The 576,716-nt window shown below is 37.4% G+C and overlaps 2 protein-coding genes across 2 annotated transcripts; both read right to left on the minus strand.

Moving 5' to 3' along the window:
* Nucleotides 1-118,428: 118,428 nt before the first annotated feature.
* On the minus strand, nucleotides 118,429-439,948 carry GRM8 (glutamate metabotropic receptor 8; the record flags this gene model as incomplete). The annotated part of the gene is made up of 10 exons (XM_079548285.1): nucleotides 118,429-118,478; nucleotides 123,507-123,753; nucleotides 155,507-156,442; nucleotides 175,976-176,112; nucleotides 231,131-231,331; nucleotides 287,585-287,722; nucleotides 289,324-289,478; nucleotides 290,963-291,098; nucleotides 378,062-378,278; nucleotides 439,439-439,948. 10 exons carry the CDS (start codon nucleotides 439,946-439,948, stop codon nucleotides 118,429-118,431), a joined length of 2,727 nt encoding a protein of 908 aa, XP_079404411.1.
* Nucleotides 439,949-484,673: 44,725 nt separating this feature from the next.
* On the minus strand, nucleotides 484,674-495,423 carry ZNF800 (zinc finger protein 800; the record flags this gene model as incomplete). Its single annotated transcript, XM_079546283.1, has 4 exons — nucleotides 484,674-486,433; nucleotides 489,153-489,296; nucleotides 493,105-493,200; nucleotides 495,363-495,423. The coding sequence occupies 4 exons, from the start codon at nucleotides 495,421-495,423 to the stop codon at nucleotides 484,674-484,676; spliced, it is 2,061 nt and encodes a 686-aa protein (XP_079402409.1).
* Between the last annotated feature and the right edge of the window lie 81,293 nt (nucleotides 495,424-576,716).

Consider the following 576,716-nt stretch of genomic DNA (forward strand, 5'->3'; position numbering starts at 1 on the left):
TTTCTAAGTGTCCTTATTCAGCATCATTCATGGACTGTGTTGTCACTGAATTTTCCTGAATGAGAGAAAAAGTTTCTCTCAGCAAACAGCAGGAAATACTGTGGATACATACCAGTGCCTCTTGCCTTCAAATTTCATATGCTTATAGCAATGATCTTTATTTTCTTTTTTTTTTCCTTATAGATAAAAAAGTGTGGATGAGCTTTATCCTAGCTTTATCTCCTGATAACAATATATCTCCTAATTGCAATATAATGTTAGGCACAAAGCATCTGCTGTCATTCCCTCCAACTAAAAATATGAAGAAGAAATTCCCATTTCTGAAGTAAACACTCAACTGCGTGTAAAAACTTTGTGCTCTGTTTTACAAACAAAGTATCAATTCCTTCCTTATTGAATGTGGTGTTACACTGAAATACCTTAAGTCAAGTAGATTTTGGGTTTTTACTTGCATTTTCAAATAAATGCTTACCTAGGATCTCAAATAGACACAGGAGTCAAGGATAGTAATGTAATTTCAGAGCCTTACTTGACTCTTGTCCTGGGTATTTCCTATGAGATGGTTTGTGCATATCCCACTTTATAGTAAGAACACCCCAATGGGAGTCCTTGGTATCCCCTTGTTCCATTTATGCATCTCTTGTCTTTCCTCTTCAATCTGAATTACTCTCTACAGCTTAGATGGCTGGCATATACAGGCTTCAGTGATTTTGTCCACAGAATCATAAAATCGTTTAAGTTGGAAAAGACCCTTAAAATCATGAAGATCATTATCAATCTAACACTACCAACTCCCATTGCTATACCATGTCTCTAAATATCACACCCACACTTTCAACTATCTCCAGGAATGGCAACTCCACCTTGGGCATTCTGATCTAAAGCCTGTGAAGAAATTTTTCCTGATATCCAATCTAAGCTTCCCTGATTGCAAATTAACATCATTTTCTTCTATCACTTGTTATGAAAGAAAAGAGACCAATGTTTTACCTCACTACAGTTTCCTTCCACTTTGTTGAAGAGAGTGTCAAGATCTCCCTTCAGCCTTTTTACCAGACTAAGCAAACTCATTTCCCTCAGCTACTCCTCATACATCTTGTTTCCTAGCCCCTTTACCAGCTTAGTTGCTTTTCTCTGTGTGTTCCAGCATGATGAAATTTGCTTGTGAATACGTGTGAGATGCTATTGGAAAGCTGAATCAGGCAGTCTGTTTTATTCTAGTAGACTAACCAGAACAAGAGGCTAGGGCTGAACCCTGGTGAATAATTATTCATGCCATCAAATAATACTAACAGTACAACGTGAACTATCATTCTCATAAGCCTCAGTTTGAGAATAACATGAGTTTAAAATCATTAGTTATCTATCTTCCTCACAGAAAAGCAGTAACTTTTAGGGAATATCTGAGTCCTCCCGGGACTGCTCAGTAGCTTGTGTTCCAGCAGCATACAAGCCCATTGAGATCTTGATATATGTCTTTCTTTAATGTGACAGTGTTGTTTTCTGAATATATTAAGGTCGAATCAATAAAAAAGAAACTCTCCACCTCCTTTTTGCTTGTATGAATTAAACAAGAAAAAACAGTTTCAGAAGAACTAGTTATGAATCCAGAGGACAAGGAATCTCAAAAAAAGCTCAATAAATTCACATTGGCAATATTTTCTCTGATGCTTTAAAATTGCATACATTAAAATTAAACATTGCTATGCTATGGAGTACCAGTTTGAGAAAGAACAGTCAAACAGAGTCAGAAAATGTGCCCTTGGCTTTTTGTTCTTTAATTAGCTTTAATTGTATGTTTTGTTTCCCCTGCTACTTCTATCCCGCCTCTTTGCAATCTAAATTTCTCATAGACACATCTATCTCTTGCTTGTATGTGCGTATAGGAATCTAATATTGCTTGTGGAATAGTGTATATACACTCCCACAATATAAATTGCAAATCATTATCCTTTAATCATCCAGGGCTTTTGTTATCATAAATCTTTCATTTTACTCAGCAACTGGTGGAATCTTTCCTTGCAAATGTCATTAATCCATACATCACTGTCTGCAACATTGGCTGAGTCACTTCAGTTCACAGTTGCAGTATGTACTGGTTGATAGTACTTGCTAATTCTTAGACTTACTTGCAGATTTTTTTTCACAAATTCCCTTTGAATCCAGAATTTGCTTGTGGAATCTCATACTGTAATATCTAAACCAGAATATGTATTGTTTGAAAAAGATTCAAAAATACAAAAGATCTTTAGGTACAGATAAACTTCTGTAAGAAATACCTGTAGTTCTGTAGTTATAACATGCACCATAAACTGATGCAATAAGTCTTGTGATGAAAACACTCATGAGAAGCAGGAAATCTTTATCATAACCACGTTTGAAATTCAATCCTAAAATATTTCTTTTTAAGCATAATGTAGCTTGGAAAAATAACATTTTGGTGAAAGTAGGCTAATAAATATCCTGGAACACATGCAAAATAAAGCAAAGTAGATCTTGACTTCAGTCTAATGTATTCAGTATTATGTTCAGTATTTTGTTGGCATTCATTCTGTTTATGATTTCCTGTTCAAAGAATGCTTATGCACATACACTGTTAATCACTCTTCCCATCACTTAAGACCTTCATCTTTTATCCATTTTACACTGAGTCTTCGTGCTTTCAGTGGGTTAGGAAAAGTGAACTAACGGGTTTTAGTCAGAAGCCTTATTAGTGATCCACAGCTTCTTTAATTACAAAACAGGAAAATACAGAACCAAAAACTTTTCAGTTCATAGTAGGGAGACAATGGTCACAAGACAATTATTTCAAAGCAATGGTCACAATCTGGAACACAGAAATTCTGACTTGATATAAGGGAAAACATCTTTTCCATGTAACTGGTTAAAGACTGAAAAAGCAGTTTAGAAATATTGAGCAATTTTTCTCCTTAAGATGCTTGTGTATTTTCCAGATGAGGCTCTGAGCAACCAGCGCTAACTCCTCGTTCAGCAGAAGCAGGAGGCTGGACTAGGTGTACTCTGTAGAACTCTATTAACCTATTCAGCTTTGCAAATAGCTTTCTGTACACAAATACAAGCAGGGTATATATGCCTTCATGACAAATTTGGATTGCAAAGATGCAGGACAGAATTAGGAGGGAAAAGAAAAATATGCAATTCTGTCATCATTCAGGAAGCATTGGCTGGTTGTGTTTGGGTTTTTTAGTTTATCTTATTTTTGTTTGTTTGAGGGACAGAGGGAGGGAGTTCTCACATTGTAAATATAAAGAAAGTCTAACCCAAGACATCTATAGGTAGCAGACAATAAGGATTACATGCCTTCATTCGGATAAAATTGCAGTTCTTACTTGATAACCATCTGGCTCTAGGACTCCTTCATTGATAGTTTCAGAATGATCTAGATATCATATTTGATAAAGTCTCAACCCTTGCATATGTAGAAGCTACAGAATGTAGTGTTTTGATTTTGATATGCTTTCAAGACAAAATCCAAAATATGAGAAAACTTTGCTTACTATTTTTTTTTGTTTTTAACGAGCGCTCCCTATTTCATTACATAGCTATTTTCAGAAGGTGTCTAGCATTTCCTGTCATTATAAATCCACAATTACCAAAGAAATGACAGTGTGCACTGGGGAAATTTCAGAACGATAAGACAGAAACTTCTCTCTGAATTTTCCACAACAAAAAGACTGGGTAATATTTAAATAATATTGTTTTAAGCATATTTACAAGGATGACCATCTATAATACAACTATTTTTATAAATATTTTTATAAATATTACAACTATCACATGGGTGCATTTGTGAGGGTAGCTTGGAGAGAAATTAAGCTTTTCGGAGTTAATTTCAATTTTTTAGCATATACTCTTTTAGAAAAAATTGATGGCTTGTTAACAACACCCTAAGGATACCACAGTATTGTTACAGGACAGTGTGTTGAGATTTATAAAAAGAAATACCTCTAGGATCCATCAGACTGCTAGATCCTTAGACAGTCAGCAGAAAAGAAAGACATGAACTCTCTTTGGAAATCCTGAGAAGCCTCAGATTCTTTTCATTTATCTGAAAATAATTTAGGCACTTCCCTTAGGAAATGGTTCTTTCTTTCATTTCAATTTAGATGACTACAATGTAGTCAGATTTAATATACAGGTATAGTTCAATGTGGAATATACCTGAGTTAAAATCAAAGATCTTATTTACAATAAATATAAAGTAGTAGGGATTCCTGGAACTCAACTGAATTCCATAGGCATTTAAAATAAGTCAGCTAAATTTTGTGCTGTGTGTAACTATTTCAAGTGCCTACAGCTCTCCAAGTCGTACAGAGGCTAGATGACTACCTCAGACAGAAAAGCCCACATTGCAGGCAACTTACAAGGTCCATTCACTAGAGGCCGTTTTAGATGTCAAAAACTGGCACATCATGTCTAACTTGTATGTCTCAGTCAGATTCAGCAGAACCCTTCATAGAAACTCATCTACATTTTGCTAACATCTGTTCTCTAGCCCGAAAGAGCAACATAGAATAATGGAAGATTAAGCTGAAGAAAGCATACTTTCTGAAGTATTTTGCTGTGATGTGTAAAACAAGGAAGATTCGTTCTGGCCTATGTAATTTATCACAAATATGATATCCACCCACATCATCCAGTAGGCAAGTGCTAAAATTAGGAAATCAATTGCCATCATATCAAAGGCTAAATGAGCACTAGTTGATATAACTAAGATTTTTCTCATTGATTTCAAAACCTGCCTGAAGAGCAAAACCATCAAAACCCAAACATGATTTACAAAGATATAATTTAAAGAATGTCCAGGTGTGCCTTTATTGAAAAAAAATTTAGTGTGGTTGAGAATAGTCTACCAAGAAATTCTGAAGTCTTGAGGCATTTAGAGGTGTATTTAACTAAATATTTTGAGATATACTTCTATAATATATATAGTTCCTATCTATTTATATTCCTTCCTTCTATCTAGTTATACTTCCTTTCACGAAGGAAGCATTTCTGGGGTTGAGATGAAAAAAGAATAATAGAATCATAGAATCACAAGGTTGGAAATGATCTGCAAGATCATCTAGTCCAGCTGTCCTCTCATCATTACTATCTCATCACCATTACTACCACAAGCTACTAAATCATATTTCGTAGCTCCTCATCCAGACGCCTCTTGAACACTGCCAGGGATGGCAATTCCACCACCTTCCTGGGCAGCCATTCCAGTGCCTGACCACTCTCTGAAAAAAATTCTTTGTCTAACCTAAACTTTCAACTTGCGGCCATTTCCTTGGGTCCTGTTTCTTGCCTGGGAGAAGAGGCCAAACCCCTCCTCATCACAACCTCCCTTCAGGAAGTTGTAGTGGGCAGTAAGGTCTCCCTCGAGCCTCCTCTTCTCTAGACTAAACAATTTCAGCGCCCTCAGCTGCTCCTCATAAGACTTGTGCTCCAGACCCCTCACCACTTTCGTTGCTTTTTCGTTGCCTTTCTCTGGACACATTCCAGGGCCTCAATGTCTTTTTTGTAGTGAGGGGCCCAAAACTAAACACAGTGCTCAAGGTGCGGCCTCACCAGAGCTGAGTACACGGGGTTGATCATCTCTGCTCCTGCTGGCCACACTATTTCTAATGCAGGCCAGGATGGCACTGGCCCTCTTGGCCACCTGGGCACACCGTGGGCTCATGTTCAGCCGAGCATCAATCAACATCTCCAGGTCCCTTTCCTCTTCACAGTCATCCAGCCACTCTGCCCCAAGCACTACATGGGGTTATTGTGGCCAAAGTGCAGGACCCAACACTTGGCCTTGTTGAACCTCATCCCATTCACTTCCGCCCAGTGATCCAGCTTATCTAGATCCCTCTGAAGGGCCTCCCTGCTCTCAGGCAGATCAACACCACCTCCCAACTTGGTGTCATCTGCAAACTTACTGAGGGTACACTCAATCCTCTCATCTAGGCTATCAATAAAGATATTAAACAAGATGGGCCCCAGTACCAAACTCTGAAACACCACTTGAAACGAATCACCAGCTGAACTTAACTCCATTAACCATGACCCGTTGGGCATGACCCTCTAGCCAGCTCTTTACCCCAAGAAGGGTATACTTGTTTAGGTCACAGGCAGCCAGTGTCCCCAGAAGAATGCTGTGAGACTGTTAAGTGAAGTAGCAACTTCACTTCTGTGCATCACTGTATTCTGAAAGTAATGTTAAGTTTCAGTTCAAACACTTAGATGAATTTGTGTTTGAGACGAATTTGTGTTTGTAAAGTTGTGCAAAACTGCCCTGATGAACTCTGCCTGACTTCTAATTTCACTGCTTTGAAGAATGATGACAGTGGCAATAAAAATCATTATAAGTCTTGTAGTAACAGACACATCCTGTTAATCCGCAGGGGGCTAGTGTTAATCACATTATTTTTTCATATGTTTAATTTAAGGAACACCTGTTAAAGAACCTTTCCAAATGAAGATGATAGACAAAAGTAATCTAAATATATCTCAGTTACCTCATTATTTTATTTTTTTTTTTATATACTTTGTTTCTTATCCTAGCTTTTTGTGGATATCACATTAAAGCAGTATTTCAGTTTAATAGTAGTCTAAAATATTTGACTATAATAAATGGTAATCTAAAATATAAAAGATTGCCTTTAATTTGTTAATTTATTCTAAGAGCAATTTCCAAAACTGAAAATTACCCTTTCAGTGTAAATTGCACCATTTCATCAAGGTGATGTTTTGACTTTCTGATTTGCTTTTCCTGTACTGAACAAATAGAAATTCCACAGTAAAAACCCTTCTTTACTGCTAAACTAAAAGTCTGTCTGCAAGAAAAATGCTGGCTAGATATAAATCCATCATTTCAATCATACATAAATCACAGCATGCCACAATGAAAAAACTATTTGGAAGACAAAAAAATAATTTGCATATGTATAACAACTTTTCTTCTGATAAAGTTTGAAAAGAAAGAGATAAAGAGATTCATGAATCATCAACAATTGCAATCGTAATCCAGGGCAAGAGAAGAAAGCATCATTATTTCTGTACTGTACATTAGCTAAAAGAGACAGAGAAAACTGATATTAAGGAAGTTAAACAACTGTACACACAAATAAGCGTGATTATTTTTTGGGTTAAAGTATTGCATTTAGGTGTCTTCAAGCAAAAGTCTTACTATGACAAAGCCTTTTCTTAGACAACTTAGATTCTACTACAGTCAGTTAAAAGACAGTTAATTAGTCAGTGGTGTCTTAATTTGTTTGCTTAAACAAAGGCCTCTGACAACATCTGAAATCCATAGGATAACCGGAACATCTGCAAGGAGCTCTGTATGATGTAGGAGCTGTGGGAAACGGTTGCATTCTGGAAAGGAAGATGGGTGTCAGAATATCCCAGGCCAACACGAATAAAAGTTAACTATGCTATGCAAGTCTTTGATTTAAGTTCTAGGTTTCCACATTAGACTGATCCAATATAACTGCAGACCAGATGGGCTGTATTGACTTTGTCTCCACTATCTGTAATCTATCTCCTATGTAATCATCCAGGAATAGATACCCAAATGTGACTGACTTGCTCCTGCACTTGATTTTCCCTTTAACTTCCGTTGTCTAAAGGTCATCAGTGTATCCTGATTGAGCTACCATATAGTATCCAATATACTTAATAGTAATCATAACTGTAGTGCAGTATGTACTATTGGATATATTTCTCCTTCCAGAGAAGCAGCTACAAGCCAGCCAGGATTTCCTTGCATACCTCAAATGATGCTAAATTAGATTTAGATGACTAACCATAGCTTGGATTTGAATTTTCCAGTCTAATTAAAATAGTTTACCATTTTCAGCTTAGATGGTTGCTAACGTACTCTGGTGATACCAGCCAAGACATCTGAACAGTATATTGCCTTCAGAGATTAATGCTTCTAAATCATTTCTGAACAGCATATTTTTCATATAGTTTTTGAAAATAACTAAGTTATTATCTTTTTAATTAAGCTTTGAATAATCTAAATAACAAATTTTATCTCTTTTAACCGAACAATGAAGACTCAGAAGCCACCTATGAAAAAACAGCAGAAAGAAAGATGTAAGTTAGTACATCTGTACTGAGTGTTGAAAATGTGCTGAACTTCTGTTTCAAGCAGTGCAGGAAAAAACAGTAGTAAAATTGCTTCCTCAACTCATACTTTTTTTTTTTTTTAATTATTTAGAAGTGACTAATTCATCCTTATGGTATTTTCTTTGTATTTTAAATCTTTATTTACTAAGAACAATACTGAGGAGTTCTGACAAGACTTGCTACTCATACAGAATTTTTTTCAACAAAATGTATTGTAATAAATATATTGTAATAAATAATGTAATTTTTTTGAAAGAAACATAGCTTTTGATTCAAGAGAAAATTTTTGTTCATTATACTTTCTCCTCCTGTTCTTCTGAGGATGGGGAAGTGACAGAGCAGTGGTGGTACTGTCACACTGATGGTTTGCTAAGCTTCAACACACTGCTCTCTCACTGCCTTTGCTCAGAGGAACAGGGGATGAAAATATGAGGAAAAAGCGCTCCGGGGTGGAGATAAGGACAGGGAGATCACTCAGCAATTACTGTCACGAGCAAAAGACACTCAGCATACAGATGATTAATGACATTTATTCACTAGTAATAACAGACTAGAGCAGAAAGAAATTAAAATCAAACAGCTTCACAGGGGGCCCCATGGGCTGCAGCTCCTTCAAGCCGCACTGCTGCTCTGCGAGCCTGTCCTGGGCTGCATGGAGCTGCTGGAGCACCTCCTGCCCTCCTCTTGCCCTGAGTTCAGTGCCTGCAGGGCAGCTGCTCTCTGGTTTCTCCCCCCTCTCTCCAAGCTGTGCAGCAGTTGTTCCCTGGTAGCAGCGGGGCCCTGCTGGAGCAGCTGGAGCTGCTCTGCTCACAGAATCCCCCTGTTAGCAACGCCTTGCTGCTTAAGCCCAATACACCCACCAGTGTAAAACCATCACTATCGTGTAAACACAGAGAAGAATGAAGTCAGTGTAAAACTTTCTTACAGATCTGAATTTACCCCATCAACCCCATACAATTTTAGAAGATATATTAGATATTACATTTCAATTCTTAATTTCAGATACCATTGTAAAAGGGACTAAAGACTTCATACAGAGAAGACTACTGTGGAAGGCCTTTACCAAGAATTTTTAAATAGCATAAAGCCATAGTAGGCTACAGAATGAGAACAGATTGGAAGTATGGAACAAAAAAGCTAGCTGATAGAATGCTAGAAAGAGGTTCAAAAAGAAACACCTGTGCACACACATAACTACAGAAAGTAAGTCTGTTCTTTCTCTTTGACTTTTTTTTTCAGTGATTGCTTCTGGAAACTATTGGATTTTTTTTTTCCCCATCTTCTTCTGCTACATAGCTTTCAGGCACAAATTATTTTTACTTAAATGCACAGATGTACCTTTCACAGAGTGTGGGTTCTTTAATTGAAAAAAGTCTTGAAGCAAATTTGAAGTAAAGAAATTTTTTGCATCAACACCATAAAATTGATGCTTCTCCAAAGACACCAAAGAAAATGAGTGTTAAATTAAGTTTGCTAATAAAAAAGAACAAAAACAAAACCAAGAAAAAACCCACCAAGACCCTAAGACACAAACAAAGATACTAAATGCAAATTGCATTTTATTTTTTTGTCATTAAGGCAAAGATTGGTACTACAAAACTAATTTAAGTAGCAAGCTGAAAATATGCTTCTGATTAGAGAAACTTGTTCCTTTAAATTTTTGCAGCTGAAATACAAATTTGATGTTTGAAAGTCACTAAAAGCTGTGATAAAATCACAAGTCATTATTTAGATAATGGAAAACATGTAACTCTCTCAGGAAGGAGATTTCTAGTAACACTTGTATTACACAATATAGCTATGACAAAAGTCTTTGATGTGCTGTGATGTCCAGTACAGTAGTAATAAAGCTCCAACTGTGAAAAAATGTGTTTTGATGAGTGCAAATAAATGATCTGAACCAAAGGTCTGAACGAAAGGTCTGAAACTGGGCTAAGTGGTTTCCCTAAAAGTTTTTCAAAGTGTTTCCCGTTAGACTCTCATAGATAAAGTGATGAAATACGTGCTGTATAATAGTACAGTGGGTTCAAAACTGGCCAGGCCCAGAGGGTGGTTATCCATGGCATGAAGTCTAGTTGAAAACAAATAAATAGCAACATATCTTGGGATTAATATAAGTGATGTACTGAGTCACGTTCAACTTGGTGTCTGCCAGGATACCAGTTGTTTTCCAGCTGGTTGGTCTCCAGGATGTACTGATCTATGGGTTGTTCCTCTAAGGTACGGGACTTTTCCTCTGACTGTTGGCTCATTTTTTCCAGCCTGTTCTTGTCCATCTGGATGACAGCAAATCCTTCTGGTGTATCAGTCACTCTTCCCAGCCACTCCTCATAAGACTTGTGCTCCGGACCCCTCACCACTTTCGTTGCCTTTCTCTGGACATGTTCGAGGGCCTCAATGTCTTTCTTGTAGTGAGAGGCCCAACACTGAACATAATACTTGATGTGTGACCTCACCAGTGCTTAGTACAGGCGGAATAAGAGCTGAGGACAGTGAAATAAGATTCTCACCAGCAAAGGAGGCTAGAGAAGCAATATTCACATCAGTAAGAACACGAGAGCAGTAACACCTCACTTTGATAGTGTATCTGTAAAGAAAACCTATTTTGGAAACAAAAGCTTAAGAAGCATATTTTTTATCACTATTTGAGAAGAATTGAGATTAGAAAAGTAATTCTGTTTCAGAGATCTCAATTTTCTGTTTTTATTAAATACAGTCATTCCATTTGAATTGGAAGGCAAAATATGTCGGCGGTACGAAAACTTTTCTCAGTCAAATGCTGTGGATCCTAAATTTACAAAGTGTCTAGGTCTACATCTGGACAGGTAGACCTAGATCATAGTCCATGAAAGCCTGTTCTGCTCAGCAGGCGGGCAGCTGGAGCTGGCAATGCGGGCTTGCAGGCTTCTCACTTCTCCACCAGAGAAGCTGAAAACGAGCCGAGATTCTTGCAGCCTTGGCTAGGCAGAGTAACTTAGGATCCAGGACTGACAGCTCAACAGGCTGCCAGGTGGATGGCTGAAAAGATGGGAGCCTGGATGTTCACTAACAGCCTTCATAAAAGGCAGGTGGGTGAGCTGGACTGCAGAAGACCACGGGAACCCCATTTCCTTTCTGTCACAACTTCGTCAAAAATTGAACATACTCCTGCAAACATTTTGATTTTGATGAATTTGCAGTCTCTGCTCCATCTGAAAATTTCCAAATCTCTCTGATTTTGAAGCCTACAGTTCAGGAAGTAAGGTTCTTCACTAGGAAAATAAGTTGGGCAGAATGTTCCTGGGAAACACATACCATTTTATACATCTGGTGAAAAGAAATCCACACTAATTGAAATATCCCTTCATGCATGACAAATGCAACTTAGTTGTTTGTCTGGCTTTTTTTTTGTTTTCGTTTTTTTTTGTTGTTGTTTTTTACTTTTTTCTTCTTTATTGTTCAGCTACACTTCTGAATCCAGGAATATTGTTGTTTCACTTCAGTGAAGTAACTCAGGTAATGATTACATCATTGAAATGTTGGTATATCTAAAGATGCAGGTAATTCTGAAAAAGAAAAGTTGAAGCACTTGAGTATACAATTTCCCTTTTCTAATCATCCACATAAATTCAGGGTTTGTATAATCTGTAGTCATCTTCATTTAATCTAATAGTTCTATAGCAAACAATCGGGAAAGAACTTCCATTTTGTCAGAAATCAGAGTATGAAGAAGGGAAGCTTATTAGAAAAGTGTTCCAATTCTTGAATTTTCATACTGTTAGGACAACTTTCATAACACCAACAAAAAATATTTGCATTTCTTCCTTAGAGGATGTCATTTCTACCCATTGTTTTAAAATCTGATTTGGGTTTGTTAGCGATTTTTTTTTTTTTTTAATCTAATTTGGATTTTACTTTTACTTACCATACAACCAGTGTGTGACTAAATTTTGTAGGTATTTTGTGGTGGTACCTGAACATATTAGGTGCCCCATCTATTGTTTTTTAATCTTTACCATTGGAAAATATTAAACAAAGTAGTAAAGATGCTTCTTTAATGACATACCAGTGTCCCAAACAGACGTTCATTTTTTTGTTTGTTTGTTTTTTGTAGATTTCAAGTGATAACATCTTGTCTTTCGAAACTGTTGAAATTAATTTATAGTCATTTGTATGTGCAACCTGTATTTGGAATGATGTTCTATCATCTCTATGTTCTCTACTCACCAAATGCTGTGTTAAAAAATTGATTGTTTTCTTTCCAAATGTGTATTAATTAATGTCAGACAACAAAGATGACACTTCTCTGGAAAGAGACAGAGCAAAGGCACAGTTTCATTTCTGCTTTTTCAGTGGAATGTTTGGATTCCAGATAAATACCTGTGAAGATAAAGTTTTTAATATGAGGACTATACTGCTCTTCCTTGTACTGAAAATCAAGTGTTGTTGCATAGTTATATAACCTTTAGATTGACTGGATTAAATGCTATGCTCTGTTTGTTCATATTTTGTTTTGTTTTGTTCTGTTCTGTTTTGTTGCTATGGATCACACTTACTTTCCAACTGGTGTAAATGCCCATTTCAACAGGGCAGTCAAATAACCCGACCATGTATTTAGGCCTTTCTTTCATGGTTCAAAGGATTCTTCCCTGACAATGTAGCACTTTGGATTAAACTCTGAAAAGACCATAAATACTGTGCAAACATGCAGTAGAAATTGAGGTATCAGTTTGATATATGACTACCAGAATGTTGGCTTCTTGCATCTCCTGAAATAAGAAGAAGAAAAATGAGGGAGGAAAAAAGGGAAAACAGAAAAAGATGACTGTTGAGTAATACAGATATATTGACCTTGTTTCATGAGGAACAGAGAAAGAATTGGGCTGTTATGCTTTTGTATTGTGCAGTTATGAGGAAAGTCACCGCAGGGAAGAAAAGTTTAAATTGATTGCTGTAAGGAAATGTTTCAACAGGATTTCTGTAGCAAAATACACCTCCTGATCACACAGTCTCCTCTTTTCTGTGTTTGATCTTTGAACACTGAGAAATTATCTGTACAGGCAAAAATTAATTTTCTTCAATGTTCCATTTTAATTTAATCTAGAGAATATTTTGTGAAGTATGACTAATAGGTTTTCAATGTGGAACGAGTGTACTAATTTTTAGTCTCAAAGTATAGACAAAACAGTTTGCTATAGGTAGTAATATGGGGAATTCCCATTTTAAAGTCAGAGCAACAGACAGAATTTTTCCATTGTTTTTGATAATTTCAAGGAAAATTCAAGGTATGTGAGGGTCACTTAGAGTAAAGCTCTTTCCTATCTATTATCAGGAATCTCTTAAATTATCAAGAAATAAAATTTGTGTCAGCATTTAAAAAAGTTATTAAAAAACTCTACTCATGGAGCTCAAGAAATACGATGTTGCTCTTAACACCTTTCTAACTCCTATTGCATTCTCAACCAAAACTCTTATTAATAAGTTTCACCATTTGTGCTATGCAAGAATTTTCAAAAGCTTTCACCTGAATGTGTCATTAAGTAGACATGTATTCTTCAATAACATAACCATAACCTTTTTTTTTAGTTCAAACTCTTATTATTTTTTCTGTCCTCACCTTCTTCCTGCTGAGTCAACTTCTTTCTATACTAAGGAATCTCAGTTGTTTTTATCTTTTTCATTACTCTATGAAAATTCATGTCCAGATTTAGGATTTGAATGATGTGAAGAGGAGACAAGTTAAATCTTGTGGATAGTCTTTCGATATCATCTTAAAAGCCTACATGAATTTACCCAACTGTCTTTGATTTACTTAAAGACTTCTGATAAAATTGTCATAAAATTTGCTCATTGCATACAAATTCTTCTGCTCTTATAGCCAAAGTATTCAGTGAAAGGAAATTTTATTTCGAACATCTTCAAAGCTGCTTTCCATCTGGGTGACTCGCGTCACATACTGGTACATGGGGTTGTTCCTCCCAGGGTGGTGGAGGATTTTGCACTTCTCCTTATTGAACTTCAGGAGATTTTTGGAAACCAACCTCTCCAACCGGTTGAGGTTCATCTGAAGGGCAGCATGACCCTCTGGTGAGACAGCCACTTTCCCTGGATTTGTGTCATCTGCAAATTGTCTGAGGGTCCACTTTACCCCACTGTTGAGATTATTAATGACAATGTGAAAAGGGCTAGTTTTCAGAATTGAACCCTGAGGTACTCCACTCCTTAGTGGCCTTCAGACAGATTCGGGGAAGCCCCTGTAGGATCAGTTTAGGGAGAAAGACAGTGAGGTGGCTGATGCTCTTCAAGGATTACTCCAATGTGGCTCTGTATTGCCGGGCCCACCCTTCAGGCGCTGCTCCACATGGGTCCCCAAGGGCAGCAGCGTTTGCCCAAGGCTGCTCCTGCAGGCTTGTATCCACAGGCTGTACCCCCTTCAGGCTACATCTACTGCCACACTGTAGGCTCCTCCATGGATGCACATGGATCTGCTCCGTGTGGTGCCCATAGGCTGCACGGGGATAGCCTGCTCCTCCGTGGGCCTCTCCTGGGCTGCAGGAAGCTGCTGGAGAAATATGCCTATAGAAAAATTTTCCTTTGAAAGTTGTGCCATAGCAGAAAACATTGTTCATTTCAAATAACTAATTGTAAAGGTAATAAATAACATAAAGGTAGCAGAGAACATAAAGAAAGTGGGAATTAGTTTCAAACTATTCTGAAACCATTTCACTTTCACATGTTTTCTGTCTGTTCACAACTGGATTGAAAGAGAAAGACATGAATGTGGAAGAGGGAAAATTGATAGAAGGGGCTCAAAAAAAAAAAAATTATCTCCCTTCCCATGTCATGTCCCAACTCCCCCCCCCCCCCCAAAAAAAAAAAAAAAAAAAAAGATAAGAAAATTAAAAGCTTTGTAGAGAAAAAAGTTGTATTTTTAAAATTCTTTTATCCATGAACAACATATTGGTTTCTCTTTCTGACAGTTATCTGTAATATTAGCTTTAGTTTTATTGACTTCCCTAGTGGGAAATCAAATTGGCTGTAAAATTTACTCTTCTTTCCTGAGGAAAAAAATGAAAATAAAAACTAAATTGTAGTTGGTTGTGAACTTCTCTTCTGGCAGAAAGACATGCCAAAGTGGTCCTCCTTCATTCATCCATACACATACACAGTTGTATCAGTGCTATTATTTGTTTTTTAGTGTTATTATTTCCATAAATTCTTTATCATGTATGTCTCATCTGCATTTTTTTAGAAGGCCAGATGATAGTTTCCTTGGGTATGAGAACACAGGGTATGGGAAGTCTAAAGTAAAACTCCAGTGAGAAAAAATGATTATGCAACTGTGGACTAATCAGCAAACTTTGAAACTGACAATGGTAGGTATTATGGTTGGCATCAAGTAATTCTTTGATTCAATGAGAATTTCCATACTCTCTGGAGAGAGACTTTCCACTGAAGTAGCAAATGTTCTACATATGTAGATGTTCAAGAGTATGGGAATTCAGGGAATAAATGTGTATTTTATTGATTATAGGGGCTATAATATGTATTTGACTTCCTAGAAGCATGATATGTAGAGAATCCTTTGTAACTTTTTTTCCAGAAAAACTGGGGTTTGTCCTAAAATGTAATTTCACTAAACCAGAAATTCTTGTCAAAATTTACCTTGAACAAATGGCAGAAAGAATCAGGAACATTTTATTCTGTACTACTAATAACGACTCACACCTGAATGATTTGTTCTTTCACCTTTCTTTTTTTAATTTGCACTCCTTTTTCTGTTTGTCCTTCCTTGGAGATTTCAATTGCTAATCAGCTTGTACTTTGTTATTGTTACTGACAGTAATCTGTAATATTAGCTTTATATTATATTAGTTTCATATTACAGAGGAATTCTGTGACACAGTTTTCACTCGTTTTCAGTTCTTTTCCAAGCTTCATACCATGTTTTCCTGAGTACTCTATTGAGACAGTAAATTGACCAAGTCTCTGGAGCAGATCTGCCTGTGCTGTTGCTTTGTAAAGAGAACCTAAAAATATAAGAAGGGTTTTGAAATTCTAATATTTGTTTTTATTAAAACAAAAATTGTTACAAAAATCTCTAGCTCAAGAAGGTTCAGCTCATTAGGATAAAAGGATTTGAAAATAAACCTTTCACATTCAACAGCCTCTTTGTTGTGCCAGTCCTTCCCTAAGGTCTTGTTTTCTAACCATCAGTTTCAGTACCACCATGGGTAACATTAAAGGCCACATAGTCTTCTCTGGGTCTCTAGAGCAAACCTCTTTCGTAACATCAAAACAGTGATTGATCTCTCTTTTCACTTCTCCCTGGTAGGGTCTTCGTTTTTGTTCTTATTACTGCTACGTCTTATTCCTTGCTGATTAGCACTTGAATTCAAGGTATTTATTCCAGTGCAGAAGAACTTATTCTTTCAGGACATACTGTCAGGAGAGAACCACTCTTGTGCAACACAGGAATTAACTGATTTGTAATCTGATAGCAGGCTGTAGTCCTGTGCTCCTTGTTGGGATTTGAGAGACACCACCAAATCTTTTACCACATCTTTCCCTCATTCATTCTGAAGTCATTCCAGCCATGTCAAGGGTAACTTTTTACCTGTTTTATGCACAACCATTTTTTTTATTTTCAAGCTTTTGAAATAATGAAATTGCTTTACAATAGACCTATCCATAAGTTCAGGTGTCATGCTTCAGGTACACAAGGAATGCATGTAAGATTTGAGTACCTACTGGCATTCTCTTGCCTTATCCGGATGTAAGGATGATATAAGTTTTCATATGACCAGAAGTTCTTTTACTTCTTTAGTATTTTGAACATTTCATTCCTGCCTGTTTTTTGATTAATTTATATGTGCTGCTTTACGTGTCTTGACTTTCAAAAATAAATGATGCACATACATGCTGGCAGGGATGTATTTTCAGATCTATGAGTAGTGTCACAGAATGCTCAGAGCTCTTAATTTTTAATTTTATTCCCTGTGTTCTAAAGAAAAGTACCTTAGCCAGTTCTTAGTACAGATTAACTGATTTTACGCCCTTTCTTGAAAGAGAAACAGATTGGGTTGTCAAGTGAAAGTCTTGCAAAAAGTCCATCTAAGCAACAAATCTTAACTCGAGGTATTCTTCAGAGTCCTCTAATGAAAAAGTTTCAATGAAGCTTTTTTGCTTCCTTCTACCTGCTAATATGTAAATCTGCAGCTGTCATTCAGATATCTATTTGGAATCAAGTGGGGGTGGAAGTGTGGGAACTGGATAAGAAAATGTGCAACCCCTCAATGAGAGTTGGGTGATGAAGATGCAACTGAGTGATGTCAGATGCATCTCATAGGAAAAATGATTTATTAATGGGATAATGCAAGTTCTCAGGTAGTAGGGTCAATGATGTCCAGCTAAGGTGAAATCTCACAAGATACCTAAATGAGATTCAGATGTATTTTCCTCATTATTGTCTTCTATATGGCTAGTTTACTATTTTAAAATTAGTTGGTTTTTTTATTAAAGATTAACATATTAAATGTAGAAATCTAGTGAAGATAGAGAGTTACTAAGGAATATAAAACATTTATCAGCATTATTTGATTCTAGAATACTGTGCCATCTTTCTTTTTTTGGTCATGTTTTACAGCTACTGGAATTCATTACAATTTGTGAGTTAAGAATTCCAGCTTTTACATAGCTATTCATCTCATAGTCCTTGTTAGGGATGGAATTTCTCTGGGATTCAGTGGTGCTTGCTCAATACAAATAGATCAAATAAATCCACCTGTCACAGAATTAAGTAACCTATTATTTAGTATACCTACTGCTCAATTATCGGTAGTCTCTATTGGCTGAGTGATTAAAAGAAAGAAAATGGAAAAAGATGAAAAGAAACATGGCGAAAAGTCTAAAGGGGAGGGAGTATATGGAGCAGTTGAAGTCCCTTGGTTTGCTCAATTCAGAGCAGAGGAGCTAAGGGGAGGCCTGATGGCGGCTGCAGCTCCTCACAGGGGGCAAAGGGCAGCACTAAGCTCTGCTCTCTGTGACAGCAACGGGGCCCAAGGGAATGGCATGGAGCTGTGTCAGGGGAGGGGCAGGTTGGAAATTGGGGAAAGGTTCTTCACCAGAGAGTGGTGGGCATGGAACAGGCTGCCCAGGGCAGTGGTTATGACAGCAAGCCTACTGATGTTCAAATGCTCTCTGATAGATGGTTTGATTTTTGGATGATCCTGTGTGGAGGCAGGAGTGGGACTCAGTGATCATTGTGTGTGCCTTCCAGAATATTCTAGTATTCTATAATTTCTGTTGAGTCATGGCTTGATTCACTGATTGATCACCTGAGGAAAAGATTGGGTCAGCGATGGGAACGCAGTGAAGGCAATTCACCTGTGTGACCAGAAGGGGTGGAGCCTGGCTCCTCCTAAACCCCATTTAAGGGCTGACTGCCACTGGGAAGGGTCTCTTCCTGGAGAGCCCTCCTTTGGGGAGTTTCTCCTTGTGAGTCTAGATGTTTGGATTGGGGTGAGCATTCCTTCTCTGTCTCTTTGTTGTCTCTTCCACCATGATAATCTTTCCACCAGTAATGCTATGGTATCAGCAACAGGAAAGGAGTAAAAGCTGAACTGGCATTGTTATAAGAAATGCTATTTGAGATTTTTTTTTTTCCTATTTTTAGGTAAGAAATCTTTTTACCAAAGCAAAGGCACAAAAATAATATATAGCTATGAAGGGTGTCTATCAGTTTGAATTATAGTTTTCTAAGCTGGGAGTGGTTACAGCTGGAAGAAAAGATTTGAGGTAGCATGGTTGCTTATTTTAAGAAAGCTGCTAGCAACTGGTTCTGGACTTACTGCTACTACTGGCAACCACAAGGAGAGTTGGATGATTCCTCTGAACTTAATTCCAAGGTTTAAATGGAAATCAGCAGATGCATTCAACTCTGGCTCATAAGGCTTTAAATTTCTGCTTGAACTGTTCGTTTGCTCTAAATGGCAAGTGCAGATGAGGACTTTAGAGAGGACACAGAGATAACTGAAAGGCCTGTTTATACATAATGTGGCAAACCATTAATAATGTAGTGGAATTCTCTTGAGTCTAAAGAGAGATGACAAGAACTTATGCAACAGCTTGTGAAATGGAGGTGGGAGAAGAGAATGCATGAAATATTGTGATTACTGGTTAGGTAATTCATCCTTTCATTTCTTTAAAAAAAAAAAAATGGGGCTCAAACTGTGCCCTATGGTTTGGGCTAACTCACTTCATAATCCTTTACATAAATATAATGAGGTCTGTCTTACATGTGGTGAGATTTTTTTGCCTCCTCTTATTCCCAGCAGGCTATTTGTGAATATCTCTGACTTCATCTTCATCTCACCCAGACTAAATTATTCATGGCCAGTTTGCACTTTTCTGTTCACCAGCAAGTGGTGGGAAACTTTTTTTGCACAATCTGCTAGGGGTTTTTTGACCGTGAATTCTAAGAAGAGCAAAATGAACTGGACACCAGAAATGTCACTCTGATTTCTTTTATTCTGGAAATGTGGCCAGAATGGTGAAACAAAATGTTTCAAAGTATTGGACAAATTACAAAAAAAAAAAAAAAATTGCACAACTGTTCATCAAGTAGAATCTGAAAGTAGCTAGTTAGCATTTTCCTTCTTTAAAATATATATTGCAGACTATTTTGCATGATGTGATACTTGCAGATTTGAGACTTCAATTTGTATTTGCATAACCAAGTTGGAACACAAACCAGGAATTTTTAACTCGGACTTTTTTGCTATATTTGGAACTACTATGTTTGGACATAATCTTCTGAAGTAAATACAAAGACATGATTTTCTGCAAGTCCAGTTTGGGGTGGCTGAATTGCAAATTTACTTTCAATTAATCTGTCAGGGTACACAATATTTAGCATTACTGTGTCCAATATGAACTGCAGTAGATAACAGTTTCTTGCTTGTCACTGCTTTTAGTTTTTATTATTAGCAACACTTAGACCTAAAAATGCTTTTTTTTCTTCTTTGATGATAACAGACAGCAATCAAATCACTTGTTAGCCTTCCTTAGCTGAACTAGGTGAGTCCAGTACTTCAGACTTTGTCATGTGGTAGCTGCTTCATTCCCTAAAAATCTTACAGTGTCTTCTTACGCGTGTTCTATTCTGAGTTCATTTTTACTGAGCATGAATCACCAGAGTTCCATATACATTTTGGAAGAAAGCTGAAGTGGCTTAAACTGTACAGTGGGTTCGATTTCTTCGTTCTTTTGCTGGCCTTTGACATGGTCCCCCACCACATCCTTATCTCCAAATTGGAGGGATGTGGATTTGATGGGTGAATCACTTGATGGATAGGAAACTGGTTGAAAGGCCGCAGACAGAGGGTAGTTATCAATGGCACTGTGTCCAGTTGGAGGCCAGTATTGAGTGGTGTCCCCCAGGAGTCTGTCTTGGGACCGGTGCTCTTTAACATCTTTATCAATGACATCGATGACAGAATCATGTGCACCTTCAGCAAGTTTGCTGATGACACCAAGCTGAGTGGTGCGGTTGAGATGGTAGAAGGAGGGGATACCATTCAGAGGGACTTCGACAGGCTAGAAAGGTGGGCCCGGGTGAACCTGATGAGGTTCAACGTGGCAAGATGCAGAGTTTTGCAGTGGGGCCGGAGGAATCCCAGGCATCCATACAGACTGGAAGGAGCGGTCCTTGAGAGCAGCCTCGAGAGGGACCTGGGTATCTTGATAGATGAAAAACTTAACATGAGCCAGCAGTGTGCCTTTGTGGCTTGGAAGGCTTGGTATCCTGGGCTCCATCAGAAGAGGGGTGACTAGCAGCAACAGAGAGGTGATTTTTTTCCCCCTCTTTGCTCTTGTGAGGCCCCATATGGAGTACTGTGTCCTGGTCTGGAGCCCCCAGTACAAGAAAGACAGGAAGCTGTTAGAGAGGGTCCAGGGGAGGGCCACAAAGATGACCAGGGGACTGGAGCACCTCCCCTATGAAGACAGGCTGAGGGAGCTGAGCTTGTTCAACCTGGAGAAAAGAAGGCTGCAAGGTGACCTCATCGCAGCATTTTAATACCTAAAGGGAGCCTATAAACAGGAAGGGAATCAACTCTTTGAAAGGGTTGATAACTGCAAGACAAGGGGAAATGGTTTTAAGTTGAGGGAGGGGAGATTTAGGTTGGATGTCAGGGGGAAATTCTTTACAGAGAGAGTGGTGAGGTACTGGAACAGGCTGCCCAGAGAGGCTGTGGATGCCCTGTCCCTGTGGTGTTCAAGGCCAGATTGGATGGGGCCCTGGCAGCCTGGTCTAGTATTAAATGTGGAGGTTGGTGGCCCTGCATGTGGCAGGGGGTTGGAGATTCATGATCCTTGAGGTCCCTTTCTACCTGGGTGTTTCTGTGATTCTGTGGAAGCCTTTGTGCTGCTGTGGTAAGATTTATTTCATCTATCTTAGTGATGTACCATGTTAGTAGATTGTCATGTGTATGGGAACTGCTGAGTCACAGCCTGAACCTCTGATTGATCACCTGAGGCGAGCCATGAGTCAGCCAGAGGAGCACAGGTGAAGGCAATTCACCTATGCTGCCAGAAGGGGTGGAGCCAGGCTCCACCCCTCCTAGACCTATTTAAGAGCTGGCTGCCAGTGGGGAAGGATTTCTTCTGGAGATCGTCTCCTCTGGTGTTTTGTAGGTGAGACCAGCATAAGGGTAAGCCTTCCATTTATTCTCTTTTGTTATCATTGTCCACTTCGCCTAACTCTCTTGCTTATATTGTGATTGTAACATCTTGATATCCATTGATTATACATCGTGATTTTTGGTTTTTGGTATTCTACATCATAACATCATGTAGTGCACTGGGAGTTAAAGTGTTAATGCTCCAATTCTGGGTATCTGTCCCTGTATGTTGCAGAAGTCATGGGATCTGGCCCTTCCTGGTTGAGTAGTCTCTTACTGCCTTACAGTGAGTGTTAGTGTGTGCTTTTCTAGCCGTACCAAGCTTCTCAGGTTTGATCGGTCCAGGAAATGTATATATATCAGATATCACGTATCAGTCTTGAAGTATAGGTTGAGGTTGACATTGACATCTGGACCCATTCCTAGTCACTGTATTACAACACCGTCTTAGTGATATTCCAAGAGGTATCGTCAGTTCTATTGAAATGCAGCTATGAGGGCTACTCTGAAAGTAATGCCTATTATGTTTTTATTTTGGCCCATGATGTCAGAGGCAGATGTTGATGATATGGCAGAGGTTGAACCTTCCTGCAAATATTCTATTATATTTTGTTGCTGTGATACATGGGAGCAGAAGTGCATTCTGAAAGAATGATATCTGACATTCATTGATGATTGCTGAATGTTTATGGAGACTAAACAGTGGATGTGAATAGTGAAAGTTAAACTGTATGGGCAATGTTTTCCTAGCAATGATACCATCATAGCAGCTGTGAAACTGGGTCACTTCTGCTGGTGCAGATTTTTATGAGCTTGTTTCAAAACAAATATTATTAACAATAAACTATTTCATGGATAAATCAAAGTGTGTACTCTGTACTTGGCATTGGTGAGGCCTCACCTCAACTATGTGTTCAGTTTTGGACATCTTAGTACAGAAAGGACATGGAGGTGCTGAAGCAGGTCCAAAGAAGGTCCTGACCGATACTGAAGGAACTGGGCTGATTAGTATGGAGAGAGGGAGGCTGAGGGGAGACCCTACTGATCTCTTGCAATATCTCAAAGGTGCTTACAGCAAGACCAGGGTTGGTCTCTTCTCACTGGTGACAGTTGACCGGATGAGGGGTAATGGCCTGAAGATGCACCAAGGTAGATTTAGGTTGGATATCAGGAAACACTTCTCTACAGAAAAGGTTGTTAAACACTGGAATAGGCTTCCTAAGGAGTGGATCAGTCACCGTTCCTGGATGTGTTTTAAAACCGTTTGGGTGTGGTGACATGATTTAGCAGAGGGTTGTTAGTATGGTTAGGTCATGGTTGGACTCAATGATCTTTAAGGTCTTTTCCAACCTGAGCAATTCTGTGATTCAGACTGGGGACAAAGACATTTGTTTCTGTTCTGATTCAGTAGCTAATCCTGGTTTTAATAAATACATTCAGGAGACCTAACAGCAGCTGAAAATGATGTTAAGTTTGTAAGTGCAACTGGGCTACAGAATGCAGTATAGATGAAGTCTATGCATGATCCTGTTTTTTTTTTTTTTCTTTATCATGTCATATCATGTTCATATTTACCTGAATTCACCGATTAAGTGTAGGTAGATTATGCTGGAGGTATGATGCAGAACATCTGTGCAGTATCAGAGAATCTGGCAGCTGATGCATTCTATATTAATCTTATGGGACTCTGTTGCCTCCTGATTCCCTGATGTTAGGGAACCAGGTGGAGGAAGATTATACAATGTCCCATTTGTGGTATAACTATTCCCTTGTCTCCTACATGGTTTTTTTTCATGTGTTGTTGTTACTGTTTGTTTGTGTGTTTGTTATTTTTTCAAATGGAAGACTAGGTACAGGCAGATAGTTTCTTTTCCTATTTTTTTTTTTCAGCTTCAACAGACACAGCTTTAGCTTTTCATACTGTTTTACCATATGCTGTGACCTATATCTAGGTCATATCTCTGGAGACCTCAGCTTTGAATAATTTTCCATGAAGTCCCATTTCAAACTTTTCAACATTTCCATAAAATAAAACTGAAATTAAATGGGGACTGCATGGGATAATGAACTTAAGATGAATAAGTCAAATAGGTGTCCCAAAGCCTAGAATCAGGTAAATGTCTTTATTTGGGTCTTTGGCAGAAGCTGTTCAGTTAAAAATATATATGTCGTATATGTATTTTTTTAATGAGCCACAAGATATTGTCAAAGGACTTCAGAAAGGAGATAGAGTATGTGTACAATTTAAGAAAATGTATCGATGACTGAGGTTTCTCTGCAATTTCTAGAAATGAGACCTCTAAATCTTCAACTTATGCAGTTAACAAACTAGGCTTTTAAGAAAAGTTATCTAAGGATAAGTAACAATAGTGAATATTTTCCTAGTTTCTTTGCAGATAAATAAAATATTTTACAGTAGCTCGTTTCATCTATCTATTCTTTCATTCAAAAAAAAAAATATCCCTTTGAACATTTTACCAATTTGAAAGAGTTTTTGTCAGGCAAGTAAAAGTCACAGGAATAGTAAGTGAACACTGCTGAACACCCACTAGTGCCCACAGGCAGTGCTGTAAGATAGACTAAATTTATTAACCTTTTGAGACCTACACAGAGTCTCTACATTAAGAAACAAAATACCTAGGAATCAAAGCCCAGTCAGCTCCATTACTAACTGAAACATTCTTTCTGTAAAGCTTTCACATACGTGTTGTAACAAGAATTCAGAAAGCAGAAGATATGGACATTCAGTATATTAATCATAAGTGCATTTCTTCTTTTTTTGCATGCTTCTTTATTTTTTGCTGGGTTGTCAAAGTGTATTTGAGTGCTCCAAATTCAATGAGAACAGATTTGAGAAGCATTTTTTGGCAGACAGGACTTTTAGAGCTAGAATAAAGTATCAGCTCTGCAGAGAGGCTGATGCAATGGGACAAGGATTGCATTGTGAAGCAGTATCTGAAGCATGTTTCTTCTTTTTCTATTTAAGTAACATAAATCTTAAACACTCAGACCTCAATTTCTGCTTCAAAATGTTATCAATAAAATGAATTGTAGGAAATACCCTTCAGTTAGGAACTTGAAATTATTTCTTCGTCATATCTTCATATTCAGCATGTGTTTAGAGTATAAAGCTTTAAATTAAATAAAAATAATTTAAAAATTAGTCTTCTTATAAAGAACATATGTTTGTCTTTTATTTTTATATATATGTTGTCCTCTGTGTTGATAAATACTGTAACAATTAGATGTTTAAAAGGGTAACAGTTTTTACTATTGCCTGGAAATAATATCCTCTGTAGAAGAACGCAGGCACATAATAAGTGTGATTCATCAACAAAGTTAAAAATGTATTGCATGTGTTTCTAGTAATACTGGAAGAATGATACCAAGAATGTGAAACTTCATCTTTTATCTGTTCACAGCAGAATCATCTTGATGCTAGCGGACTTCTCTGTACAGCGCTCACTGTGAAAGTAGACATGAAACATTTAAGCAGTCACTAAGACACAATCAATAGGACACCTCAATATGGATATTTTTTGTGGTAGGTATTTGAAAAAAAATAACAAGTTCAAATTGCAGAAGTGATAAGAACATACTGGGAATTTTTGCATTTGTCATGTAATGAAAGAAATATTTTTTGTGCTCCAAACAACAGCTCATTTCTTTGAAGGACAACACAACACGATTATTTACACCGAAATATAATTGAGAGGTTGAGGCTGATCTATAATGGCTGCTGTGTTCCACTGTAAATATGCACAGTTTATTCCATGAACACAGAATAATTAACAGCATATTCTGTATGAAAATCTGTGTTTTGTATTGAAACAAAATTTTATTTCATATTATTTAATATTGTTTATATATATTTAATAAACATTATTTTATTAACATATTATTAACATAAATAACATTTATTTATTGTTTATATATAAAAATATATTTATATTAAATATAAATATATGATTTATATAAATTATTTAGTAGTCAGTTTCCCTTTTTGCTACTGTTTCATCCTTTGTTTCATTTTTTTTGAGGTGACTTCATTGAGGTAGCACTGCTGTTTTTTGCTATTGTTCCTGTTTTTTACATTTTCTGTGTATTTGAAATCATCTGACACTATCCAACATATTGAAGATCAATGTGTTTTACACCTAGTTTTCATTGAGCATTTTTTTCCCATCTTTATTCATTCCACAGAAATAACAGAATATGAACTCATTCTTAGCACACTTATAAATTGGGGTGGGTTTTTTTGCACTCTTAATCATCTAATTTTATATTTCATGCTTTTTGCTTTATACAGCAACAGATTAGATATGCTAACCATAGCAACGTCTCTTCTCAGAAGTAGCTTCTTAAACAGCCCCTCAACAATCACCTATAATTACCCAAGTGTCTCTGAACCTTCACTGGTACAGCTTTACAGTGAATAAAATCTGTTATTTTGTAATATGTAAAACTTTGACCTTGAAGAAAATTTGACCGTACATTAGATGTTCTTGTGTAATTTTTCCAGCCTCAAATACCAAATAGATCAATCTTCCCTATTCAAAAGAACGTGTCAATATATGGTAAACTTGGTTTTAAGACTGTTAAATATTAACCAATTTGAAAGTAAATGTATGTGAATTCAAGTGTTTTATTTCAGAAGAACACTTAATGGAAATGCTCAAATGTCTGGACAACTTGTCTTTGAAAGCATTCTGCACCTGAGAAAGCATTCATAGCTTGTGTGACTGTTTCTCCTGTTTTTCTCAACATTTTTTTTTTTTTTTAAAACAAATTGGTATTTCTTAAGATTTCTTTTGAAAGATCTTTTGAAAGAACTACTGACTTTTGATCATTATTTGACTATCCATTCACGCCAACACGTTTGACATTGTTTCTAATCTATAATGAGATAAGCATAACCTAGAAAAAATCACATTGAGAATCTAATGCTTTTTAGTCATAAATGGCAAAGCTTTAAAATGTTTTCTGAGTATTCAGCACCCTGAAATTCAGGTACCTGCATATTTGTACATGTTTTGGCTGGTTATAGGACAGGCAGACTAAAGTTGCATACACTTCTTAAACAGCTGCTAACAAATGGCAGGGCAGAGAATGCCAGGTAGAGGAGCTCCTTTCTCAGCAAGTGTCCTTGCTTCTCTTTTCATTACTCTCTCTCTGACTGACCCTGTGGATGGAAAATGAACAAAAGAAGCAAAGGATTCATCTGACAAAATGTAGAGCCTAACATATAGGCTACTGTGTCTGAACTAGTCATCAAAACTTCCTTTAGAGTCAGTGGGAACAGGAAGACACTTTAGGGTGAGATTAATGTAACATCATCTGAATGTACTCATCTGCCAGATGAGTCACATTAAAAGAGATTGTTCTCTTCAGTGAATTTAAAGGGAATCAAAAGTGTCTGTCTTGGATGTAGGTATCTTGTAAATTTGGGTGAGATTAGATCTGTGTTTGAAGATCAACAATATGATAAAGATTATTTTGTATACTTGTACAGTTCTTCAAAACTAATAAAATGATAACAAATATATTATTTGGTAACAATGTATAACATATTTCACAGGTCATGTGGAAAGGACTATCCTAACCCTTGATCGGATAAAGCATGTCATAACATAAGAATTTTTTTGAAAAGGAAATGAGAATGAAAGCTTCTTTCTTTTACTCTGACACCAAAAATAAAAGCATAATTGCATACAGGTCGTTAATGTAACTTGAGTGCAGACAAAATTACTATTAGTTTTAGAGTAATATTATCTGTCTGGTTCTTGTGCTTGTTCTCAGTTCACAGAAACGTGAACAGACCTAACTGGCAGTTTATTGCATAGTTTGGAGGGAAAGAGAGCATAAGACTTCTTTTGATATTAAAAGTCATAAAGGTATACATTTTACTGTTAACTGTAATTTGGTCAGTCTCTTATCTTACTAAGTGACTCTTGCAATGTCGGGGACATAGTTTGAAGTGTTTCTAACTCTGTATTTAATGAACTTGTAAAGTACTACCTATCACTGCATTATTTCAGCTGTTGAAGTTCTGAAATAGGAATGATTTTCTGTCATGAAGAGCCAGATGCTATTTAAAGTCATCAAAATATGCCCAAGGACATTGAGTGTGATGTGTTCCCATGTCATCTGTTTTTCTCATGCAGCAGAAGTTATTTGACTGACTTGTTGAAAGAAAAACACAGAAATGAAATAGAAGAAAATAGCAACCAAACTCCATTCTTTTTGATTTTGAGGACAAGGTACTTTCAAAGTTATACAGAAATTCAGAACTCTGATGTATCACACAACAGAAATCTAAAAGTAAGCTAATACTGTATTTAAAGCCATTTTTACAGCCACCTTTATGGTAGCTGTGATCCCTAGCTTTTTTTATGTTAAAAATTTAGAGGTAATTTTATGCTGTACCTGATAATAAAATTCCCTCCCTCATTCACTAAAAATAGAATTTCTAGACAGATGTTTACTTACCTAGGAAAGGTACAGCTCATTTTGTTTAAATTGCATTTCAATCTCCTCACCAGTGGCCTGATTCTAACCTCATTTACATTAGTTTAAATAAGTAGAAGTCACTGATGTTACACAGTGAGAATCTGAGGAGAAGCAATGTGTATATAACTATGTCAACTTACTTTATATGCTCTCCCATATGCATTGAGCGCAGGATGCTATTGTTTGAAGAAATATTGTATTGTGAGCTGTATATCAAGCAAGTGCGTTACTGTATATCTAATCCTTAAAAGCCATATTTGGAATTAATGTTAGAACACCTTGGACTGTATTACCTGGAAATTATTTTTTTACATATTTTGTTTGTTGTTCTTTTTGTATTTTAATGCACAAACATTAGAGTTCTGTTGGCTTCTTGTTGATTATTGGCTTGTATTGTTTTCCTCTTGATTTGTATTTTCTCATATACATACACTAAAACAAAAAAGACACAGGTATATTTGTAAATATACTGGTGTATGTATAGAACCACGTATCAGCGTGTGTATGTGTTTATATATATATGGTTGCATATCAGTATATATGTGAATACACTATAGTTGTTAGTTTTCTTTTCCTGAGATCAAAATAATTGAGTCCATAATCAAGTCAAGCATATTTTATAAAGATACACATAACTGTGTGTGTATGAATATAATTTGCCTTTCAGACTTTATAATTCTAATGATCAGATATTCAGAGAATCAACATTTGTTTGCTCTTTAAGGACTTTCAAGACCAATAGTCTTAAGAAAATGTATCTAATCTATTTTAGTTGCATTTTTTTATGATCAGATGAATCGTGTTCTGCAGGTACCTATTTTTTTCCTAAATACAAAGAGCTTGTAGGGTGACTTGTTAAGCTTGAACACCTACTTGTTCGATTTCTATTTCAGTGCACATTAATACTTCTCAAAATAAGGCAGACATTAATTCATTATTTTAATCAGAATAAGTCACTATTAAAGAGAGAAAAAATGAAGAAATAATATCTTATTAGAATTGCAGTAGTAGCAGGGATTCTGGAATATGAACAAGTGGAACAGACTTCACATGTGTTTTCCTCTTGAGCTTTATCTTTAAATGAATATTAATACATCCTTAATTGGGAACATATCCCAAACCATCATCAATTAGTGAATTTATCATGTGGATATAAGTTACGTTATAGTCAGCATAACCATCAAATTATTGTAATCTGTTCTAGGAACAGATACTAAATGTAGTAAACTTTTTTGTCTACTACTTTTGTCAAGCTTATTTACACATTTGCCTCAATGCTTAATTTTGGAGGCACCTGAAACAGACTTACATGCAGCCCTGTAATCCTGAAAGCTCGAAATAGAGATGAATGACTGTTACACCAGAGGGTTTCTGCTGTCATGCAGAGGGATCTCAACAGGCTGGAAAAGTGATTTGATACCCTTATGAAGGAAAAGTGCAAAGTCCTGTGTTTGAGGAAGATCAACTCCAGTACATGCTGTGGGCCACCCAAGTGGAAACTAGCTTTGTGGAAAAGAACTTAGGAGTCCTAATCCAAGATGAAATAGAGACAGCTATATGCCCCTTGTAACAAGGAAGGCTAATAATATGCTAGGCTGCATTAGGATAAATATTCTCAACAAGTCCAGAGAGATGATTATTCCTCTCTACTCAGCTCTGTTGTGGACACACCTGTAGTTCCATGCATTTCTGTGCTACTACAACGTAGACAAGGACATACTGGAAAGAGTCCAATATAGGGTCGCCAAGATGACAAAGTGACTGGAAAGAACTTTGAGGAAAGATGAAGAGACATGAGACCGTTCAGCCTAGAGAACAGAAGGGATTATCTCATCATAGCATATAAGTACCTGAACTGAGAGTGCCAAGAAAACAGAGGCAGTCTCTTGTCATTGATGTGCAGTGACAGGACAAGAAGCAATGGGCACAGATTGGTTCCATCTAAATACCAAGAAACACTTATTTGCTGTGTCGGTAATGGAGAACTGGCACCGACTGTGGAGTCTTCTTTCTTGGAGATCTTAAAAACCTGACTGAATGTGTTCCTGACAACCAGCTGTAGATGGCCTTGCTCAAAGGGGCTGGACCAAGTAATCTCCAGAGGTCCCTTCCAAGCTTTACCATTCTGTGATTTTGTGATTCTGTGACACTCAGAATGTAATGAACTGTGAATTCTTGAAATCTTTCTTTACACAGTAACATCTCTAACCCTTGCCAAAGGTCCAACTAATCTAAACATACCATAATGGGAGTTAGGTCTCTTTCCAGGGAAGCAGGTGATAAAAAAAAACTTTGACACAGGAAAGATTAAAAACATTTCTAGTGGTTAACGACCCTGACCATGGCAGGGGGATTGAAACTAGATGATCGTTCTGGTCCTTTTCAATCAAAGCCATTCTGTGATTTCCTGAGAGAATGATATCTGTCAGTATGTTAACTATGGTAGGCTGACCCCTAAGTTACGATGCTATAATTTTGTGATGAAGACATCCATGTGCGAGTCTTTGATTACTTAAATACATTTATTTTCATATAACGTTAAAGATATCAAATATTATGAGATCTGAAGCACTGTTCTCAGTTTCTGCCTGAATAGCTAGCTCTCGTAATCAGTCACTTCTCTGCTTTAACTCTTGTGTACACATTGTTGTGTATAGATAGCATGTTCCTCTTCCTTTGTGTTTTATATTTAGGAGTGATAGGCTTTAGCTACTATATCGGAATATGGTTCATTTGAAGAACCCAAATGTTCAATTTCTTGGATGACCACTGCGTAAAAAGTGGGTATTAGCATTATCATGTTTTTCTCAAAAGGATATTTACTCTCCAAAGAGGATTCAGTGCTCTGCATGCTGTGTGCACAGAGATAGCTATTATTCTAAGTTCAAAATTAGAGTAGAATTTGAGAAATGTTTCTGTGCCTGGCATTCTCTATTAGTTACTGCTCTAATGGCTCTATGTGTTTCCTTGCAAGCACTTTCCACTACCCAGCAGTTTTGACACTCTGAATAATGCTGTATGTGAAATGCTTAGTTCTCACTAATATCCAAGATAGCTCCAAAAAAAGCTCTGCTTTACAAGGAAATCTGCACAGAATAGTTATGAATCTTTGAAGATGTAAACAATATTTGACATAATAAATGAGAAATGATTGAAGTTATCAACCCGTATGGGCAGATATATTAAGGTCCTCTTACATTGGTGATGAGCATGACTATTACACAGAAATTCAAATGTGTAATAGACTTGAAAGCTCTGCATTGAAATAGCAGAATTGAGAATGCAATTGCATGTTTTCAAATGTTAAGAGATGTCATATATATGGCAGCCCAAACAACTTTAATTCTTATGTGCTTACTTTTTGATAGTACTTTTATGTAATTTTGTCTGTAAATGATAGACTTCTTTTCTACTTATCTACTCTTCGTAGCAGTCACTTTTTCTGTGAGTGCTGAAGTTGTTCAAAGATGTCAATACATCTGATTACATAACATTACTTTTCCATTATCTCCCCGGTAGGTAAACTGAACAAAAAATATGCTAGAATGAACACAGCAAGGCTCTGGCCCTATTGAACCAATTTAGGCATGGTTTTTTGCACCTGACTCTTTCTTTAATATAATACAGTTGTTCAAAGCATAAGCCTGACTACTTATGTGACACCATGCTTTTTTGGAATTGCTATTTTAAAAAAATCCAGATTTTTAAGGTACATTTACAGAAAATAAGCAGCAAACAGATTGTTTGGTCTAACTGTTTGTCTAGAATCAAATGGAGTTTTGTGCCACAGTAAGTAATAAAATCCAGTTTACCAAGTCATCTTTAATCTATCCTAACATATAAAACTGTTCTGTTTCTTTCTTCAATCTTTGTCTTGTTTACTAGCAAAACCTCTAGACATCTTTTACAATGAACTTAATTCTAATAGCGTTTGTGGAGATCAAATGTTCTGAGAAATGTAATGGTTTCAGATGACCTTCTAACAAAACAAGCCAGTTTTGAAGCTCAGTTACTTGTCTGTTTCTGGCTTGCTCCTTCATCCATCTCCTTTGCTTTTTAGTCTTAGGCCAGGTATTCTTAGGGGCATGCTCTTCTTAGGGGCAAGTTCACAAACTCATCCATCGCCCTGCTCCCCCATATCCTTAATTTTCAGCTGCCTGGTCTCAGGCACATAAGAGACTGGATAATTTCCAAAATCTGTTATCTTTATTTTCAAAATTATTAAGTGATGAATTTCCCCCAGACTTTCACCTGAAGGCATATCTTCAGTTTGTCTTAGGTGTGATCACACTCAGACTAAGTCTGACTAATATTAACCTCAGACCATTAAGTTAGCTGCATTAGACATGAGATGAGATTTCAGTAGTGGAGTCCTACTGTCCACACCAATTACGAAGTGCTGGAATCTTATATAGAGTTCATGAGGCAGCCTTTGTCTTGCTCTGAGTCCTAGCAAGTCCCAGCTGCAGTCATTATGCTCTTAGAGCAGGTTCTTGAGGGCACCAGAGGAGGTGCCCTCACTCTATGAAAAGGTGATTCATTATTTATATGAAATTTAAACATTATTTTAGATACATAATTAAAATATTGCTACAGTACTACTTTTTACATTTTCAGAAGAATCTGTTTCCCATGAGAAATTATATCCAATTAAAATTTTTAGCAACAATTTCTCGAGGGACAGCTCCAGTTTTCCAAGTGGCAATATTATATCGTAAGTGTCCATATCATTGGAAGATTTTATTCCAAAATTGCCTCTGTATCAAAAATATTGTGCCTTTGAGTTGTTATTGTTCAAAAAGTCATTTAAATCTGCAATAGGTAAATATGAAAATAACAAGGTATGTGCATTGCATTAAAGGAATCCTCCTGATTTTCTGCATTATTTATTTATTTCCTCTTGTTTCTTTTTCAGATTCTTCATGTTAAGTTGCATTATTTCATGAATCAGCTTCCTTTTGTTTGGCTGAAATCTCTGATACTCAGTGTCTCACAGCAACTTAGCCACAAAAGCTGCTTACATAACTAGCACCTGAAGAGCAGTCACAAAAGTGATTGAGTGCTACACAGAATGCATGGCTTTAAGTTCCCTGGCTTGGTTTTATTATTTACTTTGTTGTTTCTTCTCTTCTTGAATTTGTCATGTAAATCTATTAATACAAATATGGATATCCATTCATAAATCACAGTACTAAGAGTGGCCAACAAGTTGACTGAAGACACAGAAATAGTAAGATAGTCTGGGGTGATGGGCAGACAACGTTGGACTGTGCTGCAAGATACAGACCGATAGGAAGAGAAGCAATAGATGAAAACAGATGCGTATGTCCAAGCACTGGCAAAGGTTCCTCAGAGGGGCTGTGGAGTCTCCTTGGAGATCTTCAAAAGCCATGGGTACTTGATTCTGGACAACCTGCTCTATATAGTCCTGCTTGAGTAAGGGTGTTGGACCAGAGATCCCTTCCAACCTCAAATATAATGTGATCTCAATTATTGAGGATAATCAAAATTGAGCTGTATAGATCTCTGAGCAATCTGATGTAATTGAACTTGCTGTGAGTAGATCAGAATACCTCCAGACAGCTCTCTAACCTAAAATATTTTGTGATTCTGTGAACATAATCTATTCTTGTAAAATAAAGTGGATCCTTAATAAGAAAACTACGTATTGTCTACAAACAGTAACATGGAGTAAAGTGCAATTCTGGCTATGTGCGTTATATTTCATCATTTTGGTGCTTCATTAAAACTTCTTTTGCTTCTGCAACTTTTACATTTTCACCTATCACTCCACAGATGCTACATAGCATCTATACTTTAGTTTCTAGTCTGTATAGCCAGTAAGTCTTTGTATTTCCAAGAAACTTGCCTTCTCATTCCCCAGTGTTCTCATCCTGATTTGTGGTCTCCAAGTGTATTGCTAAATAATGAAAACAGCCAAAAAAGTATTTATGATAGTAATATGACTGGCAGTTGGTATTTGGTATCTTTAATAAAGCTGTGATCTTACCATTTTTCACTTACAGGTTAAATCTTGTGTTTTTGTTGTTGTTGTCTTTAGATCTTAATAGACAAACAGATTTGGGAAATCACATTACATTAGTTCTTTACAGTGTTGCATTATTGTATCCACTTAATATTATTATTAACAATGAGATATTCAAAAGTCCAAAAGTTTGTACAATTAAGGATTTATACTGGATGAACCTGATTAAAATAAGTAGATTTTTATCTTGCCAATGTCATAACACCACACATTAATTATCTAAATTAGTGCTGTTGCCTCACTCCTATATAGTGACATTATTGTGAGACACTCCTGCTAGTATATGGTGCACATTTCTGTTCTTTGTATGACCAGCACTGACCATTTCAGCTCATTGGGTGACTGCTTTGAAACAGAATAGTGTGAGTGTGAACTGTTGGCAATACACAGGGAGATGAATGCATTAACATCAAGGACTCTGATCTCAAATCCCTCTAGAATCCATGGGAATTTATAATCTAAAAGCAAACAAGTTCTTGACAGAACTAGGTCTTATGGTCTCAAGACTCAGCTGAAATACTTTTATGTCATGAAAAATTGGCAGAATTTCTCCGCAGGTAGAGAAAACTTGCAAAGTGTGTTTAACACTACCTGGACAGAGATGCTATAAAATGTCTATTCCATGTGGTGTTACAAGCAGTAGAACTAAATCAGGTCTGATAATTCTATCTCATCTAGCTTGCACTCCCTTGGAAAGTAATAGCGAATAAAAACATATTGATAGTACTAATTAACATAGGAAATGAACCTGATGAATGATGCAGGGAAAAAAAAAAAAAAAAAGGAGGAAAAATTGATGCAAAGCAAAAAAGATGATACAGAAAAGGAGCTGAGGATATAGGCAGAACTGAAATTGAATAAATTATTTTTCGGGGCAAGCGTGCTTGACAAGATTGATCATACTGGAGTGAAAAATAAACCAGTGATTCAAAAGGAAAAGAATATGGTAGCAAAATTAGACTGAATGTATGTATCCTTATAGAGATAAATTGAAGTAAGATAGAAAATGTGAGAAGTTGTCATCTTTAAATTGCCAGCCCTACAGTGAGGTGAGAAAACATAGAAATGGAATATTAATAATCTTTTTTTTTCACATTTATTAAAGTAACTGCAAAGCTGGACAGAATATTTTCCAACCTTGGTGAGTCTATGATTCTGTGATTCTACATAACAGTGAAGGTGGAAAATCTGAGAGTCAGTGAATAGCAGTACGTGCCATTTTAGCTAGTTATGGACATATAGTTGGGGAACAGTTCTTGCCAGGCTTTATTAAACCTCATATGCTTTTGGATCTCTAAAACTGATGCTGGATTCTTGTGGAGATCAGTGGAGGCACTGACCTCAGTATGCCACTAGAGTATCCCATGATAGAAATGGGAGGTTTCAATGTGTGGCAACACAGGGATCCCATATTCAGCAAAAAGTTCCTGAACACTTTTAGCATCAAAATTGCTATATTTTTGACACCACATAATTCCAAACATACTGTACCAATCCACCTATAAAATATGAATCCCCACAAGGCAAATGTATGTTTACATTATCTTCTTGCTATTCCTACACTGGTGATAAAATATGATCAGTGCAGACACATAAGCGTAGCTATGTAATTATTAGTGTGGCTTTGTTGTTTTCTTCTTTTAATGGATTAAAAGGTAGAAATCATGAAGTGGATTTGCTTCTTGTTTATTGTTTTGTAATGTAATCATATCTAAAAGAAATACGCAAAGCATCTCCCTTTTGACACACACAGGATTAGTTGAGTTAATACACTTTTGTATGTAAGACTGTAAAATCCACCTTGTTCTTTGTTGACATGATCATAAAATGCAATATCATTATAATCTGCTTGTAGAGAAAATTTGTGTTTGGTATTTATAATGGTCGAACTGTGAATCCAAGTGAAATGGGTAATAAACTTACTGGTAGCTTGTAGGCAATTTAAAATATTATACTCACATTAACAGATCTTTCCTCACACAGGAAATGCCTCCTGTTTACAATTCCTGATCCCAATTCACTTAAATTAGATTTATGTTATTGAATCTGCTGGATAAATTTCTGAAAAACTAAGGAATTAATAAGGGCCATCAAATGTATCTCTAGCTATCATAGTGCCTTTAAAAACAGCTTTAGGAAATTTGTGTTGTTTCATTTTCACAAAGTGAGTAAGAGAGACAAGTAGGTGAGAATGACAAGAGGAGGTGATTGAGGAGTGGAGAAATGGCTGCAGGTGTCTGAGAGACATGGAGCTAGCTCTAATTCAATAGCTTGACTCCGTAAGGATGGAGTGGTGAGTTGAAACATGAAAAACACAGAACACAGGTGCTGCAGGCAGCATCTGTCTTCCTCAAGTCAGGAAAATAGTATTCTGAAACAGCTGGAAATATTTGCTGTCAAGATGAATTTTTATGTGGCATTCCCAAACTTGGAATGTATTCCTAAGGAAATGAAGAAATGGATTCCTAAGGCACCCACAGAATAGCATGACCAAAAGAAAAAAAAAAAAAAAAATCTAATTTATTTATTTGTTTCTTTATTGTGAGGCCTATGCTGGTCTAGATTTGCATTAATTTACTCAATTTTATACCTGGAGGTCTGCTTTTGATTTATCATCTGGTCTTTTTTTCGAGGATGAATGATGGATCCAAGCCAAGAAAAGCGTGAGAGCAGACAAAAGTTCAATGAAGTCCTGTCACATAATTTGGTTGGTAAACTAAGACCCGTGTTCCACTCAAGAAATATAGTTTGGACTGGAAGCTTTCCTTCAATAGACATGACAGTTTCTTGCCCGTTTCAAGAGGAAAGTGAAACCCAAAATATTAGATTTCTTTTAACTGTGAGTATATTTTCGGAATCTATTTTGTTCTTACCTTGCAGAGTTAGAGTCAGAATTTTCTAGGACTAGCATTACTACAGTTCCCCAACTTCCCAATTTGTTATAACCAAAAGGATTTGTGAAATCTACCATTTCATTTTCAGATGCGCACTAACTGATCTATTCGAATCACATTTCTGGTTAGGGCTCATGTTAAACTGCAAAGGTTTTAAGCAGAGATAAGATATGCATTCCTTCCTCCAATCTAAATAATGATAGAGTTGCACTATTCTTTAACTTTAATGTGCAAGTGCCACTGACAATTTTGGTTGTTCAACCCACTACTGCCTCTGTTTTGTAGTTAGTACTACTGTAATTAGTACTTCCTTATTAGTCTTTAATTTTTATTTTACTGCATTTTATTATTTTACTTTATTGTAAGAATTTGTCAAGGCTACCAGTAGTTGCCTCCATATGATTTGTATTCTCTATTGCCATTATTGTGATGCTGAAGTCAAGGCAACCTTAAGTGAAGATTTACAGATTATTTAAGTGATTTACAGAGAGCTTGCAGAACTTTTCTTTTTTACAATGTAATTCAGTCACCAGAATAGAAAAGCTCAAATAATACAATATTTATGTTGCAAAACAGTTTGTACTTCAAGGTTTTTATCAGTTCTTTTTGGCTCTTACTAAAGGTCAAGGTATGTTTTTCTGAATAGAAAACAACTCAAGATCCTCAGACAGACACAGACTGTTTTTCAAAGAACATATTATTGGATCATACATACAGCTGTTGCTACCAAAACTTTGAGAAGAGAAAATCCAAATACAGGTTTTATCATTATCTTTTATTAAATGTATTGATTTTTTTTTTTTTTTTACTGGTAATGATATATATCAAAATAATATCCATATAGCAAGAGCAATTTTTTATTCTTTGGAACATATTAAGCCTTGAAATTTTCTTTAGTAATATGAATTTTCATAGTGACTTGCATCCAAAAGGTTTTGTTAATTTACAATCCTTAAAAAGATATGTAATGACAAGTTATTCAGTATTGAATAAGCAATATTAAAAATATTTTCTTATTAATATGTATTGATTATACCAATCAATGATTATATCTTTAAATTTACATTTTATCCCCTCGTCTACAACATTTAAAAAATTCTTCTATCTCTATTAAATCAATTAAGAACTCTTCATTAGTTATGGAGAAGTGAGCTTACATTCAAGAACATTAATATGAAAGATTTATGGGAATATCTGTTTCTCTATTTATCTATGTATCTGTCTATTTATCAACGTAGCAGGACCAAAGTTTATTCTGGCTCAGTGTTATGGCTACAATTTCCCTTGTCATGAGGAAAAGCAGAATTTCCAAAATACTTGTTTATTTAACTCAGTTATACTGTAAAAAACAGGCTACATATGACTGCTTCAGCAAAATAAAATGAACATCAATGAAAAAGCAATGTTATTTGTATATCAAAGGGAATGGAAAAATTGGTGCAGTTATGTAGTGATACTGAACAGTCACAGCATCCTTAAATCAAGGATAATGCCTGAGAATTTCCTCTCTCTTTTTCTACTTGCAGGGATTGCAACCATCATTTTACTTCCTTGTTACCGCTTTTGATTCGTAGCTTATGTGTGATGTTGTACATATGCTGCATATATATGTTTGTTTGGTTGTTTTTTTTGCTTTCTTTGTTACACCATAAACCAGACGTGTCAAGCTTTCAAGGTTACATTTTTTGGGTGATCAAAGGTTGCGTTTTTTCTGATTTTCAATTATATCCCTTCGGTTCCTCCTGTCACCTCCACCTCTACTTTCAAATTTTCTCTTTTTACCTTGTGTTTATACATATGGGATCCCATGCAGCTGTCTTGATAGATAGCTTGTATTTGTGTATACATGTGAAAACTTAATTACGTTTTTTTTTTCCAGTGTTAATCTTGTATTCCCTTACTGTCTACTATTCTTCCAGTTTTATCACACGTGTCTGAGGCTTGAGCGAATGAAATCATAAAGGAAAGGCTTTCTGTGTTCTTTAATTAGTAGATGAGAGGAGAAGGAGCTGATCAGTAGCAAAAACCAAAATAATGATAAAAATGAAAGACTGGATTGTTTGCTGAGGTTGTGTTCAAATGTTGGAGAAGGTATATAGTGCAGCATACCATCTGGAATACACTGAGGTCCCAGCAACTTCTTCCTGCTCACTTAATTTGCATCTGTAAAATAACCCAATTTTGCTGTAGGATGGGAACTGGGCTACTAAAGAAGTAAGAATAAGAAAGTTGAACTTGAATGTTAATTATTTTCTAGGTCTGCTATATATCCCTGGAAAAGAGATTTATCTCACTGTGACTCACTTTCTCCTGCTTTTGTAACTCATGTTACACAGCAAAATATCAAGACCTTAATGATACTGTCACTAAAATTCAATTCAATGTTCTTATAGAGAGGTTAAAAAACAATGCTACAATCATGTGGATATTCAAGAAGGACTTTGGCATTGGTATTGTGAACATTATAACGCATAATTTACTGACAGATGGTCCATAGAGCAGGGTTCACATCTCACAGATGTCCTCAGGAAGTGCTGACTTCATAAACATTGGAAAAGAAATCTCTGTGTTGATGGAAATTCTTCAGAAAAGAATTTGGGTCATTAGTCAACAGTATCATCTTGTTAAGAAATTAAACAAGCATTCACAGAGGAATATACATAGATAGGAATCCATCCTGAAGAGAATTAATTTTGCATTACACAGATACACAGAGAGAGAACAACCAATCTTGATGATGATTGTGGTATTCAATTATGTAAATCACAACTGTTATCCTTACAATTTCACTTATTCTGTATTATTCTGTTTCACATTGATACTTTTTAACACAGAAATATTTTGGGGGGAAATATAAGTTCAACGAACCATTTTTTTAATGACTTTTTTCAGATTTCACATTGAAATGTCCTGTTTCGCAATTTTTATTAACATGATCAAGTTGCAGCTTTGTAATCCATACAGTGTGACATCATTGTCAATAACTTATATTTGCAAGTGAAGTGAAAATATAACCCCCACAAAGCTAAAATGTAATACTAATTTTCATGAAATTTGGATGCTTCAAGTAGAATGTCATTTTCAAGAATATCACTGAGGTCAGCTCTGAAAATAAGAAATCTTGGCTATTTCTTGTTGCCAATCTGAACAATTAGATCTTGGGAAGTGCTGACAGGTACACATTTCTTGATGTCTCAGTTAACTTCCTGAAGTAAACAAAGTATGTAACAGACAATATACATCTTCTCTTTTATATAATATAACAAGCCACGGACATGTAGCTTATTAAAATGAAAACAAGCAACAATAAAAAAAAAAAGAAATGAAATCAAAACAAACAAGACAGACTCCTTGCCTGTGGTGCTAATGACTCATTTGAAAATCTCTTTTCAAATTTTCACTCTTTTCTAGGGTGGAGTCAGCTGTGCCGTCTTGTCTAATATTTATAAAGAAAGATGTGGAACTCACATAAAACACTTCTAGTGCTTAATTTGTATCTTACATATATAAATGTATTTATTTTGCATCTTTTGATAAGATAAAACTAATTCCAGCTAAAATAAAGACTGCAAAAAGACAGTGAACCCCTGAGTCCCTGGACAGATAGGCAGTATGATGTGCACTATGCATCCCTGAAGAGATTGACTGACTTATACCTGTTGTGAATCTATTGTGCTGTCCACTGCTCCCGGCAGTGTTGGGATGTGTCTTACGAGAACTTCCTTCACTTGCATTTGGACTGACAGGTACAGCATTTGCTAGACTAAGGAAAGCAGACGATGGCTGGCTCCATGGTAGTCAGCAGCTGGCATTGCAGAGGAATTTCAATTAGTCATGTGACAATCAGCTGCAATCCCCAAGGAATCTTGTGCACAATGCTAAAAGTAGCTACATGGGACCTCTTTTTCTGTCCCTGTGAATTAATTTTACAAATAACATCTTCTATATCATATTTCCTCTGATATGAATGAGTATATTTGTAAACAAAGAACTAAGATGATGCATTTGGCACAGTGAGATATCTGAATCATTCTGCAGTCCCTGTTCCTTGAATGTAAATGGCAGAGGTTTTCTTACTTTACATAAAACTGCTGTTTTAGCTTAATGAGCTCTGGGATTTTTATAGTAACATGGTTCATGCTGTTAGCTGAGTGTCTCTGAAGGGAAACTTAGTATGTTGTCTCTTAGAGCTTTCAGAAAAGCGTAGAATATCCTGAATTGGAAAGGAACAACAAGAATCATTGTGTCCAACTCCTGTCTCTACACAGCAGAACACAAAAATTAGACCATATGTCTGAGAGTGTTGTCCAGACACTCCAGAAGATCAGGACCACGACCTCTGCCCTAGGGAGCCTGATCCAGTGCCCAGCCACCCTGTGGTGAAGAACATTTTCCTGATATCCAGCCTGACCCTCCCATAATGCATCTCCATCCCTTTCCCTCAGGTCCTGTCACTGTCACCAGGGAGAAGAGCTCAGTGCTGCCCATCCACTCTCCTCATGAGGAGCCGTAGGCCACCATGTGATCTCCCCCCATTCTGCTCTTTTCTGTGCTAAACAAACCAAGGGATTTCTGCTGTTCTTTATGCATTATCCCCTCTGGACTCTTCACCATCATTGTAGCCATCCTTTGGATGCTCTCTAATAGTTTTATGTCCTTTCTGTCCAGCTCTGTAATTGTCTAGACCTCTCTACAAGGCCTTTCCACCCTTGACAAAGTCTACAGCACCTCCCAGTTTCTTTTATTAAACAGTGTTTGCATTAATCTATCCTGTGAAGATAATATTTCGTTATCACTCTATATCTTTTTATCATTTACAAAGGGAATATATCCAATTATTTGGCTTTAAATCTTTTGAGTTTTGATTCAGGAGGCTGACACAGAAGATAATTGTTTTTGTTTAGATTTGAGTAGCTAAAATTTATATTAAAAAACATGTCTGGTTTCAGCTAATATATTTACTGTTCAGAATACTTTCACAAAACTTCAAATAAAATTTCCTTTCCAGAACACTGCAACTTTGGAAAGACACTTAAGAATAAAGCAATAATGTCTTACAGAAATAGATATTATAACTTTTCTTTTCTCCATTCTGTCCATTTGCTACATATTTGTACATATCCTTTGAAATTAAAAAAAAAAAAAAAATGCCTTGCTAGAAAATTTTAGTTTTATTTATTTTATATATTTGCTAAACATCTTTGCCAAAAGGCTAAAGAAAAGGATTAAATGCTGTTTCAGTTGTAGATTTACATATACATACACAAAAGAAAAAAGAAAAATGCTATTGTAAGCAAAATGGAAAATCAAATCAAATGTAAACCACATTGCTTCTTGCAAACATTAATATTACTGATAATAGCCACATTATGGGGCTATGGCAGGGTGGATCAAGAACTCTTTATACATACTGAAGATGTGAAAATGTAAAAATGAAAGACATTTACACTGCATAACATAATATGTGTAAAGCAGCTTCAAGAAAATTAAAAAATAATAAAACCTTAGAATGAGAAGGTATCAGTCCTCTTGTTAGAAGATTACTTTTAAAGTTCATCTAAGAATATGCAATCTTTTAGTGTTTGGAATTTTGCAGTCTCAAGCTGTCTTCAAAAATATTTTTTTCTGCCCTTTTTCTGCACCTTGGTAGCTACTGGGAGAAAAATAGCAAGCAAATAGCATCAAGTCAATAATAACTTAAAACCAAACTGAAATGTTACTGTTTTCTTATGATGTCAGGAAAAAATTAACCTTTTCTGTAAGCATCAGAAAAGACTGTAGATTAGAAATGGGTACAGGCTGTTCTTAACAGTGATGCTATTTTCTGTGTTTTACTAAAGACAGAGACATTTTGAAATTCAGATCATCAAAGGCAGGTTTTAACAAACCTGTTATTGAACGCTTTTGGCTTGGTTAAATGAAAATTGCTCTTATTCTAAAGTGACAGCAATGCTGTGTTCAGGCCCTAAGGATGTATTCCTGAAGGGAAACTCTCCTGGTAAACTGACACAAATATTTCAGAGTATTTTAAAACCCACAGTATGGCCCCATGGCAGGGGGGTTGAAACTAGATGATCGTTACGGTCCTTTTCAACGCAGGCCATTCTATGTTTCTATGATAGTGTTTAGCTCCATTCTTCATTATATTTTATTTAATTCTGTAGATGCCTTAGACCATTTGTCTAAAAAGAATTGAGAAATACTTATTATCAAGTGTGAGATTTGTGGTATAGGGGATTGCTCTCCTTCCCTTTCACAATAAGGGAACTATTAATTGCTCCACTAATATTCTAACTTCTGCTTCAGCTGAATTGTTCTTAAATAACTCATTCAGGTCAGGTATTAAGTGTTCATCCTTCCAAGTTGTGAATAACCATATGGTAGGTTATGCATCAGAGAAATACCTGAATGTTCTCTTTAAGGGCCTCTTTTATCAGGTAGTAACACAAACACTTTCTTCTGGAAAAACAAAAGATTTTTTTCCTTCTTAGACCTTGCTTTCATTAATGTACTTTTTCCATTAGAATTTTAAATTGGAGAATTTTTCTACAAAGCTTGCTGTGGCATGAAGATATTATATCTTGACTCTTCATTATACCAACTCCAATTGTGAATTATTACTTTTACCAGTGCATGCATTTGTCTTATAAAATTAACCAGAAAACAGCTTGCATAAGCTTATGCTAGTAGTCAGAAAGTGTGAATAAAGCTTTCATTTGTAATCGAATTTCTACTTCTGACTTTATACGAAACCTGGCAAAAGTGCCTTACTTTGCTATTTATGATTACTTTCCTACTTCAATTTAGAATAATAATAGAACAGCAAAATAATGTTTGCTTTCTCGAAAGTGTAGTAGACCACATCAGGAGAAAGTGCCTATGCATCAGCTACTTTGGAGGAAGAAGCCAAAAGTCAGCAAATGTTGCAATAACATAATTTTCTTTATTTAGTAACAGAAACATCTCCTTTCATAGGAAGAAAAATAGTCCATCTTTATTTTCTTATACAGTACTAAAGAAAGAAAAAAAATGTCCTACAGTTTAAATAACTTAATTTTCTGTTCTTAATTTATTTCCACATGACTACTTCTGATTTTGTCTGGAAATTTGCTTTCCACTAGAGTCTACCATTTTGGTTATAGAGCTTCACTCTATAACTGTATAGGCATTATACTGTTGCACTAATCAACTGATCTTATCACAAAAGCACAACGGTACTAAGCAACAATGACAAACAGAATTGAAACATTAGTATTTCTTAAATCTTAATTATATATTTCTAAAAAGTACAGATTTCTAAGGCTGTCATTAAACTAATCATGTTATGTACATGATCAATATTTTTATTTATTTTTGAGAGTAAAAGAAAAAAACAACAACAAAAAAGCAGCAGCAACAAACTAACTCATAGAAATGAATATGGAAGTTCTTAGATTTTTATTAGAAGAGTATTCTATTATCTCGACCTGACTTTTTAATTTGCTGAGAAAATCTGTTTCTGATTTAATTCTACTGTCAAGGACTTATAATTCAACTTAACATGACATAATCAGTTTTGTTTCATTATTATTGCTATTATTCTGCGTTTACAAGATAGGGGTAGTAATAGAATCTTAACTCCAGCTGAGTAATGAAGTCAAAAGAAAGTCAAGCTTTTTCTTTGGAGTTGAAAGACTTAAGTGCCTCTGATCAGGCATCTTATTCCATTCCTTGTTATGACTTGAAGTATTTTCTTCTTCTCTATGTAGAGCAACATGAATTTGCTGTCTCTTCTTGTATTAGTTCCGTGTCTGGAGATCTTCAGCTATTCAAATCTTCCCTCAGAATATACCTGAAGGAAGTCAGAAAAGCCATTCTCTGTGCTCAATCATTAAGAAAAAAAGTAATTATCATACAGATGCAATGCATTTTTCACTGAATTTGAAGTTGACACTTTATAGGTAAGATCTAATGAGCAGGCTATTACTAATAAAATGATACAATTGCAAGTAACAGAAACCATAAGTTAATTGCAAGTAATAAAAAACAGTACTTTTTACTGTGCTTCTGTTGGGTCCTTTTACATCTCAGTTATCAAAGGTGTACATCTTAACAGTTAACAAAGTTAACAGAGTTAAACAGTTAACACAGTTAACAAAGATGTACATAAACAAAGGAGTCTGACTGTATCTACTCATGGTTTAGTCAGGAGCAGTGAATGGATGCTTATGAATACTAACTTGTGCACAATAATTACAGAAAAAAATGAACAACTAGTTTTTCTGTGAATAGCCCATGTAAATTAGTACCTTAGCTAAGAGCCAGACCTTTTTTGATTACACTGGATAATGTATAAAGTCAGTTTACATCACAACCTCCCTTTCCATCTGTAAAATTTAACCCAGATGAGACACTTTAACAAGATTTCTAATTCTTCTACTGGCAGAGTGCAATTTACGTATAATCCTCTGATCTTCTTTGCAAACAGGAATAAATCTATCAGCTTTTGAGTGGACTTTTCACTTATATCATAGCTCAGTACTTTTAAGCCAGTTGATCTTTAGTTGTTGTTGTCGTTGTTTGCTTTTTTTTTTCTTTCTATTACTTTTATTGTCTTAGGAGAGTCTTTTTCAAAATATTGACTCTCTTCTGGCCTCATAGTATATTGCAACCTTCATAATTCAGACTAACATTTGTAGTTGATCAATAACGTATTCATTATACTATCTCCCTGACTTTAAAAACTTGATTCTGCTCTCATTATCAACCATAAATACCCCAGAAAACTAGGAAACTGATCATGATAAATTATAATAGAAATATGTAATGTAAAATACTTGAATTATTAGATATTTGCACACTTATTGTTTTAATATTATATGTAATAGTTCCATCCCCATTTGACCCATTCAATATTATTTTAGATCATTCAGGATATTGATAATTACACGTAATTGTTAGACAGATGTGCAACAGTACAAAAATGTTGTCTCTTTATGTTTAGTGACTATTTTGGTAGCAGTAGCACAAACAGAATTTCTTGGACTTGTTATCTAGTGATACAATTTGCCTTTTTCATAATAATTTTACACACAAAATAATGGTTTGAAATCTTTTCTTTCCTGTTGGTGGCATTGCATTGATATATTTTGGCTTCAAATTTCAGTTTCATACACAACTGCACCACAGTTATTCCTTTAAGTTTAAATTTGTATTCTTCACATGACAGGACATGTACTGCTTTAAGATCACATATGCTGTTTATTCACATAACATTTCATTGCTCAGTCTGACAACATTGCCATAAACTGTGCCTTCAGTTTCCAATTTAAAGAGAAGAAATTTTGTACGTCTGAAGATATGCAACACAATAATTACTGTGCAAATTCTGTTTTTTGAAATCTGGTCCATAAATGGTTATACTTTATTGAATAAAAGCTCCAATTTGAAATATTTCCACCAGCAAATAACTGCAGCCCAGCTCTTTTTCTACTGATGTACTCACAGACCTTAATTTTTAAGGAGAGAAAATTTAATTTATTAACATGAGTGCAGTTTAGTCTAATTTGTGGTAATCTTATTTATTTCTTCTGAAAATAGATGAAACTCTTCATCTCTATTTCCCAGTATATCCCAGACACTGTGTGAAATGGAGCAAATGAATCATGATGAAAAAGTAGAGAATTTCCATGCATGTCTGTTCATCATTGATAGCTGAATTGATAGAGCTCGTGTTGAATAGAAGACAATGACATATGGACCTGTACATGCTAAAACAAGCCTTGAAATCAAAGTTTTATGTTCCCTTTGATGCCATAGAGGAACTGTTATTTATCTTTCCTGTTTTATCTGCAAGTACTCTGACACAAAATCGTTTTTGGAAGATTACCTGCATTTTCAGATCTCGATTATGAAGGATAACATTTATCTAATTGAATTGTTCCAATCTGTAGTGTATTTTGTGTATTTTAATTTTTTGAGACATACAAGTTAATGAAGCACATTTCCTCTGTAGGTTTTCTGCTATAATGGCAGCTGGAAAACATATAATTATTTTGTTATTTGCTTACTATATAGCAAAGGTGTCATAATATCAACAGCATTTTCTATTCATTTGAGATACCTATGTGAAAGGAAGATGGAAGTCACTGACTTATAAGGAAATGTATTGTAATAGTCCAAGATCCAATCTGAAATGTATTGTTATTTTAAAATTTTCATTTATTCTCTAGGAAATTGGAATTAATATGACAAAGCCAATCACTAACACACGGTCATGTTTTACAATAGGCAAATGGTTCACAGATAATTCAGATAACGGTTCATATTAAATCAATATACATGATAGTGAGTGTACTTATATCAAACATCATGGAATTGCATATTTGTGAAAATATTCCACATTAATGTACCACTGAACCTACAGGTTCAAATAAATCTATTTTACTGTTCCTACTTTAAAATATATTTAGGCAATTTACTTTTTTCTGTTAACATTAATCCAAAAGATGCTCCATTGATTTTAGCATCAATATGGATTTGAATGATCAAAGTACCCAAAAGCTGAGGAAAAACTTGCTTCCGAGTGAAGCTTGAATCAAGCTTTATGGAAGAAACAATATGGTTAGGCATGAGAGAAACTGAAAACTGAAGTTCATTAGAGTTTATAAAAGTCTCCAAGTTTAGTTAATTTTTTTCATCCTAATTTTAGAACACTGTCAAAAGCTAGTTTTTTGAATGTATTATTTATTGTTTCCAGGACCATCAAGCAATGTAGTTGTAAAATTTTCTGTAATTGAGACATTAGCCATGCAGATCACTCACTTACTCTAACAATCTCCAAACTGAAAAAAAAAAAAAAAAAAAAAAAAAAAGATTCAAACCATGAAATTGAAACTTTGATTGGATATCATATCATATTTTGAAATTTCTCCTATTTAGTGTGTTTTAATTGTGATTCTCCATTTCTCTATGCAGGTTATTTGATTTCTTGTTTATAAATCCAGAAGCTACAGTTGATGAGATTGGTGAGATACCCTTAAACTCAATTAAAGGATTTTCATAGTCTTTATTCATAGAATCATAGAATGGCCTGGGTTGAAAAGCACCACAATGATCATCTAGTTTCAACCCCTCTGCTATGTGCAGGGTCACCAACAGGCTAAACTGCCCAGAGCCACATCCAGCCTGTCCTTGAATGCCTCCAGGGATGGGACATTCATTTTTATAGAATATATAGATATTAAAATATAAATTCTAATTTAAATCAAATTTTCACTTTAATAAAAATACAAAACATAAATAAAGTTCAGCACTAATGCCACTCACACATGTTTTTCTGTACAAGGAGACATAGATTGGTTTTTTCTATCTTAGTTTTTAATTGGTCACCAATACTGTGTCTTTAGTTTAACAGTTTTTTTCCCCGTCTGTCTAAATATGTTTTAAAACTTCTGTGTCAGGGGTGTCAAACCTTCCTCAAAAGTGAGCACCTCATATATTCTTTCATTTTGCTGTCTCTCTTTACAGGAGTTAGAATAGTGTTTGCATAAACAGTCTTTGGAAGCTGAAAGTAGATTTCCATCATCTTGAAATGTGAAAATCCAAACAGTGCCCTGAGAATAAGGAGAATAAGGATACTAACAGTAAAGGCTGCCAGTATATCATAATATGAATCAGTTTCAAGGAAGTAGTAAGGCTGATCAGTCTGCTGTGCCATCTCTTTTAGAATGGTTTGGTTCTACAGAAAAATGAAGTGTTGTGCTCTTCTTCCCTGATTATCACGTGAAAAGACAATTTCAAATTTGGGTGTTTTGTTTTTTTTTTTCATGTTTATACTCTACTAATAGCTAAACAATTCTAGGAAAGAAGTATTTCAAAATGATTGTTATTCCATGGCTGGGAAATCATACAGAAATAGGAAATTACACAATGAAAGAGGTTAAAAATGAATAAAAGGCAAAGAGTGAATAAGCTCAAAGTTAATGCTTAGTTCCTTTGGCTTCATCTGAGATATTCATGACACAGCTGAGGTAAATGAAGAAAAGATAAGAGTATAAGCAACCATTACATCACAAGGCTTCCTAGGCACTGATTCAGGAAGAAGAACATAGCTAGCTGCTTACAAGGCGATGGATTCATGTTGATAGAGAAGCGGGTTGTGTTGGGAATAAATAATAAAAGATAATTATGCTTTGAGAGCAGAGATTTCTGTCCCTAAACTAGTCTTGTAAATATACAAAATTATGCCCTGCTACCAGACCCTTTGTGAATTGCTGTAGCAGTTGCAAGCAGTGAAAAGTCATGGATGAACTATGTTATATCATAACTTTAAAAAGAAGTATTGTAGTTCTGAATTTACCAAAGCACTGGATGTTCTTTGATTTATGAACTTTGAGCTATTATTTTTATTTAATTGATTTAACACACATATTTACAAAGATAGAAAAGTAAGAAATAGGACATACTTTTCACAGTCATTTTGCCAGTTGAAGAAATACTATTAGAAAGAGTCACTTCAATGAAGGTGCATCTTGCAAGCAATCAAAATATAGGAATTGTTCTGTGATGAAGCAAATTTTGACTGTCACAAGCACTAGCAGATATGATGCCCCGTTTCTTCTACTGTTATAACAAAGTTATCTTCAAGTACTTCCAAATAACAATTACTCCAGATACCTCCTTACATTTATTTTCTTTCATAATAACTTTTATTCAATCTAGAAATGAAAAAATGCAAAAATACTTAAATAGAACATGTTCATCACTATTTTCCAAAATGTTTTCCAAAAGTTCTTATTTTTACTTTCACTTCGTAATTATTGCAAACATAATTGATTAAGGTAATTCTCAAAGTATTTTGCAACTATCTTTAATATAGATACTGAAATTATCCTTGTGGAGATACTTGTATTGTTCTATTTTAGAAGTTTTCTTTTCTATTAAAAAACTTTAAGGGATTTGAGGCAGATATACTAGGTGGACTGGCCTTTACAATAATAATATTGAAATAATATTGAATTAGGTGGCTAAGATCTCAGAACCATTTACAAGAATTACATACCTCCTGTAAGCAGTTACTACAGCTTCCAGAAAAGTTCCAGTAAGTTTTCTCAGGGATTTCCAAAACCATAGGTGATATTACATTTAGAAATTGGATTAGCATTAGCAAAATCGTATATTTCTTGAATCCATAAAAATTTAGCATCCAGCCTATTGTGTTTCATTGATGAGTCAGCATCATTTTCAGTGTATTTTTTAACCTGAGTTCTTCTAGCTTCAATTTGGTGCTTATTAGTTGTATTTTACTTAAGTATTTTTGAAAGATGAATAGCTGCTCCTTGAGCTCTTTACAGTTTTTTAGAATTCTGACATATCACAAGTTAGTTTTCCGTTTTTGAAGGCTTACTCGGTCCAGTTATTCCTCCTTAAAAACTGATGCTATAGATTTCTCTGTCCTCTTTACCTATTTCTATACTTTTCAATTTTTACAATATGTCATTTTTGAAATGTGAGGTCAGAAATTTGTGTCATAATATTTTTTATTTTATTTTCTATTTTCTATAGTAATTCCTAACATCTGCTTTGATTTCTTGGCCTCTGCTGAGCACTGGCATTCATTTTCATGGAACTCTAATTCAAAATTCTTCTTAATACTAAACAGTACGAACCTGGAGTGCCACATGGCCCTGGGCTGAGCTGAACTGGGCCCTGAGCCATGTACAGGGCTAGGAGAAGCTCCACAGCAGACTGGGAAGGAACAGTCATAAACAGGCCCTCAAGGTCCCAACACTGCCAGTTGATTACATGACCTTTTCTGCATTGCCCCAAATGTGAGGTAAGGTGTCTCAACGAATTCCATAAAAGAACCAAAGTCTGTTTTTCGGTCTTGCAATGTGTGTCTGTTAGAATTTATGTTAATATTATAAGAGTGTAAATAGACATGAAATCACAGTAGCATTTGGCACTGTGGTACAAGTTTAGTGAGCATTCAGAAATTAATAAAAAGAAAACTTATTCTGCAAACTGATGGAGGCATTAGTAAAACTGACACCTCAAAGATTACTGACAACATAAATTTAATTTAGTTTCTCCAGTGTCAAGAATGAGTTGCCTTGCATCTAAACAGACTGTATGAAACCATTTTAGAGTTGAAGGGACTCATATATAATCTTTGTTAGGAAATGAAAATCAAATCTCAATTCTAGTTGAATTGAAACATCTCACACGAAGGTGGCAGAATAGATAAAACATTTATATTAAAAGAAATGCCATGTTGCCCTGAGCTTACTGATAAATGCTGCTTTATTAGACACAGGTATTCCTGAAGATACGTATATGACTTTTATTGATTTCCTTCAGTTTATATTTTGATAATCATTCAGAGTTCCAGTGCTTTCTGATATCTAATGCTGCTGAGTCAAATTGGCCTTACAGAATGGCCAAAAAAACCTGTAGAATCAACTGAATCATTCACAAGTCACCAAGTCCACCTTTCTCTTCAAAAGAGAGTTCAAACACTAAATTCAGACAAGATATATTAGGCCTTTTACAGGAAAGAACTCAAAGAACAGAATTTCTCTTGACAACTTATTTTAATAGTTAATCATCTGATCATGAGAATGTTTGTTCATTTATTTGTTTGGTTTTTTTCCCAATCCTACAGTTGGAAACCTACTTGTTTCAAATTGTGTCCACTCAATCTCTTTCACTGGGTTCCTCTGTGGAAAGCCTAGCTCTATCTCTTTTATTACCCACGTGTAAATATATAAACGCTTCTATTTACTCTCTCCCTAAGCTTTTCCTTTTTAGACAAAATAGCCTATTCCCAGTAAAACAGAATCCCTTCCTCAGCTGCGCTCCTGCTTGTACAGGAGCTCTTGGCCAAATCTACTGGCCAGGCACAACTGACTCAAACTTTGCTGTGCACCAGCACATTCAGGTCATTTTCAGCAGAGCTACTTTCCAGCCAGTGTACTCCCAGCCTGTGCTATTGCTTCTGAAGACACTATCTATTAAAACCTTGTTTTGTTCTTGTGCTGATTTTGGTGAGGATAGTCTTCACAGTATCTTGCATGGTGCTGTGCTTTGGAATTTTGGAAAAATTATGCTGATAACGTATTGATGTTTTAGTTCTTGCTGAGTAGTGCTTTCACTAAATCAAGGACCTTTCAGCTTCTCACACTGACCTGCTAGCAAGAAGACTGGGAGTGCACAAGAAGGTGGGAGTGCACAGCCAGGACAGCTGACCTAAATAAGACAAAGGGATATTCAATACCATATAGCAGCAACTTTGAGGGAGAAAGTTCAGAGTTCATAGAACATGGAATATCTTGAGTTAGAAGAGACCCACAAGGATCATGGAGTTTGTCTTCCAAAGTAATTGTTATGCATGATAATGCCATACATTCCTGAAAAAGGCAAAACATCTTCTTGCCGATGGGAAAAAATCCCTCAAACCTCTTAAAATCCTTTTGTCTAATCATGAAAATGTCAAAATTCCTATTGACTGTGATAAGAGTAATGAGTCCATTTCGTCCTACCACATATGGTCTGTGTCAAATGTTTGGCATGGTAAAATATTATCTTGGGAAGCAAGTAGTAGGAGAGTTCTTTTCCACCTACAGCCAGAAGGGAAGAAATGGACAATCTAACCTAAACAATGTCCTCACAAAATGAGGACAGGCTGGACCTTCTAAAAAATACATCTATACTTCAAAAGTATCCTTCCCTAGAGTGAGAATTTTGTTCCAATGTCTTGAATATGCTCTCTGACAATCATGGGAAGTAAGAGCTCAAGAGGAGAAGGCTGAAGAATTTTCAGTTTAGAAAAAAGAAATTGGACTGCCAGCAAACAACACTAGCTCCAGGTCAAAGTTTACATATAAAATCCAGGGTTTTGTTGCTGTTGCTAGTATGTTTTACAAACACACTTTATTATTACAGGCATTGAACACATATTCACATAATAGTTTATACAGATGATGATGTTCACACCAGTTCTAGAACAAAAAGTGCTCAAAACCTCCAGATCAGATAAGAACAACTTACAAAATATTTGCTTGTGATGTTTTTTCAGATTTGAGGCAGAAGTGTAACTTTCCATTCTATTTGACATCCAAATTTCCTGTTAAAGAGATAGCTACTTTCCCTTAACCTCAGAAGCTCATCATTCTTCCTGTATCAGCTTTCCTCCTTGTCAGCATTTACCTATTGTTACTACTACAATCTATATAAATAAAAAGATTCAGTGATGGCACAGCTGCTTCACAGGAAAGTGATTATATTAATGGGATCACTAATTTCTTGCGTAAACACACATTTTAGCTGTTTTGCTACTTCATGTGTCACTAGCTGGGTCAATGAAAGATCTTGGTCTAGTATAAAAATGTTAATAACTCAGTTGTTTATTTGCATTTCAGCAGTACCTACAAAATGCAATCAGCTGAGACCTTGACATTTGAGGAAAAATATACTCTGCATCCTTGTAAAATCCTGTATAATCAGAAAAAAAAAAAAAAAAAAAAAAAAAGACCTAAAGGAAAGAAAAAACAATAGTAAGATAATGATAATATTTACATAAAAGAGTAACATACCAATAAACATCATTAAAATGTTGGAAACCTCTCTGCCCTTGTATTTATCATATGTTGAGGAAGAAATACAATCTTCCAACTCTAAAAAAAGTAAAGATATCTTTCATTATATGGGATAGTGAAATTTCCCAACCTTTCCACCTTTATTCCTAGACATTTGAGATATATACCACTTCTCCCTGGAAGTCAAGGGGCAGGAAGGACCACTCCGTCTTGTACATTTCCCAAATCATGGGACTCAACAATATGTCTCCAGTCATGTCAGCTTCACCTTCGTCTAACTGTTGTGCCTAATTTCCTCCCGTAGTGAGATGCTAGAGTTTCCCATCAGTCCATGAACCGCTGCACATACCTGACCACATGATGTAGCTCCTGCCTCAAAGCCTTTCTTGAACTGTTCATGCAGTGAACAGTTCATGAAAATTGCTCAGTTCTGTAGTATATCACTACTGATGACAGCAATATGTCAGGATTTTTGCCACTGAGCATAGATAAAATTTCAGTTTGGACAGTTAATATGACTGAAGCTAGGTGACATGATATACATATCTGTATCTTAATAAGCTGGCACTGTACTTTTCTGTGAGCCCAGTTGCCTGTTAGCATATGCCCCGATACTGTTATATTCACATGCAAAACACGAAGTTCTTAGACTGATTCCCCTGGAAAATTGCAGCAGTTATAGCACCAGACCAGGAAGTAATCAATCTTGTAGACAAGACCTCCAAATCTTTAGAGCTTTCAAAGCTGTATCCCTGTCAGTTAAGCTTTAAACAAAAATACACAGGAAGCCATGACAGGTCAGCCATAGTTTGCTCTCAGAAAGAAATGTCACTTAGGTAGACAGCACTCACCTTTCTATTTTGCTTTGTACTGTTCTTTTTGGGTTGTTTTGGTTCTTTTCATTTGTTTGCTTATTTTTCTTTTTTTTTTTCACATTTTTAATATACATGTGTTTGGGTATTGTGTATTGTGTAATGTGCTTGCATTTTAGACAACAGGTGCTATAAGCATGAATAACCTAAAGCAGTGTCCACAGCCAAAGATGAACACAACATCCTTCTGAACATAGATGGAAAGACTGGCAAATGCTGATCACTGGATCTCTAAAAGCTTTAAGGTTATGGTATATAATGTGGAAACAGATTTGTGTATAGAAACAGTCAGAAGAATATAAGTAAACACCACTGGCACAGCCTCTCTAATAATGGCTATGTTCTATGTTGTACATGTACATGGATTTACAGTTTGGCTTTCAGAGGCTTTGGTCTATCTGGACATTAGGTGAGAAAGACACGTGCAACCCAGCTTCAGAATAAATATAGAAAATTTTGGCAAACAGCTGGAGTGTTTAATAAATAAATAAGAGTTTGATGAAGGTTGCAATAAATAAAAAATAAAAAAGCTCAAGGTGAGCAAATCAGAAGACACTGAAAATGTCTACACTTTGTTTTTTATTTTTTGTTTTTTTCAGAGTTGCTCTATGTGCCTGTGTATTAAGTAGATTGGGCAATGATGGTACTTTGTAGTGCTTTTCCAAAGTTAATATAATTTATCCCAAAGGAGAGAGTGCCACAGAGTGCCACACTATCATATTAGCCAATATACAAAACAAATTCTTTAGAGAGGAGTCAAATTGCTCTTTTCAGTTCTTCACTCTCTGTGCTAACATGCTTACTTATGTACTTCATTTCACTCTTGACTAGCTTCAGCAGTGAGTCCATGTAAAACTGTATATTAATATCTCCAAGTATATTTCAATCATCTTTTAAAATCAATTAAAATATGTTTCAAAGCCAATTTATTCTGAATTGTTTCAAGGCCTTTCAGGCAGTGACTGTGGAAAGGATTAAGCTGTGTTCATACGATATTAAGAAAACCTCTGCAGCCTTGAACATTTCAATCTGACTTTACCTGGCTGAGAGGTACACACCAGATGCTCGAGTACAGAAATCCATTACAATTTTAGAATGAAAATGTATTTATATTGTAAAAATATGTCTCCTGTTAGAACTATGACTGGTACAATCACCCACTATTAAAATGACTCTACTATACTGCAACAGTCTTCACAAGGCACAAGAAACTTTTCACCCAACTTTTCACACTACTAATTTAGTTTTATGTTATATAACCCTAGTGGTAAATTTGCATGTTTAATTTGAAAATAATGCTATGATAGGAATTAAGAATCAAACTGTCCATATACAGACACATTCCAATAAAATGACACCATTCAAGTTTCTGGGAGCATCTGATTCAGAAATACAGGGTTAAAATAATTAATAGTGACATATTATTCACTGATTTCAGCTGGTGTATTTATGTAAGAAGTCAAAAAGAAAGGCAGGCAAGCTGGAATCAGGTTTGTTAAGTAACAGAGCCATACACTGCTTCTTGCATAAATAAACCTCTTTCCTTGCAGCTTACTAGAAAGGATATGGTCTCATTACTGCTAAGGCAGATACAGACTTTATAGTGGCAAGACAGTGTAATTTATGTATTTGACATTGCTGCAGTTGTCCAGTTCCACTTTACCCAAAGCTGTCATGGTAAATTTTGTGGTTTATCCCAGGAGATGGATAAGTAAGTACCACCCAGCCATTTGTTCACTCTTCCACCATAGTTGGATGGAGGAGAATGCTGAAAACGGTTACATTGTAAGGGCCCATCAGAGAAAAAAAAAAAAAAAAAAAAAAAAACAGCTCAAAAAGGGAAAAAAAAAAAGAATAAAAAACTATCAATACACAACGCAGTTTCTCACCATCTGATGACCACTCCCCAGCCAGTCCCCAAGAAAAAGTATCTCCCCTGGCAACTCCTTCAGTTTCATAGTTGACCATGATGTCATATATTATGGAATATCTCTTTGGTCTCTGGGTCAGTTCAGTCCCTTTCCAACTACTGTGCACCTTCAGCCTCCTCACTGACAGGGAAGCAGGAGAAATTGAAACATCCCAGACTTAGTATAAGCAACAACTAAAACATCAGTGTGCCATCAATGTTATTTTCATCCTAAATCCAAAACATGACACCATACAAGCTACTATGAAGAAAATAATGAATTCTATCCCAGCTGAAACCAGGGCAAAAAGATTGCTCAGTTAATAGAAATCTGAAATCGCAACGGAAAAAGATATGAAAGTCAGCTGATGTTTTCTCCAGTATTAAGTATTGAAATTCTCCCCAAAATATAATAGAAGTTGGTGTTTTGGGCTTATTCCTTTGGAAATCCTAGATTAAAAAAAGATTTGGAAGGCATATGATTTCTTTATCATTTTGTATTCTAGGCCATATATCCTTTGGTCTTACTGAATAAACTAACAGCTGTTATTTTTAGTTATTTTTTATTTGTAATATGTAATTTTATTTGGTTGAATCTGTTGGATCATTATGTACTAAAGAACATCTAATTTAGTTTCTCCATACGTCCAGAAACTGATACTGCAAAAGCCTCAAAGTACCAATTCTTCGAAATTTGTATTGTGATCACGTTAGATATATACACTTCTGCACTTTCTGCATATTCTTTATTTTTCCATTTTTTGATATGTTACTTTGCCAAATTTTCAGACCACATGCTGTATTCTGGGAGTTCATTGGGAATCTGATTGCAGACTGTTACTGGTGTGCCTGTAATATCCAAAGGAGCTCTGAGGTACTGTGAGGTGACCTAAACAAACTGCAGGATCAGCATTTCTTCCTCACGACAGCTCAGTGTTTGTGCATCTGTACCTGTAATTCTATGGAGCCTGCCTAATAATAATTCAGGGAATGCTGTCTGTATTTTGGCCCCATAATTATGATTAAATATTTATTTTTTAAATAATTAACTGTAATTATTAATTAATTTCCAAACTTCTGTTTGATTTTCAGAATCACTGGAATTGGCTGGAATAAGTTCATTGTCCAGTCCCTTCCAGAAAGCCTGTCTGCTTCTTTCAGCTCAAGTGACTATCCGCTGCTAGATGGTTTCCATTGTGATTCCAGAAATGACATGATTTGTTTATGCTTTTTCACTGTAGAATTGTAATGGGGTTCATGAGTCCCTCCCTCTGAGAAAAGCCAGGAAAATCTATTTCTCACAAGAGTTCTGACTTAGCTCTTGATTCAAACTGATATAAAATTCCCTTTAAATCGGGCAATTGGTTGACCTGGCATACTTCTGACCAGACGCCAAGTCCAGGATGTTACAGCTATGATTTCTTTTTTTACCTATATGCATAATTTCATCCACCATACTTCACATTTCACAGTCAGTTCCCTGATATGTAGACATAGATGCTGCCAGCCCACTTAACCCTGTTCAGAAAAAACATATCTGTATCAATTTCTTAACCATATAGTCTTGAATACTTCCATCTTTTTACTCAAGCTTATTAATACCTTTTTTAAAATCTAATTTAATGTAAAGAATTTATGTTTCACGGAAAAACTATCTTCTTTATGTTTAAAGTATTCTTGTGAGGAGGTGCACATTATTATCTTTAAGAAACATAATCTTGGAAGGCTGTGAGATTATTGGAGTATATGTTCAATACATCCCTTAATTGCATACAGCATTTGGTCATAAAAAACAACAATTTTCTATCACTTTCTCCATTTTCTTACTCTGTTGCTTTAGTCTGCTTTATGGTTCCACCAAATGTCTATGAGTGTTACAGGCCTTTCCCACCAGCATGTTTCCTGCTACCTTAATTCTCATTGGGCTTCTTTCTTGTCTCTTCTTTACTTCTCATTCATCCTTTATTTTTGGCCATGGAGTAGCTTCTCTTCCAAAGACAGATAAACCTGCAATGTCTAGGAAAATAATTTGTTTAATGGTCTTTTTTTCTACCTTTCACTTCTCATGTAACACTATAAGCACCCAACTTAGTGAGAATAAAATTCCATGCTGCAGATGTAAACCCCAAAATTCTTCATGTTGTGCAGCTATTTCAGAATCTTTCCTTCCGTATTTTCAGAAGAGACATTTTCCTTTAATGACAGCCAGTTCAGTCTTATATGATATCAATGATTTGACTTCTGTGGAAATTTCATTTGGCCAAAATCATGATATTTAGAACTATGAATTTCTTCTTTTATCTGATTTATAAAAGCAGCTGAATTTAAAGATTAGAAATCCCAAAACATATATTTAAGTCAAAATCATTGTCTATTTTATTATAGTTATTTCCAGCTGGGACTGTATCCTCCTTATTAAATAACCGGACATTCCGTGGGACAGAGGAAACAAAGGAGAAACTGAAAAACTGATTCTACAGCCTGCTGGTTGGTGCTCTCTTTTGGGATATGGAAGAATCAGGTTATAAATTCAGTTTAATTATTTATACAAAGAGAAATAGCATCAATTGTATACCGATGGGAGTTCACACAAGAATATCTAATATCATGGTGATCAGGCCATGGGATATCTCTTTTGCAATTCCCCTGCCAGTTAACGTTTAGCAATTTATAGACAGCAAAACTGCCTTACAACAAATTCATATCCAGCACCACAATGATTAGGGCACTTACTTGCTATTCAGGGAGACTTGAATTCAGCCTCGATCCAATCATAACCACAAATCAGAAAGCATAAATGTTTGAGATCATATTCCTCTCTTGTAAGGAAATGCTTTGAGCTTTGGCCTGTTAAGAAAAATAAGGCCAAACACTTCATCCTCACATTCAGTGAAGTGGTGGATTTGAGAGAGAAAGCTGACCTGGAATTGGATACTTATTTACTGAGGTGGATTTTTAAAATTGAGATATATAACATTTGTTGCCCCCTTTTAGGGTCCAAATTCTCTGTGCTCTGGAAGACATCTATTTATGTCTAACCATCAAATTTTGAACTCAAGATTGCAAAATATCTATATGTATATTCATCGTTGGACAACTTTATTTGTGTACATAGGAGAATAGAGAAAATAATCATTTTTATTATTTATCATATATTTTGTAATATTTTTCCTTGTGTTTAGAGGCAGCTACAAGAGATACAAATGCTGTAATTCTTAGTACTATCATAGCAATCTTGGTTTGCTTTCATTTCTCAGGTTCCCTTCTCTCAAAAGGCCATATATTGTATTCATGCAAACACAACTGCGTAGAAACTTAACATTAAATTTAAATGCATCCTAAAAACTGTCAAATTCTGCACTTTGTTTGGTGTTTATATGTGAGTTGTGGGCGTGAAAGTAATAACTAGTGGTTAAGGCTAGCAGAATTCACCTTTGCGATCTTGAACTCTTTTTCCATTTGTATGAAAAAGCTCCATAACTGGAGTTGTTCATGTTGTGTCCACCTTGCAGAAAACTTAATTACTATGCTAACAGCCACGTCAGGACTAGAATATGTTACATATTTTTTTTAATTACTTGGTACATGTATTATGAGACGCCAGTCTAAGTCTCCCTTTAAAATCAGTGCATTCAAAGAGACTAGGTCATCCCACCTACTTCAGACATTTAATTTAGGATGTAAATTTCCCTGAAAGCTCCATTGACTACAGAGCAAGCCTGCACAACTAGGTCAGGCTGGATATACAGCACTGGGACAGATAACATTAAATTTAATGATTTCTGCCATAGAGTTTTTAAGTTATTCCTTGATGCAGTAGCCAAGACATAGCAGTAGTTTGGCTGACTGGATAGTTCATAAAAATATGGATAATAATATTCATAAAAATATTGGACAAAATAAATTTGAAACTGTATTTGTATTTTATTTAATATTTCTCCTAATCCATCAGTAACACATTCTTTTGTTTTAGCAGAGTAATGTAGCTCTATAGCAGGTAAATTTTTATTTCCTACTTTCTCATCTTGGTTTGTTAGGAACAACTATGAAAGATGGTGGGCTATAAAAACTGATTTTTTGTAAGTGTGCTTTCTGTGTTGAGTGAAGACCTTTGGCATTTGTCTCATGTATTCAGTAGAAGTGTTATTTGTCAGTGTGAGAAATGAACCAAAATCAGCAGGAAACAGAAATATCAAGAAAAAGTGTCAAGAATAAAGCAAACTAATAACAATTGACCAGTAGTTGAAGAAAATGAATAAGAAAGAATTGACACAAGAATACTGCTCATAATAAAGATAAAAAATGAAGTAATGTTGTTTATCTTCATTTGGTTATTACCTATCTTGAAGGATAAGCCCATGAATGACACTGTAAATAAGGGGAAAATATGAATCCGTTCTTTAAGGGATTGATTAAACACTGACTCTAGAATCTTCTACTACCATCTCTCTTCCTCTTTTAAATTAAGTAGATATTTCTTACATGTGCACTGTAGAATAAAACTAAAAAGAGCACATTTATGGGTTTAAGTTTTGTACAGAAACAATAATTTAGCTTAAAAAAAGGGGGTTGGGAAATAATTCAACTACTCAAGAATCACATTTTAAGTTTGATTCTGTCCCAGTATTTTTTTTTTAAATTTAAATTTCTCACTTATTTTGTCTTTCCAAATTTTGTTATCATTATAGCTACAGTGAATTATTCAAAGAACTAACTCACTTGAAAGTAAGCTGTCATTACATGCAGACAGTTTGCTGTAATTATTTTTTAGGTAAAATTCCCAGCAGTGACAGTCATTAAAGCTAAAATCCATTTAGTTTGTGTGCTTCATGTTTCACGTGATCTTATTGTTTCAACAACCTACTATAAGAAAAATAAGTTTTCTTTTTATCTCCATGCTGACCATAGAGTGCTACTTTATCAAGTACTCAGTCAGCTCAAGATATGTCTGAAGAACTATCTGTGATTTTGATTTTCCTGCTTCAAAATGATAGGTCATCTATTCGTCACCTGTACATAAGAAAATAAGGATGAATTATGAATTAATATCATTGGAAAAAGAAGTAGAAGGAAGGGATGCCATTCAGAGGCACCTCAACAGGGTTGAAAGCTGGGCCTGGGTAAACCTGATGAGGTTCAACATGGCAAAGTGCAAGGTTTTGCACTTGGACCAGAGGAATCCCAGGCATCTGTGCAGACTGGAAGGAGCGGTCCTTGAGAGCAGCCCTGCAGAGAAGGACCGGGGGGTCTTGATAGATGAAAAGCTTAACATGAGCCAGCAGTGTGCCCTTGCATCTCGGAAAGCAAATGGTATCCTGGGCTCCATCAGAAGAGGGGTGGCCAGCAGGGACAGGGAGGTGATTGTTCCTCTACTACTCTGCTCTTCTGAGGTCCCATTTGGAGCACTGCGTTCAGGTGTCGAGCCCCCAATATAAGACTGTGAGCTGTTGAAGAGTGTCCAGAGGAGAGCTACAAAGATGACTGGGGGACTGGAGCACCTCCCCTACAAAGACAGGCTGAGGGAGCTGGGTTTGTTCAGCCTGGAGAAAAGATGGCTGCGGGATGACCTCATTGCAGCCTTTCAATACCTAAAGGGAGCCAATAGACAGAAGGGGAATCAACTCTGTGAAAGGATAGATAACTGCAGGACAACGTGAGAAGCAATGGGCAGAAACTGAAACACAGGAACTTATTTCTGAACATGAGAAAAAACTTTTTTGCTGGGAGGGTGACTGCATACTCCAGAGAGGCTGTGAAGATATTTAACGCCATCTGGACACAATTCTGGGTAATGTGATCTAGAGGGTCATGATAGATTGAAAAGGTAAGACAGAATAATCTCCAGAGGTTTCTTCCAACCTCAGCCATTCTGTGATTCAGTGATTATTTCTGTCTCATACTCCAGAATATATATCCTGTTCATTCACTTGCAGCTGTAATTATGCAATTTTGGCCCAGGCTTATGGCTCAAGTTTTACTGTTTCATTCATTTGCTCATGGTTTCAATTAGTGCTGATGAAAATGTATGCTTTTTCAAATGGTAGTCATTTGAATAATTCTAACTGGTTTCCTTTGAAGAAGATAATACTATTAATACAGAAAGTGGTAGTTGATTAATACTAATTTAGTACAAACTGATTCCTGATATTGTTCTTGAAAATTATCCGCAGACTTTTCTTTATAATATTTAAACAAAATATGTTGGCAATCCAACAGTAAATCATAGTATTTCCTTTTACAAAAACAAAACTAATAATTGGTGGACTTCCAAATTCATAAAGCCATATTGATGTCTTCTGACCCTCAAGAACCAAAGCCAAAAAATTCTCTCTGAGATTCCTGCATTTATTTGCCGTCTTCTGTGTAGCTATAGGACAAATCTTTATGACATTTTGACTTTATGACAGCATAATATAGTCTGAGTTAAAAAAAAAAACCAAAAAACTGATAAACAAAACTCATCAAGTTTATGTAACTTTAGGCTGAATTTTAAGGATAAAACACTTAATTCAGTAGAATGAATTGGATTTTTGGCACTAATACCTATCAGATTAATGTATCTGTGGGGAAACTTTCCAGTTAATAAAACTCTGTCAAATAATTCCAGTTTGCTTTCTTTTTACTTACCTGAAGATGAAGGGAAAGTAGTCCATGGAGATGCTCATAGTTTTGACTATGAGGTCCTGCATCCCAAGTCTTGGAATTAAACTACTAAACTTGTCTTGTAGAATGAAATTTGTTCAAAGAGCTGCTCTCTTCTTCTCCTGATACGCCAAAGAAATGTACCAATCATTCTGAAGGAGTATGCCAGTAACCACTGATGCTTTATTACTTTACAAAAAAAGGATAGCAGTTTCTAGAGAAAGGTGCTCCAGCCCTCTGATCGTCTCAGTGGCCCTTCTCTGGACCTACTCCATGAGCTCCATGTCCTTCCTGTACTGGGAGCCACAAGCCTGGACGGAGTACTCCAGATGGAGCCTCACAAGAGCTGAGAAGAGGGAAGAGAGAATCACCTCCCTCTCCCTGCTGGCCACCCCTTTTTTAATGTAGGCCAGAATGTTCTCCATTCAAAACATTAATATACTGCAGATATATGTAAGCTGTGAGTAGATTGTGAAGTCAGACATACTACTATTGAAACATCTTGAGCATACTCTGAGCCAATCTACACAGGAAATGCTGAATCCTGAGTTGTCTATATGTATATATCGAAGTATCACAGTTGGATATTTCAAATCTCATATGTGTATCCACTTCAAACCAGCAACATGGTCAAGGTGCGTTGCTGGATAGAGATAGTAAGAAAGCAAAGACATTTACTGATACAGCTGAAGAATTACTGTGGTATTACAGAACAGCAGCAGTATTTTCAGAAATAAATACTGACAAGAAAACCACGACCTTTATATTATTATTACAAGAAATGCTGTAATTTTCAGAAAGATGGTAGTTCTAGAACAAATGAAGACTAAGCCTAATGAGTTCAAAGATCTTATGTATTCATTGACAGAGCTTAAAACTAGTCTGAAAGATTGGAAGTAATCACAAACTGCAGTTCTCTAACTGTAAATGGAACCAAAGTCTGATGAGTCTTACAGGCAGCCTGGAAACTTCTAACAGTAATACAGAGCTCTTGTATGTTCAAAGCTATTGTACAATTTAATTTTAGCAAACTTCAGAATACTATTATTTAACATTAACAAAATTAACTGTGAAAAAGAGCCTTTGCTATCACTTGCAGATATTGTTTTATATTTTAAAAAAGTTAAAATAATCATGAACATGTAAATACATAGTATTCTTTCAGCTCTTTTCTGGAAAGAGGTAGTAAAAACACTATAAGGTCATACAGAATTTCCATTGCAATAGGCATTAGGTACATCAACCTCATTTTTGTGGTTGGACTCAGTGATCATTGAGGTCTTTTCCAACCTGAGTGATTCTATGATTCTATGATTTTCATCGCTTTGTTTCTCCACACATCCAATGAATGATGGAGATTCTCCTTAATCCTCCTTTTGCTGTTGATATATTTACAAAGGCTTTTTTTTTTTTTTTTTTTTTTTTTTTTTAATTGTCCTTTACTGCAGTAATCAAACTGAATTCCAGTTGGGTTTTGACCCTTATAATTTTCTCCCTGCACATTTTGACAATAGCTCTATAGTCCACTCTTTCTACAACCCTTTTATCACAGCATTACATGCAGTCAAGGCATTCCCTAACATGTTGCTTACAAGCTTCTAGAATGTCATATTTAGACATATTATTAGTCTGAATAATTTGTTCTTCTTTAAACCTTGTACAACCCTATGATAGACACTGAGGCTATCTTTAGTCCCTCACATCCATTCTCTCTGGGGGGTTGTTTGTGTGTTATCATTTAAAGCAGATACATGCAGGTAAACACACACATTGATATTCCTCAGGAAATGTATTTCACATCTGTGCTTCGCCACTGGAGAACCTCATTTCGTTTCTTTACATACCCACTAAGGTTTCCTGTGATAATTTTTATTCTTCTTGCAGAGAATAACAGGCTGAACTCCTTTCCAAGGCCACCAACAAAGCAGTTTGATTAACATATGCAAATTTTGCAGTTCCTGCTGGTCAGACAACAAAAAACATCAAATACAGATCTTCCAAATGGATCTTGTGAATGCAATCTCAAAGCATATTATGCTGTTTAAAAATGCAATTTCATAAGGTATTCAATTACTTTTGAAGCATAATTATTTTCTAATAATTAAGACATTCTTAAATTCTAAAATGATATATCTGTAGCCATATACATATGATACAATGAAAGCTAAAGTGCTGTAGAGAAATGTTGCTTTCTTTGCCTTGGATACACTTGAGCAAATATTCACCCAAGATACCTGGCAGTCGTGCAACAGAGTTTCATTGGAGTTCTTTGTGAAACCTGTCCCAGACACATAAAATTATCATTTCTTAAGAGAAACAGCAGATTGAGCATACCCTGAATTGCCAAATATCTAAAAAGCATTTGAAACAAAGGGAATGTTTTGTTTTGTTTTCATTAACTTTAAAACAGAAACTTGTTAAACTCATGTTTGAAAGTACTGATTGTCTTTGCCAATTGAATTACTACACACATTGAGAAAACAGAGTTGTTTGTGTTTGTCCTAAAACAGTGTGTTGGACAATTTTGGAAAACGTCCTCTTGGACTTGAGTCCTAATGGTACAATTTTCTACACAGAGAATGGATTTTGCTTAAAGACAAACAGAAGCTCCCCAGGCTTGCCATTGCGAAAGTGACGCTATTCATGCACAAAAGGAGAACCGTTTATCTCCTTGGATACATATAAAACCACAATTGTGGAGTTCATATACCTTCACAGTTAGGCATTAAGTCAGCTGACATTTTCAGAATTACAGGACTAGCCTTCAGTCTCTGAAGTTTTTTGTTTGTTTGTATTTATTTGTTTACTTATTTGTTTTGTCAGCCCTAATCCTTGAGAAATTATTATATTTCCTAAGGAAATGAATTAAGATGTTTAACTTATAAAATGAATTTTACATTATGCTAGATGTATGTGGCTTACTACTCACCTGAAGCATCATCAGTACAATCAATTTCTTTATCCTTCACTTGCAGGTACCATACATGCACTTGCTGTCATTAAAAAGTGATGAGAATACACAAAAAATGCCATTCTGTAATACACTGTACTGGAAAATCAGAAATATGCTATTACTACATCCAGTGACACATAAACTAATGGTGAGTATTACAAACTGTTGAATTACACCTATGTCAGTGATTTCATGCCAATCAGATTTTGCACATAGAATGTAAATTTGGATAAGTATATGCTGTTATGACAGAAGATAGTGACAAAACTTGAGCAAAAATGCTTCACTGAATTAATGTGAATGATGAAAAAGTATGATTTTAGCAACAAGTTCTTCAGAAAACTAGCATAATTAACAGTAATCTTCCTATCAGTTATTCAAAAGTTAAAGCAACCTGGAAGTTCTTTCACCATCAGATGAACAACTGAGGTGTTCAGGTGAATAACTACTGAATATATTTTTAATTGATATTCCACTGGTTAATTCTGAAGAAAATTTAAATGAAAAAATGAAAAATTGTATCGAATTTCAAATGGATGAAATATGTATTCTTAGAAGCCTTATTTTTTTTTTTTTGTTTCTTTCTAATCTTCTGAAATTTCTTTCCATGTAGAAAATTTTCCATGATCTCAGTTGTGGACAGAAAATTATAAAATTATAGAAGCTTTGTGAGAAGAAAGTATAAATTTGTTTATATTTTATTCAAACAGGTAAAAGGTATCAAAGCATATTCAAAGCAGATAAATTGCATTTTCTGTAATGTGATTTACCTACATCTGGAAGAATAAAATTAAGAAAAGAAAAAAGAAATGAAAACTCAGGAATTGTAAAAATGTTCTTTTCCTCTGTCTGCATCAATGTATGACACCTATTTCTGTGCTTTGGGGTGAATATTTTGAAGAGATAGGCCTACTTATAAATTTTGATGAATTATTCAAAAATTTATCAACATTATCTCCATCTGTGAAATGTCTGTGATAAAGTATTTAACTCTGTTCTGTTGTTTCTTAATGTTTTGTTTCGGGAAATAGTAAGTTTCACTGCTATATAGCTTTAATATAATAAATAACCATCATAGCTTGTTCTTTCTTCATGATTATATAGCATACAAATTACTGCACATATTTTCTATTTTGATATTCAAAATTCAGTTTTCACAAATGATTTCATCTGTTCAGTCTGTGAACATTTTCCAACAAAGCAAATAACTGGAAAAATTGTGAGAGGAAACACAAAGCAATTTTCCAAATACTGCAACAGAATTCATTCAAAATGCAAATTAATATTTTAATTTCTGTAAATAAGTATTTGCTTTAATTAGTTTTGTTTGCAAGGCATTTTGAGAGTTGCCCAGCTGTTTTTAGCCAACTTGAAAGCACGTTTTTTCTTTTTCACTCTTTTTAAATTATGAAGTCTTTCATGTGAAGCAAAACTATAGTTCCTTGTTTTTATATTGACATACTGGGTGCGTTTTTTTAGTGCTTGGAAAATGCTAAGAGCTACTGATTGGTATAGAAAATATTAATGTACTTAATAGTGATGAGACTCTTTCATGGGAAAAACTCTGTGTTTGGATTGTTCTCCTTAGGCTTTTACACTCATCATTACTTTTCGGTTTAATATTTTATCAGATAAGACTCAGTTCAAAAATCTTTCAAACACTGAGCCTCCAAAGGGTTTGTATTTGACAATACTGAAAGTGATGTGAGAATTTAAAAAAAAAAAAAAGAAGTAAGATACACAGGCTGCTGAGTTATTTTGGATACAGTATCCATCAGAAACACCATTAAAATATTTTGGTTTTTTTTTCTGTGATTGTGTTGTTCTGTGATTTATTTCTAGTGAAACTTTGTTAGGTCAGATGTGTTTAGCAACAGCCATCACCTGTTCTAGTCAGCAGAATCTGTGCAATTCCTCTGGGCACAGAGACTTTACAGTATTATCTTTTAAAGGAAAGGTTAATCACAAAGTTTTAACAAGTTTTTTTGTCTAACATTGTTTGTTGATACATATCATGAAATACTGTAGAGGTTTCTACCCAAAGCAATGCTAACTGCTGATTTGCAATGGCACATGAGTAATTTAATAAGAAAATAATATTGGACATGAGTGATCTGTGCATCAGGAATTTAAAATTTGTCAGACTAATATCTTTTGCTTGAGTAGGCATTTGGATGCACTAAAGGACACAATATGAGCACTAGCAGCCATAAATATATGTTGTGAATAATAACAATGAATACTGCCATATTTTACATAATTCATAATTCCACTGCTAGATTTACCTAGAAAAATGTGGAGTTGCCTCTTACCTTTATCCAACATATCCATGAAATTTAGTTCATATGTATACAGCATTACCTGGGTTGTGTCATATTTATGCTAAGAATTGCTGTGTATTTGCATATTAATCAATCTGGTTTCTCATTTAATCCTCATCTTTATTTGAATAATATTTTACCCTAAGTGTAACCTTCTGATGTGACTAAAGGTTGTGTGCTACTGACATGGTCATTTCATAGTATTATGCTTTCCATCTTTATCAGCAATAAATGCTTCTAGAGATAATTAACGAGTAACAGCATTTTAATAGGGTTAACTGCAACTATTGAAACTGGGAATATTAGCTCATACCTGAACGATGTCACGCAGCAATCAACAACTAATTAAATTATCAGCATTAGGTATTCACAACATTGACTGAACAGCACAGTTTTATTGAAATGCTCACAATTTCTTCTATGCACAGGCTTATTGTCAGATCATTATATTGGAGTTTCGATCTTTGATACATCTCATTTGAAACTGCAGTTTACAAGGGGAGTACCACACATTTCCACACATTTTTATTATTTCTTTCCTTTTTTTTCAGCTGAAGATGTCTTTTAGTTTAACCTTTAAGAGTCACCACTACATTGCCATCTTTTGTACACTAACATATACTTTTTAGCATAGACTCAGAATAAAGAGTGTTTTTCAAGGTTTTATACATAGGTTGCTTTGAGAAAAATGCCTCGTTTTAGTGGTGTTGGCCCACATTGTCAAAGGAAAATGGTGGTTGTATAGCCATAAAGATTGAAACTTCTTAGTAATATTCTGTTAAATCTGGATTCTGAGTGGAAAATTTTGTTTTCACGTTATTCAAATAGCTTCATTTGTTTATTTAGCTTGCACTTGCAAAAAAAAAGGAACACTTTTAGAAGATAATATGTAAATATTACTATAAAAAGTAAAGTGTACAAGATACCAGTATACAATCAATTCATCTGTTTCAACATTTTGATTTTGTAAGTAAGGTTGTGTATTCATTTTAATTTCAGCTTCTCATGCAGTTCCTTCTATATTTTTCTTTTTATCATTCCTTCGATAAGAAAGCACTGACAGGATTTATAGTGAAGGTAGACTTGGCCTCTAACAGCTAGAAGGTATAAATTTAGTATCTCTATCATCTCTTTTGTCCCAATGGTCAGAATTATTGAACTTCATGAGTAGAAGTCTGTATTCTTGTCTCCTAAATTCAGGAGTGTTCCAACTACTTGAACACTCTTCCCGTAAATTATTTCAGACCTTAATAGCAATTGAAGTACACTTATTGATTTTCAGTTTTACTACTCAAAGAGTGTCAAATGTAAATATTTAATAATATTGTAAGGAAAGCCATAAGTAGTTGAAAGGAAAATTGAAATAATATTTGGTTTAAAAAATAAATTCAGTAGCCTCTTACAAAGCAAAGTTTTTCTAGGCATCATGCTGGCAGTGTGTTCTGAAAGAAAAATTTGAGAGAGGATGCAGTAATAACTTTTTGTTTACTACCCATGGGAGAGTGCTTCTAAAGAAGAACAATTCAGAGAGTTAGAGTGATAAAAGAAGTGGAGATGTCTGATATTAATGGAATTTAAAAAACAGTGTAATGATTATGTTCGATGATATCTGAGTCAATAGGAAATGGCCATTAAAATGCTTAGAATAACAGATGCTTTGACTTGAAAATGATCAATAACATGACTGTGAGACAGCTGGTTTCATTAACTGAAGGAATTAGCTAGCTGGCTAGGAATTTGCATCTGGTTAGGTCAATTAAAAATAACTAGTTGAATAGAAGGGGAGGTATGCTTCCCTGCTTCAAATGAAAAGTTTAGTAAAAGATATAAGAAATCACAGATGTGTGTCTGATTAATAACAAAAACAAACAAACAAACAAAAAAGCCTTGAGTAGTTAAGTGGGGAAAAAATGTCTGAGCAGATGTAAGGGATCAAGTCTGTTGTGAACAGGTATCTGAGGGCTTTACAGGAAGGATTTGTCTAATTGAAATCTATGGGAATAGATGTTAGCAAGAGTAAATGTATGTCTCACATGCAGTTTTTTTATATAGCTAGTTCCTTTTCTACTCATTCAAGAAATAGGGTTTGGTAAGAGGTCACAATAAAAATGGCTAGAAGCATGTTTAAAGTGTGATTTGCATGATGAAAAACGTAGTGATGGATATGAACAGCTTCTAACTGAAACAGCATAAAAAGCACAAAACTGTATATATATATATATATATATATGAGTTTCCAGTTAAATAACTGCATTCACTCTAGAAGTGTTCTGAACAGCTAAATTCAGACTCCTATCTGTGCTCAGAAACATCCTAGTTCAAGTCTGCACACACCTAAATTCCAATAAAATTCAAAGATCAAGGATTTTGACCAAAAGGAAAGGCTGTACACTGGAAAAAAAGTTGGACATTCTTGATCTTACCCAGCGAAGAAAAGAAACTCAATGAAAGCAGAAGCAGTGCAGTAGATATTGAGGCTCTTTTGAAATCAGCAGGAGAAACATTCTGAAGTCACTTCTCCACTTCCTCAGTGGAAGAGCCTGAGAAGATAAGGAATGAAATCTGAACCTTCCTGTGGAGATGTATTTGGTTCAGGTATTGCAGCATCTTAGTCATTTCTTCAAGCAGAACAAATAGACTCCTGTTCTGGAGAAGCTGAGCAGGGTATGCATGATTGAGGTATCAGAAGCTGCTGAAAGCATATCCTCTCATTTCGAGGAAATATCATGTCATGTCATACTACAAAATGACAACATTGATTCCTTAGAATTCTGCATTAGTACCTGAAACCACAGCTCACATTGTGCCATTTCAGTGTAAGGCAACATGCTGAGTGTAGGGTAACAAAGGGGCTTTTAACCCCTTAAGGGGCTACTATGAGGAGAGGCTGAGAGAACTGAACCTGCCCCGCCTGGAGAAGAGAAGAATAAGAGAGGATCTTGTTAATGTGTACAAATATCTTAGGGGAGGGTATCAGCAGGAGGGTGCCAGGCTGTTTTCTGTGTTGCCTGGCAACAGGAAAAGAGGCAGCAAGCTCAAACTGAAACACAGGAAGCTCTAGCTGCACATTCTTCACTGTGAGGGTGACAGAGTTTTGGGACAGACTGCCCACAGATGTTGCAGAGTATCTTTTTTCTGGAGATATTCAAACCCTGCCTGGTTATGATACTCAGCAATGTACTCTAGGTGACCCTATTTGAAGTGAGGGGGATTGGAATAGATGATGCCAAGTGGTGCCTTCCAACCTCAAGCATTCCGTGATTCTGTGAAGGCTGTGAGATCTTTAGATCTGGTTGAGGTTACGCTAACTGAGCAGAGCATGAGAAACTACTACCCAGAACAAAAGACATTGCTGAGTGTGACAAATAACTCTGTGTGCACGTTAATGTCTGCTGGGAAAATGTACGCAGTCTTCTTGCTGTGATCTGGAGCACTGGGAGGAAGGAATCAGTTTGGGTGCTTCTGTCCATCAGATTCATGCTATCATGCATCTAGATTTCACTGAAGACAGTTTTACTTCTTTAAAGCTTCCTTTCAGGCATTTGTATACATGGATAAGGTCTCTCCCTGAAGGAAGGAAGATCTTAATCACTTAATGTTATTTCCTTTCTTTGCATTGCAATAGAACTAAGCATTCTAATTATATTTGTATTGTGCAAGCCATTATATATAAACATTGCATTTCTGATATTCTTAGTGGTGACAAGATCCAAAATTTTAAGTTGCTTAGTCTGACCATTCTTACGCAAGGTAGCAGTAGAAATTATCCAAGTAAATTTGAACAAAAAGAGGAATGGAACAACAACAACAACACACTCACACACACCAAAAACAAAAAACGAAAAAACAAACAAAAAAACCCAGCACCAAAAATGAGAATTTCAGAAGCTGTAATTTTGAGCAGACTAGCTAGAATAAGACTCAGGTAAGAGAGAATAGAAGAGAGAATACACTTGTGAATAAGTGCAGAAATGAGAAAAAGTTTTATGTTGTTGTATATTTCTTTTATCCCAGAAAGAAGAGTTCAGAGATCTACTGTTAACCATATTATAACACATATACAATTAATATCCATTGGCTATATCTACTGTGGTATAACTTTACAGAAAAATTGAGTGCCTCAATAATTCTCAGTAGGTGTTAAATGAAGTCTGGCTATCAGAAATGGGAAAGATAGGGTAAATGCAAACTGCAGTTGTTGCCAATATGAATGGCTTGCACATTTGTCACTGTAGTGCTTAATTCTCAACCACTGTACCTTGATATCTTGAAAACTTCAGTAATGTAATGATCCCTTCGCAGTGAGGTAACATCAAGATTAATTATTAACAATAAATTCCTTAAAGCTTGGCAAATTGATATCTATATCTATAAGAGAAAGATTTAGAAATATTTATTTCTAAATAGCTAAACAGCAGCTCCCCATTGCCCTTATGATTAGGTAGTGTCTGTGAACTTTGAAAGTGTTTCCCATACATTGATTAAATACTAAATATATTAAATGTATTCTACATTTCATAACATCTAAAAAGAGACAGAAATTAACTTATTGTGTTTTTTATGTAAGAGATAATTAGAAACTGGAAAGGAACCTTTTAGAATGATAAGGTGCATAATTTTCAAGTAATTATTCTACTGTGTTGCTTGGGACTGCAGAAGGAAAACAAAAGCAAATATTTAATACTCCATCTACTCAAGAAATGATTAGACTAATTGATTGAACAGTTACAATACGTTCTTCTAGTGGCTCTCTAACTAGCTTCCATTCATAGTAATTTTCTTGGTAATTATCCTTATTTTCACAGCACCTATTTATGACAACATTCTAAATACTTATCTCCTAAGGCCACGCTGGTATAATGAAGGTGAAGTGCTATTAGTTTTGCCACAATGCATACATTTGACTTTAGGCTACAAAAAGCCTTTGTATTCAATTAACACTAATGAAGATATATCAGACCCCTAAAATGCAGCTAGATATTATGTTTGCTAACACAAGTGGCAAATTGAAACAATTGGTAATCATGAGGTCTGATTAAGAACTTTGTACTGTAAGGAATCTAAATTTTGATAATAGTTTTTACACATAGTCCTGTCATAGTACTCTGCTCACTCTGATCTGTATGTGAGAATTGATGTTAGCAATTCCAGTTGTACAAAATCGTGCAAACAACAAGGAACGTCAGAAACATTTTATGTCTTTTAAAAGAAATTCTACTTTCATACCTGTTAAGCAAGAAATAAACCTTATGATTCACTGATAAGATCTTTACTTATATTTTAGTTTATCATTTACTGAGAATACTCTGTAGTCTTCAGACACATCTAGAAGAGATTGAGTGGGAAACCATCTTAAGGAGCATAGGACTGAGTGGGATAATTTGTCTCTTTCCTCTCCCCATGTATCTGTGAAAAAAGGGCATTAAGAGTCTTTCCTACACTAGGCACTTTTTTTGCTTTTTTAATTCATGGGGAGCTAAGGAAAAACTTTTCTGAAGCAGGATCACTGAGACACTGTGCCTTTGACAGACATTTCTAGAAAAAAATACATCATCCACGCCTGCTCTTCCCAGTTCCCATGATAAGTAAAACATCATAGCGATATCTTAAAAAAAAAAAAAAAAAAAAAAAAGAATTGACAAAAAGAGAAAGAAATAAGTGGAAGATCTGCTCTCACAAAGAGGAAGCCTGTACTTTTTAAGTTAACCAGGAGGGAGTTTTTTCATTCTCTTAAGAGGAGCTATAATTTCGCTCCATAGACCATACAACTATAGAGCCTGAAAATACCACCTGTTTAACGGGGAATTTCATACAGACTGACTTTTATTTAAGCCAGTAAATCCTGCAAGGAGGAAACGGGAATTTATAACACTGCAGCTATGTGAAAAGAGGTATTTTATAAACAAATTTTTTATTTTACATTTTCTACATATCTAGATACTCCTGTTTTATGTTTTTTATGTCTTCTATTTACCATATCAAAATAATTTAGATTTTCCTACTGAATTTCCTTATTATTTGCCTGTTGTTTGAACAGCCATAGGCAAAATAATTTTGCTGTTGAATTTAATTCTTCCTCATCTTCCATTCTTCCATAATGAATGTTCTCTGTTCTTTCTGTCTTTTTTTTTTTTTTTTGTTAATGTGGAGATTGTTTGAAAGTGGGAAATATAATTTTTTTTCCCCCAGTTGTGCAACACTTTTTCTCATCATAGCCTAGGGCTGTTCTGGCTCTTCTAATCCTATTTCAGAAGATTCTCTTATATTTAAATGTTGAGAACATTATCACTTTAGATTTCATATGTAGTATTACTAATACATAAGACAGAAGTTTTTATCTGCATATTTTCTCACAGCATGAATAGAGATTGCAAAATTTAGTTTCTGAATATCAGTGCAGCTTATTGATCCCATAGCATAGCAAGAAATATAAGTTCTTCTTTTTTTTTTAAATCTCAGATATGTTGCCAATGTAGCAGGTCTGGTGGAGGTTGCAAAGAATTCATTGCAAATACGTATTTGGAATCAGATAAGGAACAATCTCACACAACATGTGTTCTGGTTGCATTTTCTGACTTGAAGTGAAGAACTTGAAGTTCTCACAAAAATCAAGTAATATAAAATTGTTATAAGACATCCTTGATGTTATTTTTAGTTTGTTACATCTGCAGTTTACATGGCTCTTGATTCAAGGTTTCAGGTCCAACAATGTTTACTAAAACTAAGCTGATGAAATTTTTTCTTGGTTAATATTTGGTTTTGAGTCAAAAGACAGTATACAATGCAAGTTGCATTGTCAGTTTTATTGGAAAAGTGGACAGTAAAAAGGAAAAATTCAAACTTAAGTATGAGCAGTGCAATCCAACTCTTTTCAAAACTGACATGTAACAGAAAATGAAATTGCTGTGACACTACATTCTTCGTGGACCTTTTGGACTACATATGTTACTTGGCTAAACTGTTCATATGGATGCTCATCGGCAATTCTTTCTTTTTAGTTAATAAATGTAATATTCAATAAAAATGTTTTTTTTAATTTAAATATTCGTATTTCACCTTGGAGGTGAGGATTTCTCTCAAGTGTCAAGGTAATAATAACTGGGGAATCCAATTTTAATTTCAGAAAGCATTTTGGGAAACTTAGGTACAAAATATGTAAAAAAAAAAAATTAGAAAAATCTGATAAGTCATAAAAATAGAACATATCTACTTCCAGGTGTTCCTGAGCAGACAGCAGCAGAGGCTATACTGGATTCTACACTCCAAGTACTAAAGACCTTTGTTTAATTTCTCACTGTTACCACATATGTCCTAGAAAACAGCAAGTGAATCTCCCTGAGACCTGCCTACATCGACCATACTGACCATAGCTGTGCTATGATAAAGGAAACAGCACAAAGGCATTTCCTGTCCCCTGCCTGTATCAATGGTGATTTAGTCCTTGAACATAAGAATTACTTTATTAATGTTCTTTACACAGGAAATTTAAAATATAAAAATAGCATCAGAATCATTCTTGATTAAGTAAGGTTCTGGGAAATGCAACGTTAGGACATACCTTGGGATTTGTTTTTAAAGATATCTCTATATGCATGAAACTATTTGCATGAAATTCAGAATGTGTGAAAGGATTAATAACATTATCTGAAAGTTCCAATAGGGAAATGTTTTTAATTAACGCTGAAACTATGAAAAAATACATATTTCTTAATTTTTTAAAAATTTAAATTAAATTAAATTAAATTTCCTTATAGGAATAATAATGGGTATTTCATATGAGATTGGTGTACAAACTGAAATCAGATCTTGGTGGGAACAATATAGAAGAAAAGATTTATACCAATGTCTCCATCTGTCACAACCACGACAGGAAACATCTAAGGCTTGTGTGAGGGGTTTTCATTGCTCCAGACCTACATCTGGAGATGATCTTCCTGGTTATGATTTGAATAACACATCTATCTTCAGAAGCATATCTGGCTATATAACACATTGCAGCCCAATCTGACCTAGAATTCCTTCTGTATGGAATTCTCCCTTGCAAATGAATGCATATTTTGTCCCAGTAAGTAAGCAGAACTGATCTCCTAAATCCTGTAGTTACTTTCGGTTCTTCAGTGTGATTAATCAAAAAACCTTATTGGAATATGCTATATTGTATTTAAAATAAAATCAAATAAAGTGGTTTTTTTATTGTTATCTTTGTTTCTATTTGGGGGATCAAATATCAAGCGGAAAAAATAAAACCCACGTAGAAATACAAAAAATCCAGCTTTGTAGAATACTGTGAAGCTTCATATTCTTAAATGTGATTCAGATAATGAACATTTATGTATTCTAGTACTTTAAGAACAATCAGATAAAAAGATAATAAAATATCTTAAATATGACAATTTCTAATTATAAATATAATAAAATGGGATATATAATAATTATTATAAATATAATAAAATGGGAACAATAAAATTCTAATTATACACACAGCTTCTTCAAAGGAGATCTTAGGAAACCTTGCCATTTAGCAGGACAAAAAAAATCTATCAGACTCTATACATACCTTATTCACACTGCTATGACAGCATACATATTTAATTTCACTAGGTACATTTAAAATTCTAGTATTCTTTTCAGTTACCTTTTTTTGTGACATTTAAAAAATCTGCACTACTGTGTGCTTTATAATACTAATCTGATAAAGATGTCCCTTTTGTATTCCACAGACATTTATCCCACATTGTACTTTGTACTCCTTTAAATCTTTTCTATTATTTGTAACTGTGAATAGGTCAGTATTCTTTGTGTGGACTCCAGGGAAAACCCATGGTGCTAGCAAACTTGTAACTGCTCTGTATATGGACAATGATAATGAAATCTAATTTTAGGCTCACACCTTCAGTTAATTTCTTGTTATTTCAGTATTGTTTTCTTGTATTTTTTGTCTTCTGTTACTGCAGTTCTGACTTAATCAGTTTTTCTTCTCTCTCTCTCTATCTTTTTTTTTTTTTCTGTTTGAGACATTAAGGAGTACTCACTCAGTATGAACCTCTCAGAGACAGTACATGACCCCAGTCTCAAACATTTCATCCCCTTAGCTGATTCCACATGTTATGAATTCCAAATAGGAACTGAAAACAAGTATTTCCTTAGATTCAGGTTGGCAGAGGAATCACCTATTCAATGCCAAAGACTTGGATCATTTCCTTGGAGATTTTGACTGTGCCTTCTTTCAAATGGTGGTTTCACAGCCTCTGCTTTTCTCTGACTGGTGCAATCTAAAATTTGAGTCTTACCTGCTTTAATCAAGGTAGCCAGTGATATACAAGAAACCTTGATAAAAATATCCAAGTGTCCTACTTTTGAAGTGTGAAATAGTCAGAAAGATTCATAGAGCTTAGACCTTGTCAATCACCAGCCTTACATTTAATAGAATGTAATATATTGTTCCAAAAAATGACCATCAAAAAATTGAAGGACCATTAGGAAATGGATGGTTTTCTATATTATATGACCAGAAATTCCATTTTCTGGAGTATCTAATTTGCCTATACAACTATAGGAGAGGGAGTTACCTTTTTTTGCCTGGGATACCTAACTAGAAGACATTCTGAATAGATTATGCAGTCCGATTTCTACTGTCCCTCATGCACTGAGATTGGCATGTTAGTAAATCACAAAATTGCTGTGAACTTCACCTCTCTAAATGAAGCATACAGGCAATGGTACATATTAAGGCCAGTGAAAGCTTTACAAGTAGAAAGTATGTCAATATCCTCAGCACCTACAAATCAGTAATGAATTAAAAGAAATAAACAAACAAACAAACAAAAGAACCAAACCAGGAAATCCAAGGTAAAGATTCTTTGAACATGTATGAAAGTAGTGGATTCAGTATGCTACATTAAAAAGATGAATTTCAAAGTTAGTGGCACATATAATACAGAATCATCAACCAGCATTAGAGAAGGTATAGAAGTATTTCTATCTGTGGGAGTGTCAGAAGGAATCAGACTACATCAGTTTCTGGGAAGTTGACAGTTAATTTAACTAAGAATGTCTACCAACATGCATGTCTGAATAGGCACTTGGGCTTAAAGGTGGAATTAAAGTTCTCTGATTGTTATGTTTCCTATGTATTGGATTTCTTTGTTAAAAAAAAAAAAAAAAAAAAAAAAAAAAAAAAGAAGGAATCCCATTCTCTTCCCATAGCATTGTGCCAGGCTGTGAAGATGCTGTTAAGTAAGCAAGCATCCTATAACATACTCTGATACTCTGAAAGAGCTTAAGGAAAATTATCTGTTTCATTCTGCAATGCAGAAACATTTTCCTCTATGTTGCTGTTCTGTTCTTTCATCACACGCATTATTCTCAGCCTGGTTTTCTGCAGCAGATTATGCTGCAGTTGGGTTTTTTCTAGTAGAAGGTGCTGGAGGACAATAATTAATTTATGGTAATTCTCTGCAGAAGATAAAAAATAAAACCTTGTGAAATTTTCTGTTTCAATACAATGAATGTTTATAAACAATCATTAGGTGTGGAACAAACAAATAACCAAACGTGTTCAGAATCCATGGATGAATGCAATTTGTTGTCCTGCTTGACTTTATGTCCTCATCTGCATCTCTGGAATTGTATCCTCCAGGCCTTTTCTGTGCCAGAAGATCCACAAGATCTTTTCAGCTTTCCCTCCTTACTAACATTCCTGGCTTCCTCCAGAATAAAACTCAGACATGATGAAGTAATGCTCAGAGCAGTTTGCTCTCTCCATGGAGCTGTAGTACAGCCAAAGCCTGCCAAGATTTCAAGATGACATAGCCACAACTATAAACATCTCTACATTAGGAATTGGTCACAACTACTGCCTTTTCCTATTACCATGTATGCATGTATAGTAAATACTTAATATTACTACTTTAAATATTTGTGCTATTTTTGCACAACTATTTTTCCTGAGCAGGCCAGAGCCTTGTTAACCACATTTAACATGGCCTTTTAGGAGTGGATATTTTCTTCCTGTCTGACAAGCCTTTTCTTTCTGTTGTATTATTTTTCCTATGAAGTCAGGCAAGTTGGTATTTTATATATGCCTGACAGAAATGTAGAAATAAGAAATCCAAACCTGTCCGTCTTGTGTTGGAAGTCAGAAACACAACTGCCAGAGTATGCACTCGGAGCAAAATTAAGCAGCACAGATGTAATTAATGGAATAATTTTTATCTGAATATCCATTAAGCTTTTAATGATATCAGTCGTAGAATGGTTTGGATTGGAAAGTACCTTTAAGATCATCTAGATCCAGCCCCCCTGCTATAGGCAGGGACACCTCCCTCTAGACCAGGTTGCTCAAAGCCCCACGCAGCCTGGCCTCCTTCAAACCACACTCACTCACACATAGTGCTCAGAGCCATGAGAATACAGTTTTTCATTTTCTTTGCAAAAATAAGGAGATTCAACTGAAGTAATCTGCTAAGTATCATAAATTAAACCAAACAGGGATTTTATATGCTTGGTTGTTTTATTCATGTTTTTTTGATCTTATTCCTCCAGATAATTGGCAAATAAGAAAGAACTGCTACTCTCTTACAAGTGACCACAAACTGTATGGTGATCTTTGCCTTGCCTTGCCTCCTCTCCTCTCCTCTCCTCTCCTCTCCTCTCCTCTCCTCTCCTCTCCTCTCCTCTCCTCTCCTCTCCTCTCCTCTCCTCTCCTCTCCTCTCCTCTCCTCTCCTCTCCTCTCCTCTCCTCTCCTCTCCTCTCCTCTCCTCTCCTCTCCTCTCCTCTCCTCTCCTCTCCTCTCCTCTCCTCTCCTCTCCTCTCCTCTCCTCTCCTCTCCTCTCCTCTCCTCTCCTCTCTCTCCCTCCCCTCCCCCTCTCCCTCCCCCTCCCCTACCCTCCCCTTCCCTTTCCTCTCTTTTTCTCCCCTTTCCTCCCCTCCCCTCTGCTCCTCTCCCGTCCCCTCTTCTTCCACTTCCCCTTCCCCTTTCTCTTATTTTCTTTTCTACTTCATGTATACTGCTATAATTGTCAGAGAAAATAGACCATAAGGTGACAAGTGTCCATGCTCTGGCTATATCACAGACAAAAGGACAGCTTAGGAAACTAGCAACACCAAAAAAAAGGTGTCACCAAGTGATTAGAAGGTAGAAGGTCTGCAGTAAAACTTTTTTTTTTTCCTCAGCTTGACCCTAGTGAGTCACCTAACTGCCAGTTCTGAAATCATTTATTGATTTGTTGTATCCATTTTTTTTTCCTCTTTCACCTATTCCGGAAAGATCTATGATGCAGCAAGTGCCATTTTGAATAACTCTATGAATATACCTGAAGATATTATTACACATCAGATCATGGTGATCAGATGAGTGTTCATCATGAATAAATTCAGTGAAAACTTGGTGTTTGGTAGAAATTGTATTTGCTTAAAGAACACAGATCTCATAAACATTTGGAATGTCTAGTTTTTTAATGGAGATAAAACTCTACTTTCAGTTTTGGTTTTCTGAGATATTGTTACGTATGCAATGAATATATAAGCAATTTTAGATATAGCAGTTTGTCATAGGTACATACTATCATTTAAGTAGTTTCCAATAAATATGTCCATCTCCAAAGATAAATGCCTTTTATGGTATTTCATCTTTATAGATTTGAATTTTCATGTATTTTTGGATATGTAACTATTTTTATGAAAATGGGCCAGATTTTCCCCAATCCAATAATACTATTTGAAAAGAGGTTCACGGAGAATATTCAGTCTTATGCTTTAATTTTGAGGCATAGTATTTTTCTAACAGGCAAAGTATTTTACTTTTGCATTGCCTTTTCTAGAAAACAATAAAACAAAGTAATTCCATACAAATATATTTTAAAGGTCTCTCTACCAGTCTTCCTTTCCACACAAAGAAATCTATCATTATGTTCCATTCTGTAGTAACTGCGGGCTATTGTTAGCATTTTAATAAAGTTCACAATTGGGTGTCATGATACCGAGAGCTATTCTTTTTAATATCTCAAATGAAATCTTTGCTTTATTTCTCTGATAGCCTGAACATCATATCGCATGGCTCAAGACTAAAAAAATAATACTGCTCTCAGACTGTTTAAATGGTTTATTGGCATATTGGTACACTTTATAGATCTTGATACAGTAGACTAGAGACCTATAAATTGGCAGTCTTTTTCTCTGCTTAATCAAAATTGCAATAGTATAATATTCAAACAATCTAAAACAATGCATCAAGTAACCAAGCTTTCTGTTTTTCATAAAGCAAGCTGTAGTGAAATGCTTTGTACCACGAATTTGAAAACAAATACTTCTCTACTATTCTATATGTTTACTTTAAGATTAAAGAATAGAGTATTTCCTATTCAGTGGTGTAAGTTAATTTTCCTGTCTATTCTTTTCATTTGAATATGTACTCTAAAAGACGTTTTTTATATTTCAAACACAAATTTGGTTGGCTTACATTTTCTGCCTTTAAAACATTAATTGTTACTGATTTGGAAGTGCCAGGGATCACCATCCCCAAAAATCCTCATTAACATTTCATCTCTGATGTTACTTTTATCAGTGTGTGGTTTGGTTTGGTGTTTTTTTTTGTTTGTTTTTTTTTTGTTTTTTTAAATGCAGAATCATAGAATATTCTGAGCTAGAAGAAACTGACAAAAATCATAGAATCATAGGACACCAAGGTTGAAAAAGACCTACAAAAGGATCATTGAGTCCAACTCCCAGCTCCACACAGGAGCACTCAATTTTTAAACTTTATGTCTAGGAGCACCGTCCAAATACTTCTTGAACTCCTGCATCTCAGTGCCCTGACCGCTGCCCTGGGCAGCCTGTTCCAGTGCCCCACCACCCTCTGGTAAAGAACCTTTTCCTGATATCCACAGGGGAACTATCAACAGCAAAAAGTTTGTCTGTGTGACTGTGACTTTGCAACACGCTTCGGATCTATTTCTCCCCCCACCATTCTTAAACAACTACATTAGTTTGTCTTTTATTGAAGATACATCTGTAGTTATAAAAGAACCAAAGGAACAGTATTTTATGCAGTACGGATGACTGAACATCAAAAGAATAGTATTTAGAACATTTATATCAAGTAATGAAAAAGTTATTTCCTTTTAGCAATACTAAATTAAACATTTTATTATTTATCATCTCACCGTTATTTCTTCTTTTTCTTCTTTTTCATCACTGTGTAGGAGGTCTCCTCACAGCATCATTATTGCTGTGCTGTTTCAAAACTTGTGATTATCTTCTGGCAAAAACAGTGCTGTGTTTACCCATACTATACCCTACTGGTTCATATATAAAAAAACAATATTTCAAATTGTTGAGTAGAATATTTTATTTTCAGTTTAAAATAAACATATTTATTTATTATACTACATGGGATACACTTTATTTCTGGCAGAGAAAATAACACGTTTCAGTAAATGTTTCAGGCAAGACCTATATGGAAATAGCACCAATTTCACATTTTAAAATTCAGTAGGATCTGCACATTTCCCATATTCAGTACATCCTCTGATTTAGAAATAACTAAGGCACGCAGCTTGAATGACGAGATTTAAGAAGTCTCTCTATTTAGTTAACAATTAGATATTGAATCAACAAACAAAGTCTCATTTGAAGCTGTACAAGGAAGCTGGAGGAAAAGAGAGAAGTCCTGCCTGTGGGTTTTTTGTTTCCATTTCGCAGCTCGTTCTCTAGAGATTTCAATCACCCGTGAGCATATCACAACATAAAAATTATAATTTAAAAAACTAGAATCATTTCGTAGATTCACCTTAATAGCACAATACAAAACTGTTACCAGTAGACTAAGGAAACATGAAAAATCATGCAAAAATACTCTTGAGCAATTAACGATCAGGATCCAGTTGCATTTTTAAGCCCTACTTCTTCAGTTTCTGAAGAAATCCAAAGTTTGGATTTAGAAAGGAAATGGTACAGGTAAGCAAAGCAAAACACACAAAGCAAAACACACAGTAAGCAAAGCAAAACACACAGGGCAAGAATCCGCTACCTCAGAAAAGAATCTACCAAAGTCAACATTATGAGCAAGGACTATTTGGAAAAAATAATGACTACGGAAATTTTTTTACTAACGTAGTCCACTTAGATACTTCTTCCTCTCTTTATTCGTTTCTGGAGGTACAGAATCAAACCACCTCCTGTTGCATATGTTTGGAAGAAGCTGGGGTCCCACCGGGAGGATGCAAGCTAGCCTTCTTGAGACTGCATGAATCGTACTCCTCTAAAGGCATCTCTGAACTGTAAGGAGCTCTGTACTCCACTCAGGTCTTATGGCACCTAAATCTCCTGTGATGTATGCAGCCTGCACTCTTTCTGACAGAAGCAGAGGTCAAGTGTTTCCTTCAAATTGAGGCCAAGTGATTTTAGCCAACAGTTCAACAGCTAGATTTAGATAGGCAGTTGTAGACCTGCAACAAATGCTCTCTGTTCCTGGTGGGAATTAAACTCATATCTTCAGCTCACTAAGATCAGTTTGATACCATTAAGAAATTCTAAAAGAAACAAATCAGATATTCACCTTTCCTTGGAATGTTAAAGGGTTGCAGAGAAAGAAAAAACAAGCATAAGGACAATCAATTGTCTGATCCTACAATAAAAGTCTTTACTTAGTGATAAGAGGAGGATGAACTAAGTTCTGTAGCTCCCCTTCGAAGAAACACTTATGCTTTTTATAATCCCTGCTTCCATTTTTATTTAATAAAAAATACATTAACTTTCTTAAATAAACAAGAGTAATATATAAACAGTACAGAGATTTGCAATCCTCTTTGTTACCTTGCCCGGCCCACAGAATGAGTTCAAGCTGAACCAACATCAAGAAAAAATATTATTTTTACAAAGAAAAACGTCGGTTCCATTTCAGTTGTAGGTAAGCATGCAAAGATTCATGTATCAATTAAAAACTACATTCAGTGGAATAACAATCTTTTAAAATCTTTTGGACTTTCATATTTTAAATTGCAAAGTGTGTACTGTCACAGTATTTCTGTACCACAGAATCTTGATCTCATTATTAGACTAAACAGAATTAACAGGACTATTAGATCTATTACATCTGTAGCTGTTGAGTCAGTCCTTTTAGGACAGCAAGTTCTGTAGGTTTTATTGTTTTTTTTTTAAGTATCCAGATTTGTTGTACTTAGTTCACTAGCCATTATCAGAATGACAACAGATTTGATGTTTCTAAAATACGACTGAGTTTTCTCTCGCTCTTAAGTCTACTGTTAGCTGGAAATACAACAAAAAAGCTATTCCAAAACAAAGTCTTCCACACTAGCTTTTCTTGAAACAATGACTGCAGCATAAATATTTCCATACATTGCTTGACGTAGAAATTCTGAGACTTGTATTAATCTTATATTTTCCTACTCTGAGGATTTTTTTCTCCTCAGTACTTTTTGTCCTTTCTGCCAAACCTTTCTGTTTTCTGCAAATAATTTGCTGATACAGTAATTTGCTTACTACAATTACCATAATAGAGGCCCACAGAAATCTGCAAACTGCCTCTAAATACAAATAACTTCAGGTTGTTTTGAGCTCAAAAGGAACACAGAAATACAAAGATTTAATTAACAAATATTGTGATACTGTTAGCTGAATAAATTGTCATTAATGAGAATCCAAAGTTGATAATGTTTTATTTTTTTTTCTAGCCTGAGAATAAGCTTTGCATGTCAAACATAGTAAAGCAAGCTTGTTTATCTATTGTAATCATACTGTGAGGTAAAGGTGTTATTTTAAGTGATTAGAGTGAACACTTATGCACAGCTCAAAAGACAGAATTGAGACAAAAACTAGGAAAGTTGTGGATTTTCATACTGAAGTAACCACAAAAAAGAATTAAATTTAACTAACTTGTTGTAAATTATTCACAACCTGAGGGGAAGAAAAAAAAAAAAAAGAACGAAAAAAGGAAATGCAAAAATGGATATTTAATAGATGATAGCAACAGAACTTACCCACCAGGACAAAGTTTTTCTTTTATGTATTTTCCCTTCACTATAGGTAGCCATTGCACAGGACCTTTAGGGCTCATTATCTTCCATCGAGCCTCCTTGTCTGCAAACCAACCATCCACTCTTTAAAAAAAAAGACATGCTTTTCCCTGTGCTCTTAATGTCAGTCACTAGTACTTTAAAGACTTAAGAACTGATGCAGTTCGGAATAAGTAGTTGGTTTCTCTGCTTTCTTTCTGAGCAAATTACAGGAAACAATGAAGCAAAGTCCTGTAGCCTATTTTCTCAGAATTATAGTTTCTCCGGTAACTGGATAAGGATTTAAAGGAAATCTAAAATTCATCTGCTCCTCTGAATTCCAACAATGAAGAAATATTCATTTATTAAGATATTTATTATTTTAGAAACTTTTACATTATTTATTCAATCAACTTTTTTTTTTTTTTTTAATTAATTCTGAGGATGAGATACATTTAACTGCTTCTAAATCTGGCATGTGACCTGGGCAACAAAACATACCCATGCCTTTTCATCTGCATCACCTACTCCTGTGATCAAGTTCTCCTACCTTCTAAAGTTTTATGAGCTCTTTGTATTGCCCTGAGCTGCTGGAACTTTAGCCGAAGTAATTCATTTTCCCAGGCGGAGACAAAGTCTGGGTGCTTAAGAGCCTGTTCCACAAAAGGGGTGACAGATTCTTCTGTGCAAAGCTAATTGAAAAAGTGCTACATAGCTACTGCAAAAGGATTAGTGATGTCAGAAAACAACTAGGGTGAGTGAATGAAGTGTCTTATATCTACAAAAGCAAACAAACAAGCAAAACCCAACAAATAAACTAACTTTCTTAAAGTTCTTTATAGAAACAAGAAAGACTATTCTTCAGATACTGCAGCAGGACCTTTTCTATTATTCAATACTGAAATCTGGTTTGCTACAACTTTAAACCAGAACTGATTGAAACCTAACTGGTTTTGCTGTACGGTAGGTTTTCTGCTGCCTAGCAGTTTATAATTTATCATACTGCTCATGATTACATTCCTGCCTAACCAAGAATTCTCTGTGGAGTCCATTATGATAGAAAATAAAAGCAGAAACATGGATGAAAGATCACAACACATAATTTGGTGTTTTTGATTTGTCAGTTCCAATTTTTTCTGAAAAAAAAAAAAAGAACAAAACTAGACTATGTTCTATTGTGAAATACAGCATGAAGTCCCAGGAAAGACTTTTATATTCAAGTCTGTTCAAGGTAATTCTTATGATTTATTTCTAAGGTATCAACGTGTACACAACTCTGCTTTATTCTCATTTTGAGGAGGAAATATCCCCAATTACCCCTTTTGATTACCTCTTTTTTATTTCGTTCTAATCTTGCTGCTCAAAAATATAATGAAACATACCATGCTGCTGCAGTAATCACTGAAAACACATTTCTGAAGACCTCCTTGGAAATCTCTGGCTAAATCTGTGGAAAATATCAATTCAGCAATGTGCAGGAGAATCACTGCAAAGGGCTCTAGAATGGACTTGTAGAGATTTAGTTACCTAGAGAGTAGATGGTTGATGAATGAGACTGTTCCGACTTTCACTGATGTGAAGAAAAATCCTCTTCCCAGATTTCTTTCAAGATCATCTGTTTTGTACTTGAATTCATCTGAAGATGAGCACTCTTGAAAATACCGTTAAATACCAGTCTGTCTCTCTAGGCACTTAAATAACCTCTAAAATCTTGTTTAATTTAGAACAACTTTGATAGAAGAGAAGTGGAAAACAAGGACACAGGCAGTGGAAGCTCAAGGCTATCTCAAAAGCATACTTAACATTCATTGAGTTCAGACCCAGTTTAGTCATGTTGGGTTTTGAAATAGGAATAAGTGTTGATACCACTCTGTTTTGATCACTGAAATTATCTAGTTGCCTAGACTGTCTCCATAGGTCACCTTTATTATCAACAGATCAAAAGATATTTCTCCAGAGATTTTTGAAGTTACTTTGTGGTAATTTTCTTCCAGCAGTTGTACAGGGATCTTGGCTGACTACCTCACCTACCTAAATCAAGTATCAAAACTAGGAAATATTCAAGTGAGCATATGTTATTTATTTTTAGCTCTTATATAGGAATTAAAGATTATCATTGTAACAATGGAAGCCATTTGGGAACTTCAAATTGTGGGCAAAACAAAGCAACATAGCATGAAGACTTTTGAGATGATTTAATTATTATGGAATAGCATCAATATATAACCCATGAATATCACTGAAAACCTATTTTGATTTTCTCAAAAAGTGAGAAAGTAGTTTTTTATTTACATCATCACCCACTTTTCATTTTTTGTCCACGTTTGTTTTAGACTTTAAATAACTTTTTTGAAAATAAATTGAAAAAAAAAAAAGCAAAATAAAGAACAACTAAAACACGGAGGTGTGTGGTCATTTTCGTGGAAGTAACCATTTATTTTTAATGACCCAATTCTTCCATTACAAGCAATGGAAAAGTCACCAAGCAGAAAGTAAAATGCAGAAAATAAAGGAAAACCTAATCTTGTTTCAACAGCTTTAGATATAATCTCCTATACATCCCCAGAACCTCATTACATATAGAGGAAATAAACAACCTATAACTGATTCTGTGTTTCCCATTACTGAATTCCAATAGGTTATTTTTAATTAGTGTCTTGAAAGCATAAGTTTCAATACAGATAACAGATTGAAAATTTAGTGGAAATAATAAAATTTATTGTAATGCGGTTATGATTTTTTTTCTTTTGAGCAAATGAAATATCCTACTGAGAGCTGGGAAAAGAGAATTTTGTTGAAATACTGGAAAAATGTATATTTAAGGTCTGAGCTTTCCATGGAGATCAGAATAACAATGCAAGCATTTTCCATAGATTGAAGAAACTCTAAGAGAAAATAATTAAAGGTATTATGTCCCATGATACTCTATTTGATTAAAATGTATGAAAAGAGAGACTCAACTCACTCTCCTGAATTAGAGGAACAAAAGATTTTAACTTAGATTTTTCATCCCTGATGAATGGCTTCACTGTCCCTCCTTTTAGAAAATATCAAATCTGGTACTTGCAAAATATGTAGGACTAGGATATACTGCAGGTTAGAACACAGAAGACCTGAGTTCTACTATTTACACATTCCTTGCTTCAAACAGAAAGACAACATATGCATTGATCCAGTAGAGTTGGTTATAGAGCTGTTTATCCACCCCCTACACAGAAAAGTAATAACAGCATATGGTGAGATGCATCTGAGTACACTGGCAACAAGGATTTAAGCATTGGTTAAAAATGTGACCCTTATTGATTCTGAGCTGTATAGCACTCTGTCTGTTGAATTGGTGAATGAGGAGCACAAAAAACTGCTTCTTCAGTCCAAATAACTTTAGGAAAGTGGGAGAACTGTGTCTGGTGAGGGATTTCTTTGTTTCACAAATTAACCTGGAAACTGATGTCATCTAACTCCACTATGATTCTGTGAATATGCTGGCAATACTGATCTGCCGATTTTTGGTAGTAGTTATCTGCCGTTTGTCTGGACTTTCACTGAGTATTACAACGGTGAATTACATAAACACAAATGCAGTAACAAAGATCTGCTAATGATGATTATTCCTTAAGCAATTGTATGTATTGTTCCTGTAATTACAATGTTATTTATTATGTTAATTTACTAGTATTTCCATTAATTATTTCTAAATGTGATTGGACTACGAACTATTTCTGACACTTGCTGCAATTAGGAATGATTTGGCCAACATTTTAATTAATCCCTTAATGTTCTTGTCTGCTAAGTGCTATAGCTGTGCTGTGAGATTACTTATTATGTGAGTCTGTAGGGGGCTTTTTTTGAGGGATTTTTCATGTGTGTTTGTGGTTTGTTTATTTTTTTTGTTTGTTTGTTTGATTATTTGTTTTGTCTTTTTTTTTAATTATTATTTTGTTTTTCTTCTGGTGAAATATCTTGTTCCAAAGGTGTAACACTGAACAAAGGCATTTGTCAAGTTATTCGAAATATATATATGTTTCCAAACTCCTAATCGTATATTTCCACTAAAAAGAACCTTAGAATTATATTTAAATACACGTATATCTGCATGTGTGCATGTGGTTCCCTCTTAGATATAAATCATGCAGCAGCATGAACAGAAAATGATATACTCATTCTTAAGCATAAAATCTTACATTAAAGTTTGGAAAAAGTAAATTAACTTGCCAGGAAAGATACTTGAGTCATTACTGATTTTTCTATTGGCAAGTAGGGAAGGATTTTTACATCTTGACTTTCAGATAACTGGGAAAAGAAGTAGCCACTGCTTAAAGCCATTGTAATTTTCCATGCTTGATTCTGACTTTTTTCCTGGAAGTTATCTGGGCAAGAAATGCATAAAAATATTAAGAAAGAAATCAGCAAGGCTGGACAAGCAAGGGTAAGTGGAAGAGGTGAATGACAGCTCAAAATAAGCTGAATGAGTACAAATGGAAGTTTTAGCTTCAAATGTCTTACTAAGCACAAAGTATGTGTGGCCTCAAAAGCCCCAGTAGACAGTCCCTGTGGCAGGCCAATCTATTTAAGCACAAAGGTCAGACTGTCAAAGAAACTAAGCTGCCTCATGGAGCTGTAGAGCAGATGATGAACTGGAGGTAATTTAATAAACTCTTCCAACCCTCCTTCCTTCGATGTTTCACAATTTCAGATATTTTGTCTCCATAGCTAGCAGTGCAACAGACATCAGCTGACTGAATTCCAAGCAAAAGCAATTATCCTGAGGAGAATTAAAGGGCAAAAAGCAAGCGTCAGCTTCTTTCTGCCATTAAGATGACTGGTTTGTCAAATAGTTGTCTTCCATAATCTTTTCACCTTTTCAGAATTGCCTGGGTTTTTTCTTTCCTTTAAAAAAACAAAGACCGTTGATATGGAGTATGTCTTTGCTGCTAACAGACAGGAAAGAGGAAATTCCCTTGGGTTGGAAGCTATATGTTGTGCTCCCCTCGTGTTTTCCCTGAGCACTGGTTTATATCTGGTCACCTGGAACAATGGATGTTGTCATGGGCATTTCCAGATACAGCAAAGCAATCTTTTTTCTAGATGGCTGGATCATTGACCAAAATACTGTTTTACTCTCAATCTGAACTTTGATATATCTCATTTCTGTGCAGTAAGTGCCATCATCAGAACTAGAGAATAAAATACAAACAATTTATATACATATATGCTACCAACTGTTTTACAGCTGGGATGAATATACTTGAAATCATGAAAAATACATATAATTACGATAAAGAGTCGATTTATTAATAATGACTTTCTCTAAGTACTCTGAAATTTACTCTGTATGTCCTGTCCTATTTATTGCTTATTTATAGATTTATAAAAGTTTTGTTTTGGGGGGAAGTATTAATTTTCAAAGTAAAAATATCATTAACATTATCCTTCCAGATCTGAACATGAAAAAAAATTGAAGAGTCACAGAGTATATTGTGTGCCAAACCTTCTGACAGGAGTAAATAATTCATGCAACAAACACTTCAGTGCTTTATGAAATGGAGAAAAGCTAGTATTCAGAACTATTAACAAGCACATGGCTGAGGCTTTCCATATCCTTCTTAAAGACATGCAACAGACAAAATTATTTAGCAAAATGAGAAACAGAACAAACAACTAATTGTAGCAACTCTGTAACTTCCAGGAAAAAAAGTCTCTATCATTATCTCGCAGTAGTGGAAATTCAGGTTGGATATTAGGATAAACTTCTCCTAAAAAGTGGTCGTGCACTGGAACAGTCTGCCCAGGGAGGTGTTTGAGTCACTGTCCCTGGAGGTGTTCAAGGAATGTTCAGAGGTGGCACTAAGGAACAAGATTTAGTGGGTAATATTGATGATACGTGAATAATTTGACTATATGATCTTAGAGCCTTTCCAACCTTAATGATTCTGTGATTCTATGATCTGTTTGCATTCATTTTTTTATATGATATCTCTGTTGTTATAACCCTGTGCAGGGAAACAGGATATTCAGCTAGCAGACTAAATTTTCTCACTCACGGGAAATGTGGGTATGGGGGGAATTAAGCTATGTTTGTCCAAAAGTGTGTACTGACTACTAGCTCAAAAGGTGTTTATAGACCTTTTCTTTTGAATGTTTCATGAAATATAACCATTTTGTAACCATTATAGGTTCCTTTGCACACATTAACTTCTTCTCTGTCTAACATCTTCCTGCTGCTTATCAGTTTTCCCGAAATTCTGACTATAGACTCATATTTGCAAAGGGTCTTTGCAGCACTCCAGAAGTTGTTGTATATGTTATATAATCAATGATAATTATTATGTAGGTCATTCCAAAAATAATGTTTCCTATTTATTTTCATAGAAACTACAGGAAATACAAAGAGGTTAATAACACTGGTTGATAGAACAAATTATCAGCTACAAACCACTATTTTTCAACGTGGTCACAACAAGTAGCTATGCACTTTCATCAGTAATGAACAACAGTCTTCATGCTGTGCTCCTAAAAAATCTGCATTACTGGAGGTGACCCACTGTTGCTGTCACCACTGCCAAAACACACCACTCAACACCTCACTGTGCTCACACCACTGTTTGGTCTCCATAAATGTTCAGCAAGCATTGATGGATGTCATTGGATACAGTTTTTTCTGCATGGAGAAATTCAGTGACATGCCTCTCCTTCATAAGAACTTCTATGTCAGACATCATTCTCTCAGACTACCCTTCTGCTGCCATCTATCACACAGCAACAAAATGTAATGGAATTTTGGTGGAAGGCTCAACCTCTGCTGCCATACCACCAACATCACCCTCTGACAATGTGGACCAACATAATAAAATGAGAGGTATTACTTTTGGAGGAGACCTTGTATTTTGTGGACTTTGATGTATTATCTGAAACAACCTGACCCCTAGGAGGGCAGATACAGAAGAGAGAAAAACTGGCCTTGCAAAAAAGTCTATATGATTTTAATTAAACCTAAATGGTACTGTAAAACATATAGGAGGATTGGGAAGGTTCCAGAATTAGGACAAGCTGGGAGAAGAAGTGGACTGTACCAGGTGGATAAAGCCTCTGAATTAGTTTTGTATACCACCTTGAATGATTGATGGGAGTATGGCAGTAAAGAGGAAAAGAAAAGGAAGATGGTTCTGACACATGAATTGCAAGGAATAGAACAAGAATGGGATTTCCATATACCACTACGTAAAGTTTATTTAACATGTCCTGTATCCTGACACTCACATGTCAATTACACTGTAAGTGACTGATAATGTAGTGTGCCATTCTATTCACTCTATACACTAAGGTGCAAAGGTGAGCAAAAACTGTTGCTGCCACTGTAGTGTTCCTTTGCCACGTGGTCTGTAGAGAAGGACTAGTGAGCAGACAGTGTCACTTCTTTACCTGGCTGCCCCAGTTGGTGAGCACCTTCAGTGCTGCTCAAGAAAGGAAGACTTCCAACAGGGCTTCCAGCTTCCACAGTTCTCACAATAGTGACCCACTGGCAACAGCTCTCTCACACTGCTTTTTTATTAGGCTAGATTTTAGGATAGGACATTGGTTCTAAAATACCTTCTTGGCAGAACTTGAAATTAACTGCTACAATGAGAGAATCTACAGTAGCAAGCCTAGAACACCCCAGGGACTACCTACATTAGCATGAAATTTATGAGATTTCTTTCCATCTTTGTGTTGTTACTATCTTTATAGGGTTAACTGTCTGGCTCAGCGTTATGGTATGCAGGATTTGAAATGACTAATTTTCCACAGAAATTTTGCAAAACTACAAATACTATAAAATAAAATATCTATTAAAATCAAATTTATTATGGTATATAAAACAGAAGAAAATAATCATAACAGACAGCTCTATATGCAATTGTAGCATGAACACTGGTGGACAGTGAAGAACATCTTTGTTCTCTAAGTTAAATATGGTTGGTAATTTCTCATTAATGAGCTTGAGAATTGCATTATACACATTGCTCTCACAGACATACAAAGCATGTTTCAGAAAAATTTTCAGAAAATAAATGGTTGTAGAATTATCAGTTCACTTCCAAAAATCAATTTCCCACCACTGTTCCACTTTCGCACACACTTCATCTTGGAGTACTGAGTTTGGGAATGCAACAGGTAACAGTATAATAGCCTTTAATTGATCATTTTGTATCATCAAAAGTGCCTTTGTCATTGGATGAAGAACAGCTTCCTCCTTCTGATTCTCCTCAGGGGCTCTGAAGTGTCAGTATTTTCATTTCAACAGGTGTAATGGAGATTTGATTCCTCTTTTGTTAAATAATTACTTTGTATTTAAAACACCTGAAAAAATGGAATTGAATTTTAAGCTTGCACTTCCATTCTCCAAGAGCTATGCTTATCCCCAAAGTGTTATGCATGGAGGCTCAGGTGGAGTGGATCCTGACTAAGCTGGTGAAGCTGAGCGGGTGTTTACTCAGATCACTCTCTGTGCTGGCTTTTTCTGCTCCATCTGGATCTAAGCAGCTGCCTGGTCAGCATGTAAGAATCTCTGAGTGCAGGCATTCAGTACTATCAGAGAGAAGGGGCACTTCTTTCAGCTCCATGGCACTGTGCTGTGGAGCTTGCTGGGCTCTGGTCTGAATACAGGTAGGGCCTCATACACCACTCTTGTTTCCTTGTTGGGATGGATGATGTTGCATATTGTGAGTCCTATCAAAGATTTCCTTTCTTCCATTGGTAAATTTTTCTGATGCATCATTTTCTGAGAATGTAGCTGTATCAGAGTTTGAATGTTCATCTGTGGCAAGACAGCAACAGAAAGAGAACTTGAAAGCCTAAGACAGAAAATCAGCAAAAAGGATGAAAAATAGAAGCTTTGTCTAACATGGCTTCATGTCATCACCATTGCCAGGTATTACGAGGTATCACTGTTTGAGCTTGTGTTGCCTTCAAATAACCAAAAAGCATATAAGAAACCAATGAAATCTGCTGATAACACAGAAATCATCAAAACTGACAGAGCACAGACTTTTCAGTGAGAAAAAAGTATTTTTTTTAATGAACAGGCTGATGAGGCATATACTTTGTGTCAGAAATTGATAAATAATATCACATGCTTAAATCTTTGAATATTTGGAGTATTTTACTGCTAGTAAAACAAGCTAGTAAACAAGTACTTATTTTTCTGTGTTGGGTTTCTTTACTTATCACTATAGAGGCACAAGTGACAGGATAACAGGACATGCTTTTGTAAGTCTTCCATTCCAGTTTCAAAGTACGTATTCTTTTATCGAAGTAAAGGATTTCTCATCATTTTATATTTCCTGAGGAACGATTTGCTTCGTGAAGTGTCACAACAGGTGGTGTTTGTCACTTTGCCTTGCTTATGGCTGAAATGAATGGATTTCAACTGGAGCAAAGTCTGAAAGTGTTTTAAAAGCAGTCTTGAGGTAACAATGAACTTGCCCTTTACAAATACCTACAGAGAAGTAGATTTGATGCGCAAATATTCTTGCAAGCAGAAGATGCACCTGTTTCCCATCACTTAACACAATTTTCACATCAGTCACTGTTATATATGATGCTCTAACCACTTTGCTGCAGTGCCTCTAGAAAATACCCACTGATTTGCAAAGCATGTTATCTTGGAGCCGTTTCATAAAGCCAACTATCAAGAAGCCAAATAGAATGATGTACATGCATGTAAGAGCTAAAAGCATTAAAATATTTTGCATATTATTGTTTTTACATTATAATGGAAGAGTTACTACGTGATGAAACTAAAAGTAATAAGGGAAATAGCGCACCGGCAAACACTGAGGAAGTAGGTGCTAAATCATTCCCTATACAGCATTTTACTTCTTATTTACTATGAGCACACCATCAGAGTTCATCCAGCAGACCACCTTTTGAACATTCACTCTGCAAATTGACAAATACCAGCTGAATTATGTATCATTATGTAACTATAGGAAACTACCTGTGGGTAAAGATGGGAGAGAAGTACAGATCATCTTCATTACTTTGAGACCAAAATCAAAACAAAATCATAATTTCTTTTCACTGTTTAAACAACTTTCTTACCTTCAGAGAGAGATTTGCATGACACGGTGTGAATATGTGCACTGAAGGTAGTCACACAGATTCCTTCATAGTCAAAGGATAGATATAAGTGAAGGACACCTAATGCATTTGAAATATCTTCTGTAAGAGGAGATTATTCTCTCAATTTACTGATGAAGAGAATTTAGTATGGATAGCTCAGAAGTAGATGTAGTTAATATCAGATTTTAGATGAGACTGTCCCATCTTTTTTACTTAGAAAGAGTTCACAGTGTGGATTCTAAGTATAGAGAATTAATTGTAGTCAAATAAGTTATACTTTCTGGGATATTTAAGGTGTGCTTATACTTCAGGTAATTCTATGAGTTCTTCTCATTTTAATTTTATAGATTAAACAGTAAAAGCCACTTTGGGCCTGAGTTTCTGGACAGTGTTAACATCATGGAGTAGATAGGTGGAGCTATGAATTTTACTTCTAAAACAAATACCTACTCTTTAGATTTGCTAAAACTTCCTAATTTTCTGTTGTTGCTGAAACTATATTTTTTTTACATGTGAGTACTTCTCTATTTCTCATACCATTTTTATAGATCTTCCTAAAGAAAAGACTGATCCAATCTGATTTAAAATAATAAAAAAAAGAGGATAGTTTTGTGCTAAATATAATGCCACATATAGTATATAGGCCTCACTTATGCCTCTGATACCACAATGAAGTGCGACAGGCACTTCAAGACTTGAATACCTTGTTACTTTCAAGAAGACCTAATAACATAGATGAACTGCTTGCCAGGTTGTAAATATTTTCTTGAATGACAATCAAATACATCTGGACAATCTGTGATAAAGGCAAAAACAATATATATTGTTATTATATATTATTAAAATGCATCTGCCTCAAGAATTGTCCTCCAGTTGAGCAAGATCTTCCTTTGAACAGGAAAGCCTCAAAATATGAAATCAGGCAGACAGCTTGCAGTTCAGAAATAGTACTTGTGCTAGTTTGGGAGAAAAATGAGCAAAAGTATAAGTCAGATAATCTATTTTCACCTTACTTTAAAACAAATGCGACTACCACTCAGCCCATCTGATTGACAACAACTGGAGAACGTTCTAGGTCAATTTTCCCATTAGACAAATATATATAGGATCAAACAGAGAAAAGCAGTTTTTACAGTGCAACAGTGAATTGTTCTCTAAGGTGTCTTGACAGTATGAGAGACACAATTTTGGGAAGCCGTTCATACTTTAGGCTTCTAATGGAATTTTTGTAAAGGCAAATTTAGCACAGGTTTTTAATGTGAAAGAACAGAAATAGATCATGGGATCTTGTCAAATAACTTTGTTTATATGGATGTGATTCCCTGATAAACTGTATTCATAATCTGGCTCATTCCCTAACTGTCATTAGAAGCCAACCAGCAGGTTCCTCCTGGATAAAACTTAGATGTAACTAAATTAGGTTGCTCAAGAGAATATTCTATACAGGGAAAACAAAATTGCATTAAGTTTGGTTCCTATAGCCTAGAAGATCTAGCTTGACTTTAAGTCACACTTTGAAAGACTCTAGAAGATCTTCCTCTTTAGCTTAACAAGGGGGAGGTTAAGAGGCAAACTCACTGTAGTCTGCAAGTAGTTATAAGGAGCCCACAGATGACACTGTACCAGTGCATCTAAGCAGAAAATATATAGCAGAAATTATATTCAGACAAGAAAGAAAAAAGTGAGGATATTAACATTTCAAACATATTACCAAGAGGAGTGATAGATTTATTGTGACTCTGAATGTTTAAATTAAGATCTTACTTTATTTTTCCAGAAGATTTGTTCCAGTTCAAACAGGAATTAAGATGGTTCTATCCCTTTTACTAGTCAGATTGCATGACCCTTTCTTGATCTATAAATCTATTAATCTATAAATCTATTAATATATCATCAAATTGTGCTGACAATATAGCCATCATTTTTTTTCCCGACGGTAAGATACATTCTCTATGTTTATTGTATAACTGCAAAAATTCTCGTGCTTAATTCTGCTATTCATACTGATAATCCACATTTAATATGTAAAGGCAAAAAAACCCCACCTGTAGTATCTGTACAAAATTACATCTGCTTTAAAACATTTCTAAACTGTTTTCTTTTACAGTGATTTTTATCATCTTTTCAGATCACTTTCAATGTACTTCCCTATTTCGATTCAGATGTCTGACCTCTGATTTAATCGCTATCGTACCAGCTATATTTTCTGTTTAATAGGTGTCTTTTAATGGCTTCTTTGAGGATCTATTACACCTAGAATCCATAGTTTTCTTTTTCCTTTGTATTTTTCTTCCAATTTCATATTCTTAGATCTTTCCTGAAGTGTTGAAAATCATTTCATCACATAGAAAAACCAGACTGCATCTTAATCTGGCACATGAAAATAAACTCTTGGTTTGAATAAACAGCTTATGATCTTTACCCATAAGTTCCATTTCTCCATTTCTCTCAGAGGGCTGAGTTTGAAGTAGGAAAAAGAAAACAAATAAGCAAAAAAAAAAAAAAAAAAAAAACAAACCAAACATAAAAAGTTTAGATATTTGCATTAAAAAGGAATATGTTAAATTGTTACTGAAGTATTGTTATTCTTCAGCTTTCTTTCACATCCTAACTTGTCATGACTTCAAAAACATAGTGTTTCAGAAATCTTGTACAGCTATTTTTTCCCTCTTCTATATCTCATAACGCTCGGTATATGAAGTACAATGCTGCACATGGATTTTCTGAACAAAATACATCAGCTTTGCCATTTGCAGTTATCAAGGAAAATGGAAAGTGTGTCTGTCTTCTCTTGGTTTATTCGAAAACCACCTTCAGTTTCTTTTATAAATACAATAAACAAAGTTGTTTTTTCAGAAATCAGGAGGGAATTGCAGGGACTGATTGACTTTGATACTTGCTTCTGCTATTTCATAGTGTCCTACTCTGATAACCACATCAAGATGACCTAAATTTTTTCCAGGAATACTACATCTCTTTAATGGAGATTTGGTGTGTATGCATTTCTTGAGTTTTTGATTTTTTTTTAGTTGACTGCAATGTTGTTGACTATTTTGTCAACATGAATATCATCTTAAATTAATTTGGTTCTATGATCTAACTTTTTTTTTTCCTCTAAGCATATGCATAGTGTCATGTCCTATCACATTTCCACTTTCAAATTTGTCAATTACCAGTCTGGCATGTTGAGATGCACATTATCTAAATTGCTGATTAAATTGCTTTTTTTTCTTTTATAGAACTCTATATTTATTTCTGAATAAGCAAAATCCATAGGGCATGTATGTTAATATGTTTCATGGGCTGACTACACTTTTAATATTAGAGCAACCCCCTTTTTTTTTTCTGCACAGGCAGATGTAATCCACTGTTTTGTGGATGCTATGATAGCATTCTTGATCCAAAGCACTACCCACTGCCTCACTGTGCTCATATCCACACTTGGGTCTACAGAAACATTGAGCAAGCATCAGTGAATGTCAATGGGTGCAATTTTTTCCACAGGGAGGAATATGATTATATACTATTGTTTCACACGCACTTCCGTGTCAGATGCCACTTTGTCAGACTGCCCTTCTGATGCCATCTGTCACATGGCAACAAAATACAACAGAATATTGTCAGAAAGGCTCAATGTCTACTGCCATACCTCAGTTATCTGTCTCTGATGTCACAATTCAACATAATAAAGTAGGAGGCAATACTTCTGGAGCAGTTTTTTTTGTTGGTAGTTGCTTTGATTGAAAATCTCTTCTGTATCCTTTTTGAATCAGTAAACTCTCATTGACAGTGTGCTAAGTCTACAAGAAAAAAAAAATTGCATGTATTCTCAGACGTTCAACTAATCTGCTAGAACTGAGTAATTAGAAAGTGACATATTAAAGAACATGGAGCAAGCTAGATTTATACAAATTCAATAGCCTTGAATTCTATGGAAACTGCCTTTCTCTTTAGCTTTTTTTTTTTTTTTTTTTTTTTACAAAAATTTAACCTACATACTTCATAGAAAGAACATTTATTATTATTTCTTATGTAAATGTATGCCAAGTTTAGTACTCTTGAATGCAAACTCTTTGAAATATTAAAATGTTCAAATTTTGCTGTGCTAAATCATCAGCTAGGCAGGCAGTTATTTTCCTTCTTTTTTATTGAAAGCATCAATTTTGATAGTTTCAGAATTCCATGTACATAATAGACCACCCCTTTGTAGAAGTTCAAGTAATACATGTAAAAAATCTTTTAAATAAAACAACTCCCTTTCCCATCACCAAGGAGAAGTCATGAATATGAGACTTCACAGAAAAGGAAGAAGAAAGGGATTGCTATGTCAGAAGAGAAATAAAATCAGTATTGTCAATTCAACCATAAATAATCTGAAATAAATATACTAATTTCAATGAAGTTCAGCTTTTTCATATATTTAGATCTTCTAGTACCAGAAAACATAGCACAGTTTCTCATGTTGAAAGCCATCTTATGACTTCAACTACTATATCCACAGAAAAATAATTGTACTGTCTCTTTTATGTCAGTTTTCTCATTCAATCACTTACTACAGTATTAGAATGTCTTATTGCCTTTATTTGTTTATCTTGATTACATCAGTACAGAACAGGAAAATATTACCATCTCCAATTTATGGTCACAAATTCCTAGGAGGTAGTCCTGCAAGGATTTCTGGGCCTTTAAAATTAAAAGGTACTTCAATAAAGCAAAAAAGTTAGTATACACTAACTGAATACCTGAATAACTGAATATATACTATACTGAAGACCCATAGCAGTACTATAAACTCCATTATGTCCTTGAGATCCAGTTTCACTGTAATTTCCATTCGCTTGGCAGTATGAACATCTCATGATGCCTGAGCATATACCTGCTAAAGCATTCCTTTACGTGATCCAGTAAAATGTACATGCGTACAGATAACTGTACCACTCCTTCTAAAGGCTGTAGTAGAACATCTTGCTTCCTTAATGTTTTATATACTTAAGCTGTTGTCCTCTTTGGAATTCAACTGATCGTTGTTTTGTGGGAAGAAAGTCTTACTTAACTGATTTAACAGTTCAATACTAGTATTTATTTTTTTTCCTTAAAATGTTTATTACTTTAGATATTCAAACTCTTATTCACCATCAGTCAATATCTGATCTTATTCTTAGCAGCCTTTCTTCCATATGTAAAAGGTATCTTGATGATGAATCTTGAATATTTCTGAACATTTTCTACTTAATAAACAAATAAATATATAGACTATAACAAGCATGTGAAGAATAGTCAAAGGAGGTCACATTGGGCTGTCTACCCTTTTTAATGAAATCCTGAAGGCTCTACGGTTATCACAGTTAGAGATTTTAATCCAAACTGTTTGAATTTTGTTTGTTCCTAATATTTGATTTTTTTATTGTGAGCTTAACCACAGACTGAAATATTGTTATGATTTTTTTATATTGTTTACTTATTGGTGGGAATTTGTTACTGCTTTTTAAAAAATAGAAATCAGAAGTGTCATTGTTGAGTGGGAAATCTTGTAGGTTGTATCAAAAAACAATTTGCATTTGTCTTTTGAATCTGTTATGATTTAACCCAGCAGACAGCAAATCACCATACAGCTGCTTGCTCACTCCCCACTCCTTGCAGTCAGATGGGTCAGAAAACTGAAAAATATAAAGGTGCAAGAACCTGGGGGTCAAGATAAGGACAGATAAATAAGAAAGGGAAAAAAAAAAAAAGTAAATAAAAGCAGTCAGACATAAAACAGCAACAACAAAAAAAATATGCATAGCAAGTGACACACAACCCTCCAGCTCACCACCAGCTGATCAGAGCCCATGCAATCTCCAAGAAATGGCAGCCCACAGTTAACTCCCCTCCAGTTCAGCGTGGTGCCTTGTGTTACAGAATATCTCTTCAGCCATTTTGAATCAGCTGTCCTGGTTCTGTCCCTTCACAGCTTCTTGTGCACCCCAGCATTTTTGCTGATAGAGGTTGAAATGTCCTTGACTTAGTGTAAGAACTGCTCAGTAACAAGCACTGGTATTTTATCAACGTAATTCTCATCCTAAATACAAAACACAGCACCGTACCAGCTAGTCTCCTAGCCAAAACCAGGATAACTTTTAAGTAAAATTCCCTTCCATACCCCAATGTATGAATTCATGGCAACACCCTCTAGTAAAATCTTAAAGTCAAACTTAGCTGTGGTGAATTCCAGAGATTTTGAACTTACTTAAGCTACCAGATGTCTGCATTTCTGCTACACTACTCACAAGAAAAATGAGACTTTAACTGAAAACTTGCCAAGACTTCAAAACATTTTCTAAGTTGTAAAGATATTCTCATGATTCTTTTCCCAAAGGTAAACACAGGAAATTTTCACATGTATTGATGTACATTCACATATTTGCTTTGAAATGGTTGTTTTGGCATGTTTACTGTAGGAAAGATGTTTGGGAATTAGCAGATAATTTGGAAAGGAAATATTTCACAGCAAATATTTCTAATTTAATCTTGTTTACTCCTAAGTAATAATTTATGATTACCATTGCCGTTTCTGATGTCTTGCCTTTATTTTTAAATAAACAGACATAATTTTTAATGGACATTTCAAACAATATAATCTCAAAATAATTAAGTTGCTTTTGGGAATGATGGATGATTTCAGATCTAGTTGCAAACAATTTCCTAAATGAATAAAACCTTTATATGCAGTAAGTTTTAAGATTTTAATTCTTTAATTCACTGTGCATTTTTTCATTAATGCATTATATATAAATTGTAGGACTGCTAATTGAATCAATCTTCGAATTTTTGTTTTTTAAAGGTCAAAATTTTGTTGTGCTTATTCTTATCTATGATTTTCAAGCTGTAGATTCTTAGTCATCATTTCTTCATGTAATTTAATTCCAATATCACTTCCTTAATCTACCCTATTACTGACAGAATATTTTATTCTGTTCCAAAGAGAATTTTCTTCTCCAGACAGGTTATATATAGATTAATTATAACTGTATTAACAGTGGAAATATCTACCCTCTCCTTCAAAAAGATTATCTTAGTGTACAAATTCTGCAAATATCTATTTTTACTGAACAAAAGTTTTTTTAATATTGTAACAAAAAATGCAACTATTAGAAAATTAACTGAAATATCCTATTCTACCTTGGTAGGATTCTCACTGTAGAACAAGTTTATTTGTAATATATTAAAATCTCTGAGCTTATACAAAAATCCTTATGCAAATCTTTGATTAGCAGAAGGGTTTTCTTAGGTATGCACTGACATCACTAGAGATGACTAGAGAGACATGTATAATTAAAATATCTATAGACATTTGTCCACAAAAGAATTTTACTTCACCCAAATACAGGAGCTCTAAATTTTCACTGAACTCATCCTGGAATCATATAAATTCTCCAGACAGATATATTTTTAACATTTAAATCTGTCTAAATATGTACATATTTTTTTCCAGATGTTCCATTCATGGAAAGGAATAGTGAGTCATAGAACTTGTAACACACAACCAACATACACAAAATTAGTCATTTCATCAATAATGTCACACCTATTGCTCAGTTTATGTATTGATATTCTTCCACAATACCATTCCACTTGCTGTCTCCTTACATTCTATCCCTTTCTGTGTTGTGATGAATCTAGATATTACTCAATTCAGTCAGTTCTATTAAAAAAAAATGTTTGCTAATAGTCTGAAAAGCATTGAAAAATGTTGAAATTTTCTGTCTTGATGATATTTAAGTGCCAGTCTTCCAAGGAGTCTTACTTTCTGAGGATAACACTCGTGTTCAGTATGCCATTGGCTGCCCTTCCCAGAGCCAGAAAGTTGTTCATTGTGTACTGCAGATTGGCAATTATTATACAAAATAGACTTTACAGTTCAGTGCTTCAGTGCATAGAGATATGTATAAATATATCTCCTCAAGGATCATTTATTACAAAACATCTTGCAGGCCTTCCTTTTAATAGTTACAGTGCTCTGTCACTAGTAGATTATTGCAGGATTTTTTTTTCAAGGTTTCCTGCATAACGTTTTTCTTCTCTACCTTGCGTAAAATATCAAGCGTACAAAGACAGGAGTATTAATATGAAAGGGACATTAGAGAAAAGAGTGGACATCACAACACTGGATTTCCATATCTTAGATCATTTGACTCCTGTTGAACTGCTAGAATATCATACGTTCTTGTTCTGGTTTTGGTGGGTGCTCTTTGTTTATTTGTCTGTTTAAATCAAAGAAACCAGACCTGTTTTTTTTAATTTATTGATCTACTTCCCTTCAGCTCTTCTGTTTGTGCAGGATTGTGTGAATCCAAAGAAGTGTCTGAAAATCTGAATGTCTAGCTTTGTGTCTATGAATTCCATGGTACAGCATGGTGTCTTCAGGCTAAGACAAGAGGTGGATCTGAGATTGTATTTCGGGCTCAGTCACCTTACAGATTCACATGTACCTGAACTTGTTACTGTCTGCTTTCATTTCAGGTAATCAGTGGGTCATTAACTGTTTCATTAACTTTAAACTTCTTCAGATCAACTTAATTGAAAAGTTCCACAATTAAAACTGCAAGAGGTTATATAACAGAGGAAATGCCAGCCTTCTGACCTTGTTCAGTGAAAACAATGGGCAAAGTTGGCACAGTCTAATTCCTTCTACTTATATCCCAGTATCTGTTAACCAGGATTAATGAAATAGAAACTGTAACCTTAGGCTGCAGTAGGGAATAGGGCTCTGAAGCAGAGATTTGGGAGATAAAGTCCAACTAGGAAAGATAGAAAATCCTGTCTTCAAGCCCTTGGTAAATCTATATGTGGACAGAAATGCATATACACATGGATGAAACATCCGAAAACATCTTCCCTTTGGATCATCACATAGCTTGAGAATCATCATGCAGTTTTAGCTGTACTATTTTAATACATGGAAAATGTTATTTTCTTTTTATTTTGTGTTCAGCAAAGAATTTCACTCCAGGTCAGGGATATTTAAAATCAATTTATAGGCTCATTTGTACTGTTTTTTCAGTTGAGTTTGATGTTGGTTTTCAGTCTGACCTTCTTTGGGTAGCAGTATAATACCTAAATTGCTTTGTGGAATTTCCTCAAAGTAACAGCAACTTTGTGGCACTGATACAATATGAGGAGCTGCACCCAAGTCATAACCCATCACTGTTCACAGCTATTCATTCTCTGCTCATTTCCATGTTCTTCAGAAAATAGAGCAAAAATCGATGTGGAAGATGGGTATTCTTACGGACAGATTTATTTTTTACACAGTGATAATTTAGTTATATGAAAATCAGAATCTTCTCATTTCATTTTGTAGGCTTCTTGTCATTTTAGTGAGACACGGATGACCTCAGCTCCCTAGAAGATTTTAGGACACACTGATATCTCACAGAAAATCTCAGATTAACCTCATACTGACAAGAATCTAGTGCTTGTGCTTGCTTTTAATTGATAAATCTAGTTCCAGTATGGAAAATACATTGCTATGTATTGAGTATTTCTCAGCAAATTATAATCAACAATCACTATCCGCCACACATTGTATACAGATAGAGGCATGCATTATCAAATAATGTCATATTAGACACTATTAAAGTATATTGCTCAATCACATAATACATATGAAGTCTTCAGTGACACGTACATCATATCAAAAGATGGTTGTTTTGTTTTGTTTTGTTTTGCCTCCCAGAAACAAACTAAACAAAAGTAAAGTAAAATAAAGCAAACTATGAGGAAGAATTTTTTTCATGGAAAAGATAAGAAGTGTGTGAAGCAGCCCAGTGGGTATTGTCATTAAAGCAAAATCACTGAAGCCATTCAAAAAACAATTACATTAGATGATTCCCTGGGGTGACTGGAACTCTGAAGAAAAAATAAATTCTGATAGGATGAAAAGCCTTCAGCCCCTGAGCTTCTTATCTATTAAACATTGTGATGTGTACACCTACAGATCTAAGATGCATACTATTGTTAAGAAATAGTATTTTATATCATCAAAGCACAAATTGCGATGAAATGGTATATTAATAAGTGCCAGTTACGGAAAGGTCAGCCTGACTTTGACAGGTTTGAGTTCTTCTAAATAAACAATCAGAAAAATGTGTAGGTCACAAAATCGGTTATCTGTCCAACTTAATGTTTTAAAAAAGGTGTTACAAACATCTGCATTACAATGGATTCTTTTTGCGATATCATCTTCAAATTATCTTTTTCAAATTGATACAGTACTTATTAGTGTCTGTGTATACAAGGGGAAAGCAGAGTAAATCATATGCATGTATGTAAAGAGAGCTTATAATCAGGAAGGACACATACTTTTTACACAGGCAGATAGCAGTAGGACAAGGAAGAATATTTTAATACTAAAAAGAGGAGAGATACAGATACTAGGTGGAAAATTTTTACTCAGATGGTGGCAAGGAAGAGGAACAAGCCGCCAAGAGAAGCTGTGGATGCCTCATCCCTGGAGGTATTCGAGGCCAGGTTGAATGGAGACCAGGGCAGACTGATCTGATGCCTGATTTACTAGTTGGTAACCCTGCCCATGGCAGAGAGGGTTAGAACTAGGTGATTGTTAACGCTCCTTCCAACCAAGTCAATCTATGATCTTTTGACATCCTTTAAGGTCAGTATTTATTTTTTTACTTGTTGCATATCTTCTATAATTCTTCCCTCTCATCACTCTTTTCTTTAAATATATATATATTTCTTACTGCTTAAACATATGATCTCTAGCTTCTCTCATTTTTTAAAAAATTTTCATTTTAATCAAATTGTTGTGTACATCTGATACTAAATATGGCAGCAGAATTGTAGTAACAGAAGTTTAACAAAAGCAAAATCCTGTATCATTATAATAGGGAATCTCATAGTGCTGATCTATTGAAAGAAAGCTATCAAGTGAAGGATAAAAGCTCATAAACATTTTTAAATTCCATAACTCATGTAAACTTTATAACTCATAATAAATTCTGTGTAAATAGCACAACCATTTAGTTTTATTAAATTCTGCTGATAGAATATTAATGAAATATGAATAACCTGGAAATACTGGTATAGTTGCTTTTTGGTCCTGCTTGTTAAAATGATGTAAAGTAAAACTAGAGACTGGAATTCTGCCACAAACAGAAGTATGATTGTTATTCACAGAGGAGTCCAGTCTGTATACTGGAGTGAAGTGACCAGTGTCCCTAAACTACCCTTCAAAGCAATGTTTCTAGTTAAGAAAATTGCTTAAGTGAGACCCTAAATTCCTTTTCTAGTAAGTAGGAAATTATGAAGATTTCATAATATGCTGATATTTCCCTAAAGTCACCATAAGTAGAGAGTGATTATAAACAAAGTTCGTTTTACGTGAAATGTGTGTGTGTTGAATTGGTGTGGCCATATCATTAATGCTGACAAGTGATTACTGACACTTGAGGCCTACTAGACAAATCACTCAGATAATTTCACCTACATATTTCTGTCAAACAAGATTAATCACTTTGACTCCTCGAGATAAGTTGCTAATCTTGTTTGGCACAGGTTAAAGAGAAACCACATAACAATATTTTTTTGGCTTACTTAAGTACCAACAGTAATTTTTTTTAAATAAGCATATATAGTATATGAGGGATTATTAAATTTGTTATTTCATCCCATTGGGATGAAACTTTAATTAACAGCTTATAGATGTTTTCAAACATTTAATTTTGAGAAACTTTTCAGCCCTGGGTTCTGTCAACATTTCTGAACAAAGCAAACTCAATACCTGTGTTAAAGAACTAAACTGAGGTATAAAAATGACTTCTTCCCTGTTTACAGTAAATTACACACACACAGAATGCTTTCAAGTGAGTATCACCCAACTGCAGGCTAATGGTATAAATGGTAGTTTGGAGAAAGAAAAAGTCTTTCCAAAGTCAAATGAAATCTGAGATTGTCCTTAAGAATTGAATCAGAATTGAAATGCTGAGCAATGAAAAATGATCTGAGCATCTCAGTATTGCTACCATTATCTTCAAGCGTGGTTCATCAGTTCTACTCTAGACAGATTGTCTTTCTGTGATTCCAGGTACTTCTGCCATGTAATGCTCTTACTAAGTTCTCAAGTTCTTAAACAACAAAAATTGGTATACATTATTCTGTTACAATATTCTATCTATGAACACCTTCATGATCAAAAAGAAAAGTGATAGCATTTAGATGAATTGAACAGTGCATGCACCTCTTCTTCTAGACTGCATTTTGTAGAACAGACTGCATGGATTTCTGTTCATTAGTCAGCTTCTGATCATGCCAGAATCTGGCATTTTGGAGCGTCGATACAGACTCAAGTAGAAAGGAAGCAGCAGCTCAAACTTGTTATCAGTTATAGGTCTCTGAGGGCTCACTTGGATATGCTGAGTTATCTTGATTTCTGGCAAACAGGCCTTATGCTTGTCAGCCTCAAATAGATCCACTTCTGCTCATGCCCTTTTATAAGCAGTTGTAAGTTAAACATTTCTAAATGCGTGGTAGAAATTTATAGGAAAACAGAGATGTGGAAATTCTAATGTACAAAATATAACATCAATTCTTTGTAGATATAATAATGATATACTTTCACAAAACATTTGATAATTTCTTTACATTTTTCTTTCTCTCTTTTTTTTTTTTTTTTTCCTCAGGATAGGAACATTACCTCTGTAGACTCATTTATTTGCTCAGCAAAGATGTGCCTGCCTGAATTCTTTGATCTTTTTACATCAGAATATTGCATTTTATATTTCAATAGAAAACCAGGAAATCAGTCTGCCTTCCTTTTTTTATACTCTGTCTTATTTTCTGAGAACTTGACTCAGTTTATCCAAAAGTCAATATAAAATTTGTAATATTGAGTGTTTGCTGCATTTTTTGCTGATGAATTCAATGTAGGAATCAGATGTGAGTGAAAACATTGTGAATACTTGAAAACGAACTGATATCAGTCTTTTCAGTTAAATATCTCCAACAAACTTTGAATACATTAACTGTAAAATTAACTTCATAAACCCTAAAGGGGTTGGAGGGGATTTATGTAGCAGGAATTTCAAAATCTGAAAGAAACAAAAAACACAATCTACCTCTTACTGTCATTTTACAAGATAAACAGTAACGCATCCTAGGTCCAGATACACTGCAAGTATTGTAGGTCCCACATTATGCAAATATATTTTGAATAAGTTCTGTTACTCCCCCACACCACAGAGCCCCAAGTCTCTGATGCATCAGAACACCAGGCCTTTGGCCCTGGCAGCTGGAAGCTCAACTCTGCTGTACCTGGCAGGAAAGCTGACATTACACTTCTGCTCTCAGGAAAATGACATGCTTTGATCCCTGACTTCATATCTGTGGGAAATTCACCCAGATGGAAACAGTTCCAATTGCATTTTCCGACCACAGAAAACATTCTGCTGTCATTAGTGCTGCTTAGGGAAAGTCTGGCTTTCAGACACAACCTCATCAAACATAGGTCAGGGGCTGTGTCATGTACCTTGGCAGCATGAGGTATTCAGCAGGATTCAGTGATGGAAAATTTGCAAGACCCTGAAGTATCACTTTAAATGTACACAAAGGATTGTTTAGAAAGAGGTCTTCTCGCTGTGAATGTCTGACCTTCCTTATTCTCAAAAGCACAGCATATTGTGTTTTAAGGATATCTACTATAGGAGAATTGTTTTGCTCTTCCAAGATAAATAAATCCATGGAGGATATAGCACTACTAAAATAGAGAGTTAAAGTATTTGTAGCATCATTCTGTACATAGAATAACCACAAAGTATGACTTGATTTCTTTTAGTGAATGTGTTACGTCTACTTTCTCATTTCTGTTTCCTTGGCATAGCAATATGCACAGCTATAAAATGACCTGAATTAGTCAGACTTCCTGAGATAACAAATGTAATATTAATGTTGTTGCTAGTGCTGTTGTTTCTCGCTTTTCTGACTTTATGTGAGCTGTTTCTAGAAGTAACAGTTCATTTTTCTTAGGTAAAGAAAAAGGTAAAGAAAAAGGTTCTGAAACACCATTCTTTGAGGCTATCTGCAGAACGTACTTTCCAAGTATCTGTCCTAAACTTTCAATGCTTTAGGCAATAATTTATAAAATACCATCAATCTGGCATTTGAAATAATTTTTGTTATTTTATCTTGCAAATTGTACACTTCATATCTGCCATTCAGTGAAAAATATCCTGAATTTCATATAAAACTGTCATTTCTGTCATTCCTTGTGCAGTGTCACACTGTAAATGATGACAGGAGATGAAAATTCTCACAAGGAACTATAAGCTCCATATATCAAAACGTTTGTAACTTGTTCTGCATTTTCAGATAACTGTATGAATTATAGAAATGAAGATACAAACAGAATTGTTTTTAGAAATGCCTATCACTACTGATGAAAAACTAAAGGAAGCAGAGGAAGAATATACGGATACTGTTATGTTTACAACTGCATCATCTCTAAATTATGTGCATAGTAAGAACTGCACGTATGAGTTAAATATAGTAGGCAGACGATGTTGATTTTTATTCTTTACAGGCTGTAATATGTGGGATACATACAGAGTTAGATAAATAAGTGCATGGATAGGTTTATCTCCAATGAAGATTTCATATTCTTGTACAAGACAAGTCTCTAAAAGTTTGGCAGTTAAATATATTGTATTCATCTCCAATATTCCTTTCCACCTGTATACTCTCTCTTGTTCTACATTTCCAAGATTTTATTAATATTATCTCTCTCTTTCTAAGGATTATAGATATTATTCAAGACATATCCAGCTGTTGAGATTTTCTAAGGAAATAGTAAACCACTGAGGAAAACTTCCAGTTGTAGCCTGTAGAAATTGTCTTTATACTGGATTCTTTGGTTCCTAAGAAGAAAGTAATCATTCATCTCTTCAACAGGAATGTTCTCTGAAGTTATCTTACTTCCATGAAGCACATTTGACTGTTACCCCTGTTTCACCCTGTTGACTATTTGCTGCTACAGATTTTCTCCATTAGAATGTTTCCTTCCATGATATTCAATACCGTAGAGGGAGCTCAGGAAAAGTACCAAAAGTAGTGCTGTAGAAAGGAAGTGATCAACTATACATCAAAATTTATCTATTGGGAAAAGCCACTCTGGCAAGACTAGAAAAAAAAATTATGGATGAAAAAAAAGAATACTTTGAAAGATCATTCTTAATTAGTATTGCTAGTCAATGATTGATTATAAAGAGAGTGAAAACACTGCAACTAACTTAGAATAACTTCCCAGAACTGGTATACATGCTCTACCAGATGAATGAAAAAGAGACTCCAATTACAATTGTGTATAGACTTTTTTTATGGTAACAATCTTGCAGAAGTGTTCTGCAGAACAATACTAAACTTCATTTTATCAAAGGTATATCTGCAAGAAACTGGCCCTGGTACCAGCAATGCAAATTATGTTTTGTTTCCTTTGGGACCAGTGTTCTTGGAATATTGTAAATATTAGATGCCACTAGGGAACAGGGCACTAGGTGAGTGCTTAATTCTTCTATATCTGACCAATAAAGAAAAATGTCTTCTAACGGATAATAATTAAAGCTATCAGATACCTTCTGTTAAACATATTAATGTAGTGGTGAGCTGGAAATTCTGATTTTTTTCTTTTTTTTTTGTAAAAATAGCATATCCCACAAAACAACATTTTTACAAAATAGAGTTTCAGTTTTACAGAGAAACTTTCCACTTCTTCTGACAAATGATTTCCACTTCCCTTTGATGCAATGGACTGGGAAGGCTACAGAACCTTTTTCTGAAATCCCAACACTGAATTAGTTATTGACAAAACAAAACAAAACAAAACAAAAAGAGCTGATTCATCTGCAGAATGACAGATGTCCAACTATATACAAGGCATTTTGCAACCTTTATCCAGGCCTGCACCTTCTTAATAGTTAACAAGCTTGTCTTTGCAGGTCTCTGCAGAAGTAGAACATATTCCTTGGACACCATCATAATACTTTCTTGGATTTCAAAGAAAAATGATTCTATGCTACCTTATCCAATATTAGTTCTGATGACTTCCATCAGTTATTCTGTCATGCTTGCCCACTGCAGTTCTGTGGCATATGTAAGATTAACACACAGTCTGGAAATGGTGTGTGGCCTTGACAGAGGCCAGCATGGACTCCTTGGAGCTGACCTGGTTATTTGACAGTGGAACTTTCCAATGCTGTCTGCTTTTTCCAGTAGAGTTTTAGGTTTTGTTGATGCTCTTTTTTTTCTTTCCTCCCTCATGTTCATACTTCTGTCTCTCTGTATGTCATATTACTTGCCTTTCACTGAGAGACATTACATTATAGTAGTATAGTAGTATAAACAAAAGCTTCATTTGCCATTCAGGATATTGTGCATTTTACTTGTTTCAGCTCTGGGGGACACTGCTGTTTTCTCTTCTCTTTCCTGCTGCCATACCATCGAAAATATTAAGTTCCTGGGAGCTAACCACCTGCTGTCATACTATAATGCCGAACAAGAAAAACTGTCTCTCTCCATTTGTTCAGTACTTCAATGTGATGGGAAAAGACACAGAGTTATCAACATCCATGAAATGTACAAAGACTTTCACAATGACCTTTTATAGACATTGAAAATATTCAGAAATTGTCGCTAAAAGAATTTTAACTCACTACTAATCTTCAAATCATTTCCTTATGATAAAATTAATAGAACAATTATTAAGATATCCCATTTTCTTTACATTATCAAAACCAAAATACTGCCAGATAAATGTCTTTCACACCAGCCAATTTATTTTCATTGCGTAGACTCAACAGATTATTTTCACCAAATGTACTTTGCAGTTCCAATGATCTGAACTGTGAAGGTAAGCCAAATAAGAAGAAAAAAGGAGGAAACATGACCTACATATAGTCAGAACTATGGGGAAGACCACAAATAAGATCTGTTTATTCTTGCATTTGCTGTATTCCATTAGTCAGAACCAATTCTTCCACTGGGAAAGGTAATAAGGATGATTGGCACAAATGTGTCGCTCTCCCAATGGCTACTGAAATTCCATGAGAAAGTCACAAAGAAAGTATTTCTATCTGAGATGACCACTTCACAATTAGTTTGCAGGAGATTATCATCCACAGTAAACGAAACATACTACTAAAGTGTGAAATCATAGCACCAATTGGGCCAAAGGTATCATATCACTGAAACCAGGAAAAGTAATGCTTGCCTCTCCTATTACAGAGTTTTTGGCTCTTTGAAATATAACCAGAATATGTGGATCCATATATAACTTCTTAATTACATGACATGCAACCTATCTGAAGGTATAATGATAAAATATATTTTATTTAATGACTGATGTAATGATGAAACATATTGGATCATGCATGTGAATTTTAAAACTAAAGTATTACCAAAGAATGCTGCAGGAAAAACATTTTATTCATGATGTTTTATCTTCTGCTCTCATATTTTGCTTCAAGTAGAGGTATAAATAAGAAAATTGTATTCAAACACAATACATATACAAACGGTAGATGTTAAGAAGGCTTTTGTTCATTTTATCCTTAGTTAGTAATAAAAAATATCTATTCATTGGAAGAGAGATAGTACTATTAGTTAAAAACCCTGCTGTGGAAATTGCTATTCAGGCATTTCTTGAAAGGGGGATTTCCAACAAAGTGGCCTATTACTCTTTCTATAGAACCGTTAAAGTATTGCCTATAAATTCTGTTTAATTTCTGGTTCACTGAGCTGATACATAGAGTCATTCAGATTTCATTGTATCTTTCCTGCAGTCACAAAACAACATTAAGGTCTTGTTTCTGATTTCAGAAAAATAAAGCTTTGTGTCCTAATGGAGTTGCTTCAGCATGCTTGTACATAAAAGACCAGCAAAAGTAATTTTAAAACTATAGTCTGATCTTTTCCATGATCAGAACTGAACCCTAAGGTTACACATTGAAGATTTTTTATAATTTTTGTATGACAAAAAAAACTTTTGTGCCTACACAAAAGTTTAGTTACTAAACTTCAAGATCTCAGCTACTGTTAATTCCTTACTGCTCCTTCCTTCGACTTTAACAAGCTTGGACAACCAGTATTTCAGACACTATCTCACAGACATGCATAAGCTACACCCCTCAGGCTCATATTAGCATAATTCTTCAGTCACTACGTAGGCTTTTTGCCTTCCCACCAGATTCTCATTCTCTGCAACTGTGGTTTCTTCCAAGGAAAACTAGGTTGGAATGTATTGCCCAACTGTGTATTCCCCATCTGATTTATAAGCTGTTGTGTGGTTTCAGGTTACCACCTGGGCTAGAAATAATCCAGTCCCTGTGGGTGATTCTAACTAATGTCTCGTACTGTGAACTTGGCTTTGGATCAACATTTTAGAATATAGTGTATTGCTGGGGTTTGCATGAGATTATGGTAGAGTGGGAGAGAGTAAATCTTTACCAAAGGAACCCTGTGCACAAGATGGAATACACTGGAACCTCTTCACTGTTGAAAAAAAGTGCCTTTAACAAATGGCTCATCCTGTCTCCCCTCTTTGGGCACCATCCCGAACCTTCATCTAGGTACTGAGGAGTTCAGCTTCAGTCACTCCAAACAATATTGAGGCCACCACTGTCTAAATTCCTTGAATGATTTGGCTCTTTGGTTCTTTTCCCCACAACATTTGTACTACATCAGTTAAAATTGATCCTCTGAAACTCCAGCTATTGTACCCTTTCAGATACTAGTAAAGACAAGGTATTTAAGAGTGGGCTGTGTCTCTGAAAGTAAGGCCAAAAGAAGATCCAGCTTAGCATTCCCATAACACCATTTAATAAAACCTAAATTGCACAGATATTTTTAAAAACCCAAGTTATGTACACACCAGAGTCATGTGTACGCATAAGGAGTATTATGGGATTTAAACATCAACAAAAATATAATTAAAGTTGATACGTAGTAATGTAGCTTCACTTGACCACGATTTATTCAAAGTTAATCGTTTTTAACAGCTACAGTTTACTTTAATGATTAATCATCTGATGTCTGATCTCAAATCTGATAATTTAAAGGTAAGACTTTCATTAATTGTAATGCTTTTAAAAATGTTAATAAAAGCTTAAATGGGAAAATGGTTCTATTTTTTAACATGTACACTTTTGCATATGGAGAAAGAAAATGCATGCCATGTTTCAAGCTGCAGAATCTTTGTGTGTTAGATGTCACCATTCACAATGGAAATGTTTGTAATGCTTTAAATGTAGCTTTGTGAATTGCACTGTAATATAATAAAGAGCAGAAAGAGGTAGATCAAGAATCAGAGGCTTTTTAAAAAAGCAGTGAAGTATCTGTAGAAAAAGAATAAGTGATGGCTATTTCACAGAGAGAAGAAAAATGAGGCAGCTGTGTGAGTATTCAAAGGCACAATAACAACGGACTCCGCAGGGATTTCTCTTCTCATTGCTGACTGAATTCCCCCAATCTTCTCATAAAAAATGGACCTTGTAATATAAAAAGTACGGAACAGTGGAAGCATTTTTTCTGAAGTTTGTCCTTTTTTATAACTGTGTTCCAAAATTATAGCTTTTTTTTTTTTTTTTTCTTTTTTTTTCCCCAACTATTATTCTGTTTCTTTTCTCATAGATGTTCTTTTTTCTAGGAGGTCACTTTTTATGGGAACAGATAAAATGGGGAAAAAAGATCAATAAGGACCACACAACTTAATTAGAACTAATTGTTGTAAATATCTTGTTCCTTCCTCTGAAACATTTGTGTTCACCAATGATGCTGAGAAAGGTACATCAGAGACTGCAGACCTCTAAAGCAACTGTCCTCAAGCAGAGCTCATATGGGGTCAAAAAAATTAATAATGCTGAATGAGCCAGCAAGGTAGGACTTGTAGATCAAACGCAACCTATTGCAAAAAAGTGGGATTTACAGACACCTGAAGACACTATCTTGAACTCATAAGAGGTTGCCAGAAAAAAATAATTAATAAATCTTAGGTACTACAGTTATCTGTGTATGAAAAGTCTTCCAAACTCAAAAAGAACAAAGATGAACTTCACTTATGAAATAACATGTATTGCTCATCCACAGCTGTAAAGTGATACAAGAAGAAATGGGCTTTTGATTACTGTCACTGGGGACAGGCATGCAGTGTTCTATGGACATAGATAAACTGCACATAACCACCCTGTGGAAGTGAAACTTGTGGACTAGTACTGTTATGTCGCATAGTACATATGAGTTGTTTATTAAGTAATGATTGTGGGCTCATCTTTCTAGTAAGTTATTAATGCTAGTGAGACTGGTAAACCCTCATATACTCTGCGTTTTAGACAGAAAGACAGAAAATGCACAGACAATGTGCATAACAGGCTACTTCTACCCTGCTTTTCAACTAAAAAAGGGTGTGTATTGGTAAATCTATTCAGAACAGCATTTTCTTTGGACTACTGTGAAACTAGAAGATTCACACACTAAACTTTATCTGCATATAAAATGTGTTTACATTTATTCATAACGTGTTTATGCTAAAATGAAGTGTGTCAAAAATGCATTTCTTGTAAACTGTTTTTCTTTCGAATTCATACTGTTATACGTGTCATCATATAAACATGTAATAGACAAAAAATTTGAAACTTGTTTTACTGTGAACTGAAAAGCAATTTCTTCAAATGTTTGTTTTAAAAGAAATTGTACCAAAACACTGGTTTTCAGATTAAAAAATTAAAAAAAAAAAATCTATCTTAGGAAGTTTATAATAAATATGGAAATCTGTCCATAAAAATATTAATCTAGTCCATTTACACAAGATAGTTCAGTTTGATATTTGCGGTCAAAAACAATGAATAGGGTTTTGAGGGCCTTTTTTCTCCCAGATCAGGTTAGTTTTGGTTGTATAAGTAAGTCTCATTATATTAGCTTCATTAATTGCAGGCTTTACATCGAGCATGTGTTAGTTCACAGGGTTGGGATTGGTGTACTTGTGGGAAATCAAGGAATAAGACACATACCAGGCACACTATGCTACACTATACCACATTATGCCATAGCATTCCTCAGTCTATGATTTAATATAAATACTGGGGAAAACAAAACAAAAAACAATAAAATAACAACAACAAAAAAGCCTATGTCTTCTCTTCAGTATTTTGAAAATCAAAATCCACTGACATTTAGCAACTGTGCTGGTATTTAAATGTTGACATTGTAACAGGAGTGATTCAGTTTCAGATACTTTAATTCATCAAACAATGTAATTGAGGATTTAGATGGCTTCTGTAGGCTATGTTTCCAATACAGCTCCTACGAGAAAAAAAAGCACAAGGAGCCATCCAGACAAATTCAGGAGAAAGAACATTTAATAACCAACTGATTGTGAAGATCCATTGGCCTGATGGGTGGTAAATGCTGGAGTGAAAAAGTCATCACAGATACGGTAATAACTGACAGTCCCTAGCTGTCTCTTTTAATCTTCTTTAGAAGGGCTTATTAACATGATAGATATCTATATGAATGTATCTATTTTTGTAATCATTTCTAATGCACACACAATCATTTAACATGTTAGGTTAGAAGATGTGAAATTTTTTGATGGGCATCTATTTCTTTGATTTTTAAGCGTTCATTGGGCAACAATGTTTATATATACGCTAGGTTACTGCTTTCCAAATTTTCAATTGATTTCTCTCCTGTAATTTCAAAGTCACCTTTATTGAGATAAGCATCTGCTACATTCCCTGTCAAAGACAGAATACTAGGCTGAATAAATTTTAAGATTAATCCAGTCTAGCTGCCATATATTCTTACAAATTGTAAGTTCCATAAATGAAGAGGATCAGAGTTATTAGTTGAGGTTCAAAAATATAATACAATCATACAAAATAATCACCATCAAGACTCGTTCACTTTACAAACATATAAAATGCACTTACTTTGAGGGTCAGAAGGGGGGTGGGGGGGGGGGAATTCTTCCATTAGAAAATATAGTTACAAAATTTTGAACAAATAAATTCACACACTGCAGAGTACACACACACATGCATGCAGGCATGCACGTACATACACACACACACGTGCACACATACATACACACACACATATGCTTAGAGTTTACACTGCATTCTTATGATGCCATGATTATTACTTTATTTTTGTACACCCACCTTTACTGCACATTCTAAACAAACAATAGACAACAGTGTAAGGACTTCTTTTTTTCTTAAAACTGCAACAAAACAAGTCTCAACATTTGCAAAACATTCCTTTATTATTAGAAATAAATTATTTTGTATAAAAATTAGCATGCGTTGACCATTGCATTTATTTTAGCATAACCCAGGACTTAATTCAGTCAGCCATCACAAGAAACAAACTCTTCTTCTTTTACAAGTTGAACAATGTAGGACAGGAAAGGAAATTGTCACAATCACAAAAAAGTACTTACAAATATAACATCAGACATGATTTATTTCAACAGCATTTTTTTCACAAGCTAACATTTGTTTTCCTTTTGTGATTTACTTCCTTTTGTGAGTGAACAGTTCAGAGATTTGACACTGTCTATATATGATATAAAACAGGACTTTTCCTTCCCCTGTCTCTTTTTGCCTTTTGCCTCTTGTTTAATCCTTGTTCTTTAGGAGACTGACTATTGATTTGAATGTAGACTACTGATATTTCCAGGACTGAATTCTGGTGATGGTAAAGTCTTTCTTTGCAAGATCCCATCCTGGTGGTCTTCCATTTAATTTCATCCCTGCTCAGTTTGCCTGATTGCTGTAACTGACATAAGTTGTCTTGGTAGAGGAGGCTGTAAAGAAACAAACAAACAAAACAAAAGAAAACAAACAAAATTTCAGTTTTTTAGAAAGAAGAGAGAAAGAAATACATTTAGTATTAGAACTGAGCATTTCAATGGATTTCTAAATGTTCATGGAAAAAAAAATTAAGAAAGTTCAAGCATGTATATAAGCAATAAGATAGTTTGATCTTAACTTTTGTGTTCACTATGATAACTTTTGTTTATGACTTGGGGAACTTTTTCTACAGTATTTTGATTTTTCTGTATCTTTCATCAGAATTGTTAATAGCTGTGCTTTACTACTGGTTTCAGAATTCCTTTAAAAGAATTTCAATTTACAATTTGTCAAGTATTATTTGGGAATTCTATACAGAATTTAAGTATAAGTTGTTTTTTGGATTGCTGGTTTTTGTTGTTGTTTGTTTTCCTTGTTTTTCTGCTAGTTGCAGACAACTTTGCAGGCAGTGTTGGAGTGCCTACCTAGTTGTCAAAACTAGTAGCTAGTGCTTACAGCAATACAGCTCCTGTTTTCTGTATATCCTTCAAACACAAAACATCTCCAGCAAAAATGCCTTGTGTTTTAAAGCTGCCATACTATTATGATGCCCTTACGCTGATGGTCATTTTTGTGATTGGGTTAAGTTGATATTTTTCATTCAAAATGAAACAATAAATTGAAAAATTTAAAAACAGTATCGAAAAGTAACAACCATGAAAATTTTACATTGAATTTTATGTTAGCTTTTAGCCCTTATAATTTATCCCTTGCCATAAAAGAATGTGACCCAAGTTTCTACTGCTGTATAAATATAGTGATGGGAAGAGGAAAGTCAGGTATATCAGGTCTCACAGGTGGCTCCCTGTCTGCAAACCAATTGGGTACATGGAAGAGAGACTAGGAGTCCAGCCTCTCTCTCTCTCTCTCTCTATCTCTCTCTCTCTCTCTCTCTCTCTCCCTATTTTGGCTTTATAAGGTTTAGGTCAGGGTACATAAAGATCAATGTTCCCCAAGTATGTTTTATATCTCATCTGCTACAGATATGTTCTTAGGACAAGGAAGACTGAAGCTGGCAGTATGATAGTAATTTGGTGGCACAAAAATGCTTGGGTCTATAGATTCAAAGATTTTAACTATCTTATTTTCTTTCTTCTTTTTTTTTTTCTTTCTTTTTTTTTTTTTTTTCTTTTTTTTTTTTTCTCCCCTATGTAGATTCTAATGGGAACATCTGAAATAGGAAAATAATTCTTCATGCCATCTCTTAAATCTAGCCTGATAAGATGATCTGATGCTTTTGAAAGAACACAATATAGACACCAAGAAATGGCACCTCCTTTGGCTTAAATTACTGTAAAATGTTATTTTGTAATATAAATAATTATGCTTGCTATTTCCTTTACATTTTCTTAGAGTTTCTGACAAATTCAACTCAATTCTAATACTGCATTTCTCTCTCTTTCTCTCTCTCTCTCTCTCTCTTTTTTTAATGACAAAACAGAATCAGGCCATTGTAATTCATCACTACATTTCCCCCCCCTAATTATTTATATACAGGAATTAATAACTGAAAGGAAGATGCAAAATGAAATATTTTTTACTCCCACTTGCACATGTAGCTCGAGTGTACTGGAGAACTTCATGTCTGGAAGCACTTTTTGTCTCAAAAAGCTAATTCAAGCTTGCTCCAAGCATATGAAGCAAATCTTTGAAATAAGTCTGCTGATCAACCATGGTATTCCAGCACCAACATGAAACAGCTTTATTATATATTCACAATTATATATATATTATATATATATATATATATTACAGTTTTAATATATATTATATATTATACATTGGGACACTCAAAGTAAATGCAGCCTTATTTACAAATTTCAGATCTTTCAGATGGGATGCAATGGTGCCATCTAAACTCTCCCATGCTCCCACAGCTGGATTTCTGAGTAGTTTCTGTTTTTTCCCTTTGGCCCTTTAAGTTCCTTGTGAGAATAATATAGAACAGCTGAAATGGCATCAAATTCCTTAGAGCATAAAAAGCTTTTGTTCCCACAAAAGAAATAAGAAATAAAGGAGCATCTGCAAACTCTGCACATTTGGGAACAAAAGGATGGAGGAAGCAGAGCTTATTTTTTCCTTCACTCTGAACATAAGCTCAGATAAGCGATCAGGTTAAGCTAGTTTAACACATTACCCTGTATCAGCTGAGTTCTGTAACTTTTCATGTGCATGTTTTTAGCCCACAGTGATACAATATAATCAGATTTATCACAACTCAGTAAGCTGAATTATTTGAACACATTTTCAAGAAACTCAGAACACAAAAATAAGTAGTTACCTCAACTGATTTAGAGCATTGTTAATTGTTAATTAATTAACTTGTTAATTTGCCACCATTTGACTCTGTCTGAAACTCAACATTTTTGACAAAATTAACATGGGACTGATCAAGACACAAAAATTATTCTGCTAAATACTGAGCATTGTGATTTTAGTAGAATGACAACAGAAGAAGTTAATATAGATCCTAGTTCAAAATCTGTCAAATTTAATATGGTATACAAGCATTTTTTTCCACTTGTTTAATACTTAAAGCATCTTTAAAGTTCACTGTAATAAGCCTATGGTGCCTGTGTGGGAATCTGAAAGCTTGTGCAGCTGGTGTCCTGCTCTCTAAGACTGTGAGTATTTCACAGTAATAAAACACACCATATTTTGGCAAGCTTAGCCAGAAAAGGCAAAAACTTGGCTCAAAATATATCAGGGAATGAACATTCATTTCTATCTCAAGTTACTACACTGCAGTTGGAATGAGACAAAGAAGAAAAAGAACAAAATAAAAAGACGATCTAAAGTATTTTAGAACTATAATTGGGAACTGACCTATATGAATCTCAAGTACTTGCCATTATTATGCCTTCTATAGTTGTTTCTAGATGGTTTTGTGTTGTCTTGTTTTATTTTTTTTTATTTAATTTATTTATTATTTGGGGCGCTGGACTCGATGGTCTTGGTCCCTTTCAACCCCTACAATTCTGTGATTTCTTTGTCATTTCATTTAGCAGATACACTTTGTTTTCCACTGATTATGAATGTGTTTCTAGAAAAAGGTGTCAGTTCATGTGGAGAAAAGAGGCTATGTACATGGAAGAGGACGAGCCAGAGAGAGTAGAACTGGACATGAAACTAAAGGAATTAACTGACCATCTTATCTTGTTTCTCATTTTGTTGTGCTGATAATTATTTCTATCAGTATTTATGATTAGGAAAGAGAAGAAATCACTCACTACCCAATTCTGGAATACTAGGAATAGCCTGCTTCAGTTTCATATGCTGTGACTGATTTCTCAAATTGTGACAGCAGAAGAAATTCTGCAATATTGAGAACCTGTCACTGCTGACCTAGTGAAAAGGATTAATCTTCCATTGTGCACCAGGAACTCATAGGAATCTCCAAAAGTTTTGACAGTATCTATTTTGGCAGAAACAGGTGAACAAATTCTAATAGTAGGGAACGCTCTGAGAAGACAGAAAAGCATCTTAAGGCCAAAGCTCAATTATAGAGGGACTGCAGTCTGGAGTGCAAATGACTTGAGTTGAATTTTTGCCTATGGACCATTATGATGCCTGGATCAAAGCCTAGTCAAGAGTTCCTAGCGAGTTCAAAATTATATTGATGTACTACTGTCAAAATCACATTCAGAGCCCAGTAAACACTCATTATCCTGCATACATCATGCTACTGGAGGAACAGACTTGATTCCAACAGCAGCTGTTTTCATGAATTATGCATAATCATAGTTTAAAGAATACCAGACACAGCATTTCTTAATTAGATAATACAGTAGATAAGTATCAGATACTCAAGACTATATTTCCTGCTCTCTCTTTCACCCTACTGTGGAATCCCTCGTTTGGCCTTTCCTCAGAAGCTGACTATTTTCCAAACTTGGTAAAATCCATTTCTCTTTCCCTTCTGAATTTTCTCTTGGACACTCCTGAGGATTTTAGAAATTATGTGTTCTTCACATTTCCGTGATGTAATTTCATCCACAAGCAATTTCAACCTTTTCCCTGTCTTTTGTCATATGTGCAAATCTGAAGCTGTATAAATTCACTCAATCCAGAGAATTTATGCATTTTGAAGGGTCATGGGTTTTGCAAGAGAATTAGTTTGCACTCAGCAGCTGTAGCACAGTAAACCCATGGAATATTCATATATACTCTTCAATTTGGCATGCCCTGGTTGATTCACTGAGAACTGAATTTTTATGAAATAAGTATGACATTTTGCTTCAAGCTTGGTACTTCTCTGAAAGTGCTCAAGCAAAAGGGTACTATTCAGTTTTCAGTCAACATCATCAGAAAGTAATGAAATCTCAGAAAATCTCATTTACAGTAAAATGCTTGAAAAATTAGTCTTCAACAGATTCTGTATAAGCCATGTGTCATTTAACTCCTCAATAAATTCTCTACTGATTCTCCACTACTGCTGAGTTCTGGGGGTTAAGTAATCAGTTGTACTCATATTTTATTAAAGTCATTATTATGAAGTTCAGTTTATCAGCTTGTATGTCATGCAGCACAATGGAAGATATAACCTCTCTTCCATATCAGAGTACTTTAGAGAAGTGGCAAGATTCAAGAGCTTTTCTGACACAGGAAAGAACTTCTTCCTAGAGCTAACCCATGACAAACTGGAACATGTAATGATAAAGCTGTATAGGAATTACCATGTTTTTGTATCGAAATGAATTAAACCACAACAAATACTCGGATGGGAAGGATTTAAATGGGAGATGTTAGTGCTCATGAGTTGTGATAAAGGAACAACAAAACATATTAGGGAGGAAAGATAGAAATAATTATTTTTGACTATATGCATTCAACTGTATATGAATTCTGACACATCTCTGGATTCATGCACAAGTAATAAAAAGAAGAAAGTTCATTATTACAATAAAGTGCATTCTTGTGAACGTACATCTATTAGGAAGTGCTGCCACTCTTGACCATGGGAAAGTCTACAGATGACTTACTGTTGGTTTCAAGACTTTCACATAGTTCGGTTTTGACCTCGCCATTTGGTCTGTCATTTCCTTTTTGGGTCAGTTTGCTTTGCATTGTGGCAGCTGTCACTACAGCCTTGAAGCTCCTCTTCCGTTTTTGAACATTCTGCTCTGGATGAAAAATGATAATATAAACCTTGGGCATGTAGAGCATGCCCAGAGACACAGAAGCACTTAAACTCATGGAGACAGTAAGTGTTGTTGTCTGGATGTACATCTGGGGAAGGAAAGAAACAACAACATAAAAATCATTGCTATTTGGATTTAACATATGAAGGCAGATAAAGTAATTTTGTTAAAAATACAAGGTGGAAAATGGAAACACCACCACTCTTCCACAAATACTTCAGAAAGACCCTTGACTTCATTTGCCTTTATAGTTGAATACAGCTGCCCTGCAGTTTTTTTTAACCTTAAATGTAGACCCCAGAAACGACAGTGTTTACTAAACTTCATTCTCACGAAAACAATCAAGATTCCATAGCAACTGTATTTGCATATAATAAACAAATAGGTCTGTACAAAAAAAGAGGGGTGACAATAGGGCTAGTTTTGTATCATTCATTTTAATAGATGGATACCTCTACAACAAAATGCCATATTGTGACCCAGTAGCATGTACTGCATATTTCAGCAAGCAACAGGCATAATGCAAAAAGCTGTTTAAGTTTCAAGCTTAATATAAGTTTGCCTACTGAAGACTTAAAAGTATAGACAATTTTTTAACTTGCCCTAATTAGGAAGTCAGAAAATCAGGGAACCAGAAAGGTAGATTACAAAAGATTTCAATACCCCATGAAAACAAAAAATATCTTACATTTTTTGTATGAATCTGTGACATACGATTTCATTTTGGGGTTGTCCTGTTTGGAGGCAGGACTTGGACTTGATCCTTGAGGGTCCCTTCTAACTGGGATAGTCCATGAAATCTTCAAAATATATTTCTAAAGAGTGGATTCCCACTGTGAACCACTCTGCAAAGCATCAGTATCTAATTCTGCCAAATTCTCATATAAAATGAGGGAACGCTAATCTACTCTTTAATAAAAGGCAGACAATGCTTCAAAATCTGTAAGGATTTGAATCTAAGTCTGAAGACAGTATGAGACTGAAAAGATAATCAGGATTTCCAGTTGTGCTGAAGAAACGTATAAGAGCAGCATTTCCTCTTAATGATACAAGAAGACAGTAAATCAGGAAATAAATACTGCAAAGTCTAAAGAGAAAAAGCTCTATTTCATTCAATCTCCTGAATTCCTTTCAAGTTTCCCTGAAAACAAATCTCAATTTAGCATGAGTACTTCTAATGAAAACCTTACACTGCTACATCATTAGACTTATTTTTTTTCCAGACTTCTGTGGAAGGAGTTCTATGCAGATAACCTGCACATAGCACCTCTGAACAAAACTGACTGTTCTACAGTTAAACTGTTACAACGTTGGCTTTTTAAAGTTAAGCACTATAGCAGCCAGAACAGCCCAATGAGAAGACATTACAAAAAGAAGAATGCTCTCTCCCACATCCAAAAATTTAGGCTGCTGAAAAACACCACAAACAACAGACCCCCATTAAAAGATCCTTCCTCCATGGAAGTCAGCCTTTAATTGAGGTCTAAGAGAGGAGGAGCCAGGCTACAGCCCTTCCTATCATGCAGGTGAATCATCTTCACCTGTGCTCCCAAGGATGACCCAGTCTCTTTTTCCAGGTGCTCAATCAGTGGTTCAGGCTATGACTCAACAGTTACCATACAGGTGACCAAAAGTAAAAATATTTTGCTTGCTAACCAAACAATTCCTAATGGTTCCTCTTTTTCTAAGTCTTTCAAATACCTGACTCATAGTTACGTCTTTTTTTATTTTTCTCTCATGGTTCAATATAGTTATCAGAGGATAAAAAAACAAACAAACAAACAAAAAAAAACATAAAGAGTCACTGAATGTTATAGGGTAAAACACATAGATTTGGCACATTAGCAACAGATATTTGCATCATAGTAGATCTTAGAGTTCTGGTTGAGATAAGAAGTTCGATGATGTCAAGCTCCTACAAATATAGAAGAGAAACAATATTTACCTGAAAGTTTACTGAACCCGAAAGTAAACTTTGTAAGTAAACTGATTCTAAGTATGAGCATATATTCACTGCAATAATGAGAGCTCATGGATTTCAACATACTTAGTACAAATGTTTTCTATGTGTTATATCTTTACATCTAAGGTAGTTTCTGTGGATTTAGTTGAAATGTCTAGCACAAAAGCCTATTTGAAAAATACCTAAATTACAGATTCTTTGTTGTTGCAGATCACAGTTCATATGCAATGAGATTTATTTCTAATGATGGCTGTATTTTTGAAACAGACATACTGAAACACTGATAATTGTGCAAGTTGGAAATTTTCTAACAGGACAATTTTCAAAGAATGAATCCAGACTTTACTAAGTTTAGGCCTCGAGGATCCTGTTTTGCATGAATTGCCCTTATTACTTACTCTTCAATAAAATTTATAAGAATGACTTCAAGAAATTTGCTAAAATTTGAGAGGAAGGTTTTGAATGTGAACTTATACCTACTTATTATGTGTGGTATGTACATCAATCTGACTTCATACTACAACTGTATCATAGAATCATAGAATGGTTTGGGTTGAAAAGGGCCACAGTGATCATCTAGTTTCAATACTCTGCTGTGTACAGGGTCACCAACCACAAGACCAGGCTGCCCAGAGCCGCATCCAGCCTGGTCTTGAACGCCTCAAGGGATGGGGCATCCATAACACCCTTGGGCAAGCTGTTCCAGAATGTCACCACCCTCTTTGTGAATAACTTCCTCCTAATATCTAACCTAAACCTCCCCTGCCTCAGTTTAAAACCATTCCCCCTCTTCCTATCACTATCAACACATGTAAACAGCCATTCCCCCTCCTGTTTGTACGCTCCCTTCAAGTACTGGAAGGCCACAATGAGATCTCCCAGGAGTCTTCTCTTCTTCAAGCCACACAAACTCAGTTCCCTCAACCTTACTTCACAGGAGAGGTGCTCCAGCTCTCTGATCATCTTAGTGGTCCTCCTCTGGATCCACTCCAAGAGTTCTGCATCTTTCTTGTACTGGGGTCCCCAGCCCTGAACACAGTAATCCAGATGGGGCCTCACAAGAGCTGAGTAGAGGGGACAATCACCTCCCTCTCCCTGCTGGCCACCCCTTTTTTAATGCAGCCCAGAACACAGATAGCCTTTCAGGCTGCAAGCGCATACTGCTGGCTTAGGTACAGCTTCTCATCCAACCGGACCCCTGAGTCCTTCTTGCAGGGCTGCTCTCAAGGTGTTCTTCCCTCCATCTGTACAAATACCTGGGATTGCTCCAGCCCAAGTGCAGCACCTTGCATTGGGTCCTGTTTAACCTCATTAGGTTTTCATGGGCCCAGTTCTCCAGCCTGTCCAGGTCCCTCTGGATGGCTTCTCTTCCTTCCAATGTACTGACTGCACCACTCAGCTTGGTGTCATCTACAAACTTGCTGAGGGTGCAGTTGGTGACGTCATCTATGTCATTGATAAAGATGTTGAAGAGCACCAGTCCCAAGACCAAGCTCTTGGGGGACACCACTTGTGACCGGCCTCCACCATGACATAGAACTGTCAATCACAACTCTTTGGCTGTGACCAGACAACCAGTTCTTAATCCATCAAACAGTCCATTCTTCAAATCCACACCTCTCCAATGTAGAGAGAAGGATGTGGTGAGGAACCACGTCAAAAGCTTTGCAGAAGTCCAGATAGATGGCACTGTAATTGATTACTATATCGTCTGGGCCTGATTACATTTTCTACTTCTTTTTAAATAGTCAATTTCAAAGCTGAGCATCTATACAGGACAGGAACATGCTAATTCTTTCCATCTTTGGAATTCTCCTTCCTGCAGGCCAAGTCTAGCAAACAGGAGGCTGCACACTTGTGATAAAGGAACAATTTGCTTTGACTTTTGTCTGATTCCCTAAAATTCAAGTTGCAACAAAAGTATTTCAGTTTAATATGAGGTATGAATAATTTTTTTATAAGTCTTACAGTTGTATCTCACTTTAAGATACAGGAGAATAAAATCCCTTTGTCACAATTCATGGTTACACAGAAATGAATTTCAGTACTCCACACACATCCCTTCTGAACTACAACCTTTTTGTCCAATAAAGCTTTTCACAGATATAACAAGGTCTGCTATGCCTATTCTCCTTGTTCTTGACAGTGTAAACTTATAAGATAGAAAACTACACACAAAAAAACCTTGCTTCTCCTTACATAATGGGAAAAACTTGACGCTTAAATACCTTCCCTACTTCATCCACCAACGCACCTATACACCAGAAGTGATCCCAGGTTTCTTATGTACTGTTTTCTACTTTTGTAATTGAAAGATCCCTCATGAGACCGTGTCTCATGTTAATAATGCAGTCCCCACTCAGGTACGGTATTTCCATACCTAGTAAATGATCGAGACCCTTTCCTCATCAGAAGGATGGTAACACAGCCTCTGCCTCAGCAGCTAAAACAGATAATAGTTATTTGGATATTCAAGGATTTTCCATCTTCTACTATGTCTTCAAGATCTATCTCCTTCTTTCTATAGAAACTCTGATATAGGAAACATTGGGGTATTCAAAGATATTTCAGAAAAGTATATATGCTCCAGTGACTTCCTTGAGTTGGAAGTACTAAACCGTCTCCCTGGTAACGTGAAAAATTTATGTGCAAAAAAGTTCATGCATGCAACAAAGAAAGTTTCCCAGTTCAGGTAGCAGAGTGACTAGCTCTCAGCTCAGCCTACCTGCTTAGAATTTAAAAGATCACCTAGGTCCCCACTTATTTCATGCTTGCTGAGACAATATCATGCACATAACATGCCTTCAACTCACCATAAAACAACTGTTTTAATTAGAGAACAAAAATAGTGGTAATGTCAACCTTTTGTTCATACTGCTTCTCCCCCGACTTACTGCTTTTCTTATCCTCTTTATTTTTCCTCTATACTTAGTTTTAGTAGATAAAAGAGAGGATACTTTTCACCCAATCTATTCCCTGATTTTAACAGTATAACTTAGGGAGGACGGTAATACAGCTATTCTGACTTCTTGAGTGAACTGAATCCATGTTTTCCATCTTGGTGCAAGTTCTTTAACTGCTAGTAGATATTGTTCAAAAGATAAGCAATTCTGGTACTCAGTGAAGTGAAGCTATACAGGAAGGTTTTGTACATCACAGGGTATGTTGGTGCCTAATGCAGATTTAAGTCCGCTGCTTGTACTCCAAAAAGAAGTGATTGTTTAACAGATGCAGTTGGTCTAATGCCTCTTATTGGCTAACTATACAATCCGCCCTTTAGAAGTGTAGACCAAGGAAGCAGCCTCAACACTGAACACTGGAGTCTAAACCATCCTGATGAGACTAGCATATCCAGATAGGCACTCTTGATGTCCCACACCACCAGTAACAGAGCTGAAGATGAAATTATGGTTTCATTTTTCCCTTATCCTTGCTATCAAGTACTTTATGTCTTTTCTGTGAATCTTCTCAGTGCCTTAAGCTAACTTCATTTTTTTAAGGCCAGGACTGTAGTAAGAATTATTTCCCGTAAAGGTTTTTTGCTATCAGTTTGTCCCACCACTCTTGCTTCAATTCCCAGATATTGGGATCATTTACCAGATCATTCATAGCCAGAGGATAAATGATACATGGTACAATAAATATAAATGGCATTTATCAGAACGCATGCCACAAATTGGGAAATACAGAAAAATGGTCTCTCACTTTGTAGTGGGCAGAGCAAGGGTATTTTCATCTCAGTAAAATACAAGCATTGATAGTAATTTTTCTTCCCCTCCAGAATATGAATGCTAAAAAAAAAAAAAAAAAAAAGAAAGTTCCTTGCTTCTTTATGAATTTGTGAGCATGCCATAATACTGAAGTTGTTTCTGCATGGGTTGCAGCACGCTAAAAAGTTGATTGGGTGACATAATTTATGGTTTCACGAAAGAAACACCATGGAATCAATTCCACACAAAAAATGAACGTGGAAAAGGCTGGCTGCAGGCAAATATGTTAGAAATCAGGAAACACACTACAAACAAGAATGTAACAATGTTGGTGAGGAGCCAATAATTAATACCAAGATTCATACTGCTCCACAGAACCTACATCCCCATAAGCTTACACCTATAGATTTTTACTCTTTTCATTGCACAACATGTGCAATGTTGTGCAATGACCTGTGGGAAGAAAATTCATATCTTCTTGAGGAAAAACATTACAAGTGCATGTCAGTCATTAAAGGTTTTCTCACATTGATATAACAAGAATATTTTCAAGGTATAAGATAAACTTTGTACAAAATATGAACTAAAATAAGGCTGAAAGACAAAAAGTCAAAGCCTTTTCACAAACATGAAAGTACCACATTCATGAGTTTATAATCTCAATCAGTAAATGTAGGATGTGACTCTGTACCTTACGAAGAAACTTGAGAAAACAAACACTCTTTATTTTCATTTGTACATCCCAGTTTATTTCAGAAATTTTCAGATAAAGGCCAAATCTATTTACAGATTTCAAAGTAAATGTTTGTCGGCTTTAAAAAGCGTGAATTTTCATAAAAGCTGAGAAGTTACAGGAGCTACAAAAGCATGAGGCCTCAGTGGAAGATGAATATACCTGCATTTCAAAAATTGAATTATGGTAATGATCTCGCTGTTCAGCTTTTACTCTTGAAGTCTAATTTAGACCTTTCCAGCAATATTTATAAGTGTTCCCTTTCTACCCATAAATTATTTTGTGCAGAGTCGAATGACTTTACTAGGTCTTTTTTTTAGCATTGTATATATTATTGTAAGACCCATCATCTGCTCACTGCAAGTATGTACAACTGCACATTGTAAAGTTTTTACTGCCAAGTTTCCTCTACAAAGTGCTTTTTTTTTTTTTAATCACCTGCTTAATACTAACCTCAGATCTTCCAGGCACTTTCCAGTGACTTCTCAATATCTAATTTTACCATGGAGTAGAACACCTCTATCCTATCTACATACAAGTCCTGGAATTCAGATACTGGGAGTCTGATGACATTCTGATGACAAACTTTGCTAATCTGTCCTGTAATTTGGAAACAGATTCTCACTGATCATTAATGTTCATTCAACTCTGTATGTTTCTTCATCTAATTTCCTAATGAAACATGATTCTTTTGTTATACAAAGGCTATCAGGATATTACCTGATTGTATCAAATGACAGGAGGAATAGTTGATCTCTAGGACTGGGAAGCAAATAATATAAATACAATACCACTGTATCTACAGCAGGAAATAAAACCATGCTTAGGTGTAGAGGTGTAGGCCTGCATGCTGGGACTTTACTGCCTGCACTGTTCCTTTGTTAGTGTACTCCCAGCACAAGAGAGCTTGGTCCTAGACCAATCTGTAGTCTCCTTAACTGTTTCCAGGAGTTTGGCCACAGTCTGGTGCTACTCCCACTGCTAACACTGATATGACTACTATGTTCTTGTCGTGAGGCTAAGATTTTAATATTATCAAACAAGCCAAGTAGCCTAATGGTTTGTCAGTACTCTTAGCGATGTATCGTAACTAGTCTAGGCAGAGACTAGGAGGGCAACACAATACTTTGTCAACATGGTGAACATTAATGCCAGTTGTCACTTGCTTTTAGCCATTGTCACCTCTACCATAAGATCCTACAAAATTAGATTTTTGTCTGCTTAAATTCCTAGAACTTGTTCCCTTAGTTTCTCTTTATTTCAAGTTTCAGATACTTTAGTTCACTTGTAATTGCTACACTTGAGCTATCTGTTGATGTGTAACCCCTGTAGACCTAGTCTGCAGCTTCACAGATAACACCACAGAACATCAGCATCAGAAATTATGCTGTTTTTGTGGTGAAAGATGGAGAAGATTAGACTGAAACAAGTACTGCAATTATCAAATATTCTGCTCATTGGAAGGAAGTAACATTTTTGAAATTAAGACAATCACAGTTCAACTTTATTTCATCTGCAACATTTATCACTTTATTTTGAACACCCATAAACTGAAGGCTGTTGCTTTATTTTGTCCATCCTTTAAATTTCAGAACATAGGTCTGCTATGCAATGCCTCGAAGATCTTCAAAGTAAATTAAAATATCAGTAAGCAATTTGATTCCGCTTTGTTCTCATGAGTTAGGTCAGATACCACAGCATCACATACTTTATCTACATCTCATGACCCCTGTGTATTAAAGTATTATGTTTTTTTCAAAGGCCCTGTTATCCATTTATCTAATCATCCTTGCTATAAATAAAGCCACAGTCAATCAGTGATAAATGATCAATCTTTACACTAGATCTTTTGTAACACATATGGCTGTCTCTGTGTTCAAGACTTCCGAACTCCTAAAGTTAAGTCAGAGAAAGTGATTACTCACAATCTGTAAGTCTAAAGAAATCTTCAAAGCCCAATAAAACAACACTACAATTAAATACCTATATCAGAAAAAAAATCTGCATCATAAAAAAACTGAAGAATAAGATTATTCAGAAGTAGTTCTTATGTTACATGTATACTGAATCTTCAACATAATATAGAATTAGGATTTTATAATGGTATGTTATGCTATGTTACACTTAAGATTTTTTTAGAGGCAAAATACCAAGTAAAAATTCATTGCTCTTCTAATCAAAATCATAACAGCTTAATCAAGTTTACAGGAAACATTATTATTAAACCAATTATAATGATACCAGTATTTACTATCTACATTTTATTACACTACAAAAAAAAAAACCATTAACCATGTAGCTAAACCTGTTATTACACAAACTTTCCAGTATTAATAGCTCTTCTCCAGTGGTCAGTGATCCCTTTCAGTATTCCTTTTGTTTTTCTTAAGCACTATAGATTCATCCTGCCACTAGAAGAATATAAGGAAGAGGGGTTTATGTCGAGTCATCAGAATGCCAAGTCCTTCAGCAGGAGAAGGTGCATGATAGTGTTGGTGAGACTTGTACCTCCTTAATCTTGGGTTAATTAGAGTTCACTTTTAAGCATTTTCTAGCGCTGTCTGCTTATCTGTTCTTTTTAAAAATTAATTCCTGGATACAACAAATCTATCTTCACTCATTAACTTCTCATCATACTCATGTAATATCACAGCCTAAATGAGATTAAGTCCCAGTGTTATGCATAGGTTTCACACGTTTATTAGCTCTTTATTGTGTACACTATTCAGTGAGGCAAGCTGAAATGAGTTAAACAATAGTCTCCTGATTGCTGGACACTTGTTACTACAACCAGCACAAGCTCAGGACACAAGCCCAAATATATCCCAAGAGCCATCACTAACAGGTCAGTAAAAAGCCTGTGGCCTTCTCCTTGTAGTCATTTTGAAGAGGCTACAGCTGGGTATTCTGTACATTGGTTAATCTCACTCTTTCCAATTTTATTTAATAAAAAATATTATTTTACTCTAAGATTGCTACAGATTTCCTACTAAATTTGTAGTCCAACCTGTAAATCAGTTTCAGATGTCTTTCAAATACTTAGAAAATTCTGTCTTTTGTCAAATACAGTCTAATTTGCAATGCATAGATCAATTCATCTATATAAGATGTAGAAAAATCTAGAGAATCATTTTATATTTTCATATTTATAATTTTTAATGAAATTTATTTATCATGGACATTTAGTTATTCTTCAGGTATCTAATTTGAATGTAGACTGTATTTGCCCAAAGGCTAAGTGAACTAACAAATGTTGCAGGTGGGCAACAATTCAAAATAGACTCATGTAGATCTTCAATTATAATTCATTTGAAAAAATGAGGGCTGACATTTTGGAACACTCAACATTTTAGAAGCCAGTTGGCAAGCCTGAAATTGTTGCTTTCATATGCATAAATTTCTAGTAGAAGAAAATCTAAAAGGAAGAAAGCTGTTTTATAAAGGATGATAGACGTTACAAATAATAATAAAAATAATAAAATGGGGCTTGGACTTAATACTACAGGTTCAAAATAAAAATGACATGGTTTCCTACAACACAAAGACCATTATCATTGACTGAAACAATATTAGAAATAGAATATACAGCTGAGTAGAAACTAGTCTTATTTGTTGTTCAGATTTAAAATTTGTGGAATATTGCAATTCTGACTTTTCAAAATGACCAATACTGGCTGTCTGTTTTCCTTATTCATAAAACACAGAAAAAGCATAACCTTAACTGCTGGCTTCTTATCCTACTAACTACATTTTAATCTGTTTTCTGAAGTTCAAGTATGCATTGTACCTTAGATAGAATGATAACCATGCACCAGGAATACTGTAAAATAACCTCAAGTGCTTCAATAAATAAGTTGCTGGCAGGTTTAGTTCTAGAATGCGTTTGTCTATTTTGTGCATTAGGTTTTACATGTAAGAGTTCAAGTACCTGATATAGACAAATATTAAATGAAGTACACTTGTTCAGAAGATAATTTTATTTAGCATTTTCAAGCAGGACATAATTAAGTTACTCTGTCACACAAAATGATGGAGGTTTAAATATGTAACAGCTGGTTACCCCAATGATTCTACAACTGCAGAGCAGCCTTTGGCAGGAAAAGCTGTGCAAACACAACCAATACATTATGCTAATGGGAACAATGTAATGAGCAAGGAAGCAGCTAAAATGGAACGACAAAAAGAAAAACAAACAATCAAACAAGTCCCTTCAGCCCTTAGCAGGCATTTCAATTGCAATTTGTTAACAGAATTCTTATAGTGGCTGTACTCAGGTACAAGCCTATTCTTATGACAGTTTATCTGAAATTTTAGTTTCACAATTTCTGTAAAGTTTTTCTATCAGATTTCATTCATTGTAGAAAGGAATTGTGAATCCCCTACTTATCCAGTAAGAAACCCACAGTAATTTGAAATAGATTTTAGAACCATTTCCTAGCTGTAGTGCTGAGTGCAGAAGGTGTGCTGAATGGTGTGCACTGTATATTGTATGCTGCCTCTAAACCAGGATGCCCAGGTAGCTAAGAAGGCCAATGGGCATCTTGACCTGCATAATCAACAGTGTGGCCAGGAGGACTAGTGAAGTGATTGACAATGTTTCTTTAAGCTCAGATGGATATGTAAATGCAAAATCTTAACACTTTGCCCCTACTGTCTGTGCACCTAACATCTCAAACTATCTGATTACACCATCTAAGAAATGAAATAATAATTTGCTGTAGGCTATGCAGCAGTCTATTTGGATTTTATAAGCACTGTTTTTATTATTATGGTTTCCTTTCTCTACATTCTTCCTAAAGAGCAGAACTGTTAAAATTTCACCATTATTTCATACGTCTGTCCAGGCACAGATTTACCAAAGGTACAGCAGGACAAATGTACTTTATTTATTCCATTGAGTTACCTCAATAGCATAGCCTTGTGAAGTTTCATAACTTTAGCTTATCCTTTTTTCTCCCATCAGTCCTTTGACACATTTTCATTGCAATACCAAGATATATTGCTACTCAATAGCTCAATTTATTAGACACTGCCAATTTTTATGACTATTGTATCTATCAAGTATGGCATATGCATAGAAAAAGAAGTTGTCTAAAGAGCTTGTGGAGTCTTTTTCCTTGGAGATCTTCAAAAGTAGCCTAGACCTGGTCCTGGGCAAACAGCTGCAGGTGTCTCTGCTTGAATAGGGAGTTAGACCTACAGACATAGGTATTATTCATATCTGTTGAGCTTTTTAATCATGAAATAAAATCTAACGTTAATTTTTATGGAGGCAATAGCAGAAAATCGCAACTTGTGTGTGAAAGTTATGTAGCCTATATGTGTCTAAACTGCATTGCAGAAAAAGAACCAAGCTGGATTTGCAACTGATTCAGATCTGACTCTAGGGTGCTTTGGTTGATAATATGTAGGTGAATTATGAGTGATCTCAAAATTTACATCACTGCCCAAACGCAATTAATCACACCAGATAGATCTGGCACATGGGGATCAATAGGTATCCACTTATTCTTGTTATGATAACAAGATAACAAGACAAGATAAGGCAGTGCACTTTTCTGTAGAACTACAGGGTACTTAATTGTTATCATCTGACAAAAGAAAAGGAGAGATTTGTTGTCAACTTGGAAAGATAATGGCTACAAGAACAGAATTGTCCTAGAAACAAGAATAATGTGAGGCATATCTACTAGAAGATCTCACTTTCCTACTGTTCAGATTTGAACTATAAACCTGATACTGAGTTGATCTGATCCATGAACAGATGATGTAAAATTGCCTTCCAACATTTAAACAGCTGCAGTGCTCTTTCATCTGCTTTTTTCTGCGAGAGTGCCTCTGCATTGCTGCTGAGAGGGAAGCAGCTTATCCATTGTGTGAACATTCTCAGCCAAAAGGAGGTCTTTTTCAAGACTTACCATTGACTTTTTCTCAAATAGAAAATCCACACAAATATACTAAATTCCACACCAGTTATTTAAAAAATATTTTTCTTAATTTATAAGTAGAGTTGGTTCAAGTCAGATAGAACATTAGGTGTCTAGTCCAACCTCCTCAAAGCAAGGTAAGCCTTGAGGTTAGATCATGTTGTTCAGGCCTTTATGTTGTTAGAGATGTCTTCATCTACTCAAGTCTTGAATTACAGTAGTATAATTAAGTAGTGTTACTGACCTAGCTGCAGTAATAATTGAGAAGTGTCTTCTTCCCTCTGTGTTGTATCTTCTTGACTTCTTAATGTTCCTTGTTCTGTCTTTCTGAACTAAATAAGGACTGAGACAGGAACTATATTTTAATTTATTGTAACATGCTCTAATTTGCACATTATGGATATTTAAATAGCCTAAATAATAACAGTATCAATAACTAATTAGTATTCAAAAGAAAATGATAAAATACAGTGAAACCTGTGTAATGTGTATGGGATTCAGGTCAGCTCAATTAATAATCTGTAATTTTTTATACTATAATTTAGTTGACTACATTATATAAATTAAGAGGTTCTATCCTTGAGGCATTTTATAAATGTTAATTATTAATATGAAGTAAAGCCTCTTCAGTACTATGTTTCCAGTACTCAAAGCCAGCCAAGAATTCAACAGATTGCATATTTTTAAGATGCTGCCAATGTTTTAAACAGAAAATCCCTTTGGTTTACGTTCCCATATATTCAGTTTGTCATTGCACATCTGCTGTAATGATTAAATAGGACATTCCATCTCTGGGGAAAAACCAACTCAATTAAGTGAAAGGACTAAAGGCAGCTTTTCTTCCCCTTCTTTTAAAAAGAAAAAAGTTTAAAAAAAGACACTGTTTTATCTACTTTCAAACTGTAATTAATACCTGTATCTCTATAACTAAATGACAGAGAGCAGCTGCATGCTGAAAGGAATATGACTGCACAGTTACATTATTCAACATAATTTTCTGTCATTAAAAAGAATAAATTAAAAATCATCACTAGATTTTTTAGCTATGATTCCAATGCCTCTAAATAAAGGGCCCAACACTTTGAGTACTTTTAAACTGATGAAAAGAGCTATATCATCTCCTTTCAGAGGACTTGAATCAATGTGCTGGAATACTATCTGCAGCCTGCAAGATGGTGGACAGACAAAAGAGGCAATGTCATTGGTTCCCTTAACAGCTTTGTTGTGCTATTCCAAATACAATGCTCTATCCTGCCAGATCACCCAATTGTTTTTTTAATGCAAAATTTAGTGCTTGTTTAAAATAAAGAGCCTCTGTCACTAGCCAATCTGTTGGGGCCACGCTGTCAAAGCCTCTTGATGCATGCCAAGAAGAGACACTCTCCTGCTAGCACAGTTACATCACCTCACCAAATGACAGATGCAGAACTAACATTAGCTTTCCTCAGTTGGCATACCCACACATTGAGATTTTGCCAGTGTAAATATGTCAGTCAGTTTCTGTGTGTGTGTGCATGTGTGGTATAAGGCTTTTTATCTGGTTTGGTGTTGTTTTTTGTTTGTTTTTATAGTTTTCTATCCTAGGTTTACTGGCAAATCTTTGTAGACGAGGCACAAGAATGTTACTATTAATGATCATGATATCCAATAATGACTTTCATCTATAAAGTATTTATTAAACAGCAGATAAGGGTTAGAAAATGGGTCTTGGGGCTTATAGAATTTTATTTGACTTTGTAACAAACAAATTGGAAATAAGTTACTCGTTGCTGTTGGCTTAGAGAGCTCAAGAAGTTGCAGTCTCAGTCTGAAATTTGTCACTTGTTGAAATAATCACAGGATTTGAAATTTGTCACTTGTTGAAATAATCACAGGATTTCTTCTGCAGTCAAGCTGTTCTCTGATATCTAATATGTTTTAGTTCACACTATGACTTGTTGCTCTCTTCTCTGTCATTTTCATGTAATTAGGTGGACAATCACTTCTACCTAAAAGTTGGCTGAAACTGGACGGCAATTATTTATTTGTTTATATTTAATTTTGTGCTACAATTAAGATGACAAGGGTTGATCTAAAGGCCTTTGATATACAACTGCACTTACTGTCTGGCAAAACTTCACTAATACCTTTGTAAGCAAGACAGATTTTATTGCACTTCCTCCTGTCACTGATGTAAACCTGGAGAACTGGAATTATTGTTGTTTAATCAGTGGTTAGCAAGTCCGGCCTATAATGAAGACATCTACAGTTTTCATTTCCTGAAAGAAAGAGGTGTTTTTTTCATGCTTTGCAAATCAGCACTAACAGTAAACAAAGAATAAACACGATGCAATAGGATGTTATTTTATTCATTATTTAGCTTTATAAGTATATAAATAATCTAGCCTGGAGTAGGAACTGTCAAGTCAAATTTAGCACACTATTGTTTATATGCAGTAGTGGTTTGTGTAAATTGTGTTTGTGACAGGTTATAATACTAGGAAGAAATATTTTAGATGGAAGTAACAGATGGCCCATGACAATTTTAAATAAAATATACTATTGGTGTAACACAGCTAATAAAACCATCATGTTACATCTATTGAGCTTCACTAAAAGGCAAAATAATATGTGGTACATGATAAATATGAAAATGCTAATCCTGTTATTTAGAATCATAGAATTGTTTGCTAGAAAGGACCTTTAAAGATCATCTAGTCCAACTGCTCTGCAATGAACAGGGACCTCTACAGCTAGATCAGGACACTCAGAGCCCACTCTAGCCACTCAAATCCTCTAACAGTCAAAAGTTGCCCTAAATCACCCTAAATTCCCTCTCTGCTGAATCTGCTAGAATAAACTCTTAGCTCACATCACTTCCCTTGTTTCCCTGTGTCCTACCTTGTAATCTCTTTCGCCTGTAACTCTGAAAGCAGTTTTTAGATTTTTATTATCTGACAGGTTGCCTACATCACTGGCATAGTACCCTGGCTTCACTGCTTTCCCTGACTGGATGACCTAATTTTTGCCAGCAGGAGCATGGCAATGAAAGAATTATTAATGCCCTGAGTCTATTCAGGTGAAGGCTAGGAGTGCTTTAGAATGAAGGTTATAGTAAGAGACAGTAAACGTAGGAACACTTAGGACTTTAAAAATAATTTCCTGTCCTTCCTCACAGCTCCTACATCTACTCCACTAACATTTTTTGCTGTTTGCATGAGGTTTATTTTTGGCTGCAAATGTGAGTTTATGTTAGCTGTGTTCCTCCCTTCCAAAAGCAAATGGGAGAGTGAGCTCTAAGTAAGACATGATGTTTAGAAAATTTTGCAGACCTTTTTCTCTTGCCATTTTCTTAGTAATTAGTTGCTATTTCTGTCACCATTAGCAACTTTCCTCTGTTGTTGCTATTCACTCAGATGACTGGCCCCTGGCTTTCACTACTTGATATGTCCAAGGCATATTTGAGGTCTCTAAAGTTTTCCATGGGGCATTTGCCCTCAAATGGTCACCTTTTATATCAAACTGTTAAGAAAAAAGGAAGCATACTAACCACACTTGTAATTTTTATGTTGCTCATATATGCATGTTCCTTTTTATTCCTCAGCGGACATCGTATTGTATATTTTTTGCTTGATAAAAAGATATCTGTTAATGATGTCATTTTCCTATCCATAATACTGACAGCCTTCCTTCATTTTCATGAAAATACAAAATCTACAAAATGCCAAAGATCCTGAAAACCCATTTACTCTGGGTGTACAAACTCCAAGCTAAACTACAGCTTTTGTAGAAATGTGTTAGGACAATGCAAAAAAACAGGGAGAAGCCCCTTCCTGGATTACAAGTAACATAAACAGAATCATGAATATATTATTACACTGTTTGCTCAGCTCTAGATGTTAACAAGAAACATTTAGCCACATGAGACAAGAAAAATGTATCTTCTCACTTATAAAAACATTCAAGTGCTGTCTCTTGCATTTGATTTGGGCCAAATTAGCGGGAGAGAGTGAGGAATGAGGCTAAACTGTTCCTCCCTGTGCAGAGGGAATGCAGAGGTCTCCCAACTGTGAGTGGCTTTCCTCACCATATGTGCTTCTTCATCTTGGCTCAGCAGGACAGGAAAATGTATTTGAGGATTTCAAAACAATGTGTGTTATGTAAATGTTATCTGCAGCGCTCTGCTCCATTTTTACTTTTAGTGGCTTATTCACATGCATTTCACAGAAAAAGGCTAAGCCTGAAATTTAAAAAAGAACTAGTGAAAATCAAGTTAAAATGAAGGTGAAATTCAGGTTAGTCCTATACATATAATTTTGGTGTAGGTCAGTGCATATGCATATGCTTCTGTGCTTATGCAGCATAATTAGTCATCATTTCTCAGGGCAGTTCAAAATCAGCCTTGCTGATAAAACAATAGACTAACTGGAGACAATAAAGTCACCTGAGACAAGGTGGCTGACTGAATAAAAATACCTTCAGCTAATTGTTATAGGACAACATATTGGAATTCTGGAGATGAGACTGTTGCTGTAGGGAAATTTGTATGTTTTCTTACAAGGTAATATAGGACAGTCATTTGTAAAGAAATATAACAAGGAGAGATGCTTTATAAATAGTTGAAATATGGGAAAACACATGCATTTGCTGAAGAGGTAAGCACAGAAAAAAAAAGAAAAAAAGCACAATAGATTTGAAAATGCCATTGCAAGTACAGGGACAGTGATGGACAGTGGTAACCCAGCTTCGAGAGATTTAATTCCCCCATATGAGGATTACTCTATGCAACAAATGTCAGAAAATTAAAAGATTTTTTAACAAACATTCAGTCTTTGAATGTTTGCAACACGTGAACCCTACAGCCTTGAAGGACATTTTCTTTAATGGTATCAAATTCTGTTGTAATCTCACTTGTCAACATTTGACTGCCTGCTTCCCATCCCTACCCTAAGCATTATTTCTGATGCTGCATTTAAACTTGTTTCCTTAAATTTTGGATGTTTATGTCTGTACCTCTTTCACCAGGCTATATGATGGCCATCTTCCACCTAAGCATAAGCAATTACATAACCATTCTTCTTTCTGAATTTTACCATATTGTCTTTAGTATTCCCCACTGGAAGAGGGAATAGTGTTGCTATCATGAGGGGTGACATGAGCAAATCACTCTAGTTTTGCCATCAATTGCAAAAGAAACACAACTCCACCAATGTACTTGAAAGTAATAGTTACAATAACCACACTATGTTAATACTTCTTAAAGTCTCAGTTATGGATTTCAGTGTACTCTAAAATTACATCTGCCTCAAAAATCTTTCAAGTTAGCATTACTTTCAAGTTTCCCTTTTTCTATGAATATCACTTTGTGGGAGTTCTCACCCAATGTCATTTTGGGGGTTAAAAATATGTTCATTTTCATTCTTCAAAAACTCAGTGATTCCTCAGCAGTCATGCTTTTTTGAATGTATTGATAACAAAACTAGGAGTTTGCCTCCAAGTTCCTCTTCTGCCAACAAAGCATTCTGCCAGTGCTCTTCCAAAGCTGATTCATATTTCTACCACCACATTCTGTACATCATTTTCACAAATGTTTCCTTTTCCTTTCTTGTCAACAGAAATAAGTCAGATATAATTCAGAACCACGGACTATCAGTTACTGGCTGTTAAAGGATCTGTACAAAAAACAGAATTTTAAAGGGACAAATTATATGTGTAAAAATAAGGCTGATTGAAACTGTATGGGGGAGAAACTTATCATAATAAAGTAATATAGAATATAAGAGACATGAAAAGCTATTATCATCTGACAGCCATATCAAGTCATTCATCTTCTGATAATCTAAAAGAAAGAAAATGAAAATACTCTTCCTCTGAAAAGAAATCATCTATCACAGCAGCACTCTATATAAAAGTGTAGAAGCTATAGTGTTGATTATTGCTGGGAAAAGTTGAACAATTGACATTGCTGAAATGTTTAGCTGGGGTGATTGTATGATGCAATGAAAACAGAAATTTGCTGCCTCTATAAACTTTCCCCAACTACTAGTAGATGCTTTGTTACTTTTCAAAATTGTCCATAATATATAATATGTGTGACAAAGACAAGCAAGAAATCGTTTGCATTGTGCCAAAAAGTAAACACATGATTAAGGGACTGGTCTTAGGATGAACTGGATCTACTAGGTACAAAATTGTCTGGTTTTGGAGAATAAGTACATGTGGCTGAATTTACTGCAGTGTCTCGGACATACTCAAATTTTAAATTTTTACCTTTCCCAAACCAGCAGCTCCATACCCTTTTCTCAACCTTCTCTCCGGTATTGTTAGCCTGCAGAACTGCTCCCTAAATATGACCAAATCATTGTTTGCTAGCAGATAAATGTTTAATTTTCTGAAATAAACAGACATGATCTATGAAATTTCATACAAGTTGATTGTTAATAGACTGCAACAGTGGATGATTTGTGTAAGTGAAAAAATAGGACAAGTCTCATCTTTGAAAATGACAAGCAGTTCCTTTAATGGTCTTTGTCAAATGTGGGTACTTTAAACTTTTAGGAAGCAACAGAGGATTTTCATTCTTTCTTCTCTCTCCTTTCATAACTATGAAATTGCTCACACACTTTAATTCTATCATGAACAAAGTGCAGTCATCATTTCAGTTAAAAAACATGTACCTTTAAATCTCTAATAAATGAGGGTGTGATTCTTCGACATAAGTGAAATAGACCATGCTTAAATAAACAACAGAGATAAATAGTGAATAAATTGAAAAAGTGATTTTGATAAGTAAATAAATCACAGAATGTGAGCCCTCTGTGAAATTTACTTCACCCAAGTAGATGGCTTTGTATGAGGAAGAGAGTATTGTTTACCAGAGCTGACAAGCTAAAAAAAAATCTCAGGGAAAAGAAGCACAGCGGTGCAGTGAAACGCATCACTGCTGACTAACCTGACAGGTTAGATCTAAGTTACTTGCTTATACTCTGTCATTTTAAACAGCATGGTAGCACTAACTGCAGCAAAAATAGGTCTTGGCATTGACTCAGAGGCATTACATGTATTGGAGAGGTGCCCACAGTTTCATTTTGCAACCATAGGGGTCGAGTCTCCTGTCAGTATGTGTGCACAACTTCTATAACATTAAGAGAAGTAAGTGTGCTCATCCATGAGCAAAAATGCCCGAAGAGTTTATGTTAGTATTCATATGTCACAATTAAAATCACACTTAATAATTCTCATTCTGCAGATAAAAAGTCTAGCATCATTTTACAAAGCTTTTATTTCACTCATTCATAGGAGAAATTATTTAATTAGCCTTACAGCCAGTGTTTTCAAATGTACTAGTACATTCCATCATATGAAAATCACAGCACTTAAAAAATCTCTTTGTATTATCTTTTTTCCAATAATATATATAAAAAAGTGTATCTAGATCACTTCAGCTTACTGTTACTGTTTTGAAACATAAGAACTTTTTCCAGCAGAGAGATGTAGAAACTACATGAGCCTGTCATGCAGAAGAGACCTGTTCAAGTGCAGTTTTGCCATTTTCTCATATATTCTGGTGATCTTTAGAGAATATGAATATAGTCAAATGCAAAAATGCCTTGCTGTGATACTAGAATATCTGGCTCTGAACCATCTTCTTACAGCAAGTGCAGCTATAGCAATGCCAGCATACATTGCTTCCCTCTAGCCCACAGTCTAGCATGAAACCTGACCAAGTACTCCACGTATCTCCAAGAAAGCAAAGAGAAAGGCCAAAAAAGCAAACAGTCAACATGATCTGCTTCTTAAATCCCTACCAGGGAGACAGAAGGAAAAACACAACATATTTATATTTCCTACATGAAAAACCTCCTCCATCTTTACAAAGTTCTATTGTGTCAGTGATACAATGTATGACACCGTCTGAAGACATTACACTTTTAGTACCTTTCCCGGTTTGAATGTTTAGAAAATCAAACCTGTCTACTGTACATTTTTACACTACTTTTTTTCCTTTCTCAGATTCCTCTGGGAAGGAATTGAAAGACTTATGAGATTGTTTATTGAAAGTACACAAAATAATGAGCTCAAGGTAACACTAAGTCATACTTGAGCCTATGAACTTGTATGCTAGGGAAACAAAGAAAAATATGCTGAAAAATTCCAAAATTTCATTTTTTCATTACAGATGAAAATTCTACAAAATTCTAAATTATACATTCCACTTTTAAAAAGCTTCCAACAGTTTGAAAAATAAAAGGAATCTGTAAAAATTAAGGATTCAATGGCAAGTTAACACCTACTGGAGCAGTTACATGTTTCTTGACATCCTTGGCAAACTCCCATTCACTCGAACTGAACTGTGTCCTTACCTGAATTTTTCAGAAACGAAGCACTAAAAATAAACTAAAACCTGGACAGATTTCAGAATTCTGGGTGTATATAAATGAAAGAAAGAAAGAATTTTATATAGGCAAGTCAGAAAACTACTGTGCTAAGCCTAAGGGTGAAAGTACAAACTTGACCAACAAAATGTCAGCGACACTGTCAATGAGAGAGAAAGGAAGAGACACTGGGATAACTGTGGCATCTCAGTCTTGAAAGAAAGAACTAAGATTTTGGATATCATGGAAAAAAGTGGCATTGTCCAGAATGACTCTCCTATCTTGGGCAAATTATAAGTTAAGAAAAGGGGAAATTATATAAACAGTAACAAAAAATAAAAGTTGGTAAGGACAAAGGTGATGATGTTAATGGTAATTAGAAAGAGTAATTAAAAATCTCACTGAAAAGGTAAGTAGTACTGAGGGAATAGCAAAAAAAAAAATTCCAACTTGGAAATCTGCAAGCTTTAATGGAGATATGTGATTTTTTTAGATTAATAAAATTGTATGCATTGAGATGGTTCAATGAGATAGAAGATGATGAGTTCTGGAGGGTGCTACTTTCAACTGTACCATGCTGCACTGTATGTGTAGTACTTCTACTAAAGCAACATTTTATTAGATAAGCTTTTCAGGAAAACATATGGTGCAAACAAATCCCTTACAGAGACTGTCTGAAAAGTAGTTTGGAGCTTTGGGAGTGATTTCTGTATCATGCCACATTGGTTTGTCCGTGTCTTTTTGATGACTAGATTAGAAGATAGATGCTTTACCTGCTGTGAGCTCTTCTGCTATACCCCACTCAATTACATGCGCTAGCTTAGTATAAAGGACATTTTCATAATGTCATGTGTCCCTCAGCTTCAGATGTACAAGTCCTTTTCTGTATTTGCTATCAAATACTCTCTTTTAAGCAGCTTCCTGCTTCTCTTCTAAACTCCTTCTGACCTTCCTGCCTTCTGTGAAATACTGTGCAGTACCTTTGTGAATGGCATGCACAATACATGTGAATATTTGCTTATACTCTGCATGAGTTCAGAGGAGTTATAAAAAGAACAATAAAATCCTGTCGTTTCCTTCTCTTCACACTGCTGCTATTTTTGTTATACTGCAGGACAGAAGAAGACATTTTCTCTATAAAACCAAACTATGATGTGATGACATCAGTTCTATCAGTGATTCTGATAACATCACTTTAATTCTATCCGTATGTTTCAAAATGTTAAATTTTGACCCTCTCAGCTTAGCTGATATGGTTTTCTCAATTGTCATTTTATGCAGTATGACCCTGTAAATGAGAATAAAAAATATGTTTTTTTTTTTTGTTTTTTTTTTTTTTTAATAGAGGAATTAAAGTCTTTGTTTTGCAGAGGTTGGTCATATATTTATTGGCATTAGTGCTTTTAGTTGGTGATTTAAGCTAACTGTTCTTTTTCCATGCAAAAAAGAGCATATAGTTATGCAAAATGGAATACTTATAGACACACATTCACATACGTATTCAGAGTTAATGACCTAATTAATGATGTGTTCCCATAATACCCATAAAGGGGTTGGTTTGGCTTTTTAAGAGTAAGCATAAAGCTCACTAGTACATGTGAAATCAGACTTCCAACAAACACTTTGTAGTTCCTAATATTTCCACGTTTAACAGTTATTGTTCTCTATATTAAATTGTAATATCTTATTGTATATAACAAATTTGTCACAAATTATAATGGGCTGATCATGAATTAAATTTCTGAGCTGGATCTTGTTTTTAATGGATGGAAAAGATAGTTGTAATTAACTTTCTCGTATCCATAGGTATATTTTCTCTTCATGCTTTTATCATATCAATCTTATTTGAAATGCATACAAATATATATATATTAAAACATACTGAATTCAAATCTTTATTGTGATAAGATTAAAGAAGTTTTTTACACTCTTTTGTGTTATCCCTATTTTTGCCTTGTCCAAAAGAAACCAGTCCTCCCAATGACCTAACTACCTAAGTATTTATAAAGTGCAAGTTACATCATTGCTTGAATAGTAGCTGAAATGAATATGATTCTTTTATACCTCAGAACAGCACTGAACATACTCATGAGGGTCTCATCTGCCAGTAACACATTAATATGTTTTGGTCTAAATTTAAGAACATATTTCAATTTGAAATGGACACCTGCATGAGTTTGTTGGAACATATATATGCTTCTGTAAGGATAAGTTCCATTCTAGGCAGCTCAGTATAAAAATTGTTACATATTCCCATCACTTTGAATGCAGAATAAAGAACTGTGCAGAATTTTAAACAAGAGGCAGGAGCTGCATTTGTCTGAATACATTTTCTGGGCAAGGTCTCATGATACAACATTTCATATGCACCCTCTGAATGCATTTTTGTTGCGAATGGAGGTCTGTAGTTGGTCGAGCCTTCTGCTTCTAACGAACAGTGGAACTGTCTATGGTTCTACTCAAACGCACTGTGGGGGACATCAATTTCAGTGCTTGACCATCACATCACGAAGTAGTTGAGAACATGATTAAATTCTAAGACATATTACCTGCCTTTTCTTTTTATACAAAACAGTGAACTGAATGCTGTCATATGCATAATAATTACACAGAGGATCCCATTTCACAGTTTGACTTGTAGATGAAACACAACTGAATCCCAAAGACTAATCTTTTTCTTACTATGAAATGAATACCCAGGACACCTGGAAGGATTTCCTTGTAACTGCATTTGTCAGCAATGATCAGCTTTTTGGCAGTGAAAAAAACACGGGGAAATGACCAACATTTTAATGAGGTGAGCTTGGATATATGGTACTTAAATCATATGTTGGTTTTATTTCTTTCCAAAATCATCACTGTGAGACTTCTATGGTATTTGAGAAACTGCCACGCATAATTTTGGAATATTATCTAAAGTGGATGAAGATGGAGAAGTTATTTAGTTACCTGTGCTCCAAAAAGTTGTTTTTGTTTCTCGTTTACAATGAGGAATTTATCACACAAGCCAGCAAGTATCCAAAAAATATATTCAAAAATTTTCTAGCAAGCACTCCATCTTCATACATCACCAACTCTCTGACAATCCCCAGAATAGGGTATGATGAAGATCACAAGCTAATGTAATTTTTTTGGCAGCTCATTTCCTGTGTCCTCCTCTCCCAAAGACCCTAAAGCTACCATCCTTCACTGGGCCAGAAGCAAAACATGTCAGACAAGCTAAACACTGATGTTTTCCGTTTTCTGACAGGTGTATATGTCTTCACTATATGCAGTCAGGTACACTTGTACCATACTGATATTAGAACAGACATGCAGCCATGCAGGAGAAAAGAGTCTATACAACCTTCAGGAACATTCATGAGTGTTCTACTGAACAACTGAAAAGTGCTTACCTTATTAAATAAGTGGCTTAAATGATATTAAACAGATAAATGAAATTACAACTTAAAGGCTGCGGGCATATCATATCACAACAAAGTTGAGTTTTTTAAATTATACATCGACTAACCATGTACCAAGTCCATCATTCACCAAGTAAAAGAATGTCTCAAAGTCATGCTGAATTACAAGAAAATTTTACAGAGGCTAGAATATTTTAATGTATATATATTCAATTCTCCATAAGGTTTCGTTGAGTGGGAAACACAGCCTGAAAGTAACCTTCTACCTAGCTTTCATGTAAAGTAAGGTGGAAAGTCATACCTACGTGTTAGGGTCGGGAAGAGAAGAAGGAACTTTTCTTTGCAGTACCTAATAAGAAATCTAGGGATCTAACTGCCCCACAGAGAAAGCTAAAATTTTCATTTAATTTTTGTGCATGAATCTGCAATTTATTTTAAATCTACTTATTCTCAAAAATAAATCTATATTTCATAGGTTAACATACCAAACAATGCAATAAGGAAAGTATGTAGCAATTCATAGAATCGTAGAATCCCTAGATTTGGAGGGGATGTTTGAAGCTTGTGTAGTCCAATTTCCCTGCAATGAAAAGGGACATGCAGAGCTACATCAGGTCACCAAGGGCCTGATCTAGCCTCATCTTGAAAGTCTCTAGGGATGCGGCATCAACAACATCACTGAGCAATCTGTTAGTGTGCCTCAGCACCCTCACTGAAAAGATTTTTTCCTTACGTCTAATGTAACCCTCCTTAAGCTTGAAACTGTTTTTCCTTTGTTCTATCACAACAGATCCTGATAAAGAGTCTGCTCCCTTCCTTCCTGTAGATCCGTTTTAGAAACCAAAAGGACGCTATCAAGTCACCTTGGAGCCTTCTCTCCTCCAGGCTGAACAACAGCAGCTCTCTCAGCCTGTCCTCATAGGAGAAGTGTTCCATCCCTCGGATCATTTTTTGTGGCCCTCCTCTGGATGCGTTCCAGCAGACACATGTCTCTCCTGCGCTGAGGACTCCACATCTGGACGCAGTACTTCAGGTGAGGCCTCACTAGTACAGATTAGAGGGCCAGGATCACCTCCCTCGCCCTGCTGGCCCTGCTTCTTTTGATTCAGCCCAGGACACGTTTGGCCTTCTGGGCTGTGAGGGTGCATTACTGGATCATGTCCAGCTTCCATCTACCAACAGTCCCAGGTCATTCTCTGCACGGCTTTGCTCAATCCTTTTATCCCCCATCTTGTATTGGTAACACAATTGCTTCAACCCAGGTGCAAGATCTTGCTGCTTAGAAATGTTATGATTTAAGGTTTGGGTTTTTTTTGAAAGCCAAGTCAGGTGTTACAGTTAACAGCTAATTCTGAACATTTTCACCTTAAGAGGGATCACTATAAAAGTTGTGAAATTAATCAATTTCAAAAGTGCCTTGCTTCCTAAATTCAAGTTCAACTCAAAAGAATACAAAGAAAAATCTGAAACTGAAAAAAGTCTTCTGAATGTTCACAGTATTCAGAATGTGCCAGTCCACCTCTTTTCCCTAATTTTTTTACAGATTTTACTTTTTATTCTAGAAGATACTTTCCAGCTTTTCCAAAGAAAAAAAGTTGTGCAATGGAATCCTACAAAATGACTTTTGAAATAAAAGAGAATCTATAAATTTAACTGGTGTCTCATTGGAGGTACATTTTGCAGTTTATCCACCCACACCAGAAAAGTAAAAACACTTTTTCCTTTCATACCAGCTCATGGAAGTCTGAATACAAAGAACAGATTTATAGGGCTGCTTTAACTACAATTTATTAAGCCAAATAATTGACCCAGCAATGTTGATGACACTGAATAAATTCACCAGCTGGAAAGAAACATGCTGCCTTGGGGACGTGCAAGGAGTGAAGCACTTCTGTTCCACCAGGGAATGGAGCAGAGAAAGAATGGGTAGAAAAGAACAACTCAGTTGTATTGTCACTTACATATTTTTTCCAACATAGTTTTAACACCAGAGCAATAAAGTTCTCATTCCTGCTGAGGGCTAGAAAAATCCTAAGGAAATTATCAAGTTTAGAAACAATTTAGTTCATGAGACATTTTCGAAAAAAGGAGATTTGTTTGGGGAAAAAAAAAAAAAAAAAGAGAAAAACATTATGGAAAGCTTCCTCCTTCTTAACACACAATTACACAATTTACAGTGAGGGAGGTTTCTGTCCAACAATCTAGTACTTCCAAAACATGCAAAAATTCAAGTATTTACAGTTTTATAACCAGCTTTCGAGTTCTTCTACAGTCTAATGATTCTAAAACAAAAAATAAAAAAAATCAAAAGTACAGAAATCAGTTTGAAAAATGATAATTTATGGAACGTGGAAAGTATTTCAGACATCTTCTAATTCTGGATTCCATAAAAATAAAAAGTAAAAACCATTCTAAATATCCTTCTGAAGAGATACTTAAGATTCTGGTTTAATCAAATATTAAGCCAAATATTATTCATAAAATTAAATAAATACTAACAAGATAAGTCATCTTTCTTAATTTTTTCTTGTGATGTACACTACCTGCAGAGATGGATGTCTGAGTATGATTGGAATTAAAAGAGAATGCCTTGAGGTGAAGAAAAGGTTCAGTTCAGTCTGCTTCATTAACACAGCCTGAAGCATCATTAAGATGCTTTGTTTTCTTACAGTCACATGAATACATTTAGCAAAGAATTCATAATGTAAGGGAAAAAATAAAGGAAAGAAAAGAAAGGTGGTTTTGTTGAAATGTGGGGGAAGTAAAGCATTTCTACCTGAATTCTTATTAGCAGGGCTTTGTTTTGGGTTTGTTTGTTTGTATGCTAAAGACTGTATCTGATGGAACATATCTGTAGGCTGATAGAATCACTTCTTCTTCCCACTGGAAACTTGAGAACTGAGTATTTTCCTTCTGAAAACTACTCCAGTCGCTTACAAGTCAAATTAATATTAAGATGCTTTTAGCAGAGTGTCTAGCTACTTTTATTGTAATTAATGGCTATATATAAATAGAAGAGCTACTTGGTCAAGAAATCTGGGATGAAAACAGATGGAATGGTAAGATCATGTGGATAATAATTTATGGTAAGACATCTACATTGCATTATTACTGGTTTTATTTTTGCTGCAGTTACGAAAAGAAAGATCAAAGTTGTCAGAATAACTCAAAACTGTGGTAAAATTCATCTGCCTTATTAGATTGCACCTTGCAATTTCTTCCATGGGGCATGGAAGAAGGAAATCTTTCAGCATTTTCTATGGTCCTCTTTTTGTAGTAGAGAGTACAATCTGTTTTACTTTGCAGTACGGGAAAAAAAACACTCATCTTCTCATTTAAAACAGAATATTTCCAGGTTAATATAACAAATGATGCCTATATTATTTCTGAATGAGTGTGATTAATCTACCTGTCAATTCTTGAAGAAGGAAAATAAAATAGCTTTGTTTATAAAATATAAATGTACTTTACAGAGACATTAATCCTCAGTGGGTTTTTTGTTTGTTTGTTTGTTTGCTTGCTTTGTGTGTGTATGTAGTCTGCTGCTGTAACTTCATTTTACCCAGAGGTTCAAACATCTCTTTTAATCACTCAGCTGATTTCACTCTTTTTTTGCAGCATTCCAGTCATGACATTTTAGACATCTCTGTTCCAGATGATCCCAGTACTTAAGTGTCTTGCTGCTTATAGATGCAGTTGGAAGCTTAAACTGACAGCATGCTTCTCACAGAACTTCGTTTCTTTTAGTAGTACATCTCACTAACTTTTATGCAAGTGTTAGGAAAATAGTGCTTTATGACAGGGTTTCTTTTTTTATCTTTTTTTTTCTCTCTTTTTTTTTTCATTTAGTTCAATGATGCACTGGAATAATTTAACTGTTGATAGTGGATTCTTTTCTTAACAACAGCAGCTGTCAAAATGGTCTGATCGTGAACAAACAAAATAACGAATGAAAAAAATCACACAGGACATAAAGGGACATAAAGTCAATGCTTATATAGTTCATATAGTTCTCTGTAGAACATCCACAGAAATAACCTAAAATGTCATGCTTAATCACATACGCTTTTTTTTTGTTCTTCTACTTGAGAACAAGGACAAACAATGAACAAGAAGATCCATAAAAGCCACCAAACTTGGGGTGTGAAGGTTATTTTGGATTTTTTTTTAATCTTTCATTGATTATTATTTAGTCTTTTTCTCAATTTTGTATTAGTTTTAAGCATATGTAAATTTACATAACTTATGCATAGAAATGGTACATGTTGGAAAGTGCTACTAAAAAAATTACCAGTGTCAAGTCTATAAATCAATATTCTTACTTAGTCTTCTCAAGTTACACCAGCTTTTTAGCATGTTTTCCCTTATGGATGTGTCACACCACGCATATTCAGATATTTAATATACTAACCAGCAATGAGAGGTATTTTCCCCAGCCCATGTACCATAACCGAAACCTGAGCAAGACCATAGAATCATAGACTGGTTTGGGTTGGAAGATAAAGCAGTCTGTCTGAGGAAAAATACTTATGATGTTTATTTACATCTTCTTCAACATGCATGTCTGTTGTCTGACAGACACCAACAGTCATAGTCTGGCTTAGACTCTTTCACATTCCACCCAGAGTCTTTGTGCAATGTTACATTTGGGGAGCAGTGATTCAATAACCACTAATATAAAGATAACCTTTCCATAATTATTTATGAATTTTGGATCCAGACACCCGTGTTTACCATTTAGTTATTGTTTATTTTCATTTATTAGTGGAAATATCCTGACAGTGAAATAAAAATGATTCTCAAAGCGTTCTACTTAATCTGTGTTCATAGCATAGTTTATTAATATGAAATCTTTTTCCACATATGCATAATGATTTCTCCTACTGTTTAGAGTTCTACTAATATTTAAGAAAACAGAAGTGCTTGAAAAACATTCTGGAGAAATTTTGCCTACCCTATTCCAAAAGTAGTAAGTTTAAACTCAAAAGCACAATTAAATGCTATTCTGAAATACACCTGGCTTGTAACGAATGCTACATTAAATTTCATTACAGTCAACATTTCAAAAAAGGAACCATTGCTATGAAGAGTATGTGAAGTTCCTCAACTTATTGCTCATTCTCTCCAAACAAATTTAACCCATTAAAAAATAGATTTTAAAATCAATGGCAAAGTGCGTGAAAAAAAAGTCTGCTTTTTTATTTAATTTCTTCAGTCTTCAAAAAAGATCATAAAATCTTTGAATGAATTAGATTAGAAAAGGCCTTCAAGATTAACAATATAAAAAATCTCAAATAAGACGTTCAATAATATATTAGTTTGGTTTAAAAATGCTTCTCTAGGTGCTGTATAATACTGAGAAACCTCCATCCAGGCATTGCTTGGGTCCCAACACACGAAAGACACAGAGCTCTTGGAGTGGGTCCAGAAAACACCACAAAGATATCAGAGCGCTCCAGAGCTGGAGCAACTCTCCTAGGACGAAAGACTGAGGGAGCTGGGCTTTTTCAGCCTGGAGAAGAGAAGGCTCTGCCGAGACATCAACGCAGCCTTCCAGTAATTAAATGGTGTTTAAAAACAGGTGGGAGACTGACTTTTTACAAGGGTAGATGGTGACAGGACAAGGGGAAACAGTTTTGATCTAAAAGAGGAGAAATTTAAATTAGATGTTAGAAGGAAATTCTTTACTCACTGGACAGTGAGGCACTGGCATAGGCTGCTCAAAGAAGCTGTGGATGCCCCATCCCTGGAGGCACTCAAGATCAGGTTGGATGGGGCCTCAGGCAGGCTGATCCAGTCATTGGCAACCTGCCCATGGCAAGGGGTCTGGAACTTCATGATATTTAAGGTCCCTTCCAAGTTGGAGTATACTCTGACAATATATGTACGTGTGCACTACGCTACTACCTTTTTTCCTCTTCAAATAAACCATTAACTGTATGAAGGCACGAGCTATTATGATTATGTCTGTAATATTCTGTGTCTAAATATGTTTTTATTTGCAGCCAAAAATAGAAACACTGTGAAAATAATTATTTGAATTACAAGACTACTGCATTAGCATATTAATTTGCTTTTCTTCTTCCTGAAAGTTATCTGAAGAATAAGAAATCATTTTTAAAGAAGACAACTAAGAAGTGAAATTTAGCTGTGTGATTTAGTATAATTTATGCATTTAGTCTTGGGTTTCACATGACAAATGCAAACGAGGTATTCATCAATCCCATCTACAGATGTCAAAACCAAAATCATCCTTTACTACAAGATAAGATGAAACAATGGTGTAAATCAGACCTCACTGCCCAGTTTCCAGCCAAGTAATATTTTCTGTGTTTCAATACTCAGAAATGCATTTGTACTGTTATAGGTACTTACCATAAAACTTACTAGACCAAGCTGTTAAAACAAATGTGCTACAAATTCTTTTTCTGACTTAAAACTGAGCACACCCACAGAAATTCAGAATTTAAATACAATGCACCTGAATCTGTTTTCTTATATCAAAGAGACCTTTTTAAATCTGTGGTGTATCTATAATATGTCATTATCTTATTACTCATTTATTCTGATTTAATACAAATAGCCGTGGAAATCAAGCCTTATCCAATTCAGTAAGCCTGCTTACTTCAATTTTTCGTGCGGAAAATGTTTTTTTCTGCCACACACTTTTCACCAGACAGTTTATCCATGTGAATTAACAGACTTTTTTTTTAAAACACATATGGATCTATTTCTTTATTCTACAAGCAAGAGTGTAACCTGAACCAGGAACATGTTAAACTTTTGAGCAATTAGAAGTGGGTACATGCTAACTTTTCCAACTGAATTAATTAAATTCAATACATGTATTTAAAAAACATTATAAAAATCACCTGGTAAAAGGGAAAAGAATTTGTGTAAAGGAGTAAAGACTTTATTTTCTTATTTTATGATTTTTCCAAATCGTACAGATTTGCAGTTTTGAAGGATGTTGCTATTATTGCTCTTTCCTGCCTAACTCATTCTCTTCATCACTATAGATGACTAAAACTCACACAATATATATTTATCCCTGTCTTCCCATTAGAACAGAGAGAGGGAGAGTTAAATGATATGATTTGTATGGTCTCAGCATGACTGATACCAGGAAAGAACTGTGCCAACTGAAAAAGGAATAACATATAACCAAGCGTGCAATGTTGAACTTCTCATTAAAACATCAGGAAAAAGTTTTCCCTCTGAGACAATAATAAGTGCCTTAAGTGATTTCACCTATGCTTCATTCACTCCTCCTATCTTATTTAAATTATATGCGTCAATCAGAGGGAATAGCAATTGTTTTCATTCTGTCCAGGCACTCTTCTTTATTATTTTTGACAAATGTACATTGATCTTCTCGGACTTTTGAGACATAGCCGTTGCTATCAGGTCTGTGGATTATAAAGATTTATAGTGCTTCATGTAACAGGCTGGAGCATCAGAGAAGGGCAGTAACTGAGCATCAACAGAAACAGTCATTTAAAGTAAGGATATAGCAAGAAAATACCAACATTATTATCCATAGTCACATTCAGTACGTTGTGTTGAAATGCAGGAAACCTACCATTTGAATCACATACTTTATTTTCTATGAATCCTGAGACTCTGTTCATAATTAGCACTGAAAATTACTAAATCTTTAGAGCGAAAATGTTGCAGTTTTACAAATATTGCAAGACAAAAAAAAAAAAAAAAAAAATTACAGTATTTGATTTGTAAATTCACCACTTACCTTCTCTGCCGACTGGGCCGTACCAAAAAAGATTGGAATAAAAGCTAACCAAATTATGCAGGTTGTGTACATAGTAAATCCAATGGGTTTTGCTTCATTGAAGGTCTCTGGAACCCCTCTTGTTTTAATAGCATAAACAGTACACGTGACCATCAAGAGAATACTGTATCCAAGGGAACAAATGAGAGACAGATCTGAAATGTCACATTTGAGAACTCCCCTGGCATTTTCTGGTTCAAGAGTCCTCTGCTCTCCATAATCTACTATGGTGTGTGGTGGATCAATAGCAAACCAGATGAAGACTCCAATAAGCTGCAAGGATATGAGACTGAAAGTGATCACCAGCTGGGAAGCCGGACTAATAAATTTGGGAGCTGTGACTGATTTCTTACCCTGTTCAAATATTCTGTGAATTCTATTTGTTTTGGTAAGCAAGGCAGCATAGCTGAAACACATGCCGAGTCCTAGGAAGATCCTCCGAAATGAGCAGATCACTGTATCAGGAGTGGCAATCATTAAAAAAGTAATGGAATAACAGAGAAAAATCCCAGTCAAGAGCACATAACTGAGCTCCCTTCCAGAGGCCCTAACAATCGGAGTATCGTTGTACCGGACAAACGTCACGATGACAAAGGTGGTGGCAATTATCCCAAGGATAGCTATGAAGACGGGCACAATGGCCCATGGGGAATGCCACTCCAGTTTGATTATGGGGATAAGCTGGCAATCTGTACGGTTGGCATTCGGTCTCTTATTGATGGGGCACAGTTCACAATTGAATTCATCCACCTGGTAGTGGTACCCTTCGCAGCGTTCACAGTGCCAGCAGCAGGGCACCCCCTTCACGGTTTTCTTTCTTTCCCCAGCTTTACAGGGTAGGCTGCAGACAGATGCCGGATGAGTGTGCTCTCTATTAGCCCACTGCATGTCTTCTACCTGCGGGTATAAAAAATTAATGAGCCTTCTATTTACTCCCATTTATAATATCCTAATCCTGGCCACACGTTCGTCATAAATCACTACATGCTGACAGTTCAAATGCAGTTTACCATAATAAGAAACCTATTTCTTCCCCATGTATTGACTTTATGAAAGTGTTAAATGATTGTGTCCAATAAATCATTCATGCCACTGGCTTGATGAGTGTCATTAGTTTCTATTTACCTCTTTACTGCTGACCAAATTGACATCTGTAAGGATATTTATTGACTCATGGCTGCTTTAAAAGCAAAAAACCCTGTACACAGCGCTTTAAAAGTTAATCATATGCAAATATAAGTACCGCTAGCTCTCAAACATTTAATTACAAAATAAGGTTACATGAGTTTCAAATAAGTTCTTGGCACAATGAAGAAAAAGACTGAAATCTCCTTGCATCAGTTTTGTCAGAACAAAAAGTGTCAGAAAAAAACATCAATATATAGGAAATGTAATGCCATGCCTTCCACGAAAGTTGGTATTTCACACTTCTTTTACTTCCTGAGTTTGAAAATTCACAAAGGAGTTTTGTTTTCATTTCTAGAAGACAAAAATGAGTATATGCTGCTTTCTGAATGATAACGGAAAAAGATGTCATGACTACACTTTAGTTCTCCTGATTTAAAAATTCCAAGATTCTTTTTGTAGTATAAAGCAGATGCACACAGAGCAGTTTTTCTTTGGAAGTCCCAGATTTCTCACAGCAGAGCATTAACAAAATAAATGTGCTTTTTTTTTTCATGCTCTTGTCTAATTTTCGTGCATAATCCCCACATAATTTTTTTTCCCCACTCTGGCTTAAAATTATCACTCAAGTTAGTCCCAGCAACTCTTAGCCCACCCTTAGTAACAGTGTGTTCTGCAGGAGGTCACACCGAGTGATCCAGAGAGGTTTGCAAATAATTTCTTAAAGGCACTAGATTTGCTCTGCCATGCTCCCATTCTCCATCTTTTATTCCTTTGTTAGGTAGTAAGCACTCAAACATGAAGGACTCACTTTCTTCTTGTCTACTAAGTACTTAGCACTTTCATTCAATTTAGAGGTTTCATTTATAAGTGAAACAGCAGTAAGAACACTTCACGTGTCAGGAGTGTTTACAGCTCCTTCTGGAGGAGGACAGAATGGGGACAGCTTTCCAAGAGGGATAATTTTGGCCCTAAAGGTTTATTTTTCCAGTCATTTTTCAACAGATTTGAGAGAAAACCACAATGTAGCATGACCAGCCTTCTTTTCCTTCCTTTGAGTACCATGTCACTGAACTACACAGGCTGAATACAGGAGAAGCATGCAGACTGGCTCTTTGTCTCCTTTGTCCCTTCTTCTGCACAGTGCAGGACTTGACTGCCATTTGACACGCAAAAGGGCAAACAACTTTGCCCTTTTGCATGGTAATGCATGGTAACTACTGCATGGTAATGAAGAGGAACATGCTCACACGGGCAACTCTGTGAGACCCCTGAGTCCATTTAAGGACATTTTTGGGACTGATTAATGATTAAACTGAGTAATGATTAAAGAAGACTGAGATGTCCTTCTGGGGAGTATCTTCTGTTCATTTCAGCCAGAAGCAATCCAGTTCACTGAAAAGCCATGCTACTTCTGGTTATTCCAGTAATGTCCAGATATCCATAACATGCAGCACTCCTTGTCTGTATTCTTGGTCTATTTTTTTTTTTCCTATATGAATTTAATAAAGAAAAACATTCAAAGACTTTATTACAACAAAGCTCTTAAAGCTCTATTCGTTTTTCCAGTTATCAAACGTATGTATCACCTTCCTGAGTTCTTGAATCTGTGCAGAATATTCACCTGTGTCATTATTTTTCTATCTACAGGTTACAGCACTAGTGAACCCACATCTTCTCTGAGATTAAATTTAGATAATATATGATAGCAGGAACTGATATACAAGAAAGAGGAGGATCATCAGAGACATTTTGGAGCATACAGTCATGCACACTGTATAATTTTCAGAACTGCTGAATACCTATAATTGTCATCAAATTCAAAAGGAATTTCTGAATGCTTAGCCTCCTTCGAAAACCAGATTTTTTTTACGTAGACAGAAACACATAGCAGTGGAATTTTCAAAATTGCCACGGGGAAATTGTTCAGTTGAGTTAATTAATTTAAACGGGAGCCTATACGCTTTATCTCTTGTTGAAAATCCTACTCTCTTTGCATATACAGTTTTTATCATCTAAATGCTTTGGAAAACCTGCCCCAAAGTGATTTATAAATTCAAATACTGCAAAACTAACATCAGAATAGCTTTAGTCATACATTTTTAAACAGGATTCTCATGGGGAAATGAAAATGACAAGGAACACAAGACCACACACACGAAAATGGAATAAGAGAAGGGTTTTTTTTGACATTAAAACGAAATATGAGAAAGTAATGCAGATCTTCAGCCCTTATTGATCAAAATTTCTCAGTCTTTAGCAGTCTTTATACTGCTCAGACCCTGCTAGAGCTGTGTGAATCTCAGTTCTTTAAGTAGCCTTAGGTAAACTTGGATAATAGAAGACTTTTTTTTGTAACTTTCATTTTCATGTGACATCTGCTAGCTGCTTTTCACTACAGTATGACATATGACAAGACTAAATTCAGTGTAAAATACATTTTTTTAGATCAGATGGACTGGGTTGGCTGGATCTGTATTTATTACCATTAATATAATTAATTTAATAGTGATTATTATCAACTTCATTTTAGTAGCTGCATTGAATTTGCAGTGTCTGATAGACTGATCTGCTGTCATGGAATGCTTCACAGTCCCCTGTCACCAGATTTTGTTTTCAACAATTCCAATACTTACTACAATAAAAATATCTGAAAGAGTGTGACAGCATGTCTGTAAGGCACATATTCAATTTCTACAAAATACATCACGATACAGAAAGAGAATGGCTTCATTGCTATTTAAATAGACATAAAAATCATCCTTATGTGAGATATCTGCCTGATGGAGAGGCAATTTGCTTTAATTTGCAGCACTAAGGTTCACAGTTCACTAAACCATCAAAACACTGAGGAAATACCATTTCATATCAAAATTGAGTAAACACCTCTATCCTTCATGAACATTACAAATACAATTTTCTCTAATATCTAATAACAAAGCTAAAAATTAATGATTCGAGAAATGGGATCAAACAAGATGAGATTTACATGCCACTGTACAAAAATCACATTCACATTCCTGGCACCTATATTCCTCCAACAACTGAGCAGTTCATTCATCTAGCAATGCTCCAAGCAACTGAAGGAGACCGATCAAAATGCTGTTAATAGGTCACATACAATTTCTGAACCATTTAAATATACAAGAACACTCTGTTTTTCATTCTTTACAATAATGGAAATAATTATCAATTGCGTAATTCACCAAGGGGTAATAATACAGAGCACTTTGATAAACTTCAGAGGATTTATATTGAGGACTTAGCTGGATGGTATTTTAATGTTTTGGATTATGTTGCACTATCAATTGCAGGAATTTCCATTTTTGAAGTCTTATCTCAGAGCTAGAAATGTATCTAAAAATGAAAAATACATGTTTACTAATGTTATTCTAATGAATAGAATTATGCAAAATACAGACAGGGGAATATAAACAGTGTATTCTGCAAGAAATATAGGAGCAAGCTAACATCTTATTTGACTACTTAGCAAAGATCTTCAGAAGCATAAAGGCTCTCACATACAACTTCATATGTCTTTTAAAACATATTCAGATTCTCAGTTACAAAAAATGACAAAAGCTTGAAACATTCCTTGCTGCTGTTACTAAGAGCTAGACTTATGTCTGACTCAAGTTTCTGGAAGTATTTCCCTTCTGACAAAAAAGCTTATCAGAAGAGCACAGCAAGTGACTGAGTTAAGGCAATTTAGTCAAATATTTAGCTTTTTGAATTGTCTCATGCATCTACTCTCAGAGTAGAAGTTCCAGTCTCTAATGTACCTTGTCCAATCAAGTTATCTGAACCATCGCACACCAAAATTAAACTGAAAACTGGTTCAACTAAAGTGAATTCATTATGAGCCTAAATATAATGATCATTGTATTCAGTCTGCTAGACAGATTTTATTCCTCTAGAGAATAGCTGGGCATTCTTACAGACTAAACTTTCAAACATTTAAGCAAGCACGTGCAGAATGGAAATAAGTCAAGGGCAAAAAATATACTTGAAAGGAAGGCACTACAAAATAAACTAGAGTGAATTCAGATTGTCAACTGCAGTCTCAAATCACTATGATCAAGAAATTTTCTGTAATTTCTTAGAATTATTTACATTGCTCACCACATACAGATGTTTTCCTAAAAACTGAGACATCTTTCTCTGGAACCCGAGGCACCGATATTCCTAAATATTTGTAAAGAACATGGGATTGTTTCTTTGTTTTTACCAAACACCAGTTGAAAACTAATGCAGTCAAATGTCAGACATGACTGAAGAAGAGTCTGAGAAGCCTGAGTGTATACAAAGAAGGGAAAAGACCAGGGGAGAAGGTAAAATATACATTATTTGAAAGTAGTGCTGCAGAATAGTTGCACAGATTTGGTCTTTAGTGTCATTCAAGTTGCGCCAGGGGAGGTTTAAATTAAATATCAGGAAAAACTTTACAGAAAGAGTTGTTAAGCACTGGAATGGACTCCCCAGGGGTGTGGTTGAGAGTCAGGGTTAGGGTGATTAGGGTTAGGGTTACCATTCCTGAATGTGTTTGAAGTCCATTTGGATGAGGTGCTCAGGGACATGATTTAGTGGAGGGTTGTTAGGGTAGTATGGTTTGGTGTGGTTAGACTTGATGATCATTAAGGTCTTTTCTAACCACAATGATTCTACGATTCTATGATTTGCTTAGAGTATATATAGCTCTGTTACAATCTGACTTTCTTGGTGACCTTGGGCAAGTTATTTAATCTGCTTGAACCTCAGCTTTGCTCACCTTTCCCTCAGTCTGGAGGGAAGCTGTCATGCAGACAAGAGCAGTGGAGGCACGTAAGTAAGTTTAAAATGAGGTAAAATCTTTAAGTAGAGATATTTTATTTTCTGAATCTCAGTGATGCCACAGCCTAAACTTATCTCCATCTCTCAGGTCTAGAAGGGCTTTTGCTTGGCAAGTACCTATATCAGAATGCATAATTAAAACACTTTTTTTTTCTTTTAAAAGTGAGCAATCTATTTCAAAGAATTTATACAAGAAACATTGTAACTGTTCTGCTTCCTCAGCATGTCAGTATCTTTCTTCTCATCTCCAGCTTCCCGTAGCCACAGTCTCTATGTAAGAGAATGCATTTTTAATGTTCTGTCCACATTGACAACTAAGTCTCAGCTGACACAAAGCAAACAAATAAGTAAACAAAGGAGATGATATGTGCAAAGAGAAAATAGTGCAAAAAGATATCAAATTTCTTGTGATCATAAACAGAAAAAGTTAAATATCAGTCTTGCTTTATCAATGGAAGTATGTTCCACTGATAGCACACTCAGTGTGCTGAGACTTTAAGAAAACAGCCTTGCTAGTTAAATCACACAATATTTCATGGCAGAGGATAGTGTGAAAATCATAAAGAATTATCACACTATTGTATCACAGTCTACAGAGTAGTGTTTTACAGACTTTAAACCCAATCCTTAAAATGCTGGTCATTGCACACAGTTCAGGATCTGTTTATGTTAAAGACTACTTTTCTCTAACTCTGATTTGGCTGGCACTTGTGGGCTCCAGAAGTACTGACACTAAATGATGTGGACAACCTTGCCCATGGCAGAGGGTTGGAACCAGATGATCTCTAAGATCCCTTCCAACCCAAGCTATTCTACTATTCTAATAGACTGCTAATATAAAAGTATGAGCTGGAATGCATTCTCTTTGATTTGCTAGATGCCAGATTTTTTATTGCGCACACAATGCAAGGAAAATCTCTTTTTATTCTCAGGTGTCTTGGGAAGTAGACTGGCACAAACTGTAGCAATTAGCAGGTCATCATGTAAACAGCTACTGTTACTGCTCAGTTCAAATATTAGATGGAAATTTACTGCAACCTTGTAGGCACTTCTATTCAGTACAAGCAATATATTTTTTTCTTTTGGAAACATGAATATTAATTACTATTAAAGCAACTGCCTCTGGAGATAGGCTCTTTATTTCCAAACAAGACCATATCCTCTCCCTCCTCCCAGTCATTTCCTTAATAGTTTTACGTCATAGAAATATCCTATTCAAGATGACATCAGCAGATTTGAGATTTTTTGAAAGTAATGTACAAGGACTCGTATGTATTTCAAAAATATATCATTATTATGAAGGGATCAGATTGCAAATCAGGTTTCTAAAGTTATTCTTTATGCAGATAATTTTCAAATAGACAGATTCTATTGAATATCATTACTCAGAAAGCCTCACTGCCTTTACATGGACTTGAATGCACTTGGGGAGATTTTAATGAGCATTTTGGTGCCCTATTGCTATGTAAGTTATGATGCACACATGGGGACTGAAGTCATTATATTCTACTAAAAGCAGATCAAGCCATAACTACCTATAAATAAAGTATTTTTTAAAACTCTCAAATTAAAATAAAACAAACAAAAACAACAAAGAAAAAAACCTATAACTTATCATCAGATTTTTTTTTAAAGGAAAATGCTACTTTGAAAGGAAACCCGCAATCTTCACCTTCATCTTTTTTTCTGTCAAGTGATAAGATTTTACTAGTATTAAGTCTGTTTGAACCTCAAGGTTGGGGAATATTCTTTTTCTTGTAGATCAAGCAGAAACAGCCTGTAACATACTTCAAAAATGTAGCACTTTGAGAAAATAAAAGGAGTTCAGCCCTGGCAAAGATTTCCTTAACATCATTCCCAATGTGTCCAGGGATTATTTTTAGCTCTGCACGAGATCCATGCTATCATTAGTTTAATGGAGTAGTTGCATTTATTGATAAAGCTTTTAATATCCACAGCAAACTTTCTCCTTATCAAACCTATTGCTCTTAATTAAAGTTGCCTAAGTTACTGTTTTGAGTCAGATCTGTCCAATCCAGTGCTTCAGAGTATATTCCCATCAATTTGTAGATACCTTTCATTCTCAGTGTTGCTTGGATTCACCGCCATTTCCACTCCTCAGAGTTAAGAGAAAGAAGGGGTTAATCACAAATACCATCTGAATGTAAATGGCTTTCATCTTTAGTTGCTGGCTAATTCACTGAAAGAACCCTTTATTCTAATGAAAAAAAGAGTCACCATAAATATTTTTAGTCACTGGGGGAATTTGTTCCTGAACACTTTCATGATGGACTTCTTGATAGATACTATGTCCTGCACTAGGACTCAGATTCAGACCAGTCCGATAATTTCAGTGAAGTTATGGCAACAAGGACATAAATGTTTAATATTATTTATTTCTTTCTTCTAAACTATAAATTAGCCAAACATTGTTTGTTTATTTATTTATTTATTTATTTATTTATTTATTTATTTATTTATTTATTTCAGATATTTCCATTCAAGCACGAGTGTTGGCAAGACAGAAAGCACAAAGTTGACCACCCAAAGAATAACAGGAAACAGAGCTGGAAGGTCACGTGATCTTATGGTCCTCAATCTCCAAAAAGCATTTCAGCAAAGTGAAGCACTTGAAATTTTGATCAAAGGTGCACTCTCCTCAGCAGAACTGTGACACGATTCACTGTGACAGAGGAACAGACAAGTCCGATTGAAAGGTGGGGTTCCAATTTATTTCCCCACTTCAAGAGAAGTATCACTAAACCATTCCTGATTTATTTGTCTAACCTTTTTAAAGGAAAATAGCTGCTAATGCGTGCAGTATCTTCTACCCTGAAGCACTGCAAAGTCCTAAACACTGAGATGTAGATTTTGACATTCCTCTAAGGTAGCTTGCACTATAATAGCTCGTGCCATCTTTGTCAGCTCCATTTAGGGAACAGTCAGATCTTTCCATTCTACTCATTTTAGATTTTCAGCACTACATAAAAAAAGGAAATCACAGAGAGCTTTCAAACATAGCTCCATCCAGGTAACAAAATCACATGTAGAAAGTCTGAAAGTCTGACCTATTTCAGAAATGGCAACAAACAGACTGTGATTTATATTAAGATTTTCAGCAGCAGGGGGAGAGCTCTCTGCCAAGCCTCTGCTGAAGCTAAGAATAAAGTGTCAATAATTGAATTGAAAATTCTGCAGAGAGACTTAGTGATCTGACAGGCAAAAAACAAGCATGTGTGTTGTGGTTTAAACTGGCAGGCAGCTCAGCACCATGCAGCTATTTGCTCAATCCTGCCCCAGTGGGATGGGGGGAGAGAATTTAAAAAGGTAGATCACATGCGTTGAGATAAAGATAGTTTAATAGGATGGAAAAGAAAAAGAATAATAATGACAAAAAGGTGTACAAAAAAAGTGACACACAATGCAATTACTCACCACATGTCAACTGATGCCCCAGCCAGACTCCAAGCAGCATTAGCTCTCCCAACCAACTCATCAAGTTTTATTGTTCAATATGACATCACATGATGTGGGATGTCCTGTTTGGGTCAGCTTTTCTGGTTCTGTCCCCTCCCTGCTCTCTGCCCCCTTACTGGCAGGGCAGCATTAGAAGCTGAAACATCCTTGACTTTTAGCACTGCTTTGCAACAACTAAAACATCAATGTGTTATCAACATTATTCTCATCCTAAATCTCAAACTGAGGACCAGAAAAGCTATTAGGAGGAAAATTAACTCTATTTCAGAAAAAATCAGGTCAATGCAGAAGACGTTTAAGCTAGAGAAAACACTACCCAGTGCGTTTACTAAGGGTGAGGAGGAAAGAAATAATCCTTGTTGCTAAGGAAAGAATGATAAACATTCTAAATAAGAGCACTTCAGGAAGTCAGGGACTTCCATAAAAACTAAGCATATTGAGATTTATTCTATGATATGCAAATAACTAACTGAGGAGTTGGAAAACAACTTATACTCTATGGGAAAGTATGGAAAACTTCCAAATTGTAAACCATGGAATCATTGAATGGCTTTGGTTGCAAGTGATCAAAAAGCCCACTCAGTTCCAGACCTCTGGTGCGGGCAGGGCTGCCACCCACCAGCTCAGGCTGCCCAGGGCTCCATCCAACCTGGCCTTGAGCATCTCCAGGGATGGGGTATCCACAAATATAGTGCTTATGCTATGAAAAGGGGACAACAAGTCAAGGACTTATCAAATTAACTGAATTATTGGTTTAACTTGAATTCCCAGATAAATCCCAAAAGAAATAAACAAACACATTTTGAAAACAGATAAAACAAATAAACAAGACAAATAATAGCCAACAGGGATCTGTCAACAATAAGCTGTCACTTTTCCTTCTGTGGGAAGATAACAGGCATCGTGGATGAGAGACAAGTGGGTAGTTGTCATTTATCTTAACATTAGAAAGATTTTTGACACCATCTCAAATTACACTCTCAGTCATATGCAACCTATTGAAACAGACCTAGCCCCGAAGGGCTGAGTGTGAATTATATCAGAAAACTCTGGGAAGATAAAACATGTCATTGATTTGCTGTCAGAATGGAAGGGATGGTATAAGGTGGGGCCTGGAAAGGGCTTGTTCTCAGTCTGCTTTTATTCAATACTTATAAAAAGCATTTAATAAAGTTTGGATGATAAAACAGAATATATAGTGACGAAATTTGAGTAGTAACACTGGATAGAACAAGGTTGGAGCTACACTGAAGGTCAGAGAACTTAATCCACATAACACTGCCTAACTGAAAAGGATCTGAAAAAAAAAAAGCAAGCAGTTCAACAAGGTAAAGCTTTACAAGATAGGAAGTACAGAGAGATGGCAGCACTTCATAAATTGAGATTTCAGAGTTATGAGGTAGATCGCATGTTGAATCAATATTAAATATTACCAAAAAAATGCCATATGCCATCCTGAAAGGCATAGAGAGATAAAATGATCTTCCACATTTACTCTCCACCAGTGAGTACATTCAATGAACTTTCTCCTACACTCTCTGCTAGTGAGATCAGACAGAGTGCTTTATGAAGGTTGGATCATTGTGGTTCAGTCTGAATTAAAATCAAATGTGAAGTCCAGAGGAAATCAGCAAAGATCACATATGTTTCTATAAAACATAATCTGAGGAACTAAACTGAATAACTTCAGGTTGTACAGTCTGGAGAAATTATTCAGTCTAGGGGATAAAACAACCATCTTCAAATACATAAAAAGGATGAGGATGTGCTCAATGAACAGTGAACAAGATACGTAAAGGGCTTAAATTGCAGCAATGAGACTAACTGGGTATTTATAAGATACTTCAGAGTCATAAGGGTAGTTAAAAAATGGAACAGAATGTCTTCAGAGGCTGTAAAGTCTTCATCCTTGGAGTCACAAGATACTATCTTTATGTAAGGGCTAAATAGTCTCTTGAGAACACTTTAGCTGCCCTCTTCTGTAGCACAATATGGCAGATTTCAGGTACTACATATTTTGAACACAAATTAAAAAAAACAGATCATAACTGGATCAGACAAATAGAAACATCACAATGCATTCTCATAAGAGCTAAATGTCTTTAGACTGTCTTTACGGTTTTAAAGTATGCCTATTTAATGAACTATTTTTTATATTTGTAAGAATAATACTTAATAATGCATTTTAAATATTTTTAAGGATAGGGTTTCTGTGTTGCTTTTCAATACAGGAAAAATGCTTTGCTGAGATATGGTAGGGTAAAAGAGATCACAGCTGTCACAATAGGAAGCTTTTCCACATAGACATAAAAAATTAATTAATTAGATAATTCATTAATTTGGGAAATGCTATGTATTCTTACATTAAAAAACAAGACCAGTCTGGAGTCTTATGCGTGGATGGAAAGCACTTTGTGAATTCACAGAAAATCTGTCCTTATCTACTAATGGAATACACAACCTGAGGGATAGAAGCAATAGGGAATCTTAAACAAGTAACTAAGTTTATAAGCTAATAAATCTGTTTCAGCATTCTTCCAGCGTTCTTGCTAAATATATAGTCTTGCATTCAATTGAGAAACCTAATGTGTTAAGTCCAGTTGTTTGTCTTCCCAGTATTTGCTGAAAGCATACAAGAAATCTGCCTTGGAGGGGATTACTAGAAAATCAAACGAAACAAACAAAATCTAGAAACCTTAAGAAATCATGTCTGACTGAGATCTCTGGAGTAGTCCTCTGACCCTGCATCTGAATGAGTTACATCAAAATCAATCTGCACAGCTCACGTGCTCCAACCAATCCATGGTGATGAAGATTGCCCAGCCTTCCAGGCAGTGCAACCCAATGCTTAATTATCCTCATCTTTAAAATTTTCCTGCATGTTCATATTAAAACTCTTCCACTGTAACTCAAATCCACTTTTTTTAACAGCCAAATTAACTATGACTAACAATACATTATTTTTCTGATTAATCTTTTCAGTATTGAAAGAGATTAGCATAACTTCCTTCAGTTCAGTCTTTTCTAGACTAAGCAGTCCTACTCTGTTCAACCTTTCCCCACATGTATACTTTTAGAAGGTTGATCATTCTCACTGTTTGTATCTGGCCACTTTCCTGATAGTCTACTTCTGGAAGTGAAGTCACAGTTTTGCTACTGAGGTCATAGCAATGGGGAAGAGAAAAGATGGATTACATCATTCATTCATTAATTCACAGCAGCAATCATATCTGGCAATGCAAATCTCAGTAAACTGTTGGTTAGTTAACTCAGTTAATTGCAAAGCCTCTGCTTTCCCTAAAAGGGGAAATTTACCAAGTTACTGAAATCCTTATTGCAGTGTCCCAGTCACTCCTGGCACATCTTATTGTCCCACTCCCCACTAAGTCTGTTTACTGTGAAATGAAGTTACAATGAGATTAGCCATTATTTTCCATTTCCTGTTTCAAACTGTAATTAACATGACAATATCACCACTAAGAGCAGTGATGAAACATTTTGGAAATGGGCTAAATGATTCACTTCTTATCTTTCACGGCTGAAAAGAAGATGGCTGAGAATTTATCAGGATGAAATAAATATTAGATGAGTATGCTAAAGAGATTATATTAATAATGAAATGAAGAGAAATTACAAGAAAGCAAACAGAAAAACAGACAGTAATGTACCACTAACTGTTGGTTATTCTCTTTCAACATCTCAAAAGTACTGAATGTCTGATTCATTTTCTATTTAATGAATTTTAATTTAGTAGCAGACTGCCATTATGTAACACAAATGCACAATAATTAAATATCATTTAATCTATCATTTTTAAGCTTTTAAGCATGAACATTTTGCTTCTAGGTTTAAAGGGCAGCTCAGTCTTTAAATTATAATACATATACAAATTGCTGTGTGGGAGAGGAGAAAGGTGGAAAGGACTAGGGAAAAAAAAAATGCTGATTGTCCACATTTCACACTGGTACCTCACAAAGCAACTCACTGAAGATTTGCTGCTAGTTGTGCTTAATCTAAATGCTCAGTAATGTCTGTTTATGCTAAAAGCCACACCAGTGCAGAGTACAACAGGTGCAGCTCTGAAGTTCTATATTTGAAAGCAAAGCTCTCCAAGAATACATATAAAAGATTCTGATTTCATATTGTTCTGTTATTGCATATTTGCTTTTCATGTGAAAGAGGAGAGCCACAAAGATGATCAAAGGGCTGGAGCAGATCTCCTATGAAGAAAGTCTGACGGACCTGGACTTGCTGAGTTTGCAGACAAAATGGCTTTGGTAGACCTCTTGCAGCCTTCCAGTACTTGAAGGGAGCTTATAAGCAGGAGGGGGAACAACATTTACATGGTCTGATTGTGATAGGAGAAGAAGGAATATTTTATAACAAAAGCGAGGAGATTTAGGTTAGATGTTAGAGGGAGGCACTGGTACTGCTGTCCAGAGAAGCTGTGGATACCCCATCTCTGGAGGCACTCAAGGCTAGGTTGGATGGGGCCCAAGGCAGCCTGAAATGGCGAAGGAAAGCCTGCCCATGGCAGGAGACTTGGAACTAGATGGTCTTCAAAGTTTCTTCCAACCCAAGCCATTCTATGATTCTGTAATTCTATTAAAAATATATATTATTTTAAAACAAAAGTGATTCATTTTATTTGTCATGAATGGTAATGCTTCCTTTCTGCTTTCTGAAATAAACAAGAATACTCTGCAGTCTTGGTTGTGACTGTTTAAAGAATATCTCATTCTAATAACAATCTCTACACAGAATTATCACAGAAAAAAAAAAATCCTATGAATTTTCTACTCAAGAAACCTATGACAAATTTACAGCCAAGTTTGTAATTGCAGCTCCATTTTTCATTTGAAAAACCCAACTTTCACTCACTCTGACAACGTGGGAAAAATCCCTATGCATTCTAACTCTCAAGCAGAGGTTGTTTCAATGGCAATCTAGTATCACTCTAATGAAGAACAAATGATTATCCAAATTCAGGAAATTTTCTTAGCAGCTTTTGTTTTTTCCAGTTTTTTTTCTTTAGAGAGTCAGTCAAGATGTCTGTTTCACTAAAAAAATTACTGCTAAGACTAACAAAGAAAATAATCTTCAGAAAGAAAACAAACTGTCATTATTCTTGGGTCCTTCCAATGGCTTTGGATCTTCAGCACTTTCACCTTTTTTTTTTTTTTTTTTTTTTTTTTTGCATAATACCACATGCAATTTTTCAAAATCATAAACTCCCATTTCTATTTTATGTTTTACATGCTTCGCTGGCTGGTACACAGTCTGCGTTTCCTGCAACATAATGCTGACTGATCTCTTGAGTCCAGCATTTTTTCTTAGTGAGTACTGTTTCTATATTGAACTCAGATTTGGACAGTAAAGAAGAATGAATCCTGAGGCATACTTACTGACCAGTGCTAAGACCAAGACTAGCTCTGTAAAACATGTCGTAAGTACTCTTTGAAAAACCATGGTAGTCTTTCTACATGACTTCTAGCCCTTTATGGAATAAAGGAAGATGGCAATATAATTTTGAGAAAAATAGAAGAACCCAAACACTTTTACTTGTCTCTGTGACTTATTTTTAACCCAGCATCAACAATTTTCAGGCAGATAACACGGAGAGAGTGTAAGTTCGAACTTTATTGCCTTGTGGGCAGAAGAATACCCTGCAGGCAATATTTTTTGTCATATTTTTTTTACAGTTAAAATCATATATAACACTAAGTGTTCCTGTTGTTTATTTCATGGCAGTGTTTTTTGTTAGACACAGAGGTTATGTTCATCAGTTTGAAAAAAAAATATATCGATTATATAATAGTTACCACAGGAACTTTGCCTTCTTTAATGAAATACTGTGGCCTACAGCAAAGCTTGAAACTTGTTTGCTGCAGTTAGAGAAAATACCACAAGCTTCTTGAATCATTTTCTGTTATCATGTCAGAAGAAAGGGAACTAATGCATTTTGAATCTGTTACTTCTAAAAAGAATTGACTAATGTCAGTGTTGATAGTTTCCTCCAGGATTAGATACATAATTTACAAGACTCCTAGCAAAGAAGAGAAATCAAACACTGATTTAAATCTTCCTGTGATATGGCTGCCTGAAGGGAAGCTCATTCTTGATGCGGAGTTCCCAAATTTTACTAGTTCACCAAACACTGTGCTTAAGGCTGATAGTGATTATGGCTGTCTCTGATAGTTCATCACATCAGTGTAATTTTAATTTACGGATTTCTTAGTTATAAATCAAGACCATCACAGAAAAAATTGCTGCCCCTGAGTCATACATCTCATCAGTGCATTCACTCTATAAATCAGAGAGCTTATGCATCCTATTATTTCTAAGAGGAAGTTAAAAGTCAGATATTGTAAAATTTCATTTTCTCTTCATCTGAATTCCCGTGCTTTTGAGAAAAAAAAAAAAAAAAGCGAATTCCATCTTTAAATTTAACTACATTTTTACTTGAAAGTTACAGTGCTTTGATATTCATATTTTTCCTTAAGAACTAAGTCTACTCATGCTTCTTAACTGCTTTAGCTAAATGTCTGATTGTGAAAGCATCAATAACTGTGCCTGCCACATCACTAAAAGATGATCAATTTAGAGAAATATACATTTGTATCTACATAGTTTTTCAGATTAGGTTCTTTCAATACAGATTTTGGTAGACAGAAACAATGTATAGCTTGAAATGAAGTCTACAACATTTTTAAAGAGGAAAAAAGCCTCTCAAAAATGAACCAAAAACAACTGAATAGGTTGCTAAGTCATAAAGGTAACTGAGAAAATTGTTATTGAAACTTCAGGACTGGAACTATTTCCATTTTTGCCACTAAAATAAAAAGCCATCAGTTACACATCTTTCTAGCCTTTATTACAATATGAGAAATACAGAACAGAGTTTCTAAGAGGACATTCATTATTAGTCATGCAAGCAAGTTGATTTCAAATCGTAAATGCTAGAAAAAGCAAGCTTGTTTTTAACTTTCCTCCTACTGAGATTACATGGTTGAGAGCCCAAATTTGTAAACCCACACATTTGTAGAAAGCATTTACATGTGATCTGGTATGCAAAATATTGTTGCAATATGAATAAAACATAACTTTTGTTTTAAAAAAAAAAACAACACAAAAACTGTTTTACTTTTTTTTTTTTTTTTTAATTCATTATAAAAAGAAGAGTATTTTGGAGTGAAAACTATCAAAGCTGCCTGAAAATATGTTATCTTTTTCTACTGATAAAGGAAAGAAAATGAAGAAAGCAAACAACCATAAAGTCTATCAGTTTAACCTATAATCTAAAGCAAAGATTTTTTTCTATCACAGTGATTAAACAAAGCTAAACTTCTCAGGTCTGATTATTTACAGTACATTAGGAATATTTAAATTCAAGCAACTTTAGAGAGGAAAATGACTTTAAAAGGAATACAAATTTACATTGCTAGAATCTTGTAAAATGATAATCATATAAAAGTCAACTAAGATTCTTTGATGCTGTAGTTTGAGGCTTCCAGATATCTGCCCTCGGAATTGCCTTAAATCTGTCAGAGATTAAGATACTTTATTCAGACTCAAAAAACATGTGAAAGTTTAAATTTTGAAGATTTTAACTCTTTGCAAATTTAACTTTTATACTGCACATCACAACATTATCATACATCTGTGTTTTGTAAGGATTACAAGTGCACTAGTAGCAGTAATCATGAAGTTTCTATATCCAGAACCTATAGCTGCTTCAGAGGAAACCTGAAAGGTCAGTCTGCCAAAAGGAGAGCATTAATGTTACTGGGGCCTACAGGGAGAGACCAGTATCCCAGCTAGAAGCTTTTACATCAGTAGTGAGGTCTGCTGACAAAGAACCCCTCAGAGAGCAAGACAAGTCTTTAGCTATCTAGGGTTGGCACTTTCTGCCCAAAGTGGAAGCCAGCAGGAAGGAACAAGTCCAAAGCTTGACCACAAGGTCCTGAAGAGGCAGTGAAAACTCTGAGGAGCCAGAGAATAAAAGAGGAATCCTGAAAGTTGTGTTCAGAACAGACAGGGCTTGCTATCAGGTGATGACACAACAGTGACCTGCAGTCAAGACTCAGCAGTGAAAATATCACTACGTTCCCTATGAGAAAGGAACTAAAAATACATAGAAAGGGAAAAAGGAAACTTTTGACTCAACTAGTCAGGTACAAAGACACCTTCTAATCTTTTTTTAATTAATTGTTCAAAAGGCTTACTGTACTGCAAACTCAGCATTTCCATGATTTAATTTTCTGTCACAGAAAATAAATAAATGAAAAAAAGCTATAAGCTTTATAGACCAACAAAATCGTAAGTGGCGTATTGCATGTTACCACACAATTTGAAGTAGAAACATCTGTAACAACAGAATTAGAAGTACCTATAGAGGATATCTAGCTAACACAGCGTCTTTATCAAGATGAAGCTCTGCAAGAGAAAGAAGGATAGAGTGGGTAAAGTATTATATTTAAGAAACATCCCCTGTATAGAACAAAAAGGTAAAAAGTACTTGTCTTCAATAAATGTAAAAGTTTTATGTGAAACCACTGAAAATATTCTCTGCGTTCTCTCAGATCCATTGGCAATCAAAGGCTCTAATTTGCAAGTATGATTATTCGGAGTATTGACAATCACCCACAAGGATTACTTGGTTTCAATACACTTCATCTAGTGAGATGTGACAGTAGGACTGTCACAGCAGATCACCATGTAGCATAAGAATCACTGACATGCTAAACAAGTTTAGTGCATACAGAAACAGAGGGAAACAAACTGCATCCCCCCATTTTATGACTTCCTTGTTCACTGTTACTGTACCAGCACTTTTACACATCAACAGGGTGTGTTCAATTGTCTATAACGATAACTAGAAATTCAGCATCTTAAGCCTTGACAAATCAAAAACTATAAAGCTCAATCTTTCCTTTTGAGGTCCTCCAAGATGAGTAAGTCCAGAAATAGGTGAAAGATAGGGATAGAAAGATCTAATTGAATCCAGCTTCTTGGGCAGCCCACAGGAGCATTCAGGGCTAGGTGAGCATGGAGTGAGAGAAGCTATGAGCTGAAACACCAGCAGCAGGACACTGCACCAACAATTTGACATCTCTACCACTCACAATCTAGGTAGCTCATCTGTGAATTTGGACACATTATGATGTCCAGTGAGTGATCTCACAACAGTTAAAAGAAAGAGCCACAGGTACATTCTAATACATCCGTTATCAGTGAAAGCTACAAAAAGGTGTCGTTAAATCCTTTCCTGGTACCTTTTTTGGTCAGTGTGCTTTAGCATGCTGTATTCTCAGCAGTCTGAATAGAAGCCAATACATTGGCATGTCAGAGAACTCGCTGCAGTACACATACATCAGGCAGAAATAATGGGATGGAAGATCTACAAATTAATGAAAAATTGAGTAGCCTCGGTGGGGATAGAAAAGTGCAAACTGGAATGGAATTAAAATTGAAGCAAATTCTAAGATAGCTCTTAATATATTACTGCTCTGTTAGTGCTAATATGTGCAAAATGTACATATCGGTTTTTTAGCTTTTTTATAAATACTGTTACTACTCAGAAAACTGAAAAATAGCAATTAAGATCATAAACGTATGCTATAGCAGTTATAATATGGATCTAATTCTAATACTTTCCAGAAATTACTGTTTAGTATTAATCTTTAAGTGTATTTAGGACTCTTTTTTTTTCCTTTCAGGCCTTTCAACAGACATATATCAGATTACTGGAAGGAGTTAACACTGCTACACAACCTGCTACACATAATTTCTGTTGTAGGGCTGTTTTTTTTTGTTTGCTTGTTTCTTCTATTTGGGCCAAATAATTAAATTAATGAGACCTTACCAACTAGTTACAGATATAAAATAACATAATGATAAAGTGGTTTAACAGCTGGGCCTGCGAATGAGGAGCTACCACATGTATTACTACTGATAGCAGTGGGACAATTATTTGCAAAGTAGTCTCAACATGAGAATCATTTGTACATATTTACAATACTGCCTTTCTTACATTTTATCAGGAACATCCTATATGAACTGTTAGAAACTTGCTCTTTGTGATTTGATTGAAATCACTGAATCAACTCCTCTTGGGAATCCAGTCATCAGTTCACACCATCCTTTAGCAAAACAACAACTGATATTTCAAATTTGAAGAGCTAAGGTAAACCCTGCATAAGATGGGTTGGCTTAACTTCCCTGCTCTCAGGACTGCAACATTCCTGATCCCCAAAACTTCTCAAGTTACAGCTATGGCTTAATACTTCGCTGTCATTGAAATACTCTTTGATAAGCTATTCTCTGAACATTATTGGAATGGTGAATTTTGAAACAAATATGCTCAATGCACGTGAAGAGCTTAGTTACCAGAAAACTTGCAGAATACAGTAAAACATAAATTAGAAACACTTCCCAAGGAAAGGTAGTTTATTTCCTCTGTTATTATGTAATAATGCCTAACTATATCTAAAAACTCCAAATTCTCCCTTTATATACAAGAAATATATTTATTTCAGTAGTTCAGCATCCCAGTGTTTCAACCAAATCAGAAGAGGTCATATAGTCAAAATGTCCCTTTTACAAAATACATTTCTATCCCTTTGCATTCTGTCCATATTTGAAAGACCCAAGCAATATATATGTGTGAAATATTTTGTCTGACACTTTCTTTTGAACTATGAATTACTACTTCTCTGCCTGACTTCATAGTCAAACCAAGGAATATCAGATACATAATGATTCTAAAATATAATTTAAAGCAGCAGGAGAATATGTAACACAACTTAAAAAAAAAAAAAATTAAAAACCTCATTTTCATTTTTTTATGTTATTGTTTGCAGTCTTCTCAAAAAAGAGAATGAAATAACTTTTCTCTGGCAACTAATAGAAATCCTCAACATTTCTGAAGTGTAATAATGTAATATACGAATGGTTGCATTTCTGTAATGTCTGCATCATAGTTAAACTACCACTTACATTTAGATGAAGTTGATTGGTCCAATGACCAATTATTTTGTATTCTGTACTCTTGTTGGTGATCTGATACTGAAAAATATCATAACGTCCAGGAGCATCTCCATTTTCATTGAAGATAACAGGTGTTCCAGCACTCCCTGAAAAAAAATTAAAAAGCAATTAGGATAAATACCTTTACAGTAATTTTCAAGAAAAATACGTACTCTGGAAGAAAAGTACTAATTAGAGGCAGTTGATGACAATGAGTAGGTTCTTCTTAATGCAATGCTACTATTGTACTAAATCCAAAAAAATCTCACAAAGAAAATGTGTGATATTATAATAAAATCTCCCTTATACGTAAGTTAACTAAAACAACACTGAAAAAAAATCCAAACATCAGTAGTGGAAGAGTTACTTTTGACATGCAGAAGGGTACAATTTCATTTTTGGATTTGAATATAATGCAGTAGACTCAAATAGCAATCTTGGAATTAACTCCTTAAAGAACTTCTCTATTAAGTATGAAAACAAATGAATATGTTCAATGTAAGTGCCAATGCTTATAAAAGACCTTGAGGAACAAGTGACTAAATCTGGTCTCAATTAATGTAATCAGCTTGTAGCAGTGACCACCTGTGTAAAAGCGTTTTATCAAAATAAACTGAGGTTAGCAGCTGTGTTTGTTGCTCTCTCTTCCATACATGACACTGTCAGACAGAAAGGTCCATTGCTGGAGCTGTCAAAAGTTATAAATCGGCACTCTGTTCTTACTTCGATCAACAAAATGTTCAAAGATTGAAAAATACGTGTCTACCTTGGAAACTAGGCCAGCCAAATTAGAACATGTTTTGATGAATTTCTACAAGGTGACATCGCCGTCAAGGATCTGCACTTCTACAGAGGCTTTTTGAAAACTGCACAAAGAATGTTATATTCACCAGCTTCTCAGGTTCATACATACAGAGGAAATAAATTTGTAATTGGGGTCCACTGACAAAAATGCAAGTATCTTAAAGTTATTTTACAGTAACCGGAAAATGAAAAACATGTTTACAGAGTCAAAGAACAAATAAACAAAAACACAAAACAGTGTTTTTACATTTCTCCATGTGAATCCTTATTCAAAGACAAAAAGAAAGTATCTTGTTCATGGTAAAATCCTACAGTATAACCTTGTTAATGCAGTACTTAGAAGTACTAAGTCCACTGCATGAGTGTCTTCCAGAGAATGGCAAAAAAAAAAAGCTTGAAAGTCTGCGTAAATATTACATAGAAGTTAGCCAGTGGAAGTGGGGGTAGCAATCTACATACCCCAGAATTTCAGCATAAATACTTCCTTTATCGCTGTCATCCCTAAACTGCTATGTTCTCCTGCTTTGTATAACAGTTTTTATACAAAACTGATAACCAGTGAAATAAACAGAGCTTTCTGAGTGACAACTGGCACATTAATCACTATGCCAATTTCACAGTTCTGCCAGCAAAACTTTGGCAGCAAAAATTAGATATGAGTAACTATGAAAGAGGAGTATCAACAGATTATGTGTGATAAATACTTAAGACCCCATTAAAATACAAGAGACTCAATACAAAATTTTGGAAATCTCTTCATGTTTTGCCTTCAATTCCTTTGACAGAACGAACTGCAGTCTACAGTCATAAGCAGAGAAACTCCTCACTGCACAAACAAATGGTTGATCCAATAAAATTCTTTCATAAAGTAAACACAAACTCAGCAGTTTTACTGAGTAGCTACTGAGGTAACCTTCAGACTATTGCTTTCAAGTAGCAATAGGATTCATCTTTCTACTCAGCAGCATTTAAGCAGCTCATGGAAAGTGCAAGTATCTTTTACCAATAGGTGCAAAGTGTCATTTGTTCCAAAGATCAATCGGGACTTCAGTCATTTTTACGCTCAGCAAAAAGTGAGCTTAAAATCTACTGCTTTTTTCTTTTTTTAGAAATATCACGTACAAAGACTACATAACACAATAAAAACGATAACCATCTTCTTCTTTGATATAGTCATGTTTTCAATTAGAGCATTTCACACTGCCCTCCTCAGCTGATGGTGGCAAAAATTCTGCTCAATTCATCTGTCACTTAACTGAATCCAACACAATCTGTCTTACAGCAGAAGTTGCAACTGCTCTTCACACACCCTTCAAGCATATACGTCAGAAGCTGGGAAGTGGGGGAGGAACATCTCTCCTGATGTAGGAGAAGATTAAGTTTGTGACCAACTGAGTAGCCTAAATATCTGTAAGTCTATGGGTCTTGATGAGATGCATCCCAAAGTCCTGAGAGAATTGATCAATATAGGTGCCAAAACATTCTTGACAACATTTGTAAATTCATGGCAGTCAGATGAAATCCCTTGTGACTAGAAAAAAGGCAACATCACATCCATTTTTACCCAGGGAACTACTGACCTGTCAGCCTCACCTCTGTGCTGGAGCAGATCATCCTGGAAACTGCGCTAAGGCACATAAAAGAGAAGAAGGTGATCCGAAACAACCAGCAAGGCTTCACCAAGCACAGGTCCTTCCTGACCAAACTTGTGGCCTTCTATTATGGTGTAGCTGCACCAATGAACAAGGGAAGAGCTATTGATGTAATCTATCTGGATTTAAGAGAGATCTTTGGCTCAGTCCTCCAGAACTTCCTCCTTTCTAAATTGGGAAGATATGGATTTGATGGGTGGACTGTTGATTAGACAAGGAGATTGTACCCAAAGAGTAGCGATCAATGTCTCAATGTCTGGATGGAGATGAGAGACAAATGGTGTCCTTCAAGAATCAGTACTGGGATCGATGCTCTTTATGATCTTTATCAGTGACGTTAACAGTGGGATCAAGTGAACCCTTAGCAAGTTTGCAGTTGACAACAAGCTGTGTGGTGCAGCTGACACAACCAAGGGATGGGATGCAATGCAGAGAGACTTGGACAGGTTGAAATAATAGGATCAGGATGTTTAGCAAGATTTTAGCAAAAGCTTTGAAAGTGTAAGTAGAGAATGAAACTATAGTTCTCGATGCTCTAAACAAATCATCAACAATTAATCAGTGTTCTTAAAAGAATGTTAATCTTCTCTGAAGAATATTATGACCTGATGGATGATTTAGATGAATCTGAATCAGGCTAGTCAAAAAACAAAAAGGAAATGTTTTACCTAAGAAAATATACTTTGTTTGGAAAACCCATTAAATATATGGTTTACTAAAATTAAAGTGAATATATTTATGGAAAAACTGCCTAACACTGTATAGAAACTAGATGATATAATAAACCTGTATGGAGAAATACTGAGCCTGACTGTAACTTATCATGTCAGTGGAGACACATCCAGATTCAGGCACTTTAAGGAACCTCACTAAGTTGTACAAGCACCTCCTTTTATGACAACCTGACAAGAAGAATTAAGCATTCTTAATATCCTCTATAATATGCGATTGTATACTGGTATGCATGCTTGTACAGTATTATTGCCATTATAGGGAATTGCATTTTAGTATTAGTTTTATACATTTTATTCTATGCAGTTATGTTGTGATGTATCATTTTAACCCGTGATTGACTAAAACATAAGTATATGGCAAAATTTCAAGAAGACATGACAAGTTTGGCTAACTATTGAAAAATATGGGTGAAGCTTCATCTTTCCTTAATTATTTTTAATAATTTATTTTATAATATATTTTATTTTTTATAAGCTTTGCTACTAACTTATTATGATATTCATTTCTGATGATTATCTTCGCTGAGTGATTCCAAGCTACTTTTAGATTATTATTACAATTATTATAAATGTTTAACTGTATACTGATATGTGGAAGAAAAATTTAAAATTTTATAACAAGGTACAGTGAAGCATTGTTCAAATGGTTTTCAGACTTTTTTGAAATCCTATTCCTTTTTATTTGACAAGGTACAACAAAAGAGGAAAATGAACTTATTTAACATACTCAGACTAAGAAGGAAAGTTGAGAGGTTGAGTCCCATGGTTAGCATAGGTTTAAATTGCTCATTTCACTTTATAGAAATTACAAAGGCTGTTCCGAAAGTAATGCCTCATATTTATTACGTTGGCATAAGACAGAGGCAGATGGTGGTGGTATGGCAGTAGAGGCTGAATCTTCCCACAGTATCCTGTTACATGTTGCCGTGCAATAGATGGCAGCAGAGGGGCGATCTGACAAATAGCATCTAACATGGAAGTACTTATGCAAAAGTGTGTCACTGAATTCCACTATGCAGAAAAAAAATGACACCCACTGATAATTGTCAATGCTTCCTTAACATTTATTGAGATCAAACCGTGGATGCCTCACTGTTGGGAGGCAGTGAGTAGTTCTGAACTGATTACAGCGTTCTAAAAGCAGAGCTTTTTCTATGTGCAGTGCTGTGGTTTAAGAGACAGACAGAGAAAAAACAGACAAAGCAGCACTGGGTTGTATGAACAACTCCGAGTTTCTCATGTTGCAAAGAAGGCGCTTGTTTACTACTCAATATAATTTTAATACTCATGTAGGTATATATGAGGAGGTCACCTAAAAGCTTCACTTTCTTTTATACACTGCATATCAAGTCCCCCCCCCCCAGTTCTGGATGGACTGAATAACTAATAAATAGACATTGATTTAAAATCACTCCATAATCAAACAAATCAAATATTTTTCTTTAAAATCTGTATTTGGATGCACTGTCAAATAGCTCTATTATTATTCAATTCAAAATAATCCATACCCACAGCATAAAAGAATAGGTTACAATTTATTAGGATTGAAGACACACTTACTTATTGTAGATATTAAGTGATAATGTGATACTGAGGGAAATTCTTCCTCCTTTCTGTTCCACAGGCAGCAGCATTAAACAATGACGGATGTTCAACTAGTACTTAAGCTAAGCATTACCAAAGTAATGTGTCTGTGATATTGGTAGCTTAAGAGTCTTTCAAAACATAGCTTAGACTATCCAAAAATGTTCAACAGAAAAGAAAAAAAAGTGCATGAGCTTATTAATTAGGAATCAAGTATGAATTGGATCCCTTTGAATTTTTATTGCCTTACACTGATGTTAAGGAAGACTGCTTTTGATAAACAACTGCTTTATGACAAGCTGTATGTACACTGAACTTGAAAATCCAACTTCTTCTGATGAAACCCTTAAACATGTACCTTAATATTCTTAAGATGCTGGTCAGCAACTGCCTGCTGCGCCTGCTTTATCAGGTTTCTTTTCATGTGGACCTAAAAACTCCTCTCTTCTAATGCAAGTTGTGATCTTAGTTCCTTGTAGGATTATCAAACAGGTCAACTCCAGTGAAGTTGCTCTCTGTATATCTCAGTTAGTGGAATGACAATAAAACAAATTCATGTGCAGTAGTAGCTGACTACATATTAAAATGATTAATTTGCAGTGGAACCTAAAATAAGAATAATAGTAAGCTTTTAAAGACTTCATTTTATTTTAAGAAAGAAGAAAAAAACCTGTTAAATCAAATAAAAAACTTTGGATTTCCCTTACATACATACTAAAAAAAAAACAAAAAAAAAACTAAAAACATTCATTAAAGTTAGGTATCATGAGGAACTGCTACTTCAGTGACAGAAGTGTAGAACAGTGATAAGCCTCAGAAATACCTCCTACAGAATATTCCAACACCAATGGAGCTGATTCCATTACAAAGCTTGCTATGGTATTTTACCAGATTTCAGTAGTTTGATATTCATTTCATTTTCCAAAATGAAATGAAAATTGCTTAAGCTAAATCTTCATCCTTTGAACTACTCCATATAGGCTGCTTTATCTTTTATGAAACCCACTGCAGTCAGCAGGGATTCAAGGCTATGGTTAGGTGAATAGAAGTAAGTTTATTATACCCTCTAACAGAGTTAACTGTTGTGTGTCAAAAACTTCAGAATGCACCATCTGTTAGAAGTTGGCATTACTGGAAGACTCTTCAAATTTATAGGATCAACTCTTATTCCATTAATTTATATAATTACTTTCAAGCACTAAACATTGGAGGAACTTTTTTAATTAGCATTTCATTTTAATTAGCTGCTAAAAAGTGCTGCCGAGATGTACATAATTTAAACTGTTCTCACTTAAGTAGAAAGAGGTAACCATTTCAATTTTCAGTACTTAGAATTCCCAGAGAACAAGAATTTATCTGTAAAATTACAAAGGAATTTGTCACTGATAAGTACCTCATTGAGACAAATGAAATAGAAGGTTGAAATGGAATGAATGGAAGAAGCAAACATGGACTATTAAAATATTTAATACTTGAAAATAAAAAGTAGAGAGAATTATAAGCAATTAAGCAGAACTAATAAGAGCTAATTTGTGAAAGTGAGAAAGTGAGACTGGTAGATACACTATATCAGGCTATGTAAACTTGGTGATAAATGAAACCATTATATGCTCAATCTCCATACAGCAGATATTTTCAAATTAAGAACAATGTTGTGACTGAAGAAAGAAAAAGATGATTCTCTTACACACATTCAAAATCTGAAAAGATGCTTCTTTATGCTTGCTCTAAAATATCACAGTTCATGGTTAAGACAATAAAATAGGATTGTATCCAGTTGCCATAAACTTACTGCTGTTTTAAATATCCTTAGATACTGCAGATATCCACATAGATACGCAGAATATGCTTATGACAGAGATCCTGTGCCTTGCTGAGGCAGCAGCTGGAGGCCAGATGGATACCCTAGGGTTATCTGAAACAGCATTCAATGCCCATGTTAAGCAATTTATCTTACTTACCACAGGGCAGATTCTGGCTGTTCATGTATGAAAGCACAAAACAGAAACCAAAGGGAAACACAGTATGCAGAAAATGCATAATATACAGATTTAGGGCATGTATTATATAAATAATGGTAGTACTCACTGGAAGGCTTAGAAAAAGTGAAGAATCTAGTATTAAAATGATGTGATATAAATAAATTCCATGTCAGGTACTACAGTTTTGTATTATTGATGCTGATGGATTGTAAAGATGATTCTTCAGAGATAGAAATAATTTTTTGATGCCTTGGTCCTCAATTAATGATTAGAAAGGCATACTTCTGTGAAAGAAACAGTTCACTATACCCATGCATAAGAATGTTGGTCACGGTGAGTATCATGAGCACATGGTATTTAAAATATCAAACAAAAAGCAGTACTTTTTTCCTCTTGGAATTCAACTCAGTATTAGAGCTTCTTACCACAAAAAGGCCAGAGATATAAAGTGTCATAAAGTTTACCCAAAAATGAGTAAAATTTGAGGAAGAGACAGGAATGACTGCAGCCAGCAGCGTAGGTATATTTAAAAGATTTGCCTATCATTCCTATCTATGCCTTTTAGCAGTGATCTAGATTCAATTCCATTTCCTTCAGCCCTCCAGCAATAATTGCAAGAATATATTTGTGAAAAATTCTTCACTTTTTCTTTGCTACTTTCCCTGACTATCTGCTACTGGCCACTCTCAGAAAGCATGTTACACTGATGAAATGTTGTTTATATCCTCTACAAGTACTCAAGTCACAGTATAAAATAACATAACTCTTGTTTCTCTTCTTACAACATCTTAAGTCTAATAACAGACCATGTATATATACAAAACACAATAGTGCCACAGATCTCAATTTACATACATTTCTCTGAAAGAAATTCTTCCTATTCATTTCTATGGACTACAACAGATACAAAGATCACGATAACACTATCTGACAGAGCAAATTTTGAGCTACAAAACATTGCTTTTTGACAAGGTCACCAGCATTATCCAGTGATGACCATGAGCCTGAATGCCATGCTCATAAAAATCTGCATGGCTGTCTGGAACTTGCCTCATCTCTCACATCACTGTCATCACTGCTGAAACACGCCATCCCACCACCTCACTGTGTGACATCCACCATTTGTGTTTGTATGATATTACAGACAGAATGCTATCAAGTGCTCTTAGGTAGGAAACACTCATTTTAATGTCATTAAGCTTATGCCTATATTTAAAATAAAAATTTCTTTTAAAATAGAACTTGAAATAACAGTAATACAAGTACATTTGTTGTAATCCTCCTGAGACGAGTCTGAGGTTAAGTTTTCCACAAGAAAAAAAGAAAATAAAGAGTGCTCTCTATCTTACGCATACAGTGGGATGTAAGTGGGAGTGAAAGTGAGAGGAATCTTGACTACAAATATAACTCCAATTCTTTTGTTATGATACTGCAAAGATGAATACATTTCAAGTGAATGTGCATTTCTCTGTGTAAGCCGAGAAACATAGTCGTACAATAGATATTTACTTTAAAAGGATCTTCACATCATATGTTTTCATCTTCATGATGTTAGAGGAAAAAAAAATCCTATTTCAAGCATCTGTAGCTATACAATATTAGAGGGAGAGGTCAGAAGAGATGATATCATGAGTCTTCATGAACTTTCTCATTAGCAGTCTTTGTTGCCTAAAACTGTAATTAATATGTTGCTAAGAAGCATGAAACAACTCCCTCCTGACCATAAATCTGCCCAGCAGTTTCACTCAGGGTGACATATGTGAGAACTACTCATTTTGAGGAGCTCAGGAGCACCCTGCTTGCACCCTGTCTTTATCTCTGTAAGTAACTGAAGATCCTCCTATTCTACCTTTTCCTGTTCTCTACTTTGTGTTTTTTCATTTCTATCTAGATTTTCTGCATTATTCAGGGGAGAGAGGTACAGCATTTGAGTGCTTCATTATCTTTGTTTATGTTTTCTAAACTAGTCCCTAATAATTTCAGAACCTCTGTCATGACATTTATAGTGCTTCCATAATGGGGGTCACCTGCCATATTCACACCATCCTATCTAGCACACTGCATTATATGAGGAAAAAAAATTGCCTACTGGATTACTGTTAATAAATCATTCTACAATGTTGGCCCTGTTGCAAAAATTAGAAGTATAAATATTCATTTCTCTCTTTCATTATCCTAATCTTTCAAAGAGTTCTGACCATGATTTTGTGTGAAAATCTAGCTTCATAAAGCTCCTCCTTCTTCATTTGGTAAATAAGCTCATTTTCTCAGGAGTGAGCAACTCTGCTCAGTTGTAGTACATAGATTGTTCTGAAAATAATGCCTCCTATTTATTTCCATGAAAACTACAATAGATACAGAGAGCAGAATAACACCTTATTAGAGAGGAAATTCCAGCAATCACCTCTATAAGCTGTGCATTTTCACCAGCAATGAACAAGAGCCTGTGTGCCAGCAGAGATGATCCACTATTTTACATCTGCTATGATAGTGACGTTGCTAAGAAAACGTTGCTCATGCAGTCCATCTTTCATCTGCCCAAACAGATGGAAGTCAGAAGGCACTAAATCCTGACCTTATGGACATTCCAACCAAGGCTGCCAATGTGCTCCATGGTCTTCAAAATGTTATGGAGCCTGGCACTGTGTCTTACAAGCCTCCTATGTTTCCAGCTGCTGTTTCACAGAATTTTGGAGACTTGTGTATAAATCCCTGAGGCTGATCGGAGGCAAATAAAAATTGCTTTGTCACATCTGGGCAGCATCCTGGTCAGGAAAGGTAACTCCATCTTCAGACCAATTGTTAAAATGGCATCAAAATAGGAGAGTGCCAGCTACTGTCATCATCTCAAGTACAGGAATATCTTTCCCTATAACAGCATAGGTTTTATTTGTGATTCTGGTCTTCTGTCTCCATGCTGTTCTCTGGAAGACTCTACCTGATGCAGACAACAGTCACTCCCTTAGGTAACTTAAATGATGATCTTAGTTCTCAGATATTTAAACTCAATTTATCATATTAATAGTGATTGTTTCATGTCTAAGACTTCATTCTTTTTTTCTAAAATTACATATCACAAGAATGAAAATTAACAAAAATCAAGCAGAAAGAAAAACACTGTCACATAATCTCAGTTGAAATAATGGATTAAAAAGGAAATGTAGGAGCTATACAATTTTCAATAAGGTGTAGTTGATTAATAACTTTAAAATGAAATGAAATAACATAAAATTAAAAAAAATCCAGAAATCATGGCAGTAAGGTTCAACAAAAGCAAGTGTAGAGTCTTGCACCTAGGGAAGAATAATTGCATGCATGGATACAGGCTGGGGGATGAGCTGCTGGAGAGGAACTCTGCAGAGAGGGATCTGGGTGTCCTGGTGGATGACAGGTTGGCCATGAGCCAGCAGTGTGCCCTCATGGCCAAAAAGGCCAATGGCATTCTGGGGTGCATTAAAAAGAGCGTGGCCAGCAGGTCGAGGGAGGTGATCCTGCCCCTCTATTCTGCCCTGGTAAGGCCTCATCTGGAGTACTGCGTCCAGTTCTGGGCTCCCCAGTGCAAAAAAGACAGGGATCTCTTGGAAAGAGTCCAGCGGAGGGCCACAAAGATGGTGAAGGGCCTGGAGCATCTCTCCTATGAAGAAAGGCTGAGTGAACTGGGTCTGTTCAGCCTTGAGAAAAGACGACTGAGAGGGGATCTAATCCAGGTTTATAAATATCTGAGGTGTGGGGGCCATAGTGGTGAGGCCAGTCTCTTTTCAGTGGTACCTGGAGACAGGACAAGGGGAAACGGCCAGAAACTGCAGCATAGGAAGTTCCGCACAAATGTGCGCAAGAACTTCTTTACAGTGAGGTGACGGAGCACTGGAACAGGCTGCCCAGGGAGGTGGTGGAGTCTCCTTCTCTGGAGATGTTCAAGACCTGCCTGGATGCCTACCTGTGTGACCTGCTGTAGGGAACCTGCTTTGGCAGGGGGGTTGGACTTGATGATCTCTGGAGGTCCCTTCCAACCACTACAGTTCTGTGATTCTGTGAACTATTAACTACGGTGAAGTTCTGAAAGCATACAGTTAAATTCAGATTTCTCAAACAAGACATATCTACATCCTTAACTCTGTCCCATTAGGATTGTTCTTAGTTTGCAGCCATTAATATGTTAACACTTTTAGCAGATATCTGCAATATAAATGTCGCTTTCTTCTGTGTTTAATCTGTAGTCCAATTAATATTTTCTTTCACATGCCACTTAGTATGAACAACATACCATCAGTGATCCATGAAACTACTTCATCTTGTTGAACAAAATCATATTTGACATATTAAGTTATTTCTTGTTTCCCAAGTGCAGTAAGTTTTCTGATAATTAAGCAGGGTAAGAAAATATTAGTTAATTTTCTAGTATTGATTGTGAGCTGTTGCCAGAGACCACAGGCGGCCTTTTCTTCAGGGCTGAAACTCTGGTATTGAGAGCAGGTACAACTCCAAAGAGGAACTGTCAAACATCCATAAACCATTATGTAGCAAGATTTCTTTTGTACGCTCTGCATCAAAGACAAACTAACCCACATGATCAGAACACATACACACACACAGAGCAGGTCACACTTCAATTATCACAAAAAAATTGAAGAGAAGTATCAAGTAGTGATGCTGTTGTCTGAATCACAGCTTTATATTTTCTGAAGTATGCAAGGTGACGTTATTTCAGTCTCATGACCTTGTCATAGCTTACTGTTTGATGTAACTAGAATTCAAAACTGTCTAATTTAATTCATACCAAATCCTACGTTATTCATTAAGGTACTGTGCCAAAAAGGGACAGACTCTAGAGCGTAGTTACAGAGTAGTCTGAGATGTGATAGCAAGGAAAAAAATGCTTGATATTTCTCGAGTCCTTCAAACTCTGCACAGCAGCAATAATTAATGTATTCAGTGCAAAAGATAACAAAACATTACTTTTTTTCTTGTTGCTTTGCTTTGTTTTGTTTCTTCATAATTATAGTGACCATTCGTAAGTGGTACCTAGTGAAAATTTACTCTGTTGTCATGTTTTTTTCAGGTAATTATAGAGCTGTTAATTTTCAAAGACACTGTGCAACAAAAATGCAATATCTACAAAACATTTAAGAAGTCATTTTAATTTACAGTGTTTTCTGAGCACTTTATATGTCACAGCCTTTTTCAGTAAGTGACTTAAATTTGAAGTCATTTAATGCATCCTTAACATGTATATGCACTCCTACACTTCCCACATTTAGACTCTACTTTAGAAATCACACTGGATATTTTAGGATGCCAAGAGCATTTTTAAATACTTTTGAGAAGCTTTTGTAGTGCAGTCTACACTACTATCTAACTGTATATATTTTGGGGTGCTATGAAAAAGTGTATCTGAATTTTTTTTTACTGGCTCTTTTTCTAAGTATAAAAGGAGATTATTCACCCCTTTACATAAAGCATATCACAAACTTAAGATATATAGAGAAGCAACTTCTATTGAATATAAATAAGTAGGTGGTTTAGGTTGTGGGCTTTTATGTTTGTTTGTTTTTGCTGTTATTCTTTTTTTTTTTAACAGCATAAAGAATATATATGAGAGTAATGGTACATCCTTGAAATGGCTAATCTCTCAATTTAGGGAGACTGACAATGAGTGTACTTCATTAACACATTTTTACAGATACAGTTCTGCACTGATGTTAGTGAAGAACACAGGACATATTGCTAATGCAGTAAAGCTTGAGGCCATAAATTCAGGAAAGCAATCTTCAACCTGGTCTACTATTATGAGAAATTCACTTTTCCATTTTATTTCTACAAGTAAGAATACTAACCATTAATATTTTTAGCATTAATGACATTCTATGATAAACATTACAAAACCTTTCTCTTTTTCTTTTTTCAAATCCCTGATACCATGTTCATGTAAATGCGGAATAATCACATTAGCTTTCTTTAAAAAGTTCTGAATCTTCAGAGTTACAAAGAAAACTTACATATGCAAAACAAACAGAAAAATAAAACAAGCAAAAAAAAAATAATTAAAAAAAAAAGAGTGCATAAGCAGTGCTCCAGGAGTATTTTTAAGTTAAGAATTAAAAGGCTTCTTTGGAAGACTCAAGGAGTCTGAGCTCATAGTACTGGAATGCTAGTCATAGTAAGTATTGTAATGGAAAATGTTAACCTTTGACATTCTTGAAATCTTCACAAAATCGTCTCTATATAACTAAAATGTGTAATGACTAGAAAACACGTTCGTCATTCAATTCTGGCTTTTTTCTGCACTATCATAATGAAGACATAAATTCTCTCTAACTAGTAATTTAAATTCGTTTTGCAGCTGATTTGCATTGTGGAAACAATATAATAGAAAGAAAAAAAAAGCGAAAACAATAGGATTTTATAAATATATTTGGCTGAAAATTTCCAAGATAAATATTTACAGTTTATGCTGTAAAATGAAAATTATACAAAAACATAATTCCTTATATTTTCTTTTGCAATAGTTATCAAGGTTATTAACATTTAACATACTAGTCTTTGATTAAATCCTAACAACAAGATTATTGCCACCGTTGGACTGCAGAAACGGATACTCTTCTCTCATCTCATATTCTACCACTGTAATGACATTATCTCACTCACAAAAAGTATATTTTTAAGCTGCTTTAAATATTGGTAGGTTGAAGGCTGAACACAGTTGAAAAGCAGTCCTAAATGAATAAACAAAACAGAAAAACAAACATATTCATATATTCATGCCGGTGTTTTTCAACATGTGTAGAAATGGGCTTTTACAACAGACTTGGAGAAACTGTTAATTGAGTTATTACGCCTGTCTATTAGGTCTACTGAAGTTTCCCGTTTAGTGTACTGGATCTGACTGGGATGGAATTAACTCTCCTCACAACAGCCCATACAACGCTGTGCTCTGTGCTTGTAGCTAGGACAGCACTGAACCAATGGTTTTGTTTACTGCTGAGCAGACCTGGCACCAAGGTTCTCTCAGAGCCCCAGCCAGGGAAGGCAGCAGGCTGGGGGAAGGCAAGAGGTGAGGAGAAGACACAGCTGACCTAAATGGATCAGAGGGTATTCCACAACATATAATGTCACTCTCCGCCATAAAAGATAAGGAAGATAAGTGGAACTCTCATTAAAGTTTGTTTATCTTCAAGAGCAACTACTATGTGTACAGAGACCCTGGTTAATAAGACATAGCTGAACACTGCTTGCTGATCTGTAAAAAACATACAGCACAGCTCTAAGGAAAATATTTAATCATACAGCAAGACTTCTGACTATGGTTTTTAGTAGGATCATAGTTATTCTCAAGCTGAGTGTACAGAAAGTGTTGCCTGGTGCCACTATGTAAAGGTATTTCAGGCACACTGCACAAACTAAATAATTAGTATTTTTGTTCCTGTAATTGAAAATTAACAGATATTGCTACTTAACTACAAACATATTTCAGTCCATATTCAAGAATATTCTAATGCTCATGCTCCATTCTCATCTGCACTCTCATATCTGAAATCCTAGTTCTACAGGATTTATAGGTTCTCTTGCAATCAGTGAATTCTGCAGGTGCAAAGGTGCTAGACTGAATATTTTCACTTCTGTTGCTATAGTTAAGGTCTATGCATTCCCAAGCTAAGGTTCAGCTACAGTTGTCTCACCTGATGACTGCAATGATTGTTAATTTTTCACTCTGCTTCTCACTGTGAAATTATTTAAAGATAATAAAATCCAACACTGGCCACTCCATTCTTTTTATGCTCTATTTTAATTTCTTGTTGCATTTTTTGATTTATTATTTACTCTCCCTCTGAAGTAAATCAGATCACAGTGTAGAGCTGTGAGCTTCCTAAGAAGTTCTTATAGGCATAACTGAAGGGTAAACGCTGAAACATTCTTCTGAAATTCGTGCAACTACACTGATTTCCACTGGATGATAATCAGATGGACTCATTAAAATGAATGAAGAACTGTGCTTCATTGAGCAAAGTAATGCTCATAACTTCTGATAGATCACTCATGACCCTTTTGAAAAATCTGTGCAGAAAACAGTTTATTCTCAGTATCATAAGTTTCAACTTGTGTCCAGATGGTAAGACATTAAAGAAAGGGACAAAACAACATCTCTTCTTGTGTTTCAGAAACAGACACTTAAAATCGCTTGGTCACTGAGAACATTTTCTTTGCAGATACAATGCAACATGTTAAAAAGGCTTCAGATTTTTTATACAAGCTCCCTTGTATAAACTCCATAAGTACTATAAACTTTGCAATATCACACCTTTGTAATGGCCTTTTCAGAATTGAGAAGGTAAAGTAATGAACAATGCTCATAAGAGTGGAATAATGACTTGAAACACCACAAACAGAGCATCTAAGTCTAAAATGATCATTTTCCAATACAGTGACCTAAATCTAATCAGTGATGCACAGTAAAATATGAAAACATAGTCTTTACCACCTGGAGCAATGCATCTCACCTGTGATTTGTTGCAAGAATTAGACTACAAGTCCAGTCCAATTAATCACATTCTGCTTAAGTAAATATTCCTCCAAGATTCATATGGAAATCTTTCTTCTAGCTCAGAAACTTCTCTGACATCTATGGATTTTTTTCATTTATTACTGGCAAACAGATTTAACCTCTGTCTTTAAATTGTCATGGAATATAAATGTTAATGTACAAAATTAAATACCTTTTCCAGAATTGCTTGATTTCATGGTGAAAAATAAAATAAAATTATCTGTAGCAATATAGTTAAGCTGTAAAGCCCTCTGAATCTCATGGTAACATATACATAATGGAACTGGATTTAAATGTGGAATATATTATTGTCAAATTCCTCTTTCTAATACTTCTTCTATATTTTTAAAAATCCTGCAACAAGTATTTTTAAAGATAGTGAAATGCCTATCAAACAATTTTTCCTGTAAGAACTTAAAAAGAGAGTTAAAGAAAAATGTTATTTTTATTATAAAAGCTGTTAACCAAGAGTGCTTTTGAATGAAATTTTTTTGGTGTTGTTGAAAAAAAATAGTTGTTATTTCTGTGAAAATGTAAAAGGCTTCTGAAAAAAAAATAAGACAATATATTAAGGTACTGTTGATGAATAAATACTGTATATATTTGAAGACAAGGAAATCAAATTGAGTGCTATTATAACGAAAAAAAATATTTGTCTTAAACTAAATAAGCCTGGAAATATATAATAAAGACTTTAAAAGAATGTTAGACAATCCAGCCTTTCACAGTAAGAGATTTCATAGTAAGTCTTTCTTAATAGTATAGCAGAAACCTTGACAATATCAGAAATCAAGCAAGTAAACCACATGCTCTCATACCGTCAAGATTTGTACACTAATCCATAAGTAAAAGGTTGAGCTAACCTTAGGTTGAGCAGAAGAATCTCTATAAGCCTTCCTGAATTACATATAGCATCTAAACTTTCATACACTTACTTATTATTTTAGCACCATCAGGCACTTTGGATGACATTTTACCAGCACATTACTATATGTTTCAGGTGGTCAAAAGCATGAAACTCCATTTATCTGGTCTCCTAATTTTCCCTAAGGATGTATTAATGAACCATCAAAGCTGCTTGTTATGACCTATTACATTAACCCACTTCATACTAACAAGGATGTCACATGTATCACATTTCTGCAAGAAGTAAAAAGAAATGAAGCAAATTTTATTGTCCTGGTGTTCTGCAAGGTATCAGAAATGGTTTACACAAATTCTGTTTCAACTTAAGAAAAACATATGTTAATAATTTAATTCTTAACTGAAAAATCCTAATCTCTGAGATTTTGATGTTTGTTTTTATGCAGCAAATAATCAAACTTAGGAAATACACAATCAACAAAATACAGAAATAGAAGACATCTCTCTCAATTTCAGATGTTTTTCAAATGCAAACAAAAGTCCTTTCGGATATCGTTTTTCCATGTCAGTATATTTAATACTAAACCACAAAAACAGGCCCATAAGAATATGGTTAAAATTCAAAGGCCAATCAAATTAATCCAAGTTACCCATAGCGTGGTGGAAGAAAGCAGAATTCAAAATGATGTCTTGATAAATGTTACCACATATTTCCTCTTTGCAAAGGGTTTCTGAAGGCACAATGGCAACAAAACACATGTCCCATTGGCTATGAACACAGTTCCAAAGACATCCTGTGGACTTTATCTGTGGATACAATAAGGGTCACGCTAGCATGCCTCTGTTTGTGCTTTTCGGGGCTTACCAAATAAGTTCATTATTTTTTTCTCGTAATGCCAGTAGGTGGGGACAAAAAAGAACATGTTGCCTGGAGCTTTAAAGCACAAAAAGCTTCATACCGAAACTAGGATGTATGGCATTTTCATGCAGAGAAAGGCAAACTGAATCCATATAGTAATATATGGAAATGACTGAGACATGTGAAGTCTACACCATGCAGACTAACATCCCTGTTCACTTATCTACACGTATTTTGACAAATAAAAGATTGATCTAGACCAGAGCTGAACTAAATGGTTTGAAAAAAAAAATAATATCTAAAACAAAAATCTAAAAAAAAAAACCTATCAAAATTTTACTATGGTACAACATATAAAGTAGATTTTTAAATAGTTCCAATTTCCCAGTTATTACTGCAGTAGATAAATGAAACTGATAAAGTCATTATGTACCATCAGAAATTTGTCTGAATACAAAAAAAAAAAAAAAAAAAAGATTAATTAGTTTCAAATAATGAACTTTTGCTCAATTGGAAGTGCAGGCTCTATTACAAAAAAGCAAAATATTATTGTTGCACATCAACATGAAGCTGTATCTATTATTAACAATGAAGCTGATGATTTTGATTGAAAAATATTAAAGCAGTTACCTTATGAATTCTTTCAATAAACCAAAGAGGAAATGTTGGCTAATTTGAAGATTTTTTTTATCCTAAACAGGACATCTTGAAACTACCATGAATGTTCAGAGCGATAAATTTCTTAGGAATCTATAAACATCCATATAATTTTAAGTTAATACAGAGGATAGTCCTGTTTAGATCTCTCACTTTTAGATGTATGTGCTGATGTGCTAAAACTAATTTTCAACAATATTTCTATTTTAGAATGGTGATGTTATAGAATGGTGATATTACTTTTTTTTTTTTCAAGGAAAAAATGAAGACCATTGGATGTACACCACATAAAAATAAATTACATGCACTTCCTCTGAATCAAAGTATGAAGTAATGCCTTCTTGATAACCACTATTTGCCTCCAGCGTTGCAAACACTAGAACTGAAATTCAAGAAGTTGTGATACTTGCCAGCTACTGAAAAAACTAAATACCCATGGGCACAAAAATTGCTGTAATTCTCAATGGAAAGTGATGAGTATTTCTTCTTAAGTTTGATGTATAGTATTTCTGGTACAAATAAGTTAAAGCATATCTGGATTTACTTTTTATGTTTCATTATAAATATCTAAATTCACAAAAATATTTATTTTTTCATAAGGGTACCCAAACATGTTCCAAATAATAAGAATCTGAAAGTGAACATTTCAAACAAAACAAAAATTGATTATGCAAAAACCAAAATAAGTAGGAAGCAGAAAGAAAACGAAAAAAGAAAAATGAAAGGAAAAGAAACTTTTTTCACTCTTTTCTTCTTTCATTTTCAATTTGATAAGCTTTTAAACCAATGACATGATTGCATCACTGTATAACAGAAAGGTACACCTTCACCAAAAAACATAGGCTGTTGAACACTGAGAAGGACAATGCAGTTCTTCAACACCCTCCAAGCCAGCATTTAAATACTGCAATTTGAAACATAATAACAAAAGTTATTATTGAAGGACATATTGAAGCAGTTGTGTTAACTTCTAGCATATGTACCTAATTCCACTGCATATCTTACAGGAGATCCTGCTGATGCAGGGGATCACAAAGTAAGGCTAGTAGGGGAATTAAGACTTCCTCGTAACGTTCAAACCTCAGTGATGCTAAGGCTATCCTGAGTAAAGTCTTAGCAAAGGTTGCCAGCATAACTAAAATATCCACTCTCTTTTGTATGTTATGTGAGTTAAATCACCTGGGACCTCCAGGATCAGGTAATTCTGATCAGTTGTCTAAATATATACAACATACATGCATAAGGTACATTCTGGACGAAATCATTCTGCAAGAAGTCCCAAGTGAATTCAAACAAGAAAGTAAAATAAAGCTTTTTTTTTTTTTTTTTTTTTTTTTTTTTTTTTTTTTTTTTTTTTTCCACATCAAACAGTGCATATAAAATCTAACATCAGAAGAAGCTTTTTCCAGTCAAGAAGATCATTCTCTTGATTACCAGCACTGTTCTTGAGGAACAGTGTCAAATGAACTGTAATTTAAACCAAAAATATTTAATACAGATTGAATAACAGCAAACTATTAAACAAGGTCATAAAATGTGAAGGTACTACGTAGAAGGACAAGTAGAAAAAAAACAAAAAAAAAAACCAAAAAAAAACCTCACTGTGCACTTAGGGTAATATCAGTTCCTTAAAAAAGGCTTAAAATCCAAATACAAATTATACCAAACAGTTTCTCATAGCTGTTTTGGATTCACACTGATTTTTGTCCCACACAGACCAATTATGTCAATTCTTAAATGGAAGATTGCAGAGAAAAGAAGAAAATTATTTAACATATTTTTCCATCCTATATGCCTTCTGTAGAGTTTAAGTTATAAATAATGAATCATGGAGTTAAAGCAAAAAGACTTTGGGAGAAAGAGAAGGCAGAAGAGAAGGCTGAGTAGAGAGTACTGTCAAGAAAATTATTCTGGTAGTCTTTTAAAGCCCGTCATTTATTTTAGTTTCTCTCTCATTTTATATTTTATCTGAAATCTGAAAATTTACACCTCTACAGTACCAAAATTCTCACTTCACCATTGCTAATGTATTGTGTTTTTTTTCCTCCACAAATAGGAAAGTTGCTGTTTCATTACCACATAAAAATGTGCAGATGTTTGTGATTTTTTAAATTTTTGTTCCATTAAACTTTATGTACCAGATTATTTCTAACAAAAAAATTAAGATTTATGCAAATATACTCTCTTGTAAACAAGATTATCTAAAATGTTTTTAAGCTGAATACTGAAAGATATTGAAATGATTTAACATATTGAAAAGATAAAAGATGTTGTTGTTCAAGAAGAATTATTGCTCAATATCAGGTAGTTCAGGATGACAAGCATGATGATTTTATTTTTATTTATATGCCCTAAAAATCATGATTTTAAAAAAGTAATAAATTTATTACCAAGTTACACATCTGTACCCATAATATATATCTATCATATAAATAACTTTTATTAACCTAACAGGCTTTCAATAATCTTGAAGCAAACACAACATAACAATTTTCTTTCTATTTATCATGACTGTATTTTAGACATAGTCAGCCACGTTGTTTGTAAATTGATTTTACAATCAGAATAAAGTGTGATCTGCTATAGAAGATCACTATGGAGATAATTTAAAAAACAAATCAGACTCTAACATACAAAATCACTGACAAACAAAACTGTAAATAATACATTTATTTTAAACTTTCCTCCTGTATTAGTTCACTAATAGGAAAACCTGTTGGTAATTTTTTTTTTAACTGATCTCTTACCCCTACTTTCTTTTCTTCTGATGTATTATATATTACAATTTCAAAAGCACAAGACATTTAAAATAAACTGTTTATTTAAAATATCATTTAAAGTTATTTTTCTCAGAAAATACCTATGAAGAAGACATAGGGAAGCTAACAGGAGAGATACTAACATAAACTTTCCCTTGCTGCATATGCATAACCAAATCATGATGACGTAGTTTGTTTTGGATTTATGTTTTGCATAAAACACAAAAGTTCTATCACTGAAATTATTAAATTTTTTAATATACCTAGATTTCTACCCAAGAAAGTCAGGTAATTGGCCCACTTTTTATATTTTTGTCATCTCTCTGTGTATGCTGCAGTTAATTATGGTGCAAAAAAAGTAACATCAGAGGCTATGGCAGTCATCTCAGGCCATGCACTTCTGAGCCTGAAATATCATTTTCAAGTAGATTTCAAAGTGACAAAACATTAACACAATGAAAGAGGATGTTTGGGGTGTTGCCTAAACTAAACACTAGAGAAGACTCCCCAAATTATACACTCTCTAGTGTAAGGAATACAGTTCATTGCATTCACATTTCAGCTACACAGAAGTAACTGCCAAACTCAAATGTTGATTTGTCTTTAACTGGCTTAAATAAAAAAAAATAATGTTGAGGAATATCAGAGTAAAATGTTAATGCATTTATCTTATACACAGCAAACTACCTGTAGACTTCTGTCAGCTGCTGATGAATGAAAATAAGTAAAAGCATGGCTTAATCTGCCCATAATTGAGTGAATTTAGTTAAGTAAATTCATTTTCAATTTGAAATGAAGGAGGCACATTTTTCTGTCTGGGATGCATTAACTGAAATGATCTTGGGCTTGAGATACACTGTCTCACACTCCATTCTTGTCTTTTCACTAGACATCCTGCTGACAACACTCTGTCTAGATACGAGAGCACTGAAATCCTACTAACTTAGAATTACTATATGATTATATACATAATCTTAGATATATATTATAATTTACACCAAAAATATATGCCACTGAGAAGCAGCCTGTAAATATGAGAAAGAAATTTTCTTAACAAATGTATAACACCATAGAATGCAGTAAACTATAAACAACCATTCAGCACACTAGCCTAGTGCTGGTTACTCAGATATTCTGGAAGTAGTCCTGAGAAAGCCAAATACAAAAAGAAGGGTGATGTTCCACCTGAAGAATACTGGAGAATTTGATCATGTGATTCTTGTATCAACTGTATAATCCTGGATCAGAATATGTCCCTAAGATGGGAACCTGATCTTGCTTTAAGGCTTCAACTCACAGGGAAATGCACCAGCTCTCAGCCTTCTCCAACTGAGCAAAGCAACATGAATTTTCCATTCATTAGGCAAGCCCTTCACAGTCCACCCATCCCACCTACGAGTTCCTGGCAAGTGCCAGAGACCTCTGCTGTTGCCTCCTGTAGATATGATTCTCTCCACATTTGCTTACCATTCTCTTTTCTTTTTCTGTTCTTTCGTTCCCTGTGGGAGAATGAGAATTTCAACTTCTACCTGATTTCTTACCAAGTTTCTTGCCATTAGGGACATACAAAACCTCATACTCTGAAAATATTATGGTAATTCTACTTTCAATCAGGCGCAGCCAGCATGGATTCACAAAGCTTAGGTCCTACTTGACCAACGCGATCTCCTTCTCCGATTGAGTAACCCTTCTGTGAATGAAGGAAAGGCTATAATCTACTCAGACATCAGCAAAACCTTTGACGCTGTATTCTATCACACAATATTCTCCTACAGAAGCTGGCAGCCTGTGGTTTGGACATCTATAACCTTTTCTAGGTAAAGAACTGGCTGGAAGGCCAGAGAAGAAGACAGCCTTTCTCTTGCAACATGGTAATGCCAGGCTTCATTCCAGTTTGATAACCGCTGATTGTCAATCTTTGATGGATTATCCTACCACATCCACTGTGTAATCCAGGCTGTGTGCATTCTGACTTCCATCTTTCTGGGCTAACAAAAGACAAACTGCATAGACAATGTTTTCCTAGGAATGTCATAATAGAAACTGTGAAATATTGGGTCACTTTTGCTACAGCAAATTTTTATGAGTGCAGCATGAAGCCTATTGTTCATTGCTGGAGAAAATGCATAGCTAATGGTGGTGACTGTGCTGCAAAAGACAGTTTTGTAGCTAAGAATTTTCTCGGTCAGCAGTATTAATATGCTCTTTGCATCTGTTGTGATTTTAATGGAAATAAATAGGAGACATTGCTTTTGGAGCAACCTATATAGATTATCATTAATTAAAATGACCAGTTGCACTTTCCCCTTTTTTACTCCTTAGTGTTTCTTTCTGTTTTAAGAATGGCTTCTCTGAATAAAAAGCAGTAATAAATACCAATGTTGGAAGCACTACACACAACAATCAAGGCTATGGCACTCCTGTTATAGAATGTCATTTTATCTGCTTTCTCCAGGTGGACTAAAAATTTATTCTCTACAAAGGTAATAACTTAAACATATGTAATAACTTACTACAAAGGCTCGGCATTCTAATTCCCCTAAGATGTAAGCAAAGTTAGTTCTTAGTCTGCTTTTAAGCAAGTGTACATCACAGTATTTTAGAAGTCTATGTTTTCTGATGTGTTTGAACAGCAAATATCCCAACCACAGAGTTGAAAGTCAGTGGGATTTTTTTCCTTGTTATATGTGTAAAAGAAGAGACCTGGATAGCATTCTTACACATTTTCATAACTGTAAAAAATAATCTAAAGGTAAGTGTTTTCAGGCTAGTTAATACCAAATCTGTACAAGAAACAAAATAAAACTATTTGAAGACTCATATTTAGCTCTCAAATCACATGCTGGCACATTAGAAACAAAATTTGTTATGTATGCATTAATTATTATAAAAAAAATTTTTTATAAAATATAGCATACAGTGCGTGTAAACACAAAGAAACATAGGCTAAGCACAATAGCATAAGAAAAGTCTATTAAAAAGTGCAAGAAGTATTATCCCAACTAAGCACTATTGACATTGATTTACTTGTGAAGTATGATTGCCAAAGAATTTTATGGGATTCTTCCGCTTTGCAAGTTATGTTTATAAAAAAGCATTAGGCAATTAATCACTTTATTGAACTGTGATTGCAGGAGCATAACTGCACAATTAGGTCTTAAATCACTGCAGCATTTCACGTGAACATGTATTTTATAACAACTTTTAAGCAGGCCAACCTGGAATAGAAGCAAACATGACATAGTTTTATAATAAATGCAAATGTTTAAGTAAGCAAAAAAATAATTACAAGAGAACTGTATACTGTTGCTCTCTCTGTTGCCCCAGAGGCTTCTCTCTGCTTCATCCAGTTCAGTCAATGCCTTTGAAGACCCTGGCTAAAGCAAGAAAAACACCAAGGGGGTCTGAACAGCAGCCCCTTAGATTGAAATTCCTTTACCTTTAGCATGAAACAGCAGCACTACAGTTTTGTTGCCCTCCTAATCAATCAATCAGAACCAATATTTCTTTTTTATCTTTTTTTCCCATATGATTTTTTTATTATTATTTTGTATGGTTAGTGGCACATAGCAGAATTGTTTTTCTATTTGTATTTATACTCTCAACTGAATTGTTAGTATGAAGTATAACACACTGTAATCTGAATCCAGTTAACAAGATTGCTACAGATTCACCTTGTGACCTGACTGAACTAGACATATCTATAACAAGATTAAACTTCTTGCTAAAGTAAAAATCTCAGTGCACTTCAGTGACAAGTTGCACTACGTTACATAAGAAGATAAATCTAGACCTCCCGAAGTTAAATTAAAAATTTATTTCAGTTGTCAGTTCCTGCTCCTTCCTTATTCCTTCCTCACTTCTTCCTTCTCCTTGTAGCTCATGCTGATTAGTATTTTTGTGTGTAAGCTTCCTTCAGAGTTCTGCTTAGAGTAACAGGAAACTCATTCTGGCTCAAGCAACATTTTTTGAGCAAAATTAAATTTCCAAGGCTCTGTCTTAGACACTATTTTGTTTCTCCAGGATGGCAGTGATAAAAGGTTTGACATCCAAGTGACAGTAATTCCACAATGGGTTTCTGAAATATGATTGAAGAGTTTAAAATCCAGTAATAGAGTACTGCCAGAGTTTTCAGAAAAAACACTGTAAAATATATTTAGCATCAAACATGACTCAATTCCAAACAGGGCAATACCTGGTTTGCAGGCGAAAGTTCATTTGATTTAAACAGTGAAACGTGATAAAGGTAGGCTGAGGATGAAGAATGTTTTATAACCATTCTGTGACATTGGCTAATTAAGCACAGCAATTAACTACCTGAGAAAGATTGTGGAGTTTCCGTTGCTGGATTTTTCAAAGACACTTCCTGTGCCTAGTTGTAGAAAAGCAGAGTGAACCTCTTGATATTCACCTTGCTCTGTTTTCTAACGCCACTATGTGAACACCATAAAGGAAAAAGTAATTTACACATATTGCCCAGAAGTTTACCATATCAATTTTATTTTACATTTATATTATATGGGCAAATAACCATTACTGAAACATACAATCCACATACTATTTTATTTATTTTTTCCCACAACAGTCAAAATTTCCAGCCTCTGCATTTGATATATAACTGTAGGTGAATGAGTAAAAGCAGAATGGAAACCTATAAAGAAATTGTATCACAATTTCTAGTGTAAACACTCTCTGTGTTAACCTTAAATTGTTTAAGATTTGCCAGGATGTCTCATTTTCAGCATTAAGGAAAGCAAAGTAGCCCAAAGTGCATATTAGGCTATTATGAGGAGATTAAATTCAGATAAAGAAATCATTACCTTAGAAGTGAGGAAGAAAATACAACTGCAAATATTGATCCTTATTTTCATGCAATTTAAAGTATTATTTGGGCAAGGAAGCCACTTTCAGAAAATGAGAGGGCTGTTAGGAGTCAGGAAGAAACCTGAGGACTGAAGTAAGAGGACTTTTGTCCTCCCATGACCATAAGTTGAAATTCATTGCAGGGCCCAAAATAGGAAACCTCACAAATCCAGGCAAAATGTTATGACTTAAAGATAAAAAGGACCAACTGGTAAATATTTTTCCATATCATCACAGAGTCTACAAAATATTCAAAGAAATTAATAACATGACAACTCCATTTTCCAAAAGGTATTTCAGAATTCAGAAATTAAATTCAAAACTTAAATTGCCACGTGTTCTGTCGGTGCACAAAACACATTTTAGGTCACTACAACAGTTATCACTATGAGTAAAAAAAATACAACCATCAAAACTCTCATTAATTTGTCTATCAGAGATTAAAGCAAGAGTGTAACAACTCAGGCATTTCTGGCTGTATCCAAGCTGCCTGTTTCTATGAGAATATATTTATCAGCTTCTTCTGTGAGCTTTGACAGAATCACATAGATGAGGAGAGTAAATTAATTCTCGTAACGCTAACACCTCTCTCCATAGCAGTCAGTATCTTGGAGACCTTTGCAATCTTTAATAAAATGTAATCACATAAACAGTATATAATTAGAACAGGCAAAAATGTGCAAATTAGGTTTTATTCAACGCTGTACAAGCATCGTTCTCACTGAAATCACAGACACAGGACAAAGTCAGGCCTTATTATCCCATAACAAGCAACACTGACAGTATTTTGGTATAACTATACCGAGTCTGATGACTATGTTTGATGGATGCTGGTGTCAGCTGAGAAACAAGCCTTCACAGATGTTCATGTCCACTTCAGTTTAAACAAAGGCCACTGACAGCCATCAGTGCTAGCAGCTCTTTCACACCTCTGCTGAGGACTGCTCACTGCATGAGCAAACCTGCTGAGCACCAGCATAAGTAACATGCTGTCATACAAACATATGTTTGCAACAAGTGGGTGTAACTTTACATCAAGAAGCTGCTGGGATAAAAGACATTCTCCTGCCTGAGAAAAATTCAAGAAAATTATGCAATGACTGAATTTCTTCAGAGTTCTCAGATTTGGGAAAATTAGACTGCGGTCTCAGATGATGAATCATTCATAAAATTATCTTCATTGACACCCTTAGCATCAGTTTATCATAATATCCCCTTCTTCATTAGATGTGATATCTATGCAATCAATGGCTATTACGGCTTTCAGTTTGTTTTTTAAAACACTTAGTAATTACACCAGTGACATCCCCTTTCCAATCTGAGACACTGGGCTTTTACATTCTGTGCGGTGAATTAATGACATTAATTAGGTCTATGTCTTGACAACATACGGTTTCTGCTCAAGGGCTTACTCAAAGAAGGAGAATGAAAGCAGTTAAAATGAATGCAATGAATGTAATGTCTTTTGAAGATAAATGGACAGATGTAATGCATATGGCATCCTGACGATCTAGATCCCACTCCTGACTTGAATAGTGTCACTTCAAGTAGACTAACGTGATCAGAATGAGGCCAGCTATGTTTTCCAGCCCAAGTGCAAAATTTGGCTGAAATATACATACTTTGTTTGGAAACAGATCAGTTAAATGAATAATACAAACATCATTTCTTCCCTACTGAGTCTACTCATCCTTATACCTCATGGTGAAACTGCACTTTGGAAGTGCAGCTACTATTCTGCTGCTCCATTTTTTCAAAGACAAATCTTTTTTTAAAAAATAAATAAATATACATATTGCCTACATTTAAGAGCACATATCTTTTGAGATGCACATAAAGCACTCACAAGTGTGCAGACACGAGTGTTTTATTCCCCCTGAGCAATCTGCATTGATTTTCAAGTGAGAATTCTGCAAGTGCAAAAAAGAGCTATGTGTTTCTAGGGGAGAAAAGGCATTTTCAAGGCATTGGAGAAGCAGAGTAAAGAGAAACTAATGAATGCGAAGTCCAAAGACTGCAACACAAGAAATGATTTTATAGATTATTACAGAAGTTAGATTTTGTTTTATCTGCAAATATCAGTTGCATCCTGAGAAACACATTTTTCCTTCCACTATCACTACACAAATTGAGATTTCTAGAATGCTGGTAGTGCACAAACGCACAGTCCAGTGTAGATGAAGGAGAATTTTGATGTAAATGTTCAATGAGACAACAGGAAAAAAAACTATAAATACACTATGAGAAGTGCAAAATTACGACAGTGTAACATCAGTCATATATAACCATTAAAATGTTAATAAAGTGCTTGGAGAATCCACATACCTCACAGAAAAGCAGTGAAGCTGCTTTCTGAACAGGAGCACTATAATTGATTTCTCCTGCCCCAAGATTATTCTAGACGTTTCATGTCATGTTGAATCTCTGAACTAAAGTCAATGATGACATCCATTTAAATCATTGTAGTTCTCTCATGCAATGTGACATAAATGATATGAAGCATCCCAGAAAGATAAATCAGCCCAGTAAACTTTACCAGGGGCTCTACATTAAGCCAGTCTCCACTCCTCACCATAAAATATTTCTTGTGCTTTCTTCAGAATTTTTATGCAATGAAAAATTATTATTTTTTTCTGTTCCTCAAACACAAGTAATTGTAGCACATCTTTAGGAAATAAAATTAATTAGAATTCGATTTTCTGTGAAACTCAGAAGTAAACAACTATAATGTTCATTTTATTCCTATAGAGGAAGAGGGCAAGATTTACAACAAATATGTAACCATTGCCACTGTTCACAGCACATGATGTAAACACTTTTAAAATCATACTGGGACTTCAAATATAACATTAACATTTTAAAGTGAAAGAGGTTTTCTCAAAATTCTCTCAGTCTCATCTGTGCATCCTATTTGAAAATGGTGATATCCCAGAACACACTGGGACATGGTAGTAAAGTTAGGCAATGTATACTATTTCATCCCAAAAACTAAATAGTCTTGTGGAAACAAGAAAACCCCTGGTCTAAGACTTAGGGTTCTTATTCATCCATGTACGTCTATCTGAGACATCATATAGAGCCACTCATCTCTAATTAATGAGTTATTTTAACAATGATGAGCTACAATGATAGCTTATTACTCTAACAACTATAGATCTATCATACTCATTATTCTCAGAATAATAATCTAGCACAGAATGGAAGGTTTTAGGTTGTTATGTTCATCGACTGAAACAATACTCAGATACTGAAGAAGAGAAATCAGGTGACTAAAAAAGCTTCAGACTACAGCTGGCAAGGAGTGGCAAGGAGTGGCAAGGAGTGAATTATGAACTTGCTGCACTGGAGCCTCAGCACAAGACTTCAGACAGGCAGTGCTCAAATGAGTGCTCAAACAAGTGCTGATGCTAATCCCCCCTCACCTCCAGCAGGTTGGCAGCTGTCTTCACGTTAATATGCAAAGCCATTTCTTATTGGAAAAATAGGGATATTTCTCCTCTTAAAAGCATGCATGTATTCCCTCTTGTCTATTTGTTAGCTTAGTAAAAAGTGGATTCAGTTTTATTGCTGTTCTTTAAACCTGAAGGGAGATTAAGCACAAGCTTACATACTTTTAAGTGTACGCAGGAAAGAACCAAATCCTGTTTAAACTATTAGAGGTAAATGATTATTATTTATTACTATAACACTTATAAGACTCCAGGAAATGCATGCTCACCTCCCATATCTACAGGGAAGATAACATACAAAAGTTTGCATGTATTTTTGCTTGAGATATGAAAATCTTGAAAATCTTCTCTATGTATGCTTTTAGCATTTTTGGGATTACAAATGCAGTAAACACTATGAAAATGCAGAGCATAAAAAGGTATTTAAGAAAAATATTGATGATGATAGCAGGCCAAAATTAAAAGCAAGCCTATTCTGAAATGCTTCCTACAGAAATCCAATATGTTACTTTATTTTAATAAAATTTTGTCTGAAGCTCTGAAAATATAGAAGCAAAATATATTAAAATGTCCACCTAAAATAATTTGCTGCTCCAAAAACTACTTAAAGCAATTAAATAAGTTTCCATTTCCTTTTCATTTTGGTTTTAACCCTCCCTGTGTAGAGATAGAGGGTTTATAAGTTTTAGAGAAAACAGTCATGATGAAAATTAGGTACAGGAATACAGAGTACGTTAAAGACAATATATTGCAAATTGCAAAGGTTCTCAGTAGTAGTTGGTTGTGCATCAGTTACACCAGGGTGACAGCTTAGCAAACATTCACATGGATGATTTCACAAAGAACTCAGTCATAAAAATTCACATCACAGACTCTCCACAGCTCGAATGTTTTGCTAGTCAAACATAATGTCACTATGAACAAATCATTAACCTCTCCTCAGCCATCAGAAATTTTGTAAAATGATGGATTGGTGTCATTTCACTATTTTTTGTTGTTTGTTTTATTTATTTAATTACTTATTTATCAGTGCTCTCAATTAAAATTCCCATGCCAGAAAAATTATTAATAAGTATCATAAAAGAGTTTTGACATAGGTGTTGGCTTTAATAATTATAATTCCACCCATTCACTATAATAGTGAATACAATCATTTTTTTTCCCATATCAGTTTCTCCTTCCCAGACACAGGAAAGACAAATCATATAAGAAGTATAACACAGGGTCTTACAAAAGCAAAGAGTAAGGAAATTTAGCATGAGTAAAATAAATGAACGTTTAATCATATCGTTGTTACTGTTGTTTTAATAAACTTGGTATTCATATATCATTTAGTACTATCATTTTAAAATCATTCAATGTCACAGTTGAAAAGGAGTTTGATTCCACATCAAGCAAAGAAAATGACTGAAATTCCATTTTTCTTTTCTGTTCATTCCCAGGGAATTGTAGTGAGCATGTTTTTAAATGGTATCTGAGTAGAGCTAACACTGCAGAGATGCAGAAAGATAATCATGGACAGATATTACACATTTCACCTATTTGCCAACTCACTGTACTTTCAGAATGACTGCAACTTTGCCTCTGTTTGTTTGCTTTTAGTTATTGATAAATACATTTTTTTATGAATACATGTTTTCATTATTTGCTGGTTTTCTTTTTAGTGGCACTGAAAGATTAACTTTTAGAGACTGCTCCCTTTATAAATGCTGTGTGCTATAACAGAAATAGTCACATTTCTGTTAGATGTTATAAAAATATATAAGTTCATAAGTCATAGTTGTTGCCCAGCCTATAACCTGTGAGCTTATTGAGTCTGAATATGAATACTCTGCAAGTACACTGTAAGGAAGCCGAAAAGCAAATAGGCACTGAAATTTTCTGGAATAGGCTAAGAAGGAAAGTTTTATTGATAGATTTTTTTTACAACAGTTGGTCACAAAACGCAGTTTGATGCCAGTTTTATGAGAACCACAGATGTTTCCATCCTTGGAAAAATCAGACCCTAAATGTCAACCTTATCATTGTCAGACTTGAGCACTTGTATCTTAGCCTTACTATTGCATCTTCCATGATTCTTAAGCATGTCCTAAATATTTGATTGTTCTGAAACAATTCTAAGATTTTCCAAACAATTTATCATATATAGCAATGTGCTATATGGAATAGTGCATTACCTCATTCCTCATATTTGTAAATGTCAGATTTTAGAGAACTATAAACAGTAGATGAGCTTCACCATAATTATTGCTTTTTAAACAATGTTTGCTCTCACAGTTTTAAAATATGTTGAATTGTAACAAATTACACTTCTCCCTTTTAAGATAACATTCTTAATAAGCAGCGTTGGAAGATCAGATTCTAAGAAAGTGAAAGTGGATAAATGTACTTCCTGTCCTAAACTAGGAGAAATGGGGAAAGACAAACAATTGAGGACTAATCAGTGCCATTTCATTTCCTAAAAAGTTCTAGAACAAATAATCAGCTTCTGAGCACCCACAAGTTAAAAAAAAAAAAAACAATGAAGATGACTAACATTGACAATGTATTCTTCAAGAATAAATCATGTCAAAATAATATAACTCTCTTCCATGGTAACATAATAGGCCCTATTGATAGAGAAAAGCTATACTGTCATATAACTTCACTGTAGAAAGTTTCTGATGCTCTGTCACATCACATTTTGGTAAGCAAACTAGGGAAACACTGTCTGGGTGGAATAAATACTTGGTGTTGTTATTAACATAATTTCCATTAACTGCCTAAAAATAAATCAAAAGTATGGTTATTACATCTGGAAGATGACATCATGCTGAAAGAGCTGCAAGCACACTGGATCAAAATGATCCCAATAAACTGAAAAACCCTGAACCCCTGACAAATGAATTCATTTCAGGGCAAACAGTTCATTTCATGGTAGAAAAATCAACCACATCACTGCAGAACAGGAACAAGTGGTAGAGTGTGTCCAAATCCCTCTGTAGGGCCTTCCTACCCCCAGACAGATCAACACTTTCTCCCAACTTCGTGTCTTTTGCAAACTTACTGAAGGTCCATTCAATACCCTCCAGGACATCAACAAAGATATTAAACAAGACAGGCCCCAGGACTGACTGCTGGGGGACAGCACTCATGACTGCTTGCCAGCTGTCCACATACCACTGCACTCTGGGACCAGCCTTCCAGCCCGTTCTTTACCCAGCAAAGAGTGTATCTGTTTAAGATACAGGGAGACAGCTTCTCCAGGAGAATGCCATGTCGAAGGCTTTGCTGAAGTCTAGGTAGACTATGTCAATAGCCTTTCCCTCTTTCCATAGGAGGAAGAGACTCTTTTTCTCCTTTCCTTTGTCTCAGGAAAAGCTCCCTGTTCATCCAAGCTGGTCTTCTTCCCTGCCAGTTCATCTTGTGGCACAGTGGGATAGTCTGCTCCTGTGCCTTTAAGACTCCCTTCCTGAGGAGAGACCAGCCTTCCTGGACCCCTTTTACCCTTCAGGACTGAGGCCCAGGGGATTCAATACTGAACAGGCACCCTGTACAGTTCCAAGTCTGCTCTCTGCAAGTACAAGGTAGCAGTTTTGCTGCCTCCCTTCCTGACTTCAGCAAGAATTGAGGACTCTACCATTTCATGGTCATTCTGTCCAAGACAGCTCCTGACCTTCACACCTCCCGCCAGTCCTTCTCTGCTTGTGAACAGCATATCTAGCAGGGCACCTTTCCTGGCAGGCTCCTTACCAGCTGTGTCAGAAAGTTATCTTCCATACAATCTAGAAACCTCCTAGACTGTTTCTTCTGTGCTGCACTGTATTTCCAACATATATCAAGAAAGTTGAAATCCCCCATAAGATCAAGGGCTGGTGATCACACAACTTCTGCCAGCTATTTGTAGAACAGTTCATCTGTCTCTTCATCCTGGTTATGTGGTCTATAACAGATTCTCCCCCAAGGATGCCTGCCTCGTTGGCCCTTCCCCTGATCCTTCCCCTTAGAAACTCAATCTTATAATTCCCAGACCTGAGCTCAACAACTTCAAAGCACCCTGACATGGAGAACCACGCCACCACTCCTCCTTCCTTGCCTATTCCTTCTGAAGAGCCTATAGCCATCCATTGCATAACTCCAGTCATGGGAGCAATCCCATCACATTTCCATAATTGCAACTAAGTCATAGTTTGCCTGCCATACCATTGCTTCCAGCTTCTCCTGTTGGTCATGCTGTGTGCACTGGTGTAGACACACCTCAGCTGAGCCCCTTGCCTCATCCCCAGTCCCATCATTGTTTCCTCTGCTCATCTCTAGATGGCCTGGTTTTATCCCTTCTTCCCTTCATATCTAGTTTAAAGCTCTTTCAACAAGCTTCCAGTTCCTGGGCTAGGATTCATTTCCCCCTTTGAGATAGATGAGACCCATCCACAGCCGTCAGGCCAGGTTCTGAGTGAACTGACCCATGGTCAAAAAACATTCTGTGTTTGCACCAGCCTTACGTTTTATGAGATGGGTTCTCCTGACCCTTTCAGTATCCTTCCCTGCCATTGAAGGGATATAGGAAAATACAACCTGTATGCCCTCTCTAACCACTAACCGTACCAGTCCCCTGAAGTCTTTTTGATAATCCTCAGGCTTCTCTCAGTGACTTCATCACTGCCGGTCTGAACTATAAATGAAGGATAATAAGAGGGGTGAATCAGACTAGGAAGTTTCATAGAAAAATCCCTCCCCAAGGAGGCAGCATAGTTCCCTTTGGGCAGGGACCTCCATTCCTCTCAGCAGGGAGATGCCTACAATTGCCCTTCTGTCCTTCTTGGCAGAGGCAGTCTCGAGGTACGGAGCTGACTGCCTCATCCTAGGCAACCTCAAAGGTGGACCTCCCACTGCAACCTCACTTACCTCTCCTTCCAGTTCCAGAGCCTCAAACCTGTTATGAAGGGGCACCTGGGGAACCGAAGTAGGTCAAGATGGAGGTTGCCTGTGATTCTGAGCTGGGTCCCATTTCCAGTCATCCTCTTCCCTTAAATTGTCTCCCTCTGCTCAACAATAGCAGGGGAGGGGATCCACCACAACTAGGGGGTATCACCTCAGTGTCTTTCTTGCAAGTTCAACAGTGTTACTCCAGCAATCTATCTCCTGCTTGCACTTTCTGATACTCATTAATCTCTGCACCTCCTCCTTCAGGTTCACCACCACACTGAGCAGACAAGCCACCTGCTCACACCTCATGCAGCCAGAGTTCCTGCTGCCCTTCACAGGTAGCAATAGGCTTAGGTACTCGCTGAACCAGAGACTTGAACTGCCACATTTTTAGGCAGGCACTCCATCTGAGTCACCACAGTCCTTCTTGCCAGAGCTTTCTACCTAATGGAGACCACGGCTAGATTTGTCTGGGAGGCAGCCAATGGGTGAGTCACTCTCCTGAGTGGACAGAGGTACTCTGCATGCCTTGCCCTCCCTGCTCGCCTGCTCTGTGTGAACAGCTTGTGCAAACTGCTGCGCCAGGACCCATTTTTGTGTGTCCTGTTTCCTCCCACTCCCTACTGGCAGGTTTTATACGCACAGGAGGTGATCCTGCTACTCCTCCTGTCTCTACCTCCATGACATCAGAATGCCACTGCTAAGAGGCAATGGTGTTCGGTAGCTGCTCCCTGACAGGCTACCTCTCAATCAGCCAAGGCAATTACCTGCTTTGGTGCGGAATGCATCCGTTCCAGAGCCAAGCACCTCGACCAAAAAAAAAAAAAAAACAACCTGTTTGTGCTGTTGTGTTAAGACAAATGATCATCTTAGGGGTATAGAGATCATTTTCTGCTTAAAATGAAGGACTGCTCTTCCATTTTGTTCAACATCAGGAAGACCTTAACTGAAATACTGTATCCAACTTTGAGAATAATATTTTACTAAAGATACGGAACAGTAAGTGAAGCTTCAGAAGAAAGATTAAGAAAACAAAAACTGTCATAAAAGGATTAAGGAACCATTTCTGCTTAGTCAAAGAAGACAGAGAAACGATATGATAATATTCAAAAATATAAAAGGAAGGAATAATTTGTCAAAAAACTATTTTCCACTGTGGATATAAGTTTAAAATAGGTTGGAAACATAAGATTATAATTCCAAAACATGGAATAATAACTTCCATTTGCAAGAATGAACATTTATGTTATACCTAAGGAAAAACTCTAGCAGAAGGTAGATTACCTTCAAGGGCTGTGAAATCTCCCTAGCATATTTTTGCCAAGAACAGGTTGGGCAATCAGCTGCCAGGAGTGACAACAGCATAGTAATGCTGGTTTTGGTAGTGGGACAGATCAGGTAATTCTTTAGTATCATTTCCAAATTCATCTTATAACAATTTCACTACATTACATTAATAGCTTACTATCTGTCACTACACAAACAGAAGCTTATGGACCAAGAGGTGTACAATAAAGTAGCATACTTTTAATAAAAATTGGTAAAACGAACTTGCATATTCACCCTTGGTGAAACTTATCAGCACATTTACTTAAGGTCAGAAAATCATGAAACGAGTTCCTCAATTTTAAACATAGAAGCGAGGAACAAGAATGTGAAGGTAAAAATACGGTTTCTGCTAAATAATATAACTGATGTATGGTGAACAGTATCATTTGGCCTTACAGTTACCTTCACACTTTACTTCTTAATGTACTGTAACAGCAATTCCATTAAAAACAAATCATCATCTTAAAAAAAAAAAAACAAAAGAAAAAGAAAAAAACCACAACCATTGGAGATGCACAGCATTACATATCTGGAACAGGAACAGAAATATTCCACTGTTCACAACCTGAAGATAGCTGTCTGACAAGTCTTAAAGGCGATTCAGATTTAGATTTCAGCCATTGCCCCACTGCTAACTGAAACACCTCTATGTCTGATGTGAATCCATGGGAAATATATGTCTGCCCAAGAAGCACTTTAGCTTTACATTAGAACTTATGGCCTTTCATTATTAACCTGCAAGCAAGTTAATTAAGTACATATCTTCAACTCTGTATGAAGTCCCTCAGCTGTAAGCATCGAACAGATAACATCTATTCATAAAAAGATAAAAAGTATTTTTCAACCAAAGTAGTATAATGATCTTTAGAACTTCTATCTCATTTCTATTGTATATACATATAAATATATACACATATCTCTTTTGTTATATCTTCCTGAAGGAAAAGATATTCAAATCATTAATTCCATGAAGTTTCCCATCACAACTCTTTCAATTTGTTCAAATGAGTAGTTGTTTTTATGCTTAAAATGCATGTTTATTACATACTTTCTAGCTGTGTACTACATACAGTTCCATTAAGATGAAATTTAAGAAAATAATTAGGCACTTGCATAACTTTATGTGGGATGTGTCATTAAATTTGGTGAGACAATAGATGACTTGCTTGATAACTGCAATTTTATGCCTCAAGGAAATTCTTAAGTCCTTGACTAGAAGAAAGGTTTTTCACCTTGATTTTTAAATCTGATTTAATATAATTTGATATTCCAGAAGAAAAGCTTGAAATTCATTTTCCTCTAAGACTACTAGAAGATTTACCAGGTAAATTAAATGATCATGGGGTAATAATATTGTAACACTCCAGAACTGCACAACAATAATACTGTGTAATGATATCAGTCTCAACAATTCATCAGCAACGTATCATAGATAAAAATTTGAGTATGTTTGCAGATATTACCTGATATTTTCCATAAAACCTCCAGCACTGTCAGTTAAGGCACTACTGATCACAAAGCATAGTGAAATAGTTTCTCTCTGTGTAAATAAAAAGTCTATTTACCAATGTCTCGCAATTACTTGATGTAATACCATATAGTCTTTGTATGCCTACAAAATAAATATTGCAGCCTCAATAAATATTGCAGTAACATAGAAAAACCTAAAAGCAGACAAAAATAGGGATGTAGAGTTCTTATGGTTCATCTATTCTTGGAGTAAAACATATTGAAGGAATAGAAATATCAGCAGAGGTATCTAGTAGATGCAGCAGTTTGCTCAATATTTTTGGGGCTCTGCTTTTAGATTTTCTGGGAAGTCCTCCTAGGATGGCTGGGGATTCCTAGGGACTCCTGCTGAAATGACAGGGTGCTTGCAGGTCCAGGGGAAGACAGCTTTGTTGGAGCTGAAACTTTGAGCAGACACTAAAGATTTCGGATGCTGTTCCTAAGCAAAGCAAAAGTGCTTTGAGCCGACTCCAAGCAGAGAGGGTAAAACACCCATTCAGCAGGTGATGGGAGAGGTGGATGTAAGGGCCAGCCCACCGTGCAATCCCAGAGTAGTTTTTTGCAGAAGGTGCATAAAAGAGGACCAGAAACTCCGTGGCTAAAGGAAGTGTGCTCAGTAATGTTGGGGGTGTGTTCCCAGCAAGCCTCTGAGCAAATATCCCCGTGCATCATAGGTACAGACAGACAGATACTAAGAGTGGATGCCTCTCTTCAGCCTTTTGCTGAGGCTATGGGCAGAAAGAGATGGTCTCCCTGCCTGCAGCAGTTGTGTGCTGGTGAGCTTCTGTGCCACCAAGCAGAGGAGCTGTGCCAGAGGTGAAGCAGGAAGAATCTCCTCTTACTGGGTTTGGAGGTGGAGACTCCCAGGATGGTGAAGCTACCATCCTCTACCTGCAGATCTTCAAGAACAGGGTCAGTGTCCTGGCAGCCGACAAAGTGCTGAGCACAGCTTTAGCACAAAAGTAATGGGGTGATCTTACCCCTTTCTTGAGCACTGATGATACCAAAGCTGGACTGCTGTGTCCATTTCTGGGCTCCCTTGGACAAGGACATACTTGGGAAAGTCCAGTGGAGGCCTACAAAGATACTAAAGTAAATTAAGCATCCTATGAGGAAGGGCTGAGATAGATGGAAACATTTGCCCTAGAGAAGAGAAGGTGTGGGAGTGGATCTCTTCACTTTCACTAAATATATTTTGGGGAAATAAAGAAGATAGATACTCTCCTCAGTGATAGCTAGTAATATGGCAAGAGGCAGTGGACACATGCTGAAAGAAAGGAAAATCTGCTACAGCAAAAGAAAAAGTGTTTTTAGTGTGCAAAATCACACAGTGGATTAGGTTGCCCAGAGAGGTTGTGGAGTCTCCTCAGAATGCAGACCTGAGCAAACTGCTATGGGTCGACCTACACTAGATTAGATATCACCAGAGGTCAGCCTGTACAGCATTCAATTGCTCTGTGATTCTGCAAGCAGCAGCCTTGTTTCTGAGCTCTAGTGACCCTAGAATTTTAGAAAACTGCAAATGATCAGTGCAAACGACATGAATATTTGCAGCCATTTGGCTGCATCACCAACCAAGGACAGGTGTAAAACAGCCACGGAGGGCCATCTTTGATGCCTCATTTCCCACAGTTAAATATCAACAAAGAATATATGAAAAATCATCCTAATATGTTTCATGAGCCTCATCTCTAAATGCAAAGGGATATTATAATTCTGTGCATGCAATGTCTGCGTGTTGTTATGCAATCCAGCGTACACAGTCCAGAATGAGAAAGGGAGATGATCCATGAAATACTCACATCATTAATTGTTGTCAGTCCATTGGAAATGCTTCAAGAGCTCAGCCTTCAATAGCCATGTTTTTTTTTTGTTAGCCATAGCTAACAAAGGATCAGTCATTTAAGAAATTAGACCTGTAGCCAAGGTACTGTTACGATTTGCGTGGTTCTTATGCTTATTCTGATATGGTAATGTATAAAGCCTTCTCTTTAGAAGTAAGTAAAAATTGAATAATAAGTTAGATTTTTGAACGTATGTTTAAATAGAAACAGATCTCTCCACCTCAATAAAAATGCAGCTATAGATCACAATTGGAAACTTTCTTCTATTTTTTTTTAAATCTTACAAAATCTAGATATAACCACAGTGGAATGAAGCTGACAATATTACTGGCAATTTCAGCTGATGTGTCAGAAAAAGAGACGGACGACACAACACACATCAATGAAAAGATAAAACAAATCACATTACACAGACTAAAAAGCTTTCTTAAAATTCCACAGATCTTGTATGTTATGGATAATTCTTGATAATGTGCCGAATGTTGCAGGAAACAAATGTTGCTTAGAGTATGGGTAATTTTAACTGTAAATTGACATCAGTTTAAGTGCTGCTTTTTAGGAGACCTGCTTTCAGGAATGACAATGGACACGTTAATATAAATTACTGCAGATCAACTTGCAATTACAGTTAATGCAATTCTTACTAGATGATATTGCTGCAACAGAAATCTACAGAATAAATTGTGCCAGTGCAAACAAGGCAGTGATTGGCAGTCCTTTCTTAATTATGGCATTAGGTTTAGCACTTGTGTTAATCTGAAATTCATTAATGTGTCTCCAGGTACCACTGGTTAAATCCAGTTTGCCAACAAGCAGATTCAGCTCTGAAATTAGTGCTTCAGAAAACCTTGTTTACTGTCTGCTGTCCTCTGGAAAAAAAGCTACAAAAACACTGAGGTCAGGTTTCCTAACAAGTTGTTTGGATTCTAGATACACAAAAGGTAAAATGTGTTTTGTGCTAGAATCATTTAGCTACAAGTAAATCTCTCATTTCTTTAAATGGATTCTTTGTCTTTTTATACGTTATTGATATATTCCTTCATACTGCATTTGCAGGATTAATAGCTATTCTACCCATAGTAATCTCTGTAGTACACATGGATAGAAATGCAAATAAGAATAAAAGTTGTGTACATTTTTCAGAAATGAATCGTGCTACTGATCCTGCCATCTTTCTTTGCCAACTAAGTTACTTACTTCACAAGTAAAACACAACAGATATAATCTCTCCGGATTTCAGATTTAATTCTATGGGAAATAACCGATTAAAACTGAGAAGATTTGGATCTGTGAAGAACATGCTGGACTGTAAAGTGGACAAGGAACTAATAAAAAAAGGACACCAAACAGATGGTGCTGAAACTTCCTGGGTATTCCTGGGTTCCCAGTACAGTTCTTCATAGATGGTCTTGAAAAAATTTAGGTAGTGTTTTCACCAACAACTATGCCTGCAAATTAAGAATGTGTTAATGTAACATACTAATAGTGTGAAGACGGAATGTGTAAGTAATACCAAGCAATATGGCATGACATGGCAGAATTTGGATAATCTTAGGAATTAAGGAAATAAAAATGAAATTATATGTGTAATCTCATTTACAGGCTAATAATCATAAGATTTCTAACCGAATGGAGTACATATGTTTCCAGATACCATAAAAGAAATAAAGTGTTTACAATTTCATATAAATCTCATCCTGGGTTCTTGTCTTTGTCCTTATCCTCTTCAAACACATTAAGAATGCATTATCTGCCTTCATAACTCTTACCTTCATAATGCAAAATTATTTTTATTTCATATTCTTATCTCCACTGTAATTACCATGAGATCTCTATATTATCCAGACTTATCCCAACCTTATTTTTTATGGTGGTAAGTCTTTCAAGGATTGGATATGGATCTCCTCAGATCCCTAAACAAGCCATCACACTAAGTCATGAAAGACAACCTCTTATTAAACTTCCAAATTCATCTCTTTTAAATCTAGTTTCCTGCTTTCTGTCTACATTTTCATTCTGATTTCTTTCTCAGTCACATCTCAAATTATTTTACACACACTTCTGAAAATGTATGTAATTCTTCAAGGAAATCTGTCGTTATTTGCAGTGGACCAATAGAGACCATAATGATGAATTGGATGAGTGCTACAGGATAGTAACATATATGTCCTCGTTGCATTTCTATACCCATGATTTTCAGAGTCCTTCCCATTCTTAGCAGAGTGCTGACAACTGACAACTAAAATTTTACATTATCTTATTGTGTTCCATAAACCCTCTAGAATTAAATGGAATACTTTTCTACCACACCTAATTATTTTTCCTAGTCAATTTCACCAGATCACTTGAGTTCATAGTAATAAAAAATCTTGGAAGTGCTTACTTCCATGTAAAGATATATTTTCTTTGTTGTTGCTGTTGCTGTTGTTGTTTGTTTAATATTGAGTTCCCTAGCCTTGTCAACACATCACTTATTGTCACAATTACTTGCCTTACTGCTGTACAGAGATACATTATATTTGATATTTATATGCTCTTAACATTTTTCTCTACTGGCTTTACTAGATTCTTTGAAACCAATTTTATTTCTACTTTTCCAGATGTTATTCTTTATTTGTATTTCTGGGGAGGGGTGGGGATGGAAGGGGAAGGGGAAGGGGAAGGGGAAGGGGAAGGGGAAGGGGAAGGGGAAGGGGAAGGGGAAGGGGAAGGGGAAGGGGAAGGGGAAGGGGAAGGGGAAGGGGAAGGGGAAGGGGAAGGGGAAGGGGAAGGGGAAGGGGAAGGGGAAGGGGAAGGGGAAGGGGAAGGGGAAGGGAAGGGGAGGGGAGGGAAGGGGAAGTGGAAGGGGAAGGGAAGGGAAGGGAAGGGAAGGGAAGGGAAGGGAAGGGAAGGGAAGGGAAGGGAAGGGAAGGGAAGGGAAGGGAAGGGAAGGGAAGGGAAGGGAAGGGAAGGGAAGGGAAGGGAAGGGAAGGGAAGGGAAGGGAAGGGAAGGGAAGGGAAGGGAAGGGAAGGGAAGGGAAGGGAAGGGAAGGGAAGGGAAGGGAAGGGAAGGGAAGGGAAGGGAAGGGAAGGGAAGGGAAGGGAAGGGAAGGGAAGGGAAGGGAAGGGAAGGGAAGGGAAGGGAAGGGAAGGGAAGGGAAGGGAAGGGAAGGGAAGGGAAGGGAAGGGAAGGGAAGGGAAGGGAAGGGAAGGGAAGGGAAGGGAAGGGAAGGGAAGGGAAGGGAAGGGAAGGGAAGGGAAGGGAAGGGAAGGGAAGGGAAGGGAAGGGAAGGGAAGGGAAGGGAAGGGAAGGGAAGGGAAGGGAAGGGAAGGGAAGGGAAGGGAAGGGAAGGGAAGGGAAGGGAAGGGAAGGGAAGGGAAGGGAAGGGAAGGGAAGGGAAGGGAAGGGAAGGGAAGGGAAGGGAAGGGAAGGGAAGGGAAGGGAAGAAGCACTACTGTTATAAATAGCCCTTGTCTCTAATCTATCTACTGCTCAATATTTGTAGTGTGTGAAGCTGCTGAAGTTATCAGTCTTTCTGGTTTTCTCTGCCTAACCTTGTTACTTTTCATCATACGATTCAGTCCCAACATCTGACCCTGCTCTAGGAGTCACGTTCCTTTGTTCTAATCCTCAGTACTTTGTCCATGGCTTCTTATTATTGTCAGGCTTCATTATCCTTCTATGCTTCTTTTCTCAGAATCTCTCTTGTTAAATATCTGGCTGGCAATGCATATCAAGGTCTGTGCTCATTTCTGTTAAATACTTCATTACAAATCATTAGCAAGTCTGGACTACAAAGCTGAACAATTTACACTCTCAAAAATATTCTACTGATCTGGATGCTAAGGGTTCTGGCAGAAGAACCTCTAAGTGAGGACAAAGAAGAACTTGTAGCTGTAACACGGGAAAAAATAATGAATATTTATAGACATCTTTACAACGTATGAAGAGTAACAGATGTTTATACTAAATCTTGAAAATAAAGGTGAATGTTTATAACAGTAGATCTGTATTCATTCTTTATATAAATCTTCAATTAAAGATCTGTGCGTTATCTCTGAAAACACTGAACCCCATGCGAACTGTTCCTTTTCTTGACCACCTGCCATTTAATCCCAATACATATAAATTTACGAGGTCTACATGGCCACAAACCCCAAATTCCACAGTCTGAAAATCATCCACATGAAACAGCAAGATCTTTTTATAGGACAAAAATCAATAGTAAGGACAACATTTTAATTACCTATTTCGGTGATCAAGAACTGTAGTGAGTTTATCTGTCTAAGAACCTTTCAAGTGGCACTGATTTGCACCTCTGAGCGTCTGAAGCATTTACAGAAGCCCCTAAGGTGTGAGGCACACAGCTGCCTTATCATCAGTGCAGCCCAGACCCAGAAGAGACTCCTATTTTTGATTATGTCTCTGATCCGATCTGCTCTCTCTGGGCAAAACTCAAGAGAATTGCATTTACAAACTCATGGAGATCATGGCTGCTGAAGGAGGCAACTCTGCTGATGTAGCACTGCCTTGGCACAAGGAAGACCAGCCCAAACTTCAGACAGGCTTACCCTGAAGGCTAGCAATATTGGAAGCTAAGAGATTTCATTCCTGGAACCAATTTCCTTGATGTTTTCACTCCGAGTCATCAGCTGGTCAAGTAAACAACACAGAAACAAGAGGAATCTTAAAAAGGTCGATTTGACTCTAGAACAAATCAGCTGAAATTAGGAACAACCTGAACATATTTACCCATAGCTGGAAGTAAAAAATCAACAATGTTCTTGGGTTTGCAAACATCTGCTCATATGTTACTTTCTTTCTGTTCTACACATTCCTTAGAATTTTCTGACTGACTGCATGAGGCTCAGGACAACTCACTATAAGAACAAAACTGCATTTTATGCTCAGGTGAGCAAGAAATCCTGCCTAAACACTCTGTGCATGAGCAGTATCTCTTGCTGGTAAGAAACAACGAGAGTGCAAAACAGAAAAAATTATCAGTGTTTGAGCTGCAGTAAGTGCACGCATAAAGGAAGATCAATACAGCAATTTGTAACTATCAAGGCTAGAGCCTTTAAACACCAGCTGGCTTAGTAGAAACCTTCCCACAGTGGCTGTATGTCAATATAAGGGTTATTTCTAATCACCTTTAGTTGTTTTTCTCCAACATGATAAGCACTGGACTCTTGTATCCTGAGGCTTTCTTTTCAGATCTCTGGGTAGAAACTTGGAAGAACCATGGCAGAAACTGCACTAAATAAACCTTTCAAGTTTGCAGACGGGTGTGTTCTGAGGAGTCCGACTGCCCTGCAGCTGCATATCTCACACACAGATGATGACTTGAGGCTCCATACATCATGTTCACTTTCCTTTAAATGCATAATAATTTCTTCCAAAAAGTGGGACACAGCTTCCCTAAATGACCATATTATGAGTAGTGACTTGATGCTACCTAGGGATATATTTACAAAATGTGATTATGTGTGGCACAGGAACAGTGCCAATACATTTTTGTCTCTCAACTCAAGATCAAACTATGCTGGAGCAAAGCCAGGGTTGGCCAGAGTGGCTGCAGGGCCAAACAAGAAGCTCAAATGCTGATCCAGCTGGAGCTCCGAGTGAGCAATAATGTGTCATCCGTGATTATGTTTGCTTAGCTTTACAGTAAAAGGAAAGCAATCTACTATGGAAGTCTCCGTGCCCCATTCATTAAGATACAACAGAGAGCACTGAGGATTTTTAGCTATTAAAAGATTTTGATGGGTATATGTATGTTTAACTTTGAAAGAACAGAAATTCTAAGGAGGTAGCAGAACACAGTGCACAGATAACAAATGGCAGTTAACTTTCCACTGAAAAATACGTAGCTCCAAAGCAAATACTTATTTACTGAACAGCAAAGATATGTTTCTTACTGCTTAGTTCTCCTATTCCTGCAAATAAACGTATGATACAGACAGACAGCACAGCTGTCAGCACACTATGTTACCAGCATGTCTTCCAAGCTCAGGAATTGTCTTCCTGTACAGAGCAAGTGCAATATATAAGCTTGAAGTGACACCTAGGTGACTATGTAATGCTCATAATAAGGAATAGCAATTTCAAGTGTTTTTAATCAGTTTGCTTCACAACTGACTTTGATTTTGCTTTAGCCAATTTTTATTAATTCTTTAAAACTGTTAGGTTGGCTACTTTTTAAGACTTCATTTCCAGTATGGAAATGAAGTAAATTATATAAACATAATATTTTTGCATTTTAGTGGTTAGGTAAAGGGTTCTCCTTTTTCACCTACATAACAGATGACACTTGTTATCTACTTTTCAATACGTATTTCAGTAAACGGAGTGACATTCCATTACATAAGGTAAAAAACAATGGTGAACTAATTTAACAAAGTAGTTAAATCCTCATAACCTCAGTGCATTCCGGTTGACTCAGCGGTACGTAATTCTTCCAGGCACGGCAACATCTGACTGGAATAATCACCATTAACTGTTCTGTCAAATGGCATTTGCATTTTACTGTACACTAGGACAAGATCACAGAATAAAGATTATTTCTTGCAATCATAACTGAAGAATCTTTTTAATTAATTACTTAAACATATGAACAGATTAGAATAGAGTAGAATTTCTACTTTGTTGTTGGTTATTCTGGTAAATTGAAATCATAATTTTCTCTAGCCATTTCAAATCCTTATTTATCTTAAAAATCATGGAAAAGTTACAAGGAGATATGTAAATAACATGGACCTACAATTGTAAAAAAATAATCTAGGAATAGAGACATAATCTATAGAGAGAACATATAGAGATATAAATCCATTGCTTGAAAAACTGCAAAACAGTGATTTTTCATAAGAAGTGGACTTAACTAGTGAATCCCAATTCTGTGAAAACTCTTTTCATCAAGATGTTATCAAAACAAGCTGTATTTCGCATATTTGAAGGATATGAAACACAAAAAACAGTCATTTCATGATGGGTATGACACCTGACTTGCTTTTAGATGAAACAACATAAAATTGAGTGATGGAATAATCAACCATCAGTATTACATGAAAACTTTTTTTGTCTCTAAACCAAAATTTTCTCACTTATATTAAAACTATGATAGCATATTGATAGTCTCTTTCTCTAAACGAGATTGTTTGGTTACTTTTTTATTTTTTTATTATTGAACAGCAATAAATAATATTTGAAAATTATGCTAGCTTCTCTAACCCTTAGTCCCAAGGGTAAATTGTAATTTATCTTCTATAAAACACAAATTTTCATTTGAATGAAAACAAAAACCAATTTAGATATTGATGATAGCTTGCTTCTTTCTTTGCCTATGTTGTATAATGAAAAAATCTTCCAACAAATTCATGAAATTAATCTGCACTGAGATTTCATGCTTCAGTGCTGGCTCAGTAGAAATATGGAGTCATATATTTCTAACTGGTTTGATTCTGGTTTCACTAGAATAAAAATACATTGAAGACTATGACTTATATGTAAACTAACAGTCAGCTTTCTATGTGTATTCTTGCTATAATCTGTCAACTTTAGTTAATTAATTTATTTATTTAGGAGTGCTGCAGGCTCTTTTCAGAATTAAAAAGATAATTGCACCCCGACACTACATATTTCCCCTATTTCAGATTTTCAGAGTGTACTTCTCCATTCTGTGGGGCATTTTTTTTTTGAAAAAGTAGTTATAGTTACTCACTGTTTTAGCAGGAATGAAACATGCTTAAAAGAGTGTCGTTTGAAGTAATATCAGCAGAAGTACTTTTGGCAATATGTATTATACTGCTACTATCAAAAGTTCCAACTGAATATGTCTAAATTGCATCTGTAACATGCTTTAAAATTCCTTCTGGTCTGGCTGACTGAGTTCAAGGAATGACATATCTCTTAGTCATTTTATTTTCAGTTGGATCTATTTCAACCTTCTGTACATGTTTTTGAATTTTGGCATAAGGAATGTCTTCTGCTTTTTCTTCTGCTTTTCTTTCAACTTTTGTTCTCTTTGAAAAATGAGGACGGGGTGAAACTTACATGAGATACTAAGAGTCTGTTTTGGTAGGATTTCTCAGAATACTGGTGCATGGCGTCAGTCTCCTTTGGATAAAGTCTTAAAAATCAGATCCTTTATTTCTTAGTGTACAACCTAATCCTAGACCGATATGAAAAGTCTGGGAGGAAGACCAAACTTCAATGTTTCCATCATTCTCATCCCCAGACAGCGTTAGCGCTAGTACATTCTAATTCCCTTCTGGAAATCTTCAGAGGAATAAAATTCTTATCTTTGATTTAAATAAAAGGGCTGTATCATATCCTTTTTACTCATGCTGAATACTTAAAATATAAGCTAGTCAATATAAAATTTCTCCATCTTGGCTATAAATCTCACTCGTAAAAGGTGGGCCAAAGGAGGAAGCTATCATTGGTCAGTAAGATTTTATATGGTAGCTAAAAACACATCCGGGTTTTAATGCTCTGAAATGTGGCTGAGTCTTTTTCAACAATCCTACCATACACGAAGAGCTTAACTACCAGCAAATAAAACCATATTTGAGTACCAGTCAAAACTCCAATTTGCTAACAGAGATGCAAGTAAAACATAGAAGTGCCATTTTGCAATCCATCCAGCTGTGTACGCTCCTATAACTTGGCTTAAAATTGTTTAGTCTTCCAGGTAAAACAACTAGTAAAGAATATTGTCTATTGAAAGTTATTTATTTATTAAATGCTGAAGCAATTATAAAAGTTAACAACCTAATGAAATTGGCACAAATTGAAAAATGCTAACACAAGAACCTCACTAATGCATCATCACCCTGATTCTGAGCTATGCACAGAATCTACAAAATTGCAATTAATTCACTACTACAAATGATTTTACTTTAAATTATCAAAGATTCCATTTTTATGGTGGAGGTCACAGAGAATGATCTCTTTATTTAAAATAGAACACCTCAGGAATTTGTGTATCAAATCTGTTTTACCTGAAGCTCAGAAGAGAGAGATTTGGCTAAGACTATGGGGAGCAACATTTTGGGCTCAGTCTGCTCAGCATAAAACACAACCTGCTGTGTGCCTAAAATGATTGGATACCTTAATCCTCAGGAATAGCAGCAAATGCTTCCTCTACCAAAGTAAATTAGAGAAGCTTCTAAGATAAACTATCTTCTGCATATTTAATATTTCATGCTATTAAAATGCTTTAACCAGCCTTTGAGATAATCTCTCTGACTCATAGTTTCTTGCGGTAAAATGCACAGAAGTAGATGAGTTGCTATGGTGTCTAAATGCTAATGGATAGGGTAGCTCTCTGGTAGCCTTTAGAGGTATCAGCCTTTCCCTTCAGCTGTATGGAGAACTAGACACTTACTTTAGATTATGTCAGCTACTGAAACTGAGTGAAAACTATCTGCCTGTGACGAATGATTCTCATCATTTCCTTTTAAAATCATGTTTACTTTCCTCAGATTCTCCCTGGTTTTGCTTAAGATCGCATCTGAGTACAAGATCTAACATGTCTAACTTGCTCTTGAAGCCAATACTGCTTAACCGTAGACTTGATTTTGGTCAGTACTACATTCCCCTAGAGAGGTAACGATGTAGGCAATGTCTGTTAATTATAAAATAATTCTCTCCTTTCTGTAATTCCTGCTCAGGAATGATTATCCGACTTTTCCATCATTCTCTCCAACATACAAAAACTTTTTTTTTCCTCCTCATACGAGAATCTAAGACTTGTCAAGGCAGTTTCACTGACAGCAACTTCTCTGAAGTATGGGTCTGTTCTCTGTTAGTCGCTTACAAGATATTACCAGTTAGATCACTTCTTACATGAATGAACTCTAAGTGGGGTTTATTTATAATACCAAATATCCTTCATGAAATCCTTGTCGCTTTGTTTTCATTGTATTCTCTTCAATATGTGTATTTCATAAGAACTCTGAAATGTGCTGTACAAAAATGAAAAAAGTTTCATGCGATTCTGTCACCAAAGCACTGAAAAATAAAATTCAGTGCCCTTCATGACTATCCTTACGACTTGCAGAAGTCTTGTCTTACCAAGTGGGCCAATAAATCAATATACAGAAACATTAATAATTTGTATAGACATTCTCACTTGATTTTATAGATTTAATAGGATATTTTAATTTTACCATTGAAGTTAGGAAGATCGACAAAGTAAGATTTTCCTTAAAATGTATGGCTGGCCTTCTGCCTGGTAATTAAGGTAAAAAGCATATCTGAAGGGAATTATAACTAGACAGAACTTTAGCTGTGATGTTTCTTACACTGACTAAAAGCTAGAAATTGTACATGTTATGGATTCCATTTCTTTGCACCCAGATACCTTTCCACTCAGAGTGGCAAGAGCTTCTACTGCTTCTCACTATAGCTTGAGTTTTTCATTTCATCATGGCAGAAAACTGTAATATATCTGAATATCCTGCAATACCTTATGAACTAGACCTTGTTCTTCAAAATGAAGTATTGACATCAATCATAAATTTTCTGTCTGAAGCAAATATACTGCTCAATTAATCAGTACTTAAGATCCATACATGGCAAAAGCATGGCAATAAATTGCATTTACTTTTAGATTCTACCTTCCAGTTTCATACCTTACATTTTCATAAGCTCTGAATCACATGGATTTGTGAGGTATCTGAGAATCATAGCAGCTCTGAGCTTTGCCCACTAGACATATTATAACCATATGCTACACAAGCCTCTTCAGAGTGATTCAAACCACTGTGCTATTTCAGTTTCTTGTAGAGCCACCTGGATTAATTCCATTACAATAATTAACATGACAAAACAGAACTTATTTGAAATCATCGCCAGCAAGAAATGAACAAAGGTAACTATTCCTTTTTTAATTTAACACAAAGGCACTGGAAACTATATATTAGGATAATAATAATCAGAACATGGCATTACGTGACGCTCAGTGTTTCTGAAAGTGCAAGTCCCTAAATAATGAACTGACAATATTCTTAACTAAAAATCACAGATGTGTTCAAATATATAAAAAAAGTTGTTTTTTCTCTATCTGTAGCTGTAGACTTGAGCACTTAATTAAAAATAATAAATTAGGAGCATAGCTCCTGTACATTTTAAGTGGGACATTTAGTTCTATTGTGCTTAACACCTTAAAAATGTCAAAACATGTCAACTTCAAAGGGCACCCACTTTAAAGCTTCTGTTTTAATGATAAATAATGATTTGAGAATGCAAATTTTGTACTTAGTGAAAGAATAGAGAGGTGTCAGCTTTCTTGAAGAAAACATTTAAAACTGTCTGAGCTGACTACTAAGTCAAGATCAGATTAATGTCTCAGAGAAGATAGCAGAAGGAGATGAATTTGGTAAATAGCTGATCCCAAAATAATGATTTTCTGAAGGGTTTAAAATTCTCCATGAGGAACTCAAATCTTCATTTTTTTAAAAACTGCCCTCTATAGATAATGCTTTCTGGCGGGGGGGGGGGGGGGGGGGGGGGGGGAATTATGCATATATAATATATAATATTTTATAATATATATATATTATATTATATATATACTAAATATAATTTTATAATAATAATAAATTAAATAAATGATCATTGTACCCTAATATACGTATATTACAGTGTACAATGATCATTAATTTGTTCTACATAATTGTCAATGCTTTGTTTTAAATCTGCCTGATGTTCTCACTGTCTGGTATCATCCTAACTTTTTAGGATGAAATTTTGTATGTTTGCTTTTTAAATGGGGATGAGGCTTCGTGTGCATGCAGACAAAACCAGTCTTTTCTCAAAGGCATTTGATTACCAGATTTATAACACAAAAAGCGTCAAAGAGCAACAAATCCATACAGGCTATGAAATTAGTGTCAGAAGAATAAATATAACATATATTCATTTAAAATGCTTAAAGCAAGGGTGAGTGCTTACTTTTCTTTATTTTGAGTCCAGTTTGAGCTACAGAATCTGAGAATGGCTGAAGTGAGAAGGAAACTCTGGAGATCACCTAGTCTAATCCCTCTGCTTACAAGGAGGAACAGCTAGAGAAAACTTTTGAATATCTCTGAGGATTGAGACTCTGTAACATCTCTAGTCAGTGTGGCCCAGTACCACTGTAAATTTGTCACAAAATCCCAGCAAGAAACACAGTTATTTTACATAGTCCCAGAGAAGACTAAAGGAAAGGCTACAATCAGAATTGGGATTTATTTACCGTCTCCTTTTCACCAGAAGGGGGAAGTGATGCTGCAGTGAACTCTGGCAGAAATGGACATTGATCTGGGCATTGCCAGTAGAAGCTTTCACCTGTTTTCACTTGTTCTCTGATCCCTTCTAGCTCCTCACCAGGAAAGATGCCAGAGCAAGATATGTAGACCATCAATGTAGATAGATAGATAGATAAATAGATAGATAGATAGATAGATAAATAGATAGATAGATAGATAGATAGATAAATAGATAGATAGACAGACAGATAGACTGATAGATAGATAGATAGGCAGACAGTTAGACGGATGCCTGCTTGCCTGTATGAAAATACAGGTCAAGTTTTGCCCTTACTTTCAAGTTTAGTGAAAGACTCATAATGGATGTAAATATACTGTGGTTTAGTGCGTGACATTTACTAAGTATTTTTCCTTGAACTTGTTACAGTGTATTAATGTAAATAAAAATATATGCCTAAAGATAGGCATAAAACAGCTACATGGCACCATACATTCACTACAAATCGTTCTATCTAGAACGAAAGAGTTTTCTTCTGTAAGAAATGCTTAATGTACAATATATGTGAGTATTGACTTCTGTTTTGGAATTCAACCATGAATTCTGATCATCTGAAGTGGGACAACAAGGAAGGCTGACACTGATCAATCTTGTCACTCTGTGGTTTATTCCTATCCAAGAAAAAGCACAATAAATCTTTTAATTAAAAATCACCACCAACAATAAAAAATGAATAGAACAGCAACAAAAGAGCACCACACTTTGAAACACCTCCAGCCACTATGAATGCAGGTCTCATTACTGATAAAAGATGAGCATTTCTCATAAAAAAAACCTCAACACATGCTAGGGTAAAAACTCTTAGAAAACCTGTGCTTATTTGTAGGCAGAGAAATGAAATCACAGTAAGAACACAGTAGAAATATGAAAGGAGATCTACTGAGTCATGACACAATTAAACCATGACAATTTACTGTTTATAAACCTAATTTACAAAAACCATATTTGCTTTAGTAATTTTAAACATTAAACACCAATTTCATATAAACATCTCATGCTGTTTAAATACAAAAACTAGCAGGGAAGATCTTTCAAATATGGTGCCTCTATCTAAAAGGATGCCATCGAGTGACAAGATATTCATTTGTTGCCAGAGAGAAACCAAGATAAGAAGGAACATGAAAATTCTGATATCTCTACGTATTCTTTGAACAAATAGCTGGAAATGACCACTAAGAACACAGTGATCTAAGTTGACCATGCCTCAGTGCACTGGCTTGTAAACATGAGTCTTTGTACAATGTACTTATAATTTCTACACACACTGAAATAGGCTGCAAAATTACACAGTAGTCATTTCTTCCTCTATGAATTGAAATTAATAATTAAAATGCCCACTGTAAATGAAAATCAATTGTTTACACACATTATGCTTTGATAGTTGTTTTAAGAGAAACAAAGGCAATAGTAAGATAGGAGACTCCATTCAGCAGTAATTTCAAGTGAAAATAAAATTCCGTTCCTTTCAACTGCTGAACAGTTGAATATTCTATGTACTTAACATAGAACTGGCAGAAGAATATCCAAGCAGAAGCAAATGTCATATCAGTTATATCAGTATGCTGTGCACTGGTGGTTATTACCACTCTTTAGTCATGAAGGCATCATGGAATATTACTCAGACTCAGGAGAATAAATCCTTCAGGATTAAAGGAGGAGTAAATCTTCTTTATCTTTTGTAAATAAGAATAAACAGAGTAAATAAAAATCAAGACATTTCAAAGCAGTTGCTTGCAATCAAAATCAGAGCAATAACTCCAATAACCAGAGATACGCATGTTTTTCCTCCCCTTGCAAAGGCTCTCCGTAAGACAGAAAGGTGTCCTTCATAACACAGGTCACAATCTGTGATATGAAACCCACTGACTTAAACGTAGGAACATATCAATTGCAGTTGCACCCACTCATTACTATATTGGTTAAGAAAGATTATTATAACCCTAAAGCACAGCAGTTTAATTCTAAATCAGAGGTAATACTGTTTAAGCATAAGAAAAGAACTTTTTACTGTGAGGATGATCAAACATTGAAAATAATTGCTCAGAGAAAATTTTGCAGCATTTTCCACACTTGGATATATTTAAAACCTGACAGATTGTGGTCCTGAGCAACCTGAGCCAGTTGAACCAGATCTAAGCAGGAGATCACCAGAGGTTCCTGCCATCTTCAGCAATGCTGTGATCCTTTTATTAGTAGGACAGAAAAATGTTACCTTGAATGGCTTTCAAAACCAGGGCTTCCCTTTCATGTATCAGCTCACTTTTAGACTACTACATTATTGATGATTTGAACCTGGAACTCATGTCAAAATTAACATGCAGCACCACAATCATCTCCCACTACATGAGGTCTAGCAACCCGCATACCTATTCATCTCTGCAAACCAAGTCAGACACAGCTACAGTGCTTTTCTGAGGAGCAGGAACTTCAGCTTTATAGGAAAAGGCACAGGATCAAAGACTGTCTTTTGATAATGCCTCCCAGTTCATGACCTCAAAAAGGGAAGTACTGGATCATGTGATATACACAAAAAATTGGTACACTAGTACATAACATGGACTAGCCTAACACAGAGAAAATTTTATGCACCCCACAAGACAGAAATTTAAAATCACATAAGTATTTCTTTTATTTCTTCTTCCCTCTTTCAGTAAATCACAGAAGCATTTGAATTGGAAGGGACTCTTAAATGTCAAGCAGTCCAATTTCCCTGCAATAAATCCACAGCCAGATTATGTTGCTCAAAGCCTCATCAGCCCAACCTTGAGTCTCTCCAGTGATGAGGCATCCACCACCTCCCTGCACAACATGTTCCAGTGCTTCACTACCCTTATCATAAAAAAAAAAAAATCCTTAAATTCAGTCTAAATATCCACTCTTTTTAGTCTGAAACCATATCCCGTTGTCCTATTGCAACAGACCCTACTAAAGAGTCCATTCCCTTCTTTCTTATAGCCCCCCTTTAGATACTGAAAGACTGCTACTTCAAAAGCATCCTTTTTCATTAGTGTTCAGAATGCTCAATCCAACCCTTTCATCTCCCCTTGTTGTTTCAATAGTCAGCCAGTGAAATCAAGACAGTTACTGATGAAGCACAACAATCTTTAGGGAGGAAAAGGTTTTATATAGTGTGTACACCTTATCTTTTTATGCTAATCTTTCATGCTAACCAAATGAAAATTGATAGCTTTCTTTACACTTTAATAACACAGACTCAAAAGCATATGTGTTAGAAATGTAGATAATTATCACTGCAGACCTTACAATATGTTGCCTACCTCTGTCATCCCAGCAACATTCCCATTTGTTAGCTACATATTTTGTTCCAAGTTTTCTTTAAAATCATCCTTTAAAGAATCATTTTAACTCCTTCCATCTTTCTCCTGTATTCCTGGAGACAGGGATTCCCCTTTTGTGAATGTTGCAGAAGAAGAAAAATTTAAAAGACGAAACTGTGAACTACAGCCAATATTCATATAAACCAAATGGTCTGCTACATTACCTAGAGCAAAAAATTGCTTCCACTTGGAAGCTAAATTCAAAATGACCTTGTGCTTTTTTCAAAAGGCTGGCAGCTGAGGTCACAGGAGTGAATTGTGATAGACAGTGCTTCTCTCTATAGTTATAAGGCATTGCTAGCATGTGAATTACCTGCCACATAGGGGAAAAAGAATAGAAAGAAAAGGAAAACACAGCAAAGAACATTGTTCAATTTTCTTGTAAAATAATGGGAAATATAGCCTACAACAGCTATGAAATTCACGAAACAATTTAAGTTTTCAAAAACTTCATTTCACCATCAAGTATGTTCTACCCTTTTCAATTCTACATTCATAAATTAAGCCTGCTCTTTATTGGTTGCTACTGTTGACAGCATGGGAAACAGTAACTGTATTTCTCCAGCAGCGAATCCCAGCTGCACAGAATATTATGTACTGTTGTTTAAAAATGTGTATTGCAGTTGTGTTAAAACTGATTACATCACTGAGTGGAAAACAATGATAAGGAAAAGAAGCTGTAAATTCTATAAGTCCTTTAATTGAGATTTAAACACACAAGCTGAAAGAAAATTCCACCATTCAATTATGTAACAAAATTGTTAACAGTAATTTCAAAAGAATGCAATTTTCAAAAGGGTATATTTTCAATTCATTCTCTTGTAAACACATGAGTAACCTCCATCTAAGGATTTTAATCTGTCAATAGGACTGCATGAGTCCTCAGCTTGTTTCTATAATAGCAGCTTTTCACTGAAATATTTTGATTGACAGATTCTTATTTTTAACATCTGCATCCTGTGGGAGCAGCTTAATGTTAAGTTGAAAAATACACTTGGGGTTTCAAAGCAGGTGGAAAAACTCACAGTTCTGACTGAATGAGAACTGCTTCTAATCTTGTGTTTTCCACTGTGCCTTAAAGTATCCTATATATAGAAGAAAACATTTCTGAAACATTTAAAGAACAAGAAGGTAGAAAAAAAAAAAAAGAGTACATATAACTTACCATTAAAGTTTACTGCTCGGATATAGGTAAGTAGTTCTTTACCATCAATTGTGCTCATCCTTGGACACAGACCAATATATCCAGGACAGAGATCTTTGTGCATGTTATGTAGTGCATAGGCCATGGAATATACTGCATCAATTACAAACTGAACTTTTCCTTCTTGCTCATAGGCTGAATCTCTTGCAATTCTTTCTAAGCCTAAGGAATAAAGAGAAAAAGAGTCTGTTTACTTCCATTTGTGTCCAAGTGTGTGCAGAAATCCACAGTAGAACATAAATGATCATGGTCAGACAAATAGGTAAAGTCAGGAGTCTGCTATCCATCACCTAAATAAACAAGACAAGTTAAAGTATGACCATCTGGTTCTGCCTCTAATCCTTGTATGTTGTGCCAAGTATATAAACACTATGTTGAGTCCTGGGTTAGGAAAGAGGACAGAGCATTTCATTACAAGAAATATATATGTAGATGTATTTCTACAATCCAGTAGAAATCTGCTCCACAGCTTACTGACTTTCATTCAATAGCTGGTTGTAGTTATTTATAGGACACTTCTACAGTAGCTTGTCATTCTATTTTAGATAAATTTAAGGCTACCTCGATTTTTATCTATGTCTACTGCTTGATAAAGATTATTTAAGCATGTCAGGGAAAAAAAAGCCAAACGTTCACAAAGTGATGTGGCCATCTGTCTCCACACTGAAAAGTGCTTATTCTGAGACTTTTCCCTGTATTTATTAGTGAATTATGTTTCACGTTGAGGGCTACGTACTGTCTGCTGTTTCCTACAGGAATATTTTTCCTACAGTGGGTATACAGGGAAAATCAATACATTATGAGATTTTGATTCTGCAGGGACTGCCCACATTAATCATATATATGCAAATCCAGACATACCTTTTATGTTCAGCAGTGATAGCACCAAGTGGAAAAGTTAAAAATAAAGTCCAGGAAAATTATATTTTAGGCAAACAACCAGCATGCTCTATATGTGAATTCAGCCACTGATTTCTAAGGCATAGCATTTTCTTTTACAATGGGAAAATGTTTTCTGCAGATTTTGGCTTGAAGTCTACTCTGCTGATGTCTACAGCCAAGCTTCCATTGACTCAGTAAACACAAAATTAAAACCAAGGTTATTTCTCCTCATGAGACAGTTAAAAAAAGAAAAGAAAACAAAACTTCCTTATTTCTTGCACTGACCATAACTGACTATGAGAGGAAAGCATATAACGTTGTAACTTACCACAAATTACTCAACTGACATTTTACAAGGCATACTATCTAATGATTGGCAAGTAATTAGTAAATTGTGTGATGTTACAGAAACCAAGCAAACAGAAGAACATTTCCTTGCACATACTGAAATTTGCACTTAAAACACACTGCTTAGACATGACAGGGTATAAAAACATGGCTCAATGAGATTGCAACTCTATTAAATTACTTCATTTGCAAAGTAGCTTTCAACAGTAATTGACAAGCACAGCTCAGGATCCCTCCCTTAATTGTTCCTGCCTGGTTAAGACTACCAGACAAGAAGTGAAGGGCAGGGCTTACAGAACTGCTGCAGGCACACAGCAGTCAATAACCTATATGCGTTCCCAAGAGTTTCCTTATCCTCTAAGTGGGATGGCCAGGACAGAATATGTTTGAAGGAGATACACCTCTTTTTGTTTCCAAGCCAAATACAATTCCCCTCACACATCAGACAGAAGATGTATGTTGAAAGGTGGAGGGCTGGTGAAAGACAGAAAGAAATTATCTTCTGCAATAAGTGCTAAGTCATAAAGTCATGAACACTGCAAATATTTCTGCAAATACATTGTGCTAAGTGGTAAAAATTTATGGGGAAAAAAAAAAAAAAAAAGAGTAATACAGTCCCTTGCATTTCACTGTAGTTTAAGCATACACAGGATTTATATAAACTTACTCTACAGTATAACATTTCACGTTTACTCTTCAGAAATAATTTATCATATAAATTACAGGAACTAATTTCTCAAAAACTAATTTATCATATAAATTACAGATTAAAAATGAATATATTACCACTGAATGTGTTTCCCTAATTATGAGGGGATGAGCAACATCACAGAATTATCAGTTTCAAATCTAGCAATCTGAAAAGGCAATAGAAGTCTCTGCTTTCAACAACAAAGAAATAATTTAATAAAAAAAGCACACACACAAAACAAACTAAAATCAACAAATTGAATGTGCTATTTCTTTTTGAAGTCTCTCTTCATTTTCTGTTTCCAAAACTTATAAAGATGAACAGAACTCGTCAGCTTAAGCGTCTGCTATATCTGATTACATTACATATGAGCTCTACAAAGCATGCTTACACGTACACACACAAACACAAGGACAACTTGAAAGAGTGTAACCAGACATCTCATTAACAAAATTCCTTAATGCCTTTTTATGATCACTTCAATTTTTAATCTCACAGTTTTTACTCCAAAAGGAATTACTGAGGCTGCATTGTTAGGGAAGATGATTACAACTCTTGAACTCAGGAACTTAATACCTTCTGACACAGTGCCAAGAACTGAGACAAGAACTGTCCTGACACCATTCCTCTGTACTCTGATTTCCATACGAAGGAAATTCAAGTAAATATAACACGATATTTTCTAGCAGGTCCTCCAATCCAACTGTTGAAAAGTGCAGGCTTGTGGGGAATTACAGCAAGATGTTGAGACTTTCCCTGACCAATGGATAACATCCATAGCTAAGTGTATTAGTGTTATCATCTTAAGCTGGAGAAGAGCTAGGAGAAATGAGGCATCACTAGCCCAGGAGAAATGTCAACTGCTCCTGGCGGTCTTTATTTGAAATCTATTTCAGAAATCCTGCAGTGAGATCATCAATGATCCCAGAAGAGCCTGGAGAATGTTGCCACAGCTACTCTTGTATTTCCTGAGCAGGAGTGACAAGCCAGACTATGTTAGCTGGTACTGTTGCTATAATTTGTAATCATTTCCCCCTTTGCTCCTGGTAGCTCCTGTACAGCATGAATAATCATTTGCTGCTCAAAATGGTGGAACTTGGCTATAGCAGGGAAAGATAATGAACATAAGGTGAGATGTAGATTAGGTAGATAAGTTTACGAGGGAAGAAGCAGCACTGACATCGCCAATTCCCCGTGCATGAATAGGGAATCAGGATACTTCAGGGAACACAACAATTTTATTTACAACAAGAAATTATATCTTAATTAAAAATTTAATTACACCACATAATAAATAAATAAAGATTAATGTAATAGAGCTAAAACAATGAATTCATACTTGGGGGGTGGAATCACCTGTGGGATATAAAGCAACCAAAACTTAAGTTGTTGATCTTACCAACAAGTGACTAATCTGCTGGGAGATAAGTGCTATACAATTCACCTGTGTTTAAGACTGGCTTTTTAATATTGATCTTAAGCACATGTAGATGAAATTCTTTTGCAAATGCCAGTGGCAACAGGAGGAGCACAGAGCAGATTTCTTATTTCTTATTGTCTTATGAATAAATAAAAAACAATTACAGATAAGGCAAAATTGGATATACAAATTATCACAGTTTGGGATATAGGGAAATTTAGTTAATTAATTTGACTTTTAACTGCAGTGGTTCTAGAAATTCCCAGTTTGCTTTATATTTCTCATCATTATTACTCATTTTGTCTTACCAACCTTTTGGTTTCCAGTTTGTATTATTGAAACAATTTGTATAAAATTGCAACCTTCATTAACTCGCATATCTACTTCTATGTTTTCAAAACTACACCCTTTATACATAGCTAAAATTTTAATTTATGCTACTTGAAGACCATAGTTTAAAATTAAAAACATAGCATAGAACAACTGGTTCTATACTCCAGACTTGAAGCCCCCTAAGAAAGGTTTCACGTACTGGACAGCTTGAGACACAGGATGGGGGTCCAGTTAGGATAACAGAAATCATAGAATCATAGAATCATGGAATCACAAGGTTGGAAACGACCTATAAGATCATCCAGTCCAACCATCTCCTCATCACCATTACCACCACTAGTACTAAAATCTGTGGTATGGGGATGCAGTGTACAAGGGAATAGGATCCTAATCCTGGGAAGTAGTAAAACATGTGACAGAGTAATCATAATAATTTCAGGTTCTAAGCTTAGAAAAGGAGTGCAGTCAGAGACAAAAAAGACAAGACACATAACTAGAGCCCCACTTGGGAAATTGGATGTTTCAAGGAGGTGTCTTTCTTCCCTAATCATTAACCAACTGAAGGAAATATTCCTTTTTGAAGTCTGTCAACAATCCATTTTTCAACTACTTTCATTTGAACCATCTTGATTTCTAACACTTTAGATTGTTACTCAAAATCAACGCTCAGTGTTCATGGAATTGTATACAAGAACTATCACTTTCATTAATCAACCTAAAAATATCTATTTTGATTTTTCAGTGCTTACTGGTGCCCATGCTGTTTTTTAATTAATCTCCTTTGTTATCATTTTATCTTTGTTTTGTTTAAGACTGACTGGAGCACAACCGGCCAGCTACCTTTCATGTTCAGTTCAAATATTGGCTCTCTGCAAGCACTCTTCCACTGTTTTTGGTACTGATACTTCAAAGCTTATAAAAAATCAATATTAACAGCTCAGAAAACATGCAGCCAGCACTCTGAAAACTCTCATATCTAAGTTATAAAGAATGCCTGTTTCTTTTAGTTGAAATGGAAATTACTTTGTCACTATCATCTGGTAGGGCTACATCATTTATTTCACTAACCTGACAATTTTAATGTAATACTTTTGATCTTTTTGCACTATTATTTATAGACTTCTGCTTGAAAAGCTCATTTGAGAAAATTGTAACAGCAGATTTCCATTTACACTGTTTTAATCCATTTATTGTGATGTTTGTTATTACTTGACTTATGGACCTTACTCTTAGGGTTGGTAAATTCTGGAAAAATCATCATTTATCCAGAAATAAAAAAATTAAAAAAAAAATAAAAAAAGACACAAAACAACACAAGGCTTGTATGTCTGACCCTTCAGTTACAACAGAATAATGTGAATAACTGGCTTTACAGTGACAGAAATTCTGCTGCAGAATGGTTGGAATCTCCTAACTATGAATTCACCACCAAAAGGAAAAAATCCCTTTCCAAGAGTTTGTATTCCTCCTGCCCTTCCACAGTGCCATCCGTTCTTTTGTCCTGTCCCCTCTCATGTGAGCTAAGCAAGAAATATGCTTTTCTAGGGACTGTTGTGATTACCACTCTCTGGACTAATAGTGAGAGGATAAGTAATGTTGGGAGCAGAAAGTGAAAATAAAAATGATTAGTGAAAATGATAATACACAAAATGCTTACTAGTGAAACACATATTCTATTAGTTTCCCTTTACTGGCATTTGTTATATGCTCAAGAGTAATTACTGTGTAAAGCCAGTTGATGCATCTGTGCAACTTCTTATTACGTTTTTCAGACTCATCTGTTTACAAATCTGGATGTTGGATAGCTAGTAACATTTTGTCAGTTCACAGTTATAATGCACATTTTTTACATTTTGTCTCCTTTATTTGGCTCACAAAACAGTTTTAGTTAAGCTACACTTGGAAGCAAACAATATCAAAGATAAATATTACTGTGCTGAGATTGATCTTTCCCTGCATGCCAATCATAATCACAGCTAAATCACAGGCAGTCCTTAGCTCAGGCATGATAGTTCTCTACTTGTCAGGGTTTGTAAGAACCCATCTTTGTAGCATTAGTTTTTCCTTAGAAAGTTGTCATCTGTAACTCTAAGCCATTTTACAGTCTCAGCAGGAAGCACAAGGAGTGCATGTTGCTACCATTGCAGTCTTCCCTGATTATTCAGTGGCTTTCCTCACACACGACAGACAGTTTGATCTCCCAGAACAAATAACGCAATAGAGATCATCATCTCCAGTTACTGAAATTCAAGGGGATGATGTACTATTATGGTGGAGGAGTTGAGCTTTCTAGTAGCCACATGGTAACAGTGATGCTTGATTTGTGCATTGTTAGTCTGCAGAGAGCCTCAAATCTGTGGCTCTTCTGCAATAGTACAATGTCAGTTTAGAAAGCAATTTAGAGAGTAAGTTAAGGATTGTATCTATTTTCTCAGCCATTCCAAACAAGAATTTGAGAATGTAAAAGCAATGATAGTGAAATGAAAAAGTTTGACTCTATTCTTCAATGACTGATAGATGAGATACTGTGAACTGGTTGCTGATGTAATTTTTGAAAGGTTATGGTTCAAGCCAATTCACCAAAATTAAATATTCAAAAATATATATGGAAGGACCAATTGGCAAGGGTCTGAGAGGGAAAATGAAAACCAGTTTTCCACTCCATACCTAGGAGAATGTGGAGATTTTAAAATAGTTCCTACCCAGAAGAGGGCTCACAATTTTCAAGCACACTGTAAACAGAAAATAGCAAAAAAATATTTCAAGTAAGTCAGCATGTTCCATTAACTTTCCCTTTAACTTCACTTTATATGAGAAACTACATCTTTTTCTTAGCCTGTTTTTTTAAATGGAGCACTTAAAAGAAAAATACTTTTCCTGAACACAGACATTTTTCATGGATAACACCATAATGTTTTTCCCAACCTTCGCAGTAAATCAGAAATTTGTTTCACCAAAACACAAATAGTGCACAATCCTATGCAGGTGACTCCAAAAGTAATGCCTCCTATTTATGTCCACGGGAACAACAGATACAAAGAGCACAAGAACAATACTTAATAGAGCAAATTCTCAGCTACAAAATTCTATTTTTCAACACAGTCACCACCATTATCATGGTTCATTTTCACCAGTGATCAGCAAGAGCCTGAACGCTGCACTCATAAAAATTTGCATCAGCAGAGTTGACCCACTGTTTCACAGTTGCTATGACAGCATTGTTACTAGTAAAGCATTGCCCATATGGCCCATCTTTCATCAGCTCAAACAAATGGAAGTCAGAAGGCATCAAATCCATACTATACAGTGGGTGTTGTAGGACAGTCCACCCAAAACTGGCAATGTAGCAGTCAGAGTTGTTGGTCTGTCCAGGTTGCAGGAGAAACAGAACCCTTTCCTATCCCAAAAGACAGTGCACAGTTTTATCCAGAGGGCAGCATCTTGAACTTTTTCTTCAAGGGGGAACTGAGTTGTCACCACTCTATGGACTGCTGTTTTGACTCCAGCTCATAGCGTGACACTATGTCTTGTCACCAGTAATGATGAGACCCAGCAAACTGCCATCTTCAATCATATTGGTTCAACAGATCCTGACAAACTTGTATACAGAGTTCTTTATGTTCTCAATTGAGCCTTCACGGGACTCACCTAGCTCAAACTTTGCAATATTGCAACACTGTAACCATTGTTTTCAGCGCACTGAAGCCAATATTCAGTAGGCAGTTCCCTGGTCATAATCCAACAATTCACACATTTGAGCTGACTGAGACACTCTTCATTTTGTGGTGTGACAGTTGTGCATGGCTATCCAGAATGTGGCTTGGCTATCACTTCGTTGTCAGTGTTGCTGAAACACATCACTCACCACCTCACTGTGTTCACATCCAGTGTTTGGTCTCCATAAACATTCAGGAAACACTGATGAATGTCAGTGGGTGCAATTTTTGCCACAAGGAGGAATTTAATGCCACGCCTTTGCTTCACACACACTTCCACGTCAGATGCCATTTTTTCATATTGCTCCTCTGCTGCCATCTGTCACACAGCAACAACATACAATGGAATACAATTGGCAGGAAGGTTCAACTTCTACTGCCATACCACCAGCATCTGGCTCTGACATCATTACTTTTAGAGTAGCCCTTTATATACCCAAGTTGAAATAAACTATAATTCTGGTCACATTGTTTTTTGTTTTGTTTTTCGTGAGTGGGTACTTTTTGTTCTTAGAGCTGTGTGAAGTTCACAAGAATGTTTTCAAACAACAAAATGAAGCTGCATTGCTCATTTCTCTGCACTGAATCTCTAACAATAATTTGAATATTCTTACCACAGTGAAAAACTTTCCCTTTTTTACTTAGTGTTTTTGCTTAGTTGTAGTTCCTTGAAACACTGTATAAAAAGTTGGAGAGTGCAGACATTCAGAACTCTCAAACATTTAAGATTTTAGTTTACTACATCTGACAGTGGCAATACTGTGTAAAATACTGTCTTGTTGATCTGAGATTTGCTTTGATGTGTATATTTCACTAAGAAGCACTGACAGCAATCACATAATGATTAGACATTGTTGGATGTGGTTCCCATAAATCTAGGTAAGAGCCATGCCTCACATGTTAATCAGAAGATGCACCAAAAATACAGTGGGATAAATAATCTCTATTTCAGGTATATCAGTACTAAGTATTAATGGAACTGCCTGTGTTGGAATATACGATTTAGTGTGGACAAAACTCAAAGCTACATATAACATTTCAAAAAGTTCAATGTCTGTATTATCAACAGACTGCAGCTTTTAAACTGCAGGCAGAGAATTATCAATGCTATTGGAAGAAGATATTTGCCCTCCAAAAAATTGTGGTCTGGCAGACCTCCATTCATTTGTACTGGTTCTGACTGCAATACATCTGACAACATAAGAGCACATACCTTTTCCAGTAATACAGGGGAAAAAAAAACACTGCAGGAGTTTGAATAAAAAAGAGAATTCCAGTATTGAGAAATTAATACATCTGACTTTATAGTAGGTCCTATTAGATTTTCCCCAGATTTTATGCCTGGAGAGTAAACCACAGTCAAATTTAGCAAAACTATTTGTCATTCGTTCAATGTATATAAGGGAGAAATTTGTCATGATTAATCTGGAGTGACACTGGAACAGGTTGCCTAGAGAAGCTGTGGATGACTCATTATTGGAGGTGTTCAAAGTCAGTTTAGATGGGGCTTTAGGCAACCTGACCTAGTGAAAGAGGACCCTGACCACAGAAGAAGGGTTGGAGTAGATGATATTTAACAGCTCCTTCCAAACCAAACCATTATAATTCCACGATTTTGCAGGTTTCCTAGATATTTACACAATCAGCTGCAAATGTAAAACCATGAGCTAACTACCATTCTATAAATTCTACCAAATATATATACATATATATATACAAAAAATATACAAAAAAAAAATCAGCCACAAAAGTTATCAGTTGCATCTGTAAATGAGAAATCTTATTTGCTTGGTTTTTGATCAAATCAAAATTGTACAGGAAAAAATCCATTAACTTAGATCATAAAAAGAAGTGTTTGTCATAATTAAAGCAGGTCAACCTTTTCATTTGACCTTTCTGAACAGAATAACAGGAAGATGAATGAGAAAACTTTCTTGTTATTTGCTAATGCAGAGATCTAAGAACTACTTGATCAAAGATGTATTTTAAATGTTATTCAGACCTTAAGTCTCAAAGTCAGCTCAAACTTTTTGACTCTACTTTGAATTTCTTTACCCATAAATATAAGTGTTTTCACTAATAATAACAATTAAAAGAACACAATAACATTTGTTATTGGAAGCATTTGTGGAACCATTTTTCAGTCCTCATCCTACCTCTATAAAGTCTATAAAAATTTGCCATTGTTTTGTATCCTTTTCATTTGATAACTTCTCAGCAACTAAGTCATACACTTTGGTAGCCTAGGACACTCCTTCAGGCATTTACAACCTACTAAGCAAAAATCTAACATTTTGAAGAAATTATGAATTTATTTATCTTTCAAAATAGGGTCAGTATACCAGTGAGGTTTAGTATGACCAGTCAACAAAATATTTTGCTAAATTTCTCTAGTTTTAAAAAAAATAAAACCATCATTTCAGATCTGGAGGTGAGCATGCAGAAAGAGCCCACATTTTCTAACATAGATTATCCATGAGAATTTCAACCTATGGGGAAGCAATTGCTGGTGTACTAGTCAATGCACATATCTGGAAATAACTGATATCACTCTAAAACCCCAAAGGATGTGAGAACTTCTAATGCAGACTTCAGTGTATAACTACAAAGCCTACAGCAATGGCTATCAGGTTCAGAAAAGCTTCAGTACAAGCAACTGAATTTATTCATTGTCTGTCAGTATTTAATCTCAGAAGACTTTAGGTGCATAGCAACCGTACGTATAAAAATTTTTCCTCTGCTTATTGACTGTGAGAGCTTTTAAGTTTAAGCTTCAGACTAGAAACTCTAGGGACTTTTGTCCTCAGGATTATTATTTTTAGTTACAAACTTGATTGAGACCTTAGTACGGAATGGCCTTTCTTGTAATAGGAAACCATTTGCTGGAAGTATAAACAGAGGCATCCAAGCACACAGATTTCTTAAGTATTTATGGTTATTTGATAGGAGTCTTTTCAGGGGGAAAAAAAAAAAAGAAAAAAAAAAAAAAGAATTAAGTTACAAGATTTGGCCCAAAAAATTGTAACATATGAACTACTTATTTTAATGACTATTGACTGGAGTTAGTTCAAGAGTTTTCCTTCAGTTTGATGAGAAATTCTACAAAAACAAACTAATGCAGGCTGCAAAGAGTTCATAGTCAGTTATTTAACAAAGAAAGACTATCAGTTTGAGATGTTATTATTCTATTTTCATCACCCATTAATACTTGTTACTAATCCTTCCACAGGAATTTAAGACTTTCTCAGCTCAGTTAATGGACAGGGCTTTATGTAGGAGTCTCTCCTATGATTACTGGAAACCTGAGCCGAATGATCTGCTCCTGCATCAAATAAGGACTATGTGTGATGGTGTGGCATGAAGTTTCCAAGCCAAGGGGTAGTAACATTCTGTCAGGGCCATTTCTGAAATAAATATTTGATAGCTTGAGTATGTAGAAAATTTAAATATATATTTGCAATGCATGGTAGATGTCTACTTCAACTAAATGCTCCAATGTAATGATTTCACAGCAATTACCAGGTAATTTTTGGTGTTCCTTTGCCACTGGTTGCTTAGGGTAGGATGTATCTCACACAGTTTTAGGGGTCTAGCATTTAGTAGTCTCACCTAATGAAAGCTTTTTCGCTGTCAAGAGTTAGGGGTTTTCTAACTCATAATTCATAATTTTTTAAACTCAATCAAAAGGAAAGGAAAGGAACAGGTGAAAATCTGCATTTGAAATTTGTAATTTACTCATCGTTCTAATTAATGATGTTTTTCAGGTCCTGCTAAAAATAAAAGCACCATAATTTAGAAGTAAGCAACTAGTTAATGGACTGCTTGATGCCATGAATGGCACATCCGAAATTGGCTTCTGGAAGGGGATTTCAGGCTACAACAGGAAGACACTTTACCTGCCAACGCTACACTCCCACTGCTAGTTCTTTAATCACAAACTAATTAGAACTGATAGGCTTCACTGTTAAATTAGGGACATTAGGGGTTTTGCTCCAGCACTCTTACAGTTACACATATCCTGTCCTCACCAGGGCAAAACTGACAATCACAGTCTTGAAGTTCCCTGGTACATACCACGAACCATTTCAGATACAGAGTATCAATTTGCTCTACTTGCCTCCTTAGGGGCTAAAACACCACTAATTATAACATAATAAACATATTAACTGCTGCCTAAGCATCACCTTTTTCTTAATGGAATGTACTCAAATTGCCACACTTTACATACTTCTATCAGCAAAACTCCTATTGTTATTTGTTATAAGCATGAGTCTTCAGATTTGCAATTCACTGTATTCACAATGTTATAACAGTATTCTGATTCTGAAGCTTCATTTTTTTCAGTTAATATTTACAATACACATCCAAAAAAGTACATCTTCAGTATATTATACCCATCACTGTAATCTCAAGACAGTGAGCATCTGTTTGATTGTTCTCTGGCTCTCTGAAGTAAAATGAGAAAGGAGAGAGCTTTGTAGATATTCTGATTCCTGTGCTGAAAGAGAATACCACTACTCATAGCCATCACAATATCATAAGCCTATTACAGTAACCTAAAGCTGGTAAAAAATGATTTTTCCCCTGATCTTGAACAAAATTGCATTGCTCCCACCTACTTCCTTACAATACATTTTACAATTGTAGGTACCGTTTTTGAAGAAATCAAAACTCCTCCATAAAATGTCACAATCATGTGCAGTTCATGTTCCAATTTACCAAGCACAGTTTGATCTCATGTTACCAAAGCTGCTTCATTTCTTCTTATTTTCATAACTTGTATCATAAACTTTAGCTTATAGACTGAAGACAAATCCTCAAAATCATTTCAGTGTTTCACCAGTCCATTAGACATATAAACACATTTTAAGTCCCTCTATGTAAGAAATACATCAACAATCTGGAGAAGACTTGGCAGAGAGAAAAAAAAAGAGATCTAGAAGGCTTCAGACCTTGCCCTGTGAGGAGAGGCTGGGGGAGATGGCTTTGTCCAGCCTTGAGAACATACAGCTTCAGTGTTGACCTCACTGAGGAGCAGCTCCCAGTGCCTACAAGGAGATGGGCCCATGTTCTACACAATGGTGCATGATGCGAGGACAAGAAATAATTGGCATAAATTGAAATGAGAAGTTTAGATCAGAAGAACCATTTTTCCTATGATAATGGTCAGGCAGCAGAACAGCCTCCCAAGAGATGACATGCAGTCTCTCTATCCAGCTATCAGTCTCACCTCTGTGCCTTCCTCCTAGAAGCATTGCTAAGGCACAAGGAAGGCAAGGAGGGGTGATACAGGAGAACAAGCATGGCTTCACCAAAGGAAAATCCTACTGACCAATCTAGTGGCCTTCTATGATGGTGTCACGGCATCAATTGGCAAGGGAAGAGCCACTGATGTCATCTATCTTGACTTCAGTAAGGCCTTTGACATGGTACTCTACAACATCCTTCTCTCCAATTTGGAAAGATGGTTTTGATGGGTGGATTCTCCAATGGATGAGAACTGGCTGCAGGATCAAGTCCAGAGACTGATGGTCAATGGCGTAATGTCTGGATGGAGATTGGTGGCAAGTGGTGTCCCCCAGGGGTCAGTCATGGACTGATACTCTTTAATATCTTCATCAGTAACATCAACAATGGGGTCAAGTGCCCCCTCAGCAAGTTTGCTGGTGACACCAAGCTGTGGGGTGTGGTCGTCACACCAGAGGGACACAATGCCATCCAGAGGGACCTAGAAAGGCTTGAGCAGTGGGCCCAGGTGAACCTCATGAGGTTCAACAAATCCAAGTGCAAGATCTTGCACCTGGGTCAAGGCAACATCCATTACCAATACAAGCTAGGGAATGAAAGGATTGAGCAAAGCCCTGACAAAAAATACCACAAGGTTGCTGGTGGATGGAAAGCTGGACATGAGCCAGCAACGTGCCCTCACAGCCCAGAAAGCCAACTGTGTCCTGGACTGACTCAAAAGAAGTATAGCCAGCAGGGTGAGGGAGGTGATCCATCTCCTCTACTCAGTGCTTGCAAGGCCTTACCTGGAGTACTGTGTCCAGGTGTGAAGTCCTCACTACAGGAGAGATATGGACCTGCTGGAGCAAATCCAGAGGAGGGCCACAAAAATGATCCACAGAATGGAACACCTCTCCTACAAGGACAGGCTAGGAGTGCTGGGGCTGTTCAGCCTAGAGAAAAGGCTCCAAGGTGACCTGACTGTGGCCTTTCAGTATCTAAAGGAGAGCTAAAGGAAAGAAGGGACAGACTCTTTAGCAGAGTCTGCTACGATAGAGCAAGGGGAAATGGCTTCAAGCTCAAAGAGAGTAAAAATCTTTTACAGTGAGAGTGCTGAGGCACTGGAATAGGTTGCCAAGTGATGTAGCTGATACCTCATTCCTGGAGACTTTCAAGGCAAGGCCGGATAAAGCCCTGATTGCCCTGAGCAATCTGATCTAGCTGTAGTGTCCCTGTTCACTGCAGAAGAGTTGGGACTAGATGTCCTTCAGAGGTCCCTTCCAATCCTAAGTATTGTATGACTCTATGCTTGGAGATTTTCAAGACCTGACTGGCTTTAGCCCAGCGCCATGTGGATGCAGCCTAAATCTGACCCTACTTTGAGAAGAAGGATGGACTAGAGGCCTTCCAACCTGAACTGTCACATGATCCAATTCAGATGCACAAAAAGACATTTAAGTAAATGCAGTTTAACAGTCTCAAGTGTATATGTGCATATGCATATATACAAATGCATGTGCTCTTGCAAATGAGCATGTGCCAATCCTCAACAATCCACATGAAGCTCGTTTGGGAAGAGGCACTGGGGGAATCCTAGATGAACTATTTCCCTGCCTCATCTTGTCTCGGACACAACAGGCAGGTTTGGATAGCAAGGCTTCTTGCTATCCAAACAGGTCTTTCGTTGATTTCTTTCTGAGTTCCTGGATAATTAAGAACAGGTCAAGGCAAAAAGAAAATGACTTGCATGGAAAATACCTGTAGATTTGATCTTGTGTTAAAAGTCTCCATCTTTAAGGACACAAGACATACAGAATTAAAATACACTTAATGTTGCCAAGTTGGGTGCATTTTATTGTTAGTACTGTATTGTTTACTGTCAGAATGGTATAACCAGTCATTTTCACTCTTTCCCATGAGGCTGGAGTTTTTTGACAAAAAACAGAAAGAAAAGCCAAAATGTATTTTGCCAAGATCAGTTTTAAGCCAGCTGTTGGCACTGACCTCATCTGCTAAACTAAGTTCAAAAGGAAGTCAATTTATACAGCCCCTCCAATTTTACTTCAAAATCTGTGGTGTTACAAGAATGTCAGAGGAGTAATGACAAGAATTTTACTTTAAGACAAACTGCACTATTTTCTGTTACAGTACACTGATTCTTTCCTTTCAGTAGACTCGCTCTGACATTCTCTATTTTCATTTAATTGAAGAGAGAGCACCTGAAGATACAGAAATTCATACACAAGCTAAGTCATATAACTCAGAGAAGCTGTAGTCTGCCTCTCATTTTAACATTCTCCAATCTTACAGATATGCATCCTTTGTTAAACTAAATTACTTAGTAATATATAATAGCCAATATGTAATTTACAATATGATCATCACTGTAAAAAATCTAAACACTATTTTTAAATTTCTTTTTCCCAAATGCTTATTAAAATCTAAAACAGATCTGATAATGTTCAAAAAGATAAAAAGAAAGGGATGGTACTGAAACACAGCAATGAAGTAATTACTATTCAGGATGGAGAACAACAGAGACTTTTTCTAGCTGTAATCAGCGTATAATTATGACCACACAAACAAGGCAAAACATAAAGAAGAAACTAGAAACCAGCATCTTGTTCCACACTATAAATCTGTGGTCTCTTCCACCTTTTTATCTTCATTGCTCTTATGTACAACTGGAAAGATGCATTTTTTAGTCTGCAGTTCTCTTCATCGGTAGCATCAACCAGAGATACAAGTTAATGCCTCTAGAGCAGCTAGTTCATTTTTCGAAAGTGCCATGGACGATGACAAATTCTTATTTTTTCATTCATTTATTTCAAATAAAGCAAATCAAGAGGATAAAGTGGTTACCTGTTTTGTGCATGAGAAATTCAATAACAAAAATTTTTTTTCCAAAATTAAATAATGAATCTACATTACAGTCTTTTAGATGCAACCATTTATCTAAAGGGGCATCTGGTTATCTTATGCTGTCATTTAATTTTTTTTATTTTTTGACTTCAAGAGAGACTTGTCAAACTAAGTAATACATGGACTCACCTCTGGCTTTTATACTAACAGAATTTTTTCAGAATTTTATTTTCCCTTTTGATATCTACATATTATTTGGTTAGAATCACAGAATCACAGAATGGCCAGGGTTGGAAGGGACCTCAAGGATCATGAATCTCCAACCCCCCTGCCGCAGGCAGGGCCACCAACCTCCCCATTTAATACTAGACCAGGCTGCCCAGGGCCCCATCCAAACTGGCCTTGAACACCTCCAGGGACGGGGCATCCACAACCTCTCTGGGCAGCCTGTTCCAGCACCTCACCACTCTCTCTGTAAAGAACTTCCCCCTGACATCCAACCTAAATCTCCCTTCCCTCAGCCTAAAACCATTTCCCCTTGTCCTGCAGTTATCAACCCTTGCAAAGAGTTGATTCCCCTCCTGTTTGTAGGCTCCCTTTAGGTACTGAAGGACATTGAAGAAAAAAAGTCAGATCTTAGTGAGGGCTATGTATGTGCCATCCCACACTGATTGACAAAGATCTGGCCAATAATAATTGGTAGCAGTTTTTTATTTTTTACTGGGGGGGAATAAACCAATTAATTCATCCTTGTTAGATACTGTCTAATAACATCTAATATCATTATTGATGGAAAAATTAAAAAGTGAACAAAATGTATTCCACATAAATAATGTTAGAACTGTATATTTTGGTAATTGGCTATGCAGGGTGAAATTGGTTTTATTATACATTTTCCCATTGCTGTAAAAATCTTATTTTAGACATGGAAATATATAAAAATATAAATGGCACTACACTGTTATAGTAGAGCAATTCCTCCTTGAAAGTACTTTCAGAAGATTAAAATTAAATGCTCATGACATATTTGCAAACACCAAATGAATAATACATATTGAACTTTTTTTTCCCTCTTTTCTTGCCTGGGAGGAATATACACTTTATTACAGCTTCAGACACTGTGACCAATACTTTTACTCTGCATTCTTATTGGGAACTATTTTATAAGCTTGATCAGCTATCTTGTATGGAATCTCTAACAAATCAATGAAGTAGCTTTGCATAGGAAGGAACTGAAGAATTCAGTCTATATTTCATATTATTTTTTCCGGAGCTTAATGGAAATAAGGCTTGATTTGATATTTGCTCAAAATAAATGAAAGTATAGCTAAAAGGGCTGCTCCAAAAGCAATGCCTTTTACTTTAACATGTTGGCCCATGACATCACAGGTAGATGTTGGTGGTAAGGCAGTAGAAGTGGAACATTCCTGTCAATATTCCATTACGTTCTGTTGCTGTGCAATGAACGGTAGCGGAGGGGCAGTCTGACAAAATGGCTCTGACATGGAAGTGTGTATTTTGCACACACTGAGTCCTGAAAAAATTGCAGAGTCCTGAAAAAATTAGTCTTGTTCTTAATATTTGCACCAGGAAATGGAAAGGACAGGAAAAGCATTTACTACAATCAAAAGTAACTTCATCCACTTTTTAGCTGAAGTCATTGTTTCTTGTCACTCACATTGGAGCTGGCAGCAACCAGCTTGGCTCTCCAAGTTTCTGGGCAGCAGGAACATGCAGAGTCATTTACAAAAAGCAGCTAAATAGGAACGCTTAAAATATATTCCCACTATGATTTGTGATAACTGCAAGTGTACTTCTAGAAGTGGTCAGGTTTCAGTGAAATAGTAACAAAAGTGTAAGTGATATAAAAACATACTGCACAGGGAATTCTATTTAGTCAGGCAACAGTCTCCCTGAATGCTATCAACAAACAACTTCTGATAAATGGGAACAACATGCCAGTAATGGAGCACTATGGAGACCTTCTTTGAAGATCTACAGACAATGTATAGATGGGAGCTATGACAAAAGGATCAATGTGTCATAGCTTCCATCTATAACTCCCCAGTAACACAACTGCATAAAACTGCCTTTCCATCACCCTTGCCTTCACGGGACTGAAATAAGTCTACTTACCCAGGTCAGAGTTCTTCTCAATTCCTAACTCAAAAGTAATCACTTCTGTCACTAGATGGACCCGATGATTCCTGATGTCACTAGAATACTGGTAACATTTAATTTCAACACCACTCACAATCTCCTTTGGCAACATCACATACACAATGAATACAATGAATGACAAGATTCTTTTTTTTTTTTTTTTTTTTCTTTTTTTAGATTCCATAACTGAGAGCTCTTGCTGAAACAACACAGTATTTAAGACAGGAAACAGGATATGGATTTTTTTTAATTATTTCTATTCTCCCTGTTAGTGGAATTTTATTTCTCTCTGTTCTAGACTCTCCTTAAAGATCTGTAATCTTGAGGACCCGAATTTTTTATTCTTCTATATAAACTTTTGTTGCAATTTCAAGACAGACTCGCTCTGGTACACAATTGTAATAACTGTAAATCTAATCTGTTTGTCCTTCTGATGCTAGGAAAGCATCACATTAAAGAAAGTTATCTCTTCTGCTAACAGGAGAGTACACAATTGAATACACAAACACTTCATGAAGGAAAAGTTTGGGAACATCCCTCTGCTCTACTGCTGTTTAACTGCATTAAGTTCATAGACAAACACTGTTCTGATTTGAGACTTTATAATTCATCAGAGCACAGACACTCAAAAGAGAAAGTCTGTTTAGTCTATCTCTATCATCATAATGACAGCAGAAACCCAAGATAGCCTGTGGCTCCGGCAGAGTTAATTATCTCCTTTTTTTTTTTTTTCCTAGGACATTGTGTTGAAGTACTAACACATTAACCTTGTAGACTGTTCTCTTAGACCTTCTGCACAGTATGAGATTACTACTAGTCTCAACTGGTTAGTGTCAATTTTCCTGCTCTCCAGGGTTACTCAGGTTACTTCTCAGTGCCTGGAAGATTAATTTTCCTCCTAGGGACAGGATAAGTTAAAGGATACAAACACTTCAATTAAATGACGGAACATCATCTGAATAGAGAAAAAACTAACCATGACAAATCTACTGTATGTCCCATTGAAACCGAAATACAAGTGAACAATATCTATTTTTTTTTCCATTAGAATATTTCTTTGTACATAGTCTTAAACTTATTTAAAATACTAGTTTCAATGAAAATGACTAGGACTCTCCAACAATAGACTTTAGTTTGCCAGTATGATAAAAATTGTACAACATCACAGAATCACAGAATCATAGGGGTTGGAAGTCCTGTTCTGAGATTATCTAGACCAATATATTTGCTTCAGCAGGTTTCCTACAGTATAGGAAAGCATCCATAAGGTCTTGAATATCTCCAGAGAAGGAGACTCCATAACCTCTCTGGGCATCCTGCTGCAGTGATCCATCACTGTCACAGCAAAGTTCTTCCTTGTGTTGTGTATGGAACTGGTGAATGGAACTTCCTGTGTTCTGGTTTATGCCCACTGTTCCTTGTTCTATTGCTGTACACCACCAGAAAGAGTCCACCCCAATGAACTTGACTCAAGTCCAACTCCCATCTCCACAGAGGATTATCGAAAATTCAAACCATGTATCCTAAGAGTATACTACAAATGCCTTGAACTCCAGGAGGCTTGGTACTATGATCACTTCCCTGAGGAGTGTGTTTCAGTGCCCAACCACCTTTCTGATGAATCTTTTGCTAACAACCGCTCTGACTCTCCCCTGACAAGGCTCTATGCCATTCCGTCAATGCTGCCCCTGTTCCCCGTGAGGAGTTGCAGCTGCCATGAAGCCACCCCTCAGGCTCCTCTGCTCTGGGGTGAACAAACCCAAGGGACTCACCTACTCCTCACATATCTTGTCCTCTAGACAGACCATTTACCAACTTCCCAACAACTCATCCCCTTGCCCAGTGCCAGTGCAGTGCCTGGTGCACCCCAAAGTACAGTTGGCCACTTGGGCTGTCAGGACTCACTGCTGACTCAGATTCAATTTGCCATAAACTAGAACCCACAGATCCCCTTCTGTACGGCAGCTCTACAGCCTCTTGTTCCCCAGGCTCTATGTATATTCTGCGCCTTGTAACAGGTGCAGAATACAGCACTTGCTCTTGTTATACAACATGCAGTTGATTGTCCAGCTCTTCAATTTCCTGAGATCTTTCTACAAGGCCTCTCTACCTTTGAGAAAGTCAAGAGCTCCTCCCAGTTTAGTGTCTTTCACAAAGTCACTTAATCCTTCAAGTCCTGCATCCAAGTCATTGATGAAAACATTAAAGAGAACAGGCTCTAAGAAGATATAATCCTAAGGGATTAAATAACAGGCCTTGTAATGTAATGATTAAGCAAACTCTATCAAATTCATTAACGACAATACAGAGACTAAAATGATAGATGTATAATTTGCCATCTGACTGCACCTTGTCATTTAAGCTTTTACTCTTCTCTGCCTTGGACAATGGAAATGAATTCAACAAATTTACATTTTGCTTATTCGTATAAATACTACACTTGTGAAAGCAATATTAATTCAACTCATTTGGAGCTGTTACCACATGGTTTCATTGGAAGATGAACATTTTTTTTTTTTTTTCAGTTCTGAAGAATTGCTTCACTTTGGATTTTAGTTGCTATTTACTGGTAAAATTCCTGTTAATTAAACTGAAACTTCTGTGAGAAAGATATAACCAATTATAGACGAATGGTAGATCCTGTCTGACAAACCTGATTTCATTCTATGACAAGATGACCCACTTAGTGGATGAGGGTCAGGGTGTCGATGTGGTCCTACCTGGACTTCAGTAAGGCCTTTGACACTGTCCCCCATAACATTCTCGTGGAGAAGATGGCTGCCCACGGTCTGAATGGGTGTACGCTCCACTGGGTGAAGCACTGGCTGGATGGCCGGGCCCAAAGGTTCGTGGTCAATGGAGTTGGATCTAGTTGGCGGCCGGTCACAAGTGGTGTCCCCCAAGGCTCAGTACTGGGGCCACTTCTGTTTAACATCTTCACTGATGATCTTTATGAGGGGATTGATTGCACCCTCAGTAAGTTTGCAGACAACACCAAGCTGGGAGGAAGTGTTGATCTGCCAGAAGGGAGAAGGGCACTGCAGAGGGACCTGGACAGACTGGATCAATGGGCCGAGGTTAACGGCATGAGTTTCAATAGGGCCAAGTGTTCGGTCCTGCATTTTGGTCACAACAACCCCAGACAACCCTACAGGCTCGGGAAGGTGTGGCTGGAAAGCTGCCTGATAGAAAGGGACCTTGATGTTCCGATGGACAGTTGGCTGAACATGAGCCAGCAGTGTGCCCTGCTGACCAAGAAGACCAATGGCATCCTGGCTTGTATTAGGAACGGTGTGGTGAGCAGGACTAGAGAAGTCATCCTGCCCCTGTACTTGGCATTGGTGAGGCCTCATGTCGAGTACCGTGTTCAGTTTTGGGCACCTCATTACAGAAAGGACGTGGAGGTACTGGAGCAGGTCCAGAGAAGGGCAATGAGGCTGGTGAAGGGCTTGGAAAATCAGCCCTATGAGGAGAGGCTGAGGGAGCTGGGGCCGTTTAGTCTGGGGAAGAAGTGGCCGAGGGGAGACCTTATTACTCTCTTCCAGCACCTGAAAGGTGCTTACAGTGAGAGTAGGGTTTGTCTCTTCTCACTGGTGACAGGATGAGGGGAAATGGCCTCAAGTTGTGCCATGGTAAGTTTAGGTTGGAGGTTAGGAAACACTTCTTTACAGAAAGGGTGGTTAAACATTGGAGTAGGTTCCCCATGGAGGTGGTTGAGTCACCATCCTTGGATGTGTTTAAGAGCCATTTGGATGTGGTGCTTGGAGATATGATTTAGCAGAAGGTTGTCAGAGTTAGGATACTACGGTTAGGCTGCGGTTGGACTTGATTATCCTTGAGGTCCTTTCCAACCTGAGTAATTCTGTGATTCTATGATCCTATTACTGCCATTAAATTAGTATCCTTTATGAGCAAAACCGTGCACACAGTTTCACTCCTTATTTCTCTTTTGAATCTAAAAGGATATTTCTTGATACCAATGTGAAAATCATTGATAACTGAGTAGTATTTGAGGTAAATACTTTCAGATCGCTACACAGTCTACAGAATACCATCCTTCATCAAAAGCCATCAGCTTTGTGAATCTGTCATAGAAATATTTCTTCAGAACATCTGACCTTAAAGCTCAAAACAAGTAGGTGATAAATGACTGAAGGACATGGATCAGAAATTTCATCTGAAGGAAAGAATTCAACACTTAAGAGATGTGCTATGTTTTTCTATAACAATGTATTGTTAAGAACTTCAATTTTTCTCTCATGGATTCCTGGTTGAGATGCTGATTTCACCTGCACAAATTTTGAATGTAAAATAGGACAACTGAAGTACATTTCTTCTACACTCACACTGTAAACAAAGCAGGGCTGGGTTTCTTGCCTAAGCACTAGTACAGTTATCTGTACTGCTGAATTTTTAACCTGGGTTGACAATGCCTGGTCATGTTGTTACTATATGCTGTTGGGATGAAGCCATTTCCATGTGAGAAGGTGACAAAGTTAAGCTGCTTGGACATGCTGCTCCATATTGGCAGTCTGAAACCTATTTCTTTAAGTCCTGCCCATGGTTCATTTCGGCTTAGCTCCTGCCTTAAGTATGCTAATAGGAGTCTGTGGATCGAGTCTGGTAACAACACTTCCAGGCCTGACTTTGGATAGAACAACTGTGCATGATGATTGCTGGCTGAATGGAACCTGCTTCTGTTTTCCCTACCTGGGAGATGGGGGATGGCTGAACCACCAGTACAGCACCTGCCGCTTCCAAACAACTGGTACCAGGTAGATCCCTAGCAGTTTTCTGAAACAAATATCATCCTTACTTCTAGGAGAAATGGAAAAATAAAAAATACCGACTGTCCTGCTATTTGTTTTACATCATCTAAATAACTCTTCACTAAAGAAAAACTGACTTTCAGAAACCAGCCATATGGAAAGAGCAACAATATCATTTCTTCTCTTTATGCTGCCTGTACTCACAGATTTTAACTAACGTACATTTCAGAAAGAATGACTGCATCAGTACTAGAATTCCTGAGCATTACTGGTTTACCAGCTATGCCTTACCTAGCATTTGAATGACACACTTTGAACATCTGCAGTAAAATAAACCTCAAGTTCATTTACATTCTTTATTGCCATTAATCCATTCAGTTAGAGGTTAGTTCAGCTACTATTGCAGAAATTCCTTCAGCCTTAATTCTTCTAAAACTTTTGATGATATTATGAGAAGATATTATTTCTCTCATCATGAAGAAAAAGATAAAAGAGAAATATTTCTATTCTCTTAGCAAAATTTCTAATTACCAAGTGCTCAGAGAAGCACTAATAAAATACACTGGCAGGACTCTGCTATTTTTCACTCCATTCTAAAGTAAAATCTTTCACTCATCAAAAAGCAAGGAGGACCTTTCTACATCCTCTAAGTCAACTTATTGGTCATAAAATAAGTTGAGTTCAAAAATAATGAGCTACTGATGTAGGATTAATGCTTGATTATCTTTGTGCAGCTGATAATAGTGACTCTAACAGATTTGCCAGAATTAATGGGCCATACAGAACTGATATAGAAAGGGCAGCTATTGCTCAATTATTTTCATTAGAACCTTTTTTTTTTTTTTTTTTTTTTTTTAATGCTGGTGTTCCTAGTGGAAAGTATCATGTCTTTCAAAAGAACATCTTTCTAAGATGCTACGCTTCATTTACTGTTCGTAGTTGGAAAATATTACTGTTAAAGAAAGAATTTTGTTTATTTTGCATTTGTATTACGTGTATTAGTATTAGTATTTACCTACTTGAAAACTGAATCATATATTTGAGCGCTTGTGATGGTACATGTATGTAAAAGGATTTGGAATTAAAAGCGAGAAGCTGATATTATTGTACAAACTGCACAGAACAGTATAAATTAGTGTTTTCTGTAGCTTGCTTATGAATCAAAGCTGCAATATAGGTAAACCAGTATTTGGCTTTGTAAGACTAGAATGAGCCAAAAATGTAGTACAGATTAATTCTGCTGTCATTTATTAAGCATATGCTCCACTCTTTTTATATAATTTGAGTTGAAGAGAATATTACATGGCAAGCATCACTTTAAACTTTTACAACTTCTTGGATCTCCTTCCAACGTTAATTGCAATCCCATGCAATGAAGATACCCATTTAAAACAAACTCCCTTGTGGGCTATGCCTCTGATACATCAATCACTGGGAGCATGGTGTCGTTCTGCTGCTTCTCCAACAGGAGTGGTCTTCCTGCAATGGTTGCCATCAGCAACTGATTTGGACTCAATGATCCTTATGGGTCTCTTCTAGCTTGGGATATTCTATGATTCTATGATAGATGTCAATGGCACAGGGCTAAGTATATCTATCCTATGCCATCAGGAGGCATAACATAGCTCTTCAGCATCTCTGGGTGCTTTAAGTTCACCTTTCTTTACTCAACAAGACTATTATCACTGGGTTTGATTCATCTCAAGAAAAGATATTTAAGGAAAGTAACCACAGCTTTCCCTATTTTACTACCTCCATAGATTCAGATAGACTTAAAGGTAATACAAAAAGCAGTGAAGTGAAGATCAGGAAAAACAAACTATTCTGACTTACAGACGCATCAGTCATCATAAATTCTTCATGGTACCTGGCATATCCTCTATGGTTTCTGGCCTACCTCCCTCAGTATCAAATTTCTTTCCAATTCAGGGGGCTAGATTAATTCAGCTACAGCACTCTAAAAGTTGTAATAAATATACAAATATATGCATACATTTGAATTCTACTTCCCCTTGAACTCTTCCAGAGAAATAAGGTCTCTTAGGAGGGAGGATGATCTCATTAACCTGCCTTATTACAAAGGGATTCTCTGTGAAGACTCCAGTCATGGGAAAGTCAATATAACTGTTACAAATGGCTTGAGTGCTAAATACAAGGCTTTCTCCTGCACTGACCTACTGAATTTTTTCATTCTTTTCAACCTTATATTTCCATCTTGCATAAATTATTCAGGCTGACAAAATTACTGCACAATTATTTTGTTTTATAAAATGTTAGATGTGTTTAAGTAGTAAATGTATTTAAGTTAGATGTATTTAAGTAGTCTCATAAACCAGTATGGCTGTCCTGCCTGGCCTTCAAGAAATACTGGTCTGATGAAATTAAAAAGTTCCTGCTGTTTTCTAGACGTTTTGGTAATTGGAGAATCAGAACGATCCTGATTACACTTCCTCTTCTTCCTACAATTTAAGGTACAATTAATACAATGGCATCCTAAGGATTCTGTAGAATAAACCCACAAGCAGCCAGTCAAGCTGAATTTATAAATCCTTTGTACCACAGAACAATGATGGAGCCTGAAGGAGATTAAGTTCTTGCAAAAATCTCTAGTGCCATCTATTTAGTTTTGGTAGAGAAAGAAAGAAGCTCAGCTACGCTTAACCAAATTACATTGAATATGGATGCGTGATTATGGATGTCAGAGTTAAATATTATCTCCAAATAGCACATCATTTATTTTGCATTCCAAAGAGGCAGAGATAATCAAAACAATTAACTAAGCTATTAGCCATACTGAACATACCAACTAGTATTGCTTATTGCTCTTCACAAAATAATTTCTTATTTTTCTATGACAAAGGAAGAAAGAATACATTATCTAGGTGTGGTAAGTGGAAATTACGATGATCTGAGAACTGTTTCTAAGGTATGTGTAGGAGAGCTAATAGTAAAGAAATTATAGACAGTAGATATGTTGGTACCAAATATGTCAGCCTTATACCACTCAAGGGGGTGGCCTGTATTGCTGCTCTGGATTTAGTTCTTTTTAACATGTAATAATATAATTTCTAACCCTAATTCTTCAGAAAAATGTTAAACAAAAGTGCTCATCTCCTCATATATCACCTCTGATTAAAAGACTGAAAATATAAGGTGGTAGCTCTTGTCTTGACTCACTCTAAGAGGTTCACCTAAAGGACATTATTTCTACTGAATGCCTCTGATCATCATCAATTACACATTTATTACATTTCTGTACAGACCTTCAAATTCTTTAATAAATATGCAGCAATTAAGTTTTGTAAATTACAGACTCACCTGGATGTCAACACATTTATTTTTAAATGACCTTTTATGTGTGCACAATGTTTTGAAGCTATCTAGAGTTTGTCTACCATGCCTTTTGAATGCTTACATCCCTGCCAAATCCAGACTGCATCCAACATTAATTCCTAAAGACAAGGACATTTGTGTATTTACTATTTAGGTGTTGTTTTGTTGTTGTTTTCTTTTTTTTATTTTTTAAATCTAATGCAAAACTGACTTTTTTTTAACTCAGTGCCTCTACTTTAGGGATGATTCAATTTCAATTTTATTTTTACTGTAGTTGCAGTATAATGCTGTAACATGACATTGTGCTGATTAAAAAAAAAAAAAAAAAAAAAAAAGCTGAAGCTATTTAAGGCACTAAAATGCTATATCTTGAAACATATCCTGGCAACATATTAGTGTAATTTCAAGCACCTTCCAAATTTGTGTGTAGCCTCAAGTCAGCAACCCCAGTCCTCTGTGCCTTTTCTTTTTTCTTTTTTCTTTTTTTATCAAAGTAAACATCAAATAAAGATGCTTCTTCAGTGATTGTGATTTGTAATCACTTCATCAGTCACCAAAGTCCAAAGGTAAGGACTAGAGGAAAAAAGTGAAATCATCCCCACAGTGGTATCTGTTCAAGAATATCATCAACCTCCTCTGAGACTTCGGTGTGATAACTGAGTTTTACCATTCATATAATCATGCATCTGTAAAACTATATATAGTTTAACAGAAGCCTCACAGCTTGTCATTCTACTGGGAACAGGATAATCAAAGATCAGCTCCAAAAATTTTAGCCATCAACTACAGAGCTATCAAGGTAAGATTTTACATTTGTCTGTTCTGCCTTCATAAAGAATGGAAATTGTAGGCTCTGCAACAACATATGGCAATAAATGTTGAAAAGACTGAGTCATAACAAAGCAGTTGAACTACTCTGTATTTTTTTTTTAATAAATATGACAAAAGGAAAGGAATCTTGATAGCTTATATCATGAATGTAGGCTGCTTCTCTGAGCATTAGGCTCTACCTGTCATTTCAGTGACAGAAGCACAATATGCAATCCATTGTGTCACCTTTTACATTACTATGTATCTATCATAACCATCAATCATCGAAGTAAAAGGAATCAAAAAGGAAAAAAATATGAGGTCCAAGAAATAATGGCAATTTAAAAAAAACAAGTCTGAAGAAAAAGATGACTTTGGTTAAATACTGAAAGTTGCAGTGCCTGAAAGTCAAACTAGTTAAACTGTCAAAGATGCTTTTAACACTGGGTAATAAGAGCACTAATAGCAAAATAATTCACATTTAGGAATGCAAAATGATAATATTTCATCTTCAAGAAAAAAGAATAGTAGGAGATACAGTTCTCCTGACAGTAGGAGAAATGCAGGAATGAACCAGAGCTGCTGATTGGCACCTTCCATTTTGGCTCATCCTAACTTCAAGGCTGCATCTTCTAAAACTGTTCTTTTGTTGCAACACCTGGTGGTGGTGCTGTTGCTCCTTTCTACACAGTAGCTTCACCGTCCAGGTCTTACCTGGGATGCGGAAAAACCCGACTTCATTACCCAGCACACACCATCATCGCAGCGTTGTTACATTCTCTCAAGTTCACCGTGGGCTGATAGCTCAGGTGTCTCTGCCCACTTACAGCACTTCATGGGTGTAAAGAAATTTAAACCACTGTGCTAAATACTTTAAAATTCTGTTGAAGAAAAAAAGGCAGTCCTTGTTCTGTAGAAAATAGAGCTTAAATAAGGAAAGATAGAATAAAAGTGCAGAAGAAAGTCAGTACACTGAGTAGAAGTGCTGGAGATAGAAAAAGAAAGCAAATCTGAATTTGGGGCAGCTTCATATCTGTTTGTTCAGGCAGTCTTTCAGAGGGAGGAATTCAACAGATACTACTAGTAGTTCTAGTTAGTACAGAGGAGCAATCTTGTCCATACATTCAACCATAGAGATCATGGAAATCATGGTATACCTGTAAGTATCCCCCTACCTGCTGTATGTGTGTTTATAACAGCAACTTTCTACAGAAAGACAGGTGGTTACTAATCTTAAAATTCTCACCAGTCTTAAGCACAGCACAGTTTCTGTTTAACTTCACCAATCCTATTTCCAAGCATTTTAGAAGACAGCCAAATTCTAAGGAAAGGAGCCTGTTCCTTTGATGTATTGTTTATGATTAGTATCAGGTACACATCACAGTAGATGAAAAGCTTGCTTCAAATGTAAAAACAAATGGTGCAGGCTGAAAAGAGTCAAGTCATAGCAACAAGAAAATTTAAAATGAAAAAGTGCAAAGCTATGTAAATTTGTCAGGATCTTCTTAATTATTCACTCTTATTTTAAAACAACAACAATAAAGTTATGATGAGTCATCTAATTTAAAAGTTCTCGTATTTATGAGCTAAAGGGGAGATAATTAAAACAAAAAATGAATTAAGGACTAATAAGGAATTTTTCAAGGTTTGCAGATCATCCACATGTCAAAATGGAGCTATCCTGTCAAGAAAAACTGAACAGAAAAGACAAAAATGTGACTAAATCAAGAAGGACCAGATTAATGTTTATGCACTATAGGTCTGAGATATGGGCACCAGCTTTTGGAATAAGACAACAAGATCAGAATCTCAAATTTCAATAAAAACCATGTTTCTCAGCCCAGCAAAGGACAGAAGAAAGGAGTACAGAGAGAGCTTAAAAACAGAAATGAAAGGTCTGCAGATAGTTCCATTGGATGCAAAGTGACCAAATCACTGTGCACTGAAGTGAGCCATCACAGAAAGGAAGAGCTGAATCATACTCAAGACAAAAGAGACAAACAAAGGTGGAGCTCTATTATTTACAGCACTGGATTCTGTTCTGTGATTGTCACTCACTGACTTACGTACCACACAGCACATCACACCTCCATGTTTCTGAACAACAGATGCACTTAGAAATACCATATTTAGTGATCTTGCTCTTTCTTCAAGAACCTTTTTCCCTCCTCTCTGCTCTTTTTTCTTCTCCAGTGCATGTATATGTAAACCATATTCACAAACTGTGGAGTCCTTACATTTCCTTAAACTCAAGGAAAAGGAATGCCACTTCAGGAAGGGTGAAAGGAAAAAAAACAAAAAAAACAAAAAAAAACAAAAAACCAAAACAACTTGGGAGTAGGGGAGAGAAAAACGTCCATACAGCTAAAGCAAAGCAAATCAAAAGTATAATGACTAGCAAAAAAGAAAAAAAGTAATTATCATAGCTTTCAGATTGCTCAATGCCAAGAGAAAAGAGCAAGCAGCAGATGGGAGAGTTTCATCAGCAGAAAGGACAGACACAGTGGTGAGCTGGATGGAGTAGCCAGGTACCTGCGCTGCTGCATCTATGTTACCCAAACACAAATGCAGGAGTTGGATTTGGGAGCATTCGCAGGAAGAAAGGAACTGCATCCCTGCTGTTACTCACACTCATAAATCCAGGCTTGTGCAGTGACATCCTTCTTTGTTCTGAACATCAAGCATGGAAAAGCCTTCATCTGCCATTCCAATAACTGCATGTCTGTGTCAGGGCAATTCCTTACTATACCAAGCTGGACAGAAACATCTCTCCCCTGCTACGGCAATAGCACAACTTGTACTATCATTTCATACTTTTTTTTTTTTTTTTTTTTTTTCACCAAAGTGCCTAAAATTGAATGAGAAAACATAAATAGGAATATAATAACTGTAAATGCCCTCCCCAATAACTTTTCGTTGGTCATCAAAATAAATGTATTTTTAATGACAAAAATTTCACAGGCAATCTGTTCTTAAATTTCAAAAATGAGATATAAATAATTAAGTTTTGCCCATTCCTAAAGTTTGCTTTGTTGTTTTGGGGGCTTTTTTTTTTTTTTTTTTTTTTTTTTTTGCTTTCATGCACTTGACTGTAATTATTACGACTAGGATCACCATCTGGATGCAGATACCTAAATACCTTGAACTTAGATGTTTCCATACAAGTGAGCTATCTTGCTTCTTTGAGGACACAAAAGTTCTGGACAATCAGGTAAATGCAATGGAGCTTAATAAACCTCCCAGCTCATCCTACAAAAAAGATGCCTTCATTCACTGAACTGAATAACACTCTAGATTTTTTATTAGCTCTGTCAGCTATGGAGAATATCTAAATTTACATGTATGAATCAGGAAATGAATCTACTTCTGAGTCTCAATTCAGTGGCACCCACACAGGAATAGTTGCTTTAGCTGTCACTCCAGGCAGTTGTGTTACAGACACATGGATACTGAGTATCTCAAATGACCTGTGTATGGATAACTTCACTGATTGACTCAGGTGCAAAAAGAAACAACCGTTCTACCTGATTCTGCAAGAATTTACAAAGCACATGGATTTAACTCCATAAGTTTATTTTGAGATTTCAGATCTAACCATACATCCTTGGTCTATCAGGCTGTTACATAAATATAGATCTTGATCTCACTGACCTCATCGTGGTATCTCTTGAAAAGGTATACAGGATTGTCAGAGAAACTCTCACTCTGACATAGCTGGGATGTGAAGAAGTTACTACATGAATGTAATCCTTGCAGACTCCCTAAACAGTCTTTTGCTGTTAAGAGAGTTGCGAATTGTAGGGATTATTCAACTTTCTATCAGAAATAGTTCCTATGAAACTTCCTAGGATCACATTCGCCTTTTTTGAAGCCTGACCACATTAGTAATTCACAATCATTCTTCAACAGAATAACAAATCCAGCCTTCCATCTCGGCTTCTTCCATTAAATGAATTCTTGCACTGGAATATACATGCTTGCTAGTTTTTTTTTAATTAGCAGTTCCTATTAATTCACATTCCATCTCTATTTCCCTGTTTCTCACAAACATTTGAGGTGCCAATCTTCCTACAGATTGGTAGTACCTCATAGGTGTACTTCATTACTTGATTTCCTTGACAAAATCTTCATATCTGTGATCTGGTCAAGGTTAACGTAAGATAAATCATAGGGTCAATGTCTGAAATATTCTGTTAGTCATTATCTTGACATTATTTTGAGTAAGACTCTTTCCTCTGCCTTAGCCAGTTACATTAGATTTATAATACAGTTACATTTGAGAGTTTGAATTTTTATAGCTCTTATTAATACCCATATTCTCTATTTTAAAGTCATTATTCATCCTCTACCATTGTGTTAAAATCTATACTGATATCCATAAAGATCAACCACAATTTCTTTATTGGGGGTAGGGGAAAAAAAAAAAAAGGAATAAAAGGAAAGAAAACACTTCAACAATCTATACAACTGCAATCTAAGAAAGAAGAATGAAATCACTTGAGAGTACTTGTTCACTTGGTACTTCACTGGATTTTGTGAATCATTCTAGGCAAATACTAGAAAGGAAGAAAAGGTCTAGAACAAAGAACACACTTTAAGTGTTAAAACATAAGTAAGTATCTACCAAATGCTGCACGTTGCCATGCTAACAGATTAGAAAGAAATCACATACCAGAAGAGAATAGAAATTTAAGTCCCTCCGATGTCAGAAATTTTGGCTGAAAGTAATCAACTGGCAAGCATTTCACAGATTATGACACTTTTTTTCTTTTAATATACAATTAGTATATCAAACCACCAAATTTAATGATAAGAAAACAGTATTTATTCTCAAAATTATTAATCTTGAAACAAGTGACATATTAAGCAAAGGAGTATTATTAGAAGTTTTCTAGAATATTGTAACTCGATGGAAAGTACAGTAATAACAGCAGAACAGCAAGGTCCTAGGCTGCAACAAGTGAGGATGTGATCAAATTCAACAACTGTTAGCACAGAAATTAAGGAAAGAAGCTACTCAGCTTCAGAAGACTTCATATACACAGAGATGTCCAGAAAGACAGCCTTGCCTCCACTGCCAACTCTTATATGAGGTCTGGGAAGGGGTGGATCCTGGCTGCACCCCTTCCATTACTCAGATGCAGTGCATGCACCTGAGCTCCCTTGGGTTGGCTCCACCTTCCCACCAGGTGCTCAATCACTGGTTCAAGCTGTGACTTAGCATTTCCACTACAAATCTCACTCTCAAAATTTTATATGCTTATTTTTCCTGTCTCTTAGGTCATAATACAAACAGTAAAACATGAGAAGGAGAAAGACTTCTACTTGGTACAAACAGATATGTAAACACTGAAACAACCAAAGCCAAATCAATCTTTTTTGGATAGCATTTCTGCTAATTGCTAGTCTTATATATGTCAGAGAAAGAAACAAAAATTGCAATTTCAAAGGATATCTGGTTTGAATTTTTTGCAGAGCTGTCTTTTGGAGAAAATATGTTTTAATCTGTCAGGTTGGTTCCTCTGCCGAACAGGTCACTCACACTAATGAAAGAAACCATATTACCTGGGAAAAAACTAAAGGAATGATACAACTATAGGAGAAGTTCAAAAAATTATCTTTGAGCTGTTTCTAAATAATGTAATACATCACAACTCTATTCCTCATCTTTCAGGACTTGATTTCACAAAGTGGAATTAATGCTTGACAAATCTTGATAGCATCCTAAGATAAAATGACTGGTTGGTACGCAAGGGGAGAGCCACAGATATTGTCCACACGTACTTCAGTAAGGCTTTCAACGCTGTCTCCCATTAGATCCTCATAGAGAAGCTATTAAGTATGGTTGGAGCAGACAGTGAAACAGACTAAAATCTGCCTGAATGGCTCAGACAGCAGCAATCTGTGGTGTGAAGTCTAATTGCAAGACAGCAACTTGTGGTGCACCCTTGCAGTCAATATTGGATCCAACACTCTTCAAGTTTTTCATTAATGAACTAGATAATGGGGTAGAAAGTACCCCGAGCAAGTTCACTGATGACACAAGACTCAGAATAGTGACTGATAGCCAAAGGGTTGTGCTGCCATCCAGAGGGAGCTTGATAGGCTGTCAGAAACCTACTTAGGGAAAAGGAAATGCAAAGTCCTTCAGCTACAGAGGAACAATCCTATGCTACAGGAAGTACATGAGCCAGGAGTAAAATGAAAGGCAGAAGACTGAAAAAATGTTTCTTTTCGTTATGGAGAGTTGGATTTGGAACATTCCAACCTTCCCTTCATCCAAATCAGGCAAAAGAGAATCAGAGAAAAAATATTACAGTTGGAAAAAAACCATAACATTATTTCTCAATTATACTCTGTGATCCAAGCGCCTGCATTTACAGGGAACTTAAGCCATTGACCCATGAGTCTTCTTCCAGATCTTTTCTCATACACAGCTATTTTTTCTGATTGTTGTGAGCAATGGAGGACAACGGAACAGGAACTACCAAGGATATAGAGAAGAATCATGGAATCATAGAATGGCCTGGGTTGAAAAGGACCTCAAAGGCCATCTAGTGTCAACCCCCTTGCTATGTGCAGAGTCACCAACCACCAGACCAGGCTGCCCAGAGCCACATCCAGCCTGGCCTTGAAGGCCTCCAGTAATAAGGCATCCACAACTTCCTTGGGCAACCTGCTATAGTGTGTCACCACCCTCTGTGTGAAAAGTTTTCTCCTAAAACTCTTCTAAATTTTTTTAAAATTCTTTGGACATTGATCATGCACTCTGAACTGAATGAATAAACATCTCCCACTCACTGGAATGGCAGAGGGGTGCTCAGAAAAGCAAGGCAGTAACAAGCACCTGGAAGGGCATCTCAGCATCCTCAATACTAATACTGAGTAAGATACATTCTTCTATCAGTACAAATGAAAGGGAGCAACAAGCACTTAGAAATGCATTCCCATGGGGAAGTGAAAACCAGCTTCAAAACACAATAGTTCCTAATTATAATGCAATATGACTTTTTTCTCAGACTCCTAGTTAACGCTGCTCTGGGTATTTTGGTGATTGGAGCAACACTAGCGCGCAGTACCCATTCACATCTGCCTGTCCTCTCCCTCTCCGTGTAAGTATCTCTGAGCAAGAGCTGGGACGTTGCTTGAAGACAGAGCTGGGGTCTGGCAACACCCTAGAGCTAGTTTTTCTCACATAACACTGTGTCATGAATGTTAGGTCTACCCCTTGCAGGATATATTGTCATACTGACTGTTGTCAACGGTTGCATCAGAAAAGGCAAGTGATTGCACTCTACCAAAGAAAATTATTTCAAACATGTTGCTAAATGATTTTTGGTAAAACCAAGGTGATGAACTATTGAACACTCAGTTCATTAGCTGTCATCTTGCTTGACATTTTCATCATTCAAGCAGTATTGCAGAAAATCAAGGATACTCAGTCTGCACTTCAAAAGCTGCAAAGGTAGCTATATCATCTTTACGAAAAGGGACTATGAAGGATATTGCTAATGGAATGTGGAAGACTACATCTACCAGCTAAGTAGACAAAAAGTGTTTGAAAATGATTACTTCTCATGCCCTATAGACACTCTGTTCCAAAATAAACTAACATTAACAAAAGCATAATAACAGACCTTAATAATAGATTAAGAACATAATATACTGGAAAAAGAATAAGAAAATTGATACAAATGACTGACATTACACAGTGGTTCTTTTTAAAGCCTTCCAATGCAAATGTGGCTCTCTATACTTGTGTGAAAGACAGAGTTCCACCATGTAGAAAATAAGCAAGACCAAAAGACTCCTTATTAACTGAGCATTTTCATGGCAAGATTCTCATACTAATATATATGCAAAGAAAATAATTAGTATTCTGTAGTGCATACTATATTTTACATTGTAATTATTCTTTAATTTGGTATGGTGAACCAAAAGAACGTCATGGCAAGAGGTTTTTTTCTTATCGGATTTTTTCCTCCTCTTACTACATATTAAAATTTCTAGATAAGGCTAATAATAAGTTCACAAACAAATGAAGAAAATACTTTATTCTTAAAGCCATCTGATATTTCAATCACCTTTTGCAAAGATTTATTAATTGTATTCCTCACTTATACACCCTCTTTAAAAACTGAGGACAAATGACTGTCTCATTTTCTGTTTTTCTCCTGTCCTTTCAGTTGAACAAATTAAATATAGAGAAAACTACTTTTTTTATTTTCTATTGTTATTTGTCTCCTTCAAGATTTATTTCTACTCCACTCTTGCACTTTTTATTCATATATTGTAAAATTAATACTTTCTTGGCCTATTTAGAAAACACAAGACCTAAAATGCACTACTGCCCCTGTACTTGGCATCTGCTGGGGCCTCACCTCAAGTACTGTGTTCAGTTTTTGGCACCTCAGTACATAAAGGACATTGTGGTGCTGGAGCAGGTCCAAAGAAGGGCAACAGGGCCTGTGACGGGCTTGGAGAATATGCCCTAGGAAGAGAGGCTGAAGGAACTGGGGCTGTTTAGTCCGGGGAAAATGAGGCTGAGGAGAGACCTTATTGTTCTTTGCAAATATCTGAAAGGTGCTTACAGCAAGAGTGGGGCTGATTTCACTGGTGACATGTGACAGGACAAGGGGAAATGGCCTTAAGTTACACCAGGGTAAGTTTAGGTTGGATATGAGGAAAAACTTCTTTACAGAAGGGGTGTTTAGCACTGGAATAGGCTCCTGGGGTTGAGTCACCATCCCTGGATGTGTTTATAAGCCGTTTGGATGTGGTGCTCAGGGACATGATTTAGCTGAGAGTTGTTAGAGTTAGGGTAGGTCATGGTTAGGTCATGGTTGGACTCGATGATCTTTAAGGTCTTTTCCAACTGGAGCAATTCTATGACTCTGTGTTCTATGTTCACATTTTTTTAAACTTTTCCAGAAAGCAGGTACGCAAAGTTTGTCAGGATCTGCTTTCTTAAGTGTTAAATCCATCTATTTCTTCCAGTCATCCTTTCTTCCCCAGTCCTTTTGACAGCCAATTGCCATTTATAAATGTCATGACAAGGATGACAAAGATATCAATTTACTGAAAGAAATTTAGGATATCTGTGATTTACTCCCTGGAGTGGAAATTGCCTTACTGTGTGTGTGCTGTTTATACTGATTCAAACCCACTCAAGGCAACTCCTCTCTGTTGGTATTAGTAAAATTCAAACTGACTCGCACAGCTTTGTAGAAAAATAATCCCCAGCACCTGACACTCTTCAGAAACCATGTCCAGAGCAAGTGTGTACTCTGCTGTACTCTTAACTTGTGTGCTTCTGAAGCATTAAAGTGCTCAGTTTTAAAGGTCATTTCTATAACTAGCTAATGCTAAGCTTTAATTTAGCAGAGGAAGATGTTAAATGTTTGATTAAGAATAGGAAATTAAGTTTTAAAAATAGTAAATAAAGCACATTTTAAATAAAGTATTTGCACTGCTTCACAGACAGCTGACTCAGTTTGTTACTAGTTAATATGTGGTGCATCCTTCTTAATGGGAACAATTGTAACACCTACTTCTGAACACCACATGCCACACTGAACTAATCTCCTTCTTTGAACACTGTACAATCCTTATGGGCAGTTAAACCTTCCCTGTTCAGCCCAGGCTGGCTCAGAAGAGGAGCAGGAACACTCTCCTTCTGTCTTTCAACCCTCTTAGATTTTTTATTAGCAGAACAAGCAATCAAGACTTTTACCAAAAGTGAAGAAGGCTTGGAGAAATCCCCTCTATCTACATTAAGTGCCTAATCACTGCCTTCAGTTTATATGAACCTTACTTTTGAATATCATTATTGATGCATCTGTGACCTAAAGCACATTTGTAGGTTTTTTGCAGGGATGACAGGTCAGTGATTTCTTCTTGCACTAAAATGTGGCCATTATCTTTTACAATTCAGTCATTTTCATTCAGAGGTGGCTTTCATCTGATTCAAAGCACAGGCACACATCAGTGAGAATCTCTACACATTTCTGCATTTCTGCAACGATCTCCTTATGTGACTTTGCATACAGTTAAGTTTATTTTTATCCATATGAAAGCCTGATAGTCATATTTCTTCACAGTAAGATGCAAATAAATACTTGGAGTCATAAAGAGATCCTTTATTTCTTTAGGCAGTGCACTAAAGTGGTACAGGAGAGGCTAATAGGTTTTGCAAAGCCATTGCTTTTTGCCCTTCTGCAAGTGAGCAGGACAGGATAGAGAGTGACTGGAAAATTATTGTGACAGGCTCTCATCTGGCTGTAACTCTGAAGTTGGAACTACTGTACTCTTCCCTGAAAAGTGAACAGACTAAAAAGGTTTGTAACTTTAGTGATTTATTAAAACATGCACTAAAACAAGCAACTTTTACATGCTCAGTTAAATGTAACATGGTAAGGAAGAGTAAAATAAAAGGGTTGCAAACAAATCCTTCCCTTATTCACTGTGCCTTGCTGGGCAGGTCCTTCCATTCTCATTTTCTAGTTCAGTAGTTCTGAACAGTGTCTAGCACTCCAACAAAGTCCACACAATCTATCTGGGGTCCTCAGCAGTATCCTTTTTTCTGCAAGGAAGGTTTCCATGAACCCCCTTGAAGATTTTATGCCAGCTCCGTGCTCTCAGAAGACTCCCAGCCAGCATTCCCGCACAGCAGCATCTCTACTTGTGGCTCTGCCAGTCTTCATCTGTCTTACCCTCCATGCCAGAATCCTCTTCCCTATGCCTATGTTCTGTTGTTCCCAGGGAAAGAGCAATTTCCCCTCTCTCCTGCTGGCACCACAATACCAGCACTGAAGCAGTCTGAGCATAGCCAACAGGCAGCCTTTTTGCCTGCTGCTCAGCTGTATCTTCTTTAAATGGTATGTGCACACACACATACATGGTACAAAAGGTTTCACTTGTTACAGCTATGTACAGTGATTGATATGGTCTTTGTGCAAATATCACATATTTGCACAACAAGCTCCTATTCTCATTATTTTAAAATTTAGAATATCATTGATTTCTTTAGGGGTGGAGAAAGGGGACAGCCACATTAATATTGACTGCAGAGTCTCAGCAGCAGTTGTGCCCAAAAAACAACCAAATGTTCTTTTTAGGTTTCTAAGGATACTATAGGACAAAACAGGCTGGAAATCTGTATTTCTTACAGGCAAGGAGGACACTGTTTTCAGCTGATTTGATCAAAATTTTCCTGTAGCAGGAGAACGTTGGCCAACCATGGCCTCTGGTAGGAACAGCATATCATTTTTGCAAGAACATAAGATTTACTTTGTGCAAACAGAATGGCCTTGTTTTCCTCTAACAGAGAACTGTACCCTCATGAAGAGGCAAGGTGCTATCAATCACCAGTATCTTCACACCAAAGGAATTAGGGCTTCTCTTGACTCAGAAACACATGAAGGTACTGTGGGAGACAGGGGCTGTCACTTGAAGCACTTTTTATATCAACACATAAAAATACTAGACTAACTACTCTATACTTACACTAATTAGATTTTACCCTTTCCAAAGTAGCAAAAAGTAAGCAAAGTAGATCATGACCTACCATGTCCTTCCTTCTCCCTGACTGCACCAGAGCGTCCCAAGAGCATGCAGTCTGTTACTGCAGGCTGACATAAGATCTAATGATAACAGTGCTGGACTGATACAACACAATTAGTTGCTTTTATTTTCTTCACAAATCAACTGATATTTTATGCTGGAGATAATTTTGCTGGATATTATTTTAAGGCTTTGACTGAGTCTTTAAATGGCTTTGAATTTAAATATTTACTTTATGATGAGACTATTTTATTATTTAAAAAACTAGCTTTTCTTGCTTTTTTCAGCCCAGCATCATTTTTTTCCCTGTTAAGTTGCTTGGCTCTTTTGTACTTTTATACAGCTCTAAAGAGAAGTATGTTATTATTTTTAGAAATGTTGCTTTTTATATTCTTTCTTTATTACTTCCCCTAGTGTCTTAATCTTTTTGGAATATGTTTGGGTGTTCTTTTCATCTGGAGGTTTATTTATTCTTTCTCCTTGTACAGTATGTTCTGTACTTCCAGATCTGCTAGATACAAATTTTACTTAATTATCTCTCCTGAAAAGTTCCCCCTCTTTAAATTATTCCTCCTTAAAATTTGGTACTGTATGCTGCAAGATCTAGGCTTTTCACAAAATACATTCATCACAGTCTCATTTTCTTTCTCATCATTAAATTACCCTTAAAAAAGGAAAAATAAGAGTTATTATTTCATTCATAAATGGGAGTGAAAATTTTTATTTAATTGTAATAATGTAAAAAAAACCCACCTTTTTACATTGTAGATGGAACTGTGAATCTTATTTATGTATTTGTTGTCAGATTAACTAAGCTATTTTAGAAAGAAAAAAAAAGCTTAAAATTTAAATGTAGAGTATGTCACCATAGTGACTACTTCTATATCCAAAAAATAAAAAGACTGGCAATGGAAAAAAAAAAAGTGGAAATGAAGCTTTGTCTTTGCAGTCCAGAGATCACCAATGAAGTCACTGTAGGTGAAATTTGCACGGGTGTTGACGACCCACATAAAGGGCCTCATATTCTTCAGTTTCTGACTTTCTACACAGCTGTAACGGTGGTGTCCAAGCAATGTTTTAGCTGCAGCATGGCAGGGCCCCACACAAGGCCTTGCCCAGGAATCCTGGGCAGCAGTGACAGGAAGAAGTTTGAGACACAAGGTGTCATGGCATCTTGGCCTGTTTTGTTCCTGACATCAATTTTGTTCCTGATATCTGACAAGTGAGAAATGATATTTGTTTTCCCCCAGAAAAGAAGACAGATATGCATTTGAAATCCTATGCCTGGTCTCTGGCCTTGTGATGGTTTGAGCCATAAACATGGATTGTGAAGTTTTTCTGAGGACCCATAACTTGTATCTATCCTGGAGATGTAACCACCTCCAGATAATGATCTTTGTTAGATTTTTGAAGCTATTGTCTCTACACAAATACAGAGACAAACCTAGGAGACTAGACTAAGTCCCATCACTTTGGGCCCGTTCACACTATAGTTATTTAAACTCTGAGTCACTGGGAGATTTAGGTATTTAAAGTCCACCTAAAGGCACAGTTCAGGGCTCTTGTTCACGATTCTTAGTGAAAAATCAAGGTTATTAAAATTCTCCAACTTCTTATTATTCATAATTTTCATTATTCCTAACAACATTTAAAATAGAACATGAGCCCAAAATGAACCACAGGATTTCCAAATGCTGAAAATTATAGTCTCAGTTCCAAAGATAATACATTTTGTTTCTTTAAGGTTTCAAGCCCCAAATATTTCCTGTCAATAGCCTTTGATTCAGCCTGGAGTTGACATTATCCATTACATCAATGGGTCACCATTTGTAATTCTCTCCTGTCTCAGATCTTATTCATCAGACAAACCAGCTATAATAGATTTCACAAAAGCCTTTATTTTGTCTGATTTTGCACATAAATAGTGTTTGTATTTACTTCAGATACAGATGGTGCCACCTGCTCCTCTTGGTACCCTGACATTTGGTCCTAATTAGATGGACTTGCATTATCAACAGCAAAGTAATACAGGGCTGCAGCAGGCACGGTTACCATGGATCCTAATGCACTCAGCATTCCACAGGAAATTTAGCAGAGCATAAGAAATAAATCTATTCCTATGAACCAGCACCACTTTTGTGACACTATTAAGGCACATTCTCAAAGTGTGCTATATCCAAGTGTAAATACCATTATTATTTCTAAACGATTATTAATGCATTTTACCACTGAGTCACTATGTAGGTGAAACAAAATTGCAAGTTGATTTTAAACACCCTGACCCTGCCAGCAGAAACAAGTCGTACATTCCATCTATAAAGGATAATGAGTCTCAACTGGGGATCAGTTGCCACCAAAAAAACTACTGGCATCTGTAAGTGAGAATGGTCAAAACAATTCAGACCTGTTGCACTCTCATGCTGAATAGCTGCAGAATAAACTCTTATTATTTGTTCCTTTTCAAGCCTACCTGAACACACCTAATTATTATACTCTAAGACCTAACAAACAAAGGTTGAGACAAAAGTTGCTTCCATAGAGTGATTCCATAAACCCTACGTATCAAAGTAAAGGAGAAAGGAGAACAGAAGATAAATAAAAGAAGCTAATAACAGATAAATAAAACCATTAAATACAAAGGCAAAATTAAAAATAATAATAAAAAAGAAATTATTTCCTTTATCCCTTTCTTGCAAAAAAATGCATTTAATGACACAATTTTGCTGTAATTCTTCCTATATAATCTAGAGTCCATTTGACGTTTGATACAAACTACTATTTTCTGTTTCAGACATCAACCTCAGCCAATTGATGTGCCTCCATCATTTGTCAGAATTATCTGCATTTCTGTCCAGTACACATTTCACGTGCCACTGCAGCCAGACTTCTTTGAGCTTTAAGATATTTTCAAAGTTCTCTCATATCTCAGACAGGATGAGTTCAGCACCTGAGTTATAAATGACATATCCTGTATTATATGAAAAAGATTTTTTAACAGACTGTGACATGCAAGTTTTGAAGTATTATTGCCTTTCCTTTGGGACTAGAACAATTTGGTGTAACACGGAGCCGCATACTGCAATCAAGGGAAATCAGAGGGGGAAGCACATCCCAGAGCTGAAAGCATCATAGCACAATGTCAGAAGCCTGAACTGGGATGTACAGCCACACCTGGTTCCTACTTCCACATTAGTCCTTCAGGTCTTCTCACAGTTGAAGTCTAATTCATCTGAGAATAATTAAGCTCAGCTTATGTAAGGCACATAGCCCAAAGGCAGTGGAAGACGACAGATCAGACAGCACCTAAGGTGTAAATGCTTTTTACGCGGTAGTAGGGATTTACTGACCAGGTTATTATTGTTAATTTACCACACGCAATGTATAAGTAATCAAATAAGTTGGAAATATATTATTTGGGGCAGGACAGATGTAACATTTTCTTTCTTTTTCTATGCGTATTTTTTTTCAGTTAGTAGGAATAGACAATGGGCCTATGTTTTTATAGCATAATTCTATTCACAAGCAAGTCCATTAACAATAAATATCAAACCATTAAATATTAACAATCTGTCTATATTTGAACTAGCAATCAACAGATTATGTCTCATTTTCAAATTATGGGGAAATTTCTGCATTTAAATTATCGATAACTGAGACTGCATCAAAACCACATGCATACAATCCTTGATTCTCAAACAGGGTACATCCAGAGATTTGGCTTTGCTTAGAGCCATGACAACTGCCTAACCTTCACAGTCTCCAGATCCTTCACCTCCACCAAAGCTTGCCAGCTGACACAGTCACAGCCAGGAAGAAATCCATGTTCAGGTACTTCAGTGTGTTCTTAGAGTGGGCTCCTCATGAATAACAGGATTTTTTCTGTTGTGCAGTATGAATAGCGACGAGGAAAAAGAGACATGCTCCATAGATAATCAAATGTTATCCATCAATAACCTTTTTTCTAAATGTCAGTGCAATAGAATTATATCCACAATTAAGGAAGAAGATTAAGGTATCCTCTGAAAAAGAAAGCCTTAGATTACAGATAAGATTTCCACAACAATTTATGTACTTTGAATTAAAAATAGTGAAAAAGATAACTTTCACAATAATTTGTCATGAAACAGAACTACTTCAGTCCTAATATCATGATACTGCTGCAAAAATGTCAACATGTCCCTGTGTTTCTTGTGCAGTAGCTTGTTAAAGTTTTTATCCCATTTTTTTTTTAAACATCATAGACCAGGATAAAATAAGAGAATTGCTGAAATTTTGGGAAATAAGTAAAAAATAAAATAAAATAAAATTAATAATAATTTAAAAGCACCAGTTCTGCATCTTCCAGAGATCATCAATCTGTTGTACTTACTGACATTGCTGGGTTCCACAAAATACATGAATGCATGAATGTTCAGTACTCCCAGCTCCAACTAACATTATTCCACGTCTACAATGACACCTTTGATTTTTTCAAGGAAGAGACTAAATGCATAGATTAGATATCCTCCTCTGAAAAATAGCTCTATAGAAAGATAAATCCACCGTCCAGAGATATGGAAAATTACTAAACATCAATGTCACAGTTTTTATCTGTATGATTCATCATAATCAGCATGTCCTCTATACCTGCTGTCATTACTGTATCCATCATCAACTGTGTACTAAGTAAACATTTACACAGGAAACTGTTCACATGCTCATACATGCTGTACACAATCAACTATTAAACAATACTCTGATAAAAAGTATTTTTCTGAGTTCCAAATCATCTGTTCCTTCTCAAACCACAAACTTACTAGAATGCTTTTTTACAGTTACTTTCCATTGGGGAAAGTATTTCCATAATAAAAAAACAATACTTTCTAAAACATGTATTCATCTAAAACCTGTATTCACTTTGCAGGGAAAAACAAAAGTGAAATTAGCAGTTTGTTGACTTTTACATTTCAGAACTGAATTAATTTCAAACTTCTGTTTACATGTATTTGATCTTTTGCTAGATAAAATAGCACTGTAATAATTTCACTGATGTAGAATAAGGTTTAATTCTCATTTGCTTGCAACTTTAAAATAGCCTGTTTTAATTTCAATTCCAAATGTGAAAATCCTTTGTGAAATAGAAGATTGATCTTTACTGTTCTGCTTCTCAAGAGAATTTTATGAATAATAAATTAAGAATAAAGGTTTTGACCCTTATTGTAATTTTTTTTCTACTTTCTGAAATAGGTCCTGAATGTATAACAGCAGACATTGGAAATGCTCCATTTTTTTGAGGAATTTAAACATATCATCTGAGATTGGGAGTGAGGAAGAGGGGACTGTGAACATCTCCCCCATGGCCTGCCAGTCCCTGTCAATACCAAGAGGTTCAGACCCGAATTCCATATCCCACAGCTCCTCCCTCTCTTGCAGACTGCTCTGACTCCTAATAACTCCCTCAGCTGTTCTTCACATCCTGCTTAGAGCTCCTATGCTGAATTAAAGATCAGTAACATAAAGACTTAAGAGAGGGGAATGGGATGGAAAGGGGAGAATATTTTGCTCCAGCAGCATCCTCTGTGGCCTTACGTATACGTAAGGATGATATCAGAATTAAGGCAGAGGTAAGGGAGGTTTTATACAGTGAGAATAATTGCTACCAGAGACAAACATACATGTATGCTGCACACTGCAGTAATATTGAAAGATGGAATGTATCACAGAGTAGATCTGCATGGATGCCAAAAGCCAAGGGACAGGGTTACAGCATCATCCTTTTGATTCAGAAATGAATCTCACAGAATCATAGAATCCTTAGAGTTGGAAAGGACCTCTGAAGGCCACCACTCCCCAGCAATGAACAAGGACACCACAGCTAGACCAGGTTGCCCAGGGCTTTATCCAGCCTCGCCCTGAAGGTCTCCAGGGATGGGGCATCAACCATGACACTAGGCAACCTGTTCCAATGTCTCACCACCCTCACTGTAAAAGATTTTTTCCTTATATCTAACCAAAATCTACCCTCCCTGAGCTTGAAGCCAATTCCCCTTCTTCTATCACTACAGACCCTGCCAAAGAGTCTATCCCTTTCTGTCCCTATTTCTTTTCAACATATAAAGCTGAAAATATGACCATTGAAATAATGCTCTCTCCAGAGAAATATCATTAAAAAGCATAATTCAAGCTCTTGGAATTACTATTTTTTTTTTATAGAACTAGCCATGGAATAATTTTACATAGGTAGAAAATATAGTGAAGACATGCTGTAGGTTGCCATAATCATTCTTTCAGCTGTGAAACGCTCTCGATTTCAATGTGGTCCTGCACAGATGCACAAGTAGGACTCGTATGGCTTACCTGCATGATGGAGCTATATTTCTAAATACTGCACAGCAAATTGATTGAAGGAACAATTACACATTAAATGCCTGATCAGAGTGTAATTAAACTCTTCACCCTCAGATGGGAAGTAATTTAAACTAACATTCAAAATTCCATTTAAGAAAGTACTTTGAAAAACATAAACCTTGTGAAAAACTTGCTAATAAAGGACTTAATGTACTAAACTACAACAAATGTGAACCACAGAATCATAAAATCGTTGAGGTTGGAAAAGACCTCTAAGACCATCTAGTCCAGCTGTCCACCTACCACCAATATTTGCTCATTAAACCATGCTCCATAGTGCCACATCCACACATTTCTTGAACACCTCCAGGGATGGTGACTCCACCATCTCCCTGGCCAGCCCACTCGAGTGACTGACTACTCTTTCACACAGGTTTTTCCTAGTATGCAACCTGAACCTCCCCTTAAGCAACTTGAAGCCATTCCCTCTTGTTCTATTACTCTGTCCCCACCTCACTACAACCTCCATGCAGTTGCAATGAGAGATAAGATCTCCCCTGAGCCTTCTCTTCTCCAGACTGAACAATCCCCGTTCCCTCAGCTGCTCTTCCTAATACTTGTACTCCAGTTCCCTCACCAGCTTCATTGCACTTCTCTGGACACACTCCAGAGCCAAAACGTCTTTTTTTGTAGTTAGGGGCACAAAACTGAACGTAGTACTCAAGCTGCAGCCTCACCAGAGCTCAGTATAGGGGACAATACAAGCTGAGATGCCAGATCTTCTTGGCCACCTGGGCAAACTGGTAGCTCACATTCAGCCGAGCACTGATCAACAATCCCCTCAGTCTTATAAAAGAATTACTAACAATGTGAACACCATGAACCAAATGTCTGCTAATGACAAATGATATCAGATTAGTGCAGAATTAACACTGCATAAAAAGAAGAACAGACTGGGCAATAAGGTAATATTTAAGTTTATCAGTAAGTGTCACAGGAAGAGGAGGATGTCAGCTACTCAGCCACAAAGCTAGCAAGGTATATGAAATGCTTAAGAAAGTTAGGGAGACCTAAGAAGCAGAAAACACGATCACCTGAAATTTCAGATAGGTAAATACCACAACAGGGCATCAGTCAGAGATACAGTAAATGACCAGTACAAACAATAAAGCTAAGAACTCCAAGACCAAAAATGGCATTTGATTTTATCTGGAAGAGAGCATCAGATCCAAATCCAGATAGGTCTGTGAACGAGCTTCTTTATAATTGCAAAGAAAATATGGTCAGAGATTATATCTTTCTAAGAAAATAAAGAATGCAAGAAATCCAAATTATTGTTTGTTATCTTCCTTGTTTTTTAAAGGGACATTACAAAAAGTCAAGGAGACTGGTCAAAGCACTAAATTCTGAGAGCACTTTTTTTACGTCACATGTAGAACTAAAAGTGACCATATATAGTCCTAATTGTAAAGATTCTAACAGCAAAAGCCAACGTGATATATATCACAGTGAAGGTGGCTGCAATATTATTTTTTTTAAATTTCAGAAGAGTGATTCATGCTCAGTTGAGAGAAACAAAGAGGATAAACCGTGGAAAATAGAACCACTTAACAGCAGACCAAAAGGGATTTCAAGGAGTAATACGCACTCCCACGTACAATTTTCCTTTCATCAATACTAGAGAGTTTTAGAATACAGTATTGCTGAGGCCAAATTCTTGGTTGGTTACACTTTTTACAGGATGTTCAAACTTCTTGTCTCTATTTCAAGGCTCTGTATAACCTGCCTATAAAGATCTGCTCATTTTTGTCCTTCTTTTAAGATCTAAAACTTGTCTTCTGAAGTGAAAAGCAATGTAGCTTCCTTTCTGATCATTCCTTTAAAGCTTTTCTTATCCTACACAGTCTTTGATTACTGACCTCTCTGATTTCTACACAAAATCAAGTTATTACTCTCATTCGGAGGCCATCTCCTCTCAAATTTCATACCTCTTCATGTCAATAAAGCAACACTCCTGTAACGTTTTGAAGATTTGGCTATTACACGTGCTTTATATTTTATTTCTGTGCAACTAATTTGCAAAATATTTGCCCTAATATCACAAACCTTGTTTCCTTTATTATCATCATAGATTAAGTAAAAGAAAAATTCATAGAGGTGTTTGAGAAAATATTTCAGATATAATGGAAAGTAACATTAATTCTCATCTGAAATTCAATCCAAATCTTTTGCAGACATGAAAGTCTCATACTATAGTTTGCAAGGATAGAGCTTAGTCAGAGGCTGCGTAAAAGAACAATGTTTAACATAGAGCTCCAGGAAAATTTTACCATATCCTAATATCCTGGCCACACATAGCTCTGCTGCAGAAGTGCTGAAGATAGGGCATAATATGTAGATTTACTTGTCTTTTCTCCAGCAGGTTGTCAGGTGTCAATCTTTACATTCTGCATTATTCTACTGCACACAGAAATTGCAATTGTTAAAGACCTTCACATACCCACTTCCAATTCTGGTACCTGACATGAAGATTTTGTACCATCTGAAAAAGTACATTAATTCTTCTTTTAATATTTTTCCCCTCTCCATTTTATAACACGTTTGCAAATGCAGGTTCCATCTCAAATCCATTCCATCAAATCAATTCCATCTCAAATGGTGAGGTACGAAAAGTTCGTAAGTAACCTTCTTCCTGTGAAACTCTGACTCCAGTTCTGCAGAAATGTTAGAATGATAACCAGTCTAATAAAAAAAATCAAAGCAATAAGACGAGTTCCAGGAATGAAACCATGAATGCATGTGCTTTTTCTGTCAGTAAATAATGATCAATTTATACAGCAAACTTAGCCTTCTTTTCGCTTTCCAAACTGTGTGAAAAACATTAGTAATCTTAAGTAAGCTATTTATTTGGAACTATTAATTACAGACTCCATGGGTAATTTGTGATCTATACACTGTCCTTTGCCTAGTGCTTGGCTAGAACTTAAGGAGCATTCCGTATTTCTAAAAAGAAGTGCAGGACAAATAATGGCTTTTTTGTTTCATAGTCAGGTAAATACCACTAATTAGTCAGTTTTGCAAATTGTTTTTATCTGATGAAGTCATTCAGCAGCACTAACATTTTTGTCACCAAAGTTACAAAAAAAAAAAAAAAAAAAAAAAAAAAACTTAAAATTATTAAAACTTATATAAAACTTACTTATTCTAGTATTCCATACAAATAAACTATTTGTTGTGTTTTCAGGTTTTATTTTCAGGAAGAAGGGTCAGTGAATTGTAGAGTTTATTCTGTCTCTGTCCAGGATAACACAGTGCTCATAAAAATACTCTCTGAGGGCTGCTCCAAAAGTAATGCCTCCCATTTTATTATGTTATCCCACAATGTCAGAGGCAGATGTTGGTGATACGGAAGTAGAGGCTGAACCTTTCCACCAATATCCTATTATATTTTGTTACTGTGACTGACAGCAGCCAGGGGGCAGTTTGAAAAATTGGCAGGGAACTGTGGGTGGAGCAAAGGTATGGCATTGAATTTCTCCCTGCCGAAAAAAAATTGCAGCCATTGACATTGATATTCTCTGAACATTTATGGAGAACAAACAGTGATGCAGTGGGTAGTGCATTTCAGAAGTGGTGACATTAACAGTGGGTCACCTCCACTGGTGCAGATTCTCCAGAGCCCAGCATGCAGGTTCTTGTTCATTGCTGATGAAAGCATAAAGCTAAATTGGCTATGTTGAAAAATAGCATTTTGTAGCTGAGACTTTGCTCTATCAAATAGGTTGTTGTGTTCTTTGTATCTATTGTAGTTTCTATGGAAATAAATAGGAGCAATATTTGGAGCAACCTACATACTGTTAGAGTCTTAGGCTCAATTTCAAAATATGTAAGGAATAAAATTAATTCATTTCTTTTTTATTGTAGTTTAAAAAGTCATGGTAAAAGACTATTTAAAATGTTACCTTGAGGTGCTTCTGGGTCTGGAAATGATTTGTCCATTTCAAGAAGAGAGAATAATTGTTGATCTAGGGTCATTGACGAACAGCCCATTCAAGGATATTGCTCTGGACAAAGTTTACCATCAGTCAGAACTAAACAGTGAGAGTGAAAAAGCACCCTTATTTTATAAGCCAAACAATGTTTATGTGGCACTTGTATTCCACCAGACTCTTCCAAACAGGTTTATAATGTGCAAACGCCAGCTCATTTTTCTTCTTTGCTTGAAAGAATAGAACAGGAAACCAAAGTGCAGTAAAATAAAATAAAATAAAATAAAATAAAATAAAATAAAATAAAATAAAATAAAATAAAATAAAATAAATAAAATATTGCAGTCTGGCCCAAAGACTTCATGCTTGATACAAGGTATAGAAGAAAAAACAAAAGCAGCATTATACTGTATTCTATAGCATTAGCTGACATGACTCCAAATATTTTGAAGGCATCTAGCTGATTACAAGCATTCCAGGGTTTTGGAATGTCTGTAGTGGACTGACCTTCTATTTCACAATCATGAAATTTATCTAAGATAGTAACAAACCAACCAAGACCACTATTTGCCAGCAAAACTTAAAGCCAGAAGGTATGTAGAACCCCATGTTTCACCTATTGTTTAATTATTCAGCTAATGAATAATTCAAAGTATTTATTTTTCAGGGGGTACGTAGCATGATGCATCACAACATTAGCAGTTTTGACCATGTACATTTTGTCTGAAATTGGTAAGGAGTGTCTCAAATCTGTCCACTGTGGACAGTTTTACATTTGAAAGCATTTTTTTGGAATTGTTTGCTTTCCAAAGGGAGAGCTCAGGAGTATTTATTGGCTGAACACTTGGACAGGGTGCAAATGAAACTAGGTTGATACAGGAGACTGAAGATGATACCACTGTATTCTGTGAAGGCAAAACACAAGCTGACATCTCCTTGCTTCCTCTTATCTGCTGACTTAATTTTGGAAAGCCTGGAAGATGGGAACAAAGGAGTTCCTGCTGAGATCCCTAAGCCAGAAGCTGTCACTCCAAAAGAGGTGGTTCAGCCACTTCAGGCTATAAGTAAGAATTTGTTCTGTAGTCATTGTCAAGTGAACAATACAACCTCCACCCACCCATCACCCCTGAAGATCAGCACCCTGACACCTGACATCGCTGGATCTAGGAGTGGTGAAATGCTTTGCTTTGCCGTGTTTGTATATCTGCCTGTCTCTCTTTTCCCTGTTTTTTTCATGAAATATTTTAAAGACTTAGTTTGTCTATCTCCTGGGATTATTTTATCATGGAATAAAAGGATCTAGTATAGAAAGTTTCAATATTCAGTTTTTAAATAAATCTTGAGCGGCTAGCAGAGTGAGGGAGGTGATTGTTCCCCTCTACTCTGCCCCTGTGAGGCCCAATCTATGTCCAGGCCTGGACATTCTGGCACAAGAACTTTTGAAACAGGTCCAAAGAAGGGCCATGAAGATTATCAGAGTACTGGAGAACCTCTCTGATGAAAAAAATTGAGGTAGTTGACTTGTTTAGCCTGCAGAAGAGAAGATTCTGGAGAGACCTCATTGTGACTTTCCAGTACTTGAAGGAAGTTTATAATAGGAGGTAGACCAACATTTTACACAGCCTGATAGTGATAGGAGAAGTAAGAATGGTTTTAAACTAAAAGAGGGGAAATTTAGGCAAGATGTTAGGAAGAAATTCTTTACTCAAGAGGGCAGTGAGCCAATGGCACTGCCCAGAGAACCTGTGGATGCCCCAGTCCACTAAGGCCAGGTTAGATGGGGCACTGGGCGCTCTGACCTAGTGGCTGGTAACCCTGCTGATGGCTGGGGGTTGGAACTATATGATCTTTTTAGGACTCTTTCAACCTAAGCCATTCTGTGATTCCATAAACCTGATAAACCTCATACAATAACTCCTTTTAAATATTTTAGGTAATTCCACAGAATACAACATCCTGAAAATCTGTTACATGATCAGTGGGCAAAGAGTCACACATATTCAGAGAAGGTGGTGATCCATGCAACCATGTAATGAGACCCGTTTCACTTGACTTGAGCAACGTGAGTCACCTTGTCCAAATGGGTCATCTAAGTCTGTCTTCATCAGAGCCAATGAAGAGAGATATGTATCTTCACATGGTGATACCAGCCTGAACAGCTTACTGAGATAGAGGTTACCAGTCAGAAATTAAACAACTGGTTAAATCTTTCCATGTGAGCTCATGAGCTCCACCCAAGGGAGCCCTGAACAAATACTAGTTGACAGCTAGAATCTGCATCAATATCTTTATGTCCAGCCATGCAGTTAACCAGTGTAAGTTCAACATAACAAATATACCTCTCCTCCCCTGGGCACTGATTGTAACACAAAATGAGAACGCTTGGACTTCCACCTGACCTTTCCTAAGAACGTATCATACAAAAATACTTATCTCAAATATTGGAAATGAGACTCTGGAAATATTGAACTATAACTGGTACATTTAATGGATATGCTTTTCCATTAAAAACCAAATTGTGACCTCCTTTTCTACGCTGATTTATTCCAGAGCCCATTACATATGCCCCATTGATTTTGCTAGGTTTATTTTTGCAATAAAATTCTACTCAGTACATTGAAGAACATCTGCTTCTGTTTACAGATGACCAATTTGAACTCCTTTTCTCAAAAGGTGACCAATTATTTATAAATGAAATTGATTGTACAGGTGGATAAGTTATCATCAATATATTGAAAATATTCATGATCTAAAAGCAGTTCATGCTAAGTATTTTCATTGTTGCTTCATGAAATTATGAAACACGTATTTTACCTATACTAATAATATGACAAATTTATTGTAGAACTGTAACATAGGTAGATTTATTTAGGATATTGGTGGTATCTAACATCTGGATAAGTTGAAACTTTCAAGATATCAAACATAATTAATCATTAGAAATATCACAATAGAAAGATCACATAATTCTCTTTATTTTACTACTTTATTTTCCCTTGTTTCTTAATTTGTTGCAAAACTTGCAAATTAAGTATTAACAAATAAAGAAGTTGTTTGGTAGGCAGCTCTGTACATATATTCTATAATAGAAGTCAGTCTGTATTCCTGCATATATGTAGATGACATTTTTCTGCAGTCATTAAACAGGACAAACAAGCTACCTTTTTGGGGATCTACTCAGAAAGTATGTAAACTTTAAATATATATATTGAATTACTGCATATACCTGGAATATAAAAAGGTAGACTACAAATATTGCACTACATACTAAATAGGCTTTTTTCCCTCCAGAATAGCTAATCAGTGGAATAATATGATGGTCATTTGTAGTTAATAGTCTTCTGCAAGTAAGGACAAAGTCCAGTCTTTTTTTTTTCTTTTTCATTGAGCACAGAGAAGACTGTATATCTTTCTGACTTACTTGGAGGAATCAATGCCATGAGGAGGTGTTTTTCCTTGTCATGCAGACTCTCTGGAAACATTAGAAGGGGATTTTCTTCCCCATGTCTTCAACTCTACCTGCTCAATTCCTTGAGTGCAGCTACACTCATGTTTAATTTGGCTAAGGAACACATTTCTGGAACAAATTTCCTGACTGTCTCCACTTTCACATGGCAGAGCAGTTTCACTGCATCCAATCTCAGTTCCTTCCAGAAGAAAAAAATAAGAACAAGCAGTGGGAATACAGGTATAGCCCTTCAGATCAAAGAACTACAGCCAATCTGAAGTAAAATTGTCTGAAAGAACACAATGAGGATCTCTGACACTCACAACAAACTGCTTTGCCTTGCATCAGTTGGTAACACAGACATGGTCATAGGGTACCTGGGTGGAAAAGGTACCTTGAAGAAGTCACTCTCTCCTTGTCCAACTCCCCAGGCAACAGATCAGAAGAAAATGTATCACGTCCTCTGACCACTAACCTGTGGTCAGTGGAGTTTCTTTTCAATCACTTTAACATGCCTACTGCCAATTTTGCTAATGAAGTTTCACCTCCAAATTCTTCCATTGGCAGAACAGTACTTATATGTTTGGACAGCAAGCAACAAGTCTGAAAGATGAGTAACCTCCTATAGACATTAGTAACAAGCAGCTCAGCCTGTCTGGCCAAATCCAAGGACACTGACAATTATGCAGCTAACATTCTTTTTAAGATCCGAACTATTTCTTATTGTTTTATTTGAATGAATATCTGGTCAGGTAGCAAATATATCTACTACCTATCTATTTATCTATCTATAAATGCTCTGCATACATACAAATGCCTGAATAATGACAAAGATGCGTATACAAAACTAAACCAATTATTCATTCCCCTCAACAGACAGGATTATGAGTTCCTTATCATGGAAAACAAAAGATATCCTTCCTACCTGAAGAGGGGTATACAGGAGTCAGGTTTGTACAGAGCACATCTTCCCATCACAGCAAGGACTTGTTTGTGGCAGAGGAGAAGAGCAAACCGGTGAAGAACGGAACGCAACATTTAACATTTTAACTATTGACTTCCTTTTACTATAATCTTTTCAAGGAGGATAAGCAGGTACTGGGAATAACAGCGTAAATTCTTGTTGCCTCCCGGGAACAAGGATTTCATATGGATGACATTCTTACATGTGTTAGATCTAAGCTATATCATTAGTAACATCATTTGCTGGTTTTCTGAGGCTATACTTTAGAAGGTGCAGTTCCAAAATTCAGATAAAATTGTACTTGAAGCAACAATTCATTCACTAGGTTATGTCTGTTTTGCAGAGGTCTGAGCTGGAATTAGAATTTCTGAGCCCATAAGTCACTAATGAACACACACACATGTGTGCACGTACATTTGCACACTGCAAGTGTTCCAACTTGCCAGCAATTTTATCAAATTTCGTATGGCAACGTACACTAAACTACTGTGGAGTGGAATATGACTCATAACTTTATAAAACATTCTAAATCCAAAATTGATACATTTCCCAACAGAATACAAGACTTGAATTCCTATTTATGAATAAAACTATAGAGAAACAAAGATGTCTAGGGAGTACATCAACAATTTCCTTTTCATAATAGAATAAGCAGCTTTTTAAAATGACATGGTTTGTAGCTGAATCTTACATCTGACAGCTAGATTGAGAAGTGACAATCCACTGGATATATTATAAAGAGATTTGAAAGAACTATCTGATGAAATAACAAAATAACAAAATGGATAACAGCAAGAGAAATGACGGAATTAAATCAATGAATGTTCAGCATATGTTAGGTCGCCTGATGTGATGGCCTTCAGACTTACTGAGCAATATTTTTGCACATTAGCCAAATACAACTTGAATCTTCTGGAATTCCTCTGTATTTTCAGGAGTAAGGGCGGGAACTGGTCCTCTACAGGAGGACCAAATGTGTTTAATTTGATCAAATTTTCATAATTTTGAGTTAAAGTCAAAAGGAAAGTAATGAACAATTAACGTAAGTACAACAGTCCTCAAAGTCTCACCTATCCAAATGATGTGATGGGTCACAAAGATTCAACAACCATCTTAGCTCTTGCTTATTACTGAAGAAGCACAATCTTGCTAATGTAATCTTTACTTCGTACTATTGTACTTAGACAAAATAGCAATAGACATTTTATAAACGTGAATAAAAAGTCAAAAATTCTTCTGCAAAGGATTTATATGTTACATTCATAAGCAGCATTTCACATAAGACTCAAAAAAATGGCAAATGGAAAAGGAAGACAAAGTAATAATTGGTCTTTCTACTTTTCATGCCTATATGTACTGGTCACCACACACAAGCTGCACAAAGTAGAGGGGCACGCAACTCCTTCTGTGTGTGGAAGAGTCCCTCTTAAACCTTAGCACCTTTTGAGAATTGTGGTACAACTGAAAAATATTGACTAGTAAATTGCATAACATCTATATTGTATCTGTGCTGATTTTTTAAACTTTTCAAAGATCTCACTGAAGAAAAAACCTTACTTTATGAGAGATTTTTTGAGAATGAAACTGCTACCCAAACTAAATAGAGAGCAGTGCACTTCGCCTTCAGAAGATGCACAGCCTGCTACTGAAATTTTAAATTTGTTTTATACGTTCCTCAGAATAGGGTTTTATATATATATAAACATATATACACAAGTAAATCTCCTTCTATTGATATTGTAGGTGTACAATTATACTTTCAAATAGGTTAGTTAAGAGAAAACAAGTAATGCATCTGTAAAGTTTCCAGATAAAGATCTCTTACACTGTGCTGAGATTTTTTTCAGAGAAATTAATAATTCAGTTTGATAGAGCAAATTGAAATCAGACTGATTTACACAGGCTTCCACATGCTTTTGGAAACTCTTCTTCCATCTTTATTTTTAGCAGTGCAGTCAGTTATTATAGGCAGTTAAAGGCTGATTAGGTTGGCAGAGCAGTTAAAATGCTAACCATACAAAACAGAAGGAGAGACTACTGTAACTGTAAAAGGATGTGCATGAAGGGGTTTTTTAATTAACATTTTTGTTGATGTTTTATTAAAGGACCACACTTTACTGTTCAAAAACTGAAAACTGCGTGATAAATACATGCCTTGAAGAAATGCTATGGGGAAACAAATCTCAGTAAAACTATATTTCATTATGTCAGATTGGAATTTGAGACTCACATTGCACATGTTAAAATGGTAGAGTAAGCAACTTTATTTAATGTCAGCTTTCCATGTGTTTATGTATACAAACATGAAGAACTGTCTATATACACATACACTCTGCTATATGTAAAGGAGACTTCTTCAGAATTTTCAGTTAGAGTGGAATCAAATATGAATGTTCTTTGAGGTTAATGGAAGTAAATTTCATTTAATTCTTACCATACTCCCTTAAATCATAATTACAATTGTTGCTATCTATTTTAATCACTGAGGTTTGGTTCTCTGAAGGGATGACATGAATATTGTCAGATCCAAAGTTCAGTGCAGTTTTTTAAAAGAGTACGCTGTGATATCTTTGCTTCATTTTCAAATCTTTGTATGCTGGAACAGCAAGCAAACAAAAATGTTCACATTCCATATGAAAAATAATGTTTGATGAAAGAAAACACTGCATCAAAAATCAAGGTACATGGATAACGTACAGTTCAGAAAACTAGTATTGCTGGTACTACTAGTTAGAGACAGAGGTCCGTGCCAGTACTGGTAGTAACAGCAGCAATTAAGCAAGTGACACCAGAAATATACACATATATGGAAATAAACAGCCTGCTGTAGTCACAGAAGATTAAAGGTAACAAATATATAGAAAGCTCTGCAAGGGACAACAAAAAGCCAGCCTCCAGGTGAGACAAAACTCAAAGTTACTAATGTGACTGCCCTATTATCTTTCATGACTAATGTGTCTTACCATGATGCCTGAACAAGCAAGTTTGAGAAAACCAGTTCCAGTTACATACGAATTTTGTTTAAACTTCATAGGGACATTCAGCTTCATAAAACAATACAGAATCCTGTCCTTTTCACATAAGGACAAGTATTAAGGACATATTGATTTGATTTTTACTCCATCCTCATTCACAGATTGTAAACTAAATAAGGAGTTCATGACTTGACCTACCATCAAGACCTCGGTAGTTCAAAAGTAATTTAATTTGTGCTCTGTGTTTTCTAGGGATAATAATATGAAAATTGCTGTGATGTACCTGTTCTCTACAAAATGCATACAGACAACTGTACATGGGGTGAGAGAAAAGGTCACTGAAAACAGGAATGGAACTGAACCACAGTCATAGGTCTTTAAGAAAATCTGTACCTTCATTGGATTTGCACAAATTAACTACAAACTTTCTCAAATATTGCCCATGAAACTTTTCTTTGGGTTTGAGAAAAATGTCACACTTTTTATGACAGTGCAGGTTTGTATAGGAGAACTGAAGGGAGACACAATAAAGGCTAACAGGAAGCTGTCCCTTTCCAGCACTCCAATAAGTGACTTATAATGTTTTACTATCACAGTTACCTGTGCATTTCTTGATGTTGCTATTTCTTTTTCCATGGGATCCTAACTTGCATCCAAAGTTCTCCTCCCAGAATTCTGCAAACCATACGTTTCTTCGATTGTTGGCAAGTGTTCGGCTCCGAAAATATCTATCGAATCCTACATTTAAGAAAGAGAGAAAAAGGCATTTAAATATCGAACAGCATACAGATAGTCATTTAAAGATTATAATGCATTTTGTATGAATTTCATAACAAGAAAAAACTGTAGGTACTATTTACAATAATATTTTATGTGCATATCTAAGAAATAAATACTAGCATATTTATTACTATTCCATATTTGCCGTAGAAAAATATATTTTTAAATACCCTCAGCAGTTACAGCATCTCTAAATATACAGCAGAATTCTATAATAAAAAATAATGCCATGCAGATGGCTAAGGGAACTTAATTTTTAATACAACAGATGACCAAATAAAGAATTAGCTACCTACAAGAAATTAGACAAAGTGACTCAAGTGCCAAGGTTCAAATAAATTTCTTTTCATGGCCACCTAAATTCACTGAGTACCTTTCTGTTGAACCTGAAGTCTTCCAAGTCACATAAATTGCCCACCAAGCTGGGAAACTAAAGATTCCCCCTTAATCTGATTAGATTCTGCACCAGTATTACTCCATCAATCCAGGAGATTTAATAAAATCATGACCAACATACCAATAGGATTAAGCTCTTCATAAATACTTCCATCAATGTAAATTCTCCAAACAGTATCTATAGTGCCATTTTTCTAATCTTTTCCCAGCTTACAGCACTTATGTCCAGGACTTAATATGGCCGTTACCGCAGCAGGTGGTACAAAGAAACAATCTCCACTTGCCAGAAAAGTGTCTCATACTCCACATGATAAACTTTGTTAATACAGTGACTTATTAAAGAAAAATTTATAAGAAGTTTAGGAGAGGAAAGCAGATCCTAGATGCATCTCCTCCCATGAGAATGAGCCAATTCATTAACATCCATCTGTTGCTCTTCTTTTTTTGCACTAAGAATCACCAGACTATTGTTAAGAAACTCTCCTCCACATGTGCTGTAGTTATTAGACCATTATAAAACTGCTTAATTGCAGATTCAACATCTCCTTGGCTTTGAGCTATATTCAAAGCAAACAAAAGCCATTCAAACAAACTTCCTCAGTTCCCTAACTAAATAATCACTTATCTTTTTGAACAAAAAAATCCCTCCGGGCTCTATCCCTGAGGGAATGGAAACTTCACCTAGTTGAAGTTTTGCACATGTGCAGAGAACAGAAAGATTTCAGACAGCCTCAGTTTTCTTCTGGTAGTCTGCTCAGTGCTTGGAGACATTTAACTCTACACCTGCCCTGATAAGAAAATTAGGTACCTAAGATTGTGGTCTAACTTGAGGGCAAGGAAGTGGAACGTTAAAAGCTGAATGCTGCAGAACTTAAATTCTTAACTTGACTAAGCTCCTAATAAATAGAAAAATCAAGATCTAGAAATCTTTATGTTACCAAATCCCAAGTGGACAGATGTACACTGAATTCAAGGACTTAATCCCATGTGAAGTCAACAGAGGCACTAAATGAATATTGGTAGAGTCAACTCCAAATATTTATTTGCATAGCTTTCCTTGAGCTCCAGGAAGACACATATATATTTTTTAATTTATATTTTTAAGAGAGCTAGGATGTTTGAACATTATTGGAGAACTGGGTTTCATCCCATTGCATTCCTACCATCTATAGAGGTTCTTTTAGGTAGGATGGTTACTGCTCCTTCTGCAATTTCTTCCTGATGCTGAACTGGTGAAATTTTTGACCCCCAACTATCTGAGCCAATCCATAGGAAATGTCCAGACTGATTAGCTTTTTTGGCTGCTTCCAGTATTCGCCTGTAAATAAATAAACAAATGCCTAATTAAATAAACTGCATGTACAAAGAATTTTAGAATCCCATAAGTAAGCTCATATAAGCCAAATAGGCTCTGATTTGGGCAGGTCTCAAATATGCTTAACAACTAGTGTACTGAACTCAACCTACAGTGCTATACCTTTTAATTTTTTTTCATTTTTAGACATAGTTTTCTAGCATTCTTACTGGTTTCTTCCTTTTCAGTTACAAAACAATCTATTATAGCTGTACTTTTAGTTAGGAACTGGAAATAGACTCACTGGGTAAAAAAATGACTAGAAGACATTCCCAGTGGGTTGCTGTGAATGGAGTTAAATCTGACTGGAGGCCAGTAATAAGTGGTGCTCCCCAGGGCTCCACCTGTATTGTACTGCAGCCAGTTTTGTTTAATATTTTCATCAATTAATCTGATGAGGGAATCAAGTGTACCCTAACTAGGTTTGCAGACATCACCAAGTTAGCTGATCTGCTTAAGAGTAGGAAGGCTCTATGGGGGGATCTGGACAGGCTGGATCAATGGGGTGTATCCAATAGTATGGCATTCAACAAGGTTAAGTGTCAGCTGCTGCAGTCCAAACAACTCCATGCAGCACCATGGGCTCAGGGAACAGTGGCTCAAAAGTTGCCCATTAGAAAAGGACCTCTAGGTACAGGTCAACAGCCAGCAGAAAATAAGCCAACAGTGTGCTCAGAGGGCCAACAGCATTCTGGTCTGTAACAGAAATAGTCTGGCCAGAAGGATTAGAGAAGTGACAGACTTTTATGTGCCACTGGCTAGACAACTTAAATACTGTGTTCAGTTTAGGGCCCCTTACTGCAAGATTATTGATTTGCTCAAACACATTCAGAGAAAAGCAATGAAGCTCTTGATAAACCAAGACTTATGAGGAGTTGCTAAGAGAACTAGGGCTGTTTAGTCTGGAGAAAAGGAGACTGAGGAAAGACCTCATCACTCTCCAGTACTATTTAAAAGGAGGTTGCAACAAGGAGAGCGTTAGTCTCTTTTCTTAGGTGAGAAGAGATACAATATGAGAAAAAAGCTCCCAACTGCACCAGGGAGGCTTAGAATGAGGAAGAATTCATGCACAGAAATGGTGGCTAGGCATTATAACAGGCTGCCCAGGCAAGTGGAGGAGTTGCCTTCCTTGGAGGTACATAACAGTACGGACATGGTGATAAGGTACATGGTTTACAGATGGAATTTGGCAGTGTTAGGCTGATGGTTGGATTTGATGATCTTAAGGGTATTTTCCAACCTAGATTATTCTAAGATTCCAGTTCTCCATGATACAAAGGAACAGAGCAATGTCTGACTGCAACTGAATTACTTATACAGCAAATTTCCAACCATTTTTTCACTGGTTTATATTTAAATCCCCCCTTTCTACTCTATTCTTCTACAGTCAATTGTGCAAATTTGTGAAGAGAAAACATATTCAACAAACAAAATTAAGAAACAGTCACCTAATATCATCTTCATTCGCAAACATGATCACCGCTCGAGCATTTGGAGTTTCTAATAAGCGTTTGATGATCTTTTCAAATTCTCCTGGTCTTGGTTCCCGAGGAATTTTGAGTGACTGAGCAATGCAAACACCTCCTGAAAGAAATTACAAGGACCAAAAAAAAAAAAAAAAGGGAGAGGAGAGAGGAAGAGAGGAAAGAGGAGAGAGGACGGGAGGGAAGAATTGTTGAGCAGGCAGGCAGGCAAAGCAAGCAAGTTGCTCACCTGATAAAAGGCAGCACAGCCAGCCAAAAGTTACCTTAGTTATGCATTTTGAAGAATACCTTTTACAAACGTGCACAGTTAATACTGAATTAAAGATTACAGCTCAGTTAGCTATTATTTTATTTTTTATATAGAAATTAAAACAACATGCTGAGCCAGATCCATGAGCGCTGAGTCGTGGCTCAGCTGGACTGCACTCCACAGAACTACTCTGATTTGTCACAGTTGAGAAGCCAAACTTGCCACAAGATTGCATTTAAGCACAAACTTGCAGTTTAACAGTTATCATATGTTCAGAATGTGGTTCTTTTGAGTCAGGAACTATAAAACAGTTCTGCTTTTTCAGCTGAGAATACAAGGCTAGCAATACTCTGGTTACAGAATCAAATACAGAATTTGAAGTGTTAATCTATGATTGAATAGATACAGATTTCTTCAAACTGCTAACATTCATAATTAAGTTAGCTTAATTATTTAAGAGGTGTGAGCTATCACTGAAAACTCTAAATTGTTAATTAACAAATGAACTCAGAGATGATATTTATATCTCTAAATCATACTACGAAAAGCTTTAGTAAACTTTCTAAACTGATATTAAGGTAAGGCAATACACGCTCAAAAGCTCTTTACTGCAACCTCTTTCTCAAGTAAGGGGGCTTCCAATCTGTCAGTGAAATATGAAAATGAAATGCAAGGGAAATATGCAGCAAGCATCCTGCAAAATGAAAAACTGGAAAACAATGCAAACTGGAAAACAAAACAAAGTCAGTCGGGCACAAGAAGAAAAACAGATCCTAAAAAATGATATAAAGCACCAATTTGTTACCTCATAAATTTTGAGAGTATATTTTTCAACAATTTCTGTTCATGGAATGGCCCTTAGGAAAAAAAAAGAAAAAGAAAAAGAAAAAGAAAAAACAGAACATTTTCTCCACATGAAATTCAAGTGTAAATATTGCAAAATGTGTACATGTAATGTACTGTATACTGCCATCTACAAGGTGTGTGAAATGTATATCAAGTGATGAAAAACTGCAGTATCTCAAAAAAAAGCTATTTTCAATCAAAATGTTGTAGAAGAAATACAATTCCATCATTGCAGCAGCAAGTTCAATTACAACAGTATCGTGCATCTCAGCTTCTCTCAATGAAGAATGTGTTAAGTACTAATAGAAACAAAATAAAATGTACTTCAGCCTTGTTGCTGCGTTTGTAATTAATTGTATAAACTATCTCAAGCATACGAAACATTCTGCATATGCTCATAACTATATATTGCATACGCAACTGTTGCTCAAACAAATAAGAGAGTATCAGTTTTCAGGTAACGAAGAAATGCTAGATCCACAAAGGTACTTAAAACATTACAGTGCCTAACCTCTCAGCACCCTGCTGCCTTTGAAATCTACAGCCTGGGCTAGATGCCCAGACACACAGAGAGCAGAGCGTCTAGAATAGGATTCATAGGAGGCAGAAGACTGTATAAGGAGTAATTAGAGCTAGCTCCAAAATAGCTAGCAAAGGTACCGAGGACAGGTTCTAAATCTAGTATTTAGGTTACAGGTGAACAAAGATCTTCCCAAATTGAGTTGAAAGAAGGCTTGAGAACAGGTGACTTGTATGTGATAGCAATATATTTATCATTTGTTTCACAGGTGTCAAAGGACAGACAGTTCAGGCACCAAGCGCCAATGGAGGATTTATGGCTCTGAATCATAAAAACAAATCATGCCTACGTGTTTCACCCTGTCAGCTTTTCTCACTGATTTGGCAAGATGACTGCTTGTTCCTGTTGCTGGCTTCTATACACACCTTTCTAGCAGTGTGTATTCATGTACTATAACTTCCAGCAACTAAAAGGCGGTTGCAGTCAAAAAGCCAAAGATCTGTTTCCAAATGTTTGGTATCCTTCAATCTCCAGAGATCTACCTACAGAACTACTTTGCTTCAAATTTCCCTTAGTTAAAATTATAACTTGCCTGATGTTTGTATGAAGAAATGAAAGCTAATTGTTTAGTTACTGAAAGGAAAAGCAGTATTCAAACCTGGTCAGTGAAAAGGATTATAAGTAAGTTTCAGAGAGATTTTCACTAGAAGGCACTATTGTGACCAAGGAAATCAGCCAGACAGACTCATTTCAGTTAGTTCTAGTAGGAATATGGACTGGTGATTGTAACCATTCTTGTATCTTTAATAATATATGAAAGAGTAGATGAAATTGAGGGTTTTCCAAACAGTTTAAAAACATGAAGATAGCACTGATGAATGGTGGTTCTTCACCTCCTCCAAGGAAAATAAAATAGATTTAGCACACAATCGGTATCGTCTGTTTTCAGATCTGCAAAACTAAGGCATTACTCAGTCATCCCAGAGCTTGATGTGAGGAATAAAGCAGTTAATATGAACACTATGATGATAACTATCTATCTGCCTTCTGTCTAACAGCTATTCGGTGTGATATCCAGCACCTAGGGCCAGGGAACCATGAAAGGAAGGAAAGCAGAGCTGAGAGCTGGAAATTGGGCTCAGTGCATTCTCTGCCCATTCATAATCCATAGTTCAGTCCACCCACTCAGCACCACAGTCAACAGCTCATAACTCTTGTGCTTTAAAAACCAAGACATAAGCAGCCCCCATCTACAGTAATATGTTGAGTCATTTCCTCCACTGTGACAAAAAAAAAAAAGCACTCTAAATTTTTCCCTGCTAGGCTAGACTTGCTTACAGGTATACACCTGTATAATACAGGTGGGAAATAGGATATCACCAAAGGAAAACTGGTATATTTTGAAGATACTGTCAGCATGATGGATCAATAGGCGTTTACCTTTCCTTTCCTACACTGATTCCAGTAAGGAAAAAAAGTCAAATGAAAGGTAAACGTAGTACTTACATCATTTTGATGGTTAAACTTGTGTTCATTTTAAAATGATAAATATTCATTTTACCTCTCAGGGGTTCTGTAGTCACAAGATGGCATGCTAATTGTAAACCATTAAATACTCAAGTGTGTGGAGGTGGGTGTCAGAAGAAGTGAACATGTGTTTGGAAAATAGTGAGACTTGCTAGAAAACTAGCACTAACAAATGAATTTTCTAAATTAAAAACTGAAAGATTAAGCTAAATGTAACAACAGGGGCCATTTTATCTAATTCTCCGGGTAGGATCCAGCACTACACTATGGATCAACCAGAGGAGATACTAGGAATAGGCACTGTCATTACACCAAAAAAAAGTGATGTCAGACTTTTCAGTTCAAGTGTGTTCCACGATGGGACCACAACCACACCATTCAGAACCAATTTACCCTCTAATTTATTTTATCTTCTCATTTATGTACTTAGCCCTATTATCATGGAAGGGGAAGTGATCAAGGTACACGCTTGCTTTGTCTTCATTCCTAGAATTAGAAGACATACCTCACCTGGCTCACAGTAACTCACTGTAAGCTTCATCACACATCAACTATTTCCTGAAAAAGCTGAAGATTAATAGCCAGGACCCAGTCCCACCTGGGTCCTGGCAGGACATCCTCAGATGCCTACAAGTGTAGATTTAATTTTTTAAGATGAATTATATGTCACTGGTCACTAGGCCAAGAAAACAGAAAGGCGAGTCTATGGAAACCTTCCAAAAGACATTGCAGAAATATGCGAAGACATAGAAGTTCTGATTCCAATGAGCAGAACAGATGCCAGGGACTCAGAAAAAAGCCTCATCAGAAGAAATTATCTTGTGAGGCAAGCAGGGCGCTGTCACAGGCAGAAACAGCCTCTGTCTGATAGCAGACTGTACATTTCTGACATTACCACATCATGCATGAGAACATGAGGAAAATCAATTGGATTTCTCCTCCTCTTCCAGTTCTTCCCTAGACCTGTCTGTAATGAAAATCTGTTCCAATTGGCAAGAATTGTGTTCAATCTGAAGGTAATTGGAAAAATTGCAAACATGGTACTCCACACTCAAGTTCTGGTGAGAAGAAACAGTGAATCCTTGAAGACTTTCCTTCTAAGCAGAGTTCATTATTTGATAATTTTGGATGGAAAAAAACAACCTGAATATAACAGAAAAATAAGGTGACTACTTTGCTTCACACTTTCACTGATTATGATAATTAGGAACTTTTAGGAACCATTATTTAAACAACAATCAGCATATTGTCATTCTTTTTGTATACCCAGATGCTCTTAAGAATAGTTTTCTAGATTAGGAATGAAGAGGGATTAGCACCTAAGAACATAGAGTTACAAGTTGAAGATCAAATTTCACAAGCGATATTTGTTCAAAATGTAAGCATTTTCCTTAATCTAAAATTACTGCAACTGAGAGGTATGAATGCAGCCATGCAATTCTTTCTAGAGCTACTTTCATTTAGCTACCCAAAAAAACAATATGGACACCAATGTGGTTTTATAAAGACTTCAAGGTAGTTCAGCTTTATGTATTACAACCCAAGCTCTTTGTAGGTTCTACTGCTTGCACTGAAGTCCATGCTGAAACACTTTCACTGCTATTCATTCCCAAATTTAGTTAAATCTCATTTCACTATGCCTCTTTTGTTGCAGTCACCAATTATCTGCATTAAGGATATATCCTAAATGCTTAGGGTTTTTTCTTTCTCATAAACTCACCAGATACCCAACAAACAATTAATCTACTCATCATGGTCAATTCCTCAGCCAACAGTGTAAATACTTTTTGGTGTAAGGTAACTGAGGGAAAAAGTAAAAAAATAAGTAATCTAAATAACACTATACTTTGAATGCTCAAAAGAGACAACATCCAGCACACTAAAACATCATGGAAAATCTTGTGAGGTCTTCTGAGATCTTGTTTCATAAGAGACAAAAACAGTATTTTGATCCTAGAGTTTGCTCTTTCTTTCTTCAGTCAAGTAAAAACAAGAATTTTCAAAACCCCTTAGTATTTATGACAAAGATGCTTTTAATGCACCAGTGACTCGATGCTTTGTTCACCGACAAGTCAGCTACAGTCATGAGCCTTTCAACTCAAAACTTTATTCCCTTCTTATGGAAAAAAAAAAAAAAAAAAAAAAGTGTCTTTAAGGAAACCATGAAAGAACACAAAAGTTTTGGACAAAAGCATTTCACTCATTTATTTTATAACTGTATTTTACATTCACATATGAATTCATAAGCATACAGCCAAGCGTATTTCAAGAATGCATGCACTCACGCAGGTAGTTACATCATGGGCAAAAACAAATGTTCATTCTAAAATAGGAAAAGAAGAAAGTAAAAAAAAAAAAACACTACAGCTCCATACTGGCTATTGGCTTCAGAGATCAGAGTCTATCCCTACAGTGGCATGAAGCAAGAAATGTGTGTTATTTTATTCTTCCACTCTAAACTGTAATTTTTTTTTCTCTGAAGAAGCACTATGAATGTATCATTACAGCTTCTACTAATCTGGTGGAAATTAACTGTAAGGGATATTCTCACAACCACCAAACCTGCAGGACAAAAAAATAACAATAAAAAAAACACTGAAACATTAAAAAACAAACAAACAAACAAAAAACCCACATATTTCACCCTTTGACTATTTAGTGATACTTCTGCATTTGTGTAAATGAAAGTCAACTTTCATTTCAGCCCTGAAAGAAAGTAGCTAAGAAGAAAAATTCATCTGTAGTAAAGATGTTTGTGAATGGGCAAAAATTAAATACCTAAGGCGGGGAGAAAGGAGGAGAGAGGCTGGAAAGATTCTAAAAAAATGAGTTCTAAAGCTGTGAGAGGAATTTTCCTCTCAACAGTGAATCACTTTATATTTCATTAGGAAGAGGAGATGCCCAGTCAAAGTTTAAAACAATCTGTGGCCAAAAGAATCTAATTGGAAATGGTTCTCACTTACCGATCGGTTGCTGTGATGCTTTCAGAATTATATCCTTTTTTATCATCACAGTGGATATAAAGATCTCCCTCAGGGGAAATGTGGGCCTTCCTACTTGCAGATTTAGAATTTCTAGAGGCATAATATGAAAAAAAAGAAATACACTACTATTTTCCACTTTCTGGCTCAAAAGCTAGTACTTCCTTAATGACAAAGCAGATCCCCTTTGTTTTGTTATCTAAGGACCAGGGAAACATTTTTTATGACAATTTCATAAATGCCTGAATTCTTAAATATTTTCAAGTTGTTTTTCTTTTGTTTGTTTGTTTGTTTGGGGTTTGTTGGTTTGGTTTTAAGCTAATACCAATTCTGATTTACATCTAAGTAACACTGTGAACTCCAACTCTGGCTTCTACCTGTTGGATATTTTCCTTTAAAAGCAAACTTGTCTGTGAATGTGGCTCTTATTCTTTCCTCTTTTTCTCTAAAATTCTTAGTACTAATGGGCCTGTAACAGTAAAGTAACTGTAAACAGTAAAGGTTTGGATTCAGTGTTTAGGGGGAGTATAGATGTAAACAGATGCTTCAAGAAGTTCTAGGGATGGGTCAGGTGTGAAAATAACAGTTCACCTCCAAGGGCATTCCATGCATAGTCCCAAATGCATCCTAAAAGGTCTTTGTTAAAATTTGATGCTGTGTAGATGTACTGCCCACAGTGGTGTGTCTCCTTGTTATCACTCTCTGACATGGGACTCAGTTTCTGAGGTCCAGTGCACCGCACAGCGCTGGAGAGATCCTTCACTGAATGCTGCTGCCTGGAGCCACAATCCCAAATCTGCACAGTTAGTGGATGCATCCACAAAGATGACACAGAAGCTTCTGGCATCCTTGGAGTATGTTTAGGCAGAAAAAGAAACTCCACCCCAAGAACAGCTGGATTTTATAAAAAAACTTTTTTAAATAAATATAGCCTTTCTTCTCTGAAGGTGGTTTTTCTCCCCATGGGGATCTTCTGTTAGGTATTTTTTTATATCACTCCCTTTCCCTTTTATTTTAAATACTAAAGCACTTTTCAGTTACATACTTCTGGATTGTCTGATTTTAATGGTAGGTTAGTGTTCTATTTTTCCCTTGCACACTTTTTCTTGATATTAGATGTTCAGGGTTTGCCTTTACAATTAAATACTGTATGCAGACAGGGAAACCTGACTTTTAATCTCCCCTTCTAAGAAAAATAGCAGCAATGATAAATCTAAGTACATTATCCTATCATATCTGAATATCAGTTCATTTCCACTTGAAATGGAGTGCATTTAGCTAATAAAATTAACATTTCAAGGTATTGTCTGCCATATCCACAGTAATGAGTTTAATTCTCATTACTGAACAAATGTTCCTTTTCACCAGTTTAACTCTTCTAATTTAAGTTTAAAACAGCTGGACTTGCTTACACTATTTTTCTTGAAAATCTACCTCTTTCATTTTTCCCAACAGAACAACTTGTACATTATGACTAAGTTATAAAATAAGTAACCTTCTTTTATATAAGCTAGGAAGGATGAGTTCACTCAATTTAGTATCTAGACTGCAGGTTAAATGCAAAATTAATATATCTAGGCTATAGCTCTATAACCTAATTATATTTATTTCACTTTGAAGTATTTTGAGAGGGGAACACTTGGATAAGAACACCGTTTAGGATCTAAAAATTATTAGGAAATTTATCTACTAATTTCTTACCATTGGAGGTAGTAACACATGTAGGGATAAAAATAAGTCTGGTATATTGCTTCCAGTCTTCATATTTCTAAACACAAGTTGAAGACATAGCACTGTTAAGAAATAGCAATACTTTTATAAGAAAACAGTAAAGCAAAGGGCTATGAGGATGATCAGAGGGTGAGTTGGAGACATCCAGACTAGAGAAGAAAAAGTTCAAGGGAGTCGTTACAGTGGCTACCCAACACTTAAAGGGGGGCTGCAAGCTGCCCGGGGATTCTTTATCAGGTATTGTAGTGATAGGAGAAGGGGTAATGGTTTTAAACTAAGCGGAAATTTAAATCTGGTATTAGGAAGAAATTTTTGCACAGAATATAGTGAGGCACTAAAACTGACTGCCCAGAAAACGTGTGGATCCCTGGAAGCGTTCAAGGTCACAGTAGATGAGGCTGTGCGCAGCTTACCCAGTGGAAAGTAACCCTGCACATAACAGGGGATTAGAATTTTAAGCTCCCTTCCAACTTCAACCATGATTCTACAATTTGGATCAGAAAACAATCAGAGGAGTGTGATGACTCTGTGTATTTAATACTAACTGGTAACAGATCTCTTGAGAGGAAGCTTAGCAGTTAGTGGATCTAATAATGCCTTTCCTCCTAGCTTGTTGGGATGAATGAATAGCTTAATTCATAAAGCACCTCTGTAGAAATGTCATCAAGTCCAAAGTTAATCCAGAAATGCACTCAGAAAGCAGAAATAAGTTTCAGAATTTAGAAAGAGAGAAAGGAAGAAGTAGGAAAGTGTTCAGAAGATCTATGCATGCACTAAAAGAGAGCATGTAGATCAAACATGAGTTAGTGTGCTTTTAGACATGCAGTACCAATGTAGAAATGGTGGTAAAAACACAGATTCCAATTCAATGGAATACTAACTTCTGTAAAGATATTTTTCTGTTCTTGGATGAAAGAAAAGACCTATATATATAGAAAATGCAAAACAGAAATATAGAATTGGATGCTTTTACTGTCTAATGATTCACATTGGGCTTTTGTTTGAGCACAGAGATATTGATCTTCTAGATTAACAATGGTTTGTAAGTTATACTCTAGACATACATGTACATCTTCCTGAATAAGGACTGAGTAAGAACAGAGGTAGAAACTGTGCGTTGAACCACTAAAAGATGGTTATATTCAGGCATCACTAGATAAAAGATTCTGGATCAGGTATGATAAATAATTTGATGCAAGTCTACTCTCTTATTTCTAAGAGGGAATGCACTCCTTGCTGGCTTGCATGAATTTTTAACAAGCAGTGAAAATCTTAAGCTTTTCTGAAACCCTTGCAAGTCTGCCTATTAACCTTCTCCGCTGCTTGTGCTCAGCTCTCTATGGTAGTTACGTAGGGGACAATTGTAATGCATTTCTTTAATTGCCTGTTCTTCATGAAGCTTTCTCCTTGCCTTGGCTTGTTGGGAATTGACTAAAAGGTAGGATCAAAGTCTGCTTTTATGTATCCTGTCAGTAGTTGTACTAGGACAGGGTATTATCTTGACTGTCCTTTTTTTCAGGTGGTAAAAATATAGCTTCACTTTTCCTAGACCTTCTGAAAGGAACAAAGGCTCTATCAAGCACCAAAGAAATAAACTTAAGGAGAAAGCCTTTACCCACGTAGGAAAGAACAGGAGGAAACCTACACTTTCCATTAAAGTCCTCAGTTAAAATCACATGTAAGAAATGGTGATTACTGGGAGGAAGAGCCTTTGTTCACCTAAGCCAAATTCTGAAGAGCTTGGCCAGAGTAAGTAGATCTCAGTCAACCTCAGTCAAGGCTCGTCATTGACATGAGATGTATGAATGCAGCTGTGAATACAATTAAATGTGCTAACAGGAAATCGCAATAGAAAGAGAAATCTAGATTCCTTTTATAATGTAGCTGTCAAATATCTGAAAAGTAACGTCTGTAAGTCAAGGAAGGACTAGAATACAGAAAACAGATCGAACACTGGGAAGGTGGTTGGATCACAGATCAGCCCTTGCCATGGATGTCTTTTTTTTTCTACCAGGCAACTTTGCAAGTGTTTTCCAGGCTTTGTTACTGCATAGATTTTAATGTTTCAAAATTAAAAGAGTACAGACCCAGTTTCTTCCATACAAATAATAGCCTTGCTACAAGAAATCATCATTAACTGAAAAACGAAATGGAAGTGCTTGCTTTGTAATAAATTAGGAATTAAAGGTACTTAGCAACTGGCAAAAGATGTCTACAGCTCACTCCTTTCTAATAAAATGCTTAATAGATTGACCATATTATATAGACAGTGAAGGGAAAAAAAATCCCCCCAAAAAAGCAATTACACAAAAAACCTACAATCAGTAAGTATAAAATTACTTTTACTGAACACTGCAGTATAGTGGTCATCATTATGCTGTTAATACAAGCTGAAATAAAAGCCTATTCTAACATGAATCCAGTCTCTACACAGAATTTTGATCAACAGACCATACCTACAAGAGCCTGATGGATTTTTCTATGTCCATGCTACTCATCTGATCCCATGGTTTCAATAATTTGATAAGACTCTTCTATCATATATAAATTTTTTAGGCATCCTTCATTATGTTGTTTTGTGTTTTTTTTTTTAACCTAAATCTCGCAAAAATTATACCAGAAAAAAAACTATTATCCATGGAGCACTTATATCTCACTCATTACAATAGAAAAATGTAGTCATAAACATTTTCCAAATTAACTAATTTTGAAATGCACTGCCCATCAAATCTGTCAAAAGATGCAACAGATGAAAAATGAAGGTACTTCAATTTACTCTGAGTTACAACCTGATAAAAACATATGACTCATAAGAAAGAAACTCCACCTTGTAATAACAAAAAAAACCCAGACTATATTATTTGATGAAAGTGGTAAATGAGAATAAAAAATGAAGATAACATAGAAGACAAAGGAAAAATAATAAAACAAGTAAGGACTGGAGAGCTGTGCTACATTCACTCACTGTTCATTGCACAAATAATAGCACTGATCCTAAAACAAAATCTTCTGCAAATGTCTAGTGCTAAAATAATAATGCACCTTTGTTTGCAATGCCTTATGATTAATCACTGTCAAGTTTTGAAGTGGAAAAAATACACAGTAGGAATAGATCCTTTATTCCCCACATTTTCAGAAAACTTTCTTTCCCTGCCTATTGAAGAAGTTTCATCAGTGAAATACACATACTTCTGTTAAGAAAAAGAGGAAAGGAACAAGCATGGCACGTAGCTCTTCTCAAATTGTAAATGATAATGAGACTTCGGTAGTTTGCACTGAAATATTCCAGGGAGATGTATGTTTTCAAATCCCAGAAGAGCTCAATGAAAGCTACTAGAAATGTGAATTTTGAGATGTTAACTTTTTCAGATCTTGAATTCCAATAACAGCCAAAATACTATAACTCTATGTTGGGTATTAGTTGCTTAGTTTTCTCACCATCAGTGCAACTGTCGTCAAGACCAAAGCATTTCATGAAGGAAATATAATGTGATAGTTAGTTAAAGAGACTCCTTCAACTGCAATGCTACAAAGATATTTGGAGAAAAATCCTTTATGTGAAAAGGACATCAAGAATGCTACACTCTGTGAAATGGAATTAACCACCGATCAGTTCTCTGAGGCTGTTGATTTTTTACTGGAAAATAATACCTTTCACTATCTGTGTGGCTGCTGCAGTTAGGTCGGTCCTCAAGAAGCAGAAGGGCAATGACATCTATGATAAAAGCTCACAGACAATTCCACATGGGAAATCTTAAGTTGAATTAATGGTCACACAGCATTGCCATGCTTTCCTACAATTTGCATGTCTCAGATTGGTACTGCAAGCCAAGTCTAACTTGGGCACATTGACAGCATGATTTAAAATCAACAGGCACAGTAAAAACATATTTGTGGCACTGGAGAAACTGCAGTCAGAGTAGGTCCATCAAAAAGGCAAGGAAAGTAGAAACTAGGAATTAGGAGACATATTCACAAATTCTAAAGAACAATCAAGATTTTGCCCTAAAAGTTGACTGAGATTTAATTCTCACACCTAGTCAGAAGGAAGCCCAGCTTCTCTAAAGAACTACATCTAGCAAGGGGGAAGAAAATATTTTACTTATCCAGCAATCCCTGGCATTTTCTATTGAGCACATTCTTACTATTTTTAGACCATCTGTTGAAATCTCTCTCCAAGTCTCAGAGACTTCTTCCAGCACTCCTATATACACAGCCAGTGTCATCTTTTCAGACAATGAATCGGTACAATGTGACTTAAATGACTCACTCAAATACAATTTTCCCAGAGATGATATGACTGAAAAAAAAAAAAAAAAAAAAAAAAAAAAAAAAAAAAAAAGAAGAAGAAGAAAGAAAGAAACACCAATGTAAGGTTGAAGAGTATGCAGATTTCCATCTGCTATGAACAATGGATAAGTCTACTCTCTCAAAAAGGAAACTTGTTTTTACAAGAAAACAGCATGTACATGGACAGTTACAGTGGAGTTTGAAAATAAATTCATCCCCATCTTATTTCACAGTAACTTCCCAGAGAGATTAAAACTCTCACCAGCATTTCTCAGACCAAGCATGAGCAGAAAACACCTGTTTCTTGGTAATTAATGAAGACAGATTAGATAAGCTTAAGTAATTAATTATGTATTGCACTTGGTTTGTCACTGAATGGACTACAAAAAAAGCATAGTATTATTCTGATTGAAGGCCAAAATGATTCCCTACTAATAAAATTGTACTGATGACAGTACAATTCTTACCTACCTATTATCTACAGAATTCTTAACTACCTATTACCACAATGGACGTAACGTTTGCTTCCAAGTTTGTCTAATTCTCTGTGATAAAGCATTACTTCTTCCTTTTTGCATCTCCTCAGAAGTATTTAGTTCCATATTTTAATATCACCATATCATAGAATCACAAAATGGCCTGGGTTGAAAAGGACTTCAGTGATCATTTAGTTTCAACACCCTGCTATGTGCAGGGTTTCCAACTACCAGACCAGGCTGCCCAGAGCCACATCCAGCCTGGCCTTGAATGCCTCCAGGGATGGGGCATCCACAACCTCCTTGGGCAAACTATTCCAGAATGTCACCACCCTCTGTGTGAAAAACTTCCTCTTAATATCTAACCTAAACCTCCCCTGTCTCAGTTTAAAACCATTCCCCCTTGTCCTACCACTATCCATCCTTGTAAACAGCCATTCCCCTTCCGATTTATGCGCTCCCTTCAAGTATTGGAAGACCACAATGAGGTCTCCCTCAACCTTTCTTCATAGGAGAGGTGCTGCAGCCCTCTGATCATGTTAGGACCCGCTCCAAGAGCTCCATGACTTTCTTGTACTGGGGGCCCCTGGATGCAGTTCTCCAGATGGGACCTCACAAGAGCTGAGTAGAGGGGGACAATCACTTCCCTCTCCTGCTGGCCACACCTTTTTTAATGCAGCCCAGAACGCAGTTGGCCTTTCAGGCTGCAAGCGCACACTGCTGGCTCATGTTCAGCTTCTCGTCTGGTTCTCACCAGAACCCCCAAATCCTTCTCCACAGGGCTGCTCTCAAGGAGATCTTCCCCCAGTTTGTATAAATACCTGGCATTGATCTGATCCAAGTGCAGCACCCTGTCCAGGTCCCACTGTATCGCTTCTCTTCCTTCAAATGTATTGAATGCACCACTCAGGTTGGTGTCATCTGCAGACTTGCTGAGGTTGCACCCGATGCCATCATCTGTGTCACTGATGAAGATGTTGAAGAGCACCGGTCCCAAGTCTGAACCTGAGGAACACCGCTTGTGACTGGCCTCCACCCTGACACAGAACCATTGATCACAACCCTTCGGCTGTGTCCAGCCTAATCCATCGAACAGTCCATCCTTCAAATCCACACCTCTCCAATTTTAGAGAGAAGGATGTGGTGAGGGACCATGTGAAAGGCTTTGCAGAAGTTGAGATAGATGACATCCACTACCCTTCCCCTATTGATCAAAGCTGTTACTCTATCACAGAAGGCCACCAGATTGGTCAGGCACGATCTGCCCTTGGTGAAGCCATGCTGTCTGTCTGAAATCACATCTTTGTCTTGTATGTGCCTTAACATAACTTCTAGGAGGATCTGCTCCATGATCTTCCCAGGCACAAAGGAGAGGCTCACCAGCCTGTAGTTCCCTGGGTTTTCCTTTCCCCTCTTCTTAGAAATGGGAATGATGTTTCCTTTTTTCCAATCACCAGGGACTTCACCATGATTTTTCAAATATGTTGGAGAGTGGCTCAGCAACCACATCAGCCATCTCTTTCAGAATCCTCGGATGGATATCATCTGGACCCATGGACTTATATACGTTCAATTTGATGAGGAGGTCTTGGACTTGTTCTACTGTTACAGTGGGCAGAAATCACTCCCCACACCCTCACATAGAGGCTCGTGGTCCTGGCAAACATGGGAAGCCTAACCACCTGTGAAGACTGAGGCAAAGCACTCATTGAGTACCTCAGCTTTTTCTATGTCAGAGGAAGCCAGCTCCGCATTACCTTTCATCAGAGGGAGTACACTCTTCTTGGCCTGTCTCCTCCTATCCGTGTACCTGTAGAACCCCTTCTTGTTATCTTTCACATCCCTCACCAAATTCAGCTCCATCTGCACCTTGAATGTAGAATATATTCTATATATATATATGTGTATTCTATATATAGAATAATTTCCTTTCCCTTTCCCTTTCCCTTTCCCTTTCCTTCCCTTCCCTTCCCTTCCCTTCCCTTCCCTTCCCTTCCCTTCCCTTCCCTTCCCTTCCCTTCCCTTCCCTTCCCTTCCCTTCCCTTCCCTTCCCTTCCCTTCCCTTCCCTTCCCTTCCCTTCCCTTCCCTTCCCTTCCCCTTCCCCTTTCCTTTCCTTTTCAGATTTGTGACTGTAAATGTTATGTCAGCTCTCAGTTTAATTAAATCTTGACAAAAGAGCACAATGGATTTTCAATTGCAAGAATATCTACAGAAGAACAACTATTCTGGGTCTGACCAAGGGTTCACTTAGCCTTGATTGTACCTCTTCTGTCTCTGAAATATGAAGAGCAGAAGAACAGAGTAAACGTATGTGCTGGCATGTCCTCGTAGCCTTCAACAACCTCCAGATCAACAGCTTTCTGAGAAAAAGGAGCTGTTTTTATTCTCATTAAAAAATTTTGAATCAATATTCTGCAGATCAAGCACATTTTGTAACAAGGAGGTGTCTCTAGCCTCATTAAAAAATCTTGATAGATTTTTTCTGTATTACTACATCTAGTCAATACAAATATGGGTGAAAACTTGATTAGATGTTCCAGGTGCTCCCTCAACATCACTTCAAGCCTAAAGCCTCCCAGTTTCTGAAGATGAATTCTCCTTTGACTTTCTCCATTACTACAGCCTTCAGCTTCAAAAATCATAGTTTCATTCTGCCAGTACCATGACAAAGTTTTTAACTTTTGCATGTTCCTTTCAACTCTGTCTTCCTGTTGAACTACTGGTCCAAAACATCTAATATACACATCATATCTTTTCTCTTCCTTTATGAACAGATCTGCATAACGTATTTAGATAAATTTCTAAGGAGCTTCTTAGAATATTCAAATAGCTCTAAAACTGTAAGCATATTTTTATATTCCCATATGTGCGTCTGCAGAGTTTTTTCACAGACCTTAGAAAAATGGCCAAAAAGAATAGCATACTCAAGAATCTGAATGTACAGGCAGATACATAAATCTCTAAAGGCTGTATGAAAGTCTTTTTGAAGTTCTTGCGTTTCTAGGATAACTTAAATCAAGGCATCAGATATATGTGACAAGCAATCTGGTGTTCTGGAATTGAGAGAATCTTATTTTTTTATAAATTGACCAAAATATTAATTAAAGAATAATCCCAGGTATAATATTTTTGAAGCTTATTAAAAATGGCTTAAAAGTTGATCCCGTACTTACATATTGAACGGCCATATATTATATATTTAAGTAAGGTGACTTCCTGCATTATGTTGGCTGTAGATTTAAGTACTGTTGAATGGATACTAAGTGCTGACTAGATAATAAGTCTCTAGTAATCACATTGTTTTAAGGTAGAGTTCTCAGACAATATGCCAAAAAGCCAAAACCTTTTCCCATAAATCTGGAATAACTGTATTTATAACAATAAATTGTACAAGACACAATTGGTTACTGGTTTGAGTTTATCAATTTCATTAAATTTTTTCATGAAGTTCTATTTCACACTGCATAGCTCTCACTGAAGTCACTGAAAGAGCTTCATTTTTCATAGTTTGGAATGTTCATTAGATATTTATATGAAAAATGAGAGCAAACTACGTTACACTAGAAAGAACAAAAACAATTTCATAGGGCAGTAAACTCTTATACTCTGGGGCATAAGCCAAACAGTAATTTATAGGGTTAGATGGAAGCTTTGCTCATGGACAGGATACTTTGAAGAGAACGCAACTGAATGTTAAGTATTCCTTTAAAGCATCCCTTCAGATGAAAACTGGACAAGGTCTGGTACCACAATTCCTTGGCCCAGATTTTCAGCGTGCTGTGAAGCCATATCTTTGCCTGCCACCCTTGCTACAGTGATTTCCACAGCACTTCCTTATTCCAAACTGCTCTCAGTATTGTTCATGTAATCCTCCATTAGCTGGAACATCTGATGGCATTTTCTGGCATGTGAGTGGTGTTTTCTATTTCCTACTCATTTTAGTCTTTGGAAAATATAAAATCACCATTTTTTTAAAGTAAGACAATTCCCTATCTACACACCACTCAGAAATACATTTACATTTGAAAGCATAAATTATCTTCTCTTTCAGAAGTATCCTTGTATCTAAAGCAAAAAAATGTGCAATTTCTGAAACTATATTGATCTAATTTATCCAAAGCTTACAGTAAATGAAGACAAGGGAAATCCTTTTTTTACACGTAAAAAGGTTAAACATATAAAATGACACTTGTACAATTATCCACCTTGTTCTTAACAGACTTCAGAAAAAAAAGAAAAAAAACACTGAAAGAGGAAAAACCCTTTATCCATTGCAGGCACTGATCAAAGTATCTCTACAAAACACCAGGATTAACTGTTTCAAAAGTGTTCTTTAGTTTGACTGTCCTTTAATTCAAAGTTGTTCCTCATTTGCTGCAGCCCAAATGTGCCTTATTGTTTAACACCATTACATCTTTCCACCAATTTATCAGTGAATTTATCATACAAAATTCCTTGTCTCTTCCTTCCTTCCTCTTTGGCTTCTATCTTACTCTGCTAGTAAGCTCAACCTCAAATAAGTGCTCAGATAAATCATAAGAAAGGAAATAAATGGAGACATAAATGATTTAAAGTTTTCCTGAGACTCCAAAGTGACTGTATACAGTAAGACAAGCCCTTTCACCCAACAAAAAGCAAAACAGCAATTCAAACTGAAAGCAAAGCACAGCAAATATATGGCCATTAGAGGCAGATGAGTAAGATTGCACAATTTAAAATATAATGGCAGGGAATTTCTTCTAATTGCTCCCTTCCATCTGCTAATCAGGCACCGAGCACTGCTGATGTTGATTTTAGCAAGTCCTACAGGAAAAACTGCTAGATAACTTCAAGTAGGAGAGCTTTCTTGTTAATCTTTGTCTGTCTGCTAAGAGAAACAAATTGAAGAAATGTTGCTTAGACACACAAATATGTATTTAATTAATTGTAACTCTTGCATGTTCTTCAAGGGGACTGTGCTTGCAGAATGAACAAAAGTGATCTGATTTCTGAAGCACCTTTGTCTTTGAGACGCCATCCTACTTTCTATATATCTACTCAGAACCTCATGGTGCACAGTGTGCAACTATAGCTCTGCAAGCTTAGAACAAAACCTAGTCCACCATTTGGAGTTTCCTTGGAAATGCTAAATATGCTAAACAATAGCTGGAAAAAAAATTGTCACAGAGCAATATTTTAAAGAAAGGAGGTTCAAAGTTAGAACTTTTTTTTAAAGTCTTTCAGTTCACTGTGCATTACAATAAACAGTAACAGGAAAGAGGAGTTCACACTATGCTAACATACTGAAAATGAAAAGAGAAGTGACTTGGGTTACTTTTTTTTCTAAAAACTCCAAAATACTGCCCTGCTGATGCTCGTTGAAAGGGAAAGAAGCTAAGTGCAGATTTAGATGTTTGTACTTCTGAACTCACCTTTGGGACAGCACACATTTTCATGCTTTTTCTTTCACATTTACTCAGAGCACAATAAATATATCTATCCAAGCAACTAAATCAACACCAGGAGCTTATTTTATCTAAGCCTTGTGTTGTTACGTAGGTGGAAAGGCAGATAAATTTCTCCTTCTTCCTTGAGATGAGTAGGTGTGTGGAAAAATGCCATGCGAATCAAATTATCCTTGATTCATCATTATAGCACATCATACAAAATGATTTGCATTTAGGAACTCATTGGCACCACTGCATTCCTGGGAAGTACACAGAATACAAAAAGACCATTACCTAGGAGTCCACTGATTCAAGAGCCAATTTATCTTTGCTTTTGCTCCAAAACAAGTAATTACTGTGGCAATACTCAAAGCAATTTTAATTATCTTAAACGTTTGACTAGATCTTATCATTCTGATAAGTGAGGTAACTCCAGTACCATAATTCCAAGACTGGTGATAATGTAGTCATATATTCTGTCAACTGCAAGAATTTTCATGGTAATTGTGTTGTGCGCATTGTGTTTAAACAACCCATAGTTAGCAATTTCCTATTGTGGCCAAATCTTCTTTGGTAAATTCCCACTCAGAGCACTCAGAATCTCCTCATTTGAAATACCTGTGGTTAGAGTAAATCATACCTTCTAGAGCAACCAGCTGAGCTCAATTCAATGTGAATATTCCTTTCTAAATTCATATTTCTCCTTCACTCCTCCTCACACATTTTGTGTTGGGAAAAATAGTAGTCCCGATTATGCAGAATGCCCCACAGTATTTTCTTCTAGAGCATTCAAACATGAAATAGGATCGCACTGCATCCCTGCTTCAGAAGTCTTCAGTAGTAGCATTATCATAAACCTCAGATTGACTTCCTTACTTGATTTTTTCCCAGCATGTGAACATGCAGGCACTGGAATCATCTGTGGGATTCTGAATACATCTAAAGTAATGTGCACATAAGTCCCCTGCTGAATGGGTCTTAAATCTGTAGCATTTATTGTTCAGCCTACTGTCTCAAGTTGACTTTCAGTGTGAGAAGATTCAAGCACAGGCTTTATAAAGTCCAAATTCTGCAGTCTGACATAAACAAAGTGCAAATTCTCAGCTTGGTTCATGCAAAATACATCTGCTAACAACACTATTTCATTCACTTTACACGTAAAGCCAATTAGGAAAGTAATCTGTTGGAGAAGAAATGCTTTTTAATCTCATTTTAGTCAAAAGATTGAAGATGTGTTTCTAGCTGTGCTATATGCAGCTCTGAAGAATCATAACCTCTTCTTCCTCCATCTGTAAAAATGGAGGAATTCACACATAAACCAACCATGTTAAGGTAATGTTGATTATTGACAGTATCAGAGTGAAGTTGAAATATATATATACACACACATATATGTAGGTTGTTCTGAAAGTAATGCCTCCTATTTATTTCCACGGAAACTACAACAGCTAAAAAGTACAATAACATTATTTAATGATTAATAATTATTTAAATTCCCAGCTACAAAACACTCTCTTTCAACATAGTTACCACCTTTAGCTGTGCCAGCTGTTCCTTGCTTTTGCCAGCAAGGAACAAGAGCCTTCATGCTGCACTATAGTTTCACAGCTGCTGTGATGGCATTGGTAGGAAATGGTTGCTCACACAGTCTATCTTTCATTGGCTTGGTACATGGAAATCAGAAGGCACCAAATCTGAACTGTATGGTGGATACAATATGACAGTGCAGCAAAGACAGGCAATTTGCTCATGGTCTTCAAACTGGTATGGAACCTGATGGTAACATGCTGCATGGGAAAGACTGTCATCTTCAAACCTTCAGCATAGTCAGTGCCACCGTGTAGCAGCCAGAGTTGATACTCTGCCTAGGTTCAAGAAAATCCATAAGGAACACCCCTTTCCTATCAAAAAAAAAAAAACCAAAAACAAACAAACAGTGTGCATTGCTTTACTGTCTGAGGGCTGTATTAATGGTTTCTTTGATGGGGGACTCATATGTCACCAATTCATATGGCTGGCTTGTAGTGTTGACATCACATCTCATCATGGGTAACGATGGGATCCTTGAAATTGTCACCTTCACCCTCATGTTGGATCAACAGGTCCTAAAAACACACATGTAGTATTGTTTCCTACTCCTATATGAGCATTTGTGGGACATATCTGGTGCAAACTTTCTAATATCCCAATGTTAGCATCATCATTTTCAAATGCATTAAAAGCAATGCACAGTTCCCAGGTCATAATCTGTTGATTCATGTCAATTCACATAGATGAACTGATAAAGGTACTTTTCATTTTGTGATGTGAAAGCTGTGCAAGGCCATCTGGAATGTGTCTAGTCTTTCATGTCACTGTCAGCACTGCTGAAACGCTTCATCCACTGCCTCAATGCGTTCACAACCACTGTTTGATTTCCACAAATATCCAGCAAGTGTCAATGAATGTCAATGGGTGCATTTTTTTCCACATGGAAGAATTCCATTCCAGACCCTTGCATCATATGCGCTTCCATGTCAGATACCATTTAATCAGACTGCCACTCTGCTGCCATCTGTTGCACAGCAACAAAATGTAGTGGAACACTGTTAGGAAGGTTCAGCCTCTACTGCTATACCACCAACATCTGCCTCTGACTTCATGGGCCACCATAGTAAAATAGGAGGCACTACTTTCAGAGCAGCTCTGGTGTGTGTATATATGACACATATATGTATGAGTATACACAATGAAAAAAATAACATCTAAAACTAAATGGCTTTCCTATGCACACAAAACACCTGAACACTGTCAAGCATCTGGAAGATACTGGTAAGCAGGGTCTATGTATTTCAAAGAATTTCTGCTTATGCATATAGCAAATTTATCCAAAGGTTAATTTGGTCATAAAGGTCATAAAGGTCATTTTCCTCAGTACATCTACTGAGGAACTGAGGGCTTTTCTACTTCTTCACTCTGTCAGTATTTTAGGTGTGAATGCTTTTTCTGCCACATGAAATTTATAACCTATCTCATTAACATGTTATTTCTTTTCAGACTTCATTTTCTTCCTTGTCTATTGCTAGTGTTCCCTATTTTAGTTTTTCCTTTCTTTGATGTTGCTGTTGTTATTCTGCAATGTGTTTCACAAAGTAGTTTATATGAAAGATGCTCCGTAAAAGACTAAGGATAATCAAATTTCTTTTTACCAAAAGAAAAAACAGAGCTCTCTAAGACAAAATATGTATATTACTGTATTCATTCATGGGGAGTCGCATGATAAGAAAGTAGAAAAAGCTAGTGATGGCATATTCTGCAATACTAATACAGAATGGGAAATACTGTTTTATTTGCCCCATCAGTAATTTCTATACTAGGAAAAAACAACAACAAAAAAAACACTGAGCAGATGCATGCATTTTTCTGCAGAGAAGTTTTTTCTCTTCCTAATTAATTGGGGACTTATGAAGAACTGCTTCAGCAATACAAAATTGACCTTTGAAGATCAAAGTGATAAACCATATGGGGCTAAATCCTGCCCCTCTTATGCATGCAAAACTCTTACACATTTCAGAAGAGTTTACATCGTGATTTAGAAGAGTGATCATCATACATCAGGAAAAACAGCCCCTGGGAGAGTTTAATCTATATAGCCAAAACTTTCATCTTTCACTGCATTTTCTTTCACCTCCTCTTGTGTTCATCCGTCCCTTTCTTCCAGATTGCTTATGAGAAAGTTTTATCCCCACCTACTCCTTTCTTCAATCATCCCATCCAGCTTAAGCTAAAGTTGGTAGGCTTGTATAACGCAAAATTTTGGGAGCAAGAATATTAGCACTGCATAACAATAATAATTTAATACATACTCCTCATTACATTGCTTTTTCATTTCAATTGTTTGAGATTCTTCTGGACCTTAAGGCACATGCAAAACCTAAACCAGATCTAAGTGTGCTTACACTATATTACTATTTCTTAAGTGACATGTTTTAAAACCAACATCCAGAGGGTTAAACTAATAATTCAGAATCAAGCATCATTTTTTATTTTGAAATAGTCTAGAATATGAGTTTGTATTGCATATTTATTGGCTACATTAAAAATAGTCATTACAGTTACACTGTCTCTGCTGCCAGAAGGATCATTTCTATCATTTTCTTAACAGATACTCTTCCTTAAATTCAAATTGAGCCCTACTGATATCGGAAGGTGAAAGTTGAAAGACCTCAGTATCACCAACAATAGCCAAAAGCATATTAGAGATCTGTGCAGGTAATGTGCTACATGCCCTTCTCACTATCATATTTGCATTTGATGAATACTTAAGACCAGGATAAATTCATTCTATTCATTAAAAAGAAGTCTAAAAAATTCTAGTGCTTTGAGAGTCTCATGACAGCAAATGATGTAGGCAAGAGATGTTCAGCCTACAAACACTTCAAAGCTAGCAACTGCAGGTCAGCCCCACACACTGAGGGTTGGACTGCGTCAGGGAAGAAGAAGTAAATTAATTTTCAACCAAAGCATCACATTGATGATAGGACAGCTCGGTTGAAAGGGACCTACAGAGATCATCTAGTCCAACTGTCTGATCACTTTGGGGCTAATCAAAACTTAAAACATATTCTCAAGGGGTCTGTCCTAATGGCTCTTGAATAATGACAGGTATGGATCACCAACCATGTCACTAGGAAGTCTGTTCTGTGCTTGACTGCTCTCAGAACAAAGAACTTTTTCCTTATGTCTAGTTTGAAGCTTTCTTGGCACAGCTTTGTGCCATTCCTACATGTCTTGTTGTTGGTTCCCAGGGAGCAGAGCCCAGCATGTCCTTCTGCACTTCCCTTCCTCAGGAAGTTGCAGAGAGCAACTCAGTCTTCTTTCCTCCAGACTACAACACAAGTGTCCTCAGCCTCTCTTCATAGGTGACACCTTCCAGTCCTGTTACCTGCTTGGTTACACTCTTCTGGACACATTCAAGCATGTTAGCATCATTTTTATACTGTGCAGACCAGAACTGCGCAGCATTCAAGGTGAAACTGCACCAATTCTAAATGTACTGGGAGAATCACCACTTTTAATCATATGGTTACAAAGTGTTTAATACTTCCCAAAATGTCCTCTGCTCTCTTGACTGCCAGAGCACACTTCTGGCTCATGCTGAGCCACCTGTCACCAGTACTCACAGATCTGTTTCTGCTCTCCAGTCACTTGTCTCCCAGCCTGTGCCTGTGTCCAGCAATGCTTTTTTCCTGGTGCAAGACCACCACCATTTTCCTTTGATGAACTTCAAATCATGGCTGATCTCCCAATGCTCTTATCTATTCAGATCCCTCTAAAAGGCCTCTCATCCCTTCAGGGATTCAACAGCATCTCCCAGTTTCAAGTCATCAGCAAGTTCCACTTCTGCATCAAGCATTCCATTTCTGTATTCAAATCATTGTTAAAAATACTGAACAGAACTCTCCCTAGTGACACCACTATTGACCATCTGCCAGACAGATGTAGCCCCATTCACTAAAATCCTTTGAGATTGACCACTGAGCCAGTTCATCACCCAGCATAGCGTGCATTTGTTTATCTCGCAGTTGGACAATTTGTCCAGAAGGATGCTGTAACGGATGGTTATCAAAGGCCTTAATAAAAGCTAGAAAGATTACATTCACCATCTCTCCTTCATCCACCAGGGAGGTGACCTTATCATAAAAGGAGATCACATTACTAAGGCAAGACCTTCCCTTTGTGAATCTATGCTAGCTATATCTGATAATAGCTTTGTTCTTTGTGTGCCTTTCAATTGCACTCAAGAAAATCTTCTCCATAACTTTTCCAGGCACTGAGGCTATACTGTGAGGTCTGTAGTTTCCTGAGTCATCTCTTATGCCCTTTGTGTAGATGGGTATGGCACTGACTAGCTTCCAGCAAGTAGGAATCTCCTCAGACTCTCATGACCTTTGGTAAACTATTATTATTTTAAGCCATTTTCCTGCATGGTGAAAGCGGAGATACCTAAAAATTGCTATTCACAGTCTCAGTCAGTGACTCAGGTTTTTCAAATATTCAGGGCCACTATGTCAGCAAACGTATAACCAGGTCCCAGAGTATACTCAGCTTTTGTACACTATTATGGTTTTAAATTATATTAAAAATCATAGAATACAATCACAAAATGGCTTGGACTTGAAGGGACCTCAAGGACATAAGGTTCCAAGCTCCCTGCCACAGGCAAGACTCCCAACAGCTAGATCAAGCACTAGATCAGATTGCGCATGGCCCACTGAATCTGACTTTAAACATCTCCAGGGATGAAGCATTCACAACATGGAGAAACTGAGCATCTCACCACTCTCTCAGTGAAAAACTTCCCCCAGAATCTAATCTAAATCTTCCAAATGGTTTAAAACCATTTCCCCTGTCCTATCATTATCTACCCATGTAAAAGGTTGATTTCCCTCATGTTTATAAACTCCCTTTAAATATTGGAAGGCCCTAATTAGGTCTCCCTACAGCCTTCTTTTTTCCAGGCTGAACAAGCCCAGTTCCTTCAGTTTGTCTTTATAGGAGAGGTTCTCCAGCCCCTGGATCATCTCCATGGCCTTCCTCTGGACCCACTCCAAAAGCTCAACATCTTTCCTGTGTTGGGGGCCCAGACCTAGAAGCAATACTCCAGATGGGGGCCTTACAAGGGCAGAGCGGAACAATCACCTCCCTGTCCCTGCTGGCCACCCCTCTTCTGGTGGTACCCAGGATATCATTGGTCTTCTGGGCCAATGAGTAAATGAGCAAACAAAAACAATAAAGTCTAATAAAAAAGGATTCTCAAGGTTGAGGTGCATCAAAGCTGCAAATAGCTGCATTCTATGAGATAGCAAAATAACTACCTACAAAAGAGTGAATCTGTGAGTGCCTTTAAAATGAACATTTTTAAAGTTACTCAGATCTTTCTGTATACAGAAATCCCACAAAACAGCAGGGATATTCTGGGATCTCAGGTCAGAATCAGGGGTACTAACAGAGAACCACAGCACTTTGCTGCAGATCCAGGAGGACAGGCGATGCTGCAAGCAAACACGAGTGATCCTCCTGGACAGGAGACGAGTCTGTGGCCTGGATTCAGCTTCCTGCTCTGCTGTTCTGCCTCTTGCATTTCCTTAGGCACAGCTCTGTCCCAGAATTTTTTCATGCTTGACAAAATGATATACCTAACACCACCAGAGATGAGTACAAGGATCAATACTGCAAAGATCTTATAGAATAAGGTAGCAAAGATCATGTAAGTAACATCACAGAGCGCTTTTAATCTAAAAGCTCCATTTTTACAGGCACAGGTTGCTGAGCCCCATTAGCACACCTAGCTGGCATCTGTGCTTCAGGCCAGGTGTCAGAAACACTGCACAGAGGACACAGAGAAACAGACAAGGAAGCTGCATACAGCAGAAGGCAGCAAGGATGATGTCATGCCTGTACTCCTGTTGCTTCCTGAGCCCAATTGGGAGCCCTGAGCTGCACAGCAGCTACTGAACAAAAAGGAGGGATGATGTGCAGCAGAGAGTCTGGCTGGGGGCAGCTTTATACTGATGTCCTCTGCCTTTCATAACCTTAGCATCAAAAACAACTTTCTGGGCTTCCCCATCAGCCTTCTGGTTCAACATCCTTCTCCTCTCTGACTCCTTTTAGGAGCAGCAAGGCTGAGAGCAGGCCCCTCAGGCACCTGCAACAAACAAAATTCAGCTTCACCTGCTCTGCTGGGAGGCACTGCGCTGCCTCTGGTTGCTCCATCAAAGGACAGCTGCACTCTCACCATCGCAGCTTCTTTTGAGTCTGGGGCCGGCACTCCAACAGTCTTCCAAACAACTCCTGCTTTGGTACGGCCTGGCACATGCTTTGTCATCACTGACTTGCCAGAAGAAAGCACCAAGATTAATATACTGCATTCAACACTCAGTCAAAATACCAAAAAGCTATGTATAAAATTGTCCACCTGTTGCTACCTAAAGTAGTCTATATTCTTCCGTATTTTCCCTATGATTGCTGATTTTTTTATTATCTTATTCAGTTAAGATTTTTAATTATATATTTTTCATCTGGAGTCAGCACGTAGCTGAAAATTCACAGATTGCCTTCAGTGTTAAACTCTTAACAGTACACTTAGATTTCTGTTAACAGAAAATGAAGTAAAAATATAAGTCCCTGTGAGGCATTTCAGAGCATGACCCTAAACAAGCAAAAACAGTATAGTAAAGACCAGATCAGATTTTTATTATGAAAGTTTATAAATACAGGATTGCTGGAAAAAAGGAAGGCTCCAGCAAATTCAAGAAAATAACCTAATTGCAATAAATATGCTTTATTGATGGATTAGTAGATAGTAGGCAGTACTGTAGAAACAACAGATCAGAAGCCAGATTACTATTGACCTAATAACAGCTCACACCCATGTCTGCTTGAAATTCTAATATCCCCACACAGAAACCAAGGGTAACTCATAGAATTAAAAAAAAAAAAAAAAAAAAAAAAATAGTACAGGATTTGGACTCTTAGCCCAAATCTGCCAAAAGGTCAAGAGAATAGAAGTTCAACTCTAATTAGGAGCTGAGTATCTCATTTACATCCACAGCTTCTGCATATGCACAGTAACAGAAAACAAAGGAAGCTTGTTTTTTTGTTTGTTTTGTTCTTTTAAACACACACAGTTGATTCACCGAGTTGTTTTCTCTTGAAACACATCCTATTGTAGAGCTTGTTAGTGTAATCCTTACCACAGGGCTCCCTTCCCTTCAAAGAACTGAAGTTTCAGGCTCCTATGTGCCACATGATCCCATTTCAGCATCACTTCCCTTCATGTTCCTGTGGTAGTGTTGAGTGAATGCTCTGCTTTGAGTGATAGGTTATTCTGGAGGACTGTACCAGGTGAGGTTTTTGTGTTTGTTACTGCTTTTCTTTGTTGTTCTTTTGTTTGGATCGTTTGTTGGTGTTGTTTTGTTGATTTCTTTGCTTAATCACTTGGGTCCCATCACTGTTTTTATTTTACTTTAGTAAGCAATTTCTTTGTGATACAAAATTCTAGCTAAATTCTTTAATCAGCTTTTGCTCAGAATCTGTTTATTTCCATCTGCATTACGAATGCAGGATTTAAACAATCTATCAACACAGCATAATGCAGCAAGTGATCTTGTCAGTTTGTCCTTTCCTCTGAGGAATGCAGTCACTGTATTCTGTACTTCTGAAGAAAGGAAATAATAGGATTAGAAGAACATTGAGGACAAGGGGATGTCAAACAAAAGAAAAGCATGCTGCAGTTCTAAAGCATTCTCATCTAGTATTGGGAATTGTAATCCATTTGTGCTAAAGACTTCGCCTCTGCTCATTATACAGAAAAAAAATCATAAAACACTCAGACTCGCATGCTTTGATATTGTAGTTTGGCCTATAGGGAACCACAATTAAAACACAGTTGAGTAAAGGCAATTTTAGTCATTATTAAGCAACCTAAAGTACGGTCAGCCACGCAAACACAGCATTAGCTAAGGATTAAAACACTGGCGAGTCAGCCAGCAATCAACTAACCTAAAAGGTCCAGTGCTCGTTTAGCATATCCACTATTGGTGCTGCATAATGCCCAGTTAATTTAGAAAAATGATTTTATATAACTATGACAGAAATGCAAAAATATAGGCCAATAGGAATAACATTTTTCTGTAAGAAATTGAAGCTATTGTACAGAAATTCTCATTCATTACTCAAATAATGAGACTTTACCGTGTAGAATAGGAATCCAAGCAAACCCTGAAAAACCCAAAATCCAAGGTTTTCCTTTGTATCACCACTGGACAACTTAAAAAAATTAAAAAAAAAACAAAAAACTATTACATCATTTAAACAAGCCTCAGTAACATCCAGTATACAGTATAAATTTAAGAAAAGCTTTGTGATTTGTTTCCTTGCTGTTTGGAGATATGAATCAGTTTTTTCATTCACTTCTTTTGCCTTACCACAGTTTCAGGTACAAGGCTAAACAACTTAAGGCTTACTTCTGTTGAATTAGAAGGGTACTGAGAAGAGTGAACTTTCTCTGCATATTAAAGTTTACATAAGAAAGGTGAAAGAATGTCTCTGTGACCTTGTCAAAGGCCATGTTTCTCATTTAAACTGAGTGGTAAGCAAGCACAAATCATCCTTAGGGGTGTTAAAGTGGTATGCTAAAGCCAGTCTCTGAGCAAATAGCATTTGACTACTGCTCAGGAAACCACACAAAAATAAAAGATGCTACCTACCTCGAAAGATGATCTGTCAATTCTAAAACCACCATCAAAGCCAGTTACGATGTTTTTCCCTATCATAGCCTTGTAGAAAAGGACTGTTCTCAGGGGATTTCCAGCACACTAAATGTGTCTCAATACAATTTAGACATTGGTTTCTTTCACTTATAACTCAATATAATTTAGATGAGAACCCGTTGTTTTGGAGATGATCCGAACGCAAAGTAGAGTGGGAGCAATCTGACATAGCTGCAGTTAGCAAAGCAACTGATATTGATAGAGGCTGAACTTATTGTTCTGACAATGCATTTTCACAGCCAATTCTTGTGTGTGAATATCATAATAGAATCATATAACAGCATCAGCCTAAGATAGCCCCCTGTATTCCCCAGTGCCCGTTCAAACAAGGTTTATGCAATTTTGCCCAGATGCGTGTACTTTTCTGTGAATGGGGGGTAAGCAGAGAAGAAGTCAAGATCAAAGCCTACTGTCTCCCAGGTGAATTGCAGAGCTCAGCCTCTCTGACCCTACGGAGCCAGGTTATTCATTAGGAGGTACAGGATCTTCATCCTATCAGAAAATAACTACTTGTGCAGGTTAAAGCTACCTGGGAGCGTCTGTCTGCTCTCTGCAGAAAGCAGGACAATGAGATGTGCAGATAAATTTTCAGAGAGAAATACAAGTTACTGAGTCTTTCTGACCCACTTGGCTGCTAGTGTATATGCAAGCTAAAACAGTAAATGTAGTCATAAAAAATATGGCTGCCAACCAACTGCAGAAGTACTTGCAGTTGCAAAATATCATCACATTGCTGCAATCAAGCAAGAGATTGATTTAGCAACAGCATTATTTTCAGCTGTCCACTGAATCATAAAATCATCAGATGGCACCTTATCTTTTACAAGATCTTTTGACATGGGTAATATTTCGAGTCTCTTTTCCTCACTCTTACATATAAAGGCAAAAATCATGAAGAGCCTCTAAAGCTTTGTTTTTCAGAGCCACTCAAGCATGCAGCAGCTGCAGTCTCACTGATGAGCTCCATCATGGATCCAATTGAGCTCTGTCTGGTAGGACATTCACCAGCCCGCTCCAGCCCAGATCCTTTCTAGGGCACATTTAGGAGCATTTACCAGAGAATTACCCTTCCTGCACTTACTCCTGTGCCAACCTGACCACCAAACACTCCTCTCTCCAGATTACCTGCCAAAGAGGCAGGAAAGCTTCTTAACATAAAACCACATCTCACGAGAAACATTAAACAAATAGACATTTAAGTAAAATTGTTTTATTACTAAAGCATGAAAAATACATGGCTGCAGATACAGGTAGATCTTGTAAATCTGCAGTTTGACATCCCCTAAACTTAAGCTTGTCTTCATGACATTTTGACACATCCTGGAAATAACTAGTGAACTCTGGGGTCTTCTCAGCCCAGTTCACATTCAGGAGAGCCATGGACACAGTTCACATTAGGAATGAACCACAGGCACACAAGTTACTTCATTCCATGTTCAGTAATTTTCCACTCTCTCCCTACATATGGGCAATAAATATTCATTCTTGAAAGCAGTCATTAAATTTTAAGTATGGTGCCCAGGCTGCAAAGTGTATGTTGGAAACTTTGTCAATACATGTGGGTAAACATTTACCAAGAAGTATTCACAATAGATCAATTTTCACAATTGCATAATAAATCCGTAATCTTGATTGCTATCCATGTGTCATATGCAAGTTGCCCTAATCATCACATGCACCTACAGATGTCTCTTTGAGCTGCTGCAAGGACAGTCAGCATCTGCAGTTGTTGCGAAATGTGCATTTATATAACAATATAAATGTATCTACTCTAATTTTAGCTCCTGCCAGCAGGGAAAAATGCTTGCAGCTAAAATACAAAGTTTGAAAATTTTCTAAACAATTTATTCATACTACCATACCACCAACCTTACTGACACATGAATAAAACCCAACAGATTTTCCTGCTAACTTGTTCATTGTAGATTTAAAATTTTAAGAATGTTGAACTGCAGCTTAGTCAGTTTTATACATTTCTTCTCACTGCTCTACTCCTACCCTTTAAATGATGAGGCAATGCTCTGCTGTGATTACACTATAGATTCTCACTATTAATAAACCCATTGAGAAAACTGAGGCAGCCCTATAAAATTAGTTTAATCTTTATTATTTTCCTAACTTCCCCAAACTGAGTATTTCTCTGTTTACAAGAAGAGATCATATTCATCGCTGCACTTGCAAATACAAAAATATTTCTACATGCAGAAACATTTCCACAATAACTGCTTTACTAAAAAGTAACAGAATAAGGAGGCATAGAAGGATGGAGAATCCTTAAAGATAGATGGCAACCTTCTTTCTTTTTTGTCCCTTCCTTTTCTATTGCAATTCTATATTCTTGATTATTTGGGTGTGGGGTTTTTTTTGTTTTGTTTTGTTGTTGTTTTCGTATTTTAAATGGTTGCCATGTGAACTGGCAATATAACATACACACTCTATACCTGTTAATGTCTTCCCACTTTGAGAGAAAAAAAAAGGCAATTTTTAATGTATAACTTTTTGAGAATAGATTGCTTTCCAGACTAGAGCTCATGCAAAAGAATTCAAAATATCATAGGCAATTCAGCAAAACAGCAACTTCCACCAAGCAAATCTGCCAATACACTTCAATTTAGGAACAAACTGGTGATTTGATTACTTCAAATACAAAACCATCACTAACAGGACAAAGAGCAAGAGCTAACAATGGAATCGCTCTTGAAAATTAGGTTTCATTGATTCATCTGAGCTTCCTATGAGCTAAGCATTTATGAATGAAAACCCAGTATAATTACTATCCAAACCCTGTACAATCCACATTATCTTTAACTCAAGAATAAAGTAAAGTACATTAGTATAAAATTATTTGTGATGGAGACTGAGGAATGAGAAAATAAAATTTCCTCAGTATGAAACCATCATTTCGATTTAATGCCTCCCCAGGAAACAAAAACAAGACTGCTAAATGTGATGGGAGAGAACTTTTACATTCCAACCATATGCTGAGACTAATCTTTTCTAGAAAAACTGCATTCTCTGTAAGTATATCTGGAGAAGAGCACTTAGCTGAGTACAAGTCATAGACACTTGTGCTGAAATTCTAAGGGGAGGAAATGGAAGAACAAGAGGGAGAGGAGAAGCTATATTAAGAAGTTAAATTGCGGGAGCCCTTTGACTGCTATTACAAACTGAAGAACAGCTTCAGTGGTGAAAACCTGCCATTAATCTCTTATTTACATGGAAAGCACATGCTTCTTTTTATCTGAAATGCTTACAGTAATGACAGAAGCTAGGACTAGACAGATAAACACAATATGTCTGGTTATCAAGAAATTTAGATTCCTTATCTAAATTTGGGTTTGAAGCTGATATTTGCCTACTGTGAGCAGACAGAGCATCTGCTCACTGAAACTTATGTTCCCATCTTTTTTACTGCTAATAGCAGTGGTGAAATAACATTTTCTCTGATCCCAATTTCTCAGGAAGCACTCATTCCTAACAGGAAGGCAGTTCAGCTTCTGAATCCTCCCCAGAATCACAGATTCAAAAGCCTAAAAGTTAGAGCTGATGAAGTCTAACAGGAGGCTAGACAGAAATCCATTACATTCTTTTTTTTTTTTTTTTTTTTCCAAACCCAAGTTGTTTTGAAATAAATATGTGAGCTAAACAAACACATATTTCTGATGCCTACCGTTCTCAGAAATTTCCAGCAAGAACAGTTTCTTGCTGCAATTATAATGCAGCATGATAAATACAGGAGCTGTATGCATCGGCTTCTTTCTATGCACAACTGAAATGGAAGTGGGTGACTGGGAAGTGGGATTGGGCTATACTTATTTGCTTTGGTTTGGTCTTTAAGAGTTCTTGAAGCATGTGTAATTTTTAACAGAAGATCAATTGTGTGCTCCTTCAAACACCTGTGCTGTGAAACACAAAACAACAAAGTCTCCTTAACAAGTCTTGCTTAACAAGCTATTTCAAAGTCAAGAAAGATAGCAAGCCATGACACTATTCATGCAAGGAAGATATAAAGTCATCTCTGATTTTGTTCTCAGGGTGCTCCACCATGAAAGTTATAGGCCTCATTATAGGCTTACATACCCAACACACATTTACTTTTACTCTGATCACAATACTAATTATGGTGACTGGCCTGAAGTCCCCATATGGATACTCGCAGAACTCAATGTAGCACTTCTGAAAGCAAATGCACAAGGAATGCAAACACAGTAATTCAAGTCTAAACTCGTCATTCATCAAAAAACTACATTTTTTCTCAGTGCTACATACCCATCTCTCTCTCTCTTATTTACATAAAACTCCCACTGATTACACAGATGATGGTAATTAAACTAAATCATTTTATGAAAGTACTGCCAAAGACAGACAAACTTTGGTCCTGCTATACATGTGTCATGTAATGGGGATATCAATTAAAGTGCCAGATATTGAGCACAGAAATTATCTTATTTTAACATCCACACTCAAGTTTCTGCACCATAAAGCTACAGTTTATCTACTCATCTACAAGAAACTGTTAGAAGCAGATTCTTTGCTGTGATATAACACTAATTAAGACTGCTAGAATACCGTCTCTATATACCTCAAATTTTTACTCATCTGTTCTTTTAGCATAATTGATTTTTACAAATCAAGATGTCTGAGCAAAGTCAACATCAGTTTTGTCATTCCTTAAGAGCTGTCACATCTCTATTCCTAAACCACTAACAAAACATATTGATTCTTTTAATAATTAGAGCTTCACTCCTTATTTTGAGGACATATTTTGCACAGTCAAATGCCATGAGGCCTATGAGTGCGCAAAATGGGACTGAGTGGAGGACCGAGTGGTTACTTATCCCTCATACTATAAATGCAAATCCATTCTTCCAGCTGCTCATGTCATTAAGGTAACAAGGAGCCTCAGAAACTATTTGGTTCATGTTTTAATGGTACCCTGCTGTCTGACTTCCAATCTCATATTTGCTGAATCGACACTATTGCAAAACAGCAAACTCTGCCAGACATAGCAATGTTTCAATACGTGCTGATTCATCATGACAGGACAGTGAAAGCCCTGTGGCATGTGCAGAAGAGCTTTAAATAGTACTTAGTTGTTAACTTATTTTAATTAAAAAGGCAAATGCGCTAGAGAGAAGAAAACACTCGTTCTGTATCACATCACTTTTATTTGCTCCACTTATCAACACAAGAATGTATTTGTTCCACCAAAGAATATCTATTTTAAAAGAATGTTTTCTTCCCTACCTTCATATTTTCCTTTCTTTTCTGCATAGCATATCTAAAGGCATACAGCTACTGGCTGCAAATACTACAGAGAATCACTAAATATAGGACAGCATGAAAATATGTTGAATACATTTGTCAGCATTCTATTAAAACAGAGCTGCCTAGCAGAAATATTCCCACATTGCTAATAGATACTGGCTTTATCACCTTTCCCAAGGTGAGAGCACCCACATAGGTAGCATAATCAGTGACGCTTTCGCAAATTAGCTCAGGATAATTTATTTTTTTCCTCCATAAAACACATCCTGAAAATGTGCTAATGAAGGTTATACCACTTTCAGTATTGTATTATTAGCAAAAATTCAGTTGAAATTTCATTTGAAATTACAGAGGTCTGAGTCTCCTTTGTTTGAAGTGTTGCCAACACAGCTGTAGAGTGCATCTCAGATTAATGGGAGCCATGACAAACAGTATGAGTTACTCCAGCGCAAACTTTCCATCAACATGCACAGCAGGCAAACAACTGCAAACTTCCATATTTTCTCTGTAGTGTGAAGTCATTGTAGATGACATTATGTCGTTAAGCAGCAAGGGACATCAAAGCACTATATCACATCGGCAGAAAATCCAGAAATAGTGCAAGAAATACCTCCACAGACTATTTTCAGCCTTTCCAAGGAAAACTACTGTGAAACTGCACAGTAGAACTAAAAAAATTTCAGCAGTCTGCACTCACAAATCCATGACATAGAAAGGGACCGGTGTTCCTTAATGAACAACCTTTCAGATTCACAACAGCTCAGCAGAGCAGAAGGGCTGCAGAATTCCTTCTCAGAAAAGGAGTTTTGCTAATGATACAACTCCACCATTTATTATTCTTTTTCTCCAAACACGTCTCTGAGATTCATGGTGAAACACAATAATCTAACATCCAGAGTACAAGAGGCAGAAAAACTCTCTTCCCCAGACTTGAAAAAAAGACAGTTATTTTATGCTTACAGGTAGCAGAAGGTTCACTGTGCATGCCGAGTTGTATTGGGAAGCAGTGAAGATTACCAAGTATGTTTCAGCACCATGGATGCACATGAAATCACCTCCTGGAATCCACATTTAATCTGCTCTTTGTTAGCATCACTACTTCTTAAACCCCCCTTCCAAACACTGTCAGAGCTTAATTGACTGCCTCCAATATCTAGGTGCTATGAACACCTGAGGATCAGTGCAGGGAAATCCTGTTCCTGGAACTTTTAAAATCACTACTGCGGTGTTTTTTTTTCTTGGTGCATCACAGTTTATACATGGTTTTAAACAATAAATCATAGGTTACATGTTAGGAAGAAATTATTTATTCAGACAGCAGTGAGGCACTGGCACAGCTGCCCAGATAAGCTGTGGATGCCCCATCCCTGGAGATGTTCAAGGCCAGGCTGGAAGGGACCCGGGCTACCTGAGCTAGCGGATGGCACTGCCCATGGTAAGGGTTTGAGAGTGGATGACTGTTACCTTCTATCTCAATAATCACCAAGACTTTTGATGAGGGGAACATTAGATTATTTTTTTTTTTTTTAATACACACATGTTTAAAAACACCCTAAACAAGTATAAATATGTTTGCCTATTAACAAGAGAGGAGCTCATAAACATCTTGTTTTCTTAAGATTAGCTATTTATTGGATCCAGATATTTAACTTTTATAGAAACCACAGAAACAAAAAGTCTAAGTTCTCTGATCCTTGACAGATATCCCTTTGTACCAGTCCTACCCCTTTCCTAACAAATCATTTGGATCCAGTGAAAAATACTCTCTTAATATTTGTTATCATGCAGGCTTCTGGTAGTCAGCAGTATCTTAGGTTTCCACTGGTATTTCTTATCATCAAATGGCCATGTAAGTCTTGTGGTTTTAGCATATATCTTGCCTACAGTTCTTTCTTTCTCATACATTTATAACAGTAATCCTCCAGTCAAATTAGCCTTAAAAAAAGATTACACCTATCTGTCAATCCATAAAAATAAGTAACAATGGTAATGCAGTATTAAATAAAATATCTTATATAAAAGATGTATATGTTCTTCGCACCCATGGTATAAAGGACACAAATTAATGTGATTAAATTGCAGCAAGAAAAACTCAGGTTAGAAACAGGAAAAGCATTCATCAGCTACAACATTCAAACCAGGTTCTTGGGGGTGCTGTGACATTTCTGTTATTAGAGGTATCTAAGAGTAGAAACAAAAATCCACCTTGAAGTGTTACAGTTCTTGTCAATCTTAGCATGAGATGGAAATAACTTCTTGTAGTGTTTTCTGTCCATAGTAATCTAGAACGTGCAGGAGATACAGAAAACTTCAATGCTTGGACTAAAAAAAAGTTTACTACACTAAATTACTATCTGAGCTCATCTCTAGAGCCCATTTCATTCTTTCAACACCTATTAGCAGAATGCATGCCCCCAGGGAACTGATACTTTTAAAGCAGAGAGTGAGGGAAGGAAGGGAAAAAAGTAATATTAGATATCACCATACTACAACTGACAAGGAATTTGCCTTCTACAGCTCTTTTCTGTGTGGGTTTTAGAAACACATAAAAATAACACATCTTTGGTGAAAAGAAGTAAGCATAAAGATAATCCTGCCAGAAACATTACCCCACACAACACTCCTTAATATTATTGTTATTCATAATAGCAAGATCTCATTAAGATATTCATGAAAGCAGAACTGACTTATACAAAGTGACTTAGACATCTCTCTTCTATGCATTGATTATTTTCATACCTTTTGCTACACATTTTGATGCTAGAAACATCTGATATGTACTAGAAGAATGTTGAAAGCATACACATGACCATGAGGAGGCAAGTAGCCCAAAGAAATCTAAGCGTCTGAAAATCTCATGTCCCAGGGAGCCAGATGCAAGACAGCAGTGACAGCACAGACTGAGCTCCAGCAGAGGACCTCACCACCCGCACACATGCCCACAAGCAACACTTGTATGTTCACTGCATTGTCTGATCTATCAGTGCAACTATTTCTACAATGGCACAACGATAATAACTCAGTCCAAATACATGATCCAAGTTTTTGTACTATTCTCATAGTAGCAGTGAGGCAAAGATAAACAGCTATTTGCATTATTTTCAGTAGCCCAGCTCAATCTGAGTTCATTATAATTATGACCTTTTTTCAATTGGGTGAAATATCTCTTGAGATTTAACAGTAGCCCTCTCTTGCAACATCTTCCTCTAAATAGATGTAAACAGACATCCAACTACAAATATAGTCATCCCATCCCACTTTCCTTTTCTTTTTTTCTTTTACTGCTTTACGAGACTTAGTAAGAATTCTTTGGTAAAGAGTAATTTCTTTTAGTTACTCCTAACCTCTGCCATATAAAACATAGTCATTACTGTATTCTAGCTCTATTTGCAGGCTACAGTGACTAAATATAAGGCTAAAAAGTTTTTTTTTAATAAAAGGCAGCAGTTTTTATGCATAAAGATTCATGGACAAATTGCCTGCTTTCTGGAATCAGAGAAGCTAACAAAGTTCTCTGATGACAACTGCAAAAGAAGCTGCCTAGAAAAGATCAGTAGAACCCTTTGGTATTCAATTCTTTAATGTAAGCCTCTATAATTAAATGTTAGATTTTCAATTACTGAAATGATCAGATTAAAGATGGGTTGATCAAAGATTAAAATTTAATTTGGCTACTTCAGATACTCTAGTAAAGATGTTCTGTTGATTCTCAAACCAGCAGCACTTAATTTAAGAGTATTCCAGGGAATACCTCATCACGTTCGTGAACTGCAGTGTGTTCACTGCTTAGCGCAATTTTGTTTCCTATTAGGGAAAAAAGAAAAGTGCACAAGAAAATTTTCTGCTGATCTTTGCAGGCTAAAAGGGCAGTAGAATTTATACTATATCCTATCCTTTGAATAGTCTCAACCTAATTGCTCATTATACCCACAGAGTTTTGTTTCTGGAAAATAATATTAGACTTTACCACATGCCTCTTCAATTTTATTTTTTTTAATTTATTCATTTTCATGCAGAGCGTAGTTCTCAGTAGAAGATCAAACCCATCTCATGCAGTATATAATCCATGGGCAGTCTGGTCTAGTGGTTGGCAACCCTCCCCACAGCAGGGGGGTTGAAACTAGATGACCTTTAAGGTCCTTTTCAACCCAGGCCATTCTATGATCCTAGAAGAATATCAGTATGATGAGGAAAATCTCTTTTTATGTCAGATAACAACTTGGATGTAATAATATTTTTCTTTGCCTTACCCAAAAAGAGTAATGGGAAAGGAAAAAATGAGATGGAAAGGAAAAAACTAAAACGCAATAGCTTTCTTGCTACATTCAAGATATCTGTGAAGGAAGGAACAGTAACAGCAGCACAAAAAATTTATTTCCTAAAAGAGCTGAACTTGTATAGCTCAACTAATTGATAGGAATTAGACTTGATAGTAAGAGCAGAGAATGATCAATTAGTCTAACTACAAGCATTTCAAATACCACACAGACATTCTCAGCACAACTTTGTAACTAACATAACTCAGAAAAATGATCTTCCATTACATTTATGGCTGTTTTACCAAATGGTGGGCAATTGGCTTGCTTATGCTCTCAATAAAATCTGTAGATCTTTGCCAGTCAGATATTCTTTTACCTCAATCTTTATTTCTTTACTTCTCTTTTACTCCTTTAGATCATTCAGACTAAAGGCTTATTTGTTTACACAGGGACAAAGACCATTCAGTCTAACTTAAAGTATGTAACAAATTAGATGCCTACATTAAGCCCTTATCGATCTTTTCATTAACAGTACAAAAATAACAGGCATTGTTCACAAGCATCTCAAACCATTTAAAACCATTTAAAAGAATCTTTCTCACTCATAAAGAAACAGTAAGGGTATATAAAACCAGGTGGGAAGAATAAGGGCTTTTAGATGCAACTGTAATCAATATTGGTTAGATGTTTCTACAAATCCTCTGCAAAACATAGAGTCTGAGAACTGGAAGACATTAGAATCTGTAACCAACCCAAAACAAAATACTGAATCAGACCACATTCTGAACCTGTCTTTAAAAAGCACTGTAGCTAATCTTCAATTAAAAAAAAAAAAAAAAAAAAAAGCACATGTATGGGGTTAAGGTAAATTACTACAAATTCCCTAAATTCCCTCCTGACGATCAAAAAAAGTTTGATTATTTCAACTGTCTAGAATTACAGAGAGAGGAACCATAGGTATAATGTTGAGTAGTCCAACACTAGCAGTGATATAGAAAACAATATCAAAAAATATAATATGAAGAAAATAAGTGTGAAATAGTTTCATAAGAGGAACAGAAGACGGAGTGATCTCATATTAAACATATGAACGCATAAAGGCACCTCATATTATTTATATTTATAAACTATATCTCTACAAGAGCATTTTTTCCTCCCCTGCATTTATGTAACATAATTATTTGCTCTCATATATATGTTACAAAGAAGGTGAAAAATATGAAATGTTTATATTTAAAGTTGTACATGCAAGCATGAGGGAAAGATTTGCCAATTTTCATGCTTACAAAATATTACTTCTTCTTAATCTCCCTGACCACCCAAGTACGGGAGAGGCTGGGACAAAAGAGAGATAGAAATGGGTATACACAGTGGCTGAAAACAAATTATTTTTATAACTTAGTTTCTGAATTTGGATTTTTTGTTGTTGCCTTTTACTCTAATCACCAAGAACTCCAAATATGATTATGTTCCTTCAGTTTACAAAATGACAACACACACTTGAATTCCCAAGGGCCAGAATGTTAAATATCAGTACTTAAAGGGAAAATTCTTTAAACAGACCCATAAATCCACATAAAAGTGGGATCTTGAGGAAGGAAGACAAAATAGTAAAAATAAAAGGTATTACTACAGAAAATTCTTCTATGTATACTACTGACATTGTACACTACATGCTAAATGTTCTTCCCCTCTTTACCATTACATCTCAGTATTCCCTTCACAGCTGTTTTTTCAATACATTACAATTTGGGGCTTCTTTTTACTGTATATCCTAAGTATTGCTCTGCAACCTTGTTTCTTGACCTGAGACTTTTTTTAAAAAACAAAATAAATTTGAAATATCTATGTAAAAATAGGAAATAGGACTGACAATCATACAGTCCTGTTGTGCTTCTTTGTTGCCTTTTTTTTTTTTATTACTTCAAATCACAGCTTCTACATTTCAATACTGAACCACTTATTACATCTTTCTTAACAACTTCTTTTTCCATTACTGCTCTGCCCTTGAAATGTTCTTACAACTTCTACAACTTTTGTGGTGAATTCTCCCACATTTTAGACTCTTAAGGTTCAGCTAGACAAGGTGTTAAGATGGTCATGCCTAGGTGGCATTTTTATCATAAATGTTGGACTAGTGATCTCTGAGATCCCTTCCAACCCAGATTTTTCCATTACTTTGTCTGCCCTCCTCCCACTTGTTCATTTTCAAGCAACTATTCCAAGTGTTAGCCCTGGAACTGAGAAGAAACTTCCCCACTACTACTTCCCATCCCATTAGACTGAGCTTTGGTTGCATCTATCAAGACTTTTTTCTTATAAGATTATTAAAAAAGATCACATGTCTCTGACTCACAAGACCCCACCTATTACCAGCCCACTGACAGCTGTCTGATGTCAGGTTTGACTTCAGACTGTTCAATGGCATTGAAAGGGATAGGGAATTCTGTACAGTCCCCAGTCCCCACTATCCCCCTGTAAAACTCTCCTTGGCCTGCGAAAGCTGAGGATGCTCCCGGTTTCCAACACGTTCCTCTCATCAGCTGAACCGTACTCTCCCTCACTGCTCATAAGCTGGCAGTAATACAGCTGTTACATCTCATCAAAGTTGCGGAACATACAGACTGCTGCCCTTGCTCTGAGTGGTCAATAATTTTCCCACAAATAAACTTTATTTTGTAGTCCTATAAATATGGGAAAGCAAGATTTTATTACCTGACATATATAATATACTTGTAACTTGCCATAATGTAGTTTCAGTAAAGGCTATCCTTTCTATACATTTACTAGCATATTTTTATTGTTGATTCAACAATTTTTGGAAATTAGCTTGACTGAAATCAATTGCTATTACTAACGTATGTTGTAATTAATATCTGATTTAGAATCTTCTAATTACACTACAGTTATGTGAACGCAGTGAGCCAAATAAAATTATTCAAATATTTTCAGGAAAATTTAAAATTCCTTACACAGGGTGATCTCGTTTTCTGTTCTCAACAGCTCACAATAAATGAATAAACCAAATTTCAAGATTCCTGCTCAGTGGGAATATCCTGTCATCCAGCCAGTGACCTGTTACAATGTCTATTATTAGATGCACTATTTAATTAGGATACACACTTAGGAGTTCTCCTTAATCAGGATGTCTCCCAGTGAACACATCTAAGTCCAATAATGCTCACTGGCAATGACTTTCATAATGGGGACAGTAACTTTTGTTAATTGGGATGCCTTAGGGTGAGTTAGAGTGCTAGCCTGGGTCTTGTAGTACTTCTGTCTTCTCTGAAAACAGCTTTCAGATATTCTCAAGTGATGACAGAGAACAAGAAATATCTGCCCAGTCTCCTTCTACTCCTACTGCGCTTTAGTGTCAGAAATAATATAGTTAATGAATGTGGGTTTGTGCCCCCTTCAAGGAAAGTTTAAAAAAAAAAATGAATTTTCAATTAATCTTTTAAACTCTAAGGACTAACAGCGGGAATAATTACATTCAAAATTCATAAGCCACATTTACTAAAAACTAATTTACTTTGAAGGGAAAAAATCTCCCTCCTTCCATTGTGAAAACTTTTGCCAAACACAGCTGTGTTGTTGCTTTTGTGCTACAATTCAAAGTACCAACAGCAAGGTTCTCTTAAAAAGGAGGATAGCACTGAAACATCAAAGACAAATAAAATCAATGAAACATCCTCTTTGACTGTGCTTCTACACAAACCAAGAAGAAAAAAAAAGAAACAAGAAAAAGATTATCCAAATTGCTCAACTGTAGAACTGAAGGAACATACCTAGTATAAATATAGCCATACGATACACACTTACCATTTTCAGGGCACAAATGGCAAGCAGGTGCCTAGCTCTTCAACTCACCTGAAGTCCCAAAAGACTCACAGTCAACGTCTGCATACAAACTAAGCTTTAATAGGCATATTGGACTCAACACTTAAATAAATTGCTTGCGTCTGGAATGAGTCTTTTATCCACTGATACAAATATAAAATGTGTTAGAAAAACACCGATGTGAACAGTAGTTCATCTCAAAGTGTTTCTTCATCTGAAAATTGGGCAGATTGTTCCATAGTAACAGCTGATATTATGCTTTCTATTCCACAGTGACTCTACCCTACGTTATTGATGACTTTCAATTACTGAATAATGCAAGCTCAGAGAAATTGCTAAATACTCTAGCCAAAGTTGGGCAAGATTTGTAAAGGCTACTTCTTTTATAGTAAAAGGCATGCATCACGAGTGTTAATCATATCCTTGAATTCATATTTCTGAAATAATTTGTAATTTGGGGAAAATTACTACAAAATAGCAAGATCAGGTGAGTGGGATTCCGACTTAACCTATGAAAGGTTTGCATTTGCATCTTTACTTGTGACTACATTTAATTCTTATATATATTTAATTAATCTTATAAAGACTGAGTTAGTTGATCAGTATTGCAGAGATCAGGCTAGAATACTACCATTTGTCAATTTACTTCATTAGCTTTCTCAAATGCAGCATAATTCAAACATAAAATATGAACTCAGAGTTGTTTTTATTTTTTTCCCCCCAGAAAAATGATTTCCTTATGGTTAAGTTTGAAATACTAATTTGAAGTTAGTAGAGACCTTTCTTTTAAGTTTTGTCTCTGCTGCTCATAGCTCTATCATTACTCAAAATTTTTCAACACCAGGATATACACTTTCTTTGGATTTCTGGAACAATCCTAGTTCTGATGATTTGGTATATTCACTTGCACAAAACCAACTTGATCAGTTCAAAATATGCATCATCAACAGCTTTATATCTGTAGGGAAAAAACAGCCTAGGTCATGCATTTTGCATATTTCAGAAAAATAAAATTTGCATTTAGTATTTGCAACCAAAGACAGGTTCTCTGCCTTTCAGAAGACTTCCACTAAGGGTGATAATATTAGGAAGACTTGAGACTCTGTACAGTCTAATTGACCTTTCTTACCTCTGGAATGAAATTTCTAGTCTAGTGAACACTGGAAAATTATGAAATTCCAAGACTATAACTGCATTTTCACATTTTTCTACAGAAAGGGAGATAAAGAAAGCACCAACTGTCTCATTAACTATTCTACCCACACCCTGAGAACATGTATTCTATTTCAGAAGAAAGGAAGACACTGAGTGTGAGCAATCATTTGATTTTATTGGAGATTACTTTTTCTTACACATAACCATTATAATTCAGAAGGCAGAGAGAGCATTTGCCTTGCCCTGTCACCCAGTTCTGTTTAACTACTCATCTACTCTTGGTTTAATTGCCTTTGCTCTAGCTCTTCACAGATCCATTCCAATTCTATTGAAATTCCATTAAAATTCCTTGACTAAATTTCCTTATGGAAATAAATTTCACATTAGTTATTTCATTCAAAGGCAAGCCTTTTTCAAATATATCTACAGTAAATTTACTGCAACGTAGTTTCACCGCATGTTCACTAGTTCTTTTATTATAAGCTTAGAACAAGCTTTCTTTTTCTCATTTGAGACTATCATGGTTTCAAACTATTTCTATGATCTCTCACTTTGCTGTTCTTTCTAAATTAAGAGACCTAAATCCCTTTAATCTCTATTCATTTATAAGCCTAGCCTAACCTTTCACCATGCTGATCATCTCAAGTTTATTAGCATCTGTTTAGAAATAATTCAGCTTAGGTATTGCTTACTGTAAGGCAAAAAGTGAAATTTTTATTCATTTTATTACTAGGGGGACTCATACTGGTTCTGAACGAGCAATTCAAAGATTAGCTGGTTTGTTAGCCAACAGCCCTACTATTCGCCCCTCATCATGCTGCCTGCAAGCCCTATACTTATAAAATGCTAGGATTGTTCCAGTTCTACCAAATATCTCCAATTGCAGTTGGCATTATGTTTCACTGTGTATCGGGCGCATGTTTATTTAGACAAATATAGGCTTCATCTGTTGCTTCATCACAATAAGCAACACTCTGCATAAATAGTACACTAAAAACCGCTCTTGAGAAAAGCGTGTACGTCAAATAATTAAAGAAATGTGACATTCCTTTAAAAAAAAAAAAATTCCTAACTTAGCAGGGCTATTTGCTGGCCACCAAGCATTTCAAGCCTACCAACCATCTTTAACCAATGCCGGATAAAACTCACAGAGCTACTTACTGTGTTCCACAGTTTGTTTCCCTGGAAATTGCAAACTAAATCTTCATGTTCCAAACTGTTCCCAGTGTACCTGAGCTTCCTCTTGCAACAAGGTCTAGAGGGACAGTTCGTTCCCAGTACTGGCTATTACTCTGTCGCTCATATTGAGCCTCAGTGCCACTTGCTCCTACAGCCAGGTAATCTGCACCAAGGCATTATCTGCTGCAATTCACATCCTCCTCAGCCCTGAATCACCCCCTTACTTAGTGCCATGACTTCCTGCAGCAGAGCACTGCATCATCTTGCTGTTCTCACCCACATTTTCCTTCTCCATGGGAATAGAGGTCAATAAATACCCTGAAAGTTTCCTTCTACCTTGCTGCTCCTGGGATAGCTTCATTTAACACTTAAAGAGATATATGTAAATTGTAAACCAACTTGCATAACTCAACTGGTTATTTGATTACCTGTTTATTTTTTTTAGTTTTACTCCTTTTAAACACTGTAAGATTATCAACAAAGCTCAGTAGTGACAGGTCTTGGTGATCAGAAGAGTCCCACATCTGTGTGAGAATCCTTCTTTGGTTTTTTTTTTTTGGCTCAAAGCTTGCTTCCTGAGGTTTTTCTTGTGATAAGACTCTGAGTGACTTGTCAAGGAGGCAACTGACGGGTGCTAACTGTGTGACAATCGATATCGCTTTGGGAACATTTGCAAGCCCCTTCCCCCAGAGCTGCTTGCTCTGTAGAAGAGCGGAAGAGAGTGCTCAGGAGTGTTCACTGGCGGAAGATCTGGCCTGTGGCCAAACCGCTCCAGCTAAGTATGGAAGGCTGGGGGATGATACCATTGTATCTTGCGAAGGCAAGATGCAAGTTGGTGCCTCCCTGCTTCCTCTTATCTGCTGGCAAGGCCCAGAAGATGGGAACAAAGGAGGTTCCTGCTGAGATCCCAGAGCCAGAAGCTGCCACCGCAAGGAGAACTGACTCAACCACCTTGGGTTTGAGCTGTCACTCAAAGGAGAGCTGACTCGACCACTTTGGATTTGAGCTGTCACTCCAAAGATAGCTGACTCAACCACTTTGAAGCATTGAAAAAGGGCCATCGTCACCATGGTCGTCGTCGTCGTTGGCAACAGGACAACTATGCCCGACGACCCACCACTACTGAGGATCAAAGACGGAACTACGAACCTCGCTGGATCCATGGTGGTGACTATGTCCCTCTTGCTGCCTATAAAGACTCCTTGCCTCTCCTTTTCTATCTTTTCTATCGCCCTCCTTCCCTTCCCCATTACCCTAATTCATAATAGTGTCCGTTCTCCCCTTCCCCATTTCCCTGATTAAGATTTGTAATAAACTGGTCGGACCAACATTTGAACCGTTGCTTCTTAATCTCACACCGGGTATATAGATAATAAAAGAACCTCCTCTCCCTCCTATAAATTGGAGCGAGACAATCTGAAAGCCATAATTTCACCCAGTAGGTCACAGTTCAGAGCTGGCTGAGAAAAATTACTCTGTATCCACACATCAGAGATGAAAGCAAGCAGCTGTGTTACTTGTCTTGATTAAACTGCTTCCTTACTAACCACCAATTCTATCAGCCTATCACTTAAAGAAATATTACTAACAGACAACTTTTCAAAAAGAAACAAAATCTGCAGTCTTTATGTGCACATATTCAAGTGCCGTCTTCAAAAAATACATCTATTGAAATAATCTGAGCTAGAAACATGCTGTTCATTGACAATTCAAGATAACCAAGGGCTTATTGATCTTTCTCCTCCTCTTTCCTTCACTGAGAAAATGATAAAGAGCCGCTGATGAGATAAAATGCACCATACTTAACATCAAGTAAAATGCATAAAAAGTTTAAAATTAGCTTAGAGTTATAGTCAACACAGTGTTAGTGGTTTTCTTTTTTGTAAAGCTAATGTTCTACTCAAATTCTACACCAGATAGAAAGAAATGAATGGTAATATCAAATACATACATCCTGGGAATGCAAAGCTGCACAAAGTACTGTGTGACTGTGCAAGAATACCCATATTAGCAGGTGCCATCACTTGTTCACTTGAGGTCAGAACTGGCTGGATATAAGCCAGCTCCAGTTCAAAAAGTACAGATCCATGCCACCTTGGTTTATTATTTCAGGATTAGCACTGCAAAAACACGTGCTGTTGGCTTGCACCCAGCTATCTAAGAGCACAGATGGAACAGAAGCATAGCTGTCCAAATCTGTCCGTGTAAACACGGCCTGCATGTCACTGCAGATCTCTGTTTTACGAGTTAAGACAGAAATTTCTTGGGATATACACAATGAACGTGATTCTCCCTTTGCTGACATTGATATAGGAAGTAGTGACAGAAAAGACAGTGGATTGCACGCATAGTCAACAGACCTTAAGTACAGTAAGAACCTGGCTTAGGGGCATCTTCAAAATATATTCTTCTCCCCATTGTTTTAGTGTTCAACTGTTTCCTTCTCCAGTTTCCATTTTTCTTCCCTTGCATTTTAGTACATCTTGGACAGGTTCTGATGACACAATACGTGGTTAAAGCTATACTTTCATATTATATACTGACATCTAACACTTGTCAGTATATTGTTGTCAGGCAACATTTCATGGCTCCAATTTTCCTGAATATAAATTAAATCCCTAGAAAGTAATTATCTTACTAATTTCTTTCCAGGTTGCTTTATGCAGTTTCCCTGTGTTACGGCCCCACCTGGCAGGGTTCTCAGGATTTTCTGTCTGCAGACAGCTTTATGAGCTCTTGCTGGTAGCTGGAGAGTGAGTTAAAATCATTTAGCATATTCCAGAAATAAATTAGCATCTTGTGACATCAGCTAACTACTTCATTGTCATCCTTAAGTGACTGTTTACTTCCACAGACATTTGATCAATAAAGCCCACACTAGTGACAGAATGAATAAGATTGGAAACTTTCAATAATGTTCAGTGTGAAGATGGGGGAAACTAAAAAGTGAAACAATGGAGTTTTAAATCACAGTATTTTCACATCTGTGGTGTTTTCCAAATAAATGAGGCAATGTTTTTGTGAATGACTGGACATACATAATTCTGTGACACCGGAGAAAAAAAAACAAAACAAAACAAAACAAAACAAAAAAAAAAACAGCCTCCCTATTGCTTGTACATCACAGATTTCCTAATACCTGACAAGTTTCAAAATATCAATAAAGAAAGAACATCTGATGCGTCCATCTTGTTCTTTGTGACACATTTCTCGGTATTTGGGGGTTGGTCTCAATGATCTCTAGAGGTCCCTTCTAACCCCTACAATTCTGTGATTCTTTGATATAATTTAATAGTACTCTAAACATAAGGAAAGGACCCAAAAGGCTTTTTGGTGGAATGCATTTTTAAATCCAAAACAGGAAATGTAGAAAAAACATTTACTTCATTCTTATTGCTGCTGGAACTTCAGCCCTACAGAAGCCATTGTAAGTGATGCTGCAGCTCCCTGTGGCCTATAGCCCCACTTCAGCTTATGCCTACCACCATCTCATCCTTGACAGGCTTAAACAGATCAGAAACAATGTCAAACAAAAAGCTATTAGAATCAAACCTGAGTTCTGCTTCCCATTAAAGTCCCTCAAGGGATCTGAACCAAAATAGCACTCCTGGCTAACAGAACAGGGCTTTCCACAAAATAGTTACAGCTGTCACTTACCTCAGTGACATGATTCAGTTAATATCCTACCACTTTTTTCTATAAAATATGCAACAATTGAGACACTGATATTTTATGGCTAATTCAACCTTCATCTTTGATCAATAAGACCAAAAACAACCCCATCTGTCAAGCAGAGTGCACGTGCTCCTGTTAACATCTTAAGAGAAACAATTCTCCTCTGCTGCTGCTGCAGAAAAAATTCTAACAACAGAAAAGAAATTAATCCCAACAGAATTTTTCAGAACTTTTTAACATTTAAGGAAAATAAAATCCTCAGTAATGAAGGATTCTTTTTTTTTTTTCTTAGATATTTTTATGCCGTAGAAGGAAGTCAGACACACTTCGCTTTTGCTAGATATACAACGCTCCCAGTTTAAGAGATTATGGGAGCATTCTGCAAGTGATGATCCACTTGTTACAACACAGTTATGCATGTATTCAGTGAAGGAGATTCAGTGAAGAAGCCCTAAGACTTTGTGATCAGAAAGCTTCTATTTTTCTTTCACATCTGATCACTCTCCTCTTTCAGCAGCCACTGTCAGATGTTTTCTAAAATGAAAAGGTGCACTTTTTTTCCCATGTCGTTCCTATTCTGAGTTCTAATTCTTTGATTTAAAAGAACATTCCAACTTATGTCTAACATTTGCTATTATCTGCTGTACAGCATACCTTACATCTCCCAGAAATTTTAAACTCAGACCCATACATTTATGCTGAACTGTGAATTCTATTTTCTCTTGTTTTCTGTTTAAGTCTCTAAACTCTTAGGTGCAGATATCAACTTTTTGTAGACCGATTACCACATCACTAGTGCTCGACAGCATTCAGCTACAGAAACCTTTAGATCTGGCTGACAACAGTCAGCAGTGGAACTGTTTAGCATCACTTGATGAACCTTTTGTATCTTAGATAATGCCACCAGTAAACAAAATTTTTCTCCCTGAACTTGCTCAGCACCATTCCTAGCTCTTGAATATGACAATAACTTTTAATCTAGAAAGAATATTTTTTCTTCTCAAGTTACATGCAGGCTAGTTCAAATCATCTTCTCCTCAGCAAGCTCCTTTTGTCTCCCATCTTAAAACTTCTCTAAATCATCAACGTTTTAACTTCAGAACTCAAAACTGATTATACTGGCTAAATATTCCTCTTTACTACATGCACAGAGGTAATACCGCTTGGCTGTTACCAGTATTACCTCATTGACATGGGAACGGTTTTAAACTGACAGGGGAGGTCTAGGTTAGATATTAGGAGTAAGTTTTTCCACATAGAAGGTGGTGACACAAATGAAACAGGTTGTCCAGAGAGGTTGTGGATGCCCCATCCCTGGAGGCATTCAAGGTCAGGCTGGATATGGCTCTGGGCAGATGACCATTGTGGTCCTTTTCAACCCAGGCCATTCTATGACACACTCAATGATTTCTTCAGCTGAATTAGCCAAAGCACCTTATTGGACACTCCTTACTATTGTTTAACCATGTTTGGCCTTGCATTTAAACTTACCTAGCTTCAACTTACAGTAGATTGAGTGCATCCATCTTTTCCATGTGATCAGGACTGTTTATAGGTATGATCTGTCCTCAACATTTTAGCTCTTACCTTACCACTTCATTATTCTTTGCATTACCTTTAATTATAATCAGACTCCCAGATACCTCAAATTTTAATTTTTATACATAGGAAGTGCTTCGGGTCAAATGAAAACTTGTGGTTCTTAATAAATTTTCACCAAGTTACTGCTCAATGGGTTGAGCAAGCCCTTCTGATTACACACTATACGTCCTCCATATGGTCAGAGTTTAGATATCAATGGAAGGTTTATGTCAAGGAGGTTACACTCCCCATACTGAATAATGTTCCAGAAGAAACCAAGCTTTTCTCATACGTCACAGGTCACCTAGAGAGATTAGCCTTTTACCTCAACCAAGTATTGTGACGAACATTAGATTGCAAGATTTTCTTTTCCTCCTCCTGTCTCAACATGTACAGCCTTTTCAACATGACAAAACACCTGTGCAGTGACAGCACATTTCTATGACACAGCCATCACCCTTATTCTACAGAAATAGCTGAGAAAGCAGGTTAGGATTCATTTGCAAGAGACTTACTGAAATGAAAAAGACAACAGCAACCACACAAACAACTAGAACACTGGTTTGGCTCCCAGCTTAAAGCCTTATCCATTTTTTGCAAAATAAGTTCTGAGGAGATCTGATTTACTTTGTCTGACTTAAATTAGAAAGTCCTTAAATCCATTGGAATGAAAATTTCAATTCCTTGTTAATGCTTTTGACGAATGGTCTTGCAGTATGCAAGCACTCAAGCATCTACAAGCGACTGTACCATGTATGTGTCATATGCACAAACACAGTCACATATACACAGAAAAGGCAAAATCCCTGTGGAATTTGGCAACTGAGATTAAGAGGTAACACTTGGGATTCCAAGATGAAGTATTGGATACATTTTGTATCCCAGATTATTAACCTCATCAAAATAAAGCCAACACAGCAAAAATCAGCTTTATTTCAGCAATTGAAAATGGTTAAATCAAATTTAGGAACAGAGTTCAAGTAATCAACTTACCTAACGTACTCTTCCCATTCAGAGTCCTGTTTTACCTCATTATTGCTTTTTTTAAACTCATTCTTCACAATCACAAGTGTTGCTTAAATTCTGCTCAAGAGCCATAAGTAAGCACATACGGCAGACCGTTGTAACTGTGTAGATCCTTCAGAGATGCTCACCAAATGAGTATTTGTTCAACTATACAGTCTCAAAGACAAAGAAACTGAGCATTTATTAAACAAATACAAATTTGTTGTTGTTTGGAAGATGATTGAAAGAGATGACTGAAAGCTCAAAAGACACCTCTTCTTACCCTTGCTCATCATAGCAATTATGACTGGGAACATATTCCATTTTATCGTTCTCAGTTTCCTGAAGGTGAGAAGATGTCAACAGGAGTTGATGATGCTGAGCAGTCCACCAGCACCTTAAATACTTGCATGCTACAGTGCAGATATCTCAAGTCTAAACTGGTATACATAGAGTAACATGAAAAGATTATGAATAAAAGTAAATAAAAATCCTCTTAAATAATATTTATCCTTTGATATTGTACAAATTGATATATACGACTACAGAAGAAAGTTTCACATGACAAAATTTAAAAACATACTCTTCCTGTTTAGTCATGCATGTGAAAACATTTTCATAGACTAATAACGCATCAATACTTACAAACTGCCTTCATAATTTCAGTTTCTCGTATCTTGATTTCTCTTTTTGTTTGAACAAATTTAAGTATTCGTTGCATTACTAGTAGTTCATGTAGCAAACTCCATGAAGACTTCTCAGTTTTCAACATCTATCTTCTATCCCCTTTACCCCAGTACTCACATACAGAAAGATTCATTAGACTAGAGGAATACTGTTCAATTAAATATATTTAACAAATACCACTCCTTCAGTCTAAGCGTGATATCTGTTGGAGAAAAATAGCAATCGATTGTTTTGACTCAATATTTTCAGAAAACAAGAGTTTATACGATGCTAATGTTCATTTATTATCTTTACCTCTGGGACTCTAAAAAAAAAAAAAAAAAAATAGCAACCATACATGCTTCTAAAGAAACAAGGAACAACCACACAAGGATACACTCCCACAGAAAATTTAAGTGTACTTAGGATGCATACACAGAGAGAGAGAAAACAATTTGTTTCTCTATGATTCATCCCTTTCCCAGAACTCTTTTTTTTTTCTCTTAGATGCTTTCATTTTGGGGTTTTTTTTGATCACATGAGGAATGAGTGTGTGATCCAAGACAGCCAGCACGGATTCACCAAAGGAAAGTCATGCTTGACCAATCTGGTGGCCTTCTATGATGGAGTGATGGCGTTGGTGGACAAGGGAAAAGCAACCAATGTCATTTACCTGGACTTGAGCAAGGCCTCTGACATGGTTCCCAACCACATCCTTATCTCCAAATTGGAGGGATGTGGATTTGATGGGTGGATCACTTCATGGATAAGAAATTGGTTGAAATGCCGCAGACAGAGGGTGGTCATCAATGGTTCTATGTCCAGGTGGAGGCCGGTAATGAGTGGTGTCCTCCAGGAGTCTGTCTTGGGGCCAGTGCTCTTTAACATCTTTATCAATGACGGAATCAAGCGCACCCTCAGCAAGTTTGTTGATGACACCAAGCTGAGCGGTGCAGTTGTCACTGAGTTGTGCAGTTGAGTGGAAGGAAAGTGACTCACTGTCACTGAGTTGTGCAGTTGGGTGGAAGGAAAGGATGCCATTCAGAGGGACCTTGAAAGGCTTGGAAGGTGGGCCTGGTTGAACCTAATGAGGTTCAGCACAGCAAAGTGCAAGGTTTCACACCTGAGCCAGAGGAATCCCAGGTATTTATAGACTGGAAGGAGCAATCTTTGAGAGCAGCCCTGCAGAGAAGGACCTGGGGGTCCTGATGGATGAAAAACTTAACATGAGCCAGCAGTGTGCTCTTGCAGCTCAAATAGCAAATGGTATCCCGGGCTCCATCAGAAGAGGGGTGGCCAGCAGGGACAGGGAGGCGATTGTCCCTCTCTAGTCCGCTCTTGTGAGGCCCCCTCTGGAGTACTGCATCCAGGCGTGGAGCCCCCAGTACAAGAAAGACAGAGAGCTGTTGGAGAGGGTCCAGAGGAGGGCCACAAAGATGATCAGGGGACTGGAGCACCTCCCCTACAAAGACAGGCTGAGGGACCTGGGCTTGTTCAGCCTGGAGAAAAGGCAGCTACGGGGTGACCTCATTGCAGCCTTTCAGTACTAAAGGGAGCCTACAAACAGGAGGGGAATCAACTCTGTGAAAAGGTAGTTAACAGCAGGACAAGCAGAAATGGTTTTGAGGGAGGGAAGATATAAGTTGGATATCAGGGTGAAGTTCTTTACAGAGAGAGTGGTGAGGTGCTGGAACAGATTGCCCAGAGAGGCTGTGGATGCCCCGTCTCTGGAGGTGTTCAAGGCCAGGTTGGATGGGGCCCTGGGCAGCCTGGTCTAGTATTAAATGGGGAGGTTGGTGGCCCTGCATGTGTCAGGGGGTTGGAGATTCATGACCCATGAGATCCCTTTCTACCTGGGCGTTTCTGTGATTCTGTGGATTAAGGTGACATTCTGACTTGGCATGTGGAGTGGATGGAAAGAGGGAAAGAACTGATGTATCTGAATATGACAGATACACAATATAACAATAACTGTATGGCTGTGTCATCTGGTCTCTTCACACACAAAATTCCTTGATTCCTATCTTTATCACAAAGGTCCTAGCAGCACTGTTACTATCTCCCCAAATGCAACACGTGCATTACTGATACTACTGATATTCCAGATGCACTAATGCCAATGGTAGTGGCTGTTTCATGACACAGATACTTTTGAGAAATTAGTGAACAATATTCCAGATATCTTGTATGTGAAAAGGCAAGGACAGCTCTAGATGTGGTGCTGTGACTTTACACTGATGGCTTACTAAACTCCAACACACCACTTTCTCACTCCTTCCCTCAAACATGGGAAGAAAGTGCAATAAGAAGTGCTGAAGAAGTGAGATGACAACAGGAAGATCACTCACCAATTACCAGCATGGACAAAACTGACATAGCATAGGGAGGATAATGTAATTCATTGCCCAGTATTAACAGACTACAGCAGTGAGAAAATAGAAGCAAACGAAAAACACATTCCTCCATCCTCCTCACCCCAAGCTGTACAGAGAGGTGGTGGAAGTTCTCCTGGGCAACCTTTTCCAGTGCTTCACTACTTTCACTATTAAAAAAAAAAAACGTTCTTCCTTATATCCTAAAGTCTAAATCTCTCCTTTTTTAATTTGAAACCCTTTCCCCTTATCCTATCACAACAGAACCTCCTAAAGAGTCTATCATCCTCCTCCTTACAGCACTCCATCAGCCCATCAGATACTGAAAGGTCACTCTCACGTCTTCCTGGAGCCTTCTCTTCTCCAGGCTGAGCAGCCCCAGCTCTCTTAGCCTGTCCTCATAGAAGAGGTGTTCCATGCCTTGGATCATTTTTATGGCCCTCCTCTGGATGCACTCCAACAGGTCCACATCTCTCCTGTACTGAGGATTCCATATCTAGACGCAGTACTCCAGGTAAGGTGAGGCCTCATAGTGCAGAATAGAGGGGCAGGATCACCTCTCTCACCCTGCTGGCCATGCTTCTTTTGATGCAGTCCAGGATACAGTTGACTTTCTGGACCGCCTTCCTTCCACCACTGCCCCTAAGTATGTAAAGCTTCCCTAACAGTTATTTGGATTTGCCACATTCAGTTTCTTAGACACTGTGACGCTGCAGTTAATCTCTTCATTACTCCTTAATTGAAACTGAGACAGTTTCTGCTCTGGAATTTCAGCTCTTTATAGAGAATTTTTATTCACTATGTTGAGTTTTTTTCATTTGGTTTTTGGCTTCATTCTTCTTTGTTGTTGTTTTGGTGTTTTTGTGTTTTTTTGGTGTTGTTTTTTTTTTTTTTTTTTTTTTTTGCCAACTTATTTTGGAATAGAATTTAAGAAAGCAAGCAGTACAAAGAAATTGAAATGATTTCATGTGAAGGCTTTAGGTAAGCATCAGCCACCCATACAAGGACACTCAGTGCTTTTTTTTTAGGCGCTTTAAGTGCACCTGTGGTCCTGAGGTATTGTCTCTGTACTTGCTGGTGCAGTACAGGAGCAAGAGAACCCCCCATGCTTTTCCAGGAACTGTGACTGGAAGTGATAATGCATATAAACATCACTAAGTAACTTCCTTTCACCTGCTGTACACTTTTTTCTGATACCATAAAAGCCATTGTGCAAAATATAAAACTGTGATTTAACAACCAAAAATGCACTGTGTATTTTCAAGTGCACTGATGTATTTTCTGGTACTCTAATAATATCATATACATTTCTAAACACAACTAATGTAAGAAGTTCCAATAAATGAAGATCTATTCTGATGAAGATAAAATAAGTTTTTATACATATAGTTGTATTTTTCCTTCAGAAAATATTAATGTATTTTTCATGTTGCACCAGTCAAAAATAATTTTGTTTTTACTCTATATTTATATAATACGTATTATTACTTATAGGTAATAGTTTCAGGTTCTTCACCACAGCAATTGCTATCCATGCACTTTCTTGATTTTTAGCATCTTTCTTGTTCTGAAAAGCCCAGTTCTGATCAATTTTTTTCTAGTTGTAGTGTTAACATATCTTAGATAGGGGCATTATCACCTTCTGTTCTAGCTGTGATATCTCTAAATATACTGCAATTCTAAACCGCTTTGACTTTTTGCTGCCATATTTCACAACAAACCTATATCTAATTGTCTATTATCACCCATAAGTCTGTTTTTCAACATTATTGATCTCCATCAATCTTCCTGCTGTTGAAGGTGTTAACAGTAATTTTCTCAAGATATAATCAATCTTCCTTCTGGCTCATTCTTTACATCTTCTCTAGGTACCTGCCACTACAGTATTGTGAAATGCTATCTCAATGTTTTTAACATGAAAAAGAACACACTGAAAATTAGTAATTATGCATTTATAATCTTTTCAGAAAAAAAAAAAAAAAAGATCTGCTCTAGTAAGATAAAAGATCATTATTCAAAGAGGTAGAGCGGGACTACAAGGTTACTTGCAGCCAATGACACTTGTCTGTATTTCAACAAAAATTGGGATTGCTCCTACAATTCAGTCTCAGCACAGATGGAGAAGTACAGCCCACACTAAGTGAACAGCGTTACATGGTCCCGCTCACCAGGTCACGTCAGGCATAGCACAGCAGTAAGTTAAGAAGGCCACACTAGACACCTACACATTTCTGAAGGAATAGCAGGGAATCAGAGAACCACCTGCCGTGGACCAACAGTTCACTCATCTCTGGCAGCCCCCTGCTTAGCAATTCAGAAGGTAGCCGTAATCTTATCCAACATCAGTGAGTACTGAACACTCAATACCTCCTCAAAGATCTAATGTAACAGCAACATATTTTGGTCATCTTTTTACTGTTACAAAACTTTTTTAAGCATTCATTTGCTCTTAGACACTTAAAACCTTGGATTTTTCAAAGTGTTCATTATTATGAACAAGAAATATGTCTCCATAGTCAATAAAGTCTGTGAAGCAGATTTTCCAGTGTTTTTGATACTTTCTTTTTGAGCTGGTTCTTGACATAATAATAGCATTAACCAAGATAGTAGTACAAGAGAGCTTTGCCAAGGCACTATTTTGTCGCATTTCAAATAACACTTTTATAACTTCTCTGCTAATGTAACTTTTATAAACAGGATAATTCATTCTTCTTTGTTTTCTTTTGATTTTCCCTTTGATATTGATGACAATGGGTTATTTTATCATCGCGAAGTTTTAATTCTTTTTAAATAGAGAGCTACATGCTATGTATCAAACTTTGTCTTAAACTGTAGCACATCTCTATGAACTAGAGTTTCTCTGCAGGCTTCCACCGTAAGATCTATACTTTTATGCAAGTCTTAATGAAGTCTCAGTAATGAGTGCAGAGTACACCACCATTTTCGCTAATCAAGTTCTAGTCAAAATAAGACACTGAAATTCTGTATCTTATTTTAAACAAATAGATGAATATGGAATGAAACAATTTCTAGTATCTCAACTACAGCAATGCATTCAAACTCTGCTATTCGTTTTGAGAAGCCTAGTCTCTAATGATAGCTCTCATAAGCAACAGTCAACATTTTTCTGTGATTTTTCCTTTTCCACAATATCTCTGAAAGAAATCCACTAGACTATGTATCTCCCTCTTCTCTTTGGAGGACCTACTCAGTCTACACCAGAGCTACAGTCTCTGAAAAATAATCTGATGATTAGTCATGTCAATCTGCTCAGTAGAAAGGCCTACCTATCTTTATATCACCTATCATGAAATAACTGAGGTGTACACAGGGCTACCTCTATGTCTATTCTCACCTCTTACTAACCCTATAGATCATTCATAACAATCCATATCCTGTTTCCATATGCTACAGAGTCTTGAGGTAGGGACTGTCTTTTTATCAATACAGTGAATACAACATCAGGATGCCTGATTCAATGAAAAACTTTTGATGTTATTAACAGAAAAGAACTACAATCATGAAAAGAAGAACTACACCTCATGAAATCTAGCTATAGAAAGATTACAGTCCTACAAAGCAACCCAAGAAAACAAGCTTCTTGATCCATGAAGGCCTTAAGAACAGAAGCTTGAGGATCTTATTTTGAATCATTTCTAAGTAGCTCAGAACAGCCTGAGAGGAAAAAAAAACTGGAAAGTTATGATGCACTTCTTCTCACAGATAACATTAACACTGTCTTCTCTCTCTTCTTTATAAGCAGTTCACTAATTCATTAATAAGAAATGTGAAATTCCTGAGCATACTAGCAAATCTAAACTATGAACAATTCAACCAAGTGTGCTTCCTAAATACCCTGCAACAGAATTCCCAGGATAGCAGCAATAGCATTTGCTAATTTCAGTTTTAATCCATATTTTACTCATCTTTACAACCCTTTCTACTTCACAGTCTGTGACTGTGCTATCTATGTTAGAGATTCTCTCACTTACAGTACCAGTGCTCTCTAGTATACAGACACAGTGAGCATGACAACTCTTCCTCACTTCAGGATGACAACTGTGCCATGCAAACACTAGACAAACCAAGTAATTATGATACTTGTAGGAAAGGAGTCAGGACACTGAAAAAAACTCTGTAAAGATTCAGACTTGGACTGTATACACATTATTTGGTTTTCTAAGGAACAGGAACTCAGATAAATTACAATCAGATATTTTCTTGGCACAGTATTCTAAAGAATATTTGTCACTGCTCTGCAGTAAATGCTCTCATACATGCTACAAAGACAAGATACATTGTATTAAGGGTAGCATGTGTTCACACCACTACTGCAGTATTATGAAAGATGGACTAAATTTATGTCCCCTATAATTTGTTCATGTGCATTTATCTAAAGTGACATCTTCAAAAAATGATGAAATCATGAAGATAGAGATAACTTGCTGGAGTGCTTGCAGCGCTGCCAGAGGAATATCACCATCTGAGTCTTGAAATGCAACTAAGAAACATGGACATATCTAAAGGCAAACCTCTGAGATCTTCCGCAGCAAGCTTAGTAAAAGTTTCAAGATGTTCCTTGTTTCAAGAAATATCCAGGAATAATGCCCATCATTCTGTGTCATATCAACATCTTACATAGCTGATTCTAATGAAAGAGAAGTACTGCTCTGCCTTATAAATGCAATCCTGTTTTAACAGGATTCTTCACAAAGGAACTCCAAAGGAAAACAAAAAGACTGAAATATAAAGGAACTCTACTTAAACTGATTTTTAGACACACTCTCCCCTATTGCTCATAGAGACTTAATTTGAAAATTCAGGCACGCAGAACCACTGGAAAAAAAAAAAAAAAAAAAAAAAAAAAAAAAAAAAAAAAAAAAAAAAAAAAAAAAAAAATCAGTCCTGAAAAACAACATTCAAAGAATCCAAATTTCTCTAACAAAACTTTGTTACATTTGAAAAACAGCAGAAAAGTAGGTAGTTTCTTTTCATAGTTTTCTTTCCATAGTGATTCTATGACTCTAGTTCACTCTGAAACTAATGCCTCTTATTTCCACAGAAACAACAGATACAAAAAGCACAGTAACACTATTTGATTGAGCAAAGTCTCAGCTACAGAATTCTATTTTTCAACATCACCACCAATTAGCTGCGCATTTTCACCAGCAACGAACAGCCTGCATGCTGCACTTGAAAAATCTGTACTAGCAGAGGCGACCTACTGTTGCTCTCACCACTACTAAAACTGCCACACGGTGCTCCACTGTCTGTCCTCCATAAACATTCAGCAAGCATCAAAGAATGTCAACAGGTGCAATTTTTTTTGCATGGAAGCATTCAGTGACACACTTTTGCTTCACACACACTTCCACGTCAAATATCGTTTTGTCAGACTGTCCCCCTGCTGCCACCCGTCAGAAGGCAACAAAACGTAACGGAATATTGGTGGGAAGGTTCAACCTCTGCTGCAACATCGTCAACATCTGCCTCTGATGTTGTGGGCCAACATTATAATACAGGAGGCATTATTTTCAGATGAGTCCTTGTACAACCTTCCTCATTACTGAAAGAGCAGCTTCTTCCTACATTCATTTGAAGTAACACAATCTTGACAGTTATCCCATAGGAAACTGGGCTTGATGGGCTCTGGTGATGTCTAAGTTGGACAATTTCTCCTGCACAGGAAGAATCACAGATAGCTCAAGGTCAATTTACCACACCTTACATCACCACTGTTCTGTTCCTATTCCTTCCCCAAGACGCTTCATTGATCTCTCTTGACATCTTCTGAAACTTGATAGGAACAACTGAAAACACTTTTTATGAGTCTTTACTAGATATGATTCCAGTTTGACCAGATCTAATCCCCAGACTTGAAACTAACAATAAATAATTTATGACAGCTCAATCTACTAAATAAAAGTGAAATATCAGGCCATATAGCTGAAATACACAAAGCATTACAGCTTCGTGGTTTTGCACTGTAAATAAGAGGATAACATCCATTAGCAAAATACAAACTTGGATTCCAGTCTGACTGCCTGTCTGGTAAGATGGAGGCATAGCCTCCCAATCAATTCTGCTGTCCCACAGGCAACCCTGTCAATAGATGACTGCATTGTTACTTTTAAAATTTCATCATAGATGCTCCTAAGCAAGATATGTTTTTTTAAGACTTAAGTCTTGACTCTAAGTTTTAAAACCTCTACTTCAACATTCTTACTTCCTGTTCTCTCTAGACTTCATCAGAAGCCATATTACGTTTTCTACTAAATAGTAACAGAAGTCTAGAGCCTTGGCAATGCATTGCACGTGGCATCATTACCTAGAATAAACGAGAGCCAATTTTTGCATCAGATGAGATCAGCGGATCAAAACCCCTTTGTTTCCTGAAACTCACAAAAAACATGGTGAATAACAAACATGAGCTAGCAAATCATGCTCTCACGATTTAAATATTATCGCATGCCAAGATAAGTGATCTCCAAACCTTTTTTGATCATGCACCCTTTTTTCAGTAAAAAAACATTCCACTATGCACCTCCAATGTATGCATATTTATAATATACACATACTACTAATACACTATTAATATTATAAAACATACATAGAAGTAGAAAATAAAAAATGATAAAGATGAAATAAACATTCTTCTCAAGATGTGGTTATTCTGTTATTAGTGGTACAAAAATACTTTCTTCCTGCACCTCAAAGTACTGTCTTGCACCTCCCCAAAGGCGTGCACATCCAACATGGAGACCCCCCCCATCAGACCTACTGCTCCTCTGCCACACAACACATTTCTGTAATGCTCACAGCAATGCAGATACAAAACACAAGTACAATGCACATGTATCAGTGCTTTACTGATACATACTGTACGTATGTATCATACACTGATACAAACAGTATGTATCAGTAAAGCACTGATACAGCATGATTGTGCCATAGGTATGACTGACACTCATAAACACAATCCTTTCAGCTATTCTGACTGTAGGAACCTTGTTTATAGCATTGGTATTGAGGCAACAGCTGTGGAAAGCAGGAGACTGTGCCCTACACAAATCAAAATCAAAGTCCACTCTGATTATGTGCTCTGTATCACAGCACATCTGTCAGTGCCAAAAGGCACTCAGCTGATTGTTCCACACAGACCTTTATTTTCACTGTGCTGTGAAGCAGTTTGTGTAGAGCAAGTTTGCATGGGGAGAAAAAAGCCAAAATGTTCCACCAGCCCTAGGCCGGAATATTTTGCCTGTTCCCCAGAAAGTGCATGTAAATCAGGCAATCACTGCTGACAGCAGTATCACCTACATTTCGGTGTCTGAATGTTAGATAACAGAATACAGGCTAGCCATCCCAGATCTGTTTATATTTGTTTGGGAGAAACATGTCATACTAGAGTACTGTTCACTTCATTCTATTACAGAAATGTAAGGTAAGGCAATAAATTATCATCAGAGGATGCCTTCATCTTTCTGTGCTGCCTACAAAAAGCTTATGATAACTAATGCTGTCACAAATAGGCAGTGTTTGAACCCTTAACACAGGAGAGAGAAATACAGCACCATATGGCTGCCTGTTCCACACTATACACTGTAGACATAGTCTTAATATTTGGAAATGCTTGAGATAAAGTTTACCTCACTATTTATAACCAGCCTCATTTCTCACCCTACATTCTTCTGATACAAACGTCAGTGAGACAACGAAGACTACTGCTGTAACTGCATTGCTGTCATCCTGTTTTCATACAGTTTCCTACGATAGCTCTTATTTAATATGTTACTGTGGCACTTAGAATACCATGTACATGAATATCATTACCTACAGAGCTGTCTTTTGCATTCACAATGAGTTCCAGCTTCCTGACCTTTAGACAAGAAAAAAGGAACAGCTATTCATGCAGTTATTTACATTTTGGTACCATCTACAGGGCAGTGCCATTTTACTGTGTACGTGAACACACTATCTGCTCTGCTGATCCCTGAATCATAACAATATCAAGATAAAAACCATGGAGAATGTATACAACATACAGAAGAGCTACACACATAACGACAACCTTTGGTATGCCAGTCAGAAGGAAAGAGACAAGTTAAAAGGGTAAAAACTTAAAGAGAAGGGAAGGAGGACAATGAGGAAAGAAAAGGATCAGGAGGAAGGGAAGGACAAACAGGAAGAACAAGTCAGCCCACGAGAAGAACTGCGCTGACTGCCAAATGAAAGTAGTGGTATCAGGACGCTCAGGTTCTCCAGACTTTGGAAATATCATTTGTATCACTTCTTTGCTCTTATTTTGTACCTCACTTTTAGTATAAACAATTATCCCTTTTTTGAAGAAAAGGTAATCTTAAACAAGAACATCAGTTATTCTTGCTCCAAAAAATTAAAAGTACTGTGTTGACTTCCCTTTTGTCATTTAACACTTTTAGGACACATAGATGTATAGTAGTCATGCTGTATAGCAAAACATACATTTGAACTAGACAAGTAACCTTGTGCTCAGAGAGCATCAAATTTGTCACTTGTTGAAACAATTTATAATTAAGTCTCCATGTTTTTTCACAATTCCAATCTTCATAGCTCCTTGCAGCATACTACAATAAGAACTTGAAAACTGAAACAACAAATCCCTAAGGTTCGGGGCTATGCTTTACCTGTCAGACCCAATATTCATAGCTTTTATTTACTGTCCAGCTACTGCCTTAATAGTTCTCATTTACCATATTCCTCACGATAAGAAACTAAAATATTTCATGAACATATATAATGAAAGCTATAGGGTTTGTGCTGTCAAATATATTTCAAGAAATAAAGCACATTAAAAAAAAGAGGGGACTATAAATTTAACAAAGGACAAAAAGTTGCTAGCTCTTCATGAAGATCGTTCTACAAAGACATTGTATTTAATGGAATCTTCAATACATACTTCACCTCCTCATTCTCAGGGTATTTTACTCTCCATCTTCAGGTGATTTACTACTGAAAAGGTTATCTTCAAAACAACAGTTACCCTACTAATACATAGTGATATAGTGCAAGAACACACATGGTCTGCTATTCAGAGAATCTGAGGTATTTTCTCAGAAATGTGCTGGCTTTCAGCAGTATTTTCATTTCACCATTTAGAAGTGAATTTCACCATTTAGAAGTGAACCCACTTTCAGTAACTGTGAGATTGCTTTGTTTTATTGTCTTTTCTGATACTTCAAAGAAATAACATCTGTTCAGTATTCAGGAAACACTACAGTATCTAAGGCACTGCATGAAACTCTTGCACACGGAAAACACTGAGCAACAACACCAGAAACAATTTACCCATAATTAACTGCAGTTTCCAAAAGTCTCATTGTCCAGGTTTCAGCTGGAACAGAGTAGGTTTTTCCTTCAGTGTCTGGTATGATGCTCTGGGAAAAAACAATGTCTATAACCATCAATGTTTTTGCTGTCACTGAGTAGTGCCACAAAGAGCCAAGGGTGTTTCAGCTTCTGGTACTGTCTTGTTAGCAAGGGAGCTGTGAAGGGACAGAACCAGGACACTGATCTAAACTATACTATATAACATCATGCAAAAAACACTTTAGAAAACTGAGGGGAGTTGGCTGGGGAGGGGGGGCAGCCACTGCTTGGGAACTGGTTGGGCATCAGTCAGTGGGTGGTAAGCAATTGTGTAGGAACTGGTTGGGCATCAGTCAGTGGGTGGTAAGCAATTGTGTAGTGTATCACTTGTCTTTTAAATATATACACTTAAAATCATTACCTTTTTTTTTTTTTCCTCCCCTCTTCCTTTCCTATCTTCATAACTCAATCCATGAGTTCTACCTTCCCTCCCACCAGCACCACCACCACCTGCCCCCTCTCTCCCCTTCCCAGTTACCTCTCTCATCGCACTGGGAGTGGGAAGTGAGCAAATGACTGCGTGGTGTTGAGCTGCCAGGTTAAAACAACACTCATACAACCAAAAGTATCAGAAAGACATTATGTCCTACACACAATATTTTTACACTTTTTCCCCAGGATATTCCTCAATATAACCAGTGAAGGTATAGTACCCTCAGCAGACCCAAGGGCTGATCGCTTCGCTTTATTGTGAACTAAGAATAATACAGAATTGCAAAGTCAAGATGGTCAAGAGTCTTCATCCATTCTTACTGGAGAGAGTTTAAATACTGTGTTAAAAAAAATAAAATCAATATCTTAATATTAACTACCTAAAATATTGATGTGTTCAGACTCCACGAGGCTCTCCTCCAAATGTAAGCTCAACAAGCACACAACATAATTGAGGCTCAGATCAGGCCTTGGACTATTACTGCACTGATGGTGATACCAGTGGCCAAAAGAATGGGCACCTGTCATTGACTGATTTTTGCAGTGGTAGATATGATCTATTTTGTATAGTCCAACACTCTTTAATGCCTCTTCACATTCACTCCTATGAAGACCTGTAGTTCTTTAACGATGCCATCTTCTTCCAGGGTTTTTTTGTTGTGGTTTTTTTTTTATTTTTTGGCTTTTTTTTTTTTTTTTTTTTTAAAAAAGTCCAGTTTAACTGTTGCAGTGAAGATTTTAAATGTTGTCTCCATTTAGTCTGTATTTCTAAATTGTATAACTGAACTCAAAGATTAAGATTTAAACTGCAGAAACAAACATTATTTCCACCATAGTCCATCACACAACCAGTTCCTCTTTTTTACTAAAATTTTCAAGAGACAGTCACATTAGATTATAAAGCCATAAGTCATAGCACTTCAAGGAAGCCATATCCGTTTGAATTAAAAATTGTGCTTTCCTATCACCAGTTATGAACAGGTGCACTATTTCTCTGCCTGCCAGAAAGCATCCAAATTCATCATAGTTTGTATTTTCTCAGATTATATCCCAGCTCTACATTTTCTCTAGTGGCAGTTCATCTTCTGCAATCACAGTAAAATTTGTTCCCAGTGATACTGTGTGACAGCTGCTACACATGGCATCAGCACGCATACTGGCTATGGTAATCACCACAAACAAAATTAAATGCTACAAATTTGTGCATGTAGTTGGTCATTTTGTTCAAATGACAGTATCATTAAACACATTAAAATACTGGAATTCAGTGTGGTTTAGTTCCCTAACCATGCAAAACCCTGAAATGGATAAGCTTTGAACACTCTTTACAGAAACACCAACACCTCAAGAGCATGAGTGTTATTGATGGCAGAAGGGTTTCAGGCAGACAAAACGGTAAAAAAATTAATCTCCACAAAATAACATTTGGACAACATTATTTTAAGAATAACCGTATGAAGGTCAGATGCACAATCCATAATTCTACTGGATAATATCCCATAATTCTGAAAAACCCATTTCTTTTGCCACATCCACAAAAAAAGTAGCAGCACATGCATTCAGCTACACTGCATTGCTTCAGAAGGCAGGAAGTGCCTGGAGCTTTGCAGGAGCATCTCAGGATGGAGATTGGAAGAGCAGGCAGGTACACTGGAAGAAAACAAGTCAGGTTGGTTGAGACCTAAAAGGGATTGTAGAGAGAAAATAACTGAGAGATATAGCTTGAAAAAAAATCTAAAATACTTCCAATAAATAAGGTATGCCTATTATTTTCTTGCTCCTAACTGCATCTAATATTCAGACAGTAATCAAGAACACACGCTTTTATACATGACAATCTTTGGGCAAGTTTTGCATGTGCCAATCATATTCTGAGTGCCCACGAAACAGTAGTCATTAATGATGAATCATTTACTCACTGAATTTTGTGTTAGTATTCAAGCGAAGAGACAACCAGTCTGCTGTTCAGACTCGTGTTTCAGAACCAGTATAGCAAACTAATTTCCATGAATATTTCTTGATAGGCAGTTTCCATATCAATTGTTCTTACTGACAACAGCAGAACACCAGTGTTTCAATAGGCAGAAGGGTTGGACATGTATTCAATCAACTTTGAGATAACACGTTTCCAGTGCAGCCTATTTCATTACGTCAGATACCCTAAACACTTGTATTGAGTTGAGTCACTCTCACTGTCATCAAGAGCTCTTATTTCCCAAGAATGCAACAGGGGATTCTGCATGATGTATGTGCCTCAGCAGGAACACAAATGAGTGCCATATGCCCGGTCTTCTGCAATTGTCCAGTTAGGGGATACCATTATTAACATTTGCCACATTGCCTGTCAAAGGCAGTTAAAGGACAAACCTTTTATCTCACTGCAATATTTGGTATCAATCATGACATGCTGAGAAAGCCTTTTAAACTATTTTCTCCCTTACTTTCAATGGGATTCAGAAGGCCCTTTTCTTCACAACACTGCTTTTCTACAAAGTAATTTGTATCTAGTTTAGAGCAGTATAAGAGTGCATCATGTCCCTCCTTCCTTACACAAAGAAAATAATCAGTCTTAAGAAATCATCTAGACACACTTCATCATCAGAACACAATGTTATTAATTAAACTGCAAAGCATGGTATTTACATTTATACTGTTCCCCTGGCTTCCGCTAGCTTCTGAAAAGCAGGCTGTACTTAGTGGTCTCTGAACAGTGTTGATGCAGAAAACTGTTTGGCCAATTTGCTCGGTGCTGCCAGACACTGGGATCCCAGTTCAGCCCATAGCAAGAAGCACTTGCAATATCTGTTAAAATATGTATACCAGAAGGACTGTTTCTGACCCAGAATCCAATTATAACTCAGAAAATGCCTTAATATTATCACTGAATTTTTTTTATTCTATTTCCATCTGCCACCTTACAGTGATCTCCAGCCAGTTTCCTTCATATCTTCTTATACATGTCATTAAGTACTACTTCCTAAAACATTATTTCCATAATCAAACATGAGCACCTAATACAACAAAGCAATGTGCTGAAAGTCACTGGGGCAGAATTATAATACATATAAATAGAATTCAGTTTTCCTTCCTCTACAGTGATGTAAAGAACTAAAAACTTTTTTTCCTATAACAAATTATTATGCTATGGGAGTAACCCAAGCACTTATTTTCATCCATCTCTAGATTTCAGTACATTTTCCTACATGTGGTCAGATGATGATGTATAATGCAATTAGGAAAAGGAGTAATATTATCATTTAAATGTTATGAAAAAAATCTCATGAAATGCTTACATGAAAATATGACCTGCATAATTAATGTTTTTTTGGTCACCTGAAACAGACTTAATTCCCCTGAAAAATCCTAATAAAGCTGGAAAATCTGTGCTTGTCCAAGAAAAAGAATAGCATTGCTACATCTCTCTATCATGGAAAGAACAGTATGCTCAGGTGCGCAGGAACATAGGATTAGATGAAATTGGGTAGGTCCTCAAGTTCATTCCCAGTGAGAGCAAACAGTTACACAACAGATCCACCAAACACTACTATAGGCCACCATTCATTAACAGCCAGAAGTTTAGGATCTGTTTCAAGACTTTAAAACAAACAAACAAACAAAAAAACAAAACACCAGCAACCTGAAGAAGTAACAGCAAAGCATTCCTGCAATTCACATATTGCAACAGAAGAACATAAAATGCCTGTAGCACAGTGTTGCCTCTGGGAAGAGCACATAAAAGCCACTGACAGGGGTTGACAGCTTACATGGAAATTTTGCAGCTCAGTTGCAAGCGTGCTTTCTCAGGCATCTCTGTTCTAAGGTTCAGGTTTGTTTTTCACATCCTGGTGAACGCAAACATGACATAAAAACAAATGTGAACCTCGGCTCAACACTTCACTACTGAGGAGCTGAGGTAAAGCCCACACATGCACGAACTGCTAACATAGGAACATCGGACAGTGCAGGCTAACATGAAGAAAAGACAAAAACTACTTCAGCCTCTCAGTGAATCTTCACCTAAGACAAGATCAATACAGAGGAAAAGCATTATGCTCTCTGGCACTTGAAAATTAAGAAAAGGTAAGAAAGGGGTATTGAAAAAGGATTCAGGAAAAAGAGCTTTTTCTCATCTGCGGTTCCACAGGAAGGTGATAATATCAAGTCAACTGCAACTGTATCAGCAGCAAACCCCTGCAAGAGATTCACCTTGGTCATTATTAACTGCAGTGGTAGAAACAGTGCAGAATTTTGAGCTTAACACACTGCTGAGACCTTTACCTGCTCCAGTACAAACTGGCCTGTCTCAGGCAGAAAATGGTTGATGCAGATCTGTGAAAAGTCACATCTATGAGGAACCTGGACAGACATGTACAGTAAGTAGTAAGATCCAAACCAGCTGAGATGAATTCAGTGTTAAATTTCTCTCTTATTTGTTTCTTTTTGCAATCTTTCACAATGACATCTTTATTGATACCCTGTAAACGTTAGGCTTCATCTTGCTAAATGCATATTATGGTAAAGGCAATTTATTTAACTGTCCTGATAATAAATTGCACGTACATGGGAGGGACACCACCACCAAAACACACTTCTCTATTTCTTTCTCTTTTCTACAGGTTCCGTTTCTAACATCCTAATGCTGCATACTAACAGCCTCATCCATAGAGTGACATCAGGTAAACTATGTTGATGAATCCCTTCATCATGTAATTTCCTGGGGAGATGCTCATTACATGCTTCTTCCAAACAAGCAATACAAAACAAAATGGCTTAGTAAGTGCAATTAAAATCTTGACATTCACCACACACAGTACTTACAGTTACTGTGACACTGACACCATGCCACACTGAGTCCTGAATGCCACAAATGCTGTACAGAAGGTATGTATTGCTTTACATGAAAGATGGAGGCATCAATGGTTTTCAGTTTATTATAAACAACATATAATTAATTGAGAAATAAAATCTCTAAATCTCTAAAATAAAAATTTATTTTTTCTTTTTTGTCCTCAGAATACATAGATCTCTAAGGAATAAAACTAGTATTTATTACAAGAGCTTTAATTTTATGGGGCAAATAAGGGACCACTCCCTTAACACTGCAAACCAAGTTTTGACCACATTACTAGCAAGCTGTACTTACTCCAGTCTTTTAATATTCTTTTTCCTAAAGAAACAAAGCGTGTACAATCATACTATCATATTATGTATGGATGCATGTAGCCGTCTCCATTTCTTGGGCACGTTGCCTACTGGCTTTCCACACAGTTCTGCCAAATTTGACAGAGATCCAGGTCCAAAAGCTTAAGTACATTTATCTTCTGAGATAGCAAAACACTGACTAGGGAAGAGAAATCTAGTTAGTGCTCTCACTGAAAGGAGCTAATTTTAGCTTTAGTTAGACCCCACAGCATCCACACAGGACAAAGCCATTCTAAACACCCCAACAACAGTTAAAACTTTAATCAGAACTCTTGACCAAGTCAGTCATGAAATACCAAGTTACAGTTAATGAGACTGCATTATGTTCTTGTTCACAGAAGTGCTTGCTTCCTTACTGTTTAGAACCTCAGTTACTTGCAGTTTAGAAACCCCTCCAGGCCTTTTAAATCCCCCAGGCCTTTAATAAATTCAAGGAGCACAGAATGATTAAACAGCTGTTAAATAGAATGGTTACAGCTACACTCCATGTTATAGGAAATCTTGGTGAATCACTTGGCACATACACTCTGCTCCTTAAGTACTCCCACCAAACGCTTTTGCCAGAGACAGAGACCTGAGCTAGCTGGATCTTTGATTAGATCACATTCAGCCACGTTAAGGCTCTTGTGTTTAGCGAATTCTGAATAATTACATACTTTAACCAAAATTAAATTTCACTGACCTCTCTTCCAAGAAAAACTCAGACATTTGTTATACCTTCACTTAAATGAAACGCTGTCTGCATTTTTGTTGATAATGTTAAATAACAGATTAATCAAAACTCCATGTTTCCTTTCCTGCAAGAGTTCTTCTATTGGCACAGAATACACATGGGATGAAGAACAATCCTGCTAACGAGATGATTAAGGCACAGCCTGATTGAAACTGTAAATGTCTGGGCCCAAATGAGGACTTCTCAGCCTACTTAAACTGACTCTCTAGAGAGTTTAGGTACTCAACAGAAAAATCTGCAGAGGACAATCTATTCTCCTAACACAGAGGAGTGCTGCAGAATACTGAACTACTTTTTGTTAACATATAGAATTACAGAATACCTCAAGTTGGAGGAGACCCAGAAGGACCACCGAGTCCAACTCCAGCCTTTCCACTGAACCACCAAAATTCAAACTGTATTTCTCAAAGCACGGCCCAAACTTTCTGAACTCTAGCAGCTTGGTACTGAGAGCACTGCCTGGGTACTGTCCCAGTACCTGACCACTCTTTGGAAAAGAAACTTTTACTACTGCTTCTATTCATATAAAGTACTCTTTCTCACACATATTCCTCTTTCTCTCTTTTCCTGACACTCTCAGATGCTTATCTTTAGTCAGTCATCCTTGCTCTAAGTTTCTTGACATTGTAATTGGATAATCTTCCAGACTCCAGGGGCAACCTTTTCTCAAAGGAATTCCTGGGGCTATAATTCCTATTTGATGAAATCAGGAGTTAATAAAGTAACAAAGAATTGACTGCAGACATAATTCTTTGTTCACAGTAGAAATTTTGATTTTAAATAAACTATTTTTAAGGAACCCTCTAAAAAAGCAGGTGTGCTTGTGCATTCACATTCCTGTATTTTATTTTCTCTCAAAACACTGAACTTATGAATATTGTGATATTTTAGTGTCTGAGAATTTGAATCTTAGCCTACACACTTGGTACCTTCAACTGTTGACAGTCCACAAGCATAGGCACTATTTGAACTTCCCCTAATCTTCCCCCCCCCCCCCCCACTCTCTGAGCATGCACATGGCTCACAGTTGCATGCAAAAGCCCTACATCTATCAACACCCTCCCAGCCAGGAGTGCTCTGACTTTTGCCAGGGAGAGTATTCACAAGTCTCCAAACATCACCACCCTCTGGTGCCATTGTCAGCTCTTGCACTAATGCAGGACATGTCCACGGCATCAGATAAAGTAAGTCACCCTCCTGATCACAGCCAGTATTTCAGGCTACTCTGAAGACTGCAGCTAAGAGGAGGACATGGCCCGCTCACAGCCAGCAGCCTTCATCAGGAGCATCCAAAGGAATGAGTTTGAGTGTCTAACTTTTAAGTTAGGTCAGCTTGGAAAAGCCATCTGGGGCTCTGAAAGGGATAAAACTCACATCATTTACTACACAATACATTTACTAATTTTCATCTTTAGTTTTACATCATCATCAGTGACCTGCAACTCACAATGCTCTCCCTCCACTACCCTGTTTTTGAGCTTTTTTTTTTTTTTTTTTTTTCTTCCAAAAGACCATTATGAATAACGAGGGAAATGAATGTGCTTTTTTTCCCCTCACACAAAGACCTCATAACATATAGCACCTGCAGTGTCTTCATTTCCCCTACTACTTTGTCACCGGCTTTGGGAGTACAAACCCTGCCTCTGCCTTCATACAGCACCATTCCACTCCTTGCACCACTCTCACAAATATGTATACACGTTCTTCTTAAGTTCAAGAACTCAAAACAATGAATCAAAAACCAGCTGAATTATCTTTATGAAGGCAGAAATGATCCAGCTCTTCAAAGTAGTATTAAGTTGCATCTAAAGCTACATAGAAAATAACTACAACAGGAGATTCTGACAGCCAGATTCAGCTATAAAAACAGTGGAAGTTCCCAATATATCTTTACTTGCTTCCTTTTTATAAGATTGTCAAGGATGACCTAACATCAGCTTTGTTTTGATTTTCTAAAGTTCTTTTTCTTTGATGATTGTATGCCTCTTGTTGAATGCCAGCAGCTAAAAGTTGAGTATTTAAGCCTGATATTCATTTTTATAATAAAACTACATTACATGCAAATCAGAGATTAATATTCATTTTTAGCACTTCTATTGTGTGAATACATTACCTTAGTCCTAAAGGACTTCAGTGAAAAACTCAGTAGTTTTAGGATTAATATATAAAGGTAGGTTCTTGCCATCCATCCCCTCACTGACTGTAATGGAATGATTGCTTTCTTTCTCCCTTTGGTAGTAAGTGAACAATATTTTCAGTAAGAATAAAAAGTTGATTCAGCAAATTATCCAGGGAAAAGCTGAGGCTAGTCTTGGGATCTCATCAGGCTGGCTGTTACCAGCAACAGCCTTACCTGTATTCCTTCTTTCTCTAAAATATATATTCACATATGTGGAAAGGAATGAATTAGAACGGTGGGAACTCCACTACTACAAGCAGAAAGTTAGTAACATTAAGTAAGCAAAAAGCAATAATGCTTTGTAAACTCTGACCATGCTCTTAACTATCTTAACTACACCTGGCATAGGTTGCTAAAATGATGAATTGTGAAGATCTTCTTATACAAGAATAGCTCCTGATAGGAAATTTGGAGACAAACATGAGTGGAGCTCACTTGCAGAGGTAAATGCTTAGCGTTTCATAAGTCTTGCCTATGTTTTAGGGTTTAGTTAGTTAACCAGAAATCCAAAAAAAAAGTCACTGAGATAAAAACCAATCTGTCCTGTAGTCCATTAAATTGTACTTGTTCCAATAAGAAAGAGTCACAATCCACATTTTTTTAATTTAAAAAGTGACAGCATAAAAACACACTCTCAAAATCAATTAATCTGCATTCCTAATTGTATTTGGAGAGATAAACCATATTTGTGACAATATTTCACTACTGTTAGTTACTCTTGCAGTGCCAGGACAATCAAGACAGAGCAACCTAGAGCAGATATTACGTGCATCTAAGAGCAACATTTACTGAAGACTAGTGATTTCACTTGAATAAATCCACTTCAGATGAAAGAAAAATTACACAGCAATCAATCAGGATACCATCCAAGAGAAGTGGTAAATTCATGTCTTGAGTAAAATAGGACAATGTATACGGAAGCCAAACTTGACCTTCAAACTAGGAACCTGTATAACCACTCAGTTTCCAGGGCATGAACAAAGACTAAGAATGATACAGCATGCAAAGGGATCCTCCAGAGCTTACAGCTAATCCCACATTACATTAAGCAAATGCACAGCACAGTCCCTTTCAGAAACCGATGAAGAGCCAGTTTGAGACTTGCTTTGTCTTAGTCCTTGGAAGCAGTAAAACTGCTTCTCGTAAGTTTTTCACAATACCAGCAAAAACATCATGAGGGATATCAATACCCATGCATTGGAAAAAGTTAACTCACCCAACTGGGAATAGTCTCTAACTATAAAACACTTCTTGTAAGGAGGTAGACTTAACCTAGAAAACATTCTCCTTTTAGAGGCTAGCCCTTAAACGAGCCCAGGGTGGAGTGGACCCTGAGTTCAGTCACCTGGCAAACACAGGTGAATTGTTTGCATTTGTGCTTCCTGGGCCCTTCTTTTCCCAGGTGCTCAATCATCAGTTCAGGCTGTGACATAAAAGTTCCCTTATACTGTGTTATACTTCTAATGAATAAATAAATCAGACTGAATTCAGGAATCCTATTCAGCACAGCATTAAAATACACTCCTTAAGAAAACATAGCTCCATTTTGTTAAGTGCTTTATTGTTACCATAGAATTTCTCAAACTGGAAGGGACTCACAAGGATCATTGAGTCCCAGATGAACATAATGTAAATTAAAGGTTTATAACAGATAATAAAAGAAATCTATTCTGCTTTTTCCCCCATTTTCATTTTTTTTCTCTCTTTTATTTCTCTTTTTCTCTCTTTTTGCTCTCTACTCTATGTAGACTCTCTGGTACTGGATAATGAAAAAGGTATTTGGACACAGCCTGCACATTTTTTCTGTCTGTATAATAAATGAAGTAGAAAATGAGCAAAAGAAGAAAACAGAATGCAGTTCTCTACCCACTACAGAAGTCCTTGAATGCCTTTCACCACTTCTCCTGAGAGGCACCTGAGGAGCAGGTAGCCCAAAGGGATTTGTCATAAGCTTGTGATGCCTGTGGCAAGTACGCATATGGGAACTGATGCTTTTCCATCAACTAACACATTTTCTGAACATAACCAAATGTCCTTCTTTCAGAAAACTGTCTCTTTTGTAATTATTTATCAAAGAAAGACAAAGAAAGCTAAGACAACTCCAGTTAAAATGACCTTAGTTAATGAACCTTATCATTTCAAGGACATTACTATAGAGAACTGACCATTTCCATTACTCTCTAATTACGAAGTCATTCCACATCTGAATTGAACACTTGCCTTTTCTTGAAATCCTTTTCCCAAGCTGTGCTCAGACCTTACCATGGTCCACATCGAAGAAAATCATCTTCAAAGTCCTGTGACTTCATCTCCCTGCAGATATAACTATTAATTCATGTACATGTGATTAACTAAAATATCAAAACAGTGAAGCAATTTAGTCATGAAATGCCCATAAACATCAATCAGTGGTCTAAAACTAGGCCTGCAAAAACCTTCCTCTGTGTAGCCAATATTGTTCAGTGGGTTACTTAAAATAAAATAAAAATCTTTGCATTTGACTGGAAGAAAAAATAAATCCATTTTTTTTTTACATATCTTAACAACAAAAGAATATATCTTGCTGATAGGATTGGGTATCTTGCTAACCCTGCTAAATAATTAGAATCTCATTCAATGCATTGTATCTACTAGCTTCTTTAGGGTCCTACTTAATAACAGCTTAACTTGTCACTTGGGTTGTGATTCCTTGAAATCCTGTGCACTTTAATACAGAAAAAAAACTCAATAAAAAATTCAAGTCATCATTACCTAATTTCTATAAACTCCTCCATTAATTTAGTTGCAGAAAAATGTCAGCATTCTCATGTGACATCTCTGTGAAAAGCTTGTTCTTGATCTAGGTCCAACCTCTGTACTTGACAGTTTCATTCATTTCTGACATTATTTTCATAAGCAGACTGAAGCTAGAGATATTCTTTTGTAAATGCCTATGCATCTGATGAGGGAGTCCTGATTACTTGCAAGAAATATCATATACTCTGTCCTATATAAAAGTTACAGTAATCAAGAGCATCCACCAGGATGGCTTCATCTTCTCAATTCCATGAAAGGGACATTAAATTTTGGAAGAGAAAAAAAAAAAAAAAAAAAAAAAAGGTACTCTGAAAATAAATAAATAAATATACCATTAACCAATTAAAATAATTTAACTGAAATTAAAAATATTTCTACTTCCTGAGTAAGTTCTGAAAGGATTTAATAAATAAAATGCTACAATATAATGGAAGCAGTTTTGAGGTCTGACAATTCTTATAAATTGAGCAGTGCTATTATCTGCACTTCACTAAGTGCATTAACATGTTGGATAAAATACTTATAATCACATCACTTAACTTACTGGACTTAGAAAATGTTGAGATGCATCTCACAACAAATCCAATATTCTAACAAAATATAGTACAGTATACCTGCTATAGTGTACAGTACAGTTCTGCACTCTTTTGGCTACTATTTGAGCACGTTAGTGAACAGTGTCCCTGGCTTATGGATTTGTGCTTTACATTGGTTGTCCACAGGAAGTTCTTAAAAAGCCATTTTCTGCAAGGATGATGTCCCTAAAGACATGTACAGATTCTGCTGAGATACATGGCCCCTCATTCTCCATGGAGTGGCTTTAATGAGACTCATGCCAAACCTGAGCTCAAACTTTGATAGAAACAAAGGGTTTTTATTTCCTGGGACTGTGCAAAATCATTCAGTCACATTTGGAGCCTTTCTACAAAAGGTGCCACTATGAGTTTCTCTGCATCCCAGATAACACTGTTGAAGCCTAATAATCTGCAGTTCTCTCAAACATTGATGTCCTGGCACATGTACGCTGTTTTATAAGAACAGACAGTGCTGAAAGGAAATACAAAAAAAACCTTAAAATAAAAGGAGCAAAGAGGAAGGTGGGAGTAACTACAAAAATAAGTAACTTCTCATGAAAATTTATTAGGACTTTCTGTTACCATTCTTGAAAGAAAACAAATCTTGCCTTGATGAAAATAGGTGTGGTCACTGTCCACAGGGTTTAATAACATTCAGCAAGTTACTGGTATAAATGTTTGCAGCAATCATTGAGTCTTGGGATACGTTTGTTTTTCTTGTTCAACCCCTTCTTAAACATTAACAAAGTCCATATATGCATACACTTGAATGGTCTCCGGTCTCAATTTGGAAAAGAACAACTGCCTCATTCTTTGGTTTGCAAAGTTTATGAATTTTTGTTGCTCCTCCTATGACCAATCACAGTATTTTGACAACGGCCCAAGGAGAAGCTGACTTACGTAAGCCACTGAAGGGTATGCTGCAGGTCTGAGTATTATGCTTAGTACGTACGTGGAAGAGTTCTTCCAGAAGCATACAGCCACAGCAGTACACAGGGTTTATCTGCATGACACCTCTGCTACTCAAGGGTATTGTTTTGTAATTCATTCCCTTGATTAATTGTCTAGTCAAAATATCCTACTTTAATTAACAGTGTTAAAGAAAGAGACTGGCATTTTGTTAGAATATCAGCACTTGAAACAAGTAGCTCCATTTCAGTTACTTCTAAAAAGTGATGAAAATTCACTCATCATCCTATACTGAATAAATGCTAAAAGGTAGAGGAATAAGCAACACTTTTTCCATCATAGAAAGTCCTTGAGAGAATACATTTTGACCAAAGTGAGAAAAAATAACTTTTTTCTAATCAGCAAAGTTTCACAATATACATATTTCTGCCATCCAAATCTTTAGTATAGCATTACAGCTTGTAATTTGCATAAAAATCACACATTTCTAAAAGAAAAAAAACTTGATGTAGGAGTATTTCCAACTATTAGTGAAGCATACACATATGCTTGCTTTTTTCTGTAATGAGTAATAGTAGTTCTTTGAAATGTTGTATTCTTTGAACAGAATTCTTTGGAGCTTTGTGGGCAATTAACTAGGTAACAGAATTGAAGGAATGACTTGTAGCTGACTAAATGGGTTACCCTATTCTGAACATGTGCAGGCTTGTGAAAGCATCCAAGAGAGAGCTACTGCTAAGTTACACCACTACAAGTTGATTAACCAAATATCTGCTTACTTTGACTCAGAGCACAGTATGGTCCTCCACTCTTCAACATAAGAAAGAAAGGAAATATAATTAAACAGAAGTTTGATTTGAATTTTTCAATCAGACATTTTTGTCTTATAATCTTTGAAGTACATTGTCATCATCTTACATTTGACTCACTCAGCTCTTCTGCATCATGAAGATGAGCAAAGTTTAAGTGCCTTGTACAACAGTCACTGACAAGTGCAAAATGCTGTTTCTCATAGAGGCCATGGATACTTCTACACTGTAAGGGGGAAAATAGGAAATAAAAATGATTTCTTTTCAGAGATTAAAAAAAAAAAAAGAAAGAAAAAAGAAAAAAAAAAAAAAAACTAATCACAATTCATCAGCTTTAACAGTTTCCTAGATCTTGGTAGAACCGCCCAGAAATACAGTATACTTATTATGCACATGAAGATTTTTTAACTATTTTCAGAACAGAAATTTGACATACAGTCAAAGAAAGGAAGGAAAGCTGATTCGTGGGGGACAATGGCCGTTATGATTTCTTTTCTGACAGAGATTACTATTTACCCTAAATCGAAGCATGTTTTGAAAACAAATAGCTTCCATTTTATTTGTTCTTCTTTTTTGTCTTTTTAGTATCAGAATATACTGTTGCAAAGACATCAGATTAAATACTACCTTTCTATTTCACAGCCGGCTTTCTTTAATAAAATTATAATGAAATCTGAACAAAACATCATTCACTTGGACATTAATACAGAAAAAAAAATGCACGAAAAAGCTTAATGCAGTATTTTGCATCAATTCATGGTGAGATTACCAGTAGCCAGGATCCCAAGCTGTGTTTAGGGCTAAAAACTTGAAAGACTTCCATCCAGTTACACAGACTTTCTATGTGACTAAGTCTGTTGCTTCAGGTATAGCAGTATGATAACACAAATTTAACTTAGCACATTTTGAAAGTTGCTAACTTTGATGTTCAAACTACTAGCTGTATGTGTTCAGTAACAGATAATAAGATCCTATGCGATAGGAAAATGATGCGTTTAAACTATTGCAAAGAATAAATGCATTTAAGAGGGCCATACAGGCACAGCAGATAAAGGCGTAAGTCCACATCTCCCTGCATTCTGTTATTGTCAGTACTTATTTAAAATATAATGGTAGTTATTACCAAAACAGACATTATCAGTCTTGCATATAGAATTTCAAAGTTAATAGCAGAGCTTTCAAAAGAAATATTCCAGGAACTTAAAATCAACAGGCAAAAATATGGTGGTGAAAGGAAGGAAGGGGGTGGAGGAAGACTCCTCTACTTTATAAAGCAATGAACAGAAAGAATCAAACGTCATTACTGGACAAGACTAAAAAATGTGAGCACTGGTGCTGCCTGCCATGGCTTGTGCTGTATGACACAACATTCTTCAGGGGAGGAAAGGGAGGGCAAGAATACCGAGCAGAGTGATGGGGAAATTTGAAGATGATATTAAATTATTTGAAATAATAAAGAACAGAAAGAGGAGACAGATTAGTTTCAAAGCTTGATAAACAACTATATCACTGAAAAATTATTGAGTATTGACAAATGCAAGGGAGTATACACTGGCAGGAATACCTGGTATTGTTCATACACATCACTGAGCTCTAAATCAGCTGTAGCCATTTGTTAATAAACCTTGAGCATCAGAACACATAGCTTTTGGAAATAATTTGCTTGATACCCAGCAGTCTACAGAAAAAGCTTACAATTTGTCAGGATACATAAAGAATGGGGCTGAGAATGAGATTACAATGACACTACATAAATCAAAAGCAAGTCTTCACTTGGAGTGTTCAGCCGTGGCTACAAAGCTTAACATAAATACAAACGAAATAAGAAATCCAGAAACTGACAGTAAAAACTATTATACTGCAATTATTTCATATATTACAACTTAGAGTTAAGTAGAAAGGTATGTTACTAAGGAGGTTAATTGGATTCTCCTACCTATCACTCCTGATATCAAATCAAGAAGACAAGTAAAGTTAAAAAGAGGAATTTATGGATTTAAATGATTATAAATTGCCACATTTAGGGAAATCTATGTACCAGCTACTAAACACCCTGGGTTACAGAACACTATTTGGATAGGTAATTCTGCCAGTGACTGAGAAGTCTCATCCACATAATTGAGGCCACCACTGGAGACAAGATATTGAACTGCAGCGTCAGACTCAGCACAACAGTTCCAGTGTTCCATTGTTTAAACCGCAGGTATAGATCTTGAAAGTGCTGATGCACAGAAAATCTTGCCAATACTCAATCACAGGCATTTCTCACAAACGACAGTTAAGAGAGACTCTTCTCTTTTAAAATGTAGAAAGCAAACCTGCAAAAATGCGAAGTGTTTAAAACTACTAGAAAACAATGGAACTCGGGGCAGAGGACAAACAGAAAATACAGTTTTCTAAGCAAACTCAATTGGCAGAACTTTTCTTTACCAATTTGATTTCTTAACATCAATAAGACTACTGACTGAAAACCAGTGAAGCACAAGCAATGCTTACAGTTCAAATACTGTGAGCCCTCTGATGTGCTGACAAAAGAGAACACATAATACAGTCCAAGTTTGTATCTCCATGCTTTTTCCTTTCACCTATGCTCAGATGGTGCCTTATATCAAGGTGCTCCTTACCAAAATTTTTATATGCTGGGAAAGCAGATGTATTAAACATTATCTTGGCAAAGTTTGCTCACACAGTCTTTCATCAAAAACATGCAAATGCCTGCATGTTTCAACTCTGATTCAAGTTGGACTCAATGCAATTATTCGCACCACCTCTGTGGAAGTGACAATAGCATAAATTTGTAACATATACAGGACAAAGTAGATCTTAGTTCCTTACAAAGAACAACAAATCTCACTCAATGCAGAATCTGTGAAGCATCTGGAACAGAATTGCCTTTACAGGTTAAGCATAACCACCATGAAAATAAACTGTAAAGTATTTCCCACAGTTCGCTTCTGTCTTACACCACATGAAAATCACAGTGTATATAAAAAAAAAACAAGCTTATTCAGACTGCAAATCACACTGCGTGTTGTTCACGCTTCACCTTGTAGCATCTCCTTTACAATTGCTTCCACTTAAAATAATAATGTTTGCTGGGATTAATGTTGTTAAAATCTACTTCCTGTTAATGGGATTGTGTGAAATTTGGTCATAAAAAACTAGAACAGCTACATTTTAGATCACAAGTTTCCTAAACTTGCTTTCACTGAAGCTTTTTCATTATGTGTGAATTATTTTCTCTGGGACTCTTTCTAGCAAAAGAGAGTTGCAGAATATAAGAGAAGCTACAGATGCTGCAGTAATATGCACTAATAAAAGAAGAGTAACACTTGAGAAATTAAACTTCATTTATCATAAAGATATGCATTTATACATATATGTATGTATATATATTTGTCCTACCTCTTATTTCAGAAGTTTTAGAACAGGTCACATGTCCAGAAAGTGCCCTTTTAATAATCACAGAGATCTGATCTCAGGTATAATGCATACTAACGTTTAAGCAGAAATTTCTTTGGCCCAACATGTTGTAGTGAACTTCCTTTTACAGAGATTTTTCCTACTGATTTAAACTCCAAAGAAATATCCCTTAGTGTTTCTTAATGCTTATGCATATCAGACACTAGAAAGCACACCTTACATCTTATTTGAAATTGTTTCCCCTTTAAACTACTGACTGGTTTATGGTCACTGAAATCTGTAATTCCCAACCACTGCTGCAAAGACCAATACATTTGAAAAACCTATGAAAATTCATATTCACTTCGATCACCACAAATTGCATTTCAATGAAGCATGCTTTTAATCTAGTTAGGTTGCTTTCTTAAAATTAGCACTGACACACGTATATTTTTATTTGCATTTCTACATTTACAAATCTTGAACTAAGTAATATGATTAAGTTAAATGATTTTACAAATAAATCATTGCACTGAAAGTGCTTCCGAGATACAAGCTGGCTTCCTGGATATTTTTAATGTTCTTTGAATTTATGCTTACATTCAATGCAAATATCTAATGTTTAAATGGAGTATGGTTTTCAAGTGAAGTAAAAAGAAAAAAAAGAAGTCAGACAATCCAAGGCCTTCCCTAGTCCTTACAGCAGTAAAGTTCAATATAATGTACACATAAAGGTGCAGAGTTCCTCCATATTATAATGAGTTTTTTAACATTTAATTTGTGGAGCTTTCTAAACTCACAGTGAATTCCACAGTAGGCATCACTGCGAAAACATAGTGTCCTTGCCCTGAGGAGCTTATTTGTCTCTGCTCTCCAAGGGCTGACTGCTATAAGAAAAATGAAATCAGCTTCAGACACAGATGAGATTGAACATCACAGCTATTTGGCAACTGTGTCACATAAAAGGAGGTAATGAACTGAGTCTTGACCTCAGTTCACACACCAGTTGGCTTGAGACAATAAACATCAGTGGACAAGAAAGCAGGAAGCATGAGGTCTTCCTACTCCAAGCCTCGTTGGCACACCCAGAGGTGATCTTCCTACGCATGGAATCTTCTGCTAAACCCCATGAGGTTCAGGGAGGTATGTAATGACTTCTTTCAGTTTCAAACACAGTACGCAAGTCTCCACTTCTTGCACAGGACTGCTTTCCAGAATCAAATTGCAAATTGTCTCCCGTGGAACAGAAATTACTTGTACTAATAGGAGAAGAAGAGCATACAACATTATCTCCTGTAGGACAGAGACAGTATCTATCCCCAGCTCCAGAATAAAATCTCCTTGGGACCCCCTCTGCCAGCTCACATAACAACTTCATTCACTTCTGAAGTGTTAAAGCATAATGGTGCTTTTGAACACGTGACCACATTGCTTAGATAACCTCTGAGCAAATAACAGTCTGTAAATTACATTCAGAGCATTGCCAGCTTTCTTTGCAATGGTTTCCAGAAGTTTTAATATACTTTTTGTCCCAGTTGCTTAAAAAAATATTTGTTTGAGGGATAGTATTTCTTGAATTTGTCACAAGTATAAGGAATCTGAATGAAATACAACTCTTATCAAGATTATAAGAGCATTGGTGCCATGCCAGTTAAGGTTTGGCTAACATCTTCAACACAGTACACTGGATAACACATGCTCTTCAGGGCAAAAAAGTTAAAAAAAACTCAGATCTACAGAAGCTTTCTGCATTTTTTTCCCCACTGCAGCTAGTGAACTTTCTACAAGTTTAAAAAGTACCTCAACTCACTCACTGAAGTATGAAGTCCTCAAGAGCTATTATAAATAAAGAAGCCCCTCTTCTAACAATCACAGGAGGGTCAAAGCGTAACAGAAAAGTGCCAGAATGCTTACATGCTTACTGCTCTGAGGTACTGCCTTAAAGTTACTGAGATAGATAGACAAACAGACAGATATAAAATTGAACCTGAAAAATACCATATTGATTAAGATCTCTGAGAGAAACCAAATTGGTCCTTCATTGCAAATCCCCTTATCAGGTACTAATTAGTACAAACATTAAAAAATACTGGAATTATTTTCCAGCTACTACAATATTAATACACCTACCATCAGATTTCATAATTTTTCAAACATTACTTTGAAGATCCTGTACCCAATTATGTAGTGTTATTATTAATTGCAACTTACAGCTTGAAATAAAGTGTTATCAATAGAGTTCAGCTGCATAAACATAAAAGGAAAACTTAAAATTGAATTAAACTGTTTCCTCTTTGTAAGACCATATTGGAATGCTATTAGGTGGGAAAATTAGCTAAGCGTGAATTCAGCATTTGAAGCAGAAATACCTCTGGGAAAAAAGGTTACATTTTATGTATTGTACTTCTTCAGTCTTTGTGCTGCAAGATTTCCCCTCTTAAATACCATTTGGGTGGAGGGGAAAAGAGGGAGGGCAGAAAAATGAGTCTATTCATCAGCTTACCTAATAAGATATAAAAAGCTTTAGCTTGATACCAGAAGCATAAAAAAGATTACTGCTACATACTTGAATTGAATTAATCTAAATAACAATCAATCATGCTTATTTCTAATTTATCAATGAATCATCTAAGTGGAGAGGAAAGGTTATACAATTCAGAGGTTTATTTTCTTGTACATCCCTCCCTCCTCACTTGCCGCTAAACTTTCAATTTATCCACTGAAACCTTAGAAGTACAAAAGATATTAAATGTTTGAAGTAATCACAATTTTTTTTTGTAGAGATATACTGAACAACTGTAGACACACACAAAACAACAGAGACAAGGTGACCTAAGAACCTCACTGAAGACAAACATTTTCACAGACAGCTCTTCATGTAAATAAAATGCAGCCAGATATGCTGAAATCTGGAACAATTTCAATAAAGCTCCTGTCACATTCATTTAGTAAATGCATTTCTTTAAATTAAGTATATAGTTATCAGTGTGATTATAATAGTAAAATATTACCAGGGACCATAAACTGTTGTCCCCCTCAGAAAAATGCTATTAACTGCAATATATCAGGATAAAAGGTAGGTAAAAATACAAAATTATGTTTCTAAAAAGCAAGCAAGCAAGAGTGTATTTTGATATGAAGTACACAGTTTCCTTCCGAGGCAAAGCTGCAACAAAGCTGTCATTTTTCCTCAGACTAAGATGTGGTCCAAAATTCTCTTTGCTACAGTTTGTACACCTCTGGCAAGAGGTGCAATACAAACAGACAAGATAAAACAGGCAAGCAATGCTAAATTTCGTAATCTATTCTTAACGAGCAGCTACAGTTCCCTTGCTTTATCATCTTTACCTACTCTTCCAATAAGATTTTGTAAGTGTTCCACCACAACTGAACAGCAGCACTTGTGTCAGTTTTTTATTGACCACTCATAGGGATAAAATCTCATGTAGTATTTCATATACTGTTCAAGGATTTCTTCCATTTTTCAGTACAACCACTGCACTAGCCAAGTGAGCAATCTGATCTCAAACAGATTTTTCTGAATAAAAGAGGGCCATGACTTTATCTCTGATGCTAGGTAGATTCATTTGGTTCATAACAGCAGGGAGAATGAACTATTAAAAGAATGTATGATTAGAAACTTCTCAACATCTATTTTGTCAAACGTCATTAACAGCAAAGTAAATAGAACAGTACTTAGCTTGATAGTTTAATTGAGGACTTGGTAAGATATCCTTGCTTCTATTCCTTCCTCTTTTCAGTGAGCCAGTTTCTCTCCACTTGGTGCTTAGCTCTAAAGCATTACCATATCAATCCACTCCTTTAGTCAATGTACCAAAATGATTTGATTATGATCCCAAAATGATTATAGTAATATAATTGATCAACGTTGTAACGGGAGTAAAAAATACTATAATCATTGTCTTCAAACAATAATGCATGGAAGAGCAAGTTGGCATAAGTATCATTCTCTATCCTCCTTGCAATTTTTGCCATGTAAATTACTTAATTTCCAGCTATCCTTTGTCCCAGACAGGATTTTTGTCATTAAAATGAGGGCAGATTTTGATATGTAATATATTCTGAGACATGTCACAGTGGTACCACTTTGACCTTTTCAGTACTCCACATTTCATTTGGGAACCTGTTCCATTTTGATTCTGCTACTGATCAAGAAATAGTTGAACAGAAAACCCATCAAACTATAAGTTAGATGTAAAGACTCAAGATCATGACAAACAAGTGCTTGAAATAAGTATGTGAAATTATTTTCTATTCTGGAAATATTTTTACCTATTATTTCTACTTAACAGCCTGGAGAGAAAAAAAAATGGAAAAAGAAAAGAAAAAAAGAATATGCACGTTTGCACATCTATAATTTCAAAACTGCTATCTCTCACATCCTCACAGGCACTGAACTTTTTTCACAAGTGAATTACTTTCACAGACCTTCCTCAAATTTATTGATTTATTGATTTGCTTATCTTTATATTTATTTCTCTTCCAGTTGTTGGTTACTTACCTTCAGAAGGATGTAAAGAATTCATAAAGCTGTTCTACGCATTTGTATGGCAACAACACAAGGAGAGCAATGTCCTTATTAGTTTCTTAACACACATTTTATTAACATGGAGCTGGTATGTTTTCCCATTTTCTGTCCAGTTGTGTATCACATGATGATTTTTATAAACCTACCTACTTACACTGTATAATCTCAGGCCTTGTAATTAGATGCTACTTGAACTTTCCATTTTAAAAGTGTTTCCAGCCCTGTGGTTTAGGTGAAAAGTCAGAGGACAGTGAACAATAGAATTAGGCTGAAAGAAACATTAAAAAATCATCCAATCCACCTCCCAGCCTCAAGGAAAAGCTAAGTACACTTATATAATCCTTGGGCAGGTGTTTGTCTAATGCATTCTCCTGGATTCTCAGTGATGGAGGCTCCAAAACAACCCCAAGCCATCTGGTCTAATGCTTTAATATCTTAACCATTAAAAGGGGCTTTCTTCAAATCTAAACTGAACTAAATCTAAACTGATCTCTAATGCTGGAGATTAGTTCCATTATTTCTCTTCAGACACACTGGCTTTGGTTGAATGTGTGTTCCTCTACCTTTTCGTAAAAGCCATTTGTCTGTTTGAAAACATTATTTTCCATCATCTACCTAATCAGCTCTTCTTCAGACTAACAAACCATGTCACTCAGCTGTTCTGTAGTGACCATATTTTCAAGATCTAGGCCTTGTTCTCACTTGTGGATTCTCTCACCCATTGTGAAGTGAGGGTTAAAACCTGTATCGTGTCAAAATGAAGTTTCATAATTGCCAGGCAAATTAGGTGATTACTCAAATTATTTTAAAGATGATACTCTTGTCTGCGTGTCTCAGTATGAAAGGAGAAATATAGGCAGGCTATAATTTCCTATCACACTTAGATCATTTTTGAGAAAGCATTGTCTAAGCAATCTTTTGCCTTTCCTCATTGTACAGACACTTGTTGCTGAAGCACAGTGACTTGCATTTGTCTTTTAAATCTATTCTATTTTTAAAGACCACAGTTTCATACTCTCACTCTCTCTTCTAACACATTCCTAGTCTTTCCCAGTTTGAAGTTATCTCCAGATTTTGCAAGTACCTCCTTCATTCCAAGCCCATCTGAACTAAACATGAAAATATAGGCTTGTATCTGATCCAGTAAAAACCCAAGCCAAATACCACTCAATGCATTCTTCCTTTAAAACAGAAGCCACTAATAATTACTCTCTGAGCAGTTTTCTAAGTAGGCCTGCATCCAGTGTATAATATTTTCATCTGATCACTGTTCCCAAATTTACTTGGGAGAATGCTGTATGCAACAGTTTAAAAACACTACTAAATTAAAAAACATGACCCTAAGTATTTCTTCTACAGCTAAAAAGCTATTACATAGCTATATATATTCTATATATTAGATTTTTTCAGCCAATGAACTACTCTGTGTATTTCTGGAAGAACCAACCTAGTCACTGCAGTATTTGACACAACAGATGAAACTTGTCTTTCTGATGTGAAGTGTGGACAAATTCCACATGCCTTTGCTAACCCCCAAGTCAAACCACTGCAGTGTAGTTTAGCTCACCCATGAAGATACCTAGGATCTAACCGTACTGATTTGAAAGTAGAAACAGAATATTTATTGGTTAACTGATCCAGTATGTTACACACATGACTTCCCTAAGTGGCATGAATTGCTGCATTTTCGTCTTACTGCCAAGTTGCAGTCAATCAGCAAATTTTATGGTTCAAGTGTAAGTACCTGAAATGCACATACAGCTTTCCATATGATTGAGATGTTATCCATATGATTGAGATGTTTTCCATATGACTGAGATGGAATATTTTCTCACCCAAACTGACTAGAAAGAGACAGACTTCATAAGTACACGCCCTGAAAATCAAACTCAGTAAATTAACCCAGGCTATGAAGGACAAGAAGGCTGCTTCCAAATTACTGTGTTTCTTTAAAAAGGATACTATTTTGCCATTTAACATTTTAGCTAGTGGAAGACCAATTTATCCTTCTATCAAACCATCTGCTACTTGTCATCTTTATTCCTTGGTGTCCAGAAACTATTGCTCCAGAGAAATAATCAATTTTACAGGCCAGAAATAACTACAGTAGTGAGGAAAAAAAAAAAAAAAAAAGATCAAAAGAATTTAAAAATAATTCTCATAATAATGCCTGTATTTACACAGCACATTTCATCCTGAAGGAAAAACAATGAGAGCACGTTTGTACTTCACAGACTTCTTCTTATTCCTCCAATTCACCAAAAATAAAAACTTGAGATGTATCCATGATGGAACAAGGAAAATGAGGTCTCATTGGAATACGATTTTCCTAAGCTAACTCAATTGTACTTCCTCTAATCTGGCTCTAATACATTCAGTGGTTGCTTTCTGCCTCAGTTAATAGTTTGTTAGTATAAATTAACCTCGTGACTATAGCGAGACCTATCATACTTGCCAACTCTATCAAGAAGCTTCTCTTTTCCAAAAGAGGTACGAGGCACACATTTTTGCCTCCCTCAAGCTGTTCTTAAATTAGTACTAGAACTGTTATCTTGGCAGACTGACAAATAGCAAAATCATCTGTAACCCCCTCCACTTGAGTCCGCAGCACACACCTACAGGTGTTCTGATCATCCTGCACAGAACCAAGCAGAGCTCAGTGATGATCTGCCAGCTGTAAATCCAAAACCCGACAAGCATACACTTACCGATTTCCCTGGAGATCTGGGTGAACGCCTCTACGCCGCTCTCTCCGTAGTTTCCTTCGGAAGCCAGTGTTGACACATAGTTCCACCCAAGGGCTGTCACGATGTCAACCATTGCCTGTGCTTGGTAGGAGTCAGGTGGGACCACTCGAGAGAAGAAGTCATACCTGGTGTTATCACTCAGTTCTGGAGCTGTAGATGCATAGCTGATTTGAGGTATCTGGAAATAAAACGACAAGTAATGCATGACTATATAGTATGTTTTCCCTCTATGTATGTATGTGTTCAAAAGGCTTAAAAGAGATTATGCACATGCACTCTGCAGAACTGAATATCTTGTTTTAATTAAATCAACTGATCAGAAAGCAGCTCAGATTTTGTAAAACGTCAGTCAAGTCTTAAATAACACTCTTAGTAAGAAATAATGCATTCTGCTTTGCTCTAGATGTCACGATTGTTGACGTGTAAGCGTAACAACTTCTTTTGTGATTCTTGCCTTGACAGGAAGAGATTTTTTTAAAGGAGGGACGCCTAGTAGTACTACAGAAGGTAAGAAGGTCACATTATTAATGTCTGTTACAAACACACACTTCAACTCAATAAGTAAAATGTAGATTATTTCCTTATTCTTGTTTTGTCTATACACATACCTATATGCATGTTTTTCCATTTTCTTTCTGGATACCAAATACCAAAAGCCATCTGATAAAAAATACACAACATATATATGTATATAGTCTCAATACAATATAAATTCAGAGAAGGAAAAAGGTTCCAATGAAGGTTTGTAGTCCTTCATTTCAGTAGTCTTTCTAGAAACAAACGAACAAAAAAAATAGGCAATATACCCAGTAAATAATTGAAATACACTTTAAAAATAAATTAGCACTCTTATCTTCTTTATAACCTCTGATAATAATAGGTGCTTAATGTACATTCTACAAAATATAAAATAGCCTTCAATGAAGCAATAATAAGAGTTCCTAATCTGACATCAATTCTAAACTGATTGTTTTGAGAACCACATTTAAAGTTCTTGATAACAAGTCACTGTTTCATTAGATGCTATGGGAGATGATTTCAGTGGAACACTTGCATCCTACACAGTGTTTATTTATTTATTTATTTTTAAATGTATGCTATTAACATTCTGGTCACTAACCCTGCTTTTATAGGCAGCACAGATTCCTACAACCTGAAAAAAAGCAGTTTATAGCCTAAGGGGTGGCAAAATCATTTCTCAGTCAGAAAAAAAAACAATTCTTACGTATCTTGGCTATACACTTATTTAAGAAATTTTCTACTCGTGGAGAAGCCTTAGAATAAACAATCTGAACTACTGGAATAATAACAATCAGAGAGAACAGAAAAAAGGGAGGATCAGAGATAAAGCAAGTTAAAGGTTATATCTCACACAAATCAGTATTCCTAACATAACAAAGACCCACCATGAAAAAACAAGATAAAATCTCCTTACAAAAGTTGTCTTGTATAAATTCCCTTTCTTTCAGAAAATATTTGAAACATCTTTATCTCTTTACAGAGAACAGATTCTGTTCTCCAACACAATTATGCGCATTTAGAGCACATATCATTCCCTTTCAAAATCTGCTCTATTACTGTCTAAAATTGTCAGCTTTTTCTAGGTAGAAAAGAAGTAAAGGCAACTTTTGTGTGTCATTTTGCACCTCAGTGTGTCATTTCACAAAAACTATGGGGTTGTTGCTTTGAGGAAAGTTATTTCATTGATAACAACTATAAAATCAACACCAGCGAGAGATACTATCAGCACCACCAGACAGATATTTTGTTGTTGAAAAAACATAAAGGCCAGACCACAGATTATATATCCATTAACATTCTCAGTTCTTCTTCCTCTTCAGGCATGAGAAGAATAACAAATCCTAGATATGGGTAGGAGAGCTGTAGGTACAACTTCGCAATGAGATTCTTCAGATCAATAGAGATATTTTATTTTCGGTGAGTGTCGCTGATTTGAGGCCATGGAAAAGCCAGAGAAGAGAAGCAATTTCCCTACTTTTCAGCTCCCTGTAGCTCAGCTTCTTCCCTAGAGTTATTTCTAATAACAGTGGAAGAGAAGGGAAGGTAAATAACGGTCCAAACCAAACACCCCTGAAATCACTGGATGCACCTTAAGCCACCACAGCTTTATAGCTCCTGCCAAAATATCGCCAGCATGAAATAAAAGGAGGGGAAATACTGCCTAAACAGAAAGCCACGCCTAAATTTCAAGAAAAAAGGCTTATGCAACGGAATATTCAGGTTATTTATTTTTCTCGTACAGTAATACAGTTGCTTGAAGACACTCCAAACAACACTCAGACATTGTTTGGCACAAGGAAAAAGTACTAGGATTTAGTGGTTCAATAACCCATGAACAAAAAAGTATATACATTAGAATGTAACAACCCTAGTCATGGTCTGTATGTTTAATTTTACAATTTTACATTTACAATTTTTACATTTTACATGTCCCCAAGTACATTTTACAAGACAGAGCATAATGCTGCCTAAGCAAAGGAACTGTTATGCTCTATCAATTCAGTAATGTGTGTTTTAAAAACTCCCTAAATACATTCTGCATTTATACTTCAGGTTCTACTGGACCCTTGAGATGTAAATTTGCTTTTTGAAAGAGACCTGTGTAAGGTCTCTTGCTCCTATATTTCCCATTCTAAATTTATCAGTCTAAATTTTCAAAATTAAATACAATTACTCAACATTTGCATTGTATTTATATGTTATGTAGCACTGTCAATAAAACTTCAGTTCTTTGGGGGACAAAAGGAAAAAAGCAAAGGATTGTGTAACTACATTTGAATGAGTTGTCACACGACAGCTGTCACATCCTCTGGGAAGGGTTGGAAGCATTTATGTATGAATGTTCACTGATGATTTTTTTCCTATTCTTCCTAACCTATGGTTAGGCCACTCCCCTTCTATTAACCCATGATCTGATAAACTGTCTACTTCCAGTGAGTGACGTTCATGAACTCTTTGAAACTGTTATGCAGAGAAATTCATAAAAGCCTTATTTTTATTTTTAAGCTGATCTATTAAAAACTTTAATGTTATTTGAAGATAAACATTTATAGCGTGGCACTTTAACTACAACGTCTGGATTTGAAATAATATCCAGTTTTTTAGTAAGTACTGGTCATAATCTTAGTGCATCCTGGGCTGCAGCTGAAACTACCAGCAATTCATTTTGTCTATTATCCACAGTCACAGACATCAGAAAATGATTCCATATGTTCGGGGAAAAAAAATAAAAGAAGAAAAAAAGGAGGGGACAAAAAAAAAACACAAATAAAACAACAGCTTATAACTGAGTAGAAAGGCTAAGCCTGCAACACAGATTCAAGCCAAAATTGTCAGTCAAGCATACTCTGTTCTTTTCCTGGATCTTTTTGGGCACATCTCCAAGTTGATTTAAAATCAGCCTCTAAAGATCTCCTCTTCCAAGAGGATCAAAGAAGACAGAGCAGTTACGTCAGAACTAGCTGTCCAAAAGCTGTAATTGCGGCAGCACTTCAAAGAGGGAATATCTGTATGACATATCTACCAACCATTACTACAGGACAGACTGCTGCTTCCTGATGGAGCAGGTGTGAGCAATTTCAGAAGAGCCGAAAGCAGCTAACATTGTATGTCATTTATTTCACTCAACTGGTGAACCACTTCCAGTCTCCAATATACTGGGGAAAAAAAAAAAAAAAAAAAAAGAAAAAAAAAAAAAAAAAAAAAAGAAAAAGCCAACCCCCAACTACTATTCTTCAGCAATTATGACTCCGGATGTGTTCGGTGGGTCCAGTGCAGGGATCCAAACCACACAGGTAACGCACTAAGAACAGCAAAGAAAACTGAGATCAATTTGCCCTTCCAGTAAAGAATCTTGAACACAGAATGCACTCTCAGCCAATATGCCTTCTCTTCTATGACATTCTGTCCAAATTAAGGACAAAAGGTCAGTGGAATCTTCCTTACTGAGCTCTCAAATCCATTTGCTTGCTGCATTTGTCAATGTATAGTATCAACTGGTCACTTCGAGTGCCATCTTCCTTTACGCAGCCTTTCAGCTGGAAGCATGATTTGGGAGCAGAGTAGTAGACAGCAAAATGAGCAAAACTCACACAAAAAAAAAGACCCAAGAAAGAAATCACCAGTAATTTTGAACATAACTGATAACGAGTTACACTCACAGAAGAAACCATGCAATACAGTCACACAGCTTAATGGGCTTAAATAACTCACATCTTCAGTTTAACTAGCCACTCGGTCCTATCACTACTAACTTTAGCATATCGGTAATCTTTCTTAATTTCCCTTTTCCTTCTCTCACCAGTGAGCAGCTTTTTTTGTTTTGGTTTGGTTTGGTTTTTTTTTGGTTGGTTGGTTGGTTGGTTTTTTTTTGTGAACTATTAGCATAAATTAGAAGATGTGAAGAAGATCACATAAAATTAGAAGATTAGAATAAAAACAGTAATAATCTTAACAAACAAAGTAACAAAGCCAGTAAGCTTAAGGTTCATTACTGGTCAGCATTAACTGGCATTTTACCACCAACTAATAAATCTTGCAAAGAAGTAAGTATAATTGAAATAAAATTTGACTTTGGAAACACGTTTTCATCTTAGTGATTTTTTGAATTTTAAGTACCTATCATTAATCATTAATAGCTCTGTCTTTTCAAGATTTTTATTCCCTCTTATGTATAGCAAGAGAGAGTTCCCTGTGAGTAAAAAAAATAAAAAAAATAAAAAATCACAGCAGTGAAATGAATCCTCAGGGCTTAGATATTGAACAGTTGCTGAATGAGAGCTGAGGTCACTGTCTTTCAGCTATTAGACACATTTGTAAATTGCCATTAGCTGGAGCATCATCCTAGCCTGCTTGCACTTCAGAAAATGTGTGTCAGCCGGCAGTGCAGTGCTGCTAAACTCAATGAGGTTAGACATACAAGATTTAAAAGAGTTTGATGAGGTTTAATAATATCTTGAACTATACCAAAAAAGATATAAACTGCTCCATTTTGTTACCAACTGTAGGAGATGAAATGCACCCTGAAACTGCCCATTTCCCTCCAGTGACACTAAAGGGAGCCTGGGAGATAAACTTAACTGTTACGTAAGCAATTTAGCACATTCCTGTAAACAGCTACAGGTCTTCTGCTGAATCTCACTATCCCATTAATTTTAGCAACAAAAAAGGGATGATTAGCACAGCTATCAATTTCCTTCTGAAACGCCTTCATCTGTCCATCTATGGCAAATACTGAATAGGTTACCCATGCAGTACTAGAGACCTTATTTCATTCGCTTTGAGAATAAACCAAAACTAGAGAACATCCTGGAAATATATAACATGTTAAGACTCACTCACGCCTTTGGAGATGTGAAATGACCCTTTCAGGGCTCAGAGCAGGTTGATGCCTTGCCAGCTCCACTGACTACAAACCCCCTACAGCTCACATTGAGAAGAGGGTTCAGCACATGAAGTTTTCGATTCAGCCTTTTTCTATGGATTTTACCATGAAAAAGACCATTCTGTTGCTATTTATGTTCGCATTAGATGTATATTCATTTAGATTTAAAAACGTGCATTTGTAAATTTTATTTATTCAGAAAGACAGAGTGTGTGTTCTCTCTTAATGTTTAGGACTTTGACACCATCTGAGAGATATCTGCTAACCACAGTATTCATCATGTGTCCAGTAAGGTATTCTGGTCAGGAACTGACATAGATGTTCCCAAAAAATACCTGCTTGAGCAAATACATTAAAAACAGTTACACTTTTTACCTAGACAGATATGACTTAAAATGCATTTAGATGAAAAGAGGGGGGGAAAAAAAAGAGAAAAAAAATTTAAAAGCTTTGGAAAGGGAAAGAATGGAAGTATAATCTGAAAGCTGGCATTAGCGGTTTTCCCTTAGAAGGCAGGATTATTTCTTTTTTAAACAATCTGAGTTACTCCAAGTCATTCTATTGGCACTATCATAATGGTTTCTTTCAAGGCTGCTTGCAACTCGTACACCTCTTGAAAAGGAGCTAATGATAAGTTAATGTCAACTCTTTTGAAAATTCCTCTACATTTATATGTTTTTGTGCAGAAATATGACCTTCATGATTAAATCTAATACATCTCTTCCTATTCTTTTCTCCAGATACACAGACGGAAGTGATCCATCACACCTAAATGTTTCTGAGTTGAGATGGGTAAATTATTTTACTCTTTCTTTTCACCTCCTATTACTCTTCCACTGGTTTTACCTCTTTTGATATCAGTTACATTTTAAGGACATATTCCTGAGAAGCATATACCTTCAATGAGCTACACTAAAGTTTTCATCAGAAAAAGACATACGTGCGAAGCAACAGAGCAGACTGTGGTCAACAAAATTATTTCCACAACCACCACAGGTTGGCCTGGTTTTTGAAACATAATGGAGTCAGATGTAATCACTAAATCAATAGAAATACAGAGATAAGGCCAAATATGCACATCCTCCTTCATTATTGATTGTCTTTTTTCACCAACCACAAAAACAGAAATGAGGTATTTGCAACCTCTTTCTGAGATTACCTTTGGAGGGCAAATCCACTGGCAACTAAGGTACTCTGCATAAAGTGAATTATCCTAAACAAAGTAGCTTCTTATAGCTAAAACACGTATTTGTATAGCATCAGTTATGGGATGACAAAATATTAACCTTACACGGCATTTCATTCCACCTCCACCAGCCAGAAAATGCCTTTTCTAAAGTTTAACCAGATGTGTTACAGCAAGGCTATTTTAGTTTGTGACCTCTGTGCTGCCTTCATACAACAGGGTGCAAAAAGAAGGAATGTGTATAATATAAAGGGTTTGAATTTGATAAATAGTTTGCTTCCATTGGGTTGAAGTAGGTCAGGGTCTCATTATAAGTAATTATTTTTAATTACACATATGGAATAGTACATAAGAAAGAAAAAAAAAAAAAAAAGTGTTATCACAATTTCAAATCCCTCAATAGATGCAGCATCTACAAAACAAATTTACCACTCTGCAAAGTACAGGCCTTTGTGCTCTGTGATGCACTTCAGGGCAAAAACATTAAAATGATATTTATGCATTATGAATGTTTTTACAGCTGAAACACATCTTGTCACACTGTGCATTGCTGTGTAACTCCGGGAGGACAAGAATCCATCTAAGGACAGCTTGAAATGTCATCAATGTTTTGTGCAACAGAATCTATTGATAAATGTTTAACAATGGCATTTTCTCAGCAAGGAAGCTCTATTCTGCTATTTCCACATCCCTTTAAGTCCTGGATTTGCCTCTCTGAAAAGCCAGCTACAATAAGCAGTTCCACATTAAATTATCCACCATATGTAGGCAGCTTCTTTCCAAATGTTTTAAACCCAGCCGAGGTCAAAGCACTGAACGATAAATGGGAGAAACAGTAGATCAAATGAGTAACATTTTCATACTGAGATCAAATCACTACATGGGGAGTGGGGGATCTTAACCTTGGGAACAGCTGTTAGTGCTTCATTTACAGCTCCTTATGTTCTCCACTCATTAGATCAAATGGGAAGCCAAGGATGGGCAGATAGCTTTAGGGACTTCAACTACTAAACCTCTTTTTCTTCTTGTTGGAAAACTCTCACTTAATTGTGTGTATCGATATGTTAAACTTGTGTCAATCTCTACTGAGCAAAGTGTGAACTCTGATATTTTAAAGCTTTTTTATTTCCATTTTCCTCACTAGGCTCTGTCGCTACAGTGCTGGCAGCAACTGTAGCCTCTTCTGATGAGTTTGAGGAAATTCATAAAGATGTGCATTACTTTTGGTCCAAACTAATAAAGACGATTATTATTATTATTATTATTATTATTATTATTATTATTATTATTATTATTATTATTCAGCAGCAATACAATTATCTTGTAAGGTTAAGGTTAAGGCTGTCTGAATCAGGTTTTCTTTATATTCATTCACTAATTAGAACTACAGAGAGCACAGCAGCCATCTTCACTCACCCATGAGGACATGCAGTTGTCACAGGAGTTTTTCCTGATTATAGAGAACATCACTATGGAGGAAGTGCTCTCAGCAAGATGCAAGATGGGTGCTCTGCTTAATGGACAGTTCTGGTTTTTACATTCACTCTTCAACACTGCAAGACCAGTACCCAGTGGTATGAACACTGGCTGAGCAGTAGTGCTATCCTTCTGTTACCCATGCTGTCAGCTTACTATCATCAGATACAAATATCTGAAAAAATAATGTGGGGAGAGAAAGTGAGTTCTGTACTGTTTACAGCATTTTCCACAGCTGTGGAGAACATCAATATATGTAGACAGTGCTCAGCTGCCCAGACATATCTGCACATCCTTCATGTGTTTTAGGGCATGCAACACTTCAGCTGTTCCTCCAGAAAGTCCAGATTCCCTGTAATCTGCCTGCCCTGCACTAATGCCTTGGACACCTCATCATATCAGAGCACATTAAGGGAATCCCCGTGATTCACCACAGCTAGGGATTCCTTCTGGAGTATAGCCAGTTCATATAGGATTATAAAACATAGTTTTAGATCCATATATTACAGACTTGGAAAAGAGAAATGTCAGCTTTTTTTTTATTTTTATTTTTATTTTTATTTCAGATGATTTTTCTACTTTTCTAAAAAATAATCAGCATTGGTAAGCAGCAGATTTACACTGTGTTTTTAACCTTAAAAGCTACAAGAAAATGTGAATCTGCATTCCCAGCCATTTCCAAAGAATTAAATGTTTTTCACATTACCACAGTAAGGTGCTAAGTCCCTTTGCTACTGGTAGAAAAATTGAAGAAAAATGCAAAACTTTTCCAATCAAAAGATTGGGAGTTATCTGTGAACTAAGCTCTGAGGCTCACAGGACTGATATCCTTCCTTCCTATTCAAAATGTACTACATTTAAAAATAGGGTGGCCGAGTACAAAAGGCATTCTCTTCCACATGGCTCCTGAACAACATATGGCCATGTCTCTTCTGTTCCATCATTACCAGATTTTTATTCTGATCTCTGACTTAAACACTGAGGTTTATCGCTGTATTGATCCATAGATTATGTCATCAAAAGCATAAGGGCAAGCAGAGAGATCAAAATCCAGGCAAACCCAGTAAGAGCACACAAAGTAGGACCATGCTGCCTCAGGTTTGCAGATTCTCCACAACAGATCCTACAGAATTTTAGAAAGTTGTGACAGTCCCAACATTTAAACTCAATAAACTGGTCAAGTGCACTGGCAATGAAGAAGTGACATGGGGTGAGAGGGAACAGCACAAAGCCGAGAAGATGCTGACATAAATTCATTATGTGGCCAAACTTGTTTCAAATAACAGGAATGACCTACTGCTTTGTTTCTTTGTGTCTAGCAGTGTCAGAAACTGGAATCCCTGAAGGTCAAACTGGTTGCCAGTGTGTTGGTCTTCTGTGACCATTTTGAAAATCCCACCTTTGTAGTACTAAACAGTGGATGTGAACACATTATATGCTTTTTGGAGATAGCTCACATTGTCACTGAAGCATTTTGCAGACAATCTGCAAGGTCTTTACAGAGTGACTGGTGTTTTGGAGACTGCTCCACAGACAAGAATTCAGAGCAGCACAAACTGTGCTTAGAGCCTAACAAGGTAATGAGATCAAGAACTATCAAGAAATGCAGCCTACACCACAAAATAGAAAGCACACAAATAGTCTCCATAATATAACCATAATAATAGATGGTAGCGAACAGAAAACAATCAGTTTTCAAACATACCAGTATTTCATAAATATTGTCATATGCATAAGAAAGGCACAACATTAAAATCATAAAGCAAACAAATAAATCAAGCAGCAAGAGGTTGTGCCCATGATCCGGCATATCAGAGGTACAAGCACAACCTTGTTCATCATTTGTTTTGACTCTGCCAGCAGTCACTAGCAAAATCTCACAAAGAATAGGACAGGACTGAAAATTCAAAACTTAAAAAGACACTTGCATATAAATACAGCATGCAGGCTCTATTTCATCACTAGCAAAAATGCATACTAATAGTAGTAACTGGGTTGAAAAACAGTGCTGGGATTTTGCTCTATTAGATAGTGTTCTTTTGCGCTTGCTATCTGTTGTATTTTTCATGGAAATAAGTAGAAGGCATTACTTTCAGATCAACCAACATGCGTTCCTAATGAGGATAGACAGATAGATAAGTAAATAATTTTCCCTGATAGTTTTTTCCTCATGCTTCCTATAGGTTGTGCTTTCTTTCTTCAGATATTTCAACAACTTACATTTTCCTCCTATTACCTTTTCTACATTTTCTTCTGCGTGAAGTGTCAGGTCCCCTGCACTTTGGCCACAGCAACCCCACGCAATGTTGCAGGCTTGGGGCAGAGTGGCTAGAAGTCTGTGTAGAGGAAATGGACCTGGGGGTATTGACTGCTCAGCTGAACATGAGTCAGCAGTGTGCCCAGGTGGCCAAGGCAGCCAATGGCATCCTGGCTTGCATCAGAAACGGTGTTGCCAGCAGGAGCAGGGAAGCAATTGTCCCTCTTTACTCAGCATGGTGAGGCCGCATCTCGAGTACTGTGTTCAATTTTGGGCCCCTCACTATAAGAAAGATATTGAGGCTCTGGAATGTGTTCAGAGAAGGGCAATGAAGCTGGTGAGGAGTCTGGAGTGCAGGCCATATGAGGAGTGACTGAGGGAGCTGGGATTATTTAGTGTGGAGAAAAGGAGGCTTGGGGGAGACTTTATCACTGTCTTCAACTTCCTGAAAGGAGCTGGTAGTGAGCTGGGAGTCGGCCTCTTCTCTTGCGTAAGTAGTGACAGGACTGGAGGGAATGGCCTCAATTTGCACCACAGGAGATTCAGGTTGGATGTTAGGAAATACTACTTTGCTGAATGAGTGGTCAGGCACTGGAATGGGCTGCCCAGGGAGGTGGTGGAGTCACCAACCCTGGAGGTGTTCAGGGAACATTTAGACATTGTGTTGAGGGACACGGTTCAGTGAGAACTATTGGTGATAGGTGGATGGTTGGACTGGATGATCTTGTAGGTCTTTTCCATCCTTGGTGATTCTATGGTTCTATGACCTATTTCCAGACAGCCATTTGCCTTCACTACTGGCCTTCCCTGACTCATCTCACTCCCTCCTCTCTTTTCAACCACAACTTTGACCAGCTGATCTAGGCTTCTCAGCTGCAGCTCTGCTTCTTCCTTTTGGCAGCTGATGGTTCAAAGATATTTCCACCTGGACCAGCAGAAAGATCAAAAGGGAACTCTTCTTCTACGACATATCCTAGAGTCACTACTCACTCTAGTCTACTAAGTTAGGTCTCATTCCCCATAATATACATTTTTTCTCTCCATTTATATTGAGAAAACACCCACAAAGTCAGCAAAAGCAATACTTGGTGCAGGAAAACAGCTTATGTTGGATGAGCATTTCATATCATTCCTGTAAATTCTCCTTTTTCCTATTTTTATTCATTGCAATTTAAGTATAAATCAGTTTACTGTTATCAACACCATACAGCCTTGTTTGAGTGCTAGTCTTAGCCTTCCTGGTTAGTGTGATGGAGATTTCTTCCCTAGCATGACTCTCCAATATCTCTAAACCCAAATGCAGATGATATATAAGCCCTTTTGAAGGTTCTTAAAAGTTCTCCTCAGTTAGCTTGATCCTGTAAGTCTGGTCCCACCACGAACAACATCCTTCAGCAGCTCCACAGGATGCTAAATTAAGGGAGCATGAGGAGCTTTCAATAAGCCAGAAAAGCTCTATCGCTCATTTTTTTTCCCATTTCAGCATTCCCAGAAACAGAAGATAATTCTGTCAGGATGCCAGTAGTCAGAGGGAGAGATCACTGGCAACTGCTTTCTGCTGCTCAGAGAAGGGGCTCAGGAGCTCCTCCACCCATGTTCACGCCTGTTATCCACACAACTACAGAGTGCTTCAGTGGGCAAGGAAGGGGACTTCACCCCTTCCAGACATTCCAGACAAATAGTTGCTTTTTCCTAAATGGGCAGTGAAAATGCCCAGAGCAACCTATAAACTATTACACATAATTCAGCATCTTCATTTAGATAAAAAAAGTCAACCACTACTACTCCAGCTAAGTACTGGGAATTCTGGGAGACTTAGAATTCTGAACTTTTTTTTTTTTTTTGATAGATGCAAAACATTTGCTTTTCAGAATTCAATTCAATTACAGATATCCAAGATAACTCCGTGTTTACCAGACTGTTCAGTGCACAGCCACTATATGCAGTACATTGATGTTCTGATCAGTAGTCTTTGGAAATCTTCCATATACTGTGCACAGACAATTTGTATTAGGAACTAGGGTACCTTGTACTACTTCTGAATACTAGAGTAGCTTTTGATGAGTGAACATCTTTTATTTTGAAATTGTCCTCCTTCAGTCTGCTGCTGCATATGTTAAAAGACCCCATAAAAAGCAAAATTACACTAAACTAGATTTAAAAGTGTCAAGAGTATTGAATAAACATTGGAGACATCAAAAATCTAAGTGGATGCTCCTGATGACAAGTGGTGTGGGAACACCAGCGTGTGCTGAACCTGATACAATTGCATTTCCATCTATTTATTGAAAGTGGTTCACAGAAGTATTTCTGCATATCGGTGTCACCTATCCATTCCTAGGCACTGAATAATTTGGTATAAAACCAACTGAAAGAATCAACATATTTTTTTGTAGAGTATCAATGTCGTTTACATTTCCTTAAAAAATAAAAGTAAAAACAATATTAAGAAAAAAAAACAGAGAACTTTGATAACATTTGCTTTTGATGTCTTAAGTCTATCTTCTCCTTCACAGATTGCAGACAACTTCGACCAACAAATTCTATTACTGGAATAGAATTTGCGGTCTCTGTGTTGCACTAGGGCTGCCTATGCAGGATATGGTGAAGTTGAGCATTTTGAAATGGGATTTACATACTTCTTGAACTAGCCAGTAGGAAATACGAAGCAGAGGCCAAAAATGATCCAAGGGATGGATCACCTCCCCTACAAAGACAGGCTGAGAGACCTTGGGCTGCTCAGCCTGAAGAAGAGAAGGCTCTGGGGAGACTTCAGAGTGGCCTTTCAGTATCTAAAGGAGAGCTGTAAGAAAGAAGGGAATGGACTCTTTAGCAGGGTCTGCAGTGATAGGGACACAACAAACAGGAAATGGTTTCATAGAATGGCTTAGCTTGGAAAGGACCCCAAGGATCACCAAGTTCCAGGCCCCCCTGCAACAGGTAGGGCCACCAACCTCCAGATCTGGTACTAGACCAGGTTGCCCAAGGCCCCATCCAACCTGCTCTTAAAAACCTCAAAAACAGAGCAACCACAGTCTCTCTGGACAACCTGTTCCAGCACCTCACCACTCTCTCTGTAAAGAACTTCCCCAGACATCCAACATAAACCTTCCCTCCTTGGGAAACTTAAAACCATTCCCCCTTGTCCTATCACTGCCTACACCTGTAAAAAGTTGAGTCCCCTCCTGCTTATAAACACCTTTTAAATACTGGAGGGCTGCAATGAGGTCTCCTCACAGCCTTCTCTTCTTCAGGCTGAACAAGCCCAGCTCCCTCAATCTGTCTTTATAGGGGAGGTGTGCCTGCCCTCTGATCATGCTCATGGCCCTCATCCAGACCCCCTCCAAACTGAAGAGTTTCAAACTGAAAGAGGGGAGTCTTAAATTGAATATAAGGAAGAAGGGCTTTTTTTTTTTTTTTTTTCCCCCCAACAATAACAGCAGTGAAGCACTAGAATAGGTTGCCCAGAGATGTTGTGGATGCCCCCTACCCTCAGGCATTCAAGTTCAGGTTGGATCAGGTTCTAAGCAGCCTGACCTAGCTGTAGGTGCTGGTGTTGATTGCAGGGGAGTTGGACTACATGATCTTCAAGGATCCCTTCCAACTCAAATGATTCCATGATTCAAGATGTGTCCAAATCATATCCAGGTTGGAACCAAGACAGCACTTAATAGCCCATAGCCACCTCTGTATATAAGACTGGTTTACACTTCTCTTTCGAAACATATATGGAGAAAAGGACAATGTTATCATCTCTAGCTGCTTTCTTCCCCCCTCCACTTCCCTCCTTTTTTTTTTTTTTTTTTTTTAAATTTATTTATTTCCTTTTTTATTTCCCCTTCCGAAATGCTAGTTGCCCTGAAGCCACATTTTGCACCATCACTCTTCACTGTGACATACTTTTGTGCAGGGCTTGTGCATCACAGGTCCCAGGATCTGGTCTTTATTTCTTGAGGAACTTATTTAACACTGAATGTAATATTACTTGCCAAACATTTTGGCAATAAGCTAACTGCCATGGAGGCAGCCCTTGTGGGTTAACGCAGTTGACGAACTGTAAACACTAAGGGAAATTTACTGACCAAAATTAGACGCCAGAAGTTTCACAGATCCAAGAACATCTTCACAGATCACAGACTGTGATGTCTGAGTGCCACTTTCGGCACATAAGAGGGTTGTGTGAGGTCTTATTTTATCTGGGTTAGGTAGTCCAAATATAACTCTCTGCATTTATGAGAACAATTAAGGGGTCTGAGAGTATTATACAGAAGTTTCTAAAATGACCTGTTCAATTCTTCTTAATCTGATTTCTAAAGAAGCATGGTTTCATTCCATTATGATGAGAAAATTATGCTAGACACAATACCCCATACAATTAAGTTTACTATACATTTGTATACCAATCAGGGTCTTATCTGTTATTTCTGAGTATAGTTCCCTGCACATTATCCTTTCTATTCACTTAATCTGTCTGAGCCAGCAATTAACAATATTTTACTCGAGAGATTAAAAAAATGCCTTTATATTCACAGATGTCACAACAGTCAGACTAAAAAAAAATAATGATTTCAATTACACTGCTTCACATACAGAGAGCACTGTACAGAAAACATAAACCAGAACTAAATAATCAGTGCCTGCCTTGGTGGCCAGCAGCCCCCAAGTCTCTGTTGTTTATGGTATCAAAGCGAAGGCACCTTAACAAGGCCAGCTTGCTCTTCGCACTGACTGATGGATCAAAGCCTAAGGTTTGGAGTCTCCAGCGCCTGCAGCACCTTGCAGCCCACAGCAGAGCAGGACCTGGGTATCACATGGGCAATTAGCTGCAGAAACACATCCTCATCTTCAGTGCTTAGCCAAACAGAACAACAGATGGAGAAAAACAGCTAGAAATGGAGTTCTCAAGACAAAAAGCACTCTCCCAAAGAGCCTATATAATCATCATTAGGAAACACCAGGGAAGATTATTAGCCTCTGCCCTCTCCCCCAGAGGCTTCCTTGCTTTAGCATCCTCTAAACAGCAGAGAAGGAAAATCCATTATACTCCCACCCACAGACTTGAGGTCCCAAGCAGGGATGGAAGGGACAACGGGCATAATAGGACTCCTCAGCTCAGTTCAGGCTTTCAGGAAGCAGAGCACAGCTGTTACACCGCAGCAGGCAGGAACAGCTCACCTTCCTATAGCAGAGACAAGGGCTCCAAACATTTCTTGGCACTTCAAGAATGAAAAGCTCCTCCACACTTGTACAATTCAGGTGGAATACTGCCTCCACTGCCATCTCTTCCCATACTAGGAGCGCTCACTTCAAAGCATAAACTACTGTTGTTACTAATTGCGTTTTCTCATTTTTTCCTAAAAACAAAGAAGCAAACAGAAAAAAAAATCCTCTTTGCCAAATCCGTTTCAGATCTTCTTTTCATAGTTTGGATGCACACAGGTCACACAGCACAGAAAGTGCCAGCTAGAAGCCTCCCTCTATGGAAAATTACTGGATAGTCACACTAACATTTCTGCACAGACTTTGGAAATCTCAGCTCTACGAAAGAAGCTTCTAGAACAACAACAATCAGGCTCTCATGTCAGGAGAGCATCAGCTTCTCCTTATTACATCCTTGAAACTATAAAACAAAACTAATGTATGTTTATTTTATTCCTTAATATGACTTCTCAGAAAATATGAGACTGAAGTCCCAAACTCAGTATACTCATTAACCAAGTCCTTATTAAGTTAAGAAAGCTTTTCATAGACATGGAACTTCACCTGAAAACAACAGCTGAAGAATCAAACAGATTATCAAAAATGTGATCTTCTCACACACTTTTTTTTTTTTTTTTTAAAGCTTCTATATACACGCCTACATATTCTCAAAAAATAAAAAGCGCTTGAGATAAGATGTGGAAATTGATGCAGCGTGAGAAGAATCTCATTTCAGTTCATACCTGCTACAGAAGTAAAATCTAAGGAAAAAAAAAAAAATCAACTTGTTCAAGCCTAACAGTTAACAATAAATTCTTGATGTGTACTGAAAGTGAGTTAATTTACTCCATTTAGGATGCAAAAAGCAGCCAGTTAAATACCAAAATCCCTCTCAGAGCAAGAAAAATATATTATCTTTTTATTGACTGTAAACATTCAATCTAAAGAACAGTTGGAAAGTAAAGTCTAGAATATCTGCTTTGATTAGCCAACAGATGCCCTACAGAGTCAAAACTTACTCACTCCCTAAGCTTTGACTTTTACTGTTAACTCTAACAATAACAAAATATAAACCTAAGGTTTTTGTGCTTTGGTTTTTCTTTTTCCTCCTTCTACCTCAAACAGATTATACCTCTAGCAGCTCTCTAAACACTCTCTCTCCTCTAATGCTTAATTATATCTGCTTCAGGAAACCTTCCTATATTCCAGATAATTTCCACCTGCTTGCATGAGTCACCTGTTCGTACAGCTGCTTCCTAATGTTGGTGCCTTGCAACTGAGATAAGAATGAATTCAACAAATAAGGATCAAGAGGTGATTTGATTGCCTAAGATATTAGTGTCTTTCAGTAATAAAAAAAACTTATTCCCTTATATAAACAAAATAATGGCGTGATCCATTAACTAAAAAAAGTAGAAAAATTAGGTCTTATATAAGTTAAAGGTATTTCATGCTGAATGTAAACTGGAAAGCTGTGCTGGGCTTTACTTTTTGATATTTAGTGTTAGATAGCAAAGTAAAGACCTGAAATTTCAGAACAGTAGACTTCAACTTACTTCGGAAAATGCCAGGTGTGATCCTATGGCAGCTTTAACAAGTAAAGCAGTTAGAGGAAGCTGGCAAATCTTTCAGGACCACATCCTATTAACAGCAGTTCTTCCCAATAATCAGGAAGACTAGCAAAAATACCTGAAAATTGGCTTGACTAACCAGGGGACTTTCAGCACAGAGGCAACAGTAAGAGCTAATGTACAGGAAGAAGAAGGACAAATACGGAATTTAAAATCATTACTTCATCACATTGGAACAGTGTCAGAAAAGCCAAAGGTTACCTGGAGTAGAAACTGGAAAATATGTTAAAAACAAGCAAAAAGAGCTCGTGCTAGTACATTCATAGCAACATGCTGAATTAGCATGCTGGATGGCATGGGTGATTTAGTAACAGCCAAAACAGGTAAGGTAGAGACAATCAATGCTTTCTTTACTAGCAGTGTTTTGTTTCTGAGTTTAGTGAAATGATTTAAAGATGAAAATCAATTGTGGTAGATGAGTTCAGTGATGAGTACAAGAACAATACAGATAAACCAGACCATGTGCAACCACTTGATGGTTGGGGGCTTGGAGCTCCTGCCCTGCAAGGAGAAGCTGAGGGAACAGGATCTGCTTTGCCTTAAGGAGAGATGGCTTCGGGGAAGCCAAAGAGCTGCCCTCCAGAGTTAGAAGATGGGGCTGGGCTCTCCACAGCTGTGCATGGTGACATGGTGTAAGACAGCAGGCAAAATTTGAAATGTGATTCAGACTGATATGAAGATAAACTTTTTCACCATAAAAAAAAGTCAGACACTGTAATATGCCATCCAGAGAGTCCCTCTCAGACACCAGGGCTCTTCAGGATGCAAGTGGGTAAAAGCCATTTGGGCTGATCTCATGGCTGACACTGCTTTAAGCAATAGGCTGGTTCGTGTCATCCTACAGACAGAACTGAGCTTTGAATTTATTTGCCCTACTGTTCTCTATAATAATATGTTCTCTATACAATAAAGAGAGACCGGTCCTTCCAGTGAACAATTCACACCTAAATGGACTGATAAGCCTCTACTGGAGACCTGTTTATCTCTAGTGACTGTAGAGGGAGCTTAGATTAAAGCCATGGACTCAAAAATATTCAAATATCTTACTGTTTACAAAAAGCCAGCAAATATTTGTTTCAATTCATGTTTACATTTAGAATTTAAATGAAAGTAGGCATCATCTGATCTAATTTTAGTCCTTCTCTAAGTCCTGAGAAAGGAAAGTAAATATAACACAGTCAGTGCAAACAGATAAGAACATAAACCTATAAAGATTTTGTTGCTACCTCAGGAATTGCAGCTGCACAATGGGGTGTTGGTGTTACTTTCTGTAAGATGCCCCATGGGGAAAAAAAGTAGTTATATTAAATCTCTTTCAGTAAATCATTAAAATGATAAAGAAGATTGACAAGATATTGCCAAGCCTTAAAAAGCAAACATACTTGAAATATTTCATAGTAAATAAACTTTCAGTTGTCTGTGCAAGCATAGCATTCCACAACAAAAAGGGGAATTTGCATTCACCAAGTAATGAGCTCCCATGAGTTCTTTAAAAGTGCACACAAACTCATGCACTTAAGAGTGTAGTAATGGACCACAGCAAGAACTGAGGTCCAGTTCCTCAGTCAATACACTGAAAGGAAGGGAAGCCATCCAGAGGGACCTGGACAGGCTGAAGAAGCAGGCCTATGAAAACCCAATGAGGTTCAGTAAGGCCAAGTTTAGGGTGCTGTATGTGGGTTGGGGCAATCCCAGGTATTTATACAAACTGGGGGAAGATGTCCTGAAGAACATCCTTGCGGAGAAGGACCTGGGAGTCTTGGTGGATGAGAAACTGGACAAGAACCAGCAGTGTGCACTTGCAGCTCGAAAGGCCAACTGTGTTCTGGGCTGCATTAAAAAAGAGGTGGTCAGCAGGGAGAGGGAGATGATTGTCCCCCTCTACTCGGCTCCTGTGAGGCATATAAACAGGAAGGGAAACGGCTGTTTACAAGGGTGGATAGTGATAGGACAAGGAGGACTGGTTTTAAACTGAGACAGGAAGTTTAGGTTAGCTATTAGGTTAGATATTAGGTTAGATATTAGGAGGAAGTTTTTCACACAGAGGGTGGTGACGCATTGGAACAGGTTGCCCAAGGAGGTTGTGGATGCCCCATCCCTGCAGGCATCCAAGGCCAGGCTGGATGTGGCTCTGGGCAGCCTGGTCTGCTGCCTTCCACATAGCAGGGTGTTGAAACTAGATGATCATTGTGGTCCTTTTCAACCCAGGCCATTCTATGATTCTATGATTCCTGTCAGTAGAGGACTCCACACTGCAGCAGCTCTGGTGGATGTAATTGCCCCTCACTAGCAAGATGCCAAAGAATTTTTTGGCTTCTTCATGCACCCTGATTTTGATCTCACAATATGAGCACTAAATAAGATTAGGCAAGTGTGCCCCTCTCCCTGCTGAGGGTCAATTTTCAGAGTCACAGCATTCTCACATGCGGGTCACCACAACTCTAAAGACCACTAGGAGAGCAGAACCTTACTGAGATTGACAGCTTTCACCATCTACAAATTTGAATATTTTAGCAATATGCTGCTTAAGTATTTGTCCAGAAGTAATTTTTGGCGCACAAAACAGCCAGCTAAAAAGGTCAGTTTTGCATCAGCAAAGAAAGATGAAAAACCTCTGCATTTTTGACCTTTCCACATTATTTTGAAAATGTTCACTGTGAAAAATGCTCATCTTATCTAATCAATTTCTTTTTCTTAAATACCATATTACTAAACAGATCTTGCAATTTTTTATTAATTTTTATAAGCACCTACTCCTTCTCCCAGAATACACTGCTTCAGATTTATTTTGCTTTCCAACATGAGCCTTTACAACTACTGCTTCAGGGAATGCACTTTAGTTTTGGCCTCCCCAGCCCAATGCACCTCCATTTGTGCTGCATGCCCCAGTCCACAACATAAGCTCTGGCTAAGTCACTAGGAAAATAAGCAAGGGCACAGGCTGCTAAATCTTTCTGAAGGTAAGAAAGTGCATTTTCTTGATATCATGTTTACCATCTGTAGAGTGAGAATAATTTGTCATTAAGATACAAAACTCCCTTTGTCTGTGATCCATCTTTCAAGAATGATAGAACTCCCCATTACCAAAATGGCATTATTTTTGTCCAGGGTAAAAAAACTGTGAAAAAGATATTTTAGGAAATACCCACTCTTTGTAATTACAAATCAAATTCCTGTAATTTTTTAAAGAAAGCAATGCACTAAGTAGGCTACAAATAAGTCAAATAAATTACCAGTTTTAATTAGGCATAATAAACAATTAAACAGATGACATTTAAAATTAATTTTTGCTACCGGAGGAAATACAAGATAAAATGGTGCTAAGAACAGTGATCTCCTGGTGGATATTCCTTCAAATGCATTGACATTCAAAAACATCATAGCATTTGCAGAGAAAAGTCTTTTTCCTTTTTTCCAGTATTTGAGATTTCACTTTTAGGTCAGGTTTTTTTCAATTATCAAACTTCCCTAGAAATGCTTCATGTCTTAAAGTTTCTGTTCAGCTCCATAGTATGTAATTGCCAAACAGCTGCACAGTCATACCAACCGCTGATAAAAAGGCATTACAAACTTCTAAGCAAATCATATTTATAATGCATAATATTCAAGGCCAAAGAAAATCAGTAGTACTTCAAGGCAAACTTCTGAAAATAGGGCAAGGGAATCTTGGGAAAGAGGATGGTAAATACTGCGTACCAATGAAAAGATGCAGCTGCCTAAAACATAACTGCCATGCAGTACACTGAAAAAGAGAATTACCTTACTTTTGAAGGCATTTTGTCTCCTAAATTAGAGTATTATCTACAGCTAACTGCTTTGAGGGCTGGAGGAAAAACCCTCAGGACTCTATTCCAGCCAAGTCCTTTCCTGTGTACCTAATGCTGAGCACGGAGTTGTCTCTCTGACTCTACATATTTAAATACCTCAAAGATTAGGCCCTGGGAGATATTGCAGGCAGTTCAGAAGCCGCAGAGGAGATGCTCTATTTCCTACTCCAAACTCTTTTACTTAATTCTCCATTTGTAGCGATGTAAGCAAAGAGTTTGTTGAAATCAGCAGAGTAAGCTGCTGTAAACCCAGTCAGAAAGGAAATCTGGCAGGTGCACATTTCACTTGCAAGTATTAGTAATTTCCATCACATCCATACACATTGTCTGCAAAGCGGCATATGCTAAAAACAAGGCAAAGATGTTTTCCATACTCACTAAAAGGTGACAGATGAGTTTTTACAGACTGCAAAATACAGTAGAGCATTTCACCCAGAAGATCAAGAGAAAACAGGAAGCCCAAAATGAGAACATGAATTCAGTCTTCATACCGCTGACTGAGAGAACTAAATGTAGAATGGTACCTTCCTGCTCGGGCTGTAAGTGTAATTGCTGTCAGCAGAAATGAGTGCTGTGTGTGCGTGTGCACTGAGGGTGTAACAATTCTGGGTCTGTATATGCAATCTGGAGTGTGAGAAGGTGGCGGCAGTTTTGCTCTAAATGGAAGAAGTGAGAAGCTGAAGTGGCCATTTTTGTAGCTAGCACAGATCTGAAGATCTTAAATTTTAGAGAAAGCTGGAGAAATCTATTTGTGACATATATTGCACCAGTGTAAGACTACAGTTAATCTGTTACACACATGTACATATGTATATATAAGAAAATAATAATTAAAAAAGATTGTTGTTAAAACATTAAGATTATGACAGATAAGTCCTCATGCTTGGGGAAGAGCCTCAGGGAACATTTCTACAGACAAGACCCTGCAAGGGAAAATGCTTCCAGGGAATGTCTCCCAAGACAAACCTCCTGCTAAGCAGATTGCCTTTGGCAAAATGCTTTTGCTAAAACGCTTGTGAGAGATGAGGACTCTCTTGACAAAACCTGCTCTCTCTCTAAGGGTGCCCTAAGCCAGGCTTTCATCACTGCTCAGCCCGTCAGTGGGCTGAGCCCTGCTCCTCACTGTCTTGAACCAAGGAAAATTAGAACTGGAAACCAACGGCTGTCTGGGTGCCAATGATTATAAAATTAGAAATTTCCATAATCACTGTTACTGCAAATATTTTTGCTTTGATTAGGTCACAGTGACAAATGACTGCCAGAAGTAAGGGATTTATGTGTGATAGAGCTGCTGAGAAATAATCATAACGCAGTTAGGCAAATCAGTCCCCATCAACCAATCTATCCGTAAGGATTTGCATATGTGATTACAAATGTGCAGTCATACATATGTAATTTGAGGCTGTGCCTGACTGAGAGATCCTGAAGTTACACTGGTACTGAAATTTTGTTTCTTTTTTTCACATTCTTTGTACTATCTGATAGAAATCTTAAATTATATACTCACAACAGACAAGAGCACTTCAGTTTCCCTCTTCCTCATTAATCCATTTATTCTCTCTGTCCTCTTAAGGCAACTGCATCCCCTGAAGGATTTTTTTCAGTCCCTACAGATGCTATGTAAGAGTGAAAAAGCAAGAAGTTGGAAGTGACCATATTTACTATGGCACAGAATAAGGAGCTCATAGCACAAAGATAAATATGCTGTATGGGTATTCAGAAAACACTGATCTCCTTAAGCAGATCCATCACATCTCAAGCATGCTGCTGTAGCCAAAAATGTAGCCATGTTTTATGCACAAAACACTTCTTTAAGGCTAAAAGACAAATAGCAATCTTCAAGCTACAGTATCGATTTCCCCTGTTGTGGATTGCTTACCTCTTCAAGTCAGTATGGCATAAAAAAGCATTATAGCAACATTAATAGTGTCTTTTTGGCACTGCAGAAAAAGTGAACAAAGAGGGAGTATTCAGTTCCAAAACACTAAGCATGCTGAAGATTTTCCTATCGAAGTGATTCCATTTTAGTTTACTGCTCAATATATTTGACACATTCCGCACACAAGTTTGAAAATTTAGGTACATGCTGATAGCCTGGAATATCACAGTTTAGACTGTAGGTCATGTGCTGCTCTCCTAAACCCTGCCTAAACCAGAATTCAAAGATATGAACTTCCTTCACCCTTCTGATAGCAATCCAGCCCTCCAACCTGTGTGCGTACTTCTCTAAATAAACTTCTGCTTGGTCTAAAAGTTCCTGCATTGTCTCAAGTATAGGAACATACCTGCAGTGAAACACATACTTAGCATGTAGGATGCTCTGAAAGTAATGTTTTCTATTTATTTCCGTGGAGAATACAACAGATACCAAAAGCACAATAACAGTATTTGACAGAGCAAAGTCTCAACTACAAAACACTCATTTTCAGCACAGTCACCATCAGCTGTGCATTTTCACCAGCAATGAACAAGAGCCTGCATGCTGCACTCGTAAAAATCAGCACCAGTGAAGGTGATCCACTGTCACTGTCACCACTGCTGTAATGCACATCCACCCCCCACTGTGCTCATATCTGCTCTTTGGTCTCCATAAACATTCAGCAAGTGTCAATGAATGTCAATGGGTGCAATTTTTTCCACATGGAGGAATTCAATGACACACCTTTCCTTCATACGCGCTTCCATGTCAGACGCCATTTTGTCAGACTGCCCCTCCGCTGCCATCTGTCACACAGCAACAACACCTAATGGGATACTGGTGGGAAAGTTCAGCCTCTACTGCTGTACCACCAACCCCCACCTCTGACGTTGTGGGCCAACATCATAAAATAGAAGGCATTACCTTCGGAGGGAAAGCCACAGTTGTTCTCATACTGCACATAACATCAATATTCATCATTACACTTCTGGACTGTCATTTTTCTCAGCACAATTACAAAGCACATTGTTCTTACATGGACCATTTAGATTAGAGAACAAATTCCTATTTGCTTTTTTGTATATGTTGTGCTGTTCTTTTCTGTTGTGCGTTCACGAATGCATGGAAGAAATTATAAACACAGAAATCTTTGCAATTAGAAGATAATGGCACTTGAAGATCATTACAAAACTCCAAACAAAGCTATTTTCAGTACTAATGCAATGAATACAACACATCTTCATTAAAATAGTTTGCAATTTGGTGCTGCCAAAGCTGGGTGGGAAAAGACCTCCCTAACTCACTGATAATGTCAAGATTTCAAAATATATTAAAAAGAATAATAGAAATAATAAAGACGAGAATCAATGATTTAACATATGAGATGTTTCTAACATTTCTAGGATGTGGGCAACCAAAGCGTCTAACTTGGAATTGAAAAGGGATTCACTGATATTTCATGTAGGATTGAAGGTTATGTGAAAGGTACAGGAAAACTGCTTACCAGATCTGGAGAACAGTTTTAGTAAAACTATAGAATGCCATTACATGGTTTGGCTCAATAACTCATCATTTTTAACCAAAAAAAAGGCAAGGTTCACAAAATTCTAGAGAAGCAATAGTTGCTTGTACCCAAATTTTGATATAGTAGTCATTTTTATATGTTTTATCATTATTACTATTATTTATTTTTTGTTGTTATTATTCTGCAGTAAGTTAATCAACTGTCAATCAAAATAAAACTGTTGTCAGTTTCAGCCTATGGTTCTCTCATATGAGTTCTCTCATTAGATATAGTCAACATTATGACTCATGAACTAATGAGAGCTCTCCTTTGATACGTTCAAAAAGGAGATTAACTCGCTGGAAAAACCACTTTCCCACTTTGTACATTAGACCATAGTAATCACAAGATCAAAAGCAACTTATTAAAAGGGTGTATTCCATGTGATTTGTATAATATTGCATAATAGCCTAGTAGGAAATTCTGTATTATAAAATCAGTCACAGAATTGCCCTTTCATTCATTTATTGCAGGCAAAGAAAATAAAAACTGTTGTTGTAATCATGGAAAGGGCTGTGCTGTAGACACAGCAAAGCTCACTGTCACACAGCAAAGCTCACTGCTAGAGGAGGCCAGAAAAGTTGCATGCAATGAGCCTATAGACCAAAACAATAGTGGGGATAATATAAGCATGCATCAGTTGTTTCACATCATTAGGTATTGCAAGCAGATTTTAATTCATTTTTCCTTTTATTAAAAACTGTCAGCGGCATCCAAGATCTTCTGCATTGTTTTCCTTTTTTCAAGAAAAGCTTTAAGATTTTTATATTAAGTATCCAGAATGTTGTTAATGCACAGCTAACTTTCTGAATCTACTTCTTTACACTGATTTATTTTTAGTCTGCTTTTTTTTTTTTTTTTTTTTTTGTTCTAGAATATAAGCCCACTTCCAGAATGACTAATTTAGGCACTGGTGCATGCAGAAGTTTTGTGAAATCTGTCTGGCTAGGTTTAAATGCATCTTGTATTTTGAGGCAAGTGTTCTGGCCATTCAGAAGCATGTGTAGAAAGGAGAGAAGGTGTCAGAGAACCTGTCTTTTTAGTAGGGTGCAATCCAGTAGGGCACTTTTGGAAACCTTTCTCCATTTTGCACAACGTTACTATGGGAGAAAAACTACACTAAAACTTCACAAAAACAAGGGCACTGGCAGCTATCTCAATTGCAGTCAGACTGGCTCTGTTCCAGCTCCTTTCATCCTGTGAAGCTGGCACTTGTTGCACTGGCAATGAACCATAGGCTGATGGTTTGTCCCATGCCAGGAGGCTTGAAGATGGAGGAGAGGACAGGTAGCCAGGTCATGGCCAGGTTGAGGAAGTCCTCTGCTGTCCCTTTTCTATCCCTCTGCCATCTTCTCTCTTAATTTGTGAAAGCCTCAGAGAGAGATTTCATGCTCAGTTACTGTAATTTTTGTAGTTTCTGGTCACTCTTAATGAATGTTATACGTTGTTATGGATTGTGTCTGTGGCCTTAGTTTATAATACCACTTTGTGCAGCCACTTGAGCAAATCATCTGCTACCCGTTTCTCTGCGGTGGTGGCAGCACGAATCAATACTGATCAAGTGACTGATCAATTGACTGTAAGGATATTCTCAGTGTACATCATGAAACTGTCACGATTTTAAAATAACTAGGCTGATTCATACAGGTTAGAGGAGTTTTTCAGACGAACTGAGATATTTCACAAATTGCTATGCTATAGTCTCTGCAGGACATAACGTGGAGGAGTCAATCAAGTTGCCACTTAGAGCCCTCTCTGTTCTCTGTCGGTCTCTTTGCACAAGGCTTTCACCAGGTCACTGGTACTTAGCACTCTTACTTTTCCTGGGTCACTGTGCAAGGGGATCAATATGGAAGCAGAATGATAGCTACAGCCATAGAACAATTTTTCCTGCATTTGGAGATTCCCTACCAGAACCCTTGCAATCAATGTTCATTCCCCCTTCATCACCTTTCTGCTGCAGCAGCAGAGGTGGTTCTAGAATGGAAAATGTATGAATCACATTACATATAATTAAATCTTTGTGCTCTGAGGCTATGCACACGGCCTAGTAGGGATTCGTACAGATTTAAGTCTCAGCACACAAGGACTTTAAAACCTGACATGTCAACTATAGAACTATTCTGGTAATTCTGAAAATCACTTCTTGTCTAAATGCTTGCAGTTTTACCTTTTTTTCTAGCAATCTGTTAAGCTTCTCTATAATAACCATTTCTCCAAACTATAACACTGGATGTGTTCTAGGAGCAGTATCAATGAAGGATCTCGCAGAGTATGTTAGCTGCAGTCAGTACCTCCTAAGTGAAAACTTTTGTGGCTTTGAACACGGGAACAGAAGGCTCATGTGACAGCTCAGCTTGATTTGTAATTAATAAATCCACAGGTCTCTCAGCAAGAGTTCCCACTGCAAGGTATTGTTCTTCCAAATATTAGGACAGAAGCTGACTCCAGCAAGGTTGAGGCTGATGGCCAGCTAATTTGGGTAGCACATGATGCTGAGCATCTGCTCCAAAGCAGATGCTAAACTTTCCTTCTCTTGCAGACACATTCCTCCCTTTTGTCTGTAGAGGTTCTAGTAGATGGAGCAAATGGAAACAGCAAGGACATACTGGAGAAACTAGAAAGATGCTATTTATATCTGTTCCACATAGTCCAAATCATAATTCCACCAAAACACTAGGAGTCTTTCTTAAATGACATCCATATGTGTGCTCCACTTCAGACAAGTGGCCTTATTTCTGGAAGCCTGGTCACCACAATGGGACAGCTGACCACTCAGAATCTGCAAAACAGGCTGTGATGAATAACGCTGTACAGGATGAATCCATTAGTCATTCATGCTCTAAGAGTGCCTTCACTCAAAATGCGTTAAAACACTGAAAAGACTTCAGATCTGCTGACCACAGTTATTCTGTGATATCTCTAGAAGCACTGTGGCAAGAAAGCCAGAGCTTTCTGGCAGCTTGTCTGCTAAATCTTCTGGCATGAAATTTGTTTACAGGACCTAAATAATATCCTTCAATAGCTTTTCCCTGAATAGCTACTAACTCTTCCTATTGAAATTTTAATTGAAAGCTATGATAACAACTCAAAATCTAGTTAGAAAAAATAACTTAATAGGCAATATATAAGAGGGATAAAAAACTTATTCAAATTAATTCACATTCAGCTATCACGTATGAAAATAATTTTAATAGCTCTTTAGTAAAAATGAATCTGTTCAGTTAAAATGTAGAGAGCTTAGATGGTTCTGTGTAGACAGACAGATTGACTGATGGATCACTGTAAATTTAAATGACTAAGGAAACCTGAGGAAAAGACATTTGTAATCCTTGCATGTCAAGAGGATATTTTTTAAAGTTATTTTTTCTCTACTTTTCCCATTAGGTTTTTCATTTGATCTTAATTGACCTGCCAGAACAGGTGCTAACTATCAATTCTGTGCTGTAGACAACTGTGTCAAAAAAAAATGAGCAGAAAAGATTGAAGTTGTTTCACATACATCAGTTAACTTTCAAAAGTGAAGAATTTTCAGTCACTAGAAACAGCAGCCAGTTTTGAACTTAGAGGTGAAAGTATCCATACTGTAAAGCTCACAAATGTCAGGAGGTTGTATTAACAACCGACTCTGACTCAAAATAGATTTCTATTTTTGAGGAACAGAAGAAATTATTGCCCCCTGGTGGCCAACATATTTTTTTTTTCTGATGAAGGAGACTATCTTTTATTGATATTGCTATAAATGTCCTGCCTTTTGTAGTCTTCATATACTGGCTCTAATAAGATCCTTATGAATTCTAGATGCAACTTTCTCCTCCTGTTAAAGTTTTCTCTAGTTCAAATTCACTCTGTTCTGTGTGAATGTGCACTCACAAAACATATGCACATACCACTCTTCACTTTTATCAAGAGCACAGCACCTGATCACCTCTATCAACAATAGTTCATACTTAAAAGTAGTAAGGAACAGTTTTATTTCTCCTCGTGAGTGCTTTTTATTTCTAGACAGCCACCTCTGGATGGGTGAAGCATGGGCTGAAGCAATGCAGACAAGCAAACAGTTCACACAGAGGCAGAGAGAGGTCCCCTGCAATCCACCCCCAGGCCACAGTCAACTCACTGTCAGTGTCTGGGATGCCATGGTGAGAAAAGAGTTTTGTTGTGTTGTAGGAACAGAAACAAATACTGCACTCAGCTAGGATATACACACACGTTGCACATGTACTCTATAAGCAGATTCAGTGAGCAGAATATGTGGTTTCTGCAGAAAAGATTATGCAAACTCTGCGTTTATGTCAGCAACAAACAAGCAAACAGTGCACCTCAGTTCACTGATAACTATGGTGTGCCAGATTAGGCTTAATGAACTAATAAATTAATAAACTGCACGATCTTCATCAAACATGCTAGGATCCCGGTTGCTCATTTTACCTCAGTAGGACGGATTCGTTCACTGGGCTTCTTGTTAAAAGTCACAAGTGCTCTGCTGATTGTACTGAAAATACAGTTCAAGACGGGATGAGCTGAACATCTCACTCTTCTTTTCTCACAGCCCCTGTGAGCAGCACCTGACAGGCATCGCTGCACCTCTGGACATCAGTGCAGAAAGCAAAGCCATAAACAGCCATTCTTCAATGTCCTAACTCCTCAGGCTGTGAACCATCACTACTGGACCTGGAAAATTTCCAGGGAAACTGTATCTGAGGCTTAATCTATTGACTTAAACTTGCATTCATTTTATCCATAGGAAATTGAAAGAAATTCTGCTAGAGGCTGGTTTAATCCAGAAATTTTTCTGAGAATTAGTCCTGTCATTTTGTTACTTCTTCCCTTACCTTTATTCCATCAGTATAATTACAGATTCTTACCGCTATTTAAAGCAACGAATAGAAGTGACAGCTGAACAAAAACAATTTGCAAGTAAAGGGGGAAAAAAAAAAAAGTGAAGAAATAAAAAAGAATCTAAGCCACAACAGAGTAAACTCAAAAAATGGGTCATCTAGAAAGCTGCCTGTGCTAGAAAGGAGGCAAATTAAGCAAGACAGAGTTAAGGTCATGTTTGGTTTTGGTCCATCAGGTGGCTTTATCCAGTTCTTAAGAAAGATTGAAACAGGATGGAGAAGTCTTCCTGAAAGGAAGGATAAGATCTTTATCCTCCAACCTTAATGCTTATTCACATAAGCAGTTACTGATTTATGCCAGAATACACTTTTTGTGATGCACAACTGACTTCTGTGTTCACACCTACTGTTCACACTGTACCTACTGTAAAGTGTTCTTACACATTTAAATATGGCTGCTTTTGTAACTAAAATATTTTTATACCAAAACCTGGCCATGTTATCAAAGCCCAAGTCACCCAGCATTAGCCTTCATATAATGCACCAATTACAGAAGTGACAAATTGGCCTGTGCATTGTTTTTGTTTGTGTGTTATTTAACACGTGAAATGCTTTGACTGGATCTTTGTTTCTCTGGATGTAATTATCTTTTTAAAGAACAATGGCAAAGGCTAATAATAAAAACAGAAGGATTGGATATTTTTTTAAAGAGCATTATGTTGCCTATAACAAATGAATAATCTCCTATTCTGAGTACTGGTTGAAATACTGCAATTGTCAGCTTACATTGCTATTCATTTCATTAGAGAAGGATAAGCTTATTTCCCACTGAAAAGCAGTTTTTCATATCTTACAGCTGCGTGACTGAGATGGTTTTCTTCTGTCTTTCTCAGCCTCTGAGTATGCTTTATTCCGGGTATGCCAAGAAAGTACTGTGTACAGGCAATATTCCTATTGATTACAGTGCATAACAATAATAATCAAGCACTACAGTATCAGATCCAGTATCTGGGGTTTCTGTGATATTGACACTGAAGTAGATACCATGGGGTCGCCCTGGAGCCATCAGTGTTTTTACCAAAATTGATGCAGATTTTGAAACCATTATTATTTCCCACAATTGTCCTGAAATTCAGAAGCAAATGAGCAACAATTCCAAATTTAAGGAATCTACACTTACATTTACTTTCCAAAACCGTGACCAGTGCCTCTTTATTAAATACCACTTACAGCAGATGTATTCACAGATCATTTGTGGACACATCACTTTTTTTCATGCAGATTTGCCCAAATAAAGTTAATTATGAAGTACTTCCTACATGCTTTATATGTATTTGGAAAAAGAAAATGAAACTTTTAGCAGCCCAAACTAGGTGTGCTTCTTGAAGCACCCATGTATTTACGTACAGGAGTCTATCTGCCTCATGGAACATTTGTTCTGGGAATGTCCCTGGAAACTGGTGTTTTATCTTTACCAGCAAACAGTGGTGCATTCTTCTTTAAAACAGTTTGAGATGCTGGCACTAAAGAAGATTCAGCAGAACAGAACTGCACGTATCAGCATGACCCTGAGGACTTCAGCAAGAAAAATCTCCCAGGGAAATGAGAATTTCATCTGGCACAGCAAAGGCAAGACAAGGCTTCAGTAAAGGGAGGTGTGTTGGCATGGCTGAGACAACTGGAGGGCTGGGGGTTGCACAGCCAAAAATCCTGAGGGTGAATTGGTACCAGCTGGTTGAGTTTACTTGAGGTAATGCCATCTCTGAGCACATGGCAATAATGGCAGGGTTCAGCAGGTTCACAAGGCCAGATGGTTCACCCCCTCACTTTAAATGGATTTTCTTAAATATTGTACAGTACAAACAGATGATTTTACATCAAGAGGTACTTTGTTTTCATATAAGTATACCCTACAAGGAATCTAAAGAAGTTCCTGTAAGTTTGCTTCTGAGCATCAAATGATGAGGCAATTTTCAGAGCAGCCTGGTACCTTTCACTGTAAATACTTCTCTAACAGCAGTTCTGTGGTTTGAAAGCCATTTCCCAACAATGCATGTGGATAACATCATATGCCACTGTGTAGTCTCATAGATAGCATTATTTATTATAAAAGAGGTTAACTGAGGTTCCTGGTTTACATTATCTACTTGAGGATGGCATCTCTCCTCTCCATCTCTGAGTTCACTTACAAACACTCTGCACTGAGCTGCCCCATAGGTGAACCTGTGGTCCCTCAGATGAAGACAGTCCAACTGCTTGAGCACGGCTTGCCCATGATGTCAACACCATGGATAAACAAAATGCAATATTGGATTTGGAGAAGTTACAACAGCATACTCTGAAGGAATGATATAGTGAAATATTAAAATTCAAGGCTCAAATGTCATGTCAATAATTTTTTGAGAAAATATTCCTGCTTAAGAGCCAAAAGCTATGTAAATTGATGGATAAGGGACTTATAGCAACTGAGAGAATTTCTTCATTCTCTGGAATTTTTTGTGATCAATAGAATGGCTTCTATTCATGACCTTTCTTTTCCTTCAGCTTTTTTCATTATATGCAGAATCTATAGACACTCTGATTAGGAAACTTAAAAAGCTTAGACATTAGCTGCTTAAGAATTAACTTCTTAAGATTTAAGTTCTTAAGAGCATACAAATTTAGATCTTCTCTGCTGTGACATTAACCCAACAATTCAAGCAATTGTGTGTTCCAATTAAAGAAAAAAAAAAAATCATACAATTCGTAAGGTAATTGTGCATCTGCCAAACACTCGCAACTGTACTTTCTAGTTTTCTTCCTTTAATCTTAAGTCTAGCATACTCAGTATGGTTTTCCAGTAAAAGCTTTAGTAGCAAGCTGAACAACCTCAGAGTAAAGCTGATCAACTGTAGGAGCCTCTTGGACTTCACATTTCATCCCCAGCTCTGTTCCCCGGATCATTAACCCTAGAGAAGTGCAGAGTCAACAGTCCCTTTCCCCCTACCATGACTCACCATTGTTTCCTCTGATCTACTGCTGACATGTACAGACCGCCTGTAAGAAACGGATCTGAGTGTTCCGGGAGATTGAAAATGAGCAAAAGCCCAGCGCAAATTTAAAGGCTTCCAAATGACAAATAAATGAGCCCAAGTCATGCTGTTTTCAGATGCAGAGGCCCTGAAACACTTTTAAAAGAACTGCTTTGTTTTCATTGAAATGCTGATATTTTAGCTCATCTTCATTTCCTTTTGAATGCACTTTCATTACTGAAAACAGATTCATAAGCCTTTCACTTCTGCATCTAATGCTTCCAAACTTGAATTGTTTATGTTTGAGATGAGAAGGACATGTCTGAATATGATTGAATTTAAAGACTCAACATTGAGAGAACGTGCCCAAACTGAACAAGAGGAGCAGGAAAGAACAACGAGGCCTCATTCTGTGTTCAGGTCTGCCTGCACAATTCCCTGACTTCACTACATGTAGTATGTTGAATTGTGGAACTGAAAAAATTAAAACCAAAAAGAGCTATTATCTGCTATAAGCTGATCGCATATCAATAAAATGTATTATTACTAGCAGCTCCATCCATCTGTCAGGATAGGATTATCTTTTAAAAGGGCATTTTCCGGCACTTTGTTCCACCAAGGTTTAGATGTGGCATGAGCTATGACATATTCCATCCTCAGGAGGCCAGTTTGTCTCTGAAAGTATTGCAGCCATAAAAGAAAATAGTCAAGGTCAATGACCATTTTCTTCATTTCATTTAATTACTTCTTATAAACTCTAAGTCTAAACTCTAAGTCATTTCAAATTATTTACCTGCAAATACACAGTGAGTGAAATCTTCCTGCTGACAAATCCAGAGGACCGCAATCTCCCCCCATCACATGAACTTTCTAACAGATATTGCCAGAACTACTGCTTCTCACTGGACTCTACACAATGAGTCAAGGTGGCTTGAAATGACTTTCTTAGAAACCTGGGATTCAGGCTGATTAACTGCTGTAAATTTTCTTTTTAAATTGATCAATCTTCTGTTTCTATTATTTCTCTGGTTTCTTAACTGGAGTTTCCCTGTGTGCAAGTTTCTTATGTAGCTACACCACCTGAAACTGCAGCCGCCTTGCTGATGAAGCAGCACCCAAAAAGGAGCTGATGTGCTCCACCATGATATTTGATGCTGGTCAGTCCCACTTTGTACACTGCAGCCACTCATCAAATTCAGCAGGTTTGTTTTCTGTTCCAAACTTGCATCTTCCAACATGTTAAATCCAGTTCATTTTTTTTGCAACTCCAAAAATACTGATGCACTTCCCTTTTCATTTTCTTCTATTCCTACTGAGTTTTAAATATGCCTTTCACTTCTTTTCTGCTTACTATCATCTGATAATGTCATCAGTTTGCTACCAATTCTTTCCCTCAGATCCTTTTGAATAAGAAAGAGCAATATAATCTCCCTGGCGTCCTTCTAGACAACTCATAATGTATTACCTAGTCATTTATTACTACCTTGCACTTGTAGTCTGGTTAATAAATTCTCGTGTCATAAGGCTACTTGAGTTTGCACAAGAACTAGGATTTTGTGAGCCATTTTAAAAAGCTTAACCAGCACCCAGATTCCTTGCAGCTGTGCCAAGATCAACAATTGGCTTTTTGAAGCCACAGTTAAAAGGCTTCTTAAATTGTTTAATATATTTTAGGCATTTAAGGTGGAAATCTCAGATCGGCTGCACAGATGAGCTACAATGGGCTTCACTGAGAGACTCAGCAGGGATGAAAAGATTCCCCCATTTGGGAGTGTGCATGGATCTTCCATCAGCTTCTTGAAGGCTGAGGACAGCCACACTGGATCTACAAATGGATCCCTCTGACTTAACTATACAGATCATTTATTTTCTTTTATTCAGAGGCACAGGAAGTTTCCTTCTGTTTCCCAAGGGCCGTGCAATTATTTGACAAAAGGTGTGCTCAAACTCCATCTAAACCTGGGCTAGTATTCTGCTGGTTATCTAGAAGTTCTTTTGCAGCCTTTGGAATAAACATAACATGGCTAAGGACAGACTGGCACTCAACTGTCTGTACAGCAGAAATGTCAGCATGTCCCATGGCACAGCTTTGGCTTCAATCAACAGCTACCATCCCAAAATGTGTCCAGACTTAACCCAGGGAATAAAATGAGCCAGGGACTGGTCATCTTGGGCAGGAATGTAATTTAGCTATATGGATGTGAGCTTTTGACACAAAAGGTAGATGGACAGACAGACAGACAAGCAAACAGACAGACAGACAGATGAATGGACAGATAAATTTAAAGGCCATAAAAGGGAGACAAAATGACCCAAAACAATTTTTGGGTCTTAGTTTTACATGGAACAAGAAAGCCATTCAGCTCTATTCACCATAAGGATTTCTGTTTAATACCTGATCTCCAGAGGTCTATGTTATTGTTAGTTAAACTGAACAATATGTTGGCAAATCACACCTACCAGAGATAGGTACAGATAAGATTCACAGAATTTTCTTACCTGACACTCTGCCAGGACAGAGTTCCATAGGAACATGCATGTAACTCCTGTAACCTAATCAGCATCTTGACACGGACTTATCTCTGGTTTTCTTCCCAATCTTGCAAATAGTCATCGTTTCTTGCTGCATTTCACTCTCTTAACCATTGTTTAACTTCTTACATATTTAGTTCTCGAAATCTTTTCTGATTGTGGCTTCCCCCAGTCACAGTATTTTCTGTTGTTCACCTTTGAAAATTTTATGCTATACTATACTATACTATACTATACTATACTATACTATACTATACTATACTATACTAATATGCCATACAAATAGAGTGTAGTGAGGAAAAAGGATGAATAACTATACACATTTTGATATAAACTTCCTTTCCTCTGTGATAGGGTAATATCCTGCCATGAAAACATATAAAAAATGCACTGTCCCTTTCTACAGCTTTATCAAAGTGCTATACAGCTAATTTGCTGTTCCTCTTTGATAGAAATTGCTGTTATCACTCTCTTTTTTTCATTTCCTGGAGTTGGATAATGTCATGTCTTTTCTCAAGTTCCTGGTGCCATCCCAGCTGTTAGTAGTGGTCTTTGCAAGTGGTCAGGTTCAGTTTCAGAGATTAAACATTGTCTGGACTCTGTTTATATTTTCCAAGTACTCCCAAGTCTGTTTTTTATCAATAGTTCTTCTTAGAAGATCTCAGTTGCTTTCTAATTGCCTGGACTTCTTTCTTTCCATTTCTTTTTAAAGGCAGTATTGGAAAATGACTTCAATTCCCTGGATATTTTTTAATTACATTTTATTTTGTCTGTTTCTTATTTATTTTTAGCTCTCTTTTTGTGTAATCTATTTTTCAAGTTCCCTTACTTTCTTTCCTGAAAGCCTTGTATGATTCCAAGTCATCCCTGAGGGTCAAAACTGCTCAGTTACCCCCCTCTGAATCTTCTCTTCTTCTATTTCTCAACATTTTTTGAGGATCTCACTGACATGAAAACTAAAAGCAACTATGCTATGCAGAACTATGCATACTCTCCTTCCTCTGCTTTTCATACATGAAGATACACCTGTTTATCTTTCAATGCAATCTGCAGCTTAAAGGTTTCCCCTTGTCCACCTCAGTGACCGCTGCTCTAGCCAACACACTCTTTATACTTCCTCTTATTTGCCATGTCTCAGTTCTCTCTGTCTTCAGAGCTTTTGGGCTGCTTCTATCTCTGACAGGTTGGCAAAGGCAAGGGTAACAATGATGCTATTGACATATCCTTGATCAGTTGCTTCTTTTTAAGCCCAAAATGGATGCAAGAGGTCTCCAGAAATTGAAGTGCCAAATACTGTTCTTTCACGTTGTGTTTGTACAGTATTGTGACCCAAGCCAAAGAACACTTGCCTTCAGGATATCCTTCCATTGATTTTGGCTTAGTGTCTGTCAGTAAACATCTGACTGTTAAAAATGAAAAAATATAAAACTTCATTTGTGAGATCGGCAGATTCAAGCCATATCAACAAAAAAAATGCAGTAACTTTTCACGTCATGTGCAGTAATACAAATGTAAACCAGCCATTTTAGTAACAGGCAGTGTTTAAGGCAACCGAATGAGCTGTTAGGGAAAAGAATCTCCTGGTGGAGAAAGTCCTTTTTCATTTGGCTGGGGAGAGAAACCTAGCCGGCTTATCTGGGACAGATAAACCAGGGAAAAGAGCAGCCAGTGCATAAAGTAGAGCTTGTGGAGTCCTGTCGTGCTGCTAGTTCAGAGACAAATTCGTTTGACAAGAAGCAGCCCAGACAGTTCAGAGAATAACATTTCTTGATGAAATGATACATGTTGCAGTAATAACCTCACAGTATCTGTGAATGCTGTGGGATATTGAATCTGCTTTTCTGCTTAGCAGAGATAAATCTATTTTCAGATAGGTACTCTTTAAGGAAGAAAATTCACTCACGTCAAAGCAGTCACTAGCTTTAATTTCTAAGCCATGCCATTTGACTAGCTGAAAGATCACAGTGACATTCCTCCTATTGATGCTGCAACCATAATATTATCGTTTTTATTATTACTATCTGACGGACATAAACCAAAAATAATCCCCATGTTTCTAATATGTGTTCATTTAAATTCACTCCCTCTCTCTACCTCTGTATCTATCCCACCATTTCTATAGTCTTTCTCTCCCGCTTATTTCAGCTTTGTCCTCAAAATACAGATCAACCCCTTTCGGGGCTGGTCCTGTGATGTTCACCCTTTTCTGCCAGCTGCTTCTCAGCAAGCAAGAGGCAATGGCTAGAATTTCAGCGCCGAACACTTCTGATAGCTGATTCGCCTATGAATTCCCATACTTTTAAAAAACTGGCAGCATCTGTGGCTTTTCCCCTTTCCTGAGCCATCATGCAAACAGTAAGGCTGAACAGAGATCAAAACCAGTCCTTTCAAACTCCTTTCTTATGTTCTGAGTACTTGAGTCCCTCACACCATTTCCAAAACTGCCAGTCCCCAATAGCATAACCCTTCAGCCATGCTGAACGACCTTAATGAATCAACCCAAAAGCACGATTTTCCAGGGACACTGCAGAGCAGCAAGATCAGGAGGGATGTCAGAAGTATCTGAGGATACCAGCAAGGAGTTGCTATTTCCTGGCTGACACATAGCTACCTATGCATTTGCTTAATAAAAATGGGGAATTCCAAATCTTTGCAAGCAATGGTCTCCATGAACTGCAGCATCCCTCAGGTGTCCTGTTTACAAATACATCTCCAGGGCACAGAGTCTATTTATTCAGCATTACTCATATGTAAAGGGCCACCATTATTTTTGAGTCAACACAGAGGGTCTCCAAGCAGTCTGTCTTATTACCTGCCCATAGCAAATCTCATTTTGTTGTTTCCTTCTACACTGACTTTGGCACACAGAAATTGTAGGTCAAATGCCCTAAAGCTGATGTTTTCTGAACTTTTCTAATATTTTTTGCTAAAGCCTACTGACAGCTCAGCCCAAGCAGTTGCCATCAGATAATAAAGCATGTTGGACATAGGACACCTGAATGAATTTTTTGCAGGTACTTAACAGGTCAAGTAGTCTACAAATTGGGTAATTCGAAAGCTATTTTTATCTTAATGGATCTGTTTTAAATGCCCACAACCAAGGTCAGTACATTAAGATGAATTTCCTGCGTTCATGGGAGGAGGAAATATGTTTTTAACTTTTCACTTAACACAACTGAAGTTGCAATTCTTCTTTATTAACTAACACGGGAATATTTGAAAGAATGCAAGGATATCCTGTTTCCCTTCTGACACCCAAACAAAGGTTTTATACGTTGTAAGAAAACACCCCATACATAAATTGACAAAGCACTATGCTTTTTTGCACATAAAGTGTGGTTTTCAGCTTGGCCTGACACTTTGGTTATAAACTGTGGTAAATTCCAGCTTTAAGCCAAACATAAGCTCCCACAGAAACTTCTTCAGTTCCTCTTACAGCAACTCATGAGAAAGCAACCACATGAGGTTAAACCAATGGGCCATCTTTGACAGTGGTGAGTAACAAACACCTCAGGAAAAAGTAAGACAAACTGCCAAACTTCTGCCCTTCCATCTTCAGGGATGGTCTCAGATTAAGCTGTCTTGAGGGGAAAAAAATATATTTTGGCAAGGCCAAGGGGACATACACCACATTTTGCTTCACCTCCAGCAATGGCTTTAGATATCAGAGGACAGGAGCTAGCAGACAAATGAATAATGTGCACTTCACCTTCTTGAGACCAAGTCCTTAATGGAAAACAAATTCACACATGCACAAGAAAGATCACTACCTAAGCTCTACTTAATTGTACTCTTAAAATTTCCTTTCATAAAGTCCTGATCTGTTCTTCTTATAAATGTATCTGAAGTAATTATTTATTTGGAATACTGTAACTGTACTGCCTTCATCACAGAGTGGACATTCACTTGTTTCAATACAATTACTGTAACCAGTAAGTTAATGTAAGCTCATAACAGAGATGCCATCATTACACAGATTTATGAGAAGAGCACTAAACATAAAATTGAGGTAATTGCCTGTGTGCTGCCAGGCTATTTTGCCAGTTAATATAAATAATATCATTCTCGGCATGAGCCACCAGAAGGACATCATCCTTAAAACTAATTCCTCACCTGCCACTGTCAGAAATTTTCACTATAAACTTGATGAAGAATGTGTTCCTAAGTGTTACTGACAGTCATATATTACCAGGGAAAGGTGGTTACCTCAAGTACCCCAAACAATCTGTTGTTTTGGTATGTTACCACATAAAACTGATTTAATGCCACAATTTTCCATTTCTCTCCAGAGCACAGGCTGCTAATTTATTAGTCACGTACACTGAATTTTCTCCTTTTTCCATTCATGTATAAATTTCCATAAGCAAACCGAGCAGATAGCATTTTGTTTGGTTTATTTTTAAAACTCAGAAAAATAAATCACATGCAAAGTTTTGCTGCAAATGGTATTGAAATGGGTCCTATGAAGCAAGCAAATGATAAGAGCAATACAGAATATCCCGGATAGGGAACATTAGGATGCAGGAAAAAGACACTTTTTTTTGTTTGTTTGTTTTATGCCTGAACATAAAAAGTTAAACAGAAATATCAATAAAGATGACAGAGCTTTTTTTCTTTTCTTTAGTAAAAACACATTATTTGTTGTGAAGGGCTGACACAGAATATATTTGTGTTTTCCTTCCAATTTAATCCCTAATTTCTTTACTTTCTGAAATCTGTCAACAACAAAAATAACTGCACGTCTGACAGAGTGGGTTGGGAGATTCTGACTGCCAGGAAGTGAACAATAACAAGGGGTCTCTCAGGAATTTTACTCTGCAACCAATCTCCTCCTCACAAGAGGCTCCACCAGGCTCACAGTTTATCAAAGGCCTTTACGAGTCTATCAATTCCTACCGTGAAGCGTAAGCATTGTTGTAACTGAACAAAATGGATTTAAAAGCTTATCATACGCTAAAGCCACTGAGCTTTTTGAAATATAGGCTGACGGATGGAACAGGACCACTGTCATGCTCTCATTCATGGTGTCGGCACATACAGATGAATCTAGGACTTGCTTCATGCACTCTTTAAAAGCAGGAAGTAATATTCCACCATATTGCAGGTGTAGCCAAGGGAGCTGTCAAAGAGCTAAACAGGTAACGAGTATGATGGCAAATGACACCACGCTTGATTGCTCTGCAGCCAACTCCAGAGTCATGCAAAGTACTTTAAAATCCAACAGCTTTTTGTTGAATAACAAAAGAATAATGAATAGGGTCTGTTAAAGCTAGGGAGACCCAAAGCAAATTTTGTTTGTGCCAGTAAAGTATATGGTACTAGAAGAGTCTGATAATATTGTCTTACAGGGAATGGACTAAGACAGCAACATTAATAATACTACTTCATTTGTGAAGGAAAGTTGCAGAGGGACCATGATTTTAGCAAACAATCTTCTATTTTATGGCCCTACATACACCAGAAACTTCCCAGGTAAAATGAATAATAATCTAAAAAGATGTTGATAGGCTTATCAAGAATAGCAAGAATGTTATTCTTGAATACATCCAATAAGTGTAGAAAATTACAGGGCAATTAATTTTCTGAGCAGAGCACCTGCCCAAGAAAGTGGAAAAGATGCAGCAAAGAGAACACTAAGCATATAATTCCATACCTCCTTTGCAATATTATGTTTGGTTATAAGCAAGCACATTTTCTGTGTATTTTGGGAAATAGAGTGTTTCCAGCCTGAAAAGACATTTCAAGTGCGAAGGATCTGAGACTTTATCCATCTGAAAGTCAAGCAGCAAAGATAGATTTCAGGTAAGGAATGCTTTACAGCCAATTAATCTTTTAAGCAGTTCTCTGGCTGAGGACCCTGCAGGCCACAATGTAGCAGAAAGTGTTGCTGCAGGCTGAAATAGAAGTCTCTCTTCAGCCTCCTGCTGAAATAGCAGCAATACCAACATTACTGTGCTCTCTCAACTTTGACTCCTATCCAGAAGTTCTTCAGGAATATACTCTGTAAGATAAGTCCAATTTTCAGATGTTCTTCCAGGCTACTCCTGCATCTGTTATTTTCTACTGATCACAAGGGCCAAAGCATGAACTCAGCAGTAGCTATTCTGTTAATCTCATGATAAACTATCATAGTTGTGGTCAAGTTCCCTACAGGACAATTTTAGCACTGACCTACAGATAAACCATTTCCTTGATATTTCTTAAGCTACAGAGCCAGGATTTTTATTCCACCACACAGAACAGAAATAATCTTTGTCACGGGATCCCATTTCTTTCAGTTCAGTGTGCATGTCTTGAGATGGCTTGGGTAACTGAGCTAAAGGGAAAACAATAAATTCAAATGATACAATACAACTGCTATCAGCTTGCTAAACTGACAGCGAAACACAGCACAAAGGCACCGTGCCTGTGAAGGGTGCTGCAGCTCAGGCAGCACAGGCTGCAGCTTAACCACAGGGCCATGCCCTAAGGCAACTGCAAGGTGCTGCCAAGGGCCTGAGGAGCCTGCCAGTGAGGGAAATGCTCCTGATGCAGGAGTGGGCTATTTCTGGGACTTGCAATCAAGCAGAGGAAAGAAAGAAAAGGTGAAATATAATGTAATATATGAAAAAGAAACCAAAACCAAACAGTTTAATCATCCAGCCATTACATGGATGAATAAAAAACAGCAAGTTAGAGAGCATGTTTTTGAAGTTAAACATTCTCAAAAAATATACAGACGGCATAACTTAAAAGAAATATGAACTTTTTTGTGCCTCATTTCTTCACTGAGATTTGAGAAAAGACAGACATTGATAAATGATGCTACAAACTAATGTGTGCTAGGAAGAGTAAAACAGACAGGCAATAGGAAATAACAAACCGTGGTTATCACTCTGAAAAGAAAGGCTTCACCTTGGAGCTTCTGTAGGTTTACAGTAGGGCTGACAGTATATGACAACAAATATCTAAAAATGACACAACAAATGCACCCTCATCAACTTCCTTGTGCGAACTGAAACGTTACACACCACTTCTAATGATTTTCAATGTGCTTTTCTTCACTGCACTCACAGTGTTTGCTGAACTCGACCCACTTCTCCCAGTTGCTTAGCTAAAGCAACCGTGCAAACGTTCTGTAATTTGTCAGCAGGTTGCCTCCCCTGACACAGCCTTATTTCCTTCAATGTCACATGCAATTTCCTCGCCCACCCTCCGTGTTGTTATCCTCTCTCAGAGGCCATCAGAGAGCTCCTGGCAAATACAGAGACGTCAGCTCCCACTAGTGTACTTTGTTTATGCCTCAAAGAGATGCCAAGAAACCCTCAGAAACAAGCTGGATACTTAGAGAGATTCAAGGGAAACTGGCCACAACCCCACAGTTTCTGGCTCACATCGAGGAAAGAGGAGTCCAAAGGGGTTGTAGGGGAGCACTGGCAATTTTGGGAAGAAGCATTTCCTTCACATGGCTTCAAGCTGTGCCACAGGAAATTCAGGCTGGATGTTAGGAAATACTACTTCTCTGAAAGAGTGGTCAGGCACTGGAATAGGCTGCCTAGGGAGGTGGTGGAGTCGTGGACCCTGGAGGTGTTCATGGAACATTTAGACATTGTGTTGAGGGACATGGTTTAGTGAGAATTATTGGTGATAGGTGAACGGTTGGACTGGGTGATCTTGAGGGTCTTTTCCAACCTTGGTGGTTCTGTGATTCTATGATTCTATGATTCTATGATTCACTGAATCACGGGTGGCCAGCAGGGACAGGGAGGTGATTGTCCCCCTCTATTCTGCTTTTGTGAGGCCCCATCTGGAGCACTGCATCCAGGTCTGGAGTCCCCAGTACAAGAAAGACAGAGAGCTGTTGGAGAGGGTCCAGAGGAGGGCCATGAATATGATCCGGGGACTGGAGCACCTCCCCTATGAAGATAGGCTGAGGGAGCTGAGTTTATTCAGCCTGGAGAAAAGAAGGCTGTGGGGTGACCTCATTGCAGCCTTTTGGTACCTAAAGGGAGCCTACAAGGAGGGGAATCAACTCTTTGAAAGGGTTGATAACAGCAGGACAAGGGGAAATGGTTTTAAGTTGAGGGAGGGAAGATTTAGGTTGGATGCCAGGGGGAAGTTCTTTACTGCGAGAGTGGTGAGGTGCTGGAACAGGCTGCCCAGAGAGGTTGTGGATGCCCCGTCCCTGGAGGTGCTCAAAGCCAGGTTGGATGGGGACCTGGGCAGCCTGGCCTAGTATTAAATGGGGAGGTTGGTGACCCTGCATGTGACAGGGGGGTTGGAGATTCATGATCCTTGAGGGCCCTTCCAACCCTGGCCATTCTGTGATTCTGTGATTCTGTGATTCTGTGAACAGTTATTGCCATATGAGCAATATCAGCAGTAGGTCACTGGAAAACAACTTTTCTCCATGAATCTTCCCATCCCCAAGCAAAAGCTTATCCAGCCTAAGCTACCGCTGGTGTTCCTGTGAAGAACTGAACTTAAAAAAATATATATGTGATGGTCTCACTAAAAAAGATAAAGTTAGAGCTGACTCAGTACCTTACAGAATAACTTGTGGCATAAAGTTTTACAAAAGTCAATGCCATTAGCGTTACAACTCGAAATCTTCCTATAAATATAATCGGGTTTATTTGCCAAGACCTATTTTCCATCACTGCATGTGGGCTAGCATTCATGATACTTTCATTCTACATTAATACTGTTTTATATCAGCTGTTGCACTATTTTGCCCCTGGCAGAGATTGGTTGCCAGAATTGCTTTTTTTATTTTTTTTTTAATTCTTTTCCTTTTCAAAATATTGGCTTATTCTAATTCTCAGATTTCCCTGGCAGTGTTTGCGGAGGAAAGCAGTGCTTAGCAGGAGGGATGAGGCAGACGCAGAGACTCAGGGTTGATGCTGACAGGAAACAGAAATCAGGTTTGCATTTTCCACAAAATAAGCAACCCCACTGCCTTCTCAGTAGCCCAGTAAGATACAGGATGTGGAAGATCCCCTCTGGGAATTCGGGTGTAGTTGCTCCTGTGTCTACGTCAGCAGCTAGCCCTTGCAAGGGGAGAGACCCAGAACCTTTTACCCAGCCTGGAGTCTTTTTAGCAGTCCTCTCGTTCAAATTACACTGAATGCTAAGATACACACAGTAAAACTAATGGTTAAAAAGAGCTGTTTCTCTTTGGCCCTGTATATTAATCTCTTGTGGCTAATAATGGAGCATGATAAACCTCTATACAACTACGTGTGAAAAATGTAACCGAAAATTAGGTGTTAACTTATGCATGTACCTTTTGCTTTGCAAACGTTCAATAATTGGCAAGTGGCTGCAGATGTGCTGATAGTGCTGCTCAGGTATGTTCTGGTTGTCGTAGTGAAAGAAAGGTTTTAATGAAATAAATGTCAAGATGATTTCTTGGATGACTGCTTACACTAGGATTTGATCTCTTGTTTACACTTCCTTAATATCTATAAATTACAGCACATGTTATGGAAGCATGTAATTACACTTGTCATTCTAGGTGTTAGATTTGTAAGTACTGCAGACAAACTGTGCAGTGATAGATGGCCAGCTCAGACATCATTTACAGCAAGTCAAACTGTTCTACACAAAATACACGTAGCACTGTAAAATGATCAAAGATGTTTGGAGCTGATGTTACTTTTAGTAACATCAGAAATTCTTACCTGCAACCACATTTTACTAACTTTGCCTTTCTGCTGCATATCCTACTTCATAATCCCTTGCACATAAGTGTATTAAATATGGTTCAGCTTTTCTAGGAGAAATCTGCAACTGCATTTTATAAACTGCAATATTACTACAAAGGTTGGTTTAGTGACTTTCTAAAGATAATTTTCAAGTCACTGGTATCATCATCAGCCAAAGTGCTATGCTGGCCTGTGCAATGAGAACACCAAAATATCCTTCAATCTTTTTCTAAAGTAACAACAAATGTTTCCCAATTTACATCATTCTGGACTGCCTTCCAGCAGTGACCAAAGAAAAAGGAAATGTATGTGCATCATTTGGCACTAAATCCCCACAAGTCACTTCAAGCCCTACCTCAACTTCTGACATTCTCATTGATACTGATAGAAATTGAACTAGTGCCTGTTAGTGCATGCTTGGCCCACAAGTTGAGATCTCCTTCCTGCAAAAGCCAATGTTCAGCTGCTGGAGGCTTTCCTGACATGAAGGACAACTGTGCCTCTGCAAGCAGGGTGAATGTACTTTAACTTGTTGGCTTACGGTAAAATGCTCCAGCATAACAAAGAACACGACTGGTCTTTATAAACCAAAGAAAAGTCCCTACTTGATAAATATCCAAATATTTTTTTTGCTAACAGCAGCACATGTTCTAGCTGATTTGAGGTCTAGGTCAATTCTGCATCTCCAAAAGCACAGCCGCTTTGAGCTGTGGGCTTTGCATTTCTCACACACTGTCCAGAACGTCAGCAGACCACGCAAAGCCGCCCGGTCACAGGATTCAGCTCCTGTGAGAACTTTCTGTTCTCCTCAGCATGTGGTACCAGGCAGGGAGTGCAGAATTCAGCTCTTAAAAAATGGGAACAAATGATTTTCCCTAACAACTATTTTCCCCTCAATCTTTTCAACAGGAGCTTTTAGTAAAATCAGCGAGAAAAATGTATATTGACATCTGGCTTTATAACTCTTCTTTTTTTTTTCAGTCATTGGATGTGAAAAGTATCCCAATGAAAGTCATAACGACTGTACTCTTTCACTATGACTTGCAGAAATTGTTGGTTGCACGCAGTCCTTGCCTGAGCTTTCAGACCTAAGCAGTTCAGAGAAACCTGTATGTTAGATTTGGAGGGGAAAAAAAAAAAAACTCCCATCACAGTTCAATTATTTTATTTGTCCACTTGGCATTATTTTTATGGTTCATTTGTTGTATGCTTTAATATTTTAATGGTCGTTAGTGTATTATAGGGAGGCGCCAGGAGCACTGCTACAAATAGGAGCTATAAAGTAAAATACAGCTCCAAAATAATAAAAAAATATTTATTATTTTGATGTCAGTCTGCCTAAATAACTGTGGTATTCATGATACTCACAGTAGTCTGAAGAAGAATGACAAATAATACTGCCAGTAGCTGCTGTGAGAGTGTGCTCCAATTTTCCATATTCGAAATAAAAAAGCTCTACAGCTTTTATATAAAGCCCTATGTGAAAAACAAATCAGAAGTAATTACAAGCCAGTGTGTCAAGGAGATAAACAATCTATATTTTATGAGAGTGTGAAAACTAGACAGTTCATGGCATGGGTTTTGCACTGCAAAAAGCTCAGCCCTGCATACTGAAGGACCAGTGCACCTGCTCAACATCTGGACAGTTCAGAAGTGAGATGCTTATTATCTTAAAGCAGGAGGGAGGTAGAAATTCTTAGCCTTTGGAAGTCTTTAGGTCTTCTAACACCAATGAACACAAATAGCCACTTCCAGAAGTCCACTCACCCTTCAGACTTATGGAGCATGATGCAAACATCCATGCAAGTGGGAATGCAAGTGTCTATCCTTGAGGACTTCAAATAGGCACTTAGGACAAATCCTATGTTATTGTTCTGGGCAAGATCACCAAACTTTTCATGGATAAAAGCTGATTAATCCATGGCTAAAACATCCAAATTAATGTTGCAGTATCCAAACATGGTTTACTGTCAGGTCTCCCCATGGCATTCAGCTGAGTTCTTTAAAGATCTCCCACTGGTTCTGGTCTCTGACATCACCACATATCTTTATACCACAATATATACAAAAAAATATCACATATATTTTTTTTGTAAATTTATCCTCATAATGCACCAGCATGTTCCAAAAGAAAAAATGAGGCTGTAGTGGCTGCCTGCATTATACTTAATAGCCTGGTGGTTAGAGTACTCAGCTGGGAGCAACTAACCATTCAGTTATGGAGTTTTTGGACATGAAAGTCTCTCCTGCTGAATCTGTTTGTGTTTTCATAAACAATTAAGCTTCCATTGGACCTGCCTGAGAGTAATTCACTCCGTAGTCCACTATTCAGCAAGGAACAGGGATAGGTAAGTTCAAATAGTTGCTGAAATGAATATTTAATGAATTCTAGCATAGATTAAATAAAATGTTCCCATTGTGAAAGCTTGTCAGCAGTGAATAGACAGCATCTGGCAACAGCAGTGTTAACTCCCATACAGCTGCTCAGAGGGAGAAGAGCAGGAAGCAGCTTTCAAACGGGGCTGCTCTGAACACAGTTTTGAGATGAGACCTCCCCAGGGAAGCCCCTGCATGAGAAGACTGGCAGGACAAGACCCACTGCAGCAGAAAGAAAATCACAGGGCTGGAAGCGTGGGACAGCTAAACCACACAGAGTGCTCTGCAGTCCCCATGAAGGAATGCAACTCTAAATTTTACTGTTAGGCAATTGCACCTGTTTCTGTGGGGACAGGAGTCCTGCTGTCCCATCTCCTTAACTATATTTGATGCCCTGCTCCAAATCCAAAAGGAAGAACTTACGAACAGCTTACGAGCGCTGTGCGTCACAAGGAAGTGCCCTGTGCAGTGATACAAACAGGGGCACTACTACTAAATTGCTGGTACCCAAGAGAGACATTTCAAACCTGTTTTGTTTTGTTTTGTTTTTATTTTAAATTGTAAAATATCCAAAATAGAATTAAAATATTTCATTCCAAATGGATCATGTTATCACTGAACACAAAACAAGGCATTCTGGAGAAGCCTTCATAAAAATAAAAAATCAAGAAGCCCCCAAATCCCAATTGAACATGATCATTTCAGTTCAGATTAAAACGAATGATTATTTTTCAATTCAGCTGTCAAACTGACTAATTATTTGCACAGTCCTGCTCACAGTATGGCCTCCATGCTTTAGTTACATTAAAAAACAACTCAAAAGGATAAAAAATTACAAGTGCGAAAGGTACAAAAAGCTCTCTTGGCTCCTGATCTGCTCCTGGTAAACCAACGAGGCAGACATTTGATGCCCAGCTACCAGATGCTGCCCTGTTAACAAGGTTCTTCATCAAACTACATGGAAGCAATCAAACTTTCAATGGAATTAGCATGAAAAAATGAACAAGGAAAAGAAACAAAAGCAGGGCTCCTGTGCCACTAAGAAAAAAATGGAATAAGCATCAGCTGACAATCTTTTTCAAAATTGATTCTTCTCAAGCATTTAAGAAAAAAAATCCACTCATCTAAAGTAGATCACATATTTGCATGCACCTGTCTTAATTTTCTTCTATTCTACACTGCATAATTTCATGTTTTGTTTTAATAACAACAGGCATTCGTTTTTCCTAATCACCCAAGTACAGATTGCAGAGATGAGTTTTAACAATTTTTGTTTTACTGGGCAATGATCCAAAAGGTTTTTGTCTGATTTTCAGACTCTTTCTTAGAATATCACGGTTTCATGGAGGGAATATGCAGCTTTTGATTGCTGTCAGGCAGGTTTCATCACTTGCTCCGGAGACTGATGACTTGCATATTTAGATCATACAGAGTCAGATAATCCCCTTTCATAGCAAAACCCAGGGGAGGGAGCTGTGTAAGAGGATACAAGGAATCCCTCGTTAAGAACTCGCTGTAGGAGGTATGCCCCCAGCCCTCATTCTATATCTGATTAGTGAGGAGCCTTTATATTCACAAAATCCCTTGAGGCACCTGGAGCAGAGGCTGGGGACCCTGCACATCAGCCCCCAGGGACACCCAGGCACCCATGGCTAGCGGCGCTCAGGCTGAGGATTTGGTTCTGCCTGACTTGCCAAGGTCGCAGAGCTCTGCGGTGCAGCAAGATACAGGACGTAAGGCTTCAGCAGGCAGTAATGCACAGCGAAGGCAGTCTGTCATACTCAGACAAAGCTCTGCAAAGCAGACAAAGCCATTGAGCCAAGAGATTATTTGACCCATCTCAGAAATACTCTGTTTTCCTCAGCTTTTGACATCTTTACTCTCATTTTCTCCTGGACATCAGAAACAAAAGTGATTTGATCTTATGCAAAGAGGCAATAAAACAGGTAGAACTTGAACTGTGCATCTTCATTCCTGTATCACAAGTCCTTTGCAATCCACCCTAAAAATAGAAATAAGGGGGGGGGGAGAGGGGGAATAGAAAAACACAACCTTTGAAACTTGGCAGGAACGGCAGGAAATCATACCTTGAGTCACAGGGCACTCTTAGCATCTGTTCCAAGTGTGCATTTTTCATACTCCTGTATTCAGCACAGCTACTCTTGTTCATATTTCCATCCCTGGGACTACCTTTGCAACATTATTCTTTCTCTGTGGCACATCCTGTCCCAAATACCTTACATATCCAGTTTCCAAAATGCTGTCCAGCTGTTACTGGAGGTGTCCCCTAGTTCACAGATGATGAGTTTTTGCTTTTCAGAAGATGTTTGGCAAGATGGTTTCCATTAAAACCATCTTGAAACAACAGCTCCAAGTGCATTAAGATTTTACAACTGAAATTGTTTGACATGCAGAAAAAGAATGAAGCAGTGGTTAATAAGATGAATGTTTACATTTAAGCTTTCAAAGCGCATCATCAAATCTGGTCCAACAAAAAAGACAGAAACAGATTTTTTTTCTCTCCTTTTTCATGCTTTCTAGTAGCTTTCACTTTCATTACAAATGCTTCAGTTCTGCCTGAACTGAACACAAGGAGAATCAGCCCTTTAATCCTCAGGACAATACATATTTTCTTCACACTTTAGCAAGTAAATATAGCAGCTGGTAATTTTTAAATCCTGTTCTTTGTTACACAAAACCATGGAATTTAGAAGTGGAAAACACTGACCACTTTACCTAGATCACTTTCCTGCTGTTACAAAAAAACATATCTTCATAACCTGTCCAGTGTAATTTTCAGAAATCCAGGCAATGGGAATTCTGACACTTCTCCTATCCTACACAACCAAATTGATCTTTAGATTAATACAACAATATTTCTTGCAATATTTTTTCTAATAGTAACATAAATGTTCCCCCTTGAAACAATAGTGTAGTATACATGTATGTACTCTGCCAATTGCTCTTTAAGTTTGGGGTGTTATTTTCATAGTTAGTCCATATTAGAAAGAATGTGCTACAGTAGCTTGCCTGTGGATATCAGACAGCCAGCTCATTCAAGATCACTCCTGTCCTGTGGAAACAAACCACTTCTCTTCCAAATAAAATAATCCAGAACTCCTTGCAGGCTGACACCAAAAGAGCATCACCATGGTCATTTCTGAAAACATCACAAAGTAATAGAGGAGCCACATCTGCCTTTCCTGCACACCAGACAAGATCTGTTAGTGGAAAAGGAAACCAACTAACAGTAAAACCAACAGGATATTATATCTCTCTGGATAAATCCAGCTTTACAGCTGCATCATCCACTGGCTTCCCTGGAATGCATTGCTTTCCTGGGAATTCCTTCTCCTTTAAGCAAGTCTAAGTGACAAAAAATCACTCTTATTTCTCTTTTGAGTTAGAAAAACTGAAGAAAGAGGGCCTAGATGGCAACAGAAGAATTTAGTCACTTATGCACTTCTGCTGTTCTTTGCCTGAATCAGACTGCAAGCAGTCTTCTGCAGTCTTGGGATTCCCAGCCCTCTGCACTTTCCATTCGCTGTACGATACCAGCCCTGGTAGGTCATCTCTTTGTGCAGAACATGTTCTTATGTCCCAGACAACAATGCAATGAGAATAACCTCTAGGAGTTTTTATGCTACTCCAAATGATTACTGAGTTTCTCATCTAATTTATCAAAATAAATTCTCTTCCCCTAAACCACTCTCTTCAAAGGTTGTTTGGATAAGGGAGTTCATAGACAATGGTAATATAATAATATAGAAAATGTAAATGTGCTAAAACATACACACAGCCCTTACAGATCTCCTCTTTTCCACTAACAGACAACGTGTACTGCCGTCTATGAAGACTGCTCCAAAAGTAATGCCTCCTACTTTATCATGTTGGCCCACAAAGTCAGAGGGGAATGCTGGTGGTATGACAGTATTAGTTCAACCTTCCCACCAACATCCTGTTATATTTTGCTGCCATGTGATAGATGGCAGCAGAGGGGCAGTCCGACAAAATGGCATCTGATGTATATGAAGCAAAGATGTGCCACTGAATTACTCCATACAGAAAATACTGCACTCACTGACATTCATCACTGCTTGCTGAACATTTATGAAGACCAAACAGTGGATATGAATACAGTGAGATAATGGGCAGTGGGTTTCAGCTGTGACAACAGCAACCTAAAAGACAAGCCACATTCTGGACAGCCATGCACGTCTGTCACACCATAAAATGAAGAGCATCCTGATCTGTTCATCCATGGATTACAACCACAGAACTGTGTTCAGAACTGAATATTGACTTCAATGTGTTGGAAATGATGGTGGCAATGCTGGAATATCCTGAAGTTTGCACCAGGTAGATCCCATGAATGCTAACACAGGAATAGAAAGAGCACCATAAGCAAGTTTGTCAGGACTTACTGAACCAATAAGAGGCTGAAGGCAACAGTTATCTGGATCACATCATTACCAGTGATGAGATGTGGTATCACCACTACGAGCCAGAGTCAAAACAGCAGTCCAAGTGATCAAAGAAAAAGTTCAAGACACAGCTCTCAATGGGAAAAGTATTTGCACGGTCTGTTGGGATAGGAAAGAGGCATTGGGATAGGAAAGAGGTGATCCTTCCTGATTTCCTGAATCAACAAGCCATCAACTTTGACCACTACATCGCAACACTGACTAAGCGGAAGGCTCAAAGCTCCTGTATCAGATCAGAATAGAAGACAATCTCTCTCTTGCAACATGATAACACCATACCAGCCTGAAGACCGTGGAGAACATCGCCAGTCTTGGCTGGATTGTCCTACCACAGCCACAGTGTAATAGGGATTTGATGCTTCCTGACTTCCATCTGTTTAGATGAAAGATGGACTGCGTGGGCAGCATTTTCCTAGCAATCATGCTGTCACAGCAGCTGTGAAACAATGGGTCACCTCCACTGGTACGGATTTTTACAAGGGTGACATGCAGGCTCCTATTCATGGCTGGTGAAAATGCACAGTTAACGATGGTTATGTTGAAAAAGCATTTTGTAGCTGAGAATTTGCTCTATCAAATAGTGATGTTGTGCTCTTTGTATCTGTTGTTGCTTTCATGGAAATATATAGCAGTCATTACTTTTAGAGTGACCTATGTATAATCAGTACTTCTTAACATTTTAGTTCCTTTTCAACTTCACTTAATTATCCTTCCATACATCAACTGAACAGGCAAGTCAAGTCTCAAGGCTCTCTGTGGCTCCATGTGTGTTCATTAAGGCACACCTTTTAGACTGGTGTGTCCTTGTTTATGTGGTAGCCCTCAAGGAACTAAGCTTTTTTTGGAATGGATTTTCTGTGTTTCAGCACTAGTGAGAAAAGCATACTCATGGCACCATGTGGAGTAAGAAGAAGGGTGAGAATGGCTAGCCCTTTCTTTTGCTCTTTTTGGGGAATACATTTTGGAAGCATCCAGCTGGAGAATTACTGCAGAATTCCTAGCCTCTGTGAAATGTTTCTCTGATGAGTAGACTAAGTATTAATTGTGATGACACTTTTTTACTAAGATGCTAATATTTCAAAAATCTTTACCAAAAAAAAAAAAAAAAAAAAAAAAAAAGTAAATTTATCTGAATAAGAGTAAGAATTACTGTAGGGGATCAGTGTTATCATAATGCCATGGAGTTATTGGACAAAATTTTAACCAGTTTGCAAGATCATAATGACACTGTAAATGTGACAAAGCATAAGCAAAGTAAAAAACTAATAAAAATTACTAGGAGCATACTGTGGAATTATATACAAAATGTGGTATAGTCATTTTGCTACTTTTTTCTACTCCGTAAAATCATGTGCATATGTGTATTAGAAAAGAGATATACAGATTCTGATTCTGCCTCTAGAAATACTTCTTCCACAAAGCTAAATACCATGAGCACCTTGTATGAAAGAACAAAAGTCTAATCTCTAAAAGGGAATTATTCCAACTCATAGAAATTACTTTTACATCTTTCTTAGAGTCCCAAGCTATTAAAGAAATATAATAGGTAGTAGGTAGACAGCTCCCACAGTCCTTGCATTACTAACAGAAGCAAGTTATTTCAGAGAAGACTTAGACCCAGGTATCTATCTGAAGTCCCAAACAAGAAATCCCACAGTGGGGTAAAAAAAAGGACATCTTTGTCCTTTGAGAGTTCAATCTCTCGAGAAACATGTCCCTTATTTCCTGTTACCCACAAACAGGTCTCACTTAGAGAACCAATTTCCAGCTCTTCCTCCTGCTGACCCAGACACCCTCGTAACTCATTGAAACTGAGTGAGTCAGAGTCCTGTTCATGCAGTGTGTCTGACAAAAACACTGCTTGGAGAACACACAATGAGAAGAGGTTTCTGCATGGTCAAAGTGCAAGCATGGAGCAAACAATCCTCTTTTTGCTAAACATGAAAGACGCACTCACACTCACAGAGCTGATTCAGTCTTGCTCTGAAAGCATTTCACACTCTCTATTTAGGACACAGGCAGTCAAGGGCAAGCAGCTTCCTCATTTAAGGCTTGACTTAAATGCTTAATTGTCCTGTCAGAAGAATAGAGGATATAATATAATTCTTTTCTAATCTAAGAGCATATGTAGATCCTAGCCCAGAGGAGCATTTTGCTCTTGGCTATTTAATTTGTTGGAATCGGTGTCTTTCAGTAAGACTTTTGTTTAGATGACTTTTTTTCTCTGATAAATGCTAGTAAACACAGGGATGTACATTTAAGAACCATAAACCAGTTTAATCCTAAAAGCACAATGTGCATTAGTGAAAATAATGAGGATGGAAATACACAAAACCACAAGATCTACCAGTTGGCTGTAACACACAATACTGCCTAGTTTCTGTTGACAGTCAGAATGCAAGACTATTCATACGGCACAGCTGACACTGTACTGAAACAATTATCACCAGGGAAAAAAGTCTTTATTTAATTCTCATCATGACTAATAAAACTAACATCATTGTACTAACACACTGCAACGGTTTTGATGATCCTTAGCAGTGTCTTGACTTCCCTTCAGCATGACATAGGACCAGAGGAACTCTGTCTTGCCCTAGTATCCACTTGATACATTGCATGCACCCTTCCAGAGCATATTCCTGAGCATGTGAAGACCACCCGCTCTGCTGAGCTTCTAGGACAGTCCTTAGCTGGGCTGTGACTGTGCCAGCCAACAGCCTCTCTGTTTCCAGACTGGCTTCAGAAGTTAACATGGGTCAGGGATCATTCTCTTCCAGTAGCTTGCATGCAGACCCACGATTTAGGGAAATGTGAGTTTATTGTACAGAGGTGGATTATTTGTGTGAGCTGGCCTCAGTGCCACAGAACTGTGCCAGGTACATTTTGTTTACTAGCAAAGATAAAAAGTGCCTCCTAATACGAGATCTTTAATAAAGTCCATTGTAGAATTTGTCTTTATGTGAACACGTCAGCCCTTGCTGAACTGCTCTTCTCCTTATCCTTTCAGTCCTCTCATTTGTAGAATTACAGTTGATATCCATATCAATATAGGCATCACTTAAAAATAACTTGGGGTCTCTGTCACATACAACCAACCTTCATACAGTGGTAACAACTCAGCCATGAAAGGGTGAACTAATTCTCTTAGCACATGCAATTTCTTTCATATGTTCATGTGAGGGATAAATACATACATAGCTTAAACTGCCTTCAGGGAATTAGAAAGAAAATCAGACCACCGGTCTTCAATAGCTACAATCTCTTGGTAAGGTGCTCCTATACGTGGTTAGGGAATGGCATAAAAACCTCAACACTTAAGACAACGTCAGCTTACCCACAAAAATGGGGGAGATATCTCATACCATTTAATAAACATTAATCAACCTTCTAGTTTCTCCTGTGAAATGGTTAAACACAATCAAACCAAAATGACAAAAGAGAAGTTCAACAAGGTCAAGCAATGCTTCTAAAGCCTTGTAGCAAACCAATGACAAATACAGAAAATAATACAGAAAAACAAATTGCTGCTTTGCTCTAACCACTACTTATAGCTTCATCTAGGAATGGGAGAAGACTAAAAATACTAGATCTTTAGAGGAATATTTAAGGAACTAATATACTGTAAAATCCTAAATGAATACATTAAGTTGCTTTTGTACTCCCTTGCCTCAAGCAGCTTAGCACAAATAAAATTTGATGCTAATCAGTCCTAGCAGTTTTCACAGAATCTGGAAATCTCTTATTTCCTCTGGCTGTAGCTAAAGAATTTCCCAACAATTTCATTATTGATACTCACAAAGTATCTGATGTACATATAATTTTATCTCGGTGTTGACCTGCCATTTGCCTCTTGTCTGAGACATTTAACATTGCACTGGCAGAAAAATCACAGCTGAATTAAAAGAGTCTTTTCATAATCCAAGTATCTACTACCATGGAAATACACAGAGATATGAAAGCTGTGTCTAACAGAAGATGAGTTGAGAGGGAAAAAAAAAAGGAGGAAATACATATGTATAATGATTACAAGGTATTTTCCAACCAATAACAAGACAAAATGCTCAGGCACTAAACAGATAAGTGCTTGTAAAAAGCAACAAAAAACACTGTAAAATTAAATGGGACATATTGGCAATGGCTTCCTTTTATAATTAAAAATGATTCAGAAGGTGAAAATATTATCTAGAATAAATGTAAAACAAATCTGTTCCTCTTAAAAGCTGATTTCAAAATGTTTCAGTCTAATTCTCACTACGAACAATTTTTCTTCACACTTCAGTCTTGATTTTCTACTTATGTTTTAACCACAAAAAATCATAACTCATTGCAAATCTCAAATGCTATGCTGCACAAAACACTAATGACAAATGTAGTGTGACACAGTGAACAGAATATGGATCTGTTTTAATCAGTGCAGTACAGTTTTTTATTAATGAATGCCAGTCTGTTGGTTAAACTTGAGACTGTTCTTTACTTATTATAAAGTAAATGGTAAAATTCTTCCCATTGTGGAAAGGCCATGCAGCCACATCAAAAAGGCTGATTCCTACATCTCTCTGAAGACTTTCAAGTCACTGATGTTCAGGAAATGCAAAATTTCCATAGAGTCAGAGTCAAAATCAGGATCTGCATGTATTTCAGACTGCCTCACAAAAGCATGTGCATACTCTCTGAAATCATCTGGCAAAATGTTACTGCACTTTACTCATGTCATATTCCATCCAGTCATAAAATGCACACTATTGCCACAATTAAATATATAGCTCCTAAATTATGAACTTCAGTGAGGTTAGGCTCCACATAATCATAGTCCCCACATTCTGGGAGGCCTGTCTGGGTCTGGATCACAAGGCAATAGGAGCATCTCATGGCATCCAAATGTAAAAAGACCTGCCACCAAGCCTGAAAAAGCATCAACCAAGTACAGAACTGCTAGCTGCACAAGGCTGCCAGCCAAGGATATCCACTAAAACCCAGAAGGATACAAGCGAGCAGAATAGCAAATTACAAAAAAATGCTGGGGGAACTGATACCTTTACTTCCAGATTTATTGAAAGAAACTGTGCCTTGCATTTTGGATGGCTGCACATAAAGTAGAAAGAGTAACTCCAGAACGTCATTTGTACTATGAGCTTCTGAAGAAGTAAATGTGTATGAAATGTATAAGGCAAATGTGCATGAAGTAAATATTAGTCCCTTCAGACAGCAGCTATTAAAATGGATTACAGTAGTGCAGAAAGAAGAGAATTAGACCAAAAAGAAGAAAAAAGCACTTTAGAAAAGTGTTTTAGAAAAGAGCAGAAAACATACAGCAAAGCAAAAAGCAAGGCAAGGCGAAAGGCAAGGAAGAGAACAAAACTGTCTATTACCATTTTAGCTTTATATGCACGTACATAAACATACACATAGAAGCTTAAGATCACAATTCATCAAGCATGCTTTCCACTTATCTCAATTCACATGCAAGCCACCGTCCGTCCCTTCACTGCTCTCAGTGTGACATTGGCTAGATGTGTGAAGGTGACAGATGGAGTGCACCGAGGAGTTCAGAAATAGAGTAAAGCTTTTAGATGGTAGAATAAGAAAATACCTCTTTTCTTTCCAACAAATTTTAACCACTGATATGAGTTAGTCAGACAACATTACTGCAAGCAGCTCAGAGGCTCCCAGCGCAAGACAGCTGAGGACACGTGAGAGCAGGTCCTGAGGAGGGCCATAAAAAAGATCAGAGGGCTGGAGCACCTCTCCAAAAAGAGGCTGATATAGTTGAGTCTATTCAATCTGGAGCAGAGAAGGCTCCGGGGAGGCCTCATTGTGGTCTTTTGATGCATAAAAGTAGGTTTATAAGAATGATGGAGAGAGACTTTTTCCTGGGGCTTATAGTAATAGGACAAAGACTAATGGTTTTAAACTGAAGGAAGCTAGATACAGACTGGATATAAAAAAGAAATACTTTTCATGATGAGGGTGGTGAGATATTAGAACAGATTACCCAGAGAAGCTGTGGATATACCATCCCTGGAAGTATTCAAGGTCAGGTTGGCTTTGGCTTTGAGAAACCAGATCTAGTGGAAGATGTCCCAGCCCACAGGAGGGGGTTTGGACAAGATCATTTTTTAAGTTTTTTTCCAATCCAAAGCATTCTGTATTAAGTAAAAGCTGTAAGTATGGGGAACATGAAGTGAGATGAGCTACAGACTCCTGTTTCTCCAAGATGAGTTTTGAAGGTCTGGGAACAGCCCAGTGCTTATACACTTTACATGGATAAGGATATCACTTGGCTGTATCTGAGCACCCTATATGAAGCAAGAAGTTCCATAAGACAAACCCAGGAAGGAGTAACATGTTATGCTTGAATGATGCAGTCGACAGAAAAGCTGCCTTCACGCTACTGAGAGCTGGCCAACCGGGACAGGCAGGCCCTCAATAGATTCTGCCAGCCAAACGCAAACCAGTTTGGCAGCAGGACTTCCAAACTGGCAATAATAACAACCAAACATCTACACAGGGGAAAGAGTAGCTCCTGACTCATCAGAAGAAAGAGGAAGGCCTGTGTCTGTCTGTCCTATTTCCAGAGTTACTCCTATGAGAAATGCAAAAGAACTGTTAAGGCCCTGAATGCACCAATAGGCAACATCTTCTCTTTCCCAGTTCTGGGTTTGGTTGCAAGTGTTCAAGATCATCTATGACAGAGTGCAAGTATTTGACTCTGAATCAGCCCAGGAAAACAGCTATGTTGTGAGGGAGAGCCTCATAGGGACCTCTATACCTGTTCTTCACTTGACTGCTGCTTCTCAGCTCAGGACCTTTCCCTTGGGTCCCAAGCTGTGCCACTGGCCTTGTACCTCGCTGACCATGACCTTGAATTGCTGCTGACACTGACCTCCTCACTGACTTTGAAGCCCATCACTATGAGCTTGTCTCACAGTCATTAGATTGTTGGCCTAACCATGTTACATGACCAGACCTGTTTTGTTCTCATTCAGATGAGGCTGTGTCTGCAATTTGTGTCACCCCTTTTACCTTGTTGCAAAGTGCTCCTTAGAGGTGTAAAGCCATTAACAGGTGAAATTTAAGCTGTCCAAATTTGGACCTTAATGTTGCAGACCTATCAAGGACAGAAAGTCATCTCCTAAGTAGTGGTGTCTCCTGGATATTCACAAAAGGGTAGAGAAGAATTCAAGATGAGCCATGTGGCCAAAAGAAAGGTTATATAGATCAAGGCCATGTTCGGTAGTGCCCTCCCTCCCCTCTTCTCGTAAAAACACTTAGATAAAAGGACACCATGACTATCAATCAGCTTACACTATCCACCAGATCATCAGATAAGACTATTGACCTGTATGTTTTAAGTTGTAAAATCAATAAAAGAAAGAAAAGGAAAAAAAAAAAAAAAAGAAAAAAAAGAAAAAAAAGAAAAATAGCAGCATAAAAATCCAAGCTGCTCAGCATGGTATTTCTCAGAGTGCTTTCGTTTGTATATTCTCATTGAGTGATACAATATACTTCTCACAATTTCATCACAGATTAAAATCTAACTGGATACAACGTTCTCGGAAAATACGTAGTCCTTTACATACAGGAACTTCAGAATAGATATTAAAGCAATGCTGAACCTGAAATTACAGGTTCAGCTTGCTGAAGAGAACTGCTGGACAGAGATACGGGTGAATTAATTAATCCTGCATATAATGGAAACAGGCATTTTTGCATGATGGTTATCACTGACAGTAAGATATTTATACCAGCTGAGTGCCCAACCTTGCCTGACATGAACAAGCAGTAAACAGAGATTTCATACCCAGAGCCTTTATGAGCATGTACCAAGGTCTTACCCCTCCACATTGGAGCAGTTAGGGCTGCATCAGCCAACAATTTCAGCCCATGTCTTTGACCTAAATACAACCCATTTTCTGGATTATACTTCTGCATTTCTGGTGAAGGACCTTTCCATTATTAGTGGTTTGTATTGTGCCGCTAAACCAGGGCTTTATACAGAAGCCTTTACTCAGGAGAAAATAGCAGAGCTACTTCTGAGAGGAAGGTGTAAGAGCAGACTTCAGATGCAGGTCCAAGATGAGATATTAAAGGGTGCCATTTGTCATTTTTTACATTATTAAGAATGTTTGTGCAGGATCTATAATTAAAACTAAAAGAGATGTCTCCTCCTTTTGCCAGCAGCTGTGTTACATCAATTAAATGAGTAAATAAGATCTTTCCCCAGAGGGGATATCACATGACTTTCTATTGATTAAGACTGCAGTAGAACGTTATTTGCAATCTTATTGTATAATGGAAATAAGGAGGTAGCTGTCATGGTTTCAGAAGACAAATTACTGGTATCTTAGGCAATTCATAGGCCTCTTTCCTTCTTGTTGCTCTTAATTCACAGTTAATACATGTCTTACGAGGCTTAGTTTCTTAAATCAGTCCACTATACTGTATTCAGTTCAAATCTGGGAATAAATGTGTGGATTTGCATTATGATTGGTATTAAAGTGACTTTTTCATCTATCATTACTTCAGAGCCATGCATTATTTAAAAGGATAAAACAATTTCCAAAAAAAAAAAGACGTGGAATTAAAAATAGTTACCTCCTGCAGCATGCATGATTATTCCTGGGAAGGACAGGCTTCCCCCACTAGGCATGGCTTCAGAGGTGTTCTCCATATAGAACATTTTTAAGACAGCCTCGTTTTGCTTACTTAATTTTCACAAGCAAACAGTGCGGCTGGAACAGGTTCAATACTCTCAAATGTGAAGTGCCTACAGCGAGGGATGAGCCTTGAGACTGTGATGAATATCCGACCACAACCCAGCAGACGTTTTGCTCCTCTGTTGAGCTGTAAATCATTATGCCCTTCATAGAAGAACCAGAAGGGAGGACGGGAGTCTCCCTTTAGATGACCGAAACACTCTTTGTCAGTTTGAGAAACTTTCAAAACAAGACAATCTTTCCTCACTTTTATTCAAATTTTCAGTCACAGTCAGAGAACCGCAATGCTTTTCAAAATCCCTGACAGCAATATTTAACATTACCAGAATTGTCTTCGCCAAAGTCAAATAAATGGTCTTCAGTGGTTTTGAAGCTGTGAGACATGAGACAAGATTCCTGAATGGAAAGAGTCCATTTGAATAACACTGGGGAGCAGGGCAGTGATAAAGTGATAAATTCAGAGGAAAAGTCATTTTCTGCACAGAGCAAAAGTGCACAGTTTACCATAATCTATTTACCAATGCACAGGATTAAAAATTAAATGTCTGCTGCTTGATCTGTTACAGCTAAGATGATTGATTAGAATGTATTCCTCTTTCCATCCAACTTAGGAAGTTTAAAAGTGGCAGCTTTACTTTTTTGTCATTCATAAGAACTGAACTTAATAAGGTATGTGGAAGGAAATGAAGAGTATGACAGTAGAACTGTTGTCCAAAAGTAATCTCCCTCAAAGTGATAACAAAGACTGGAAAAAAAAATTATCTCTTAGTGAAAAATATGGAGGGGGTTAAGACTTCAAGGAAATCAAAGACATCTGTCTAGGCATGCACATCATTAGCACTAGTTTAATACTGGCATATCTTTCCATTTAGGAAAATTATCTGGTTCTCCTAAAAAAGGATTTGTGTTTAAACCTTATGTTTCATTCTCCTTTACATTTGTAAAATAAATCTCAGCCTAGTCTTGATGAGTATAAACAATCAATGTGAGTAGCAAAAAAACAAAACCACAAGTCCCTGAAGGATTCAAGCCTGCTCTGGTTGCTTAGAACTTTAAAAGAGGCATTTGGAAGCTTAAATTAGCTCTGCAATTGTTGCTTTTGCTTGTTTGTTTGTTTTCTTAGAAAGCAAGTCATTTCAGATTTCAGTCCGTTATTTGAAAGAAACACAGTCTCCTCACACATTTCCTTAAACTTAAAATTGAAAAGAAAAGTAGAAAATATTCCTTACCTTAAAAAGTCTTAAAATATTTGCAACCATAATGGACACGGAACTTGCTGCAGCACCTATCACACCTGATATCTTGTCTGGCTTAGTGAAAATTGGTGGGTCGCCATTAGCACACTTCACGTCTGAACCATCTTTCTCTATCAACGCTTGTACAAATGTTAAGGATTGCTCCAATGCATAAGTGTCCCTGGAACATGTATCAAGGATCCGGACACCTAAGGTGATATTGGCAAGAAGATCGGGGTCTTTATTAATCTGATCAATTGCGTACAGCATTGCCTCTAGTCTGTGGATCCCTTTTTCCTTCTTGAGCTCCCCACAAGGCACCCCTCTATCCCCTTTTGCATGGACGGGGAACAGTCCTCCCAAGATGATGTCCCCATCCAGTCGGATGGAGTGGGCATATTCCTGGCCATAAGTTCTTTGCATCAGGGTGAGCATCCAGCAGAATTTGGCTGTTAACAGGAAGAAACAATGGCAGGAAACTAATCGTTTTCCTTCGTATACCATTTTCTCTGAAGATGTTGTTGCTATCCAGTTTCCAGATTTTCTTCTTGCTAAAGATTGAGGTTGACCATTTGAAACTGCACTTTCTGGAGGCTACCATCAGTGCCCAGTAAGTGATATAGAACCATACGGAGGGTAGAAAAACAATCTCAGCAGAAGTACATAAAATGTGCTTTACAAAAGGTGTCCACTGATGTCATCGGCTGATCGGCTTTTCAGAGAGGTGGTTTTCAATTGCTCCTAATTGATGGTGAAGCACAGGGTAGTATTTCTGGTCCTGATGCTGTGAGGAAGTCAGTAACTCACGTCCTTCTATTTTGCCCTGCAGCTGAGGTACTTCTGGGGGGAAAAAAGAGTGAAAAATACCATTTAGTTCAGCAGTTTTAAACCTGTCACGCAATGTATTTACTTTTGCAAAAGAGTTACTTTGCCTATGTTTTACTTTTGGTGCTATGTAAGAGAGTAATTCTTGGCCTTCTGTGAATTTGAACACCTGGTGCACTGTACTACCAGCCAAGAAATTGATGATTCCAGCAGAGCAAAAGCCAAATCAGGGCAACTACACTCAGCTTGATTTTCACAGTCTGACCCGTAATTCCTATTTACCTTTGCACTGTGTGACATCCAAAACCAGGTCTGATCAGTAACAAGTATTTTCTGTTTTGCTGTATCATTCTGTTCCAGCCCGCAGAAGTGCAATAGCTCCTAACACTTGCACTCGCTGAGAGGCTCCGTGTGTGACAATGGAGTAATCAGAGCTCCTGAATTCAAGTGTGCTCTTGAGCCGCTGCAGTAAGAGCATGTTCAATTCATTTAGATATTAAACTGATTATTTTTCCAGTGGAATTCACTCTTTTCTGGGTTCACTATATATATAAAATGTCCGCCAGATCATTTCAAAAACTGTATTACTTTTTTGAAAAGGTAGCCGGTTTCCTAAGCAAAAAGAGCACAGCATGTTCTGCTGGGAAAACAGCTGAACATCCAACATTCCTTTTCTGACATTTTACTTGATCTGAGGTCCAACATTAACAAGGTCTCTGTTCTCTGCCTGCATTTGGACCACAAAAAATAACAAGAATGATGTGCCCCCACTGACATCTGGAAAAGTCCCACTGATTTTAATGAGGCCAGGAATTCATCCTAAGTATCTGAATGCCTGTTATAAAAATCTCCAAATGGTCAACTCCCAAGTTAGTGGCATTTATTTATTTTAACATTTAACAAAACTGCACATGCTTGAGCAATTTTTTAGATCTCTGAGCAGAGAGAGAGAATTTCACCTAAAATTAGATACGCACACTCTGGGCAGCTGCACCTGATTCCATCTCTCCGGGCACCTATTAGAGACTCCAGAGAGCAGAGGACATTCTATGATGCTCACCTGAACATTCTTTTTTAATAAATAAATGAATAAAAAACACCTCTTTAATTTCTGATGAAATGAATCACACTGAACTCTGTAGGTGTGTACGTAATCCCAAGCGATTTGATGGTTCCCACCAAAATATCACTGAATTAGAAGAGAATTGATCCATCCATACCATTTCTCAGAGACATTTTAAATTCTTTTCCACCAGTTGTTTATATATTTTGTGGTAACAAAACCTAAAATGTGATTCTATAAGGCTTGAAACTGATCATCTTCAATTTATTTTTTTTCCCCAAAAATAATAATACCGAGCTCACATTTTAAAACAGTTTGAAGACCTGAGAAAAATATTCACCATGGGAAGCCTTCTATTTAATGAAAACGTATCTCACTGTGATCTGGTAGCAGGGCAGTGACTTGAAAATGAAACTTTTTTAATTGGTGTGAATAAAATCATTGCAGTTGGGAACAGCAGAGCACAAGACTTTCAGCGCTTCTTAATATTTAGCTTTGCTTGAGTTTGGCTCAGGGTTGAATCTTAATGAAAAAAGGCTGTGCTGTTTCCCCTGATAAGACCATCATTCTCCTTCTGCTCCTTTTGGGCACATAGTTTACAAATCTGCTCAGACGTCAGCCCCGTGAGCCAAACTCAGCCTCAGTTACAAATGGAGGAACTCAAGAAACACCACTGGCTTCCTACAGGTTGATCCAGTCTCATGGGATGGTGCCTAAGGACAGAATCCAGCCTAGGCCATAGAGTAAAGATTGCATTAACTATTAACTAGCTACCACTGGCTGACGGCTTGATTGCTTTATTGGAAAAACACAGCTAGGGACTCAAAACAGCAAGTGAAAGATGCAGCTACACCTAAAATAGATGCTATTTCCTCTCTGGTTCCATTGTGAACAACCAGCCCATTAGGCTCCACGTGTTCCTACAGCCCATGCAGGGAGCGATCCTCTGAGGCAATAAAGGATGTCAGCTCCTATTTAACATTGTGTGGAGAGCAAGAAGGCACCACTGCAGAAGTGAAAAATATCAGGAAGGGAAAAACACTGCTTTTTCTATTGCTCAATCTCAGGTCAATCCCTTACAGCCACAGAATGCCAGAAAATTAAAGCAACTGTGTATAAACAGCGATGAATACAACTATTGCGACCCAAATTCCAACAACACTGGGGAAGCTAAAATGAACCCAGTATGCTGACTGCAAAACCCTATCTGGAAATGGGGGAAATTTAAATGAATTGACAATAAGCATTTTTCGACATTACAGTCTACATAAGCACTAATGGCTCTGCCTCAGCCTGCATGTTTTTTTGCTGCAAGTGTCCACAGCTTGTCTATAAAGCAGAAATAAAATTTTAAAATGCTCTTTTTAAAAATTTAAGGCCTTTTAGTCTATTTTTATGTTACCTACGAAATAAAAGCTTTCATTACACTGCCTAATTTATTCATGCCACGCTGCTTTCCATATATTGATTAACACCAACTTTTTGCTGCAAGCCCACGTTACTAAGCAGGAAGCACGTGAGAAAAATGAATCCCATTTTTATCAATGAATTTCTGTGGGAAAACATGGGCTGCTGAGCTATAAAGTCTGAATGAGCTTTTCCTCATGTGCTGAGATCTCATTTGAAGTAAAATGCTGTCCTTCTCAGACTGACCATGAAAGTTCCAATTAATGCAAATCTATTCTCCATTTACCAGGTTCCCCCCTGTAGTAGTTGCTGCTCACTGGAAACACGACCTCTGTGAAGATGCTCACACATTCCCCCAGCACAGTTCAAGAGTGAGCACACCACGAAACCTTGCCTCCAGTCACCTTGAAATGCATGCCCCTTTTGGTTTTAATTCATTAAAAATATCTGGCACTATCGGAACATACTGCTATTTTTAAAGTCAGCATTTCAGCACAGACCTCCACTCCTTCTGCTTGAATGTCTATTTATTTTTAAACCTAAGGAGGTGGGGTGCTGCAAGACAGCGGACGTGGAACTTCTGCTCGTCGAGTCTGGCTCTGGCAATGCTTCCTCGTGACGGCACTCGGCGCTGCCAGACATCGGGAGCACACAGACAGGCACAGCTGCACAGTGGCACTGCTGGGACCTCACCACTCCAACACAGAGTACCGAGAGGGGCTCTGTGCTGAAGGTCTCTGTGTCAGATATCTAAGCAGCGAGCTGAACGCGATGGATAAGTAATTACAGAAATGTAGGCAGGGTCTTCATTTTGGTAACAGACCTCCAGAAGAAACAAGCTCTGGTTAGCACTGAAGTTGGGGCTGAAAATCACAGCATGGTTTCACATCACCTGGAAATGCTTTTGAGAAATCCCACAACCACAGACAGACACAAGGGCGAGGGCTGTTCCTGCATCACGGGCAGGACAACGGGTTCGCTGAACTTCAGGGGACATTTCTAATTGAGGCCGCCAGCCAGACACACATGAGCCTTCACTGACAGACCGAGAAATGGTGGGGGGAAATGTCTGTGAAAAATATGTACAGTTTTGTTCGAGGACAAAAGATGCATTTGTCGTGGCGTTGATGCATGGCCAGCACTTTCCTAAAATGAAATAAAAGTGATCACCTGTGACTTAGAAAAGGAGGAGATTTAGGGAGAAGATCCATTTCTACTTGCTCACGTCCATCGGATGCCCCTCACTGCACAGCACATCTGGTTTCACTGAATGAAAGCAAAGCAACAGTATCTCCCATTCTGAAGTTCCGGGAAGAAAAATTAATGCAAAAATGTAGTTATTTTTTGACTTCTTACTGCTAATGTTACTTCTGAACTCTCAGATACCATTTGCCTGGCTATGCTCATTGTAGCGCTCATTGAAGTCGCCTCTTTCTCCTACAGAGCGTTCGGCAGTGAACAAACAGCCAGATTTCAGCACAGAGCAGGTAAGGAATTGCCACCTGCATACAGCACCCTGACACATAGAGATGATTAATGGGGTTTGCTGACAACAAAAGGGAATTCAGACAACCTTAGGCCTTGGTATCGCAGCTCCTAACTTGCAGGAGAATTCCTCACTGATGTAAGCAGTGTTATCTTCCCCAGCCACTCTGTAGTGACTCGCTGTGCCCTGCCACCACGGGAACCTCTACACAGCAAGCAGCACTTTGCAGAGCTGCCCTCAGCACAGTGCTTACAGGAGCTGTCTCTTCCCAGCACACCACGAGGGAAATATCTCCCCTTGCCTTGATCAGCTGCTTTTCAAGCATCCCAAAGTGCCTGCCTTCACTTTCTTCCCTGCAAAAATACATCTTCCAAACAAGCTCCGCTGCCAGAGCAGCTCCAGTCCTCCTGCCAGGGTGAGACTAAGAGAAGCTCACTCTTTCAAGAGAAAATCTGCATCACATATCTCCCTCTGCCCTTGCCTGGTCGCACAGATGAATAAGCCCCATCAGTATTCACACCTTTAGAGTTGACTTCACCTCCGGTCCGGCAAGTGACGATCAAGGAGATGTGCCCAGGCAGCCTGGAACAGCTTTCCCTGCTGTTTTGGTTCTCACTTCCCCCCTTCCCAACCCGCCTCCAGCCCTCAGACGGCCCCGCCGAGCTCAGGGCGAACGGAGCCGCGCAGCCCCCCGGCCAACCCCCGCCCGGGGAACCCCCCGGCCTCGCCGTCCCGCGACCTGCGGCCCGCAGCCGGACCGGGACCCGCGGGCACCCCTCGGATGCGCGGCCCCGGGGGGCTCGGGGAGCACCCAGGGCCGGGGTAGCCGCCCCCCGACATCGCCCACCGCCGCCGCACTTCTCCACGGAAGGGAGCCCCCTATTGTTCTCCTCTTTACTTCGCCGAGCTGTTTTTCCTTCCCTCCCTTCCCAGGCTCATCCCTACCCCAGCCGGCGCCCGGAGCTCAGGGATTCCGGCGCAGCCCCTCGGTCGGCTCCCGCAGCTCCGGGCCGGGCCCTCTACTTGCCGCCTCGCCCCGCGTCGTCCCCCCCGCCTCGCCGCCCCGGGCTGCTCCCGGCCCCGAGTCCCGCACCTTCCGGAAGCGCTGTAGCAAGAAAAAAAAAAAAAAAAGAAAAAAAAAAAAAAGCACCACAACGAACGTCGCCTTTAATTTCCAGCCGCCGGCGATTCCTTCCGCTGCTGCTCAGCCTTCACGCGCCCGCGTTCCCCTCAAAGCAAATCCGACTCTCTCTTAATGAACGCTCGGTCCCGGAGGTCAGAAGCCCGCAAACTCCGAAATGCCAACGCCGGATTGCGTGCACTTTGGGTCACCGATCGATTCCCATTACTCGGATGGTGGGGGGTTCCGCTCTGGGCTTTCCAGCCGCGTTCCGCGCTCACCTGCGACACTCCGCTCCCGGCAGCTCGCACCGCCACCCCGCACGGGGAACCCCGCGGCTCCGCGCCCCCTCCCGTCCTCGGGGTTCCCCGTGTCCACCCCCAGCTCCCAGCCCTCCCGGCGAGGCGGCGACTGGCGGCGGGCAGGGCTGCCCCGGAGCCGCGCAGTGCCCGCGGGCCAGAGAGGGGTTACGGGGCGACGGGAGCGGGAGAGCCCCGCGCCGCGCAGCGGTCCCGCTCTTAGTAGCGGTCCGCACAGAGCTCGTGCTGTGCCGGGACCCCGTGCGCTGGGGCTGGCGGGGGATAATATCGGCAATAAAACGGTAAATAATTAAAGTAAAAAATAATAATTAAAAAAAATGCAACCACGCACAAAAGCCCCCTCCCCGGGCGGGGAGGATCGCCGTGCCCGGCATCGCTCGCGGAAGGGAAACTTGCCCTACCCGTGGGCTTCTCGCCCCTCACCACACGAATCGGAGGAGACGCGCACCGCCCGCACACGGATACCTCGCTGGGAAGGAGTTGCACATCCACAGTTCTGCGGAGGTCACTGGAATTAACGGCGGCGCCGATCGGAGGAGCGTGAGGTAATCCCGCAGCCCGCACTGCCCCCGGCCTGGGACGGGGACGGAGCGCGGTCCGGCGGCGCTGCAGACACCCGCGGTCCGCCGAACCTCGCACCGTCTCCTTCCTCACTCCTCCTCCCCCTTTCCTTAAAAAAAAAAAAAAAAAAAAAAAACTTTTTGGGAGCGGCGGCGCAGCCCCGTGATGCTCTCCACCCTTCCGCGCCGCTCGGTTGGGGGCAGCCCCGCGCCGCTCCGGCCGGGCCGGGCCAGGAGATACCGCCCACCGCCCCCCGCCGCCCGACCCCCAACCGCGGGGCGGGCAGGGCAGGGCAGGGCGGGCACGGCTCAGCTCTGCTCAGCTCAGCGCTGCCCGGCCGCACTTGTAGCTGTTCTCGGTGCTGAAGGCGGCACGGCTCGGCACGGCTCCGGGGGCCGCGGCGGGGCGGGAGCTGTTGGACGCGGCCCCGCCGAGGTCTCCTCACGCCCGCCGAGCCGTGCCCGCCCTCCCCGCACCGATGTCACGGGGACGGTTTCCCTACACTTTTTGTCTCGTCCCCTCGTTCGCCGACCGGGGGGGCTTCCCGTCCATTCCCGCGCACCGGGGTGGTTTCGGTCGAGGGACGCGGCCGGCAGCGCCGCGCCGCAACAGGTGCGCTGCCCCCCGCGCCGCGCTCCTCCCCCGGACCCTTCTCCGCCCGCACCGGGAGGGGCGCGGCTGCCGCCCGGGGCCGCAGCGGCGGGGCCGCACCCGCCCGGCAGCGCACGGCGCAGCCTCGGTGAGAAGGTTCCACCTCGAGGGCGCCCGGCGCTACTGCAGCTGGCGCGGCGCGGTCCGGGCTGCCGAGTAGGGCGGGCTCCCGACGCTGAGCCGGGCGCTTCCCGCTCCTGCTCCAGGCCAGGCCGAGCGCTTTCCTTACTAATAACCAGCGCATCGCTTTGTATCGCTTTGCCCAGGGCTGTCTCGCTTAACATGGAACGTGGAGCTGGAAGGAGAAATAAATCCGAGTGTGCTCCCATACGTCCAACCAACGCTGCCACCATCATCGTTGTTGGCTGCTGCTGCCCAAATTTATGTGCTAGAAGTTTATCCCAGGTCAGCTGCAGTCCAACATAGTCTGATGGTGTCTGATGTGTCTTTCAAGCCTTTAACTTCTCCTGTGGAAAAGATCTTTCTCTGTTGGTCAATGACGCTGGAAATTGGCCAGGCCTTAAAGAGAATTCATTTTTCTCTAACCCTTCCATGAGAGCAGACTGACAAGCTGTGATTTCAGTAGCAGAAATCCATGGGTTAAACCCTGATGTTCAGCCATGAGAAATCCCCCCTTAGAGACCCTCCTTAAAGCCATCAGGAAAAGGTGCCCCACCTGAGGTATGTACTGCCCGCCAGGCTCATTTCCACCTCCATTTACACTCTGCAGCTTCAGGGGAAGGTCAACAAAAGCAGCAATATTATGCTTAAGCCTTGGTGTGCATCTTGCAGCTGGAGATGCAGGTTCAGAACGGAAGACTGGGATAAAGAAACCTTCAATGTGTTTCCAGCTTGAGTGAGATCTGTTGCCTCTCTCCACCACTTTCAGCCACATCTTTTTTAGAGTACAGTTTTGGGGAGATGGGGACTATATCTTATTCCATATGCTTACAGCAAGTAGCTTACTGAGTCTCAGGCAGGAGTATGATAAATAAACCCATAACCAAAGAGATGAGCGTTGTGTTTTGTCTAAATGCAAGCAGAGAAGATAAATATGTGGGGACAGGCAGGAAGAAAAGAATGAGAAGCTTTGCAAGAAATGGTTATGTTTCCAGAGGATATATGACACAAAAGAGAGGCAATATACATCCATCATTCTTTGAATAGGATCCCTCTGATTCAAACCCGATGGCAGCTGATGTCAGATTGTACAGAAGACTTATGTGAGGGCTGGTGACACAGCTGCCTGCACTACTAACTCAGGTGGAAGAAACCCAGTTCTGGACACCAAGCTACCATAAAGAAGCTCTTAAATGACCTTTACTTGAGTGGGAAGGCCTCGTTCTCAAGGGGAGCATCTTACATGTTAGGTCACAGGCATGGATTAAAGGGAAAGTAAAATGTCAGGGCTATAGATCTAGTGGGTGGCAACTCTGCCCACGGCATGGGGATGGAACTAGATGGTCTTTAAGGTTCTTTCCAACCCAAGCTTTTCTATGATTCTATGGAGACGTGGCCTGAGAAACTTAAGTTTTAATTACTGCATTGAATAAATGCTTGCTCTGAATATCTCTCCAAAGCCAAGCAAGAGCAAATGCACCAGCCTTTCTCCGTGCTTCTACTTCTCCTGAAAAGACATCGTACCCCAAGTAGCCAAGGAATGGTTTGGGCTGTGCAGTTCACACCAGAGCAGCGTCACTCCATGATAGCACTCGCAGATATTAATGACATTCCAATAGAGCTGATTTTTGCAACTTTGAAATAGTGCAACGTAAGGCACTCTGAGTTCTAGAGGCTTTATATTATTATTATTATTATTCCTACCCAGCAGACAGAAATGCAACTTTTTGGGTTATTCAAACACTGAATTAAAATGAGATAGGTAATAAAACCACTTGAGTAATCACTGTTGGGCAAGGGCATGCTGATTAATAGCTACCAAGAAATACAGAGCCACAAAGCCAGTGATTTCCACTTAAGTGATGGTGGGTGCTGGGTTCTGAATTGTAAGATGTGTTGAAATATGGATATCAAAATTTACCAAGAAAACATAATCCCTAAAGAAAGAACTTTTGTCTTGTGTGCATTTCTCTAAGGCTAGTATTTCTGCACTATATATGTTGGTGAAAAAATGAAAGGGGGAGAAAATGCATTTCATGGTATTAACTATGACAAAAAGTATTATCTGGAGGCCAAAGAAAGTGAGCATTCATCTGTAAAATATAGGATACCTTTGGAAGGCCCAAGTTGTGACTTATTTCACATAAACTTTTCAGCAGCGAACGATGGATGTCAAGGCTTAAACCATAAAAAGGAAGATAGCTATTCTGTAGGATAGGTAGCACTCTTGCTTTCAGAATCAGAATATTTTTAGTGTCTTAATTTCCAAACGTGTCTCAGAAAGTCCACTATACTGGAAGATTGAGCATTTGGAAACCATCCCTCTGCTGGAAGGAGTGGCGTAAGAGTCTCATCCTGTGGGTGGGGTTTTGGGTCTGTGTTAAGCAGGAAGCAAGCACCAGCTGCTCTGCATGGTGAGTAAGAGTGTATAGCAGGATGGGATGGTGCCCTTGACAAGAGATGCACTGCCACAGCAGCCAAACAACAGGACAGAGCAGGTCTGGTGGCAGAAACCAGGACAAGTTCACAGTCGTGAGGCAAGTCTGAGGTCAGGCTGGGATGTCAAGCTGGAGGATGAGGATCTTTATCAGAGCTACTTGGAAAATCACACAGTTGCAGCAGCTGAGGAGAGGGCAAAGAAGGAGTGCCAGGGCTTTAAAAAGTTCCTAGAGACGCTGGGGATGCCATAACAAGGTTTCCTATAGCTTTCTCACAAAGATTTCTTCTCAGCAGCCTGACCCCATGCCACATGGCTGCACCACATTCCAACTGCCTCAAGCAAAGGCAGCCAAACCCACAGGAGAGAGCAGGAGATGGCCCTGACATTCATACTGGACTAAGTCTGCACCATATGCTCTTTCATCACCCATTTCTGCTCAGGATGACAGTGACACATCTGGCCTGAACACTGTCATAAAACTCAATCAACTTTCTTGAGATACAGCAGTGTGATAGAAATATGAAGGGGGTCCATCCAGAAGCCAGAGTTGGTGGACCCATAGCAAATTTAAGTGAAAGATACAGTATATTTATAATCAAATACCATGTTTCCAAACTAGCAGTGGATGATGAGCCTGCGAAATCCTCTCCCACACAACTTAGAACATTGAAGTCAGCAGAGACAGTCGTGAAGCAACGTAATATTTGCTAAAGAGAAGAGAGACTCAATCCTAATTAACTAAAAATTACAACACCCACAGAGGGAGTTATGCATTGTTATACTTTTATAATGGGGACAGTCTCCACTAGCATGTCCTCTAGGATAATGACTGTGTGGTTTTATGTCTATACCTAATAAAGTGCCTATATAGATACTAAGTTCTGCAGCTTCTAAAAACTTAGTCTTTCATTTTGTCCTTCACTAATGGAAAAAATGAAACCATGTTTAAGGGTGCCTTTCATTCTAGACTACTTAAACTGATAGATAGCTATATTTAGTGATTACTTCACCAGTCTTTGAAATGCTGACATCTTTGAGGCGAGGTACAAAAAGGGTTTATAAATCAGGAAGTAAAGCCACATTACCTTTTCAAAGTGTGAGCCATAACTTTCCCTCTTACATGATAGCAGATGAACACAGCTATTTTACACAAAAACAAATCTTTGCCTTTCTGTACCCTTCCAAAGAAATGATTTGCATAAATATCATTTGCCAAACAACAAGTAGAGCTGATCATGCTCTGCCTTGTTCCGCTTTGTAGACTGTTGGCAAAATCTTCTGAGGTTAGCAGTGCATGGAAATAGCTAATCCTCAGGTCTGGTGTTGCCATTATTTTGGGGGACAGCAGAATTCATCAGAAGACTGTTTTCTAAACTAAGTGCATGAAATGACCTGCATACTCCCTAGATGAAAAACATACTCAAGGTTCAATATAAGGTAAACTCGATTCTCCTTTTAATGCTGTGTGTTAGAAAGAAAGAAAACAAACCATTAATCCACCATCTAGAGTTCAAGGCACTGCACCGCAAAGCCAAACATTTCTTTTCATGGCTTGTTGCAGAAGCAATAGAACTGCACAAGTAGGAATCATCGCAATCATGAACAAAGACTCACCTGAGGTAATGAAATACTTTGCTTAAACGTGATTGCATTTTTAAACGTCATGAGACCCACTGTCAAATCGTGTTGCATAGGAAAAACATTTTGAAAAGGTTCTGAGAATTCCCCTAAAACCACAGTGCCCATATGGGCTGCAGTGTATGGCCGACTTCACATTCAGCCTATGGTCATTCTCTGAATAAACTCAAAGGAGTGATGTTAAGTAGACTGTGGTGTCACCTGATGTTCCCATACCCATAACCTCACAGTAAGCATGTGAATGTGTCCTAATAACTATTGTACCTGAAGCTATTCTTTATAATAATGTAAATATATTGTAAGGTTCTTGTTTAGCAGACATTAAAAATTGAGGTGAATTTTCTTAGAGGGGCAACATACACAGGTCCTCAGAGCAAATTCTCAAACATTTAAAGTGTAAACTCCTGTATTTTAAATATTCTTCTAGGTTCTCTGTGTAAATGCAAAATATGGAAATGGAAAGAAATAGCTACTTTCCAGGCAGTGAGTCATCTGATATTACCATAGATGTCTAAATAGAACATCTAAATCATGCCTGAGAAGTGTGTTTTTCTCTCTATAGACTATAAAAAGAGTCTAGACAACTGGCTCAGATGTAAATGTCTGCATTGTAGATGATCAGAGTGAGGTGAGGTATATCCACCTCTGGAGCATGGGAAGAAGCAGATGGTAAAGACAGCAATAAAGACAACAGGTCAGGTTCCAGTTCTGAGAGCACACATCACCAGTTTGTCACCAGCTTAGTTCTCATTATATCTGTTCCGCAGGCAGGTCATACTTCAGTAGTAATGACTCTGTTCCTCTCCTATTTCTTTCCTCCCAGTAAGTGTCTGACAAATATTAAAAGTTGTCTTAAAAAGCAGACCAACTGTGTGCCAAGTATTCCAAAGTGAAAAGGCCTCAGAAAAAAATGCTTTGTATTTATTAAAGTTATGTACCTAGATACAAATAATTTTGTAAAATATTCCTAAATATTCCTAAAATAAAATAATAATTGAAATGAAGTTAAGCAATTTAATTAATTGCCTATGTAAACAGGAATGGGCATGGTTGTTTTTTTTCCTGCTCAACTTTCACATGAACGAGATATTACTGAGCTGAAGCTCAAGATATGCATATGATGACTTTTTACATCCATATGGCATTCTGTGGGGGAGTTCACATTAACATTTTTGCTTGGATCATAAGCACACATTTGAAGTAAACCCCCCAGTTTTCCCCATTTACTATATGCTTTGGTTAATGTAGCAGAGCAGACTTCGCCTCATGGACTGGATTCATCTCTAGAGGAAATCAACCTAGAATTTGCACTCTAGGAATGCACATAAAGTGCTACAACTGCTAACAGACCAAACAAAAGCTAGTCTGAAGTGACTCTTCATATCAAATATAGTGTGGCCATCAGCTTCTCAGCAACTAAAGTTTGTTTCTATAGACCTGAACTGTTCCGCACTGCTTTTAAAGACAGGCACAGCCAGTACTGGATTGAGATTACAGTCTTGAAAACGGTCCTCCTAAGAGCCAGAGCTGTAGGACCAGACTGAAGTTCTAAGATAGCTAGATCTTGTAACTAATTAGATGCTAGGATGGTGGAATGTTTCACAAGGAAGTTTCACACCTTCTTGAATGGTTACTAAATTCACCTCAGTTCTAAGTGATGTACATGACTCTATTTTGTATATATGCAGTGAAGACTTCTGTCTTCACATGTGTAAAGTGAGATCTTTTAACACAATAGGAAACAGAAAATGTACATGCAATTACATTTACTGTGAGTTCTGTGCTACTGAAATAATAGACTGCTCCCTATCGGTGTTACTGAGAAAAGGATTAAAGTACAACAATGCAACATTCATCCAGCATCCTGCTCTGCATCTGCAGCTTGGGAATTACCTTTATTTATCAATTGTAAGGTGATCTTAATAAATCTGTTCATTACTTAAGCTCTCCTTAAAGTACAGAACAATCAATGACACTTTTAATCAAGAAAGACCAATTGCAATGTATTCTTATGATAGTAGCATTTTCTTGTCTTATAAAAAAAATCACCTCAGATATCTAAAAGCCACTTTGTCATGTTGTTGGTATTAAGGTTAACGATTCTTGCCTTCTTGTGCTTCATTGCTTAACTGTGGTCTAAAGATTGGTAATCACTAATGTTAGAATTAAGTGAGTGTTGTACCAGACAGTTAATGAGTAGGGACAGATCTGCAGCAGAAACATTTACAGTTCTGAACTGCCACCTCATTGCTCTTCTTGTAGGGCAGCTCTGGACAGGCAATGGGCTTAGAGCTGTTTGATGTGAATTACAACTATTACAAGCGCTAGGTTAGATGCTAAAATACTTATCCCTACTTTTTCACCCTACAACTTGTATTAAGCCAGGAGTCTAACGTGTATAGGTGGTATTTTCATAGTCACAAAGACACTGCAAGGAGGACATATGCTCATACACAGAAAATGTAGTGAGGGAAGGCTCAGTGATTTGTCCCTGCCTTAAGCATTCTGTTGCCTAGTGGGTCCAAGGAGAGTTCTAATGGATTAATGCAATGTGCTGGAGTAATTAATATTCACATTCCTGTTATAGAAATCATTAAATTGTAAGATCAACATAAAATGTATTGCTTAATGTTTCTAACTGTTTCCTTCAAGATTACCTTGTGTTTCTCCTCTATATTAGTTCCTCGATAGTAGCCAGAATTCTGGAGCCATTAAAAGACCTGTGCACGCACTGTTTGGACAGGGTCATGTGCAAAGGAACAAAAAGGCTTTGAACTCATACTGAATCCTTTCCCTCAATAGAATCATTAACCAATTTTCATAAAATAAAATATCCCACTGGAAATACAGTATCTCTAGATGTCGACCACAGGGGACAATGTAGTTGAATAACACTTCTTCAGGGACTAACATACGAGTAAGACAAGGCAATGAAACAAACCATATAACCGAATTAAATCAAATTAAAATGAGTAATTTAGGATCAGATAAAAAATGTTCTCCCTCACTTTTTAAAATTTGACTTCCTACATGCTAGTTTGTCATGCTGGAGAGGGGGCTGTAATTTTAATTCAATATTTAAAAAAGTAAAAATCAATGAAAATAATCTGACAGTGGATATGCAAGAGGAGAAAGTTGTGAGATTAGATCCCTATTGCAAGCTATTAATTTGCCACAAAAGAAGCTGATGCAGACGTTCTCCTTTGGAATCATTACTACATGTGACTGAAACCAGCATCAAGATGCTGCCCTGATCACAGGCATGCTCCAGGCTGGGTTTTGATGCATATGCCTACACAAGTATTCTTTCTTGAATTAGGAGTGCTATTTTGAGGCAAATCTCTCTTCCATCCTACTTAAAGCACCTTAGACTGTGACTCTAAGCTGTCTCAGACCAACAAACAGGACAAGATCACACACAGGGATGAAGCCAAAATGCAAGCTGTTCTCCAGACTCACCAGGCTCCAGAGGTTCTGGGTGGATGTGGTGCCATCAGTGCCCACCCTATGGATCTGTATCACAGATGGTACACGACCTGCTCTGCATGTTTTATCAATCTCTCTCTTGTGCAGAGCTTTCTGCCTCAGATCAAAAAAATATCCATTGGGTCACAGAGTGTTCAAGCATGAGCCCAGACCAAGACTGACAGGAGGGATATTTAGCACTTTTCACAGCTCAGGGGGCTGCAGCAAAATTGCCCAACTTCCCTGCTACCTGGGTTATTATCACTTCAGCAGACTAGCTGAAGAAATGCTCTGTAAGCACTGAGAAAAAAAAAATCAAGTTTTTCCAGTTTCAGGACAGGATGTATATTTTATCCAGGAAAAAAAAGAAAAAAGACTGTGTGGTGAGCTGTCTCAGACATCTCTTTTTATTATTTTTGATTCACAGAAAAAAAATAAAAAATAAAAAAAAAATTGTAATCTTTTTCAAACAGGAGGAAAATAGAAAAAAGAAGAAGAAAAAAAAAAAAAAAAAAAAAAAAAAGAAGGGATGTTTCAAAATGGTAGCATTTTTCCACAAAAAAATTGTCGGGGAAAGGGGGGGGGGAGTGGAAGATCAAGTTTCTGCCAGCTCTGTCAGAAACTCATTTTGTATAGATAAGTTTCTATAAGCACTATTGCTAACTGCTGGATCAGAGCCCATAGAAGCAATGGCTGCAAGTCAATAGCCCATTTCCTTCTGCCACTTCTATGTCCTAACAGGAAAAAATCATAGTAAACACCAAATGACAGTTTACAAAAGCACCAGTTTGTTGATCATCAGAAAGAAACATTGTTAACCATATTATTTCAGTGGCATATCAACGGATTTATAACGTCAAGGACTTTAAAATTACCTCTCTGCAGTTGCACTGTATGCTGATATAACTGTGAACTGTGCTCACTAAGGTTTGGAAGCTACACTCCTAGAAAATTAACATTACTAAATCAAGGCTACGCTGCATATTTATTTTAAAATGAAAAAGAATTGGATTAAAATAGTAAATCAAAGTATCATTATTACTTAGTTTTTAAACTTGAACACCTAACTGTGTTTAAATATCAAGCACATGAAACAATGAGCCAAAGTAACAAATCCACTAACCAAGCACAAGCAGAGTGAACTTGCCTTTGTTAATGGAGCAATGCTGGTTTTCCAGTGTCTTGCCAGTATGTGCTAGTAAATGGAATCTGTGGTTTTCAGGCTGAGCTTTGCAGGTGAGGAGCATGCAATGTGTATTTACCTCTAAGCCAAGGGTTGTGTTGTACGTCATCATCTGTGACATCTTCTGGGGACTGACAGTGGTCACCTAGGGGTTTGGAGGCCAAGACTGATGTGCCTTGCTGGCACAGCCATTTAACAGCTCACTTAGACATAGAACAGTAACACTGCACTTCATTTTGTAGGTAATTTGACTTCTAAACATGGTCTACCCGTTGATCACAGAGGCATCTCAGGGACTAACACAGAGGGAAACTAGCTTTAGGCTATACCTATAGCTGCATCTTAAGGAACTAAACTGCTGACAGAAAAGATAACAAAATCAAAAGTCTTTCCTACTGTTTCAGATGAAGATTTCCTGGTGGGAGGGTCCAGAGGGGTTTGCCCTTTCCCAGTAACCTTCAGTATCCCTCATCACAACCCCAGTACAAACAGCTCGTATGCTCCTACTCTGAGTCACCGTTCTTCAGCAAAACATTGACCTCAAACTGGGGACTCTGGAGAGGGGAAGACAGCCCTGCCCCACAGCACTCTGTTGCCCCCAGGACAGCATGGACATGCTGTTCCCCCCAGTGTAGGGAGCAAGGTAGCATGGTCATGGCTGCCACCAGGGCTGCCTCTGCCAAAGTAGGCCATGTTTCTCCCTTCAGCTGCAAGATGAAAATCACAAAATCGGACTGGCTTGTGTTGGAAGGGACTTCAAGGATCAGGGCTGCCAACCACTAGTCCATGTACCAGACCAGGTTGCCTAGGCCCCCATCCAACCTGGCTTTGAATACCTCCAGGGATGGGGCATGCACAGCCTCTCTGGGCAGCCTGTTCCAGCACCTCACCACTTCCTCAGTAAAAAACTTCCCCTTGACATTTGATCTAAATCTCCCTTCCTTTAGTTTAAAACCATTCCTCCCCCCTCCCCCCCCCCCCCCTCCCGTCTTATCACTATTTACAGTGTGAAAAGTTTATTTCCCTCATGTTTATAAGCTCCCTTTAGATATTGGAAGGACACAATGAGGTATCCTTGCAGCCTCCTCTTTTCCAGGCTGACCCCATGTCAGCACAAGCACCTTTGGTGAAAATCTCCAGCTAAGTCCAGCCTCTCTGCCTCATCTAGACCTATGTCAGCATGGATATTTTTGTAGTCACACTGCCGAACTAGAGGAGCTCTGCAGCTCCCGCTTGTCCTGCAGAGATGAAATACAAGCACAGGACTTAAGTGGGAACAAGATTTTACCCTGAATCAGCACAGGTGTTTTCTTTCTTTCTGCAGTCTCATGGGAACCATGAAAACCTCTCACTTTGTATGACACCTTCCAGAGAGGAATCTGAAATTGAAGCAAGCTGGTACTCACGTTCAACTCGTCTCGATTATCTGGAAAACTTCCAGTGTTTGCCTGCACATGTGGAATTCCAGAAGGGGAGCAATTTGGATGCAGGTTTCTCAGTGCAATACAGCTATCTCTCGTGAACGAGCTATTGTATAAACAGGATTTTAACGCTTAGTGCTCCTAATTGCAGCCTTGCATAGGGCTGCTCAGCCAGCACACCGCGTCAGCATTCCAAAATGCTTCTGCTTCCAAGCTGTGATATTTAATGTTGTCACATCAACCATGAAGAGTTTAATTGAATGAAAGGAAATGAAGATTAAAACATACACTGTTACTAAAATAAAATGTAATTTGATCTGGTATTTGCCAGTTAAAAATACACTTTTACAATTAAATTTAGAATCTCTATAGAAGCCAATTGGGTTAATCTGAATAGTTTTTAAAGCTTTTCCTCAATGGAGTCAATTTTATTTGTGAGACTAAATGAACAGCTAATAGAGACTTTTTTCTCTTCATGCATTTGATCCTTAAGAACTCTCTTACCAACCACCCATCAAAATACCTCAGTCTTCAATGAGTGTTTAGAGTACATGTAACGTATTTAAAAACTTAAAATAAGCCCGGGGTTATTAAATTAGCATCCATTAATATCCTTGCTGTGAGAAATGGCTCTGCTAAAAGAGCCTGTTTTAATCTGCTGGTACTGCTTGTTTGTGCAATTATTACAGCATTTTGCCACTGTTTTTAGAATTTAAAAATAGTTCACTCCTCAGCAGCTGCTGATGACATACCTGGCACTAACAGCACTCCTACAGCATTATGCATGTATTCTATAGTGCAGTGCCTGCGTGTGCTCCGTGTAACACAGCTCCTCTCCAGCATAAACATGAAACCAACATGATGTAAAACTGCACAGAGAAGAGAGAGAAAAAGAAAGCCCTTGTGTGTGGACAGTGAGTCCTTACAAAACGACCCTTGGATACTTCCTCAGGGCAGAAAAAGTTAATGTGCCTGTTAGGCATGAAACAAAGCTTTGTTTATAAGTTTTCCAGATAGTGGTTTAACTGAACTGTAATATCAGGTGAATGAAAAATTGATCCATTTTGATACAACCTGATCCTTCTGACACACTTCCCAATTCCAGTGGTTGGTAGACCTGCCTATAACTCAGATAGGTTCAGTTCTGCAGCTACAATTCAATCAAAAGTCATGTCAGAGCTCAGGGCTACATTAGCTGAAATTAGGAATGCTGGTCATTCCTTACATTTGGAGTCATATTTGTCTTCTGGGTCTCAGCTTTCCACTGAAGACAAATTTTCAAGGTTTTTATATCAACTAGAGAAAAAATGTGGTGTTTGCTTTGCTTTTACGGAAACTTAGTGTTCCCTGTTATTTGCCCAGGTCTTTAAAAATGGTTATATTTCACAAGACACATGACCAAAATCACAAGAATTGGCAGCATAGACATTTACCCATCAAAATTACAGCGTGAAGAATTGCAAAGACATTTATGAGATCATTACACCTATAGGGCTGTTAAAATATTTTTCTTATTCACTTGGAGTTGGGTTCAGTAAAGGATTTAAGGGCTGTAGCACCTAATTTTAAGACTGGCTTTCATACTGAAATCCAGATCCAGACACCAGATCTCCCCCCAGAACTCAAGATAGGCCACTCAGCAGGAAAAACAAAACTCTCTGCACAGAGATGAGAACCTGGGTTTGAAGTCCTTCAGGGTGAAAACATCCCACCCACACTTCTGCCTGCTGGATGAGTGCTCCTCCCACATGATTAGAGTATTAGAATCATAGAATCACAGAATATCCCGATTTGGAAAGGACTCACAAGGATCACTCAGTCCAACTCCTGGCTCCACACAGACCACCCAAAAACCAAACCCTGTGTCTGTGAGCACTATCCAAATGCTTCTTGAACTCAGCAGCATTGTGCCATGACCACTGCCTTAGGTGGCCCCTTCCAGTGCCTGACCACCTTCTGGTGAAGAATCTTTTCCTAATCCCCAACCTAAACTATTAGGCATAAGATATTCATTAGAAATGCCTTAATGGGTAATTTTCACTTGAAAGGGACCCTGTTTTAGCAGTGCATGAGGCAGGCAGGATTTTGTGTACTTCTCTCTCCAGTTTCAGGATCCATTGAAGCTGGGGCAGCAAGCTGAGTAGAAGAGCTTCAGAACTATCTAGAAAGGTAAGCAGTCACTGGCCAGGGATGTTTGGATTAAAAGTACTGAGACCTCAGCTCTACTGATCTTTAGCACCATTGGTCATGGCTGGGGCATGCCCCAGTGAGGGGCAGCTGGGAGACATGACAGAGGTTGCATGGGAGACCTCTGCTTTTCTGGAGTGGAAGCAGAAAGCCAGCAGATACCCTGTAGCTTCATAAATGGAACTAGATGCCTACGCTTTAACAACAAAAACAAGCATACATGATGACTAAATCCCATATTTGGCATGAAAATCTTGGGCCTTGCTTCTAGCCTCTGGTACACTGAGAGAAAGATACCACCAGGAGCAATAAATACTAACTAGCAAGAGGTGAAAACCATCTGAAAATGTGAGAACCCCTGTATATTTTATTACACTAATAAAATGTTATGTTAAACAGTCCATGCCAAAGCACAGAACTGGTTCTTCAGCTGCATATTGTAAAACTGGTAGGAAGTAAGAATTGCAGGGAAGTAGATTCAGCTGCCACCAGTTTTCACTCTCTTTTTAAAAGACAAACAGATCATACAATGGTTTACATTTGTCTGGACAGAGAAATGCATTCACAGGTCTTTCTGAGAAGAAAAATAACTATTTCTAGAGCGAGTGCCCAACTGAACAGATTTACAGGCAAAAAAAAAAAGCAGGCACAGCTTTGGTATCAAACGCTTAGCCCAGCAGGCTGCTTGTTTTGGACACAAGGTGGAGAAGGCTTTTGCCAGTTGCTGTTTAGCTTGGCAAAGCCCATGGCGAGTGTAGTTAAAATGAACATGCTCTCAAACCAGACGACACACATGGTTCCAGAGCTGACATAAAATGGGCAGATGAGGGCTAGAGTACAATACAACCAGCTTAGATATTGTGTGACAGAAGCAGCTTTACTCCAGTGCCATAAGGATCTCAGATTTCTTCTGCAAGCAGCAGCAGGCATGTGAAGTCAAAGATGACATTGTATCAGGCTGAGTATTCAGAAAACTTTCTTTTTCTTCTTTTTCTTTTTTTCTTTTCCAGATACAAAAGCTGATCTTGGACACAGTTGCTAGACAACTCACAGAGAAGTCAAACCCAACTATAAAACAGGTAGCAAGACATTAATTTTTCTGCAACTGAGAAATGTGAGCAAGAAGAATATCAGCATGCTGGTATGAAATCAATGGGAACTGGGGCAGCCAACCAGTCTTAAGCTTTTTTTCTACTGTCTTCAAGAGGATTACTTTTTAAAAATTATTTATTCACATGTACTTCAGGAACACTGGGTTATTAAAAATCTAACCACGTAAATCCTGAGCATTTTGAACCTAACAGTTTAGCAACATTCGGTTTATAGATAGCACTGAACTTTAATCTGGTTAATCAAAATTTTTGCCATGTGCAGTAAATAACACTGACAGAATAAATAGGATCCAACTCAGAAAATTATGTCTCTAAATGGATTCATAATACTTAACAGATTTTCTTGTTTGGATTATTATTAAGACATGAGTTCCTCACACCAGAGGAGATTAAGAAGCCAGTATGTGTATGATTCATAAAAACAGCAAGAAAAATTGAAAATCATTACGCATTTCTACTTCATGCTGACCTGGTGTGTTAACTGATTGGCTTTTACATGTTAACCCATTGACCTCGATACAACTTAGTTGAGCCTAAGATGGCATCAGCTAGCTGATGTTTTCTTAATATTGTCTCCTCATCAGTCTGTTTTCAAATTGCACTTAAGAGTGATTATACTTTAGGTTACCACAACAAGGTCCTTCTTACAGTAGGTCAAAGCTGCTATAATTCAATGCCATGAAAAGTCATCCCTGCTGTCTGCATGCCTTTTCATGATGGACAATCCTTGGAAACTTGTGTTAGGTTCTCCAAGCACTTGCAAACATTATGTGGCTACAAGTTCTGCCTCTTTTACTATGAGGGAGAGTCATGGGCTGTGACTGACATGCAGGAACAAAGCAAAGAGGTAGGTGCACAATTTGTAAATAATATTTTCAGCTCAGGTATTTGATATATTCAAGGCAGGCATAGATGCCATCTTTTGTTTTTCAGATATGGAAATATTGTTTGTTATCTGAAAGCAAGTTACACAAAATCCAATGGAAAGCATGGCATAAGTCATATGGGACATGGGGCAGATCTCATCTCCCAGCCTTGGCCACACTCAGGGACCTAAAACACTATGCCTTTCTCATGCTGCTTTATCCTTCTATCTGGCTGATGGAGTGCTGTCATTACCATGAGAGATGACTTGATGTACGGTCTTGCCAACACCACTTTAAAAAGTTCAAGGTGTTACAGACTAACCTGTTTCTCCAAATTACATTATTGCATGCAGAAGTATGCAGCTTTCACATCCTCTGGAAAGTTTCACCTGAAACCCATTTCCCTGCTGTGTACAACCGAGTGTAATACAGCTACTTTTCATATGCCTCCTCAGCATCTGGCAATGGGACCTGCATTAACAGTTCATAAAGCTTCAGCATTCCCTGCAAATTAGAAGAGTTTTGTCCTTGAGCTTCTTTGACAAACAAGAAAGTCTGGGAGAAGATGGACATTGATTTTTAAGAAATATTGTTACAACGTGGAAAGAAGAAAGAACTGCAAAAATCTAATTAGATATTAAGATAGTTAAAAAGGATGAGCTAAAGGGAGGAACTGATATTGATCTCATACAATGTGATGGAAGGCTGATAGGGATGCCATTTGCTGCAAATAAAAGTATGGTAGCATAATTAATGCCATTCAGTAAGAATTTGGGGGAACAGATTGTGTCACACAAATATCATTACTGGAGATTAGAAGTTTGGGCGATAAAAGTAATTATACTGACATAACAGGTTTTGACAAGGTATTTTACATCGTGCTGCAGGACTTTCTGCTTAAAAATAACATTTGTACAAAAAAGAGTGTAGCATTATAAGAAAAATAAGACGAAAAAGCTTCGTAGGTTTATCTAGTTCATCATCAAGTTGCAAATGCTTGAATATGAAACGGATTTCAAATGGAAATTGGATTTAAACATTTCCAAAAATGAGTGTTTTAAACAGTATCACATAAAGTTTCTATTCTTGGATGAAAACTATAAAATACCTTTGTTATTGGACTGAACACAAAAGAATTGCTGCTGCTGAAGAACAAACTCTGGCAGCATGCTAAATGATCACAATGGATCAGCTCAACACAGTCTGTGGCACTAGAAGCATTCTTTTCATTTGAACAAAGAAAGTAGGTCAAACATTCAGATATGGAGGAGCCCTATCCTGTAATTCAATGATTTTAAGAAGAACTCTAGTTTAAGGGAAATAGCAAATTAAATAAGCTCATAACACGACTGTGTGATTACCAGGATGCTCATATATGTAAACAAGAATGAATCTGCTAGAAGCAGGGAGACCACGTACCACCCAACTGAGAAGAGCTATCTAGGATATTTTTTTTTCCTGACATATTTTTCATCAGAAAATTTCACATAGTCACAGGGAGGTGGAATTTAAATATAAAGTAGAAGAAGGTTATGATAAAAAGAAGTGGGAGAAGGTTATGATTTCCACAACACCTCTCTTGTATTTTTAAATATATTTCAATATATGTTTTGTTTTTAAATTTAGCATCCTCACCTCTTGGGTAACCTCATATTAAAACTAAAAAATGGAAATTATTAAAAGCCAAGCTAATGAAATATTGATTACGTTTGCTGTAAGACTACTTTTGAGCCTACAACTGCAGAAACTGTTAAGATCTCTTTTTGCTTTGATTTTGGAGAGGGAGTCTCTGATATCCTCAATTTTCTTTCATATACAAATATTGCAACCTGAGCTCAACGTCAATATCTGAAAAACATAAGAAGCCAGGACACGTTATAAACAAGCTGCAGGAAAGATCTGGAGTTGGATTTCTTTAAAACACAGTTTGAAGACTGGGTCCTGAGTGTTTCCATAACTTACTAACCTTAAAAAGCAGCAGACCTAACATGAGAACCAAGAGCCAAAAGGATCCCAATTAGAAACTAAGTGAACAACATTATTTCCCATTGCAATGGTAAAAGTTGGGATTACCATAAATCATTATTTTCAGTCAATTTATTTGGAGTCATTCATTATTTGGAGTCACATTTGGGGTCTCATTACGTGAGATTCTTTGCTACAAAGAATGCTTGTCGCTCAGTTACAAATGTAGGATCATCTGTGAGCAAAGGTCTTGCAGCTCATGCTGTGAGGAGATCATTCTGGGCAACCTTCCCTAGGTGGCCCTGCTTGAGCAGTGGGTTGGACCCTGCCAATGTCAACCATGCTGTGATTTTGTGATCACAGCCCCCAGTTTTAAGCCTGTGAATACAGGAAGGAACTAAAACAGCAATCAGATGCTGCTCAGTTCAAGTAGCTGCCTGCCATAAGCAACATACATTTGTTAGAACAAGCACGGCTTGCCAATAATCTGACGGGGTAGAATGAGGCCAGGAAGGAAAAAACCCTCAAAAAAGGCCAGGTCTGCAGAGCAATGCACTCCACAGATGAGATGACCCACTCAGGCAAGACAAGATGCTCTAAAACAAATGCAGCCAGACAGTTACAGGTACAGCACTGTAAGAAAAGCACTTTTTATGTCTCCAATCTTTCTATGAAAGAGATAAAAGGGAAAAAAAGATAATGTTCATAAATCAAATGAGAGGGGGAATTCTCTGAGCAAGACCCAGTGGTCAAAAAAATTGCAGCCAACAACCCAGCACTATTTCTAGGGGAGAAGCAGAAGAGTTAAAAACTGATGTCTGGGGAAGTAAAAGGAAAAGAGAAGCAGTGTGTGCTCCTACAGCACACTGGGCATTAGACAACCCAAGACAGAATCCTTCCTGTGTGGATCACCAGCTCTGCGCTCTGCCTCAGCCTCCTTCCTTGTTCCCTTGTCAGACCATCTAAGTGCAATTGCAAATTCTCTTATTTAAAATACATCAGACAGAGCAATAAGTCCATAGCAGTAATGATTTTGTCTTGTGGCTTCAAATGAAGAAATACGTTTCCACACATTGCTTATCTCTGTGTAATGCTTGCTTCAGACAACAAGCCTATTCATACTGAAATTATTACAAAAACAGAAGTAATTGTGAAGCTGTACAAGAGTATAAGAAACGTTTCTTAATTCCAGCCAAAAAAAAACAAAACACCAAAAAACCGTATTCTTACACAATAAATCAGTCATAGTTAGATGTTTGCATTACTGTCAGAAAGGCAATCATCTTTCAGATCTGTTCAAAATTTGGTAAATACAGATATGCTCCATCTATCTACCTTTCCCTGTCCTTAGACTGCAAGCTCTCAGACCAGGAACTGACATTTCCTGAATATTTAGAAAGTGTTCAGCAAGCTGTGGGCACCATCATAAATAAATAATAACGCTGTAGTCATTGGGAGCATTTAAGTAAAACTACACTGTGTTTTAACTATTAAGCAACCTTGTCCAAGATCCCAGATGAGCAATGATGTTCGGAATCCTGGATTTCATTTATCTTGTTTCATTAAAAGTTTCCTTCCAGCAAAATACAAAAGCAGCTCCACATGGTGAGCTCACAGACCCTTTCCCAATGCACCCGCTGATGCTTGAAACCAGCTCACTCTCAAATGCTGTGTGACAGATTCTGTTTTATTTGCTGCTTCCAAGTTGCTGTTATTTTCTTTTTACAATACGGCGACAGCCAGATCTTAAGAAGAAAGAACATGAACCTTCTTTTGGGTGCTGTTCATTGTGCTTAAGGGATGCTGAAGTTAACAGATGATATAAAGAGAAGGCAGCAAGGAACCAGCCTGCACTCAGGAAGGGCACTGAGAACTGCCCAGGGAAGAGGAGAGCAAGCAGACCACTGAGATGCCAAAAACAAGGAATGCTATCACCGAGCCCTTATTGATCTTTTTTTTTTTTTCCACTCCTTTTTTATTTTGTTTAAAATATTTTAAGTTCACTCTATTTGAAAACTAAATTTCACAGAATCACAGAATGGCCAGGGTTGGAAGGGACCTCAAGGATCATGAATCTCCAAACCCCCCACCACAGGCAGGGCCACCAACCTCCCCATTTAATACTAGACCAGGCTGCCCAGGGCCTCATCCAACCTGGCTTTGAACACCCCTGGGGATGGGCATCCACATCCTCTCCAGGCAATCTGTTCCAGCACCTCACTACTCTCACAGTAAAGATCTTCCTCCTGACATCCAACCTAAATCTTCCCTCCTTTCCTTCTTTGGTTTTATTCAAATAAAGTTTACTTTTTTTGAGGTTACAAAACAAACAAACAAACAAAAAAACCCACAACCCTTAATCTTTCGAGAGCACTTAATACAGGATGGAAACCCACCTGAAAACTTTGTGACCCATCACACACTGCAGGGACAGCGAGAGGCTGCCCCCAGCACCATCCCAGCAGCAGGAGCAAGGATGGAGCCTTCCACATGGGGAGGCTTCCCCGCTCTCAGAAGTGGAGCAGTAAGCGTGAAAGGAGGAATGGAGCGGAAAAATGGGAGATATTTTGAATCGTATCTCCTCACCTCCCCACACACCAAATGTCCCTCCCAACGGGAGGACAGGTGCAAAAGAGAATAAACAAAAGGGAATGAAGAGGAGAAGCAGGGGAGTATTCAAGGAGAACAGCAAAAAATGAAATGAAGGATGAAGGAAAGGTGGGAATGACAAGACTTGGAACAAAAGCAGAGCAGAAGAGCAACTGAACAATACAAGTAGGACTTTCCCTCTCAGCATGCAGATAACTACCAATTATCCCAAAACAAGCAAATTATCTCCTTACTTTTAAGAGTGAGGAGATAGCTACTGCTCAGATAAGACGACATGAGATCGCCTTAGAAAGGTGACAAAGGTCAGAGAAAAATGCACTGGAGCCATGGGGAATGGTGTGAAATAACAGATCATGCACCAAAACAAGTAGCATTCCAAGTTTTATCTTCAAAAAAAGAAAAAAAAAACCAAAAATTCTCAAGTTCTTCTTAATAATTAGCACCTGGAAAGAGATGTGTTTTTGCATCTCCCTGTGAAGAACAGTTAGAAAGGGGTAGCACTATAAGATAAACAGACAAAATTTTTAACTATATTGATGACAAACTGGGAAGTTAAAGCAAAATTTTTTTAAAAAAAAACAACCCACAGACACCCTTTTTTAGCCACAAAGCTCACCTTCATTTTAGTTTGCTGGACCTGCTGCTGAATGAGATACTGTTTATCTCAGCAGAGATATTATAGTTGTAGGGCAGGGGTGCTCAAACACCACCATCATTCCTTCATTTTCTTCCAGAGTCTCAGTGAGTTTGGCCTTTGCAAGCAGACTGAAACAATATGCAGCAGCAAAACTTCCTTTCCTCAGGGGGAAAGAATAAAGGCCGAGGTCTACATTTGAAAGTACTGCTTGTACCTATGACTAATACTTTTTCAACTTTTGCATCCTTCCAGACGGTATGATTGCTCGTATTTTTATTACCCCAAATCAAAAAGATGGAATTAATTAAGGACATAAAGCAAAGAACAAGCCAAAATGACAATCCTGTGGCCAGTAAATTCTCAGACTGGGAGCAGAGGTGTGCATCTATTCCATATGTGAGTAACCACAAGAATGGACAGAGATGTGTCACACAGGGTTCTCCAGGGGTCTGTCCTGGCTGCAACGCAGTTCAGGTTTTACTTCGTGATTCAGGTACTGTATGTTAAGTTTACAGATGGCAAGAATCTAGGAGGAAACAAAAGTACTGGAAAAGACCAAAATATTCTCACCAAAATGGAAATAAGGCCTGGGGGAAAAGAACAAACAGGGACAAGCTGAAGATACTATAAAAGCTAATGACATAAATGAACATCAGTGCCTCTACTCAGTGCTGGTGAGGCCATACCTAGAGTACTTCGTCCAGGTGAGGGCCCCAGGGCAAGAGAGTCCAGCAGGGAGCCGAGGGGATCAAGGAACTGGAGCATCTCTCCTGTGAGGAGAGGCTGAGAGAGCTGGTACTTCTCAGCCTGCAAAAAAGGAGGCTCAGAGGGATATCTATAAATACCTGAACTGCACTGAAAACAATCAGGCTCTTTTTAGCAGCGCCCAGTGCAAGAGCAGGAGGCAATGAGCACAGATTTTAACACCAAGAAGCATTTCTTTGCTGTGCTGAGGATGGAGCACTGGCACACTCCTTAGGGACCTCTTAGCATTTGATGAGCCCTGAGAAGGCCCTGTTGTGTCATTTTCCCTCTTGTTCGCTGACAGAGGGAGCCCCGGTGCTGTACAATCAGTGCCTGGCTTTCAAAGGGGTCTCACGTGGAGCTGTGGGCAGCCAAGTCCATCCATGGTGTTGCAGGACCTGCCTGACAGGTGTGATGTGCTCAGTGCTGTGGGTCACAGCTGCATTCCTCTGTCAAAGTGGACTGCAAAGTAGAGCTGGTATCTCCTGTAAGAGTAGAGGACATGTGAATGGTCATGGGAGGGCTTCTGACCACAGTGCACTGTAATGCTGTGAGTTGTAGGACCCTGGGGCCTCCTTGAGACATACCGAACATCTTCATGAGATCTTCCCTCCCTTTTTTTCCCTCTTTCCAAGCCATTTCCACCAGAGTGGATGCTTCAGAGAGAAGTCAATTTGATGCTGATAGAAGTAAGCAAGTTAATATATGCTGCAATTTTCCCTAGGGCAAAAGGTCAGGCTGTATTAACACCTACATGTCCAGTAGAGAGCAATAAGAGAGCCAGTCTATCAACACTAGCACAGGTTGTCCAGAGGCTGTGGAGTCTCCTCCATGAAGATCTTCAGATGCTACCTAGGCTTAGGCCTGGACATCCTGCTCTGGGTGTCCCTGCTGGAGCAGTGATTAGAGAGGTGGACCCAGAGGTATCTCCCAACCCTTAGCACTTCCTGATGAATACATAGGAGTAAAAAACTGGTTAGAAATCAGTTCTGTAGAAAAGGACCTGGAACTACACAAAAAAAGGAACCAAGCATACGTCAACATCACATTGCCACAGGACAGGTTCCTTAAGGTACCAGCAGGATTCCGCATGTACCCAAGAGCCAGATCATAGTATACAAAACATGTGATATGACTCTTAGTGTGCCACACTATGGGGTGCAGCTTTGATACTGCTTTGTTCTCAAAATATAATAGTAAATATATAAGTAAAACATATCTGGGTCAACTGAAACGAATCCAGAAGAGAGCTACAAAAACAATGGTGAGAAACGTGACTCTGGAAGAAAGATGGAGCAGTAAGTTTTTTAATCTAAAGAACATAAGACCAAGGCATGACATAATAACAGCCCTCAAGCACATAAAATGCTGCTGTGAAGAGGGATTGAATGGGTAGTTCTTCATGTCCATCCAGGAGGGGGAGAAAGAAACAGCCTTTAATTTTAACAGCAAGGATTACATCTGAAGCCAGGAGAATATTCTGTTGGCAAGAACAGTGAAACGTGGAAATAGATTGCCTGAAGAAGAGGTCAGACAAACTTTCACTGAGAAAGATATGAGATATAATTGACCCCTCTTTGGAATGAGTAAAGATGAAGTCCAAATGCCCCTTTCAGTCCTATGAATCTCAGTTTGCCCATAAATTACAAAAAAAAAAAAAAAAAAAAAAAAAAAAAAAAAAAAAATAAAATAAAATAAAGAGACAGAGAATATCTTGCATCTTATACCTGAGAGAAGCAATCTCCTCCCTGTGAGTAGCCAGCCTCTGTCCCTGCTTAGATAACCATGCCTTGCTGTGTTCTCACTTTATCTGCCCTCTCCAGATCAGCACATAGGTTTTAAGGTTTTACTTGCTCCAGAGCTGCTACCTGAACTCTCCAATTTCCTGTGCGTACGCCAAAGCTATTTCTGCTTCCTCTGAGCAATACTCCACGGAGGATACAAAAACCTTTATGGATGATTAATAGCTGGCTTTCAAGTCTTAATGATTTGGCTTAGAAACAACATCTTATAGATCAGCCAGCTAATCTAGATCTTGGCCAGCTTCTCGTCTGCTCTTTCCAACAGACAAAGTGACTATTCAGCTCAACATCTTTCATTCTTTCAATCATTCTTCTCCATTATTAACCACCTCTTCAGACACCTATTACTGAGCTGCACCACTTTGTTCAACAGACCATCACCACTGCGTCCCCCAAGGATACGCAGATAAACCTTAAACACAGATCAAAAGAAAATGTCATGGAGACACAGAAGCAGTTCAGGAATTAGTTCAATTTTCCAGTTTTATGCATTTGATTTTCTAATTTTCAGCTCTGCAATGATGAGACTGCATTATAGCTAAGGGAGAAAACACCGCTTTACAACACATTGGTTAATGCATACAATTTCAAACAGCAGAAGCTCTTTCCTTCTGTTATTGGAAGAAAGATGAATAATAATGTTAAGATTAGTTACAGCCAGTATGTGGTAGATGGACTGCTGCCATATGGTGTTTATGTAAATTAAATGACAAAATAAGGAGCTAGCATTTATAAGCAACGTTTGCACAGTACAGATATCCAGTCTGCATGTGCAATACCTACTAGCCTTCACTAATTAGAAAAGATGACATCAAAAAACACTTTTATCTGAGGCACCTTAACTCTTGTGGTAATGAAAATGCAGTCCTCTTATTTGCTTAATGTCGAAAGAGCACTGAATTCAGTCTCCACTTTCATTTGATATACAAAGTAGTCTTGTTCTGTAACTAATTTAAATGTCTATTTTCAGCTGGCTAAACAATCTTGTGATAATAAGTGGCTGTGTTGCCAGTCTAGAAGAGTGTCTGTCCATATCTCGTGGATGGCTTACATGACAAAACTTAGGGCAAACACGACCTCTGTCTGGAGGTCATTAAAGCCACCTACATCTTTTCCTTGACTAGATCAGAATTTAGGACCACTTCTAGGAGTCCTGATACTCCATGTGCTTGTGACTTAAACATAAAATGAGGGCTTCACATAGGTAGGCAAAATGCTCCCCCACACCACCATTGCTCAGTAAACTTTAAATATATTCAAGATGCAGCACTTCGAAGTCCATATGTAGCTATCATGCAGCAAAGTCTAGATGTACTTACTATATATAATTTTTTTTTCAATTTTGTATTATTTATCAAGCAGGAACAAAAGATATCAAGATGAAAAGATAATTGACAGAGAAATCGAAACAACAGTTTCTTCTAAAGCTGGGCCTCTGGACTAAGAGACCAGCTCTCAATTCTCAGGTTATAATAAAAGCATTTCACCTGCTATGGAAAGTGAAACTTGAAATTAATTATGGTAACAGCTTCATGAATCCTTGACTTACAAAGCAGATTAGATTCAGGACTCCTACCAGCCCACCACACAAAGCCAGGAAATTTTTTCTCTAAACATATGCACAAAGGCTAATTAACAGAAAATCCTTTTTCCTTACTGAAAAAAGAGGTCTTCGGGCTTTATTAGAAGAACAGGAAAGCAATTAACTAAAGATTAAAGGTGCGCCATCTGCATGAAGCATGATAGAAATTGCCTAAAGGAGCAGGAGACAGGTAACAGAGAACATAACAAAAGAGAGGGTGGGGGAGAGAGAGCAAGAACAAACAACAGGAGGTTAATATTAAAATCAAGACAAGATACTTCTCAGTAACTTGCTGGAAGTCAGCCATGGAGGGGATAGGTCTAATGTATGCACAAGCTTTGTTAGCATATTCAAGTCAGATTACCTGATTATAATGGTCTTTTCAGGCTCATAAATCTAAATGACACCTGTATGAAGACAGAAGTGAATACTAAGCACAAAATCAAGGAAAGTTGTAAACCTATGTTGAACTAAAAAACATTATTATGATAGCACAGGCAATACATAAAAATCGTAGCTGTTTCTTGACATCTCTATCCAAACATATACTCCTCTGCCAGTTTTCACAAAAAGTAATATAATTCACAGGCAGCATCTTTCTGAAAACTACAGGACTGTGCCAAAATGGCTTTGGCCCTTCTTCTGCCATTGGATAGCATGGGGTTAACGTACAGTCATAGAATAACCTCAATTGGTTGGGATCCACAGTGGTCATTGAGTCCAACTCCAGCTCCACATAAGACCAACCCAAAATCAAACCCGGTGTCTGAAAGTGCTGTTCAAATGAACCTTGAATACCAACAGCTTGAGGCTGTGCCCACTGCCCTGAGCAGCCTGATCTGGGGCCTGACCACAATCTGGTGAAGGACCTTTGCCTAACACCCAAGCCAACCCACCCCTGACACTGCTGCATGCCATTCCTTTATGATCTGCTTTACAGATCTCTAGCACCAGAACAATGCCTGAAAGCCACAGACACTGCATACACCTCTCTGCATGGATCTAATGTAGCTATTTCGCAGTACAACTCAATGGGGGAGGAAATCTCTATGTAGGTGTTAATACAGCCTGACCTTTTGCCCTAGGGAAAATTGCAGCATATATTAACTTGCTTACTTCTATCAGCATCAAATTGACTTCTCTCTGAAGCATCCACTCTGGTGGAAATGGCTTGGGAAGTGGGAGAAAAAGGGAGGGAAGGTCTCATGAAGAAGTTTGGTATGTCTCAAGGAGGCCCCAGGGTCCTACCCACACAGTATTACATCCCATGACCATTCACATGTCCTCTACTCTTACAGGAGATACCAGCTCTACTTTGCAGTCCACTTTGACAGAGGAATGCAGCTGTGACCCACAGCACTGAGCACATCACACCTGTCAGGCAGGTCCTGCAACACCATGGATGGACTTGGCTGCCCACAGCTCCACGTGAGACCCCTTTGAAAGCCAGGCACTGATTGTACAGCACCGGGGCTCCCTCTGTCAGCGAACAAGAGGGAAAATGACACAACAGGGCCTTCTCAGGGCTCATCAAATGCTGAGAGGTCCTTAAGGAGTGTCTAGTCCCATAGATAAGCTGGCAATGAAACCACGAGAGTGAATTTGGCAGATGGAGCATCGTGGTAATTCATTTCCTCTGCAGATAAAAATATGCCGCATGTTGGATGAACAGCTTCTCCCTAATGCCTGTAACCAGTCATTGCCGAAAGGATCAGAAAGATGAGAAAGAGCTCATTCCCTTAAAGAGATGAACTCCTTTCTTTTGAGACAAAAAACTGAAGATTTTAATGGAACACAGCATCTTCACTAAAAATCACAGGGCACCATTTATCTATAAGTGTTGAACTTCATCTGTTTTCAGCTAGAACAGAAAGATCTGCAAAATTCAAGTGAACAATGAAGGAAGAAAAGCAGAAACTTCATGCTGAAGCTGATAACATTTCACCAACACAAGCGCAACACATAGAATTCTGCAGGAAAATAATAATCTGTTCTAATATCGGTGCATTCCCAAAACACATTACTATGTTGTCAGATATTTGATTACATCATCTGGTTGTGAGTATATGCAGAAACTGCATCAGCTGTATAAGGACACCATGGAGTGGATACAAGGAACAATCCTCCAAGTGAAGCTCTTCAAGCCCAGAGCTTACCCTTCTCTCTAAGAGCTGAAGTTTCACCTACTTGTGGATCAGCTACCTGTAAATGTTTGAAGGAGGAACAAGTCTGACCTGGGTGGAAGTGCTGTTCTGCAATTAAAGAGATGAGCAGAAGGAAGAAGAGAAGAAGCATTCTTGGGAATTACACATGGCACATCTTCCCTTGTGGGCATAAAGCACCACGGTGCCAGGGAAGCTGGCAGATGTATTGCATTAGTAGCAAGTGCTGGTGGCAGGGACACCACAGGACACCAAAAATGGGACCACTCCTCAGGGGAAGGTGAGTTGGGATGGGGCTGACGGCAACAATGGTGAGCCTCTCACTATCTAAACATTCTCTCCCAATAGCCATGCAGGACTATGTATTAGTGCACAATTTAGGCTTTTAGTACCTTCATTCAAGATTTCTAGATGTTCAGAACTGCAGATATAACCATCGCATAACACTCATTTGAAGCAAGGCCATCACTTTGTATAGGCACTAAATTTAAGCAGCACTGTGTGGATCCAACAGATTTGACACAAAGTGCTGGAAAGTGCTCACACATGCAAATAGACCCATAGACAACTGATCAGCATCTGTGCATTAAATCCAGCATGTCCTGAGGAGATCTGATCTGATGGCATACAAAGAGAAGAACTGAGCTCACTGCATGCATTCTGAATCGCACACACAAATATTTCTTCCCAAGCAGAATTCAAGCTATGAAAGCAAAGAGCTCTGCAATGGCACTCCTGGCTTTAGCCATCAAAAAGATGCAGAACAGTCACTGTACCATACATACACTGACCTGTATATGGCTCGTCATAGCTATCAACACATTATTGCACTCCCAGCAGTTACTCTTCTGAACACAAGGTATTGAGTTATTTCCTCCTTCATTGGGGGTTTAGAAAAAAATATGTTAATTCAATGATTTTTTTTTGTTTGTTTGTTTTTCTCTTAGGAGAAATTTTGCCAACTTGAAATTAGATATTCATCTTTACCAAAATCTCAAGGAGATTATATCTACCTGCAGACATGACCTGTACTTCTCCATTCTGAATGATACTTCTGAGAGGACAATAGTATGCAAAGTCTGAAAACAGCACGCTTACAGATGATAATAACAGAAGAATGCAGCAATTTCTATTTACAATATCTCTTCTATCATCCCTCAGATAAAGTTTTAACATTTTAAAAGGTAGAGGTAATTTTGCTGTCAGTATTTTGCTTTTTAAAAGCAGAGATGAGCTAAATGAAGATTGGAGGAGGTAACACATTAATAAAGTAGTTTCTCTATTGATATTCCGTAAAGGATTAAGTAACAGCACTGAGCTGAAATGCTGTTGATCTGCACATGTTCTTGATGCATTAACCCTGCTCGTGCCTGAGCAGAGGCACCCAGCATGGGAACACAGCCCAGTGCTTCTCCAGTGCCCTGGGACCGGAATGAACACAGTCAACCAAAATGGAAGTCCTACAGATGTCACTCAGAAACTTCAAACACCACCACCTAGAAGCTGTTTTCACATTAATGACTCATTCCTTTGACACAGAATTGACCAAGGCTGACCTTTCTGCAGTCATTTGTCTTCACTGTCAGAATATCCATTTATTTTCTTTTACTATTTCACTGCACACAGATATGCCTCCATAAAGCAGCTCTACCCAAAGCCCACGTGGCTTTGCTGTCTCCTGCACTCACCTGGAGCCCTCTCACAGCAGCAAAACACATATTGCCACACAATGGTTGTGAAAAAAGGCTTGGCCCAGCAAAAAAGGGGCTGCCACAGCCCTGCGAGAGCCCTGAGACACATGGGAACAGGCAGCAGGAACATGGCAAATGCCTTTTTTGAAAACAAACTAGAAGTGATTTTCACGCAGTCCCTTGGTAGTCAGAGGGGCAGGAGCCGCAGCTGTGTGTCCCAATTGCCCGCCTCACCCTCACCACGCTGGAAGAGGGCTGGAGGTGCAGGTGGGTCTCCAACAGGAGCAGTTTGTTTCATACCCATCCCTCTCTACCCCCTACGTTTTGATTTTGTGCCGCTTCGCTTGCAGTCCCCATCCCAAAAGCCAGGCTCCCTCCTGGCTCAGGATCTGTGTTTCCCTTCTGAACTCGGCCTGGGACACAAGGGGACGCAGCAGTCCAACAGCACAGACACAGCTCAGCAGCCGCCATAGCCCTAGCCTCCCTCCTGCCCACACGTGGAACACTTGTCCAAAGCCCTTTGCTCTTATACATAAGTGAAGACCAAAGGGAATTTTCAAAGCCTGTGGAGCTCCTCAGGGCAGGAAATATCACATTCCTCTCACATGAGCTTGGCATAAGGTGAATCAACCAAACACCGCTACCCAGGTGCTTTCCTGAGACTTACTGCAGCTACAGGGTTATTCTGCTAAACATTTCGGGTTTCCTTTATTTTTGCTTGCCCTGAAAATAAAAACGTGCAGCTCCACAGCAGCAAGCCCAGCACCAGGAGCCAAGGATTCCTAACGATTTGAATTTGAGCGTTGTCATTCACTGCCTCAGAACAACAACTTAATGACTATGGAGAAAATGATTCAAGTGCAACAAACCTCACCTGGAGGTGGGGAAGGGGTGGCAAGAGAAAAACGAGCACTTCCTTTCCAATTCCAACATGGAAAAAGAGAGGAGAATAGGGCTGGATAGAGCTTGAGATCTCAGGCCATTTGCTGGGTGTGTAGTGCGCAGACAAATGTTACTCCTGGCAACTGCTCCTCTAATCTATTTTTAAAGGCATAAATGTAAGAGGATCCACATTGTTCCTGCCTGGACCTCTGCCCTGTCTTTTTCAAAATCATCTTCTAGGGAACTTTGTAGCCAAATTTTAGACTTCCAGATTGGTGGTGTTTGTATCACTTCACTCTCCAAAAAGAAGAAAAAAAACCCAGCAAACTACTGACTCAACACTATCAAATGCCAATCAGTTTCAAAACACAGAGACAAAAATCTTAATTTGCGTGGAGTTACATCTCACATAATCTTACCTTCACCTCTGAAAATCAAAGTAGGTCAAAAAGTTCCTGCTGCCAGTAAATGGAGTTGATAAGTGCTTTTTAAAAGCTAAAATAATAAGCAGCTAAATAATAATACAGCACAATTCAACCACAGCCAAACAGTGAAATGTTGAGAAAACAACCCCGGGGCTACACAGCCCCGTAAGCAGATGAGCACCTCACTACTTGCTGGAAGAGATCCTTACTCACTTCATCTTGTCCCCCAAAACCCATTCAAATACTGACTTTGATGATTCTGCTACCTTCAGATTACACTGCCCTTCATGGCACTGTTGCAAGCATAAGGAATCAATCTCTCCAGATGGAAAAAATATTTCCAAGATACAAAAATATAATGCTTGATACTTCAAGATACAGCCGTATCTTAGTCTGTTAGTCTGGCTTTGAAGCCAAGAATGTTAATACGTTGCTTGCCATTTCCTACCACACTGAGTCAGTGCATGGCTGTGCACATATTCATGAAGTATTTCAAAGCTCTTCTCCATGCTTCTCAGTACATGCTTTCCTGAGATGAAACTTCTTTTTAAAGGGAAATCTCTCCGAACACAACCAAGCACCTGACTCTGCGTTGCTGCTATCAGTTAGTTGCCTTAATATTTACAGCAAGATGACATGGAAAACAAACACTGTATTTTTGAATCCTGATAAGCTGATAAATCTTCAAATCAAAGCATATCTCAGTATCACCTTGAGTAGAAGAAAAGTAAATTATCAAGTTAGAAACGTGAAATAATGATAATTTAACTGTAACTCAGAATATCAGGAATAGATTGTGTACAGTACTGCGAAAAAGATGGCAGAAATGGAATTTATCTCAGCCTGAGACTCTAGACATTAACATTCAAGAATTAGTCCATGAAACTTTTTAAGCATGCATGTCTATTTTCATGATGCTTAATTTGCTGGTAGTTCCAAGCATGTTTCCTACATGATTTCTGTGCCAGCTGCAAACATTTCCTCTCATAAGAATCCCCACAGTTGGCTTCACTTTATAGGAAGGGCATTTTCATCAAAAAATCATTAAAGCAAGAAGTTTGTGCACCTAGTCAAGGTAATCAGTGTTCTAGAATCATTAATGCATAACATGGATCAATTACCTTACTGAGATCCAGACCAACGGTTAGTCAAAGATACAGAGAATTAGCCTTTTAATTAAGAAAATACACATTGTCTATAAATAAATAAATAACAGTCTTACTATGTTTCTAGAAGTCCAAAACATGGACTGTAGAGTACTTTAAATTCTTGGAGACCTCAACCAGAACAGTCCACCTTGGCACCACTTGTATGTGAATGATGGGACCAAAGAAAGAGTATGCCTGCAGCCTGTTGTGATAGTAACACAATGCTGGGCTGAGGCCATTCTCTCAGAATGATATCATTATCCATAATAATTCTAGCTTTAGACAATGAGAGGGAAGGGTCAGCCAGTGCAAGTCACCAAAGTTGTCCCTCAGAGGCAGCTTTGCCAACATCTTCAAATATATCTACACCATAGCTCTGTTTCCACACAGACAATGGTATAGGCTAATTCTGGAAGAAAAAGAAAGGGGAGAGGGGAGGGGACACTGAGTTACCATGAGATAACTGCTGTCACTGCCTCAGGCAAGCAGAAGCAAGGAAGATGGAGCTGCTCAACTACTGAGGCTTAATTTAAAAAAAAGTCATCCTGTTCAATTCTGAGCTGGACCTACACAGGCATGAGTACTTTCGTTTGCCTCATTTATACTAAGATGGGAACAAGTGCCCTAAAGCGGTACAGACTCCAGAAGTTACACTCTGTGAAGTCAGATACCACCTAATCTACTACCAATTGGTCACTCTGCAGGGAAATCTCTAAATGATTTTGGAAAGCTCTTCCCACTTTTATACCTAAGAGAAATCACAGAATCACACAGAATCACAGAATTGTAGGGGTTGGAAGGGACCTCCAGAGATCATCGAGTCCAACCCCCCTGCCAAAGCAGGTTCCCTACACCAGGATGATCAGTGACCTGTCAATATTAGGAAAGTATTTTTGACGGAAAACGTGGCTTACACACTCTTAATGATGGAATGTGTCAATTTCTGGCTTGTTAGGTAACTATGCTTCTTCAGAGAAAGATCAGGTTTAGACATGTAAGGAAGCACCAATGATTCACAGAATGTCAAGGATTGGAAGGGACCTCCAAAGATCACCTAGTCCAATCCCCCTGCCAGAGCAGGAGCACCTAGATTAGGTCACACAGGAACGCATCCAGGCTGGTTTTAAAGTCCCCAGACAAGGCGATCCCACAACCTCTCTGGGCAGCCTTTTCCATTACTGTTTTGCATTTCCACACCTAATTCAAATCCAAGCTGCAAACAATCTGCCTTGACACAAGACAGTGACTTGAAACCATTGTTCCAGTGGTCTTGCTCATCCCTTCCTTTGCCACACATTGTAAGCTGGGGAGAACTGTAAAACCACAATGTCCTGGAAAATAAAACTAGATTATATTTACTGATCTACATCCTGCAGCAGAGCCACCTGGACTCTTCTAGGAAGCATTAATGGCTGTAGAAAGATCATTAAAGCAGATTCTTTTGCGTCTAATAACGGAACAGATTATTGGGATCAAAGAGCATAAGTAATGTGGAAAAGCAAATCCTGTTCAGCCAACAGAGCTGAACGAGCAGCTTGGTGCTGAGAGGTCAGAAGTTCCTTCGATTGACATGGCAGGAAGACCACCACTACAACCACAAGCTACCAGTATTACCAGGTGCCAATAGACAGCACAATGAATCGCTGACGCAGAGAACTTCAATCTCATCCCTAACTGAGGTAAAGCACCATGAAATCTACTTCTAGAGATAAAGCAGCACACCTCTTCTGTCATTCGGCCTTCACAACCTTGTTGGTATCGCTCCTGGCAACACAGCAAAATAGTTCATAGTTTACTCTATTTTGAAGAAAAATGTATTTGGCCTTATGTACTATCAAAGGCTCAGGCTATTTTTATTTCCTACTATGTCCTCCGAAGTCAGTGATATTGTTTCCTCATTGGAGATATTGTTCCAAGCACACAACATTTTTATTAAGATTACCAATATCTTGCCAATCCCCCAGGGGATCACTGAACTCAGGCAATCATAACTTCTCAAATTACATTCCACTTGAATTACCACTTCAAGACTGTAACTGTGGCGTACCAGAAAACACATTCTGCAAGCTCAAAACAAAAGGAATCTAAAAAGTATTCCACATAATTCACTTCCTCTCCACTCTCTTTTTCAGTATGGGTACAGAATCTCTGTACCTAGCCGGCAGTACCTCGTGAAAGTCTCCTTACTTGTACAAACAGCAAGGGTTCTTCAACAATTACTAAGGTCTCCTATTGGTGATCCCGACTACTGGCTTGAAACCAATTTAAATTATCTCTTCCATATTGTCCTCAAAACAGCCTTTATCATGAACCCCTTTGCCTTTCTCTTAAGATCTTCACTCTCAAAATCTGCTTTCAACACATTTACTCTCCTGGCCTTTTAAAACAAAAGCTGACCACTTGTACAGTTGTAATGACATAGGAAAGCAAGTTAATCACTCTGATGACTTCTAACATTAAAACAAAAGTCCTAATTTATACCACATTACTAGGTTCTATATGTAAATCCTACAACATAAATAATTCACAATAAAAGCAAATTCTGAAAGCTGTACAAACAAATCCATAATTATCTAATGGAACAGGTGCAGCTAATACTATTCAGTGATTTCCCAATGATACAGGCATAACATTGGAATCTCAAAACATTGGAAATGAGTGAAAATAGCAGAAAAAGAAAAATAAAGATAGTATCAGAAAGGGAAACTATCACATCACGTGATTGTGACTTTTAAGCATAAAGAAGTAATCCACTGCTCCAATCCATAGCGCAACAGACTTGTTTCTACAGGAAATGTCTAAATTCTTGGATATCCAAATAAGCAACTTAATTTCCTTTATATTACTCATCTCTCAGCCAACATACCTACCTGTGGCTATCCAATTGCTGTAATTTACTATTCAGCAGAAGTGAAACACATAAAATATCTACCCACAGGTTCTCACAACCAGCAATCAAAACCAATCGCCCCTTTCCAAAGTACTTCAGGCATTTGACTAGTCACATAAATCCTGTGCACAGCAGCTTCAAGTCCATCTCACCGGAATCCAGCAAAACACAAATGGTGACAGTGGCCAGCAACTATCTCAGCTACAACTTAATTCTCTCCTAAAACTGAGTAAACCAAACACCACAGGGATTTTAAGCCCCGCAAACCGTGGTTTCAGAGAGAAAAGGCAAGTGAAGCAGAATAGAAAACACTCCAAAATTAAAAATATAAAAAAATAAAAGCAAGAATAAAGGACATTTCCAACCAACAGAAGATTAACTAATGTAAAAGTGGTTTAGTTAGAATTCAACATTCTACTAGACTGGGAACTTCAGCAAGTCTCATCAAGTGTGAGTTTCACTTGGTGGTTAGGCAAGATTTTACATCAGTTTGACATTCGAGCTAGCCCCTCAAGCCTTGGCACTGGAAAACAGAGGAATTACTTCTTTTTAAAAAAGTTCTTTTTCAATACCATCTCCCATACAAAAAGCTTAGAACATCCTCAAAATTCTCTATGTGGTATGCCAAATCCATTCTGAATACAAAGCTATTTAACAAGACTCAGCTTCTCAGCTTTATTTCCGAAGGCACACTGGACAGCTTACATTTGTTTTCTGGTATTCCAAGCAACAAAGGCCAATCCAACATGTCTTATCAATGAGCAAACCTATGCAAGAGTGCATCTTAATTAACAACTGATCTTCATTGTCAACATATCCTCATGTCAACATATATGTTCACATGAAACCCCACGTGTAAGTACCCACATAGATCTTGATTATATCCAAAACTCTATTACAAATGTGTAGGGTTAGTCAAAAAAGAGCAATCAGCAATCCTTTCCCCCTCCTCTGTACACTCCCTGCCCCCCCTACCCCCTCCCCCCCCCCATTCAAGATAGCAGTACAAAAAGATTTTTTTAAAAAAATCACTGATTTGAACAGGTCTATCATATTCGTATTCATTTTCCTTACAGGAAAAAAGAGAAAGCGAACCTAATCCACAAGACAGAAAGGAGACTCATGCATCAAAAGAGCTTTGCAGCAGATTTAACTTAATGGAAGATTTAATTTTAAAAAAATGGTGTGACAATTGCTAATTATTAAGCTACATCTTCAAAAGCAAATACACTACTCACAATCTCAAGTGGAACAAAATGATTTTTCTACATGGATGCAGAACTGGAGATCCTTTTGCAGAAAGCTTCTTTGAAACAGCTATAACTTTACCTTCTAGAATTTCAAGATGCAGACTGCTCATATATCCAGAACAGACCACGGAAACCACACCGATAGCCGAAAAATGAACTATTCTGGCTTTTTAACTTCTTAATCTTAACCCATTGGTATTCAGGAACATGACTTAAATTGCACCTAAAAAGCAAGAAGTTCTTCCTTTCCAGAAGAATAAGCAACAATTATGGCAGATCTTCTATTCCAATCACACAAAGAGTTAACATTCTCTGGCCACCAACATAATTCACAATGCAAACTAGATAACTCAGTTTTCTTAGTAACAAGTAAACACATAGCCTATCTCCTTCAATATCTGTATTCAATTTTGTTTTAAAAGGATCTCAAAAGCAAATGTTGCTTAATTAAAAAGGAGATACCTTTACAAACGACAAAAAGTCAGTATCAAAGTGTCAACCACAAGGTGGAGAAACATTCACTCCACAAGTGCCAAACTTTTAATATCAAAACCAAAACATTTATTACAACAGAACATTACAAACAACGAGTTTCAATGATCAGATGGTAAGCTTTACAAAAAATGCAAAATTGTACTATCTGATTGTGGAATGACAGATACTCCAGGTTTACAAAAACATCTTTCTGTTTATGCACACTTAAAAGTGATTTCCAGTCTGCTTTATTTTCAACCAAATACAGTACATTTATCCAAACAAAAGCATGTACATTCAATATAGAACATTTTGAGCAACAGCTACGGTCCAGTTCCCATTCACAGTACTTGTAGTGCAATGCACTAACAGGGCCAAATAGTTCTCTATCCATAAAAGTATTTTTACTCCTGATCTTGTGATCAACAATTTTAGATATATTTTATACAAAAAGTATATATGAACACGAGGCACCTCCCTAAGTAAAGGAGTAAACCTATATAAAAAACACGGCATTTCTTCTGATGTACAGTACCTTTCAAATTGTAGCAATTTGACACAAATCACTAAACAAAATATTTTCTAAAACGCAAAACAAAACAAAACAAAAAAACCACTGTTGCACGAAACCCACCAAGAATTCCATAATGGCAGGCATGCAACAGGTTTCCTAAAGTCCTGGTTAAAAGGTTAAAATAAAAAGGATCTAAAACATTTTCCAAATTATACAAATTCAAGTGCTATCTATAGTGGTCATTTATCATATTGAGAGAAAAATTACTCGGAGTTTCTCTCATACTATCCTCCCTTTTTATTAATATTTAATGAAATAAACTAACATTATAAGTGGTTGTGCACAGATTGTCTGTCTATAACACATCGACGAATATTCACTACCTTCATATTAACATTAGTGTGTTGATCTTTCAAAAAATAAATTGAAAAAATAAACTGCAACTATCATTAAAGTGCTTGTTGTATAATTTTTTTAAAAAATAATAAAGAATAGAGGAATGTGGATATTCTTGTAAACATCCTAGATGTTTATCAAGTTGCCCAACGAACCACGCGTGGAAAAAATATGGACATCTTTGAAGTGACTGTAGTATAGAACATCCCAGAACTGGGAAATTAGTCTATATGAACAAACTGATGTTATGGCAAATACTAAAAATTAGTACAATCCAGCCAATATACACTACATGTTTGCTCTTATACATTCATTTGTAATAAGTTTAAAACAGTATATAACAACAATTGCCAAAGTAGGATATCACAAAAAAAAGTCAGAGCTGTTAGCAATTAGCACTATCAGGGAGGAACAGTACGATGAGCTCTCTGAAGATGATTTCCTAAATGAGGAACAAAAGTCTTCTTCCAAAGCTGTTGTTTGTCAAGTTGCCTCTGTATGGGTTTTTTTTAAGTTCAGAAAGTTCGTATCAAACCTCAATTGCATAAGATAAGCACAGTTAACTGCTAATTTAGAAGCACAAGTGCATTTCAGCTACAGCAGTGTTTTGGGAGGAGGCACTAACTACATGCAGTCAGAATGGATGTAATTTAGTAAGAAAACAACAGCTTATGAAGATATTTCCTCCTTATAGTACCATTATCAAGATATTAGCAGTTCCAACACCACATTAAAGTCTTTTTCATGCAAATGAACTCCAAATTTTCCGAACATCACTTGAACCTATCTGAGAAGAAATGGGAATAAATTAATACTTTGCATTTACCAGTACAATCCTTTCTTAAATTACACAATATAAATAACTCATAAGCTCAAATTTTTAATTTACCATCAAAATACAAAAGGCCTCTTGAAATCACCATAATTCAAGGTCCAGCTCAGCTCATTTTTTGAAGTTCCATCCCATTTAACCCAGATTTGCTAGGAAGCCACATGTTTCACATTATGTTTTAACATAACTAGGTAGCAATTCACTACAAAAGCTAAACTCAAATCAAATTACCTTCTGGGATACAGAATTTCAGAGTAAAAAGATGGAATAAGGCACATATAACTTGGTTTTCTTTTCACCAAATATGCTAGAAGGATATTTCTGAATAAAGATGTTAAAAACTCTTATAGGTATCACTAACGTCTCTCCAGTTCATTTTTGTACAATCCCCAAACCTTCAGGCATCACTCAGTCATTCTGTAATACAAAATTATCACTTATGTCTATAATTTCCCTTTTTTAAAGGTTCTCTTAAAAATCAGACCCTCTCTAATCCTTAAAACGAAGGCAACAGAAAACTAAGAAAATACAAATACAAATCCCCCAAGTGTAAAAAAAATCCCAGCGTTCTGTAGAGGCAGAAATTAAGAAAACTCTTGGCCAGAGTTGTATAAATATCTAGGCTAAAACAAACAAAAAAAATTATGAGGTTCAAACATTTTAAAAAATGAATCACCAGAAGTCTCCAAACTTGTGCTTATATAAATAAGTACTACAAGGATCAAATCCTAAATCTGACAATTTTTAGAAGTGTCCTTAGGATCCTAACTCCAACTCATTTTAAACCAAAGAAATTAAGCACCCAAATTACATTCAAAGAAACTGTTCTATGCCTTTCTGTGGACAGAACACAGACAATACACATTATATATACATATTTATAAAATAATAATTCTAATATGTCCATAGAGAAATTTTCTGCCAACAGCTTTTACCATGGTACTTTTAGTGCTTCTTCAGTGAGGTTACTGAGGTGTTCATTAACAGGCTACGTTTATTCAAATGAACCAAAGGCACTGATAATTTGAAAACATGCTATTTTAGAAACATCCTTACATTAGCTTGATTACAATAGATGCCTTAAGGCAATTTAAAGTCAACTCGGTACAGCTTAATCTATATTCTACTCCAACTTCCTGCTATGATAAATTTAGAAATTAACTCTTTTCCTAAACTCTTAAAAAAAAAAAAATAAATAAAAATTAAGAAACAATTCAGACATATATCACAGTATTTAAACTGCTAAAGCTGCTATGGAACTATATGTTTTTGGCAATATATCAACAACAGAACATAAAAGGTAGTGCTTTCTGTTTTGTTTGGGGAAAAAAAAAAAAAAAGACAAAACACTATATTTTCCTCACCAGACAACAGCTTTAGATCTTGTACTTCTGCCTTTGGTTTTGTTTTCTTCAGGTGAATGAGATACATTCGCCTTGTGGGTTTTCTTATGATGTTCTAGAAAAGCTTTTCTGGCAAACGCTTTCCCACACTTATTGCATCGGTGAAGAGAAAAGTTTTTTGTTACTTTTACTTCAATGCCAACATCAGCTCCTTCATACTTTTTATTGGGCGAATTAGAGGTGACATCGTGTTTTGAACCAATCTGTTTTGTTTCATCCCTCTGAGGGCCTCTTTTTGTCACCTTATTTAGAACCAGATCAATTGGCTTTTTTATTGCTCTAATTTCTAAACTTGCAGTTATTTTCCCAAGGTAGCGTGGTGACTTTTTATGAACTACAGTTATATGCCTTATCACATCACGTTTGCGACGTGTTTCATAAGAGCAGAGAGGACACCTGTAGTATTTAACATAAATGTTATTTCCATCTGTGTGTAATTCAATGTGCTTTGTCAAGTTCTGTTTCGAAGTAAATTGGCGTTTACAGAGTTTACAGTAAAGCTGCTTGAAGTCAAAGCCAGCTGAAAGTTTTGGCTTCCTGGTTTTTTGCTGGCCACCTGCAGCAGATGCATTGGTTGACTTAGAAGTTGATTTAGTAGTTGATTTACAGGTTGATTTAGTGGTTGACTTAGAGGTTGATTTAGGGTTTTCAGAGTCCTGTTTAACTTTATTTTTCTGTGCTGACGGTGTGTTCTTTTTCTCATTTGAATGATTTGTTCCCTTTAATTCATTCTGTGGAGAAAGAGCGATGGAAGGGGGCGAAGGTTCTACAGAATCTGCTGGTTCAACTTTTAGTTTTATTTCTGTTCCATTGGCAGTATTGTTGGGCCCTTTCTCTCTTTTAGAGTTCTTTCCAGAAAGAGTTATCTTGTGAACAATTTGCATGTGCCTTTTCAGCATTATTTGTGAACTATATTTTCTCTTGCACAGAAGGCATTTGCATGCAGTTAAATTGTATTCAGCCTTTGAAGACGACTTTTGTTTTCGGGTCTTAAAAGATTTTTTAGCAGAAACTGTATCCAAGAACAAAGGTTGCCCAGGCTTTGTAGCTATATCAGGAGTAATGGAATCCCTTCTTAATCCTCTATGGACTTCATCAAAATGCCTTCTTACGTTGGCTTTTGTGGCAAATGATTTATAACATACAGGACAACTTCTACCTAATGCTACAAGAACGTTCTTATTTCGGCCTTTTGCGGAGCACAGATTTGGTTTCTTTTTTGTTTCTATGTACTTCTTCAGCTCCTCCATCTTTTTTTTGTGTACTTTTCTAATATGCCGGCGAACACTGCGTCTAGAATGAAATTCTTTTCTACAAAGACAACAAACCAACTGGTGGCCAAAATCAAAATTATCCAAAGAGTCCACTTCAGGTGTTACTGCTGGGGGCTGCTCTTCAGGAGTAGGGATCACCTTGTTTGTAACAGGATCAGCAGGAGGTAATTCCACAGTCTCCCCAACCGGAGCCGGAGCTGAAACAGCCTTGGATGGTTCAGTGCTGGGTTCCTGTACTGGTACTGGAGCTTGATCAGGAGCACTACTACTTTCTGTGTTCTCATCTGGGCTATCAGTCCTTGACACATACTGAAATACAGCATTCTGATTCGTTTCTATAGGGTCTAATCTAACTATATATTCTTGCTTATCTACTCTTGGATAGATTGCTTCCAGGAGGTCACTTATGGCTTGACTCTGTTTATCATTTATATCTGGAAGGTCTGGAGGGAAAAAAAAAAGCAAAGACATTTTTAAACGATTTGGCAACTTGAATTAAGTTTCACAAAACTCAAAGTGTCAATTCAGACACCAAACATGCACCATTGTTACTATTTTTCTGATCTTTCACACAGAAAGGCTTTGAGTAATCATTTTTAATATATAAGTATAAGCAACACTCTTAGTAGAAGCCGACTGTGGAATTACATCCTTCCAGTATGCTAATGTGGAAGCCACCTAAGCTAAAAACTAGTTTGCTTCAAATTAAATTGTTCTCTAGAAGTCAATATCAATTGCAAAACTAAGGACATAAGATTGTGCTTGTTCTTAGGTGTGCAGCTAATCTGAAATATAATTAAAAACCAATTTTCCTACTGCTGGAAACAGGCATCCTCAATAAATTAACCCAATTCTGGAAACAAGCTCTTTGCCATGAACTCTGAACAGTCCCTTAAGAGCCAACGAAATGTCTGCGTAACCTGAGCATTGTGTGAGGACAGATGTAGATGAGACAGAACTTAACTTCTGGGGCAGCGAAAACTGTTAGGACTACCAAAACGCTTGAGAGACTTAGTAACAAATGTAAGGACAAAAAAATCCTGTATTATTTTAGAATTTTTTTTTTCCCCTACTAATTTCTCAAAAGAATTCTGTGAAAGAATTTACTTCAAGAAATGACTCCACTGAGCTTCTCCGAAAGTTCATATTATGGTCTGCCCTGAAAATGAGTTGAAACAGACAAAAAAAAAAAAAAAAAGCAAGATAAGAAAATACAGTGGTTCTCCTTTATTAGCCTAAGCAAAAAAGAAAACATTGCAAGTGTTAAGTTTGCCCTTGAAGTACTGTTTTAATATACTTACTCTCAAAAAAGTTCATTCCGATGATTTTGAACCATTTACATCATTGGCTACTGCAAAGATGTTACATGTATTGTATTTTTTAAAAGCAAAAGTACCAATAATCTTACTGCCTTTTTTTTTTTTTTTTTCCCCTCGTGAGAGAGATATCCTAAAGGTTTTGTATTATGAAATGAAAAATGAGATTTAATAAAAAAAAAAAAATAAAAAATGCCATTTGCTTACAAGCTACTGATGATATCACAACCCTGAGAAACATTCTGTTTTTAAATGCCAACTAAGTTCAATGATCTGGTTTCCAGCATTGCAGGCTAAACATCAGCACTGGCACAACTAAAACCCCCATGCACTAACGTAAAAACATGAGGTACTGAGATGATACCATTTGAAATTCTCCAAAATGATTTGAAGATCTCCTTCAAGGCAGCAACTTAATTCAGAGCATCTAGTATTATTTTTTTCATCTGGAGAACATAGCATTATCATTTTCATTTGTACCCTTCCTAGTGAACAGTGAACTCTATCAGCCAAGCAGCCAATTAAAGGAAAGCTAGCCAACAGCTAGACTGGAAGTTTACTCAGGTTAATCTTATTTTGCTTAGACATTCCTGAATTTAAGTCACATGTACTTATAATTCCATAGTTTTTGAAATATTGAGGTACAAAGACACTAACTAAGGAAGAAAAATCATCATCACACCAATGCTGATGAAGACAACAAAGACAACCATGATAACAAAAGCAGCTTTACAAACCACTTTAGATGCTGGCACATTTCTCAGTTACTCAGCTTTACTGACATCAACAAATCATTATCACTTGAAATGAATCTTTAATAGTTTGTTGTTGGTGGTTTTTTTTTTTTTTTGCAAATACATTCATTTTTTTCCTTTTAATCACTTTTAATAATAAAGTTTACTCTCTACAAAAAAGAACGTGGGCTAGACATGATCACAAAAATGCCCCAAGAATATAGAATAGAATAGTTCAGTCGGAAAGGACCTTCAAGTCCAACTGCCTGAGCACATCAGGGCTAACCAAAAGTTAAAACATGTCATTAAGGGGTATTGTTCAAATGCCTCCTGAATGCTGACAGCCTTGGGGACATCAGCTACTTGTCTATCAAGCATGAGAGATGTTTGACCACCCTCATGGTAAAGAAATTTTTCCTAATGTCTGGTCTGAACTTCCCTGGTGCGGTTTTGTGCTGTTCCCAGGCATCCTGTTTGGTTCCCAGAGGGAAGATGGAGGTGAAGTGATGAGAAATGAATACAGTATAACTGAAGAAAATGTCTTCAAAAAGGGTGATTTCTCAGTCTGTGTTTCATGACTAACAATGAAGGATTGTATCTGTGATTACCAAATACTTCCCAAGTGCAGGAAAAAATGACACACATCACCCACATCACTCTGCATGATCCAGCCAAACTCTTTTTGAACTCTACTGATATAAAACCAAAGTGCCTGCTTAGATTCAAGCTTTTCTATGAGACTCAGTTTCTCAGATCATGGTGAGCTTTTCATTATCTTCCAGAAGGAAAAGAAACCAAAGGAAAAAAAAGTGGAAGAATTAAAAAGAATTAAAAATCATTAACAGTGGCATCTTTTGTTAAAGCACTGGACCTATATTCTTGTCTGATTATATTCGTTTGATTATTTTATGGGTCTGTGCTGTTAGTGCATATTCATTCAGCACTGTAGCTTCTTTTCTACCATAAAGGTTATCAACATACGTTACCATTTAAATTTAATTCCACATCAGTTTTCTGCATCTTGCTTCTTGTGCATTTGTACGAATGGTACAAAAAGGGAAATTTCTCAATTTCAGGTGGCTTTATTAGATATTACAATTAGGAAAACTTACTATCATCCATCTGAAGACTTGGAGGACAATAAAACTTTTTATGAGTAATTAAATTTGGTAATCCCCTGAAGAGACTCCGGCACAATTTACACTCAAAAATGGTGTCCACATCTTTCAACAAGATATGCTTAAGTTGTTTAGTTCCTGTAATAAAAGAAACATTATACTTAAGGAAGGTTTTCCGATCATTTTTTAACTCGCATCATCACATGAAAGCAAAAGCATTTTATAAGACAACAATCATATCAGCATTTCATCTTGCATAAATGCTATTTCACTGCACAGTTTATGATATGTAATCACCTTCCATTATGAAAATAAGCCTACTTTGAAATAAATACATAAAAATTAAAGTTTACACATATTACAGTTTATTTACAGCGAACAAACAGAACGACTTGGACCAAAAACCAACAGCTAACATTAATAAGGATTCCATGGTACAATATTTGGTTGCTGTAATACAATTTTCTAGGAGGAGGGAATAAGCACCTAGAGACTTTAAAAAAGCTCATCATGTTAAGAAAGCAATAAAAATGCAGCTATTTCACATAATAAATTATGAGGTAAGGAAAAAAAAAAACAACAGAGTGTAAGAACGAAGCACAAAGAGCTAACATCAGTGTTACTACATCCAGGCATGTGATACAAGATAAAAGCGATCGTACTTATGGAAGAAAATAGAACTGGAGACATATTTTTAGCCTGCAAAAAGAATAAAATAACTTAGAAAATTTTCCCTTAAAACACACATTGCTCAACAAAATGTGCAGGTTTTCCAAACTACTGTATACATATGCATTGTATATTCAAAAATAAAATATCCAAACATGCAAGGATAAGTCTCATCTAGAACTGTAGGTTTTCCAGCTCCTGCCTTGCTTAAACTTTGAATCTTTTGTTTACATTACACTTCAAATCCATTCCTTCATTTCACATCTTGGTAAAACTATGAACATAATGTCCACAATGAGCAATGAATCACTGAATGATGAATACTTACCATGCCAAACCAGAAGAAAACGCTGGCTACACAAATTCAGCTAATTGCTCTAACTTGATTTTATTTTTAATAGAGGAACAAAACAAAACTAATCTAAATTAGTCAAAACAGCAAAACTATAATGAAAGTTGGCAAAGTATCAACTGTGTAACAGTCAACTAAGAAACAGTAAAAATGGCATCTAGATATACTTTTCCAGCTGAAGCAGAAGCTCAAGGTTTTGGTCAACGTGGACAACAAAGGATTCCATTTAAAGATCAAACTTAGTCACACTGCAGAATTATGTTCTAAACAAAAAGCTTCTTCAAATATAAATAATTCCATAATTGTTCTTCAATGTGAACAGACCTTATCTAGTTAGTTTTCTATTTCTTGGCCTAATAATGCTATAAATCTTTTTATAACTGCATTTTAGTAAAGCACAATACCTTCTCCAGGTGCTTAAAACCAGGACCCAAACTTGACTACCTGAGGCTACCATCCAATTTTTTTCTCTGCCCATGCCTTCCCTGAGCCACTGCCTTATGTTCTTGTCTTTTTCTCTCACTGCTCTTCCCCTCAAGCGTTATCAATCTTCACCTGACCTGCATTTTTACAGACAACAGACCAGTGGAAAAAAACTTGCATTTATTGAAAAATCCCAAATTTGAGAACTGCATGAAGTTCCCCCTAAGGACACGTTATTTACTGAAATCTCACCCACAAATACTTCAATGCCTGCATGTAAAGAAAATAACATGAAAACACAGCTGAACAGAACTGAACATGCTCCATGTAGATGAAATTCCAATAAGTCACTATCTATAATCCAAATAAAAGGCCTCAAGCTTGGTGTCAGTACACCATGAAATAAAATTTGACTTGTGCTGTCAGTGCATATCCTAGACACAAGTATACCCTTCGAATGGAAAAAAGTCATCTAGTTTACCTCTCCTTCCTAACCAATCCTTCAATCCCTCTCTTCCACCCCTCTCTCATGTAATAATGAAAGTTCTCTACCCCTCAGTACTGAAGGACTGTCTAATTCAATTTATCAGCCTTAAGAATTTTGAGGGCTTATATTAGAGGTCAGACTAGATGATGCAGTGGTTCCTCTGGCTTCAAATCTTTCTTATGCTTAAGAGTTAAAGACTTAATGGGTCCTTGTGGATTATACAGTAGACCCTTCCAAACTCCTGAGTTTGGAAGAGAAAATAAGTTAAAGCAACCATTGGTTTTGTTGACTCATCAGGCAGAGAAAAAGCAAGCATCTGCACACTCTTCACCAGCTACCGATTGTGGCGAGAAGCAGTCAGTTTTCCACCAGCATATGCTTCCTCCAGCTTATCATAGCTTTATTTCATAGTTGCATTTCATTGGGGCAAGCAATGATGTAGCTGTAGATGTAGGTGACAGAATGCATCACTACCAAAAGAAACTGATACAGAGTATCAGTCACTGCAAACAATTCCCTGGCAGAAACAGCCAAGGCTAGGCCCTCAGCAAGCAATTTCACTTTCCACAAAAATCTCAGCAGTTCACTTTCTCATAGGAGAACATTCTATCCTACAACAGCATTACAGAAGTCCAGAACTTCAAGGCCAGGCTGGATGCGGTTCTGGGCAGCCCGGTCTGGTGGTTGGCAACCCTGCACATAGGAAGGGGGGTTGAAACTGGATGATCATTGTGGTCCTTATCAACCAAGCCATTCTGTGATTCATTCTAAGATTCATATAAGAACGCTGTTTACCATATTATGATTTTGTTGCATTTGAATCTAGCATAATTAGAAAGGAGTTACTAATTAATTTGTTATCCTTAACGCTCTTTAAGACTGGAGAAGCCTTCTGCTAAAATTGCTTTCACGGTTACGGCTTTAAGCTCTGTTTCTTTAACGTTCCTTTAAGAATCGAAAGAGCTCCTTAGCAAAATGAAAAGCTGTGTGTTCAAAACTAACTTGCAAAATCTTGGTCCAAGTCATTTTGCCTTCTGTACAACTGCCACGAAGACAACAAGGTAAGCTATCAATTAACAAATGCCAGAAAGGACAATCTAGAAGCTGCCTTGAGACAGACAACTTGCAGTTTGTACTAGTGCCAACTGAAATACCATTAGCCTCCTTCAAGTCAAAGGGCCCTGACACACATAGTTGAGGCTTTATGCCAATTTCATTCAAGCACTCACACTTATAAATAAAGTTGCTAATGATGACTCTCATATCCAGTTTTCTTTTTTATATGAAGTTTTTAAATGCAGGTGGAGAACATACCCAACACTATGTCATTCTACAAAACTCAGACCAGACACACACCCCACTGCATACCAGCAATGACTTACATGTGAAACAACTACTTCATAGACATAAAGCTCTGTTGCTTTATATAAAATCTTTTTATGTAACTACTTAAAAGCACAAACTCAGTGTTCTTGCACTAAGTTTGCTCTGCCACGTCAGAATCGTAGAACCAGCTTGAAAGCATTACAGGTTTCAATCACCCTTGGTACGCTCATCCAAACACTCAGCTGTTATTCTTAGGTTCACTGCTATGAATTGCAACTCCAAAAAAGAGTCAAGGAACACCATAAAAGTAATGTGATACAGCAGTACTAAAAAGTTCAAGGCAAATACTGAATTTTGTCTGCCACTCAAGAGTTTTAGTATGAATTCATTAATAACAGCTGGAGGGATGACATAAAGCAGAAGAACAAGCTATTTCTTAAGGAAAAAAAAAAAAAGGTTTTGAAAGATGATTATACAGCAGGAGTTATAACTTGACCAGCGTACATGAAAATGCAGACAAAAAGAAATATCACTTTATACCAAAAACCCATCCATATTTTACAAATATGTAGAAAGTCAGGTGTTGATTTTTTGTTTTGTTTAAATATACACTAAATCTACCCTAAATAAATAACTGTTAAAATAAGGTAATAAAACTCTTTTCTAAGAATTAAGCCACGGCTTTATACCTGATCGAAAACACTCGATGATTTGCTGAATACCAGATTTTGATGTTTGCAAAGGCTGCTGTAATAATGGAGGATCACCAGGTTCCAATATATGCACTGAAATACATAAAAGATAGTAAGTCATTTGAGAAAGCAAAGATGATTGTTATTAAATTATAGATTTTCAAAGCATAGAATAAGCTAGCTAAAGTGAAAGGCCAAGAATGCAGTACAAGCTGTCTTAGGCAAAAATTCTCATCAACAGTGAATTAAAAAATAATAATATAATAAGATAGTGACTGTTCCAGACATGACACCTTCTGAGAGTATGCTGTCATCTTGATTAGTCAAAGCAAGAACGTACTCAAAGCTGTGAGTATCAAACATAAACATACTGAACCATGCTGGCTCATCAGAAGTTTCCATCAGTTAAGGCAGCTCCCCAAAACAGCCTACCTGACTCCCATCGTTCAAACCAAAACAACAAAGCAGATGTACAAAAAATTACCAAACACATCTCTTCTGAACGTACTACATTCAGTGCTGTCACTACACCCTGAATTCACATCCATTCCACCATGACCAGAACAAAGCACAAGCATATCTAGCTAGTATGGTCCAAAGACAGGTACCATAATAGTTTTCACAATAAAACTGCATTTTAAAAATGCTTCTGGTTCAAGCAAACTGCAGAAGTAACAATTTGAAGTCTCATGTTACACTGGAATCTTCATAAAACCTATTGTAAGATTTACCCAGCAAAAAGATTATCAACTTATTCTGATACACAGCACTCACGCACACAGAATTAACAGCATTCTGTTGCTGTATATTCAAAAACCAACCAAGCCTTGCTCAGATGGAATACCAAATTTACACAAATACCAGCACTTACTCTAGCACAAGTTCGCAAAAATCACGTTAGTCATCTTTGTTATTAGCAAAACTAAACTCGTAGCTCCTCCGTTGGCTCCTCCGTTGCCCATTCTATGACGCAATTAGACCATTTTTAGGTCTCCATTTCTAATGCCAGCACAAAGCAGCTCTACGAAATTTATGTTTTAGTAAGGAGCACTAACAGCACTGTGAAAATCTATTTAGGTTTACCAACTGCAAATAGAGTAAATGCAGGAAATGCAGGATGTAAGGTTATAAGTAAATTCAAGCTGAAAAGAACATCAGAAAGAAAAAGCAGTCTAAGAAAGGAATGATAAAATGAACACACCACACGACTGTGCTGACCCCATAATATACTGTTATATATGAACACGTAACAACCATTACAAATCAGTTATTTGTTTAGGGATTTCTAACACAATGACATATTGTAGTCTACCAGCCCATTCCATCTTCTTCAAAATAGTGTACTTTGGGTTGCATGCTGCCCCTAACATGCATATGCAACAGCCACTGACATCAAGGAGCGACATACATGAAGCAGGCATCACACATCACTGTTATTTGTAGGGCAAGAAAAGTATTTTAGCCTTTATAAAACACGAGAACAACTCAAAGCCATTTCATCTTAAAAGCAAAAAGTGTTTCTTCTAGCTGAACAGTATCTTCTCTCAAATTACAGTTAATTAAAGCAGTATAATCAAGCTTCCACACGCAGACTTTCAAGTACTAATTCCAAAAAAAGATGCCTTTCTTTTTCATATACAAGTGAAAGCATCCAAATAACAAATTATACAGAAAGGCAAGAAGAAAAGAACCAGGTTTACTTTTAGACTACCAATTGTAACAACGGGCATAACAATTACAGAAAATCAAGCGAGCTAGCTGAAACTTTCAAGCACTTTCTACTGGCAGCATCTCCTGTGTCACACAGCAATGGGATGCAGACAGGAGGTTTAGGACTTCCAGGGTTTCCCCCCCACCTTGACAAGAAGATCCTTGTGCTCATCTGAGCTCACCAGAGGAGGGTGAAAGTAAAGGGATACTCAAAAAATGCAAGAGATCGCCAGAAACGTCATTTAACAAGAAAAGAAACTAAAGACAGACCAAGACACTCCACTTCTCAAAACAAGAACACTTGGAATCTTTACGTGTTTTCTCGCCTGCTTCTGACAGGCACGCGGCGCCCACCTGGAGCCACGGGTTACAACGAGGCACCCCACAGGATCCGAGGAGTTACATTGAGCAGGTTGAACTCGAGGGTACTTAAGGACAGCTCCAGCAGAATCCAGAGCCGCGGCACGCCCCGGCCGCCCCCCGACGACGCACAGCTGTCACCCCCCGGGCTCCCGCAGCTCCGCACGGCCGCCCCCGCGCCGTACCTGGCTCGCAGCAGCCGTGGTGGTGGTGCTCCGTCTGACAGCACTTGTCCCGCAGAGGCATTTTCCGTGCGCACGACCCGCGGTCCTTCTACATGCAGCGGCTCGCTCCTGCCGAAACGAGCAGACGGCCGTCAGCTCCGCGGAGCGAAAGGGCGAACGCCGCGCACCCGGCTCCGCGGCGGCCCCGCGCGCTCGGCCTTCCATTGTTTGCAGCGGCTCTCCCGGAGCGCACGGCCCCGCCGCTCCCGCGCGGCCCGGCCCGCTCCAGCCCCGCGCCCGCCCGCCGCCACCTGCGCCCCGGCCGCCCTTCCTTCCTTCCCTCCTTCCCGCCCGCCCTCCTCCTCCTTCTCCTCCTCCTCCTCTCCCCTCAGCCGCGCTCGCAGCCCCGCGCCGCTCCCCACCGCCACCTCGCAACTCCCGCGCGACGGAGGGAGCGGAACCGCGACGCCGGCAGCTCGCCGGGCCGGGCCGGGCGTGAGGGAACGGAGAGGGAGCACCGCGGAGCCGCGGCCGGGAGAGCCCGCCGGGCCGCCACGCGCCAGCCGCGGGGAGGAAGGGACGGGCGGGCGGGCGGCAGGTGACAGCGGGCGCCGAACGCCGCCGGCGGCAGCGGCAGGGAGCGGCGGGCAGACCGCCGCGGGACCGCCGCTCGCCGTCCCCTACCTGGGAGCGGACGGGCGGCCTCCCCCGCCCCGAACTCCACTTTATTCGCCCCTGTCCCGCCAGAGCGGCGGCCGCTGACCCCGGAGCCGGATGGGCACAGGGGCAGGAAGTGACTGCGGCCGTGGCGGCGAGGGGCCGCGCGGCGCGCAGTGCGCAGGCGCCTCTCGCCCGCCGCTCCCCCGCCCGTGCCGCACAGGTGCCGGGCGGCGGCGCGCGGCCGTTGGCGCCGGGCTGCGGCGGGAGCAGCTCGGCGGCCGAGGGAGTCCGGCGTCTTTTCCGCCGCAGGGGCTACGCGGCGGCGCTCCGGCGTGCCGCCGTCCGGACATTGGCGGGAGCAGCCGCCGTCGCTCGCGATGGTGCCGCTGCCCTGTCGCAGCCCGGCCCGCGTCGTTTGAAAAAGTTGTTGTTGCGGTTGAGTTGCCGAGAAGCGGCGTGAATCGATGTTTTCCACGCCTGGAGGACGGATTAATTCTCTGAGAGGTTTCCGCGATGTGCATTCCAAACCTCGGCAACGGGAGATTGGAATTGGGTTCGTTGATTTTTGCCAAAGGAAAAAGTTTGTCAAACGAGTGAGACTTCTTCCTCGTCATGGAAACCTTCCTTTGCGTAAGGAAAATCATTTGTTAGGAAATGCGAGAAATAAACGCATCGTTACAGGAAAATCGCTGAGGGATGGTACCGCTGTGGAAATGATGGGCCAGGCTTCGGCTTGTGGTGCAATTGCTGCAGAGGCAGGATTCACGGCTTCAGACAGTTCAAAGTCGAGCCTGCTGTCCATGCCATGCCTCGGTTATGCTGCTCTTCACGGCAGCCTCTGGGAGTTTTTGCCATCTCCAGCCACCGTGTGTAAGCAGTGCAGTCTTTTTATTAAATGCGGGTTCTGTATTTAATAACAGATCTCCAGGAGCTCATCTGTTTCTGAAGCACTAGGAGGCAAAATTGAAGCCCTGCGAAGTCCATTTGGGTTTTGATTAATGAACTTGAGGCACCCTACATTTCAGAGAACAGTCTGAGCAGTCTCGTGTCAGGAAGGATCCCAGCAGACATCAGCTGAAACCTTCACGCTACTCATTCAAAGACGGGTCTTGGTGTATATCCAGAAGTGCTCTTGATGAGCTTAGCTACATCCAGAGCTCTGCTGCATTTTCACACAGACAGGAAAAAGGTTGAACTTCACCCAACCGTGTCACTGCGGTCAGCCCACACACAGCACACTTGGGTAAAACTGCACTGCTCGTGGGTAACAAAGTGCCAAGAACACAGCCCTCAACTCCTTTTCTGTGCAACTGCCCCCTGACAGCAGCATTTGCCCAAGAAGTAATGAACTTAAAGAATTAACAACCCCCACCTCCTAGGAGAGGTCAATATCTGCTTGAAAATAAAATAATCTCCTATTCTTGCAGTGCCACTGGATACAAGTGTCAAAAGAGGAGGATCCTTTTGTCTTAAATGCAGATTCATAACTTTGTATCCTAATCTTAAGATCAGAAAAAAAATGGATGGTGTTGCCTGCTTGTATGAATCTGTATCTAAGCTGTCATACTTACAATTTTTTTTCTGGCTGGAAGGTGCTCATTTGTACATTGTTACATTTAACTCATTACATAGTTCATAAATTAATCAATTAGAATGGTTAAGCAAACACACCCAAGCTTTGATCAGTCAGATAGCCAGCCCAGTGCAAAACGCCTGTTACAAGCTAACAACACACTGCTGCAGCTGGCAATGCAACAGGGTAAATGGGAGCCCACATTCAATTTCAGTTTCGTTGTTTAATTGAAAAATAAGCAGATGATGTTTCCTGACTTTGATGACAAGAAAACAACAAGAAAGACATGGAGATTTTGGAAAGGGTCCAGAGGAGGGCGACTAAGATGATCAGGGGGCTAGAGCACCTCCCCTATGAGGACAGGCTGAGGGAGTTGGGCTTGTTCAGCCTGGAGAAGAGAAGGCTGCGGGGCGACCTCATTGCAGCCTATCAATACCTGAAGGGAACCTACACCCAGGAGGGGAGTAAACTCTTCATAAGGGCTGACAATAGCAGGACTAGGGGAAATGGATCCAAGTTGAAGGAGGGAAGATTTAGGTTGGATGTTAGGGGGAAGTTCTTTACGAGGAGAGTGGTTAGGCCCTGGAACGGGCTGCCCAGGGAGGTTGTGGATGCCCCATCCCTGGACGTGTTCAAGGCCAGGTTGGACGGGGTCCTGGGCAACCTGATCTAAATGTGTATGTTTGGTGGCCCTGCTAGGCAGGGGGGTTGGAACTACATGATCCTTGAGGTCCCTTCCAACCCGGGTGATTCTGTGATTCTGTGATTCTGTGATGATATAGCAGCACTGTAGGTTTTGGTAGATCTGTGAGCACGTCCCAAACAGTACGCCTAGGCAGCTAAGCCATGGGGCAGTCCAGGCTGCTAAGTCTCTTTTGGTGTTTTTTTCTCTGACTTCCTTATGACAAACTTATATAGCCAAGCATAACAAAAGAAAGAATAGTATAAGCTTTGTTACTGCTGTTTCCTACCACAGCACCTAAGTTGCTGCTGCTATACTGCATTCTCCAGGTTTGCCCACTTTTGCTTTTTAAACTTGAAGGGACAGAGCCTCAGGTAATGACAATCTAAACATTAGATTACGAGTGCTGTATTTTCTCTTGAACATCCCTCTTAACACTTCAAGTAACAAAATATGACATTCAGATCATTTTTCTGACTTGTCAGGTGCTGTTTATAAGTCCTGAAAATTCATAATAGATTTTCTCAAATTATTCTACACTTAATTGCTGTTTGTGAGCAAACCAGCACTTTTATTTGGACCACTGCAGTCTCAAATGAAGCACTTGTCATTCATAATTTTTTTTCTATTTATACCTGAGAGAGCCAATACACTTTTAGCATCCAAAGCATCTTATGGCAATGACTTCTGCAAAATTAAGTACTTGTGGATTTCTTTATGTGTCAAATATGCTTCCTGATAAATTGGTTGCCTACTATTTCCTGTAGGAGTTCCTGCCAAAATTATTAATGAAATATTCTTGCAAGAATCAGTAGAAAAAGGAAACCACAGATATTCTACTTAACAATATGTTCAGGAGCCCTCCGTAGTGCCTAAGATTTTATTCTATCCCAGCTGAGTTGCTGGTTATGCAAACTGGGAGTTCTGGTTTAATTAATCTTCCTGTGCATTGAAGCTGTCCTGGCTGCCATTCTCCATGGTTTTGGTAGTTCTGTGGTATCATTTGTAAGGGGAAATCTTTAAAAATATGTATGGTATCCAAAGAACACTCATTTCTCAGCTAAACCACTCATATTGTTAAAAAGCACAGAAGCTCTTCCATATAACATAGAGAAGAATAAAAATCCTCTTTATTCATTTCATGTAAATTCTAGACATAAAATAAGTTACTGGGTGGGTTTTTTGAGCTTTTCTCCTCTGAGAAATGTTCTCAGGATAACCTTTAGGCTTTTAAACAGCATCTCTGTTTATTGCCTTTTACATGATATGGAGCTGGGGACATGTTTAGATCTGAGAGTTCTGTTACAACTTGATCAAATTCTTTTAAAAGTGTTTCTCTTATGGTTAATGGCTTTGAGAAATCCAAAATTCAGAGCAATTTCTCTTAGGTACTGGATTGTGTTTCCAAGATGTATAATGAGCTATTCTAGCAAGGGAGGTATGTTTTAGTAGAGGATGTTGAAGCATTATTTCAAATAGTTTTTTAAGTAGGTTTAGTGTCCACTGAGAGGTTTTGTTCTGCCAAAGGGCTGGTAGCAACACCTGCTGAGATATCTTGCCATCTGTTTATACATCCAAGAGCCGTAAGATTGGATTAGTAAAACTTTTGCTCATATCCTGTGACCACCATTTTTTTTCTGTATTTTGGATGAAGCACCTAACTTCACAATAGCTTTCCCTACAAGAAAGTAATTCTACATTGGAATGAACTACACTGAGCCGAGTTCAGCTTTGCAGAGATGAAGGTAGAGTTCATAAATTCTGAAGATCTCTCACAAAACGTACTCTAGTCAAACAGTATCATGGATCCCAGTCATAAAATGTTTTACTGCATATGCAGATATTCTAGCATTCCTTAATACATTGCTCTTCATTTGTATTACTGACTTGGTGTGGCCTCATATGCTGTTCTTACTGATGGCATCTTCGATGAACTGTTCATTAACTCCAGATTAAACAAATTTTAGACATGGAAGTCTGAGAACAATTCAGACTGTTTCAAGCACATTAAGGCTCCTTTGTTAGTGTCTCTGCATCCATGATGGCCAGATGGGTGGAACATTCACCAAGGAAGAAGAAGACCTTGATTTCTAAATCCTAAACTACAAGTTAGAGACCCCTTTTGTTAAGCACAAGGCACAGTTCAATCAGGAATGCAGGAGCTAGGGGGCTAAAAAGAGACTAACAAAGACAGGCTGAATCTATTGAGAATGCGATTAACTTGGAGAGGGGGAAAACAATACTGAGATCTGCTTGCAATTCCCAGTGCTGTTTATTTATTTATATCCACTGATGCTTAAATGGGAAATGCATAAACAAGTCTTTAGAGCACAGACATGTTGACTTTCAGATAAAGGTGGGATCATTGAGACAACTCTTTGTCTTGGATCAGTCACTATGAAAAAGTACATTAAGAGTTTTCATGCACTACAAGTGAACTAGTTATCCCCATAACATAGCTCAGATACAACTTGCTTACAGTATTCCCAGTTTTAAACTGCATATATTTGTACAGTCCTGCTTTTGATGAGATCCCAAAATTAAACTAATTTATATTTGCATCAATTCTACATATTAATGATTGCAAAGTTTACACTACCCTTATACCTTAGCCTTGGTAGAATCTTACAGACATTCTAGATATATTCTAGATATTCTAAACCTTCTGAATCTTAGTCAATACATACTCCAGTCTAACAAGCAGCTGCATGCTCTGTTCCCCAGTTAACACAAAGCTTCATTACCCTTTGGGATAAAAATAAACTGCTATGTGTATTATCTTACCCATAATTCATTTATTTACAGAGTTAGTGAAACTCATAATTAACTAGACCTCTCATGGGGTCTAATTTCCTTCTGTTCTTTCTGGCACACTGGTATAAAGTTCAGCAAACAGAACAATTTGCAATGCATCTCTCCCCTAGGAGACTCATGTCATCGTCTGATCACAGGTTCAACCTCTTTTATTTTTTCCTTTGTGCCCTTCAGCTCAGATTCCTGGTTGCACAGTGATCCAACTTCGCATGGAGGCATGAAAGAATTCTACCATAGAATTACATTATTGGACATTCATAATCCTTGAGGTCCCTTCGAATCCTGGCTATTCTGTGATTCTGTGATCACGGCTTTCTTTTGGCTTTTGTGGCTTGGACAGGTACACTGCTGGGCAAAGAACTGGCCCAGAGAATGGTGGCAAATGCAATTAAATTCAGCTGGTAACAAGTCATGAGTGCTGTTCCTCAGGGATTGGTATTAGGGCCTGTCCTGTTTAATATGAAGAGACCGCACTCTCATTAGGTTTGCAGATGAAACCAAGTTTGGAGGAAGTGTTAATGTGCCTGAAGGCCCTTCAGAGGAATATGGACAGGCTGGACGGCTGGGCTGAGGCCAGTGAGATGAAGTTCAACAAGACCAAGTGCCAGGTCCTGCACTTTGATCACAACAACCCTAGGCAGTGCTACAGTTTTGGGAGGGAATGGCTGGAATACTGTGCAGAGGAAAAGAACTTGGGGGTGCTGGACAACACTCAGCTGAACATGAGCCAGCAGTGTGCCCAGCCATGAAGACCAATGTCATCCTGGCTTGTATCACAAATAGTGTAGTAAGCAGGAGCAGAGAGGTGATCATGTCCCTGCACTCAGCTCTGGCGAGCCACATCTTGAGTACTGTGGTTAGTTTTGAGCTCCTTACTACAAGAAAGACATGGAGGTCCTGGAACATGTCCAGAGAAGGGCAACAAAGCTTGTGAGACAGTTTGGAATATAAGACTTATAAGCAGCGGCTGATGGAACTGGGATTGTTTAGTCTGGAGAATAGCAGCCTTAGGGAAGACCTCATTGCCCTCTACAAGTAACTGAAGGGAAACTGTGGCAGGTGGGAGTCAGCCTCTTCTCTCGTGAAACCAGCAATAGGATGAGAGGGGATGGCCTCTAGTAGCACCAGGGGAGATTCAGGTTGGATACTAGGAAAAATTTCTTCTCCAAAAGAGTGGTCAAGCACTGGAATGGGCTGCCCAGGGAGGTGGTTGTGTTACTGTCCCTGGAGGTATTCAAGAAATGTGTAGGTGTGATACTAAGGAATGTGGTTCAGTGGGCAATATCGGTGGTAGGTGGACAGTTGGACAAGATGATCTTAGAGGTCTTTTCCAACCTTAATTCTATGATTCTAATTCTACTTAGCTTGTGATTACAGTGTATTCCTGGAAAGCATGCACAGGTGGTTCAGGTTAAAGCAGGAATGCATGAGGATTAGAATCCAGATTTCCCATTTTACTGCTACACCCTCTTATGACAATGCTTTCTGGCAGAAGAGTTCTGTAGCATACAAAGTAAACACTTTTTGGAAGAAAAAATAATATACAGTGGGGAACAACTGAGGGGAAAATCTCCACCATACTGCAGTGGACAAGAAGGAGACACTGAAGACATTCTGAATTACCAGATCACTGTGGTCAGTAATCCTCTTTTACACAAGAAACAAGGAAGAAAAAGCATAACTGCATTGAAGACATAGCTTAGTTTATGAGTGGGACTTGGCACATGTCTACTTCCGCACTGCAAACCTACTTCCATTGTCCAAGAAGTTCTGTTATTTTTCTCTCCTCCTTATGGATTTCTAGCAGATACAGCATGATTTTCAACTTAAAAATGATCTATTTCACATAGGTTTCTTTATAAAAGCTGTTGGAGAAGGTCCAGAGGAGAGCCACAAAGATGATCAGAGGGCTGGAGCACCTGCCGTACAAAGACAGGCTGAGGGAGCTGGGTTTGTTCAGCCTGGAGAAAAGAAGGCTGCAGGGTGACCTCACTGCAGCTTTTCAGTACCTAAAGGGAGCCTACAAACAGGAGGGGAATCAACTCTTTGAAAGAGTAGATAACAGCGGGATAAGGGGAAATGGTTTTGAGGGAGGGAAGATTTAGGATGGATGTCAGGGGGAAATTCTTTACAGAGAGTGTGGTGAGGTGCTGGAGCAGGCTGCCCAGAGAGGTTGTGGATGCCCTGTCCCTGGAGGTGTTCAAGGCCAGGTTGGATGGGGCCTGGGCAGCCTGGTTGAATGGGGAGTTTGGTGGCCCTGCATGTGGCAGGGGGGTTGGAGATTCATGATCCTTGAGGTCCCTTCCAACCTGGGCCATTCTGTGATTCTGTGTGAAAAAAAATCATTCTGTATAAACAGTCTTCCCTTTTTACTTTTAGTTCCTCTTTATAAAAAAAAAATTAACCTTATCAAATACATTAGGAAGCATGAAAGACTTGCTTACACTATTATAAACTGAATTTACATCTTCTTACCACATTCAGTTTTCAGTCCAGTGATTTTTTCCTTGCACAGTCTTCCTATAGAAGGAAAATAAAGTTAATTTAATTCATGTTTTCATCCTTGATTAACCTGATAAATAGAAAATATATATATGCAACACAGTGAGATGCATACTTCCATAAATTTAATTGAGATATATATTTTAAGAGTTAAAAGGGTTAAGAGGAGGGTCACAAAGCTGATCAGAGAGCTGGAGCACCTCTCCTATGAAGACTGACTGAAGGAGCTGGACTTGTTCAGTCTGGAGAAGAGAAGGCTGCAGGGAGACCTCATTGTGGTCTTCCAGTATTTAAATGGGGATTATAAACAGGACAGAAAACAATTTCTTACACGGGTAGATAGTGATAGAAAAAGGGGGAATTATTTTGAACTAAAGGAAGGAAGATTTAGATTAGACACCAGGGGGATTTTTTTCACTGAGAGGATGGTGAGGTGCTGGAACATATTGCCCAGTTTTTGGATGCCCCCTCCCTGTGTGTGTTCGAGATCAGGTTGGATGGGCCCCTTGGCAACCTGATCTAGTACTTGATCTAGTGGCTGGCAACACTGCCTGAGGCAGGAAGGTTGAAACCTGATGATCCTTGAGGTCCCTTCCAACTCAAGCCATTCTATGATTCTGTGATTTATGGTGTAGACTAAGAAATGGAGGAAAATACATTTGGATAAGTAATATGGAGCAGAATGCACACCTGGTCCGGTAAGCTGAGTCACAAAGTGATTATGTCTTGTACCATGTAGTGTACATAAAAATTATCATACCCATGAATATAGTCAGGTTTGCAATCAGTATAAAGCATAAACAGCTGTCTCTTTCTTCTGTGGCTGACAGCAAAAGATATAGACAAGAGAATGAAGAAGAGAGAGGAGAGGAAAAATTAGAATTCTAAATTGTTTCAGTGGAAAAAAAAATATTCCTAAACTTATCCTTAAACACGATCATAAGAGAAAGGTATCAGAGAAAATCAGACATGGAAAAAGTTGTTTTTCTTTGTGTGCTTAGAAAATAAGTGTGTATACATACATTTGCAGTCCTATGCATATAGAATCATAGAATCACAGAATGGTTTGGGTTGAAAGGGACTTTTAGGGTCATCTAGTTCCATCCCACTGCTATAGGCAGGGATGCTACGGTCAGGTACAGAGACCCCTCTAGATCAGATATAGTGTGGGATGATTGTGGGAATCAGGCAAGATAGCTTGGAGTAATAGCAAAGTAAGAAAAATGTATTTGGGAGTTATTTTGAAGAAGGAAATGTAAATAGATTTATGAGAAGAGGGGCGAAAGAATTTTGAAAAGGGATATTCAGATGCAGTAGCTTAAAATTAATGCAAAAAAGACAGGCAGAAGAAGCATAACTGAAAAAAGGTAAGAAGAGGTAGGAAGTCAAGGAACAGTGAACAAGCAGTAGAATGTATGCAGCCAAGTTTCCTGTGGTTTTGTAACTTGGAATAAGACTATCTTATGTGCTTATTATTTTCTGAGGATTTGCAGTAAAAGGAAACAAGTAGTATAAGCATAAACGTAGGCCATAGGTCTAATTAGAGCAAATCCACAAACAATAAGATTATTTCTACTAAAAAGGAAAATACAGTTTTCATGAGCTTATTCATAAAGTATGTGCATCCTTTAGTATATCAAGTTGCATACTGCAGGATAATGGCAAACTTCTGAATTTTGTTAAGGAAATTCTGATTTCATTACCAAATTTGCAAGATATTACTCAACATCAAGTAACAAATACGAGATGTCGAAGGAAAAACCATGAAAACAAACAAACAAAAAAGCTGAATTTCAAAACAATGCTATCAAAAATCCTAAGGACAAGAATTTGTAGAAATCCAGTATATAAACTAGCTAAATACAATTATCCCAGTCAGCAAAAAAATGCTATTTCATATAAAGAAGGACAACAAATTCTAAACTACGTGATGAAAGAAAAATGGAAGAGTGCATTGCCTACCAATAACAGATAGCTGATAAGCCAGCCTACGTGTGTCTAAGAGAGAACAAGAGTTAATGGAATCTTCTCTTTTGGATGGAAGTTAAGCAGTATCCTTTATGTATACAGTACATGTCCAAACAAATGAGCTGAACTGCATCTCTGCCCTCAGTGGAAGACTGCTTGGCTCCATTCACTTGTTGTAACACTGAGACCTTGAGCACTCCCAGAACTGGCTGAAATTTTCAAGAAGGTTCCAAGGAAATTGCAAGGCTCAGAATGACAGAAAGTACAACTAAGTAAATCTTGCTTCCTGAACAAGGGAGGCTAGAAGTATAAAAAAGCAAAAAGAGATGAAATTAATTCAAGTAGACAGTTGACTGCCACTACATTAAAGCTAAACACAGTTTGCATTTGGACTGCAGTTTAAATTGGCTTCTCGGATAGCAGTACATGGCATGTCTAATTTGGACTAGAAGGCCAAAATAAAGGACACTTCTGTTGAAATAAAGTCAGTGACAATGAAAAAAAGATACAAATTGGGAGGTACAAAGCAAAACAAACCTGGACAAAAGAGATTGTGAAACAAGTGTGACAGAAAGGATTGTCACAAGGCTGTTTCTATTTCAGTGTTCAAAATCCATTAATGCATAAGAAATAATACACTAAAAAAGTCAAGCAGCGGAAGATTTAGAAGTGATGGCAGAAGTGTTATTCAGCAATAAGAGAAGCAGGCAGTTACGTCAAGAAACAATTTCAGCAGCCTCCTCTCAGGTTGGAAACACAGCAATGACAAATAGTGTCAAGGAATCAAACCTCAAACACAAAGTGAATCCTTATAATGAGCAGGGCTCACCTGCTCTGATGCCAACATACTGTGTCTCTCTCTAACTTTTTGTCAGTATCTGTATGGCTTCCAAGCTAATGAAATTTAACTGAAATGAGACTGACACAGGATATTTTGGCAAAGGACACTTTAACAGAGGATATTTTGACTGGGAAGGAGGACATAATGACAGTTGCTCAAACTCTTCTTATCCCACAGCTTTTCCCATTTTTTTTAATGTATTAAAGAAAAGGTTTTGTATTTTATTCATGCATCAGCTCAGAACACTTTTCTAATACTCACAAATAAATTATGATGCGATGTTTAATTGGCCACTCAAAACATATTGTCTGCCAGCATACCAGCTGCCTCCCAGGTAAATTAACTCTATCATTCGCTTCATTTTTAATACATCTTGAATTCACTGCATGATTAATATATCATACTGAATTAAGCAGTGTAGATACTGGAGAATAGTTCTGCAAATTGAATGCATTTGATCTTATCACTAGATAAGTAAATATGCTGTAGCTCCTCATTTTTGAGGTAAAGAATATATAGCACAGACAAGGTACCAAGCAGGTAGTGTTTTCAGTTAGCTGTGTGCAAAGGAGCAAGCAACAGCCCATAGAGGACTGTAGTTGCTCTGGGCCATTACACAGCAAGAGTAGTTAGATTCCATTCATTTAACACTGATGTTAACTCATCTTGTATATAAGACACAAATATTGGAACAAAGTGAATACGCTATTTGTATTTAAAGAAGAAAAAAGAGAAGCTCAGGATTTAAAAAACCTATCTGTTTGCCTCACTTATCCCAAATACTGAAGCAAATAATGGAAGACAGTATTATTAAGCATTTAGAAGACAGGAGGAATATGTGAAAGAGAACATGTACCTGCCAAGTAAGAATTGTGACAAGCTATCTAATTTCCTTCTTAATGATTAATAGGACCTGAGAAAAAGAGAAGTGGAATCTAACAGGATTTCAGGAAGGATGTTTTCTTATGTGGTATGCTCATTTATATGCAAACTACATTGAAAAAGAAATATATCAATGATTTACTGTCAAAGTAGAGAACTATTTTAAGATTCTGTCCTGGTCCAATACCATTAAATATTTTAACTCATAACTTGGGGTATTTGTTAAATTTGTCAAAGATTTCATGCTGAAGGATCTATAAGAGCAGAGGGGGACAAAATGAGAGTTTTAAATGAGTTTGGTGAATTGGAAGAATAGTCTACAAAAATAGGACATTGTTAGTTTGGCAATGAGAAACTGCTCAGATAAAAATAGACACTGTATGGGTAGTAAACATGCACTTGTAGTAAAGGGTAATAATTATCAGTGTTAATGTGTACACAAATCTCTGTGAACTATGGTATAAATAGGAGATGTGTGGTAGTAGAGCTACAGTTTGCCAGATTACCAGATTGTTGGCACCACAAAGGTCTAACAACATTACTGAGGCAAAAATGATTATGAGAGCCTTCATTTACCTGCTACAGTGAGATTATGGTTCCCAACAATCAATGTATGAATGGCCCATCTTGTGATGGTAAAGGTACAGACAAAAGGATATTAGACTTCTTCAATGGCAACACTCACATTTTGAAATGGAAATGAAAGGTTGGAATGACAAAAGTTACTTTGGGATGGAGACTTTATGTAAAATCATGGTATAGGCCAGGAGTCAGGAGTCCTTGAATAACCTCAGTTAAGAGGGTATCAGAAGCACTTAAAAGCAACACAGTGGTGTGATGAAATTGCTGGGAAGATACTAAAATACAGAAATAAGCTCATAAAAACAGTAATCATGTCCAAAAGAGGGAAAAACCAGGACAGTCTAAGTGATCTTAAGCGTAAAATCACAGATCAGTACAAAAACCTATTTTGAAGAAGCCCTAACAAATGCTCAACACCTTTTTATCAGAAAGAAGTGGTTCACCAGACCGTCAGTGAAACTGAACATTGGCCACAAGCAGCTCTGAAGGTAGATAAACTATATCAGAATGCACTGGTTTTCATTAAAGAGCAGGTCAGGGCAGCTCTTAAAGCAATTCTTCACAAGGGGTGAACCTGAGGAGCTATCTCAATTAAAATATTAATAAAAGGACAAACTAATAAAATTCACTATACTAAATTGTAGGGACATGATGGATGGTAATCCCAGAGCTGTAAAGAAATGCAAATATGAAATTGCTGAGCAATAATACTGTGGTAGGTAACCTATGGTTTAAATCAATCTCTAGGGCCAAAGGTCAGTGACAAACATGACATCAAGCTTAAAACAAACTCCAGGAAAAATACTGGGTACTACTAGACCATAAATCTGATTGATATTTTCGATCAGCTTTTCTTCTACATAATTAAGTATTCTATATAATTAAGTATATTAAATACAATGTACTGGCGAGGAGTCAGCAGAAGTCTTGTTGAGGACTCCTACATCACAAATCTATTAGATATCTCTGGAGGAGTTCACAAGATAAATGTCACCTAATTGATGTGTTTTTCACAGAAATTCATACAAAGGCTCTTAAAGAAGTTACTCTGTCAAACATAAGACAGAAAACTAAGAGTAAGGTTTAATAATCGGATTTTATAATGAGAAGATATTGCACTTGGACACCTCAGAATCTGAGCCAGCTTTTTGTTAGTTTTAGTGCATTCATAACCATATGGAAAAGGGTTGGATTACAAAAGGATAGAATTTTGTGATGATATAATATTATGCAAGATAGACAAATATAAAGCTGTCTGAAAAGAAATCCAGAGGGATCTCAAAACATTGAAAGACTTTCAATAAAAACAACTGAACTAAATCTTGACAAGTATAATACCACGCAGACAACTTAAAAGTACCCTAATTATAGATACACAATTGGGTGGTTCACTGTGATATCCATTATCTTTCAGAAAGAGATCTGAAGCTAATAATAGTGGAAAAGTAACTGATAAAAAAAATATTAGAAATTACAGGGAAAAGAGAGAACAAAATAAAATATCATTTTATATACATATATATATACATGTATATATATATATATATATATCACACTAACTCCTCTCAAACGTCCTTTCACATACTTGATGCAGTTCTATCTTTTCACAGAAGATGTGAAACAGAATTAAAAAAAAAATACACCTGCAAAAAAGAGTCAGTTGAATCAGTTGAAGAGTCAGATGAATGACAGCTTCAGTACAACAAATTAGGCATTTCTAAGCATGGAGAAGAGATGGTGGAGAAGTATATGATACAGGGCTATTAAACTGTAAATAGTTTGAATAAGATGAATTGCTTAGTAATTATTTATAACTTCACAAAAAAAAAAAAAAAAAAAAAAAAAAAAACAACTTCAGACCCTTCAGGAAATTATCAGGCAGCAAATTAAACACAGTAGATTTCAATAGAACATGTAACTAAATTATAGGCCTCACTGCCACAGAAAAAAAAAGTCATAATAATAAGAAAATAAAAGTACAAATGTGTTCCAAAAGTGCTGTATAAATGGAGGCAAAAGACTACACTTGTGGCTGCAAATCATGATAACCTTCAGTCTGTGGAGCCCTTGAGCTGAGAAGATACAGTAGAGGAAGGATCATTTTCATGTTCTTCCTAAAATTTTCATGTACTGGCTTCTGTAGTGAACCTGGTTCTTTCAGTCTAGCATGAAAGGACAGAGGTTCCTATGAAATGCACAAATGCAGTATTGCAAACAATTTGCTAGCTGGGAGTTCTACAAGAAAGTATCTTGGGAGTACAGTGAATGACAAGCAGAACAAGACTCAGCAACATCATGCTGCTCCAGAAAATGAAAAGCATCAAGTGCTGAAGTATAAACATGAATGTGAAGGAGTATTTTTGCTCGGCTCAATTGGTAAATCCTTAGCTAAAATGCTGGCCAAGTTTTGTTATTGCATTTTCAAGGTGATATAGAATGAAACTGCAGGTGTAAAAAATGTCAAAAACATATGACCTATGGGACACGTAAGAGGAATTATGGAGCTTTTATTTAGACAGGAAATTTCCAATATTTAAAAGACAGCATCAGAGAAGGAAGAAAATTTGTTCACTGGGTCATTGGGCATCTACTGAAGGAAAAGAATGCAGAAAGCTTGAATTGTTCCATACAAGATTTAGACTAGACCTTAGGGAGGACTTTTTGACAACACTGCTAATATTGGTGTGAATTGCTAGGAAATTGTAGAATTTCTATCATCCTAGATTTTTTAAAGACATCTGTCAGATCTAGATCTTAAAAGTTTAAGTACAGATCACTTTGATTTAGAGCAGTCAGTAGACTACATTAGCATTCAGCATCCCTTTGAGCCCTGTTTTTTCAGACATTTGAGGACTGGATTCTTTGATTTGATAAATTGATATTATTCTGACTGGACAGCAGTGCATGCTGTCTTTGTGTAGTTTTATTTTCTTCCTCATTCCAGCTCTCACTATCTCTCACGCTGTCTATAATTTTATTTAAATACTCAGCTACTGTTCCTCACTTCCATAATCCTTTCCATGGCTTGCCAATCACTGCTTAGTCTTATTTCCTGTATTCTATCATATTCCCCTGCTCATTTTTCAAACAGTCAGTGGTGATCTGTTCTTAGTTTTATAAGTACAATCTCAAATTTCCTTTTACTTACTTATTTTTAAAATCCAGATATATAACAATTGAGTGTGTCATATTAAGGTAGATACAATCACCTTATTTAGTATTTTCCCTTAGGAAATGTGTGCTACCTTGGCTAAAAGCTCAGGTCAGCTCACTGAAATCTTTTGCTTAATCCTTTTCAGGGAAGAAACAGTTTGTGCTTTAAATTTAGTGCAAGCTGTTGGAAGCATTTATACACTAAGGTAAGGCTTAAAGAATAAGGCTACATGCAGAGGTGACAACTGTTTAAAGGCACTTGCTAATCCCTGGCACTAGCAGCTGCCAGTGGTGCTTATGCCAACAGTGGATGAGTTTGCTCAAAACGAAGCAGTGGAGCCCAAGCTCCACTGCTTGGTGGCACAACACATACTACCATGATGGCATGGCACTGTCATGATGGCATGGAACCTCTGTGCTGACATGGCAGCTCAGGGGTGGCCCAGAAGCATTGTGATGGCATGGCACTGCCATAATTGCAGAACACCTGTACAATGGCACATCACCACTATGATGGCACAGAACCCCTGTGATGGCACAGCACCACAGTGATGACATGGCATCTCTGTGATGGCACAGAACAGCCATGATGGCACAGCACTGCAGTGATGGCATGTTCTTCTCTCTGTAAGGTGGACTCCCTCAGCCCACACAGGCAGAGTCTGGGCATGACTCTGGCACATTACAGCAGAGTGTGCAGATCAACAGGCTCTAGATGAGCATAATTCTTACCACTTACAGTGATAGAAGTAGTTGTAGAAGAGAGTTGCAAAATGCTTTTGAGGAGGAAATATATCACCTATGTTCCTTAACAGAAGAAAACCAAGATAATTATTTTCAAAATCTTCACTATCAGGTACTTTGTGAGCAGACTCCATAAAAGTGATCCGCTTTTCAAGGACATTTATCCCTGCTTCCCTGGTAATCGAGCCCATTTTACGACAATCTTGATTATTATTCAAGGGAGCAGGTATCTATTCACTCAGAGCTACCTGCTAACCACGATCTGAGAGCACAATGTCATTTTCATAAACAGGAATATACCACCAAAGTTATGTTTTTGTGTAGAGCTAGGTGGAAAATAACAGTTCTGTAGCTGTTCTGTTCCAAACTGATTATTTCAAAAGACACAATTTTTAAAAAATTTCTTTCTTAAAAGTACAAAATTCTTCAAATGGTTGGAGACAAATTCATTTCTGAGAAGCAAAGGCAGAGAGAGACGTACTGTGCAAAACCTTTAAAGTAGAACTGGGCAGATGAATATCTTGCTCAATCCTTTGCTTTACAGCAAGCCAAGATGTAGCAAATGATGGCATAAAAACTGTGAAGGAGACATCATGCCTGATGATATAGACTGGAAGAAATTTGGGCTAACTTCACTAGAGAATCAGAGGACTTATTTTTATTGTTGTCCCCCTCAACGTACGTAATCCCCTGACATGCTCAATGTTCCTTGATTACATGTGCCGTTTCTCCCTTTTTGTTGATCGGCAGTGATACTGTTGTGCCAGAAGAGGTTTAGCTTCGTAATTCACTCCCCCTTGTTGAAGCCCACTAAGATCAAGGTCTTTGAATGTCTTCCCTTTGATTCTTGGAAGTTTTGTTTATGTAACTCTATTGTTTTCATCCCTTTAAAAAATAAATAAATAAATAAATAAAATAAAAGGTTTTCACTTAGTTCTCCTGTAGATGGTTTTATGGCACCCATTCCTGTATGGCTGCATTAACCAACCATGCAATCAGTGAAAGATAATGTCCTTAAAGCACCGCCCCAAAAAGCTGATTCATATAAATGCCCAGGGAAAGCAGAAGTGTGTACATCTACCTCAAACCAACCACTCATGTTAACTCTCAAAGATGATGAATGTTTTCAAGTGTTTTCCTTCCTTAAGTTTAGTCCTGAACATTCTTTAACTTCCTTAGTTATTGTTTAATTTTGCATGATTTTAACAGACAATTACATAAATGTCAGACCCAGTGTTGCCTGATTCTGCTGAAGAATGCATACAATAATGTATGTAAAAAGGCACCAAACCTATCCCTGAAGTGTCTGTTCATTACAGAAACCACGCAAATATGGGTTAGTGACAAGAACAAGAGTAACAGGAAAGGACTAAAAATGCTTCTTTGCTATGGTTCCTTAACTTTTTCATACCTACAGTTACACTGCAATTCCACTTATTCTGTGGTCTCTGTAATTAAAACTAAAAGAATCATCTCACTTATTTTTAAGAGAGAGATACCTTTGGTTTTATGCATAGATCACAAAATGGTAAAGTACATGTGGAGATTAGGGGAACCTCAGAAACCCATTTTGCGGTAGAATTGTCTATGCAGTAAAACAGGTCATGAAATTATCTCCTAAAACTTCTATTAAATGAAATTATTCTACAATTTAAAAATTAGAATCTAAACACCACCTTCTGGATCTCTAAGCTTAATCCTGTTAGAAGTGTTTCATACACTACTGCAGATATTACACATAACAATTACATTAAAAGAGCACTGAAGTTGTGAAGCATGTATTCACACAGCACTCATAATGCATTGGACTCCTTTAATGACTGATTTTCTTTTTTCTCCTAATTGTGCTGTGTAGTCTATGCCCTTTTTATTGTACACAATGCACCTACTGCACTGAATTAACTTACAGGTTCTTCCATAAAGCGCATCTATATAGGAACTGAATACTTTCTAAACATTTTTTTTTCCAAAAACTCCATGACATTAGAGATATTGTTCTCTCTCTGTTGCTGACTATGAAATGCACAGAGACACTAAGGTCAAAAGTACTTACTAATTTTAGTTACTCAGTTTGAGACACAATATGATTTTTCAGTGTATGCAGCATAATACAGGCTTCATTAGATTCAAAGTGCCTCTGTTAACTTCAGGGACTGCTATGAGCACTCTTTCAAATGAGGCTGCAGTACTTCAAGTCCAATATCCATAAAACAATTAATAAATGGATGACCATCTAAGGTAAGAGAAGCCTAGTTAAAGATACTTGTGTAGTGTCTAGCTATGTGGCAAGAGACAGACAGTAAATGTTTCAGTTATCTAATGTTGCCTCATCGGACCAACCCAATTTCTTGCTGCCTCTTTTCTTTACAGCCCTGTCTCCTTCACTGAATAGCTTATTTTCTACCATTCTGCAAGAATAGCCACCCTTTGGGGATCATATAAACCATATGCCAAAAGAATCAGTGAGTAACAACATCTGGAGAACTCTAGGATATGTTAATGGCTTCCTGAGGATCCAGCCAGTCCTTGCAGAAGAACAATCTTCAGTAACATCTCCTGTAACAAATCACTGATACCCTTGTTAAAGTAAGATCTATGCAGCCCATAGCATGCAAGATACCATTGAATGTTTGAAAACCTATATATCCCTTAATAACTGTTGGTCCAACTGTTTGTCCCTTGGCTGCAGGCCACTTTTCATCAACTACTTCCAGTCTGCCTAGAGAATCTGTCCAGCCTTCCCAGGCACTGCTGGTGGACAACGGGTTGGCCATGAGCCAGCAGTATGCGCTCGTGGCTAAGGCCAATGGTATCCTGGGGTGCATTACAAAGAACATGGCCAGTAGGTCAAGGGAATTGACGGTCCCCCTCTACTCTGCCCTGGCGAGGCAACAGCTTGAGTACTTTGTCCAGTTCTGGTCTCTTCAGTTCAAGAAAGACAAGAACTTCTTGAGAGAGTCTAGTGGAGGGCCACAAAGATGATGAAGGGGCTGGAGCATCTCCAGTATGATGAAAGACTGAGAGTGGATCTTAATAATGCTTACAAATATCTAAAGGAGAGGAGTCCTGTAGGTGGGGCCCTTGTTCTTTTCAGTGACAGAACAAAAGGCAATGTGCACAAGAAGGAACACAAGAAGTTCCATAGGAATGTGAGAAAGAACTTATTTACTCTGAAGGTGACAGAACACTGGAACAAGCTGCTCAAAGAATTTGTAGAGTCTCTTCTGGAGATATTAAAAATCCACTTGGATGCTTTCCTGCATAACCTGCTCTTGGGAACCTGCTTTAGCAGGGGGAGTGGACTACATGATCTCCAAAAGTCCCTTCCAACCCCTGCAGTTCTGTGATACTGTGTCACTCCATCATTCAAGAGACTGTTTCCTCCCTTCTTTCACCTCAAAAGCTCAGCTGGGTTGGTTGTTCCCTTGCACACCCCTTGCTTCATTCTCATCTTCCCACATCCCTGTCAGATTTCCACTCTTGATCTATTGACAATTTAGGAGATGTCCTCCTCCGTGTGGTCTAAGCATAAATGTTGAAAGTATAAAGATGATACCTGACAAGAAAAAACCTTGCTCAGAGTCAGCTCACCTATTTGATATGAACTACCTCTTCAGAAAAGCCCTTCTTAGTTTGGGCCAGAGGTGCCCACACAGCATCTTTGGGAACTTTGGCTAAGAGTCCTATTTACATTTCTGGTCATATAGGTGGATTAGCAGTTTTTCAAAAGGCTATAAGACCAGCTGTCAGCAGATATAAACATCAACTGCATACTAAATTCCAAGATTTCTGCACCAAAGTATTAATACAGTAGAACTTTTCAAACCATCACTAGGCTTTTTAGAAAAGTCAAAAATACCATTTTCCTTCGCTTTTTTACTGGAATAGTTCTTCCTAGTCAGTCTTAGGCAGCAAATATGAGCTCAAGTGGTTAATATTTGCTATGTGATATAGAGAAATAAAATCTTGCTGTTACAAATGGAGAGATGTCTGACTTAATAATATCGTAGCAATGGGAAGTGTCTGTACAACATAATTATAGAGCCAGGAGCTTTCCTAATCCCATTAGCCTCTGTCTCCTTCTCTGTTTCCACTGAGCTGGAAAGCTGTGTTTTCCTATTGCAGTGCATTAGACAAGCTCCAGTACCGCGCAGAAAGTACAAAGTGACCTGATAGTGAACAGAGGAGGAAGGCAGTGTGTGAGGGGAGAGAGCTTGCTGCCTCTTCCTCATTGTGAAGGGTCTTCTCTGCTGTATGAACCCACACGGACATTTAGACTACATTGCTAAGACAGGACCTGGAAGAAGTGTGAAGTTCAGTTCCCCCAGCCACATGGAAACTGTCCCAAATGGTAATTGTAATTCTCTCCTCATGATTATTTCTGTCTCCAATCAGTGAGCTTAAACTGAAATGATCTGACATGAGACCCAACACCATAATTGGAGATAGAAACAACAAAGAGGAGATCTAAGAGAAAGGAAGAGCTCTTTCGAACTGCAGTCAGAACAACTGAGCTCATGGATCTTGTTGTCTGACAGAGCGTTTTTTGAAGGAAAGGGAAACATGTACACATTTACCATGCTGAGGCTCACTTTCCACAAAATTGCTAGCAGTTAAATTTACATGGGTCTCTTATGTAAGCATTCCTGAAAATCTAATTGAGTTTTCAAAACTGCAGAAGTTCTGGCAAGGCTCAAGCATTATAAAGACGAATAGATGTCACTTTGTTTCCAGAACTTTTGAAAAAGAAGATGTTTTATACCAGGATGTAGTGTTGATTCTTATTCCGATCTCGTTCTGATCTCCATTTTGATTTTGTAAATTCTTAGAAATTTGTATGAACTTAAGAACTCCGTTTTTCAAACAGATTTCCACGCATCACACACATTCCATCAGAAAGAGGATGCCTTCTTTTCCTTCTCTGCTCTTGTTAGTTGTTTTGTTGCTGTTCATTGTTTTTTAAAAATCCTTTGGAAAGGAATTCTCCTTCTCAAAAGCAATTTCTCTCCTGCATCTGAGTTCTAGGGCTACCTCTGATGACGACTTGTTAGTAGTCTTGTAGGCAAGTCAGTACACTCAGGCTTCATTCTTCAAGAATCTGCAGCCTGTCAAATATCCAAAAATTCAAATACCCCAAATCTCTCTCCATTCCGTACACAAAGCAGCAAAAGGTGATTGAACACAATCTCCACTGCCTTCACAGAAGAAATGCCGCAGCGGAGTGGGGAGAAGAGCATCAGGAAGGTTGCTACTGCCACCAAGATGAGATGGTAGGTCTGCTTCGGACTGCAAGCACAGGAAGGAATATTTAAGTATTTGGAAGGTGTTTGCTAAACAGCTTTTCCCATCCTCTCTGGGAAAGCAGACAGATGGAAATGTACTGGGTGGTAGCTTCAGTTCACGGTCTATTGGCTGAAATACATTGATCAGAAGCAATAAAACACTTGTATGTGCTTTATTTATTAACATTTGTAAAATGCTTTGAAGTCTTGACAAACAGAATTTCCTTGTTAATATTATGAAGGTAGTGATAATTAATTAATTAATTAATAGGGATAACAGAGTTCTACTGCAGTAGCACACATAATGAAATCAGTAGCTGGCATCTCTGTGACTGTCGTGTCACAGTTATCATACCAGGTGGTAAAATATGCATGTGGCGTGATTATATATCAAATCTTTCAATTTGCATTTTATTTCACAAGTGAATCAACAGGCAATCATTACTTATCATTTTTACTATTTGATTGATTTTTTTTAATTTACTGCTATAATTCTGGAAATTATTTCAAAGGACAGATGGTGAATGCTTCTTATTTGTTGCACTGTTCACAGTCTAGTTCTCTGACCTTCACTGCACTGCCAGAATAACTCTTATGTGAGCAGAAAAGCAGCACTAGAAGTTTTAGCTACATGATTTCAAGATAGGTAAAATCATTGCAATTTTCATATAATTAAGTAGTATTATTTTGTATTGTAATTTTGGTAGCTATAGACTTTGGCTTGTAGCAGTCTAACAAAATACGGTCCTTTCACAAAAAAGAGATATAAGACAAAATAACCACAGAATTGGTAGCTAATGACAGAGAGGTGAGAACTGGAGAAAATGTGACAAGCAGTGATAACAGCACAGCAACCCTGAGTGTCAAGTCTTTCACCAAGTAGCTCATTGCTAAAAATCTAAAAAATAAAAACAAATAACAAGGACTATGGGTATTGGAGTGGTTCCAGTATGCACAAAGATCTCTTTCCCATCATGCAGGGTAGATGGAATGTAACAAGTAAGGTTCTTCTCTGAAATCTCAACAACTGGGTGGTGAAATCTGCTGTCATTCACACGCAGATGTAGATATCTGCATTTTGATGGAGGAAAAGAGAAAGCTGGTTGAAGGAAAAAAAAAAAAAAAAAAGTAACAACCATAATTAGGTTCTAATGGAAAAGAAACCCACAGAGAATGGCCATGTAGATAATGTCACAAAAAATGATCTTTTGGAGGAATGTGATCAAGAAAAGGTAGAAGTGCTCAAGGTTAGGAAAAAAACCTGAGTAGCAGGAAAATGTATGCTGTTACCTTACACTACAGATTTAGCTGTGATGCTCACTAGAAAACAATATACATCAAAGAGAGTGTTAAAGAAAAAAATTGCAACTCATACAAAATAGTTGTGTATAAGGAATGAAGAAATCTAATAACAGGTGAGATAAAATACGAGCGATTACAATAGCACAAATGATAGAAGAGATCAAGTTAGAGGGAAAGAGAAATAATTTTATCCAACATGAACAGCCCAGAAAATACTGGAGACAATATCCAGTATGCCTTAAATTGTAGCACACCGAAATAATGATGAATGATCTCTATAGTGAAGCTTCTCATGTTGCAAATAATTATTTAAAGCCAGTTAAAGAGAGGCATTTCCCAAACCTAAGATACTAAGAACTATTAATGTCAAACTGTCATCTCCTAAGAGCTCTGAAAGTATTAAAAATAATTGCTAGTCATCAAACAAATGATGAGAGCCTAATTTTACATGCCTGTTTCAAGGCAAAATTCTCACAGCCGTCAGGTTGATAAGTCAGGGGAAAAATGCCCAATAACATTTTAGTATAATAGCTCTTGTTATAAAAAGCCAAAATGTGTATTTTTAATCATCTATTTTAATATCTTTTAATAAGATGTTTTAATTGAAATTTATGTGTTACATAACATTATATTAAGCTAAATTAATCAGTATCCTTCAGTAATGGTTGCCCTGGAAGAGGAATGCTGAGTATGTATTCACTCTCAGCACTGCATTTCAGACCTGTACTGGAATGGAAAGCTGGAATGCTTTACATGGAAAGTGCTCATTACTGAATAGCTGGAAATGTTTTTAGAATTGCAGAGTAACAATTTGCCAGACAATTAGTAAATGTCAGTTTCCCAATTAATGTATACTATTTCTAGAACATCAGAAATCTAATGTTTGTCATCTATGCTCCCTCCAAAGGGAAAGGGAAATTATGCCAAACAAAGGGGGGAGAAAAAAATAAAAAAGAAAAAAAAATAAGTTACACAGGAGTGAAAGGACAGAATCTAGGATACAGGTAATTGTGTTCTCTTATATTCCATATTACATATGGAATTCTACACCATGGCTTGTGTAGGGACATTCTGGGGCAAAAAGAAGCACACAAAATTTGTTGCTTCTATGCATAAATAAAGGCAGTAGCTATTATGAAAAATAATATATATATATATTTATTATATATATATATATATATATACATACATTTATCCAAGAGGCAAATTTCATTCACAGCACTGCTGAAATTCTCTGGAGAAAATTTACAAGCACATCACAAAACAAGGACAAATAGCCACTCTATTCCAAATCTTGGAAGATATTACAGTAAACCGTAACAAAAAACCAACAACAACAACAACAAAAAAAAAACAGTTCACTGTTGTTGGTTTTTTACTATCCTATATCTGCATATAAAGACTGAACACAGCTGTAGACCTTAAGCTTCCCTAAGCCACAGAACAAACCACTTGTTTGAGATCAGTCATGGTGATGCACAGAACTCCTGAAGGGTGGAGCTGCAGAAAGACAGAAATCCTGCCTCCTATCTGCAGCAGAGAGTATCATCAGCTGGTATGCATGTGACCTAGAATAGGAACATCCACCAGCAACATCAGTGCAGACACATCTGGGAGTCCTGGAGCACCTCCCCTATGAGGAAAGGCTGAGAGAGCTGGGGCTTTCCAGCCTGGAGAAAAGAAAGCTCCACGGAGAATTTATAGCAACCTTCTAGTACCTGAAGTGCCTACAGAAAAGCTGAGGAGGGACTTTTTATATGCAACAGGGTGAGGGGAAATGGCTTTAAATTGAGAGAGGGTACATTTAGACTGATACTGTGAGGGTGGTGAGACACTGAAACAGGTTGCCCAGAGCGGCTGTGGATGCCCCCTCCCTGGAAGCATTCAAGGCCAGGCTGGACGGGGCTTTGAGCAACATGGTCTGGATGGAGGTGGATTTCAGAAAGCGGATTTTAAAGAAAAAATGTCCTCCTCAGTTATGTGATACGATCAAGACTATGAACCTCTGTCTGTATTCCACCTGCATCTGCATTGCTAAAAGTCACGCAGCAGGAACAGCAGAAAGCTTAAGAATCCTCGAGTCATTGTAACACAGTAAATATGTGATAAATATGGTGATGATCATTCACACTGCAGGTCAATGTGCATGGGCTACAGCACATAACATGTTCACCAGTAAAAGACAGATGATTGTGTATTTGCAAACTACAGAATATTCTTTCTGCATAAATATATTAAATCACATTTATGCCAAATATATTACATACTCATGTCAAGAGAATAGACCCCATCTGTACTGCAGAGATGTAATTAGCATTAATTAAAATGTTCACATTGTCTGGTGTTCATATATTTTGCCCTGAAGTCATAAATGTGGCATGGCATTTAGTGAGGCAGTATTCATGAGCCTTCATTTGAATTCCAAACATTTGTTTTTTTCTGATCTTTTTACTAACCCTTATTATTAACTGTTTCTTGGCAGTTATGGAAAATAAGGTTTGCTCATTGCAGCAATAGAGAAATTGCTGTTCTTCCTAAGATACTGTCACATGCAAAGAAGTTTGCTCAGCAGCTGATACAACTACCTTCATCTTGTGGCACTGATACAGTAACAAACTTCACAACTGAGTACAATTAGCAAAATTGCTCAAAAATGTTTGAGCAGGTTATTAGCAATCTCAGATAAACTCCTGTTCAATTGAGCCATTTGGTAAATAACATCTATGTATTAATCAAGGTGATACTGCAAGACGTTCAGGGACAAACACACATCTACAACAGCACTGTTAATTCAGCAGAGATCTTCAAACATGAAGCCACTTTCATGCCCCACTCATGACCAACACACGTGTGGACAAGATACTCTTGTTTTTACAAAGTAAAAACTTCATAAACCTGTGAGAACCCTCTGTTACTTTTTTTTTCCTATCACTGCAGATCTCATTTCTGGTTCTGGTCATGCTGATGCTATATTAGTAAATAAAAAACACCCAGAGTACTTTGGGCTGAATTTCTTCAGTAAAAGTCCTTCATATGAGAAGTATTTCTCTTCAGAAAGTCATACTGTAGGCTGCATGTATTTTCTGCATAGCTTTCAATAACACCTCTTTTTATTTCTGAGGGCTTCTTCTTACATCTTTACTTTCTGCAAATAGCTGTAATCTATTTTTTTCCCTTCATGTACTACTACTACAGATATTAACAACAGTAGCTAAAATTGCAGGGTAGGTGTTCAAGTGGCTGATTGCCCAGATGACTGGAAGCACCTGGGCTAGCTACCTTAACAATAGCTTACTATTTCTATAGAGAATGCTGTATCCACAGATCCAGGAGAGGAAGAATAGGGCTCTGAGCACCCTGATCTAGCTGTGGCTGCCCCCATTCATTTCAGGGGAGCTTTACTAGATGACTTTCAAAGGTCCCTTCCAACTCAAATGATTCCATGATTCAAGTAACTTACAATACTGTAAAAATTTTTAAAATCCATACAGTTCAACCCCTAGAAAAAAATCTATGACCCTTCTCTAGCAGAAACAAGTTTACCCTTGAAAGAATCAGAGGCAATTTTATCACATTTTAGTTGTATGTCTTTCAATCCATAGCCTGCTCCTTTTTCATGCTTTTAGAGACACAGCTCACCTTTTGTAAGCAGCAGTCACAAGTGTGATGTGCTCCAGTTATATATATTGGGCCACTGTTTGTGTCTGTTAGTGCCATAACCAGGATGGGCTTTGGATGAAGCTCTTCCTATTGCTCATTTATGCACCATTTTCTCAGCAGCAATGAGGCTTTAGGAAGACATCTTCACTAGCAGTAACCATTTATTCAGCGTAGCTTTGGTTGGCCAAAGGTTTGCAAGGCTGTGTGGAAAACTAGATCAGTTCACCGATGTAACTGAAATACAATTTGGCAAGAAGAACAGCTATTCAGTTCTCTAATCTGATTTACTGTATGAATCTGCAAGCAAGTGTCACAGCATGAATGAAGGAGCAACAGGATGGAAAGTCATTACACAGCTATACTGTAGACGAATAGGTTAACAGTAAGTCTGCAGATACAGGTACTGAGTCCACACCAGCAGGGACTAACTTAATTGAATTGCTAACATTTTGAGCTGCTAATCAAATCACTCTTTGGAGCTGTATCATCACAGCGTGGTCACTCTTGCTTTAGCTAGGCTACTGCAGGTCACTGCTATTTGCTCTTTATTCAGAGCAATCGGCCAGAAAAAAAATTAACTCAAGGTATCGTAAATGAGGGTTTCAGTACAGATTAATCTTAAAACAAATCTTCTGAAATTGGTCATAGGAAATGCATCACCTGCTTTTTCAATTCTTTTCATTTATGGTATAATATCAGATTTGACAGTAATATGATCCTTTGCAAATCACAAAAGCCAGAAGGAGAAGTGACAGAGATAAGTTGCACCTTCAGTGCAGCCAAACAAGGGCACAGTGGATTTTACATTAACAGTGTATTTGCCAGCACCCTCAGGGTTTAAACAAGGTGAATGTCCTTCTTAATGGGGAATAACACTACATTTCTCCTCCAGCTTGAACAGTCCACATGAGTAGCACGTAGAAAAATAGTTCAAGCCAATGGAGTGGGGAAATATCTGTGACAATTTTATTGCTCTAATGCATTTAAGAGAAGAGTTCCTTAATGAACTTTGTTAGCTTTGGGACAGTACTAAGCTTATTGCTTGATATGCTGGTACCAGTGCCTGCACAATGAAAACGTGAAGATATGACAAGAAACTACAAACCGAGTATGTGCAGTGTGCTATACGTAGAGCCTGAGGTTTTTTACCATTACAATTTAACTTTATTAAAACTCATATTTCACCTTAGTAATGGAGTTCATGCCAAGTCTCACAATCAATCCATTTCTGAGTTATCCAGGATCAGATAACATCTGAGCAATTTTCTGGAAGTATGAGAACCACAACAATCTTACAATACTCAGATCATTAAAAATGAGCAAAATTGATTTCCCTTTAACTTTAGAGAAATGTTCACATCTGAGTGAACAAACATAAGAGTTTCCAGCAGATACAGTCACTTCCTGGAAAAACTGAGTTGCTGAAAATGAAGGTGTAAAAATCCAGAATCCCTTTATTTAAAGGTCTATAATCACAAGAAATAGCAATATATTTAATGCAGAAAATAGAATGTTGCATATAAGCCATTTTAAGTAAGTTTCAGGAAATGATACACAGCTGTGTATCATAAGGTTATTTGAATGTTACGATAAGACTACTGCTACTTCCCTACAAAAGTTCACATAACCTGCTGTTTTTAAATAGAATCATAATTACGTGTAATTACCATTATTAATTATATAAAATAATCATCTCTTAGTTGCCTGCACACTATTGCAAACAGTAGTTTCTGCAGTAGAACAAAGAACTCACAATGTAAACAACAGAAAATACATAATGAAAAATTAAATTTGAAGTACATCCATATGCAAATGTTCACCAAAATACCTTCAAGTGTCTATCCTGAAAAAATCAACAAACAGGCAAAGATGTTCATAAATGTGACTTCTAATTCTCTTACAATGTAGAAGACTCATACTAGAACTGACATTTAATCTTTACTTCTTATCAGTAGCAAAAAAAAAAAAAAAAAAAAAAAATGTTATGTAGGAAATCACTTGTTCAAGGAGTTCTCAGAGCTTTTATTTGATACCTTCAGTTCAGAAACAACAAAAGCCAGCAATTTCTCTGCCAGTGAGGATGAGTACTGTTTTGTGTGTTCTTTCAACAGCCAACTATCTCTGAAAATCAGAAGTTATACATGTAATACATCAGGACTAGACTTCACCACACCTTCTTCAAAAAGATGGCTAGAAAAAAGCATTTTTTTTCCCTACTTTTTTTTTTTTTATACAATGTTTTCAGAAAGAAAGTGGTCCTGAGATTGTGCTTAATCAGTGGAAAAGCCTAGATCGACAATTGTCTAGGGCTGCTGTTTGTGTTTTGATTTGTTTTTATTTAAAGCAAGCACAGATCTGGTAGGAAAGAATACAAGCCTTGCATCAGTTGACTGTAAATGTGTGCTGCCCCTATGTGGCTGTTTTTTGAGTCTCTTGATGTTTTCAAACAAACGCGGTTGATATGTGGTTAAATGTTCCCAATGTAAAGAATTAGCACAACACATATGCACCATTTGAATCCTACTTAATCTCTCAAAATTGATTCTACATCATACATAGATTATATTACAACTATTTCAGTCCTTATTCTGCTTATTGCAGAATATTCACGCGCGCACACACAGTAGAATTATCCTAACGTTCTAAAGATAACAATGAGACTTTAAAGCATAAGGAAAAGAAATGTCTTTCTTTAGCTTAGAAACAGTGCCTGCGAATTTCAGTTGAAGTGCCTCTACACCAGTGTAAACAGCTAGGGAAATAAACAGGAGGAAATAGAAGCTAATGCACTACTATTCTAGAAAACTATTCTAGAAAACCACGATACAGTTGCCATCACTGAAAACTGGTGGGATTATTCCCATGACTGCGGAGTGGCTATCGATGGCTACAGACTGTTCAGAAGGGACAACAGATGAGGAAGGAGGGAAGAGATACTGCTCTCTCTATATCAGGAAAGGAATTGAATGTGAAGAGCTGTCTCTAAAGAATAGTCAGGAGCAGTTCAAAAGCCTATTGGTAACAGTTAAAGAACAAGGCAGCAAAGGGAGCCTCGTGATCAGAATCTACTACAGGCCACCCAATCAAATGGTGCCTATTAATGATGCCTTCCACTACTAACTACGAGAGGCACCTGCTAGAATTTGCAGATATAATCCATGAATCAGGGCTATAAAATTAAGCATACTATGAAATTTATGGGGCACAAATAACTCTTAAACTTGGCATTGTCTAGAACCAGCTCTTGATGGATTCCATGATTACTGCTGCCATCTAGGAAAATGCTTTACTTAAGCGTGAATTTTTTTTTTGCTTTAAAGCCTCTTTCTAATACCATTTTACTGAAAAGATCATTTATTTTACTGATTTTACCTGTGAAAAATCCAAATGGACAATCCTTACTAGTATAGTCTTGTGAATTACTAGTGCTACATGCCTCAGGACTGTAGATATTCCGGTCTAATTTAAAAGAACACTATTGAAATGTTATTCTCAAGTAGCCATGTGTGAAGTTAGAAACATACAGAAATATTTGAAAGCTGTCTTTTTATTTGGTGCATATGGAACAGTGTTTTGAAAGATGATATTATTGCTCCTTTAGGGTCTTTAAAATTATGTAATGTGTTCTTATGCTGAATCTTAGTGAAGTTTATGCTTATTACTCATATTAAGTTTCAAGCTAAATTTGACTTAGCCATGCTAAGATCAGTTTTGTAAGATCTACGCACAATTCTTCTCTATATATGCAGGTCCTAAAGATCATTATGTGGTGCTCTGGAGACAATGTAGATTTCACTGTTGTGTTCCTAGCCTCCTGATCAACACTCAAGTAAGGAAGCTCTCATAAAGTCATAGGCCTCCCTGTCTTGGATAATATTTTTAGTTTCTCAAATATGTCAGCATCCTTTCAAAAGCCACTGCTGAAACAGATGTACAGAAGTGAATTCCATACTGCAAACTACTATCACATATCATAAGCATGATGATAAAATCCTTTAATTTCTTCAAAGCATATAAGACATTCCAATCATTAAGTCCCATTTGCTCATGCATTGTGGAACATTTTTGAAAAAAGTGACAATACAAAACATTCTGCCACTTATGCCAACAGAATAACAGGCCTATAAAACTGTTAACAAAAAAATAATAATAATAATAATAAAATAAATCGGTCTTTCAGTGGATTGTACAAAGTCATGTAATTCTAACAATAGTAGCCCAGTCTTTCTTTTGAAAGGCTATGATATTTCAAAATTGTGGACTTAGCAAGTTTATCAAGCTTTTCACTTATTTCTTTAACAGTATATAAGGAGAATATCTTATTAATGAGATTGTATATTCCACATAAAGATGATGTGCAAACAAACATTAATCTTACATATGCTTATGTCTCCAGAAGGCTCGAGACTTCTCTTCCTCCCTCCCCAAGTGTGTCTGTCACAAGGCTGTCCTGCATCGCCTTGCTTTCCTGTTTCTTTATTACGAAGGGTACCTAAAAAGACAAACAGAAAAAGAAAATAAGAATTACAGACATTAAAAAAATAAAACCTCATACATAGAGATTAAAAATGTATCACTGTATAATCAATGAATATAAAGATACTATAATTATGAAATAAAGAAGAAAGTTTAGCAAAGCAGATTATAATAACAAAAAGAGAATAGAATGCTTACCTGCGTCCTGGGCTCACAGCACAACTCCAGAGGAGGGAACTCCAGAAAAGATCCTTCTCCGCTGGTAGTCAGCTCTTAAATAGGTCTAGGAGAGGTGCAGCCAGGCTCCACCTCTTCTGGCAGCACAGGTGAATTGCCTTCACCTATGCTCCCAGGGCTGACTCATTGCTCGCCTCAGGTGATCAATCAGAGGTTCAGGCCGTGATTCAGCAGTTCCCATACAATCACCTACCTCATCAATCAACCCTGCAGCAATTGTTCTTAAAATAGCCTAGAGTCAGTAGTAAGAGTTAAAAAACCTCATCTCATTTCCACTTTCTTCTGTTCACCAGCAAAGTAAATTTTTCTTCACAGTTCTTGTTTTTGTTGACATCATATGAAGATTTTGAACATGGAAATTTTCTTGTTAGTAGAACATAAAAAAATCCTATGTTGTAAGATCTCCATGGGGAAAAAAATCATAGGTTTTATGTCAAAAAAGTATTTCTCTCCTTGCCACGCAATCTTTTCTTTGAAGGTCAGTCTTCAAATAGGCACTTGATAGAATCAAGTAAAGAGGACAACACACAACAGCCACTGATCAAATTTTCCTGTCACTTGCAAATCTTGGAAGTAGTACTACAACCTCAGAAAAGTTTGATAACTCAAAAGGCAGAATACAGTGGAGAGCATCTATCCACCTGCTGGAAATCATGGAAAATCCTTCCAAATTGCACTGGATCCTCGGTGTATGCAGACTTCCTATATTTCATAAAACACACTTCAAGAGTTAAAGTACTTCTTTAAATACTGAAGTATTAAGTATTTAAAGAAAAATACTTATTAAATGAAAGCACTTTTGACTTCATAGCTTATCTGTGTGGTAAATTAAACTTGTCCAGCTGCCTGACATCTACTCAGCTGCCCACTCACTGCCCCTCCTAACCAGTACAGGGGAGGAATATAAAAGTGGTCATGGGCCAAGGTAAGGACAAAGCAATCACTTACCAATTACCATCAGGGCTAAACAAACTCAACTTAGGCAAAACTCATTTAATGACAAAATACTTGAATTGAGGAAAAAAAAAAAAAGAGAGAAATTACAACATTTTCTTCCTATCCATCCCCTTTCCCCAGGCTCTACTGCACTCCTTTTATTCTTGACTTCTCTAACCCACCTAGGAGCCCGGGCAGGGTGATAGGATTACGGTCCTTTCTGCTATTCCTTCCTCCTCACAGCTTTCCCCTGCTCCAGGGTTGTTTTCCACAGACTGCAGTTCTTCAGGATAAACCTGCTTTCCTGTGGGCTCTCTGTGGGCTGCAGTTCCTTCAGGAAATATCCACCTGCCCTGGTATGGCAGTATGATAAGTGCTCCTCTGTGTCTTCTCCACTATGTTCTCCTCCTGCACCATGGCTGCGGGAGAACCTGGGCTCCTGTACCCATAGCACCTCCTCCCTGACCTTTTTATCCAACCTTGGTGTTCGCAGGGCTATTTCTCATATTTTTTTTCCTCACTCCTCACTGACACACAGCATTCTGAACTTTTCTCAAACCCATTTCTCCAAGGCACTGCTGTGTTGGCAGTGGGGCACAGCATCACCCTGTGCTAGAGTCATTGGAGTCAACTGGCACTGGCTGTGTCCAGCACAGGGAGCCCCAGCCTCTCCTCACAGAGGCCCCTGCCAGCACTTGGGCACAGACACACAGCACATTACATTCAAAATTCACAGGTTTGAGAATCAGTAATCTCTTCTACCACCAATGTGCATTAGCAGTAGGGGTGAACTAGATGATCTCCAGAAGTCCCATCTAACCCCTAAAATTCCACGATTCTGTGATCCACAGCTTCCTTATTTTCTCAAGAGAATACAACTTTTATTCAGATGATGGTATAATGAAAACAATTAAAGAGATTTAGAGAAGACAAGTTATTAAAGATACCTCACTTCAGATCGGGATGACAGACAGGATAACAAAGGATATTAATGAGAAAAATATTATGAGAAAGTTTTATGTATATTAACTTGAAATTACAAGAAAGTAAACATGTTATGTAAACATACATTGGCCAGAATCAACACAATAACTAGGGAAATAGGAAAGAGTAAACTATATTTCTGATATAATGCAAACCAGCAGAATGTAGGCCTACCACCAGAATCTTTGGCCTACCACCAAACTCAGTCACATGGAGTTCAAATCTGCACCTACCATCACACAGAGTTATCAGCAGGACTAGAACAACATGTAGGAACCATAACTGGAACATCCAACAATTGGCTCCATACAGGCATAAGGATACTGTGCTTGACATCTGGACCTGAGGGTCTAAAAGATCAAATGTTTTCTCTCATACATTACCTATGGAAAGCACAAAAACTTCTGACATTTCTCTGCTAAATATATACCATAATTTTGAAAATAACAACTGAGATTTAGTGCAAGGAAAAGAGTATTTGTAATGCCCGTGATAACAAGACACAAGCAGTAGAAAGATCTCATAGTCTACTGCTGACTGCAAAACTGCATTTTAACACAAAATGTTGTGCAGCAAAGGACATTGCAAACTCATTTCTGCAGCTCTTCATCACAGTCACAACCACCCAATCCTCAGCTTTTTCTTCAGCACTCCATAGACATTAGTAGGCATTAGGAGGAACTTTGTATGAAAAAGCTCAGCAAGCGTAGAACCATATAAGTGGTGATATAATTTGCCAGAGGGAACCTCTGCATATATCATTTCTATTACAGCTGAACAAATACATTGTGAATAATTGGACAGATAAAGCATCTTTCTTTTGAAGAACTGTTGAAGAGAAGCTTACAGTTTACTCAATTTTGTTTGTTATTCAGAGTTACCCAGTGGATAATTAGATGAACGAGTTTTGCTCTGAAGGTTGTTCGCAAGCATTTCATACCAACATCTGCAATTTGAACAGTTTCAATTAGATTTCATTGCTTATGTGGGTCACATATTATTGGATCTGACTCCTGCCAGTATGAGTATTGCTCTTAGAATCCAGCATTTGACATGAAAATGTACTTATAAATTCAAAACATATATTGATCAAATACTCTCAAATATTTTGCACTTCAAAGTTAACATTATTGTGAACACTCCTGCCATCATAAAATACCAGAAAGAATAATCCCAAAGCACCAGTAATACAAATCTCTTCTATTTTTTCACTCTTTAATTTTAATGTCTTTATAGAATAAATGTAGGATATTTATTGAGATCAAACTCTATTTTTTCAATTAAGCAAAGCAAAAAAATAATTTGATAATACCTGAGTAGTGATGCCTTTTCACTGCACTCATTATCTGCATGCTGATGTTCTGTACACAGTTCAACCCCGAAGCACTCTCATGCAGTGCTTTGATTAAAATGATATATTTTTTCCTCCTACATAATTTTTTTGAAGCTGTCAGATACCATTTTCTTCAAGACTATGTGTCGTTCTGTACCTTCTGTTTAGGACTATTTGGAAAATTCCTGAAAGCGGGGAAACGTGTATTTTTAAGGTCACCATTTTCAAAGGTTATTTTAATATTTGAAATTAAAATCTGCAGACTCTTTCTCTTTGATATAAGTAAAATTTTGTATTTGCATTAAAGCAAATCAGAAATATCATCAAAGCCCAAGAAATACAGGTTAAATTCTTCTCATCTGTCTTTTTCCATAATTTCCCATTCCAATATTTGAAGGGAACATATAAACAGGAGAGCAATGGCTGTTTACAAGAGTGGATAGTGATAGAACAAGGAGGAATGGTTTTAAACTGAGATAGGGGAGATTTCAGTTAGATATTAGGAGGAAGTTTTTCACATGGAGGTTGGTGACACTGGAGCAGGTTGCCCAAGGAGGTTGTGGATGCCCCATCCCTGGAGGCATTCAAGGCCAGGCTGGATGTGGCTCTGGGCAGCCTGGTCTGCTGGTCGGTGACCCTGTGCATAGCAGGGAGTTGAAACTAGATGATCTTTGAGGTCCTTTTCAACCCAGGCCATTCCATGATTCTATGATTCATTCTATGATAATTCAAAATAATCTACGTGTGGTAAGAGAAGAGGTAGTTTCTATGTTAAGAGCCAATAAGAAGGAAAAATAAGAACTTCATCCCCTACTTACCAGCGAATTGTCAGCCTTTCCAAAAGAACACAGAGAAAAATTACACAAAAAGTAGATTCTACCTCTGTGCTGTATTGTTTTCCAGAAAATTTCCGAAAATGACTTTCAACTATTTCACATACCAGTGACGAGATGCTCACTATAATGAGAACAGTTGGCAACATCAAAGAAAAGATGAAAATAGTGTTAACACAACTGTGGCATATTTTCTGCTGCTCCAAACACTCACACCATCTGCCTTGGAAGAATAAACACACAAACAGCAAAACTAAGCCTGGAAAACAGGAAATTACTTAAGTCACCGCATGTTCAAACTGCTGTAACTTTGATCTTCCTTCACCGAAAAATAAATAGCCTCAGAGGGACTAGGAGCTAAGTTTTATCTCATTGAACTTTCTATTCCTCCTCTTCAGTGTACAAAAGCTCATAAACAGCAAACATTCAGCTCTGTTATGCTGTCTCTGTGATCTCAAATTAATTTATTCTAAAAACAAGGAGAAAAAAAAAAAAAGGGGAGGCAAAGTTTTGATACTGAAAAGATCTACTTTATGGTTAGATCTATTTCTCAGTAAACCCAAACTTGTACCTATTCTTCTGTGCAGAATGAAAGGTGAGTGATAGAGAGCATTTTCTTTTCTGTAGAGTAAATTGAGATCTCAGAGTCAAAGAAATAATGCATGATAAATGAAACATATTTCATTTTAACTCTGGCAGAGATCTCTTGAATGTGTCCTATTCTGGATTTCATTTTGCTTGTCTCTACCGAGTCAAAGATGGCACACAGTTATCCCCATTCTGTTTTATAAGCCCGATTGAAGGAGCCTCTCATTTAGCCTTATCCTGACAGAAGACAGCAATAGTGCAGAACAGGCCTGTGTGGAAGTGTTCTCAGCAAATGATTTAAGAACCAAATGGGCCACCTAACCAGCCTAGATCTTTCAGCAGAATCACCTAGACCTAAATCATTTCTCACAGTTGTTTAACCTCTTCTTTAAAATCTTGTCTAACTTCTTTAAACATCTTGTTGAAGCCCTACTCAAAAATCATTAATTCCACATCTGCCTTCAGCAAATTTTCTTAGAGCTTATCTGTTCTGACTGCTAAAAAAAATCCTGTGTTTAGTCTAAATTTCTTTTTTGGAATTTACAGCTATTTCTTGCCCAAGCCCCAGTAGTTATGGAGGTCTTTATTCTTCTCCTCTTTACCTATTTTATGTATATCTTCTTCATTCTACAGGATGAATTTCCCTTCACCCTCTGTTCTTTGTGCTAAAACACATCTCCAACAAAGTGAAAGGGAGAATTACAACTTTCAGTCCCACCAGGAAAAAGAATACAAGACTCAAGAAAAGCTGTGATGACTTCTTGTGAACTTTAGCACTTTTCACCTGACAAATTGTTATGCCTTGCATCCTGACTTCTTCCCTCCTTCTGAACTACATTTCAAAATTTAAGAAAATAATTTGTTCTTATTTCATTGTAAGAGAAGAACCTTTTCTCTGGTGAATTCAGTTTGTACTAACTGCATTTTAATTAGCAGCTCTCTGCTTCAAAACATATGTTTCTTCAGATTGTTGACATTAAGAGACTGTAATATCAAGTTTGACGCATCCCAGTCTGTAGCCATGAAAAAAAAAAGCTATTGTATCACTTGTGGAGGATTACACACCTAAAAATAGACAAGATGAAAAGACTTGTCAAAAAAGTGATATTTAATTGATACACCGAAATGATACACTGGAAAAAAGCATCTCAATTATAAATAGGTTCAAAATAGTATTACTGTTACCTTCTTTCAGCAAGAAAGTTAATCTTTAAAATATATCTCATCTCATTGAAAGGCTACTAAAGCAATGACCTATTTCGATGACAGTTCAGTCTAGAAGGAATGCATTTAAGGTTATGTAAACCATTTCACTTGCACTGCAATGGATTAAATCAGTGAATTACGGTGGGGAGTAACTTCCTGGAGAATGAACTGTAACTCCCTGAATTGCATTAACTTCATGCTTGTATCTATGCAAGTACAATTCTCATTATAAAATGGTCAAAACGCAATTCATTTTCTAGCATCAAATGCATAGATTTAATGTCTACATCACTCTTTTTCGTACAAGCCAAATTCTAAGATCCTTTGAATTCTCTAACTTAGTAGGTGGGCAGTGTTTCCAGAGCATGTGCACTATTGCCATTGGAGGGCAGTGACTGACACTGCATTTTCACTGCCACATTATTAACGGTATGATTCAAAACCAGCAGGTAAGAGTGAGAAACTGTTGTTGCTGCTACCAAAGGCTTTTGGGGCTGGAAGGAAGGTGGAGTTGGCAACTGATCTACATTTTATGGACCTAATGCTGTGGTTAGAGTTATATCCTACATAGCTGCCTTTTGGCCCTCATTAGCAATTATTCTGGATTAATTACACTGTTAATTTGAAAGGTTTTCAAATCTGAATTTCTGAGAATAACTTGTGGCATTTTAAGATAATTTCATGCTTTTTCCCTCATAATTCCCTACAGCTCATTCATATTATCTTTCATTCACATTTCCCACCTTGGTAATTCTTTAATTTTTTGGCTAATAAAGGTAGCTGAATGCAGCCCTTTTAAGGTAACATCATAGAAATAAAAGTCAAATTAGTCCACATTAACAGATCGCTGACCAGAAACAATGCTGTCATTTGGTGCAACCTCGGAGCATTCAGACCAAAGTGAGTGGATGAGAGAGATCAGGCTTTCTACTTGAAAGGATTGAAGGCTAACACATGGAGACAAACAAACAAGAGATGGCAATACACGTACTACACTGATCCAAAGGCATTACACAGAGAACCAGCCTAGTTCTGGGCACTAGGAGGTGTCTGATGAGATCTCCCCAGAGCTTCCCCCTCTCCAAGTTGAACAGCCCCAGCTCTCTCAGCCATTCCTCATAGGAGTGCTGTTCCAGTCCTTTCACCACCTTTGTAGTTCTTGTACTCATTCCACTGCATCCACATGTCTGCTGTACAATGGAGCCCACAGATAGATACAGCAGTCAGGATGCTGCCTCACCAGTTCTGAGACCTACTGGCAACACTCTGCCTAATATAGTCAAAAGTACTGTTAGCTTTCTTAGCAGCAAGGGCATTTGAAAGCACGGAAAATATGTTGCTCTTAGGAATGATTGGAAACAAAATTCCTAGGAGTGGTTCAGCAAATATTAGGCACGTGGTTACCAAACAGCATTTTGGACTAGATGTTACGATCAAACAGAGTTCAAGGGAAGGGACCCGTTTCCTTTTCCAACCAACTTCAATTGAAATTCTGCTGATATACAGCCAATTTCTTACATACAATCAGGCCTAGCCAGAATTTCTTGAAGTGCAACAAACTTCCATTTCCAAAGAAGTGCATATACATAGCTGTACATCTAAAGCTTCTTATTGTTTACTTCTTGTGGAAACTGAGAAACTAAAGGAATGCTATCCTGTAGTGTTCACATATACTCCTTCTGTGACTACTTTTCTGAAGTTTTGGGGTTTTTTTAATGTATATTAATGTATATTTTAAAGAAATGTAGAAAAGGATCATAAGAGAAAAGCATCTGTTAATTTGGCAAAAAAAATAACAGTGTTGCTGTACATGTCTTCTAGTCAGTGTAAATAAACAGCTTCCAGAATACAGCAAAATATATAATTTGTCTCAAGATAGTGATTGCACTCCATATAATTTTCTCCAGCAGACATTCATTATTTTCAAAATGTTTTCTTAATATTACATTTGACTTGCAGGGTAATTTGTCCTCACTTTCTCATTTGCACAATTTAATATTTTAATCTTGAATTTAACATTAGAAACAAATTTACATTAACAGAGCAGAAGCAGTTGAAATAATCATGTTTTGCACAAAGTAATTGAAAATGCATATGACTTAAAGAAAATGAACCAGTAAAAACTGACAAATAATGAGCTAGATTTCTCATCCTGCATTTACATTTGAGGGTCTGCAACCAAAAGTAAATAAAGACATGCTGGAGAAATTAACGATGCTTGTACAAGGAAGAACAATATATTTGAAAGCTACTGCACAGTAAATAACATTAAATTGCTCTTTCCTCTTTAGCAGAAAACTGATGCCCTGCTTTGGCTTTCAACATGAAAAATTCCAAGTTTCTCCTATTATGAGGAATAATGCTGTGTTATTCTTCATGTACTACAGTAGTTACAGTAAAAATTTTCAAAAATACAAAACACTGCTAATACACGAGGACAAAGGTAGATGCCTCATTGTTTCAGAAATGCTTCTAATTGTAAACTGTGCTACCGATTTTACAAATCTTCAGAGGACTATTACTTAGGTGTATCATCTGATGGACCCAGATACAGAGAGCAGAAGGAGCTGTTCAGATAGGCTGAAGAGACTACAGCTGTTCAGATAAGGAAGGAAAGAAAAGGAGAATAGACCAGCCTGACTAAGAACAACAAAACTAATGAACCATCATCTCCTGCACACATTTTGAGCATCCCTTTACTATCTTTGCAGTAACAAACTCAAATCTAAATTCTACATAATCTTTGCAATATCACTTCTGTTGCAGTACCCAAGTCTTTTTCACTCTCCTGTTCAGCAGTACACCCTAACTCACTCCAGTGCCTTATAATGCCATCTGGACTGGAAGGACCCATTTCAAATGCTCCAAACCATTAAAATGGTAATCATACAGCTCAATCTGCATGTCAGGACTGACTGGTCAGCTAACAGAGTAAGCACAGTAGGTTACTCACTGCAACAGCTCTTCCAATGTCAGATTAACTAGATCTCTCTCTTGTCCAGCTCATGCTTTTTTTAAGATGTAAAATTTGATTAAGAGATCTCCATAGTCTTGTCATTTGTCCAGTCATCAAAATTATTTGCAGAGAAAAGATAGTCAAGTATGTCCATGCATCTGATTTCCTTTGAAAACCAGGTTATAACAGCTTGAAGTTCCCCTTCAATTTGGATGACGCATTTCAAAACCTTTGTGAAATTTATACCCGGAAATCTCTGTGATAGGTTTAGGGACTAGTCAAGACTGTGGTGACCACTGTGCCACCAAGGAAGCTGTAGCTGAATGAGCCAACTCAGAAAAAGAAAATTCAATCTCTTACCTTATATTGCTAAAAATACTATTTCATTTCCCAGCAAAATGATCTAAAATCTAGTACTCTATAAAGCACGCATTGTACCAGTGCTACTTCTGTAGTTACACTCAGCTCTATCACTGTAGAAATGAAGTGCATATTCCCTAATAGAATTCTGTGATAGCATTCAGAACCCTAAAACTAAAAAAAAAAATCCACCAAGAACAAAAAACACTGTGAAACCAGAAAACTTATGCTTTATAATCTTTATTACAAATGCTAATCACCTATACTCATCATTTATACTGTAGCAATCTTCTTTTATAGTAATATAGCAACTTTGGTATATTTTGCTTTTGTAAGAACAGTTTGTATATATAACTTCTTCTGACATTAATATGGATGAAGTTATATATTGCATTTGGTTTGTCTTAATACATCAGATGAAAACATGACACGTTGCAAGTAATGTTACTGTCTTTTTTATTAAAGCTGAACCTACACTCCTGCTCAATTTGCTTCAGCATGTCCTATGGAATTACCATTCTTCAAAAGAAGAGATGTGACATCTGATATTGCAGAAAAGATTCAGATGACTGCAGTCAGGATGTCTTGCCACAAAAGTCAGCATACAACATTCACTCATTTTCTGTCAGAGAAGAGCACCAAATATTGATATGTACGTCTTGGCTTATCAAAAGCACTATTCCTTTAAGCAGCAGCACAAAAGCAAGGGGGGGTGCAACTCTCTGTTGAATCCTTCATGTCCTACTTCTTCTGTCCTGGTAGGCTGTACTGGGTCTGGTTGGGGTGGAGTCCATCATAGCCTGTATGATGATGTTTTTTGGATTTGTGACTAAAACAGAGTTGATAACAAACCAGTATTTTGACTGTGTCTGAGCAACGCTTTCACTGTTCTCCTCACTCTGCCTCCCACCAGCAAGTAGACTAAGGGAAGGCAAGAAATAGGGAGGGCACACACCCAGGACAGCTGTCCTGATCTGACCAAAGGGATATCCTATACCATACGATGATGTGCTCAGCAGCAACAGCTCCAGGAAATGACAAAGGGGGAACATTCGTGGTTTTGTCATTTGTCTTCCCAAGTACCCATTGCATGCACTGAGACCCTGATTTGCAGGAAGTGGGAAAAAGTAAATAAGTGTTATATTTTCTTGGCTTGTATATGCAGCTTTTGCTTCATAATATCCTCAAGAGTTAACTTTGGTTGAATTGTTTTTTAATGCATACAGTGCAAATATGCTCTGCAGCAGCAGCAGCAATATAAACCTGCTTATTTCACACATTTCTTCACAAATGTCTACACTAAATAATGCAATAAAAATCCCTCTTTGCCTTTTGCCAGTCAACTTCGGTTGTCAAGTCCAACTTTTCCATGATGTTCTGTAGCACTGGAGAATATTTACTCATTTATCTTACATACACATGCAACAGGCCATCTGCATCTCTCCTTCAAGGTGCCAATCATAGAATTGTAGAATGGCCTGGGTTGAAAAGGACCTCAAAGATCATCTAGTTTCAACTCCCTGCTGTGTGCAGGGTCGCCGACCAGCAGACCAGGCTGCCCAGAGCCACATCCAGCCTGGCCTTGAATGCCTGCAGGGATGGGGCATCCACAGCCTCCTTGGGCAACCTGTTTCAGTGTATCACCACCCTCTGAGTGAAAACTTCCTCATAATATCTAAGCAATGCAGTAGAGCACTATGCAGTGCATGGGCAGTTGACATTTGAGTATCCAGTGTCAAGATTTTTACTTTCTCATAACCACTGTATATCTTATCAAGTCAGCATGTTGCAGCAGATAACTGATATAAAGTAGCAATTATTTAGTTCCTGAATATAATGCTTTACTGAAGAAACCTTAAATTGATGACTAACAGCTTAGTGTTTTGTGGTTATCCACTTCAAGAAAGAAGTGAGTCATTTCCTCTGTTTTGCACCTGTCTTTGTGTGGAATGCCCAGTTAAACTTTCCCTTTTTGTCTGCACCTACATTTTTCTAAAATCAATCCAACTACTTTAAAAGGATCTGACCTTGTGTTTTTCCAGAATGGTACTCCTAGAAAGTGAGAGACTGAAAAATGAATAGTATTCTGACTGGCCCAGACAGAAGGTTGTGAACTGCCTGTTAGATCATAGCAGATGGGATTAGAAATGGGAAAATATCTCTCAATAAAATCTCAAGGTAAGGAAGAAACTCTTTTCTCCCTGAAAGAGGGAAAAGATAATAACAATGTTTTTGCTGCCACACGTATGAAATATGCAAAATGCAGATGATCTTGTGCTTTGCTCTGTGCTTTTAACTGAATTCAGTGATACCTCTGTGGGTTAGATATGCTCAGATCACCCCTGTCAGATGGGGCTGATTGAGGATTTTGACATACAAACAACTAAACTGTGAATTTTGAAAGTCTGTAGGCAGATACAGATGCTGAGCTATTTTGCCCAGACAGGATGTTCCTGTCAAATGGAGTTCCATTTACCTTATTTATGATCAGAAACTATGTTTTTGCTACAATTCATAGCTTGCATGTGGCATACGAGGAATCAAGAACAAGAATGTTTGTGAAGAAGACACCAAGGCACTTTGCCTGACAAAATATAACTGCATTTTTACAATTCTACATTTTCAGAAGACCTGAGAGCTCAGCCTACATAACACACCCCCATCTCCACATTTAAGTTATCTGGATATGAAGAACTAAACATAAGAATAATATAAGCATAATATAAGATCTCTGAAATTAGGGATCCATATCTGCTAAGATCCATATACAGCTGAGGTCCAAAACCAGTTACAATACATCAATGCAAGCCAATGCGTATTTCATGTCTAGTGACTGAGAGCTTCCAGTATCAGCCAACTGCAGTAAGATATACAATATGTCTGTCAGTTTTTCGCTGGATGTAATTTAGACAAAAAGGTTTTTTTTCCACGTAGAATTCTGTAAGTATAAATTCGTGAAGAGGAAATACTGATCTTCAGCCAACAGCAACTTAAATGAACGCTGTTTAAGTATAAACCAACAATGTGATAACTTTCATGCTCCCTTCCTGCAAAAAAAAGAGAAATGTGTTTGACCAGAGCAATAACAGACTGAAGTATGGCATTTCCCACATCACAGAAGAGACTTGAGCTTTCTTTATTATCAGGAATCACTAATTAAGGAGGTAAGAGTCTCAGAAAACTGAACAAAGAGGCAACTGGATCTTCTTGTTATTCAGCATAGCACCAAACTTGCCTACTTCCTTACTGTCTACCCTTATAGAGGATAAGGTCCTATTACTATCACTGGCTATAACCCACCAGAGCAAAAATCTGTGATTTGAGACTTTCCAAGTTCAGCACCTGATGACAACGACAATCTCAGCACCACTCCATGGCACATTTAGCAAAGTGAAGTGTTACATTAGCACCAGCCATCTAAACTCTAGCTGACCTAATAAGCTATGTTTCAGTATGTGCTCTATGTTTTTACTGCTTGACTCCAGTTCTTCTGAAAAGAAGCAACATCAGCAACAAATCAAATGCTAAATTGAACTGGCAACAAATCCTGTAGTCATTCAAGGTCACAGAACAGTCTTGTCTTCACATGTCTAGTGATTGGTAGCCTCCCTTTCAACAGTTCAATAATTAATTCAGCCTTCAGTACATTAAAAAACAATTCCTCTGCCAAGGTAAATGAGAGTTCAAACCCCCCAGTTCCTAGTTAGTGTCACGTATGGGCTCTAGTGCTGCCCCTGAGACCTGTTTGCCCTCCTTCCCTTGCAGGAATTCTCTCCTGACCAAGGGGCATCACCACGTCTCCTCCAAGAAGCACCAACTTGTGTATGTGCATCATGCACTACTGTAATGCCTGCACGTACAGGAATGGGAACCGCGTATAGGATCAGCTTAGATATGTAGTTATGCAGCAAGTAGGTTAGATTGGCAGGATGCAGTCGGTTCAACAGAACTGAGCCCAGAATGAGTCCCCAGAAGATTTCACGCCAGGTGAATCATGTAGTGATTTACACAGGGGAAACTGTCTATGCCAGTCACTTGTACTTGAGTTGCAGAGTACAAAATGGAAAACACTCACATGAATTCAAGATAATCAAAACTTCAAATACGATTTTGTTGGAGCTTTTTTTTGTAGGTCAATCTGTCACACAGTTTTGGATTATAACATCTGTGTATTATACCAGAAAACGAAAACTCTGAATTTTGTAGATACAATGGTGTTTTTATGGCAAATATTATCCATGTAATAAGGATCCATTGGAGTCAGAGTCACAAGGGAACATGGTGTTCCTATATCCAATCACAGGGGTCAGTAACTTTTAACCTATCACACTCACATTGCCCAGTAAACCAAAAAACTGCATGCAGTCAATTTACTCTGTGACACATCACGGAAAAGCACAGCATAAAATATCAGAAACTAAAGAGGACTCTCTACAACCCTGTCATGCCCTCCAGATGTTAAGCTACTGTGAGGACTGTAATTACAGGAGAACAATTTTCTTCCTAGAATCCCCAAGGTATTATACAGATGTTCCATACCATCCCTGTCAACAACAGGAGTCTACATGAATTTACCCTCATGAAAGACTGTGAGAATAGGGCCCTTTCTATCCACTTCAATGGATGTTTTCAACCACTGTGATAAATAAGTGACTCCTGGGTCTTGTATAGCTCTTAATGCTGCTAAGGGACTGAGGCAGGTGACAGGAACAGTTTGAAAACCATTCCTACAACCCTTTTGTTCACAAAAGAATAAATATTCCAAATGCGACTGGGGAAAGAGGAAGAGAACGACAACACCCAACTCAAAACCTCTGTAAAGATAATCTGTGGATGGTCAGTTTGCTGCAAAAACACACTCCAATACTCTGGCAACATTAGCAGATATTTAAGCTGATCAGTGCAGGGCCCATACATTACCAGATGTCTGTGAAACATCCCCAATTGCAATTTGACAGATCTAATCAGTGAATTTGGAGACCAAAGCTGTGAGAATATAAGTACCAACAAAACTTGGGCAATTCGTTCACAGCCTGCCAGCTGCTTCCAGTGTGCTGCAAACAGTTCAGTGATACCCTTCTTTTCCATAACAGTTCTTGCCAAAATTTTCTGCTGCAGAGTTTTGTGGGATTTTGTTTTGATTTATTTATATATTTATTGTGTGTGTGTGTGTGGTTTTTCTTTTCAATAAAAGAGTTATGCAAGTACTGTGTTAAGGACAAAATGCATTGTTTATGCTGAACTAAAGTAATTGACTTGTGAGTGACAAAATAATTGCATATATTCTGGGCACTTTGCATAACCATTAGCTTTGCTGCATTAGAAAAATACAGTGTTCTCAAAGATTAATAACACTCCGTGAGTCTACACACAAGAATGGAACATTTAACAGATTTATCCTCCAAAAAAATTAAAGCTGCCTACCACCAATCAGAAAATTTGTGTGGTTGAGCATTTTCTGGAGTTTTTGAGCTTATTTTAAACTTTTGATCAGATGACCACTGTTCTTCACAATCTATATACGTTTTGTGCTACTGATCACTCCAGCATATAACTTGGAATCGTTCTTTCAGAATACTGTATTTTTGTTTTATTTTTATTGTTATTATTTTTATGTATTTACTTTAGTTCTTTTTGTTATTGTTATTTTTGTTGTTTCTGTAGAGGCACTTATAGCTGATTTAGTGATGAAACAAGTTGTAAGTTTGTAGGTGTTGTTTGGGGACAAGACAGATCCATTTGCACCTACACTTGCTGCATTAGTGAGATCAGGTTTATAACGTGAAGAGCAAGATAAAAGAATAATTTAATCCTGCTAAGGATTTGGCAGCAAATACAGTGTAAAGGCCACTTATGTATTTGACTGATTCATAGAATCATAGAATTGTAGAGTCATAGAATTGTAGAATGGCCTGGATTGAAAAGGACCTCAAAGATCATCTAGTTTCAACCCCCTGCTATGTGCAGGGTCACCAACCAGCAGACCAGGCTGCCCATAGCCACATTCAGCCTGGCCTTGAATGCCTGCAGGGATGGGGCATCCACAACCTCCTTAGGCAACCTGTTCCAGTGTCACCACTCTCTGTTAAAAACTTCTTAATATCCAATCTAAATCTCCCCTGTCTCAGTTTAAGACCATTCCTCATTTTATGAGAGCAGGCCTGATATGGATGTAACAATATCCTACCAACATTTCATGTTTTCAGACATGATATGATTTTACATTTAGTAAACTATTCAAAGCAACGAATATTGTTACTGGTGTTGATCTGGCAATTATCTGATTTAAAACAGATCAATAATTATTTGAAAACAGCATGATCAGGTCACTCTGTAACACTGGGGTGAAGTTTCAGCTATGTCCCCATTATAGATCATAGAAAAAGTATATGAATATTAGATAAGCATATGTCTGTAGAAATCTCAGCTTCACTTATTACTGTGAAAGAATGGAGAAGGAATACATGCAAATAAAAGTAGGCAGAGGATAGCCTCTTCCTCGTGACATAAATAATATAATAAAACAACTTTGACAGGTTTTGATCTCTTGCATGACACATGCTATTCAAGTTCACTGGTGTACAATGGCTGGTGGAACGATTTGCTTACAGACATACAGACAGACATATGGGAACACTATACATGTCAGCAGCTTCTGTGGTGCTGTAGCAGTTACCCTCGCCTTCCCTGCTGCACAGTAGCCAGAAAGCTAGAAGGAATGGAGGTAAGATTCCTGCTTCTTGATTGTACATTTCCTCTTGTGTGTTTCTTTTTACTCTGTTGCAATTGTCTTTCCCTTAATGTGATGCACATGATGATGCTGTCAAAAACTCTTCTAGTTTTAAATTCAATATATGCTAAATTAAGTAGCAGTAGTACATGGATTTTTTATTGAACATCATAAATACCCCATGACTTCATTTCTTAGGCATATCTCGAGTAGTTTGTCTTTCACGTTGAGTTTCTGAATTTACGTACACAATCTGCACTGTTCAAAGTCAGGTGATAAGGCAGAAGCACAACCTACCCTAATAGCATTTTTCCTTAAAAAAAAAAAAAAAAACCAAGCAAACAAAACAAACAAGCCTTCCCCCCCCCCCCCAAGAAACCCGACACATAGTAATGGGCATAGTAAAGGGCTAATGCATAGTAATGTAAGGCAAAACAACATCACCCAGAATGCTTTCAAAAACCTGATGTGAGATGCTGTTGCCCCTGAATTCTTTCAAGTAGCAGCAGGCATGCTGGCCAGGAGCCACTCTTTGTCTTCGAAGCAATAAATCACCAAGTAGCTAATTAGTGGCATCTTGTCTCTGTAGTGGACACTGCCTACCGGAGTCCATCCTTCCAATGTAGGCTGAGTTCAGCAGATGCTGAGAAATTCTTTTTCTCATATAGGAAAAATCTATGCCTCCATGATTGGCAGCATATTCTGTTTTTTTTTTGGTTTTTTTTTTTTCTGTTTTACTTCATTATTTCTTATTAGTCTCATTAAAATTAGATTTATCAGAAGGAAGAAACCTTTTCTGTCTGCTCCAAACAACCCATTCCCTTTCCCCTCCTGCTATTCTCATGGAGCAACTGGCAGCATCAGACCACGGCCACTCAGCATCTCCTAAGCAGGATCACTGTACTATCATTATTCAGTATTCAGAGTATTTATGGCAATAGTATTTGTCCACCAAAGCAAGGTTTTGGGTTATCTGATTTGGGATTTTGTCCCGGCATGTCCCTAGTTGTTGGTACCTCATCTTTCCTGGCAATACTGCAGACAGTTCCCTTGGCTGAGGACCTAACAGCAGTTAGCTGGGTTTACGTTGTTGCCAAATGGGATTATTACAAGCATTATATATGTGACTAGTTTTGAAGACCACCTGGAATCTACAACTAGAGCAGTACGTTGCTGCATGTGAGATTAACAGTGTCAGCTGCAAGGCACATACTACATCAACTTCCCAAACACGGCATGTTCCATCTAGTTGCATTTGGCTGCAGCAGAGCTGATGATCTGAGAGCTGAGAGATAAGTTGTTCTCACTGCAGCCTGTCTTTACAGTTTTTTCATTCTTCTAGCAGAGCCAACAGCTGTTGACCAAATGATCAACAAAGAGGAATACAGATAACTTTTCTCAGACCTCCTTATACAGCTTTTCATACAAAGCTACTGTGATGCTTGTACACAGCTTAACCCAGGCTTCAGGAATGGTGTATAATAACATTCTAGCAGCAGCAGGAGGAATAGCTTAAGTGCTATATATTTAAAGATCAGCATTCAGACACTGGAGCACAATATTCATTGTTAAGAATGACAAAGAATTCCAAGGAACAAATACGGAAATGCAGTTTGCTGTGCAATTTCTTCTGTCAGAGTTGGGCTTCTTTGGCCCTGCTCTTCATGCCTACCCACCATAGCTCACACATTATGCTCTTGACAAGCCCCATCCTTCATTTCACTGATGGATTTATATTCCGTAGCACTCAACTGAGTACTTAGACAGTCAGAATCTGATCTTATTACATGTGTGTCAGCAGAACTAACTCCAGGAAAGTCAATGGAACCAGGTTAATTTACAGACTCGAAGCCAAATTTTTAATTCACCATCCAACATCTGTCATAACTTCAAATTTAAACTCTCCATGGACACGACCTACATTCCTAAACCTTACAGATGGTATTTTAATGTTTCTATAAAAAGAAAAATCTCGCATGCCAGTGCAGTGCGCTCAGTTCTTCTCATCTAAGATACCTGACTTACAGGCACCCTAATTCCTCCAGGAGTGTTTATAAGGGCAGCCAGTTGGAACTCAGACAAAGGGATTAGGAAAAGGAAAGGCAGCTATGTCAACTGAAATGTCAAGGTGCTGGCTAGCCTAAAGCTCAGTTCCAAAACTAATTGGTCTGGGGAAATCAGATATATATTTTTTCCACATTTCCACTCATTCCTATGTATTAAACCTTTCAGTGACCTCATTCAAACCGCGCTTGTTCTGAAAAGTTGAGAATCATCCATCCCAGCTCAGAACAGCTTTGAAATGATTTTTCATGCAGCTTTTGATGATGAAGTCTAAAATATCTGCTGCTTCACTGTTAAACACAGAAAGAGTTCTCATGTTTGGACGTACTTTCTCCTGTTACGTTTTTTCTCTCTGAATTTTACACTGCAGTGAACATTGATTAATGTGAATGTTTTAGCTGTAGTTGTTGTTTGTGTATAAACTTTTGTTAAAACAAGCACTGCAGAATAAATGACCTTTATACAGACACCTATTAAGGCACTAAAAGGCTTGGCTACATTCATCTGAGACGCGTATACATAACATTTGGAACAATAAAGGGATCAGCAGCTGCAAGGGGTTTGAATTGAATTCTTTAACAATAGAAAAGTTTTTCAGGCCCAAATACCAGCAAAGAGAATTTTTTGCAGATAATCCAGAAGAAAGAAAATAATAAAAAAAATGCTAGCCAACTTTGCAGCAGTTAGCATAAGGGTGCCATCTGAAACATGTCAGCTTAAGAGTGCCCCATAGTACCATTCTTTTACACAACCATAGTATTCAGAACTGTTTCCCCAAATAATCCCAGATGGCATGCCACAAAATTTCAATTCATTTTAAAAGCTTTCTTTGCTGTTATTATGTGATTGAAAGTGCAAAAGCAAGTTGCCATTCTCATGGCACTATTTGCATTGGCTATTATCCCCTAAAATCCCCTTTAAACAGCTACATTGTCAGCCCATAGGCCTCATTTAGAACTACAAAAAAGCCCAGATTAATTCGATCAAAGGGAGAGCCAAGTACAAAATGCACTTTTCAAACTGTATCAGAGTAGGTTCCCTTTACAGATCGCTGTATGGCTAGAGCAATGCAAAAAAACCCTGCTGAAATAAAGTCGGAGCACTGACAGAACTAACTGTGCGTGTTTCACATGGAGCTTTTAGGGCTCTTCCAGGGTAAATCTCTCACTACAAATGATTAGAATAAAATATATTTAAATATACGGCTGTGAATTAAGTAGTAGCATCAGTTTTTGCTTGTTTGGCCTTCCGCCACTACTTTCAGGACTGATGACTTAGCCAGCTACAGACATTTCTGAAGTCTGTGTGTATCGGAATTTTTAATTAATTCACTTAACAATCAGCTATGAAACTTCCAAAAGGTACAGACAACTCCCCCCGGAATTACTTTGTTGCTGTTGCAAAAAAATTATCATTATCATCAATGGTGAGGCAAAGGAAAAAGAGAAAGCCGCTGGTATCGTTTTTGCGAAGTAGTCTATTTCAGCATCTAAAGTGAACCCTCTCAAGTTAAGCATAACACAGGTCCGCAGATCTACAGCCAAAAAGCAGCTCTTCGGTCTCACCTGGGGTTCTGATGACAGGCAATAATGCTGATATTTTTGTTTCTCACAGAAGCTCCTTTGATGTCTCTGCACTGTCTCACTCCCTCAAGTCTCTACTGGAGTTTCTTATTGGTGCTGCCATCAGTTCTTTCACCCTCGGTCTGAAGCGGTTTCTTCAGCAGCTGCTTTTGTGTACTGAGAACATTTTACAGAGTAAAGAACTGCAGCACAAAGGTAGAGCAACTGAACACGTGCAGCAATATGTGTCATTGCCCCTTAAAGGACACATCAGGCCGAGAAAGACGCACTGAAAAGCTGAGCAGCTGCAACTAATACCGAAGTCATTTGCTGTAGGATGAAACTGGATGAATGCTTTTGTTAGCCACTTCCAATAGGGGCTGGATTTTTGAACAGTACCATTTTAATATAAGTGATCTACTCGTTTATTTACTAATTGTGTTACTGAATAAGTGTTTATGCATTATTAGCCAGGAAGTGTTCCCATGGAGATAGAAACAGCTCAAACAGAGAAGAAAAAAAAAAAAAAGCCTTGAAAATCTTTGTAATAAATGTATATCATTTGTAAAGATTATTAATACATTGGCAGACAAAACATGTTTTGCAGCTTGCAATTATGAAAATCGTTATTTTCGTTTGTGCTGTTGGGAACAAGAACAGTGAAATCATAAGTGAAACAGTGAAAAATAGAAACTGAAAAGTAAACTGTAAATAAAATTTTGTTGTGTACTTTGAGGGGGTGCACATTTTGAGTCTGCAGTTAGAAAAGATAGATTTCATATTTACTTACAAACAGTTTCAGTTTTTAAAAATTTGTGGGGCTTAAACATCTCCAAGTCATTCCACGTATTCATGGAAATAAATGCCAGAGTTTGTTCAAGTCAATTATAAGAAGGTACTCACATCTTTGTATGGAATATACCAGAAAAAAAAAAATGCTTCAAATGAGCTGCTTTGTCCCAGGAAAAGAAGGAAGCTTCAATCAGTATTTGTCCCAGTCATTTCTTTACCATAAGGTATAGAACTTATTGTGTTATTGCAATAATTTTAGTACTAAAAAGTAGTTTCGACCCATAGAAACTTACAAAATGACGGTACATCAGGGAATGAGGCTCTAATCCTGTAAACATGTTTGATAAATTTCATGAAAATTCACTATGTTGCACAAAGGTTTGTAGGCCCAGGTGCTCTGGGCTAGACCCAAAGACAATCTGTAAAATGACCTAATTGAAACATAAAGACCTTCAAACATAGGCTTCACTTTTTTTCTTTCCTTTTTTTTTCTTTTCCCAACCTAATCCTGGAAGTGCCTAACCACTTACAGATACTTAATTCCCAACAGTAAAGAACCATAAACTGAGTCATCTTGTAAGCACTCCTAGATTCAGGTCACAACATGGAAGCCAATAATAGGGTAAATCCCTCAGGACTCACAAGCTCAGGATCCCTGCCATTTTTCAGCAAAGTCCGATCCAGCAGGCATTCTGTAGCCACACATATGAGATTACACTGCACAAAGTACAGCCAGACGAGGCAGTGCTTCTGCAGCGTGCTTACTAAATCATTTAATCTGTTACAGCACCCTCGTGGGATGGCAAAGGGATTTGAACCTGCATCACCATCCCCAGGCAAAAGCAAATTGCAGCACGGGTTATTCTACAGGGGGAACTCTGAGCCTCTCGTGCAGGCAGAAATACATCTCACATAAATAATTAATAGAGAGAAGGGAAAGACCAGAAAGAAATGCCAAAATATTTCTCAGAGTCCAAAATACTGATCAGTCCAACAATAAATGTTCTCCAAAAAGGATATCTTTGTCAAATACCTATTCAGAAATGAATGTCTCATTTAGCCCACAGAAAAGCAAACTGAAAACTGGAAATTAAGCCCTATGAAGAGAAAAGGCTCAGATCTGCTCCTTCTTTAGAAGTTCCTATTTGGGGTAGTTTCACACTGTCTACCAAATTTTATGGATCTGCTCACTAATAGTCTAATGCTACAGTGCATTATAAAGGTAATGACATTCAGCTAACAGCTTTTGGTTAACATCCAGCAGATGAGATGTTTCTATCCAGTCTACTGCTGTTTTCCTAATGGAGAGCAGGAACATTCAGGCAATGAATATCGCTCAAGCAACCATTCTCTTCTGCTTTACTGACAGACTGCTGCACATATTTCTCTGCCCAGCTTCTGCTACAAGGCATGGAATGTTCTCCACCTTCACTGCATGGATGCCTTCTCCAGAGAAGAAATGCAACCCTCTGTGATGCAGCAAGGAGAGGCAGTGGGGAAGTTGGAAAGGAAAGTCTACTTTGCCAAAGTATTGCAGGAAGAAAGGAGACTGCGCTATGGCAAAACTTGGCTCTACCATGGGCAGCTGAAGAGATCATTACCTTGTACCGTTGCTAAAAGCCCAACAATGTAACATCCAGTGTGGTAATGCTGAAAGCCAATTTTGGCAAGTCCTTATTAACAAACTAGTGCATCTCTTAGTGAAGTTTTGGGGCTTTTTTCTTGTATACTGAAGTTATTTCTATTGCATGTGCTTAGAATGAAGATGACCAGCGCTTTACTGCTGTCAGCATTTTCTATTTTATTTTCACCCATTTCTATGAGAAACAGGCATTTCTAAACAGTTCTGTCCAGGTTAAATCACAATTTTCAGATTGTTTAAAAGACTATTGATGGATAAAAAAATAAAAATAAAAATAAAGGAAGTAGTTGCCAGTGAGGCGTTAAGGGATGGATATTTTGCAGACATCTACAGGCTAACAAGTGATAAACCACGTTCTAACCTTGCATTAGCATGAGTCTGGAATAAGTTTGTCAAAATCAATGGAATTAAACTGTCACACAAGAAAAGATGTTCAGATCAATCTGTTTTCATAGTCATTTTACACTCTTTTAAGATCCGAAGCCTTCAGAGCATTAAACTCAGTCTGATCTTGAGATACTTGATTATCTGTCCTAGAGATGGCTTTTCCTTCTTTCATTTGCTGTTGTAAGTGTGAGAACATTAGATTTCAAGGTTTCTAAGAGCTGTTATTGCCTTAGACTGCCTATTCATAAGTCTGTCTTTGGTGAAATCCCCATGTCTGTGAAATGATCAATTATGCTGCTTTTTCTGACTGCATTCCCATTGTAGCTTTGTAGATACTATGTAGTTTTCCTTCAATATTAACAATCAGAAATGAAGTCATAGGAAGGCTTTTGTCAGCCAGTTACACTGATGAAAAATGTGGGCTGGCAGTATCTTTCAATTTCACAAAGAAATGTTTAGATACGAATGAAATACATAATTGCTGGTAACCTTACAAACCCACATGACATTTTTGTCACCAAATGTTCACAGACACTGAAAAGTGTCAAGTGAAAACATTACAATTTCATTTTGATTTAGCCATGTTCATTATATTACACATAATATCTCATGGAGATTCCTCAGATTCAGAGTCATGGGAAGGGATATCCAAAGAAGAAACCTGCTGTGGTAAAGTGGCCTGAGTCAAAATGACACAGCCAGTCAAACTGGGAGCTGAAAGACTCTACCTGGAAATCTCCTGGAATACAGGAGGTGAGTTGCGAAAGAGGAGAAAGAGATAATGCATAGTGCTATAACTGAATGGAAAAAAATCACTGCGCCAGCTCAGTGCGGATAAAAGAAGATGGGGAAATCCAGCAGAGCTAAGATAAGGTGAGAGATGAGAGCTGCACTCTGCTATTATAACAGAGTGGAGAAAATGATTGTGTTTTCCCACTCTTGATCTCACTCTCCTTCCCACTATTACCCCATCATTTAATCCTCCCATGATGAACAATGCAAACATGGTAGCAGGCTTGTGCAAAATGAGCAGCCTGACATCCTAGCACAGCAAGGAAAGGTAGTCTGGCAGCTACTATGGAAGCAGATGTCACTTCACAGTTAAACTAATGAAGTCAGTTTGTCTTGCTGCCTTCTGGAAATTTATCATAATGTACACCAACTCATATTCTTATTCTCTGACATTCCTCTACCACGTTAGGGATGGCTTTTTACTCTGCTAGGCAAAAGAAGTGATCATATTTACCAAGCTTCTACAAAAAACCTGATTTGAGGCATGCTTACATGCATTCAATAGCTGGCTCTTGCCCAGGGTCTTATAGGTTAGACTGAAAGGTTAAAGTAGGCTGCATCTTAAGTGGATGGAAGTATAGATTAGCAGTTTCCAGAAACATACTTTGAATTTTCATCTCACTGATGGAAACAACAGTACAGCATTACTAGATTTGGAACTGAATTAAGCATCTGAGACAAGATGTGTAGTTAGTCCTAAAAAATATTCCTTCCTATCCCAAGAAGCAAAAAACAAGAGGGAACTTGCTGCCACTGTGGTCACATGATAGCATTTCTCTTCACTTCTGCAGACTGGGGCAATAACACAGCACAGGGAGATTACCTAGCTCATTTTTATCTTTTCATTTTACAAGAATTGTGGAAAGTTTGCATGTCCTCGCTGTTGACTGATCAGACAATAAGGAACTAAAAAAGACAGCATTCTTTGTATTTCTTTTGTGATGTTTTCTGTTTGGTTTTGGCTTTTTGTAGATTACAGCAGACACATGGAAAATTTTATTTACCCATGATTTAACTAGATGAGAAATCCAGTTAAATAATATTCATTGCTTTTGCGTTTGATGACCCATTCTTTGAAATTTACATATAGTAATCTAAGGAGTTGTTTACACAGAGATGCAGGCAGAATTTCAGCTTTGATAAGAATTTCAATGTACTTACTTCCCTGCACTAGCTCTTTCTTTGAACATCCTTAGAACAATGTAAAGTGATATTATCTGGGGATGCCTTTGGCCAATCACCCACCTTGTGTTCCCAGATGCATCTGTAGGGCAGCACAGGATCTTTGTTGACTTCACAGTGCAATATTGACAGCAAATGGAATGGTACAGTTATTCTTTTTTCCTTCTTGGGTTCAGCATCTTATATTTTATACTGCAGCTTTAACCATTAGAGTGAGCCTCTTGGTACAATTGCTTACAATTGCTTTTCAGGGTAAAGTGAAGAAAGTCAAATGTCCAGATATTTCCTGAATGAGTGATTTACTCTTTCTTATGAAGAAATCTCCTGTGGACTCCAGAACACTAACAGAAAAGCAAGACAGGGCCACAGGACAGTTCAACTGTCATCTCACCCTTTTAATGGCCACACATGAAGCTCAGCTTCAGATAGCAGTAGCACACACATTTCACTGGGCTCAACAAACCAGAGAGAGTTTTGAGTGTATGCTCAAGCACACATGACCAAATACTACAAGGCAGGCTCATTGTAATGCAAAGCCTTGGAATATTTTTCTTCCTTTTTTCAGTCTTAATCTAAGATTGTCTGTGCTATATGTTAAAGTTACTTGTTCTCCCACCATTAAATAAGTTACTTCTTCCATACCACAATATCTTTCTCCCAACTAGTACCTAATAAACCAACAAATATTTAGTTTTCAAATCTATATCATCTTCAGCTCATTAAAGCCTTACAGAGTAAGACATTTATAACAGGAGGATGAAATGCAGAACTGTAAATAATAGTTCATAACCCAGAGCTTGTTTGTACCTGTTTGGAGAGTCCATTCAGCCTCCCTACAGCTTAAAGAAATATCATCTGCATCTTTCAATAAATACTTACATAATCCTCCTAATCAACGCAAAGTGTGGAAAGAGCAAATTCACATCTAGAAATGCTTTACTTACAGGGTTGTGTGCTTTGTGGAAGCTTCTGTACATCTCTAAATAGTGGCTCCTGCAGCCTCAGACAGCAGTGCCATGTACATTTGGGAGGACTTGCACAAGTCAGCGATGAGTAAATCCAGTCAGAATCTCTCCGTTCTTGAAGCTGAAGCACAGATCAATATATTCCCAAGGAGGTCTGGCATGTCTGTCCTGGATACATGAGTTACTTATCTATTCCATGTACATTCATTCCCTTTTTCTATACGCCAAGGCAATTTAGGTAAAAACATCCAGCTGTTGCAAATGAAGAAAATCCTGTCTCTGTAGGACAACCAGATTTTGTTGTACATGACTGAATGCCCGATCTGCTCCCAGACCCAATCCTGGCTGACAAATTTCAAGAACATGGAAATGATACCCACACCTTACCACAACATGGTTCAGGCGCTCCCATTACTTCCTCACCTGTATGTGAGCATCACCTAAACAGTGCAGCACAGGTACAGCAGATGTCAAAATAAGCTTTTGAGAAAGCACTTGCTGCAAGCCTGCCTCTGCTTTCTCTTGAAATCTGTGCTAAATGAACGTTTGAATTTCATAAGTAAGCCTAAAGCATCACCTCAGTCAGCCTTCAGAGGCAGAGATGTAGCCCCAATCTCTCACAGGGCACGTCCTCTGAGCTGATCTGCCTCTTGAGCAATCAGGTAGCAGAGCATACTTTGATTTTTCAAAATGACTGTTTTAAAATGCAGTTTTAGCTTAGGTGCATTACAAAGAAGCAATACATTGTGGCAAAAATAAAGCAACTGTGAGAGGATTTTCATTAAAGGCGTTACAACTTCTGGATCACAGCTGTGCAGAGGAAGTTTTCTCCTACCTCTGTGCTACTTACTTCATATTAAGCCAACTGCCTGATAAAGCATTTACATAGCAACAACAGAGGCCGTTACCACACAGGGATACGTTGCAGCTATCATAACTTGGCTGTGTTTCTTACCTAGCTGATAAGCAGCCATCTTGCATGCTTCTTTACACATAGTGGCAACTATCCACCTGTCAGAAGGAGCCGAAGTAAGAAGATACTTGCTTTTTCCCCACCATATTTTTTATTTCTCAAGACTATCTCTGTTCTGCGGGGACAGCAAAACTCTGCCCACCAGTAAGATGGCCGCCACTCTGCAGTAAGGCTGTGCCCACCAACAAGATGGCTGCCACTCTGTGGCAAGTTGCGGTTACCAACGTGGCTGCTGCTCTCCAGGACAGCAGCTCAACTCACTTCACCCAACCACAGAGCTGGTGGCTGCCTTGTCAGTGGACACAGCTTCTTTCTCCCTGCAGTGCCCACGCAGGAGGTGCTGTATTTGCACCTCAGGGAAGGCGTGTGGGGGACATGAGGAAGCTAAGGAAGGGATTGCTGTAAGTTATGTGAAACTGGGGACTGGAGAGATTGCATTTCACACTGCTACGAAGCCCAGTGCTGAATGGTGGCCAGCTGCTAACTGAAGAGATGGTTGATGAGCTCACTACAGCTGCCATCACATTTGAAGTAATTTTATTTAATCATTTAAAATACCGAAGGTACTGTAAATGGCTGTATCCTGGCCAAACTTATATCCATCAGCAAAGTAATAGCAATAGCAAATGCATCGCTTGTTTCTCCCCCCCAGTAGGTGTACAGCATGGGCAGATTGCTGTCAGGAGCAGCCGGTAACAGCCACCAGCAAGTTACGCATCTGGGCGACACAGAACAGCAGCGCTGATAGTAGCTTGGGTTTCCTAGTGCTGGCATTTGTAAGGATAACTGTTTGTGGAGACAAAAGCTGCAGCTCTAGCCTGGGGAAAAATATTCAATTTTCCTGAGACTGCTTTTCGGTTGAAAAGGAGAGCAAGGGAGAAAAATCCTTCTTAGGAGAAAGCAAAGGAGAGCTGGAGAAATGTGCTGCAGACAGAAGGCAGAGGGTAAACTATGGGCAATGGTAGAGAAAGGCATAAATTACAAAATAAATTAATGTTAATTTTTTGTGGTTATGGTTTTTACATTTGACTATTACGACATTAGGCTACATTTATTGTAGTTATTAGATAACATACATTGGTAAGTTTGTTTTCATGGCAAGGATTTCACTGTTCTATATCACTAGAGCTAAACTGAGCAACTTCATGGCATAAGGACAGAAGCATTCCTGCCCGTACTTTAAGATTTACACGTATTTCTATAGCTAGCTAATTTGTAGAGACTGCGCCAATAAATTTAGACTGCTAGAAATGTTTTAATTTTTTTTTCTTAATTCAAACTGGAATATGCAATAAATATATGTTCTATGTACAATGACTATGCTAAATCAGATAAAAACTGTGCCTTAGTTGGGTTGTTCCTGAATCACAATGTGGTTGATGTTGCAAATATTTCTGTACAAATACAATTTTTGTCAAGGATATATATAACCTTTTCTTCATTAGTACCTGTAAAACCCTACATAACTTATACTTACCTAACAGATCTATGGTTTTTGAGTATTAAATTCCGTATTTTGTATCTTCAAAGCTCTGACAAAGGAGGTGCATGAAGGAAAAGCAAAGAGGGGCTCAGGTGGGAACAAGTCAAGCCTAAAGAAAGAGAGATTAAGTGATGTGAATAGAGGAAAAGTAAATAGGGAGAATTAAACATTTTATGCTCATTAGCTTTAGATTAATAATTTTTAGCAGAATCACAATGCAAAACAATACAGAAAAGCTGAAAAGCTTTATGACTTTAAAGTAACAAGAAATTAACTTTCAAAATTAGAAGGAAACTTCCTCTCTGGGCAATATAATGATTGACAACATTCAAATAGTAGAGGGTTAATTGGCTCCAGCTGATGTGCCCTACCACTATTGGGACAGATTATAAAAGAAACGGGAAACAAGGTTAGAAAGAGTGCACTCCCTTTCTGCCTGGCCTGGTTGCTCTGTGGTTTTTAGTTTGATTATGTGGCTCGATGACTGCCTTGTGGACAATAAAGCATTCTCTAGGGAAAATCTCTAAAGGAATTTTGTCTGGAAGTTTGCTTTCTTTCTCCACAGTAATTCATACAGGCTAAGGCCTTCTAAGTGCCTTGAAATACCTCCTCATGAGTACTGCTGGAATCAGACACCAGATTCCAGTGAATTAAGCATCTACTGTGGAAGTTTATTTGTGCTTATTGCTGCAAACAGCCTCTGCAGCTATGTATGGTATTGCTGGGAATTTGTTTCCATTGTGGTGGCTTCTTTTGACAATGTGTGAAAATTTAACTGGCTGCAGCTTAAGATTGAAATTGTAAACCATACCATTCGCAAGAGTTGTGTTTTACAATACAGGCCTACTATAGAACACACGCGACTGTAGGAATTGCAGATTAAAACCGATGGGGCGTATAAACTCTATGTTTGGCTGGGGCAGAAAGAGGTTAAAAGTCTGACCTGCGAGCAAATCTGTTGCTAGCTCTACATCCCAACTGCAGCTTTTAGTATGGGAAAATGTTTAAGGCAATTTCCATTCTCCCTCAAACAAAGGATCCAGTTTAATAAACCACGGACTTTGTGACCAAACAGCCTACAGTATTTTTTTAGGTCTTCTTCAAGTAGAGCATGTTATGGAGCATAATTTACTCCGAAAGTACAAATGAAGTCAGAAAGGGGCCTTCAGTAGTACTGTTGCTATAAGGCCATCTAATGGCCATCTAACAGTCCCAGACAGAATATCCTAACATTACACTGAAGTTGTACATTATCATAAAAATTAGCTCAGGTCTCCAGTTCTGGTTAGGAGGAAGGGAGGAAGATGCTGACAACAGAACAACTGAGAAAACAATTAAAAAATTTTTTTTTTTTTGCTAATCATTTACATAGTAATGTTGACTTCAGATTTTGCCTCAGTAACTTCTAAATACTCCTGAAGAATAATTTGTTAATTAAGCTGGAAAAAATATTCATATTTGGGGACGTTATAATTTAGAACATTCAGAAAGTAAGTTCAGAGAAGTTCATGTGAGGTCAGCCTCCAAATCTAATTTTGATAGTCACCAATTCAACTAGCATAAATGAATACAACAGTTCAGAAATGATTAGTTAAAGGCTCTGCAGCTCCACTGCTGTCATAAATGTAAGTTTCACCATTATGTTATAGCTCATTCGTCTTCCAATTTGAATGCCAAGAAGCATATTCTGTGTGTCACTTTGTCATAAATATATGAACGTACTGAATAGAGTTGATGAATGCAGGTACTTGGCAAGCATTCATAACTGTTTCATATCAGTTCTTTCTTAGTGATCCTGAAAGATGAGGGATATTTTTTTTTCAAATCCAGTATCTTTTGGTACCCACAGTAGTAGCAAAATGCAATAATTTATGACATCTAACAGTAACTTCACAACCACTGAAGTGTTCCTAATTTTATAGTCTGAACTAATTAAGGTTTGGTGGGGATGTTGACTAGGTTCCATATATTAGATAATTGCTTTCTTGTTTGATTACTGATTGAGCTTACAGGTCAAAGGAGACCCTGAGATAAACCTGCTGCTGGTGTGCACTGGCCAATGAACTAATCCAGCATCTGTATGAAAGCAACACTGGTTGCCTTTGCATGCAATTTCTGTCCATTGTCATACCACCGTATAATGCTTCTCCTTGCTACAATTGCAAAGCCAATGGAGTATACTGGTACTAGGCTGAGATCTATATGTAAGAACTTGGTAACATGTTCTAAGTAGTATCTTCAGAAAAGCACTATCATAATAATATTTTTATTCAGTCCCTACATATAAGATTTTTTATCTATTGTAAAGATTGAAACTTACGCTCTTCCTGTCATATATGACTTTCTATAACATCTCATCACATTACTTCAGCTTAAAGAAATGGAGAGCAATAGCTCAATTTTATAAGATGCTTCAGTGAAATGATTAGTACTGTAAGTGCATTAATACACATTAGCCCATTTTGTTGCACTCACAGTGAATTAATGTTGAACATAGGACCAAAGTAAGCTCTCTACCTGTGAAAGTTTACTGCCAAGCGTCAGCACCTTCCTGTGCCTGATAGCTGAATGATACCCTTCTCCAGACACATTCTTCTAATAGTTTCCATCTATTCAGTGGATTCTACAGAATCCACTGCAACATTTCCAAGCTCGCAAAGATTGTAACTTGAGGTATGTCTTGATTTCTCAATTAATTTAGCTAAAAAAGACTTGATTAGAAAACTGTTCTGTGAGAATATGAAAAAGGTGCCTGCATACGCCAGACAGGATTGTCAAATGGCTTTTATAAAATCAAACTACTGAGCTACAATTCAGCTGGACTGTGTGGTTAATTAGCCCCCTTTTGCTTGTCAGCTTTCCTTCAAATGTGTAGCAATGAACAAAAGTAAAGTTGCTCATTTCAGCAGCAGTCTGCAGTGTTGCATCCACTAGGAGGAGGTAGAGAACCATTCAATGCAATGCGAGGCATCGATAGACGAACAGACTCTCATGTGGTAATTCGTGTGTGCTGAATGGATTTGCTACTCAAGAACGGCTGGTAGATGTTATCCACAGCATCACTGCTGGCTGGTTGGATGCCTGTATGTTCTGCCTCTTTTCACTCATCACTGTCCAAAAAAAAAAAAAAAAAAAAAAAAAAAAAAAGAGGATGTAAGCGGCTTAGAAAGGTGATGGATTTTATCAGCAGCATGGAAGACAGAATTGTAGGAATTTCCCATGAGATTTTACAGGATTTCTGCAGCTCTTAAAAACTGCATATTTTTGAGCACAAGCTACCACAGCACTGTAATATCTGAAACTCTCAGGTCTAAGGCAGTTGTCATAATTTGAAACCATGTCCAGCTACCTGCGATTGCCTGAATACTACGTCCTGCTCCTGATGAAAGTCTGCATAGCTGCTCATACAATGCTCAAGGCCTCCAGGCTTCTTAAAGCAGCCCTGCCAGCATTAGAGCAATCTACACACTGAAAAACTGAAGTGATTTTGTCTCAGTGGGCCCAACGCTTTGAGGGTATGTCAGTGTCCCAGTGTAGAGAGAAAGTAGCCTATTTCACTTTAAATGGTAGTTCATGCTACTTTGCACATCTTAGTTGCAGTAGCATGTTCAGGCCTGGCCAATTTATCCCAGTGTGGCATTAGTGGTAAGACTGCAATGATTTCTTGTTCTGCCAGGTTGCTCTTCTTATCCCAGCAACCTTTTCAACGCAATATTAACCACAGAAAGAGAGAAGGTAGGCCTAAGGTAGATTGTGTATCTCTGGCAATGTGAAAAGCACTCAGTAATAACCCCTAGCTTATTTTCAGCTTGGATTGTTTTGTGAGGAGTCTGAAACATTTCGCTCACTTTAGAGAGCTAGAAGACATTGCATAAATGTATTTCTCATGCTCAGTACAGAATCACAGAATTACATAATAATTTGAGCTGGAAGGGACCTTTAAAGGTCATCTAGTTTGATTCTTCTCCAATGAATGGACACCTACAGCGAGATCAGGTTGCTCAGAGCTCCCTCCAGCCTGACCATAAATGACTCCAGCGATGGGGTAGCCACCATCTCTCTGGGCAGCCTGTTCCAGTGCTTCACTGCCTTTATTGTAAAGAAAACTTGTTCCTTACATCCAGTCTAAATCTCCCCTTTTTCAATTTGAAACCATTTCCCCTTGTCCTATCACAACAGACACTGCTAAAGTATCTGTCCCTTTCTTTTGCACAGCCTCCCTTTAGATACTGAAAGACTGCTCTCAGGTCTCTTGGAGCCTTCTCTTCTCCAGGGCTGAACAGTCACAGGTCTCTCAGCCTGTCCCCATAGGAGAGGTGTTCCATTTCATGGATCGTTTTTGTGGTCCTTCTCTGGACACACTCCAACAGGTCCATGTCTCTCCTGTACTGAGGACTCCACATCTGGACAGAGTAGAGGGGCAGGTTCACTTTGCTCAGTGTGGTCATGCAGCTCAGGATATGGTTGGCCTTATAGGCTGCAAGGGCACATTGCTGGCTCATGTCCAGCTTGCCATCTGCTAGTACCCCCAAGTCCTTTTCAGCAGAGTTGTGCTCAATCCTTTTGTGCCCTGGCTTGTACTAATAGTGGAGGTTGCTTTGACCCAGGTGCAAGAGCTTGCACTTCTATTTGTTGAACCTCATGAGGTTTTCTAGGCCCATTGCTCAAGCCTGTCTAGGTCTCTCTGGGCTTCTGTCCCTCTGGTGTCATCAGCAAACTTGCTGAGGATACACTCAATCCCACTGTTGATGTCATTGATGAAGATATTAAAGAGTATTGGTCGCTGGGGGACACCACTTGTCACTGATCTCCATCTGGACATTGAGTCACTGACCATCCCTCTCTGGGTATGATCTTGCAACCAGTACAGATTTGTTTAAATGACTTCAAACTGAACCTCAGTTGTTCTGGTTCCAACGAGAAGGGCATAGAGTACGGTTTGGTTATACTTTGTTTTTCTTGTCAGTTTATTAGCTAGTGGGCAGCCATAAGCTGTAGAACACTGAGGCTGCTTGCATTCACACTCATTGTCCTAGCTGCAAAGAACGAGACCTGGCTCCCTGCTCCCCAGCTGTGCTTCCAAGGCTGCTGCACAACACTACCATCAAGTGGTCTCTGCAGCGCAGCACAGTAGCACGCCAAGCCCTGAATCCGTTTTGAAATTGAAATAATGTTGCTCAGTTTTGCATAGATATAAAAATCAAATCTTTTCAACATCGGGTAAGCCTTTGTAATGAGTGTTCATGTTTAACTGCTCCTCTCATATTAAATATTTCACAACTGTTGTTCCTTTTTCAGACCTGCCAGTGAACTTACTTGTCAGAATATTAGGAAAGTAGAAAACTTGTAATTTAACTACCTTCACAGAAAATTTTACACTTATTTTAACTAGAAAGATGTTTTTTAAATTATTTATGTATAAACTTAAGAACACATAAACAAAGTGCATGCAATGCAGACTCAGAGCATGACAGCCTACATTTTCACTACAAACTATTCCAGTTTCCTGCAGAGAATTGTCATTTGAATATTTATGAAAGTTTATTGTGCAGGAGCATATTCACTGGAGGCCTATATAGAATTGTCCTCTTGTTCTTTGAATTTGGAGGAGATTTAGATGCACTGTTGCTGCTCATTAGTGTTGTAATTTTTGGTAGCTCCATTTTCCTTTTTTACTTTGTCTCTTACTCTACTGTTGTTGGGTTTCTTTTTGCCCTTTAAAATGTATAGTACAGAACAAGGTGATTCAGAATATTTCAGATCAGAGTTTTAAATAAGTTCCCAATACATATTAATGTGACCACCTTTTCCAAACCTTCCTAGTCTGTCTTTCCACAGGGGTGACATACTGTAAAAGAATTTGTGTAACACTATTTTGTCAGGTCAGCATCAGTGAAGATCTAGGACTTTATGTGGTCCCACATAGCCCAAATGTTTTCTTGTAAGTTAGATCATAATCTTGTTTTTTAACAGCTCTCAGCAGGTGGGAACGTTGCCATCACTCTTCCTACAGGTTACTGCCTTCTCTTGATCATTCACTGATTTGACCTTTGTGTCCTCGTTTGAATCTGCTGCACATGCTGAAAAACAATATATAATTTAAATATATATCCTTAAGCTTTTTCTTGATTTTCATCTCCCCTCTACTCCCTAAGGAGCTGTAGTTATTTATATATGGACAACATATCCTTTTGTGCAAACTAAAAGTGTTAAATGTAGTAGAAAGAGTGTAATAGTTGCAGATCTAATAGTCTAAAAATTACTGGAAGTTCAGTGTATCCTCCTGGTTGTCACTGAAATACATAGGGATGAGCAGTTAGAGATCATTTTGGTCAGATGCTGACCTGAGGGAGGTGGGATATTTGCCAGATATTTGGGGAGTTTGCATGAGACACTCCAGTGGAGATTTCATAGCACACTGAAGCTCCAGTGTTTTATCATCTTAGTTGGACCATTGTGCCAACTTCTGCAAAAATGAATTCCTTACTGTTCCTGTCATCTTCTCTACTGTTTTACATCCTGGAAGGTCATTATATGCACTCTGTAGGATCTCTTTTTCTTAGATTTAACTATTCCACTTCCTTTCAAGTTCTAAACATCTAAATCTTGTCCCTTTTGGATTCTCTCCAGCATGCCTTCATTTCTGTCAAATTGAGTATCTGTAATGGAATACTATCAGTGTTTGATTTCTGCCCTTTAAAGCACAACTGCTGAAGCTCAACACAGTCTGTGTAAGACTGTGAGAATAGCTCCTGCAAATTATTGATGTAATTATTCCAATATTTCTTTTTCTTTATTTTTGAAGGTAAATGGGTAAACTATTTTTTTTCTTAGTTGGGCAATAGCAGTGAGTTATTCAAGTATATAGCAGAGACAGATAATGGCCTGCTTTGTATTAGATACCGTATGAAGACAGAACATAAAGATGATTCTTACCCCCCAAACTTACAATCTAAATAGGAAAAAGATGGATAGAGACACCAGTTAAGCAATAAGGCAGTAATTATCAGTGGCAGCCAGAGACTGCAGTAAACAAAAGATAGAAAGGGAGGGAGTGAGGGATATAATCTCTGCTAACATGGGCTGGTTTTAAAAAGTTCTGACTGTTTGATGATTCATACTACATAAATCTTAACAAGGTTGACCAGATTTTTACAGTTGTTAAGCAGCTGGAACAGTGCAAGTGTAGTGCTTGAAAACAGCCACTTTATCTAGGCAGCTGAAGTTGAGCTGTCTTTGGTGTAGTTATAAATGCACACACAATTTTCTACAGTTTAATAGTAATATTCATAACTTCATAATATGTTTTCTTTAGGTGTGGTTATCTTTAATTAAAGGAATTTTTGATGACAATCCTGCAGTTGCATAATCCTTAAGATGTTATGGTACTCATTTATATTCAATGATATAATTACTATGACTTTAAAAATTGGACAGGCTACTTCTTTTGCCAATTTACAGGGTAAAAGCAAGTTTAAGTGATACAAAATTATTTATTTACAGAGCACACTTCTCTAGCATAGATTTACCTCCTACCTTTCCACAGGTTACATGAAGAATAACAGCTTCCTATCAACTGTGCCCATGTCTGTCCAGTTCAAAGCACATCCAGGAATAGATGTTGTACTTTTCAGCCCACCACTCAAATGTCAGGAAGAATGGAATCTAGGTGTAATATGTTCCACAAGCAAACTGTTGAGCAAACATTTGTTTCCCAAAGGCTACTGTCAACTATTAACTAATTCATCACATACTTCAGTTAACATGTGAGGATGTAAAGCAACTTGTTCAAATATGTGCTTTTGAGAAAGTAAGTTTATTTTCAAATAGGCATTTAAAGGGAAGAAAAAGTAAGTTTGAAAAGGTGATTAATGCCAAGAATCATTTCAGTGCATACCATAGACTACAAGAAGCAATGAAATATGCCTATATTTGACCCATCCCCAGAAATCTGACATCAGATATTTTTAGTACAACATGGTTAATCTTTTGGGAAGCTTTTGGAACGTTCCTTGCTGTCTATCTGTTAGAAAATCTTTCTTTTTTTTTTTTTCTTCTCTTTGAGCTGAGAAGGAACTTCCCAATGCCATAACCCATCTGCCTTTCCTGCCCACTCAGTCAGGGGATTTGTTTGATTATATACTTAATGTTCAGTTAAAATTTTCTGCCTGTCTTAAGCACAATCACAAGTAAAATAAACAAGCAAGAATATAATTTGAGTTCCACATGGTCAATCCATGAATCACGTGAGTGAAGAAGGAAACCTGATTTAAAAAATGAGATCTGCACATATATTATATTATTAGAAAGACAGAATGACCACAAAAATTACAATCATTCTCCAATAGCTGTCATTATATTTGACTGAGATAATTGGGGAACTTACAAGATTTAATCTCTCAATCTTTTTAATTTTAGAATGTGGCTTTTCCTTGCACACGAACTTTTATTGTTCTTAATACAGCTAAATTGCTCTTAATCATAACTAAACAAAGATTCAGTACTATGCTCGTCGTGCAAACATCAAAGATTTAGATTTCTTTTTCTGTTGTTTTTTCTTCTTTTTTTGTTTATTTGTTTCTTTATTTCTTCCAAGGGACTGTCTGTTCATGAATGCTGCTTCTTGATTTGCACTTGTTAACTCAGTGCAGCCCTACAGAAAATAGTCCTTTTTCATATTTTCCAGGTGGTAATCTCTGAATACATTGACTCGTGTATTTCAGGTGATAGATATATCATCAAATACACAAGAACTGCAAAGCTTTATCCTTTTAGACAGATACTAATGACCTGCCCATTATCATACTATCATAATTAAGTCCTTATTACTACAAGATCAGCTATTTCAACTTGCTGCATGAGCAGTATGGTTCAGCTCATCACCAGTAATTTATTAAATCACAGCACCTCCGCCACCTCAGCCAGCAGTCTGCGAATGCCCTAAAGGTAGCCTGATGGGGGACCAAGTAGCTCAAAACTTTCTGAGAATCAGGTTATGTTAGTTTCTAAATCAACAGTCAACTTTGAAAATGGAAGCGGGGTAACATCAGGCAGATCCTTACTCCTGGAACACAGTGGCAAAAAAAGAACAGGGCATACTCTACTTATGTAAAAATATAGGGGAATAATTTTTCTGTGTTTGCAAACTAGAAACCTCTCATCATAGAAATCAAAGATCTACAAATAAATCTTCATGATGGAGAAGGCAACAAACGAAGAATTCCTGCTTCAAGTATTTTCTGGACTTTGATGAAAATGAAAATACTTTTTCTAGACAATATATATGACAAGGCAATGAAACATATTAATGTACAGCTGTTTGTTCAACATGACGCTGCGGTGTACAGAACAGTCAGCACAGATAACCTGCTTCTCCTTCGTGTACATGCCTCCTTGTTTGTAAAGTTCAACTATTTTAAATTGGCAGTATTTAAAACCCACCTTCGAGTATGTAAAAGAATATTTTATTGGAAGAAAACAAAGTCGTGATGTAAGGATATGTAGTAACTGTAGTTTTAATACTTACACTGAAGATGGCAGTATGAAAGCAGAAAACAAACTCTTCTGAAGGGACTTCCCAAAGCTATTTTGGATCTTCCCTATTACTGATTTTATTACATTCTTAATGAGTACGAGCAGCTTAAACTACATAAAAATTAAAATTCTGAATGGTTAGTAATGAGAAACACTCAGAGAAAAAATATTCAAGACAGGGCAAAAACCATTAAAACATGGAATATTGACACTGTATCATAGAGTGAAGTGAAGAAAGGAACCTTTAGACAGGAGTTCATTAACAGATTAGACAGTTTCAAAATACCAAATCATAAAAATATTAGCATTCAACTAAATGATTTAGGCTTCTGTGAATGTAATTGTGTTGGGGTCTTCTCTCATGAAAATGACAGTTTTGATATTTAAAAGAAAACAATTCTCATTCTGAGTGGCAGTACTTTCCTGCATTTAAATCTATTAGCCACCACAGACATTTCCCTTCTTTTTTTTTCCTTTTGCCTCTGTCCTGAATTTCCTTTGTGCATGCACACACATACATTCCCCTATCAATGCACATTCATTATCCCATGTGATTGTTTTTCTCCTTAATAGATGTCTGATGTGTTTAACTACAAACCAATATAATGTATCCTTTGTAGAGCTGAAAATTATTTAATTTACTTCTCACAGAACAATACATTTTGATTCCAGTAAGCTTCACTCAAATGATTTTGAAATGTTTGTGTCAGGTATCACCATGAAGTAGTTTGCTGTATTTTATAATGCAGAGGTGATGGTTGATGGATGCATTATAGGTTCTAAACTAAGGTAAAACAAAAACTTCTCAGTAACTTAGTGACCAACATTAGGAAGCACTAGTAGGATGAGAAAATGTAACCCACCTGGAGCCAAACACATTTCTTCAAAGAACTTCCCTAAAGAAATTCCTGTAAGCACACAACATTTCCACAGATCTAGAAACCAGGGTGCATTAACTTTTCATGGCACTGTAGCAATATTAGAACAGCAATGTTTAAATCTTCCAGCCCTTATTTAAATCTCTAAATCTTCCCATCAGCATATTTTCTTTGACTGCAAACTAAAACAGCGAGTGAGAGAGGGAGAAAGATGTCTGGTATTACAGGTTATGCTAAATCATCTTTTAGCCCTTCTGCCTAATAAGAAGTTTTTCCTGTTAAGAGAAGAGTGTGTCGACTTACAGAAGTGCATGGGAAGCCAATGGAGTTGAGAAATGAAAAAAAATGGCTCAAATTCTACTATGACTTCCTGATGTGTGACTGGAAGAAGCAGTTTAATCATTACCTTTGCATGTGACTGGAAAATACCGTGATCGTGTGAATCATCACCGTCCCATAACTTCTCTTTCTTATTGTAAACAGATCATGTCTGGAAAAGTACTGTAGAACAAATATTACAACTCTTTTGTAATTCTTGGTTTTGGAAGGGATGTTATTAACAAAGGGCAACTAAGTTATTTCTCTGTTTGCATCGCTGTATCTGGGATAAGCATTTATTCAGAAATTCTCTTGAGATGTAGTCATTGGTGTCAGAGCCAAGACTTCCAAAAGATGGGTTTGCCTGTATGTTGTTTGCCTATGTATCTTCTGTTAGTTGGTTAGTGCAAGTGAACATACCTTTCTCCGAATGGTCAAGGGGAGAGCTCTTAGAAAGAGGGCAACGGTAACAGAATTTGCTATATTCCTAAAGTCTTGGAATATTTCCATATTTCTGGATTTTGGTATCAATTTCAAGTTTATGACTGTCTCCAATTAGACAGTGCATAGTATACCAAATAGGCCAACAAGTCAACATAAGAAAATGCTTAGACTCTGGATCAGAGTGATTTTGTTATTCATGAAGTGGTAAAATTATCTGCAAACCCCTAAATGTACTATCATTATTTAACAATGGAATACAGTATGGTAATCTTCACACTTTATTAATAGAAGTCACGAGAAAGAGAGGGAGTTGTTTGTAGACTTACTTCAGTTTCTTACTCTCAGTCTGCAGCAGCACTTCCAAAGAGTTACACGGAGCCATCTGGTTGCCATCTGGGTCTTATCAAACAGTATGGGACATTTCCAAGTAGATATACAGCCAAAAATTGAGCATCCACAGCTTGTGTATAGGAGTACCTAAAGAAAATATGCATACTACATATATAATGGAAGCCATACGTAATAAACACATGATCTTCTCTGGTTTTTCATGTAATACTTTCTTTGAATATCTGAGGCCAAATCCAATTAGATGACAGTAGACATAACTCCTCTGACTTATTTTGGACTGAGCCTGGCCTTTTCTTCCTGAACTATAATCATACTAGCTAAAATTGCACCTTCTGGCATCAGTGAGATTAAACTACTTCTGTAAGATACAGTAATTACTGAAGTCTTCCTTGAAAGAAAGAAAGAAACCTCCCTTGAAAGAAGCTGTGGAGAGTGAACATGACTTCATGAATGTGCTGAAGGAGCAGTGCACCTTGCAACTCTGCCACGATTTTACTCTGCAACAGTGCCTACCCCTTTGTCTTCTTTGGATCTGTAGAATACCCAGAAGATAGCTTTTCTTCTAAAATGCATTTCCCACCTGTATGCCCACTTCAACATGTGAATACAGCAGGACTGCCATAAGCCCATCATGATCATTTGAATTTAGAGCCAAAAGTATGATTATACCCCTTTGCAGCTGCCATGCTTAGGCAATGGATCATATCTTCAGATGTAAATGAATGGAGAAATCTGCAGCATCTTTTTGTATCTTGTCTTGATTGCAACAGCTGGTAATTCCGTGTTCCCATTTCTCTTATCTCTTGCTGGAAGTACTACTAAAGGGCATATTAAAAAAAAAGAAAAAAGTGATTAAATCAAATAAATCAGATGCCTTTGATAGCTTTGATATTTCTTGTCCTCTCTCCACATAATGTTTTGGAAATGCCAGAAATGTACTTCAGTGATATTAAGCTGTTTGAAAGAGAGTATAATGGACTGATTCTTCCAGTTGCATAAACTGGGCTAGTTTAATGTAAGTTAATGAACTCTCATGCCATGCCCAGCTGAGGACTTTGCCCAAGGCCTACTAAGACTCAAAGTAAATTTCCCACAAAACAGTAATGTTACTGTCTCTTCCTAAGACCAAGCAGGAATGGCCCAGTTCACGATTTGACTCTTCATTCAGGGCATTTGTTGCAATCATATCACTCCTCTGAAGGATTCTATAATCTCATAATTCTACTTGTCATCAACTATAAACAGCATAATTCTTGGGAGAAAGGAGGAAGAAATATTTCTGTCCCTACAACCAAAAAAATTAACAAGTTTTTTTGTATTAGATGTAGGCAAACTGAGAGAGATATGCGTAAAAAACTAGCAGTTTCATTTTCAGTCATTCAAACCTGATGTTTTGCTGAAGATAAAAATTAAATCTACACCAAAACATTTCAGGAGAGTTTTGAAAGGAACAGTGAAGTTCCCTGTTTTTCGGTTTGAGTTAAAACTAGAAATTCCCCTGTGTTTTAGGAAAGTGTATGCGTCCACATACAATATTTAAGGTTGACACTGAAGTTAATTAATGGCCTTCCATATAACAGGAAGGTTGAAGGCAAGCTGATGGGTCACCTCTGGGAAAAGCAGAGAAGAGTTCTGCTCTGAAAAAAATCAAATCTGAGGTAAGTATATGGAGATTTCTTTCCTTCCCTTTGCCAAAGGAAATGCAGGTTGTCAGGACACTATAAAAGAGGGGATTAGGGAATTAGGGCATAAAAGGAATTAGAATAATGGAACTGATCCAAGTAATTGCTCAGCAGGAGAACACCCAGCGCTCTTTTGGTATCAACCATGGCTGAAAAATGGTAAAGTAATAAGAGATTTGGAATTTGGCAATGGGGCAGGTGACATTGGTATGCAAAGTAATTATGTCTTAACAAAAAAGTAATTGTGTGCTTGTTTACTTAAGACAAGCAGTAATTGTTACAACCTAACCAAAGGTTCCATTTCCAACTAAATAAAATATTGAACCACCATTAAGAAAAGATTGTGGAAACTGGAACTTCGAATTTACTAGCTTAAATGAAAGAAAAAAGATCTTAATACAAACAAACCTTGTGCCAAAAAAAAAAAAAAAAAATGTAGCCCAGCACAGTCAAATTATCTCACTGATTTGTGAAATATTGTTCAGTTCAAATAAATCTGTCTTATGCTTTTTTTAAACATGTATGTTTAATTTAGTAGAACATTCCAGAATGTTTAGCTTTTTATTCTGTCACTGTTTTCTCTCCCTTTCAGGTAACACTCTCAAAGCTTTTGGTTCTTTTCTTTTTTGGAATATTCCCAGCTTCTCGAATCACAACTTTGTTTTGTAAGACTGAGGTGCTGCAGCTAATGGTGTTAAGAGAGCTTCCTGCTTTTGACTGATCACAGCTGAAAAATAACTAACTGCTAAGTCTCAGCGAGCTGACAGCATTGACCTGGACAAAGCATATAAAGGCATGAAGTCTGGAGCATGGAGGCTTAAACAGAAGAATTATTTTTTTTCTTTAAAGCTTGGAACGTGTAAGAAAATTGCAGTGGTTGCTGAGCCTTTAGTGAGTAAAACCTTAAGATTTGCCAAGGCAATCAAGATTACTAGACGTGGAGGTTTCAGTGTTTATATTGTCCTATATTGCCTATATTATCAAAACTTTGCAGTCTGTCAATTTGTGCATTGTCAACTCTAATGCTGGAGAAAACCAGAGTGCTAGAGTGCACACAGTGATCAACACAGTGTAGGTACAAGTTTGAGTGTATTAAGGAAGACAATCAGAACCACAAACAACTTCAGGTTGGCAAACAGACATTGGGTAAAATCTGAAGAACAGTCAAAAAGGAAGAGGATAACATCACCATGAGGTCAGAGAGAGATAGAGCTGAAGTAAGAGGGTCTGTGACACTGAGTTGCTGCAATATAAAATGAATAAAAACCAAGATGGCTATGAGGAAAAGAAAAACTTCACTGAGAAAAGTCAGGACTGAGAGGACAAGGGAAAAATAAATGGATTTCAAGATGTTGAGAAGGAGATATGACTCTCAGAAAGAAGGAAGAAAAGAAATGACAGAAGATTCTTTATAGCCTACTTCCACTTTCTACTGTAGAGGAAGAATTTTGTTACCCAAGAGTCCTGGGTAAGAAACTGTAGACTTATCACCTGAGTAAACCCAGTAGAAAATGTGTTACTTGTCAGGATGCATTTAATATAAAAGTTAGAGGAGACTGTAAGGTTAAAGAGACCTCCAAAAAGTACCAGAAGAATTAACTGATTATCTGGGACAGTCCTTGCTGGTACAGTTGACATGGCCCTACTCATGAAATGAAGCTGCGATTTGAGAGCTGGGAATGTAGCTATATGTAGTTGAGTCTCCTGGTTGAAGAATACGTTCAGTCACTTAGAAGATAGTCACTGAAGTTTCCAAGTCACTAGGAAATTTTTTGAAAGCATGACAAAATCAGGAAACAAAAGAATATGCTAAGATAGCAGGTGCTATCTTAGGGAAAAATTAGAAGGAAGAATACAGTCCACAGGGAATGCAGAATTGCACTGGCAGGGAAGGGAATGAGGATAAAATTGCCTTCAGTCACTGGAAACCTAGGGGTAAAGTGAGAACAAGACCTGGCAGAGGACAAGAAAATAAAAGGAGTAGGATTTTTTTTAGCCATCTATGTGAAAAACTCGGGGAAAAAAAAGTCACTAAACAACGGCAGTCTCAGTTTCTCTGAAAACTAAATAAGCTATCATTTTCTCAGTTTTCATTAATGACTGTAGTTCAGAATGCCAAGTGAGAGGTAGAATGACTAACAGGAGTTCAAGAACAGAAAGGCATAAGGGCCTTTTTCTAGGAATCTCTTAGTGATGCAAAATTGGAAAGCATTTGCATTATAGAATAATATCATGCTATTACACAGTATCTCATGACCTTGAAGATATCATAACAGGAGTTATACAGAAGTTCATGCTTCCAAATGATACAGTTACAGGCAACATCAAAAAGTGTGGGATGAAATGAAGCTAGATATCTAAGCAGATGAGGTCTCTGAGTTGTTAATATAGAGCAAAGAACCTAAGACATAAAACAGGAAGTATTTCCAGGAAAAAAATAGAAGTCTTAATGTCATAGCAAAAACTTCATCACTTTGAGTACTGTGTACAATACTGATCATCTGTGTTTCAGAACCACAAGCTCAAATAAGAAAGATTCCACTGAGCTTAGAAATAGAGCCTGAGGTTTATATTGGCGAAATAAATCATATCTGTTTTCACAGAGTATTTGAATTGATTTGAATTGTTATGTAACTATCCAAAAGCACCAGAGTGAAAGATTCTTCTCAAATTCCTTTCCGTTTTTAATTTCTCACAGACACGTGAGTTAATGGTCAGTGAATTCCGACAGCATTTACAGAACTGATACTGCAACTTCCCAGTTCTTTCTCAGTGAATTTTCTAAGTGTTGAAGTATTTAGAAGAGGTAGAAGACAAGCCTAAGTTTAAATTAAGTTTACTGTACCACCACAGTAAAATAAGTTCATTCAACCTAAATATTTGCTTGCTCTGTCATTCATCACTGCAATATTGTTTTAGTTCTTTCACACTTTATGTTTAAAATCTGTATTTCTCCACATATCCAGTCTAACAGCCTCACCTTCCAGAATCTCTATTGCTCTATGGCTATCTCTAGATATCTTGTTTTTATGTACTTTTAGAGAATAAAGAAAGATTTAGAGAATCTTTTTAGAGAGCAAGGATGTTCAAGAAATAACTCCATCTCCAACCACACCAGAACAACGTGTAAAATTGATTTCTTTTGCTTAGCTTTCTGACTACAATGAAAGGAAAAAATCCATATCAATTTACAAATTAGGGAAGGCAACATTGCAACAAGTGGTATGTTGATATTTCAAAGCATCTGGATACAGCTGTGAAAATTTGAAACAGCTACAGTGCTGAACTACATCATACTGCTGTAAGGATTTCAGCCTACTTGGTGCTATGAATCTTGACCTACTTTTGGTCTCCAAATCTTTATGTCATATTGTTAGTCAAAGCATTTCACTTGCCTAAGATTTTCATTTCAATCACTGACTTATTTTTAACAGTATATTGAATTCTGATAGGCTTCAATAGAGCTTAAAATTTTCAGTTCAGGCAAAGAAAACAAAGTTCAGATTCTCAAGATTCCAATGTACCTTGACTATGCAGGCTTCCTCTTCTTCTGCCATTAGCTAGACTCTTCTTACTGCTCTCTTCTTTATTAAAATAATTGCTTAGATGCTGTTATACTGTTGTTGCTATGCTAACTTTTCCTGTTTGAACTATGAAGGTGATATCTTTCCAAGATACAGATCAGAATGATACTTGGGAGAAAAGCTCAGAGCTTTCACCTTGAATTTTTCACAGTATTTGCTGTAGGACTCTTTGCAGTCTGACCTTCATTTTGAACTTGGAGATGTGTAATGATGAACCTCTGCACAGGATGAAAGAAAGGCTGCTTACTGTTGTTACCATTTGCTTGACTGGTAACAGATGTTCATGACAGAAATAACTTTTTTAAAAAATGTTTGCTGTTTTTTTTTCTCAGATATAACATACAAGGGATGGAGGTTACTAATATTCTGATCAGGTAGTGTACATCTCATGAATCCATTTTTCTCAGTTTTTGGGTGCTGATCCTCACATATTTTCACATTACCAATTTAAAAGTATCTTCCATCCAAATTATTTCAAAATCAAGAATAAACCAAGGAAGCATGTAAGCGTTATATTCCATTCAGCAACAAGAAAAAGTCATTTGTGATTTTTCGGACTGTCAAAGACACAGCAGTTCCACAGAGAGTGATCTTTTCTCTCTCATCCCTGTAGAAATCCCTGCACCTGTGCTGGAAGTCTGAGATCTCAGCTAATGAAGTAGGAGCTATTTATAACTCTTCAAATCTCCAACAGTTTTTGATGAAAAACAGTCAGTCCTGAAAGCACAAACAGTTTCTCAGACTGGAACTTCAGACCAGCTCACAAAAGACAAGCGGGCCTTTCTTGTCTTCTCCTCTTCATGGCAGATGTCGTTTGCCAAGAGACTCATTTTTTCACTTCAAAAAGGGAGGAATCTGAACCATAACGTCAATTGAAAACTAAGTAATAATTGCATGGAGTTACTCCTGATGGGGTTTCTGTGGTCCTGCTGGTGCACAAACTGTTGGCCTCCACTGGGAAGGTGTCAGGTAAAGTCGTGCTGCTTCTGCTGCACTCAGTTACCACAGCTCAGTTCATCACAGTAAGCTCTTTGAAGTGCAGTAGTTTGACTAGATCCTGAGTCCTACACTTTTACGCTTCAGTCAGTTTTCCTCCCATTTGGGGGATTTGTAACAGGTGTCAGGTTTACAGGAGATTTAGGCTCAGTAGTCCTAATGTGTGATGGTGTGGCCCACATTCTCTGTCAAAGAGTAGATTGTCATGGTTGGGAAGTTCCCTATGTGGGCATGCTCATCTCTTTTACTGTGTCAGCTATCAACAATTTCAGTTACATAAATTGATTAAGTGACTCAACAAACAAAAGTGCAATCTTCCAGCTGTGGACTGAGGGCATTTGACTGATGCTGGGGAATAAGTTAGATTGTTGCTTATTCCCTAAGGAGTCCAGATCTGGGCAGACTGGGCCTAATCATCTTCCTTGTAGACAAACTTGCTGTGGGGGAAAGAGTGGAGAGAGAAGGGGAGCAGTGAGAAGAATTAGCAGCCAGAATGAGCCACTCTCTTGGGTAGTTATCGGAAAGTCAGTAGGAATGTAGTGTGTCTGAAAGGAAGATTCCTGGTAACTATATCTTGTTTAAAAAAGTGGAAGATTGGAGCTCTCATTCTCTCTCCAAAATAGGAATAGAATATGAGATAATTTCCTGTGATTCTAGTTGTTACATTTTCCTTGCAATTTTCCTTAAATGAAATTGAAAACAAAAAAGGATCTTTGCAATTTCTCCAGCTCTGTGCACAGCTCTGCAGAAACATGCAGTTGTCTTAGTCTTTCCTCCAAACAAAATCCTCCATGTGTTCACTCCAGCAGCTCTGCTCATAGCACACTGTGGCACCAGCCTGTTATAGTGCTGCAGAAGGACTGAAAGGGTCTATTTTAAAGGGCAGAAACTTCAAGACTCAGCCTTGCTTTTACTGAGTCTTTGATTTAAAATGAAGTAGAAAGAACTACTGTATGAGCATGAAAATGGAGAGCCAGAAACAGCCACCTGCTAGAGAAAGAAAGAGAGAATATACTTATCCCACATGATGGTAGCAGCAGCTATACAGCTATGAGTATTCCTCATGGACAGTGCCAATGGGCCGTCTATGACCCCTACAGTACATCTGTCCCATATTCCCTGATTGAAGAGAGGACAGAAGGCTCAGGAGTAAGAAGCTTATTTTAGCTGACTGGTTTACTGGAACACAGACGTAATTGACGGTTTTGCTGATAAAGCTAACTTAAATTTATTATTTGGCTTATGCAACCAGAAAAACAAGAGAAAGCAATGAAAAATGAGAAGTAGCTAAGTAGGCTCTGTCTCATGAAAGCTGAAATGGCTCGTGCTAGTTTATATGGTGGCTCTAGCATTTTGCATTAAATAAGGACTTTGTTCTGTAGCTCAGTTAAGCCTGTAAAATCCTTCTGTACATAGAGTCACAGAAGCAGGGACTGGGCTCATCCCAGATCATGTAACCTGGACATGTGATAAGAAAAGGCATACTGATGGGGCTCAGGGCCAGACCTGTACAGACTACCTACTTTTGTGCTCCCCTCTCCAGTTCTGCTGAGCTGGGGAAGATTCTTAACTCAGGCACAGCACCACACCAAATTTGCTCTGAATATCATCACTGTACTGAGTTCAAATTGACAGATTCTCTCAGAATCTGAAGCTACATGACTTTGCCAAAACTACCATTGTTCCAGTAGTATCAACTCTAAATGGGAGCTACAAAGCCAAATTTGACCCAAGCGGGAACTGGCACTGCACAGAAGGTAGTCGGAATAAGAGACACATCCATAGCAAGTCTGCACGCAGCCAGGTCACATTTACAAGCATTATTGGTGTGGGGTCTGTGTTAGATGAAAGCTGATGAAATGCTTCTACTGCACCTGCACTGACACAAGCCAAAACCAACCAGCTGTGCAGAGAGCCAGCTCTATTGTCTCACAGAGTTAATCTGCAACCTGGATAAACAGCCCATGGATAATTGAGAGTGAAACACATGATATATCAGCATTCTCTTGGCAGATTTGAGTACTGATACATCATTTATTTCCCATAGATTATGCATAAAAAGCTGAAAACAGAAATTTCAATGTTCACGGAGAAGTGGGAAAGAATCTCCATTTATTTTTTATAACAATTTTGTACTGTTTTACCTGTATGTACCAAAACATCTGATTAAAGATATCTAGTCTAAGGAGAGTTCCTCTGTGTTTTAGAACCGATTTTGAGTCCTTATAGCTACTAATTTATGTTCCAAATATAATATAAATGAGAGGGCAAATAAATTATGAATAATTGGAATGTTGACTAAAACCTTACAGCATAAGAAGTTTCTGCTACTCACCTCTAATGGTTCCACAGATATACTTCAAGAATTTTCATCATCCCTGTATGATCAGAAACAGTATTAGAATTGCTAGTTTCGATTACTTTCTCAAGACTGAATTGACTCATCCTGCAGTGAATCACCTGTTTTATTTGAGTTTTAGGGACTTCACAGCTTCCCTCTCCAGAACAGTCTTATAGCACTGACGTCTTAAAAGCTGTTTACAGGTTCATAATGTCTAGAGCTTTCTTACTGGGATTGTTGATTCAGTTCAGTAGTAAAACCTATTTGCCCCTCTGGTTCTCCTTCAGCTACTCAAGTTCATGCAATGACCTCTGCTTTATGAGAAAAGAAATAAGTAACCAAGTCCTCTTAAAATTAATGTCCTATTGGTATAATGAGGTAGAAAAGTATTCATGGATCAGGTGTCTAAATTCTATATAAATTCTCATGCCTAATGTTTTATATCGCTTGTCACTTGTCTAGCTCTGGCACCTTACATAGGTGATCTGAAACATTCCTCTACTGACAAGATACTTGGATATAGGTAGAACTTACACTGTATAAATATATCCTTAAGTGCCAGATGCACGAGGATATTTCAGGATCTAACCTCCCACTGATTTCAACAGATCCGGTATTTGCTTCCCATTTAGAAAATTAGTCACCCACATATTAAGCAGAATCGTATTAATGGGAAAACATTAATCATGTTTTCCCTCTGTCTTCGGTAGATTCCCACTCCTGCAAGCACAGTAAGTTAGAAATACAAGCCAGCCATTCCAGTTCAATCTTGTTTTATACTGGTTGATATGGTCTTCTGGATAGAAGGATCAGGCTGGAGAGCTGGGCTGAAGCCAATGGGATGAGTTTCAACAAGGCCAAATGCCAGGCCTTGCACTTTGGCCACAACAACCCCAGGCAATGCTACAGGCTTGGGGCCGAGTGGCTGGAAGACTGTAGAGGAAATGGACCTGAGGGTATTGATTGATGCTCGGCTGAACATGAGCCAGCAGTGTGCCCAGGTGGCCAAGAAGGCCAATGGCATCCTGGCTTGCATCAGAAGCAGTGCTGCCAGCAGGAAGAGGGCAGTGATTGTCCCCCTGTACTCAGCTCTGGTGAGGCTGCACCTCAAGTACTGTGTCCAGTTTTGGGTCCCTGGCTGCAAGAAAGACATTGAGACCCTGGAGCGGGTTCAAAGGAGGGCAACAAAGCTGGTGAGGGGTCTGGAGCACAGGCCTTGTGAGGAGCGGCTGGAGGAGCTGGGAATGTTCAGCCTGGAGAAGAGGAGGCTCAGGGGAGACCTCACTGCTCTCTGTAACTACATGAAGGGAGGTTGTAGTGAGCTGGGGGTCGGACTCTTGTCTCATGTAACTAGTGGTAGAACTAGAGGGAATGGCTTCAAGCTGTGCCAGGGGAGATTCGGGCTGGACATTAGGAAATACTGCTTTTCTGAAAGAGTGGTCAGGCACTGGAATGGGCTGCCCCGGGAGGTGGTGCAGTCACTGGCCCTGGAGGTATTAAGGAATGTTTGGATTTTGTGCTGAGTGACATGGTTTAGTGAGTACTATTGGTGATAGGTGGATGGTTGGACTGAGTGACCTTGAAGGTCTTTTCCAACCTTGGTGATTCTGCAGTTCTTTAATTCTCTTTACACTGTCCACCTTTCCTTATATTAAGGAGAACAGATTTGCTTTATCTAGTATAAGATAACAGTTGTAAAAGAAATAATGTAAATTACTGCAAATAAAGACAGTAAGCTGTAAAAAGCAAAATTCCTATTCAGTACGCTAGGGAATCTTTGGTCTATGAAGGTGAGGATTTAAATGGGAAGTAAAGTAATACTTATGCCAAAATGTTACTTGTGACTGCTACATTTTAACATGACCTAGAAATAATAATAATAAAAAAACAATCTTATTCTCTTCCCGATGATTCAACAGCTCTGTAATATAAAAATGTTTCTTATAATGGAAGTCAGACTTCAAAGATAGGAGAACGAATAACAAAAGAGTAAACAGTGACACCAAACTGAAATTGCTGAATCCATGCTTTGAGTTAGCACTGAGTAACAATGGGCATAACAGTTTTTTAAGTCCAGGCAAGAGGCAAAATAAATAAATCCCTTCCGGCAAAGAAGAAGAA

The sequence above is a fragment of the Tetrao urogallus genome (assembly GCF_951394365.1).
Source record: "Tetrao urogallus genome assembly, chromosome: 1".
Taxonomy (NCBI): domain Eukaryota; kingdom Metazoa; phylum Chordata; class Aves; order Galliformes; family Phasianidae; genus Tetrao; species Tetrao urogallus.